The sequence below is a fragment of the Meles meles genome, chromosome 4 (genome assembly GCF_922984935.1).
Source record: "Meles meles chromosome 4, mMelMel3.1 paternal haplotype, whole genome shotgun sequence".
Lineage (NCBI taxonomy): Eukaryota > Metazoa > Chordata > Mammalia > Carnivora > Mustelidae > Meles > Meles meles.
This window is the reverse complement of record NC_060069.1, coordinates 65,947,959-66,505,913: the sequence shown is the minus strand read 5'-3', so window position 1 is coordinate 66,505,913 and position 557,955 is coordinate 65,947,959. Positions and strand designations below refer to the sequence as shown.

Sequence of the window (557,955 nt, the reverse complement as noted above, 5' to 3'; positions counted from 1 at the left end):
TTGCAAATCTCTCCTCTAAGGAAATAGGGCACACGGTTTGTCCAAAGGAAATTATTAGACTTTTCAAAACATAACTAAACCTATGTCGTAAATACTTCTTTTATTCAACAAAAGTGCAGGCACTCTTTGATATGTCTCTCTTATCATTACTGTTTTTAACCCCGCATTAATAAGAAAAACCAAGTTGATTTGGGGAAATTTTTTATTGCTATTATGATAAACACATGAAATGAATTCTCCACAGTGTGTGTGTGGGCTTAGCTGGTTGTAAGCCAACATTTCTAGAATTCAGTAGTGCTAGACTTTCATTTGCTTTCTAGGGGCACCTTGCAATAACACAGACTGCCCTCATCACTCTTTGGTCTCATGTGGACCTCAGTGAGCACATCTCCAGACTTCAGTTTAGGCCAACGTCGATCCTGCTAGGAGCATTAAAAACTTGTGCTTCATCATTGGCCCCAAATGCGTATAGCTGGGTTTTATAATACTCCAGGGTTGTTGTTGTTTTTTTCTTTCTTTCTTTTTTCTCTATCAAGAGACAAAATATAAATTGCATATGGCCTAAAATGGACATCTTCTGGAGATCGCAACTTGCGTTAACTACATAGCCTTGCTTCCTGACCACAGAACATGTGCCCGTGTCAATGTTTACAGAATGTATGATTAGGGAACATAGAAAAATAAAACATGAGATGAGGGAAGAGCATAGGAATTTGGCTTTTATTTTTCTTTTGGTAGAGAGGTTTTAGTCTCAATCTTGGAACTAATGTAAAAAATAAGGATGGTTAAGCCAGGCTGGAAACAACTTTGAAGCAAGTGTGGGAGGCATACTCACCTTTTCGGAATTATGTAAATGTAACCTGCTTGGAGAATAAAAAGGGATGGAAAAGATTAGGAGATGACATTAGAAAGGCTCATACAATGGCATTTAAAATAAAAACAAAACTTTGATCTGTTTTGTGTGAAGAAAAAACAAAGGGTAAGCATTTTGTGATTCGTGTATGCATGTCTGGGTATATAAATGACAATTCTATTTTCATAGCTCTTACGTTTCTTCCCCCTCACACACGCCGGTAGACTTACCAAAAATGGTCCATACAGAAGTGGGTCTGACTAAAGATGGCAGAAATTTCCTCATGTCTACGCCATGGTGCCTCTCCTTCCTGCCACTCACTAAAAACATGACTTCCAAAATAGATGCTCTCAAAAATTCTTCTTTCCTTCCCTTTTATAGGAAATAGACAATTTTCTTAACATATAAATGCCTTGCACCCTACATTTATAAGAGCACGGATCAGGAGTTTGACCTGTCCCTTTTGAAAAGTTGTCCGTCTTTAATACTGAGCATAACAAATGAAGTGCAAAGATCCTAGGGGATACAACTTTACATCATCATCGAGGCTATCGGGAGCAACGAAAGGGAACCTCTGTGGAGAGAGAATTGGGTGAAAAAGTGGAATTCACTCTGTTTTTAAATATCCTAAGTGAATATGGTACAAAAACCGCAAAGCATAGTTTTATCCTCAAAGGATGTAAAGGAAATAGAATCTTCCGAAAAGAAAGGCTGGCTTGCGCTGGAGAAAAAGCTGAAAAGAACATTTTGTAAGAAAGTCAAGCTTCAGCCAAGTACTTAGTTTTTTCAGCCTGAGGCCTGAACTATAAAAATTGGAAGGAACCCTCTCTTTAGGACTAGACTGAAGAGAAACTTCAGTTTTCTGGCTCCTAGTAGCTAACTTTGTATATACTCTCCCTCTACGCTAAGCTTGTTAATGAGATCAGGATGCTTCCATTCTGGCTTCCTTCTTCCATTTTGCTTCCTGCTAAAAATGTAGGACTGTTATTAGCATCATTGCCTGATTACTGGTCTTACAAATAGTTATTGGTAAATAACCAAAACTGAAAATAATAACATGTTTAGCAAATATGCGCTAGACATTGTTTTGTTACATGCGTGATGATTTTAAACTTAGTATTGGATGATTATGACATTTGACTTGTAGAACTTGAACATTTATGCTGAGTTTATGTCGAATTTATCCAAGTTGAGTGGCACCTGGTTGGCTCAGCCCCTTAAGCATCCGAATTGTGGTTTCAGCTCAGGTCACGATCTTGCTGTTGTGGGATCCACCCCACGTAGGGCTCTGCGATCAGTGGGGAGTCTGCTACAGATTCTCTCTTCCTCTGCCTCTGCCCTTCCCCCTGCTCCCATGCACTCTCTCTCTCTCTATCTCTCTCTCTAAAATAAATAAAATCTTTAAAAAAAATTACCCAAGTTGAAAGCATTGAGTAATGATGTTAAAGATCCATATTTAATAGCTGAATTTCATTCCCTTTAAAACTTAGAGGCAGATCGAAAATTTGCCCTCTTCCTAAACAGTGAAGTTCTTCAAGCAGGACCTGTTTCTCCCTGCGGTATCAAACGAATCTGTACCCCTCAAACGAACAACTGAACTAATCTAAGGAATGATGCATCTGTCACTAGAGGGGGTTAAAGCATTTCTGCGCTCCGCTGCCACAGGAAAGAAAGGTTCTAGAAAGTGTCCTTTCTCCGCCTCGGTGTGTGTGTGGGAGTATTAAACCCCAAATGGAACAGTGCTAAACTTTTTTTTTTTTTTTTCATATTTTGTTTTTCTATAAACAAACTTTATCTGTGGCCTTGTAGCAGACGGTCAGTTCCAGGAAACACACAGCAACAATGTCATTCCCCTTGCATTGCACATAATATAAAAACAGAGTTTAAGTAAATATTTGAATTAGGACAATTTTAAAAAGTTGACTTTGGAGTCGCCTTTCCCTGGCACGTATTGATCCCTTCTTTCCAAAGCAGCTGTTTCGGTGGATTCCGTTCCGTACACCACACCTGAGCCATTTAAATGAAACTGCTTCCATGAAAGGGAGCAAATACTAGCAGGCATTTGCAGAAGGGAACTCAAATTAGGAGGCTGAGCTTCTGTTGCGTAGCAAAGAAATAGGTCTAGAAATAGCAGTAGAGCAACACCTAGTGCTAAACGTAGATATAGCAGAAAGATCGTCGGTCGCAGAGCGCTTGCGAAACTGTAGGTGAAGGCTGCAGCTTGAAGGCTCTTTGTTTTGGTGTTTCAATCGTAGAATTCGTCTGCGAAGCGACAGGCGTGGACAGGCTGATCGCTCAGGTCCAGTTCCATTCCGCTTTAAAGATTTTATTTATTTATTTGACAGACAGCGATCTCAAGTAGGCAGAGAGGCAGGCAGAGAGAGAGAGGAGGAAGCTGGCTCCCTGCTGAGCAGAGAAGCCAACGTAGGGCTTGATGCCAGGACCCTGAGATCACAACCTGAGCTGAGGGCAGAGGCTTAACCCACTGAGCCACCGAGGTGCCCCTACTATGTACTTTTCATTCTCATTGCCCCACATGCTTTTCAGTGAACTTGTCCATTGGATCCGGGAGGCTGGCCTAGGAGCCTAGCTTTTACCTTTAATGTCAATTAGCTTTGGGTGGACCAAGAGAAAGCAGCAGAAAGGCTTATGTACTGGGACAGGGAAAAGGGAAAGTACCAGGAAATGTCCTTTTCTCCCCCACCTTTAAAATAAATATATAAATAAATAAAGACCAGGGCAGGATATCTGCATTGTTGAAAAGACAGAGGAAAGTATGGGCCTTTGTACACAAAAACGATACCATCATCTGGTAAAAGTAGGCGATGTTTATTCTAGCTACCCAACTCCTTATATCAGAAGTTTGTCAGTTGTCCTATCTCAGAAAAGATCACAGTATCATCTGTGTGGAGCATTTGTATAATCAAATTCCCTTGGATAAAAGTTTTATTTTATTTTATTATTTAAAAAAATGTTTTAAAGATTTTATTTATTTGAGAGAGAGAGAGAGAGAGCATGTGTGCACAAGGGGAAGGGGCAGAGGGACAAGCAGACTCCCTGCTGAGCAGGAAGCCTGGTGTAGCACTTGGCCCCAGGACCCAGGGATCATGACCTGAGCTGAAGGCAGCTGCTTAACTGACTGAGCCACCCAAGTGTCCCTTGTGAATAAAAATTTTAATATCTTTGCTATCCTTTTTCTACAGAGTAGGGGAAAATACTTGTTATCTATGAAAAGAAGTCAGAGGAAGAAGTAGATAAAACCTTGAATATACAGATATATAAGAACCATCCAATTAGATCACCAGTGAGCATGAGCTGCCTTAAAAGTTGGCATCCCCCTTAGAGCTTTCTCCCCGAGGCGGAAGTTCTCGCTAGACTCACGAGGTTGGCCTGTGACCTTGCGTCTTCCTCTATTTAGCACAGTCATGGGGCAGTAGGTCACATGCCGGTATAGCAAGGCCAAACTAATGCCAGCACGGGAACGCCTGTCCCACGTATTCACATCCAACGCACACAGATTTACAGTGCAGTCTCACGGCGGAGTGAGCGAATGTGGAAGATTTCCTTTGTGTTCCTGTGTGGATTTGCGTGGAGAGGGGATGGAGAGATTTAGGGGACCGAGACATTAGATGTTTCTAAGCGAAGACCCGAGGAGCTAGCTTTGTCAGCAAAAGGGTCTAGAGAAACTAGTGAGAGTGATAAGCAGTCTCACTCATTCATCAATACCCACTAAGCATCTACTATGGGCCGGATGTTGTTCCCGGCTCTGGAACAGAGCAGTGAGCCAAACAAAGTCCTTGCCTTCACGGGGATTTCTCTCTCGTTGGGAAGACACACAGAAAACAAATGAGCCCAGAGTGATGAAGAATGCAGTCAAGTGGTAATGAGTAAGGTCAGTAGAGGGAGGGGGATAGGTTGACGAGCAAGGTCTGTGACGAGGGGCTTTTCGAGCAGAGACCTGGATGAACTGAGGGAGCGAATCAACCGTTGTGCCATTTTTAGCTCACCTTGCTTTCCCGTATTACAAACAGACAGAAAACTGAGGTTCCTGATCCTTTAACCATTGCTTGGAAAATAGAGTAAGGACTTGGTTTCCTGGCTCGTCAGAAGTTGATTTAGAGGGGCGCCTGGGTGGCTAGTTGGTTAAGCTTCTGACTCTTGATTTTGGCTCAGGTCCTGACCTCCGAGTCATGAGACGGAGCCCCAGCTGGCCTTCCACACCTGGTGTGGAGTCTTAAAAGAGTCTCTCTCCCTCTCCCTCTGCCCCCACCCCTCCTCCCATGCTCGCTCTTTCTCTCTCAAAAAAAAAAAAAAAAAAAAAAAGCTGATATAGTGAGGTTAACCTTCAGTCCATGGATGGGGACTGGTGTTCAAGTTGGGCCACAGCCAATTCTCACCAAATTCTCACCTCACAAGCCCCCTACACCAGACTCCATGACTTCAGATGTTACCAGTTCCTCCCAGCTCAGCATCCCTTTTCAAGGAGCTAGAAGAAGAGTGATTTGGCCCTATGCTCCTTCAGCCCTTGCCCTTTCAGGCCTCTGCTGTGTTGGTTGACAAGTTTTAATTATTTTATGACACCATCACCAGAGCTGGGCCGAGATTACTGATTTGTTACTTAGAGGCTGTTAATTATGCAACTGGTGAGTGTTGGCCTCCTGGCTGCCTGTGTGTGCTGTGAGGGCCAAGGGAGGCCTCTGCAGAGGAAATCTCTCCCGCAGGAATCCAGTTGGTCAAGAGACCATGCGCCCCGCTGGTTTTGTTTCCATTGCTTATACCCACCAGAGGTGGATCCGGTTGGCGGTTCCCAGTCCTCAAGGAGATAACATTTTTGCTGATAAAAGCTTCTGGGGGGACAGGCATTTTGGCCCCGCAGGCACTTTAGCTCCTTGGGGATTTATTTCAAGTCACGGAATCTGAGATATGGAAGGAATCTGAGAAATTATCTCCTCTAACCTCCACATGTCGCTGAGAAGGACACCAGATTACGAGAGGTTTTGATTTATTCAAGGTTGCACAGCCGTGGTCTCTTCCTACCTCATTACACCACTCCTCATCTTACTCGTTTGGCTTAGCCTGTGCCCCCTCAGCTAGCCATTCGAGAACAGTACATGGAACAATAGCACAGTCCCTCTCTGCATGAAGGCCAAGAGCACACACATGGAGCTCTGAGAAATGGACACCTAGATCAGCAATGCACTGGCTAGAAAGTCCAGATTTTGACTTCAATCCATAGGAATGAAACTTTGGTTGTGGCTCTCCCCTTTGTCCTGATTTTATAAAAAGAAAGGGCGAGGAATGTCTCTCTGTCTCTCTCTCTCTATATAACCGGGAGTAGAATTAACAGTTCTAAAAAATGTCTCCTTTGTGTGCGCACAGCATCTTCCTCTACTATGTCGTGGGTTGGAGGACAGCCCTATTTCGTACAGATCACAGATCACTTTTCATCTATGCATAAAGGTTTTAAAAGGTGTGGTGCACGCGTGTCCTGATCTGGATAACAAAATGAAGACTTCGGAATCGAGCAGTAGTAGGTTCTAAACCAGGATTTGACTCTGATTATCTATGTTCACCTTCATTATTTACTGCCCTAGAACCACAGCTTTGTCATCTGGAAAATGGAAGAAATAATGACAGCTGCAGGGGACTTTAGTGAACCCATCCTCACCATTCCTGCCTCTCTGGTTCCTTTTACGAGGATATAATTGGATCAAAATTGTGTTTCGTTTCTCGCTGAATAGTTTGGTTCTTTCCTTTTTAAAAAATGCTGAGAGAAGGAATGAAACGAAGGAACATACATTTCCTGTTGAAGAGGATTTAAAGCTTTGCCCCTAAAAGCAACTTAAAAACAAGCATAACCTAAGACCATATCAAGATACTTGGAATTCCTTCTTTCTCATCCCATTTTGTTGTTGTTGTTTGCCTTTTCCCTCTATTTATTTCCCTTTTGTCCACCCTACAACTATCTTTTGTAAAATGTACGTGAATGGCCCATGGCTTCTTGCATTGCTCCTCTGTCCTGGAATCAACTCTGTCCAGACCCAGGCTTTGGATCTGTGAGTGACGCAAGAAGCTGTTTTTGGCTTCAGGAATGTTTTCTTCTATGTTCTGACTCCTCTCTTGTTTTCCTTCTTTCCTCTCTGTCTACTCTCCACCTCTCTTCCCCAGACACCCCCACTGTTTCTCTCTTCCTGTTTTCTTAGTTTCTTCCCTCTGCTCCCCGGTGGCCCAAGCACCCATCAGTCATAGCTGCTGTCACAATCTCGCTTCTATCTGTAGCTCCTCTATCTCCGTCATTAAACCAGATAGGAGCCGCCTTTCCAAAGACAGACACTCTCCACAGTAGCCTGTGGGAGGCTGCCTGGGGAGGTCAAGTCTGTCAGTAAGAGCATTTCCTCGCAGCTGCGGAGCTTGGGAGAGCAAATGGACAGCGAGATGCACGCCTTTGCCGGTGACACAGTGAAGTTGTTTTGCTCTGCAAAAACATGGGAAAATTCTGATAAATTCCAGATGATTTCCAAACACATCCGAGGGTCAGATATACAAAAGGCAGATAGCATCTAAACTAGGTAAGTACGAGTTGATGCACAAATCTCTATTTGGGTCCAAACATCTTGCAGATTGGAAGGCTCTAAATTTGACAATTCCCAGTTAGGGAGGATAAAAATTGAACTTTGCTCTCCTTAAACCCCAAGCCATTATGAGAAGAGAGGGGTCACTAAAAGTTGAAGTCGAACGGCTAGTAAAAAGCAGAAGGAGGGGCGCCTGGGTGGCTCAGTGGGTTAAGGCCTCTGCCTTCGGCTCAGGTCATGATCTCAGGGTCCTGGGATCGAGCCCCGAATTGGACTCTCTGCTCGGCAGGGAGCCTACTTCCTCCTCTCTCTCCGCCTGCCTCTCTGCCTACTTGTGATCTCTGTCAAATAAATAAATAAAATCTTTAAGAAAAAAAAAGGAGAAGGAAATGGGCATTATGAAGGAGGCTTAGAAAGGTTTTTAATCCAGTGAAGAAATTGAAAGAACTGGAAAGACAAGAGTGTATAAGCGATACGCATCGTTGTGTCTGCAAGAGGGGTTCATCTTCACAGCGTAGTCCAACATACCTGTTGCCTCGTCCCTATTTGACGAAGACAGGCACCATATTGGTGCTAAGGTGGGGGACAGAGCAGCTTTTCCTACACTCTTTACACCTGTGACCCACAGGTGTCGATATTCCGGGGGGTCATGGAGCTGGCGGAGCTCTATGTCTGTGTAAAAATTAGGCCTTTCATTTTATGCAGTTCACAAAGCTATTGTTTTTCCTTTTCTCTCACATTTTAGTTTAGAAATTTCAGACCTGTAGAAAAGTTGAAAAAAAGCTTAAAGAACACAAACCTAACTAGTTTCACCAATAGGACCTTCTCTTAGATAACAGTCACGTCGTTCATACTCCCAAGATACTCAGCATTGATATGCTATTCTCTAATAAAAAAACAAACAAATGCGTACTTTATTTTATTATTTTTTAAAGTCTTTATTTATTTAGGGAAAACGGGCAGAGGGGCAGAAGGAGGGAGAGAGAGAGAGACTCTCCAGCAGACTCTGCGCTGAGCCCACGACCCCATGAACCGCTCGATCCCCCAGCCCTGAGATCGTGACCTGAGCTGAAATGAAAAGTGGGACGATCCACCCACTGAGCCACCCAGGTGCCCCAGAAAACCCCAAATGTCTCTACAATATTTTATTATCTTTTGTGACATGGACAATTTTTGAAGAGTGCAGGCTAGCGCTTTTTAAATGTCCCTGTGACCTGTATTTGTCTGATTGTTTCTTTGTGATTAGATTCAGGTTGAACATGTTTGCCAAAAACACTATGATGGGGCGTGCTTCCCTTGTATGAGGAGACAGTGCTGTCTCTTTGTCCTGGTGTTGGTGATACCAAGTCTGATCACTGGGTTCAGGCGGTGGCTGCCTCATTCTCCATTGTAGAGGTCTCATTTTCCGTTGTATTTGAGTCGGTTACCGCACGGGGGTTAGCAGGGTGTTAATATTCTGATTTTGCATTCCTTTGGTCTGTCTTAGATGGAATCCTTAGTCTTACACCCAGGTTTCTCTGGTGTCAAAGTTCATGCTTGTTCTGCTGCAGGAGCTCCGTCTCTGCTATGTAAACAAATGAAGGGGGTCACCAGAACTGCTGGGACGAGAAAGCATTTTCATTTCGTCTCTTGCTTAGAGCTCCATCCTTTTTCATCTTGGCAAAAGCAGACCCCTTCTGGAACTTTGAAACCTACTTTAAAAAAACAACAACAACAACAAAAAAAAAACAAGACTCTAGCACCTGCAGAGCTATTTCCAGGGCTCACATGTAAAGGAACTGATCTAAAGAGGCAGAGAGGGTCCAAATCAGCTTTTCTCCTTCAGTCAGCCTCACTGACATTATTCCACCTCTTTTTTGGGGGGAGTTGGGGGGGTCTAGATTATATTTCTTTTCTCTTTGCTTCTTTTTTTTTTCTTTCTTTTCTTTCTTCCTTCCTTCCTTCCTTCCTCCCTTCCCTCCTTCCTTCTTTCTCTTTTTTAGTGACAGAGCTGGATCGAAGAGTTTGGTGCAACTTCTGCCATTCTTTCTTGAGCGAAGATTGCTGGACCTCTTTGGGTAGGAGGAAAGGCAGGGTCTGCAGAGCAACCAGCAAAGACCTCGACTCCACCACCTTCACAGAGAGTTGCAGACATACCTTCCAGAGGTACCAAAGGGAAGGCAGGGGCCCTAGAGCGGGGGCAAAAGGGGTCAGGGACCCTGTGAACCTTGCTGGCTGTGGACACTGGGAACACAGACGACATGGTCGAGCTGAGAGGAAGCCCTGGTCAGAGGCAGAATTAGACTTTCTCTTCTTTCCCGGTAGATGCCCTCCCTGAAAGTCTCTATGCTTTGAGGAAATTAGAGTGGATAGATTCCCGCATGAGGCGGCTGGGAAAACACCCAGTGAGAATTCCCTAATCTATTTCTCCTTGTGCCATTAAGGCGCAGGGGCACATCTAGTCATGAGTACACTCCGGTTTGTGAGTCTCCTGGTGGTGTCGGGGTTAGCCTGTCAGGGTTACAAACACTAGAAAAGCCCCCTCGGATTAAAGCACAAAATATTCTCTTTGTTTGCCATCTTTGTACTGTTTAACATGAGTATTTCAACAGTCTTTATTTTCCAAACATGCAAACAGGGGAGAGTGATCTGACCCACAGTATATTGACATGTCACGCAGCTATAACCTTGAGATAAAAAGTAAAGGAAAAAGTCAAAACAGCCCAAACCAAATACTAACACAAACAAGTCTTTCTTCAGCCCAGACCCCTTCCCTCTGTCACAGGGGAACACATGGGCATTGGCACACAGCGGTGTAGTGGACACAGAGCTCAGCGGGGGCTGGAGGGAGGCGGGCAAAAGTGCCCAGCTGGAAGGTCTAAAGCAGTCATTCATTAATGCAACAAATGTGTATTAAATATCTACACCGGGCCAGACACAGGTCTAGGCGCTGGGAACATCTTACACATTGAGAGGATGCATAAGGCTTGGAAGGCCTCTATCTGCGTGGAACCGACCTAGTGGCATGAGGAAGAAAGAGAGAGAGAATATACTCCTGCGGTGTCAAGAGGAGATGGGAAATCACTGCTAGAGCAGAAAGCCTGGAGAAAGTACCTCCAGGAAAGCAATGGCTTCAAAATTGGGGTCCCACGGTGGAATGGCTATCAAAGGCACAAAGACAGAAAGAAAAAAAAAGCAGAGAATCTGGGAGCAGCTTCCCTCCTCACTGAACAGGGAAGAGTCCTTTGGGAGCTGCATATGAGGCAGTCAGTTGAGAAGATGATGGCTAAAAGGAACAGTAATGACAGTGCCCCTGTCCCATGTTGAAAGAACTCCAAAGAGGGCCCGCCCCGTGTAACAATAGGCAAAGGACCATGATGCAGAGCTGGATGCTAAGCATTTCATGTGTATTGCCTCTACTTCTCTCAATCACCACCTGGTGAGATAAAGACTAAGTTTATTCCCATATGAAGAAACAGACCTAGAAAGCTAAGTAACTTGCCCTTGTCTGAGGTCACATACCTGGCAGATAATGGATCCTAGGTCTGTCTCATGCCAAAATCCATGCTCTAAACCACTGCATTCCCATCTGTAAAATTAGTTTTCATTATCTCATTGAAGGGAATAGCCATTAATATTGAATAGGAAAATTATTCAGATAACTTCAGAAAGTGGTCTGTGTTCTCAAGATACCATCTTAGTACAGAAAAACATGTCCTAAGAGTTGAAAGCAAATACGTACCACTTTCTCAAATATGTGAGAAATTAAGAAATCAGCTTTTGCTTAAATGTACATAAGCCCAACCTCTAAAATTTGAATTATAATTCAAGAATGATCATGGATCTGTATTTTATTCAACTAATAAATTACTCCTCAAAGTTTATTTTACAACTACATACACTTCCATCTTTGTCCTCTACTTGATGACTGAATTAATAGTAACATAAGGTAAAGCTGGTTTCATGAAAACAAGACAGAACTCCATAATGAAGCCTATGCCTCTTTGGGAATGAAACCATGTCAAAAATCTGTACCAAAAATTCAAAAATAATTGTAGTAGAATTGAACTTTGAAAGATGGGGAGAGATCTTGTTTTTGCTCTAAATCATCTAAATTAAATGTAATGAAAAGTGATCAGAGTGCTTATTTTTACTTTGTTTTGTGGGAAATTGTGCTGGGAATGTGAATCTATTGTGCACAAAGGATGTTGGCTTTATGCTGGAACCACCAGGCAGGTTGAGTTGAGAAACAATTAGCTCAGTCAGCAAGCCTTTGAATCTGATTAAGCCAGGAAGTGGGCACTCCCCACCACAGGGCAGAATGAAGGGAATGGAGGCGGTAATCCAAAACAAGGAATGATTTCTCTCTCTCTTTCTCACTCACTCACTCACTCTCTTAGTAAACTAGTATTAGAATTTATTGTACCAAATTTATGTCAAGGATTATTTCATTACATGTTATTATCTTTGGTGAAACAAACAGAAGCTTGTTTCCAAGTAGATCAACAGTCCACATGTGTCATGGCTACTGTCTCTAAGAAATTTCTGTTTACTGAGGCTTCACATACCCTCATGTTTTGGTAACAAAACATCTTTGAGATCGAGGACCAAGTCGCAGAGGAAAATGCAGAGCCTACACCAGGCTGCTGGCCGAATTCTCATTTCCCTGGGGGCTCTCAGTGTATTCTCTGGAGTTATCGCTTTCTTCCCTGTCTTTTCTTACAAGCTTTGGTTCACGGGATGGAGTGTCTGGATTGCTTGCCCCATCTGGAATGGAGCTTTGGTAGGAAAATATTTTATTACATATATTGGGAGAAGGAAGAAAGAAGGGAGGGAAAGAAGAAAAAGAATAACATGTTTTCCAACAATACGGAGAAGTCCAAAATCAACAGAAAATTAGAATTTACCATAGAACGTTGATTTCCATTTGTTGCCTCTCAAATGTAGAATCTTTCTTGATATCGTTTTATCATATATACCATCATGTGTACTATAATGAAATGCTGTTCAAGTAATTCTTAAAAAGTTATTTTAATCTCCTCACCTTGGTATTCTGAGAAACTGGAATCTCTCCCGTAAAACTTGAATTTAGAAAAAAATGTGAACCATAAAAACATGTAAAAATGGAGAACAAAGTAAAATAATTTTCAGACTAATGCTTTCCCTAGAAACACTGAGGTGTGTTTACCTGATCCACGATTTGCAAGCCCCAAATCTTAGTTCTCCCACAGTTGTCCTTGTGAGCAGCTGTTTGAACTGAAAGTCATTCAAGAAGTTGGGTGAGGTACCTCTCCAACGTCACCGTTCATTAGGAAGGGGTACATGGGCCAAGTACAAGTACAATGACTGCACCAATGAAGGGCTGTTCTAGTACCCCAGCTCTCTGGGTCAAAGAAATGAACACATCTAGCCTTGCGAATAGATGTCTTCCATGGTGGTATGGTTTAAGAGGAGTTACAGAGCCTTGCCACAAATCCTTCTCTCATTGTTTCTTGTGATGCCTGACATTCACCATTGGAGACTAGACAATTTTGACTTTAGAGCCTTTGATCTTTAGTTTTCTATGAAAATGTAGCCATTCTCTCTCTTTTTTTTTTAAAGATTTTATTTATTTATTTGACACACAGAGAGAGCGCAAGCAGGGGGAACAGCAGTCAGAGACAGAGGGAGAAGCAGGCTCCCCGCCAAGCAGGGAGTCCTAAGTGGGGCTCGATCCCAGGACCCTGGGATCATGACCTGGGACAAAGGCAGACAGTTAACCAACTGAGTCACCCAGGTGCCCCTAAACGTAGCCATTCTTGAGAAAGGCAACCTTTTAAGTCTTAAGAAAAAAAAAATCCAACTTTAACTGTGATATCACCTAAAAGTTAGACCCTAGAACATATCATTTTAATCTATTTATTAAAGAAATAAGTATTGACAGCCTACTGCATGCTTAAGTTGCAATGGTAAAAGAAACAAGCAAAAGGTCTCAGTTTTTTAAAAACTCCATCTAGTGGGTTTCAAGGATGGTGAGTAGATGGAGAAAGCAGAATGGTAGGAGTGTGGAAATGAATGAGGAAAGCATGGGATGGTGTTTTGTTTTGTTTTTCTTTCCTAATACATTCTTGTACATCTACCTCCCCAGTCTTCCCCATCTGTTCTTTTCCCCATCTCCTGCCTGAAGCCACACATTCATGCAAATAAATATTTATTAAACATCTACTGGAAGGATGCCTGGGTGGCTCATTCATTAAGCGTCTGCCTTTGGCTCAGGTCATGATCCCAGGGTCCTGGGATCAAGTCCTGCATCAGGCTCCCTGCTCTGCAGAAAGCCTACTTCTCCCTCTCCCACTCCCCCTGCTTCTGTTCCCTCTCTCCCTGCATCTCTGTCAAATAATTAGCTAAAATCTTTAAAAAAAAAAAAACTACTGGAATACAAAGATGACAGTTACATTTATCCAAGCACTTGCCACACTTTCCATTGATGACCTAGAGTAAGGAAAACCTTTTACATCAGGACCTAGAATGTACATAAATATATCTCTATAATTCCCTCTAGGTAAATAGATAGGTTTTGATAAATACATATAACTAAATCTTTATAACAAAGTTTCACAAAACAATATTTAGCCTTCTGTGTGAAATGAAGTCTGATATTTTTCTATTCTATTAATTTTTTTAACTCTGACTTCAGAACTGACCCAAAGGTAAACAAAACCACAACTAGAGTCCAACTCTGTATCCCTTTTTCTAAATTCTATGTCTGTGCCTGCTGTCTGTCATAGAACATTGAACAGAGGCTGAGATTTGATTAGGAGAAAAAATTATTGAATATAGGCTTATTCTGCACCAATATCTGTTTTATCAGTCAGACCCAGAGAAATGAAAAGATCTGTGTCCAGCACACAGATAGTTGATGGCTATTTGATTTTGAGATTGACAGCATGGGGAATTGGAATCCAAAAAGTAGGACTGGGGAGATGGGGCCTATGTTCAAGCCCTGACTCTGACATTCTTGGTATATGGGCAAGAGCAGGACCCTCACTCAGCTAGTTCTTCATTGCTTTTACCTAGAACATGAGGAATTTTGCAGGTAAAGGGAGTCTGTGTGACACTATCTGACCCTGAGTTGTTCAGTGAGAATGACCAAATTTGAACAAAGCTTGTATAATCAAGGGCTTTGCCAATTTTAAAGTTCTACACACATGCTAATTGATACCATGCCTCTTGTTTGTGCTGTGATGGAGGAAAACGTCTACCCTCCAGTGCAGGGAGGGCACCCCTTCACATGGGGAATTCGTTTCCTGCTTTCAGGGGGACAGAGGAGAGTCAGTGTTCTTCTTGCACCTGTTGTTTCCTAAAAAACTTTAATTCAAAATAATCAACATGCCAAAGTCTCCTATTTGGGGGCCACCCACCCTGAATCCCATCAGTGCCCAATTTCTGTTCAAATCCTTCCTTCCTAATCTCTTGCCGTCCGCTCATTTTCCCATTCTGTTCCCTGAGGAGCAGCCGAGTTCCCCATCTTGTTACCTTCCGGGACCTCATCTCCTACCACTCTCGGTTCCCTTAGCCATCACACGTGCCCCTTGTGTTCAAACATTCCAATGTATGTTATTTGCCTGAGGACCTTTGCACTGTCTGTTCTCTGCCTGAAGCCTGTTCCCACACATGGCTTGTTCCTTAACTTCCTTTAATTCTTTGAAGTCATGTCACTTTCTCCTTGATGCCTTCCTTCATGACCCTCATTACCCGACTTAAAATTGTAAATCTCCCCCAAATCTCGCATCCCCGATTTCTCATTCCCTGTTCTATTCTTTTGCCCATGGCCCTTATTGCCAGCTAATATACTATATAATATACTTATTTATTGTTTGTTTATACCCCTCCCCTAAAAAGTGTATATTATACAAGGGTGGGGATTTTTTTTTTCTTTTTGTTTTCTGCTATGCCTGCAGCACTTGGAACAGAGTGAGTCACAGACCAGGTGTTCGATAAATACTATTCAATAAATAGGGTTGAGTAAGTGAATGGGTCCCATGCCCTGGTACAAAATTTCTCACACCACTGAACTCTGATTAGGTTGCAAGGATGAAAAGTCAAGCTGGTATTGTACTACAGAAGGGGGAAAAAACCTCTTGAGAAGGAAAACAATAAGAATGCTCACTCTTTCAATGATGTCTAAGCTTGGAACAATGTGATTTTTTTCTTTTCCTAGTGAGTTTCCTAGCAAGTCACAGCTCCATCTGATCAGGGTCAACTTCAAAGGTCTCTGACTCATTCCACAACCTTCTTTACTGGTCACTTTTGTTTGTTTGTTTGTTCTGTTTTTAAAGATCTATTTGTTCGAGAGAGGGAGAGAGAGAGAGAGAAGACATGGAGGGCAGGGCAGAGGGGGGAGAGAGAGAATCCCAAGCAGACTCCCCGCTGAGCTCAAGGCCAATGTGGGGCTCCACCTCACAGCCCTGAGATCATGACTTGAGCCAAAAATCAAGAGTCGGACGCTTAACCAGCTGAGCCACCCAGGCGCCCCTACCAGTCACTTCTTAACTCGCCTGCAGAGTGAATCTTCCTCTGGTAGAAAGACAAATTGTACACTTCAATCATATTGCTACTTCCTTTTACAAGAGATTCCCTATCTCTTTTGAGGCTTTCAAAAGATAGAGTTTTACAAATGTTGCAGTATTTTGTATTTGTTCAATGCTTTTATCCCAAACTTTCTAAATTCTTCACAAATATTGGTCCTCAGACTCTCCAAGCTCTCCTCTGACAGCCATATGATAAGCAGATGTCCTATAATTTCTGAGCTAGGTGATTTAAAGTCATCTGCTGCTAACACATATGGAGCCAGGAGACACAGTGCCTTAAGGACTGAGCTCTACTTGAATCCTGGAGAACGTGGCTTGGCAGCTCCAGTGACTTAGTGGTAGGCAGCTGTGCTGCCCCCAGAATCCTGCCTGGGGACGGGAACTTGGGAGAAGGGCCCCAGTGTCCTCCTCTGTCAGAGGAAGGACTTGATTTCACCATCACTCAAGCTTCTTACAGCTTCAACAGTCTTGTGAATGTCAGACACCTGATGGCCAGTTTTCCACTTGGGTAGCCTAAACTTCTTTTTTTTTTTTTAATTATTATTTTTAAACATTTTTATTTATTTACCTGAGAGAGGGAGGTGGGGGGCAGAGGGAGAGGGGAAAGCAGACTCCCTGCTGAGTAGGGAGCGTGACACGGGGCTCGATCCCAGGATCCCAAGATTATGACCTGAGCCGAAGGCAGACGCTTAATGGACTGAGCCACCCAGGCACCCCTAGATGTCCTAGGCTTCTTTAAGCTCAGCTTGTCCCCCCAAAATCACCTCACCACCATAAGCAATCATTTCTTCTCCTGACTTTCCAGGCTCTGAACCCAATTTCAAATCCTAGAGTGACTTTCAGTTCAATCCTTCCCTCCAGTTTAAGTAATGCTTCTCAAACTGTAATGCCCATGTGAATCACTCTGGGGATCTGGTTAATATGTATATTCTGGTTCAGTAAATCTGGGCTGGGGCCAGAGACTCTGCCTATCTCCGAAGTTTCCAAGGGATGCCGACGCTGCTGGTCCTAGGACTGTGCTCTGGGCAACAGTGCCCTAAACCAACCTACCCTCAGCCCCACTTCTACCCCACTGCATCCAGTCCATTGCCAGCTAACTTTTATTTTTCCTGTGAAGCATGTCCCTATGCATGCTTTCCTCTCATTCTCACTGTGCTCCACTTCCCACTCAACTCCTTATCACTTCCTACCCCACCCAGGTTTTACGCCTAGATAACTTCAATAGCCAAACTGTGGGAACCCTTTCATTAATGAGTTCTAAAACCAATCTATTGGGTAGCTAGCAACATTTATAAAACACGGATAGGATAGAATAGAATAGAATAGAATAGAACCAGAGTGTATCACACATACTAACAATATTATGGTTTTGGTTAGATATAAAAATATTTATGGCTTGGGCATGATGCAAAATATATTTCTTGCTATGGTAGAGGTTTAAAAAAAAAGTTTGGGTCAGGGGACGCCTGGCTGGCTCAGTCAGTGGAGTGTGTGACTCTTAATCTCGGGGTTGTGGGTTTGAGCCCCATGTTGGGTGTAAGAGATTATTTTAAAAAGGTGAAGTCTTGAAAAAATAATAGTAAAGAAAAAAATTCATTTCAAGTCTGAAGACCAAGTTCCTACAGAGACACCTAGGCCTCCCTGCATCGGGACCCAACATGCACGTGACCATAGGCTCACCTTTCTAAATCTCTACTGCATCAGTTCGACTCCTTCTTCAAGAACCTTCAGTGTTGGGACGCCTGGGTGGCTCAGTTGGTTAAGTGACTGCCTTCGGCTCAGGTCATGATCCCAGCGTCCCGGGATCGAGTCCCACATCGGTCTCCTTGCTCGGCAGGGAGCCTGCTTCACCCTCTGCCTGCAACTCTGTCTGCCTGTGCGCATGCTCTCTCTCTCTAATAAATAAATAAAATCTTAAAAAAAAAAAAAAAAGAACCTTCAGTGTTGCTTTATTGTCCAAAGTTCACATGTGTCAGCCTGAATTTCCAGGCCCTTTTCAACCTGGCCCCACGTGGCTTTCAAGCCTGATTTCCTACTGGTTTTGTGCCCAGAACCAGCCCTGTCCCACATCGGGGAGTCTGTCTCACCAAACCTGCCTGCTGTGTTCCCACCTTTGCACCTGTTACTCAGGCTGTCCTTCCCCCTGGCATCTCCCGCTGAAATCACATCCATCCTTCAAACCTGCTTCGCCTCCTGTTTCCCCCATGGGGGGAAATGCTTTCATCTGCAATCTTTTCCCCCAGAAGTGGTATCTTATCACTGGGCTCTTCTCACACAGAAAGCACTCACTCTTTCTTGCCTCAATAGGTGGACGTTCTTCTCATCACTTTCACATCTGGACTGTAAATTCCAATGAAAGCTGGAACCCCTGTGCCTATAATTATTACTTGGTGAGCTTGCTCATCTGATCTGCCTCTCTGTGGCTCACTTAAAAAGTAGGAGATCTCCATCATTATAAGGATTAAATGAGTTAACACATGTAAAGTGTTTAGTGTCATGCTTGGCATGCAGTAAGTGCTCCGTAAACGTTAACTGTTACGATGCTGTCGGCAGAGTGCCTATCATATCCCTTGTTCACAGCAGACCCACAATAGATGTTTGTAAGTGAATAAATTAGCGCCTATTAAAATGATTCCCCTAAAAGTTTCTATTTCCGTTGTGACTGCTCCCCACTTCCTTCAATTCATCCGCTTCTGGGAACTGCGTCTTTACGTGGGCAATTTAAAGATTCAGTGGGAAGGCTCACAATTAGCATGCAATTACAGTGTGAGCAGCTCCTCTTACAAAACCCAAGTCTAGTCCCAGGAACTGCCCTGTGTCGCAGAGAGCTAGCCTGCCAGAAAGAGCTGAGGGTGGAGAGTGCAGGACTGGGCCTTCTGGCCAGGCTCATACTCCCCAAGCACCTCCTCCTGGTCCTTCCTGAAACCCGACTGCCCTGCGGGACCCAGCGCTTGCCTCTCAGACACTACCTCTCCCATTTCCTTTCCCCACTTGACTTCTTTTCCGTACCCTCAAAACTCTTCCTTTTACCTTCTTTTCCCTCTCCCTAAGTATAAGGTTAAAAAAAAAAAAAAAGGTGACTGGGTGGCTCGGTCAGTTGAGTGTCACACTCTTGGTTCTAGCTCAGGTCACCATCTCAGGGTGGGGACGTGCGTGGAGCCCAGCGTTTCGGGCTCCGCGCTCAGCAGGGAGGTCTGCTGGAGACTCTCTGTCCCTCTGTCCACCGCCCACCCCTGCTCACATGAATGTGTGCTCAGGCACTTTCCCTCTCTCTCAAATAAATACATAAATCTTTTCTTCTCAAGATTTTATTTTATTTATTTGACAGAGAGAGACAGCGAGAGAGGGAACATAAGTGGGGGGAGTGGGAGAGGGAGAAGCAGCCTTCTGGCAGAGTTTGGGGCTAGATGTGGGGCTCTATCCCAGGACCCTGGGATCATGACCTGAGCCCAAGGCAGATGCTTAAGGGCTAAGCCACCCAGGTGTCCAATAAATAAGTCTTAAAAAAAAAAAAAAAAAGAAAATAGAGAAGAAAAGAAGAAAAGAAAGCAAGAAAAGGGAGGCTGTGACTCAGGGGACACCTTGCCCTCTGGCTCACGGTGGGTGGGGGGAGGGGTGCGCACCAGGAAAGATGGGTGTGCTGACTCCTGAGCCACCACGGTCCACAGGGTGGATTTCACAAGTTACTGAATGGCATTCATACACCAGCCTCCTCCGTGAAAGATCTTTTCAAAGTTTTGTGTAAACAAAGCAAAACTCAAGCTGGCAGCGACGACAGAAATAACAGGCCACTGCCATCCCGCCGCATTTTTCAACTTTTGAAAGGAAAGCGACGGTTCACGCCAAAGTAGCTAAGGCAACCTGGAATCAAGGCTATGGACTGGGAGTTACCCAGCGCGGGAGTGTGTCCTTCGCTCTTCTCCTGCTGGGTCCAGGGCTGCTCTCTCCCAAGGAGTGACGTGCGGGGGAGAGCGCGTCGCAGGCTCAGCAGCCCAGCTCAGGGGCTCTTTCTAATGCTCCCCGTTTTGTCTGCTCCTGATGCAAGCTCAACCTCCGCAGGGTCCTTTGGAAACTTTCCTCTTGCAGAATCAAGCCAACCTCCTTTGCCTACAGATGGTTCTGTTTTTATCCACGGGAGTTTTATGGGACAGCGATGCCACGTCTGGAATTTCAGCCGTAGCTACATGAGAAGTTTGGTGTGAGCAGACGTGTGTGTACTTCTCCTACACCCGCCCCCGCCCCTTCTCGAAGTCGGACTTTCAAAATAAAATATGTCAGGAAAATGAAAAGCTGGATCTCAAACAAAACAAAACAAAACAAAACAAAACAAAACAAAACAAAAAACAAAAACAAAAAAACAGCCAACAACAAACTACCACCACCACCACCACAAAAAATACCGAGTGGCCACAGAAGCTATGAAAGCAGCGTACCTCAAAACCACATTGGTACAAAAGGATTTTTCCCTTCAGATTGGTTGATACTATACATACAGTCATATTTATTTCTCTGTCAAAAACCTAATTTGTAACTAGTCTTAGTCCTGCCCTCATTCTACATCTCATTTCAGACACATCTCTTCCTGGTTTTCTCTCAACCTCAAAGTGTTCCTCGACCAGGAACAAATGATTTATGGGTCAGAAATAAGCAGTTTCCAAGCTCAGGGACCACAAAGGTCTTCATCAGACCCAGAGCTGAATCAGAGATGAACCCAGAATTTTTTTTTTTCATTATATATTGCTCAATTCCAGTGACACCATTCCCTCCTTTAACTATTTTCATTCTGTACTTTGGGTCTTTTTCCCCTCAAAGGAGACTAAAACAACAACAACAACAACAAAAACCAATGTCTTGTGGACACCACAGCACCCAGAACAATTAAGGTCTCACCATGCATTCACTCTAATTATAACTTTGTTACTTGAGAACAGGGAATCACATACTTGCATCCCACCAGCAGGCTGAGAATCTCGAAAGAAAAGAAAAGCAGAAAAGAAAAGATAATGCCATTGCTGGGTGGGTTTTCAGGGCTCTGTGACATTTCTTCTCTGGTTCCTCCCATTTGTAATTTTAACAATTTGTGAGAAAGATGAACGATAGACAATGAATCAAACTAGAACATATGGCAAGGGTTATAAAGCGAGGCTTTTATGCCAGTGACACCTAACAGTAGTGAAGGTTATAATTGCGATGGCAAAGACAACACAGAAAATCAAAAAATGAGCTTGTATGAATCATGTCTTTATGACACTGATGGCTTCCTTGCCTCGTTGTCATCCCCGATGAGGAGCGGATCAGAGCCATAAATCCATTTAGCCATTTGCTGTTCTTTCTAGTTCATAATAAAGTTGTCAAACCGTGAGACAGATTGAACTCTTTCCAGAGGTACATTCTATCATGGATGTTATTTTTCCATTTTCTTCTCACAGGCCATCACGACTGGTATACTTCTGCTGTTGGCTCCCAAAGAGTGGACCAAGAGATACCTGGTAAACATACAGACATCGAGTAGGATGATTGAATAGGTTTCAAGGTCAAATCTCTACCAGTTCAGGATGGAACTTAGAGAACGTGATTTCCAATTATCATTGAATTCTCTCTGACTGATGCCTTACTATAATGGGTTTCAGGAGTAAACTGGGTGTTAAATGGATAATTTTTATCTGATTTCTTCTCCAAACATTTTCTACAAGTTCCTATGATTACTGTAAATATGTAAGTGTTCCAGTTTGGAGAGGACATCACCAGTGCTATCCTCCTGAATTTCATTTTGAATAAATGGACGCGTAGGGCTCCTCTGTTTTTATGCATGTCTTTTTAAGGCTCAGCTCCTCATTTGGGATGTCCTTCCAATGTCTCTGTTACTTCTCCCCCTAAAAAAGGATGAAAAGTCCATGATATCTTGCACTTCAATAGTATGGAGCCAAGTAATCCCATAGTATAAAAAAGACTACCCTGATCTGATCATAGATCTTCCCGTGGCTCAAACTGGAATGTACGTGTGAATCACTGGGGAATCTGGTTAAAATGCAATGTCTGATTCAGTAGACCCGGGTGAGGTTTGAGATTCTCCATTTCTAACAAATCCAGGGGTTGTCAGTGCTGCTGAATCATGGGCCACGCCCTCCCTGATTAGCAAGGCGCTAGGATAAGGCAAGTGTTCTGTGTACTCCTGTTTGTTTTTCCCACCCCAGACTGGCTGTCAACACATGATACAAGCAAAATAAACACATGTTTGTTGGATGGAATTCATTTTGTTTTTGGTCCAGTTGGCTGATACGTTATTCTCCCATAGTGTGGATTCAAGAGGCGAACAAAAGGCCTAAAAGAGAACGTTGTAATTCATTTCTCCTTAGCTTCCCAATAAAAGAGATTCATACCTGACATGTTCTTTCTTCATGTTGCTGAAAAGCTTTTGAAGAATTCAGTTCCCAAAATAACGCTTTGTTTTTGCTTTGTTTTCAGTGGGAAGCTAGTTTCACCTTTGTGATTCTGAGCATGATGGGCTGTCCGCTTCATTTTGCTGTAGCTTTGGAATCTGCTCTCCTTGGCCCATACTGCTTCTACTCGTTCTCAGGGATAGCAGGGACCGATTACCTTGGTTATGCAGTCGCCTTTCCTTTTCCGTATGCAAGCTTCCCATCAGCTTGTGTGGACCCGCCGCACTACGAAGAGTACCACCTTACCCTTCAAGCCTTTGACCTGTGCCTGAGCTTTGCCATGTTCTGTGTGTCCCTGACGGTGTTCATCAAACTTTCTGCAGGACTGATCTGGAAGAGACACTTACACGTAAGTTTCCAGAAAGGGAGAACCCATTCTTAGCCCTGAATGCTAAAATGGACAGTCTGCCATATTAGTTCTTAATCTGCCTCTCTTATTTATCATTGTATCTTGTATAACCAAAATTTTCTCACCCTTTCTACTTCTGCCCCAGCAGAGAGGCTGATCTATACCAACATCAAATTTAGCTTTCTTACTTTTTCCCCAGATGGCTAAGAATAATATTGATAATATGATAGCAATAGAAATATGAACTGAATGTTTACTATCAATGTTCTTCCCCTTTTACAGATAGTAGACTGAGGCTAAGAGTTTATGTAACTTCCCCAAGGTCACACAGCTAATGAGCAGTAGGGCCAGATTTAAAACCCAGAACTATTTCTCATAATACGACAGATTTATCCTAGGCCCCCTTGTCACCCACCTTGTACTCTCTCTCCTCTGCTAGATCACCAAGATGTGTGGATCTGGCCTCCAGGAGGGTTAGAACAGAACCACAGGGTATGATTTCTGATTCCAGATTCCTATGTCTGATACTGAGTCACTCCATTATGAGTTGAACAGCCTCCTCCTGGAAAGAGATATTTCCCACAACAAACTCTTCTACTGGCTTTATGATTCAAGTTAGTATTATATTAAGGTCAGGTGAATTTGGGTTATGTTAGCCAATTTTTTTCCCAGTTTGATCCTATCAACACAAATCAGCAAAGTTGGAAGACAAGAACTTGGCACTCTCTATACCTTTTGTGGTCAGTCTTATCCTCTTCAACTTCTACATACGTCTGCAAAGGAAATCCTGTACATTCTTAGGAACAGAGTTGATTTTACAAGGAGGCCTACTGAGAATTGAGGCTAGCAGACAAAAATTACCTCCCCTGCTGTACTGCTGGTGCATCCAGGAGTTTAGAATGTAGAGATTTCTCTCTGGTAGGGACCATCCCAACTTCTTAGAGCCCTTTGTTAAAATGAACTTAAACCCAGGAGAATCATACATTAAAGCGTTGGTTACCCATAACCCCTTGGCATGCATAGCTAATCAGACAATTGGCTGCCATCTTGGACATGATACCCGGGGTTTAACATTGGCTAGAGAGCAGAGAGAAAAGAATGAAAAACATATCCTTAGAGCTTGGTAAGTCTGCCTCATGGAAACCCAATAGTGAGGCCATCTAAAGTACCTGGAAAGAGAAAAATTAATTGAAAACAGAGCAACTTCAGAATATCACCTTCACCCACCTTGCTCAGAGTAGGTTCTTGGTGTGTGATTTCTAAACTAGGGATAGGACACAACTACAATATATTTCTCAAAGTGGATCAATGACATCAGAATCACCCATGGATCTTGTTAAACCATATTTCTGGCTTCTGTCCTGGTCCATTCTTTTTTTTTTTTTTTTAAGATTTATTTATTTATTGTTTATTTATTTGACAGATAGAGACACAGTGAGAGAGGGAACACAAGCAGGGGGAGTGGGAGAGGGAGAAGTAGGCTTCCCGCCCAGCAGAGAGCCCGATGTGGGGCTCGATCCCAGGACCCCAGGATCATGACCGGAACCAAAGGCAGATGCCTAATAACAGATTGCCTGACCTGAACTGAAGACAGACCAGGCGCCCTGAGTCCTGGCGCATTCTTACGGCAGAAATGCTGAGCTTGAAGTCAGGGAATATTCATTTTTAACACATGCCCCAGGAGATCTTGGTGAAAATTCTCTTCCTAGCGCAGGATTCTCTTAGTGTAACTCCTGGACAGAATTTCCATTTTCCCCTCTGTGTAAAATACAGCACTGGTTTGGGTAAGAGTTCTCAATAAATTTAATAAACAGCAAATCTTTGGTGAGCATTTTTGGATGACCTGACACCACTTAATCCATAATGGTAGCAGATCATGTTTCATTAGCAAGGATGAGTGGCTGACACAACGGGATATGAGTTTCTGTATTAATAAATACACCTTTGCCCCTGAGCACAGAAGGAGCATGTGCAGTTTGCACAAGCCTTTGTTACCATGTGAGACACCTTGGTGGTTCAGTAGGTTATCTGACTCTTGATTTCAGCTCAGTTCATGATCTCATGGTTGTAGGAGAGAGAGCACCACGTCAGGCTCTGTGCTCAACATGGAGTCTGCTTGAGATTCTCTCTCTCCTCCTCTGCCTCTGTCCCTCCCCCAACTTGCGTTCACTCTCTCTCTCTCAAAATAAATAAATAAAATCTTAAAAAAACATAAACCTTTGTTACTATGTTACCATGTAGAAACCTCAGCTATGTGAGGGGCGATTTCTAGAAAACACACAACTTTCTTAGAAGAAATGGGGCAGGTCACTTGTTAGGATATGGAATTCTACATGCTGATTCTACCTTTAATGAGCCTCCATATAGTTATATTATTAGGTTCATGCTGAAAGAGATAAGCAATACTTTTATTTTTTATTTATTTTTAAAAGTTTTATTTAAATTCAATTTAATTAACATAGATTGTATTGTTAGCTTCATAGACAGAATTCAGTGATTCATCAGTTACAAACAACATCCCGTGCTTATTACTTCAAGTGCCCTCCTTAATGCCCATCACCTATCAGGAAACTCGAGGCCTATGCAAATTTATAAAAAAGGAAAAAGTGATAGTTTGATGGAAGATTTGGAGGAAATTATAATTATATTGCTTTATAGAACAAAATGGGTTTTTTTTTCAAATCTGTAATAGTCAGTATTATGATGGGAAATATTCTTTTCTAGGAATTGTTCTCTAAGTTCAGAAACAAACCAAACACTCCCTTAGGAATCACCTTTCATTATTTCTCTGCTCTCTGTGCCTTTTCAGTTCAGGAGAATTGAAGTCATCTTGCATCCCCATCAGCTCAAGCTATTATAACAAAATACCATTAATGTGGTAGCTTAACCAACACATTTATTTCTCTCCGTGCTGGAGACTGGAAGCCCAGGGTCAAGGTACCAGGATGGCTGGTCTTTGCTGAGGCCTCTCTTCCTGGCTTGTGGACAGTCACCTCACTGTGTGCTCACACGACCCTTCCTGTGCCTGCTTCTGGACAGAGAAGATCTCTGTCCGAATCTTATAAGGGCACTAATCCCATCATGGGGGTTTCATCCTCATGACCGCATTTAAATTAATTACCTCCCAAATAACTCACCTCCGAAGACCATCCCAGTGGAGATTAGGGCTTTTTTTTTTTTAATTTTTTTTTTTAAGATTTTATTTATTTATTTGACAGCGAGCGAGAGAGAGATCACAAGTAGGCAGAGAGGCAGGCAGATTGAGAGAGAGAGGGAAGCAGGCTCCCCGCCAAGCAGAGAGCCTGATGTGGGACTCGATCCCAGGACCCTGAGATCATGACCTGAGCCGAAGGCAGCGGCTTAACCCACTGAGCCACCCAGGCGAGATTAGGGCTTTCAAGTATGGATTTGGGAAGGAAACACTAACAGTTGATAGTATCTCCTTGAAGGTCACACAGTGTTGGTGTGTGAGCGTGCAGTCATTTGGTACCCAACCAAAACCACAGTGAGAAATGCTTGAAAGAGGCATAAAGGATGTGATGATTTTGACAAAAGCATTATAGTGGCCCTACAGACTGAAAGTCTGTGTCTCTATGAAACTCCCAAACACCCACTGTGATGGTATTAGGAGGTGGGGCCTTCCGGAAATAATTAGGTTTAGTGAGGTCAGGAGGATAGAGCTCCCATGATGGGATTAGCTTTCCTGCTGCCCTTATCAGAAGATGAGGAGGCCAGAGTTGTCTCTCTCCCCTAGGTAAGGAGACAGCGAGAAGGTGGCCATCTGCCAAATAGGAAGAGGGTTCTCACGAGTCGCTGAATCTGCTGACATGGATCTTGGCCTTCCAGACTCTAGAAGTGTGAGAAATTGTTGTTTAAGCCACCCAGTCAATGGGAGTCGGTGACAGCAGCCCCAGCTAAGACCACGAGCCCTTCCAAGTTTCCAGGGCCTCACGGGACGAGGTGGAACTGGAAAAGGAGCACGAGCCCCCCTTGTGTGGCTCCCTGCAGCACACTGAGGTGACATTCTCGGCTGAGGACTCAGTGCAGGGGGCAAAGAGCACCCCATAGAATTAAGTCGAGAAACCAAAACGCAAAACAACCATCGCCCAAATTGTCTACATTCTTGGTCCAGTAAAGTAATAAAGGGATGGGAAAGGAAAGAATTGGGACACCAGACGCGCGGCAGCTGTGCCCGGCAGCTACTCTGCCCCTCCCCCACGGAATGGACCGGCTCCGTCTGTTTTCCTTTCATTATTCATTGTTATGTTTGGGGTTTTGCTTTTTTTTTTTTTTTTTTAATGAAAGGGGAAAGAAAATATTTTTCCCCTTATCATGTGATACAGTGGTTTTCTTTCTTTTTTATTTTCAATGAATTGAGAAATATTTACTTCCCATAAAAGATGGAGGTAAACCCTTTAAAGAGTTCAAAAACATATGAGGACAGAATGTTTACCAGTGGAGGAGCCTCTTCTTCCAAACAAAAGACAAATTTGCAGAAATACACCGGCTCCAAATCTTCTAGCAGACGTGCCCGGTATCATTAGCAAGAGATGAGTTTTGAAACAAATTCATCTTCGATTCTCACCCTAAGGGTCTGAAACCTCATGTTGGGCTTTAGCAAGTTCTCTCTGGTGCTTCTGGGAACTAAATCCCCTCAGGGAGAGTCAAGTCAGTCTCAGGGAGGGCCACACAATAGTCAGAATCCACTGTATGTGTTGCTCATGAGTTCCTTTCTGTGTCTCCTCAACATGGTCAAAAGAAAAACCAGAATCTAGAAAAATAATTGCAATTCCGGACATTAGCATTCCCTTTATCTCATTATGTCATCTGGAATAATAATGGTGGGGACGTGAGCCCTCGTAGGAGCAGAGTAATTGGAGGTGCTATTTATGGGACAGTTACTACTTGTCAGGTGCTTTCCCTCCTCCTTCCTTCCTCACAACCCCACAAATCTCATCAGCCCCATTTCGCAGATGACGATGTTGAGTTGGTCAGGTGGAGTCAGGATTGGCTCCCAGTGTCAAAGGGTCTGGAGGCCAGGCTGGCCCACACCTCTTAGACAGTGTTTCTTCAGATTTACAGACTCGAAGTGGCTTTGTGTAGGCATGCTTTTTTTTTTTTTTTAAGATTTTATTCATTTATTTGACAGGCAGAGATCACAAGTAGGCAGAGAGGCAGGCAGAGAGTGAGGTGGAACAAGGCTCCCTGCTGAGCAGAAAGCCTGACTCTGGGCTCGAGCCAGGACCCTGGGATCATGACCTGACCGAGCGGAAGGCAGAGGCTTTAACCCACTGAGCCACCCAGGTGCCCCTGTAGGCATGCATTTTGTGGGCAGTCTTTCTTATGTTTCTCACAGACAAAAATTAACTCATATATTAGAAATGGAAGCTATTTTTCTTCCAGGGTATTTTCATTTCATTTAATCAGTGAGACCGCACCAAGGGTGAGAGTGACTTACGAAGAGAGGAAATGAGACCAAAGTTGTCTATTGTGATGTATTAAAATTAGCTTGATATTTTGTCAAAGCAGAAGCAATAAGTAAGGAGGTAACTGGACAACTGTTTTTTGTCAGTTTTTACTTTATAATCATTGTGAACATCAGCATGTTTTCCTTTTGACATTCAGTCAGTTTAATCTTTTAATACAAAATACTCTACTGGGTTTTTCTCCCCCCCTTCTTACTTTTAATCTAAAATGGTATTATATGGGGCCTCTGGGAGGCTCAATCAGTTAAGCATCTGCCTTTAGCTCAGGCTGCGATCTCAGGGTCCTAGGATAGAGCCCCACATGAGGCTCTCTGCTCAGCGAGGAGTCTGCTTCTCCCTCATACTCTCCTCTCTGCACTCTCTCTCTCTCAAATAACTAAATAAAATCTTAAAAAAAAAACACACAGAAGAAGTTTTGGCTTTATAAAAGGGCAGAAACTTGAGTAGAAATCAGAAGCCTCCATTCTCTATAACCATATAAATTCGGTTTCAACAAGAAAACTGAATTAATACCTAGTAAATAGTTCAGAATGGCCGTGATGGTGCTAAGATGTGAACAGGAAATCATTTAGCAAAGTAACAATGTTGGTTGGACATCTTGCACTGTATTAAGTACCCAGGAGAATATGCAGGGGTTGTTATTGGGTGTTACGTGGTTCATTCCCCCAGGAAAGAGAGAGATACGGAAAAAGTAACTAAGATAAAGTACAATGAAGGCCATGAGGGGTGAGGAATGACACAATATCACTTCCTCTCCCAGACTAGCCCTACAAGCCAGGGACTGTGGACAAGGCAGTGGTTCACCCCTGCACACATCAGTAGTTGTAGACTTGAACTTCTTCATCTCTAAGACAGCTGGGCTTGGTCAGGCACATCTGCAGACCTTTCCAGCTCTGTCTCAGTCTGTGATTTCCTACCTTCCTTCCTTCCTTCCTTCCTTCCTTCCTTCTTCTCTCTCTTTCTTTTTTTTTCTCTCTCTCTCTTTCTTTCTTTCATTCAGATTTTATTTATTTGAAAAAAAGCACAAGCGGGGGGAAGGGCAGAGGATGAGGGAGAAGCAAACTCCATGCTGAGCAGGTAACACAACATGGGGCTCTATCACAGGACCCTATCCCAGGACCCGAGATCATGACCTGAGTCCAAGTCAGACACCATCCAACTGAACCACCCAGGAACCTTTCTGTCTGTGATTTTCAAATAAAACTTTATTCCATTGGAGAAGATTAACATTCAGAAGCGAGGACTGTTGGTAGCAAGGAGTGGCTCTTTTCTTGTCCCAAACCATGCTGATGTGTCGCTGGGGTACATCACACTGCCTTTACTCTGCTAGCTCAAGAAGTAATATATGCCAACAATATTACTCAAACGAGACAGGTAGGAGAGTTGTTACAGATACACAGATCACTTTAATCACTTTAGAAAAACAACTTTCTTTGCTCAATATTCAATCTGTTGGGGCACCTGGGTGATTCCCACTCTTGATTTGGGCTCAGGTCATGATCTCAGGGTTGTGAGGTCAAGCCCCATGAAGGTCTCTGCACTGAGATGAAGCCTGCTTAAGATTCCCTCTCTCCTTCTCCCTCTGCCCTTCCTGGCTTGCACAACTCTCTTAAAAAAAAAAAAATTCAGTCTCATGTCAAAGCAACCAGAATTGTCTTGTTGGCTGTCTTTCTTTTTTAATTATTCAAGTATAATTAATATACAATGTTATATTAATTTTAGGATATGATACAATGATTCAACAATTCCATACATTTGTCAGTGTTCAGCAAAGAAGCGTATTCTTTGTACTCTTGATCCCCTCTATTTTCCCCATCCCCCCACCAGCTCCCCTCTGGCAGCCACCAGTTTGTTCTGTGCTTAAGGGCCTGTTTTTGTAGGGGTGTCTCTTTTTTTTTTATTTCTTCTGTTCCTTAAATCCAACATATGAGTGACATTGAATGATATTGGTCATTCTCTGATTATCCTATTTTCCTTAACATTATACCCTCTAGATCCATCTGTGTTGTTGCAGAACTTACCATTGTATTTCTAAATAAGTAAGGAACTTCAAACTCCAGTTGATTTGCAAAAAATACTGTTCCAAATGTTTTGTTTTTTTTTTCTCTGATTTCATATGACTAACCTAGTGTCATGGATTAAAAAGAAAGCTGCTGTTTAAAGCAATAGAATTACTTGACACTGGCTGGTAATTAGAGCCTATTTGACAAGAGAAATATCTTGGGTTCACTAGTATGTGTCCTCTTGTCATGTGTTGAGGAATATGGCTCCAAAGCCCTAAATATAACATTTATTGTTTATACTTGCCTCTCAACATTTATTGAGCATATATTATGTGCCAGATATTGTGCTAAAGGCTAAAGGTAGAGACAGAAGGATGAACAAGGCATAGTCTGGTCCTCCACTGACTTACAGGAACTGAAGGGAAATACTACCTAGGGCAGGAGGACCAAGAGCCCAGATGAGGAATAATGAAATCTGAATTAGATAGTGCTAGTGGGCATGGAGAAGAGGTGATACACTTGAGAGATATTTAGAAGGTAGAATCAATAGGACCTTATAGCAGTTAGCGTGTGGGACAAGGAAGGAGCCCAGGGACATGTAGAGGGGTTTCTTGACCGTGAGAGACAAGACAGAGTGATTGGACTTAATGTGTGAGTCCTACTCTTGTCACTTAGGGTTAATTCAGTTTCACATCTCATCATTTATAAAAAGCTATTTTAAGAACCTAATAGAAGGCATCAAGAGTATTTCTGTCTGGGATTCTAGCAAATGAGGTTCTGAAGCTTGCCACAGGACACTCCCTGGCTTTAGTTAGTCACGTATCAGATACAAACAATTCCTTGCTTTAAGTTTGTAATAAACCTAGTGCTGAAGAGCACGGGCCGTAAGACCGTTTCAATCTAGGCCATATTGAACAATTTATCTCTTCTTTTCTTCTACTCTTGCTCTCACGGCAAAGATTGCCAATGAAAACCTGTACATATTAAGCCTAATGGAGTCTTTTCAATCTGCGTTTTCCTTGACCTCTCCACTGCCTTTGAAACTATTGACTGCTTTCTTCATGAAATCCTCTCCCCTTTGACTTCCACACACCACTGGCTTTGGTTTTCTTCCTTCTTCAAAGCTTTTCCTCCTCAGTCTCTCCAAAGGCTCCTTTTCTCTGCTTACTTCTTTAAGGTTGGTGGCCTCAGTTATCAACTTTGGGCTGATACCTCACACATCCATATTTATAGCCCAGTCCCTTCTCCTGCTCTATTGAGCTCTACATCGGACTGTTTTCTGGGCACTTTCCTGGGTGTCCCACAGACACATCAAACTCAAGATGTTTATAACAGAGCTGATCATCTCCTTGTCCCAACCACCCGCTCGTCTTCCTGTATCTCCAGCTCAGTTGCTAGCACTCATAACACTCAGGACAAGCCTAAGACCGAAAGTCATCCTTGACTCCTCATACCTCAGTTGATCACCACATCCTGACAACTGCACCTCTTAAATATTTATTCACCAAGTCCCCCTTTCTCTGTACCGACCAGGGTGACCCTGGTTCAGCCCTCCATCTTCTCTTACTCAGATATCTTTGCTTCCAATCTTGTCTTTCTTAAGAAGTATCCTTAAACTGTGGAAAGAACCAAGATGCCCTTCAATGGACAAATGGATAAGGAAGATGTGGTCCATATACACAATGGAGTATTACGCCTCCATCAGAAAGGATGAATACCCAACTTTTGTATCAACATGGACGGGACTGGAAGAGATTATGCTGAGTGAAATAAGTCAAGCAGAAAGAGTCAAGTATCATATGGTTTCACTTATTTGTGGAGCATAACAAATAACACGGAGGACATGGGGAGATGGAGAGGAGAAGGGAGTTGAGGGAATTGGAGGGGAAGATGAACCATGAGAGACTATGGACTCTGAAAAACAATCTGAGGGTTTTGAAGGAGTGGGGGGTGGGAGGTTGGGGGGAGCCAGGTGGTGGGTATTATGGAGGGCGTGTATGGCATGGAGCACTGGGTGTGGTACATAAACAATGAATTCTGTTACACTGAAAAGAAATTAATAAAAAAATAAAATTGCCCCTTAAAAAAAAAAAGTATCTTCCACACAGGCTTTAGAATGAGCTCTCCCAAGTTCAAATCTGTTCTTATTACTCCCCTGTGGAGTAATAGTAATAGTATAAGTCATAAATATTATCTTATGCTAATAGTATAAGTAATAAATATTATCTTATTACATCCTTCTGTGGCTCCCCATAACATGCAAGATACAGTCAACCTCCTTCATGTGACATCCATGTGGGTGCAGCTCCTCTCCAAGAATATGGACTGACTAAGGTGAGCAAAAAATGTGGGACTGGGAGTGTGGGGGTCAAAAGAGTAGCAGAGTGGCAGGCTGCAGTACTAGAGGTCACTTTTATGGCTTCCTGGCCGCAGCTAAAATCTTACCTAAATACCTATGTCAGGAATATTTCAAATTTAAAAACAATCCACACATCACAGGGGAATTTACTGTGGTCATGGAATCCAAGAAGAATTTCCAGGAAGAGAAGCAGAGAGAAAGTCAATTTGCATTTCCATACCGAGGAACGGTACCTTATTGAGGAAGCATTGCGTTCAACATTATTTATGACACATGGAGAACCTGATATGCCACGGTACGTTTGAAGTCAGACACTTTGAGGTTTAATTGTTTCCTCCATCACCTACCGTCTGAGCAGCCTTGAACAAATCAATATTGAACCTCTTTGCGCCGGAGAGACCACACGTACCTCACACGTTGCCAAATGAAATGGCGTCATGACTTTTAAGAGCCTTACACGGCTTGGGCACTTGATAGCTGCTCAAGAAATGCTTGTTTTCTCCCCCTTACTTCTAATCAAATTTAAATTCTTAGCTCTCATTCGAAGATTTTAGAAAGTACCCTCTAATCTTCTGTTAATTTTCCAAAAGCTTCAAACCAACCCAAACTAGACAAAACAAATAGCAAATGACCAGAAAAGATAGTCAATGGAGAGAGCCCTCACTTCCTTAAACAGTCCCTTGCCCACAAAAGTAATAGTTCTTCTGAATTGTTTTATGCTTATGCCAGATATTTTATTACACATCTATTTCTTTTTTATATCTTTCTGCCATCCCCCTCCACCAGTATCACCAATATTGTTCTCTCTGGTGATTCCTCTTAAATCCTTAAATGGTACCATGGTGCTGTTACTTGAACCATCCTTCATTGGGCTCCGGTGACATAAAAAAGGCTAAATTAAATGTCAAAAGTGACACTCTATTTTCGTTGATAAATTGTAGAAATAAACACTGCTTTAACTTTTTTTCTTCCTAGGGTCAAAAGAATGGACAATAAATTTCAAGCAGCATTCCTCTCAAATTTGTTTGTGGCCATTATTTTGAAATACTTGCAAAATAATTTTTTTCTTCAAACTTTTTCCTCTATGTTCTTATGAAATAAAAATGGAAATAATTGTACATTGTAGCCTTTTCAGATTAACCCCATTTTTCCTGATTTACCTGCTATGATTTTTTTTAAGATTTTATTTATTTATAAATAATATATTTATAATATATTATTTATAATATTTATAATTATAATATTTATAAATAATCAGAGAGAGATCACAAGTAGGCAGAGAGGCAGGCAGAGAGAGAGAGAGGAGGAAGCAGGCTCCCGGCCAAGGAGAGAGCCCGATGCTGGGCTCGATCCCAGAACTCTGGGATCATGACCTGAGCCGAAGGCAGAGGCTTTAACCCTCTGAGCCACCCAGGCGCCCCCTTGCTATGATTTTTAAAACGGAAATTCTATCATCATTGTCATAAAATTTTAGAATCTGAAATATAAATTCACAATGCATGAATGTTTTCTTTAAATTCCTCTTGTCCCTGTGTGGTGTTTCAATAAACTGTCGGTCTATATCACCTAAACTAAGGAACCATTTTTCTCACCATTTCTTCATTGCCATTACCAAGGCAACTATAGATCCTCAAATACAATTAAAACATGGAAGTGTAGCCATAATGAGAAGGGCCTCCTGCAGGGGGAGAATGACCCTCCCTTCTGGCCTCTCTGTAGCTTGTCTATGGCACTCATGACAGTTTAATAGTTAGAAGGGACCTTAGCTGTTCTCTGGGCCAACTTCTCATCGAAAGTCCCAAGATCTAAATGTCTCTGACGGCTGAACCATTCCCAAGAGGCAACCTCATTCAGCTGTTGCATGGCTCTAAAGGTAAAGCTGGGGTGCCCAGCTGGCTCATTGGGTAGGGCATGTGACTCTTGATCTTAGCCTTGTGAGTTCAAGCCCTACATTGGGTATAGAGATCACTCGAAAATAAAATCTTTAAAAAAAAAAAATGTAAGAGGTCTTTCTTAAACTGTCCAGAGATTTGCTTCTTATATTCTCTTTGCCATATATTCTTTTTTTTTAAAGATTTATTTATTTATTTTTGAGAGAGAAAAGGGGCACAAGGGAGGAGGGGCAAAGAGAGAGAATCCCCAAGCAGACTCCCTGCTGAGCACAGAACCCCACATGGGGCAGGAACTCACAACCCTAAGATGGTGACCTAAGCCGAGAGCCAGAGTCCTCTGCCCAACTGCCTGAGCCACCGGGCGTCCCTCTATGTCATATGTTCTCACATGTCTCTATGTCTGCACGCCTGCAGCTCTTAATAATATAGCACAGTGGTTCTCACATGAGATTCCCATGCCGGGAGCATCAGCATCACCCAGAAACTTGTATGAACTGGAAACTTGGGGGTTGGGTCCCAACTGTCTGTGTCAGGAATCCCTCCTCCCGGTGAGTCCTAGCATGCTAAAGCTTAAGAAGCACCCACCAAGGGTGGCAGAAAGTGGGCGGGACTTCTGAATGAGAAACACCCAGTTTCAGACCCTGGGCTCGTGGGTTTAGGCAAGAGCCTCAGTCCCTCCCTGGTCCTGTGGAACTGATGACGTTTGCTAACTCTCAGGCTTGCTGAGAGAATTCCGTGGCACTGCAGAGGTAACCCAGGAGGCAGTCGCTCTAACACGACTTAAGCACAAAAATTGCGTCGTGTCATTGATTCAATTCAGCACATTTATTAGATGCCTTTAAAGGTCCGTCTCTATAGCGTCCATTGATTTGAGAATGCACAAGTACAGAGTGAAAATGTGAGACATCATGAAAACGATGATGTGTAGAGAAGCTAAATGACACATCCAGTCATTGGAACGTATGACACAGCTCAGTCTTTGGTGTCTGGAAGTCCCATAGGGGCCGTCCAGACCTCAGCCCTTCAATTAACGCATGTTCACCTGTCACTTAATGAAGCTACCCGACGTCTAGTTGTGGGTGATTACACCAGGAGGGATTTTACATTTTATCAGTATACTGTCTGAATTCATTTCCACCTTACTGGAGCAGTTCCACCCAGGACTGAGTGCCCCAGAGATTTATTTAGTTACTTCCATTTTGCTTTCTAATGTGCATCCCTCTCTGCTCTAAAAGGGTTTCGGGTGACCGCTGGACATTCTCTCAAGAGTTGGCGCTCCAGCCTCTGGGGCCCCCACTGCAGGAGCAGTGAGATGCTGTGATTGCTTCCCGGATTTTCCGTGCTCAGCACGATGTGCCCCGTTCCAAGATCCTGGTGAAGCTGTCCAAGACCAAGGGCTTTAGGTTAACTGGGATCCCACGTAAAACGTGTGAAAAATCATATTCAGTTGTCAAGATATATGCAGGTTTACTTCTTGCCCTTGCTTCCACAGAGAAATGAGCAGACGTTTTACTACGCCTTCACCGGTGAGAACTGAATTGTTACCCCTCACCATCCCATGCCAGAAAAAGTCTGCTTTACTGGGCCTTCCGGAAGGAATAAGGCACCTTCGCTCTCAAACAGCCTGTTTCCAGTTTTGTGCGGCTGATGATATTCCTTGACCGGTGACAGAGGCCAAGGCTGGAAAATAGACTGGTTTACTTATAAGTCTTTGAATGTGGACACATCAGCTTGTGGGAAGGAAACTATTTAAAATGGGGCTTAGGACAAGGGGAGGGAAAATCCCCTTTCTCCATATGAGATTCTTCCACGGTGTTGTCATGCAATGTTGAAACCTCGGTAGAACAGTGGATCACTCTCATTGGATATATGCAAATTATCTGAGACCCAGTGGTTTCCTGCCAGGCAAAAACTTATAATAACAGAGCAAGAATGCAATCCGAGCCCTGGCTCTCTGAAATCCCTGAAAGAACAGAGTCGTTCTTGACAGGGCAATTTCAGCCCTTGACATTCCAGGAAATAGCTTAATAATGTCATTTAGGCTGGGGTTGTAACCAGTCCTAAGACACAGAGACACAAATGGCCTATGTAAGATTTAAAATATCGGTTCAGGAACCACTTTTCATTCTCACAGAGAGTTTAACAACAAAAACACTACCACCACAAAACTAAGTAATGCATCCTAATTAAATTAAGCATTGTCCCCACTAATTAAACCCAACCTAGGAAAAAGGAAGGGTTTCTGCCAGGAAATTACAAACACATCCTGACGACTATTTCTTTTCCATTTACTTTCCTAGGTACTAGGTCCATGTCATATCCAGGATGTGAGACCCAAACAGAACTGTTTTTTGATCATTAATGTAGGTGCAGGAGCGAACCCCACCCTGGGGCCTCAAAAGTCTTTATGAGACACGCTGGCCTTTCCATTTCGATGTGTTTCATTTTCTCTGGGTGCAGTGCAGCTGAAAAAGGTTACAAGACTCAGGTTAAAAGTCAGGAAGTAGATCAGGGCCCCACACTGTGACATCACTCTCTTACAATGCAATGATGCAATGACATTTCCTACAGGAAAATGACTCGAGCTGACAGGCAGCCTCAGTTCCCTGCAGTGGAAGGTGTCTGGCCTCCCCCACTCCAGCTCCTGCCTCCTTCCCTCCTGCCCCTTGGCTGGGCCTTCTCAGAGAGAGAGAGAGAGAAAGAGATCCAAGCCACTTTCATTTTGCAGCAGTCTTGATATATTTAAAATGAAGGGGTGCCAGAATTTAGTTACAAAAATTGTGGGATATTTTAACTGTTAAAGCAATTAACGCTTTTAAACAAAACATAGGGTTTTGTCATTCTCAAGACAGTTTCTAGATCTATTATTAAAAGCGACATATAGGCAGAGCCACAAGGGATGGTTGTATGTGTTGGCCAAAGGGAAGGGCAGGGATTAAAATCTGGCTTGCTCTCTGATTACCAAACTCTGCTTGCTGGTGCAATACTAGATCTGCGCTTTTCTGATTCACACAAACATCTCACCGCCAGTGATAGATGGTCTTGTAACAGACCCAGGTTTAAGTTGAATGATGAATCAGTCTACTGCTTTCAGTCCTGGGTGTCTCTATAGCTGTAGGTACAACATCTTTCAGAGGAATGCCTAGAGGTGCACATTTGAGGACCTGCCTGATTATGAATTCTGGACAAATGAGTCTCCTGCCATAACACCCCAGCACATAGAGAGCCTTTGGTGGGGGGTGGGGCTTATAAACAGGGGCTGCCAATGAGCTCCCGTAGGCTGTGTGGGGGACATGGCTTGGTGAGTAGAGGGTCTGAGCTAGGTCTTAGCCTGGCCAAGTAATTTTATGCTCTAACTGTAATACCGTAATGGCACTTCTCACCCCCAGTATGGTAGATGCTGTTCTGGACTCCGCATGAAGACACACCTGCTCCAGTCTTAAGACCAATTCAGAGACCTGAATCAAGGCAAGAGATGTAAGGTCTCGTGCTCATCCTGGGACGCCACCTCAAACAGTTCCTGCTTTTCCATCTGTGGCCTTGTAACTCGGTTCCTGGGTTCCTGCCTCTGTGTGAGTTCTAGCTGCTGGGTGTCTGGTGAGTGCCGCCTGGGACTAAGCGTTGATTGCCTTGATTTACCTTACCATTGCCAGGCAGATTTAAGCTCTCTGTGGCCATTGAGTGGCTAGGTGTCAGGGTGGTTTGAGGTCCGGTTTACGCAGGGACCCAAAATGGGGAGTGCTGCTATAAATCGTTACACAGTAACTGGATGGAGCTTGCAGTAACAGATATGCTATCTCTAGAAAAATTTGCAAATATCTCAAAGCCCAATACATTTCTTTAGGAGGAGTCAAAACAGAAGCCTAGTTGTCACAGCTTTTCCCCATTACCCTCTGGGGTTCTCTCAGAGGTGTAGGGTCTTCATAAGGGAGTAACTGTTTCCAAAGTCGATCAAAGCATCCCTAGTTACAATCTGGGAAGCAAAACCTGCCTAGAAAGGAGGATAGAATGTAAAATGCCCCAAATTACTGGGATTTGATTACTCTGCCAAATTTGCATTCTTATACTATCTAATCACGCCCTTTGAAGGACTCAATATTTCCTATAGTTAAACTTAAAAGGAAAACAAGGAATTTATTTTACATCTGATACATTTGTAGAGTCACAGGATCTAGGGCCTCTATTTTTCACTGTTTGAGCAAACTTCTGCTTGCCCATACATGTTGAAAGTGTCATTTCACCTGAATACACAGAGCAGACTTGCTGAAGACTCTACCCTTTCACCTTGCTCGAGGCGAGGAGAAAGATCAAAGCTTCCTGAATTTTTTAGGGATGACCCCTTCTTTGTTCCGAACACCTCTCACATCTCCTGTTTGTGGAAGCTTCTGCAAAGGCCGCGTTGTTTTTCTGTTCCATAAATCTGCTTTGTCTAAGCAGGACTGTCATTGCCCATTTGGCCCCCTAGAAGAGGGAACTTACCTACGTGGATAGATTCTTTACTTTATAATGGTTCCTTAAAATCGTAGTATCTTAAACACACGTTTTAGAGGAAAGAATGATCTGAATTAGATTTTTTTAAGTTATTTGTGATCAATATGCTGTAATGATAAGATGGATATAGCACAAGGGAAAACTCATCTGTTATCAAGACTGCCATGAACAGACCAAATGACTGAATGCCTTTCTGTATTTATCTGTTAATTTTATTAGTTCTTTTTGCGTTGAAATAGAATATGAAATAAGCCATGATGCATTATTTCACTTAGTTCATTCACTTATTATTGATTCAGAATATGTGGAGTGACCGCCGGCGGACAAGGTGTAATGACTCAGGAAACGAAATCTCCTAGTTCACAGAGCAGAGATGAGATGGAGATAAATACCACAAAGGCTACACGGGTTCAATGCTTTCCAGGCTAAGAACTGAAAAGCACATTTCACCTTCTTTGGTCTTAGTTTTCTCAACTGTAAAACAGAGGAGCCAAAATTAATTGTATAGTCCCTTTAGCTCTAAAATTCTGGGACTAAAAGAAATACAGGCCAGTGTTAAAAGCAAATTTTAAAAGCACAAACTTTCACAGGCTTTGTTTGGCAAATATCACGAGGGAGATAAGCTCAAATCTGAATTCTGACCGCTGATAGGGAGATGGACACTATTACAGACACAGTGGACAACAGGAGGAAAAATACGGAGCTTGGCAGTAAGTGGGAAAAAATATCTAAGTGGCACAGACAGACCGGACAGGAAGGAGCCAGAACTGAGAGCTGTAAAGCAGGATGGGGCTGAAGGCACCACAGGTCTCAGATCAATCAATCAACAAGGATTTTATTCGACTCGGGTTACTCTATTTGTTAAGGGATACTTAAAGGGGCGCCTGAGATAACATGGCCAAGGATTATAAGCCCTACTAAGTATAGAAGACGGCGAAAATATCCTAGCATCCATCTCTATAAGACTAGCGGAGGAAGGGCATCTGTAAGCAAAGAGGGCTTAGAAAATATTTTAAGAATGCTCTGAGGTTCAGCTTCAAACAGGGTTCTGGCTAAGGATTGTGAAGAAGCAGCAGTTACAGGCAGTCAGGGGACAGTAACCAAAACGGAGTTTCTCTAAGTGAAGACTTTGGACAACCACCATTTGGGAAGGGTCCTGTGGCAAGCAATTAGTCTGGCTGCCAACGAAGGAAAAAGTTTCACACGTCCTCAAGACACAAATGATACTTTGGTGTCGTAGAATGATTTCCCGCGGGACTCCTTTCTCTCAGGGATAGAAAATTACGCAATGCCCTATAATGCTGTGTTCTCTTCCAGAGTGAGAACGAGGTGAAGTCCACGGCATTGCACTTTTTGCTCTGCTTGCTAGGAAGCTGGAGCCAGAATTCAGATTCAGTCTCAGGACTTAAACGTCAGTATCTGACCTACTGGTTTAAAATTGGTAGCTTCTCACCCGATCTTTCTTGCTTAATAATTTTGCGATATTTGTAGGTTTAATTAGAGGCCATCTCCTGCATTCATTTATTTCACAGATTGTTTATAAAATACTTATTATGTGCCGGGCACATCCAGTCATTTAGGAGGGCAGGTGGTATGTGGCCCTGGCCTGGCAGGCAGGAGTCTCTGTCTCTGGTTTGTGCTGTGTTTAGGTCTTTGGGCTTGGTGTTTATATTTGGGATGCAGTTCAAGCATTTTCCAGATGAGCAAGGGTTCTGGGACATATAGCTACTTTTCCTAATAACTCACTCCATTTCATCTCAGTTAGGAGTGGATTTTTCCCCTGAGGGTCTTTGATCCTACAGCTGCAGACATTCTGGCACCAGGGAGCCTTAGAGGTCAAGGCTCCAGGACACACAGAGGTCAATGAAATCAGGGGACATCTTAGAAACCGCTGACAACCAATGGGGGTGAACACTGTGGCTTCCAAGATGGATGGATGATGTCATTTGTGGTATAAATAAGTCTGTGCTTACTAAGCTCTGACTGGGAGCCAACAGGTGTATCCCGGAACAGTGCTCTTTGGAAGAGACCCTTTGAGGAAAAAATAGTCAATAACCTTTGTGCTTACCTTAATCTAGGTAGTCTCCTTTGTCATGTCAGACTCCCAAAACTGAGCATTGTGCAGTACAAAATCAAGACTATGAACTTGAGTTTCAGTTTCCCCATCTGTAGAATAAAGGAGCTAGACTCACCAGTCTTCTAGAACCTTCTAGCTCTAATCACCTGGCATTTTATGACCCAGTTCTCCTTCCAGTCCCTTGGCCTTGCCACTCGACACAGATAGTCACCATTATCATCCTCTTCAAAACTAATAAAAAGCAATATGCAAACAAGTCCAGTGGTAATACCTGTATAATGGCAACACTGAAGGACAAGCGTGAGACCGACTGAAAGATTATTGAGTTATAGCAAAGTCATACTAGATATGGTTGCTTTTCAGCATGGGTCATTTCCTTTGTAGCATATCCAAATCCACAGCAAACTGTTTACACAAAGTGTACACAAATACACCTGTATTTGTACCCACATTCACATGTTAGCACAGCAATGTGTATATAATACATATGGGAATACAAATAACTTGTGAACCTAGGAAGTGGTTTACCAATACTTTTATTTCATATCGGTGATTTATATATAAAACAAACATCCGGGAGTATGACGGACACAAATAAAGGGAAGATACAATTTCTGTCCCAAGGAATTTATGATTTAACCGAAGTGCTTAAAAACGTAACCAGCATTGGGGCACCTGGGTGGCTTAGTGGGTTAAAGCCTCTGCCTTTGGTTCAGGTCATGATCCCAGGGTCATGGGATCGAGCCCCACATCGGGCTCTCTGCTCAGCAGGGAGCCTGCTTCCCCCTCTCTCCCTCTGCCTACCTTTCCCCCACTTGTGATCTCTGTCAAATAAATAAATAAAATCTTAAAAAAAAATGTAACCAGCATTGTGCGGAAAACATTTTAATAGGTTCAGTGATATTTGAAACATGTACATAGGAAAATGACACATTCATTTATAGTGAAATATCAATATTGAGTACTATCCACTATGTTAAACGCTAACTAAAAATAGTAACAGAGATCTCTGCACTTTCTATCCTCATCAACTGATTAAAAGGATACCTATTCATTCATTCATTCATTCATTCATTCATTCGTTCATTCTGCAAACAATTACTGAATGCTTACTATGGCAAGAGTACAGGGACAGGCCCTTTGGAGGACAGAGGTATGATCTCTTAATGATTCCTGTCTTCAACGATCTTAAAATTTAGTGGCAGCCAGGAAACAGCTAACAAAGCAGAATGGAAACAAAATATCAGTAAAGGGCTAGAGAGCACTTCTGGGAGGATGGACAGAGTAATTATGCCCAGAGGTTAGGAAATCCTCCTAGTAGAGATGGCCCTGGAGCAAGAAAGATGAAAAACACTTTAATGGCGGGGAAAAAGGGGAAGGTCATATCAGAAAGAGAGTTCAGTGAGAACAGAGGCATGGAGGCATGAAAATTAATGCATGTCCTGGGAATAGCAAGTAGCCGGGGATGGCTGGAGCGTGGTATCCAAATAGGGCAAGATGAGGCCAGCAACTTCGGAGGGAGCGAGCACAGGAAACACCTCCGATGCCACGTTAAACCTACTGAAGACTATTCAGTTAACAGCAGGGAGTCAGCAGAGGTCTGTGCAGCTCTAAACAAACAGGAGGCTGGACTTGTCCTTGGTATCGAGCATACTTCTGTCACGAACTACTGCTCAAGGGTAATTAAGTAGGGTAGAAAAAAAAGGGTCTTCTAAATTAGGAGATTTAGGGGCTACGAGGCAACAAGAGGAAGTCTTGTGTGGGATGTCTTGGTGCTCCTCATGTAGCCAACTCCAACACATCCTTTAGATATCAAAGTAAACATTTCTTCCTCAGGAAAGCCTCCCTGCACCCTGACTGAGTCAGGTGTCTCTGCTGTGGAACCACAGAGATCCCTGTACCTGGCCTTCCTAGTACTTCACAGAGTTTGTAATCATGTATTTGCCTGCATGTGATTAATGTGTGTGTCCCTCATGGACGGTAAGCTCCTCAAAGGTGGGGATTATGTGTTTGTCTTGCCCTTCAGCCTTTACTGTAGGCTACTCCATATGTCTGACCCAGAATAGGGACGAAAATATTTGATGGATGAATGAATGAATGAATGAAAGGAAAGAAAGATGGAAGGAGGACAGAAGGAAAAAAAAGAAAAGAAGGGGGAAGGTAAGAGGGAAACACAGACATATGGGAATGGACACATTGTTGGAGAAGAATAATGAGAAATAATATTTGAGACCTTATAAGTGCGTGTGGTGGTTTTAAAATATGGCTTCAAGGGGCGCCTGGGTGGCTCAGTGGATTAAGCCGCTGCCTTCGGCTCAGGTCATGATCTCAGGGTCCTGGGATCGAGCCCCGCATCGGGCTCTCTGCTCCGTGGGGAGCCTGCTTCCTCCTCTCTCTCTGCCTGCCTCTCTGCCTGCTTGTGATCTCTCTCTCTGTCAAATAAATAAATAAAATCTTTAAAAAAAAAAAATATGGCTTCAAAATTCTTCGACATTGCTTTCATTGAAAGATGGGATCTACAGCCTTTGTCCGTGATCCTGAGCAGCCTTGTGAAAAACAGAATGCAGTGAAGATGATGGTGTGTGATTTCCGAGGCTAGGTTGAAACTACTTAGTTCTCTCAATACGCTCGCTCTGGCAGAAGCCAGCTACCGTGTAAAAAAGTTTGACCCCCTTGAGACCACCAGGCTGAAGAAGCCGGCTTGTTGGACGTTCCAGTCGACAGACTGAACTCATCTCTGCCAAGAAAATGTGAATCAAGTTGTCTTGACCCTTGGGACCATCTCATCTGTCAGCTGAGTGCCTTTGAGTGACCTTAGTAATTGCCTTGAGAAGCAAAAGAATTGCCCAGCTGAGCCCAGCCTGAATATCTAACCCATAGAATCTTTTGCAGAATAAAATGGTTTTTGTTTTATGCCAATTTGGGATAATTTGTTAATAGCAGTAGTGACTGGCACATCAACCAAAGTCTCCATAGAATCTTCCCCAATCACCGCCCATCCATAGCAACTGAGGAAACTGAGATCCAGAGAGAAGAGCATGTTTAACCATGTTTCTAAATTGACAGCTGTAAAGCAAAGCCTACGAGCTAATCTTCTGACCCCCAGGCCATTGCCTTTTTCTTTCTAATACATGATAATGCACTAAGAAAAATTTCTGTTTAATTATACGCAGGGTCCGGAGAACAACTCTTTGTCATGCCACAATTTTATCCCCGTTGATGCTTTCTTCCCATTGATAATTAAATGGATTAGTCAAACTCCTTGACGTATATACAAAAAAGTGAACTGTGGGCTCCCGTGTGGAGCTTTACAAATGCTGTCGATGATTTGGACATTTGAATGCAACTACCTCCCAATTAGAAGATGAAGCATGTTCAAGTATATAAAACACAATAACATTTCTTTTCAAGTTTGTGGCATTCGAATTCTTAGCGGACTAGTTCAAGGCTGTCATGTCCAAATTCACTGAAAGCTCTTTTCTGCTGAAAAAAAAATGCCGCCTCTATTAATATCACCTTTTCCTCTGCAGTACACTTGCTTGCTGGTGATTTATTATGGACAAGCTGCTTCCTGTTCTTTTTAAAAGTTAGATTCTTTTTTTTTTTTTTTTTAATTCTGCAAGTAGAGGAAGAATTCCTCATCTCTTGTCCCCAGGGTGATTTAGTTAAGGCTAATCTTCAGGACAGAGTTTGGGTATTTACAACTCACAAATTGATGCTGCCTGATACCAAACAAAAGAGAAAGGGTCTTGTTGCTGTATCTGATGTCAGTTGGGAGCTAATCCGAAAAACAAATAAGGAAGACCAGCTCTCTCACCATGTGTTTGGGAAAAGATTCTTTGAGATTCTGGAACACTGCAATTACATTTTAGACATGGAAACATTTTCCCTTAAGAAGATCAAAGATGTTTATTATTCTTTGGTTGGCAATAATGTCATTATTTTTTAAAGAGACTCTATCTGAGGAAAACAACTGAGTAATCTGACCCGTACGCTCTGCATTAGCTCTACCTCAAAGAAAACCATGTCCACGGATGACTCAAAAGTTAATGTTTATCTTATTACATTTTTCCTATTCCTACAGTGAAACCCATGAAAAATCTAAGGAAAGACAAGGTCGAATTCAATTTTATTCAGAATTTCTCATAATCACAGCTTCACAGACTTTAACAAATGTTAATCTCTTTAAAATCCCACTCGTGATGTAGAAAGTACTTGAGTAGAGTGTGTGTTCATGGCTTTAGGTGATGACGCCCAACTCAAACCCGTTTTAACAAAAAGCGGAATTGATTTGCTTTCGTAACAGAAAAGTACAGACTTAGAATGCGCCTCAGGCACGGCTAGAAGAGGGGGCACACTGGGGCTAGGCTTCTACCTCCAGTCTCTGTCTCTCTCGCTCTGTTTTCCTCAGAGTTGGTTGGCATCTTTCTCAGGCTGAACCCGTGTAATGGAAAAGATGACCACTGGCAGCTCTCAGCTCATTGGGCTAGCTTCCAAACTCAGCAGCAGAATTCTGGGTCGCTTCAGACACAGGCCTGGGGCCGATCCTGTCTGGTCCCTCTTGAGTCACATGCCCACCCTTGTGGAATTCTCCTTGGCTACACCTGTAAGGTACTGGGAGTATATTTTAGAACTTACCAAGAGTTGTAGTTAGATTTTTGGCATATTTATTTTTAAATAAAATATTTGCCTTAAAGACAGTGTATAAAATGGCATGCCAAGTTATACAGCTAAGCTTTCCAGAAACTCTGTCTCTCTTAAGCTATTTTCCCATACATATCTCACCTTCTTTTCAAAACTAAACTTAGCGAAAGCTTAATCTATATTTGCTTATTCCCCTTTCCTGCCATAATCCTCCTGCCATCTAATCTCACTTCTCTACTAAAGTGGCTTTCCCAAACATCACTCGTCACCTCTCCACAGCCAATCCAAGGCATCTTTCTGGTCTCCTCCTGCTTGTCCTCTTGGCAGCTTTGGACACTCTGAACCACTCTGAACCACTCCCTTTTTTTCTTGGCCCACTCTTGTGAGCTTGTGTGCCTTCTCTTTCTCTGATAGATTCTTCTTGGTTTTCTCTACTAGTTTCTGCTAATGTTCAGCAGCTGCGTAAGTGCCAATGTTCTCCAAAGTTCTGTCTCCAGTCTTCTTTTCTTCTAACTCTGTAGTCTCTCACCTTCATTCAGTTCCATGGCCTCGACCTTCTGCTATCTGATGTTGACTTTGGGATCTCTAGGTTTAGTCTTCTGTCTGTTCTTAGGTGTTAGACAATAATTTTGGAGTGTTCCTCGACACTTTGATGTCTGTCTTTGTCTGTTCTCTAGTGTAACAGAATACCGTAGACACCGTGGGTATAAACAACAGTTCTGGAGGCTGGGAAGCTCAAGATCAAGGCAACAGCAGATTCGGCATCTGGCAAAGACCTGTTGTCTTGTTCATAGCTGTCTTTTCGCTGTGTCCTCGCATAGCAGAAGGGGTATAGGCGCTCTCTGAGGTCTCTTTGATAAGGGTGTTGATCTTATTCATGAGGACTCCACTCTCATGACCTAATCACTTTCCAAAATTCCCCACCTCCTAATACCATCTCGTTGGGCATTAGAACTTCAGTGTCTGAATTTGGGAGAGGAAACAAACATTCAGCCTATAGCAATGTCCTTCCATCACCAGAAATTCAGTATTTTCAGAAGCAAATTTATTCATTTACTCCATGTTGTCCTGTACCTTATGAAATGTTACCACCATTCTTCCAGTCGCCCAGGGCAGAAGAAAATGGAATAATTTCTGCTATTCATTTTTGCCTCTTATCCAGTTGAACCTCCAAAGACCTCGACCTGTACTTTCTTATTCCAACTACCACTGTTCTGGTTCAGGGCTTCATCCACTCTTCTCTGGCTGTTACAATAGCATCCGAATTTCTTATTTATTTTATCTAACCCATCTTACTAAGAAATATATGTTCACTACTCTCAAAATTGTTCCTTCCATCCCATGTTCTAAGTCCAAAATGCTTCATTTTCAAGACTTTCTATTACTAAGTTCAACCCTTCTTTCTAACCTCATCTCGCATTTGTTCATTTCGGACATTCTCTAGTAGATCCACCCCACCCATCCCTCCACATCTCTGCTCTTCTTGTTCTTTGGGTTTCAACAGTGTTCTTTCATCCCCTGTCAATACTCTGCTCATCCTTTAAGATCCACTTGTGGTAGACAACAGCGTGATTCAGCAAATATTTTTGGTTCTCCCCCTTCTAAACACATGGTAGATTGCACTCTTCTTACCCTGTGCATTTGGCAGAGTCATGTGACTCAATCTGGCCAGTGAAATAGAAGTACAGCGACACATGACACTCCTGGACAGAAGCTATATAATTTAGTGTGAGATGGGCTATTTTTTCTTTCCTCTTTTTTTTCCCCTTTGTGTTCACTAAAGTGATTAGCAATGTCCCAGATAACGGTCACTCAGACAGTCTAGGTAAAGTTGTTATGGACCAAATCTCCCACTCGAACCATGATGGACGAGTAACATGAGCAAGAAATGAATGCAGGATGTCTTCACATAATAAAAACCCTGAGTCCAGGCGCCTGGGTGGCTCAGTGGGTTAAAGCCCCTGCCTTTGGCTCAGGTCATGATCCCAGGGTCCTGGGATCGAGCCCCACATCGGGCTCTCTGCTCAGCAGGGAGCCTGCTTTCCTTCCTCTCTCTCTGCCTGCCTCTCTGCCTACTTGTGATCTCCGTCTGTCAAATAAATAAATAAAATCTTTAAAAAAAATAAAAATAAAAACCCTGACTCCATTTTTTTGATGTCAGACTGCTGATCTTTTAAGCCTCACCCCTCCCTCTTCCCTTCTGTCCCACTTCTGCAGGAGCTTAAAAAAAAACCCTGGGTGCACCTTTCTTTGATGGGAAGTTCAGACCATGCAAGCCTCTTCTCTCATGAAAGAACACTCTCCCTGGCTCACCTTCTAACTATTATTAAAATCTCAGACTAGTCTCCTTTTCATGTTCTCTCAAGTCATTTTAGACCAGTTTGGGAGAACTTCACTACGCCCCCAAGAAAGCCTCACCATGTGACAAACCCTCTCATATCATCTTGCTATATATACGGCACTATTAGTCTTGACATCTGAGCCAAATTTGGTATGGGAGGCCCCATTCTGCTTTTGAGAAATGACCATAATTGTTTGTGATTTGGTCTTTGGTTTCCTTTGCAGCAGTTGTAACTAGGCTGCTACCAAAAGCGCTATTTTTTGATCTATGCATTCTTTATATGGGATGGTCACTTGGTGAAAATTAATTGATCTGTATGTTTATGATTTGTGCACTTTTTATATGCATGTTATACTACATTAAAAGATTGTTTTTAAACATTTATTGGGAGTATCCTTAAATAATTTTGACCTTGTTTTCTTTACTACTGAGTATATTTATTGAAATGAGATAGTATAGATGTATGTATGTGATGAAAAAGTAGTTGATGATAGAGAGAAGAAGAAAGCAGACATTTAACAAGGAAGCTAATTATTAAGAAAGGCAGAATGATATGAACTTTAAAATAGAAACACAAGCAATATTCCTTTGTCATTGCAGAAAGAGAATACCAGTTAAAGCTTCTGAGAGAAGGTGGCATTTCTGGTAGTGTATCAGTCAGGGTGAGTGAGATTATGCTGCATAACCTACCATTTTGAATTCTGTTACCATGACCGTCAGTGACTCTTGCCTGTCTGTGAGCTTCATACAAATATAACCTTATGGAATATTTTATTTTGTGTCGAGCTTCTTCTGCTTAACATTACTTTTATGAGATTCATTCATTCTGTTGCATGTATTGGGAATACATTCCTTTTTTGTTGCTCTGCGGTATACATTGTATGAATATATCCACAATTCATTTCTCCATTTTCATGCTGATGGTCGATTTTTGACTGTTGTAAATAATGCTGCTGTGAATAAGTCTTTTGTACGCATAGAGTGCATTTCTATTATGTTATATGCAGGAATGATATCATTTGACATATGACATACATATGTCCTGTTCAAGGGGATACTGCCAAACTGTTGTCTAGAGTGTATGTTATTACATACATTTAAAGTGTATGTTATTCTGTATCTTTGTCAGCTCTTCATACTGTCAGTCCTCTTAATTTTAGCCATTTTTTAGTTAAAGTGTAGTAAAAGCACATATGTGTTTCCCTGATGGATAGTAGTATTTGCTGGCCTTTCGAGTATATCTTTTGTACATCTCTGTTCCAATCTTTGATGCATTTTTCTCCTGGATTGTCTGCTTTATTTCTTATTGATTTTTAGAAGTTCTTTAAAAATTCTGGTTCTGAGTCATTTTTGTGTTCTTTGCATTGCAAATATATACTTCTGTTCTGTGGCTTGCCTTTTTTTCTCTTCATGGTGCCTTTTGAATGACAGAAGCTCTTACTTTTATCAATGTCTAATATGCCACTGTTTTCCTGTATTTTTAGTATTTTCTTTTTTCTTCTTTCTTTTTTAAAGAGGATTTATTGTTTTAAAGATTTTATTTATTTATTTGATAGAAGACACAGCAAGAGAGGGAACACAAGCAGAGGGAGTGGGAGAGGGAGAATCAGGCTTCCCACTGAGCAGGTAGCCCAATACAGGGCTTGAACCCAGAACCTTGGGATCATGACCTGAGCCAAAGGCAGACGCTTCATGACTGAGCCACCCAGGTACCCTTGTTTTTAGTATTTTCTATGCCCTCTTTAACAGATAATTTTCTATTTCAAAGTCACAAAGATATTTTCTTGTTATTTTCTAGAAGCTTTATTGTTTTTCCTTTTACATCTGGAATGGCTTTTTTAGTATGGTGTGAAGTCAGGGGTCAAGATTCATTTCACACACACACACACACACACACACACATCCAATATACACATTGATTCTTGGTGTAATTTAATCTATTAAACACATTAATTATTTCTCAAATCTCAATTTCCCTAAGGTTATTATATCATTGTTGCGGTTCCCAAATCACTGACTATAAAGTAGCAGCCTCTGTTGAAAACTCCTCATGGTTTCCTGAAATCATTTTATTGATCAGGAGTAGGGAGAAACAGTTATGCTTCCTTCTCACTAGTCCTAGAGATTGACAGGCTGGTACTTCCTCCCAAACCAACAATTTCAAGCCTTTGAGGAGATAACAATAATTTTTGTCCACCAAAATAAAGACCCTCTGTCCTTTCTTGGTCCTTTTGGCTCACCAGCAAATATATATTCTTTATCATAAATTAAGTTCCATCTCTTCCACAGTATTTTGTGAAAATGTTTTTTCTCTTGAGTTCATGAGTTCTAGGAGTCTACATAGAAGGAGTAGTCAGTAAACAGTAGACCATAGCTTCTTACCTATGGGAAGATGTTCTCTTACCTCCCAAATGATGACCCACAAGGAGCAGCTAGATGCAACTGTGGAAGGACCAAGGCCCATCTCTGGATAAAACTGCCCAAGTTCTGATTCCGGTTCTCTTTCCCATGAACAGTGTGACCCTATGAAATTCCCTTACCATCCAAAGCTCAGTCTCATTCATCTGCTCACTCAGGATACTACCCTATTATTATCATGGGCTCTGTATTAGTATTATCATAGGGTTGTTGTACAGAACAGTACATGTAAAGTGGTGGTCCTACTGCCTCTCGTATAGTCTGCACCTAATAAATAGCAACTACTGTGATATTCTGCTATTAATGCAGAAGCCCAACCAATCTTCATCCTAAGGGCCCTTCACAAAAGGAAGTTAAAAAAAAAAAAAACTGTTACAAGGAGGCAAAATGCTAGTTTTTATTAGTATACACACAGCCAAATGCCCCGTGATAGGTTCTCAGGTTTCTTCCTCACAACCCAATGACATACTTTGAAAAAAAGAAAAACATCTTTAAAGTCAAGCTTTTTCCAGAGATAGACAGGGTGAAATAAATAGGTAATAAACACACTACAAGTGAAATGAAATAGAAATGTGTTCTTTGGTTATGTTCTCCTTAGATTATCACAGTGACATTGTTTTAAGGTGTCACTTCCACTTCCTCTAAATCTCCAGGGAAAGAAAGTCCTCTCTAATTGAATAGGCCCTTCGTGTTATTGGGGGAGAATAGTTACAGTTATCAAAAGTAAGTCAATATTAAGATTATAAAGTTTCTTAGACTTTAATTGATATAGTAATAGCGATTGAAGGCCATATTTCTAAAAATGGGGCTTTATGCAAGCACAAGATAAATGTAGTTTTCAGAAGGGCTACAGACAAGTTTTACTTTTTCTTCCACATAAACCCTAAGAATTATTGTGAACTTATTTAACTAGGGTACTCAAAAAGTCTTTCCTCAGAGAATGAAAGAGACTGGCCACTTTAAATAAGAACAATTATCTCTTCCTTGGAAGTAATTTTTTAATGATTTTGTGCTTTGCTTGATTTGATCATTTTTTTCTCCAAATATATCCAGGATTCCCAACACCCACTTGATAAATAATTTCAAAGATGAGGCCAAGACTATATGAGCTGTGAAGACTTTATTGAGTGAGCAAACTTCTCTTCCTTCCTAAACAAGTCTTGGTGTAGAGAGAAGCAGAGGTAGGATGAGAGTTAACACTCTGTCCAGTTTTCCAGAGCCTCACCAAAGGGGGGATTCCCTTAAAACATGATGATTCTTGGCCAGTGGACTTGGAAAAGGTAGAATTCTTTAGCATTATTGGGCTTGTGGGCCAAGAATTTAAATATTGACAGGGACCCAATATAACGCTTCACCAATGATGTTTAAGTTAGAGTCATATCATCCCGCTCCGCAAGCAAGTGAGCAACAGACCAAAAACCAGGCATATCTGAGCAGAGATAGGATTTAACTTGGATAAAAATCCATTTTATTAATAGTTGCACCTCTCCAGTTGCAATCCATCTCCCAAGAGGGAAACCAATCAAGTCACAGCACAAGAGGCCTGCTTGGCGCAAAACAGGATCCCAAGATGGATTTCTTCAGTTGTGTGCGAAGAGGCATCTATGAATCACCTGGACGGATCAGGAGAAGGAAAAAATCTAGGGCTCCAGGTCATTGCAGGTCATTTACTGAATTCAGGAGTGATAAGTCAATAGGATGGTTTCCCGGGGTTGTCCTCTAGAGACTGAGAGTAGGTGGGAGCCAGTCACCTCACCAATACCCTCCACCCAACACCAGTAGTCTAAGCCCATCCCCCAATTCCCTCAGTACACACAATCATCTCAAATAAAACAGAAAGCATATTGACTAAGAAATGTTTGGCAAAGGACAGCTCTGTTATTAACTTTTACACTGAGGTTTGATTATTTGCCTACCATGGTGAAAAAGTCTTATTGTAGCTTTATGACCCTCTATACCACAAAATGACTTTCTTCATGCACTGCATTACTAAAAACTTCTTTAATCAGTATTATTTTGCTAAAGTACCTTCTGATCTCTTAACAAATAAAAACCAGGAACTGAATACTTCTACTAGCTTACAAATCAGCAGATATTGGGTAACTCTAGGATGATTTTTCCTTCAAAATTAGGAAGGAAACATGGATAACATTTTCCCCTCAGGAACTGAGGGCATTAATACTGGAGCACTACTAGTAACATACTATTAAATTTCAGGCAAGCCACTTAACCTCTCGGCCCTTTCCATCTGGAAATCCAGAAGATAAGTAGTCTACATCAACAATACCTTTACAAAGGCAAACTGGTAAAAGATCGCTAAGCACTTTACAAATATTAAGTGCTCCAACATTACTGCTTGTTGGGACAAACTCTATTTTAAACTCATTCAGGATACAAAAAAAAAAATATATATATATATATATATATATACTCCCCTGACTTCTAATCTAAGTTGCACGGTATGATCTGGACAAAAATATAGCAGAAAGGAAAATGAATCCTTAGTAGATCTTCGGCTACTATGAAGAATGGTGCTCTCGAGAGAAATTCAGGAAGCAAACTTTGATACATTGAAGGGGGATATGAAAAACAAATAACTCCAGCCACCGATTCCTTTTTTCCCTCTAACTGCTTCAACACAGATCTCCTCAAAATCTCTCTTTTGTTAAAATATGTAACTTGAAATGGATACTACAATGAGGTTGGCTCTCTTGATGATTAAATGTGAGGCATTATGACCAGAGCAGAAGTGAGGTTATCCTCAACCTGAAATCACAGAAACTTAAACCTTGAAGGAGATCAATTCCCCATAAAGAAAAAATGTCTGTGCATGAAGCTCGTTAAACCTCCATCTTCTTTGGGCCAACAAGGTGGTCTTGCAAAACATGTTCCTTTCCCAAAGTTTTAATCAATTAATGATCAATTTAACCAATTTAATCAATTAACTGACCACCTACAACTGTGTGTAAAGTACTGTGCTAAATTCCTATGTGTGATATGGTTTTAAAAAATAATAAATAAATAAATAAATAAATAGTCAGTCATTCTTGCTCTTAAGAGCTCTGAATTTAATTGGGCAGATAAGACATACATAAGGGGCGAGATAAGCGGCACCATCAGGCTGTCATTGATAGGGGCCAAATGGCTAGTTCAAATAGTAGGTGAGATACCAACAGGGCCAACTGTCCCGGGCTGGGGTGGTCAGGGAAGGCTTCTGAGGACAAGCAGGATAAGCACTGAATCTTAGTGGGGAGAGAGGGGGTAAGGAGAATGACTTTAAAGATGACCGTGTGAAGTAAATGAAATGAAGTTTGAAATATAAGGCAACTGTACCAATTCTCCTCTTTCTCTTTCTCTCTTTCTCTCACAGGCACGCACACACACACACACACACACACACACACACACACACACACACATATGCACATAAAATACAAGGGGAGAGAGTGCTCAGAGTTAAGTATGCCATACTTTTTGGCCCTTAAATATTAAACAAATTTCCATGGTACTTCTTTTTCCTCCCTCCCCCTCTTTCTCTCCCTTCCCTCTTTAGCCCTAGTCTGCTTGGGAATTGGAGTACTGGTCACTTTCAACAGTCCTGGGGCACTACAAAAGACTCTAGAAATTCTTGCGGCTGCGTCTGGGGAATTCCAAGGCTCTGGGTCTCAGAACCACAGAATCCTATCAACAAAGGAGCTTTAAAAGCCCCTTAATTCATATTGTTCTAAACAAGCCTGACACTGAACCCTTGAGACAGCTAGCATGACTTTCTGGCCCATGCCTAAATATGGCTCTGATGCTGTTAGAAGAAAATACCTCTGGGGACCCTTCAACTTACTTTGTGCAGAAACTACATCTAAGACTCTCCAATTGTGATCAATTTTTTTTTTTTTGCCATTTACGTTTTGTATTAAATAAGTTGTTGCACATCAGTGAAGTATTTTGGTAAAATGTTGATAGCATTAGTTTGAAGATCTAATTTCAAATCCAAGAGCAGACTTCAGCTCACCAGAAACCAGTGGCATACATTGAAGTGCTTTCCCTGATTCTGGCCAGTGGACATCAAGGAAGAACAGGAGAGAAGGAGAAAGGGAAGGAAGGGAATGCCTTTAATGAAGATCTTCCCCTGGGAAATTACCCAAAACGTGAGTTGAGGTGCTGGAAAGGTCCTGTTGCTCAGATTCATGTTCTGCAATACTTACAAACAGCAGCCAAGTCAGCTTGCCGGACATTTAAATTAGGGGAACAGTAGCCCGGCTTCTCCAGGCTTGACTATCTTGCAAGTTGCACTTAGACTTGAGTGTGTCATATTCCTTCCCACCTCCCCGCCCCCACACATCCACACGGAGGGAGACTCCCACACCACCACCCGTTATATATAAGAGGATTCGAATCTAGAAAATGAAGAAACTGAGACTCATTCCTGGAATAACAGAAAACTATCATTCACCAAACAATAGACATGTTACTTTTTATAAATCATGCTGTTATAATAATTATGCTCTTTAATGGAAGAGTTTTTCACAAAATATGTCCTTTGCTGCTTAAGCAAAGCATTTCAGTCCTCAAAGGGGATTTGTGGGTCACTGTGGTTTTGAGGACAGTTTACAAACTGGCATAACTCTGGAGTTATAAGTTCTGAGCAAAACTCAGGGAAGAATAGAAGCCTTTAAAATTGAATTCTGGCCATTTGATGGTAATGTTTGGTAGTCTGAAAATCGAGAACTAGGCCTAGTCGTTTCATCACCTTTGGTAAAATCTAAAAAACTTTGTTATGAATGGACATTTCTTTTAAACTATTAGTTGTTTGGAATTCGCAGTTTTTATTCTTTTAGAAAAATTTAACACAAGAACCTAAAAGGAAGAGATTGTGGCATTCCATCAGGCAGGATCAAGCAGTCCTTTTCACTTGAAAAACCTGGTCAAAAATAATTAATTTTGAAGAACTTTTGTCATTATATTACTAACATGTTCTCATCTGTGTCAACTGTTTTCTTCCATATTTGCCCAAAAGTATATTCAGTATCTTACTGCAATACAGTGAGATTCTCCATACATCCAAAGACTGTAAAACTATTTTTTTTTTTGAGGCAACTCTCCTTGAATGCCTGAAACGAAAGGGAGTTATTGATGTCTTCCAGGACTTTAATTGCAAGAACAGCTTTATCTCCCAGGCAGACAGACACTACACAAATGTTTGGTTTACTCCGTATCACACAGTTAACAAGGTTCTTGTAGGTTCAAGGAAAACAGATTGTGAGGCTTTGCCAGGAGGACTTAACGTTCTAGGGGGAAAAAAAACCCAACAAAACCCTGACAGATAACTCTGAAGGAAGGGAAATTTAAATAATTTCTACTTAGACGTAATCCTCCAGGAAGAAGTAGAGTGTGGAATGAAGTTTTTAGAAAAGATGAGCATAAATATAAAAGACAAGGAAAGAAATTGTGTTTTTTAACTCCTATGCCCTAAGTACGACCATCATAAGAAGACGGTATGCGTCTGCATATTGTACTGCAATTGCCCTCATTTCTGACCTAATAATTCAATTTTCTTAATTCCAAATCATTCAAACTATAGAAAAACCTGATGAAAACAGCCCTTCCATCTAACTTGCCTGTTCCATCTGAATGCTAAGTATATCTTTCAACGAAGCTCTAAACCCTAGTTCATGTCCATGTCCACACTGTGCAGCCTGGCTGCCCACAGGGTCTCTGTGCCGCCACCCGGACAGTAGGTAAGAGTGTCTTCACAGACTTCTTGGAAGTGCACATCCCTCCTGCTTTTACTGACTCACCAATGGGCTCTGTTTGTGAGGACGTTACCAGACTGACATTTATGGCTCTCCAGGCAAATGAGAACAAAAAGAAGAGATTCCGAATCTTAAAGCTGTTTACCAGCTGTGCGAAAAGGTCGACTTTGGGTACCAACCACCCAGCCAAAACCCAAAGCTATCAGAGCCTTCTTTTCTGCTTTCCTCAAGTCAAGCTGTAAAACACAAAGGCTGCACAATTATTACGATGTGCTGCCAGACTAAATTAGAGCATGGGAGCAGAAATTACATGTACTTCTGTGAGAAATGGAGTCTTGAAAGACCAGTTCTTTGCTCAGATCCCATGAGCTAAATTGCTTAAAAGCAGACATTGTGGTTATGGTTCCCCGCCATGTGGTGTTTGCTGAGCTCTCTCTGGATATCCTAAAACACTTAAGCCTAAAGGGTTTAGGATGTCTTTGGAGGCCATAATTTGGAGAGAACAACTTTATCTTTGTGGGAGACACAGGACACAACACAAATGTTTGCTGGATTCCTTCTCTTTTTCTTGACAAGGAGCTTATCAAACAGTTCCCAAGCAAATGATATGGTAAAGTAAATGATTTCGTGGAGAAGAATCATTGTGGTTTAGAATGCTAAGGCTAAAGACTTCAGTCAAGTGATACTCTAGGTTTACAGAGAGTTAAAGACAAGTTGGAACATAGTTCATCAAAAGTCAATAAGGTAGGGGTGATACACCTTGATGTGGAGTTTGTAGGGAAATACCAAGAAATTTCAAATGTGGGGATTTGTTACAAGGGTAGAGCGGTAAACATTCCAGACTAATGGGAGCAGAGGTGGCAGGAGAAGTCAGCAGATGCCTCAAAAGGGATTGTCTAAAGCAAGGACTACCCTTTAGAGAATTTTCTCTTCTTTTGAAAGGGCTCCTTGGGCCAAAGAACTAGGAGCGGGTAATCAGAATAGAATTTTCAAACTGACAGGAATGTTGAAATATTCATAAACCACACAGAGATCATCTCGTCTCTGCTTAAAATCTTCCAGGGGCTTCTTCCCACTGCTCTTCATGTGAAATTCATGGCCTGCCCCCCCCCCCCCACCCCGTACGTGTTCACCTCCGCAGCCTCCTGCCACCTGGGCAGCCTCTCCAATACTGGCCTCCCCCGCCCCTTACTTCCCCCACCCCCACTCCCTGGCACTCCCTCTACAGGTGGTCCTCCTACTCGCCTAACTTACCAGCCTCAGGGTCTCTAGTGCTCTTTCTTTGGCTGAGGGACCCACCATCGGTTGTGATTATTCACTTGATTGCTTATTTGTTTTCTGTCTACTTGCACTACACAATAAGCATCATAAAGTCAAAGATCCTGTCTCTCTTCTTCTCTGTTTTATCATCAGTGTGAGTCAGGATACCAGGCTCCTGACAGATGCTACACAGAAATTTGTTGAACGAAAGCATGCAAAGGAAGGCGCTAAAGCTGGAAGAGATCATTTCCTGGAGCTCTCCCGAATGGCTGAGAGCAGAACAGGGGCGGGTACTCAGGTTTCCTGAAAAATCCTGGCTTCCTAGGGTAGCTGGAATATTGTCAGGTAAGACTTAGCAAAGACACTTATAAAGGAGTTGTGACTTACGCTTTTGGAGCGGTCATGCAAGAGAACAAGTTTTGAGAATGGGACTGAGTGAGGTCCTTTGGGGTGTCCGGAGGGTAAGCTGACACCCAGAACCACCTCCCAGCACCTCCCACACCCACTTTAAGGTTTCCCTCCGCTCTCTTCTCTTGGAGTGACTCTTCCATGGTTGCTGGTCCTCACTCTCTGGTTTTCCTTCCTAGCACGTACTCTGCTCCTCCCTTTGGAATGTCCCATCTATATACCGAGAACATTTCTTAGAGATGAAATTACACCTTTTCCCTTCTAGTGCTTACTTCGGTGGAGGGTTGTGGAGGAGCAAGATAGAAGGAAGGGGCAAGGGATTGAAATAACACTCTGGTGTCAATCAAGGTATGCAGCCAGCCATTTACGAGATGTTATCTTGTATTAGGAAGAGGATACCTTGTTTATTTACTTTTTTGTTAATATGTTAAAGGAAATCTCAGGCTTGATTTTATAACTCCCCTGAGAACCTTCAATAGCACAAAGAGTGTTACAAAATCTAAGATCTCAAGCAGCTAAAATCATTTAAACTAATAAACATGTCACAGGATACCTTGTGGGGCCTTGGGAAGGGTAGTATCGTGAAATCAAGAGATGATCAGCTTTTAAAACTCCCCAAAGGACAGTCATCATAGGCTGATGATTTGTTGTTGGCCTTCATTTTTTTTTTCCACCTCGTCTTTCCTTCCTCATCATCCTGTTTATGCTCATAGACCCTTTTGCAGGCAATAATGCTAATAATAGCTAAGCTTTACTGAATGCCTACTATGAGCCAGATGCTTCACGTTTTCTCTAATCCTTACAATAATCTTAACAGGTAGGATGATTACCAGCATTTCAGATGAAAAAAAAAAAAAGAATATTTAGAGAAGTTAAGTAAATTGCTCAAGATCATATAGCAAGTAAGGTCTGTGGGATACTGTAAGCCTACACCTAACCCCAGAGGCTGGGCCCTTGTAGGGGGTTAGGTGGGGGGCAGGAGACTTTAGTCCTGCCCCACAACCCAATCTCCACCAGCCCAAACACACAATTCAAAGACAGAAAAGTCTGTGTTTGCAAACCGTATTTCGGGATAATTTGCTTGATCTCCTCACCCCTTTCTGACAAATTTGCCACATCTGAGCTAATTTTATACATATCGTTATGTTACGTATCATCGTGTCTTACATCATGCAAACAAAATCAAGTGCCAGGGAAATTTGAACTTGAACAATTGGATTTGAAATCTAGTGTCCTGTATTTTACAGCATGGCCAGCAAACTAAAATTTTTACACAGCAAACTGAGTTTTCTACTTATTTTCTTTAGCACTCTGTGTATCTGAAATGCTTGTGTTTGATGCTGTCTATGTGCTTGTGAACTCCATTAGGACATGAGATGCATATTTAATCTTTTGGAAGGCATCGGGATTCTGGGAAGCCCATTACGTTAGAACTTCTTTGTTTAATATAAACAGGGAGAGAAACCCAAACCAAGTGTATCTAGCTGATGTACGTATCTCTAAAGTCTGATTGCTAGCAGCAGTAAGAACCTGCTGAAGATCCTAACGTCGCCTTTGACCCAGAGCCCATCTCCCACTGCCCTTCCCACGAAGCCAGCCCCAGTAGAGCTAGTTTCCAGTGATCCTTACAACCAAAAGAACACAACTGATCCTATGTCCTTGTGAAATTTAAACAACATAGTACTAGGCAAGTATTAGGAATTATAATTTCAAAGACTAGGTAATAATATGTGATGTGTTTACAGTCAATTTAAAAAGCAGAAAGGAAAGTTTTATCTATGCTACTGTGTCGGAAGAGTTTTTTGAAATATTAATTTTCCTCAGTATCTCCTTCTCTGCCTTGACCCCTCCCTCTGCCCAAGCATCCGATTAGATCTTCGTCGTCTCAGAAAAGGTTATGGTAACATCAAACAGAGAAAGGGAATCTTCAGATTTACGAGGGGAGTTCCTTAGGAGAAGAGAAAGGACCCAGACTAGAAAAAGATTAAGAAAGGAGAATTGGGAGGGGAACAGAGAAAGCAGAGACACCATTAAGTCGCAGTGGCGAGGGCCCATCCTTCACTCAACAGGCCGAGCTCTGAAGAGGAGTTGAGGCCCCAGAGAAGAAACAGTGGAGTATTTAATGGTTGAGAACCTCCCCTGCACAGCTCCCCAGCTCTGGATGGTGTGAGAGTTCAGCAGTGGTCTCCCCACACCTACAAGTGGTACAGAAGGAGTCCTGAAATCCAAGAGCCACATGGTTGTTAGATGGGAGTCTCTCCAGTGGCTCCCTCAATGACTGCCATTAAACACTGCTCAAGGAACAATCAAGGTGATGGACATCTCGGAAGATGCCAGTGTGGCGGGAGGAAATTGAGGACCCAGTGCAAGACCCCTGGAACAGAGATGCAACCAGGAGAAGGAAGAGAGCTATGGCAAATTGACCAAAATTGTGTTTTCTCCACACCCGGAAGAGTTCATATCCTGAGTCAGAGCCAAGAAAAGAAAGTTAGGTACCTTGCTCTTCTGCATTTAAGGACTAAATTTTATACCTTCTAACCTGTGATTAAAACCATAAGTGAAGGGCAACTGGGTGGCTCAGAAGGTCAAGCCTCTGCCTTGGGCTCTGGTCATGACCTTGGGGTCCTGGAATTGAAGTAATATCATGGAGCTAGAACATAAGGCCAGTGGTAAAAGATGGTGCGGGGAACGTGGCTAGGGAGAAATCGTCTTAAATCTCTGACTATGACATTTGGACTATATCCTGTAATTAGTGAAGAGCCTCGAAAGGTTAAAATACAGGAGTAACATGGTCAAGTCTGTTTAAAAACAGACTCTGGTAGATTGGGGCAGGGCTCCTAAAAACAGAGAGGGGAAAATATGTTCCCAAATTATTGCAATAAGTAGATGGAAAGTCACAGAACAACTCGGGTAGTGGTAGCAGAAATGGAGAAGCAGGGGTGGCGGAAAGAGCTATAGGAGGTAGCAAGTTGGTGACCACTTGGGGAAAAGCATCACTGCTGAGAATGACGCTGACGTACCAAATCTTCAACCTCGTTTTTGACATGACTGGGCTTTATCGAGAAGTTTGAGCAGCTTGGGTGTCACTTTGAAAGTAGACAGAACTGAAGATGGCTCAGGAACACTGGTCACTTAGCAGCCGCCAAGCTACCAGCTTCAGATCATGGCTACCTATGGGCTCGCCTGCAGCTCCAGGACTCCTCCTCCCTCACGCCTTCACGGCCCCCCTCAGGGAATGGGAAATGCCTGCAACCAGAGTGGAAGTAGAGCACCAGAGCTCCTAGATCTCTCCTCACACTGTCCCAACTCGGAGAGAAAAAGCAGAATCAAGAGTTCCTGCCCCGGATTCCGTGAGATTACGTTCCTCCAGTGTGAGGCCAGTGTGTTTGAACAAGATTTTATTGAAGGCTTGGGTATCAAAAAAGCACAACCATTCAGAGAACAACATGAATCCCCCCAATTATTGAGATACAACCCACCTCATCCCCATGGGCTCAAGGGTGGAAACAGGAAGCCCCTGCACCCTCCATCCTTGGCCTCAAACTCCTCCCCCTTGGTAGATGCCATCTCCAACTCCTGGCCCGCCAGGTCACAGCATTCCTGAGCATTTGTACTCTGGATTTACTGTTTTGTTCATAGTTGCCTTTGATCCCTGGGAATTCTGAAAAAAGTAGTTTTCATTTTTATTAATATTTCAAGTTTTGAAGTAATAAGCAACCTTTAAGAATGGTTAAAATTAGGGGTTCCTGGATGGTTCTGTCAGTAACTGTCTGCTTTGGCTCAGGTCATGATCTCAGGGTCCTGGGATCGAACCCTGCCTCAGGCTCCTGCTCAATGGGGAGTCTGCTTCTCCCTCTGCCCCTTGCCCCACTCGGGCTCTCCCTTTCTCACTCTCTTGCTCTCTCTTAAAAAAAAAGATTGAAATTGGAAAATGTTTTATTTATTTATTTTTAAAGATTTTATTTATTTATTTGACAGATAGAGATCACAAGTAGGCAGAGAGGCAGGCAGAGAGAGAGAGAGGAGGAAGCAGGCTCCCCGCCGAGCAGAGAGCCAGATGTGGAGCTCAGTCCCAGGACTCTGGGGTCATGATCTGAGCCGAAGGCAGAGGCTTTAGCCCACTGAGCCACCCAGGCACCCCTGGAAAAAGTTTTAAAATTGCTCATAGATTTTAAAAACCTTCAGAAAACATTAGTGTTTTGTATATTATTTCTTCTAATGTTTATATATAATATATACTACAGAGTTTTAATCATACTGAATATACATACACCTTCTTTTTGTCTTACTTATTATATCATAGTCATCTCTTCATATTGACTTTTATACTCTTTATCTTATTTTCTTTAACGATTCCTAAAGTTTCAAACTTATATGACCATGTCTATATCTGGGGCTTTAGACTGCTTCCATTATAAAATTATTTCTAACTCATTTTTTCCAGCTTCTGTAAATAAAGCTTCTCATTATAGAACATTTGGACTATAAGGAAAATAACAAAAAACCACCTATACATGAAATAGTGATATACAGAGGTACAGATTCGATATCAACTTTTTCTCATTTACTTTAGCCTTATATGGTTATGTGGCTTGCACGGTTATAAGGATTTAAGCTTATATGGTTATTCCTCATAGAGGAAATGTGCTCTAGGTTACTGTAAGTCATTTGATCCCGATGAAGTTCTTGTCTCAGCACAAAGTCCCAGGCTGTCCTTCCCCACACTGAGGTCAGCCCAAATCTCAATTTCTAGATAGTTCTATTGCCCTCAGTGGCCATCAGGCGGCAACCCTGTCCTCTCGGTGGCCCACCCCTCCAAGCCACAGATCTTAGTCTCCCATTTTCTCTTCTTTCTTCCTGTGGAAGAGGCAGGTTTGTGCAGACTTGCACCCCTCTTATGAGACCAGCAGAATCTCCAATAACGTGTCTTCTCCAAGGCCGGTGGTCCTACGTCAAGAGCTTGCCTGGGAGCTCCCAGTTGGCAGCACCCAAAATGCTCAAAGCAGGAATTGGCAGATTTCTTAATTTCTACATTATTTTTCACATTGCTGAGTGCTTTATAACTGCTTTATTCAGCAAGCCTGGGAAATATGTAAGTAGTCATCAGTTTTACAGATGTGGGAATTAAGGTTCAGAAAGGTTAAATGACTTGCCTTGAATAGACACAAAATGATATCATTAGAGAATCAAATGAGACCTCTCTTTTCTATCAAAATTATTTTTCCCTTAGGGTAAAGAGAAAGGAAACTGTAATAAAGAAAGTACATGCGTTGGTCTGATAAGGGGGTGGGGGGTGAAATAGCAGAGCGAAGGTGAAGGAGAACGGGTGAGTGGAGAGATGCAATGAAAGGCAGAGATTGCGGGGAGAAAACAATTGAGAAAAACAAAAACAAAAAAAATTGAGAAAAAAAAGAAAACAAAAGAGAAAACATTCCTCTTAAAAATGCTCGTTGTTTGTGTGTGTGTGTGAGGCACGTTGGTTCCCAATTGATCCACATGCAGGCTGTTTGCCAAGTGGCTTGCCTCCATTCTTGTCAGAGCAGGAAGGAACCTTCCCCTCAATTCCCCGCCCGCCCCCCCCCCAACAACCTGGCCCCATTCCATCAGGGGGTCACATCGCACTTGCACATTTGGAGGCAGAGGCTTTGAGCCTCACACCAGATCCACGTCAGTGCACACTGCGACCTGCACCCTCACAGGTTTTCAATAACTCCACGCCATGCCGTGGTCTTCTGCTAACACTGCGCTCCGCGAGATCCCAAACTCCTGCACGGCTATCTCCCTCCCACCCTTCCCCAAATTATGCTGCCACCGCCAAGCTTCGGAGGAGGGGTGGGGCTGCAAGGCTACATTTCTCCTCATTGTCTCATCCCTTAGGTCTCAGAGCACCATTGAACAAGACTGCTCTGTTCAAGGTTTGAGGTTGATCAGAGGAAATGTCGGGGGTAGGTGGAAGTTTTCCCTTCCCTGTGTATTCTATAGCTTTTAAATTTTGTATTCAGTAGGTTTATTACTTACTCAAAAGTAAAGGCTAAGATAAAGCCATGAATACTACATATAACTGTTTCCAGAGTCCAGATAAAGGAAATCTCTTGCAGAGTTCTACTCATTGGCATACCTCAGTTCCAGGTCTGACTTTTGTCTTAAGATCACCTCTCCACTTCCTCCCTGTCCTGCTAAGGGTCAAATTCCAATTCTTTTAGTGAGACTCTCCACTCATTCATAGAAACCCCAACTTCCTGGCCACAGTGGTATGTCTTGACCTACAATATGTTTCAGTAACCAAACAACCCACCAGACACAATAATCAACAGAAGTCTAGTTCTCAAAATCTGAACGATCCCATCTAGAATAACCGTTATAAAATTGTTACCTAGAACAACAGCAATCCAGGGTGGCCTTTGCCAACCCATTTCCCAATATTTTCGGGATTCCTTCTGCTAGAATCGAGTGGAGACATGACTTCTCATTCTCTTCGTGATCTTCTGATCTTGACTCTGTGTGCCCTCTGGGTAAACACACACCCACACACACTTCTGAAATAATCATTCTTAGAGATCATAGTGCCTAAATGGAAAAAGCTTTCTAAATGTTCTGATAATCTGCAATGACTTACCCTGAAATAAACTCTGAAAATAGACCTTTACGTTATTACCCAGTGTCATTATTCTTTCTCTTTCTTCAGTCTCCAACTTCCAGGCTATGGCCTAAAGGTTTACAAGTGACAAACACATTGCCATCACAAGTCCTGCTCAGACAGAACTCTTTACCTCTGATCTTTATTCTTAACTACATTAAAAAAAAAAAAAAGCCAACACTGACAGACACTTTGAATTCACAGGTTCTGATAAGGTCATTGTCATCTGCAAATAGAGATAGCTTTACTTCTTTCTTTCTACTCTGGACACATTTTTATCTCTTTAATTGCTTAATTTCCTTGGCTATAACCACAAGTACAATAGAAGTGGTAAGAGCAGACATCCTTGTTTCTGATCATAGGAAGAAAGCTTTCAGTCTTTCACTATTGTGTATGGTAGTCGTGGGTATTTTGTAGATGCCCTTTATCTGGTTGAGGAAGTTCCCGTTCATTTCTAGTTTGTTGAGTGTCTTTAACATGAAATGTGTTTTTCAAATGCTTTTTCTCCATCTATTGTGATGATCACACGGTTTTAGCCTCTATTTTATTTATATGATGTATTATAGTAATTGACTTTTGCAAGTTGAGCTAACCTTGCATTCCTGGGATAAAACTGACTTGGTCACAGTGTATAATCCTTTTCATATGTTGCTGGATTTGGTTTGTTAATATTTTGTTGAAGATTTTAAGATCTGTATTCATAAAGGACAGTGGTCTTCTGTTTCCTTTTCTTGTGATGTCTTTGTCTAGTTTTGGTTTCAGGGCAATACTGGTCTCATGGAATGTGTTGCGAAGTGTTCCTTTCTCTTCCATTTTTTGAAAGAGTTTGTGAAGGATTTGTGTTAATCCTTCTCTAAACATTTGGTAAAAATCACTAATGAAGCCAACTGGGCCTGAGATTTTCTTTTTTTTTTTTCTTTTTTTTCAATATTTTATTTATTTAGTTGACAGAGAGAGAGAGGTCACAAGTAGGTAGAGAGGCAGGCAGAGAGAGAGGGAGAAACAGGCTTCTCACTGAGCAGAGAGCCCGATGCGGGGCTCGATCCAGGACCCCGAGATCATGACCTGAGCTGAAGGCAGAGGCTTAAACCACTGAGCCACCCAGGCGCCCCCGAGATTTTCTTTGTAGAAAAATTTTTTTGAGTATAGATGACTTTAATGGTGAACTCTTCTTGTTTTTTTTTTTTTAATTTTTTTTTTTTAAGATTGTATTTATTTAAGATTTTATTTATTTATTTGACAGAGAGAGATCACAAGTAGGCAGAGAGGCAGGCAGAGAGAGAGGAGGAAGCAGGCTCCCCGCGGAGCAGAGAGCCCGATGCGGGGCTCGATCCCAGGACCCTGAGATCATGACCCGAGCCGAAGGCAGCGGCTCAATCCACTGAGCCACTCAGGCGCCCCAAGATTTTATTTATTTATTTGACAGAGAGAGATCATAAGTAGGCGGAGAGGCAGGCAGAGAGAGAGGAGGAAGCAGGCTCCCTGCCGAGCAGAGAGCCCGATGTGGGACTCGATCCCAGGACCCTGAGATCATGACCTGAGCCGAAGGCAGCGGCTTAAACCACTGAGCCACCCAGGCGCCCCTCTTCTTGTTTTTTAACAAATATAGAATGATTCATGCTCCCCAGATTTCCACTCTACCTCAACTCTTCTCAGTCTGGGATCAAGGAGAAGACTAGCAGTGGAAGAGATTGAATATGATTTGGTTTTTTTTTTGTTTTTGTTTTTGTTTTTAAGATTTTATTTATTTATTTGACAGAGAGACAGAGATCACAAGTAGGCAGAGAGGCAGGCAGAGAGAGAGGAGGAAGCAGGCTCCCTGCGGAGCAGAGAGCCCGATGCGGGGCTCGATCTCAGGACCCTGAGATCATGACCTGAGCCGAAGGCAGCGGCTTAATCCACTGAGCCACCCAGGCGTCCCGAATATGATTTGTTTTGATCTAAAAAGTGATTCCCTACACTCTCTTCAGGGCTTTTGCCAAGTGAGGATTTTCCATCTTTTCTAGCAAAGAGTCAGATACGTGGATAACAATGAGAATTGAACAGTTACAGTTTCACGAAGAAACCTTTCTGTTGTAAATTGCAAGAAAATTTAGACATAGTATTTATAAATACTATTCCTATTATTTTGAACCTTCATTAATAGATATTAAGTTACTTACCTATTAAAATGTTAATAATCTATTCAGTTGTAAAAATTTATTATTAGATACCTATCTATGTATAAAAACATATGTGGGAGGGATAAAAACAGGATAACAGTTATTCTGGAGACTGGGAAAGAATTGGAGATAGAACTTTAGTCGTATGGATAAAGATAGGCGGGCTTTTTTTTTTAAGAGAAAAAGACAGAAATTTGAAGCAAACGTGGCATTCACGTTAACATGTAAAATTTGGGCAGAAGGTTTCTGAGTGTCTAGTTCTGATCAAGCAGATCAAAACAGGAAATATTTAAATAAAAGGAACATTGAAGTTCTATGTGATGTTTTTTAAATGTAATGTTATGATAATAAGTGAAGGAAGTGAACAGACACATTACAAAGAGGAAATGAAATTGCCCTACCCTAATTACCATGTCATTCTGTATTGCTACCCATGGACTTAACAAAACACAAGGCCTTCTGGGAGTCTTTTTTTTTTTTTTAAGATTTTATTTATTTGTTTGTCAGAGACGGAGACAGAGCACACGCAGGGGGAGTAGCAGGCAAAGGGAGAAGCAGGCTCCCTCTGAGCAGGGAGCCCAATGCAGGACTTGGTCCCAGGACCCTGGTATCATGACCTGAGCCGAAGGCAGCCGCTTAACTGATTGAGCCCCGCAGGCGTCCCTGGGAATCTTATAAATGAAACTTCGTCCACCTTAGGTATTTTAACCACTTAGTTTAGTTTAGTTTAGTTTTTTTTTTACCTTTAATATCTTTATTTTCTTGAAGTATCTATTAGTGACTTTATTTATTTATTTGCTTGTTCCTTTATTTGTTTTTGCCACTATTAGTTTTTATTTTCTATCATAAATTGTCAACCTAATTATAATAGAGGAAAAGTGGATTGTTTTATGGGTGAAATTGTGCAGGTGAAATAGAAAATGGAAACAAAATTTTGGAAAATGATTTGGCTTGTAAATGTTCTTATGGAGTAATTCTATCTGCAGAGATACATCCCAAGGAATATGTGTGTGTGTGTGTGTGTGTGTGTGTGAAGCTTTAACAACGGAGACATTTATGTGATAAGAAAAATAGAAACTACTTAAACAACATAATGGAGTGGATAATAAATATTCATTGAACTAAAAAATTATAGAAACAAAGAACATTTTTGTTTTAAAAAGCATTTTGTGGTAACAATTTAAAAATATAGAAGTTGATGAAGCAAAAGCAATGGTCTCTCTCTCCTACTATTAGATCCTCACTTCTAACTGCTGACAGTCTAGTTCATATCTTTCCATAATTTTTGCTTTGCCTATACAAATAAATACAAATATGCGGGCACCTGGGTGGCTCAGTGGGTTAAAGCCTCTGCCTTTGGCTCAGGTCATGATCCCAGGGTCCTGGGATTGAGTCCCGCATCGGGCTCTCTGCTCAGCAGGGAGCCTGCTTCTCCGTCTCTCTCTGCCTGCCTCTCTGCCTACTTGTGATCTCTGTCTGTCAAACAAATAAATAAAATCTTTAAAAATAAATAAATAAATACAGATATGCATTCACATCTACAAGGTATTTAAAAATTGGGCTATAATATACATATAAAAGGAAACTTATCAGTAACAAAAATGGAGAAATGCTCATAGTACAATAAAAAGTTTTATAAATAATATATAAATTTGATATACAGCAAGATCTCACTTAATTTTTAAAAAGTGCCTAGAAAAAAAAAGACTAGAATGAAATATACAATAAATGTACAAATGAATTACTAGTAAATCTTAATTGCCAGTATTAATAGTTTACTATCAGTAGTAAATATACTTTCTCTTAGAAATATATTTTCTCTTAGAATTAATGCAGAGTTTTTTTCCACAATCCCATAAGACTAAAAGTAAAAAAAGTCCTAGTAAATTTTAGGGGAAATATGGGAGACTGAGAGCACATATTTGAACCACCTGCCTCCCCATCCCATCCAAAATGACCTAGAAAATTTAAAAATATGCAAAACCCTAAATCAGTACTGGAAGCTAGGGAAGGAAACCATACAAATGCCAGAAACTTCAAAGAATTTCTTCTAAATCCTGTGCAGTTGGGACCAGATTTAAAAAAAATAACATCCAAGGCCAATGTGTCAAACACCAAAGGACTTGGCTTAACCTGGAAGGGTGAGGCCTGGATGCTGACTGCGGGACCACATCAATGATTCTTTTGGCTCTGGAAAATTGTGCAAATTTGTGAGTAGCAAAGGTGACAAACAACAGTAAAGGTGTCAAGCAGAAAGCTCATGCATGGTGGCCATGGTTTTATTACTGAATGATTTCCCCATGTTTTGGAGACCTTCACTGCCTCTGCAGAGCTGGGCATGAAGGCAACAAGGCCTAAGTGACCCCCGCCCCCACCATCTTCCCCTTCCTCCCAAAGAGCAGACTGTCACTAGCAGCAGCATTCCCTGATGATGCAGCAGGAACTGGATTCGAAACCTTGGCCTGGGTAGTTATGGAGCTCGGGGGTGCCCCTGGAAGCCTGCCACAAAATCTGTCAAATAGCACAGCCCTTTCACCAAATGCCAAGAAGAAACATTATAAGCTGAAATTTAGATAACCATATTTTCTTCAATTTTGACTTCACTCACACACAGTACATAAGAATTACTTGGAGATGGATCTTAGATGGAAATGTGAAACATAAATCAATAAAGCTCCTAGAGGAAAACATAATGTCTTCAGGATCTCTGGGCAAAATGTCTTAGCTAGAATCGAAAGTGTCATCTAGAAAATACAAGATTAGAAAACTGAACTTCATTAAAACAAAGAGGTTACATTTGTCCAAAGACAGTATTAAGAGAGTTAATAAGACAAGCTACAGATGGGGAGAAGATATTTGCAAAACATATACCTGACAAAGGACTCATATTTACACTACTTAAAGAATTACCACCAATCAATAAGAATAAAACAGAAAAACAAACTAAAAATGGGCAAAATACTTTAACAGTCACTTTAGGACATGACCAATAAATAGGTGCGAATGTTATTAGTCACAGGAAAGCGAACGGTTAACAATACCAAGTGCTGGGAAAGATGTGGAGCAATGAGAACACTCTTACATGGTTGGCATAGTGCAAACTGTTCTTAAAAAAATCACTTTGAGAAGATGTTTGACAGTGGCCACTAAAACTAAACATATGTATACCTAGGGCTCAGAACTCCACTTTGAGGTATACATCCTACAGAAACGAATACTTGTATCTATTGAAATACGTGTGCAAGGATGGCCATGGCTTTATTTATGAAGCCCAACATCTACAGTAGAACAAGTCTATGTATTTTAGAATATCCATATCTGTACGAAAGAAGAACAGACTATGGCTATATGCAAAAACATGGACGAGTCTCAACACCCTATTGAGCAAAACGAGCCAGATTCAAAAAAGTAGGATGACAGTTGGATCCTCCAAGAAGCAGATGCCAAAACTGAGTTAGAAGCACAAAAGATTTCCTGGAAATGGGAATGGGCAGGGAGAGCCTCCGAGCCTGACATTTAGAAGAGAAAGGACACAAGCTGGGTATAAAGAGACTCAGCTTTCAGTGCGACTTCTGGAAGATCCTGATGAGATCAACGAGGAGCTTCAACATAAAGCAGGGTCTCTAAGTAGCCGGCAACGGAAAGCCCTGGAACCACCATGTTCACTCATTGACAGGTCAGTTCAATCATTGACCTTAACTCAAAAGCTGAAGCATCACCAGGACAAAAGGTCCAGCTTAGGGAATATAGTCAATGGCACTGGAATGGCATCTGTGCAGTGACAGATGGCCGCTGCACTGTGGTGAACAGAGCATGACCTAGAGACTTGTCAGATCATTCTGGTGTACACCTGAAACTAACATAACACCGCCTGTCGAACATACTTCGATAGAAATAAACGCCAACAACAACAACAAAATCTGAGACATGCACACACCCGGGGATTGTCAACTAACTGCACTCCTTGTGGTGGGTTATCCCTTGAAGGGTGATTCAAGCGACACACTTATGTGGCTGTCACAGGTACACATGGAATGATCACACATGTCTGAAGTCCAAAGTTGTCTAATCTCATTTAGTCCACAGCGACAGAGGTCAGGAGAGCAAGGACTGTGACTGGGAGGCAGGCAGGCGAGACCCTGCTGGATTGTAGGAAATAAGTTATCTCTAGATTTGGATGGTAAATACATATATTTGCATCGATATAATTTATGCAACTTATGATATGTTGGTTATACTTCTGTTAAAAAGGGGAGGGAATGACAGAGACAAAGTTTCCTTTCCAGGATTGCACATGGCCCTGACTCCCTGAGGTTGTTTGTCTAAGGAATCAACCACACACCTCCTTTTTAGACTTAAGAGGTCCCTAAAAGTATTTTTAAGAAAAAGAGTGAAAAAACACAACCAAACAAACAAGCAAACAAAAACCCTTAGCTGGTTTCTGGTGGAGATAGCTAAAAAGAACTCTCACTGTAAATATAAATAAACAACAAAGACACTTTGCATCTATGACCTCCAAAAGATCCTGGGTTTTGGTTGTGACAGAAAACCCAAAGTAATACTGACTTAAAGAAGATAGAATTTATTTCACAATCACCTAAAAGAAGTCCAGAGTAGACAGTCCAGTCCTAATCTGGTGTCCAGAGTAGACAGTCCAGTCCTAATCTGGTGTCCAGAGTAGACAGTCCAGTCCTAGTCTGGTGCTGCTCAACCGGCTCCTTTTATTCTACCATTCTGCCATCCTTGGCACATGGTTTTTACCTCACCGTCCAAGAGGGGACCTTTAGCTGCAATCATTACATTTGCATTCTACCTGCAGGAAAAGATGACAAAGGGACACCCTCCCTTCCATTGAGAAACACTACCCAGAAGTTATACATAGTGGTGGAACTCGTTCTATGAGCACACCTAGCTACAAGGCAGTCTGGGATGTGGATTTTATTCCAGGTGCCAGGTGCCCAGCTAGAAAGCAGAGTTCTCTTACTAAGGACAAAGGCAAAAGAGGTATGGAGGGAAAGCAAGCTAGTTCTGCCATAACCCACAGAAGAATTTGTAGGATAAAGGAAAGAAAACAGACAGCAATGCAAAAGATAGAAGAGGATCACATCAGAGAAAACATGCATACGTTAAGAACAAAAATTTTTAGATGCATCTGTATTATGCTCTTAATTTAAAAAAAAATGCTGTGCACTCAGAAGGTGCCCATGTCACAGTTAAATGTCTGACTTGGTTTCGGCAAGATTCCTGATCTGGGGGTTGTGAGATCGAGCCCCAAGTTGGGCTCTGCACTCAGCACGGAGTCTGGAGGACATTTGGTCTCCCTCACCCTCTGCCCCTCCCACTTGTGCTCTCTCTTTCTCTCTCTCTCTCTGTCTCTCAAATAAATAAAGAAATCCTTGTTAAAAAATGCTGCACACTTGGAAACAAGTGATACAAGATAAACTGAACAGAGTTTAGGAGGGCATCAGCTAAGAAATAGAAATGAAAAGGGAACTGGGGGACTAAGGAAAAAAAGCATCTTGAACTTAATTCTGCAATTGTGAGATTTTCGTACTTTGTTAGAAGCAGTGGAGAGCAGAACCAACAGTGTAGAAAACCATATACTTAGTACAGTTGACAAGCTTGCTGAATTTTTGCATGGCAAGAAAGGGAAAGCAGAGAAGAGAGATGAGTCTTTGGAGAGAAAACAGATGTTGGAAAACTAACCATGAGGGGCCGCTGTGTGGATAATGGCAGTTTTGAAGAAAAGATCTAAACCAAAGGAAGAAGAGCATTATTTAAAACCACAAACAAAGAAAATGTTTATAAGCTAAAAGTAGAATTTTTTAAAAAGATTTTATTTGTTTATTTGAGAAAGAGAGAGAGAGAGAGAACAAGAATGAGCTGGGAGCAGAGGGAGAAGGAGACTCCCTCCAAGAACAAAGCCTGACAGTGGACTCGATCCTAAGACACTGAGATCATGACCTGAGCCAAAGGCAGATGCTCAACAGATGGAGCCACCCAGGTGCCCCTAAAGGTAAAACTCAATCTGCAGATCAACATAGCTTCCTAGATACTAGGAAAAAAATGAAAAGAAATCAAGACACATCCTGGTGAAAGTCTGAATTTCAAAGTAAAAGAAAGATTCCCATGAGAATCTGGCAGAAGAAAAATATTATTTACCTAGAAAGGAAAATAATTTTTTTAGATTTCTCCCTTGCCATAGTTGAAGCCTAAACATAACGGAACAACATCTATGGAGAGAAAAAGGTGAGAGCAGGAAGAGCTATTCCTGTTGGCGACTTCGCAGGACTGGGGTACAGAGGTGTGTTGAAGAGAGGGATGCTCCCTTTCTTCCTCCATCCATTGTATCTTAGATTTCTAAATACAAACTTAGGAGATGGGAAGAGGAGAGTACTTGCTAGAAAATCCTGGTGATTTCTGCCAGCCCTCATAGAGTAGATGAGTCCTGCAGGGCAAGACAAGTGACTGGAAAATAGTGGTGGGCACCCGGTCAGAGCAGCACGAAAACCTTGCAACTTACCTAAGTGTCGTCCAAGAAAACCAAGAGCAGTGTCGGCACCACGAGGCCCAGTGGACTTCATGTGTGTGCAGGAACACACACTCACTTTCTGAGCCTATCTCTCTCCCCTGCTTTTTGATACTGAGCAAGGATAAAAGTTCATTTAGACCAGGAGTCTCTCATGGGGACAGGAGCTTTCATGTAGGGACCACAGAGATCTGAAGAGTTGGTCTGTAACTTTATGATGTGGCCATTTGGGGCGGGGGGGGGGGGAGGGAATAGAATCTAACTTTAATTAAATTTTCAACAGAGTCTATGACCCCCAAAAGATCCAGAACCAGTCCCAATGGCTTTGTAAACAAACCGAGAACAGTGATAAAATGAGGAGAGAAAATAAGGGAAAGATAAGGGAGAGATCCCGGAAATAGATTGAACATGGCCTAGGCATCTGTGAGAGAGAAAATAGAAGCGATACGATAGAAGCAATATTCAAAGGAATAACTGGGGGAAATTGCTGAGTTTATAGAATTAAAGATTACCAGGCAGTAAGGAAGAGACACAGACACCTAGACATTTCCTGTTGAATATTTCAAGATTTAAGGAGAAGGAAAAAAAAACCTCCACAAGCAGCCGGGCCAGAAAGAACAGCTTATTTCGTAAGCAGTGGTTCTCAACCCCAGTGACTGATTAAAATCATTGGGTGAGGGGTGCCTGGGTGGCCCAGTTGGTTGAGTAACTGCCTTTGGCTCGGGTCATGAACCTGGAGTCCCAGGATGGAGTCCCGCATCTGGCAGGGAGTCTGCTTCTCCCCCGACCCTCCCCACTCTCATGCTCTCTCTCTCTCTCCCTCCCTCAAATAAATAAATTTTAAAAAATAATAAAATCATTGGGTAAGCCTTTAAAAAATACCAGTGTCTGGGCTCTATCCTTAAACATTCTGATTTAATTACTCTGGGATAGAGCTTGGGCACTGACATTTAAAAAATCTCCCTCAGTGATTTGGCTGTGCAGCCAGGATTGAGACTCACTCCCCCAAGGGAAGAAAAACCATCCACTTCTCCTCCAGAGAACCAAAGAGCAACAGGAAATAGAGACTGGCTTCCAAGCTGGGGAGGAAAAGAACGATATACTCGGTCAAGAGATCATCTGTAGGAGAGACCAGGCCGGTGATCATAAAGTATAGCATTCACAATTTAGAGATAAGATCCAGCCAGCCTAGGGATGGATCAAGATAAAGACCTCAAGAATGAAAGTAACATGATAAAAAGAGAAACAACAAAACTAAGTCAACCTAGAGCAACATCTGGAAAACTGTCATTAATATGGTTATAAGACAAAACAAATTTCAAAAATCAATCTCCAAAGAAAAGTTAATAATGTACAATAACAATAAAAATTTAGATTTAGGACCCGAGGGTGGCTGAGTTGGTTAAGTGTCCAACTCTTGATTTCAGTTCAAGTCGTGATCACAGGGTGGTGATATCCAGTTCCTGGTGGGGCTCTTCTGTCGGCGGGGAGTCTGCTGGAGATTCTCTCTCTCCCTCTGCCCCTCCTCCACCCCGGTCATTCACCCTTTCTCTCTCCCTCAAAAACAAAACAAAACAAAACAAAAATGTAGATCTAAATTCCAGAGTACATCAGTCAAAATTGTGAAGTAGGGAGGGAGAGTAAAACCCTGAAAGAGTTCTCATTTTATGTAGATGGTAATTAATAGATAGTTACATTCTTAAGCTTGATAAGCAGAGATAAACATATTTCAAACTGCTTTTAATAACAAAAAGAGTCTCACTAATAGAAAAAAATGTAATTATAGCTTTAAGCTACTACAGAAATTAAAGCTATGAAAACACAGTTGGTGAAAATATAGCAGGATATAAAAACTATTATACAATATGATTCTGTTTTATAAATGTACATATAATACATATAAAAGAATACAAAAAAGAAACAGCCCCATATTAACGCTGGTTGTCTTAATAGCCTGAGATTATGGAGTTTGTGGTTTGTTTTTTTATTAATGTGTTTCAACTTTTTCTAGATGTTTTACAACTAGAATGCTATTTTTTTGTAATTCAAAAAAATCCATGAACACTAAAATTTTAAATTAGTATTCATCTCTCTTTTATCTTCTATGCAATTCCATAGCACTTATTTACGACCCAGGATAAAAGTTAAGTTTTTTAATGTGCTAATTTTAGCAATTATAGGATTTAAAAAATCTGATCTTATATTTTTCTGGAAGACTCAACACCTATGAAGACTATAAAGGTGTTTCTATTAACATTTCTTACTAAGTCACTTTCTGGAAGTAACATGTTTGTGTAAAACCTTGCCAAAAACAAGAATATTAAAATGTGTTTTGCATTAAGAAGGAATCCACATCACAAGTATATTAGAAGTTAACAAGATTTGGGAGTAAAAAACATGAAGCCAGAAGAACTTGGGAAAATGTGCTTGCAACTATAAATTCTGTCATTAATTTGCTTTACAAGTTTTTTGGAGATGCTAGGTCACCAAGTAACATCTTGGATATGCTTTTTATTCAGTCAAAACATATCAAAGCATACATTACTCGTGGCAGGCCTGTGGTCTCAATGTATTTTCCATCCAACTCTCCAATTTTGATATGAGGAACACTGCACGGAGTCATATTGTTCTTTAATTTCACGTCAGTTATTCCTTACATCTGTCCCACACAGAACACAGGATTTTATTTAATCCATGTTTTCCCAGGCGTCCATAGCCTCAGGGTCCTAAGGGAGTCCCATTAAGAAGAAACCATGTTCTGTAGGCTTAGAGAACCCTACCTTACATGGGTACCTTCTGCGGGACCTCAGTTGCCTGAGGCTCTTAAGTACTTCTAGACGCCCCTGCATGTGTATACTACACGCAGTCCTGGAGGAGTCTGCCTTTGCTGGTCACACTTCCCGCTCACCCGTCCCACTGGCCAAGCTATGCACGCGGCCATGTCTGAGAGTCACAGAGGTAACAACCTCCCTCGTGTCAAAGGCTTAAAGCTTCAGAGTGTTGTGTTGGGAAAAAGGCAAGAATGTTTCATTCCTCTCTTGAGATTTTATTTTATTTATTTATTTGACAGAGACACAGCGAGAGAGGGAACACAAGCATGGGGAGTGGGGGAGGGAGAAGCAGACTCCCCAGAGAGCAGGGAGTCCGAGGTGGAGCTCAAACCCAGGACCCTGGGATCTTAACCTGAGCCAAAGGCAGATCCTTAATGACTGAGCCACTCAGACGCCCCTCTTCTCTTGCCATTTTGCAGCCAGTCAGCTTTGCTCCTGCTTTGGCGTCATGTTTTTAAATAAATCTCCTCGTGGTTTTTCTTTCTGATAACCCTGCTCCCTCTTTCTCTCTCTACGTGGCTTCTATACAATTCCAGTGGGGCTTGGGCCTGGAGTGAACTCTAAGTGACAACCACTCATTCTCCCCTCCCCTCCAAAGTCTAGAGTTTCTTAGACTCGGGCTGGGACTCCTGTTGCACTCAATGCTCCAAAAAGGCTACCTCCTCCATCTAAAGAAATGCTTCATAATCCTGGTGTCAGATAAGTTTACTTTAATGAATTTGTTGTGAATAAAGACAAATCTGGTCTTTTTAAAACAGCACATTATTAAGCCATTGAGTTAGCCATTGGTCTCATTCTTGGGAGTTATTTGTGGTTTCTTTTCTGGACTCTATTCTGTGTTGCTTTTCATTTTAGAGAAGTTGTTACCTGGTCTAGTAGTGCCTGGTCTGCACGACTAGGGGCAAAATCACCCTGGGGTTAAAATGCATTTTACTCATCTGGCTAGTTAGATAGTTCTTCTTATCAATATAAATAGATGCATTGCCAAACAAAAACAAACAAACAAAAAACTCCTGGGAATGGTTAGGAAAGCCCTTAGCCCCTACAGATCCAAAACAAACAAACAAACAAAGTGTCGTGAAGTATGTGAATTAAAAAAAAAAAAAGGCTCTGTTATCTCTTAATCACATCCTTTGTAAGTTGTCTTCTCATCCGTCAAACTCCTTGTGATCTTTCCATATTAAAATATTAATTCTGTATCATCACTCACTACTCCGTAGAGATTCACAGGAACTCCCTAATCCCACCCCCCAGCTTCACAAGGCCTTGAATATTTGTAGCTTGCTTATTCCTTAATTTCCGTGGCAGCCAATGTTTTTATTTCCTGAAGGATCCCTCCTTCTGAAGCAGAATTTTTCTAAGAGAAACCAACTTCTCCCTCCAATTCTGTGATTTTTATTTTAAAGAATTTTCCCCAACTGAGCATCTTTCTGGAAGAGTTTTAGACTTGTTCCTCAATAATTACTTTTTTCTCCTTGATTCTCAATGGGAATTTCTTCTCAATGGGAATTTTAGAGTATATTACTCTAATATACATGCAATTTTAAAAAGGACTCTTCATACATGGAATTTTAAAAAGTCAGACTCGTAGAAACAGACCAGAATGGTGGTTGCTAATGGTTGAACGTTGGGGGGAAATGGGAAGATGTTGGTCAAAGGCACACAAGCTTTCAATTATAAGATAAATAAGTTCTGAGGATCTAATACACAGTATAGTGACTATAGTTAGCAGTATTGTATTGTATCCTCGAAATTTGCTAACTGGGAAAATCTTAAATGTTCCCATGACAAAAAAGAAAATAACTTTATAAGGTGATGGATATATTAACTAACCTTGTTGTGGTAACTGATATATCAAATCATCATGTTGTACATCTTGATTTATGCAATATTATATGTCAATTATATCTCAATAAAGCTGGGGGGGGAGAATATTTCACTATAGTTCTTAGAATAAAAGCTCTAAAAAATATAAGACCTTTTTAACTTTTGGTGTGAAATACCAAAGAAAATATAATTTCAAAATCACATCTATTCATTCAAATACTTATTAAAGTCTTGGGTACCAGCCGAGAGCCTATGATTATGGTAAGGTATGAGATTCTGCCCAGGATCTCAAGGAACACGCCATCTATTGGGGACTCATGCTATGCTCCAGGGAGAGTGGCCTCTCTCCTTCCTCCAGCATGCCAAGCTCAGTCTTTCCTTGGGGACTCATGATCCATCCCCAGTTCTGTGAGTAGTTCTCCTCCATTATGCTTCTGGACTCTACCCGAATATCACCTCCCTCAGAGATGGCTTCCCTGACTCCCACTCACATACCCACAACGCTAGCATTTCACCCAATTTATCTCCTTCAAAGATTTGTACCATGTTTTTATCGGAAAATAAATTGTTCATATATTTATCGTTCATTTTCTTCCAATAGAATGCAAATTCCATGAGAGCAGGATTTTTTCCTGGCTTATTTATGGGCACCTGTATCTCTAGCACTGAAGAGGACTGGTAAGCACACGACACACTGAAAAAGAGAATGAATGAATGGAAGCTAGCTGCATGAATGCGGCCTTTAGCTCGTTGCAGTCCAATATGATTATTGCCCTGGTGGAGGAAAGGTCTGGGCACCTCCTTGTATCTAACAATTGATGGGTGTGGCAAGCAAAGATTTATTCTCTAGAGGACATGAAAACATGCACTTGAGAAAGGGGCCTTCCCTGGAACATCCTGTAGTTTAGTATGTCTGGAGATTCAAGGAAGAGGGGAGTGGGGAAAGGCCTGGAGAAGCAGAAAATGGGCAGAAAGCAGAGACCCACCTCAGAAAGGTTAGGGAGCCTCAGGGGGGCATTTCAGCCTTTATCCAGGGAACAGATGGGGGAGGGGGGGGTTGAGCAGACAGACCAGGAACACTGACAGGTGAGGGAGGGAGAGGGAACAAGGACAGATCTGTTCTAACTCACCTCAGAAGCATTATGGAGATGGGGATGGGATGGAAAAGACCAATAAGCCAGCCTGGTGATTCACTAATTTGGGCAAGAAATGACAAGGAATTGAACTAAAGCCAGGGTTATGGGAGCAGAGCAGAAGGTAGGATGTAAAATCTGAAAGTAGAATCAGTTGCAGAGGGAGGAGTCAAGTTCAATTCCTTATGTAGCTACAGTTCCTGGGTGGAAGTTCTTTGTTTTCTATAAAGCAATACCAAAGGCTGCTACTTGTTCTTTGGAAACTAGACCGAGACAGAAAGACCACCTTCCAGATCAACCTGATGGTTAAAAGGACAGCCTCAGGGGTCAGCCACTCTTGCTGGAGGCAGAAAACATGGGCCCTACCTCTTTGTTTTGGCCCACACTCAACCTGAGCTTGGGATGCTTATATTCTGATATATATGGTAGGGTAGGGTTTCTGAGGCTTTGATCTCCTTGTTAATCAAAATTCCTTTTAGATAATGATATCTATTCTACACTTATCTAACAAGTATTTGGTGAAAGGCCACTAAATGCTGGGTTCCAGGAACAAAGCCCCCCACCCTCAAGCAATCCAGATTTTTTTTAAGATTTATTTATTTATTTGAGAGAGAGAGAGAGAGAGAGAGAGAAAGCGCCTGCTCATACAAGCCCTCTATCCCTGCGGGGGAGGGGCAAAGGGAGAGGAAGAGAGAGAATCCCAAGCAGACACCTCGCTAACTGTAAGCTGGACCAACCACAGCAGGGGCTCCATCCCAGGATCCTGAGATCAAGACCTGAGCGGAAATCAGGAGTTGGCCTCTTAAGGGAGCCACCCAGTTGCCCCAGCAATCCAGAATTTAGTGCTGGAGACAAAAAGACCATTCAAATGCCCTGTGATAAGTACTGTAATATACATCCTTGCACAAAAACTCCAAGCAGGGTCCCCCCACCACCACCACCACCAAGTCAAAAATGAGTTTGCGGGGAGGGGGGGTCTTAGACCTGCCAAAGATAAGAATCCTCAGGAAAACAAAATAAAACAAAACAAAACAAACCACTTCTAACTAAAGGAAGATCAGTATTCCTTAAAAAACAATGCCAGCTCAGGTATAAATAAACACAAGTGCATCAAAAACACCCGCAGTTGATATGAATTAGTGACATTCACTGAGTGCGTGAAATGTGCCAGGAGCAATGGGTCTTGTCATTTCCTTCTCATACCAACTTTATGAGGTGCAATTTGCAGGTGAGAAAGGGAGGGTCGCCGAGGTTAAATAATTGGCCCCAGGACACACAGGAGTAGAGTGGAGTCACTAGAGCAGTCCCAACCCAGAGTTCTTAGCGGCGAGGTGCCCCGCCCCTTCGCCACAGTCTGAGCTCTCCGTCTTCCCATTGGTCGGTCCTCCCTGCCGGAGGTACCTCCGGGTGAAGAAGTCCATCCGGTTGGCTGAGTTCCAGGGCATCTGCTCTTTCCCACAGCCGTATGTTCCGACTGGACATACAGCCTCCATGGAGAAGAAGAATGAGGAAATACACTTGGAGAAAATTCACTTTCCCCACATTTTCTTTGTCTCAGTTCTCGACGGGAGGAGCCAAGTGCCGCCTCCCGCCTAAGTGCCTCTGTTCCACAGGGGACTTTGTCAGAGGTTAGGAGGCCGGGGGCAGGACAGGGTGGGCTGGCCCACACACTGCTCCACCTTTGGCCTGAGGGTGCTGAGAAAGCTGGCAGTCCATGGTGGGAAGTTCTCAAGGAACGTTTACCTGTAACTGCTGTACTATGTGGACAAGTACTTCTTTCTTTCTCTCTCTTTTTTTTTTTTTTTTTTTTTTTTTTTTTGTCAAAAACTGAAATTGGGACCGTGCAGATAGTGTTTATGAAAAACTGGAAGGTTAGCCAGAATTTATGTTGAGATGCAGCCATATTTGTACCTGAGCATCCCAAGAGCTGGCTCATCATGGTGATAGAGGTCCAGGTGACCATATTACCACTGATAGCTCCCTCCTCTGTAGCTGCAAGACCTAGATTTTCCCCACCTGAAGAAGACCCCAAGTTATTTTTGTGGGTCTGGGATGACTCTCCTGGGTGTCTCTCTCAGGCCTCCAGAATTCCATGCCTTCTGCTCCCCTGGGGGAGAGCTGCTTTCATGCCCCTTCCAGCTGCTTCCCTCAAAGGCACAAATGAGCTGGCCTTTCTTTTAGTTTCCCTCTGCGAGAAGTCTGGCTCGTTCCTTTTTTTTTTTTTTTTTTAATTTTATATATATACATTTTTTCAGTGTTCCAAGGTTCATTGTTTATGCACCACACCCAGTGCTCCATGCAATACATGCCCTCCACAATACCCACCACTAGGCTCACCCACCCCCCACACCCCTCCCCTCCAAAACCCTCAGTTTGTCTCTCAGAGTCCAACAGTCTCCCATGGTTTGTCTCCCCCTCCAGTTTCCCCCAACTCACTGGCTCTTTCCATCAAAATTTGTAGATGCCTTTCTCCACACTTCTCCCTTTCATCTATCCCGCCAGGACCCGTTCCAACATCAACTGAGTCATGAGTCTCGGGATATTATTTGGGAAGGCAAGGCCCTCAATATCTGTTCCCAGACCCTTTTCTCCATGCTCAGACTGGAAAGAGGTCCCAGGATTCCTTCCCCATCCTTCTCCCCGCCTCCCTCCCAGGCATCTGCATCAAGGAGACCCTTTTGTCCTTATGCCTCTCAAATGGCCCAGAGTGAAGACTTGTTCAGGGTGGGAACCCAGGCGGCCCTTTTACCCCACCCAATCAAAACCCTCACCTTGGCCCAGATATTGCCTTCTCTAACGAATACAATTGCCTAAAAATGATTGAGGAGATATTGGATAATCTGTAGTAGGAGTGAGCTGTCATGGGATGATAAAGAAACCAGAGATGACATTGAAACTTAGCTGAACCTAAGAATCCATGAATCACAGATTCCTACAATCCATGAAGTACATGTATGTATGGACTTCAGAAAATGAAACCCCAAGAAAGAAGCTTTCTCATGTCTTGTTGGAGCCATTGGCGCAGGCTGGGAAGTCCGAATAGCATAAGGTACAGAAGATGCCATGGCCCGGGTAGTCACAGAGCCTACACGGTTGGTGGTGGGATCCTAGCAGGTAGAACAGAATGACATGAATCCATCAATGATTCTGCAATCTAAGACTTATATTTGTTCTTATGCCCAATGCAGATAATTATGCCATCTTGACTGGGTTGTTTGTGCTTAGCATAATTATCTACATTTTGTAAACTGCAAGCACCAAAAAATATTGGCTATTATAATATTGCTTGCAAGGAAGAACTAGAACAGAAGTTGAGTTGGGGGCAAGGGTGGTTTCCCCAAGGGGAAGGGGCAGGTGGTTGAGGCAAGGGGAGTGGTCTCTAAAGAGACACAGTGTGGGTTGCAGGGGGAAGGAGCACCAGTATAGGCCAGTGGCGGTACCTCAGGAGGGAGGAAGACCTCCCAGGAGAGGAAGAGAAGACTGCAGGAGGTGATCGGGGCCAAAGGTGCAATGCAGAGGGAGGTTTTCTCAAGAGTCCTAGATGCTTTTCAAATATTCCACCACCATCCCAGCTTGATGTCAGAGATAGTTCCTGTTTGGCACACTGCAGAAACCTGAGGTCAGGAGCCTCGGAAGCCGAAATACAAACCAGGATGTATGAATCAGTGCCACTCAGACTTCCCAGCTTAAGACGCCATGAGGCGAGTGTGTGTGCGCCTGTCTCACAGGGACAGGACTCAACCCCAAGTCTGAGGGTGCAGAACCAACAAAGCAGAGGTTCCCCAGTTCACCTCTAAGTGCTGAGCTCTTTCTCGTATTGCTGAGGTAATATTCAAAACTTCCTTCAGAGGGCCACTGTGATTCTGGCAAGAGGAGATGGTCATTAAGCCTGGTAATGAAAACGAGTTGTTTCGGGGCACCTGAGTGGCTCAGTCAGTTAAGTGGTTAAGCGTCTGCCTTCGGCTCAGGTCACAATCTAGGGTCGTGGGATTGAGCCCCACACTGGGCTCTGTACTCAGTGGGGAGTCTCCCTCTCCCTCTTCCCCTCCCCACTGCTCGAGTTCTCTCTCTTTCTCAAATAAATAAATAAAATCTTAAAAAAAGAAAACAAATTGTTTTGAAGCAATGGTTAAAGTTATGTATGGTAGGAATTAAATATTCAAGGTAACATTTAATGAATTGTAAGGGTGGTTTTTGAAGACTAATGCAATAAATGCTCCCCTTGAGACTTGTGGTTGAAGTACAGGGTTTCACCTCAGGAAGCGTTTAAGTATAAAGTATTCTAATTGCAGAGCTTGCAAGGGAGGACATTTAAAATATTCAGGGTGATTGGCACACCTCTTTAACCCAAGGTGCGACTCTGTCCCTACCGGATAAGGCCACAGTTGATATCCAGAGGCCCCCATTCAAGAAGTGGTTTTGCCCCCCAAAATGGGGGAAACCACTTTGACAGTCTTGAATTCTGGTCACGGTGGAGCAGCTCTAAGGAATTCTAGGCGAGCCCATCCTCATGGTTAGAAAACAAACAATGCAGAGAGTAAACTGTCTAATCTCAGTTCTTCCCATCCGCCTCACCTGGAGAGTAAATTACTTTGTGTTGTGTCAAAACAGTTCACACACCTCTTAAGAAGCAGGAAGAAGGAAGAGTGGGCAGCAGGAACAAAGGAAGCACCGCACCGCTAGAAAATCACCCTTTCTCATTTGTTGCCTCAGGGGTCCCTGTACTAGGAGCGAGAACTCGGGTTTTAATATGAAAGAGCTTTGGCTGGAACTCTACAATGCCCCCCTACCTAAGGTTAGTTAACATTGTGAGGAAACTTTAGGGTAAGTATAAGGCTGACTCTAAAGGAAAGAAGCATTAATGGTTGAATCTCAGGCACCCAGAAATAGGCAGTCAGAGAAACTTTGGAATGGTTTCCCTGGCTCCTTTCACAAAGCACGCAGCTGCCTGACACAGGACGGGTCTCCGTGCATATAGACGTGTGTCCAGTGTGTGGGGAGAAGCTTGCTTTGGCTTCTCTTGGAGGCTTCCATTTGTCCAGGGAGGTCTGGATGGCCAATGAAGGCACTGCCTTCCTTGCCATCTTAGCAGCTTTAAGAGGGTGGAGTATTTTTCTTTGAGGCCAAGGTTGGCACGTACAACTTCCTCGCTGAAATTTTCTGCCAGGCTGGATTGCTTTTCTTGCAGAATTCCACCCCCCCGTTTCCCTTCCTACCTCCTCCCCCCAGCCTTTGGTCAAATTTCTGGAGATTTTGGCATATGTTTGTGGGATTGTATCTATTCCTTCCTGATGTGGTGGATGCAAAGATATGCTTTCTCTTGGGTGAAATTTACAAGCACGTTTTCCTCCTTGACAGGAACAAAGAGCCACAAATATTTCCTAAGGGGAGAAAAAGGCTTCCAGATGCATGGCTCCAAATGTGAGGGGTTTTGTCTGTTTTTTTTTTTTTTCTTTTTCTTTTGGCATTTTTAAAGTTTAATAATTACACTGGACATATTTATCCAGAAGAAGGTCCACAGTTTTCATCTTAACAAGGACTTCACAAAAACCTCCAAAGTCACAAGTACATCTGCATCTCTGATCTTCTTCCTGAAGCAGAGATCACAGAGGTCTTGCATTTCAACCCTGACTAGAGCCTGCAGAATGTAGAAGAAAGCCCTTTTCCTCTCCTTTTCCTTAGCCATGGTAGCACAGCCTGCAGAATAAGAAAAAGGGTGAGGGGGGAACATTTCTAAACTCTTGAGCTCTCAGCAAACTACTTTTAAATTGTCTCTAGTTAAAGGGCTACTGCGAAGAGAATTAAAAATGTCAAGAAGAACTTTCGGCAAACTTTTACAACCAAGGCATAGTTTTATATTTTTAAAACTAAACCATTCTAATTGGTATCATTTTCTATTTTAGGAGAGTATTTTCCAGGGCTAAAGAAACCTTTAGTTTATATGACCTATAATCTAAAAATGTTCTGTCACTATGATCAGAATAATTGTGGGAGGTATTTATCTCACATGTGGAAAATCACTATCACCCACAACTTTAAAAAAAAGTTTTAAAGAAATAAGCTACTTATATTTGCTTAGAAGAACATTTCTCTTTTAAGTGTGGGCAAAGACAAAGACTAAATCCTAAGAAATCTTTTTGGCTATAAATGTTACATTGACTTATAAACAACTGTGGAGATATTTAATGCAGGTAAATGTCTTTAGCTCATTTTTATTTTGACAGGGACAAAACTCAGGGGGTGCATACGAATCAGATTCTGCTTTAGTGGGTCTGGTGCTGGAGTGATTTCTGCATCTCTAACAAGCTCCCAGGGCTGGAGACACTGCTAGCCCATGGAGCACACATCACACAGAGAATGTGAGGGACAGTACCTCTTCCCTTTCCTCCACCTCCAGTCAAGGGTGAAATGGTAGATACTGTCGCAGTGGGGTGAAAAGTAGTTTAATCTGAGCTATTCAAAAAATTGGCAAATCCTTCTAAGTTCAAAGCCTTAAACTAGGTACTGTATAACATTGCATAATACTGTATAATTTAAAAATAATAACCTCTTTAGGTGCACCTGGGTGACTCAGTTGGTTAAGCATCTGCTTTCAGCTCAGGTCATGATCCCGGGGTCCTGGGATCAAGTCCCACATCGGGCTCCTGGCTCAGCAGGGAGTCTATTGCCTGTTGCTCCCCCTGTTTATGCTTGCTCTCTCTCAAATAAATAAATAAAATCTAAAAAAAAAATCTCTTTAAATTTTACATATGTGTTCTGATTATCACCTCTGTTACTGTTTCTCCTATACACACTTTATTTTGAAAATTTGCAAACTTGAAGAGTTGAACACTAATATAACAACTTTAAATTTAGATTTATCAGTCTTGAACATAAATAGACATAACCATGTATACATATATAATGTACATTATATATATACATATATATAATATAATATATAACAAATATATATTCAGCTTATTTTAATGTTTGTGGCCCAAGTTGTTTGAGAACAAGTTGTAGGTCTTGGGGCACCTGGCTGGCTCAGTCAAAGGAGTGTGAGACCCTTGATCTTGGGGTCTGAGTCCAAGCCCCATGTTGGGTGCAGACATTGCTTAAATATAAACTTTTAAAGGAAGGGAGGAGGGAAGGAGGAATGGAAGGAAGGAAAAGAAAATAAGTTGCAGGTCTCCATTGTCCTTTATCATGTTGCTATCTTTTGTCTCCATTGACAGGCCAAGCTACAAACTAACTTGTTAACAGAGAGCTTTGTGTGTGCAGGAAACCAAAGCAGCTTGGAGTTTCCCAGACTTTCTAGGATTGGGCTTACAGAGGAGAAAGCAGGTGGTGGAAACTTTCTCTCCACCTTAAAAAAACCCTTCGGCAATTCACCCTTATGTTCTATCCAGTCACCCAGCTCTACACCATCTTTAAAAAGCTATGGAATAATCACTCTGGAGACCAACAGAAACAGGGACTTGAAGATGAGTAGTGCAGAAAGATGACTTATTTTGCTAAGCCATATGAAAATAGAAGGTGAGTTTGTTTCTTCCTCAGTGAGTTCTCATTTAGCTAGTGAATGTTTGTGTCTATGCTGGGAAAGGCAAAAGTCAGCCTTATTTCAATGCGATTAAAATAATTGCCTATGCAAATATTTTGTGGCATTACAAAAGACATGTTTCAATGCAGTTCTTGAGAATTTCCCAGAGAACTACCCCGTGTATTTTCCTGACCAAGTCTAACTAGTACTTCCGCCCTAACCTCCCCATCCTGCTATCGCACTGCCGAATCCATGGCTTTTGACCAGAGGAAGAGCCCCCATGCACTGTGATCCTCTTACTACCCCCTCCCCCTACTCTGTACCACACACTTCTCTCTCTCTCTACCTCCTACTCTCTCCACTGGTGCTGGGCGTCCTCCCCCCATCCTGGTTCTTAGAAGAGTCTACATTCAGCTTTGATTTAAAAAAAGATCTCAAATGACACAGGGTAGAGTCTTACCAATACACCCAATTTACATTCCAAAACAGAACATTAAAATGTTCCTACTTGGGGAACATAGTTGACTCAGTTGGTAGAGCAGTAAAGCATGCAACTCATGATCTCAGGGTCATGAGTTTGAGCCCCACATTGGGTGTAGAGATTACTAAATAAATAAACTTTTTTTTTTTTTTTTTTTTTTTTTTTGACAGACAGAGATCACAAGTAGGCAGAGAGGCAGGCAGAGAGAGGGAGGAAGCAGGCTCTCTGCTGAGCAAAGAGCCCAATGCTGGGCTGGATCCCAGGACACTGAGATCATGACCTGAGCCCAAGGCAGAGGCTTTAACCCACTGAGCCACCCAGGCGCCTCTGGGTTTTTTGTTTGTTTGTTTTTTTGTTTGTTTGTTTTTTCATTTGACAGAATAGATAACTTTTTAAAAAATTAAAAACTAAAATATTCCGGCTTAAGCAGCTGCACTGGATTACTTTCCTGCATTCAGTTCTTGCCCAAGGGTAAAAATCAGCTTGATTAAAAAAAAAAAAAATCACAAAGTCCAGTTTCTATCCAATAATGCAGAAACCATGTGCCCCGTCCAAACAACAGCCTAGGTACCTCTAGAAACCTCTTTGCTGCAATTACATAAAGTTATCCCAGGTCTCTCTTATATTCTGCAGTGGTTGTCTCCTGAATTCCACTGCTCAGAACTGGCATACAGCCCTCGAGTCTACACCTCACTCAGAGCAGCCTAAAAAGGAACTTCCCAAAAGAAACACATTTCATGGGGTGCCTGGGTGGCTCAGTGGGTTAAGCCTCTGCCTTCAGCTCAGGTCATGATCCCAGGGTCCTGGGCTCGAGCCCCACATCAGGCTCTCTGCTCAGTGGGAGCCTACTAGCCTACTTCTCCCTTTCCCACTCCTCTGCCGTGTTGCCTCTCTTGCTGTGTCTCTCCCTGTCAAATAAATAAATAAAATCTTTAAAAATATATTTTTAAAAAAAGAAACACATTTCACATAAAAGAAAAGCAACATTTTTTTCCCTTCTTGTTTATTTTTGATTAAGAAAATCACACTGAGAATAAATAGTGAATTAGCACAAATGACAACAATTTAGAAAAGCTTTTTCAGTATAGAAACATGTCAGGAGTAGAATTAAAAAATATTTCACACATAAAAACTCGTCTTGATGATGTAGAGTTTGAAACTTCTAAAACTTACAAAATAAACCTGATAGCCTATAATTTGGACTCCCACTGAGGCAAAAATAGACAAGAAAAGTTTGAAGAGGATCATATCCTTTTATATTGGATTTTAACATATGCTAGAGAAACACAACACTAAAATTCCAGCCACTGCCTTATTCATAAGAATGCACACTGAGATGTTATAATGCTCTCTTGCCGATGTTTTCTTTTCAACCAACTTGATCAACACGATAGCAAAGTGGTTCATGAATTTGGGATAAAGTAGGACAACATGTCTGACTGTCTTAACAACAGCTGCTTGGCTAACTGTTTGGTAGAAGGCACTGAGTTCCACTAAATGAAGGCTGTGTTTTTATTTTATCGTGGTCAAACCAATCATCTAGTGCTAAGGCAGCTATTATGGTTGGTTGGCCAGAACTCTAGCCCATATCTGTGAAGGAGAACTCTTGATTGATCATTTTCAGCTAACTGGCAGGAAGCAACTGTTCACGGCCATTCAAAGATGTGTATCTTCCAGCTCTGAGCTGCAGCCCGTTAATGGTCATGAAATCAGTTTAGTGGATTGCATTCAGCATTTTTTAGAAACTGAAATAGAAAAAAAATATTATTAATATAGTAAAAGTAAGCACGGTTTAGTGAAACTCAAGTTTCATCTATATATATATACTCATCTATAAATCATTACATATGTATATATAAATATATAATTCTGAGTAAACCTCTCTCTATATAATACACACATTCTGTGGTTACTCTGGGTAATGTATTTCTCACTGTAAAAAAAATAATTTAAGGGGCGCCTGGGTGGCTCAGTGGGTTAAAGCCTCTGCCTTTGGCTCAGGTCATGATCCCAGGGTCCTGGGATCAAGCCCCGCATCGGGCTCTCTGCTCCACAGGGAGCCTGCTTCCTCCTCTCTCTCTGCCTGCCTCTCTGCCTACTTGTGGTTTCTCTCTGTCAAATAAATAAAATATTAAAAAAAATAATAAAAATAATTTAAAAGCCACTGTTCTAGCAGTAGTGGGAGAAACCATAACTATCAAATCTTCTTTTACCAATAGAAAACATTTTTTTTTAAGATTTTATTTATTTATTTGAGAGACAGATAGTGAAGGAGAGTGCACAAGCAAGGGACAGAGGGCAGAGGAGAGGGAGAAGCAGGCTCCTGCTGACCAGGACCCTGGGACCCTTTGACCTGAGCCAAAGGCAGATGCTTAACCAACTGAGTTACTCGGGCACCCCAATGGAAAGCATTTTTAAGAGAGAACAACCAACCATTCTCTTTATTCAGCCTTGGATTGTGTTCTAAACACACTACTTTCCTCAACAGGTCGTGAAAACCTCACAAGGAACCTCTCTGTCTGCAAAACTGTGATATCAACATTCCCAAAAGCACCATGTCTTAACACCTTCACTCCTAGAACACACAAGAGAAATGGCATTCACACGAGCCTGAACCACACAATCCTTGGCCATGTCTGGATTTCCCAGCTATGGCAGAGATAAGGTCTTGGCCATGTGATAGGCCTTCAGAACTCTCTGTAACTTTGTTTCCTTCTCTCATTCAAAAAAGCACATTAGAGAATAGAAATAGTAATAGTAATAGAAAATGGTGACAGTGGCCAGGATACTTGAATCCACTCTAATACTCTTTTTAAAGAGGGGCACCTGGGTGGCTCAGTGGGTTAAAGCCTCTGCCTTTGGCTCAGGTCATGATCTCCAGGTCCTGGGATCGAGCCCCGCATCGGGCTCTCTGCTCAGCAGGGAGCCTGCTTCCTCCTCTCTCTCTGCCTGCTTCTCTGCCTACTTGTGATCTCTGTCTGTCAAATAAGTAAATAAAATCTTTAAAAAATAAAAAAATAAAAAGAGCGAGAAAGAGAGAGAGAGAATAAATCATTTGCAAACTTCAATTTCTTATAACCCTTATTAATAACGAAGATTGGAGATGCCTCACCACCTTGTCATTGACACAATGTAGTGGAGCATTGCTATGGAGAGCTGAGGGTGTTCATGTCTCTCTCTCTCTCTCTCTGTTTATCCACAACTGCTCTTGGTTTTCCATATAACTGGCCAGTTCAGTATCTTTTAAAGAGGACACCCAGGCACCAAACACAAAGGAGCATACTCTAGGAGTATTGTCTAATTGCTGTCAGAATAGGGAACCATCATGAGTAAGAAAGACTCCAACAGTTCATCAGCATGAATGACTTTACCTTAGGTCCCTTCTTTTCTGGCTTAAGATCAGTTATGAAACATATTCATCTTCTTCCCTGTTTTTCCCTCTCTTTCGGTTTAGGGCTTTGGATAAAGACCAGGTCTGTGGTTGGAAGGTTTGCGGGTGATGGAAATGCAAAGAGCAGATCATAATAGGTGACAAATCCCTGTACTTTAGAACTCAAACTCCATCTGTCTTCGATGGGAAATGGAAATTCGGGGAGTTGAAAGGACTTGTCAAGAGTCATGAGGCTTCCTAGAGACAAAGACAGTGGAAACGTCCTGGCACTGAGATTCCCCAACAGAAGACTTTCTCCCGGGGGGAATAGACCCCAGCCTGCTTGATTTATTAGCAGCCCGTTCTACTGATAACAGTTGTGCCTCTCAGAGTGAGGAGTGTCAGGCCTTGTAGCTACTTTTGGAAAAGAGGTAACAAAGGGAAAATTTTGAGGCACTAAAGAAGTGCTACTTAATTTATTCATTTAATGAACTCCGGTTTGTCACAGATGTACAGGATGCAAAGAAGGACAAGACCAAGCCCTCTCTCGTAGAGTGTATACTGTAGCACACCACATATGCACTTAATTATGAGACAATACTGGGAGGTTATAATGGTGGAATAAACCAGGGCCATATCTAAAGAGAAGTTATGGTGACTTTCGCCTGGGCTTGAGCGGATGTAGGGATTTGGGGCATATGTGTGGGTGTTGGGGGCTCATGCAGAAACCAGGTCAGCCGTGAAGAGAGAAGCGATCGTGTGAGGAGTCCAGGTGGAGAGGCCCAGGTGGTCTTGCTAGAGAGTCTCAAACTTTCATGTGGGACTCTTACTAGAACGGAGACTGTCATTCAGAAACCAGAGGGTGAAGCCCGAGATTCTGCATTTCTAACTAGATCCAGGCGGTTCCCTTGCTGCTTCTCCACAGACCACACTGTGACGAGCGGAGGTTGAGGAAAATGAGAGGAGAGAGTTTTCATCGCAGCCCTATCTCCTGTAATTGGTGATATCTGGGTAAATTCCCGAGACTCCTCTTCCTTATCTGTAAGGATGGCCATAATGTTATATACCTTGCACCTTGTAGAGATTGAATGAGAATGTAAGCACAGAGCTCAAGACAAAGTAAAACTCAATTAAAATGAGGTCTTTTCCGGGGCGCCTGGGTGGCTCAGTGGGTTAAGCCGCTGCCTTCAGCTCAGGTCATGATCTCGGGGTCCTGGGATAGAGTCCCACATCGGGCTCTCTGCTCAGCGGAGAGCCTGCTTCCCTTCCTCTCTCTCTGCCTGCCTCTCTTGTGATTTCTCTCTGTCAAATAAATAAATCTTTAAAAAAAAAATGAGTTCTTTTCCTAAATTTTAATTTTAAAATTATACAATATAATTTGGCTCCAAAGAACAAGATTCACGTAGAAAGCCCTCTCATATAAATCCATTCAAACTCTCATAACCCTTTTTCAAAGTAAATATCCCTGATATGTATTTGTTTTTACAGCAAATTAAGGCATTAAGATTTTCCCTGAGGCAATAACAAAACAATGGCCAAGTCAGATAAGAATGCAGGAAGTATTATGCTTAGTCCCATAACCTAACCACTAACCCACTCAACCTTGCCCTTAATGAAGTAATGTGGTAAATGGGTGAAACATGGGAAATTTTGGAACTTCCCTATATATCCAGGGGAAAAGGCCCTGCAATCATGTGGTTTCATAAACCTAAACTTTCTATAATGTGTTTGGAAATTAGATAATCTGAAATAAACAGTAACCACATTTGCGAAGGGTTTTCTTGGATCTTTTTCTTACATATCAAGACATTGAACCTCAGAAAAATTGTGAGTCAGGAAGGTCAGATATTTTCACCTGTTTTACAAATGAGGACACCGAGGCCCGGAGCGGTGAAGTGACTGCTTGGCTATCCTGTAAGGTTTTTTTCTTTTTGTTTTTTAAGATTTATTTATTTGAGAGAATGCACGTGCGTGCTCACACGTTGGGGGTGGGGCAGAGGGAGAGGAGCCCAAGCAGCCTCCCTGTTGAGTGCAGAGGGAGCTCAGTCCCAGGACCTTTGAGATCAGAACCTGAGCGGAAACCAAGAGTGGGCAGGCACCCCTGTATTTTAAGTTCTTAAGGAAGAGAAAGCCATGGCCCAGTATGGCTCACCTCCAAGGAATCTGTTTTTGTTTGCCCCGGCTGGAGGAGATCACGAGAGGGAGGTGAGAGTAAGAAGGTAGGGGTTTGTGTTGAGGGTGGGCAGCGGCTCAGAAAAGATTTCCCGAGAGTAGAGTATGGCTTTTGCCTTCTGGTCAATTGTGGCATTAAAGACTTAAAGCGCCTATGCTCACAGCTCCAGTTTGTTGGGCTAGAGTTAAATAAATCACATTGGAGGGGGAATGAAATCTCATGTGAGATTTTAAAACATTTTGGCAAATTCACAAGGAGCATTTTTGGGATTCACCCAATTTTTTTCTTAATTTCAATATGCCTTTTTTTGGGGGCTTCAGTTTTTTCCTGTTTTCTCTATTTTTTTCTGATAAAATTCCAATTTGAGGAAGTTGGCAAATTATGAAAACACTTATATGAAATTCAGATTTCCTTCTTCCTGTATGTATTTCAATATTTTTAATACCTGGGAAGCATAAAGTTATTTTAATGAGGATCATTTAAGTAATGGGGTTGGCGCTTTAAAGGTAGAATTGCTATTTTGTACATGAGGACAAGTCATTTGGATTCTTTTTTTTCTTCAGATGAAATTTGAGTGTCCTACTAAAATTGAAAAATGAAAAAAAATATAAGTAATGCACATACCACTAGGCGATAATGTATTTTGTTTGACATCCTACTACCAAGCGATCTTTAGTTACTAACTTTTAGACTCATTGATCATAGATGTTTATAAAAATAACACAAAGGGACAACAAGATTCATTGAACAAATACACTTGACAAATGTTGCTTGGGCACAGCTGAAACCATGATAGAGAAGCTCCTACCCTTAAGAAGCAAACATTCCAGTACTTTCTGAAATATTTCTTTTTTTGTTAAGATTTTTATTTATTTGAGAGAGAGAGAAAGAGAGAAGAAGCAGAGGAGAGGGGCAGAGGGAGAAGCAGTCTCCCCACTGAGCAGGGAGCCCAATGTGGGGCTCAATCCCAGGACCCTGAGATCATGATCTGAGCTGAAAGCAGGTGTGTAACTGACTGAGCCACCCAGGTGACCTCTGAAATATTTCTGATCATGAAATAATTTGTTCATATCTTCAGAGTTGAATATTTTATTGTATCTAAAAAAATTATAAATCAGCAATTGATTATAACATGCTAAATGTGATCCTTCACTTTTGTATTAAAGAGTCCTTAAAGGAGGAACCATATCTCAGCCAGCCTTTTATAGTTCTGTAATGACCAGCCGAGTGCTTTGCTTATGACAGGCACTCAGTAAACACTTGTGAATTCAAGTTTTTGGATGGAATTATTCAGAGAATTTGATTAACTGACTTCATTAAGTACCAGAATTTATTAGATACACAGATATTTTTCATCTTAAATTCTGTGTTGCTTTTCAGGATCAAATATGAAACTGAGGTGAATAGGCCATCGATCTGTTTGAAAGCATATAAATCATCCTTTTCTAGCTTTAAAGAGGTAAGAACAAAGCTATTTGAACAGTTTTTTTTCCTCCTATAATGACAGCTCCCACCCTATCATTGGCTCATGATTGTTACAAAGCAGTAAAACCTGGTCAAAACAACATAGGTGCCTACAGGTCAGCACACATCAAATCTCAAATCCCAAAAAGGTTGTAAGAGTCATAAGGTTGGATTTCCATAAACTATGATGTTTAGGAATTCCCTACAATCACAGATAGTACTCACTGGTAGAGTGAGTGCTTTAAATGAACTTGCCTATCTCAAGAGCATCAAATATCCAGATAATAGAAGGGCTTACACCCTCCCTGATAAAAACAACTATCTCCATGGAGACTTGTGACTCTCTTCTAATCTAAATGTGAAGCTTGAAGCCTAATATTTGCTTCAGTTACTTGTCTTTTCTTCCAAACCCTATGTGGATCTGACAGAGGGTATGATTTCTTGAAGCGAGGATTATTGGGATCATATTTTATAACAGTACTGACCCTACAGACTTGATTCTCTTTTATACGCAGCACGTTTCCATCTCTTTTATCACCGTTGCTCAAATAATTTAATAAAATTAAACTGGATTGTCTGGATTCCAATAAAACATAAGTAACAACGCAGGCTTTCCAACCTTGCCCATTGTGCTGAGGACTGACCAGCTGTAACAATTCACAGTTCTTATTTAGGAAGAGCCATAGGTGGTGGCCATTGACTCTAAGACCATCCAGCATATCTAAAGCATCTTGAACAACGAGTGGCATGCTGGTAAATGTTTAACAACCAACTGCCTGAAAAGGAAAGGAAAGAAGCCTGATTTATAGTGTTTGTTGATTTCATGGTACAATTTCTCCCATCGTAGCTGTTTTCAGGCTGACAATGAGAACTCTCGGAACCCACTCTTGGGAAGAGGAGCCACAGTGGGCTCTTGCCACTCGGTAAGTGTGACTCCATCACACCACTCAGTAAAAAAAAGTACAAAATGCATCATCTTTTCACAAAACCGCTAAAAAAGACTTTTAGGTCTGATCTGATACAATGATGGACAGAAAGGGCATTCCAAGACGTATCTCAAAATACAAAGCCCTTACGAAGTAAGAGGGATGACATTTCACCAACCCAGAAGTCATAAAGAGAGAAAGTTCAAGACCTCAGCTTTGGTAACAGAGTTAAGCGTTACTATTTTTCTTTATCAAGATATTATCTCCCAACGTTGTATGATTTTGACGGGTGGACCTTCACTCATCTTAAGAGTAGAAAGTGTATTATTCCTTGTTGCCAGGGAATACGTATTTTATAGATGTGGTTTTTGTAAGTAGAGTTTATCCCTCTAATCAAAATGCTTAAATATTATTCTAATTGCATTGCATTAAAATTTTGAGAAAATATAGCAATTCTCTGACTTCTTAGAAAATGTGTAATATGATGATGCCTTCACATTTCCTGGTTTTTCGTTTAGGACATTAAGAAAGACTTTAGACCGATCTGTAAAACTCTGCAGTGCATTGAGGAGTTATTTAAATAAATTGAGCTGCAGGGATCCCCCACTCACTGTTGTGCGGTTGAGTATTTAGGTTGGCTTTTTATATTTCTCCTTTCGATTCAGCCTTTGCACCTGCTGTGAGCTGTCACTTGCTATCTGAGTGACGGCCTCTGGCTCTTTCACTGTCTCCTCCCCATTTCTAATTTGCTGCTTCCAACCTGCTGAGGGCTAGGAAACAAAGCAGCTAGCTCACCTTCTTTCGCCTTATGTATTAGATAGACTCAGAGAGAGGGCCTGGGGGGAGTTAAAGGGCAATGATTTCCACCCATCAATTCTGACAGCTAGTTTCCCTACTGGAACTGAATCTGTACATTTCCTAAGACAAAGGGGAAAGGTACCAGTGTGGCTCTTGTCCTGTACCATTGACGTTGGGACTGAGATCTATATTGACTACAAATTCACTAAGATATTACTATTTTCTCTCATCTTGCAACACCTTGAAATATTAAGAGTGTCTTTTTTCCTATCTCAGGACGTCACAAAGAATAGACCCATCCCACTATTCGGAGTTGGATTTCGGACATGAGATCTGTCCCCTCTGCCCCCCATTCAAAGTTCTCAATTGCCTCTAAATTGTCATCTGTACTCACACAGGGAAAGACAATTCGGCCTATAACTTGGGATCTTTCTTCTCTAGCCTTCCCCCTCCTCTAGCCATCGTAGGTATACCTTATGCATAGGAATGTGTAGATCTTAACTGTATGATTCAAGGAGCTTGGATCAAAGTATACATCTGAATATCCATCATCCCAGTGATGATATCAAACATTCCATCACCCCAGAGAGTTTTCTTGTGTCCCTTCCAATCAATTCCCACCCCTCACAGGCAGTCCCTGTTCTGATTGTCTGTTTCTGAGTTTTGTCTCTGACTTCTTTGGCTCAACATGGAGTTTTGGGGATTCAGCCATCTTGTTGTACATATTAGTGGTTCATTCCTTTTTACCGCTGAGTACCATCCCAGTGTATATAGACACCACAATTTGCACATCCGTACTCCTGGTGATGGACACCTGGATTGTTCCTGGTTTGGAACTATTACGAAGAATACTGCTGTAAATATTGTTGGATAAGTCTCTGTGTGAACTTTTTTTTTTTCTTTTTTTATCTCTCATAGGGCAAGCACCTAGCAATGGAACTGCTGGGTCATAGGATAGGTGTATAATTAACTGAATTTTTTTCTCAACATCTTTTTTTAAAGATTTTTTTTTACTTGTTTGACAGACAGAGAGATAGCAAGAACAGGAACACAAATAGGGCAAGTGGGAGAGGCAGAAGCAGGCTTCCCACCCAGTAGGGAAACAGATATGGGGCTCAATCCCAGGACTCTGGGATCATGACCTGAGCTGAAGGCAGATGCTTAACAACTGAGCCACCTAGGCACCCCTTTTCTCAACATTTTTTAATGAAAAATTTCAAATATACAGAAAAAGTGAATAAAGCTATACAATGAACAACCGTTTTCTAGTACCTAGCCCCTAAATTCTACAAGTAGCATTTTGCTAATTTACTTTATCACCTACCGCATATCTGTTCCTCTGTTTACCCATCAATTCATCATCTTTGGTAATGCGTTTCTAAGTCAGTTGCAGACTTCAGTCTACTTCTAAATACTTCAGCATGTATCTTGCTGACTAGAGTTCAGTATTCGTTTATAGATTTTATTTTAAAGATTGTATTTATTTATTTGACAGAGAGAGAGATCACAAGTAGGCAGAGAGAGGTAGGGGAAGCAGGCTCCCTGCTGAGCAGAGAGCCCGATGTGGGGCTTGATCCCAGGACCCTGGGATCATGACCTGAGCTGAAGGCAGAGACTTTAACCCACTGAGCCACCCAAGCGCCCCTCGTTTATAGATTTTTTAGATATAATTTATATACAGGGACAAGCACCAATCTTAAATGTGCTTTTGATGAGTTCGGGTAAATATAACCCAAACTCTTACCAAGATACAGAACATTCCCATCATGCCAGCATGTTCCCTCAAGAGAGTTCCCTCTTTCCACTTAACCCCCACTTTCGTTCACCATATGCAACCACTGTTGTGAATTGTTTTATCCAAAGTTAGTTTTGCCTGTTCTAGATCTTCATATAAGTGGAATCATATCATGCGTACTCTTTGGAGTAAGGCTTCTTTGACTCAGCATAATGGCTTTATGTTTCATATATAAGGAGCTATAACTTTTTCTTTTTTCACCAAAAAAATGGATATACCACACACTTGTTTAGCAATTCTTTTGTTCATGGACACCTGGGCTATTTTCAGTTTGAGGCTATTATGAGTGAAGCTGTTATAAATATTTTCTTTTTTAAAATTTTTATTTAAGTAATCTCTACACCCAACATGGGGCTTCAACCCATGACCCCAAGACCAAGAGTCACATGCTTCTGACTGAGCCAGCCAGGTGCCCCACCTTTTTTTTTTCTGTTATAAATATTCTTTTTTTTTAAGATGTTATTTATTTATTTGACAGACAGAGATCATAAGTAGGCAGAGAGGCAGCAGAGAGAGAGAGGGAGGAAGCAGGCTCCCCGCTGAGCAGAGATCCTGACGTGGAGCTCCATCCCAGGACCCTGGGACCGTGACCTGAGCTGAAGGCAGAGGCTTTAACCCACTGAGCCACCCAGGCACCCCTGTTATAAAAATTCTTATACAGATCTTTGTTTTCATTTTCTTCATTTTCTTAAGTAAATACATAAGACTAGAATTATTAGGTCAGAGAGTAGGTATACACTTAGTTGTGGGACTGTATTTAAAGTGGTCGTTCCAGGGGCACCTGGGTGGCTCAGTGGGTTAAAGCCTCTGCCTTCGGCTCAGGTCATGATCCCAGGGTTCTGGGATCGAGCCCCGTGTCAGGGTCTCTGCTTGGCGGAGAGTCTGCTTCCTCCTCTATCTCTCTCTGTCTACTTGTGATCTCTGTCAAATACATAAATAAAATCTTAAAAAAAAATAATAAAGTGGTCGTTCCATTTTACATACCCACCGGCATGTATGAGAGTCTCAATTGCTCCAGACCCTCACCACACTTGGTAAAGTCAGTTTTTTAAAATTTGGTTTATAGTTTATATGTGAAATGATGTCTCATTTGTGGTTTTTATTTATATTTTTATTTATATATTTATTTATATGTTCTTGATGGCCGATGATATTGGCTGTGTTTCCAAGGCCATTTTGGCTATCTGTGCATCTTCCTTTTTGAAGTGGTTTCCCATTTTAAAAATGGACTTTATTTTTTATTGTTGGATTGTATTGGTTCTTTACTTATTCTGTCAGACATACATTTGTAAATATTTTCTACCAGTCTGTGACTTGTCTTTTTATTTTTTTAACAGTGTCTTTCGAATAGCTGTTTTCATTTTGATGAAGCCCAATTTATTACTTTTTAATGGTTAACACTTTCTGTGTTGTATTTAAAGGAAACATTGCCAATTTGAAGGTTGCAAAAATTTCTCTGTTCTCCTCTGTTAACATTACAGTTTTAGCTTTTACATTTAGCATGGTGATTTTCAAAGCCTTTTCTGAAGTCCAGAAAACACTACCAGTACAATGTATTGGTAAGATACAAAAGTGGGAACCAATAACTAAGTTCATTATCTTCATCTTAAATCTTCTTGATTCTCTCTTGAACCATTTGTTTATAATTCTAAATGCTACTCAAATCGTTGTTGTTGGTGTTAACAACAAGAAGGAAATCATGTCTCCTCATTCCTAACACCGGGAGAAAATTTATTTTGTAGTCCTGTCGCTCTGTTGGATGAATGCTTCCTGGTTTGTGAGCTGAGCCAGAATGGGAGTCCACAGGGCAACACGCAATACATTGCAAGGCACGACCGTTTCAGGCACGGTGCCCCAACAGCTGTTGTGTAGCTAGTTTGCCTACTTTGAGTAGCAGAATTTTCTCTTTCTTTCATTTTTTAAAAGATTTTATTTATTTGAGAGAGAGAAAGAGCACACGCAGGGGGAAGGGCAGAGGGAAAAGGAGAAGCAGACCCCACGGAGCATAGAGCCCTTACATGGGACTCGATCCCACGGCCCTGCGCGATCGGGACCCGAGCTGAAGTCAGGCGCTCAACTCACTGAGCCACCCAGGCACCCCCGAGTAGCAGAATCTTGATTAAAATTGTCAAAGACTCCTGGATCAGCTGTGTATTCTTAATATAATCTTAATATTTGGAACCTTATGAAGTTTTATTAACTGACAGCGTTGACAGTACACTATAGAATAAACGTGTGTGTGTGTTTGTGTGTGCGCGCACACACACGCGTACACGCGTGTTCATAGTAAAATACACGGACTATTTCTTCCGCGAGGTCTCCAGCCTTCCTTACTGACAAAATGGGAAAGACCTTCAAGAATCTCGGGGACTTTTCTCTCTTTGGGCGGCTTTGTTTCCTTCCGTTCCCATGATGCCAGGTCTGCACCGTCTGTTGCTCCTCATCATGCAGTAGTGGTGGGGGGACAATGGCTTCCTTGTGTTCAGACACTTAACACCAGTGGCAGAGAGGGTTCTGGCTGTCTCTGCGCAGGTGCTCCAAGCTCCGGTTTTTCACTTCTCTTTTTTCTTTTTGACTCTTTACCAACCTGTTTTCCATAAGTCAAGATAAGCTCATATCCGTCTCACAGAGCAAAAGGAGGTCCCCTGTGCCTCCCGCATATCCTACCCAATTCCTGGGGCCAGTCGTGGTTTTGGTCCCCAGAACAGCAGCTAGGTTCTTGAGCTCTTCTCTTTCCCTTTTGCTCATGGTCTTTAAATGACGGCAGTGAGAGGGTTATGTACTTCACTTCGGCTGCTGGTAGAAGACAGTTCTAGATATTCGAGATTGAGCAGGTTTGAGACAGTTCTTGGACATCCATATCCTGAGTCTTGACTTTTTTTTTTTTTAAGATTTTATTTATTTATTTGACAGAGAGAGATCACAAGTAGGCAGAGAGGCAGGCAGAGAGAGTGAGAGGGAAGCAGGCTCCCTGCCGAGCAGAGAGCCCGATGCGGGACTGGATCCCAGGACCCTGAGATCATGACCTGAGCCGAAGGCAGTGGCTTAAACCACTGAGCCACCCAGGCGCCCCCTGAGTCTTGACTTTTAACACCCCTTTGATTCCAGTGGCTTTGCCCCTCATCGTGTTCCACTTAGTTCCCAAAAGACACAGCCTCCTTCAGCTAGTAGGATTTGCTTAAAATAAGATAAATATTTAATTAAAAATATATTCCCAGGGCGCCTGGGTGGCTCAGTCGTTAAGTACCTGCCTTTAGCTCTGATCATGATCCCAGGATCCTGGGATTGAGTCCCACATCAGGCTCCCTGCTCAGCAGGAAGCCTGCTTCCCCTTCTCCCTCTGCTTGTGTTCCCTCTCTCGCTGTCTTTCTTTTCTCTCTGTCAAATTAATATGTATATATACTTTTTAATTTATTTCCATCTTTTAATAAATAGGATTCCCATGATGCTGAATAATCAGGTGAACAAAACTTTTACTTTTTAACAGTTGTTTCAAGCTTCTTATCAGCACGGTCTTTGTTGAGATGCCTACTCCTTTAAATTATGCAACCGTTAGTAATTCTCACTCCACAACTGGTTTAGCTTAGTCTAAAAATATGGACATTTAATTATACCAAAGTCAGTAAATATGACCATTTTTTTGCATGAGAATTCTTGGGAAAACATTTTAACCATCGAAAATATCATTAATTTAAAAACTAATTAGACTAAATAAGATTTGGCAAGTTCCACCCTAAAGACAAATCGCTCATATTTTTCTTAATTTGTTCGTGCACGTTACCATGGAGACGGTGAAGTCAAAACACACAAGCCAGTGTATTGTTCAGCTCTGCACTTCCTACTATAGATTTGATTAAGTAATTCTGGCCTACTCATGTTAAGAATCTGAGAACATAGCATTGTTTCTTTTGTAAAAACATGGTCAGCATTCAGACGTGATCAATAAGGCAAGAGGAATTCGATCTTATTTGTAATCTTTGCTCCTTCTAATGTGATAAAATAAGAAGGAGGTAAATTGCTTCCTTTAATTAGTTATTTTTGTGGTAAAGGTAATGCCTCTGATTCATTCTGCAGAACAGCGGGGCTTGATCTTGTAAAAAAGGCTGAAAAAAACTGCTTCTTTGGTGAATGAGGCAGGTGTCCTTTCAGACTAACACACCAAAAAAGGCGATTTGTAGGCTCATTTCCTTTGCAGATGCCTTGAATATTATTCTCCATCTTCCTGCCCTACATTATACTTAGAACAATAAGAAAATGCACCACCTTTTCAGGAAGGTGTGTTTGTGGTCTTGTGACTTTTTTCCTTTTTTTAAGATTTTATTTATTTGCTTGACAGAGATCACAAGCTGGGCAGAGAGGCAGGCAGAGAGAGAGGGGGAAGCGGACTCCCTGCTGAGCAGAGAGCCCAGTGCAGGGCTAAATCCCAGGACCCTGAGATCATGTGTGGTTTTGTAATTTTGCCTTTTTGAGACCCACTCGTGTGCTTCTGCTCTCTTATGATAACGTTGCTTCTGTCTCCCCTGGAGCTCACCTAGAAACTCAAGACGTTATGATCTCTATATTGTTTCTTTTGCCCTTAAGACTGGCAGAAGAGCCATTCCTAACGCTTTCATGGAACACATTTCATGAAGGATGTCACCAGCAGCTTAGCAAAGATAGGTTCTGCCCACACGGGAGTCCCTTTTCTGGCAGTTCATGAGAACATAGAAACAAAAACGCCTTAGATTTGCTTTGTTTTGTTTTTTAAGTGAATTAAGTCTGAATCCCAGAGAATATCAGAGACCATCCCGCCGGGCCCTCTCTGCATCACCAGGAAAACTAAAGTGATCCTCTTTAGGACATTACTTTCTTTGTATCCAAACACTCCTGGGGAATTTCGAAGCTGACCAATAGTAACAGTCAGCTTCCTAGCCAGGGTTTTATTCAGCAACGGTCAAGTCACTCGGGCAGCTGAATAATTCCAGTCCTTTTCTAAAAATGTTCCTGCTGCACCAAACAATGAAATGATTTCATCTCGAGTACAGAGAAGCCTCACTCTTTAGGTTTTCCTGCTTGACTCTGTATGGAAAATATTTCAAAAATAGCTCATTTATGTATTTCTTTCCAATAATTAAAACATGAATATTTAATCTGATAATTACCTGTCGTCCCAGTAGAAGAACAATGGGTACAATTTCTAACCGAGTCATAGAGTATGACACGGCCTCTGTGATCGCAGTCACAGAAGCGCTCTTTCTCTCACAGCCCTGAACTCAGAGCATATACCAGATGTCCGTGGCACACATCTCAGCCCTGGTTACTCTGTAAATACCAGCGTCGAGAGTGAGCTCATGGGAAAGGAACTATCCGTTCTCAGCAGCCCAGTAGATGGTGTGTTGGAGAGCTCAGAGCTGAAGTGGGCCTCCTCCCCTCCGCCCCTCGTCTCGCTGCTTTGGAGGTGGAGGTGGGGGGAACCGTTCCTCTGCGTCTGGAAACCTTGGCCCTCCCCTCCAAGGAGAGCCGGGACAGATGGGCAGTGTACTTGACAAGGAACCCCTGAACCCTGGCTTCAACGCCCTTCTCCTGTACTTTAAAAGCAGTACTGTATTTTTTAAGTGTTGGAACTGGCAGCTTTGCCGGTCACTGGCTCCAGTGAACAATCCTCCATTCAAATCCAGCAGCCCCAGCCCAGATCCAGGGGAAAGCCGTGCTGAAGGACACAGAGGGAGGCCTCTCTGCCCTCCACCGTGCGGAGGGCGAGGGTTATGTCAGGCGCCCGGAAGATTCCAGAGGGGGGATTTCAGCGGAGTTCTCATACAGCAGCTATTATACCAGTTTCACAAGGAGGATTTACGAACTGGAAGGGAAAAAAAAAAGACGACGAAGAAGTTTACCTTAGTTGGCTTCCTTTTACTGGTGCCACCAAGGTCTGAGCCTCCCCAAATCTCTTCCAAGCGGGAGGCCTGTCTCCCTCCCTCACTGGAGGCCTCTTCAGCCAGGCCAGATTTTGTAGTACTAACATTTCTAAGTAAACAGCCGAATAAAATGTCCCTTTTAAAGGAGCCAGTGCAGAGTGGAGGTGAGGGAGGGTTGTTAGTTGCAGTAAGGCAAGGAAAGACAGAAGGGCAAAACAGGAGGAAGAAAGGTGAAGTATCTGCTGATGGGTTTAAGTCCTTTAAGACGAATGGGGTCGGCTGAGTCTCCCAGGGGCTCATCCACTAGCTGCCCGTGATGGCAGTACCTTCCAGCACACACGAGACCACGCATACACGCACGCATGCTCCCCTGGGCAGCCCACATCACTCAGCCTGAATCCTTGATGTGTTTCCCAGAGCAGCTATAACAAAGTGCCAGAAATTGGGTGGCTTATGGGGCGACTAGATGACTCAGTCTGTTGAGCGTCTGCCTTCGGGTCAGGTCATATTCCGGGGTCCTGGGATCGAGCCCCACATCTGGTGCCCTGCTCAGTGGGGAACCTGCTCCTCTCTCTCCCTCTGCCTCTCCCTCAGTGTGTGCTCTTTGTCTCAACTTCTCTCTCAAATAAAGAAGATAAAATGTTTAAGAAAGAAAAAGAGAAAGAAAGGAAGGAAGGAAGAAATTGGGTGGCTGAGGACAACAGAAATGTGTCTGCTCACCATTCTGGAGACTAGGAGTCCAAAATCTAGGCTTTGGCTAGGCCAGGCTCTCTCTGACAGTTCTAGGGGAGAATCTTCCCTTGCTTCTAGCTTCTGGTGTTTGCCAAATATCAACCCTGCCACATAACCATCTTCCCCACCAGTCCTCACCTCATCTTCCCTCTGTGTGTCTGTCTCTCTGCATCGGAATTTTTCCTTTTGATGAGGACACTGGTCCCCTCCAATTAGGGCTCACCCCAAATGGCTTCATTTTAATTTGATTAGCTCTGTTAATCGCCCTGTTTTCAAGTAAGGTCCCATTCTGGGGTACTAGGGATTAGGACTTCAGCATATCTTTTCTGGATGACACAATTCAACCCATAACAGGCCCACACTTGCAAAACACCTCCCACTACTTTTGCTTAATCTCTTCAAATGTTGTTCAGGGTAGCAGGGCAGGGAAGAAGAACTTCCCAAGGGAGATGAACCTCCAGATCAGGGCACTGGGACAAATAGGGGGAGGCTGGTTTTTCTAGTATGCTGGGATGTAGACATAAAAGCATCAGGAAGGAATAAACCTCTTGTCACTTAGGGACTCCGTGTACCAGGCCTATATTCGGTACTTTCATGATCACCTTGTGTCTTAAACAGCTGGATCACCCACTTCATTTTCACTTTGTCTTTTCCTCAAATGCCCCTTGAAGATTTTTGCCCCATAGACGACTATGGATATGCTTTAGTAAATAACATCACCCCATGTTACACCTGGGTGGCTCAGTGGGTTAAGCGTCTGCCTTTGGCTCAGGTCATGATCCCAGGGTCCTGAGATTGAGTCCCGCATTGGGGGTCCTTGTTCAGCAGAGAGCCTGCTTTTCCCTCAGCCTGTTGTTCCCTGCTTGTGCGCTCTCTCTCTGTGTCAAATAAATAAATCAATTAAATCTTAAAAAAAAAAAAAAGGAAGGAAGGAAGGAAGAAAGAAAGAAAGAGAAAATAACATTATCTGGACAAATTCTTTAATTTTGTAGATGAAGAAACTGAGGGCCAGAGAGGCCAAGTGATCTCTCCCAAGTTGCACAACTTACTGGTGCCAGAGTAGGGCTAGAATCCAATTTGTCTGACTCCCACTCCAGCAGTCTTAGTTTCAATTTTGCCTTCCTATTTGACTGGACATTATTCGCAGGTAGGAAATAAATTCAACCTTATTTTACTCCTACTCTTCTACAGAGATAAAATCAAACAACTTCTTAATTGTTTGTCCCCAGGACGGGAGCAAATTGCATATGGCTGGAGTATAATACGTATTTTTTGCGCCAGAATAACCCTGCCCTTACTGGGGCCTGTGTGGAAGATGGAAGTTCCAAGAGACATGGATACAGATCCTGTCTTGAAGGCATTCATTGTCTTGTAGAAGATTCAGAAATGTGAGGAATTAATCAAGCTCTAATGGAATAAGTGTCACAAGAAAGATTTTGAACAAGTCTAGAGGGAGCTTGGCAATGGCTAACAGTCATATGGGTCCCATGGACAAATTTACCAGGCATGGTCAGTGGAGCGGGGTGGAGTGGGGGTGGCCGGGGGATCCAGGAAGGCTTGTCCAGGTTTGTGATGGCTGACTGTGTAGGGTCCTTGGGGCAAACAAGTCATGAGTGTCAACAAAGGAGAAAGGAAATGTAGGTTGGAGCCAGTTCCTTAAGATTCTTCATGCAATACTAAATCATTTAGACGTTGTCTATGGGTAATAAAGGTCCAAAGTTGGTTTTAAAGCAGGGAAATGACAGGAATCTGATTTCTCCCCTTCAGAAACAGGGAGAAGGTGGGGCTGGGACCAAGGAACCCTTGGAAGCACCAAACCTCACCTCCTTTGACGCCCAACACTAGCCCAGGGTCTTTGAGCCGAAGCAAGCAACATCAGGGGACGCCCCAACCCCCAGTTGGGTTCCAGATCATACTCTAGGGCTTCCAAGAAAAGCAGAGGTCCGTAGTAAGCACTGAATACCCAGTTTACCTGTGGGAAAATCCAGCTCCAATGCCGCAGAGAAAGCCCTGACACGTTGTTAGGAAAGTGTCAGCAGGAGGGAGTCCCTGACATTTCAGAAATCCCTGTCCCTCTCTCTTTGTCCTTCTCAGTCTGTGTCGTTAATTTGCAGGCCGTCTCCATAGCAAGATCCAGGGAGCACCTTGGCATGCGTGTGGGAGTGTGTATCTGGCGGGGCCTCTTGGAGACATAGGTATGTTCTGAGTTTCATACCCAAGTAAACTCTGAGTGGTAGACGCAGCCGCTTTCCTCAGAGGTTAAAAGCAATAAGACCGTCTTTGTGCCTTTGTGGTCTGACTTTTCACAGGCTATTATGAAGGGTTGGGGGTGGGGTGGGGGAGAGCTTAATCCATATAATTTGCATGTTAATGTCCAGTCTAAAAATATTCACTGCGAGAGGGAAAAACACTCTTTAAAATATGCTTCACGGGAACAACATTTCAGTTCTTGTGATCCAAGTGCCTACCGGTAAGGGAAAGGACATCAGCTCATTGCAAATTAATTTCATTTATTACAAGCTTTCAGATCCAACAGTGCTACTTAGAGTTTTGGTAAAACACCATATTTTTACACTTCTTAAACCCAGAGTAGATTAAGGAAGCTCAGAAAGAGATTCTTTCAAAAATTTCCATTCTTCTCCTCCTTCGACACACGTGTCTCAGCCACGTACTGCAAGCCCCAGACTCTGCGGCCCACAGGGGTCCTCCACTTGCCATCCCCAGTATTTCCTCAGGAGTGGAAATTAAATGGGATGCGCTTTCCGGCCAGTCCTTTTCATGACGAAAGAAAATGAATCCATATTTCCATGATCAGATACATAAGGAATTTTGTGATTTATGCGAATCAGGATACCAACATCTTCTCCTAAAGGGAGAAACAAAATTTGTCTTTGAGGAAAATAGCATGGTCAGCTACGAGTTCGGTCTCTCTCCTCTAAAGCTTGTCTGAGAGGGTGAGCCCCCTGGGCATTCCTGCAGGGTGGCCTGAAAGGGACTGCTGTTACCTGCTGAATCACCCTCCCCACATCCTGGCCCTCCTGCCTGCTCCCTGGGGGGTGTCTGCCCTTTCAGTAATGGCCACACTTGCTCAGAGAAAGATGAGGTCACCAGCTGCGTGCATGTCAAGGATGGCCAGAGAATGGCCTCTTCACATAAACTGGTCCACCCTCAGGAGGTAGGAAGACTACTGCCCTTTCCTGTGTACTTAACCCAGCAATTTGGGCAAATAATGAATAGAACTTGGAGGTTCTTCATGGCTTTCTTCACAATTTCCATTCCCTTAATGTCTTGCGAAAATAAAACCTTTCTGGTCTCTCTCTAAGTCTTTAGGGGTGAGGAGGGTAACACAGGAAGCTTTAGCAATAACAATTAAACATACAGTGAGAGTGGAAACTAGGGCAAAACAGATCAGGAAATCTGGATTCTGGGTTTAGCCGTCATCTTCCTGTGCGATCTGAGGGCCATCAGTTGACCTCTGTGGAATGCCCTTCTTCTTGGGGATATTGCATTAATTCACAGAGATACATACTATTGACATGTGTCATGAAAAAAGAAGGGTGACCTAAAATATTTTCTTAAAGTAAGCTCTATCCCCATTGTGGGACTTGAACTCATGACCCCAAGATCAAGAGTCACATCCTCCCTGACTGAGCCAGCAAGGTACCCCCCAGAATAGTTTTTGATAGCAAATACAGAAAGGAACTGACAAAAAGGCAGAGGTTGGATGGCAGGGGGAGAAGGGAATCAGGTCACAGACCAGTGTATAGGAGAAGGGTATGGATGATGAAGGGAATTGTCAGCTCAGAACCGAAGGGAGGAAGCCCAACGTAGTTTTGCCCCAGCTTTATCCAGAGCCAGAATAAGCAATCTTCTGCTGCTAGATCAAAGCATGAGAAGAAGACAAAGCATTTTTGGATAGAAAAGAATTTTTTTAAAAGATTTTATTTATTTACTTGGCAGAAAGAGATCACAAGTAGGCAGAGAGGCAGGCAGAGAGGGGGCGGGGAAACAGGCTCCGTGCTGAGCAGAGAGCCCGATGCAGGACTTGATCCCAGGACCCTGAGATCATGACCTGAGCCTAAGGCAGAGGCCCAACCCACTGAGCCACGCAGGCGCCCAGAAAAGAATTTTTTAAAGACAAGACAGCATGTGAGCATCTTTTTTGAAGCCTTATTGATGCGTGCTTGCTCAAATCCATTGACTTGTCCCTCTTGGCAGATTTATTTGGTGAGAACACATGTCACCCTGAAGCCACAGTAACCCATAGGGTACCTTTAACTAAAGATATTTATGTTGTTGGATTTTTATCCCAAGAAACACTGGGAATCGATGAGCTTGCTTTCTTCTTGCCTGTTTCAGAGTGATGTGCATTGCCGTCCTCAGCCTTGGTTCTGAAGAGCATGCCCGTGTTGCCTGTGGCCGTGACAGATAATCAAATCAATAAACATTGATGGGACACCCTTAGATTTTAGGTGTCACTTGAAGACACAAAGAAAATAAGTCATGGACCCTGCCCTCAGAAAGAGGCAGTTGTATAAACAAGCAAATTCTAACACAGCATCCTAAGTGCCATGACACGCTGTCGCCAGGGCATCCAGGAGGAGGAAGTGATTAACTCCTTCTGGAAAGGCTTTGCAGGAAGGACAAAGATGTGGGGGCGGAGAGATTTTATTACACAACCTCTTGAATTATTTATAGAAGTGTTGTTTTTTTAAAGGTGGGGAGGGGAGAGTTTCATGATAAAATAGTTTAGACTATCCCCTTATTGTAAGATTTACTATTACAGGTGTGATTTTAGTTAAGTTTCTTAATCTCCCTATACTTTTATTGGTTTAATTAAAGACTGGTGATAGGAAAACACACCTCATATCATTATTGTGATCATTGTAAGGTATATCTATACATACACAGATACACACTCACCCACACACACACCTCTAATAAGTGGTATACCCTATTCCCACCCACCAGGAGACAAAATAATTAGGGTTTGTGTGTGATGACAAATAAGCCAAGAAAAAAAAATGACAAGGATTTTCCTAGCATTGAAGTGGTATCTTGAATTCTTTTCTTTCCCAAAAAGAGGAAAAAAAGTCAGTAGCGAGAACAGAATATCTTTATGGCACATGTCATCTGGCGAAGACACGTTAATAAATGTGTGTTCAATGAATTCCAAATAGTCTTCTTCAAGATCAAGTTCAAAGATGACATTAAAAAGCACCTCCATTTGCATGACAGGATGGGTCAGTGACTGGGGAGAAACAGAAGACACTGCAGAGTTGTAGATGCTGGGTGGAATGAGAGCTTTTGGAATCGGACAGCTTGCTTTTTATTTTGAAAGACCCAGAATGGAAAAATGAGAACTGTTGACCATGCTTCGTGGAAGTACTCTTGAGTAAACTAGGGATAACATTCCACCAAATCTTTAGCAACAAAACATTGCGAATTTTAATTGCACTGCATGGATCTGCTCTAAAAGAAGAGATTTTACATTTTTAAACCTTGCTTTTTTTTTTTTTAAAGTCTGTGTATGTATATGTGTATGATGTATTCTCTATGCCCAACTTGGGGCTTGAACTCATAACCCCAAGATTAAGAATCACATGCTTCTCTGACTGAGCCAGACAGGTGCCCCTATGAAAGAGTTTAATATTAATAACTTCTACTTTTTAAAAGCCAAATAGTTCAAAGCATTGGCTTTGGGGCCAAATATGCCCAGGAATTGAAATTCCAGCTCTCACTCTTAGGCGCAGGATTTTGGACAATTTACTCTCTCTCCCTCTTTCTTTCTCTAGGCTCTCATACATAAAATAGAAGCACTATTAACACCAACTTCACAGGAGATCATTGGGGGATTTAATGAGCTCACACATGTAAAGCACATACTTAATACCTAGCACCCACAAAGTCTCCAAAATTAGCTCTTCTTATAATTACTGTATTATTCATTCTTGTGAGAGCAGAGAGTAAAAAGGGATTGATCCTGGAAAGAGGAAGAGTCAGAGATGAATTCACAGAAGAAAAATAAGTACAGGGGCGCCTGGGTGGCTCAGTGGATTAAGCCGCTGCCTTCGGCTCAGGTCATGATCTCAGGGTCCTGGGATCGAGCCCCGCATCGGGCTCTCTGCTCTGCAGGGAGCCTGCTTCCCCCCCTCTCTCTCTGTCTGCCTCTCTGCCTACTTGTGATCTCTCTCTCTCTGTCAAATAAATAAATAAAATCTTTAAAAAAAAAAAAAGAAAAATAAGTACAGTGCCTGCTAAGATGGCTATAATTTTTTTTAAGATTTATTTATTTTTGAGAGAGAGCATACACACGAGTGGAAGGACGGACAGAGAGAGAGAATCTTAGGCAGACTACCTGCTGAGCGTGGAGGCTGACACAGGACTCCATCCTACCCCCCTGAGATCATGACCTGATCCGCAGTCAAGTATCAGACTCTTAACTGACTGGGCCAGGTGCCCCTATAATTTTTTTTTCTTAAAGAAGATAACAGAGTCTGGTCAAGAATATGGAGGAATTAGTTTCACATTTCCTCAAAAAGTCAAACAGAGGTATGATACAACCCAGTAATTCCATTCCTAGGTATATAACCAAGAGAAATGGAAACATACAAACAATAAATTTAGTGTACGTATCTAGCAGTTTTATCCTTTTTAAAAAAAAATATTTTATTTATTTATTTGACAGAGAGAGCGCAAGCAGGGGGGTCGGCAGGCAGAGGCAGAGGGAGAAGCAGACTCCCCGCTGAGCAAGGACCCCAGTGCAGGACTTGATCCCGGGAGCCTGGGATCATGACCTCAGCTGAAGGGAGATGCTCAACGGACAAAGCCCCCCAGGTGCCCACTAGAAGTTTTATTCTATTTTTTTTTTTTAAGATTTTATTTATTTATTTGTTTATTTATTTGTCAGAGAGAGAGAGAGCGCGCACGAGCAGGCAGAGTAGCAGGCAGAGGTGGAGAGAGGAGCAGGCTCCGTGCCAAACAAGGAGACCAATGCGGGACTCCATCCCAGGACCCTGGGATCATGACCTGAGCTGAAGGCAGTGGCTTAACCGACCCGACTGAGCTACCCAGATGTCCCTAGAAGTTTTATTCTTAATAGCCAAAAAATAGAAACAACCCAGATGCCCATTAACTGATGAAAGTATAAAAAAATGGTGACATATCTGTACAATAGAATATTAGTCAGCCATAAGGAGGAATGAAGAACTGATCTATGCTCTGACATGGATGAATCCTGAAAAAATTACACTAGGTGAGCCAAGCCAGTCACAAAAGGCTACATATGGTATGATTCCACTGATACAAAATATCCAGAAGAAGGAAATCCATGGAAACATAAAGTAGTGGTTCTCAGGGGCTGGGGGAGTGGAGATTAGGTAGTGACTGCTAATGGGTAGAGGGCTTCTTTGTTGGCTGACAGGAATGTTCTAGAATTAGGTGGTGGTGACAGTTGCACAAAACTGTAGATGTACTAGAACCACTGAAGTTTGCATATCAAAATGAAAACATGTGAATTATTTCTCACAAATTTAAGGTGGACATTCAAAGACAAATAGGGATAGGCCAGACAAAGGAACAGGGACACCCAGGCTGAAGGGAAACCTAAGGTCAAAGTTCAAAAGGAAACATAACCAAGGTTTATTCAAAACATGGTCAGAACCTGGTTTCTTTTCTTCCCGATGAGCATAGAGCCTGACAGAGGGCTCGATCCCATGAGCCCTATGGCTACGCTACCCAAAGTGTGGCCAGTGGACTGTGGATTGTTTGCTATGTTCTATGGTCCTGTAAGGAAAGAAATCATGGGTGAGTGAACTGTAGAAATGTTGGCAACTTGACGCTGCACTGTCAGCGGCCTCTTGTCCCGGGTCAGGATGTGGAGCAGATGTGGTTCTGCCCTTGGGGTGAGTGACATATCGGCCAAGCCACATGCTAACCCCACACAGTAGGACCACACAGCTGACCTTGAGAGATGGGAAACGAAACAGCCAGTTCTTCACTTAGTGCAGTTTGAGGAGCACTGTCATATGGGAGGCATTGCAAGGGGTATAGGCTAGAGAAACATGTTGGGGACGATGTGGGAAGAGCCTCATTAGTAAAATAGTTTGGGATCCCCTGTTTGTCCAGAATTTTTTTTTTAAGATTTTATTTATTTATTAGACAGGCAGAGATCACAAGTAGGCAGAGAGAGAGAGGTGGAAGCAGGCTTCCCGCTGAGCAGAGAGCCCGATGCGGGGCTCGACCCCAGGACCCTGGGATCATGACCTGAGCCGAAGGCAGAGGCTTTAACCCACTGAGCCACCCAGGTGTCCCTGTCCAGAATTTTTAAACTAGGACGTGCCTCGTCATGCACTGTAATTGTGACACTGCGGCATGTTCAAGTGTGGATTATCCGTGCAGCTTGGAGAAAAGAGAGCAGTGGGGCAATTGTAGGGGAGAGAAAAATCTTCAAATACAAAACAAAACCAGACAAACTCCCCTGGGAAACAAGGGCGGCCCCACTCCTCTTGGAGCCAGCAGCAAGTAGATGGAAACAGTCCCAAGGGTTAAAAGAGACGCAGCATCCAAAGTTTGTTTCTATTTACTGAAGAAGAGAAACCAGAATAAGCTGCCCCAGGAAGAGAAAGAGTTGAGAGCTAGGTTAGTGGTCGAGACACAAACGGGGCAGGCAGAGGAGCGGGAGGAAATCTCACAGCTCACCCTCCCGCAAAGGGAAAGCGCCAAGCCAGCCAGCTTCACGTGTGGGAAAATACTCAGCCTCTCAGAAGAAGAGCGTTCTATTGATTCCAGACATTGTTATTCCTGCACGCAGGGGGGGGATGAAGGAAGGAGAGGAAACCAAGGTATTGACAGAAAAGCCAGCTTCTACTTTTCTCAAATGTCTTGGATGTCACTATGAAGCAACCGCGAGACTTCCCCTGTTGTCCCATGTTGACTCATTCACCCCCCTCCCACCCTCCCCAGCCCCCCTCTCCCTTGGGCCAAGGCCATTTATTTAACATCTTGTTTCGTTAAAGCTGATGAGAGTTAGTTTCAGAGCCGGGGCCATGCTAATGTAAATGCTTGTTTGTCCCGATGGCGCAGAATGAAGGAAGTTCACGGTTCGCACAAGTAAAGCAATGTGTCACGTCCTATTGCCAAGAGGTTGCATCATTTCTAAACTTTCCGGAAGACTGGATGGATGAGAGGTCATCTATGTTTATTTTGTGAAGTTTGGCCTACCAGGAAATGTGTGGGTACAAGAGATATTTTAGGCCCATGAGACTCTCACTTTAGAAGCTGACTGCAGCAGCCTGGCTATAAGCTTCAGTCTCTTAACTGAATCTTTGAAAAGAGTGGCAAGTTGTGAAGTATGCAAGGTTTTTTGGCTGTGCTAACAGAGCCACGTAGAAAATGCTGTTGCCAAACAGAGACTAGAACCAGATGACAAAGACTGAAAACACACGCCATGTACTGACTTTCCTATGAAATACTCGTTACGACTTGATCCAGTACTCTTCATTTCTAGAATTGCATAATCACTTACCAATCCATATTAATTAAATTTGTAAATTGACCTTGAAAGAAGATTTTTAAACAGAATTTTTCGTGCTGAGTTTTTTTAAGAGTATCATGGAATTACTTCCACAAGGAAGAAAAAAATGCTTTAAGGAAGTGATATCTAGCATACAGCTGTGGGTTTTGTTTTGTTTTGTTTTTTAAGATTTATTAATTTAGAGAGAGCTTGCAAGGGGGGGAGGGGCAGGGGGAGAGGGAGAATCCCAAGCAGACTCTCCAGTGAGCAAGGAGCCCGATGCCGGGCTGGGTCTCTCGACCCTGAGGTCACAACCTGAGCCAAAGCCAAGAGTCAGGTTCTCAACTGACTGAGCCACCCAGGCACCCCAGCATACGGTTTTGGGGTTTTTTTTTTTTTTAGGTTTTATTTATTTATTTGACAGAAATGACATGGTGAGAGACGAAACACAAGCAGGGGGAGTGGGAGAGGGAGAAGCAGGCTCCCTGCTGAGCAGAGAGCCTGATGCGGGGCTCAATTCCAGGACCCTGAGATCATGACCTGAGCCTAACGAAGACGCTTAACGACTGAGCCACCCAGGCACCCATAGCATATGGTTTAAAAGACGCGATCATTAATGGCCCACCAGCAACTTGGTTCCAGCCTGCTCATGGACATTTTATTTGTGGTCTTCCCATTCTCTGTAATCCAGAACATAACAATATTCCTTCCAAGAGAAACAGCTTTTCTCTACTTTTCATTTTCTCATGGGGTTCTGCAGGTGGGGGACTACCAAAGAAAACATCACTCATACACACATTCCGCGCATGGACCCCCTCTCAACCAACACACGTACCCTTTCCTGTCCGCATCACACATGAAGCCGAGGGCAAGCCCAGAAGTGGGAGATCAATATACTCACACAGTGGGGAGGGGAGGCCAAGAGATGGGGAAAAAAAAGACCCGCTCTATCCCTAGGATGCACAAGAGTGAGCCGGTGTACCACCTCTGTTGTTTAAGCTGTCTGAGTTGAGTTTCTGTGACTTGCAATCGAACTGATCCTAACACCAGAACTCAAGGTGTTCATCTCCCAAGGTGTTCATCACCATTCTGGAGAGGGGCGGGGGGAGCGGCAGACTGGAATAGTGCCATGAGGAATACTAGCTAGGTGACTGGCTAGGGAGTAGAGTCTAGGTCACTGCCACCACCTGGAACATACCCCATTTACATAAGCTATATGTGAGTGGCGCCCCCTGGAGTTGTGCTGTGTGAGACTGGAAGGGATCCTAAACTCTCCTTGCTATACCCATCAGCGCCATTATTTCTCCACATACCTCCTGCTGCTCGGGTTTGGGTAAGCTTGCTTCTTCTCCAGCTTCCTTCCTAGCACTGCTATTCTCGCCACCACTACCGCTGGTTTTCATGAAATGCCTCTGAGAAAGGAAGATCTCTGGGTCCTCACAGTGTAGGCACCACCTTCTCTGTGGAGAATCTCTGAGCACAATTTCTGGGTAGAACAAGGCCACAGCATCTTCTCACAGCAGATGGGGCCAATCGTTTCTACCCCATTCCCGGCTCCATGATTCGTGTCCTTAGAAACCTTTGTATTCCCCAATTTCCTAGAGGCTACAAATTTCCTCCTCAAAAATCATCCTCAAGTCACAGGCCCTTCCATTTTTTTTCAGTTCCGTGATGGTTTCTTCTTTGACCTGTCCTCTCCCTCCTTACCAGGTGTGAAAATCCATCTTTCCTTTTTGCTTTTAATGTAACAGTAACTCAGAAAATGTACTACCTCTTAAAAAAAAGTGTTGGAGGCAGTATTTATCATAACTAGAAAGTTTCTTTACATGCAGGAATTTGCAGGCGGCCAAGCCCTAGATTCTTTTCTTACTGATTACAGATAAATCTTTCTGATTCACTGTACACGCCTTCAAGGGTCCTGCTAACTTATCAGTAAAATATCAGAACCTCCTCTCTTGAAGAGGGAAGAAGGGAAGGGCCCCCTCCCTAGAAAGCACTCTTGGTAAAAAATGCAAGACAGGTTTCCTTGTCACACCTCCAACCAAAAGGTATACAGCAAAGGGAGAAAGTTGGATGGGAAGTCAAAGGTTAACTATTAAAAAAAGAAGCAACAGGGGTGCCTGGGTGGCTCAGTGGGTTAAAGCCTCTGCCTTCCGCTCAGGTCATGATCTTGGGGTCCTCGGATCGAGCCCTGCATCAGGCTCTCTGCTCCGTGGAGAGCCTGCTTCCTCCTCTCTCTCTGCCTGTCTCTCTGCCTACTTGTGATCTCTGTCTGTCAAATAAATAAATAAAATCTTAAAAAAAAAAAAAGAAGCAACAAACGGACAATGACAACAACAACAACAGTGACGAGAGTCGCTGGCAGGAAAGAGTCATCTCTTAAAGTTACACAAGAGTGCAAGGAAGTAAGCTGATACATGGGAAACCAGGCCAGCCATGTGTTCAACATTCTTCCGGGGACCAAGCTGGAAACTCTCCCCACAGCATCTCACAGCTTCTGCCTCCCACCTGTCCCGCGTCGGTCATCTGTCAAGTCACATCGGTTCTATTTCCACACTAGTCATGCGGTCACTCAACACATGTTTATTGAACCCCCGCTGCGGGCCCAGAACCATTGTAGGCACCGGGAGGTGGGGAATGAGAGGAGAGAACGGTTCCTGCTCTCATGGGGTTTATCATCCCATGAGGAGGAGGAGCGCCACAGCCACGCAAACCTACGAGCAAGGTAATTTCAAATTGTGACAGCTACCCCAAACTCAGTAAAGCAGGATCACCAGGTCTCTTGGTCCAACCTTCTGTATGCTCCCGCAGTTACGCCCTCCTGGGATCTTCCTTCTTCTTAGTTGGCTGATCACGGTCACTTCCTACTGCTCTTCCCATTCCCTGCCTGCTGTCTGTGGCATGGCCGGTCATAGGATTTCTCCCCTCCAGAATCTCAAAATGTGCTGGAGGGGAGACCAGGCGGAACACCGATCCTCACGCTGCCACTGAAGACACGCCTTTTTCTTAGAATTTCTGCTGCCCGGGGTCACCTGGATCGCTCAGTCAGTTAAGCGTCTGCCTTGGGCTCAGGTTATGATCACAGGGTCCTGGGATCCAGTCCCACATCAGGCTCCTTGCTCAGTGGGGAACCTGCTTCTCCGTCTGCCTGCTGTTCCCCCTGTTTGTGCATGTTCATGTATGCGCGCGCGCTCTCTCTCTCTCTGACAAATAAATAAATAAATAAAATCTTAAAAAAAAAAAGGTATTTCTGTTGCCCTATCTAATCACTCCTGAGAGCAGGGATGGTGGCTTCATAATTTCTGGATTCCCATTGTCTATCACTGTGCTCAACAAACAGTAGCTTCTTCATTATATTTGTTATGAAAATGATTTAAAATGAATTACTAACAGTAACTTTTGATATATGAATTTTTCCATCACGGCTGTACCTAAAGTCCCTCTAGATTGAAGTTAAGTGATGGCATTTTGCTAACAGCAAGACTTATAACACTTAGTTTAGGTGTACAGAATCACTTTCGTGGATTAGTAGCTCAAGCTAGGAAAGGAGCAGGAACTAATATTGGGCACCTAGTATAGGAACTATGCGAGACGCTTCACATATATTCTCTCTCCCTGAAGCAAGGAGACCGCCTGCATGGCAAAAGCAGGATTCTCAGGGTCTAATTTTATCTTTCAGAGTTCTGAACAATTATATCTAACAAACTGTAAATTTACATGTTGATTTATTACTTTTTTATATTGTCCATCTTCTGCTACCTCCTTCCCCAACTAGAACAGGTTTGTCTCTGTCTTCTTTTTCTCCCTTTTTTCTTTCCACTTCTGTATTCCCAGCACCTAGAAGCATGCTGGTGATCCAGTGTAGGCACTCAAAATAGATGTAAAGATTAGATGATTTTACCTTACTATTTTCTTTTGTTAAAGATTTTGTTTATTTATTTGACAGAGATCACAAGTAGGCACAGAGGCAGGCAGAGAGAGAGGAGGAAGCAGGCTCTCCGCTGAGCAGAGAGCCCAATGCAAGGCTTCATCCCAGGACCCTGGAATCATGACCTCAGCCAAAGGTAGAGGTTTTAACCCACTGAGCTACCCAGGCACCACTTACCTTACTATTTTCTTTTCATGTCCCTGTAAACTCTACCCAGCAGGTCTTGCCATGGTTTCCTAAGAACAAAATGACCCTTTTGAACATTTGCATGTGAAGATCGCATTCTTCTCTGCTGTAAATAAAACTCAAACATTTCTCCCAAGTGACCCCAACTTCACAGGTGTACATCCTGAGAACCAGAAACATCTGGGTGCAGGGGGAGGGGGGAAACCTGCAACGTTCCAACCCCCACAAAATGCTTTTCAAAAGACAGAATGCCAGAAAGCTTGAGGAACAGCCAAGGTCTTTCGCAAAAAAAGAACCCCCTTGCGGAATGAGGGAAAAATTCGAAGCGGAGGTTTCCCTGGGACTGGAAGTGCTGCTGTTCTCAGGAGTCATCCAAAGCAACAATATTGCCCGAGTGAGAGCGGGTTCCAAGCTCGGCACCTGCCAGGTCCAGGATTTCTCCTCCCCAGATCTGAGGACAAACCAGATAGAAATGAAATCTGCTGGAGATCCGAGGTGCAAGGGGAAAGTACATGTAGCTGCAAGGGAAGGAGTCATTTCTATTTATTTCTTAACACCAGGCTGTTCTTTAGCTGGTGTTCCCTAAATTCTTGCATAATCGTGTTTCATTTACTTATGCGTGGGTGTTACTAGCAACTCTACACTCTTTCCTTCAATAAATAGGGCAGGTGGGACCTTGCCGTTAGAAAATATATTGATCTGCCTTTTTTTCTTTCCCCCCTAACTTGCAGGATAAAGCAATTAGCCTGTTTGTTTCAGGATACCCAACTAAATAAACATTAGCAATTTGAAACAGTAAATATTTCTTAAATTTCAGCCCAGGAATCTGCTGCACTTTTGGGGGTATTTTCTCCTCTTCCATTTGAATTTGTACTTCTTTTCCGTCTGAGTTATGAAAAGAAAATCAGAAAAGACTTATTTTTCCCATTCTGATTCATCCTTTGTTTTCAGTATCATCTTCGAAATGGCAACGCCAAGGTCAGCAGAGGCCCCTGCAAGTGGCAGGTGCTTTTCCCTTGTCAAAGGAAATGCAGGGTAAGGGTAGGGTAGCATCTGGCTCTCCAGCCTTGATAGGAGATGCAAGGAGGGAAGTCTCTTTGGTCCTTTATCCCCTTTAAATCCATCTCTTACCTCCCTAATAATTCCCTCAACTAAATTTCAAATTCAGCCGATTTTTATAAGTGTCCATCATATGCCATTCATGTGATACACATTAATAGAGTTATTTATTCCTTTAATAACTATTGAGCTCCTAGAGTTAACCCTAGAGTTAAAACCTCAAAGAAGAAAAGGGCTCAAGTCTAGGGGTAGATGGACAATTACAGCGAACTTAGCACCATGATGGAGGCGAGCCCGTGACAGAAGATGGGAGGAACATCTCACTGTTACAAGGAGGCCATAGAAGGCATCACTGAAAAAGTGATGAATGGAAGTGAACCTGCCAAGAGGGAAAGAACAGGGAACAACATGTGCAAAAGCCCAGAGAAAGACCCAACAAACAACCTGATAGAACTACAAATAGTTCAGTGTAGTTGAAGGATGAGTCGGGGGTGGCAGTGGTAAGTCACTGAGTGGGAGAGAACAGACCATGAAAAAGCTTTCTATCCTGTGGACAAGAGAAAGTCAATGAAGAATTTTAAGTAGGAGTGAGGGAAGGGCCATGATTAAAGATTGAGAAAGTTCACTGTGGCTGGAAAATGTGGTCGAATGGAGGGCAAGGGAAGAGAGCCTTCCAGCAGAGAAAGGAGAGGTGGACAGAGTCAGATGTTCAGAGGTCAGGTCAGATAAGAAATGAGCACTTGTTCGTGAGATGTAGTGATATGGGAACAGTTTATGACCAGGGTGAGCGCGGTTTCCGAGGAGAGGTGTGGGCAGAAACAGATTGCAGTCAATTGAGAGGAAAGGGAGGTGAGGAAATTGCAGAAAATGATAACAGTTATTTCAAGAACTTGGGCTGTGACAGGGAGGTGGGACAGAAAGAAAGTGTCAGCAGGAAGGGAAGGGAAGAGTTGGAGGGAGTGGTTTTTGCTTTTTGTTTTTTTATGTGTGTGTTTTTTTTTTTAAGATGGGACAGACTTGAGGTTAGTTAAGGAAGGATCCAGTGAAAAATGTCAAGATGGAAATACAGAAGAGAGGATAATTATTGGAGAGAAACCTCCAAAGAAGCCCAAGATAGTAAGAGCCTGGGTTCAAGCAGAGAGGTCAGGAGGGGAAGGTAGGCACAGGTAAAGGGACAGGTGAGGTCACAGGAGGAGTGACAGGAAATTGCAGGCATTCTCATTTGGCTTCTTTGTTTTTCTGAAGTGGCAGGCAGGGTCATCCAAGGACTGAGGTGAGGCGGAAATACAGAGGAGCAGAGTGGAAGGTCTGAGGTGAATGGAGGAAAAGGATTATAAGAGATGCTACGGAGGCTGAAGGAACTTGCTGACTAGGGAAAAGAGAGTTCCAAGACATGCTGATGGCCAAGGTGGTACAGAAGCCAAATGGGCTATATGCTCCCGCAAAGCTCTGTGCTTTTCTCCAGCAGTGCTCCCTAGCCCAGAGCATGAAGAAGGCAGACAGCTATGGGTGCAAGGGTTCTGCCTGCAAGCTCTGAGGAAAAGTCAACTTGAGAATACTGCAGGGGCAGCACAAAGTTCAGGAGTGAGTCAGGTTTCCAGAAAAGTGGAGGCAGTTCTTGGAGAAGTGGAAGGTGGGTGTGAACACCTTCCAAAAAGAAAATGGAAATGCTCAGGAGGAGAGGAGCAGGGGAGTTTGGGTTAAGGAAAAGGAAACCCAGAGCAGAGGGGCGAAATGTAGGAAAACAGTTGTCGCAAGACAGTCATACCTTGGCCAGGGACCAGAGAAGGCAACAAGATAGAAGATACGGTGGGCTTAGCTGACAACCGAATATCTCCCCCAAATAAAACCCAGCGGTCATCTTGTAGCGAGGAAAATCCCAAGCCTCTGCGAAGGAGTGAAGCCAGGCTGGCACTGATCGTCCTGTTAAGGGAATTGGGTTGGGTTGGGTTAACTGCTTCTTTGACACTCCTGCTGCATACCAGGGGGACTGGAACACTCTAGCACCCTCGGAAGGAGAGAGCCACGTGCCGTTCAAAGGTGCTTTCCTCTCTTGAGCTGCCATCTTGCGAGACGGAGTAGTATTATTTTCCATTCACAGGTGAGGCTCAGAGGGCTTAAGAACTTGCTCCAGGCCCTCAGCTAACAAATGGTAGAAGCAGGATTAAGCAAGAATTTTCTCCAAGTTCAGTGTTCTTTGAGACTATAACCCTCAATGTTCTAGGACTATCAACCTCTTACTCACTTCAAACCATGCAGGGAGATGCCAGTGCAACATTTGTAAGGTTTTTGAAAATAAAAAACTGATGGTTTGTATTCTATTTAACGCCCAGAGTGTAGGTCCTCCTGATTCACATAGTGGACAGGTTGTCAATGAGGGGTGAAGACCGCCCATCTTAGGGATGTTGCAGGGGCACCTTGGATTGTCACATTGACTCTGAAGTGGATTGTCACATTGACTCTGAAGCGCTGCTGGCATTAGTAGGGGAAGGTCAGGAATGCTGAGATGTTTAGCAGTGCCTGGGACAGTCCCATCTAATCAACAGTCGTCTTACCCCACATGTCAGTGCGGAGCAATGTCATAGTAGCCTCCAAGATGGCCCCCGTTGATTCCCCTCTCCTGGTATTTACACCCTTCTCTTCTCCCTCCCACACTGGATTAGGGTTGGTCTGTGTGTTGGATAGAATGTGGCAGAAGTGATAATATGTCACTCCTGAGATTAGATTATCTGGAGTCACTCACTCTGGAGGAAGTCATGTCATGGACAGTCCTACTGCAAAAGGCCCACTAGTGAAGAGCTAAAGCCTCCTTCCAGCATCCACATGGGTGAGCTCCGAAAAGAATCTTCCAGTCCCAGTCAGGGCTTTAGAGACAATGGTCCCGGGTGCAGTTTGACTACAACCCACCCGCTAAGTTACTTTTTGATACTTGACTCTCAGAAACTGTGTGAGATTATAAACATTTGTTGCTTTAATTGCTAAATTTGTGGGGTAATTTCACTCATGGCAAGACATGATAAGACAGCCACACCCAGTAGAAGCCGTTCATAGGGCTCTAACATGAGCCGTAAGAATGGTAATTCAGGATATGACATAAAGGGAGTTCACGACTGAGAAGGGGCAAGTGGGAGCTCTTCGGGGAGGAGTTGAGAAGATAAGAGAAGGAGAAGAAAAGAAAGCTTTCATATATTTGGGTTCTAGCTTCTTCCTCCAGAGCCACTAAAGTGTTGTACAGTTTGCTTGCTGAACAAAGATACTTGCCAAGGAGTCAAGTAAGGTTGTGTGTCCAGGCCTCGTTCTACTCACCATACTTTGCAGCCTGGCCCAAGGGTATATTCACCGGAGAGATGTCATTGTCTCATTTTCCCAAAGGTTCTATATGGACTAGTTGTCTCCCTGCCCCCTCAGATGTGTTTAGAGGTTTTCCAGAGCAGGAGCCCTTTCCTAACTTCTCTGGATAAACACTGTGACGATTTCAAGTCCCTTAACAGAACCCCAGCTTTAACATGCCACAGTCCAAGCTGTTTCCAAGCCCAGCTGGAAATAGCTGAGGAGCAAGTCCAGGTTGGAACTAGCTGAGGAGAGGAGGCCAGAGAATTGCCCCTAACGTCTCCCTTGGCTTCCATGTGAAGTTCCCACATGACCCTTGCTGGGGATGACTGAGGAGAGAACCGGTGACCTGCCAGGAGGTTGCCGAGGACCCAGGGTAAGGATGGACTTTCCCAACCATGTTGGCTGGGGAGGCAACCAGATGATTTGCAGTGCCAGCAATAGTCTAGATCTTGGCTGAATCAAGAGAATGCACACCAGTTTCATAAGCAGAGATTTCAGCAACAGATGTCAGTGAGGCATGCCTATAACAGGAGGGAGAAGGGACATTATCCCCTAGCCGTCAAAGGCCTATTTTAACCCAACAGCACTAGAAGAGCTCAAGGACCAGCACCTGCTCATCCAGCCTCGCCTCCAGGATCATTAAGGACATTAAGGAAGACCCAGAGTTGGGGGAGGGTACCCAAAACAATGCATATTGACGCAAAATGCATGAATTACCGCAAAAGCCTATTTTAAAATGAAAGATATTAAAATGTCTTTAACTGACAAGTCTGTGCCCCATCCTAGCTGCTCATGGAGTAGACTAGAGAGCTGTAAGAAATAGTTTATAGAGAAGTTTGCTAAAGCTTTTACTTTTTTTGCACTTTCCAATTTGTAGTGGGTTCTTTTTTTTTTTTTTTTTTTTTTTAAGAGAGAGAGAGAAAGAGCACAAAAGTGGGGGGACAGGAAAAGGGACAGAGGGAGAGAGAGAATCTCAAGCAGACTCCATGCTGAGCAGGGGCCTGACACAGGGCTTGATCCCATCACCCTGAGATCATGACCTAAGCCGAAATCAAGAGTCTGGCACTTAACAGACTTAGCCACCCAGGCGCCCCTGTAGTGGGTTACATTTTTGCCCTCACTATAACATCAGTGTAGTAATTACTGCAATTGCCTCGTTCTTTCCCTCTGAAATTTTTAAAAAAGAAAACACTAAATGCAAATGCAGACTTCCCTTGGCTATAAATCTAATACCCGCAGTCAGTCACCCAAAGCATATCATCTGATGTGAATGAATGCTGGAAATATTGTGCGTTCTGAACTTCAAATAACAATCCAGGGATCGAGCCCGGTGTCAGGCTCCCTGCTCAGCGGGGTGTCTGTCGCTCCCCCACCCCAACTTGTGTGCTCCCTCACTCTCTCTCTTACCCTCTCTCTCCTAAATAAATAAAATCTTTGAAAAAAATAAGAGTGAGGCAGACACAGGTGCAACAGTGAGTGAGGTATTAGGCAAGTTAGAGCCGCTTCTGCCACACCTGACAGTCGTTTGAGTTTGTAGTAAGAGATCATTTCTTGTCACTTCCTTTAGTGAGGTTCTGTGCTACTTAACACGGCTCTTCACCTGTTCTTATCAAATGTTGTTGTGTCTAAAACTGGGGTGTACAGCAGCCCTTTTGTGCTTAGAGGTACTCAATATCACCTACGATTGTGAGAGGAGGCTTAATGAATTATCAGCAAGGGTAATCTGTAGGGTTCTAACACTTGTGCTCTGAAAGACCTGCTGTAAGGATCTTGCCATCTAATTAACCATCAGTCATCAAAACAATGATATAATTAAACTGATTTGCACACTACAGCAGAAAGCTAATGGTTTTCTACTCTTCTCTAAAAGATACCCGGGAATAGAGGTGACATCTCAGCAAATTAATAAATTATTGACAGTTAAGGTATTCATCAGGACTCTAAAATCTGTTTTAATAGAGGAACACATCAAGCTGTCTGAAGTGAGACACAATGGTTTTATTATCCATGAGCATAAAAAAAATCTTGCTTTTTTTTTTCACTTTTAAAGTAGAAATTCTTATTCTTCTCAAGGGTTGCATTGGTCCTATGATGAAGAGAGGCTCAGAGCATAGGTACATAAACCCACACATACCCAGCTTATATTCCATGCATTGTGCCGGCAATGTGTAAGGACTGAAAGAGACTAGTGAACTCATAAATATAAAGCAATTTGAGATTTCCCATACAAGTTATTCTAGAAATGCCAAATATCTCGTGTATGACAAACAAAGAATTGAAATTTTGGTTATCTTGTTCTCTACCACACAGAAAATGCAGAGTCAAAGACTTTCACATATCAAATAAAATACACACAGGGTGCGGGGGTGGGAGGGATAGGGTTCATCTTGCTGAAGTTCTGTGAAGCCAAATTATTTAGTTGGTTGTGAATGGAAATAAAATATGGTTGTGAAAGTAGAAAATATAACTTTGAGGGAGATAATATGCTTTTTTAGAAGATGAACCTATGGGGTACCGAGGTGGCTCGGTGAGTTAAGTGTCTGCCTTGACTTCGGTCATGATCCCAGGGTCCTGGGATTGAGCCCCTCGTTGGGCTCCCCTCCCTGCTCCTGCTTCTCCTTCTCCTTCTGCCCCTGCTCATGTGCTCTCTCTCTCTCTCAAATAAATAATTAAAATGAAAAAGGAAAAGGAAAAGATGAGCCTATGATTCCACAACAATGACACAGAAACTGAAGTGTGATTTCCTCGTCCTTATTACATTTTAGCTGTCCCTGAAACTGAAGTAATGGAAAAATTATATTCCTATGTACAAAGTGACTATAAATTATCCATTCATTACAGAACATTTTACCCCTTATCTATTTAGCTACAATTATAGCCTTGCTCTCCAGCATTTTAAAAAACAGGATGTTGGTTAATAAAAATTCCACTTAAAAGTAAGCATTCATTTTCTCTGAGCTAGTCTCGCTCTTGTTTTGTCCCTTATTCTTTCCTCCTAAGCTGGGCAAAAGACGTGTCCCAGGGATCTAACTTTTCTTTTCAAAAATTAGCAGGAGTAATACACAACCCTCTAGCTAAAGTTACCACTCTTTTTATAATCTTCTGACATTGTCATTCAGTAAAAAGTTTTATATGATGAACTCTCTAATGCACTGAATCTAGATAGATTAGTAAAATACCAGATAATAGCATTTGGCTGAATTACACTTTAAAAAAAGAAGTAGACTTTTTAAAATAGTGTAAAAATATACATATTCATATTTTATCTACCTGTGCTCTATAGGTCTATAATTTCTACTAGATTGCAAGCTCTGTGAATGTAGTGACTGAGCCTGTCTTGTTCACTTCCATACTCCCAAAACACAGCATAGTTTCTAGCATATAGTGGTCATGCAATGCATTTATTTACTCATTGACTAATCTTTACTGAGTACCTACTCCATTCCATGCACTGTTTCTAGAGGCTGGGGATATAGGCTTAAAGAAAAAAAGAGGAAAAGAAAGTTTCTGTTCTCACGGTGTTTTATTCTAGTAGGGATCAACAAGCAAACCAATAAGTAAAACACACAGTAAGCACTTTGAGAAAAAAGTAAGCTGCATAAGGGAGGCAAAGTGATGGGTATGAGATGCTACCAGATCCTGGGTGGTTATCACGGAAGCCATACTACATTGATCCCCCTTTCTTGGTGAGGCACTCATTCCCTAGCTGCCATGAATATTGGCTGCTGACCAGTCACAGCTGAGTCCTCTCCAGGAACTGGTCTCTGTAGGAGGAAGCTGCCTTGCCCAAGATCATGGCCCTCATGGGGCAGGGTGACCTACATCCGATGACAAATGACCGGCTCAAGCGGCGGTACAGATCTCTTGCTTGCACTGGAACAATTCTGAGGATCCATCCCAGCTCTAGAGCTCCCTGTGGGATCAGCTGCGGATTCTGTTGTAATCGCATCAACAGCTCAGCTGCTCCCACTTTTCTGTGCTGCCTCCACGTCCTCACCCGTCACAGACACTGGTCCCAAGTGCACTCCCCCCAGCTCTCAGAGTGGGCGAGGGGGAAAGTGGCATTTGGAGTTCATTCCTAGGAGAGTTATCAAATAGGCACTCGGTATGTAATTCTGGAGTTCAGGGTAGAAGTGGAGCGGAGGATATAAATTTGGAAGTTGTCAGTAGTAGCGAAAGCCATAGGACTAGATAAAAACCACCCAGGGAGTAAGTATAGATAGAGAATAAAAGAGGCCCAAGTGTGGATTTGGGAGCCCTCCAACACTTAGAGATTAGCAGGGGTGGAAAGAAACAGCAAGGAAAACTGAAAAGAAGGGCCATTATGATAGCAGGATCGTGGAATGGTGTCCTGCTTGGAGGAGGAAGGAAGATCAGCTTGGTCAAATGCAACAGACAGATTGAGTTGATGAGAACTGAGTTGGTGATTAGATTTGGCAACCTGGAGGTCACTAACGACAAGAGTGGTTTCAGTGGAATGGTGGGGCAAGAGCATGATTCGTGGAAAGAGCAGAACATATCCTAGTCAAGATTTACTCGATGCCTGTGATATAAACTGGCTTTGTTCTTCTTCCGTATGCAAGAGGGAAGGTTATCTGTATTCCCAGTGCCTGGAACAATACCTCGTATGTAGTATGTGCTTAATGCATATTTTTTTTGAATGCGTGAGTTACACAGTGCCATTTTTGTATGTGCGCAAGCCTCACTGACCTTAATAGTATAGAATTTTTAACATGAAAAGAGATTATAATCCTTCCACTAATGCAACTACGTCTTTTTACAATCCAGCAAGGCGTAGCCTGGGGAGATTGCCACATAGCTGAACTGGGGCCAGAATTCAAACCTCTGAAGTTGCGTTCTTCATTTTAATCGCTGCAACATTCTGGGATATGAAAATGTTTGCTTTTATATAACTGTATGGACCTACAATCACCTTCAGTTCAAGTTAGAGAAAAATCAAAGACTATTTTCATGATGTTACAATAGGTACTCACCTAATCCCTCAGTGAGATTTCTTTTTTTTTTTTAAGATTTTATTTATTTATTTGACAGACAGAGATCCACAAGTAGGCAGAGAGGCAGGTAGAGAGAGGGGGAAGCAAGCTCCCTGCCAAGCAGAGAGCCCGATGTGGGGCTCGATCCCAGGACCCTGAGACCATGACCTGAGCCAAAGGCAGAGGCTTTAACCCACTAAGCCACTCAGGCGCCCCTCAGTGAGATTTCTTAATGCTTCTGACTAGAGTATGTTGCCTGACACTTTCTGATTAAAAATGTTACTTGTTAATTCTGTATTTTTATTTGATAAAATACCTTATTTGATGGAATAGATTGTGTTTACTTCAAAAGTAACTCTTTGGAAAAAAACAGCATGGGATTTAGGTTCTGTTGTTCTCACTCTAAGCAAAAATTACCTTGCTTCTTTTCAGATAAATTTTTAACAGAGTAATGAAACATAAACTTTATCCTTTGAACAAACTTTAAAGCACTTTCATATACATAGAAATTCCCTTGAAAAATGATTTCAAATGAAGCAATTTGAACTGAAATAAATTTCCGTTGTACTAGGCACTTGTACTCAAAAGGGTCTACTTTATTTCCAGAGAATCTAAGTATTTAACATCAAAAACCAGACAGTAAAAAGTGCACTATTGTGAATTTCCTAATTTATTTTATAGAGACAGATTTTGAATGTCATACTCAGAAAAATACTACTTGTGGGTAATATCACTGAACCAGGCTTTGGCAAAAACTTCAAAAAGAAACTGTCAAGTGCAGGGAAAGTAGAGACCAGATTAATAAAATTTTAGTCTGGTAAGTTTTACTATTCGATACTGCTAATGCAGGTGCCAAAATCAAAAGTATAATTTACTTGCCTCATTGGCTAATATGTTATATTTCTTGTTTCTGGAAGTGTCAGGTAGTCTAAGAGAAAACAGAAAATAATCAGCTGTATTCAGTTTGGTCATGGAGACAATGAGCAAGCATGAAGTAAGCCTATTTATGTTGGGTCTACACAGGCCAAGACAAAAAGAAAGGAAGCCCTTGTGTAGATAATTCAGACATTGAGACCCACCAGGGAACAAAAACAGGATTTTAAAAATCCTTCAGTGTACTTCAATAAAGTTTATTTTAAATAATATAAAAGATTCATTTGTAACCACCTAATGTAATTCATTTGGGCAAGGATACAAAATCCATTGGATGTAAAGTATTTGGGGAATGGGATATTCATCTGGCCTCAAAGAAGCATCTCATGTATTACTTATTAAGGATATTGGGAAACGGTACTCTTATAAGGGAAAGATGCAACAAATACATACATATATACACATAAATACATAAGTTCAAAAAAAAAGTATATACCTCTCTGCAACTTGTTTTTCTTGGGAAGTAATACCTGAAAGAATTTCTAAATCGACCAGTATCTCTATATCTAATTTGCTATCTCTACCTTTTTCAGTGACTAGACATGCTGTGGTTGTCAGTATAGTGACTATTTCAACTGATCCTCCATTGAGGTACATTTTCTTTTTCCCTCCAATCTGCGACCTGTATGGACAGCAGTATGAAATAAGCATCCTCGTGCGTATTTCCTGTGTGCTGGTCCTTTATGTCAATGAAATTAACATCTAAGAATGGGTCAAAATGTGCCCGTGTCTTATAATATTAATGCGTGTTACCAAATTGCTTTCCAATGGCCTGATAACAGTTTGCAGTATTTCCACGGGAAGTATGAGATTTTTATTCTTCCTTAATCTTATTCCCACCAACAATAGATATTATTGCTCTATAAGTTTCCCACTTGGATGGAGTAGAAAGTGATATCTCATTGATGCTTTGATTTGCATGCTCTTTTCATGCTTCAGTTTATGCATGTACTTAATTATCTGCCTACCTACCTACCTATTAACCATTTGTCTTTGCTCTTCATATTCCTTGCCTCATTTTCTTTTGGATTGTTTGCCATTTTCTTGTTAACATCTCAGATTACCTTGGGGTATTTTGGGGTTTTGTTTGTTTGTTATATTTATTTATTTATTTATTTGAGGGAGAGAGAGAGAGAGAGAGAGCAGGGGGAGGGACAGAGGGAAAGGGAGAGAAGCAGACTCCACACCTACCATGGAGGCTGTGGGTTTAATCCCACAACCCTGAGATCAGGACCTGAGCCAAAATCAAGAGTCGGAAGCTTAATGGACTGAGCCACCCAAGTGCCCCTAAGATTACTTTGTGTTATCAGAAATATTCATGCTTTGTCACCTGCTGACAATTTTCTTCAAGTATATTATTTTCTCAGTTCATATCATTTAGGGCATCTTTGGTTATAAAAGTTTATAATTTTTTGTATACATATATGTTGATATAACATATAGAAATATACTTTAGGAGTGCCTACATTGGTTAACAATGCCTCCACACTCACTGAGGGAGAAAAATGATTTTACAGTTTTCGTATGTAAGTTCTTTGCTTTCCTTATCAAATGTGTTTCTAAGTTTTTCATTTTTTATAGTAGTTTATTGAGGTATAACATATATACCCTAAATAACCCAATGTAAATATATAATTGAATCTTTTTAGTGAATTTATATAATTGTACATCCCTCACCACTCTCCATTTCTAGAGCATTTCTACCACCCCAAAATGTTGCTTCTGCCCATTCAGTTAATTCCTTCTTTCATCTCAGCCCTTGGCAACCACTGATCTTTCTGACTATAGATTTGCCTTTTCTGGAACTTTCACATAAACAGAATCATACAATATGTGGTTCTTTTGTTTCTGGCTTCATTTTCTTTGTTTAATGTTATGAGGTGATACTGGTTTCCTGAGGCTCCCATAACAAGTGACTACCAACCAGGTAGCTTCAAACAACAGAAATCTACTTTCTCACAGTTCTGGAGGCCAGAGTCCAAAGTCAAGATATGGACAGTGCTATATTCCCTCTGGAGGCTCGACAGGAGAGTCTTGCTCTGCCTCTCACAGCTTCTGGTGGCCTCCAGCATTCCTGGGCATTCTTGGCTTGCAGCCACATCCCTCCAGTCTCTGTCTCAGTCTTTATATCTCCTTCTTTTGTGTGCACCTGTGTATTTTCCTCTTCTGTCTTAGATCTCCTCTGTCTTTCTCTTATAAGGACACGATTCCCTTGTCATTGGATTCAGGGCCCACTTGCATCAAGGATGTGCTCTTCATTGGAAGCTCCGTAACTGAATTACATCTGCAAAGACCCTTTTTCCAAATAAGGTAATATCCACAGGCTTCAGAAATAAGGATTAGGACAGTCTTTTGGAGAGGCTGCCATTCAACTCACTACAGAGGTTCATCCATGGTGTAGAACCTACTCATGCTTCATTCCTTTTTATTGCTAAATAACATTCCATTGTGCAGATGAACCATAGTTTGTATTTGTTCTTCTGCTAATTGACATTTGGACTGTTTCTGCTTTTGACTCTTATTATGAGCAATGCTGCTGTGAACATTCATGTGCAAGTTTCTGTGTGGACATGTTTTCAATCCTCTTGGCTGTAGAGAAGAGGAATTGCTGAGATTTATAGTTACTGTATGTTTAATCTTCTCAGATATTGCCAAACTATTTTCCCTTGTGACTATCCCATTTTCCATTCTCATCATCAATGTATCAGGGTTCCGGTTTCTATCTACCTATCGATGTATCTATAGACCATTTGTCTTTGCTCTTCATATTCTTTGCCTGATTTTCTTTTGGATTGTTTTCCATTTTGTTGTTAACATCTAAGACTACCTTGGGGGCATTTGGGGTTTTTTTATTTATTTGTTTGCTTGTTTTTTAGATTTATTTGTTTATTTGAGAGAAAAAAAAAAGTGAGCAGGGAGAGGGGCAGAGGGAAAGGGAGAGAAGCAGACTCCCCACCGAGCACAGAGGAAGTGGGCTCAGCCCCACAACCATAGCATCTCCAGCATTTGATACTGGCTGTCTTTTTATTACAGTCATTTTAGTGGGTATGAAGTGGTAGCTCATTGTTATGGCTTTAATCTATGTATTTCCTAGCTCTGTTCACTTAGAGAACCTGAAAGCACTGATATTTCAATAGCAATCAGCCACACCTAGTACCCAGATCTTGGCTTGTAAATAAATTTTCTTTTAAAGCAAATCAACCTTTCTGGGGCCTCTGGGTGGCTCAGTTGGTTACGTGTCAAACTTTTGTTTTCAGCTCAGGTCGTGATCCCAAGGTCATGAGATTGAGCCTGCAACAGGCTCCTCACTGGCTGTGGAGCCTGCTTAAGATTCTCTCTCCCTCTGCCCCTCCACTCTTTCTCTCTCTCTCCGTCTCCCTCTCTCCCCTTCTCCCCCCCCCCCCAAAAAAAAGAAAGGAAAGGAAAGAAAGGAAAAGAAAAGAACAAGAAAAAGAAAAAAGATATGTACTGGGTCACCTGGTTAGCTAAGTTGATTAGTCTGACTTTGACTCAGGTCATGATCTCAGGGTGGTGAGCTTGAGCCCTGCATTGGGCTCTGCACTCAGTGGGGAGTCTGCTTGTCCATCTGCCCCTCCCCTGATTGTTTTCTCTCTCTCTCCCACTCTCAAATAAATACAATCTTAAAAAAAAAGAAATAGATATGTACTTATCAATTCCAATGTAGTTAAGGTATTTTTACCACTTTTAGTTATCTCTAAATTTACTGAATAATGATCAGAAAACCATAATTAGGTGTTCTTTAAGGAAACACACATAGTAATTTTTAGAAATCTTCCATGGAATATAAAAGAGCGGATATTCTATATTGGAAGAACTTAAACGTCCTCTTTAAATCTGTATACAGGTGATTCTCATTATTCCCAGTACAGTAACTGTGTCCTATAAAGTCACTGTGAACACTGAACCATTGCTTCTAGGGGAAACACAGGGTTAGAGTCCTGTGAGCCTCTGGTTCCAACATTTTCATCAACCAATCAATATGTAACCTTCCTATATACATGTTTCTTTTTAAAGACAGATTATTTAATACATATTGATGATTCATTAGGGTTGAATTCACAGCCAGCCCATGCCAGAATGAAATGCATCTCCTATGTGCATTACCTCCCTAAGAGTGCATTCCAGCTCTCTAGTGCTTAGGACAGTAGACATCCCTTTGGCACTACACTTGGCAGCCATTTTAAAGTGAAACCACCAACCAACAGCATAAGAGTGCGAAAAACACGACACACAATATCCTGGGGAAATGATGTTTGCTTAAAATACGAGAGCTGAAACGAGAAGGCAGAGTGTTACCTTGTTTGACTTGAGCTGGGAATGCGACCTTCGGGCAACTCAGATTTCTGCTGCCCTGCCCCATGTCTGTGAATGACTGCAAAGGAGCCACAAATACTGATTTGACAGGGGCAGATGCGTTTTAGCGAGTGGGCAAATCCACAAATACGGAATCTACAAATAACAGAGATGATCCTATCTATAGAAAACAAGCATAATGATTCTATTATTTAATTCCTCTATGTCTTTGTCTGTCTGTCTACCTCTGTCTATCTCTATCAGAACTGGCCAATCCTGATGTTCCAAGGCTTTTATGTATAGACTTCAGTACTTCTTGCTATATAAGCTATTATCTTGCATTTCTAATATTTTTAAATGTGTTTAGCTGCTCTGTTGTTTCATGCATTAAAAACTTCGCACTGTTTTCTTCATAAATTATGACTTTTATCATTATATAAGGTCCCTCTTTTTTATGTTCAGAGATTTTATTTATTTATTTATTAAGGTTTTTATTTATTTATTTGACAGAGAGAGCGCAAGCAAGGGGAACAGGAGAGGGAGAAGCAGACTCCCCACAGAGCCAGGAACCCAATGCAGGGCTTGATCCCAGGATCCTGGGATCATGACCTGAGCTGAAGGGAAACACTCAACTGACTGAGCCACCCAGGTGTCCCATGTTTAGAGATTTTAAACCTAAATTCCATGTTCCACAATATTAATATTATGACACCTGCTTTGAGAATTTGCTCTCCTTTTGCATTGTGTTAATGGTTACTTGCCTTTCCCAGCCCTCACAGAAAATCGAACCAGTATTTCCCTAGTACTGCATGAGAAAAAGACACCAACTTTCCCCACATTGGTTTTAGTACCCTACCAACACTCCCCCACCCAGGACACACAACAAGAAGAAAATGTTCGCTGCAATTTCCTCTTCGCTCCCCTCCCAAGATACAAAGCCTTTGGGATATTTGTGCTTCCTTTCTCTTCAGGTCCCTCCTCCCAATTCTTTAGTTTCGCTGAGGTCGTTCAGTTCTTTAAATCCAAGATTATTATTAGAAGTTTCCTTTTTAGTATACTTCTCTATTTCTAGGATCTTTATTTAGTCCTTACCTTACATGTTCCCACTCTATCCTTGTTCGCCTGGTTTAAAGTAGGTATCACAAACCCATCCCTAACTATAGCTTTCTCTCCTGGTCAAGTCTGTTTTATTTTTTGGGTTTTTAATTTTTTATTTACTTATTTATTTTGTTTGTTTTGTTGGTTTTTTTTTTTAAGACTTTATTTATTTGACAGAGAGAGAGAGAGAGAGAGAGTACAAGTAAGCACAGCAGCAGGCAGAGAGGGAGAGAGAAGCAGGCTTTCCACCGAGCAGGGAGCCCGATGCGGGGCTGGACCCCAGGACCCTGAAATCATGACCCGAGCCGAAGGCAGCCATCCAACCAACTGAGCCACCCAGGTGCCTCATGTTTGGGTTTTTTTATTAATAAAGTCTTTCTCTAGTATTTTTCCCAGATGAGTAATGAGATGTGTGACTTCTCTGAATTCATGCATATCCTCAAACATCTTTCTGATACCCTAACAGTGAGATATATTTTTAAGTTGAAAATGCCCTCCATTGTCTTTCAGCTTCCAGTGTTGCAAAGGAGAATTTCAGGGACAGTCTAATCTTTTTCTTCTATAAATAACTTACAAGCTTCTACACAGAAACAGTGAGATTTTCCACTTTATCTTTGGACTCCAAAAGTTTTACCAGAATATGCCTACCCATTTATGTATATATATATATACACACATATATATACATATATATATACACACATATAAATAAATATTATGAATATGCACATATAGATAAATATTTATAGATAAATATGTAGGAATGTCCATATGTGTCTACATAAATAAATCAATTGTCATAAATATCATTCTTGCCTGAACCTTGGGGTCCTTTCTTCAATCCAGAGAAATCTTTTTTGTATGTTTCTTTCTGTTTTGCTTACATATGTCTTCTCCTTCATGTGCATCATTTTCTTTTTCGGGACTCCAGATATTCTCATGGCAACTTTCTTAAACCTCTCTTTCATCTCTCTCCTCATGATTTACTTTTTTTTTCTTTTCTCTAAGCTTTGTAATATTTCTGGTTTCTAGGAGATCAGGTAGATTTCAATAGTTAGCCATTTTCTTCACCAGTGGTTCTGAATTTATAAATCAGGTTTTTGTTGCTTTTACATCCAGAAAGCCTATTCTGTGTACCCCTATATCTTGGTAGGCACGTATATTACCTTTTCCATTCAAGTTTAAGTGACGCTACCTGCCCTTCAGCAAGTCTAATTCATAGAGAGCCCGTTCTGAACATTCAGTTTGCTCTTCTCTCCCTGGTTGCTTGGTCTTGAGTGATCTGCTCATGAAGGCTCAGCTCCAGCTGCTGAAGCATATCACATGGTGATATTTCAGTGAACGGTGGCCTGCCTGGAAGCATCTGCCCGTGAGGACCCACATGGTGACACCGGGCACACTGTCAGTGCCCTGTGAAGGCAGCAGAAGGAAGACTGGTTGTGCCCCATTTTATGGTTTCCCAGGAGAGATGACTCGGTCTACCTGTCTAGCTCCACCTGGAAGCCAGAAAGAATGTGCACGCTCCCCTGGGCTGAGAGACTCTCATGCCTAACTTCACCCATTGTATTCTTCTGCTGATGTGTATTTTCTTATTTTTCTACAATTTTATTTATAGCTTTTTGAAAAAAGAAAAATGTAATCTGAAATGCTTCTGCCCTTTCTCTACTTTTAAGCTCTTGTATTCCTTATGAACAGCTATACTAAAATTCCTGTTACCAGGTTATAGATAGGGAAGTTAAGGAGGGGCAGAAAGTGTTTCTGGGGGAGGAAGAGTTTCTGTTTGACATGAGGAGATATATTTACCAACTGAGCAATGTTGAAGTTACATTAAGCCTTGGTAATATATTGGTTTCACATGTACATTGAAGAAAGATCAGATGTAGAATTTGGAAGCAAAAGCCTAGAGTGCACCTGTAACTCACATTAGAAGCTGTTTTTATCGAAAAATATATGAAAATGATTATTGCCGTGTTTATAAGTTTTATGTATTTATTCATTTAGTTTTAAAAGATTTATTCAGGGGCTCCTGGGTGGCTCAGTGGGTTAAAGCCTCTGCCTTCAGCTCAGGTCATGATCCCAGGGTCCTGGGATCGAGCCCCGCATCAGGCTCTCTGCTTGGCTGGGAGCCTGCTTCCTCCTCTCTCTCTCTCTGCCTACTTGTAATCTCTATCTGTCAAATAAATAAATCTTTAAAAAAAAATAAATAAAAAAAAATAAAAGATTTATTCATTTGACAGACAGAGATCACAAGTAAGCAGAAAGGCAGGCCGAGAGAGAGGGGGAAGCAGGCTCCTGCTGAGCAGAGAGCCCGATGTGGGGCTCCATCCCAGGACCCTGAGATCATGACCTGAGCTGAAGGCAGAGGCTTTAATCCACTGAGCCTCCCAAGCTCCCTAAAAGTTTTATTTTTTAATGTATGAATTAACGTTTTAAATTACTTTTTGAAAAAAAGCAAAGCATAGCTAGGTTGTTTTGCTAAATTATGGTCCTGCCTACAACTTTGTTAAGAACATCAAATTTTGTAGACTCCAAGAAGTACTGGACCTTAGAGAAAACATGCAGTATTTTTCTTCTTTTTTCTCTCTCTCTTTTTTCTTTTTTTTTTTTTTTTAACTAAGGTGAGAGTCATGCAACATGAAATTCACCACTTTATTTTATTTAAGATTTTATTATTTTTAAGTAATCTCCACAACCAGCATGAGGCTCGAACTTACAGCCCCGAGATCAAGAGTCACACATTCTATGGACTGACCCCTCCAGATACCCCTGAAGTTAACTGTTTTAAAGTGAACAAGTCAGTGACATTAAATTCATTCACAGATGGGTAACAACCACCTCCGTCTACTTCCAAACCATTTTTATCACCCCAGAATGAAACTCTGTAACCATTAAGCAGTTATTCCCTAATCTCTCCTTCCCTGGCAGCTACCAACCTGACCTCTTTCTTGTTGGATTTACCTATTCTTAATACTTCATAAAAAGGGAATCGTACAACATTTGACTTCTGTGTCTGGTTTCTTTCACTTAGCATGTTTTCAAGATACTTCCATGTTGTAGCTTCAGTCAGGATCTCATTCCTTTTTATGACTGAATAATATCCCATTGTATGCATATGCCCCAATTTGCTTATCCTTTCATCCAATCCTGGCCCTTCGGGTTTTTTCCACCTCTGGACTATTGAAAATAGTGATGCTAGGAAAATTTGTGTACAGTGTTTGTATGAATACCTATTTGCAATATTTTTGGGTATCTAGAAGTGAAGTTACTGAATTATACAGTAGTTCTATGTCTGACTTTTTGAGGAATTCTATTTGGTTTTGATTTTGCTTAACTAGCAAGTAGCACTTAACTTGAACCTCTGTTTATTTCTGTTAGATCAATGAATTAACAGTTAGTAGTCTAAGATTTTTAGGAAAATAATGATGCATATTCCTCACCACAGTTTGGCTCATGGTGCATTTTCTCTTTCCTTATTTTGTCTAAAACTACCTCATAGAGTATTTAAACATCCTAAGAAAACCCGCTGTTCCCAAGTTTACACTAAAAGGCAGATCTTCAGGGGCACCTGGTTGGCTCAGATGGTAGAACACGTGACTCTTGATTTTGGGCCACCAGCTCTAGCTCCACACTGGGGGTAGAGATTACTAAAAAATAATAAAAAATAAGAAAATGAAAGCCAGATCTTCCAATATAGAATTAAGAAACTTGCTAATAATCAATAAGGGATTGACAAACACTCGAGCTACAAATTCAAACATCATGTTAATTATCAAGCAAGTCCAGGAAGAACAGGAAAAAGGCAGATAGAATAAGAATGTGTATAAAATTTAATTTAAAAATCTGAAACTTTATAAAATACGATGTTAAAGTTTAATTTAAGTCCATGTAGTACCAGCTGATCTCAAATCCACACCTTTGAAATCAAAACATAAGCAGGTACAAGAGAGCCTTTCAGAGCATAATTTTTAAGGACACAACACCTTTTTGAAATGTCTTTAACCCTTTTTAACTTTCTGAGAGCTACACATACGTACACACACTGATATACACACATGCTGTGGCTGTTTGTTTTGGGTTCTTTTTAAGAAACAGTGGCAGTCATAAGAAAACTTGGTTTACTTTAGAGGTGTCACTATTTGTTTTTTTTAATAAAGATTTTATTTATTTGACAAAGAGAGAGATCACAAGTAGTCAGAGAGGCAGGCAGAGAGAGAGGAGGAAGTAGTCTCCCTGCTGAGCAGAGAACCTGATGCAGGGCTCGATCCCAGGACCCTGAGATCATGACCCGAGCTGAAGGAAGAGGCTTAACCCACTGAGCCACCCAGGCGCCCCTGAGGTGTCACTATTTAAAATCGTATTTCAATTTCCATTTTCCCTCGTGATGTCTTTCTTTCTTTTTCTTTTCTTCTTTTTTTTTTCTTCTTCTTCTTCCTTTTCTTCTTCTCCCCCCCTCCCTGTCCTTCTCCCTTTCCTCATTCTCCTCCTCCTCCCCATTCTTCCCCTCTTCCCTGTTTTCCCCCTCCTCCCTGTTCTTCTCCTCTCCCTTCCTCCCCCTCCCCTCCCTCAGCCCTTCCTCCTCCTCCTCCTCCTCCTTCTTCCTTAGTTGTCTTGAATGACCAGAAAGAAGACAAATCAAGAGTTGTAAAGAGTGCTGGAGGGGAAACTCAGGGGATCTAACTACCTAATTGTGAATTTCCTGAATGTGGAACTTGACCACCAGCAACTGGGTGTGATTAGTACAGTGGGCCTCACCTCCAGCTGTTCTACAAAAACAAACCAGTGAAGGATTTCCAAGGCACATTTTCCTTTGGACCTGGTTGAAGTTTTAACAATGCCAACAGTGCAGTATTGCTCTTTTTTTTTTTTTTTTAAATAGGTGACAGACTGTCTGAAAAGAAGCAAGAGTTTCCTACAACAAAAGAACTAGCTTGTGGTGCGTATAATTTGCTTGTGGTGAATGTGTTTGAATCTGTGTAAAAAAAAAATAAAAACTGCAAATCTGTCTCCTATGTGGAACCAAATCTGGAAATATGTGCTCTCGAGGCAACTGTAAAATCATATTTCATTCTGGCATATGGGCCAACGATTGTGTTGTGTGAGTAATGCATATATGTAATCCATGTGGTAAGCTTTGTGGACTGAGAAAAAGTCAGTGTTATTCACTGAGGCTTGGCAAGCAGGAACCATTGATTTAGAAAAATTTACATGGGCTGAAACAATGTGAAAAATGTACTGTCCGGTTTGTCAGCTTGTGAGCATAGCAAAACCCTATCACTCCCGATTAGCACGAAGACTGAGAGAAGAAATCTCTTTTTGCTGTTTTCTAGTTAACACATACAGAGGAGTGACTCCTCTTGTACAATAAGGGAATTTATAATTAATGCATACTATCTTTCAGAAAATCAAGAAGTCTAAATGGGTATCTGTGGGACCAGAAATCCAAAAAAACCCACAAAACTTTAGCAATATGATACATTTAGGGGAAAGTAAAAAATCCTTATAGAATTTATTGTCGTTGTGTTCAGATCAATTCTTAATTGCTTTTAACTTGGATTCTTGAGTTTCAAAGTAATTATAAAATCTTTTTACTAAGTGCATAGTAGCATAAGTTCCAAAGGATGTACATCTTCATAGAAGGGAAAAACCATGAAACTAAACAAACTTAAAGAACCCCATTAAACTTTGTAAATAGCAAGTTATTTAGACAGCAATTTTTTTTCTTAAGTCCAAAGACATTTAAAAAAGTGGAATCTTCAGATCATAAAGGACCTTAGAAGTGATCCAGAGCAGGTAGGAAAAGAGAGCATGGGCAGTTGGTTGAGGAAACTAGGAGTAAGGGTGGATGGAACTCTTAGTGAAAGGTTGTCTGGGGCTTGGAATTGGGTGAGGAATTGTGTTTTGGTTTCTTTATTTATCTTTAAATTTTTATTTTTTTTTTAAAGATTTTTAAAAATTTATTTGACTGACAGAGATCACAAGTAGGCAGAGAGGCAGGCAGAGAGGTGGGAAGTGGGGGGAAGCAGGCTCCCCACTGAGCAGAAAGCGCAATATGGGGCTTGATCCCAGGATCCTGGGATCATGACCTGTGTCGAAGACAGAGGCTTTAACCCACTGAGCCACTCGGGTGCCCCAGAATTATGGTTTAATAGGTACTAAGTTTCTGTTTGGATTGATTTTAAAATTCTGGAAATAGATAATGGTGATAGTTACACAACAGTGTGAAGGTAGCTCATGCCATTGAAATATATACTTAAAAATGGCTAAAATGGTAAATTTTATGTTATGTATATTTTACCACATAATACCATAGTATTTAATGTTATTTATATTTCACATTTAAAAATATTTTAAAATGAGGGACACCTGGGTGGTGCAGTTGTTTGGATGTCTAACTCTTAGTTTCAGTTCAGATCATGATCTCATGGTCTGGGATGGAGTCCCACGTAAGACTCCATGCTCAACATGGAGTCTGCTTGGGATTCTCTCTCCCTTTCCCTCTGCCCCTCCCACTCATGTGTTCGCACTCTCTCTCTCTCTCTCTCTCCCCCAAATAGATAAATATTTAAAAAAGTAAAATAAAATAAAAATGTAAAAAAAAAAGAGCAAGACCCAATTATATGCCACCTATAATAAGTTAATTTTAAACATAAAGACATAGATAATTTTAAATAAATGTAATAAAGCAATATACCACACAAACACTAATCAAAAAATAGTTGAAATTGTTCTATTTGTATCAGAGAAATTAGAATTCAGAACAAGAGATAAAAAAGAATACTTCAAAATTATAAGGACATCAATTTATCAGAAAGAAATAATAATCTTAAATATTCATTCTCTTAGAAACAAAGAATCAGGGGCCCCTGAGTGACTCAGTCAGTTAAGCATCCAACTCTTTATCTCAGCTCAGTTCTTGATCTCAGGGTCATGAGTTCAAGCCCTAAAACAAACAAAAAAATGGAAGAGAAAAAGATAAACCTACAATTTTCACTGGGGAGTTCAACACTCCTCTATCAGTAATTCATAGAACAAGTAGATAGCGCTAACACTTAATGCTTGAGCACTAACATTATTCAAACACTTCATTAACTATAATAGAATACACATTCTTTTCAAGGGCCAATGGAATGATTACAAAGACAGGGTATATTCTAGGTCTGAAAAGAAGTCTCATAAATTTAAAAGTATTGACAATATGCAGTGCAAGTTCTCAATTATAACAAAATTAGAAATCATTAAGAAAAAGATTTTTGGAAACTTCCCAAACATTTAGGAATTGAACAACACATTTCTAAATAACTGAAAGAAGAAATCAGAAAGGAATTAGCATATATTTTGAACTGAATAAGAGTGAAACACACCATATCAAAGTTTATGGGAGGCAGCTAAAGCAGTGTGCAGAGGGAAATTTATAGCTTTAAATGACTAATTAAATAGTCTAAGCATCTACATTAAGAAACTAGGAAAAAAATAATTAAACTTGAAATAAGCAGAGTGAAAGTAATGATAAAATTTGAGAACAGACGTCAGTGAACTAGGACAGAAGAAATCAATGACACAAAAAAACCATTTCTTTTTTTTTTTTAAGATTTTATTTATTTATTTGACAGATCACAAGTAGGCAGAGAGGCAGGCAGAGGGAGAGAGATTGGAGGAAGCAGGTTCTCTGCTGAGCAGAGATCCCGACGTGGGGCTCAATCCCAGGACCCTGGGGTCATGACCTGAGCTGAAGACAGAAGCTTTAATCCACTGAGCCACCCAGGCACCCACCAAAAACCATTTCTTTAAGTGCTCACTTCAGCAGTTCAGATACTAAAATTGGAACACAACAACAAAAAATTCCCTTAAAAGATTTAGCAAAATTGACAAATCTCTATCCTGAATGATCATGAAAGAGAAACCATATAAGTTATCAATCTCTGGAATGAAAACAGGAATGTCATCATAAATACCTCACACAACAGAATAAAAAGGGAATATTATGAACAACTTCATGCCAACAAATTTGACAGCTTAGGCAAAATGGGAAAATTCTTAGAAAAACACAAACCACAGGCCTGAGTGGCACAGTCAGTTAAGCAGCCAGCTAGGTTTCAGTTCAGGTCATGACCTCAGGGTCCTAGGATGGAGCCCTGCTTCTGACTCCATGCACAGCACGGAATCCAACTGACACTCTCTCTACCTCTCCCTCTGCCTCCCCACTCCCCCACCTCCATCCTTTTACGAGCTCTCTCTCTAAAATAAATAAATAAAAATTTTAAAAAATACGAACCATCAAAACTCATTAAAAAAATAAATTCTCTGTATCTATTAAAGAAATTGAGTTTGTAGTTAACTTTCTTACGGGCATTCCTGATTTCTTATGGGCATTTCTTACGGTCTCAGTCAGTTAAGCATCTGCCTTTGGCTCAGGTCATGACCCCAGGGTCCTGGGTTCGAGCCCCACATGGAGCTCCACATCAGGCTCCCTGCTCAGCCGGGAACCTGCTTCTCCCTCTGCCTGCTGCTCCCGCTGCTTGTGTGCACTCTCGCTCTCTAGCAAATAAATAAATAGAATCTTAAAAAAAAAAAAACCTCACAAACTCCAGTTTCAAATGTTTTCAGTGGTGAGTTCTAAATATTTTTAAAAGATAAACTATCAAATCAATTGTTTTTATGAAACCAGTATTGTGCTGAGGTTAAACCAAAAGCATTACAATATGTATGTTAATGGGTACAAAAACTTTTAACAAAATTTTAACATATCAAATCTAGCAATATATAAAAATGATAATATGTCATATCCAAGTGAAGTTTATCTTAGGAATGCAAAGTTGTTTTGTTGTTTTTTAATTGAGATATAATTTGTATACCATAAAATTCACTCATTTAAAGTGTATAGTGTGGGACACCTGGGTGGCTCAGTGGGTTAAAGCTTCTGCCTTTAGCTCACGTCATGATCCCAGGGTCCTAGAATCGAACCCTGTATGGGACTCTCTGGCAGCAGGGAGCCTGCTTCCCCGACCCCCCTGCCTGCCTCTCTGCCTACTTGTGGTCTCTATCTGTCAAATAAATAAATAAAATCTTTTTTTAAAAGTGTACAGTGCAATGGTGTTTATTAATTTAGTATATTTACAAAATTGTGTAACCAATCTAATTCCAGGACATTTTTATCACCCTAAAAAAGAAACCCTTAGTAGTCCATTAGTAGTCATTCCCCAGTCGTCTCTTCCCTGTCCCTGCAAGCCACTAATATGTTCTCTGTCTCTGTGTGTTTGCTTATTGGGGGCATGTCATATCAATGAGATCATAGAATATGTGGCCTATGGTGACTGGTTTCTTTCAGTTAGCATGAAGTTTTTTTGTTTTTTGTCTTTTTTAAAGATTTTATTTATTTACTTGACAGAGAGAGTTAGAGAGGGAACAGAAGCATGGGGAGTGGGAGAGGGAGAAGCAGACTCCCCAATGCGCAGGGAGCCTGATGCGGGACTCGATCCCACAACCCTGGGACCATGACCCGAGCCGAAGGGAGATGCCTAGTGGACTGAGCCACCCAGGCGCCCCTAGCATGATGTTTTTGAGGCTCATTCAAAATGCTCAGTTTGTAGCATGTATCAGTTCATTTCTTTTTATAGCTGAATATTATTCCATTGTATGGACATGTCACATTTTGCTTATCTGTTCATCAGTTGGTGGACATTTGTGTTGCTTCCACTCTGGGGACTATAATGAATAATACTGCCATGAATATGCATGTACTAATTCTCATGTGGACATATGGTTTTATTTTCTTGAGTATATATCTAGAGTAGAATTGTTAGGTTATATGGTAACACTATGTTTAACTATTTGAGGAACTCCCAACCTGTTTTCCAAAATGGTTGTACCATTTTACCTTTTTCTCAACAACGTATGAGTGTTTCACTTTCTCTACATTCTTACTGACACTTGTTCTTGTCTGATTTTTTTTTTAAGATTTTATTTATTTGACAGACAGAGATCACAAGTAGGCAGAGAGGCAGGCAGAGAGGGAGGGGGAAACAGGCTCCCTGCTTAGCAGGGAGCCTGATGCAGGGCTCGATCCCAGGACCCTGAGATCAAGACCTGAGCCGAAGGCAGAGGCTTAACCCACTGAGCCACCCAGGCACCCCTTCTTGTCTTTTTGATTAGGAGTGGTAATAGGTAGAATTGGCTTGATATTTGAAAGTCAATCATTTAGTAGAGGCTCCGTGGGTTAAGCCGCTGCCTTCGGCTTGGGTCATGATCTCAGGGTCCTGGGATCAAGTCCCGCATAGGGCTCTCTGCTCAGTGGGGAGCCTGCTTCCCTCTCTCTCTCTCTCTCTCTCTCTCTCTGCCTGCCTCTCTGCCTAGTTGTGATTTCTCTCTGTCAAATAAATAAAAATAAATAAAATCTTTAAAAAAAAAAAAGAAAAACCATAAGATCATCTCAATAGATGTAGGAAAATCATTTGGCAAAATTTAATACAAATAAGAACAACAGAAACTTCCACAACTTGAAAAAAGAACATCTCTATAGCTGCTATCTTCATTGGGGACATCACACTGAATGGTGGAAACACTGAATGCTTTTCCCTTAATTTGGGTAAGAAGCAAGGATATTTCTCCTTTTACTTCTATCAGCACTGACCTGGGAGTCCTAATCAGTAAAGTAAGAAAAAGAAATAAAAGGCATATAGATGGCAAAGAGAGGAGTAAAACTGTATTTACTCACAGAGAACATGATCATGTACATAGAAAAGTTGAATATATCTCCAAAAACACTACTTGATTTAATAAGTGTGTTTAACAATATTACAAGAAACAATATCTGCATAAAAAATTGTTATATTAGCAGCAAACAATTAGAAAGTGAAAATTTAGGGCGCCTGGGTGGCTCAGTGGGTTAGGCCGCTGCCTTCTGCTCAGGTCATGATCTCAGGGTCCTGGGATCGAGTCCCACATCGGGCTCTCCGCTCAGCGGCGAGCCTGCTTCCCCCTCTCTCTCTCTGCCTGCCTCTCTGTCTACTTGTGATCTCTCTCTGTCAAATAAATAAATAAAATCTTTTAAAAAAAAAAAAAAGAAAGTGAAAATTTAGGGGCGCCTGGGTGGCTCAGTGGATTAAGCCACTGCCTTCGGCTCAGGTCATGATCTCAGGGTCCTGGGATCAAGCCCCGCATCAGGCTGTCTGCCCTGCAGGGAGCCTGCTTACTCCTCTCTCTCTACCTGCCTCTCTGCCTACTTGTGATTTCTCTCTCTGTTAAATAAATAAAATCTTAAAAAAAAAAAAAGAAAGTGAAAATTTTAAATACCATTTGCAACAGCCTCAAAAACATACGGGGCGCCTGGGTGGCTCAGTGGATTAAGCCGCTGCCTTCGGCTCAGGTCATGATCTCAGGGTCCTGGGATCGAGCTCCGCATCGGGCTCTCTGCTCCGCAGGGAGCCTGCTTCCTCCTCTCTCTCTGCCTGCCTCTCTGCCTACTTGTGATCTCTGTCTGTCAAATAAATAAATAAAATCTTTTTAAAAAAAAATTTATAAAAAAAAACATACATCAGGAAAATTTTAATAAAAAATGTACTAGACTTATACACTGAAAACTACGAAAGACTACTCAGAAAATGTGAAGGCCTCCAGAATTAGAGGGCTGTACTATGTTCAATACTATTTATTGTTAAGATGCCAATTTTCCTCAAACTTAACTGTAGACCCAAGGCAATGCTGATCAAAACCCCAAAACCTTTTTGTTTAGAAATTGAATAGCTGAAAAAAAATTGAATAGCTGATTATAAATTCTATATGGAAAGCAAAAAAATCTAAAACAAGAAATACAATTTTGAAAAAGAAGAACAAAGTTGGAAGAGACTTACCATCTCACGATTTACTATAAAGCTACATTAATTGAGATTACGGTGCCAAGATAAGAACAGACAGAGAGATCAATGGAACAGAATGAAGAGTCCAAAGATAGACTCACATATACAAGACCATTTGATTTTTGACAAAGATGTACCAAGATAATTTAGTAATGAAATAATTGTATTTTCAACAAACAATGATGGAACAATTGTATTTCTTTTTTCTTTTTTTTTTAAGATTTTATTTATTTATTTGACAGACAGAGATCACAAGTAGGCAGAGAAGCCGGCAGAGAGAGAGAGGAGGAAGCAGGCTCCCTGCTAAGCAGTGAGCCCAATGTGGGGCTCAATCCCAGGACCCTGAGATCATGACCTGAACCGAAGGCAGAGGTTTAACCCACTGAGCCACCCAGGTACCCAGAACAATTGTATTTCTAGTTGCAAAGGTATGAATCTTATACACCATATTCAAAATATACCTCCTCCGACATGAAAAAATGTTCAACATCCAAAATCATTAGAGGAGTACAAATTACAGCTGTGACAATCTACCATGACAGGCCTATGAGAAGGGCCCCAATTTGAAGATTGACAATGCTAAATGTTGGCAGGGGTGTGGAGCAATAGGAAATCTCATATGTTGCTGGTAGGAATGTGAGATAGCACACCCATTTTGGCAAAGATGACAGTTTCTTAAAAAGTGGAATGTGGGGGCGCCTGGGTGGCTCAGTGGGTTAAGCCTCTGCCTTCGGCTCGGGTCATGATCTCAGGGTCCTTGGATCAAGCCCCACATCGGGCTCTCTGCTCAGCAGGGAGCCTGCTTCCTCCTTTCTCTCTGCCTGCCTCTCTGTCTACTTGTGACCTCTGTCTGTCAAATAAATAAATAAAATCTTTAAAAAAAAAAAAAAGTGAAATGTGCACAGTCTATGTAACCTAACAATCTCATTCTTAAGTGTTTACCCAAGAGGAGTGAAGACAGATGTCCACAAAAGCATTTGTACATGAATGGTCATAGCAGCTTCAAGATAACAAAAATTTGGAAACAGGCCAAATGTCCACCAACAAATGAATGGATAAACAAACTTGATCGATTTAGTAGACCACCACTGAGTAGTAACTACACATGAACAACTGATCCATGCTACGACAATGATGAATCTCCAAAACCATGTCCAGGGAAAGAAACCACACATAAAATGTAGGATGACGTTTATAGGAAATTCTAGATGTAGCAACCAAAATCACGTCAATGGCAGGCTAGGGCTGCGGGCAGCAGCAGGAGATGGACACAGAGGAAAAGGGAATTTTGTGGGGTGATAGGAACGTCCTGGTTTTTTTTTTTTTTAAGATTTTATTTACTTATTTGACAGAGAGAAATCACAGGTAGGCAGAGAGGCAGGCAGAGAGAGAGGGGAGAAGACTCCCCACTGAGTAGAGAGCCTGATGTGGGGCTCGATCCCAGGACCCTGGAATCATGACCTGAGCCAAAGGCAGAGGCTTAACCCACTGAGCCACCCAGGCACCCCATCCTGTATCCTGATTACAGTAGTTACCTGGGTGTTTTCATTTGTTAAAATCCCTGAGAATGAACTGCTTGGATGCATTTTTATTGAGAAAGTTGATTTTTAGAAAACTTGTGAAGAAGGCAACCATTTTGGAGAATGCATGAGTTGTTTCCCTCACCCACTTGGCTATCCTGTTCTTTCTCCCCCACGTTTCCTCCCCCACACCCACCCCTAGTTTCTGCTTTAAGCCACAGCCTTCTTTCATGTGCCGGCTCTCCAAATATTTGGAGAGGTCTCTATCAATGGCTTCCTTCACCAGCCTCTCCCCACCAAAATCTTCTCTTTTGCTCTCTTCTGCCGGTTAAACATTTCCAGTTCTTCAGCCATTCACATCTGATGTCCTTTCTACTCTTGATAAAAGCAGAGCTGGAAAAGCTGGTTGGCTCACGCAGGGAGGCAAGACCTGGAGGGGTGGTGAATTCCCTACACCTAGGGAGGGTACTAAAAGGGCAAGCAGAACAAAACAAACAAAAATGTGAGTGTGTATAGTGGAAAGGTGTATAGGGACCCAAATCATGGCAGGCACACAAGCCACGGGCAAGATTTCGTTTGCTCTTAAGTAGGTTTTAGAAGAAAAGAGAGGGAATCTACCAGGGGATAGTCTCCCTGCATTGGGCCCATAGAATTTCTTTCAGCTGGTTTCCTTGGTTGCACACATCAGGATACCAGTATCTAAGCAGCCCGTCCTCCTTGCAAGGATCTCTCTTCTCAAATTTCCTGCAATACTTTAAAAGTAAAGATACTTTTAAAGAGTATCTTTAAAACAGTATTTACATTTTGTTTGTTTTCTCCCGTGTTCTTTTCTCCTGAACAGCTATCCTGGCTCAGTTACATGTAGATTATTTAACTGCTCTCAGTTTTCCCACTTGCAAAATAAAGTATTGGGATCGTAATAGTTTCTAAATGTTGCTATGATGACTACATGCGTTACTATATGTGAAATGCTTTGAATATTTCCCTGCACTCACGTAGTAAGCACTCATTAAGTATTTTCTGTTATTGTTTACCCAAGGATAAATGAGGGAATTTTTTTTTTTTTTAAGAGAGAAAGAGAGAGAGCAGGGAAGGGGCAGAGGGAGAGGAAGAGAGAGAATCTTAAGCAGGGTCCATGCCCAGTGAGGAGCCTGATGCGGGGCTCAGTCTGATGACCCAGAGATCACAATCTAAGCTGAAAGGAGGAGTCCAACATTCAACCAACTGAGCCATCCGGGCTCCCCAAAGAGGAAGATCTTAGAGGCTTCTTGACAGAATGAATAAGTTATCTGTGAAGAGGGTGGGGGTAGAGCTGGGGGAGGAGAATAGACCGGCAGTGAAACTCTTCTTTGCAACCTTAGAAGGTAGGAGGTAGCTTGAATACCTTTCACATTAAAGACCCTGTGGCCAGTTGCTACATATTTCACTTGTCAGAATGAAAGATACTGTTACATACATGTAATATACATTCCCTACCCTACAGCAAGCACTCTGTAAGGGTTTTCCCTTGTTGTGGTTACACAGGACCACAATCTGAGGCTTCTAATCTACCTTACTGCATTATAGCTATCTTCCGCTCACATTCCCTGCACTCCACCCGCTGCCAGTCTTTCACCTGGCCCACTGTCCTCTCTGTTCTTTGCTCACTTAGACTTCAATGATTTCAGCTCCAGGAAGCCATGTTCCATCTAAGTTAATGAACGATCTCTCCCAGTTTGGCCAGGTTTGTGTTAACCATCAACAGCGTTCGATCAGGGGAGTAAGGGAAAAAAAAAAAAAAAAGAATATACTTGGGGGAAGCCTGAGTGGCTCAGTGAGTGGCTCAGAAGGCCTCTGCCTTCGGCTCAGGTCATGATCTCAGGGTCCTGGGATCGAGTCCCGCATCGGGCTCTCTGCTCAGCAGGGAGCCTGCTTCCCCCTCTCTCCCTGTCTGCCTCTCTGCCTACTTGTGATCTCTGTCTGTCAAATAAATAATAAATAATAAAAATCTTTAAAAAAAAAGAATATACTTGGCTTACCAAAAATCTTTGGAAATGTAAGAATCCTGGAAAATACCAGAAAAGATTTGGCTAGTTTCATGAGGAATCTCCCTTGCCTGTAATTTTTAAACTCCTAACTGTTATCTAAAAGGATTTCATGTAACTGGAAAGTTCACTGTTTTGTGATTTGTATTATTTTTCTAGTTACCCTAGAAAATTATTGATCTGATTGGCCTTATTTCTTTAAAAATAAATTATTTCATTATTGCTAAATTTGGGACTGTTTATCAAAACTGAAATTTGAAAATTTAGGCTTTTTCTCTTGAAGAGGAGGGAAAGGTTAAAAAAATCTGAAGCATATTTGCCAAGAATTTTGTCTGAAATTTTTTTATAGCAATTTAAGGGGGAAAAGTAGATCTTATGTTTCTGATTCATTTATGCTTAGATCGTCAAACTGTTTTTTGAAAGCTCTATGGTATTCCACTAGATTTTAAATCCTTTAAAACTTTTAATGTCTTTTTTTATGCCTCATTAAAGACATTTTGCTCTCCTTGTGGGTTTTATCAGTCAACTGTGTGCCGAGTATTTAACCCATCCTTATCAAACTGAGCAATTGCTTGAACAGGCTTACTCTTACCTCAGTGTCCTTGCATGGTGCTTTTCTCCGCCTAGAACTTTCCTTTCTAGATACCTTCATGGCTAACTTCTTTGTTTCCAAGTCACATTTTCAATAAGGCTTACCTTGACCACCCTATTTCAAATTACAAAAAATAAAATGTAGTCTGTGAGGACACATACAAGTGATTGTGTATATCAGCACAAAAACAACACATCCAAGTAAAACTTAGAATCAAAAAAATGTTGGAGAGACTTTGCAGTTCTTCTAGTCCAAATTTCTTACTTTACAGATAAAGGCTCGAGAGGTTAAGTGGCTTCCCTCAAATCAGATAACCAATTACATTCAGAAATAGGTATGTCTTTTTTTTTTTTTAAAGATTTATTTATTTGACAGAGAGAGATCACAAGTAGGCAGAGAGACAGGCAGAGAGAGAGGAGGAAGCAGGCTCCCCGCTGAGCAGAGAGCCCGACGTGGGGCTCGATCCCAGGACCCTGAGATCATGACCTGAGCTGAAGGCAGAGGCTTAACCCACTGGGCCACCCAGGCGCCCCAGAAATAGGTATGTCTAATAGGTGTCTTATACTCAACATGCCCCAAACTGAACTCTTGTTTTGTCTCCAGTCCTGTTCCTCCCACAGCCCTCCCTGTCTTGGTTCATGGCATCATTCTGCCAACTGCTCACACCAAAAACCTTGCACTCATCCTTATCTTCCTTTCTTTTACACCCCAATATCTACTCTGTCAACAAACCTTGTTTGCTCCATCTTCGGGATAAATACGAAATCCTACCACCTTTCCATCTACCACACTCGCGCGCGTCCCTCCTAGATTATTGCAGTAGTCTCCTGAATGGTTTCCCTGTTTCTGCTCTTTCTCCCAATCGTCTACTCTCAATCAGTAGCCAAAGAGATCCCTTTAAACCTAATCAGTTCTTGCCACTCTTTTTATTTTTTCAAAGTAAACTTTATACCCAATGTGGAGCTTGAACTCAAAACCCTGAGATTGAGAGTCCCATGCTCTAGTGACTGAGTCAACCAGTTGCCCCTGTTCTTGCCATTCTTGTGCTCCATTCCAAACCTTGTGTTAACTCCCCATTTCACTCAGGTAGTGTTTAAAGAACCCTCCCCCCATTTGGCCTCCATTTGCCCCAAACTTGACTTCTACTACTCTATCCCTTGCTTGCTGCCCTCTGAATATATTGACCTCCCTGCTATTGCTTAGACAAGCCAGGAACCTCCCCACCTTCTGGTCTTTCACTGGCTCTTTCCTTGCCTGAAACAACCTTCCTCTAGATATACTTACAGTTAATTCCATCTCTTTTATTTGAAAGGCATCTTCTCAATGACTCTATACCAATCTTCTTATTGAAAATACTCCCATTTATATCCCAATGGCACCTGATTTCTCTAATCACATTCTTCTTTACTTTTTCTTTCAGAACATATCAACTTCTAATATAGTATATCATTTACTTATTCATTATGTTTATCGTTTATTGTCTATCTTCTCCTTGTTATAATGTAAGCTCCACAAGTACAAGAATGTTTGTCTGTTTTATCATTGTATCCTCAGTGCCTAGAAGAGGCACAAAGTAGGCATTCAATAAATATTTGTTGCAAGAAAGAAAGGAAGAAAGAAAGCGAGGACAGGTCTCATCTCCCCTAGACATAGAGCCATTGCAGTACTCTACATTGCCAATACCAAGTGGGCAAAACTAACTTCACTGCAGAAAATCTTAAATTAAAAACCAGGGAAACCTTAAATTACCAGGAATTAGGTAGTATTGTTCTTCCTATCCCCTTCCCTTGCCTTCTTCATCAGGCAAAACTATAGCTCTTATCTTTTATTGCACTCAGAATTTTTCTGATTGAGCTATTCTTTTACCTGATACCATATGAATATTCTCACTTCGGTTTTGGTTTCCAGTGCAGTATACTTCCTTAGATTACTTGCATTTTAAGAGAAAATAGCAGAGGGGCACCTGGGTGACTCAGTTGGTTAAGCATCTGTGTTGGGCTCAGATCATGATCTCAGGGTCCTGGGATTGAGTCCCATATCAGGCTCCTTGCTCTGCAGGGAGCCTACTTCTCCCTCTCTCTCTCTCTCTCTCTCTCTTTCAAATAAATAAATAAAATATTTTTAAAAGAGGGAGAGAAAATAGCAGAAATAGGTGAATACCAGCCTGAAGCAGTAAGTTTTTATTTATAAAATTTTAGGCAGTATGGTATATGATGGTGGGAGAAATAGCAATTGCCCAGCATAAATATCTATTTACTCTGTGTGAAATTAGTCCACTCGTATGGCTTTGCCAAAATACTTTAAAATTGATGTAAAATTGATGTAAACTATTAATTACAGAAAAAAATGCAAAGTAGAAGTGACTGATAAGCCCAGATATGGCAAGGTCAGTGGTGGGAATTAGTAGGTAATACTCAGTAAGAAGTTCATGAAATTTAAAAAACAGTGTTCTATTTATTTAGTTTAGTTTACTGACTTTTTTTTTTTTTTTTAAAGAGAGAGTGAGAGAGAGTGTGCATGAGGTGGGGGGGAGGGGCAGAGGGAGAGGAGAATCTTAAGCAGACTCCACCGCCAGGGAGGAGCCCAATGTGAAGCTCAGTCTCATGACCCTGAGATCATGACCTGAGCTAAAATCAAGAGTTGGATGCTTAACTGACTGAGCCAGCCAGGCACCCCATACTTTATTTATTTATTTATTAAGTAATCTCTACACCCAACGTGGTGCTCGAATTCACATAGTCAAGATCAAGAGTCAGACACTCTTCCAACTGAGCCAGCCAGGCACCTCATAAAATGCAGCTTAGAAGAAACTTATAATATGACAAAAGGTAAAATTATATAACAGAGATGTAGATGTGAATATTGAGTGGAGGGAGAAAAAGTTAAGTTAAAGTATGGATGTATAAGGGATGAAAGTTAAGACCTCTCTGTTGTTTATCAAACAACCAAGAATTAAATCAACTTTTCAGATATTTTAGGCAAAACAACCTCTCTTGCATTTTTTTAAAAGATTTTATTTATTTATTTGACAGAGAAAGAGAGATCACAAGTAGTCAGAGAGGCAGGCAGAGAGAGAGGGGAAGCAGGCTTCCTACTGAACCGAGAGTCCCATGCAGGGCTTGATCCAAGGACCCTGGGATCATGCCCAGAGCCAAAGGTAAAAGCTTAACCCTCCGAGCCACCCAGACGTCCCCTCTCTTGCGTTTTTAACCAACATATGCATTGCGAAACATCAAGGGAGACAAGGTCAAGTTAGAACTACAGACTGTAATAGAAAATAGATTTGGCTTTGAGTGTGACATCAGGAAAGAAACAGACTTGATTGATTGAAGTATAAGAGTGAAACAGCTTTGGAAGGAGTTAAGAAATTAGATTGTTTACTTCTAAGAATAGATGTAATGTCCCACTTGTGTAATATATTGATTATACGTTATATATTTTTGCAACATACAATATACCTTTATATTGTTTGAACATATTCCTTTGAGGACGTATAATCACATAGGAAAAAGCACAACAATTTTAAAAAGGATAATGTTTAGTAAAAGTTTAAGGAAAAATATAAAGTAAGTCTTGATACTACTTCAATCATGAACAGTGGAGCACCTGGCTGGCTTAGTCAGATAAGCTTGGAACTCTTCATCTTGGGTCATGAGTTCAAGCCCCACGTTGGCTATAGCGATGGCTTAAATAAATAAACAAAAAAAGTCATGAGTAGTATTTCCCTTAGTAGTTATGTAAATTTTCGTACCGAATTTCAATTTTATCTTTAAATCAAATACAATGTGCACAATGTCAAATGGATAAGTGCTAACAATTCTTTGAATAGTCCGCAAATTCAACCCATTTTCATTTCTTTCTTTTTTTTTTTTTTAAAGATTTTATTTATTTATTTGACACAGAGAGATCACAAGTAGGCAGAGAGGCAGGCAGGGAGAGAGAGGGAAGCAGGCTCGCAGCCGAGCAGAGAGCCCGATGCGGGACTCGATCCCAGGACCCTGAGATCACGACCTGAGCCGAAGGCAGTGACTTAACCCACTGAGCCACCCAGGCGCCCCCCATTTTCATTTCTTTAATGACCTGGAACCAAGATGTTAAAAAGGCGTTAGTCCTTTTGTTCATGACTTTTAGCAAATAAACGAAATTAAACTAAGAGTTCTACACAAGGGTTCCTGCTGTTAATAATGGCACACAAAAATTTCAGTTCCATTCATCACTATTTAGGGACCATCTATAATAGTGTCTGTGCCAGGCCCTGGGGGATGCAGGGCTGCTCTCCGCCCTTGAACATCTGAGTGTTGCAAGAGAAGGTGTTGAGTGCCAGGCAAGAAAAATTGATCCATGAGGGCAGGGCACTGTCTCTCTTGTTCACTGCTTTTATCCAGAGCGCAGTGCCCAGTGCACGATGAGCAGAACCTCAATACATGTTTATTGAATGATTAAATGATACGAAGATGGGGAGAAAACAAGGAGAACGTGTAGCATCAGGTAGTGCAGTCAAGGCCCGGGGGCTTTGAGAAGGGCGTTGTGGATGGATGCAGTAAAGGCAGAGGCTGCCTGCTCCATAACACAGGCATCTTCGTGAGTATGCAAGGCATTTATGTGTTCGATGTAAATATATAAAAGATCCCACAACTTCTGTAACCCGTTTTTCGGTTCCTTAATTTTTACTCTACCCAAATCCTTAACAGATGAAAACATGCTCAGACTACCATCAGATGGTACAAGGCTGAGGACAAGCCTGAGCTAGCGGCAGGAGGCACACCATGAGCCGGCAAGGAAAGGATTGCCTTAGAAAGGTCCCCCATTCTGGCTCCCTTTTTGTTCTTTGGCTCACAAGATCGCAGCACTGCTGTAAACACAATGGACACGCGGGCTCGTCTTTCCCGCCGTTTCCCCTACTTTCATGGAAGGCTGATGCTCCGGGAGAACACTTTGCAGAGGGTGAGCTTCCGCTCCTGCTCCCTGTTGGCTAAGGCTCCGGTGCTTGAACCTCTCCCAGCCTCTGGGAGGCCTTGGTTAGAAGTCCATTTTCACGGAGTGTGGAGAGGAGAGTCTGATTGCCGCCCATCAAGGATGTCATCCCAGAGACTGGGGATCTGAAGCACGTTTTTGGTCTTAGAGCAAAATCTATTTGCTTTAGAAAGAAAAAAAAAATCAGGAAAAAAAGTTTAGCTTGGCTCTTCACATGGAAAATGTTCCTGTATTATAACAATAAAAAATATACTCCATGCCGTTTTCAACATTCTATCATGTTCACTTCTCTCTTCCTTTGCTAATCTATTACTGGAACGCCCTCCCTAATCTCCCTCCTTCCCTAATGTCCTTTGCTACGAAATACTCATTCCTCCACTTCTGGGAAATTTACCAGATATCTTTTCTCCTCCCCTATTTTTGTCACTGGTTTTGGTGGGATTCAGAGCTCTATTCAGAGCTCTAGAGGTAGGACCAGATTGTTACTGGTTTTTTTTTTTTTTCCCCTTAAGATCTTATTTATTTTTCTGTCAGAAAGAGAGAGAGAGAGAGAGCAGCAGGCAGAGGGAGAAGCAGGCTCCCCACTGAGCAGGGAGCCCCATGCAGGGTTCTATCCCAGGATCCTGGGTTCATAACCTGAACTGAAGACAGAGGCTTAACTGACCGAGCCACCCAGACGCCCTGGCCCAGATTGGTTTAAAAGCAATCACTATCTTCTTTTTCTTTTGCTCAAATCACTGTGATTAGTTTAAAGGGTTGATACATAACCTACTTAGAGCCAGTGAGGTGCTAGAATTCATTTATTAGGGATTCTTGGAAAGAGGCACTTCCTTGCTTTCTCTCCAGACTTACTGGAAAAGTCTCTGTCTTTGGAGGATGTGATATAGAGCTATGAAGTCCAGAACTACAGCACGCATTTTGCTGCCAGGAGGGACACCAGCTGAAGAGTAAAGTTAATATTATCTCTCATTTCCTTTACCACAGACTTGGGTACTTTAGTACTAAATCATAACACTAGATAATGGGCATAGTTATTGATCAATATTATAATAGGAAAATACCAAATATAGTCATTAGAGCTCATGGCTGGATTTAAAGATTTTATTAGATTTAAATCCTAGAAATGCCACCATCTAGGTGCACGATGTAAGGAAAATTCCTTAAGTTTTCCATACCTCTGATCTCTCATCTATGAAATGGTAATAATAAAAGTATATATTAGTTGTAGAGATTTTCACTTCTGCGAAAGCAGTGGACAAAGCTAATGCTGAAAATCTACCATAAAGAGTGAGAAATGCTGGATAAAATACAACAACAGCAGTAAAGTCTAATGCATATTTGAGTTTGGAAAAAAAAAGTTCTTCTGTGTCATGATTGAAAAGTATCTTATTCTTCTAAAGCTTTATTGAGATAGTATCTTATTTTCTTAAGGAACCTTAACATATCATAGAATACACAATTCAGTGGTTTGAAGTGTACAATTCAGTGGTTTTTAATCTATTCACAGAGTTGGGCATTCATCAACATAATTAATTTTAGAGCATTCTCATTACTCCACGAACAAACTTACTCCCTTAGCCATTACCCCTCAGACTCTTTGAACCCTGCCAGCCTTAGCCGACCACTAATTTACTTTCTTTCTCTATATTTGCTTATTCTGGACATTTTGTATAAATGGAATAGTACAACATATGGCTTATATAATGGGTTTCTTTCACTTTGCATAATCCTTTTAAGGCTTATTGATATAATAGCTCTGTATACCAGTACATTGTTTCTTTTTTATTGCTAAGTAATATTCTATTGTTTGGATATACTGTCTTTTACTTATCACTTCATCAGTTGACTGACCTCTGAATACTTTCCACATTTTTCTTATTATGAAGAATGCTACTATGAACATTTGTGTACAACTTTTTATATGGACATACATTTTCATTTCTCTTGAATATATAACTAAGAGAAGAATTGCTGGGTCATGTGGTAATTCTATGTTTAATCCTTTGAGAAAATATAATCATAAAATTGAAAGCTCAGTATGCAAGTTAAAGAGAAAAGTAGACACAGATGAAGGGGGAATTAGTGAACTAGAAGATAGATTTAAGAAGATTTATGGGAGACAACAAAAAGAGACAAAGAAAGAAATACATGAGAGATTAAGATCTTACATTTACCTAATAAAAATTCCAAAGGGGGGGAAAATTCCAAAGAAAATAGAGCTAATGGAGGAGAGACAATATTTGTAGTAATAATGACTGAGAATTTTCCAGAATGGATGAGGGACTCAGATCCTCAGATTGGATGAGTACACTAAGTCCTATGTAGGATATGTAAAAATAAATTTCTGCCCGAGGTTGTTTTTTTTCCTAAAATTTTATTTATTTATTTATTTTTAAGTCATCTCTATATTTAACACGGCACTTGAACTCACAACCCAGAGATCAGGAGTTGAATGCTCTACCAACGGAGGCAACCAGGCAACCCCACCTGGGATCTTAATGAACTCAGAGAACTCACAAAAAAGAATTTTAGCTTGGCTCTTGTGGTAGAGATAATAAAATAGATTCAACAAATATTTATTAAGCATCTGTTATTTGCAAAGCAGTGCTAGACATATTGGAATAAACTAAGACTGACAGGATATCAATTATACTCTCAGTCTAGTTGCTCTTAATGTACATGTGATGATTACTTTTATTTTCCAACTTAGCTATGCCTCAATACCCAACCATTTGGTCAAACACCAGTCTAGATGTCATTGTGAAGGTATTTTTCAGATGATTGAATGTTTAAATCAGCTGACTTTGAGTAAAAGAGATTATTCTTTATAATGTGGATGGGCCTCATCCAATCAATTGAAGGCTTGAAAGAAAAGATGGCTGACACATCCAAGGGAAGAGTCTGCCTTCACATTGCTTTCAGACTCGAGCTGCAACATCAGCTCTTTCCTAGGTCTCCTGCCAGCTCCTCTCATAGTCACATGAGCCAATTTCTGAAAACAAATCTCTTTTTTTTCCTCTCTCAATCTTTTTATCTACCTACCTACCTACTTACCTATCTATTCTACTGGATCGGTTTCTCTGGAAAACTCCAATTAATCAAATACAGTACTTGATCAAGCTGTGCATTTATTTCTCAATGTGTGATGATGTAACTTAAATTACAAATTCTTTAAGGAGAGGGATAAACTTATTCAGTCTTCCTTAACATATTTATCATACAGCTGGACAGAAAATATTGTTTGTTAATCTATGAAAATTAATTGGAAGAATATTACTGTATCCTAAGAAGCATAAACAATGTATTTGTTGATCCATCATTATAAACTATGGAATTAAAAAATAATTACGGTTAGTTTCACTTGTATTAGTATTATTTTGGTTCAGGAATTTTTAAAACTTCTATTTATTTATTTATTTAGGAATGCTTCACGGATTTGTCTGTCATCCTTATGCAGGGGGGCTGTGCTAATCTCCGTATTGTTCCAATTTTAGTACCTGTGTTGCTTAAGTGTCTGGTTTGGGAATTTTAAACTGAGTTTAGAAAAAGCTATTTCATTCTAAACCCAATATTTTTTTTCCTTCAATGTAGTTTGAGTTGGTTTCCTGTCACTTGAAGCCAAAGAATTCTAAATAATATACCTACCTCCCATAAGGATAGAACAGCATATAATAAAACAGACATAAGATAGGTTCGTTAAAATAAAGATTAAATGAATATGAGGTATGTAATAAAACGAGAGGAAGAATGGTCTTACCAGAAATTCCAGGCTAAGGATAATTGCTGTAATTGAGAACAAAATTTATCTTGACTTTTTGAGCAACGAAGGAAAAAAGGAACCTCCATAAATTACCTTATTCTCATTGTTAAATAAAGGAAGCCTGTTTCTTCATCAAGATAATGGAATATTATTCAACCATCAGAAAGAAGGAAATCTCACTGTTTGCGACATGGTTGGACCTTGAGGGCATTCTGTGAAGTGAAATAAGTCAGATCACCTGTATGTAGAATCTACAAAAGCCAGATGCATGGAAACAGAGTGTTAAGAAAGTTATAGACTTTGAGGTATTGGGAGCCAAAGAACCTCTATTTGGTGACCAGTAAAGCGGAGTTTGTCCAGGGAAAGGAAGTGGGTGTGTGGTGCTGGCCTTATGGGGTAACTGGGGTGCACTGTCCAAATTCTGGCAACAGCAGGAAGCTCAGCACAGAGGCAGGTATGATATTAGCTGCCCTGGCTGGGTCAACAAGTTACTGAACCAGCTGAAGAACTTGCTCATTAATTCCCAGGAAACTTCTAGAAAGAACTGGGAAGAACACAAAGGGAGTGAGAAACCCTACAATAATGGTGGCTGCCAGAATCAGAGAAAGGGTGTTTATTAGTATTAATGTGACCAAAATGTAACCCCCACACTAGTGAGGTCTGAGACACAGAGAACGTAATATACGAAAGGGTATGTTTCCAAGAACTAAAAGAAATATTGTGGTAACTACAGAAAAGTCTAGAAGTGATTTCAAATATAATACCCTGCCCTTCAAAAACAGAATGGACAGTTGCCTTTGTAGCAAGTTTACTCTTGTTTTCAACTCATTGCTTCCTGGTCAAATTTCAGAATCTTTCCTTGATCAGAATGGTTTGTATCTAAGCATGTAGCTAAGCTAAAGACTTTCTTTCTTTCTTTCTTTTTTTTTTTTTTTGGCTTCCTTTCTCTGTGAAAGACATATTACATCGATCTCTATACTTGTATCCGTATCCACATGTATTTCTATTCAGGGCAGAATTTGAATTTGTTTGAGAAAGACAATATTTAGCACAGTCATTAAGAAGAGACTCAGGTCTCACACAGAGCGCTCAACCTCTTAGGAAGAGGAAGTGACCAAGTGAGTAAATCAGGTGTGAGAGCGGCCAGAGTGCTAACAATGACTATGAAGAAAATCAGACCTGCCACTCTGTGGTGGTGTGGTTCAGGTAAGTCAGGGGGATGGACAGTCAGAGCTCTTTAAAAAACATAAAAAACATTACCTCAAATTTACCTCCAATTGGGGAAAAATTACTAATGGTAGTCTTGTCTTGTTTTGCCTTTTTGTTAGTGACTTGGATGGCAACATGGAAAGCATGCTTATCATACTTAACAATGTCACAAAGCCGAAAAAGGTTGTTTGCTGACAGACTCAATGTCCAGAAAATTCCTGATAGGTTGGAATGTGAGAAAAAAAACAACTTACAAATAAAATTTAATAACATTAAATAGACAACCAATTAACATTAATTAAAATTAAGTAAGATGAAATCAATTGCATTCCTAATACACCCAGATTGACCACTTTTTCTGGAAGAGGAAACATGATTTAGTAGGATGGGGAGGCAGCTAAGGAAATCAGCACTTTTTCATTGGACTTGCAATGACACAGCGTTTTGTCCAAATTGAAGCTGGAAAGGGTACCACTCTGGGCTTGGGTTCTGATGCTGCCCGAAGCATGAACAGAATATGGATACCCACCTTTCAGAGATGTTGAACCAGTAGGCCCCCAGAGGTGGCAGAAGACAAGGAAGGAGAGAGATCTGGAAGCCATGTGATGAGATAAGAATTCAGCACATCCGAGATGTTTATCCGGGGAGAGTCTTCAGGGAGCGTGTGACCAGGATGGTCAGTTCTTTGGAAAGGAAGTCATGTGGCAGGCGGCTGTTATTACTTTGTCTGCCTCCAGAGGGCAGAAACAGGACCACTGGGGGAAAGTTGCCAGGAGGCAGGTGTCTGGACTTGGTGTAGATCTGGAGTTGCTGATAAAAGGCTGTCTCAGCAAGAAACGTTTCCCTCTTCCTTGTGGTGTTCCGGCTGGGCTGGGTGCTTAGCTGTGGTGGACACGGGAACAAAGATTCTGCTTTGGGAGGAAGAGCAGGCCAAAAACCTTTAGCTCCCTATCAGCCCTGTGATTTTCTGAGCCCTGGTCACCATACAGCTTCTACCTGGATGACTTCTGACAACTGTGGGATGGATATTCTTGTTTGAAATGACTTTAAAAAAAAAAAATATATATATATATATATATATAAAAAATATATATATATATATCTCGAACTACAATTTGCCCTTGTCTTGCCTTGAACAATAGTGAAGAAGGTGAACCCACTGCCTTGACTGGTTGCTCTTAGATTGTGTTGTTGACTGAACTGGCTGTCCTTTACTCTAGTTAGTATTCTAGTAAATTCTGAACCCTCTTCAAAACAGGATTAATTGGCTTTTTGTCAATGCTCATATTGAAGCTGGTATCAGATCTGGCTCAGGACAACGGAACAAGAAGTAAATGCAAAGAGTTAATGCCCTCTATCTAAGGTCAAGATTGGGTTTCAAGATTAGAGGCAAGGCTGAACTTGCTTGCAAGAATCTAGCAACCCTAACTATGGGCAAAGAAAGGAAGGAAGGATATTGAGACTGAGAACCTGGCTAGGTCTTCCAGATACCACGTATTACCGGCCGTAGTGATCTCTGAGAAGTTCAAACTTAAACATTTTAGACTTAGAGAAGTATTCAGAGGTTTAATGGTTTGAGATTTTTTTAGTGCTAGCTTTAAAACTCAATGCTTTCTGATATGTTAAAATTGCATTTCTTTTGTTATAAGGTATTTGAAATCAGGAAGTTTCACTTTGAGGTTTTGTTTGTTTGTTTGTTTGTTTGTTTTAATATACTCGGCCCACATTGATTGCACAGAAAGTGGAAAGGCTTACAGGTCTATATTTTGTTACACACCTCAACTTCCAGGCATCTTCATTTGGATGTTAATTTTTGTATTTGAGCAAATCCTAAAGTGCCTTAGGAGCAAAGTTATGACTATGGTTTCACAATTTAAGACCGCTGGTGGCTCGTGATTTGGGTTACCAAGACCATACGGTGTGACTCGCTGCCTCTTATGGAGGCCCTCCTTGCTGTTTGCAGACCATCACTCTGGCTTAAACCTATCATCTCCCACCAGGCTGGGTTCAGCCTTTCTGATGAGACAGCTTGTTCTACATCCTGCTTCCAGAACAGTCAGCTTTGAAACCTACTTCAATCACTCCATGCCTCTATAACCTCATTGCATTAAATTTAAATCCTTCAACGTGTAGTTGAGAGACCTCTCAAAGGTCCCATCTTTTTCCTTGAATTTTCCAATTTCTGTTCTCTCAATTCCCTCCAGGAAAGACATTTTCATTCATTCATTCAAAGAGAACTGCTATTGGGGCGCCTGGGTGGCTCAGTGGGTTAGGCCGCTGCCTTCAGCTCGGGTCATGATCTCGGGGTCCTGGGATCGAGTCCCGCATCGGGCTCTCTGCTCAGCGGGGAGCCTGCTTCCCTTCCTCTCTCTCTGCCTGCCTCTCTTGTGATTTCTCTCTGTCAAATAAATAAATCTTTAAAAAAAAAAAAAAAAGAGAACTGCTATTTATTTACACCTGCATCTCAGCTGTTTGAGGCTTTTAATTCTCAGGACCTGAACAGAAGGCAATATCACCATTTAACAAATAAATGTTTATTTAAATGTTTACTTAACAGAGGACTCAGAGAACTTTAATAACTTGCCCAACATCCCTGGCTTTTGTCTGATGATAATTTCTGTGCTCTTTGCACTACACCGTGCTTCCTCTCATTTTGCAAGCATTTATTGTGGTTTCTGGGCTGTGCCCCAAAAGGTGTAAGGTATTAGGATAAGAAAATAAATGAAACACTGAGATCACATATATGAACATACATTTAAAATTTTAAGGCATTTTTGTTTACATTAATTCTTCTTCAGTAGACAAGATCAGTCTACTGGAAGAAGTAGGTAGAAATAACTGAAATCTGGAGGGAATCAGGAGTGTGCAAAAAGAAATAAGATTTAAGCATTTGCTGATTTAGGACCAAAAAAAAGGAATATTGGGAAATAGCTCCTTTCTTTTTGGAATTTAAATTTGATTTTGGAGCTGTGTGGGATAATAGTTGAGTGCAGGCAAATAAGGCCCTCCGTCCTAATGGGCTTCTTTCATTAAATGTCTCCAAAGGGGCTCTTGAAGCCATCTTTCTATTTTTTATTTACTTATTTTATTATTATTTTTAAAAAAGATTTTATTTATTTGTCAGAGAGAGAGAGAGAGCATGAACTGGGGGAGTGGCAGGGAGAGGGAGAAGCAGGCTCCCTGCTGAGCAAAGAACCCGGATGTGGGACTTGCTTCCAGAACGTTGGAATCCTGACCTGAGCTGAAGGCAGACAACACTAAAGTGACTGCGCCACCCAGGCACCATGACGCCATCTTTCTAAAACATGATTCCAGTCCTGGGTGATAGTCCTGCATGGGAAGGGGAAAAAAAGGAAAAGCAGTGGCTCCCCAGCTCCCACCTCAGCTTCTCCAGCTTCGCTTAGAGCTATGCCCTTCAGCCCCACTGAACTCTCAAGACTTCGAAGCACTCCTTTGTCCTTCTGTGCATGCTCTTACTCTGTCTCTTCCTTATCCTGGGATTATTTCCTCCTCTTTGAGCTCCAGCTAAAAGCACTCCCTCCCGCCCCACATAGTCTCATAGCTCTTTTCCCCAGAAGCTCATAATTCTTTTCAGTTCTTCTCACATTTCTCTGAAACTACTGTTTATGTCCTCCACTTGATTGGGTCTTGTTCATTTTTGTATCCCCAGCATCCACCTAGCATTGTGCTCTGAATAAAGTAACCTTTATATATGTTTGTTGAATGAATTAATTGTAAAGTATGTGGAAGAATCCAAATGAGTAGATAAACTGGCAAACTTCAGAGGACACAAGGTTAGATTCAAGTGTGGAAGGACAGGCTTGGCAAAGGTGCTTAAAAGTAGACAAGAGAAATTGAGAAGCCTCAGGCTAGTTGCTTGCCCTGAAATTTCGGTTCTCTGCCAGGTTCAAGAAAACTCATTAACATGAAATCTGGACACATCTTCTTTCTTTCTTCTCCCTTCTCCTTGCCCCACACCCCTTCCCTTCTCCAACGGGCAATTGTGATGCCAGTTCCATCTCTCTACATGTCTGAGCTAAGATCTGAGTGCTATAACAGCTCTTAAACCTTTTTCATCTCAGTATTCTTGTATGTTTTTCTGGCTTTAATATAGTACTATGTACAATAACTTTATCTGATGATTGTTCTTTTTAAGTCAATGAAAGTAATGCATTGCCTCCAGTCACTACTGAGTACTGCTTTGTGACCAACAGTTGATGCTGCATGGAATTATTTAGGATACCCGGAAGCTAAGAAGAGAAGGGGCCTCTGTGGGAGAACTTCTGCCTTCTTGCCCCCTGAATGATTTGAGGGGTGGGATAGGGTGCAGCCTGTTAACCATTTTGAGCCTCTACAACAGGAATCCATTACCTTTAACTACTATAAGCTTAACAGTTATCTAGTGAATCATATTATGCACGATGCTATGTTTGACAGCACAAAAATAAAGATACGAGTACAGACCAGTTTCTGCCCTGTGAGTTCATACTGGGTACCGAAAGGGGGAAATAGACATTTTGACTTTGGTGTCATAAAATCTGCTCACGCTACGTTAGTTGTATGAACAAGTGCTGTGGGGAATAGACAAAGCGAGTGACAAAATAGCTCACAAGGTTGTGGGAATTTAAAAAAGATATGTAAATGAAAAAACGTCAGTCTTAGCTCTATTACTCAGCAAACACTGCATTTATATTGGTGTTTGGCGATCTTTTGCAGAACATGCAGCCCTCGTTTTTTAGAAGCTGCTAGTTCCCCTAAGCCTCAGACTTCTTTAGTCTGGCTGAATCAAAGAGAGTTTCTCCTCAGCTGTGCAGGCCTGGGAGCAAAGGAGGCTCGCCCACAGTCCTGGGAAACGTGAGACTTTTTTTTGGCGGCGGTTTTACTCTGTAGTTTACGGCAGTGGGCGGGCCCCAAATCCCCATGTGGTCCCGACATCATTGACATGGCGGAATCCCCCATCAAACCCTCCTGGTAGTTATTTGAGCGGCGGCGGCGGCCGGAGGAGGAGGAGAGCGGCGGCGGCGGCGGGAGCAGCGGAGGGGACAGCGGGGATCTTCGGGGCTGCCGGCTGGGAAGGCGTGGGCAACCTGGTGTGTGGCGCGCCCGGAGCCCCGCGTTTCAGCCCGAGGGAAGGTAAGGCGTGCAGGATCCGGAGACTGGAGGGGACCGGGACCCCACGCCTCGGCCGCCAGGTCCCGCGCGCTGGAAAGCCCCGGCCGGACCGAGTCCGCGGGAGTGCGATCTCTCGTCCCGGAGCGCTCCTGGCGCGCCGGGCTTCCCGGGGAAAACTTGGCGCCACACTGCTGGGGCACCCCGCGTTCGCCTGGGCACCCCGGGAACATGGGGCCCGGGAGGGGGTTGGCCTCCGCTTTGGGGCCGCATCTTGCTGGGCTCCGGCCCCCCGCCCGTCTCCCCCTCCCGCCCCCCCCCCCCAAGCTTGCCTGGGCTTGGAGGAGGGAAAGAAGCGGGTAGATTCTTCTTGATGAAAAAAAATCTGGGCAGTGGCTCCCGGGCTCTCCCTCCCCCCGCCGCCCTCCCCATCCTTCCCAGCAGATTCTGTCCGAGGAATCCGCTCCCCCTCCCGGAATCTCCGCGGCAAGAACGCTGCCCGGGAGGGGGAGGGCGGGCGGAGAGGCCGAGGAATCTTCGACGTGTCACTTTCAGAGGCTGTAGATTTCCATATGGTGGAGGGAGGAGGGCGGGCGTGCGAAGTGGGGCTGGAAGTTGGGGCCGCCTCTCCGCGCCGGGCGGGGGCGGTCCGGGACCTCAGACCCCGGGATGCTCGCTGGGAGAGTCCGGGCCCACAGCCCCGGGAGCCGTGCCGGCCCCCTGCCCCCGGCCGGGCCTCTCCAGGACACTCCCCGCCCCGCCGCTGGCCACCTCCGTGCGCGCCACGTCCTCCCTCTCCGTCCTGCCCCCCGGGCTCCCCCCGGGCTGGGGGCGGTAACCGGCGGCCCCGGCCGGACTCGGCGAGACCAGCGGCTGGAAGATCGGGCGGGGGAGCGGGGCGCGGCGGGAAGGAGCGGGCGACCCGGTGTGTGGGCCAGCGAGCTCCGGTCAGTCGGTCACCCCGAGGGGCGCCCCGGCCGGGGGTGGGGCGGGCGGCGGAATCCGCGCCTGGAGGCGGCCGGGAGGGGCCGCGCGGACTGTCTGGTGCCCGCGGCGGGGCGGGGGCCGGCCGGCGTGGGAAGGGCTTGTCACCCTGGGAGGAAAGTGGGGCCTCGGGCTGTGCCCGCGAACTTTCCCAAAGGTCCGGGTTCGGGCGTCCCGTGGGAGCCCAAGCCCCAGGGCCGGGTGTCCCGGGAGACGGGGCTGGGCCGCCTGGCGGCGTCCTTGGCGGGGAGGCTTCCAGGAGTGTGTGATTTGGAGTTGGAGCTTTTCGAATCCCAACTCCCACCCTGCCATCCCAGACGGAGTGAAGCAGTGGCATATTATCCAGACATTGCCGTTTGCTGACTTCCTTAAAAGTTACAACTTTTTATTTTCTCTTCAGCCGAGCATTTCCTTGAAAAAAAAAAAAAATTGGAATTTGGCCGCGATGGGCCGACGCTGAGGCCCCAAACCCACACGTTTATCTCTCCATCCCTGTCGGTTTCTAGTCTCCCTCCCCTTCTCACACCCAGGCTTAATCATATTTTGGAACGGGAGAGATCTTTTGTTGGGTGGGCACCCTTTGATTTGCTTATCCGTTTATTTTTTAATGTGCGGCTAATTTGATTTGAATTTCCTCCAGTTTCCAGGCCCTGCTGGAGAAAACTAAGGGAGAGGAATAAGCCACTTTTTTTTTCCTTTTTTTTTTTTTGGAAGAGTGGAGAGAGAGGTGGGGCATTGGGAAAGGGGAGGCACCGCGGTTGTGGGCAAAGAGTCAGAGGGAGCAGACAGACCCGGAAGAAAAGGAATCTGCTCTGGAATAACACTTTTTTTTTTTTTTTTTTTTTTTTTTTTTGAGGCTACAGGCCTTGGGGCAAAAAATGCACCGCTCTGTTCTGATTTCTACTGTCTGAGTTGCTCTTCCACTCTGCAATTTAAAGCTGTGACTCGGGTCCTGGACAGGCGGGAGAAGAGGCTTATACCTCAAGGCAGTCAGTGGCCCTGGTTTTGTGCCCTATGTGGGGGCTCTTGATTTCCACTCATTGGAAGCAGGCTTTGTGGACCTAGCATTCAGTCAATTTCCTCATTCCCCGCGGAGCAACTGTTAACTAGAGTAAAGTCTTTGGGCATGTTTCTGACGCTGCAAGGGGACCTCACCCATGAAGGTGTAATTCTCACTTTTTTTAGACACTTGAGGGTCACCCACAGACTGAGTAAGAATGAGGTATAGTTGGTTAAAAAAAATCATTAAAAAGTTCTCAAACTCATGTGCTTTTAAAGTGTTCTGGTTTAAATACTAAGAAAGAAAAACTTGTCTGTAAAGATAGTGTTCATTTTAAAAGAGATGTGAAAAGTGCAAGATACCATCGTGGAATAGGGGTTGTGATTTCTAATTACAGTATATACAGTTTCAGAAGGATATTCCGGTAACCTTTTAAGACAGACTTTATAAATAGCCCACATCACACTGTGGACTTTTGGAGAGCCAGTCTTCTGGGATTTTTGGAAGAATGCTTCGGATTGGTTAGGAGACTGTAGGAGCCTAGGTAGTAATTTATTCAGGAAGAGATTGTGCCCCTTTTGCTTAACACTTCATTTAACATGGTAGAATTTGATAGTGTCCTTAGATATTAGCCAAAAGAACTTCTTAAACTTTTCAGTTTAGGAAAATGAGGCTCATGGGGGAAAGTGACTTGTCCAGGGTTTCCATCGTTGCCTAAAGTCTAATCCAGGATTGTATTAATAACTCCTCTTCTTTGAATATCTAATGTGTAAGCTCTGTGTACTGTGCTTTTTTATATATCATCTCATTAAAATTGTAATAACAGTCTTTAAAAATATGTGATGTTATGGACATTTTACAGACAATGGTGTTGAGGTTCACAAGAATTTAACTTCTGTGAAATCACTTTGCTACCAGTAGGGTTTTCTTTGGTGGTGGAAATGGCTCTGTAGCTGTACTTTCCAGTATGGCAGCCACAAGGCCTGTTAGCTGTTATGCCTTTGAAATGTGCCTAGTGCAACCGAGGAACTCCATTTTACATTTTATTTACTTTTTAAAAAAATTGTATTCCTTTTTAATTATTTTAAACTGTGACTTGTGGCTACTGGTTACCGTATTGGAAGTCACAGTGTAGAACTTTTTGACTCTCAAATATGTTTGTGTTTAACAGGATCATACTGCTTTTTAGATTTAGGTCAGTGTTCTTTCTTACCACCAGAAGATGCTTAGATCCAGCCTTCCAGTAGAATTTAAATGCTGAGTCAGCTATACCTCAGTTTTGCTTTTAAACCTGGAGTGGGTAAAATAAGCACATTAAAAAAAAAAATGCTTACATAACATAGTTTAAACTGATGGACGGACAAAAATTTAAATGACATTTTTTTGTTTGGTTGAACTAATCGTTTGTAGTAACAGCTGAAAAAGCAGAGCTTGTTGGTTATTTTAGTATAATGAAAGAGTGTAAATAGGAGGCACTATGAAAAATCACTGATGGGGGTTAAAAAAAAAAAAAAAGACCTGATAATATAACCATGTTTACCTTTTCACTGGGTGATTCTTTTCATATGATGTCATGTCAGGTAAATAAAAAGGTGAAACCATCATTAACTTTGTAGAATTAATCCGAAGAATTAAAATCGTTGCTTTACTACCAAAGAATAAATTCAGCTGTAAAATACTATATTTCATCTGTGAATGGGGAAGAATATATCTAAGAGGAAAACAAGCAGCCATAAATACTCTTGGTGGCAAACGGTCAAGTAGTTTTCTGATTAGTAAGTTGAATTTATCTTTGTTGAGCTTTAGAATTCATCTGATAGGAGGAATTGCAGCAACTTTCATTATTTTGTATGAAATAGTGAAGATTTCAGCTCCTGTTAAAGTAAGCACTTATCTGGATTCTATCTATAAATGTCCAGTAACTGAATACTTTTTGGAGGAGGGAGGGCATACTACTTTCAGGAAAAAACAAATGATAAAGTAATCTTTTTATTAGGATTTTTAAAGAAGTAACTTCCAGGTTCAGTATAAATATATCTGAATCTGTTGTGCCTTTCATAGTTACTGTACTTCCCAGGATTAATTACAGTTCATGATCCTGGTGCTAGAGCATTATTTGATCCTGAAAGACCTAGACTTGTAAATCAGCTTTAAATTGATCTATATTATTTTAGTGTTAGGTGAATTGCATGGCCTCCAGCTTTTTCAAACTTGTCAGTTCAATTACAGGTGAGTCATTAGTTAATGACACTGTTGAGATAGCTGAAACACCCTTTTCATACCCATTCCTGACCCTTGGGAGCATAGTTATTTTCAAGGAACCAGGATAAAGACCACGTTACAAATAGGATTACAGTGCTCTCATGAGTGTGACCAATATGGGAACCACCATTTAACTTATGATACCTGGTTCCATTTGTCTAACGTCAAGGCGTTTAATACAAGTGAGAGACTTACTAAAATATTAAAAGACAAAAGATGTTGAGAGATGGACAGATAATGGGCAAAGATTAGAAATCTTAAATGTCTGATGAGGGCTGTCTCTGAGCATCAGTTTGAAATCAGAATCTACTCTGCCATGGACCGACTTTACTTTTTAACTGTGTATTTTTGATCAACTTCTGAACCTCTCTCAGTTTGGATTTCCCGATTCTATTATCAAGAGGAAATAGCTCATCCATGCCTTTTTTTTTTTTTTTTTCTGCCAAATGGTTGTCCAAGGAATTAATGAGTCAGTGTATGGAAAAGTGTTTGGTAAAGCCTTACACAAACTCCGTAGTCCCTTATATTCCAGAATAGCTGTTCCTGTTACATTACTTTGCATATTTTTAGAGACCTCCAAATTGCATGTGGACAGTTTGAAAAATTATTTTTTTTCCCTTTTTGATGAGTAAATAAAGCTTAAAGCTTTATATTGCTGTGTTCATTTTCTCCTTATTCTGATCAAATAGTTGATTTGTGACCTCAAAAATTGTACTGTACATAAGTCGTTCCAGCTCCATGTTTTGGGCAAGTTTTTCCTTAGATGTAGCTGATAGCTGGCTAGCATTGCTGACGTGGACATGACAGTCTGCTTGATTTGGGGTTTTTCTTGAGATCAAGGGGAAAAATGCAGTCTTTTAGAGGAACTTTCAATACTGAATGATAGAGGCATAAGGCTTTAGTCATTGTGTATTACCAGGTAAGCCTATTATTTGAGTTTCCAGTAATTACAGCTGAGAATGGGGGGAAAAAGAATATTTTCAGGTCCAGGGAACTTTGCACCTTACGTGTGTTTCCATTTTAGAAGTCATAATTGCCATTTTTTCACATTAATGAGGTTAATCCATTAAATGAGAGTTTTTTGTGGTAAAAGACATTTTCACGCAAACCTTATTTCTCATCCTGTGGCTGTTGGGAATATGCCCAAGTGCTTGAGGAGAAGCTTTATTCTTTAGTTTACTTTGAATATAGGGAGATAGATATATCTGTACATATACTGATACACACACACATATATGTAATACAGGGATATATATGTATATATATACTATACGCTTATATATATGTATATGTATGTGTGTGTATACACACACACACACACACACACACACACACCCACCCACCTTTTTTTGCCTTAAAATATAAAGTATGGTGGGGCCCCTGGGTGGCACAGTTGGTTAAGTGTGCGACTCTTGGTTTCAGCTCAGGTCAAGATCTTAGGAGTCTTGACATCAAGCCCCACATGGGGCTCTGTGGTCCGTGATTAGTCTGCTAAAGTTTTTCTTTCCTTCTCCATCCCTCCGCACACTCTGGCAGGCGCTCTCTCTCTCTCTGTCAAATAAATAAATAATTAAAAGAATATGAGGTATGGTATGGTGTTAGTGCTTCAGCAAGGCAGAAAGTACTTGCATCGTCATTAGGCAGGTCTCTGTAGAAGTCAAGCACAGGCTTGCTGGGCAGATGACCTGATGCTGCTTTGGGGCTTTGCAAGGTAGAGCTCAGGAGAGGCTCGTCCCTATTCACGAGCTTATCTGGAGGGGAATTGTTGATGTTGCAGTTTTACCGTCTAGGATCAGTCTCTGTGGACCAAAAAGATGGGGTGTTGGCGAGGGCACGGGGGACAGGAAGCTTTTTAGGCTACCAGATGTAAATCAGGTAAGGTAGTGTGGGGGTGTGTCTCATTTTGAAAGTGAATCCATCTTCAAATCTTTTCTGTTTGCCCCTATTTGAGATACGCAAGTCTAGCATTCTGTAACTCCTGGATTGTAATTTTCAGTGCCCTCGGCTGATGAGATGCCCTTGTTGGCAGTGCTCACTGTTGTTTCAGGCATTGGCTCCTAATGTTCTGTTTCTTTGATATCTTGACAACTGCTTGTCAGTTTTAAATAACTGGAGGGAGAAGGTTTTAGTGAGATGGTATTTAATTTTATTTCATTCACTTACTGCCTCAGAAAGCATTTCTTGAGTTCTAGGCTAGACTCTTTGTTAATGGGATATTCTACTCTATTCTGACTTTTTGGGGGCAAATGCAAAGCATTTTTTATTAACGTACAGGGTATTCTGTTTGTATTTTTGGAATGTTGTGTAGAGAACGGTGTCTGCCACCAAACTCCTAGGGCAGGATGGTGGCAACTTCAACTCTTTAATCCTTTCTGAAATTTGAGAAGTGTTAAAATTGCAGCACTTACAGGCTATGTTTAAAACTAAATTTATATTCAAATTTAAGCCTTCTGATACATCCTTGTTTTAACTCTGGAAGATGAAGATTTTTATAAAGGCAGCCAATCAGAAAAGTTTGCTTGAACTGTTAGCTTGATACCAACTCATGGTCTTCAATTATGAAGAGCTTTCTGTTGAAATAACTAGAAAATTGTCTTTATACATGAGCAAATGTAAATTTGAGAAGTAATTGAAGACTCTGAAATCCCAGGAAATAGCGTGATTTAATTTATTCTTGAGGGACTTAGCTTCTCTGTAACTGGTGAAAGAGGGGTCTTCATTAAAAATAACTCCATTGTTTTTGATGTAACTAATTAGGAATTTGCAATTACCCAGGCAAGCCTAGGATAAAGTTTGGTTTCCTATTCTATATGAAAAGGTTTTACTGTTAACAGAAGTTTAAATAGATCATAAGAGGAAATAATTTCCAAATTAGGAGAACAAGCTACTATTAAGCACTTTGGAAAAATCAGTTGTAAAAACAATGTAAAACTGCAATAGGGGTTGAAGCTGGTTTCTCCTGGGGGTGTGTTCAATAGAGACACAGGAGCCCTTGGCATTGTTGATTAACTCAGTGCTATCCCTAGCTAGGAACAGTTAACTGGCAAAAGTTAGAACTATATTTTTGTATGCAGAGTAAAGCACGACAACAAGCAAATATCTTTCACACCTTACCCCCACCAGTAGACTTCAGTTATGTCTATTTATTTGTTTCAGAGTTTTTCTGTTGAAAATTGCTTCGCTACTTGTTAATTTCTTTTATCACCTGTAAGCACTTGATGGCAGATGGGTGATAGCAGGTGTTAAAAGTTTAAGACCATCATTATTACTTTTAGTTGCTTATCTCCCCTTCCTAGCCATTTGGGCAAACTTGTGGAAAGTCCTGTGTGTAGTATTTAAATAAGCCCATTATGCGCCCTCCTCCTCTGCTTTTACTGAAGCAGGACCTTCCTGGGCAGCTGAAAGAACTGACTGGTAAGAAGAGTAAATTTCTTTAAAAATACTTCTGTATATTTATATGCAGGTACTCAGACAATGAAGTTTTCTAGTATGACTTTTTAGAGGTCAGTTTTTACAGTACAAGTTTTATGTGTGGGATACTTCATATATTTTTAGGATATTATGCTTCCTTTTATATTTTGGAGGTTTTTTTCTTTTAAGTGTCTCTTCCATTGTTTAAGTTGTTTAGGAGAACAATACTATCTTTAGATATTGCTCTTTCTGGTGTTTCTTTTGTGTTTTTCTCTTGTCTCAAGAAAAATAATTCCATTTTAGAGTAATAGAGTTAAACATTATTCTGAATTAGTGAATCGGAAAAGACTTGAAAGTACCTTGACTTGGAACCCTACTGTACCGCTGTTGAGAACATAAAAGGTAGAGCTGCATGGAAAACGGTTTTGTGGTTTCTCAAAAAACTGAATATAGAATTACCCAGCAACTCCATTCTTAGGTATGTACCCAAAATAATTAAAAGCAGTGACTCCGACCGATACTTGAACACCAGTGTTTATAACAGCGGTGTTTATAATACCGGAAAGGTGGAAACAACACAAGCGTCCATTCACAGATGAATGGATAAACCAAGTGCAGTATATACTTACAATGGAATATTACTCAGCCATAAAAAGGATTGGAATTCCTCTACATGGTACAAAATGGATGAACCTTGAAAACATGCTGAGTGAGAAAAGCCAGACACAAAAGGACAAATGGCTATGTGTTTCCACTTTCATGAGGTACCTAGAAGAGATAAATTCATAGTCACAAAGTAGACTAGAGATTACCAGGGCTAGGGGGAAGGGGAATAGAGTTCCTGTTTAATGGATATGAGATTCTGTTTGGGATAATGAAGTTTTAGAAAGACTCAGGGTGATGGTTGCGCAACATTGTGAATGTACTTAATGCCACTGAAATTATATGCTTAAAGATGGTCAAAATAATAAATGTGTTGTTACGTATATTTTACCATAATAAAAAACAAGAAAAGATATTGAAGGAGATTTATTCCACACCATCTCCATTTGTCTCTAGTTGCTCCACCTTGGTCTACCTCCTTACTGCTATGCAGGTGTTTTTTTTGTCTGTCTGTCTGTTTTTCTTTCCTCCTCCTCCTCCTCTTGCATTCTTTTTCTTTTTTTTAAAGATTTTATTTATTTCTTTGAGAGACAGAGATCACAAGTAGGCAGAGAGGCAGGCAGAGAGAGAGAGGAGGAAGCAGGCTCCCCGCCAAGCAGAGAGCCTGATGTGGGGCTCAATCCCAGGACCCTGGGACCATGACCTGAGCCGAAGGCAGAGGCTTTAACCCACTGAGCCACACAGGCATCTCCTCCTCTTGCATTCTAAAGGGAGATTCCCCTAGGCCATCTTTAGAGATCAGAGTGTCCTCATTTTATTAACTGACTTGAATTTACGACACTGTTTAAAAGTAGTAGATCTCTGGAGGGAGGGGAAAAGACATTTTAATATTTAGATGACCCCAGTAGTTTATTAATACCCACAGACAATGTAGGCACTTAAAGGTAAAGTAATCTATCCTGAATTTCACTGTGAGTCAGCCAGAAATCAGGGATGTGCACTTAGACTTGTCATATTTTCTATTCCATTTGCTCTTCAGTACTTTAGGAAAAAGTTTGATTTCCACTCAGAAACGTTCTAAGTCATTTCATTTAGTACGCATGTTCGAAGTGTTTAGGCGCTAACATTCTTCTGGTCCTTAGACTAAAGCCTTTTGGAAGGGATAGAGTGAAGAAAGCATGTAGTATTCTGTTTTATTCATTATTAGCTGTAATCACGCCTCAGATAAACCTCATTGGCTACGATATCGCCACTGCATAAAGGTTTTTTCATTCATTATGAACTTGTCCCTTGCAGCTAGTAATTTTGTGGTAGTTACTGCTCCCTGAATGTTGGTGGTTTGTTTTTTGTTTTTTGCTCCTGAGATACTGCTGTTGGGTTTGGGTAGGTCACTTATAAAAAGATGGTGGGATTTCCATTAAGTGATTAAGTATAAAACTTAAACATCAGGTATAAAGTGCATGTTAGGAATACGAGAAATACAAAAATTCAAGTGGAAAGATTTAAGTTCATACACAAATAAGTTATAGGGAAAATAACATTAATTATATATGTATGTAATTAAAGTAATAAAAAAAGTATTTGTCGTCCATAAGAGTTCATTAATTCCTGAACTCCTGGAGCACAGTATAAAGTTGCCATAAGAGTTCATTAATTCCTGAACTCCTGGAACACAGTATAAAGTTGCAAGGGTATATGATGGTACTGAGTGTGTGCTCTGCTCACTCTGTGGTGTACTGTATTTTCTTTGCTGTGTATATGTAAATGGTAGTCATGCCATGGCAGGTGATTTTGTGGCCTACTAATTACTGCCTCCAGAGGCACTCTCATGACTGACTGATATCAAAAAGTAGTGAGAGCCGTGATCTCTTTATATCTAGTAGAGATATGAAGAATCATAACATGTTTGCGGAGATTTTATTTATTTGACAGAGAGTGAGATCACAAGTAGGCAGAGAGGCAGGCAGAGAGAGAAGGGGAAGCAGACTCCCCGCTGAGCAGAGAGCCCCATCCTGGCTGGATCCCAGGACCCTGAGATCATGACACAAGCCAAAGGCAGAGGCTTAACCCACTGAGCCACCCAGGCACCCCGCAGAGTGCTCTTCATTGATTTTTGCCTACTCGAAAGAAAAGAATGTCCTGTTCCATTTTGCATACCCTCATTATGTTCCAGAGCCTCCTCTTAGGTCATTTGTAGTTTTCTTTAAATTCTTCTAGGACTTTTTCTGTGCTTTGGAGACCATTTGTCCTTTTCAGTGTTGTTCGATTGTCTCCTTGCCCCCCTAACTTGAATGTGGGAGTGATAACTGATTTAGGGTCTTTCATGGTGAGTGCATAGTAAATGTCCCCTGGGTGGTCAGATGGGTGGATTCCCAGCTGGAATGTGCCATTTACACGTCATGCCTTTCCTCAGGTGCTCTATCAGTATTTCTTCTACTGAAGCTGACCTTTTTGAAACATGGGCCATGTTGTGGACATTTTTATTTCCAGCAGTGTTCCCGAGTTGTTGTTTTTTTTTTTTTCTCATAGTAGACATCTAATAAATATTTAAACAAAGTAAAACAAAGGCATGAGTCACCTTCAGTGCAAGTCTGGCTTTGCATTTATTACTATTTTTTTTTTAAAGATTTTATTTATTTATTTGACAGAGAGATCACAAGTAGGCAGAGAGGCAGGCAGAGAGAGGGAAGCAGGCTCCCTGCCGAGCAGAGAGCCCCATGTGGGACTCGATCCCAGGACCCCGAGATCACGACCCGAGCCGAAGGCAGCGGCTTAACCCACTGAGCCACCTATTTTAAAGAAATGAAAGGGGCACGTGGCTTGCCCAGACGGTAGAGCATGCAACTCTTAATTTTGGGGTTGTGAGTTTAAGCCCCATGTTGGGTGCAGAGTTTACTTTAAAAAAAAAAAAGAAAGAAAGGAAAAAAAGAAAAAAAAAGTTTTCCAGAGAATAAATGGGCTTTTTCATGTCTGTGTTAGGTTCCTCACTGATTTTAAAAATTTTAACAAATAGCTTCTATTTTTATTGCCTAAAAATGTGGTCTTTATTATATGTATTTTGCATATCCATTGGACTCAGTTTGGGAATTAATAGGTAAAAATATGAAAAAGGTAACTTTTTAGAGATTGTGGTAATTCAAAGTCATCCTTTTATAGGGAAATTCTAGACAGGTGACATGAAGGGATAGAAATAAACCAAAATGTGCCTTGTTGAGGTGTTGGGGGTCCATCTGAAAGAGGGGATTCTGCTAGACTAGTGACCAAAGTGTTTGGTGTAAAACTAAGCCACGGAGAAAAGTCAAAGAGCATATCATGAAAGCCTGAGGAGCATGACCTCAGCTATTTGAAGGTAAGGAGTTTTACCTTATTCAGAAGGTGGAGTTAAAGTGTGTTGAAGAGTAGAGTCTCGTGGAGCATTATAGCGTTAGTGGGGTGGAGGGTGCAAGGGGCTCTTATTCATTATGTCTGGGGTGGCATCTGGTATTCAAGTGTTTCAGGTGAATGATATGATCAGGCAAGTCTGGGAAATTGACCTTCTTGACCAGTGGCTGATAAGAAGTTGTGGAAGGAGTGCTTAGGAGACCAGAAGGACTCCAGTTCAGAATCAGGGCAGAATTGAAGGGTTCGGACTTAAAATGGTTTTATCATCCTATTCTTCAGGGCAAAACAATCCCCAGCTCTTGGCAGTTTTATATAGAAATGAGTTTAGGACACTTGTCATTTGTGTGCCAAACTTAGAAACACTCTGTGGCCACAAATAAGATGTAAAACATAGTAAGAGTGACCAGTAACTGTCAAGCATCTACCACACACCAGCCATATTCATACCCTAGAAGGTAGGTGTTTTCTGTTTTTCTGTATGTTTCCAGTATCTGCAGCAGAAGCTGGTAGATACCAGGTGCCCTATAAATGTTAGGTGAATCGAAGATTAGAAAGGCATAGAAGGTTCGAAATACCACCTAGACTGTTCCCAGAACTTTTCAGATGCATCACACTGCTCCTCAGTAGTTCCCATGAAATACCTTCTTTGTATATCCAGACGTGGAGTAGTGTCTGTCTGTGCTCCCAGGTAACTAGCTGGATTCTAAGGCTAAGTATTAGTTGACGACCTTCCATGTGTTCAACGTATTGCCCAGAAACCCAAAATTTATTTTTAAAACAGTAATAAGGGGCACATGGGTGGCTCAGTTGGTTAAGCGTCTGCTTAAGACCCAGGTCATAATTCAGGGGTCCTGGGATTGAGCCCCACATGGGCTCCTTGCGCAGTGGAGAGCCTCCTTCTCCCTTGCCCCCACCCCGCCGCTTCTCCCTCTTTCTGTTTCTATCTCAATCTCTGTCTCTCAAGTAAATAAATAAAATCTTAAAAACAACCCAATAATAATATTCTGGACATTTCCCAAGAGATTTTTCTTAGATTGTTTTCTGTGATAGCAACTTAATCTTGGGATGAGAGAAACCAGATAATAGTGTACTTTGTAGAAATACATAAGAAACTCAATATAGTGAATGGAAAAAATCTAGAGCAGTCGGTTAGGAAATGATAGCGAAGTTTTTACCTTCTTCAGACATTTGAGAAACTCAGATTTAAGAAATCACTGAGTAGCAGTACAGTTTTGTTCATCTTAACATCCATCTCCTCGAAGCCTTTCATTTAAGTTAATTTATACAGAGCAAGATCCTGTACTTACAGTTTGCACCTGGAAAAGCAGAACCTGCCACTACTAATACTAACCCTTTCTCTCCTTTTAAGGCTATTAGTGTGTGGTGTTTGGGTTGTCCCAGAGGCGACCACAGAGATGGGACCCAGCATAGTAGTGACTAGAGGGAGCCTCTCCTCTGAGCTCAAAGAAGCGGCTCCTGTGGTTAATGAAAGGTGACCTCAGGATTCAGAGGAGCCCTGTTGCTTTCCCAGACGGCCCAGGCTAAACCTGGGGAGCTGGCAACCCTAAATGCTTCCTTTGTTAGAAATCATTTAGTTCTCTACTCCACCTTCAGAAAGTGAGTTCACTGAGGTGAGTTAAGGACAAGGCTCTGAAGTGGGCCCAACTTGCTTTTGTTCCCTGTGTGGGGTGGTGTGGACTCAGAGACTAATGAAGATGCCGCCCTCAGGCTGTCTTACCTCAAGGATTGCTGCTGCTTCCCGGAAATGCCCCTCTGGGCCCAGAAGGTAGCTCTGCCCTGCTCTGGGGATTGTGTTCCCACAGAACAGGGAGGGCTCTTGGAGCCTCCTTTCCTTCTTTCTCTTCTGAGCAGGAGGAAGGTTGTAAATGGGGAAACATGTGGAGAAGTGCTGCTCCAAGCTGGGCTGCTTGAGCGGCCTCATCTTTGGGGAGCCTGGGTATTGGGACTCCTCTCCGGCTCTCAGCTTTCAAGGCTTGCTGGGGGGCAGGTCCGCAGATGCAGATTACCCTGCCTATAACTCACAGGAGGACTTACTTTTAAAAATCTGGGATGCCTGGGTGGCTCAGTTAGCTAATAAGCATCTGCCCTCAGCTCCACTGGTGATCCCAGGGCGGGGGATCGAGCCTGGCATTAGGCTCCTTGGTCAGCTGGGAGCCTGCTGCCTCTGCCTCCTGCTCCCCTTGCTTTTGTGCCCTCTTTCTCTCTCTGACAAATAACTAAATAAAATCTTAAAAAAAGAAATTTGTTGTGTCCCATAAGATGTAAAGAGAACAGTTTTAGGCATTTATTAAAAAAGGAATATGCTAATTTTAGGATTTGGGCATTTTATTTGCTTATTTTTACTTTAAATTGCTCAGACCCTCTTCCGTCTAACCCTTACACACTTTTGCCACCATCACCTGAAGGTGGAAATTTACTTCATTTTGGGTAAGGGATACTACAACTCGCCTGTGTGTGTAGACTCATGTTCAAAGAAATTACACAGTCAGTAGTTTTAGCCTCTTAGAAAGGAAGTAAGTTTAATTGTTAAAATGCTGTTTTTTATTTTCTTTTCCTTTTTTTTATTAAAGGAGAAGTATGGAGAAGAGAGAAGAAATGGGTAGCAACTTTTAAGGCTTATATTTTATTTCAGTCTTTAATTAGCAGCGGATATCTTAATTTACTATGAAACTTCTTCATTAACGAAGAAACACAGCTGTTTCCAGGTCTGTTTACTTTTCCATATCTTAATCCCTCTATGAGCTTACTGAGCCATTCCTTTACCTGGATTTTTTTTTTTTTTTTTAAAGATTTTATTTATTTGACAGACAGAGATCAGAGAGAGGAGGAAGCAGGCTCCTCGCTGAGCAGAGAGCCTGATGCGGGGCTCTATCCCAGAACCCTGAGATCATGACCCGAGCGGAAGGCAGAGAGGCTTTAACCACTGAGCCACCCAGGCGCCCCCCTTTAACTGGATCTTAATGATAACCTGTCAGAATCTGAAGAATTTTAAAACCTAGCTTTTTAGACTTGGCCATTTGTTTGTTACATTAAATTTAAACATGGAGACAGTGTCCTTTCCTATTTATATTTCTCTTTCTGATTCTCTTCAATTAAGTTCAGTGTTCCGGGGAGTTTGCTTAATCCTACCAGGGCATAGTAGTTGGTGCAGAAGTAAAAGAATTAAGGATTCAAATAAATTTCATTTCATTTGGGGTAATTTTGGGTCCCAGGTGTTCGCTCTTAACTTGCTAGTTTTGCAGGTTTTCCTTCTTTGCTCTTGGTGAGGAGCCGGGATTGTAGCCTGAGGAGAGGAGGCCAGGGTTTGGGAAGGACGTAGCACTCACAAAGGTGAGCGAGTTTGTTCCTATTGCATTTCATGTGGGATGGCAGGTTTTCCAAATTCTAGTTTCCACTGAGTCATCCATGAGTTCAGGAGAGGGACAGTTTCTAGTCTGCTGTCAGATATTCTGCTTGGCAGATGAACGGAGAAACTTGAAAAAAAAAATGTTTTTAACACAGATTGCTGTGTTTGTGTATCTTCAGTAAGTTTCAAGAAATTGATAAAGTTTTTCATGAAAAAGTGTAGAATGATTTTCTAGAAAGTTTGATTGCAAGGTAAGGTAGATTAAAAGGAAGCATCTTTTAAAAGGAGATCCTTCTTGGGAATTAGTCAGCCGCTGTCTATAAAAGCAGATTGTCCATACGATTTTTATATTAGGGCATGGGAAACTACAGATTTAATTTGGGATTAATATTTTTGGTAATAACTGTCATTTGTAGTGGACTGACTGAACCTCTGTGCTCTGGAGAAGACCTAAGCTTGAGACCGCATTGTGTAGACTGACTTTGGTTATGTTAATATCCATGGCTCTTTAAACAGGAATTATTAGGGCTCTCTGGCTTGGCACAGAGCTTTGAACAAGTGCTTAGCAAGTGATAGCTGCTATTATTTTATTCACTGACTACAGACCAGTGTAACTGTTGGACATATTTCTTAATAGGATGATCGTTAAGTAAAAAATGTTCCCAATTATTTTAAATGTATGTGGATATTAACGATCAGTTTTGTCTTGGCCTCGCCATTGATTGACTCCTTGAGTATCCTTGTATAAGTGACAGCTTTACCACCGTTCTCTAAAGCCAGACTTTGAGTCTCTGCCTTCCTTAGTAACATAGTAGGGGTAGAAAATGGAAGTAATAGATGTAAGGAGCCCTTTGAGGGGAAAAAGAAGCCTGTCTGAATGTCAAGCAGTACTAGTTATTACAAGTGCAACTTCTACCCATATTTTTCTTCGCTCCTGCCCCTGCAAAGAGAGGTTTTCCCTTTTTAAGTAGGTCTGTGGCAGCTTTGCTTGCTCTCCTAAAGTCTAGGATCAAAGGAGAGTTGTAATAAAGGAAGAGTCCCTCCCTCCCGTCTCCTCTTGCTTTTCTCGTGGATGTTGTTCTAACCATTTTTTAAGAGAGAAGAGCAGGCCTTGACATCAGTGGGTGAGACCATGGGGCTCTGGAGACCTGCCTTTCATCTTTGGGTTACCACCTCTGTTCCTCATTTCTGTAATGGCATAAAGCCTCTGCTGCTGGGGAACTGTGCGCTGCAGGTTCAGATGTTGAAGTGTTTCTTGAAATCGTAGCTATCTTTGCTGCTCATTTTTTGGATGCTCATTTCTTTAGCGTGACACACAGTTTGGTACAGGTGTCAGTGAATAGAATAATTTTTTCTGCTTTGGCCATTCCTGAACCTCACCAACTTCTTAAAAATTGGAAGCCTAGGTCCAAAGAGTTAGAGAAGAAAAACAGAACCGAGTTTTAGCCGGTTGTTTACTGGCAGGGTTTTTCTAGACATAAACACAGTTGAATGGAAAGGATAATAGGGATTGGAGCCTGTCTTGCTCGGTGAGAGTGAATGAACCAGTGTTAGACCTTAACGTTGGAGAAAAAAAAAAATAACCTTCACCTTTATTAGAAAAACAAAAACAAAACCTAGGCAGGCAGTGTAGGCTAACTGGTGAAAATTAAAGGTCAGTTTCTTCAGTGCCCCACCTCAGTGCATGCCTCGGGCCATGTTAATAATGGCAATCCTATTATTTTCTTACAGTAGGCAGGAAATGCTGTCTACACCCATTAGATTTGTTTGAGAGGCCCTGGCTGGAAATAAGAAAATTAAATTTTCTAACTTGCAGGGAGAAAAAAAAATCATACAATGCAGCATAGACGTTGACTGTTGGGCTGGGAGAAGAACCATGTCATTTAAAAAAAAAAAAAAACCACCTTGATATTCTTAATCTCCGTTATAGGGAGGTTTGGCCCTTATCCACATGGAAATCATGAGTGGATGTCTGTAAGTTAGGTGTGTGACCTTTCTGAACTGGCACGGTTCTAGACGTCACACTACAGGTTCGCAAACTGCGCTGTTTCTCACATCCCCCACCGACTGCTGGAAACTTGCTTGAAGGAAGACTTTGTTGCAGCTTTTTTTTTTTCCCCCAGAAGATGTATTTGCTTTTCACAGGCATTGTTCGTGTTGAGGAAAATCTGTTTATTCATTAGGGCAGTCAGTTATTCTGTGGTCTTAATAACAAGAAGAGAAAGTTGGTATTAGTTAATGTGACAGAGAAAACATGTCAGCCTGTCCCTGCTTATCCTAATCATACTGCCTTTCAGAGTCACACCTGCTCATCTCACAGCTCACTTGATTTCCACTCCTCCTTTGGTGTCTTTGTCTTTGTTCTAGATGATCTTTTAAAATAAGATTTTTTATTTATTTATTTTTTTTTGCAAGTTGATACCCCTCCTCTCTTTTTCTGAACAAGGCAAAAGATCTTTATTGCTATTTTGATGTTTGCTTTATTGGGATGTTCTGTTCCAGATTCTCAGTTGGTATATAATTCATTCTTCTGAGACACTGAAAAGCTATTGGATTTTCCCATAAATATGTGATGAAGGAGGATCGTACATTGAAGGGACTTGCTTAAAAATCACAGGAGTAGCCAGTGCTAGAAGAAGCAGATGTTTCAGTCTTTGTGTCTAGAGGAGGTAAAAGAAGTGATTCTGTTTTAATGGCTCTTTAGTTCATGTAGAACAGAATGTCTTGTGTTCTGTAGCTGAAACACCATAACTTAAGGTCATCGTATTGTTGCATTGACTTCATACCCAGAGCTTTTTCTTTGCTTCCTAAGATGATCTATTAGAAAGGAGTTTGTAACATCTTTATAGGAAAAGAAAAGTGAACCAAGGGATCCTTGGTGAATGTTGTCCTTTCTCTTTGTCTTAATCCCTAAAACCTTTTAGCAGTTTGCCTACAGTGGTGACCCTTTTGCTCCTAATTGTTCGCTTTTGGTTGTCACCAACCATGACCTACTACTTTTACATGGTGTTTATTTTCCTCATTCATTTGTCACTATAATTATGTATAAGAATAAGCAAAGCATATGATTCTTTCATAGTAATTCTAGTATATATAGCTTATCTGTGTTTTGTAAATTATATTTAACAGTAGCACATGACCTAGAATGTATCTTGGGGGGGCACCTGGGTGCCTCAGTGGATTAAGCCACTGCCTTCCGCTCAGGTCATGATCTCAGGGTACTGGGATTGAGCCCCACATCAGGCTCTCTACTCAGCGGGGAGCTTGCCCCCCCCCCCCCCGCCTGACTGCCTACTTGTGATCTCTGTCAAATAAATAATATCTTTAAAAAAAAAAAAAAGAATATCTTGGGGACGTTTTTTAAATCCATATTTGTATTTTATTTGTAAAAGAAATATGGTTTCTATTAGCTTCTTCGATAATAAGGGTCTCAGGAACCATTGACTCCCCCAGGTTTTTTTCTGTGTTTTCTTTTTCTTTCTTTATTTTTTTTGACAACTCTGAGATTAGTGCTCCTCAGCGCACCTGCCACTAATTGCACCCTATGGCATGGGGAATTTGAAATTTACATATAAAAATATTTTAAGGGCTTTGAGAAATTTCACCTGATATTCAGAGAGTATTTGGAAGTCAAAGGTTTTGATCTGAAAAACTGTTTTCGTGATTAGGAATTTAGATTTGAAATAGTTGTATTCTATTTGGATTATGTATTATGTATGAGTTATTAACCGACTAGCTGGAATTTGTTATAGATTGTCTGACCCATTTATTTGAAATACTTCTCGTGTACTTAGGTTTGGCCAGAAATCAAGACAAAGATACAACTTAAGTGTTATTGTTTATTTTCCTTAATCAGTAACGCAGTTCGTGTTTTGCCATGGAAAAGTAATCATTGGAAACATTACACCTGATAGCCTATATAAACTTGCTTAACCTTTAGCATAATGATATTTTTTCCAGGATCTAAGCGGATGATTACGTATAAAGATGTTTATAGTTCAGTGAATTCAAGCTTTTAGACAAATAGAAGCCATGTAGCACTTCTTCCCTAGGGCTGTTCTTTTGAGTGATTTGGTTAGTGAGAATCTTCATTTTGAAATGTTTTAAACCACTTGTGCATCTGATGACCTCTGTCTTCCTGCCTTCAGCTTTTGGGAATACATGTTTGAATTTGCAGGAATGTGAAGATGTAACCAGGTCTTCAGTTCCTGTTTGCTGTGAGAGGTCTTTGTCCTCAGTTGGCTGTTGCTTATTTAAAGTTGTTGCGTAATGCGCTTCCATCTTAAAGGGAAGACCCTCGTAATGAGCCAGTTGACACTTAGTTCTCTGATGTTCTCTTAGGATTCTCAAGACTCCGTTTTGCAGTGACCCTCTGAATAAGTAAAAGTGAAAGATGGTTGGGGCACCTGGCTGGCTCAGGCAGTAGAGCACATGACTCGATCTCAGGGTTGTGAGTTTGTGCCCCATATTGGGTATAGAGATTACTTAAAAATAAAGTCTTAAAAAAAAGAAAAAGAAAGATAGTGGATTTTAATTAGAAATAATAAGTTGCTCTTTTCTGTGTCAGTCAGTCCCATTGCTCCGGTCTAGGGGGCTGGTGGTTGTATGTTCACAGTAGTAGGTGGTGGTCAGGTGAGAGTTGGTGGTGGTAGAAGACAGAGGGTAAGGCATGTTTATGAGTTGGACCCATGCCCAAGCTTTTTTCAGTGTCCCCTGGGTTACAGTGCTGATTACCCACTGTGGTGAGAGAAAACTGTAGTGGCCCACATCCTACTTTTCATTTCTCCTTTAGAAGTAGAAGACTATAGGAACTGTTGGGTAGCATGAACCAGTACCTGAAGCTTAGGGAGCCTTCAGTTCAGTTAGAAGTTGCAAGTCTGTCCAGGTGTGTGGCAAGAAAAGGAACAGGGAGACTTCTAATTTCTCTTTGTGTTCTCCACTAACAGAAGTTCCTTGAGGGTAGGGACCATGTCTTTCCTTTTTCTTTTTTTAAAAAATATTTTATTTATTTATTTGAGAGAGAGAGAGGGAGAGAGAGCAAGTGAGCAGGAGGAGGGGCAGAGGGACAAGCAGACTCCCTGCTGAGCGGGGAGCCTAACTCTGGGCTTGATCTCAGGACCCTGAGATCATGACCCGAACTGAAATGATGAAGAGTCACTTGGGTGCAACCCCCCCTTTTTTAATACAGTGTCTGGCAAACATTAAGTATTGAGTGTTTACTGAGTAAAGGACGTAACCACAGCAATACGTTCATACTGATACTTCATGTGTTTGAGCCAAGAGGAAACTTGCTTGGTATTAATTTTAAAGCTGTGTTCCAATTCTGATTCTTGGAAGTATATGAGATTTTCACTTTAAAATAACTGAGGTAGGGGGTGGTTCCTGGGTGGCTCAGTTGGTTTGCTTGTCTGGCTTGGCTTAGGTCATGATCTCAGGATCCTGGGATAGAAATGTGGTGGGCTCCGGCGGACTCTGGGCTCACCGGGAGTTGGTTTATTGGGTCGTCATCCCCCCCCCCCCCACCCCCGCCCCGCACCTCATGTGCACTCTCTCTTTCTCTCTCTCAAATAAATAAACACATAAATAAATCCCTAGGTTGCTTTAAAAAATAAAATAACTGGGGTGGGGTGCCTGCCTGGCTCAGTTAGTGGAACTTGTGACTCTTCAGATGGCTGGGTTATATGTGCCCCACATGGGGATGTGGAGAGGACTTAAAAATAACATCTTTAAAAAATAAAATTATTGAAATGCCTGAAAATATGTGAAGATCGTAAGATTTTTGGTGTTAGTAATAGTCAAGAATTATTTGTCTTGCAAATAAACCAACTCAAACTAGCTTAAGGAAAAAAAAATAGTTGAATCTGTTGTACAAGAAACGAGGGCAGTGTTCCTGGACCACTTGAGGTCATGGAACCAGTCCTGGAAAGTTGCTGGGAACCATGTTGCTTTTCTTTCTCTTCTCTCTCTCCTTCCTTTTTGATTTGATACTTCTTCTTTGTAAAGTCCATCCTGTATGAATGGTCGTGCTCCTGAACTTGTAAAGGTTTATGAGTTTTTATTTTTTCCCTTCCAAAATGGCAGGGTCTGCACATTATGTTTTTAAGATTTTATTTATTTATTTGACAGAGAGAGATCACAAGTAGGCAGAGAGGCAAGCAGAGAGAGTGAGAGGGAAGCAGGCTCCCTGCCGAGCAGAGAGCCCCATGCGGGACTCGATCCCAGGACCCTGAGATCATGACCCGAGCCGAAGGCAGTGGCCTAAACCACTGAGCCACCCAGGCGCCCCTGCACATTATGTTTTAATAATGAATTGAAGGTATGGATGGTAGATATATTGTTACAGTCATTTTGAAGCAAATTCTTTTCCAATGTGTCATTTACAGTCTGTTTGTGGGAGGAAACTTAAGTGAAGAAAGAATGACCACTATTCAATCAAACAATGATATCTATATTTTCCCGTTTCTTGTTTCTTTAAAATGAACTGCAGTCAGACTGGCCAGGTTGATTTCTTCCCTTAAATCCTCTTAGAAACTGTGCCCAGTCCATTAATTGCTTTGTTCAGTGGGCAGGAAGTGGTTATGTTTGTACAAGTTACGCAATCTTGACTAAGTTGGAGCAAAGAACTAAAGAGATCTCGGATCTTTTTTTACAGAATTAACTTTTCTGGTCTACAAACAACACATGAAGCATGAACCTGGTTACTGGGGGACACTTAGCAAAAATCCTGATTTATGTATCAGCATAGCTCCCTGTTTCTGAGAAAAACGGTCGCATGAGATGCTCATGCTGGTACGGAGGTTAAGTTTGTGCAGTCTTACTTCCTTCTTAACAGTTTCTTACGCATGCAGTAAAGATGTCTGAAGCTCGTGAGCTGCCGGCATTACCAAGACGAGTCAGACCCCACTTGCTCCCCCGCAAGCCCCCTTGCGGGCCATTTGAAAATTTACTCTTTCTATTCTGCGGTTGGCACGTTCCCCCTCCCCACCTCTCTGTGTCCATGCCTGTTACTTGCCTCTGGTATCCCAGTCATCTGCTGTTTTTCTGCTTCCTGAGAATGGGATTTTTCTCTCTGTCACTATTTGATGATTCCTTAAGCATTACGATTGACATTTTGCAGTTTGAACAGAGCTGATTTTTTTTTTAAAGATTTTATTTACTTATTTGTCAGGGAGAGCGAGAGAGTATGAGCAGAAGGAAAGGCAGGCAGAGGGAGAAGCAGCCTGCCTGCTGAGCAGAGAGCCCGATTCAGGACTCATCAAGGACCCTGGGATCATGACCTGAGCCGAAGGCAGATGTTTAACCTACTGAGCCACCCAGGCGTCCCAGAGATGATTTTATGTGTAGTATTTCTGAGTACTTTCTCATCTGCCCATTCACTCATTCAGTCATCCTTCGCCCTACTGTCATTTTGATTTCCGTTATTTCCTGAAGCCCATATATCACTGAGAGAAAATACAATCTTAAGTAAGTGATGAACAGAGATCAAAATGAGAGGAAAATGAATGAAGAAGTGAATTTAGGTGGAGTCAGAAGATAGTTTCCTTCTATAAAATACTAGATACTGATCACTCCTTTGAAAGACGGAGATTTGCTGTATCAGTTGCATGTGAATGTACTCTCTTTAGATCATTAAGGTTTCTCTTTGGAGTGATCTGTTGCCATTCTTGTTGGCTTGTATCTTTTGCTTCCTTTCTTCTTTGTTAAATACTTTTGAGGCAAGCCTTAATTTTTGATATTTTTGTTTCTTCAAATGTTCCGTAGTATGTAGTATTCTTGGTCTTTTCTTGCTTGTAGTCTATTCTACTTCACCAAATCACCCGCCTCAGCCCAAAATGTCTTCAAAAAGTCCCACTTTTCCTTATAAGTCTTCCTCTTGTTCAGAATCTTGCAGTCGTGGATTCCCTCTCCTCCTCCTCCATTCCTCTCAGACGTTGATGGTGCTACTTGCCTTAGAATTTTCACTTGAGGCTGTTAAACCCTTGGGAGGAGGGAAGGTGAATCCATGGGCATTCACCTCTCTTTCTCCTATGTCAGAGGGGGACAAGGAATCCTCCTCAGCGTTCTTGTGCTGACGATTCCACTCTGCAGTTTCTGCTCCAGAATCTGAATTCTCTTGCCACCATTCCTGATAAGATTGCATGTCTCTTCCCTGTTCTCAGGACAGGACAGAAGGATTCCATTTGGACTTGGCTCAGGACAGTCAGATACCAGTAATTTGGTAATGATTACTTGACGCTTTGAAGGCAAACATACAAAATAGCTTCTTTATGAAGTGAGCTGGGTAAAATCAGGGTGGGATGATCTCGAATGAGTTTTCCAGCTCTCTTAACTCTGAATCTGTGAGTTCATCCTCAAGGAAGAGTTTGTTCATCAGAAGAGTGAGACCCGTAATTGCCTATTTTCTACTTACTTGTGGTCTATCTACAGTTTAATTTTGTGAGCCTTGTTTAGCAACTTGCCTCATCTGTAAAACTCCTTACAACTTCTCTCTGTAAGAAATAGCCTGCTGCCAGACAGATTTTCAGATTGTTCAGTTTTAAAATGTTTTTCTTAAAGGATGAGCTAGTTTCCCAGTGGAAGGTGTGGCTTTTGAGATAACTGTTGTGTCTTTGAAATCTGGAAAGAAATATTTGCAGGAAGTCCCTAGCCATTGCTGGTCAATCTCTTTCTGCTTAGAACGCTCCTGGGGCGAATTACCAAACTTAAGCCTCTGAACTTTCATGTTACTCCTATTCTGAGCATATTACATGAAGTTGGTTTCGAACTTTTCATATTTATGTTCTTGGCGGAGATGTTGAGAAGCTCCATTTCCATTCACCATTATTGTGTGTACCTGGCATGTCGTAGGCTCTCCATTTGGTTCATTGGATGGATGAATGAAGAAAGTGATCCTGCTCTTTGGTCAACAGGGTTGGAAAAGAAGTCTGCACCAACTATACAGATACCATTGAGCTTGGGTTCACCCCTGTTTCCCTGTGTATTATGTGACCCCGTGATTATTGCAGTCTTACCGATGTCTCCGTCACTGCAGGGGACAGACTCGAAAGTATCTAGTAGATTTCCATGGGCCATTCTGGAGAACTGAAATATTGACACACATAGGTTTCTTTCTAGTTTAGAGCTGGCTCTTCTTAGTGAAACTTGCAGAAGGTCCTACTTCCTGCCTCTGAGACAGGGTGATAGCATCACACTCTAAAAATGCCGCCTTGTTCAGAAGTGACATGATCGCTTTTCAGTTTGGAATATTGGTAAGCGGGCAGATTTATGTGGAAGCACTTTGTTTTTACTACATGTGTAAAACTCCAGGGAACACTGACTAGGATATGAGGTGCTCCCTTCTGGCTGTGCATTAGCAACGTGGCAGTTACTGATCTGTCATTTACTTTGAAAAGGAATTGCAAAGTTTTGGCCTCATGCCTGGAGTAGCTCCAGATGGTCAGAAAAGATTTTTGTACTGAAGTCAAAGAGTATATTGCAGTGATAGAATTGAGCTTGTCATGTTTATATGAGAACATTGACTTCTTACTTTATTCCTCAAGTTTTTATTTAATTTTTTTTCCCCCTGAGGAGGTGAGTGGAATTTGGAATCTTAATATCTGGAATGTATTTGTTCTTTGTGATAGTGATTTAGAAGGAGGTTTGTGGTCTGTACACTTGCTTTGTCAAACTCAGTACCCCCTGATATTTAGTATTTACAAAGGGTACATGAAGAGTTGGCATATAGAGATCTACCGAGACCATTCTAGCTGATTTGGGTAACATGGGTCAGAAGCTTAATTTGGGTCGTGTACGCTTATGTGATAAGCTGGCTGTTAGCCCACAACTGTTGTTTAACGGCTTTCCCTAGTCGTTTGGCCCATCTCTGATGGGAGCTGGTGTTACTTCATCTCTTCTCATGTTTCTCCATGATTCTGTGGCTGATAGGGTCACAGGGAAGTATAAGTGTTTCAGTATGGGTGGGAGGTGAGACCTGGGGAGATGAGCAGGGGAGAAGTCATGGTACTGACTGACTAACACTTCCCAAGCTTCGCTCTTCTGGGCCCTAGAGCTTTGGTTCCACACGTGACCTTAATTCTGTACCTTCATGTCAGTCTCGGAAGGGAATGATGTGATTCCTCTTTTCCAGATGAGAAAGCTGAGATTCAGAGAGAGAATAATCTGTGCAAGGTAATAACCAGATAATTCTCTTTTGCTGTCTATACAGTTTTGGAGACTTTTATTAGAAGTTTCCTTTCAGGTTAGAGGTGACCCTGGGTTTCAGGAAATAAAGCTCATTTTCCTCTGGGAAACCAGAGCATGCTGAACCTGAGCCTTTTAGTAAGCCTGGTCACAGGGCTCAGATTAGGACCTAAGCCTGAAGGCAGGTTGCTGCTCCTACACTGTTTTCGGTTACTCTTGTGGTTATTGGGTAACTTGGTGAGTGTGAAGAACGCCAACAAAATTTCTGTCTTCCAAGAAAATACGACCCGTGGGGAAGTGACAGTTCGTTGCATACCACACAAAGGAATTTCAATCTCTTTTGAGATGTCGGTATGAAAGTTGAGAATAATGAGGCCAAATCTAGAATTTTGATTGTTGTCCTCTCTGATTGGCCAGGTGTTTGACAGAGGTTGCTCTTTTGAAGCCCTTCTGTGGAGAGACAGTCGGCAAGCACGCGGTCTGCCTCAGCGGGCTTGTGCCCGCTCACCCTTTTCTGACTGTCGCTCCTCCTGAGTCCCTGCTTGGCATGGGCTGGTTTCTAAATTGGTGCTTTTCTCTGCAGACCCGAGACCTGGGGAGCCGTTTTTTCCCCTCTGATTCAGTCTTCCATGAGCGTCCAGAATTGTCCTCTAGGTTGTTACTCTGCTTCTCAGTTTTGTCTTTCTAAATCTGCTGTTCAGGTACTATTTAGGCAGTATTATTTTTCTCTCTGTGTGCTGTGGCACTGAGTGCTTTTGGGATTGGGTCCTAAACTGCAGGAACACCCTCTTCTAGTTGACGGCCCTTTTTGAAGTGGTGCTACCTTTTTGATGAGAAGGATCAAAATGGGGTGGAGGTGGCTTAGTGTGGCTCAGTGTAAATCTGATCACAGAGGCTTTGCCACATTCACAAAGGCCCAGATTGGGGCTTTCCTTTCAGTTGCTGTTACTTTATTATTACAATTATGAATGGCATACCAGTGCTATTATTTTATAAAAGATCATAAAATAAAGGTATATTTTCTTTGTGTTAAAAAAAAACCTATCATGAAACCTAGAGCTACAGTTACATCAGGAATTTTTGATCTGACACAGTCTCGGGTGGGGTGCAGTCTCCTGATATCGGGAGCAGAATGCTATCACCCTTAAAAAGAATATTACTTGAGGCCTATTAAGAGTCTGTAGGAGACTGTCGTTCCGTAGTGGCTTGTGGTCTAGGAGGTAGTCCTATAGAACAAGTTCTTTCAGAGCCCTTGGGAAACCAATAGTCTTCCCTACTGCTTAGCCTCATGACTTATTAAATATACTTTAAGGGGTTTCCCCCTCCGTTTGTTTTGAAGAGACTTCCTCTGAGAATGAATAGCAAAATACTTTGTTTTTAGGTGTCCTCCCCTCCCCCCACCCCAGAGGATGTGGTATTGTCACTGTTTCAGGTTGTGTGTTGTGGTATTACCCAAAGGCTCCTGAGCGTGGGCAGCGTTCAGGGCATCTCCTTCCTTCGCCTCTGTGCCCACGTGCTCCCCGGGCACCCCTCAGCCTCCCGCTCGGGAATCTGCCTGTGTGTCGTTGCCTGGAGCGCTTCTTCGACTCATTGGCCCTTCAGTCATAGGGTGACCCCCTGGATTTTAATCCACATTTCAGAACGCTCAGGCCCATCCGAGTGGAACCCATGTTACAGCCTCCACAGCTCTTTCCAAGGGCCTCTGTTCTGCCTTTCCCACTGCTGTCATTACCTATCTGTTCTTTCCCTCCCCGAACTCAGATTCTGGACTCTTCAGGAGGAATTGTAGGCTCACCTTTAAGGTCTCTGGTGTCAGAGCTGATGCCATGCTGACCAAGTAAGGAAGAACGTGAAAGAAGAAGGTAAGAAGTTCATGGTTGGCTATCCTGAGCCCGGCTCTCTGCACTCTCAGCGTGCAGGCCCTCTGTTCCCTCAAACATTTTGTTCCCTCAAGCGCTTTACTTGAAGGAGTGTGTGTGGTTCTCTCCTTCCAAACCACTGAGCAGGTATTTGGGCCAGAATGTTTTCTGAGGAGTCCTTATTTATAGCAAGAATAAAAACAGTTTGTGGGAAATTTAATAGTAATAATAATAACACAGACGGAGTCCTTGGTACACGCTGGACACTGCTTTCTGTGCTTTTTTTTTTTTTTTTTTTATCTCATCTGCACAGCTTTGAAGATAGGTACCTTATCCTCTCTATTTTGTAAATGAACTAGCTGGGGCACTGAGAGGGCTGGCAAGCTGTGGAGTCAGGATTTGAAGGCGGTTGTGATTTTTAGGTAAGTTGTATTGGGTAAGAGAGGGCCCGAAACTCCATATTCCTCTTGAACTCTTTTCTGTGTTACATACTGTGTTGCTTGTGAAGTCACTTGGGTCAACTTCCTGTGTTTTTGCCGAGAAACATCATTGTCCACTCCTTGACCTGTTAACTGCCTGTTGATGGGCCCTTGGAGAAGGTAAGCACAGTTAAGCCTCTGGAGATGGCCTGATTAGGCTAGTTTTGCATCTCCTAATGAGCTTCAATCAGAATTTCTTTGGTATTTATTTATTCATTCTGCTTTGGTAAGCAAAATGTTTTGTAAAATGTTTGCTGGCTTTTTTGAAGCCCAAGTGAGCAAATACAGAGTTAACACTACTAGGCAGAGGTTGAGCTCCTCAAAGAATTAGTGAGTCTTAGAAGTTATTGTCAAGGGCCTTTAACCTAGGTGGCCGGCTTTCAGTTCCTGAGCCCTTCAGAACCCTCTTTCTGTTCACCACTCAGAGTACTGGGATGCCTCACCCGCTGGCACTGAGTAGTAGATAGATGCTGGCTGGATGGCTTATGTTTCTTCATCCCTGGGAAGGAGTCCTGGAATCTGGCTAACAATTCCATTTAGTCCTCTTCATTGAATTGGCCTTTTTTTCCCCTTTCCATTCTAAGTAGGGGAATAGTTTGAAACCATCTTTGGAGGGGCTACTAAAGTCATTCACAAGCTGATGGCCTTCTATTCAAACAGTACTTTACTTGCAAAGCCTTTTTCTATGTATTATCTATTTTCACAGGGTCATTTTCACAGGACCCTGGGAAGTTAACAAAGTGAGGATTGTCCCAGTTCACAGATAGGAAAACCCAACCTGAGAAGGCATGCTGCTATTCCTAGGGATGCCTCAGCAAATAAAGGGATGAATCAGGCAGTAATTCCGATAGCAGTTTTCTGATTCTAGATCCCCCTTCTCTCTTCCCAGTGCATTGTATTATCTCAAAAGTAAGAACCCCACACTGAAAATCCATAGGTGCAAAGATTCTGCACTTTTAATGATAAGAACGTGGAAATATTTTTTTGTGCTAACATTTTCCCAGGCTGTTAGTAGAATATTTTGACATCTTTATAAATGACGAATAGAGCTAGAAATCACTTAGGTAGCCATAATTTTGTGATTTTTTTTAGATGTTTAAATATTAAACTGGGAACCATCAATAGAATGCAGCCTCTTGATAGCCTTAAAAAAAAAAAAGAGGGCACATCTTGAGTCAGGAATTATGATATTAAAATAAGGCCCTTGGCTATTTCTGGAGTATGTTGGCTGATCTGCCTTGTGGTTTTCTTTCTCTGGAATTGGTGAAGAAAGAGACAAACAAAATCCAAAACCAAATCACATGAAAGAATTATCACTCCTTTGGGCATACAGTTTGGGATAATCATAAATTCTGTTGCCCATAGTGGCTGACAAGGGGGGGAAATAGGAGAATTGTAGTGCTTGGGTGTTGACTGTGGACGGAATGAACATGTCATGACTTTTAATCTTCACTTTTACTTTAAGCAAGAGAACCTTTTAGTTAGGTGAGTTGGGCTTTTGTAGGTTGCAGTTATGAAAAATTACAAACATATGCAAATTAGAGAATAATAGTGGGTCCCCGTGTTCTTGTCTTGATCTCCACAACTAGCACCTCATGGTCAGTCTGGTTTCACTTTATCCCTGTCCCGTCCCCACTTCCTGCAGTAACATTTTGAAGTGAATCCCAGACCTCTTATCATTTAATCTCTACATATTTCAGTATTGTTTTGTCAGATAAGGTCTTTCCAGAGTTTATTTTCTTACTTAGAAAAGTTTTACAAATGAAACCTTGGAATTTTTGCTGTATAAATTTGTGGTTGAGATTATGCAATTTCTGACTGATCAGCACTTTTCAGATTTTTGGCTGACTGTTTCTGAAACAGGGAAAATGTTGTTCATGGTAACAAACTAATGTGTGTTTTGGTGGTGCTAAAAATTAGCTTATTTTTCAGACTTTTGTTCTTATTGAAAATTAAGATGTTTTGTAAACTTTTGAACTGTTGTGTAGCCCCATTCATGTTCTTCTGTTTCGTGTGCTTTCAGTCTTTGTATTTCCCAGCTATTTCGAACAGCCTGAATAGGGTACCTTAAGCTTATGCAAACATTTAGGCTCTAATGGTAAGGAATTTTTAGTAAGTTGGGTATAACTTTAGTAGCAGGTTTCCATTCAGGGACTGTGCTAATTGCAGGTGCTTATTAAGGAGAATTCTCAGGTTTTAAAGAATAAGTAAATGGGTTTATGGGCCTTATTTATATGTGTATGTATGTATTTTAAAAATGTTTATATGCAGTGAATTTAACTGAAGTTGGGAAAACTAACCTGGTTTATGTATGATCAATTGATTGGTTCATTAAAATTTTAATTTTATGGTACGTAGTAAAGAATCAAAAATCAATTTTTTCTTTGTAGGTGAGTAGCTTAAATCGTGAACTATAGCCAAACTTAAAAGGCACTGTTTTGGCTAACGATTCTTACCTTTTCGCTTAAGTGTCCCAAGACAGCATGGAGACTGTTAAAGGCAGTCACACATATTAAAAAGAACAAAGTGCTCATTAACTAGAAAGAACCATGAGCATTTTTAAGGCTCTGAAGCATACTGTCAGGCTTAATAATAACAGCAAATATTGGCTTAGTACTTGATGTTCTGAGCACTTAACTAACTCATTTAATTGCTCCCATAGTCCTGTAAGGATATAGATGCTGTAGGGATCTTTGCTTTATAGAAAGGGAACTGAGGCACAGGGATGCTAGCAAGCTCTAGTCCCAAGCCCAGTTAGTAAGTTGTCAGGTGTAATTCAGCAGTTCCTCCACAGCGTAGGCTCCCAAAAGCTCTGCTAGAGAGCCTCACTTGGTTTATAAGGTGAAATACCAAGAGTTCATAGGCCTTGCGTTTTTGTCAATGAGAACATGTCATTTTAGAGCACTGCTGTCTAGTGGAATTTTCCAAAATGATGGAGATATCCTGTCTGCATTATCCAGGAGGATGAACACTAATTGCCTTGAGCACTTGAAATATGGCTAATATGACTGAGGGGTGACATAAAATTCTGTTTAATTTTAATGGCCACATATAGCTGGAGTGACTTCAGTATTGGACATAGAAGTTTTAGTGTCCAAGAGATCTGGCAGGAATTTATAGTTTGAGTTTACCTGGGGAAATGACAACTTCTTGACGTCTTATGATTCAGTACCTTGACCCTGCTAGGGTAGTCGGTGATAGTATCATTAAATAATGATGATTTTAATGAGTGAAACTGTTTTTACACATCAGATAATTGAAAGCTTCAAACCGTAATAACTAACAAGCCAGTCCTGTTTGATAGCTAACATAAGACATGGTCAGCCTACCACATCTGGAGGCATCCCCTTGTTAATTCCTCTGTAGCCAAGCAAAAATGGCTTGGACGTTCCCTTACGCTTTTCAGCCTGGGAGAGGAGTTCTTGCTTGTAAAGAGTCCAGCTCCTTGGTCAAGCTTAACATCAAGGAATGGTGATAAGATAGTAAAATGGACTTTATGGGCCGAAGGCAGCTCTTAGGAAGCAAGTGTTGAGCTTTTCATCTTTCTCCTACAGCCGAATTGTGTTGACAGAGCTCCGATCTATGAAAATACAACGAGAAAACTCCTCGGTAATGAAGAAGCCAGGTTTCATTTCAAATGAGACCACATAAACTATGGTATTGATGCCTCCTATAATGTGCTTTCATCTGAGTCTTTATGAGGCACTTACAATTATTTTAAGCTTTTCTTTATGTTGATGAAAAGGGCCCAGAGTGGTTGTTTCCATCAGCAACGGTGGGGATCTGAAATGCGGGCCAGCAGAGCCTCCAGATGGTGGCGGGTTTTGGACCTTAGCCACTCAGCAGACATAATTAAACATGTCTGCAGTTCTAAAACAGACCTTTTCTTTGTTTATGGGATTGAACTGTTATCATTAGCCTTGAAGTGAAGGACTTGAAGTGCTATGGCCAGGTGCTCTTTCTCAGCTACTGTGTTAAGTACTGGGTCTGGAACTCCGCTTTGAAAGGTTTGTATGGAGAAGTTTCCGCAAACATTCGGGGGTTAGGATGGCTGCGGGGTGTTTTCAACAAGTCTTGTTCGGTCGCTTCTTATTTGTGATTCTCAGACGTAGCCTAGTCAGGATTGGACGTGACAGTGGATTGGGACTTCCAGGTGAGGAGGATGGAAGCTCGGTGAAATCAGCGGTGTTCCTAGCTCCAGCACTAGCTTCTGTTTGAAGTGGAGCGGATCATTCGGTTACTGTGGACACGCACTTCTCCACTTGGTCAAACTTCTTTAGGGAAGGGAAACCACTTATCATGAGAGAGTGATTGGACTTCTTGAAAAGAGAGCTACAGTCTATTTGTGGAATGAAGGAGGTCTGTGAGGAGTGAGTTCCCATGTTTAATCTGATCAACCCACTGCTGGTAAAGTCTCCATTTACACCTTTAATCAGGCCTTAAGAAGCAGGTGAGCATATTTAAAGACATTTGGGACGTGTTTTGCTCATGCAGGTCACTGTATGGTATGTTCCGTAGCTAGCTCCCTGCTTTCTTGAAGCTTTAGGACTAAGTTGGCCTTGTGACGGGGAGTGACTGCATAGCCTAGGTAAGCTTAGGGACTGATTTACTTTATGTCCTCTCCACTGAGAAACTGGCCATCTTTTGGCCAGGAAAGAAAATCACCTTTCTTTTATGTTTCCCCTAGCCTGCTTCCCTTACTACACGACCTTTGAGAGCTGTTCTCTTCCTGGAAACAGGGCCTTCCCTTATGAGGTTAGGACAGTACTTGCTGTGTGTCCGGTCAGGGCAGTATCACAGGATGGTGACTCCTGAAGAGGACGTCATCGGGTTATGACTATGCAAAAGATGTATTGAAATAGTTGCCTCCAAATGAATTGACATATGTTGGGCCCCGTTTTTTCGGTCACCTAGTGGAGTGTGTGCCTCTGTCCTGAGGGAGGTCTTTATATACAGTTGATGGCATATTGGTGCTGAACACCTGCGGCTATGGTGGCTGCCTTGGGGGTGGCCCTCTTGCTGTGCAGGAAGTCCAGAATTCCACTGGGCCAGTATGCAGGTCTAGTTCTTGGTTTACAAATTCTGTGTGTTCTGGGACTTCAAACCCGCCCACGTGTGTGTGCACACACACAGCAGCCTGTACCCAGGACATGGTCATTCTGTTTCAGAGCAGCCCCTTAACCCTGTGCCTTTGTGTGTTAGTTACTTGTCTTAGTGAGAGTTGTTGCTTATGACTGGAGAATCTGGCCTTCTTGCTGTTGCGGATGGTTTCATGGTGGAAGATGTCTCTGCTATCTTAGTTTGTGACTTGATAGCGTGAGTTACTCTTTAAGGCCGGGGGAAAAAAATAAGGTAATTTGAAGTCGGTTTAGAGACCCAGGCGGAGGAAGCTATTGCGGAACTACCGGGCGCGTGAAACTTGGCAGGCCCCAAGTCCACTAGTGGCCACAGTCACATGATTGATTACCAGTGGGGAACCATAGTTAGCTTATTGCAGACCTACATCTGGCATAAGTGATGTTGTCTTCAGTGTCAAACCACTCACCCTGTTCTGCCAGCTTCCTTCCAATAACAAACGTTTTCTTGCTTTGCATGTATGAAAGTGTGTATGACTGTGTACGGAACCAGTTTTTAACCATGGTCCAGTCACAAGTATAGGTCTACCTTGGAGGTATTACAGGTTCGGTTCCAGACCACCACAGCAGAGTGAATATCACAATGAAGTGAATCCACTGAATTTTTTGGTTTCCTACACATAGAAAAGTTATGTTTGTACTGTCCTATAGTCTGTTAAGTGTGCAAGTAGCATTAAGTCTCAAAAAAAAAAAGTTCATACGTTAATGAAAAAAAATGCTAAACCACGTGAACTTCAGAGAGTTATAATCTCTGTTCATGGAGGCTCTTGCCTGGCTGTTGCTGGCTGCTGACTGGTCGGGGTGACGCTTGCTGAAGGTTGGGGTGGCTGTTGCAAGTTCTTCAAATAGGACAGCAGTGAACTCTGCCACATGGATTGGCTCTTCCTTCACAAATGATTTCTCTGTAGTGTGTGATGCTGTTTGATTGTGCTTTATCTGTAGCAGAACTTTTTTAAAAATTGGAGTCAATCCTGTCTAACCCAGACACTGTTTTGTCAACTCAGTTGATGTAATGCTCAAAATCTTTTATTGTCATTTCAACAGTCTTCGCGGCATCTTCATCAGGAGTAGATTTCATTTTAAGAGTCCACTTTCTTTGCTCCTCCATAAGAAACAGCCCCTCATCCATTCAAGTTCTGTGAGCTTACAGCAATTCAGTCCCATCTTCAGGCTCCACTTCTAACTTCAGTTCTCTTGCTGTTTCTGCCACATCTGAAGTTACTTCCTGTGCTGGAGTCTTGAACCGCTCAAAGTCATCTGTGAGGGTTGGAATTAACTTCTGCTCATCTTGATATTTTGATTTCTTTTCCACGAATCATGAATGTTCTTAGTGGAGTCTAGAGTGGTGAATACTTTCCCAAAGGTTTTCAATCTGCTTTACCCAGTTCAATCAGGGGAATCACTGTCCATGACAGCCATAGCCTTGTGGGATGTAGTCCTTAAATAATATGACTTGAAAGTCAAAATTACTCCTGATTCATGGGCTGCAGAATGGGTACGTCTTAACAGACATGAGAAAATAGTAATCTTACTGTACATTTCCATCAGGGCTCTTGGGTGATCAGATGCATTCTCAGTGAACAGAAAGGAATTTTTTTTTCTCTACACAGTAGGTCTCAACAGTGGGCTTAAGATACTCAGTAAACCATGTTGTAAACAGATGTTCTGTCATCCAGGCTTTTTATAGAGCACAGGTGGAGTAGATTTAGCATAATTCTTAAGGGTCCTAGGATTTTCAGAATGGTCAATGATCATTGGCTTCAGCTGAAAGTCAGCAGCTGCATTAGCCCTTAGCAAGAGAGTCAGCCTGTCCTTTGAAGTTTTGAAAGCCAGACATTGACTTCTTTCAACCATGAAAGTCCTAGATGGTATCTACTTCCAATACAAGGCTGTTTTGTCTACACTGAAGATCTGTTGTTTAGTGTGGCCACCTTCATAAATTATCTGAGCTAGATCTTCTGGAGAACTTGCTGCAGTTTCTACATCAGCACCTATTGCTTCCCCTTGTACTTTCATGTCACAGAGACGGCTTCTTTCCTCTAACCTCATGAACCAACCTCTGCTAGCTTTGAACTTCTCTTCTCCGGCTTCTTTACCTCTCTCAGCCTTCATAGAATTGACAAGAGTTAGGACCTTGCCCTGGGTTAGATTTTGACTGAAGGGAATGTGGTGGCTGGTTTGATCTTTTATCCATACCCCCAAAAGTTTCTTTGTATCAGCCATAAGGCTGTTTCTCTTTCTTATCATTTTGAGTTCACTGGAGTAGCACTTTTTGTTTCCTTCAAGAACTTTTCCTTTGCATTCACAACTTGGCTGACGGGTGCAAGAGGCCTAGCTTTCGGCCTGTCTTGGCTTTCAGTATTTTTCTCCCATAGGCTTAATCATCTCTAGCTTTTAATTTATACTGAGAGACTTGGGACTCTTCCTTTTACTGAAGTTTGGAGGCCGTTGTAGGGTTCTTGATGGGCCTAATTTCAATGTTGTCATATCTCAGGGAGTCAGGAGGTCGGAGCAGAGGGAGAGAGATGGGGGAATGGCTGTTTGGCAGAGCAGTCAGAATACACCCGACATTTATGGATTAAGTTTGCCATTTTACAAGGGTGCATCTTGTGGCTCTCCAAGACAATCACAATAATGACATCAAAGATCACTGATCACAGATGATCAGAGCAAATATAATAGTAATAATGAAAAAGTTTGGAATGCTGCAAGAACTAGAAAATGGGACACAGAGACTTGAGGTTCTCAAGTGCTGTTGGGTAAATGGTGCCAGTGTCCTTGCTTGTTGCCACGGTCCTTCAACTTGAGGCAAAGCAAAAACAAAAAAAAAAAATTAAAAAGAAAATAAATTAAAAAACCCAACCCCAAACCACAAATAACCCCACATAACATCTGTGAAGTGTAATCGAATGAGGTATGCTTCTATTTGAACTTGTTGATTTTAATAAGATGTTAGAGAAATTGAAAATTCCGTACTTCTTCATTTTGTGTTTGGGGAACGTGGTGTGGGTTTCTTCCTATCAAGTTAATTAAGAGGAGGAAGGGAAGATTGCCCCAAATCCTCTAATCTTGTGCCCAGGGTCTAAAAAAGAAAAAAAAAAAATACAGGGACAGACCCGCCTCCGAAACTTAGTGATTTAAAAACGTGAATTAATAGAATATTAAATGTTCATTGCCGGTTCTTCGTGGAAGTTAAGAGGTTGTTTCCTGAGGGGTTTGCACTTAAGGAGTCATTTTGTGCTCTTAGGAAAGGAAATGGAGGGGTGGTGAAAATGTGAGTGGGGCTGGGCTGGCTGGAAATTGGATGAGCCGGTCTCATTAATGCTTGCTTTCTACTTCGCTGCACATACTTAAAGTGGGGAGTTAATTTCTCTTTATGGGGGGAAAATGTGGCAAGGGGCATTCCCGTTTCAGAGATTTTTAAGTTTTGTCACATACCTCAAGATGGAATTTCTTTTCCTTTTTAAGAGTTTATTTATTTGAGAGAGAGAGCATGAGAGGGATTGGGGGCAGGGCCAGGAGATCATGACCTGAGCTGAAGGCAGACACTTAACCTAAGACTGAGCCACTCAGGCACCCCGGGAATTTCTTTAATTTAAGGGTTATTGAATACACATATATATGTGTAATCAATAATACAATATACAATATATGTGTGTGTGTGTGTATATATATATATATACATGTATATACATGTATACATATACATGTATATATATATATACACATATACATGTATATATATATATATACACACACACACACACACACACACACAATTTTTTTTTTTTGGTCAAAAAATGTTTCTCCTTGTCTTTGTGTCTTCTCAGACTTCAAAAGAAGAGGCTTTTGTTTTTCTCCTTAATGGTTTTTATCATTTTTGAAGTCATGAGTTCTTTAAGTAATGACATATGTGCAAATGAAGTCCCCATTATCTTTTTATAGTGAAAATTTATAGATCTGGTTGTTAAGAGATAAGCTACCATAAAGTACTGTACTTAACATTAAAGAATTTTGATCGTAGGGCCCAGGGAGGCCATCTAATTCTTTATTCCAACTGGTGTCAAGGCCACCCGCATGACATTGTGACACATGGTCACCAGCCTGTGCTAGCAGCATTGTGATCCATTAACAGGACAGTGGAGCCTGGAGACCCACTTCCGGTTCTGGGTGTGCCCCTAACTAAAGGTGAGGTATCTTTACCTTTTATGAGTCAGGAAATGAAAGAATTGGACCACGTGGTCACTAAGGTTTCTTTTAGTTCTCAATCTCTGTGAAAGTCCATTGACAGATGTTTTCAACTTTAACAAGCAGTTACTTTTTTTTTCTTCTCTCACATTTTCATTTTTATATTGAACCCAAAATGTCATGGTTAAGACAGACTTTCTATTGCACTATTTTCTCACCTATTTTAACCAGGACACGCTTTGAGACACAGCCCAGTAAAAACACAAAAATATTTATATACATGTAGCTGAATCAAAAGTTTCATAAATCAATACTTGCCTTTATTCTTTGGGATGCAATTCCATACTGTTCTATTTTCTTTAAAAGAATGCCGGTCAGTGACCCACTAAATTGATTATATGACCTGAGAATGGGTCTTGACCTCTAGTTCAAAAAAGCACCACTCCATAGCAACCTAGAACAAGTTTGTTTCTTCAAACCCAACTCAGATTCAACTATAGTTAGCTTATTTGCCTTTAGTTCTTCTTCTCTTTTACCAGCTTTAAGGTCCCTAGTTTTTGAGGGTTTTCCTTGTATGTTTTGATACTTTGACTCCCCACCATCATGGCCATCTGCCCCTATGTTTAAAGCTTGTGCGCATCTTGAAGTAATGGTGCCCAGGAATACAATCTCAAAATAAAATTTAACTACTGCTAGATCTTTTTCCCATCTCCTTTCCTACTAATGTCTACTGCGTGTTACATTATTTTTTACAAGTATTCATTCTGCACACATTTACTGAGCACTGTTAGGACTGTTCTGCATGCTTGTAGATACAGCAGAGAGCAAAACAAACTTCCAGCTTCCAGAGAGTGTACGTTGTGGAGAATTGGGCTAGCTGCTAGGAGTAGGACCGTGACTTAACCAAGCCCTCACCGGGAGAGCCCTCCTTTAGTGCCCAGTTGCACGTGGTTTTTGTGGCTCTGTGTTGTATGCTTGTTAGGTATTTGCCTTCTGAATTGTGAGCTCTTCCTGCCTTTCCACTTGAGTACACATCTCGGCAAAGATGAAATGACCGTTTCTAGGGAGAGAGTGTATGCATGAAGTTTCCCTTTATTTGAATTCATTAAAAAAAGTAAGTGGAAATTAGAGAGTTAAAAATATTTTCAGAGTACAAAAATACTCAGTTATTTTTCTTGAGTCTCAGGGTGGTTAAGGGGAGGTTGAAAGTTTCCATTCTATGTGATGAAAGCCTGTAAATTCTGTAAAGGTCACAAGGGCATCTAGAGGGGTCTTTAACTTTTTAGGACAATGAAGTATACTTTTAAAATAAAATTACAAAATAAAATATAAAATGAAAATTGTAACTATTTCTAGAGTGACTTTGACATGGGTAAATTTGGACCAATGTTAAAATTAGTCTTAGAGGTTGAATTAAAAAAAAAAAAAGTCAAGTTATATATTGGGGGGGAAAGGTTTAAGTGAATAAAAATCTGGTTCTTCAAAGTTTTCATTCACGTTAGAAAATAAAATCTACATACACGAAATTAAATGAGTGATCACGCTGCTTAAGTACAACTCCAGTATGATTGAAGGTAAATAGAATTATTCGAGAGAGTAACTGGAGACTTATTTAGCATTTGAAGTAGATGGAGTGGATTGGTTAAAAAAAAAAAAATCTGTTCTAAGTCGAATGTATTTTAAGGGATCTGAAGCCCTGAAAAAAAGCTGTGCTTAGGTGAAGTTGCATATTCATTTAAATAAAACCAGAATTTAAAAATAGAATTTCTTCTTTTTATTTAAAGAAATAAATTAGGATTTTTAGAAATAGGAGATGTAAATATATTTATAACATGAGAAACCCAGTGTGTAGAATGAAAGAGCAAGGAAAGCAAGCCTTAAACGTGACCTTGGCTGGGGTTGCACTGATCTAGGGGCAGGAGAATCTTTATGAGGCGGCATTTTCACACAGGCCTGCCTCTTCCCTTACCTTTTTCTGAATGACCTGTATATCAGTTAAAGCTTCTAGTCCAAGTTAATAGGCGGCGATTTATGCTGGACTTATAAACAGAGCCATAGAACTTTACTACACTTAATTGATGAATGCTCTCTCCCCCTTCCCTGGACAAAGATTTTGGCCTCCAGCGTGGTTGTCTGAGATAGAATTAATGGGTTCTTTTCTGTGATGTCAGGTAGAAGGGCTCCCACTGTAGAAATACTTGACTTTTTTTTCCCCTCAAAGAAGAAAACTGGAATACTTTTAGGTTGCTTACTAATTTAAGTTCACAAATGTGAACTGAAAAAGTATTTAAGCAACTAGTACTAAAATCACGTTAGGAAAAGAATCGTATTTTTGTCTTCACAGAGAATGATGCCTCGGAGCCAGAAATAGTAACCCAAATAAAATACACAGAAAAGGAGAATCTGTCTGGTTGTAGCATCCAAATTAGATTTCAGGTCCAAATTAGGATCCAGGCAAACATCCAAATTAGATTTCATACTTTAAACTTTTTCTGTGAACTTCCACTTGACATTCTTTAAAATGAAACGACACTTTGTACTGATCTTAAAATGCCCCTCCCCTCCACTTAAAACATGTGAAAACAGTTACTTTTTAATACCATCATGTATATGGAATTTTGGGCTTTGGGAGAGTGAGCACAGGTGTCCAGGTCCAGCAGAATGCAGAAGAAGGGGAGAGGTGCCATTTGACCAATATGACAATGTCTGTGGAAAGTCTGCATTTTCATTTGTGTGGAATAAGTTTCAGATGATGGAGTCTACCTTTGCATCCTAGCTTCTCTGGGAGCAGTAAATGGATTGAAGTCAGTATTTGAGTATCCTGAGGCATTTAGACTGGGGCAGATGAAAACACTGGTGCCTTTGGTTGAGGGCAGTCTGCACAGAATGCTTTTGGCTTTAATGATAGCTTTTTGACTGCTGCCACCCAGGCGTCTTTCTTCTTCTCATCGGTTTGAGGGGCATTCCCTAAGATGAGGGAGGAAATTCAGATAATAGTTTTGGAGATTCCTGGCCTAGGCAGCCTTTTAGAGGAAGTTTTCCTGGTGAGGAGTGTCACATGAGTGCCCTGGGAATATGTTTACTTGACCATCTGTTGACACTTTGATACAGGAGATAAAGGACACACGGAACCTCCCCCTCCCCACCCAAACCCCTCTGTAGGTATTTTAGTCAACCTTTGAGACAATGGGACTCACACTCCATAGAAACTGTATGTTGTCCCACTAGGGCAGAAGTTGACATTTGTATAAATCAGCATTTCTCCAGGATTAGGGAGGCATAAAAAATTTGAATTCGTGATTTCTTATATTAGGTGCTATAAATGTCATGCTGGGAAGTGACACAGTTAGAATCTGACACGAGGCCTCAGGGTCTTCGCTGACTAGGGTAGAAAATTAGATCTGGACCCATGGCTGAAATCTAGAAGGTTCTTGTGCTTTTTAAATCCAGAGCAGGTCTCTGCCTTCCTCCAGAGCTACTTGTTTGCCCTGGGTGGGATTTTGTTAGGGAGCCACAACTCCAAGTGTTCCTGCTAGCTTAATAGGAGGGGAGAGCAGGAAGAACAAACTGGCAAGTGAATTGGGTGGATATTGGCACAAAAGTCTTTGGAGGGTTGGAAAGAATTTTTACGTTTCAGGACATCTTTACCACCAAAGCAGAGGTGTGGGGATTAATCCTGTGTTGCCACTGGCGAGGTCTGTCTTTAGCCCTCAATTCTGTACACACGAGAATATGTGGAGTTGGAAAGAGATGCCTAGGTAGCCACAGTGTGGGGAATTTTCAGTATCCCTTTGGATGGTGAAATTCAGCTTCCAGCAAGGGAAGAAGGGACCATAGTGTGTGTTTAGGAAGGGCTGAGTTCTGAGCAGTGCTGCTCCTTGTTTTTGGGGCTTCTGCTTTTTGTGAGAGAGGTACTGTTCCTGGAAAAGCAAAGCATGGATGCAGAAAATCTGTTTCTTTAAAAGAAAAAAAAAAAAAGAGTCTGGATTTTTGCAGTGCTGGACTGGCTGTTGATTGGTAGCTACGGTAACTGAGATTCTGGCTACGTGGCTGTGTGAGATGTCCACGGCTCGAGTTCGAATATGAAGTCACAGAAGGGGTTCTAAAACAAAAGAATGGCCTTATAATAATAGAGGGTGGAGAAAGAGAAAAGACTGATAAATCAGCCAGTGATTTGTTCAAAGTGATTTGATTCAAAGACACTGGTTGTTACTGTTTTTTAAAGATACGAGTTAGGAGGTTGTCTAAACTCCTAATCAAGAAAACAGAACAATGGAAGAATCTCAGCAGAAGAATGAGGTTTATCTTATAAAAAGTTCATACTTGTACTCTGAGGCCTCTCCTAATGAAATTTAGCTACCTGAAAGGATTATGGCGGGGGAGGGTGTGTTGTGGGGGGATGTCCAGTTTCACTAATTGCCTTGTGTCCTGGGCTTTGGAAGGCGATGGACTGTCTGTCTCATGCATTGACTATTGAAGTTGAGTGTGGTTCACCTATGACCTTGTCCTGGGACTTCTTGACCTTTTAGGTGGAAGACACCCTGTTGAATCTTAGAATTTTTAGTGATAACTCAAAGGGGTGGGAACTGCCCATGTGAGGTTTTATCTTGGCATAAAGCCAGAAAGCTCTGCTCTTGTCTATAACGTAAATGTGGTTTGCTGGTAAACCCATCACAGGTTCAAAGTGGATATTTACTTAGTAAAAAGCTTGGAGGCCCCAAAGAGGGGTTAGAGTAGGGATTGCCTGCTGATTATGTTTGCTAAGGACACCCCATGATTATGCATAAAATGTATGTGTCTAGTAGAGTCTCTGTATCTGGTGGTTAGGTTTTTCTGAAGGGCTAACTCATTTTCCTTATAGTAACTTCCTTAGGAATTAGGATCTAGAATCAGCTACTTAAGTTGTTTCTCAGTATTTGGAATAGTTGATTAATGCTTTTTTGAAAATTGATTAAACTGATCATCAGGATGTCATATTAGTCTAAGGTTTTAGTTTAAAAATTGACATATAAAAGCTGGAGGTATGATTTCTTAACTCCATTTTTCCAAAGGTTCATTTGTTTAGTCGGCCTTTTTTTTTTTAATAAATCCTTGTACTCCTTTCAGGACAGATTCAAAGACCCTGGTTGTTATTAGTAGTTTGCAGTTAATATTAGAAAACGTGAAGAGTCCAATTACCTTCTGGATTCCCATTTGGCAGCGCCAAAGAAATTTGCTTGTGTCTTGTGTCTTACTTCACCTCACTAATCATCTCTGTTTTCTCCATTAGTCTCCATATAACTGTGGTTTCTGTGTTACATCTTTTGTTTCATTGTCTCTCTGATCCTTTTTCTTTGTTTTTTCTTTATGTGGCACAAAAATGGATTGTAGTCTAGAATTTGAGGTAAATCTGATTATACTAATATTGTGTTTTTCCATATTTGTTCTTTATAGGTTTATAGGTTAAACTCTTAGGATCTTATTGGGGTGCCTGGGTGGTTTAGTCAGTTAAGCGTCTGCTCTCAGCTCTGGTCATGATCCCAGTGTCCTGGGATTGAGCCCCGTGTTGGCTCCCTGCTCAGCGGGGTGTCAGCTTCTCTCTTTCCCTCTGCCTGCTGCTCCCCCTGCTTGTGCTCTCTCTCTCTCTGCCAAATAAATAAATAAATAAAACCTTTAAAAAAACAACTTAGGATCTTATTGCATATATATATTTCAGAATAGGGCATTGATTTGTATAAAAGTTACTTTTCTTAAATCTGTAATACATTGAATATATTTCTTAGAGGTTTTTGTGGGTTTTTTGGGGGGAGGTTGTTTGTTTTATTTTTTTTGTTTTTAGAGCACTTTTAGACTCACAGCAAAATTGAGAGAAGGTATAGAGATTTCTTAAATACCCCCAGCCCTCCACATGCAGGGCTTCCCTCACCAGAGCATTTCACATTTGTTAAAAGTGATGGACATTCCGTTGCCACATCATTATCACCCAGCGTCTGAATATATTTTTAAATGGAGAAAGTAAAATTGTGAACACTGTTATAAACTAGAAGATTGATTGACTGCGTAGGTAAGTTTAGTAATAGGTGTCGATTTTGTATTCATACCTGTTGGCCATTACTCGTGCGTTTTCTCAGTGATTCCTCAGAGCAGTTAGATTAACACATTAAGTTTTTGGGTTTGAGAAATGGACTTCAAAGTGTAAGGTAGTTAATGCTTACCTAATTGGCTAAGAAGAGTTTTCATTTCTTTTTAGGAAAATAATTTCCTTTTGTTTCACATTATCCAGCGCATTGGTTGAGTGAAATTAATTGTTAACTTGAAACACGTTTATTTTCTATGGATGTGAATACTCCCAGAGTACATTTGACACTTTGATAATACTTAATTGTGGATTAGGTTCATGGTTCCATGTGAAATGTTGCCATTCAGTCAGGGGAGCCTATTACATTTATAGAAGTTCAATAGCAAGGAACTCTTCATTAACTAGGATTGCAGGAAATAAGGAAATAGTGTTTTGGCATATGAGGTATGTATTGGAATTCTTTTCTGTACCAGTCTTGTAATCTGATCAGAAAGTCCAAGGACTGTATATTTTTTTCTTGGATAAATATTTCTCCCATCCCCAAATAATTTGAATGAAGTCCTCTTTATCCCTTTCTGTTGTAGTCGTTTACTTTCTATGGATAAATAGTATTCCTTGTTATTTGCAAGGCTGATGTAACAGCACAGCTGTTATATGCTTGGCATTGCTGCTTCTGGTGAAATGCTGTTTGTGCAGATTTATCTGATCCAGATGTGTGACCAGCAAGTTACATTTCTAATTATAAGGCTAGCCAAATTCCATTATAAGCACATCATGGGATTATAGGGCCAGGAGGTATCTTGAGAGGACATGTCGTTCATTCTCCAGCTTTTCAGCAGGACCACACTCCATAAACCACTCCAACGCTGAAGAAAGCGGCAAAGAATGTTCCACCCATGTATAGGCTGCGTGTAGAGTCATCAGAATTATAACTGGAAAAAGAGATGAGTCCCGCTGGTCCAGCCCTCTTGTTCTTACGGGTAAACAGATTCAGGCTCTGAGAAGTTTGACTTTGTCGGGTTTTTAGAACTCTCCGCCTAGCACTTCCTCTGCTGTCTTCTCAGGTGGCCCGTGCGGAGGGGGGACCGGGTGGAAGACTTGGTTGGAAATGCCAGGTTCGGTTTCAGAAGTGGCTCTCTGGTTACGTGATGTAGACGAGGTCTGAGGATTAGGGAGGGCTGGATTTGATTAGAATATATTAACTATTTCTGGACCCTGATGGGGAGGTACTTTATTATGTAGTAGTATGTGTATATGTTTGTGGACGTTAGTTCTAAAGCGCAAAAGAAATTGGGCCTATGTGTAGGACAAGGTGGTTTTCAAGGGTGGTTTATGAGCTTACCAGGAATGACGTCTGCGAATAAATACGTGATTCTTTGACTTGCTTTGGCCTTGTTGGGTCTGGGGTTTGAGTTACCCAAAGCTACTAGTTAGGCTGTTGCTGTTTGCTCTATGCTGGCACAAGACAAGGGGCTCCTGTGCCTCAGACAGGGGCATGCCAAACAGCCCAAACATTAGCTTGCTTGTGTGAAGTTCCTCCCTGTCCGCAAGGCGCACAGGGGTGATCCGGAATGTCCACATGGGGCTGCACACATGTGGGATTGTGTTTCTGCTGAGTGACACTAAGCTTGGGGGAATCCACTGCTTTCATACTATGCAGCAAGTGAACTTGTTCTTTATCCAGAAGAGAGAACTCATCCCACCTATCAAGGTTGTTTGCTGTGGATGGAACTTCGAGAAATAGCCTGGGTACAGAATGTCCGGGGCCTTGCATTTTTGGTTACCTGGCAGGACGTGTAGGAGCACAGGAGACTGATGGAGTGTGTCTCACAACAACAGTGCCCTGTGATTTCTGTCCATTTCTGTATGGTAAGAAAGAGGCGATGAAAACATGCGTTTTACTGGGAACCTCACAGAGCAAAAGCCATGATGAAGCCGTTAGGAAGCAAGTTCAGAGTCAAGAGAAAATGGTCAGTGTTGGATAATCAGGAGAATGAAAATGGGAGGAAAATATGAGCATTGTCATTTCTTCTGTAAACTGACATCTTAATTACGGTACTTCAGGATATGGTGAGATCATATTAGAAATGATCACAGCTGAGACATGAGGGATTTCAAGTCTTGTTTCTACACTCTTGAGTCCATGTATCCTTTGTGAAAGGAAAGTGATGCCATGTTTAGGGATAGGTTTAGCTAGCCAGGGATAGGTTTAGCTCTTTTCTTCACTGCATTGTGGCCTTAGGTTTTATTATTTGTATTTTGTTAAAAAAAAATTAAATGGCACGGGGGGTGGCAGGTTGGGGGTGGCTCAGTCGGTTAAGCATCTTGGTTTCAGTTCAGGTCATGATTCAGGGTGGTGAGTTCGAGCTAGGTGTGGAGTCTGTTTGAGATTCTCTCTCTCTTTCTCTCTCTCCCCCTGCCTGATCTCTCTCCCTCTCTTTTTCTTGCTCGAAGAAATACATCTAAAACACACACACACACACACACACACACACACACACACAAAACAAAAAACAATGTAAACAGTAGGGAGGTATAAAAAAGCAAAAGCCTTCTTTTCACCACTCTCCCTACCCCAGTCAGGTTTCTTAGAAGTTGGCACCGTTCTGTGGGAGAGGAAATGTTCTCCCTTTTTCTGAAGGGAGAGGAAATGTTAATAATAGTTGTAGTGCCTCCTTGTTGCATCTGAAGGATAGAACCCAATAGGCTCTGGGGCATTTAAGAGATCTTCTGAATGCCTAGAAAGATTTAAGAGGCAGTATTATTCTAGCACTAAAATACTGTAATATGTTCACTTTTCTCAAATGATAGCGGAAGATTGCCTTAGAACAGGGGGTGTTGAGTAGGCTGGGTAACAGTATCTTTCTTTGAGGGCTAAGGGAACTGAAGCATACAGAAATGATTGCCCTGTTAGAGGTCAGCCATGTCAGCCTTCGTAATTGCTTAGAAAACATTTTGGCCCCAACAAAATCTTTTGTCCCACACGAAACTAAATATGTAGTGCTCTTAATGCCACTTACCCTGCTTCGTTTTTAAACATAAGATGTCACTTTCTTACACGCTACTTAACTTACCTATTATGGTCACTGCTTGTTTCCTCTCACTAGAATGTAAACTCCAGAAGAAGGGTTGGTTTTTTTTCTCCCGCGCATTGGTGAATTTCCAATGTCTGCAGCTGCATCCGACTCACAGTAGGTCTCAGTAAGTTGGTGATGAAAGGAATCAGTAGGTAGCATACATATAGCAGATGGTGCTGTAAGTTGATGAGACTTATGTCTTAGATTATGTGCCCAGCCCAAAGCGGGACATCTCTGGGCATGTCTGGGTGACATTGGTTGTTCCATCTGCTTTGATGAGATTGAATTTGTAAGCTGGGCCGGAGGATGGGGCATGCAGATTTTGTTTGTTTTTGGCCTTGCACCTTGTGTGTGTGTTTTTGTTTTTTAATTTGGAAGCAATACTTAGAAATGAAGGGATTTCACATGAAATGGGCTTTCTGGTTTTCCTCGAAAATCTGGCAGTATGGGCCTGCATTCCTACATGGTAGCAAGGGCTGAGCTCTCGGGATTTTTTTTTGGGGGGGGTATTTTTAGAGGATTTTATTTATTTGAGAAAGGGAGAGGGAGACGGAGAGAGAGAGCACCAGCAGGGCAGGGAGGGCAGAGGGTGAGGGAGACGCAGCCGCCCACCCATCTGAAAGCAGACAGGCTTAACCAACTGAGCCATCGAGGTGCCCCCGAGTTCTACTTTGTAGTGGCCCCTGCCACTCTCTGTTGACTTCCAGATGCAGAAGCTGTCAGTTGTTTTTTTTTTTTTGCCATTACGTGTGTACTTTTAATTCTTCAATTTTTAAATGTAAAGAGATCTTTCTCTCTAGCCATGTTTTCCAAAAGAGGGAAAAAGGAAAGGCAGGCCAGTTTAGTCATTGATGTTACTTCCTTGGCTCTTGGAGGCATCTGAACAGTGCAGTCCCCTGATGTAATGATTATCTAAGATCTCCACTTCTTTTAGGTCTATCTAGCCTTTTTATGATTGTAGCTGAGATTGCAGATGGTATGCAAGGGGGAAGAGCGGGCTGCTCAGACGTAGAGGAATGAGCTTCAGTGCCTTGACTGAAGTGGTAGCAAGGAATGTGAGTCTGGAGAAAAATGCTTCCTTTGTTGAACTGTTAATGCATAATTGGTTCAGATGTTCAAAGTGCGTGGCCCCATTGTTGAGCGCTCAGCTACAGCATTAGAAGGGCCCTAAAGGTATACGTCCTCCATCTCTACATTTCCTGTCCCCTAGAGAGATTCCATTTTTCTCTCTGTTTGTAGTGCAGCCTGAAATGCAAAAGATGGAGAAGACATTTTATTGTTTGGGGAAAGTGACACTCCGGGAAAGTGAATGTTGTAGGTTTGTTTTTGCTTTGAAGACTTGTAAGTTGAGCCTTGGATCTCTTTTAATAGAAAGAACAAATGGCATACTATTCCCAGGGGAAATTTGAATAACTAGACAATTTTAAACCATGTTTACTGTGGAAATATGACTTAGATTCTCTTAGTATGTGGATGAAGAAGATTGTACAGTCCGTCCTTTAGACTTGTGAATTGTTTACTGGGTGATGGAGTTAACCAGTGGATCTAGTTTTCTTTGACTCTACCTAAGAGTTGGACTAAGTTCTTCTAGGAAGAAACAATGTAAGTGAAGTGTTAATAACATTGCGCATTATTAGATGACTCTATAAAATAGAGATATCACATAATTTCATTCGGAGAACTGAAAATAATTACGTGGCTAGAGCGGTATTACCCGAAGAGAATTATCTGGTGCATGCTAGCTCTTGAGACAAGTTTGTATGTTCAGAAAAATTTGACCTTGTTGAGATTCTCTGGTTTCAAGCTTGGTTGATAGAATTCTTTTTCCATATGAGATGTCTAAGTATGAAGCAGAATATTTGTTCCATTTAATATATTTTGGAAATTTAGGGGGGGAACCCCCCAAAAGCGATACAACATGTAGTTGGCTCCTGTTTCCATATGGATTTATCTGTTTCCCTCACTTTCACTTGGGTTTGCAATTGTTTTTCTTCCACACTACTCCCAGGAATATTTTGCAGTGATATGGTTAAAATTTAGTGTAGAATCCAGATGGAACGTAGAGGCTAATTTTGAGTCATCCTGTTGGTTTAGAAAACAAATCTATTTGTATCGATTCCCTGTTTTTTAGGTAGGGCTCTTCTAGTTAAGGCCTACGACTTACCTGTACTGTGAACTACCATTATTAGGTGTGGTCATCTTTTTCTTGCACTGTTGCCCTTTCCTGTTACTAACTTAGGTAAGACTTGTTTTCCCTGAGAGCCTCAGTAGTTGCCTGGTTTGGGACTTTGCTAGATGGAAGCTGGTGGGGGTGTGGGGGCTAGGAGGGGAAGGTGGGAGGATAATGAACCATTTGGAATTTGATAAGCAAGTGTTGGTGTTATGTGTGAGTGGTATGGTAAAGAGCTCATAACTTGGTTGAGTTTCCTTTATAAATTTAAGTAAAAAATATGTTCAGAAATTTGACGCGGTTGGAGAGGTGCAAGAAACCTTATCCTTTCATTGATCAGTGGTGTGACCTCTGAACAATAAGAGATGGATAAGATACTCTTGAAAGTGCTGCTGATTTAAAAAAACAAACTTTAAAAAATTTCATTGCAGATTTTTTAAATGCTGAGGTTGCATTTTCAAACTCTGTGTAGGTTGTAACATGCTAGAACGGACATCAAACCCTCATGGTAGAAAAGTGGATGCTGATGTAAAAATATGATTTGGAATCTTTGGTATTTGCCAGGGGCCATGAGATTTAAATGGTTCTGTATTTGTGACCTTCTTACACCCTATGAAGGCTGCAGTAGAATTTGAAGTTGTAAGGGGACCTTACTCAGAGATCTTCAGGACACAGTTCACTATAGCAAGGAATGATAGTCTAGTATATACCATTTCTGCCTTCAGATCTTGGAAGTTTTTAACATTCGGCAACCAACCACTCAGTTCAGAGTAAGTAATGAGAAGCTTAGCAGAGAGGTGCTTGCCTCTTCTTGTTCCTGGAAAAGCCGGCAGCCTAAAAATGCTTATCATTCAAGGTGTGACCCGGAGGAGTGTTGTACAGCTGTTGTAGTTTTTCTTTAAAGATATGTGGCTAAACAAGTACTTTCTAGGGAAAAGTTCTTCTAAGTAGACCTTTACTTAGGATTCTAAGTAGACCTTTACTTAGGACTTACCCGAAATGGGTGAGACTGTTGTCTAAACAGAATTTAGAATTGGAAGGGAATGGGGAGATCGTCTAGTCCAGCCATTTCACATTGCAAATAGACATAGGCTAGGACAAACCCAAGTCACACAGCTGCCACCCAGATCCTCTTTCTTCCTATCATGTTTTCACATAGTGTGTCTGGTGCTAGAATTTGTTGTCAATCTTTATAAAAAACTGGAAGATAATCTACATATAGCAGGTTACACAGATCTGCATCTTCATAAGGATATTTTGATTTGCAGTCGTTTTTTGAAAAAAAAAGTATGATCTTATTTGTGTTGACAGCATTCTCTTAGGATATGAGTGATATTTAAAATAATTAGCTTGTACAGAAGGTATAAAGTATTTTTACTCACTTATCTAGCAGTTAGACTTTTAAGATAGAGACAAGGGTCAATAATTTTCGGGGTTCTGGTTTAAGTAATAGGGAAATAAGCTTTCTTATGAACCGAGTAGGCATTGGGTGGGAAGTGATTTGTCTCAGTGTTGAATTTAATGGAATTAGCTTTGAATAAATAGTATTTTCATTGAGCTGTGAGTTTTTAATTTTTTAAGTATCTTATTTTTTTCAAAGATTTTATTTATTTGGCAGGAGAGAGAGAGAGAGAGAGCACGCACAAGCAGAGGAGCAGCAGCAGGAGAGGGAGGAACAGGCTCCCCCTGTTCAAAAAAATAGTAATTTTTCAAAAAAATAGTAATTTAGGGCTACCTGGGTGGCTCAGTTGGTTAAGCTTCTACCTTCAGCTCAGGTCATGATCCCAGAGTCCTGGGATTGACTCCCGCATCGGGCTCCTTGTTCAGGGGGAGCCTGCTTCCCCTCTGCCTCCTGTTCCCCAGGCTTGTGTGCTTTCTCTCTCTCTCTGACAAAACAGATAAAGAAAATCTTTAAGAGAAAAAAATTATTTTTAAGTAATATCTGTACCCACCATGGGGCTCAATCTTGCAACCCTGAGATCAAGAGGCTTATGCTCTGTGGACCGAGCCAGCCAGGCGCCCCTAGTGCTGTGAGCTTTTTAAACTCATAGTGAGTAACTGATCTCTGTAGGATTTTGTAAAGTAAAAATTAGCTCTGAACAAATGATTTCTTTTATTAATTCTTACTTCTGAATGAAGTATGTGAGTCAAGAAAGAATACGCAGGGGCGCCTGGGTGGCTCTGTGGGTTAAAGCCTCTGCCTTCAGCTCAGGTCATGGTCTCAGGGTCCTGAGATCGAGCCCCGCATCGGGCTCTCTGCTCAGCGGGGAGCCTGCTTCCCCCTCTCTCTCTGCCTGCCTCTCTGACTACTTGTAATCTCTATCAAATAAGTAAATAAAATCATTAAAAAAATATGCACAAAACATCTTCCAGAATGTATGTTAGAGGAGTATAGTAAAGAATTGGGGCAGGAGGTTTTACCACAGGATTTTCTTAACCCCTGGGGGAAAACGGTAAGAATTTATTGGGGGTGAGGAAATTTCCTCAGTCAGTGTTAGAAATGGAGTGTGATGTGGCACAGCTGTCTGCAGAGGTTTGAAGGATTCCCACGGGACATTCCATACTGAGTCATCAGTTGATTGGAGGTGGTGGTGGGGTTAGCCAGCAACATACCTGCCCGCACCTTGAAGGTTGGCTTTATTAAGCTTTCAGCAGTATGATTTTAGATAATAATTTCAATCATAGCAATACCTTAATACCTTTGACGGAAGGATCTGGGAACCCTGAAAAGAAAAGATTCCAATCAGGCTGTCTTGGAAAGATCAAGGACATGGAGGTTTGAAAATCGCATTCATCATTATGTATTGTTGAGACTGTAGCTCAGTTACATAGTTAGCCAAGTGTGCAAAGCCGGATTTCCGGCGTCTGCCTGGTGGCAGGTGTGTAAGATACCCAGGAAGTGTTTGAACAGCCGAGGGAAGGACTCCAGTCACACATATGATTTCCATGTATATCATTCATTTGTAGGAGTGCTCTGGTTGTGATTTGTTAAAGAGTTGAGTGGGTGTATTTAATCCTGTCTGTTTTTTTAATAATTATAAACCTTTTTTATTGAAGTATAATTAATGTAGTGTTATATTAGTTTCAGGTGTACAACGTAATGATTCAACTATTCTATACTTTACTCAGTGCTCACCACGATAAGTGTGGTCATCATCTGTCACCAGATTTTTTACAATTTTATTGACTATATACGCTATGGTTTGCTTTTCATCTCTGCCACTTACATGTTTTGTAACTGGAAGTTTGTGCCTCTTAATCCCCTGACCTATTTCACCCATCTTCCCACCAATCTGAGATCTTAATTATTAGACGTTGCTTAACATTTAAAAAAAAATAGTCACTTTTGAATGATCAGATATTATTAGTACGGTCTTTGAGATGTTCAATGAATTGGAGATGGAGACTGGAGACTTTGTCGCCCCTAGTCACCCCGCACCAAAAGTACTTCCTCTTCTGCCCCGGCAGTTCTTGATCTACTGAGAAACCCAAGTGGGGACGGTCTGTGGTGCTTTTTCTGATCAGTGGGTGGCAAATATTTGATGTCTCCCCCCCCCCCCATCCCTTCTTAATCTCAGGGCCTTGGTAGCCTTCTCTCATTATCACTGAACCAGTGCAGTGGATCTCTCTCAGCACTGTCTCTAGGCAGGCACTGAACTAATTGGCGTGGGCACGTGAGAACAACCCTGGGGTTCTCACTGAACAGCGCACAGTGCAGGGCTGGAGAAGGGTCTGTGCCTAGGAGTTGTGCCTGGGAGCAGAGAAAGCATTATTGATGGAACCCGGATGCTCCAGTTGTCCTGATTCTCCGGGGTAGTGTTTATGGTCACTTTGCTCTCTAATGTAACAGGATAGGGTTATGAATATAAATTGACCTCTACTTAGGGTCCAGCTCACAAAACTTGTGATCTGGGTTCTAGAGATAAGGTGGCAAATTTAATTTTTTCATCCCATTCATCTCTTCATGGTCTGTGAAGAGTTTGAAAAACAATTTAGCAAAATTAGCCTGGAATTGGGGAACTGGGGAGCAGGAGTAGAATAAATCCATCTTCCGAAGTACGGGGGGGAAATATTTTTGAAGTAGCAGTTGTTAGAGGTACAAGTCTATCTTCTCTGTTAAGTGGAACAGGTAGGGGTTCCACTTGGCAACGCTGTTGAAAGGTCTAACTGCCTTTGAATTTGCGGTTGCAGGTGCTTCCTTTCCTGTATTTAGATGGCCTTTCCTCAATTAATTTTAAATACCAAGGTTTTAATCTTCCTTTTTGATATTAAAATGTGAAAAGACCAATCTGAAGAATGGGATATTTTCTCTTGATTTGCAAACATCTGAAAAAATACTAGAAATTACAGACTTCACGTAGTGACTTATAGATTTATTTTGTAGATTTATTTGTTTGTAGATTTATTTATTTACTTTTTAATAAATAAAGGATTTAAGTTATCTATTTGACTGGGGGGGAGAGAGAGAGAAGGCGGGCGCGAGCACACAAGCAGGAGGAGGGGCAAAGGGAGAGGGAGAAGTGGGCTCCCTGCTGAGCAGGGAGCTCAGTGTGGGGCTGGATCCCAGGACCCTGGGATCATGACCTGAGCTGAAGGCAGATGCTTAACTGTCTGAACCACCTAGGTGCCCCTGTTTTATAGATTTAGAAATGGGCATTGTAATAGCAAGTACTTCATAATTTCCTATTATGACAGAGAGAATGAGAGTGAGAGTTTGTGTGTGCACGCGTATGTGTCCCTGTGTATTTGTTTTGGAGCATCTTGGAGTTCAGCTTTACAAAGTTAGCTTTGTCACTGTAGTTGCTGGAAATATAAGAATGCATATCTGTACCTAATAAAATGGGATTTAAAAGTTACTAGCTTCTTCAAAAAAGTTGGCCTTTCCTAGTAGGCATTGCCTTTTAACACACATTTTCATGTGGAATTTGTATTTATTCATCTTGACCAGAGTAATCACTGAAGAGCTATTTTCAAAATTGCATTGCTTCCGGTAATATTACCAGAGTGCTCTGGCATTTTACTGACCTAGCGTTGTGTGGGGGTTGGAGGTGAGAGGTAGAGGGCTGTAATGAATGGCTGTAGCCAGCCTCGGAGAATAAGACTGCAGATTGCTCACAAGATAGACCAGCTATCTTTGTTCATTGCGTGCCCTGGAATGTACCTCTAACCTTAACCACGTTCAAGTGCTGTCTTCAAGCCATCATTACTGGCAGAAAGGCCGACACACATTACAGGTGTTTTTGATACAGGAAAAAGAAAGAAGAACAGCAAAACATCCTATGTCAACCAGAAGCAGTACAGAAAGTAGAGGTCTCCCCACACAAAGATCTGTGTGGATACCTCAGCAAACCCAGAAGTCTGTGAATAGACTGCAGCTGCAGGAGTGACTTCTGCGGTATGCAGGACTCAGCAGATAGCTGAGCCTTTCCATATACCACACCTTATACCAGTGTCCTGAGGACCCTGTAATGGGTACCCTTTCTCTAGCCTTAAAAAAAAAAAAACAAAACTCAAGTTATTTAACTTACCTGTGTATTAAATTAAGTAGGGGGGAAAGTTGCACAAGATGTGTTACTTGGATGTAACAGGAAAATTGAATGGAAGAAGATCTGCTTGTCTAGCATTTTTCTTGAGTCTCTCCTCAGAGACGCTCAAGCTATCAGATGTGGAGGAAAGTCTAGTAGTCCATCACGCTGATTTCACACTTGAGGATATGAATGCCCAAAGGGTTCCCGGTAGAGGTCATTGTGGACTGGTGTAACCTTGAGGTACCTTTAATTAGCAGATACACGCTGGACAGAATGGTTGGGTGTATTGGGACTGAGACACATTGTTGAGAGTCGCAATGAACAAAGTCTGTCTAGATACCACCGTTGGTGAAAAAGGTAAGGCAGTTTTAACTTTAGCGCCTTTTAGAGTGGGTTAGTGAAAATGCGCATCTTCTGCCCTTGTTTGGAGGGAAGATAATCCCGGCCTCCCTCCAGAGATTCTGCTGGGTGGTAGAATTGAGTGATCTGTATTTTTAAAGTCTTTTTTTTTCCCCCCATTTTATTTATTTTTTCAGCGTAACAGTATTCATTGTTTTTGCACAACACCCAGTGCTCCATGCAATACGTGCCCTCCCTATTACCCACCACCTGTTCCCCCAACCTCCCACCCCTGACCCTTCAAAACCCTCACGTTCTTTTTCAGAGTCCATAGTCTCTTGTATTTTTAAAGTCTTATTGAGGTATAAGTCACATACCATACCACCGTTTACTCATTTAAGATGTAAAAGTCAATATTTTTAAAGCATATTCACAGGATCCTACAACCATCACCACTGTCTAATTCTCGAACATTCTTGTACCTTCTAAAAGAAACCCTTTCCTACCAGTTAGCTGTCATTCCTGACTCCACCCCTGCCCCCAGCCGGCCCAGGGCAGCCACCAGTCTATTTTCTGTTTCTAGAAGTTCACCTATTCTGGACATTTCATATAAAGGAAATCCTACAGTAGTATGTGGCCTTTTGTGACTGGCCTTTTTCACTTAGCATACCTTTTTTTTTCCTTTCATCCACAAAAAAAAATTTTTTTGGGGGGGGGGTACTGTAGCAGAGAATTGCAATCTGGGTCAGGCAAACTGAGGCAAAACCATAAGCATGCCCCTTAGCATACTATTTTTAAGGTTTATGTTGTAGCATGTATCCGTACTTCATTTCTTTTTAATCACGAAAGAGCATTGCAGTGTATGGATGTACTCCATTGTTGGGGTGGTTTCTGGTCAGTTGGCACTTAGGAATAATGCTGCTGCAGACATTTGTGAGGGAGCTATATTCCTTAGCAAGCACCCCACTTGATTAGGTCCCAGAGTCCTGCTTCATACTTGGAGAAACACTGATTGGGGCCGTTAGTGCTTGGATCAGCTTCTCCCGCAGTCTGAAGTCCCTCATTCCACATCTCCTATGAGTGCTCCAGCATCTGCTGGAAGAATCACTGGTTTCGAGCAAGTAGTGACATAGTGTAAGTGATGTTCCAGAAATGGATTACATGGTCTGCATGTGTCTGGTAGAATGGATGGAAGGGGAGCCACAGAGAAATGGTAGGCAGGATAAGCTGGTTTCAGAGGTTTCCAGAAATCTAGAGGCGATTTGATTTAATTCCTGAGTGAGGGTGCTGTTGCTTGTGGTGGTAACAGAAAGGAAGGGTCAGGGATAACCTACTTCCATCAAAGGAAGAATGCTTTTAATAGTGGTGCTTTAAAAATAATCAGCAATTTATGTTTTTCACTGACTCAGACACAGTTCTAATTCTGACCTTATCTATTCCTATCATCCTGTTACTCCAAAGAACTGTATTTTTACTGACTGTTTGGGAGAGGAAATCCTGGGATCACTAACTGAAGGATATAGTGTAATAAAAAAAATTGGGGGTTGTGATACTTTTAGGCCTCTGGTCTGTTAGAGATGTTTAGATTTTGTACAGGTCTGAGTCAGAACTGAACTTTTCAGGGTTCCGTTTTCGACTTAGGATTCTCTGATCTATCATGAAACTGAAAATGGCTTCTAGGAGGTTCACAGTCTGGGCATCAAGCTGGTCTGCCCAGCTGTGCCTAGAGTGAAGGGGAGACCACACCTGTGAGCTATTGCAGGATTTTAGAATATGGGGCTCTCACAACCAGTGACCCTGATAGGGAAGTCATAGAGTTGTATTTTGTGTAACAGGACTGTCATTGAGCAGGTATCCATTGTCTGTTTCTCATTTTTTCCGTTAGATTCTTCAACAGATACAGTGAGATTACCCCTAAGATGCTCCGTGTTCTGTATAAACCCCCCTCTGCTCCCAACAAAAGTATCACTAAAAAAAAATCAGAGCATGTTGATTAAACTTCATCCTACCTTCTCACCATAATCACTGTGGACATTTAGGGTATATTCTTTGATTTTTTTTATTTTTCCTGTGTGAAAAATAAACATGTTCCTAGTTTTGCACAAATACGACCAAGGCATAAACCTTGTATTTAACATGTGATTCCCTTGTGTTGTTATTTCTCTATAAACAGTGTGTTGCGAACGTTGTCTTTGTTAACATATCTTTTGTACAGCATTTAAAATTAGTCTTCTGTTGTATGGTTGAGGTAGTTTCCAGTTTTTCACTCTACTGTGCTGTGTTCAGACTTAGTACTAAGATATTTTAGTTTACATCAGAGTCTTTGCCAGTTTGTGTCTCTGTTAATGATTTTCCTGGCATCATTACACCTAGATGCTCAGGGATAAGTGTTTTGGGGCATAGTGCTATTGACCTTGATTCTTGGTATATACATTCTGCTGAGAGGGTAGGGTAGGTTTATAGTTGTGGAGGAAGTACTATAAACAGTTAACTTAAAACATCCTACAGCTCTTAGGAGAGAATAAAACTTTTTACTTTTTAGAAACTTATATGTATATAAACATGGGAACAAATTGAATTTACAGTAATTCATGGGGATCACTCACTTCCTAATTCTGGTTAAATACTTGTACACAGTCTAAGAGTTTTATGTCATTATGACCTGATACCTTCTAGAAAGAAGTTCTACCTCTGGCTGTGCACTGGGTTATGTGAATGTTGGACATATGGGTTAAATATGTTTCCCTTCCACTATCTTTCTGCCAAAATCAAGGACCCTTAAGGAGGATTTTGCTACCATCTCTGAAAATGAGATTTTTAGGAACAAGTTCTTGCTTATTTCTTTAAAGTTGTCAGTGTCATTGTTAGGATCATGAAGTATCCAGTAAAAAATAGGCAGATTGATCTGTGCTGTGTGGATTGTTGCCCTCTGTATGAATTTCCTGCGGATAGAGAAAACTGAAAAGAAATACATCACCATTTCAACAGTGGAGGTTTCTTGGTGGTAGGATTATGAAGAATCAAATCTTTTCTTCCTGCTTTTCTGTATTTCCAGATTCCTAGAGTGAACATGTGTTATATGTTATAATATATGGGGATGAGGGAATGAAAATATGGGACAAATATTTTTAGAAGGTTTCACACGAGGGAGGGTGCGGTGGCGAGAACCCACAAAGATAGGAGTGGGTAGTTACTTTTCCACTGAGGAGGAGGCCTGCCAACCCTGAGGGAGCTCTCTGACTCCACCCTGTACTTTCCAGAGCCAGGGTTTTGGAAATCCTTTGTGCTAGTTAAGGACTAGCATAGTTAGCACAGCTAAGTAAGTATGTAACAGATTTCTATTATTAGTTTATCTTTGCTCAGTCTCATTTGATTGACAGAGTGTTCTCCACCCACAAAGTCTGATTTATTTTGGCAATTGGAAGAGGATTTTTTGGAGTGCTTGTTATCTAAAAAAAGTAAGACTGGGGAACCTGCCTTTTCCTTACTCCCTTTAAAAAAAAAATAAAAAACCCAAAAACTGTTGGGGTTGGTCCTGGTAAGCATGCCTAATCTGGGGATTACGCAGCAAGCATGACCTGAGGGCTGGTTTTGTAAATGTTACCAAATCTGTTACTTAACCAACCAGAGAGATGTTCTTCCATTGTTGTGTCCCACAGTTAGGGTTGAATGGTGGAAACCAGTTCTGTGAGACTTGGCTAAACCCTGTCCTTTAGGTCTTCATTTTATGTTGGGCGGTGATTTGAAAGTGTTTCCATTACAGAAATGTAAACTATCATATGGAGCAAAATAAATGGAAATACACCACGTTTCTAAGAATTGACTTTTATCATTATAAAAATTATAGTTGCTCATTGTATGATACTTTCAAAGCTATAATAAGTACAAAGGAAAAAAAATACAGAACTCATCATTTCATTATCCGTAGGGTGTAACGAGTGTTAACAGTTTGATTCTATTTCATTTCAGTCTTTTTAAATAATTGGATGTTACATACATACTCTGACTAGGTAAATTTCACTAAACATTGGGTCGTGAGCATTTCCTCACGGTATTCCTGGTTTACTTCTGTTTTAGTAAAAGTGGCTTCCTGTGGCTAGTAAGTGCTATTATTTATGGTTGGCATGGGTGCAGATACCTTTTATTTTTCCGGTGGCTGCCTTAAATGTTACATTTTTAATACTTAATCCAGGTATGTGTTAATTGTGATCTTCTTTGTTGCTGGGCCCAAACGGATAGATTATTAGAGCTGGCGGGGACCTTGATCACAGAGTTCAGTCCTTTAATTAGAGAAATGAGAAAAACAATCCAGAAGAGTTGCCCTTTGCCCAATATCATTAAATTATTTAATGGTCTAAAAATACTACTGTAGGAAACATCTGCTTACCACTTTTTTGCAGGTTGAGAAACGGGAGCAGTGAGAGAATTTAACGAACACATTTTTGAAAGAACCAGGTTGTGTTTTTTATGTAGTTATAAGTAGGAAAGAGAGAAGTCGTTTCCTATTGAATTGACAAAACCTCTCTATTAACTGTATTTTTCAGCCCCCGCTTGGTGGATTTGATGGCTTATGTAAGTGGTCACCATTATTCGCTCACATACCCATCCAGAAGCCCACACACATCCTGGTGTGATGCTGACCATGACTGCTTTTCTGTGAGGCCTCAAATAATTATTTTTTCCTTTGCAGTTAACGAAAAATGGTCAGTATTTAAGGAAGCATAGTTTTCAGGGGAGATAAGGAAGTGATTTTTGAAGTTTTGATATTTCAGGTTGTGTATTCAGTACAAACACTTCTCATAGGAAAAGCGGTAGATTCTTAGAGTATTGTACAGTGTATTTGAGAAAAAGATGTTATGACCTTGTGATTTCTTTTTATTTTGTTTTACTTATTTTTTAAACAAAGTGATGTCCTGAGAGATTAGCTAAAAAAATGAAATGGGATCTGGGACTATTTCACTTTGACCTTGGGAAGAACCCAGGGCAGTGATTGGGGACAACACCAGCTTTGTCCACCCCCTGGTGTAGGCAGTCAGGGCCTGTGAACATGGCTGGTTCACCGACCTGCTGCCTTGGAAAAGTCCTCTCTGGAACAACCAGAGGTGCTCTTAGCAAGGCCTGCTTCCTGTGTGAGTACCTATTGTGGAGCTCTCCGTTGAATGGGAGGTTTGTGAGAAGTGGTTTCCCACCGGCACACAATGCCGCCTCTCGGCAGTGTAAATACACATTCCACTCGGGGTCAGGCTAAGTGACCGGCCAGAACGCCCTTGCACAGAAAGATCTTTTGGAGTTCCATTTATTTATAGTGGCCAGTGGAAAATTAATATGCCCATTAAATCTATTTTTAAAAAATAAAAGGGAAGTCTCTTATCTGGTATTGTTTGTTGAACGCAAATCAGTAGCTATGCTGTATTTTAATTTTGTTAATTTGTTGCTCTAGGAGATGAATTTCACTGTCTTGCTGACTTGTCTATATTTGAAACTGGAGTTTCTTGTTTTAAGAGTTCTACTTAGGCTACAGAAAACTTTCTTTGGATTCTTTGAAAGATATCATAGGCTGTGGCAAAAGAAAATGTTAGTGATAGAAAATACTAGATCAGGTTGTCTCTGGGTTTGGAGTGGGCTCATTGAGCAGTAAGTGAAGGTCTAGAGATCAGAATAGGTATGATTCTTACTTGAGAATGGGAACATAAATTTTTTTGTCTTTATTCCTTGGACTTGGTTTTTTTCCTAACCATTTTAACTTTTATTAATCAAAAAAAACTAAGGGCAGCTGCTTTGTTCTTGTAGCTTATCTGACCATATACCAGATAAGTGATTTTTTTCCATCAAAAATGGGTTATTTTAATCTCTAATAAAGTTAGGTAAATGAAATTTGAAAGAGAACAAATTAAATATTAGAAATCACAGAAATCTCTCCCTCAAATATAAGGGCCCTCTTTTAACAGTCTTTAGTGTAGCTCATTTGCAGTCATGAAAAGTATATCAGGATCAGTCATTATTGCACAAGCCCCAAAGGAAAACTGAGGGAACTCATGGGTGATTTTCACAGCTCCATTGTAAAGTCCAAGATCAAAGGATGGTTATCTTCTTTAAATTGGACTTAAGATGTACACATAATGGTTGCCTTGGCCATTATTCTTCCAACTCCTTCCACAGTTCCGAAGATTTTTTCAAGGGGCTCCATCAACTCAATGGTCCCAGATTTTCCTTCTCCATCTGAAAAAATAAACATTTTCCCAGTAGGGTGTATCTTTCCAGCCTCCCTACAAAGCAGACTTACTGGTCAGTGAACAAGCTGGCATGCTGGCATGGATGTGTGACCTGGGCAATCCATCATGTCCACCATGATGGTGATGCCAGCTGATGACTTGCTTTGAATGCAGAGCATGAGTCTGACCATAGATGTTGAACGGGAGTCCCATCTAGTGGGTGTGGGTTTATTGGAGTCAGGTCCCACCCACTCTGTTCCTGAACTCTGGTTTTGCTGATCAACCCCACAGGGTAGGACCTGGCCCTCAACATCCATTTTCTTATACCTCCAGCATACTGCTCTTACTTCCTTCAAAGTTTCCCAACTGAATTTGTTTCACCAAAGTGCTGTACAGAGTGTAACATAAAGTCCTGGAGAGAGAAATCAATGCTAGAGTTTGGAGAGCTTTTCATTTGCATTAATACATTTTTTTGTTCAGATTCTGTCAGGGGAATTGTGGATATACAGAATATAAAATAGGGAGTGTGATCTTGGTCTCCTAGAGAGGGAATTTAAAATTTTCTTCTTTTTACCTTCAAGCAACTTAGTTTAGTGCATTGGTTCTCAAAGTGTGGTGTGGGGGACCCTTGGGCATTCCTAAGACTCTTTTGTGAAGTCATAACTATTAATAACCGTAAAATGTTATTTGTCTTTTTCATTCTCTGTTTCTGAGTTCTTTAGTCATATTAATGGAAACATTTTCTGGTGTGTTTTCATGCATTTTCCTATGGGGAAATGTAAAAATTGGAGAACACAGGTTTTGTATCAGAGTTGAAATTTAAAATTATTTTGTTGGAAAAGTTTTGAAGCCTGTTAGCAGACTCCTCAGATTTAGAATTTGCATGATTTCAGCGTAAAAGTATCTTACACAAAACAACCTGAGGGTTTTGAAGGGTCAGGGGTGGGAGGTTGGGGGAACAGGTGGTGGGTAATAGGGAGGGCACGTTTTGCATGGAGCACTGGGTGTTGTGCAAAAACAATGAATACTGTTACGCTGAAAAAAAAAATAAATAAAATAAAAAGTATCTTACACAGAACAGAACCTAGATATGTATTCATTAAATAAATGGATGCAGCCCCCTTACATTTTCTTAACAAATTGTATTATATAATTAATGATGTCCTCCGTATTCAAAGGGAGTGTTTAGAATATAGGCAAGCACTGTGCATTCAGACATTTCGATTCATCCATTTGCACATAAACTCTGTGTGTTCATTGGTCATTATTTTCACCTGTTAAAACCAGCCTCCTTAAGGCTCTGTGGTATGTCACAGGGCATTTTTTTTCCCCCCTTGAAAAGCAGAAATTTTTTTTTTCTAAAGAACTACATTTTTATAATTTAAAAAATGTTAGTCTGATTTAATAATGTGGTTTGCATATGTTACCTCATTAAAATTTTATAAAAATGGGCTAATCTGAAAAAGTAAGTAGATTAAGTAGTTATTTCCTTACGGGAGTCTTTGCACCTGCTAATTTGTTTCTTTGCAAGTTTTGTCATTTCTTGTGAATTTTCTGTTTCAGTATATTATAATCCCCAAGAAACACCTGGTGTTTGCTTTGTGTTCCGTCACTTTAAGTGAAAATCAAAGCTGCTTATGAGAATGTCATCAGCTGTACTGATCTTCAAGCAACAACACCATGCTTATAAACTGATTTTCAGTGTATCCTATCCTAGTCTCTCATTGACACCCACCCCCTTCCCCATAGAGGTGGAGAAAAGAATCATATTTAAAAATATGTATATATGTGAACCGACATCTGCAGTTAGTAATGAAATGTCAGAAATCTTTGAAATACGTATTTAAGCATAAATCAGACAAAATATTAATGATTTTGACGGTGCAGATTGTTTTCCTTATAATGGATGTTTTATGACATTTATAGGAGTAGACAAAACTGAGTTTGTGAAATAAACGTGGTTGAATTCTGTATGAGCTGATAAAAGCAATAATTTTAGTATCCTCCTGGCTGATCAGAAATGAAGACTGAGGTGTAAGGGGCATGTTTTGAAGATAAATTCATCTTCTGGAACACTTAAGACTAGAAAAGAGAGGCCACAGCTGGGAAACCAAATTTAGACCTGGAGCTTATCTCAGATGAAAGGTTGCATAGAGCAGGGAGGTCTGCTGACTTCGTGTTGTTTCATCAGAAGTGTCAGTGTGGATTACATTTTCGTTACTGAGTATAACGTTTCACTGTAATGCTGTTTAGCCCCATGCCTGTGTTTTTAGAATCCTAGGATCCTAGTTCAGTGCCTGGCATATAGTGGCACTCAGTAAATATTTGTTCCAACAGTGGATGATAGTTTCTGTTCAGGTCCTTTGGTTTGATGCTGTTTTGGAAGGTACCTTTCAACTAAGTTCTTGTGAGATAATAAAAAATAATAGAATCTTGAAACCCTTGGTAGCAAAGGCCTTGTTCTAGCAGCCTCCTTGGTGACTCGCTGAGCTGCCTTCTTCCTTTGTGCGTAATTTTGCTTTTGTAAAAATCCCCATGGAGGATAGATCCCTTTAGGAACTTAAAATCTGGTTTATGCAGGTTTGTTTTCCTCCCTGGTTAATTTCTAACCATCCAGACTACAGGATGATACAGTGAATTAGCTTAACCTTCCTTAAGCTGCTTTTAAAAAGGTTCTATAAATTGTTAAATCTGCACCTGGGGCTTATAAACCCTGATAGGAAAGAAATGCACTTTTATCAGGTTTCTTTGACAGTTAATTTTTGAATTTTGTATTCTGTGCTTGTTCAGTTTAAAAAAAAGGGGGGGGAAAGGAAGTAGAGTTGACACACAGCCTATCAGTTGCAGGTGCACAGTAGCAACTCAACAATGATGGACATTGGGAATGACACACCATGATCATGTTTTACCGAATCTTTAAAACCACTGACCTGTGAATTCTTCATCAGCGTTTCTCCTTTTGCGTTGGTTGTGAGATTCTTGAATGTTACCAGTTGGTTAAGAGAGTAAGGACTCCTTACGGTCACTTCCTGTTGAGTCTCCTTGGGCCAGTTCCTTGATGTTCGCTCCTCCTTCAGGTGAATAGCATGAGGCCGGATAAGCACAAGTGCCTTCACCCTAGCGGGCTGAAGGAGGAGCTTCAGAACTCGTCTCACTTTTTCCAGAAGCAGTCAGTCATTTGGTGCTTAACACTTATTTCCCCTCAAATAAAGGGTGTTATGTGTGGCTGTTAGGTACTCAGTGGTTGCAGGAAAGGGAATTTAATTCATGATACGTATCTTAAAAACAGTAATAGTACATACTGGGTTTTTAAAAAGGGGAATCTAGAAGTTATGTGAAGGAACTCATATTACAGATGAAGAAACTGAGACCTGGAGAGCCTATGCAGGAATACTTGGAACCACATACCACACACAGCACTGTGGGGGTTCCAGGCAGATGGTTGTGCCCAAGGGCTGGGGAAGGAGGGAGGTTCTCGTTCGGGGAAGGAGTGAACATCTTCTGACGTCCCCTCTCATCTCTTCCTACCTTCTTATGCTGCTGCGGGTAAGTATATGGGGATGGATGTGAGGGTGGGAAGGCCTCCATCTGGAGTGGGGGGTGGCTTGAGAAATGACCTTTCCATTCTTGGACTAGAATTTTCTAGACTTTTCTTCAATGTCCTACAGAAAAAGAGAGAAAGAAGCAGCCATACAAGTCTAAATGACATTGAAAATGCAATTTTTAGTTACTCTCATCCATGGGTCAAGTCTGTGGGACAGTTGGCTTGGATATATGTACAGTAAGTGCTCAGAACTTTGCAGTGTTTCCTTGTAGGTGCTAGATTGTCCTCTTTGGGATGTCACATTTACTGTGCTCAGTGTAGCTGGAGTCAAGGTGTTCTAATAAAAACATCTAATTACACCTGTAAACTCCTTTAAACTTCATTTAAAAACAATGAAGGAAGCAAACAAAGGTTTGGTCAACTTTTTTGGTAGGCGGGGTCCCTTTCCTTTTAGTTAACATTTGAAGAACTGAGCATGTGGATCTCAGGTCCAGAGATTGTAAAAATACAGTGACGTAATTTTTTTTTCCTTCAGGTTTTAGGTGTCCTTAAAGATTGGGACATCCTGGAGGTGGGGTGCTGTGGAAGCAATATCTCTGGAGAACTAGAAGAGTAGCCTCAGATTACTCCGGTGTTTGCATCTAAGCCTTAGATCTATAGTCTTCTCCCCCCACTGAACATAGTGCCTTCTGTACAGTCATTTTGCCTTCAGATGTGGCTGTGCCTTGGTGTTTAAGCAAAGGCCAGTTGAAAGCACACCACAGAAGCATCTAGGTCTTCTTGAAGGCAGGGCCTGTCCGTGAGATTACTTGGCACCCATCCCTGTTCCCCAGATCGCCGTGGACCATTCTTTTTCACTTGTTGAATCAAACCATTATTTTTAATACCAGGGCAGGCGGCGGCAGTGGTGGTGTTTTTCATCTGACCAGGATTTCTTTGTGGATTTAAACCGTGCATCTCAATATCCTGTGTTTATTTTTATGTTATTATTATTATTATTTATTTTTTTGGTAAAGATTTTATTTATCTACTCGTCAGAGAGAGAAATCACAAGTAGGCAGAAAGGCAGGCAGAGAGAGGGGGAAGCAGGCTCCCTGCTGAGCAGAGAGCTCGATGGAGGGCTCAATCCTAGGACCCTGAGATCATGACCTGAGCCGAAGGCAGAGGCTTAACCCACTGACCACCCAGGCGCCCCAATATCCTGTGTTTATAACGGGAGGCAAAAGGCAAGAGTGTTTTTAAGGTTGAGAACTTTTTTAAACAACTGTGATTTAACTTCGCTAATGAACCGGTATCAGACAAGAAGACAAATTCCAGACAATCTGTGCCTCAACCAACCAGCTGGGTGCATACCTCCAGGTCCTGCTCATGTCTCAAGAGGTTTTTCTGCATGAACAGTTAGCACCACTCCTTCTTTCATTCAAGTGGCAAGCCATGGCAAGAGTCTTTCTTCCACAGCTGTGCGGAACTCAGCTGTAAAATTAGATTTCATTGGCATACAAACACCATGATTACCATCACTCTTTGCTCAATACATTCTTTTCCCAGCATTTTACTTAGATTCTTCCTCTCTTTTATGCATAAGGCTCAGGTTCTACTTTCACGAGTAAGAGTAACTATAGGTTTTCAGGGTTTCAAGTAAACCTCTCCTAGCTTGAGTTTAATCTGTATGAAGTCGGCAGTGGCGTTTGAAACATGGTCTGTTAAGAGCAGAAAAGGAACCTTAAAGGCTAATCTATAATCTTGTCGTTTTATAAAAGAAGAAATTAAGTCAAGTTCAGAGTACATGGGCAAACTGTGGATTAGGACTCAGATTTGGTACTACCCAGTCTTGGGGTTGCTCTACTAGAAAGCTATTTACCATAGCACGCTGGTTCTTTGAACTCTTGATTGAGGAGGGGCTGTGAAAGTTTCCGATAAAAATCCTTAGTCCCTCTCCGTAGTGTTTCCCCCCACCCAGTCTCATTTGATTTACTAAAAAGCAAAGGGGAATGTTTGCCTGTACCCAAGTACCTTTCCAGCCCACAGAGTATGGGAGAGGTGAGTGCAAGAAAAAGCCCTCAGACCACCTCATGTGCAGGTTCCTAAATGGCCCCACGCTAACCTGCGTGGGCAGAAGCGGGCATAGGGCACTGGCTTCTGGTTGCCTCGAAGGGAGAGCTAGACCCTGCTCTCCTAGTCACGGGGAAGTGGCCAGACAGATGTGTGTGGATTTTGAGCAGCAGTTCTTTCTCCATTTCAGAGGTAGAGATGATTGTACAGTGTTTGAATCATTTTTCCCCCTATTGTCGCTGTTTCCATAGTTATTACTAGAAAGCTGTTTTCTCATTTTGCTCAGAAAGCTAGAAAGGACAACCATTTTCAGAGTTTGAAATCAGCGTGGAGCCAGTAAAGAGAGAGTTGTTTCTCACGAGGAAAAGAAAATAGCAAAGGATACTGTGGCATCATATTAGTTGTAGGAATGTGTACAGCTAACTTTTGTCCCTTCTCTCCCCTCATTTCTTTGTCTTTCTAAGTCTTGCTAATAAAGCTTACAAAGGAAGACCACACTTGAGGAATGTCAGTCTTTGTGACTGATGGCATACGTCCATAAAGTCAGGTATGAGAGGAGGTTCATGAACATAGTTGTTTCTTTTTTTCGTATGCTTTATGATTCTCTGTCAAAAATTTGGCTTTTCTGCATTTTTATTTGTTACTACAGCCGTGGCACAAAACAAGTATAAGTCAGCTGCACAAAGGTTTGTCATAATCAATTTTTATTAGACTTGGGTTTTATATTGCAAGCCATTTAGAAACTTGTAATCACTCATAATGCATTGGCTGCTTGATAGTTACATTGTTTTAAAAGAGAATCCAGTAATTTCTTAGTAAGCTCTCAAACCCCTTTACCCAAACACAACCCAGCAAAGAAAAACCGCCGGCTTCTGTGATTGAAAAGTTTGTCCGGTTGTCTTTTTGACTACTGCTGGGTTTTGGGTTTTGTTTTTTTTTTTCATATATATATATATATTTTTTTTTTTTGTATTTTTTTGGCTTTGCAACAGGAAAAAAAAGTTTTTTTGAAACTTTATGTATTTTTTTCTTATTACTATTACATAAATTGCTAGAAAATTTCTCTGGTACATTTGTGACAATTCTGAAACAGGGCTGGCAATCAAGTCTCACTATTAGAAATCAGTTGGTGTTTTTAGCAGAGAAGGAAACTTTCTTGAAGTATGAATCCAGCTTTGATTTTACTAATGTGCCCATGAGGATATTTTTCTCAGGCTCTAGAACTAGCATGTTGCAAGCAAAATGTTTACATGCCGTTTAGTTTATGTAAATGTGATGGGTTACTTTGTATTTTATTGGAAAAGATACAAACTTTTTGGAATCATAGTTACCTTGAGTGGTATGAATTTTTTATTTATTAATATATATTAGATGAGTTATTTGCCTTGTTGCTTTATAAGAGGTTCCTGTCATTGATGTGTTTCTGTCAATTTCCCTTTCAACAAGGAACCCATTTGGTTTTTGAAAGTGCATTTTAAACTGTAGAATGTTAAATGTTAAAATGCTAAAATGCAAAAAGTTAACACCGATAATGTGCAGTCTTCTTATTGGTTTCCGTACTGTAGCTGCTTTTCTAGACACTTCCCTGGGATAGTCTAGAAGTCAGTCAGAAAGCACATCAGAGTGTAGGTAAAGTGAGCTTGGGAGCCGGTGCCTCTGCCCTGACTGGATTTAACGTGGAGACTCAGGTCCATATCCTGCAGCCAGGCTGCCCTTGGGTTCTGATGGTTGTACTTCATTCCTTTTTGTGTTGTGACGTTTCTTTTTGTCTTGTCATCTGAAACTGATTTGGGTACTGTGCTGCTAATTCATTCACATCTTGAATTAATGTAAGGAAATTTGGGTCATTGGCCCACGGAGTGAGGGACCAGGACGTTTTGTTACTAATTTGAAGGCCAGGTCCACCGACATAAAACTCTCCCAGCAGTGATTAGGACTTTAGTTTTTTTCAAGTGAGAAAAGCTTCGTAGTATATAATTGCCTTCTCTGGCCTTTGGAAATGGATCTGCGGTTCTCTCCTGAGAATCAGGTTTTTCATGAATTTGGCCAGTATGTTTCTTGGTATAGGCTGGGGCCAAAATACCATGGAAAACCTTTTTAGACTTGGAGTGGGGGAAGCAACATAAGAGGAAAAAGTAATGAGCCAGTTGCCTAGAGTAATGTAAAAACTGAAGACCTTTTGTAATATTATTTTAAAATAAGGTGTTTTTAAAAGCTTTGGGGCATATGTCTGGACAGAGCGAAATGTCTTACTAACAGTGAGGATCTGTTCATTTTGTTTCCCAGAGCGCCCAGCCGCCACCACTGCTGTTAGCTGGCGAGGGACTTCTTCCCTAAGTCCCTTAGCGCTGGGCCTCCCTAGCAGGTACTGAAGGTGGCAAGGAGAGGAGGAAGGTAACCACAAGTGCTCACGTGACATCCCTCCCCTGTCAGTCAGAAGGCTAGAACTGGCCAGGCATGAAGCACTTGTGGTTTTAGTGTTAGGATGTGTGGTTAGGGGAGAGGTGGTGAGGGCCTGTGGTTGTTACCCAATTCTTTGAAATGGAAGTATGGGTAAGAACACAGTGAAGACAAGGAGCGAGACCTTGGAGCTGTGGGGGCGGGGTGGGGGAAGTAGAGAGGGTTAGAAGAGTGTTGTAGCAGGGGTCCTCTGTGGTCCTGTTTTCCATTTTTTAATCCATATTAGTTTTGCAGCACGATTTTATTCTTCATGTGTGAAGGGTAGTGGTCTAGAGGGTGGGGTCCTTGCAAGAACTTGGTTATGTGCGAGGGGGAGAGTGTGAATGTGGCACAGCCTTGAATAAAATAACGTGTTCTGAGACCTATTTGGCCAGCTCAGATACGCACCTGTCTAGGGGAGAAGGAACCCAGACAGACCAAGAAAATAAGTGTTTTTTGTTTTTGATTTTGTTTTTTTATTTGACAGAGAGAGAGAGAAGCAGCGAGAGCAGGGACAGTGGGAAAGGGAAAGCAGGCTTCCTACTAGGCAGGGAGCCCGACACGGGGCTCCATCCCAGGACCCTGGGATCATGACCTGAGCTGAAGGCAGATGCTTAACCATCTGAGCCACCCAGGAGCTCCGGAAAATAAGTGTTCTGTCAGGGTGGTTTCTCCCGAGACTTTCTGACTCTAACAAAAAACAGGCATAGCTCAGTTTTCTGGAGGTTACTCATCTATCCATTCAGCTTCCCTTAGAGCTGATAATCAGCAAATGATCAAGGAAGATGGTTGAAGACACATCGGGGAGCTTCAGTGACCCCACAAGGACCCTTACGTGTGTACATGACTAGCCCTCTGCCTTCTTAGCCCAAGGACTATGTAAGACAGCAAGTTTAGGATATGGTCCTGACATGCAAGGGGGTTTGGTGTGTGGCTCTAAGTATTGCCTCATGAGAAAGAGGAGAAAACCAACAATTACCCATAGGTCTTGAAGTAGGGGTGAATTTCTCTGGATATGTAAGATTAGAATGCCTCAGTAACTCCTTAACACGTCACCTTGTGACTAAACACAGTATCGCTGGGAACAATAACCTCACATCCCTAAGAAGAAGTCAAGTTACAGCCGGCCTGCTCTTTAAAGAGGGGGATGTGTCATTACAGATAAAGTAAGTTTTGTTCCTTAAAGTTAACTGTTTGGATAATAAGGCTTCCACACTTACTGCTTCATCTGTGACGATAAATTGTTTGTATTCCAAGATCATTTTAAGGGACAACTTGGCAGGCCATTGCCTTGCTAAATAGCTGGGCATTATCTTGCTTAGAGATAACTTACTGACTTTTTTCATTATATCTCTTGCATTCCAGTCAAGTGAAACTATTGTATGTATGGGCAGAGAGCCTAGAAATGGGAATTTAAATACTGCTGGCTGCAAGCACCTCCCCACCAAGATGAATCTTTTTTTTTTTTTAATTTTATTTTTTCAGTGTTCCAAAATTCATTGTTTATGCACCACACCCAGTGCTCTATGCAATACGTGCCCTCCATAATACCCACCACAAGGCTCACCCAACCCCCCACACCCCTCTCCAAAACCCTCAGTTTGTTTCTCAGATGAATCTTTTACCTGATACTCCATGGGGATAAAGTCTGGTTTACCTCTGATAAAACTCTTAGGGATTAGAAAAATAGGCCTTGGATTTTAGCAAGCCAGCGGCCTAGGGACAAGAGGATCAGCAGCTTTGGTTATGGAGAAGCGAGGCTCCATGCCCGGCTTCACGGTGGCTTTTGTTCCCTTTATTCATTCTTCAGTTTCCTCCATGATTAACTGTGGTTGAATCTAGGCATTAGGAGTGTGGGATGTTTATAAATTCACACTGATGGTTGTCCAAGTGATTGTCACATAGTTGACTTTCTTTCAAGTACAGTTCCCCAGTTCCCTCTGTCCTCCCTCCCCCCTTCCCGGCCCCCCTGCCTGCAGTCTGAAATAATCACTATACATCCGCGAGGTAGATAATCCATTGTAGTAGGGGGAAAAAAAGGATTCAGGCATCTTTTTTCTTTATAGAATGGCTGCATTACCCAAAGTTGCCTGTACAGTTTTCAAAAGCAAATACAATTATAATTCTCTCTTTTCCTCAGTGGACTTGGTTTCATTGGGTGTTTTGTAACTCTGTGTGGGTCCCCTACTCTCCTGTTCTCCATCTATAGGACCTTTTAGGCCTCAGGTCTAGCCCCTTATCTCACAGTTGCAGAGCCTGGAGTTTTAACTCCATAATTTGGACCTGACATCTGTGGTTAAGAATGTTCCTATTAATAGCAAGTGCCATGGGTTAACTTGGCACCAACCAAAAGTTTTCTTAAATTGGAATTGTCACTGTTAGATACAATGTTGGCCTTGAGATACTCTTGTATTAAGGACAGGAGACCAGGAATGCCTGAATTTGGTTTCAGATTACAGCTATCTCCTGCTACCCAGTACCTGCAGATATAAGAGACAATGAGAAGCAAGTTGATGGGATTTGAGTCTCAAACCCCAGTACTGAAAAATCAGGCAGCTGGGTTGTACCATGTGGAGGGAAGAAGCCTACAGCCCAAAGCAGGTCCTGACTGAGGACCTCAGCCCTTTGCACTACCCCTCTCCCCATTCATTGTTTACCATTCTCTGGCCTAATGGAAGGACCTAGAGTAGAGGCTGAAAGGACCTAGGGACAAGTCCCTGAAGTCGGTTTGCTCCAACTGACCCTCTTGGGAAGAGAAAGGAGGGACAGATTCCGTCCTTGGGTTTGTCTGTGAGATGAAGGCTGGGACTGCTCTGTGGCAAAGGGCTTTGGCCCCTCCCTGGGGGAAGGGGGAGAAGAGGGAGCCATAATCCCCCGCACCACAACCTCCCCAGCACAGTGCCTTGGGACTCTCCTGGGGAGGAACAAGGAAAAGGTGGAAGAGAGAGCTGCTTCACCCTGAGGCTTTTCACACTCAGACCCCTGATGTAAATGACTGTCCTGTTTATCCAACTTGCAGTTTGGAAGAAACATGAAATAAAACATTCCACTTAAGAAGCAAGCCTGTGTAATATCGGCAGTCTGAGGAAAGTAGCTGCCCTATCTTATGCACTGGGAGGATTAAATATATTAGAAATACAATTGAAATGGACATCAGTTCTCCCTTATTCGACCTACTCAATCAAACAGTGATGTCATGATCGTGTCAATGGAATTATCTTAGTTAATTTTATTGTGCAAGAATCTGTTTCCTTCATCAGGATAAACTATTGGGCTTTGGGTTTTGTACTTTTATTTGCTTAGGAACTGAGTAATTGCCTCATAAAAACAGCAGGATGGTACTATTAACACTGAATTATAAGACCTGTTATTATAGAATGTGCTTCCCTAGTTGGGACAAGACTTCGTTGTTTGGTGCTTAAAATAATTAGTTTCTCTGAATGGGGATATAATGAACAGTGTAAAATTTTACCTTTTTAAAATAAAAAAGTTTACTGTCTCTTGGGTGGCTTTTATGCATCATTTGATACTTCCAGGGAAGGAGTTTCTTTTGGGTGGGGTTGCAGGAGAGGGAAGTATATTTAATGTTCAGAATGGAGGGGTGTAAGAATGAGAAAAATACTCTATTTCTGTCACACCTGAGATAACTTTGAGATAATTGTTAAAGGATTTAGCCTACTGTTTTACCTGATTTGGATATTGGGGTTCCCAGTTGTGATTTGGATTAAAGGATTCATTGATCAGGTATTCTTGATTTGATATTTGGAGGGACTTCATTATAAGTGATAAATGTGCATGTCCATTTGTTTCTGAACAGATTTAAAATGTGTGTCCTTGTTTTCTCTTCTTTACACATGATATTAAACTTCTTATGCCATAAATTTTTAGGTATAAGTGAAGGATATGTAAATACTTCTTAACGAGTTATAATTTTATTTTTTAAAAGATTTTCTTTCTTTATTTGAGAGAGACAGGAAGAACGAGTGGTGGGGAGGGACAGAGGGTGAGAGAGAGAAGCAGACTCTGATGAGCAGGAAGCCGAAGGTGGGGTTCGATTTCAGGACCCAGGGGTCACGATCTGAGCTAAAGGCAGCCTTAACCGACTGGGCCACCCAGGCACCCCAGCAAGTTATAATTTTAAGTAGGAATTTGTTATTTTCCCACTGTTGAATTGGAAAGGTAGTTTTTGTAGCAGGTACCATTTTGGAATGACAATGGCTTTGTGCTGTCTTGAATACTTGTATGAAAATCATTTTTTCCGTGGAAGCAAGGTGGTTTGCTTTTCAGCCCTACTCTGCACAAGGTGCCATGGGTTCTGTCTGAGATACAGGGGAGTTCAAGATCTGCACAGTGATGAAGACGTAAATGCACAGCATGTTAAAGTCAACTCAAGGAAATGACAGGAGAGAGATAATTAGAACATGATTAATTACCAAATTAGTGGCAGGGTCAGAAATTGCAACAATTGCAGTGTAAGCTTTGTTAACTTGCTTGGATTAACTGCTTATGAACAGTATTTTGATCCTAATGAAAAGGAACACCTGTTTTTGTAGGTCATCCTCTTTGGCTTTATTTTCCTGTAATTAAAGATAATGATACCACCAGTTTTTGTTTGACACTTGACCTTCTCACAGTATTGTCTCATTTTAGCCCCAGAAAGATCCCTGGGGTAGGGTAGTTAGAATTACTCATATATTTAAAGAATTTATAACTAAACGACAAAGTCTAGGTCTGGGAGGTTATGTTCACTCGGCTGCTTGGAGACTCAGGTCGGTGGTCTCCTAGTGCCAGCCATTTTCTTGCTTTGGTTTTACCCCTCCTTCGGGCCTGGCACAATAACGCCGCACTATGGGATTAGAATGATTTGACTTTCAGCTGACTTCCTGATATGGTGCACTTAAATTGCTGATGTTGTTCTGGGTGACTTTTTGGGGTCCTGGGTCCTTTTTTAAAAATGGTGGTTCTCTTGCAGGAAGCCAGTTGAGGGAAATTCTCCATGAATGTACGTCACAATGATGATGACCGACCAAATCCCTCTGGAACTGCCACCGTTGCTGAACGGAGAGGTAGCCATGATGCCTCACTTGGTGAATGGAGACGCGGCTCAGCAGGTTGGTGTAGTAAGAGGGAAATTTAAATCCTAACTGTCAAAGTGGAACCCATTAACCCAGTCCTTGTTCTGGTTTGAAATTCAAAGGTCTGTGATTGTGAACATTAATAGTTCCAGAGGTAAGTGTTTTTGCTGTAGAAGTAGTAATGATTTTTAAGAATATCTGATTATGGCTTTTGATAACAGTAAATCTTACCTCATTCAGTTGGTATTGCTGCTGAAGCATCAGAAAAATGTCTGATTTTTAAATGAATCATTTTGAAAATATGTACTAGTCTTTGGAAGAAAATGTCTGTTTATTCAGGTCCTGTGTTGTGCTTGACTGATTGGCCTGGATGGCCAGAGCAAGATACTCTGAGGGTGAGTCAGGTTTTGATCTCACATGGTGGGGGGGGTTGACCTCGGCAAGATGCACAGGTCCACGTGAACCCACCCCAGCTCCTAGAGCGGTCCTTCCAAATGAAGAGTCTGCTTCCCAGAAAGTGACGGTACTTATTCTCTGACAGTATTACTGAATATCGCCAAATAGTAAAGATATTGCAGACTCATTTGTGTAGCACTTGGGAAGATATTTAAATGGAAAGTAAAACTTCAAAAAATCATTAGATGAACTGTTCTGATAAGATTTTTTTTAGTGACTGAGAAAACAGGGTTTGCTCAGTCTCCTACTAAATAAATACCCTTTTGTCTTTGCACAGTTCTTCAGGAGCAAGACAGTAAAAAAAGTCTTTGTCTTAGGAAAAGTAGGATTGGGAACAATTGTGTGAAAAATGTTTGCCCAGACTTGATCAGTAACTCAGATAAGTTAATCAGCCATTCCTTTAATGTCCGTATGTGCTTGCCCCCCCCCACCCTCAATCTGTTACAGTACATGAACAGCCTTTATCTATCACAGTCCATTCATACTTTGCCTCTGTTGGATTTTACTTTGCTGCCTAATTTATTTATATTACTTTACTGTGCTTTAGACCGTGAACCTTTCAAGAACAAAGAATATCTAATGGGTGTTCAGTAAATGTTTGTTGGTTGGATGAACTTCACCCCTTCTTACCACTGATACAGACACTTCCCTTCCTGACTCAATCTCTTTCCCTCTCTCTGCGCTGGATCATTTCCACCAGACATCCTGTAGTATCTTTTACCTCAAACCCACAAACAACTCCCCAGTGCAACAAGATCCTGTCTCTTGACTCCACATCCCTGTGGAGTTACCACTTCCTGTCCGCCTCCCTGACAGTAGGTGTCGGGTGTCTTTAAGTAGAGCCTCATCTTCCTTTGCCCTGTTGCTCTTCAAGCCTGGAGTCTTCACTTGCATCTCTCGTCCTCTTCTCCCAAGCCTGTCAGCAAGGCCTGTTGGCTTCATCTCAGGAACATGTGCTGAAACCATAATTTGCCGCATCTACTTCATTGCCACTACCGCCACTGGACTCTAAGCTGGCATCTCTCGCCAGGGCAGGGCATTGCTTCTCACTGGCCTCTTTGCTTTCACTTCTGCCCCAGCAGAAAGTATTTGCCACACAGCAGTCATTCGAGAGAGTTTCCAAAAACACCCATACCCGGGGCGGCTGGGTGGCTCAGTCAGTTGAGTGCTGACTCTTGGTTTCAGCCCAGATCATGATCTCAGGGTCGTGAGATTGAGCCCCGTGGGAGGCTCTGCACTCACCGTGGAGTCTGCTTGAGATTCTCTCTCCCTCTCCCCCTCCCCCTGCTTGCACATGTGCATGCTCGCTCGCTCGCTCTCCAATAAATATGTAGAGGAAAAAACTTGAAAAACACCTGCATCATGTCAGTGCCCCGCTCAGAGCTGCCCTATAGCACCTGGAATAACATCATAGTGCAAGGCCGAGGCCCGTCAGCCCTCGAGATGTAGCCCTTGCCCTCTTCATCGTGCTCCCCATGCTCTGCTCACGGGAGGATTTCCAAAGTACAAGGGACCGTTTTAGGTGTCTGGTCTCGCTTTTCACTACTTAAAAGGCTGAAAAAAACAAGGTATTCAGATGTGACTTAACTTGGGAGGCATCTTGGGACTCTGCTCAGTCACCTGATTCCTGTTCATATAGGTACTTGGAGACCCGAGGCCATGTGTCCACGTCACTGTGCACCGTTTTTGAGTTTTGGTGATTTGTTCCTCGGTGCTGTAGTTCAGTTTGCATAGAACACCCTTTTGTAGTTTATGATCTCTAGTACACCAAATCCTTAGTTACGGAATTTTTGAATTCTCTCTTCACACATAAAATTTCTTACACCTAGAAATGACCAAAGCCTGAGAAAAGACTGTGGACATCCTCAGGCCATGCGGCATTTCACTGCTCTGTACGTCTACCTCAGCTCTGAGGAGAAGCTGCTTAATAATTTGGATTAATAAGATCACGTTTTTATTGCATCTGTAAAGCCAGGAATGGGAAAATCTAATTCATTTTTTTTTTTCCTGCACCGTCAGATATCAAGCTTTCTCAAATTGGGGCTATATTTACTCTAAAAATGATCGTTGGAATGAAATATTTTAGGCTTTCTAATTAGCAGGTATGGTCGTGCTCACAGCATTAACATTTACAGGTTATATGGGCCAAGCTGTTGATTGGCATGAACCCTGAGTTTCTCTTAATGAGACATACTTGTGAAGTGTGCAGAGTGTGTTTGAAATCTCCCTCCTCACAGGATCAACCCAAGATTTATCATGCCTTGAGGTTACCTTTGTGTCACTGTGGCTCAGCCTAGGCAGTGGCTAGAACGCTGTGCCTGACATCTTTCTTCCTCTTTCTGCCCTCAGAGTCTCCATCTGTGTCTCCCTCCTTTCCTCAAGCCTCTGCTCGTTCCCTTGGGCCGTAACATTTAGCTTTGGCCTAGTTAGAGTAGAATCTTCAGGCCCTGTGCATGGAACCTGGGCTAAGGCACAAGGTGAAGACAGATCTCAGGAGCAAGCAGAGCCAAAAACAATGGAAAAATACCAGAAAGGAGGTCAACCAAAAGAACAAGGACCAAAGGTCAGGATCCAAAAGTCTGGGACTGCCTGAGTGTTGGGTGCTTGCCTAAGACACCTGTTGGTATTTGCTGCTTGCTCCTAATAGCCTGTTTGGGGTGATGCTCAGGAGATCTATATCAAAGGATCAGGACACGGGACATACCAGAGAATACGATCTCTACTAATGTTTTATGGCTTTTTTTTTTTTAATTTTTAAAATTTTTCTGAGCATAACCTAGAGATTTTATTGTCTTCATAATAAAACAAAATATAAAGCTTAGAATTGGATCTCTTGGTCCTTTCTCTTCCATCTCCTCCCAGTTCACAAGGCTTGCATCTCTTTTATTTTTATTTTGAACTGATCGCTAAACCCAATGCAGAGCTCAAACTTACAACCCCGAGATCAAGAGTAACATGCTCTACTGACCAAACCAGCCAGCGCCCCCTGTCTCTTAATAGCCAGCCTTCTCTTAGCTTTGCGGTTGGGCTCGATACATTCAAGCCTAGCACAATCTTCTTTGTAGTTTTAGCCTTTTTTGCAGAAAATCTGCTTCATCTGCCCCGTACAGCCACTGTGCTTCCTCTCATAATGCGACTTTCCCCTGGGCATAAAGAGAATCTTTGCCTTTCTGGTGCTGTGTCCTTTTGTGGGGCTGGTGCTGGCCACGCTTGTTGCAGGAAGCCAGCTGGGTCTTAGAAACGCCCAGCATGTTTGTGAGAGCACTGTCGGCATGGGAAGGTCTGCTAGTGTTTTCTGATGCTTCCCTGTGCCGTCCCTCTGAGTCATTACCTTTTCGTGTCAACCAGGACCCTTTGGAGACACAGGGTTGACTTCAACGATGGCATGGTGAACGCTATCTGGCAGACCCTTGGGGGTGACATTTGAAGGGAGGGGCGGGCAGCATTTGAGCCACCTGCCAAATGAGACTGTCAGGAAGAGCTGTCCACCGGCCACGGGGCTGTGCCTCTGCCTTCGTGTTAGAAGCAAATATGGCGAAGCTTACCTTGTGTGTGTTTACAGCATTCTTAATACTTTGCAGCTGTGCAGAGCACATTGTAAACATTTCCGTATATGCAAAAGAACCACCACAGTTATGGGAAAGCTCCCCGGTCCCCATAGGCCACTGCCTCCTGAGTTTTGTCTTGATGGTTTCTGGATTCCGTTAGTGTGAGTTCTTGCCGAGATAGCCCACTCTGCTCTGGCTTTCTAAATGAGACACTGTTAATTCTCGTTATGCAGAGTTATGTTAAGTTTGGAAACGTTGGTTTGTCATTTTCTAGAGGTAGCAGGAAAAAGATGATTCTTAAAATGAAAAGCCCTCCTCATCACGAATGAAGATTTTAAAAAATATACTATGAACTGAATGAACAAGAACAGGAGTAAACACACAGATGGACAGAAGCAACCTAACAGTTTTTGTTTGTTGAACAGCTTTTTTGACCTACCACCCACACACCCTGTAATTCACTTACTTAAGGTACACAGTGGAGTTTGCTATATTCACAGGATTGTGCAAGCATGGCCACAATTTTAGAACCTTCTCATCATGATAAAAAGAAACCCTGGTGTGGTCACTTCCAGTCCTTTCTTCCCCGTATTCCTAGGCAACCTCTAATCTCCTCCTCCTCTCTGTAAGTAATTTGCGCATCCCGGACATTTTGTATAAATGAAAACGTGCGACATGCGGTCTTTTGCGTCTGGCTTGTTTCAGAGGTTTGTCATAGCATGTGTCAGTACGCTCTACCTTGTCCACTGGCAAGTATTACTCCAGCACATGAATATATTACGTTTTCTTCTTTCATTCATCCGTTGATAGGCATTTGGGTCCTTTTCCCTCCTTGGCTATTATGAATAATGCTGTTGTGAACATTTGTGTGCAAATTTTTGTGTGCATGTAAGTCTTCATTTCTCTTGGATCTCTACCTAGGAGTGAAAAAGAACAGTTTTATTTTGAACCACTGTTTTCTAAATAAAGTATCCCTGTTCCTCTCACTGTAATTTCTTCTGCCTCTAAATAGATCAGCGTAGCTAAGTTTGCTTCCCTAAATATGTCCGACACCATACTATTCTTGTCAGGTTTCCTGACCTGAGTTTTTGTGTATGGCCATATATAAATTATGGCAAATGCCCATCAGTAATCAGAGTATTGGTGCCTGCATTTCCAGAACCTGTGATATATAAATTTAACTGTCTTTGGTTTTAGAGGTTTAGAAATGTAACCGCTAGTTTGAAGCATGAGAGCGTAAGCATCACCAATTTCCAGCTTTTTCTATTGGCCTAGTATTTTCTTTTATTCTTTATTTTTTTCAAAGATAAATTATTTGAGAGAGAGAAAGAGTGTGAGCACACAAGTGTCAGGGAGGGGGCAGAGGGAGAGAAACTCAAATAGACTCCCCACTGAGCAGGGAGCCTGATGCAGGGCTCAATCCCACAACCCCAAGATCATGACCTGAGCTGAAATCACGAGTCGGACAGTTAACCGACTGAGCCATCCAGGCACTCCTCTATTGGTTTAGTACTTTAATAATCTCTGAAGAAGAATTACAGCACTCATCCATGTTTAAATAAAGAAAACATAAGGTTAAGAACAGAAGTGTTAACACAGACTGTACTGATTTGCTAATTTAATCTGGGATACTTAGAACCTACAGGAGGGTGGTATGTATGCCTCTTTCTATCTTCTCCTGTATATGTTCATTAGGGGGTCAGTGAGGGTGGGGATAGATTTAGATGCCTCTTTGTCCTTCCATTCTTAGAGGGCAACTAGCAAATGCTCCCTTTGTCCTATTTCTTATGTTGTTGGTTTTGTTTTTTTTTTTCCTTTTAAGCTTGCAGGATATTAATGGCTAATGAGTATTCGTACTGCCTCTTCTTTGGGAAGTGGATCTCCTTAATATAAATAAAAAACTCGATTCTCCCAGTGGCTCGGGATGACATGGGCACACATGGGCTTGCCCTGAAGACGGAAGGTTAAGATACCTCATCCGTGTCCACAGTTCTCTTGACTTTGTCTTTGCCTTTCGATCAGCATGCAGCCTGTCATTTTATCAGGAGCCAGTTTCTTCCCTCTTTTGTTTCTTCTTTGCGAAAGCCTTTGTTTCCCCTGGAAGGAGCACACAGCCAGAGGTTTCCTGGAGCATTCTTCTGAGCACACATTTCCAGACGGCACATTAAATGTATTAAAATGTCCCACATTCCGACGGTGCTCGTCATCGGCGTGTCTTTTACATCAGATGTACTTCTCATCCGAATCCGGTGACCTTTTCTGTTCTGCTTGATGTCTTTTTAATAACTTTTCCTTGATGGCTCCCTCCTTGCATTCAGTAGTTCAGGTCCTCTCACCACGCAGGTTTACTCTGTAAATATCCCGATCGCCACCGTGTCAGGGAGACCCAGAAAGCGGTCCACAGTCAGTATAGCGTAGGCGAATGAATGAGCAGTTCTTGGGGACTTTGCTCGGGAGGAAAAAAGATACTCAAACGAGAGCAGTTAAAATAGAGGCTGTAGCTCTAACTGCTGAGCCACATTATATAACAGTGCCTTTTATGACAGGATCCTATTTAGAGGCTGGGGCTTGGGTTGAAAATGAAAAGAGGTAGGTTGGTCAAGTGTTGTTTTGGGGAGCTCAGCATGGGGAAGCTTGGTCTTTGGGCAGACCCTTCGGCATCCAGATGTATGAGGAGAGTAGGTGTAGGTGTAGGTGTTGAAAGAAAATGGTCACTGCAGACTGCCATCTGTGTTCCGTCTACCACTCACACTTAGGAAGGCCTCAGGTGTCCAGATGCTGTCATCTCCTTTTCTTCGAGATTTGGGATCGAAAGGGGGAGCGAGAGAGCAGGATTTACGACTCAACTTGGACTGAGTAATAGATTTGTTCCTTTCAATAAGTGTTTGTCGAATGTCTCCTGTGTTCACGCTATATTAGGTGCTGGCAACACAAAGATGAATTAGACCCTGTTCTTGCCCTGAAGGAATGAGCGATCAGGTTGGGGAGCAAAGCGTGGTCCACCAAAATAGAATGGTCTACATGTATTTACACACATGTAGAGCCACAGGAGAAGTGCTTGGATTGCAGAAGATGCCCGTGCCCTGGGAGCACCAAGGAGGGGTGGGATCACGGAGTGGGCGAGGCAGGCGGGAAAACACATGGGGTTAGGAGAACTCACTGGAAGTGAAGTCTAGGACTGTTACTCAGCTTTGTACGTCCCGTTGTCGGTTTCTGTTCCGTGTAGGGACACTGCTCTGTAGGACTGGTGTACTCCATGGAGAGCTTATGTTAGTGGGACCCAAGCCAACCATATCTGCACATTCTGCCATCTCTTCTCTGCAGCTGTGGCTAGTCCGTGTCCTTGTTAGTGAACTTTTTGGTCCTCTGATGCATCCAGTATGGCTGTCTACCCATTGCTGTCTGTTTCTCAGCATTAGTGATCCCACAGTGATGCTGACCGTGAGCACCAACCCCCTCCCCAGCCCCGAGCTACTTTTCAGAAGCACAGGCAGCCACCCCTGCTTCTGAGGCCCTGCTTTAAAAAGGTGTGAGTTTTGGGGCGCCTGGGTGGCTCAGTGGGTTAAGCCGCTGCCTTCGGCTCAGGTCATGATCTCAGGGTCCTGGGATCGAGTCCCGCATCGGGCTCTGTGCTCAGCAGGGAGCCTGCTTCCCTCTCTCTCTCTCTCTCTCTCTGCCTGCCTCTCTATCTACTTGTGATCTCTCTCTGTCAAATAAATAAATAAATCTTCTTAAAAAAAAAAAAAAAAAAAGGTGTGAGTTTTATCCAGGTCTGTGGTCTGATTTTTACAATCTTCTCTGCCTTAAGTCTGCCAATTCCGCTCACTACAAAGGCTTCTGGAAAGTCATAGCCTCTGTGTAATCTTGGTCTCGTAGAGGAAAATGTTGATGCCTTATTATCAGAGGGTGTTGTTATATGTGGCATCCACAATAATTACCCCGTACGACGTGTAATTATGACAGCTCTGAGCTGTCTGGGTTGAGAGACACTTCAGAATTTAATTAGCCAAAGGCAGTAATAATAAGAGACAAACTGCAGTCCGTAGCCTTCAAATGGTAGAAATGGAGCCGCCTTCAAAAAAGGAGAGGATTAAGGGAAAACACTGGCGTGGCAAAGTTGCACTGCAAGAGAACGGCAATTTTAAACTCTGCAGTGGTTCTGACATCATGATTGTTTTCAGCTTACTGCAGCGTTCGGCTATTGCACTGTAAACTCCATAACAGGAACTGTGTCTCCTCTTCGCGCGAGGCATTGGAGATAGCATCCGGTCTGTCCTTCTTCGGAATGGTTGATGGATGAAGGAAATGACCAAATCTAATTCATCTGAACTAGGGCTCAAAAACTGTCCGTTGGTTGTTTTTGTCTGACGGGCCCTCTCCTCCTCCCCGTCTCTTTATAATTGATGTAATTATTAAAAAATAATAATTAGGTGCCAGTACTTCGAAATTGGAAGATTTACCTAAAATTCTGGATCTTTCTGTGATAACACTGGGCTGGTCTTCCCACTTGGCAGAAAGTGGCAGCTGCCCGCTCCAGCTGGGGACTGTCCTCAGTCCCCACTCTGTCCCCTTCACTCTGTTTCTGCATTGCCTGCTGTCTGTGCTTGTCCAAGGTTGGAGCCTGGAAATTAACATTTTTACCTTTGAGATTGCATTGTGTACTCACACATCTTGTGTTTCAAATAGAGCAAAAATGCTTGATTTTTTCAGGCACCGTCGTTTGTGTGTCATACTTAGGAAGTGATTTTAAGCCTCTTAGGGTTTTTTTTTTTTTTAAAGATTTTATTTATTTATTCGACAGACAGAGATCACAAGCAGGCAGAGAGGCAGGCAGAGAGGGAGAGGAGAGAGCAGGCTCCCCACTGAGCAGAGAGCCCGATGCGGGGTTCGATCCTAGCATCCTGGGATCATGACCTGAGCCGAAGGCAGAGGCTTTAACCCACTGAGCCACCCAGGTGCCCCAAGCCTCTTAGTTTTTTTTCGTCATGACTTGTGAAATGAACTGGCATGGGGTCTGGTTCATCTGGCTTTGTGGGAGGGTTTCAGTTACATGTCTTACAAGTTAGGACCCATGTATTGTCTTTTTTGGCCTCTGCTTTTTAGTGAACAGAGTCCGAGCCCCCGATCAGTGCCACACTGAATGCTCAGTAAAGCATAGGAAGGGCAGAAGGAATGAAAGGGTGCCTTGATTTTACTGTTACAGACTAGTTAGGGACATTAAACACAGATGCAAGCTATCAGCATTCCAAGGGCAGCGATGCAAATACTTGTGTTTATCATCTTGTTTCAGAGTCTCCAAGAATTGAGACTTCCTTAAGTGCTTATTGAAATAGATTTTTTTAAAAAAGTAGACTCTTCTGGTATTACCTGGAGGAGGCATTCCATACCGTTTCTGTGTTAACTTTCTCTTTGGATAAGGTTAAATATGATGGCTTTCCGGCCTCTCATGTCTGTCTTCTTTTGGTAGTGTGTACTTAGCATGTTCAGTGTGATTCGACAGCCATGGCTGTATCTCATAGCGCAATAAAATTAATACATAGACACACAGAGGAAGAAGAGATGGGATAGTTCTCCATCTACATGTGTTAAGACATACGTTTGCATATAACTGTTTTCATGGTGGCAGACTTTTTTTTTCTTTAAATGATTGATTTTAAAAATAGGATCATATAGAAATGATATATGTTCCACTCCAAACAAGACAATAGTGAGCAAGCAGCATAAAATTAGTACCATGAATCTTTAAGATCCAAAGCCCTATGTGAAAAATAAACCGCGGGCGGAGGAGCCAGCTGCTGAAGCCACACAGTATTGTGTGGAGATAATTCTGCAGTCAGATGCTTTACCACTGAGCTGTACATGGGGGTACATGTGTGGAGATGATTCTGGGTTTAGCTGCCTTCAGACTGCATTTATTTCCCCATTTAAATTGGGATTGGTCAGAACCAGGTGCATCTTAGTAATTTTCCAGCCACCCCTACCTGTAGAATAAATTGAAGCTAAGCTATAGTGGGCCTCCAGAACACACACACACACACACACACACACACACACACACACACGTCACAAGCTATAGTGGGCCTCCAGAAACACACACACACACACACACACACACACACACACACACACACACGTCACATGCGTGCCCCTTTAGTGTTCATTCCGACGTCGGTGTTGCCTCTCAGCCGTGGGCCTTTTTCCTCAATAGGATACCATCAGATCATTGCTGAGAGGGACTGTGTTTTATGGGCAGCAGGTGTGTTTAGCATGATCGTTAATTAGAATATTTGGCCCACGGGGCGCCTGGGTGGCTCACTGGGTTAAAGCCTCTGCCTTTGGCTCAGGTCACGATCTCGGGGTCCTGGGATCGAGCCCCGCATCGGGTTCTCTGCTCAGCGGGGAGCCTGTTTCCCTTCCGCTCTCTCTGCCTGCCTCTCTGCCTACTTGTGATCTCTGTCTGTCAAATAAATAAATAAAATCTTAAAAAAAAAAAAAAAGAATATTTGGCCCTGCCTCTCCTAGATCCACTCTTTATTGCTCATTCCTACTCCTGGGGTAGAGTAGGTGTGCATTTATTTGGGTAAAATGGACAAGCTTGCATTTAGAAAATTACCTCGCTGGGAATTTCTGTTTTGCAAATAACTGGGCAGTTAGCACGGAGCTGGAGCAGACTGGTCTAGCTTTGGGGGCAGGTCAGCTAGAAAGTCATCAAGGTTCCATTCCTATTTTCAAGAAATGGAAATTAAATTGTGTGAGCCAAACCTGAGATTTTGAGAGAAACGGGCTTGTGCTTGTTACCCGTTTATGTTACATGACTTAATTTTTAAGAGGTGTTGTTAAAATGTCCGGATGTTTTCTAAGTAGTTCTAAAAAAATACAGCACTTACTGAAACGGATTACTATTTCAGATAGAAGTTTCTTCCGTCTTTGTATTGGATTGTCCTAGTTCATGTGATAAGGAAACCTTGACACCCTGAAGCGTGTGCTTCAGTTGGCGGTGTGGTTTGGTAGCTGAATTGGCTAGAGTCGCGCACCTCATACAACTTTTCTGACTTTACCATTTAAAATTTTTGTTTTGTATTGTCAGAATGGGTCGGTTTGAGGCCCGTCTTCTCATTACCTTGTGAAAAGTCCATATAAAAAGCATCCTGAAAAAAATGTCTATTTATAATTAGGTGACTTTAGTCATGATGGAAAATAAAAGTAATATGTAAAACAGGAATATAATATGAATTACAGAGGAATAGCTTCCATATTTTTCTTTTAGGGGTTGTGATGGGAAATCAGACCTTGGGCTTATATACACCTTGTCTGTGAATAGTACCTGTTTTAAAGACCGGGGTAGTCCATGGAAGGTGCAGTTGGGTGATAGAGGACATTATCCTTTAATAGATGGGTGTTCACATCCAGTTTACTTCTCAAGAGTCTCCATTTTCTTGTTTATTAAGTGGTTTTCTGAGGGTCAGGCGCTGAAGAGTTTTCCCATTTTTTTTTTTTTTTTTAAGATTTATTTATTTATTTATTTGAAAGACAGAAATTACAAGTAGGCAGAGAGGCAGGCAGAGAGAGAGGAGGAAGCAGGCTCCCCGCCGATCAGAGAGCCCGATGCGGGGCTCGATCCCAGGACCCTGAGATCATGACCTGAGCCGAAGGCAGCGGCTCAATCCACTGAGCCACCCAGGCGCTCCTCCCATTTTTTATCAATGTCCCCTGCACGTCATGTTTCTTCAAGGGGCCTTTAAAGAGCCTCCCTTAAGGAGACTTGAAGATAGGCCTCATACCAGGGGTGTGCTGTTTCTTTGGAGGGAGACGGCGCCTTATTTCCTAACCCTTATTCTAACGCCAAGATAAAAGATTCTGTAAGGTTTGCTTCTTCCAGAGATTTCAGGGCCATAACAATGTAGAAGATTCATTAAAGGTCGATGTTTGACATTGAAAGAATTCTAAGTGTCTGAGTTTTTGGCATTTACCTCAGACCTAAATGTTACTCTGTAAGCTTGCTGATCGCCGGCAGGCTTTCCGTCTCCACTTTTAGTTGAGTGGTTATTTGTGGGCGGTAAGTTGAGTTGGTGGAAAGAATGGCTTTTATTTGATATTTTGATTTCTTTGTTCCCTCTGTGGTGGAGGGAGTGAATAATAACTGTTTGAGGGCTTATGAGGTGCTGGGAATGGTGCTAAGCACTTATATACATCATTTCATCTAGTAATCATACACCCCATACGGTGGTGATCATTTTTACAGACAGAACCGGAGGCAAGAAGGGTTAAGTACTTCCAGCTGGCAAATCACAGGACTGGGATTTGAGTCCATTTAGAACCTTCCCGGAAGAGTAGGGTTGCTTGGGTTGGGCATGGCTCATTGTCTCATTTAGGTAAAACAGTTGGGAGAGATTTGGGGGACTGGGTTTTGCCTGATAGTAAATTATGAAAGTTCATTGCGAAGACTCTTCCTGTTCTGTGATCTTCGCATTGGTTCTGGAAGGTGATAGTCATCATTCTGGATCTGCCCCTTCTGAAAATTGCCAGCCAGGTGCTGGTGGTGGTGGTGGTGGTGTCTGAGGCCTGGAGGCAACAGTTGAGTTGGAAGGAGGAGTTGGGAGTGAGGTCATCTGAGGTCTGGGTCACTAGAGCTCCTCCCTTTCCTTAGGCCAGTGGTTCTTTCTCTGAGATTAGCTGCGGGGGAGTGGTTCCCACTGGGGTCAGCAGCTTTGGACCCAGACAGAGTAGCCGGGGTTCCTTGTCCCCTGGAGCTAGGAGATGACCTTTTGGTCAGTCTTCCTTTCCTCCCAAACCCCGCCTTTCATTTTCATTCAAAAATTACATCACCCCGGAGGCACAGTTTTTGTGTCTGAAGAAATCTAAAAACTTATTGTAAGACTTGAACCTATTAGCTTGTTTGTTTTTCATGCTGAATTTATAATTATGTCTCTTAAGTAATGCCAGAATGACAAGAAAAAAACACCCTAAGTTTATCCTTAAAAGAGAAAGAAAATGGCCACTTGGCTACGGGAGCGTTTCTTAAATCTCTCACCTCTGCTAGCTTCTTGTTCTCAGGGGGAATACAGAATTAAGTGGCCTGCAGGGTTTGTACCCTGAGCCATGATACCACACCCATTTGCTAGCCAGTTCCTCTTTTCTTTGTTTGAGATTGATGAAGGGTTGTTTGGACTTTGTCTCTCCTCAAGATGTTAATTATATGTTTCAAAATCATGTGTTCTGTTAAAAATCACTTACGCATAGCCTTGGAAAGAGAACTGGAGGCCGGGAGTTGCTTCAGGGGTGCAGAATATTGTTTTGGAGGCCTTGAGAAATAAATCTTAAGAGGTAGTTCATTTACCACCAAGACATATTTAGTCAGTGTATATAAACAAAAGAAGTCACAGTGTGCCTGGACGTTATTTGTCCCAGATGGAGTTTAAACTTGGCTCATTATACTGCACTGATGTCATGGCGCATAAACGGGCCTGTGGATTAGAGCTGTGCAGAGAGTCGCTGTGCGCTTGTGTGTGCTGCGGGCAGCTGAGGAGGAGGGGAGGGACTGGCCGGAAAATCTTTGTCACATTTTTCCTTCGTTGTCTGCAGAGACGAGTGTGTCAGTCCTGAATTTGGACTCGGTGCAAAATGAGAGAAGAATTGGAATATTCTGTTCATTTGTACAAATCAGTATGTGTGTGCGCCCAGGGATCTCATCATCTGGGGCCCGAGAGTACAGATGTGCGCCGAGCTTTCCAGCAGTTGCTTACAGAGCTCTGGTACCAAGATCTAGAAAGGAAAATCTGAAAGCATTACATTTTTGAAGAGCGTCTTTCAGTCTGTTGCTCTTGAAATGTCAGATCTGGACAGTTTCTTTAAACTTTTTAATGGTCTTAAAGTATCCAGCTGTATAATTCTGTTTTCCTGGAATGTATGGTGGATAACCTCCCAAGCTCCTTGCTTAAGTGTTTAAAAAAGACAAATGCCTGATGCTTCTTAGAGAATCTGGCCAAGTTTAATTCTTGCTGTGTGCTTTGAGAAGACAGCTGATGGGTCAGAAAAGGGTCTTCTGGAGTTCTGAGCAGTTGGTAGGAAATTTCCATATACTGTGGTATTATTTTATTACTTTCTATTGCTGACTTCCATTAGGATAATCTTAAGTAGACCCAAGCAATTCAAACCATTTTGTAGATGTAAGGGGCTTAGATTTCAGAACTTCTGTGAATGGATTCCAAAGTCACTTTGGTTGCCTGAATCCACCGAAGCCGAGCAGACACTGGGATGCAAATGAGTTGGGAGGTGAGCTTTTAAGGAAAGCCAGAATGTTTCTCAAACTGAAAATCTGGTCAGAGGTGAGAATTGGCTGTGTGGTTTTGTTCGTGGTGGTGGTGGTGGTGTTTTGGGGAAGATAAAGTGCAGATTCCGTAAAAAGCAACAACAACTTCTTTTTTAAAATATCCTTTCTTTACAGGCCACATTTTTTTCTTAGAGATTGGTCTCTGGTCCTTACCAGCACCGAAGTTTCTAAGATTATGGAGGTGCAGTAACGTTTCCCAGACCCTAGCGTATGACTTATTTGTATTCACTTCTGATTGGATGTTAGTGGTCATATGCTAACAAGCAATAGTAGTGTTAATTTCAAGCAGTTGAAAAAGTACAGTAATAGAGAAAAGTCAGCTCTAGAATATTGAATGATGAAATAGTGGGACCTGATTTCCTGTCAGTTATAAGGATGAGAACATTTCTTCACGGATGTATTATTTCTTGATTATTTCTTTGGGGGGAAAGAACAGTGTAAAATGAATGACATGGCCAACGTTGAAACTGGTTTAAGAAATACTAGAATATTGGGAATATAGGTAGTTAAATGTTTCTTCCCTGACCTGGGCTTGAGATTCTGACAATAGAGATTCTAATAAGTTCAGTGAGTAGCTTACCAGAGGGGCGTGACAGGAAGTACCACATCAGTGTGAATGGGATTACACTTTCTCAGCCAATGGAAAGTAGACAGGAGGTAGCCGGACCTGAATGGTGGGAGTCTGTCATGTGCCATGCACAGGCAGGGTAGGCCTGGCTAGGTGGAAAGTAGCCTGAACTGCACCTTTCCCGTTAGTGTGGCCAGAGCCCAGCTTATGGACTAGGGGTGCGTTGATGGAATTGAGGGGTAGAAGGGGGTTGTGTCTTACCTGATGGACATTTTTCACAAGGATTAACCCTGGAGTGGTGTTGACAAGAACCAAATTTTGTCCCCAGTGAGCCCAATTGTCAATTAAGGAAGAAGAGTTCTAGTGTTGGCACTGAGAGCTATGAGAAGAATGTATTTAATAAAATTAAAATTATTTAAGTAAACGTGGTGCTTCAAATGCACCAAGGGTATTTGGTGGCTGTTACTTTAGCTGGGGAAACTATACTTAAGCTTGCATAGAATTTTGGTCTTTTATATTCTTGGTTTTTATCTTGAAAGTCCTGTAGTTGAAATCTTAGACTCTGGCATTTGTGGCTCTCTTAAAAGAGGCTTTTAACCTAGTTTTGGCCATCTATATTACATTTCGCATTTTTTCCATTTAAGTTAAGGCTATATTTTTATTCTTAAACAGCAGCCCTTTTTGTAATAGAATCTCTTTATTCAGGGCAGTGTACAATTAGAGTAGAAATGTATGATTTCTTACAAGCTGCCATTGTATTCTCTTTATAGCCCTTAGCGCTATCTATAAATGTTTTCTTTCTGTTTAAACTCTACCCCCCCTCTACCCCCTCTTCATCCTGCCTAAGTTCTGTTTGTCAGCCTGAGGTGAGCAGAACTTTGTATTCTCAAAGGCTCTATTCCCAGTGCCTGGAGGAATGCCTGACCCATTCTTGTCACTCTTGATACTGGCTAAATTAATAGAGATATCATAGTCATTCTTCTGAGGACTCTCATGAAATGGGCTTTTGGAACTCTTCTGAATGTATAGGGTTTCAGCAGGCACTGGCGTGATTTCAGTGCATAAAAATGTCCTCCCTGGTTTGTCTGATTTCTTTTCCTTTGGTTACCTATTAATCCATTCCTGTCTTTTTGTTAATCATAAGTGGCTTTGGGAAGTGCAGCAGTTATAGCTGCCATTGTCCCAGGAGTCCTCTTTTACTTTTCTTATGCCCACTGTTGGGGCACGAGAAGTGGCATCTGGTGATTGTGGTAGCCTGTGATTCGCTCCTTGGTCCGTCTTAGGAATCCAGGGGAGTTCAAGGACGTGATAAGGACTTGATGAGAATAAGCCTGACTCAGTATAAAAGCCATTGTTGTTAGTTAAGGTTTCCCTTAACACCCAACTGTCATATTGGGAGTTACGGGCCCTGGCATAGGGAGTGGGCTTGGGTTTCCCAGAACAGATCTTGTCCTTAGAGCCCGTCTTGGAGTCCTGCCCTTGACCCGGTGAAGTGAGTTCTTCTCTCCTTGTAACTGTTTATTAAAGTATGTTCACAAAGAATTGATTTTGTGAAGCCCATGCCTATCAGAGGGGCAATCTTTGTAATAGAAGAGCCTGCATTTTGGTCCGGTGGGGCTGGATTCCAGGGCTAACTCAGTTATTTTGTAGTTTCCTGACTTTACACAAGTCACTTACCCTCTTTAAGCCTCAGTTCCCCATCTATATAATCTAGTTAATAGTACCTACTTGGCAGACCACAGGGGTTTAACAGTAGCTGTGTAGAAACCCTTGTAGAAAAAAAGCTGTTAAAAGGAGTTGATAAGTAGCCCACATCATTCTGAGCTAATTTTAGAGATATATAATAGTCCATTGAGGGTGACAACTTTTGAACCTTCCATTCTTTGAAGTCATCAAGAGTACTAAAAATTTTGGAAGCGTTGGCATCTTCTTGCTCTTTGCTTTAAACTGAACAGGTCTGGGGGTGTCTGGCTGACTCAGTTGGTGGAGGGTGGGACTCTTGATCTTAGGGTTGTGAGTTCCAGCCTCACGTTAGGTGTTAAAATCTTTAGAAAAGAAGAAAATAAACTGAACAAGTCCTAAAGCCCAGGAAGGAACAAAACAAGACTGTTTTGTTCTACCAGTGTTGGAGACCGAGCAACAGCTTCAGTACCATGTGTGTCCCTGTGCCTTGACCCAGTGAGTAAGTACTCCTGGGGGCTTCCTGGTCCTGTATGTGTTTTTCCTGCCAGCTTTGGAGTCAGGCTTCAGGTAGGACAGGTGAGCGGATAAGACAATCAGTACATTCTCATCATCTTCTCGTACCTTTCTATTTTACCTGTCATATTTTAATCTTGATGTATTATCACCACCAGGTAATTATTGGTTATTTGCAACCCATCTTCTCCCTTTTCCCAATTTGGAGCAAAGGGAGGGGACTCAGAAAACATACGATGCTCACTTTTCATTTTGCTGGAGACCAGCTCTGGTTTCTAGTCCAGGCACCAGGTTCTCAAAGTTGTGTATTGATGGATGATTTGGGCCTTCCAGGGCCTGGGTGGAGCTAGTCAGGATTTCTGTGGAGTGGGAATCTGGAGTGTGTGCATATATGTGTGTATGTGTGTGTGCATATGTGTGTGTGTATCCAGAAAAAAAGTGCAGTTATTCCTCTCATAATCAGGTCTCAAAGTTGTGTATTGATGGATGGTTTGGGCCTTCTACAGCCTGGGTGGAGCTAGGCAGGATTTCTGTGGAGTTTGGGAATCTGGAGTGTGTGCGTATGTGTGTGTGCATATGTGTGTGTGTACGTGGGGGTGTGTGTGTGTGTTTCCAGAAAAAAAGTGCAGTTATTCCTCTCATATCATCAGAAGTCCCTTTTTAAGAGTTATTAGATATTCTTGGGGCACCTGGGTGGCTCAGTCATTAAGTGTCTTCCTTCAGCTCCAGGTCATGATCCCAGCATCGTGGGATTAAGCCTGAGTCAGGTTTATTAGGGAGTCTGCTTCTCCCTCTCTGTCTCCCTCTGCCCCCTCACCCCCCCGCACTCTCTCTCTCTCAAATAAATAAAATCTTCAGAAAAAAGTCACTACCTATTCTTGACAGAATCCTTCCTTAGGGGGAACTCTTCTGCAGCTTTTAGGTTGTATCATTTTTTCCCCCTAAAGATACCTATTGGATAATCATACATGCTGACTGCAAGTGAGAAGTGTTCATTTATACATAACACAGTTAAGAGTAAAGACAAGCCTCACAAGAGTGTGGCAAGTGGAAGAAGCTTCTGGAATGGAACAGGGTCCCCTCTCCTGGCATGGTTTGTATCTTGAGTGTCTGGCTATTGGTTTTAACTTACAGGAAAACTGCAAATGTAACATTCTTTCTTTGGTCCGTCAGTACTGTCCTCCCAGCAGAAGCTTCTGTGATGGGCACATATGGGGCTGGTTTGGTCAGGGGGTTGGGAATTTTTTTGAGGTGTGTATTAGGAATTTGCCTCCAAGAATGATCTTCGATACCACTGATCTGGTTAATCAGCCACCCACAATTTAAATTGCAGTAGTATCTTTCCTTTTCCTCCTCTACTGGGTACGAAACTGTGTTGGATTTTTACCTTTAAGGAAAGATCTATTGATACCTGTTTCAGTAGTCTTGTTGGGCAGAGCTTTCTTACGATGCTGTTTAAGCTTTTTGTTAAATGATATCAATTCTACCACTTGTTTTATTAAGATTTTGGAAGAATGGGTACTTACTTGTCATTAATTTTTTACAAACTTGCCTCTGATTATTTTGGGCTACTTGGTTCCTGTAGCTGGAACAGATGTGAAACTGACCTGACGAAGCAAGCGTAGACTAAAGTACGCTTTTATGATTTGATTAACACGGTTCTATTTTAGCATCTCTGGAGGAGAAGAATCTATCAGTAGTTAAAATTTTTTTTCCTCTGACAAGACACAGAATGCGGCTTTAGTTGTTTTAATACTGACTCTGGAAATGCAGGAAATGCTTAGTGAGTGGACAAAAAAATGATGAGGTTTGGACAGTGATAAGATGTTTTACATTCTGCATTTGTGAGAGCTTGTAACAGTTATGTCTGCCTTGTGGCCAGAGAGAGAAAGGAGGGAGGGAGACAGAGTAGGGGCAGAGAGGGCAAGAGAGAGAGAGAGGGGCAGGCTGCTGTCATAGGAAAGGTTAAGCGCCAGGGAGCCTGCCAGGGCTGACTCATGCGCCTCAGGGCTGGATGATGGAAGGCGCACTTCTGCCTTCTCATTCATGTCTGTTGTGAGGGATGAGATCCCTGGACTGGTGCGTGTCAAAACTTTATTTTTCATCTCTCCTTTATTGACAGTGAAAACAACAAGGTGGTCAGTGGACCTCAGTGTAATAAAATGCTTTCTTTTAAAATGATTCTGTGCCAGAATGAATGCGGGTTGCTCAAATGATGACTTTTGCTCTTACTAAGAAAAATTGATACTGGGATGCAGGAGATTTGCCTGGTTTCTGAGGTAACTTGGTAGATTATAATCTGGTTGCCATAGCAACCCAGCAGCAGGGAAAATTACAGGAACGAGACATTTGAAGAGAGGTATTTTAGTAGGATGCATAAAAGCTCTTTACCTATCATCTTCCCCCCTGAAGAAGCAGGGTGGGGGTCAGGAATCGGCCTCCGAAAGCAGAAGAGGGGTTATCATAAATGGCTTTTGGAGGCTTTGAATGGTGGCCTGGTGTCAGGGACTGCTAAGGAACCGTTACAGACACTTTTCATGTCATGTGAGGAGCAGGTAATGTGACAGAATGTGGACCGTACCCCAGTTCAGAAATCCCTTTTCTTGCCTGGGACTTTCCATAATACTGGTGAATTGTACTTTCAGGACCTGCATTCAGGACACGTTGTCTGACAATTATGAGAGTGGTGGAGGACAGAGTACATGAATTTGGGATTGTCAGAGTGTATCTGGGGCATAGTCTTGGTGTCCTTTGATTTTTTTTTTTTCCCCCTAACTAATTAATTCTACAGGCCTGTATAGGTCTTACCCCTAGAGGTTTCAACACAAGAACTGATTTCTGCTCCATTACAGTAATGTTGGAATTGGTCTAAGGACTTTTAAAAAGACACAGATAATTTTCTTTATTGGATTGTTTTTTAAAATTCTGTTAGAGTCGAGTTATGTTCTATGTTTATAAGAATAAAGTTAAATCAAAACTATTTTCATGTTAGGAATGCCTTTAGGGGCACCTGGGTGGCTCAGTGGGTTAAAGCCTCTGCTTTCGGCTCAGGTCATGACCCCAGGGTTCTGGGATCGAGCCCCACATCTGGCTCTCTGCTCAGCAGGGAGCCTGTTTCCCTTCCTCTCTCTCTGGCTGCCTCTCTGCCTACCTGTGATCTCTCTCTGTCAAATAAATAAGGAAAATCTTTAAAAAAAAAAAAAAAAAGGAATGCCTTTAAAAGCTCAGTTTCAAGAAGGCAATTGAAATGTTTTAATCACTCTGTAGAGATCTGAAGGGATTTCCGTTTGAGTTCTTAAAATGGCACAGTGTGTTTACATTGGTGAGAATTTGAATACTCAAGACTGAAAGATCATTGACACATTACTGTACAGGAAAAATAAATTGCCTTGAAACCACCATTATAATTCAAGGTAATGAGAAGCACCAGGGAGAAGCTGGGACTGCTTTTTCCTGAATGATCTTGTTTTCCCCACTTAATGCATTTCCTGATTTAAATAATTTTAACATCCTAACAGTGTCTCCTGTGGTGAATTATTAGAAGAAACAAAATACATGGATATTAAAGGTTTAGGTTTTAAAGATGAAATGGCTCTGATCTCAAACATTTTTACAGAATAGAAATTTTGGTGCATGCAGTAAATAAAGTTGACTTTAAAAAAAAAGTTGACTTTTTAAATTGAATATTATGAAAGCTTAATTTCTGAGTTAAAATATTGTTTGCACTGGTTTTCCTTGTGTTTTTACTACTTTGATTATTCATTCGGTAGAAATAGCTATCAAGCGCTTATTCTAGGCTGGATATAGTTTTGAGCCCTTAAGTCCTTACAGAGTCAATATTAAAGAAGCAAAGACAGACCCTACAATAATTGCGGAGCTCACTGGAGTTGTCAGTTCCAGGAAGGAGATGTACAGGTGTGAGGACGCACACACCCGTGTTATGACACACGTGGGAGGCCTGTCCTGTCCTGAGAAGCCGATACCACTTCTTAGGCTGACGGGAATGAATAGGCATGAGTCACTACGTCAGGAAGGAGTAAGGTGGGTGGCAGGCAGAGATGAAGAAGGACAGGGAACGGTCCGCCTGATGGTTTCGACGCAGGGAGGGACAAGCTTGCTCCCAGAACCCTGAGATGAATGTGACACCCACCTCTGTCCAGTTTCCAGAAATGGACAGTCATTATTTTCATAGTGTCAACCTTGCCCGTGGTGTGATATTTTGCCTCAGTTTTTAAGATTAGATTATGTCCTTTGATTTGTATTTAGATGTAAATCAGTGATTTTTTTTTTCCTTTTGTTACCTAAAGGAGCTAGATGAGATCTAAAACTGAGGCTCTTGAAAGAACGTACTTTGCCATTGCTCTGCATTGTCTAACCTTGAAAGTTGCCTAGTTATATTTAAATATTAGGGGCGCCTGGGTGGCTCAGTCAGTTGAGTGTCTGACTCTTGGTTTTTGGCTCAGGTCGTGATCTCAGGGTTTGTGGGATTGAACCCCCATGGAGCTCTTTGCTTCAGCAGGGGAGCCTGCTTAAAGGGCTCTCCCTCTGCCACTCTCCCACTCTTGGGTGCTCTGGTGTGTGCGCGCGCGCTCTCTCTCTCTCGAATAAGTAAATAAACTTTTTAAAATAAATATTAATGTTCACTGCCATTTAGATAACAGATTAAGAAATTTGAGTGTTTGAGACTATTTATAATATTATTACTCATTTATTTTATAGTGTTCATTACTGATTCCAGAACTTACACAGATACTTTATTTTCTGAACATTTTTCTTACAAATTGCCGCCTTTTGTTACACAGTGGACTCCTACAACCCAAGCCAGTAATGGACACTTAGGAAGAATGTGTGCCTCAGTGTTTGCCCAGAGCCACGTTTCTCTGTGCCTTTTTTCCCTTATAAGCATAGTTTCTGGTCTCGTTTCTTCTTGATTTCTTGTTTCTAAATTAGTGAGAGAAAAAAAGGAATTGTGTAAGAGTAAAAAAAAGTTGAGCTTTTTAGGTACGTAACATCATAACCAACGCAGGAGAATTCACTTAGCTAAATTCAAGTGGGTGTACTGACCCCCCTCAACTCTGAACCAGGTCTAAGACCTATCCTAAGTTTTGTGTTGATACAGGGTTCTGTGCCACACACGTCCTGTGTAGTACATAAATTCAGGTAATAAAACTGTGGAAGAGAAACCCCAGATGCTCTAGTGTTAAATTGAAATTAATGTGTTATTTTGCAGGTCATTCTCGTTCAAGTTAATCCAGGTGAGACTTTCACAATAAGAGCAGAGGATGGAACACTTCAGTGCATTCAAGGTAAGGAAATTCTTGTAAGCCTCTAACCAGAGGAGTTTCTCTTTTATTTCTTGTTCTAAGGGAGTAGAGTTGTTCTTTGTGTCTCCATATCACTTATCTAGGATTTTTAAAAACGTTTTACTCTTTCTGTGAAATAGTCTCGATGTAATGTAGGCCTATGATAAATAAAGGGGCAAAGGTAAATACCTCTAGTGTTCTGTTGACTCTGAGTGAGTAAGTTTAACTTGGGAAGGCTTGCAGTATCTTTTAATATATTATGGAATTTGGAAAATGTTGAGATTTTGAAGGACCTTAAATTTTCAGTTGAGAACAATAACTTTTTCAAATTAGTTAAAACTTTCAAATACATAACGTGAGGCCAACGAGATGATATTTTTCGGGGTAAGATCTGTAGTAACTATCTGTTATTTGTTCTACTGATTAACAGATTGCTCCAGAATCTAGAGGCTTAAAACAACAACGTGTATTATCTCAGTTTTTGTGGGTCAGGAATTTAGGCCCAGCTTAGCTGTGTCCCACAGCCCTGGGCCTCTCAAGATACCGAAATCCAGGTGTGGGCTAGAGCTGCCATCCTTGGAAGGCATGTCTAAGGGTCAGTCTGTTTCCAGGTTTGCTTGAGGGGTTGTTGGTAGGGTTTAGGTTTTTGTGGGCTATTGGCAGGTGGCTTCCCTCAGTTCCTTGCTATGTCTTCTCCGTGAGGCAGCTGACTTCATCAGAGTAGCAACTAGAGGACAGGGAGGTGATACTAGGTCCAAGCCACTTGAGAAAGGGATTTTGCACAGTGTGGGAACACCAGCAGGCCAGAATCATTGGGAGCCATCTTAAAAAGCTGCCCATCATGGTCCTCCCTCTGTCCCTAACAATTCATGGCCCTCCATATACGGAATACTCCCTCGGAAGGTCTCTGAATGTCTTACTCCGTTACGGCATCAGCTCAGAGTCCAGAATCTTGTCCTCTAAGTAAGTTCCAGCTGTAGGTGACACTTCCTTGGGTGTAGTTCTTTAAGCGTAGCTCCTAGGGCATTTCACTTACTTCCTGTTTGTATAATGCAGTGCCTCCCCTCCGTAGTTCACTTTGAAGAGAAATGGCTTAGATACTCTGAACCACAGGACGCTCAGTCCAGATACATAGTTGGTCTGAAAACACTGCTGTGTCAGGGGGCGGTGTTTGCAGTAGCTCTTTTTGGCAGTGATTGGGATTGTAGGGTAGATGGCAGATTGGCATGTAACGGAATTCGGTACTAGGTAGTGACTGGGCAAGAGTCTGATCAGGGCCCTCATCTTTAATTTCTGGACTTGCTCACCAATGCAGAAATGAAGGAAGGGAACTGCCCTTCCGTTTTAGTTTCTCGTAATGTGCTGCATGAAAAAAGGTGATTTTTCTACTGCTCTTCTAATAGCAGACCGTGCCACTTCGTAGTTTTGCTATTTAATTTTGTTCCTATAGGTACAAAAACTAGGGAAAAAACTTCTACTTTTGGAGAAATGAGTGTGTTTTCAAAGATTCAAGCCCAGCCAGTTTTAATGGCAGATAGATAATCCGAAGTGACTTAACCATTTTATTAATGATTTTTACATTTACTAGTGATTTTTGCATTTCTCTGACCATTATGTTCCTGAGATTGATCTTTGGTTTTCATTTAAAAAGTGAATCTAGTCTTTGGTGATGAGTCATACAAAGAAACTTAAGGTAAAAGAAAAGAGGAAATAAATATTTTAAGATCGCATGGGATATAAAATCTTTTACCTACTTGTAGTTCTATAATAAATAGATATTGTCAACAAATAAAACCTCAAAATCCACTTCAAAAAAGGATCATGCTAGAAAAATTAGATAAAAAGTCATTTCACCTACGTAGAATAAACCCGTTATTTTCAGTTCAGTAAGAATGTATTTGAGCTTCTGATCATGGGAGCATGGGAGCCCCATGAATTAACTGGCCAGTGGACTGTGTTCCTCTACAACTGAGTGTGTGTAATACTTTCTATTGAAACCATAAAAGCAACGGATTGCTGAGTAGATCTACATATATGAAACCCACTCTTCTATGCCATCTGCTTTTGTTCTGCGTGCGTGGGTGCGTGTGCGCGTGCGCTTGTGTGTATTCATCAGGTTAGTCTCTCCCCCACTTTGTGTGCGTGTGTGTGTTCATGTCAGTAATTGGTGTATTCTCCAGGAAACATTGGAAATATTTCACTCTATTCATAATGGAAGCTTTGTATTTTTTCATGATGATACTTTGAGATAAGTGACATTAATACCCCATCCAGTGATTTCAGAAATGCCTTTGACTAAAGCACAATTGGGGAGCGTTTATCTTGGGCTTCCTCAGTCTTCCTATCCTTTGTTCTCTTCTGAACACCCATAGACTATGGTTATCTCCATTTGGGGCATGGTGGTACCTGGCCCAATTAATTGAAATAACAGGATTGGGTGCAAGGGACCAGGACAGGGAGCTAATTGGTTTGCTAGGGCTTGGGAAGCCTTGGGGCAACAGAATGAATTGCAGGAGCTGGAAGCAACCTGGAGTCTAGACCCATTGACTGTCACCGTTGCATAATAGGCAGTCACTGAGTGGTGGCTTCCCCCCAGCCCCCAAGCCTTCTTTTGAGTTCCTGTGTAAGTTAGTGAATGCTTCACTCCACGTGGGTGGAGAGTATCATCATAGAATGTGGCAATAGGCAATGTATTTGTAAATTCCAACACAAATTGTAATATTATTCTTTCACTGTCATTAACGTCCCTGTTGTTGCCCTGATTTAGCTCTTACGTTGTGTTCTCTGTTAATGAGTATGATAGATAAACATGAGGCTGAGGCCCCTGGAAGTTAATTTATACACCTAAATTCCCATGGTTAGAAGAGGCAGAGTTGAGTTTCCATCCCTGGTACGTCTGACTCGAGAACATGAACTCTTTATTGTCTTGCTCTATGGCTTTACATCGGGGAACTCCTGTAGTAGGACTCCATTCCCTTTGGGCATGTGACAGGAGCGAGGTGAGTTCCTCTTCCTGGAATAACAGGATTCTGAGCAGGTTACGAGGATGAGTACTCAGATTGCCAAGATCAAGTAGAGATGGTTTTCAGAGACTGGGTCTTTGGGATAAGACAGATGTCGTGTTACCAGAACTAACAGAACACAGTATGACACAGGTGTACTGATTTAGAATTCCTTAAGTTATTTCTGCCCTGAGTTAGGACCGGGCCCAGAGTTGGGGTGGGCTAAGCTTCTTGGTGGGGCTTGCGACTCCAGCTGCTGAAGAGGAAGCGTCCGGTGGGAGAGGACTGGTAATGGGGGAGGCAGTCTTCTTGCTTACCTTTTAAAAGCCTATAAGGAAACCATCTGAAATTGGATCATATTGTAATGGGAACTTGGGAAAGAAGCATTTGCATTGTACTAGAGATTAAGGTGAGGAGATTGAAGCTCTAGTTGTGCTCTTTCAACCCCAGCCAGCAGGCGGGGAGGTGGTGGTTTTGGGGGTGTGTGTGTGTGTAGGAGTGGTGGTTGGAAGTGGCCTTTCTGGAAATTTTGAAGTCATAACCATTGCTTATAGCACTATTGAAACTGGTGGTTTAATAACTTGGCTATTTCAGCACTGATATTTCAGCAGGTTAAGGGTTGCTGCTGGGATGGAGGGTGGGAATTAGGGGTAGGGAGCCAAGTTGATTGCCAGGCCTTCCTGGAAACTTTGAAATTACACTACTTGAAGTCAACCCTCTACTTGTAGTCAAATTTGTCTATAGGACATTCATGATGCGACTGAAAAGACAGCAGAAGCTCACTGTGATGCCGTGAAAAGGCAGTTTGGAAATTCAGAGCAGATCAATATAAAGAATATGGTTACTCTGGGGGGAAAAACAAGATTTTGTTTTCATGAGAATGTCTTTGGTGATAATGAAGGAAGAAAAACACAGGAAACCTGCAGTATGCTGTGAAAGCAGATTCATTTCTAATGGAACATTTCTCAATATTTTCCATGAAACATGAATCATAGGTCTTGAAGGGGCCCCAAAAGGTCATAGTTTATTCGCACTTGGAGGCAGCACTGTACCTGTGGCACCCTAGACAAAAGATTTTTCTTTCCTGGGCCAGATGAAAGTATAAAGAGCCAATTGTTAGGGGGGAAAAAGGGATCTTAGCAATCAATATGAATTCTTGACTTTGCTTAAATTCAGGAATTAATAGAGGGCAGCTGCAGGTCTGTCCCATTATTTTCATATCCTTGTTTGGGCTGAGGTGCTGGCAATGCAGCCTTCCTTCCTGTCCACACATGCCATCTTTTTATCTGGGCCATTTCTCTGTTCCCTGTAAAATCCTTCAGCCAGAACAAATAGTACACTTCCTTTAGGGCTCCGGATCTGTCTCTCCAGGAGCCCTCCTAGACCACTCCATTCCATCCCGACCTCCGCTGTCCTGGAGGAGCAGGTGAAGGTGGTATTGTCCGCAACAGTCTGGTTATCTGTGCCTGCTGCTCTCGGGCTCTTGAATTAGACTGTGACCCTAGTTGCGACACAGTATCCTCAACCCGCTCACCAGCCCCACAGCCTCTTAATGATTGCTGACTAGATCCTTGACGGACCCTGGCATCCCATCAGGTGTGATGATTTTGCTTTTAAATTCTGTCATTGTCGGGGCGCCTGGGTGGCTCAGTGGGTTAAAGCCTCTGCCTTCAGCTCAGGTCATGATCCCAGGGTCCTGGGATCGAGCCCCGCATCAGGCTCTCTGCTCAGCGGGGAGCCTGCTTCCTCCTCTCTCTCTGCCTGCCCCTCTGCCTACTTGTGATCTCTGTCTGTCATATAAATAAATAAAATTTAAAAAAAAATTCTGTCATTGTGCTGGGAGCTTTAAGATGTGTAGTTCAGCACTTTTCTCGTGGTCTCTCAAGTCTCCATAGAAGGACTTTCATTTCCCAAAATGTTGAATAATTGAAGCTAGTCAGTTTCCTTGAGAGAAACACGTTGAGAATCTAAGGTACTTTCATATTATTTCATATTCCAATATTAAAACTTGCAATTTTTTAAAAAAGATTTTATTTTATTTGAGAGAAATGGAGGGGGAGTGGGAGAGGAAGAAGCAGACAACCCTCTATTCCAACCTGCCCCGGCTGAGCCTGGGGCCCAACAGGGACTCAATCCTAGGACTCTAGGATCATGACCCAAGCCAAAGGCAGACCCTTTACCAATTGAGCAACCGAGGCAACCCAAAACTGCAATTTTCATTTGTGTGTGTGTGTGTGTGTGTGTGTACATTTGTGTTTTAAGATTTATATACAGACTGTTAGCCTGAAGAAAATAGGTGGATGTCATGGTGATAGAAGAAAAAGATTAAAATGCTTGGGAAGCACCATTATTTTAATAAAGAATACTATTTAAAAAAATGTAATGCTGATGCGTTTTGCCCACAAGAAATGGACGCCTTTTGCAGACGTGGTTTACTCTGCTCACTTGCACTGAGTGGGTTGAGACCTTGAAATGACGGTAGAGCGTGTGGTAGGAGGGGAGCTCGAGGAGACCCCTGCTCCGACCGGCTGTGGCTTGGCTGCCATGACAGTGGGGCACTTTCCCATCCCCTCCTTATTCTCCTCAAGCCTTCTTCAGCTCTGTGTTGGATTCTCCTCCTGCCCCACTGAATGTGAGGATTGTATCATTGAACACCACGCTCTGCTCAGGGACTCTGTGAATGACGCCATTGAGAGAGGTTCCACATTGCTGAATGTCCTCGTCTTTCCCCCACCCCCGCCCCTCTTTGTGTGATTCAGCACCTAGACTGCCACAGGGACTTAAACGTTACTTTTTTTTTTTTAATTCCCTTGTTTGATACGTTAAGTGCCTTTATTAGACTTGTTTAGCACATTAAAACACTGACCTGTCATTCTTGCTAAGAATTTTATGACAGGTCCTGAGGAACGCCCGTCTCTGGCTTTGTGGAGAAATGGCAGGAATGGTGTCAGAGCAAGGGTTTACAACCTGAGGTAGACTGTAGCTTCACAAGCAAAGCTTCTATATGGTCTACTTCTTTAAGGCAGACTCTGCATATAAATAAGAAATGCTTGTTTTACTGGCTTAAAACCAAGGGAAAAGACCTGTGGGGAATGAAGCTTGTCTGCTAAGGCTGATTGAACTCTTACCTTGGCTGACATCTGCAAACAAGTGTTCCATCAGAAATATTTGGGTGGTATGTATCTGAGTGCCTTCCCTTCCTCTGCATCCTCTCAAGCCTTCATTACATTGTTATTTGAGTATATTTGTAGAATGTGTTTTAAGTGGAAATATTTTTTTCTTTTTACAAGACTAGAATTTTGAGAAACTGCCTTGAAAATTCACCTCTTTTGCAGTGGAGGAGGAGGGCAGTTTGTGACTGCTAATCTGAGTTGTTATCCTGAAGAGTTGGGGCTCCCTTGAAAATCTTTTAGCATTGCCCAGGCTAGCTCCAGTATCCTATCTTTTTGATTGCTCCAAAACTGTATTTGGGGAGAGTTCTTTTATAGTCCTCCAGTGAGGTTCTAAGCTGGGAGGGTCTGAGTTTCTAGGAAAACTTTGAAGTACTCCAGCAATTTGCTGGTTCATCTTATGGCTCTTAAATGGTAGCTTCAGGACAAAGCAGTCTTTTGCCTGGTGTGTGTGTGTAATATTGGGTCTCAGTGTTTTGGAGTATACCTGATCGCTGAAATGTTTGAGAGCTTTATTTTGAATGTGATGATTTGGCTTTTCTGTCATATATAGACATGTGCAGCCATTACTTGCAAGCAGGAATTTTCTACTTGCAAGCAGGCGTTCTCAGGGTGGACCTAAGAGGCCTCTTTCAGACCTAAGCTTGTTGCTGAGCAACTAGAAGTTGACCAGTAGCGTGGTTCCCCACAGGGCTGGTAAGTACTGGTGGGCCTGGAGCAAAGTCCAGTTTCTGGAAGGGATGGGAGGAAGGTCTGTGATGGTACTTGCAGCTGTCATCACGGTGGGACTGAGTCATGTCATGAGACTGGGTTACATCAGTGTCAAATTATGTTGCTTCCCGGGAGGTGTAAAGTCCCTGTCAAGGGAGGTACCCAGTGTGTCTGCTGCTTTCTGTCCTTCTCCTTCTGCCCTTGCCAGTTATCTTGATGGCTTATTGCTGTTCTTGCATTTGCATAATTAAGACAGAAAAAACCTCACCCAGTATTACGTTGTCAGACGTTGGCCTTTTTCTCCAAGTAAAGTTCTAGTGATTTGATCTGTTAGAAGTTGTAAAGATGATGTTTTGAAAGTCAGTGCTGTGTCATATGATCCCTGGTTGTTTGCTAGCTAATGCTTAACCTCTCAGCCTCTGTTCTTTCCTAAGGTGGGGATAACGCTAAAAGGTATCCATTGGAAGCCTTTGTCATCACCATTATCTGGTAATGGATGCAGCTTTGCTGATTATTTTTGTTCTAAGGAGATGTCACAATAAATCCTGGGCTATGATGTGATTATCCTGCTCATGGAAATCCGTAGAAGAAGGTCTGGCCTCCATTTTACTGCCTGTGTATACGAGGCTTGCTTTCATGGGGTCTGATGACGGTTTATGGAAATGTATATATTGTTCAGATGCAAGTAGTGGATAAAACCAGCCCATTGTTCCATGCATTTAAAGTAAGCTCTGTGGTAGCTCAGGCTTTGGTTATTGCTTTCCTTTGGGGTGATATAGGTAGTTAACTCTCATAGCAGGCCTACAGAGCAGTTCCTCTGGGTATGCCTTGCCTTTTACATTTCGATTAAATTCCATACTACTTTTTTCTTTCTTTCTTTCTTTTTTTTTTTTTTTTAATTTTTTAAGTAGGCTCCACGCCCAGTGTGGGGCTTGAACTCAGGACCTTGAGATCAAGAGTCACATGCTCTATCACTGAGCCAGCCAGGGGATCCAAGTTTCATACAAATTTTAATCTGCATTTAGTGTGTCCTGCTCTTTGGTATGACTGAAGGGCGGTAAAGCGTATGGGTAAGATCTTGGGGGTTTTGGAGTGAGATTACCTAGTTTAGAACTTCCTTGCATCTTACTTGTATATCACAGAATTAGTTATTTCTCTATATCTCTGTTTCCTTATCTATAGAATTGGGAATGACAATATTGGTCTTGAAGTGTCACCCCAAGAATTAAATGACATACTGTGTAGAAAGTTTTGGAGCCCTTGTAAACTCCAATAAATAGGAGCCATTGTAAGGGCAGACATTGAATGACTCTTCATTTTCATTACCTGTCATTTTAAAAACATCCTAGGAGAACCCACGTGAACTTGTGGGATTGGTTAGAATTTTATCTTCGACGTCTTGGGGCACCTGGGTGGCTCATTCGTTAAGATGACTTCGTTAAGATGACAACATTCTTGTTGTAATGCTCCAAAAGAACACATTTCAAAAATTAGGTAATGGGAATTTAGCTTGTGTGCCCTTTTGCCTTTCAGACTTGAACAAAGGTTAAAATGTTATTTCTGAAGGTACCACTGCTTGGAGTTCCTTAAATGTCTCAGATCTTTGCATGCCTGCTAATTCAGAAGAGTGAACAGTGTCCCATTACCTCACTTGTCTGCCACATTTCATAGCTTGTAGTCTGTGGGGTCTTGCTTTCTTCTTTCTGTATTTTTCACTCTTAGAACTTGAAATGGAAGACAGCATGTTGGAAGTGTCTTTAAGGAAGACTGTAAAGGGTTCTTTAGAGGGTAGGTTTCTTCAAGGGTGGGGGTCATACCTACTGATCTTTGTATTTCAGAACCTATCCAGCACCTACTAGGCATCCAGAATAAAGGAAAGTCACTAATAAACTGCTTAAAATTCATGTCAAAGTGATGGAAAAATTCTGAGTTACTTCACAGAGGTTCTTTTTCTTTTTTGTTTGTTATTGTACTTAATTATGTTTACTCTCAGTTTTTCAAATTAGGATAATGAATGCAGGTAAGAGTGGTTTTTAAAAACACATAGCTATTCTGAAGAAGCCATTATGTGGGTTAGGTCCACTTACCAATAAAAAGCACGAGGGAATGATTATTCTATTCATTCTTCTGATAACTTTTTTCCTTTTGTGAGAAGTAGGCTGGGAACATCTTGGAAAATATTTTTAAGGCTATTTAATAGTAAAAGATAGACCAACTTTATCTTTTATGTTACTGGCAAATATTTTTGTGTAGATTACTTATTTATGTTTTATAAATGTTTTTGTACAGTTAGAAATTATCACATTTATCTGTAGTAGTAAACTCTCAAACTCTGTCAGACTCAGGGATGGATAGAATATACTCTATGAGACTGGGGGGCATGAGGATAGAGTGCACTTTAAATTGTAAATTAAATGGTGTAGTTTTTCTCTACCACCAGTGTGATCAAAGTGGGGGGAGGGAGGTGGTGAGATGGGTGACTGGGAGGGACAGGCAGGAGGCCAGGAGAGCCTGGGTGAGGGCAGCGGAGAGGACAACGTGTGGAAGTGGGAGCAGAAATCATAGGTGTGTAGAAGGTGGTCATGACTTGCTGGCCAAAGGCACATACGCAGAAGAGATGGGGTGAGTGATGGGCACTAACCGAATTGTATGTTTCTTGAAGATAGGCGGAATCTAGTCTTCTGAAAAATTTTTGTCCTTTAATAGTGAACATTTTGTACTCTCTCCTAATTGGACAAGCCATGGGATGACCAAAAAAGGATTAAAAAGAAGGGCAAACTTGGGGCCCCTGGGTGGCTCAGTGGGTGAAGCCTCTGCCTTCAGCTCAGGTCATGATCCCAGAGTCCTGGGATCGAGCCCTGCATCGGGCTCTCTGCTCGGTGGGGAGCCTGCCTCTCTCTCTCTGCCTGCCTCTCTGCCTACTTGTGATCTCTGTCAAATAAATAAGTAAAATTTTTAAGGAAAAAAAAAGGCAAACTTAAAAAAAGGTAAGTACTTTTCTCTGCTTAATCAACTTGGGTATTGCTTCTCTGAGGCAGTTTTCAGTGACTTGGAAGGTGTTTTGCTCACTATTTTGAGGATGTGAAGGCCGCTGGGTAAAAGGGGAGTAAGTTTTTTCGACTTTTGAAGTCTTTGTCTTGAGATAAAATGGAAGCATTGCAGACTTTAAATGTAACACTTTTATGGACACTTTATAAGTTGCATCATAGAACCAGAATTAACCCCAATTTTGTGGTAACTTTCTGGCTGTAGAAGTTTCCACATTTTTACTTAATTTAAAAAGCTTCCAATTATTAACAAATTGTAAGTACTATTTAAAAAAAAATTATTTATTAGAGAGAGAGCCTGAGCAGTAAAGGGAGAGAGAGAGAATCAGTAGCAGGCTTCACGCCCAGGTTGGGGCCTGGTGCTGGACTCTACCTCCTGACCTTGAGGTCATGACCTGAGCTGAAACTAAGAGTCAGAGGCTTAACCAACTGAGCCACTCAGGCGCCCCGTACTTAAATTGTCTTTGAGTATAAGCATGAAATAATCATAAAATGTTAATAAAATAGAGCCCAAGCGTGGCATGTTATCCCATAAATTAGAAATCAAGATCTGAGTTAATTCAGTTAATTTAGTCTTTATTTATTTATTTACCTATTTATTTATTTGAGAGAGAGAGCGTGAGAAGAGGGAGAGGGAGAAGTAGACTCCCCGCTGAGCAGGGTGCCCAGTGCCAGCTCCATCCCAGGATCCTGCGAAACGACCTGATCTGAATGCAGAAGCTTAACTAACTGAGCCATCCAGATGGCCCTGGTTAATTTATTCTTCATGATCAAGACAAGATTTTATTCTGTGGGTCGAGCATTCACATTTTCAGTGACCTAGTTCCTGCATTATATGCTTAAGATAGCTTCTCTGACATCTCAGAATTTTATTATTATTTATTTATTTCAGGATTTTAAAGCTGGTTATATTAACGTAGTGGTTTGTAAATTTTGCGTATCACATTACCTGGGGCACTTGTAAAAAATACACAGTTGATCCCTTGGCTAATTTTGGGAAATTGTCAGATTGTAGGAGAGAAAAGGCCGGGGGCGTTGGTAGTTTGGGAATGTTTCACAGTTGAGTTGAATATGCAGTGGAGATTGAAAATCTCTGGTTTGCTTAATCCTCAGGCCAGTTTAAACTCTCAGGCCAGGCTTTCCCAGGATGTCATGCCGCACCTGCTGCGGACCTGTCTGTTCATCAGGCTGGTGTTCTTCAAGAGGTGTTGGCAGTTTTTAAGCGCTTCAGGATCTTTTATCTCGCATTCATATACTTATTAAGGAACCTCTTCAGGATCTTTTATCTCGCATTCATATACTTATTAAGGAACCTCTACATGGTGGTTGTTTTTATTGAACTTACTAATTAAAATTGCTATTTAGTTTCTGTTATAAACTTCTGTTAAGTCATTAACAAGGGTCATCAAAGAGAAATTGGAGTTTGCTCCTCTCCCCGCAGTACAGATTTGTTTTACCTTTATTTTGATGTAAACTCAGTATTTGTTTACTTCTTGGGTTGTAATCTTACACAATTCAGAGTTGATTACAGCAGGTAAGATTGTGCGGGGTGGATGGAATTGAAAAAGTGAGATGGAAGATAACCATGTTACAACTTGGAGTTCACAGAAGCTTCGTTTAGTCTCTTTCTGCTTGACTTCAGGAAAGAAATTGGGCTGGCACTGTTGCTTCCCTCTTTGTTTCCTTCATTTTAGATTTTGCCTGGTACCTTGAAAAGGGGATAAGTACCCAGGAAATGTCTTGGCATTGGACTCAGGTGGTCCCCACAGCATATCTGGATCTGGCGTATTCTATCTGGTGTCAGAGGCTGATGATTATCGATAACTTCAGCATGGAAATGTTGCTAAAACAGAGACTGCTGGTGTGTCTCTGCCCTATGTGTGTCGTTGCCCCCCCCCCCCCCCGCCAAACCCCCTAACCTCCCCCTTTCTAATTCAGGTTTGGGCTGCAGGTGTGCTGATAATTCACATTGCTAAGAAGTTCCCCAGGCAGTACTGGTGTTCTTGGTTCTGGGACCAGGCTTTGAAGAAGACTGAAGGGAAGTAGGAGATTGTTGGGGTGAGGAGCCCTTGTAAGGAAATGGGATTTACAGAAGTAGTGCCCTTAAACAAAAGAGAGAACTCTTGGGATTCAGTCTGGTCACGAATTGGACAAAAGGGGGAATAAAAAGTCCCTGTGCATGCCAAAAAATAAGAAAGAATTGGCTCAAATTCTTCAGTCGTTAACTCAAAGATAGAATTATTTCTTGGTCTGAAATTTTTTTCCCCTTCCTCTTCTAGAATTTTAACAAACTGACATTTGAATCAGGGACTCTGTTTTCAAAGCATTTGTTTGTAAACAGTCTTTCAAGTTTATATCTCTTGAGTCAATTGCCATTTTATCAGGAATTCCTTTCTTTTTGCTTCCATTCCCACGTAATGAGAGTAAATATGATTGGCAAAGATACCTTAGGAATATTTTAAAATTGAATGAATAACATTGTGTGTATGGGGGGCGTCACAGAGTTAGGAAACTTCTGCAGATAAACATACCACACTGTGTGCAGGTGATCAGCACACACGTTCTTTCCCCAGTTAGCTGTGTCGTCAAAAAGCCAAAGGGGAGGGTAAAAACTCAGTAGACCCATAGGGAAATTGGCTTCAGCGTGTATATTCTTAAAGAAATAGGAAGGTTTTAGGGCATAAAACTAGGGGGAAAGGAAGTGACTCAGAATTCAAAAGAGATAGGACTCCACACCAGTAAGGATCTGGAATGGAGGCATGGCGCCTACAGCGGAGAGGAGAAGCGAGCCACAGGAGGCCATTGGGGTTGGTGAATGACTCCATAGGAACGTGGAAAACAGGATTATACATGTTGTTTCCTTTTTTTCCCCCCTCCTGTGGACAGGGCACCGTTGTAGAAATTCAGAACTTTGTGCCCTGTTGAAAAAACCTGTTTCAAGGGTCAAATTGAATTCCAGACCGATTATTAGTAATTAAAGTTACAGCTCTTGGGGAGCTTTCTCATGGTCTCTAGTTCTGCTGCTGTTCTGTGACTTGAATTCATTGATCATTTTTCTACTCCTCATTGCACCTGTCATGCTGGTATCAGCAATTAACATTCCTCGGAGGTGAATAGAATGCCAGCCTCCATCTCAGATGGAACTCAAGAACAACAGGTGCATTCTACCTGTTTCTTGGCTTTCCCCAGGGTAGTCAGAAGGCAAGTAATTAACCACAGAGCAGACTTTGGAGAAAATGAGAGTCTTTCGAATTTGAGCCAGAGTGCTGAAAAATGGCACTGGGTAATATATTTAGGAGACCTAGGGAATGGCTCAACAGGAAGAGTGAAATAGCCTTGCTAACCTGGCCTCTTTAAATTTATGTCAAGCCTGTTTCCCTTTGTCCATACTCTGCACCTTCTGCACACTCTGTTTTGCAGCTTTTTGTTGTTGTTGACTTAGGTTCACATCTGAGATCACTGGGCTTGAACTCATAGAGTAAAAGTCAGCTGATTATATTGTTAATTTTCCTCTTCCCTTTTAAATGAAGAAATCTTGTGGCAAGAGCGCCCTGATACAAGTTTAACTCTCTTTTCATTCAGTCTAGTTCCATTGATCAGAGCCTCTCTTTCCTCACCTGAGAGGAAGAGGATTGGATCAGATCCTGTTCTAAAGTTCCTCCTAGCTTTCAATTTCTCGTTCCTCTCTCTTACTTTAATTCCTCTGAAGTTCTCTGCCATTTATATGTGCCTAATTTTCATGAAGAGTCTAAGCTCTTCTTAAAGAGGTTCAAGAGTAGGCAGAGTTCAAGAGCTTAATTATCTAGGATTTTCTGTTTGCAAGTGAGATGGTAAGTTATCATTTGAGGCGCTTTAGGAACTATATGAATTTCTCTAAAATTTATTAGCAGTAAGTTAATCTTGACTAGGAACAAAAAAGGGAAAGAAAATTACCTGGGATAAATTTTTTTATTTTAATAATGGCCATTTTTTTTAAATTTAGAGATTACTTTATTACTTTCTGTAATCAAACCTATGTAGGTAAGACCTTACATATCTAATGCAGGGCATTACAACCCTGTACAAATGGAAAAAATTATGTGTAACATTTCTAGACCAATATGGCTGTTAATTTCTATACAATGCCAGTCCAACACAGTATAACTGGGATACTTTTCCTAAAGTTGACAGCAGAGCTAAAGTTTCCAAAAATTAAAAAATATATATATGATAAAATATCTGTATGTGTGTATATACATATATATATATACACATGTGTATGTATGTATGTATTAATTTATATCAAAAGACCAGTAGCAGTATGTTGTGTATCAATAGCAGCAAAAGCTTTCAGGTTCTGCAGTCATCTGAACACAATTATAGAGACATCCAGCATACTCCATTAATAAAAAAGAAAAAAGTAAAAAAACCCAAAAAACCCAAACCCCAGAAACCAGCAAAACTCTTTTACTGCAGTGGTACCTGGCACCATTTTTTAATTGGCTTCTCACTCAGTAATTGCCACATTTTAAAATATATTTGTGGGAATACCTGGGTGGTTCAGTCAGTTAAACCTCTGTCTTCAGCTCAGGTCATGATCCCAGGGTCCTGGGATTGAGCCTCTCATCGGGCTCCCTGCTCAGTGGGGAGCTTGCTTCTCCTTCTACCTCTGCCTGCTGCTCCCGCTGCTTGTGCGTGCATGAGCGCTCGCTCTTAGCACTCTCTCTCTGTATGAAATAAATAAAATCTTAAAAAATAAAATGTGTTTGTGCACCTGCTGTATGCTGGACGCTTTACACCACTGGTGGTCATCCCTCACTGTCCTGCTGAATCGCTTGGGATTTAAAACAAGCGATAATTGGGTCCCTACCCCTGGAGATTTAGGTATGATTGGTACCCAGTATATTTTTGAAGATTGAATTGTCCTAAGTGTCATTAATTTACATTGCATTTGGAAAACATTTGGATTTAATTTCTGTCATCTAGTATTTAAGGTATTAAGTTATTTGTGAATGGAAAAACTAAAAGCACAAAAAGCGATGCTTTCTCATCTTAGGCATACTGCTTCAGCGAAAGGGTCCATATATATTGTGTCTTGACTCTCATGTTGTGCCTGCCTTTTCTCCATGAACTGGATCACATTGCCTTGCTGCTTGTCTCTCATCTACAGAATAGCTCGCATGCATATCCTTTTTGCACCGGTTTCACAGGATTATTTGCTATCCTCTTTTTGGATCTAGAATGCCATCGATGTTAAGATACGCCATTATGTTACATACCTCTACGAAAGAGAAGTCACCATCATCAAATAATGACTTGCCTTCAATGTAAAACGCTTTCCTATTTCAGGAGATGTTAAAATGAGGGAAAAAGGGACTCAGAAACAATGAAATACACTGATTTAGTTTTTCATTTCTCTGTCAGATTTAATTAGGCCTTTAAAAATCACAGATTGATACGGGTTTTTCCTAGTTCTGTGTTTGCATCAGCAGTTTATGTATCCTTGTGTGTATACAAATTGGAATAGCTTACTCTTCTGTCTACTTTTCAGTTGTAGAAATGTGATTCATTTGTTTAATCATTATTCCTTCTAAATATGTCCTGGAGAATTTAATATACAAATCACAGTCTTGTGATGCTCATTGTTCGTTTTAGCTTCTCACCAAATGTTGCTCCCATTATGCCAAAAGCCCTTTTTATTTATTTATTTATTTATATTTTAAAAAATTTTTTTTTTTTGAAGATTTTATTTATTTATTTGACAGAGAGAGATAAGTAGGCAGAGGCGCAGGCAGAGTGAGAGGGGGAAGCAGGCTCCCCGCTGAGCAGAGAGCCCAGTTTGGGGCTTGATTTCAGGACCCCGGGATCATGACCTGAGCCGAAGGCAGAGACAGAGGCTTAACCCACTGAGCCACCCAGGTGCCCCAAAGGCCCCCCACCTTTTTAAGTGCATATATATGTATGAATACATATGAATAGGGGTGTGCGTGCGTGTGTGTGTGTGCGCGTGTGTTCACTTGCCAGTGTTAACCACTTGTGTGTGTTCTGTCTAAAACTTTTGGTAAGATTTTCACTTTGGGTTTCTTTTTACAATTTTCAGGGCTCCTCTGTGGTTCATCCTATAAAAAACAATATAGCCCAGTTCAGCAACCTTATCATGTGCTTCTAACGTTTATATGGAAAACATTTAGTTCTTATGACTTATTCCTGCCCCCCCCCCCACCTTTTTTTTTTGGCCTACAGTGTTAACCAAGAAATATATTACCCTTGGATCTAGACCATCTACCTCTAAATGAGCTTCCTTGCGTAAGAGCTAATTTAAACTTATTCCAGGTGTATAAGTAGTGTACGAGGTTTAGTAGTTTTTATTTTTGAGACACTTTTAAAGCTTCATTGTAGTTTATCAAGGCATTGAGTATTTTTCTTTGGTGAAAGTGCTAGATTTCTGTAAAGCCTGGGGTAGCCAGTGAAACTCAGAATACTTGTTCGGTTTCCAGTCAATTAATTAGGTAGCTGAATCTTATATTTTGTTTCTCATCTGTAAGGAGGTGCTGGTGAGATCCACTTAAGATCCTCAGTTCCTGCCTGAGGACCAGGTTTGAGGGGCCACTCAGATTAGATGTGCTGTGGGTGTTCATTTTCGGAATGGCTGAAGATGAAAAGAGAACCTTCTGTATCACTAAATCCTAAGTACCTATAATTTTTGGTTTTTGTTTTAGTCTCTGGTTCCTCATGGAAAGTGAGTGCTGCAGCCACATAGATTCTCCGGGTGCTGTGTGGTTTTCTCTTTTTCTGGATTGTTCCTTGTGCTCCTATTCCTGAGGAGTCCTCTTGGAAACTACGTCGTCCCTTTTGCATTTGGGTTTGTGTGTGCCCACTTGTGCTTGAGGTGGGGTGGGGGGTTTAACAGCTTCTCCGCAGGATAGCTCCATGCCTTCCAGCACTGATGGGATCAGACGGTCTTCGCTGTGTCTCTGCAGTGTTGATGTTGTCACTCTGTCCTCCATTCTGTGCCTTTTCTCTCATGAGCACACCCTCCTCCTTGTCCCCAACTACTCTGCCTTCACTTCCTTTCTCTGTTTTCTTCTATGAATACTCCCTATGGGAAGACATATTTTCTTCAGCACACATGGTGTTTCTGAGGAGAAAGATTGACTTTGGGCTGGCCACTTAAGAAGACCTTCCAAGAGTGGAAGGGAAAGCCTTCCCTCAAGGAAGAAAACCACGTTTTCTTCTTTTTACAGAATCCCTGTTCTCATTTACCACAAATCAAGAAACCTAGGTATCTTAGGTGCCTAGGAACCCTGCTATTTCAGCATGGTAACCTCAGTCCTGTTGGTTTACGTGAGCAGGATCAATTTTGGAACTTACTGGACTGGCTGCATAAAATACGGCATAGTAGTGCCCTACCTCTGTATCTAATAGGCTGCATTCCAAGATCCCCAAGTAGATATCTGAAACTGCAGGTAGTACCAGACCTTGCACAGACCATGTGTTTCCCTGTACATATACACCTATGACGAAACTGAGTTTATACATTGGGTACGTAAGAGATTAACAAGGACTGAAAATAAAAGAGAACTGTTACAGCAGTATCCTGTACAAGAGTTATGTGCATGTGGTCTCTTAGAATGTCTTGTCCTGGACTCATCCTTCTTGTGATGATGTGAGATGATAAAATGCCTACCGGATGAGATGAAGCAAATGACGCAGGCACTGTGATGTAGCGTGAGGCCAGTGGTGACCTTCCGATGACAGGGCAGGAGGCTCATCTGCTTTGTGGATAACGAAGTCGGCAGAGCAAAGCTTCAGAGAAGGAGAAGCACCGTGGTGTCAGCAGTTCATCGTGTCTCTTTGTCCGGGTGCTTCACGTGCTAGTTGTCATAAGTCTCTCCTGGGAGCTGTCACGATGACATCTGGCACATCTTATTTGTTTACTGTTTTTACTCTGTGTGTGTGGAAGGAAAAAGACCCATAGTGACCCCTTTGTGTGTCAGCCCCTCTGGTCAGGTTTTCTGCCCTGATCCAGTGCACGTCGGGGCTGCTGAGATCGGTTGGGTGTGCAGAATTTCTCCGTCCGCCTCAGGAGCCAGAAAGCCACGATGAAGTTTGATTTGGCTCGTGGCAGCCTTTTCCAAATATGAATTTGGAGGCAGTGCAGTAAGTCCTCTAAGAAAAGAGGGAGAAGGGAAACCAGTAACTATAATTGGAAATATTTGGGGAACATTTAGAAATGGGGCAAGCCACCCATAGTGTTCGGAGTCTCCCCTAAACTTAGCTTGTGTGGCTGTGGCCCTCAGAGGCCAGCCTTTTTTTTCCAGGCTCCATGCTCCCTTCGCTTGGAGGAGAGCATAGAGCTGCCTGTGTTCTGCGGGTGCTGCACGCTGACTTGCTCCAGACGGTCTCGAATGTGACCTGGCAGCCAGCTCTGTTTCCTGCTGACGTGGCCTCCCACAACTGAGCTGAACAGAGCCGCCTCAGTGTGCTGAGGAAGGAGCGGCTGCGGGCATGAATCACCAGCGGGATAAGGAACAAATTAAGAGGGGAAAGCGCCTAGCTGTTCAGGTTTCCTTCTAGATACGCTTAAAAGACACCTCTTTTATAGGGAGGGAGGAGGAGGAAGAGAAACAGGAGTGGTGATTTGTTTGGCGGCAGGAAGGGTTTCTTATCAGCAGGAGTTAGCTTCTGGGGTGAGACCCAGCCTGCCAGAGACTTGTGAGGGGACGCCTCAGAAGGCCAGACTGGGCTGCATCCTTCGGCCTGCATGGGCCGCGCTCGTACTTGGGTTGGGGAAGTGTGGCCTCCTGGTGACATCCTGCAGACAGACTTGCAGAAAAACAGGGGAAAAGTGGGGTTTGTGTTTTGGTGGAAACCGCTCTTTTCAGCTCGGCAGGCCCAGGAGGAAGAGCTGTGAGAGACCAGAGAGGAGGAAATCCCGCCTCGCCCTGCTCCCCTCAGAGGTGCCCCCATCCCACGAGATGCTGTGTCCACCTGCTTCATCCTCTGCCTGGTGCTTGTTTGCTTCTCCGAGGTGGTCCAAGGACGGTGCCTTGTTGCCTTCTGAAGGGCCGAAAAAGTCAAGTTAGCATGGAATTTCGGATTGAGATGGGACTTCTGTTCTGATCTAGACATTTAGTGGTGTCCTCTGTTCTGAAAGTTATCGTAGAACCTTTTCTTCAGTTAGTCTTTTTTTTTTTTTTAATTTATTTATTTGTCAGAGGGAGAGATAGAGCTTAAGTAGTGGGGGCTGCAAGCACAGGGAGGAGCAGACATCCCACCCAGCAAGCCCAATATGGGACTTAGTCCCAGAACCCTGGGATCATGACCTAAGCCAAAGGCAGATGCTTCACCACTGAGCCACCCAGGTGCCCCCATTCTTCAGTTAGTCTTAAATGGAACTCCACTGCCTAGACCAGATGCATGTGGGGCTGGCTGGGGGCAGAGAGGCCTGGGGTGTACCTGCTCATCTCTCTTCTGGCGCTGGCCCTTGAAACGTCTTCCCTGATCACTTTGTACTCGTAACATACATACTTTGAAAAACCACTGAGCTAATCTGCCGGTCTCGTTTCATAGGTAAGAAAATTTACCATTCAGGCAAGTCAGTTTGTTAGGAAGTACTGTGGAGACTTTCACAGTGTCTAAGAATAGAAGTTCTGTTCTCTGTCTCCTGCTTTGGAGCCTTCATCATCTCTCAGCTCTTGTAGAAGCCTCTCCTGGCCTCCCCGCCTCCAGCGCAGCTCTGGGACAAGCGCTGTGTATTCGTAGGCTAGGGAGCTAGAAACCATGGAGTTAGGACCCAGATGGTGTCACTACTCTAGGTGTGAGGTGAATGTGGGGTACAGTAGGATTGCAGATGAAAGGAAACCTTTGAAAGGAAGGCCCATCAGCACCCTTTGAGCATGGTTTAAATTTTTTTTTTTTTTTTAATTTTTTTATTTCTTTGACAGAGAGAAATCACAACTAGGCAGAGAGGCAGGCAGAGAGAGAGGAGGAAGCAGGCTCCCTGCCAAGCAGAGAGCCCCATGCGGGGCTCGATCCCAGGACCCTGGGACCATGACCTGAGCTGAAGGCAGAGGCTTTAACCCACCGAGCCACCCAGGCGCCCCTGGTTTAAATTTTTTAAGTATGGTTTAAATTACAGAAATTGGAAATTTACAAAGAGAAAGTGGGAGATGACCCTCAAATACTCAGCCAGCGCCATAGGGAGAATGTGGAGGACAGCTGCCATAGAGATTGGGAAAACTTTCTCAATTTTCAAAAAGTTCTCTTGATTTTTTAAGCTCCTACGAGTTCCTCTGATTGAGGACTCTGGGGAGGGCGGAGTAATTTGATACCTGCTTTTTCTTCATTGTGTAGCATCCCTATGAGGTCAGTACTGGGTGACTTTTGGCTTGCAGTGTAACCCTTGGTTCCTGGTGTACCATTTATACATATAATTCACCCGAATTTGTTTGGTGGGTTGTTTACCCTCGCTGTAGATGGACTTAACTTAACAGCACCTTCTGCAAGTCCTTTACATTGGCCATATTTTCCAGCATTTCTTCCTCCCTGTAAACCTCTCTTCTGTTGCTCCCCAAATTACCACCCTTAGCTCAGGAAACAGAAGCCTCTGCCCATAGCAAATGAATTTGCAGGAAAAGCAAGTCAAATAAGCGTGGCAGGGAGAGGATGTATGATAACTCTATTAAATGGATAGTAACGGTGTACTTATGCTTTCAGGAATGTCCTCTGATTTCCTCTCACCAGGCCTTGATTTATTTTTCATAGGCCATACACTGGTGGAGTTAGACAGTTACTCCAAATTGTTTGTGGTGATCCGTTGCTGTTGCCGGCTGCGCTTACACTTTGTGAAGGGACTAAGTGGGGAGAAACAGCTGTATCTGCAAATCCTATCTCAGTGGCAGGGGTGCTGTATATATAATTATATGCTTTAATTTTCCTCTCAGCTCATACTGTGGAGGAAAAAAAAAATAACCAGAGACTCTTAATTTCCAAATGTTCTTGGTGAATCTGTTCTTCAAATACAACTGAGTAGGAAGCCAGGGCAGTGGGAGTGATCATTGTTTTGTGTGATGGTAATGAGATAATTTGTGCATTACAAATTTTCAGGCTCAGTGGGTTGAGCCTCTGCCTTCGGCTCGGGTCGTGATCTCGGGGTCCTGGGATCGAGTCCCGCGTCGGGCTCTCTGCTTCGCGGGGACCCTGCTTTCTCCTCTCTCTCTCTCTCTCTCTCTGCCTGCCTCTCTGCCTGCTTGTGATCTCTCTGTCAAATAAATTAAAATAAAATAAAATAAAATAAAAACTTCAGAGTCTTTGTAAAGCCGCATTAGTGAGTCTCTTTGCTTTATTGAAAAAAAAAAGTATTAATTTCATATGTTTTGCTGTCATCAGTTGCATCAACTAATGCAATTATTTTGCAAAAAAAGAACTTAGGGCTTCATTTGTTTGGTGTCTTGTCTTTTTTTCTGTCTCTTTCCCAGATACAGGTTGACGCAAGTCTCAGTAAGAGGTGCTCTTTCTTGTCCCCACCATTAGCCACGCAGCCTGAATGGCAGCTGCCAAGCGGCATTTGATCCCGTGGAGGAAGGCAGGAGGAAGCCTTCAGGGTTGGGTGCGGGAGCATTGCTGGAAGGCTGGGCTGCTGCTGGCAGGCAGGCTCTCCCAGGGGCTGCCAGCAAGGGACAGTCACAGGGATTTCCTTACACTGTGGAGGGAACGGTTGGGCCAGACAGTCCCACTGCCAGCCCAGATCTGGAATAGGTCTTTGCGTGGTTTGCTGATCGAATCTGGAAAGCCTTGCTCTAGAAGGGGGATTTGCAGTGAAAAGTGGCCATTGCTGATTTTTCAAATTTTATTTCCATGCTCATTCTCCAAAGCAACTGGAATTTATTTGGTTAAAAAACAGCTAATTAATCTGTTTGATCTTCATGTGGAAATGAACCATATCAAATTCCAGGTCAAATCGCTTTCCCTTGTAGAATGTTTGCTTAACCTTTCGAGGTTTATTTCATCAGCTCATGGACTATCGAAAGTTTATTTGTCTTCAGTATTCTGATCTATGTGGTGGCATGTCTCTTGTCCTCATAATGCTCTTAAGTGTAAACTGAATTTTGTTTACAAATAAGGAAAGGCACATTTACAAATGGATTGTAAGAAGTTGTAGGTACACTGCGTGACTTACTCATAAGCAGTACCATATAAGGAACCATTTTTGAAAAATTTTGCCATCTTGTCCCATTTATTGTAGATGAAATACATTTGCCGCTGTTTTTAATTCTCAGTAAGCTGCCAGTAATGCTATTAAGCTTATTTAAAATATGAAGAAGCAGAAGTTCAGAATGGCCAAATAACTTACCCACAGTAGTAAGGTAGCAGAACTGGAGTTTGAACTCCAGATGATTCTAAAGCTTCTATATTAAAAAAAAAAAAAATTAAGTTTGAAATAATTATAAATTTCACAGGAAGTTGTGGGAGGGGAAGCAGGTAGATTCCGTATATTTTTATATTCCGGTTTTACCAGCTTTACATGGACTCTGTGTGTGTGTGTGTGTGTGTGTGTGTGTGTAGATTTGTGTAGTCGTCACCACAGTCCAGGATGTTCTTCCACAAAAAGGCCGCCTTGTGTTACATTGTAGCCTCTCTTACCATCTCTTAACCTGTTTTCCATCGCCATGATCTTTTTACGTAAAGAATATCCTATATATTGAATATATTTGATATATATATTCGATATATATATACACGATATATAGGATGTTATATATATGATGTTCCTTATGCATCTATTTTTTTAAGATTGGCCTTTTCTCTCTCAGCGTCATTTGAGAACCGTCCAAGGTGTGTGTACTGATAATTCCTTTTTATTGTTGAGTAGTTATTCCACGGAATGGATGCGTCACAGTTTGACAGTACACCTGTGGAGGACATTTGGTTTTAGTTTGGCAATTATAAATAGAACTACTGTGAACATAGGTGTACAGGTTTTTGTGTGAACACGTTTTCATGTGTCTGGGATGTACAGTGCTGTGTTGTATTATAATTACGTACTTTTCTCTGTAAGAAACTCCAAACATTGACAGAGTGGCCATGCCATTTTACATTTACTGGCAGTGTATGAGTGACCTCTATTGTCCTCATCCTTGGCAGCATTTGGTCTTATCAGTACCCACCCCCCACCCCTGCCCCCATCAGTGTTCAGTTCTCCCAGCACCATTTGGTGAAAAGATTTTTCCCATTGGATTGCTTTTGCACCTTTGTTAAAAATCATTTGGGTGGGGGCACCTGGGTGGCTCAGTTGGTTAAACATCTGCCTTGGGCTCAGGTCTTGATCCAGCTTCTCCCTCTCCTCCCTGCTCCCTGCCCCCAACCTCTCCTTCTCTTTCCTTCCCTCTCTCCCTCTCAAAATAAATAAATAAAATGTTCTAAAAAAGTCATTTGTCTGTATTTATGTATGTCTGTTTCTGGGTCCTCTGTTTCTGTTCCATTGATCCATGTCTCTGCCTCTTTAACCATACTCTCTTGATTACTCTTGCTGTGTATAGTAAGCATTAACCTTGGCTCCTGGTATTTTTAAAAATGGTGTTCATTTTTAAATGAGTTTAAAAAATGATTTAGATGTTTAAGGTTAAGTCTGGACCCAAAAGAGGCATGTCACTTCTTCTTAAATACTTGTCAATAGGAGTTTTCATTTAGGAGTTTTGGTTCAATTCTGACTTTGAGAAAATCAGTAGGAAAACCACAAAGGAAGGGTGCAAAACCATGAAGACAGGTTAAATAATAATAGGTTTGTAGGTTTGACGTTCTGTATGCTATCACTGAGGTCCCTAAGCGACTTTAAATCTCGAGGGACCATAGAGACTAGATCTTTGGTTCTCTTTAGCTTAAAATACCAGCTGTTGATGATCAGAACAGGAACTACGTTGAGTAGAAAGTTAAAAATTAAGGTTCGGGGGCACCTGGGTGGTGCAGTTGGTTAAGTGTCTGACTCCTGCTTCGTCTCAGGTCATGATCTCAGGGTCCTGGGATTGAGTCCCATGTTGGGCTCTGCACCCAGAGTGATATTGACTTGAATTCCTTCTCCCTCTTCCCCTCCCACTCATGCTGTCTCGCTCTCTCTCTCTCCCTCCCTCTCTCTCAAATAAATAAGTCTTCAAAAAATTAAAAAAAAAAAAAAATTAAGGTTCAAGTCCATTTTAAAAAGCCCACCCCTTATTTGTGTATTTTAAGGTACATTACCCGCACTTCAGCCTTTTCTGTGTTCTGTCCTCTTCTGAGAGTGCAGATAATGTAACAGTTCAGACTTGCGGGGTATGTGGAAGTGAGATCAGTTAGTTTCGCCTTCATGTTTTACAGGTAGGAAACAGAGTCCTTAAATGGGCCGGTACCTCATGCAAGGTGGACATCCTGTCCGTGTGGAGAGACCACGTTGGTCTGGAGCAGTTGGTTGTGTGGTGTGAACACCCATGCATTGGCTTTACCAGCCATTATGTAGGGAAGCCCCTTCATTTGTGCCCAGCGGAAACCTTTTCTTGCAGGGATGTGCTGCAGACAGAAGAGTAGGATGCTGGTTCTGTGGCCCGCGTGGGTATGTCTATGTCTCCTATAACCCATTGCTCACATGCTAGGTTTACCTGACACTCACTGAAATTCGTGGCCAGCCCACCTGTCCCTGCTGTAACCTAGGACCATCTCCTCACTCGTTGAGTCCTAACCTGTCTGTTGGTGTGGGAACTGGTTCAGGAGCTGTAGCCTCACGAGCTTAGAGATATGGAATCGTTTTCTGTGACTCTAAAACCTGGAGGGCTGCAGGCCTGGAGGACAGCTTTCTAAGGCAGCTTTTGCCTGGAGATGGGTGCCTTCTGGGATCCATGTGGCGGATGTATGAAAAGCACATTGGGGTCCAGTCTGTGTACATGGGTCTTCTCCTGCCCTGGGCTCTTCGGTGAACAGGGTCTCTGGTGGGGGTGGTGGAGGGGTTGGGAAGGCGACAACTGACTAGGGTCTGCGTTGGGAGGAGTATTTTAGCCTTCGGCCTCAGGGTAAGCTGTTCTGTTGCACTGGCCGTGATCCTGAAGGCCGCTGTAGAAATGGGCACCACTGCCTGACTGTACCGTGTGCCACAGGACACTCAGCCCCCAGGCTTTCTCCTGAATGGAAGCTCTATTCGTAGATGTTACGCCTGGAGTTAGATGCACGTTGGGCTGTGCTTCTTGGACCCTGCCTGTTGTGGATTTGGCTTTCCACCTGCTCGGGAGGAGCTGCCACTTGTATGTCGCGACTTGACACTTTCTCAGGTTCTTCTCTATGTTTTGTTGTTGTTGTTGTTGTTGTTCTTCTTCTTCTTCTTTACAGTCGCCAGCTTGCTCACTTGAGTCCGGTCCTTGCTGTGGTTTATGTTAACATCCAGGGGTTAGACCCCAACTCTAAGAAGTCATATTAAATCTTATAGGAGAAATGCTGAAAAGTTAAAGACCTTAAAACTGCCTTCTAAATAATAATAATCGGTCCACTCCTTTGAGGATTGCCATAGAACAGAGAAGTGAAAGGCCAACTCTAAATCAGAAAGTCAGTTTGATGACCTAGGGAGGCAGGATCCAGTAGTGGAGTAAGATTAATAGAAATTAATAGTAAGTAATAGTAAGATTAATAGAAATAAAAATTGCATTTTTTAAAGTATACTCATTGTCTATAGAGATGAGGGTTATACTTTTATAACACTGGCTTTTTAATTTTTTAAATTTTTTTTTGGTGCTTAAAATAAAGAAGCTGCCTGATAGTAAACTATTAGTGAACATTTAGTTTGTCTCTAATTAACTACAAATGCAGAATAATGGAAGGAATCCCTCCAAATGGGAAGGTGAAGACCTTCCCATTTTGTTTTTTCACCCCAGCTTACTGTCTAGAGGATTGTGGGCAGCCTACAGTTATGCATATCGTATGTTGAGATAGAATAAATTTAAAAGAGATGGGAAAAAGGGGATGTCAAGAAAATAAGGCCACCAAAGACAAGGCCAGGAGTGATTTTGACTTTTATTTTTAGGAAGTTCTCAAAAATCTGTCTTCTTCCTGTCACTGATTATTCTTGGTACAGTATTTCTATACTTTTTCAGCTGTGTGCATGGTTAACTCTTAGAACTTGGATTAGCAATAGCACCACAGGCACTGGAATGGCCTTACTTTCACGTCTGTGTTGGGACAGGCTGCTGGATATTGGTGGGGTGGAATGTGAACCAACTGATCACTTTTCCAATCCTGTTATTTTCCAGTGTGGTTCGGGGGGGAAAAAGCCACCCTACAAGTCAAGAAAGCACAAGGAAGCCTTCTGGTTAACGAATTTAGTGAGTTTCAGATTTTCCTCTCATGGAGAGTCCTGGAAAATCACTTCAGAAAAGAGGTGATGGGTCTCTTATAGAAGGAACTGCTTTGCGTGCACGTAAGACTTAGCACGTTCTGCAGGCTGCGGGGGATTCTTGCCCAGCCTCTGACGGAGAAAATCAAAACCTACTGATTACCATAACGAGAACTGGAAACAAAGCCATTTTGTGCAGCATGTCGGTTTACGACTAGGCCGATTTCTCCTGACTTGGGAGATTATAGAAGTTCATTTGACGCATGCATGTGTTTACAAAGCCTGACAGCCTCTAAGGACTGTTGTTATTTATGGCGGGGATCCCCTGTAATGCGTTTTTTAGTAACAGTTTTATTGAGGTATAATTCACCTACCTTACAGTTTGCCTATCTAAGTGTATAATTCGCTTGTTTGGTATATTCACAGTTGGGTAACTCTCACCACAATGAATTTTGGGACCTTTCCATCACTTGCAAAAAGCCCTCTACCCATTAGCGGTCACCTCCAATTTCCCCATATCCCCAGCCCGTAGGCAACTACGAATCGACTTTCTATCTCTAGAGATGTGCGTATTCTAGACATTCCATATTAACGGAATCATATCGTATGTGGTCTTTTGCGATTGGCTTTTTTCACTTAGCATGGTTTTTAAGGTACATCTATTTTGTGGCATGTATCAGTACTTCACTTTAAAGTTGCCAGATTAATATTCTACCCTGTAGGTATTTTGTATTTTATTAACCCATCCATCAACAGATGGACTTGTGAGTTAATAATGGCCACAGGAACATCTGTGTGCAAGTTTTGTGAGGATAGATGTTTTTATTCCTCCTAAGTATATACCTAGGAGTGGGGTTAGCTGGGTGATGTGGAAGCTCAATATTTAACTTTTTGAAGAACTGCAAGACTGTTTTCCAAAGCAGCTGCAGCAGTTTCCATTCTCGCTGGCAGTGAGAGTTTTCCCAGCTTCTCCACATCATCACCAGCACTTGTTGTTATTGGGTGTTTTGTTTTCTTTAGTACGATTTTACATTTTTTTCTCTTTGTGTTATTAGCATTTGTTCTTTAGGGGACTGGGTATTTACATACTAAAGGAATTGGAGCGTGGTTTACCTATGGTTGCTTTGGGCCCTAAGGAACCTCTCTGTACCAGAACCGGCATGCTTCCTTACTTTTGCCCATGACCCCAAATCAAAGCATCAACAAAACCACAGTGGTACCACAAAAAGTCATTCTTTTTTAGAAGCTCAAATCTGAACTTTTTAATGTAATCTTGAGCTATCAGACATACTGAGAATGCATAAAAAATACATAAAATATGTGTTTATATGTAAAGTATATACATAAGATATCTGTTATAAATACCTGACCCGCCTAGGTCATACAGTTCTGGGTAACCATGAATAAGAAAGATGACTGAGAAAGTATATAAATACTGTAAACATGAATAATCAGTCACTAACAAATCTGCTCTGTGCCCTTCCTTATCAAATCTGTTCCCCCCGTCCCCTTCTCCTGCCCGTCACTTACCTTTGGGGATAATCATTTTTCTTGTTTTTCTTTGTAGCTTTGCTATATGTACAGAAGCTCTCCTGGACACCCGTACGTGTGTACACACACACACACACACACACACACACATACACACACACTGAGAAATGTAGTTTAGTTTGTTTTTGATCTTTACATAAATGAAACCATACTCTGTGCATTCTTTCCTGACTTCTTTTGCTAAATACTAGTTATGAACTTCAGAGATGATGTGTAGGTCTTCATTCATGCTTTGATTATCATATAGGGTTCGAATTCTTTATTTTTATGTTCCTCTCTTGAGCATTTGGGTTGTTCTTGGTTTTTGGGAATGAACAGTGAAGCTACAAACATTCCTGTTTGTGTCTCCAGGTCTATAGGAGTTTCTCTGGAATATTTACCATGGAATGGAATTACACCTTTGCTAAATAATGGTGGGCTTTTCCTAGAATGCTGCAGGGCTTTCTCCCTTGATCTTACCAGTCTTTAATAACTTCAGACTTTAAATATTTTCCAGGGCCACCTGGCTGGCTCAGTCAGTGGAGCACGTGACTCTTGATCTCAGGGTCGTGAGTTCAAGCTCCACATTGGGCATAGAGTTAACTTAAAAAATAAGCAAACAGGGGCACCTGGGTGGCTCAGTGGGTTAAAGCCTCTGCCTTCAGCTCAGGTCATGATCCCAGGGTTCTGGGATCGAGCCCCACATCGGGCTGTCTGCTCAGCGGGGAGCCTGCTTCCTCCTCTCTCTCTGCCTGCCTCGCTGCTCACTTGTGATCTCTGTCTGTCAAATAGATAAATAAAAATCTAAAAAAATAATAATAATAATAAGCAAACAAATGAACATCTGTATATGCATTTTTCCAGTCTAGTAAGTAGTTCTATGATGGTATCTCTTCGTGGTTTTAATTGGCACATCTCTAAATCTCTTACTACTTTCAGAATTTTACAAATTACACAGGTGCAGTTATATTTTCTATTTCTTTGAAGAGAAGTCGACATTGAGTTACAAGAAAATTGTGTCTGTGCTATTGAAAAATCATTGCGAGGGTATATTCCTTATATATATTATAACTTAAAACTAGAGCACTTAGATGAACACCATCAGATTTCTTTTTTGGTCCAGTGATTTCTCTCTTGCTGTGTAAATAATTTGTGTAATAATAAAGTTAGAAATGTATGTAGTTGTTTACTTATCAATTGCTTGGTATCTTTTACCAAACTTACAGGCAACTAAACTACAGCTAGTAAGTCTGGTTTGGCAATATTTATTCTAAGCCCACTTTATTTAAAAAAATTTTTTTAATGTTTTTTACAGGAGGAAAGGGCAGAGGGAGGGAGAACGAGAGAGAGAGAGAGAGAGAGAGAGAGAGACTGACTGCCAAGCAGGCTATATAACCCTGGGATTATGACTTCAGCCCAAGTCAAGTGTCAGACGCTTAACCTACTAAGCCACCCAGGGGCTCCTTAAGCCCACTTTATATAAATTGTCATTTTTTTTTTAAAGATTTTATTTATTTGACAGACAGAGATCACAAGTAGGCAGAACAGCAGGCAGAGAGAGAGAGAGGTGGAAGCATTCTCCCTGCTGAGCAGAGAGCCTGGTGTGAGGCCAACCCCAGGACCCTGAGGTCATGACCTGAGCTGAGGGTAGAGGCTTAACCTATTGAGCTCCCCCAGGGGCTCCTTAAGCCCACTTTATATATAAATTGTCATTTTTTATGGTGAATTGAGAACTTAGAGGAATTCATAACATCAAGTTTAAAAGATTCTAGATTCTCGGAAGTAATACTTCTTGTGTGTGTGTATGATATGTGTCAGTATGTGTCCATGTGTTTGTGTATGTGTGTGTATATGTTCAAGGAAGTACTGAAAGATGTGGCATTTTGATCTTACTGGTTATTGTTTGGTGCCAGAGGCAGGAAGTTATTGTTTTTAAAGGGGAAAATGAATAATTTGAAAACTTAACAGCCAACCTTGCTGAATTTAATGAGAAAAAGATTATCACTTCAGGGGCGTCTTGGTGGCTCAGTGGGTTAAGCCTCTGCCTTCAGCTCAGGTCATGATCCCAGAGTCCTGGGATCGAGCCCTGCATCAGGCTCTCTGCTCAGTGGGGAGCCTGCTTCCTCCCTCTCTCTTGCCTGTCTCTCTGCCTACTTGTGATCTCTGTCTGTCAAATAAATTAAGAAAAAAAAGATTATCACTTCAGATGTGTGGAAATGGTCTGACAGCTGACTTTTTAAATGAAATTAAGAAAAAAAAAGGAATTATAAATATGACTTATAGAAAAGGAAAATTTCATTATAGCCGACTTGGGGGTTTTGCTGTTTGTGTGTGTGTGTGTGTGTTTTGAACTTTAAAAAAAAGTAGCTACAGGTGAGCATCATCTTGTTGGAAGAGCTGGCATAGTGCTTTCAGAGAGAAAAAATAATGAATTATTGCCATTACTTTCAGTTCTTGGAATATAGATAAATATAGGTGAATATAAATTTGTTACTTGAGGGAAAATATTTTCTGCCCCATCACATCAAGTATTTTATCACAGTTTTCAGTTAGTAGCATAAATTACTTTCATACCTTACTCTTGAGTGTTATGTATTTTTCAAGATATTCCAGGAATATTGCATTCTCTGCTATCAGAAAAGCTTACCCAGAAGTGAATTCTGTATTTCAGTGAATTTTTGAGGGGGAGAAAGGGTAGTCTCAAGTAGTTTCCTTCATTGATACTGGAAATCTCAGTAAGACTGTTGAATGACTTTACATTTTTTGTTTTTTATGATTAAATATATTTTTGACCAAATAAATTTGGTCAAAATTTATTACAGTTTGTTCCCCCATGTATACAATACAATTGCAGTATTTTTTACAGACTTACTCTAGATTGAAATTCATACTCTTTGTTTTTCAGGGCACTAAATTTCAGTTCTAAAGTCATATAAATTTTTATTCTGTTTTCTACAAGTAAAATTCTATTTTATAATTTGTCTCATAAAAATGTCCACATAATAGAACATTTACAAATGGTGGTGATAGGTACAAAAATAAAGAAAACTGCCAGACATTATTTACTTATACGACTTGGGTGTTCACAGCCTTGAATTTTGCTGTAATCTTCGTGAATCACATTAGGTCAAGAAATGCAGGAGTATTCCAGCATATGTCTGTTTGTACTAGAAAATAACTTGGTTGTCAGGACAGATTGTTTCGTTCTGTTCTTTTGAGAAGTATGTGTTTTTATTGTTTGGAGGGCGTTTCTGTTTCCCAGGTGAATGACTGAGTTCTGTGGAAGTTTGAGACTGTGGATGTCTGAAGAGGTCTTTTCAGTATTACTTGATACATAAAGGACTTAAAATGCTCTGATTTATATTACTAGATGGATTGACCCTTCAGGAAATTATATTTAATTCATTTCAACAAATTATTTATTTAAGCTATATTACATCTTGCCAGGGGCAGGGTCTGCTAGGCACATCGCAGACTATTGAGGTTGAAAACAAAGAGATTAAATTGGATAGAATCCAGGGACTAAAATATGTCCTTTTCCGAGTAAGTATCTCTGAAGTTTATTTCAGATTTTATATCCTGCATTAATTAATCTAGATCAGAGAGTGTGTCCATGTTGACTTTGGGGGAGAAAGTGAGCATATTTCATTCTGAATTAGGAGGATTGTAGTCTTACAGTTAAGCTTGTGAGTCTGTTTTTTTTTCAGTATGTATTGGAGTGTTTCGATCACTGCTGTATTTCTGGTGCCTTAAAGTATGCCCTGCCCTGTAAATTTTTATTGAATGATTTTGTGGAGTGAATGAATGAATGAGTGAATGAGTGAGTGAATGATTATTAGCCCTTTTTTGGTTATTTGAGAGCAAATAGTATGGTATGTTGAGTTGTTTTATCTCTCTCTATTGAAATGGGTTCTTATGAGTATAATCAGAAGTAATTCACTTGAATGCATGTGCTCTCAGGATCTGCTTGTCCACGCACTCTAGAATCTAGATCTGTAGCTCTCCTATATTCATTTCTCCTTTGAGAATAATTATGACTGTCCACAGGGCACAGTCGGCTAAGTGTCCTATACTTGATTTTGCCTCAGGTCATAATCTTACGGTTCTGAGATCAAGCTCTGCTTTAAGCTCCCTGCTCAGTGCAGAGTCTGCTCAAAATTCTCTCTCTCTCCCCCCTTCCCTCTTGTGCTCTCTCTCTCTCAAATAAATAAACAAATCTTATTTAAAAAAAAAGAAAGAAAGAAAGAAAAAAGAGGCTTTAACGGACTGGGTGGCTCAGTCAGTTAAGTGTCTGCCTTTGGCTCTGGACATGATACCAGGGTCCTGGAATAGGGTCCTGCATCAGGCTCTTTTCTCAGTGGGGAGCCTGCTTCTCCCTGTCCCTCTGCTGCTCCCCCTGCTTGTGCTGTCTCTCTGTCAAATAAATAAAACCTTAAAAGGGGGTGGGGAATAATTATGATTGTCCAAGGTAATGGCTAAAGAATCAAAATCTGTAAAAACTCTTGGAGGTTACAGTAGTCATTTCTTTATATACTCACTCAGATGGTTTAGAATTTTGGAGGTCTCTTCATCTCTGTTACTCTTTAGCTTTTTCCCAGAGAAGATCATAAAAAATGATCGAAAATGTTGGTGTTGTTTAGTTTTTTACAAAAGGAACACATTTAGATAATCACAGAAGGGAGAAGACTACCCTTTGTGTCATTTGCATTATCTCATGTAGTTATCCTACTAGTTTTGCAAGGTTTGGAATAGTGATCAGCCCATTTTATAGATCAATAAACCAGTGGTCTCAAATGTTAGGCTGTGTGTATTCTAGAATACATACTCCGTGAAGGCTGCAATTACGTTTGTCTTGTTCACCATGTTTCTCTCATTTTGTAGTATAGTGTCTGGTACGTGGTAGGTAAGTACTGATTGGCTTTACTCTTGTGTGAGATCACACCATTAGCTAGTGAAAACAACTGAGATTGCATGTAGTTTTCTTGTATTTTACAGCATATTCTTCTTTTCCCAGTAGTTCTTTTAAGTTTTCTGAGAGACCATTTTGAGCTACACCTTTCTGAAAATAGTGGTCATAATTCCTGTGGCATGCTAACCCTGGATTTCCCAACATGGGCAAGATTTTGGCCTAGTACCTGTTTTCATGCTGTGGCGTAGGTCTTTTCCCCACACAGAACAGGCTCCTGACTGTTCGTTGGCTTCTTGGGGTGTGTTCCCTGTTACATCTTATGTAATGCACTATTTTCCCTCATTTTTCAAGTTACAACTTCACATTGTTATAGCAGTGAAGATAACTAGAAAATAACAGGTACTGGCCATTATGACCCATATTCCCATATCCTGGCATGGTTTTCTGTCAGAGTAGTCCTTCTTTTCTTTTACTCTTTGATTCCTGCTATATTGAAGTTGTGGAAGCCAGGGAAAGTACTGATGTCCCTACCATTCCACTGTAGCTTTGCCCAGGATGATGCAATGAGACTGAGCAGACCATGTCACTGGAGTGCTGCAGATGGCGCGTACTCTCCTGTAAGAGCTGGTTGTCAAGTTTTCTGACATTTCCTGAGCCAGTTGTTAAACATTGCCATCATTAAACATTAAACATACAAACCTACAGTTTAAATTATATTTAATAACAAAGATAATAATTACTGAGAACTTCCACTTCCTGGTTATTTTATGCCATGTTGATATGATCTGTGCTCTCGAGGGTTTTTAGGTCGGTTGTATCTTCATGGCGGAAATGCTGGATAGCAGTGTGTTGCTGTACTTGTCTTTTCGAGTCCATGTTCAGTAGTGTCTGTGGGTGGGTTGATAACAGTCATGGTGGGACTATTTATACGGAGGAAATTGGCAAAGGCAAACGCTACAATCCAGGACATACCCCCCCCCTTTTTTTTCCCTGGAGAGCCATTTGTTATTAAATATTTACAACCACACACTCAGTGGGATGCCTGGAAACGACAAGGAGATTGATACTGTCATCTTTTGTGTTATTTGTTTGGTTCTCTGGATATTTAGTCACAGTGAGGGAATGAAACAGCTCAGAGATGAGGTGGCAACAGTAAGGAAGAGAGTTGAGGCACCAAGGCACGCCTTAGCCCAGAAGCAAACACAGAACCAACTTAGAGACGTGTGTGGGAAAACTGTAGTGATTCTGTCACTGGCATTAAAGGTTATTTTTAGAAAATTATCTTTCAAAAAGATACAGCTTTGTAAAGCAGTAATTACCTAATACCTCATTCTTTTTTTTTTTTTAAAGCAAGTTTTTTTTTGTTTGTTTTGTAAAGATTTTATTTATTTGACAGAGAGAAATCACAAGAGAGGCAGGCAGAGAGAGAGGAAGGGAAGCAGGCTCTCCACTGAGCAGAGAGCCCGATGCGGGACTCGATCCCAGGATCCTGAGATCATGACCTGAGCCGAAGGCAGCGGCTTAACCCACTGAGCCACCCAGGCGCCCCCTAATACCTCATTCTTAGCTGAAAACCATGTATCATAATTATTTAGTTTTTTTGGTGCATAAATGTTATATATATAGATCTAGAATATCTTCGTAAACTTTTTTTTTTTTAATGAGTAGGATTTTTTTAAAAGATTTATTTACCTGAAAGAGATAGAGAGAGAAGAAGGAGGAGGAGGGTCAGAGGGAGAGAATCTTAAAGCAGACTCCCCATTGAGCATGGAGCCCAACACGGGGCCTGATCTCACTATCCATGGGATCATGACCTCAGCCGAAATCAAGAGTTGGATGTTCAATTTCATGATTTCATGAACTTTTAGAGCCCAGGTATTCAGGCTTGCTTTTGAGACACAGTGTGGTACCTTTACTCCTTTTTAATCACTTGCTGTTTGTGGTGTGTGGCTAATAATTGAGCATTTCATAATGTAGGCCTATTTGTAGATGCATGCATATGGGCCTCACTGTCAAACAGCTAAGCTAGATTGCTCAAGGTCCCCCCCACACCCCTGTCTCAATGTCAGCGTTTTTCTTATGTCACATAGTCATAGTTTCCTGAGTGACATCCCAGAATGCGTCATTGATGTTTGAGGTTCTTCCCCGGCAAGCCCTTGTCAGTACCCATAGTCGTTCCTGTTCCCCAGAGTCCTTGAACAACACTGAAAGCCTCATGGATGCTGCCACAGGTGCACAACAGCCCTTTAGAGGAGAGACTGGAGGGGTTGCCTGCGCAGGGTTCTGGAATGTCATGCAGCCTTCTGCTGAGTGCACTTTACTGAGCTGAGGCCTACTAGTAGAGTGAAACCCGTTGGTGCCATTGGGAATGGGGGTGGGGGGGTGCTGGTGCTTGTAGGTGCTCACAAAGTAGTTGCTAAATATTAAAATAAATGTGGGATTAAATGCTTCCTAAAGGGATGTTTTTTTAAGCAGGACGGTTTTGTTTACTGTAGAGATTAGGGGACTTTATTGGAAAACAACATGGAAGAGCAATAGGGATGAGTCATGTGTTTACTGGCTACTTAGCCAGCATCAAATAATTAAGAACTTTCATGGATAGGGCCGTGCAGCCAAAAGAACCTTCTGCAGGGACTGACTTGATGATAACCCACTTTTTTGGAAAGAGCTGCCTGAGTTTGCTTCGCTCTTATAGGAGGCATTCCCTGTAACACTGACTGGTGAAAGCTGCGCATGCGTCGGATCCCTGGCTCTGGTCCATTCACTTCTGGTGGATGAGTTACCTTGTTCCCCATTCTGGAAGCTTGCTGCTGCTGTTCCATTCAGATAGCACTTGATGAACATTCTCAAGTAGTATCTCACACTTTATGCTTACCACAAAGAAGGAAATTCATTGCCTAATTAGATGTAAAAATGGGATTCTTGAAAACCGAAGGAACCTAGAAGCAAGTCTGACTTTAGCACGTTAGTTTAAGGCCTAAGGATCCGTGGTCCGGCTCTGTCCTGCTCCTGCTGTTTGACATAGACCGGCTTCCTGGCAAGCTTTGCCATTTACCTTCCTTCATGTAGGATCCTTACCATTCACATCTTAGGGTTTTGTTTGTTTGTTTGTATTTCATTATCTTTGTTATTTAATTGATAAGTTTAAAAATATTAGCCAAGTTCCACTCTTCTTCCCCCATTGATGACTTTTATTAAAAATAGAAATGTGGAAAAAAAAAGAAGTGTGAGGCTAGAGGAGAAAATTATTTCGTAATGCTGTAGATTCCTGCAGCATTTTCCTTCCAAGAGGCTGGCAGTGCCTTCTCTGTCACTCTTCAGTTGGGGGGAGAATATTCAGAATTGTGGATAAATCCTATATTTATTGTCACCCATTACCCCCCACCCCCATCATGATCAAGGCCACACATGCCACATAGAGGAGGGTCTTCGGTGAGTCAGGGCAGATACCCAGACTTAACCTTTGCTGTGGTAATGGTTGGAGTTGAGGAGGTGAGCAAGGTTACGATTCATTTCTGTCCTTCCTGGAGTTGTCCCCAGTCTCCATTCCACGGTGACATCCAGAGCTGTTGGAGAGGGAGGAAGGAAGGATGTAATGCTTTGTTCCCCTCCTACTCCAGGAGCCAAGGGGATGAAGGTGGTTGGGAATGTCCTATGGAAACAGGGCCATGTATAGTTTCTGAACCTTTCACCTGGTCTTCTCCACACTCCCTAGGAAAACCTGCAGGAATGAGACACATTTTGTAAATGCAGCTTTCAGGTATGGAAACCTGCTCTTCCCACTCTTGACTTCTCTCTCTCTCTCTCTCTCTCTCTCTCTCTCTGTTTTTACTAGGTAGTTTTGAGTTCAAACTAAGACCAGAGAATTTCATTATGCAAATCGTTGAGCCATTTGTATGGCCTCCGTGCTTAGTATTGCTCTAATGTTAAAAGTCTTCTCTGTTTACTATAAGATAAAACCTTTGTGTTTAGTTGGAAAAGAAAGGGGCTCCTTGGAGGCCTTTCCCCATGGCTGTATGAAGATCTGTGGCCCAGACCTACACACAAAGGCCTTCTGTGCTGGGTCTCTGTGGCTCTACAAAGGTGGTAAGCCGAGCTGAGAGGGGAAGGCTGCAGAAAAGCAAAGCTGAAACTCCTGTGCCCATTATTTCAAAACGAAGTTGCTCCTTTATTTAGAAAACAAAGCGACACACCAGAGGGGTACACAAACATTTCATATGATTATATGAAGACAGGCTTAAAATGTACTTTAAAAACACATGGTTCAGAAGCACACATTCATTCATCTTCTTTGAAATTAACTGCCATTTTCTGTGAGTATGCTGTAGCACACACAGCCTAGAAAATTCTGCTTGGTTTCTGTGTTTTCCTTGTTATAGACGTGGCACATATTACTGCTGGAAACTTGGATGCCCAGCATTTTTCCCCTCCTCCATTCTTTTTTATTAAAGAACGGGATATCTTTTTAAATCTCTCTTCATATATTAGTAGGAACAGGGAACATAATACTGGTGGAGATGGACTTGGGGGAGGTTTGGAGGGAGGAATTGCATTCTTTGGGCGTTCCTGAGAGGAAGACAGCTGTATTAACTCCCCCCAACCCTGCCACATTTTCGGGGTGGGGGTGTGGTGCGGAGGTGGGGTGGGGGTGGGGAGGGAAGTACAAGGGCATCTCGCCTGACACTCCGAATTCCAGCTCTTCATAGCTGAGCACAGACAGCTTGGCACAGCGCTGCCTGGAGCCAGTGTGCATATGTGTTCAGTTCTGATTATTAGCCAACAGAAAACAGCTGTATACATTAGTAAGGAAAGTACTTAGAAATAAAAAATCCAATAGTAGTGTTTTCCCCTATAAACACCAGATGTGTACAGGGGTTTTACCCTGTGTCTGCCCTCTGTTTTAGTACCATTGTTTCGGGCTAGAAGTGGAAGCCAGCATTTGAGAGGTAGACATGTGGTGAAAGTAGATATGTTTGTAGCAAAATAGTATGTTGTGGTTGACTAGAAACAGTTTAAGGTTTATTATTTTAAGGAGAGCCATTGCTGCCTGGCCAGTCATTTCATTCCTCCTCCTCTGCCTCTTACAAAAAGAAAACATTGTGTGTCTGCAAAAATATGCTCTGCTATCAGGATTCAGACACCCCCTGGCCTAAATCATTTAGCAGCTTTTAGTGCTGTCAGGAGGTAACTGATAGTTTGAGGGATCTACAATTCGATACACATTTTCTAAGGCATTTCTGGAAATGGACATTGTCTTTTTGATGCCTGTGGGAATTTGTGTACTTAGTGTTTTGAGTGTATTTAAACCCATGATCAAAAACTACCTATGTCTCAATTTCTGGATTTAAAAAAAAAATAGGGACCAAGTAAGAAAGATTTCAGATTAGAAGTAGGACTATCTTGAATTCTTAGGTCTCAGTTTCTGGATTTTTTATGTGACTAAATCTGAGGGAAAATTCAAAGATCCCTCCTCCTCCTCCTCTTTCTTTTTTGTTCCAAAGCAATAAGTTCCTGGAGGAACGGAGAATTCCATGACTGGTCCTGGGGAAGAAAAGAAGTAGAACTGGTATTGAAGAGGAATCTTTCGATGGGAACACAGCAAAAACACATTTCCAAAAAACTTGCCTGGGGAATTCCCAGATTCTTTGAAACCTTGCATGTCAAAGCTTAAAATAAATACCAGTTTAGACAAACTGGTATGCTCTTTCTGTACCTATTTTTGTATGCATTTATATCACCCAGGTCTTCTGTTTCCCAGTTGTTCTGTGAAGTCATGATTTTAAAAATAATAACGATTTGAATATAAGGAGCCTATTTCTTTTCCTTTCTTTCATTTTCTTACATTCTTCAATGGAAGATTAAGGCAAATCCAGGAGTGGATTGCTAAGGGTTTATTCTAGTCTGAGTGACGTCAGTTTTCCTACAGCTGTAATTAATCTTCTGTCTTAATGCCTCTCATCCATAGAATGGGGGCTCTGAAATGATTCTTTAGTTTGTTGTGAGAAAATCCCAGTAAAGTCTTTTATAGAAAGCTTTTAAAGTTAAATTATTAACTTTTCCTGAGGAGTCTCTTAACAGAATTTTTCTTTCCCCTTCGCATTAAGTTAGAGAAACAGAAGCCGGGATACAGTAAAACGGAGGAGGAATGTTATAAGCCTTTTGGTCAGTGCTAAATGATAGGGGAATTTGGAGAATTCCCTTTTCTGCCCATTATAAAGGTTACCTGTTCCTTCTTTTGGACATCTCCCTGGTGTGGTCCCAAGGCTTGTATCACATTCTTCTTATCCCAGGGGCCCTGAACTTGACCATCACTATTTTAAAACCAGGCCCAAAGGGTTACCACACAATTTAATGGAAATTTCTGCATTCAGATACAAGAGGTAAACAATTCTGATGGCTGCTTTGAACCCACTGTCTGTGGGAGAAGACTTGATGTGTAATTTTGGAACTACCTCGTGAGTCATGCTGAAGATGCTCGAAGCCTCACGCTGCCCTAGGAGAGAGGCTGTCGCCATGGTAGGAGGGCAGAGATGGGATCCAGGGGAGCTGCCCGTGAGACTCATTCCGCATTGATACAGCCTGGCTCAGCGATGTGTTATTTACAGGGAAAACTCTGAGTACATCTGTGAACTGAGAATCCATTCATGCATGCGGTGAAAGATGCCCTTTGGGGGAATGTTTCTGTGCTCTTGGCCACCTCCTTCGAAGGGGAATCCAGAGGCTTCTGGGGAGGGCTCTGAAGGCCCTGCCACTTTCACACCTCTAGTTGCAGAAGGACTCCCATTTTTCCCAACCAAAGGGTGGATTCATCATTCAACTTGTTACAACCAAAAGCATTTGAACATATTTGGGGAAGACTACGCTTGTGTTCTGGTGGGAAAATTCTGAAAGACCAGAAGTTTCCAAATACTGAACCTTATTCCAGAAATAGCTCAGTTTCTGCCTGCTTTGTTTTCTGCTGCAGGGTGAGAGACCCCCATTTAGTTTGTGAATTGAAGCCTATTTATACACTGCGAAGTCTGATAGACGGGACTATTATTTTTAGCCTGAAAATCATGAAAATCATGTATTTAAAACTCCCAAAGCTGAATGGCACACTCATCTTACTTAAAATTCCTTCTAGTACTTTTAAGCCAATGGAAGGGAAAATATAAACAAGTTGTTAATTGCAACAGCTGGTCTCTGATTATTTTTATGTTAATGTTTTGAATGGGTGGATTCGGAAGATTTTTAGAAAGAGCATCTGGCTTAATGTAGCCCTGTTCAGACCTCAATCTGGGGAAGTGGAACCAGCCTCTTCAAAACAAACAAACAGAAGCCTCATACCCATACCAAATCAGGGGGTGACTGCAAAGGCATGGTGAAATTTCCATACAGTCGTGGAGGAGAGCGAGGACAAATGGTCCTGGTTAGGCTGTAGCCCAACAGAGTCTTATTGGATTTAGTATGGTGTTTATCTAACTGCTGTGGTAAATGAGGTGAAGTCTTTTGCGTATATAGTTAATTCCCAATTATTCATACATACTCCGGCCAAATTGCTGATTCTCTATGGACTTCAGAGACCTTTCCTCTGTGGTCCCCTGGTCTCATTTTCTCTCTTGCCATGCTTTCTTAGAGGGGTTCCCAGCTGTTCTCCTCATTTTCAGTTTTGCTTCCTCCTCAGGTCACTGCTGCTTTGCTTTCCCTGCTGTGGTCCCTGGGTTTACCTGAAGGTCCAAGGTTCATGTCTCGCTCAGTTGTCTCAGGTTCCTGACAGAGAACCTAGGTATTGTCAGGGAAACACTCTAGAAGATGGTGTCTGCCGCCCTTCATTTCTCCTCCTGTCATCTGTGGGTCTTTGTGGAGTAAAGGAGGGTAGACTGAGTAGAGAAAGTATTTTCCCCCAAACATTTCTGAGCTGTTCTTTTATTTTTTAAAGATTTTATTTATTTATTTGACAGACAGAGATCACAAGTAGGCAGAGAGGCAGGCAGAGAGAAAGAGAGGGTGTAGCAGGCTCCCCGCTGAGCAGAGAGCACGATGTGGGGCTCGATCCCAGGACCCTGAGATCATGACCTGAGTGGAAGGCAGACGCTTAACCCACTGAGCCACCCAGGCGCCCCTGAGCTGTTCTTTTAAATGGTTTCTTCAGAATTTTACAGTCCTGTGGAGGAGGTATTATAGCTAAATGCTTAAATAGTCTTTTCACCCTTCATTTTCTCAACTTGGACATTTCTCTGTTCCATTGTCAAAGGCAAATAATTAGAAAGGGGCCTTGTAGAATATGTTTATCTGAGGGAAAGTCCAACTTTGGGACAGAGTTGCAGCTACAGCAGTATGAACAGCCTCAGGTGGTTCTTCATTTCGCAGATAGCTAATGTATTGAGTCCTTTTTATATTTTGAATACTTTGGAAGATATAAAATGAATTTGACCTATATTCTTTCTTTAAAGAGGTTAAATAAATCTAAGAGAGGTGTCTCCGCCGAAAACCGTTATGTCTAAAGCCAATACATGAACACTTGATTACCATAATAGGTGAGAAACTCTTTGGGTGTGGATGAGGTGTTAGGGCTCTCCCAAGAGGACATTGTTTCTCCTGAGGAGGAGGCTAGAGTTCATAGAGATGTAAAAAATTCTGCCCTAATATTCCTTTTCTTCACTGAGGGGTTGGGAATGAAAACTCCTTTGCCACATAGTTTTATCTAGATAAATTTTTTTATGAACCCATTTTTTAATTTTTTAAAAATATTTTATTTATTTATTTGACAGAGAGAGGTCACAGTAGGCAGAGAGGCAGGCAGAGAGAGAGGGAGAAACAGGCTCCCCACTGAGCAGAGCGCCTGATGCGGGGCTCGATCCCAGGACCCTGAGATCATGTCCTGAGCCGAAGGTAGAGGCTTAAACCGCTGAGCCACCCAGGCGCCCCCCATTTTTGTATTTTAAATGTCTGCAGAGAAAATGAATTTTCTCCCATCATGTGAACACTTAATATAGATACTCAGGCCCTGCTTAGCTAATATTGGTTAAAGGAACACAGTCTTGTGCTCTGTTCCCAAACCAGTCCCAACCCAGGTATTTGGTTGAAAAGCCTTTGATGAGCTGATCAGATTTTGGATAAATCAAAGCAGTGTACCCATTGAATTCACAGAAGAGCCCTTCGTTCCCTCACTGGTGCGTAGTGGTGTTTGGTTTCTCTGTGGTCCCCCTGAAGCTTTTGGTTTCTCAGACCAAGCGAGATGAAGATCAGCAAATTTTAAGGAAGGGGAGCTGTAAGCACAGAGAGGTACAGTAATAACAGGACTGAAAACCTACAAGTGGATATAAGGATTCTGAGAGCATCATAGTTTTCAGTGAGATTTCTGTGTAAAGTTTGATGCTTTAACAGGCTTAACCTTCTATGGAATATCTCAACTCATTCTTCGTGTTAATGAGTTGTTTTTGTCGGCTTTAAATATGAGCCAAATAAAAATAACCTTTTAAAAACCATTTAAAAGAGTTAGTTCCTGCTGCAGCTACAGATTTCATGGGGAGGATGAGGGATGGTCCTGGGATTAGGGATGATTTTGGTGCACCCCTTTAGAATTCCTGTCTGGGGTGATGATGGTCAAGTGAGATTATGTGAGAGCGCTTCATAGTTGGAAAGTGCTAGAGGAATCATGAGTTTATCTGAAACTACTTCAGTATTTCTTAAAGTGTGACTGATGTTACTTTTCTGAATGACCTATAGTGCCTGTTAACATATTTAGATTCCTGGGCCTAATCCTGAGTCTGCTGAATCAGAAATCTCTGAGGACAGTGATCCGGGAATCTGCATTTTGACACACTCCTTGGGCTTCTCTTCTGTACTTTATACCAGAGCTACTTACACTGGAAGTTATAGCCTTTTGAAGTGTGAGGTTGCCGGTTGTGAAGCTTTGCTGTTGGATAGCAGGGGCATGCGAATGAAGCTCAGAGCTGACCATAGTGTTAGTTTGTGAAGGGGTTCTCAAACATCTCTTCTGTCTTGGAAGTAGGTGTGAAAGACCTTCCTCTTGAAAGCCTGTTATGAGTTCTACGTAATTTGGTTATATGATACAATTTTCCCACTAACCCTAAGGAAGGCCTGATTTTTAGAACCTCTGTGTTTCATAGAGGGGCAAGCTGAGGGTCAGAAAGGCTTCGTGACTTGCGTAGGACCACACAGCCACTAATGAAGGAGCTGAACTTGAATCTGATTGGAGTTTGAAGTGCAAGCTCACCGCCTCTGTCTGTTCTAGATTGCCAAGTGTGGATGGTCCTGGCCAGTGGGGATGAGATGGGGTGAGGGGAGGCAGGCAGAGGCTTAACACGTCAGTGCAGCCATGGGCTACTATGGCCAGAATGCTGGCCCAGGGAAGCCAGATAAGCCAACATCCTGGCAAACCCATTAGGCGTGATGTACTGATGGGCAGTTTTGAAGCCCGGGAAACATTCATAAGAAGCTGGCTGCCTCGTCACCCGAAAAGCTCACATGCTGACTTTTTAAAGCATGTGGGAAGAGAAGATCACAAGCTTTACTTAAAACTGCCTGTGAACTTTTTATGACGCTTTTAAAATCACCACCCATAATACTTTTCCTTGGCAGATGGTAAGACACAGACTGGTAAGAGTTAAGGGGCTAAAGTTTTGCAGGGGGTCAAGGCTGTAGCCGTGGGAACAACAGGAAAATGGAAGGGACAGAAGGCAACAAAAGCTTGTTGTGTAGAAACCCAGTGAGCTGGGATGTCCCTGCAATCCCACGTTGTTGTCATTTTAATATGTCTTAGAATCAAAGGTATCTGTGGAGAGTGATGCTAAAAGGGATAAAAATGCAAATTATACCAGCAGTCCACAGATAAGGAAAATTGGAAGAATCCTGTGCCACATTCTGCGAACCCCCCCCGGGTCCTTTACTTCCACACTGCCCGTTAAGTTCCGCTCCCTCACACAGCCGGTGGGTAAGCATTTGTGATCTTCATCTTTCTGTCTTGTGAGGTAAATATGAATGCCATAAATATTAGTGTTTGATCAAAAAATTGGTTTGTTTTTGGACTGTATAGGTTTCAGAAAGGTTTACTCTGTATTTTGATCTTCTCTGGGGACCAGTGGAACTTGAGTCTAGTAAAAATAAAAAACAATAGTTGTCATCAAGGTAAATACAGGATGTCAAGTCAGAAATTACGTTGAGGCAATTACAACGTCTATATTAGAATAAAATACTCATGTCTTGTCTGTAGGGGAGAGGGTGTGAAGTGGGATTACCTGAGTTTATGCCATACCTTCCCTGCTGGCAGCATGCATATTGTGCCCAGATTCGAGGGTTTAGAGAAGTAATTCTGTCTCTGGGCCTTATTCTCTCATCCTTCTGATGAGGGGAATGACTGAATGACCTCTTTAGGGTTTTACATTCCACAGTCATCAACGACAGTTTTGTGGCGACCCTGATTGGCCCCATTCTGACTCTGGCGACTTCCGGAAACATTTTTTGTCTTCTTCCTCTCTTTGCTTCTGCTTGTTTTGGTGGCGCTTGTTTCTTGGACTTGGTGGGTCCATAGGCAAAATAAGCATGCCTTCCTCGGAAGCACATAGAAGTGGGTGTGGGCAGGCAGGATCGTCCCTTGGCTCCCTTTGTGCTTCTGTCATCCACATCTTGACAGTGTTTCTCAGATGTGGATGGTGGGTCTCCCAGCGGTTTGGTAAAAAATGAAGATTCCTAGACCTCTTGCGTCCCTAGTGAGGATGAATCCCTGGAGGTACAGCTGTCTGCAGTCTGTACGTTAACAAGCCCCCCAAGTGGTCCTCGGGCTCACTACACTTGGAGAACCTAAATGATTCCCCTCTAAGTACATGCTGTGGTCTTCAGACATAACCCATGGTTCCCTGAAAGCAGCAGTGTGTGTGTGTGTGTGTGTGTGTGTGTGTGTGTGAGTATGTGAGTGTAAATAAAACTTCTGAGAATAAGTTGTAATCATCTGGTTTATTCATTCATGTAACAAATATTTGCATGCTTGCTGTACACAGAACTCTGTGTAGTCGCTGTGGGAGTGGAGGCAGGACGGATGGGATGTGATGAGGGAGAGGTCAAATCAGGTTGCTCGCTGGGTCTGGGAATCTAGTTGTATCACACTGATGGAAGTGAGTATATGGGGGAGCCGGCAGCAGCTTTGGGAGAGAAGATGCCTGTATAAATGGGATTCTATACGGTGATGGTCTGCTATGCCTGGATTGCTGGAACCAGTTATAAAATGGTTTCTACTTAGTAGATTCTTCCGTCTTAGAGTTGGGAGCTTATCTTCTAGCTCCTGTTCAGTCTCCTCAGAAGCAGGAAAACCTGATACCATTTGGAGGCTGCGGTTTAGGTCAGGGGAAAAAAATTCTGAGGGGAGACACTATGTGTAAAGGTGACCTTTCCTTTCCATCTTGACAGAAGCTGATTTCCTTAATAATCTCTGACTGATTTTGGATCTCTACCAGAATAAGCTGGAAATAAGATTTGAAGTGAGACAGGCATACCTAGCAGTTACATTCATTTTATATATATATTTTTTAAAAAACCTGCTTTTAGAGCATCCTTTCTGTGGTTGGTCAAGTCGTGTTGATGTGCCTTCTTTCAGCGTAGCCACTCAGTACCTGTCTCCCTCCTGAACCTGAGAGGGAGCGAGGTATCAGGGAGCCTCGGGGGGAATAGGCCACTGCTCACCCACAGAGTGGGTGTCCTTTGGTAGCCTCATAGTGTTTTCCCAGACGGCTAAACAAATCATGAGCGTGATTGTGTTTTCCTTACTCTGGCCTGAGAGTGAGGCCGAGTACCTTGTTGAGTTTAGAAGGATCCTGAGCTTCCACACCAGAAGTAGTTTTAAGTGTGCATTTCCTTCTCAGCAACAGTCCCCTCAGCATGGAGGTGGTTTCGTCCTTAGGGCAGCAACTTCTTTGGCCTTCCAGAATCATCGAGGTAGATGGCGAGAGATCCTTTGCCAACTGGACGGGGTGGCAGCAAGTGAAGCCTGGGTCAAGCGGAGAGAACAATTCATGAGGCCAATGGGGTCACAGGATGGATAGAGGCAGGAAGAAGTGTGAGTCAGGCTGGTGACTGGCCGGGGTCTCCTCACACCGGCAGCTGGAGAGCCGGGTCTAAAGGTTGAGTCAGAACCGCCTGGCCTGAGGTCCAGACAGCACGGTAGCTAGGGTGTGCTAAACTCCAAGTGGACTTCCTGAGGCTCAGAGCATGAGGGGTTTTTCCTCTTGTGGGGAACCAGCAATCAGCACCTTGCGGGTTGTGACCCATGCCCTGTCCAAAGCTTGGTGGCGGTTCCAGGCACGCTTTTGCTAAAGATGTCTGCAAGACAAGTGGTTGGGTGTGATTTGGCTGTGACACGATCAGCAATACTTTTCAGCTGCAGCCAAATGCAGGAGTCCCCTCAGCAGGAAACTAGCATGGGTCCTGAGGAAGTTCTCTTGCCTTAAGATGTCATCTCTGTTTTTTTAATGCCAGTACAAGTAAAAACATGGTGATGTTTGGAATAAATTTTAAATGTTCTTATAGAATCTGTTTAATTTGGTGCCAGGACGTAATGAACTTGAGGTGTGAGAATGAGAAATGGAGGTGAAGTTTTTTATAGTTTAAGAGAGGGTTAAAAAGGAACTCAGAGTGTTACGGAGCGTTTTCAGCTCCGAAACCCCACCCTTTTGCCACACCAGCAGCAGAGAAATTACAGAAAGCTGATTGTGTTGTCTATTTGGCAAGTCAAAGCAAGATACAGCAAGCTAACAGATGAGTATTCTAGATTGCCTTCACTTTCTGTGACATGAAGTTTCTAAATATAAAAAATACGAAGCCCCTGGGCGGTTGCTCTTTGGAATTTGTGTGGACAGATTCAGGTCATCTTTATACTTTGTGCTTTTTAACTGATTAATGAGTCAGAATTTCTGTCTGAGAGCTTTTAAGTTTGATTGTTTAAAAGCACAATTTGTTATACAATCATTACATTTATAATGTCCAATTTAGTAGGAGATAGAAGTTGCCCTCCTGGTCCAGTTTCATTTCCAGGGGTTTGTCATTGCCATGTACTAAAACCTAGAAGTTCTCCTCTGCTTCACAATATATTTCTCTTTCACTGTGTCATTAAAGTGAGTTGCTTTACTTAAATATAGTGCAGTATGGTTCTTAAAGCTTTGTCAGAGTATTTGTCATTTTAATCCACTTTTGATTGTTGTTGGAAATACAGTTAGGCAGTCCTATCCATCTTCTGCCTGTCTACTTTTGAGAAAACTTTGTTTGGTCGTAGGATGACAGTACGAGACTTTCCGTCTTCAGTGGCATTTCATATTTGCACTTATCCAAGTTTTGCCAGTCTTAGCACTTTATGTGCCTGGTCTGTTCTAGTTCTTGACTAACAATATTAATAAATTCAACTACATTATAAGATTATTAAACTGTAAGAGAGAGATATTTTCTTCCTTCCTTACTCAGCCTCCCTTCCGCTGTGGAAATATAAGGCTAGGAGTCCAATTATCTGATAAGTCTGGTAACTTCCCAGTATTGCAACCAGTTACGTTGAGACTAACGATTTCTCGTGTGGTTCTTCCCCCAACCCCTGCACCCCCATTTTGGCATAGTGATTTCCATGAATATTACTAGCTAACTTCTGTTCATTTTCATTCCAGTGTGTCCTGGGTGTATGGCTAGGTGGGTAACCTGCTTCTGATCCCCATGATTCCTTTGAGATAAGTGCTGTTATTTAAAATACAAATGAAGACATAAAAGTACAGAAAATATAAGTAATTCATTGAATTACCATTAAGAGATGCAGTGGAAATTTGAACCTAGGTCTTTGTTGACCTTAAAGCCTTGACTTTAAGTCTCTGCTGCCTCTTGCATTATTATTCTTTCTTTTTTTTTTTTTAAGATTTTATTTATTTATTTGACAGAGAGACAGCTCACAGGTAGGCAGAGAGAGAGAGGGAAGCAGGCTCCCCGCTGAACAGACAGCCGGATGCAGGACTCAATCCCAGGACCCTGGGATCATGACTGGAGCGGAAGGCAGAGGCTTTAGCCCACTGAGCCACCCAGGCACCCTGCATTATTATTCTTTTATTTAGCTCATACTAATGAGCTCTGACCATTGCCATTCATGGGTCTTTGTGTTGAGAAGTCCACAGCAAGTGGAACAGCGGATACAGACAATTAAGAATTAAATGAATAAACATATACTATTTCTGGGGGTGGTAATGGCTATGAAGAAGATATTGGATAAGAGGGATGATGGGGCTACGCTTTCTGGCAAAACTTACAAAATAAGAGAGAATTTTTCTAGTCATTGGTTCTGTTGAATATCCTAGAATGGTATGAATAAAAGCAAGAAAAAAAAATTGAAGCCTTAAAAAAAATTCAGGATCAGTAAAGTTTTAAATCTTAAATGAAATTGTGATCTTATTAGCAGATTGGCTTGTCAGACAGGGAACTAGAAAGGCGAGTTGTTTGTATACCTCTTTGGACGGTGTGAGCAGCCGGGCGGTGTGAGTAGCCAGCCGGTAAATGGGGAAGGAGCTGAAGGTTTAGAGGCTGGGTGTACCAACAATCTAGTTACCAGTTTTTCAGATACTAGTTGTGAGACGTTCTCTTCCTGGGTTTTCCTTTTCTTTAGGAAATACTATTTTAAAATTATTTCACTAGGAAGTGCTAACAGATCTTCTCTGTTAGCCCTTTTGATAATTTTCAAGAATTTTTTTCTTCACTGCTCAGTGTTTGTTTCAGTTGGTATGACACTTGGATAGTGGATTGTATGGTTTATATGCAGATTTTTTGTTTTATGTTATATGGCAGTGTACACTATTCCAACGTGTAAGGTACACAGAATAATATCCTTCAGAGCGGTTATGCACAAACAGGCAATATTGGATTGATTCATCGGATCCGAGGATGTGATTGGAGAAAAACATAGGACTAGGTCTGTCAGGTGAGGGAACCGGAAGTTCTGTAAACACAGTGCACACACATCTGGTTTGAAGAGCAGCTGGGGCATCTAGAACATCCGCAGCGGTGCCTCTGAGGTGTGGTGGAGCTGTTTGACATGAGTTTAGGTCTGCGCAAGAAAGGTGCCCCCCGGCATCGGGATTTTGCTGCATGGTTTTTTTGAACCATTCCTATTTTTTTCCTAGGCCCTTTGCATATTACTCCTTGAGTCAGTGATCAGATGAAAAGGACAGTAGGCACAACCATCAACCAAAGTCCTGTTGTAGCCTAGACAGCAGAGGGGCACAATATTAGAGGCTTCAGAACTGCAGCTTTGTTCAGATCGATCTAGGTGTTTCTGTGCTCTGCTTTGAGACCGGCCTCCTCAGGGGTCCGCCCCCCTCACAGCATCTGAGATTCTGTTCTGTCCCACGATGCAAGGAAGACCAAGGAAGACGTCCTCTTTTATTCTGTAGAACCCTTTATCATGGTGGAAATTGGGCCTATGTGCCTCAGAGTCTTCGTAATACTTTCTGCCAAAATTACACAGATAGTCCTGTGCCTTTCAGTTGGATCAGTTGGATCACTTGGATCGCTTCATAAGCCCCGTCAACCACCTGTTCCACAAATGAAGTTTTTAAGATTCAGAAGTTAAAGAAAAAAAAGACCAGAATTCAAATATTAAGAATGTGTGTTGTTACCCTTCTGAAGATTGGTGTCCAAGCAATGAAATACTAGCTATAATTCCCCCTTCCCCACCCCCCAGGGTGGTAGACAAAGGCCATTACCGTTTGCCTTCTTGAAGTTGTGGGTTTTTATCAGTGACTTTTATCATGAATGTGGATCTGTCACAGCAGACCATTTTAGCTCCGTCCTCTGCTTGGTTGGGTCTTCCCTAGGAGCGTCTGTCAATTTCATAGCATCTTTCATGTCACACATAACCTTTTTATTTATAAAAGGTCAGAGAAAGGATTTACCATTTCTTTCCACTAGGTAGACTTTAAAAAAAAGGGCCTGGCCTCTTTCTGGCTCTTTTTCTTCCTCTCACCGTGCCCATTGGTTGGCCCGGTAGCCCTGAAGTCCATAGATCAGCAATCCAGATAGACACAGAAGACCCCTGATCCTGCGTAAGGCCTCACCTCTGGAAAATTATTTGTTCTAAATAAAGCAGAACATTTCTGTTTTCATTACTCACATTCTTACTTTGGAAAAGTTGGAGATACTCCATTCTTTTATAGAATGTATTTATCTTATTTTCAAGTGTTTAAAGATGGAGTTTGTTCTTCTTCAGTGATCTGTTCCTTACTGAGATTTGAAAGGAAATGTTGTAGTTTAAAAACTCATGAAGAAAACTTAATTCCTTTCCATTTGCAATATGGCATGTTACCTTAGAATATGTTTATCATAGTTATAGGAAAATTTAGCTGCTATTGGCCACAATAACAGACCAAAGGATTCTGTGAATTTTGTATTGGTAATTTAGTTCCTTACAAAGACAAGTAATTGGTCTAAGGTAGTCACTGTTTTTTTAATTACAAGGAGGTAATTAGAGTGCTCTAATTTAATGTAGATTTTGTGCCTTCTTTGCTTCCTCTAAAAAATGTAATGTGTATGTTGAATTCTTACTGAATTGCTAGCTCTTGTAAGGTATCACTGCTTTTGGAGACCATACCTTCTGTTTCACTCAGAGACTAAGATTTTTGAAGACCAGGCAACAAAAAGGACAGTGGCTGTAATTGACAAGAACTGAATTGTAGATGTTGAGGCTAGAAGAGGAAGAGAGCTGTGAAAGCTGAAGTAGGGCTTTCAAAAGTTGGGGAGCTTCAAGAATTTCCATGAAATAAATGTTCTTAGAATTACTTGCCTCACTGCCCTCCTCCAGCAGTGGTGCTTTTTCTGTGATGTTCCATATGCTGTAGTTTTTGGTTTTTTTTTTAATTTATGGAGACTGGAGAAAGTAAATAGTTGAGTTCATAAAGTGTCATCTGTTTCTTTTGATGTCTAAATAAAATATGGGTTTGAATATGCTCGTCTCCTCACCTCCATGGCAATATTTTGTTAAAAAACAAAACAACAACAACCAAAACCAAAAACAAAACCCACAAAACTCCAAATTTGGAATTTTAACATTGTGGCAAAGTCCTTTGAAAAGCATCTGAAATGCTTGCTTTATTCAGTTAAGAATTTAAACATTTATAGGTAGGACATTTATGGGTGTCCTCTTCGCCCCTGAAAACAACCCAGACTCATTGACAACCTCCACAGTCTTGGAAGGTCTGCCAAGCTGGGTAAACTTGACCAAGGGGGAAAATGCACATGACATTTCCCCAAATTTCTGATTTCTAGTGCCTTGGCACTGTGCTGTTTTTATTCCTACTTTACAAATCCTCTACTGGCCTAAGAAAATGAAGTAGGTGGGAGGAGAGAATAATGGATGTTTTAAGTGTCCTCAGTTAGCATCTCTCCTGTCATTTGTCTTTAACAGATGAGGTGGTAAGGAGAGGCTGAGGTTGAAGCCTTCTCTCCCTTGCCCTGTTCTCTCTCGTCCTCTTTGTGAGCTGCGTTATCAATACATATTCATACAATCACCCCCCTGTGGCTTTTCCGTGTCTCACTGACAACCACAGCGGGTATCAAGGTCCACAATTTGGCTGACTTGAGTTTAAAGCCAGAGTTGTCATTGACAACATGATTTAACTTATTTTTTTATTTTTTTATTTTTTTAACTAATTTTTATTTATCAGCAGGAGGGAGGAAACTACTGTAAAATCTTGTCTCGGTTATTGCCTAAGGTGGTGATAATACTTCCTGGTTTTACTAAATGAGTTCTTCTGGGTTATTGCACAGTGGCTCGCCTCGCGGAAGCCGACCATATGCCCTGGCCTCTCCAGACATATCAGAAGTATATGGCAAAAAGTAGAAATGCTGGGGGGCGCCTGGGTGGCTCAGTGGGTTAAGCCGCTGCCTTCGGCTCAGGTCATGATCTCGGGGTACTGGGATTGAGTCCCGCATCGGGCTCTCTGCTCAGCAGGGAGCCTGCTTCCCTCTCTCTCTCTCTCTGCCCAGCAGGGAGCCTGCTTCCCTCTCTCTCTCTCTCTCTGCCTGCCTCTCTGTCTACTTGTGATCTCTCTCTGTCAAATAAATAAATAAAATCTTAAAAAAAAAAAAAAAAAGTAGAAATGCTGGGTTGACTTCCCCATTTTGTAGTTGAGATGGTCAGCTGTGTGTGTATGTTCATCTGTCCAAAAGTGTTTGTGAAACACTTTGAATGTTGGTGGTGCTCTTTCCTTTTGAACGTTTGTGGAACTCCTTCTAAAACTGCATCTTAAAATCCCATTATAAAAAATCCTATTTGTTTTGAAAAGTAAATGCCATTGTTGTAGGTGAAATTATTACTTGACCTCTGCTTATTTATTTCTAGTAGTAATGTGAAACAGAATAACTTTATTATTACTGTTTGATCACGCTAACCCGTCCAGCTGAAGAGGTGAGCTTCCTGTGAGTAGTGATGTTGGTGGTCTCATTCGCCTGCCACTTGGGCACTCAATACATGTTGGAGGAGTAATTGTTTTGTTTTTGTTTTTAAAGATTTTATTTATTTATTTGAGAGAGAAAGAGAGCACAGGTAGGGACGGGAAGGGACAGAGAGATAAGCAGACTCGGTGCTGAGCCGGGAGCCCAATGCAGGGCTCGATCCCAGGACCCTAAGATCATGACCTAAGCCAAAGGCAGATGCTTAACCCACTGAGCCACCCAGGTCCCCTGGAATGACTTTAAAAAAATATATTTTATTTATTTATTTTTCAGAGATAGTGTGTGGGCATGTGCATACCATTGCAGGGGGCAGGAGGGCAAGGGCACAGGGAGAGGGAGAAGCAGACTCTATGCTGAGCAGGGAGCCCGTTTTGGAGCTTGATCCCAGAACGCTGGGATCATGATCTGAGCTAAAGGCAGACACTTAACCAATTGAGCCACGCAGGTGCCCCATATTGGCTTTAATATTTGCTTCCAAACAAAGGCAAACTTGCCTAAACTTTGTAAATTTCAGCCGTAATAGTGGGATAGTCACAATTTATAATGTTCAGTTATTTGTAACATATAGTTTGCTTTCTACTGTGGTGCCATTTTAGAGGGGAAATTTGTTAAAAAAAAAAGTTCAATTACAGTGTTGTCATTTATACACTCCCGTTTTTGGAGTATGAAAGCAGTGCCTTCTTAAATCTGATAATAAGTAGTAGCCCCAGAAAACCAGTGTTTAGAATAAATTTGGCTGTTTGTTTCCTTTAAAATCACATCATTCGGCCAAGTTTCTTATATTATTTGGAATGAGGAGATACCAGAGAGTTGAACTGTGATCCTGTTACTCTTAAATACTTAGCAACTGATGTTTACTAGTTGCTTGGTGTGTCTTGACCGTATACTGTGTTTATTCCTGTTGCACAGATGGCGAAACTGAAGCTCAGTAAAGTTAGGCCCCCTGACCACGTGCACAGAGCTGGCCAGAAATGGAAATGGAATGTCAGCCCAGGCAGCGGGGCTTCAGCTCTGCTCCCCCAACACGTCTCTGTCCTGCTGGAGCCTCGTTTCTCACTTGTGAGGCCAGCCTGCTCTGAGCTGGAGTCCCTGTAGAGGTTGTGGCTCCAAGTGAGCAGGGCTGGGGTGAACGGAATGAAGGGCAATGAGCATGAGGCGGTGGGAATGGTGGCAGCTCAGAAACACCTTGGAATTCGTGTACTGAGCTGTCCTGACAAAGAGTTTTAAAATTACACAGTCTCAAATGTAACCTTCTCAGCAGAGGCTACAGATGGCCCCCAAACTGTGGGAGTTATCAGAGGATGAGGTGAAAATGCTTCCGGTGTTCTTCGGAACAGTAAGGTCGGAATCTGATCGCAGCATCTGTTGCACATGGCATTTGTTACGAAATTCTTTCTTTCTGTGGTCAGCTCATCAGTTTCATCCCTGTAAAGAGTCATAGGTGTAAATAGATAGGTTAAACTAAACCACAATTGGTAAATTCGTTCAGTGTAACATCTTGGGTGCAGGGAGGTGGAAGATTAAATATTCCAAAATTGGATTGTGGTTGGATAACCACTGTATCTCATTTAATGATAAAACATTGAAATTATCTTTATACTCTCATTTCACTTTGTAAGAGCATACAGTGGTAGAAGTCAATGAGACCATGGAGTATAACCAACCCTCTTTATTTTCCGGGTGAAGGAACTGAGGCTCAGAATAGCTATGCTGTTTGCCTAAGATCACACAGCACAGAGCTGACGATGATTGGAGGCTCACTGAGTTTTCTGCTGTGTCTGTGTGTATAGTTACTGTTTTTAAGTGAGTCCTGTTTCTCACTATTAAGCTTAGACTCGGTTACTCTTGTATCTGTATTTGGTGTATGTGCTACTGTGAATGTCAACACCCTGGTGTATTTTCGGGCCAGTGGGAGTGTCTCAGAGGAACTGAACATGTAGTAAACATTTGCTTTGTGCCAGGCAGGCTTTAATCTCAGCCATCACTGTTAATGCTACGAGAACTGACAGGGTCATGGCTGTCCTCACCATCAACCCCATTCTAGAGGTTAGAAGGCCTGAGTTGCTCAGAGCTTAAGCAGACTATTTAAGTGGTGGATCGAGGTTTCAAATTCTAACTTTCAAGTATTGTCTGTTTCGCAGCAAGAAAATGAGGTTGCCACTTTCCCTGCCAACTCCTGACCAGGTGATTGCAGTGATGGGAGCACTCAGTGCAGGATCCAGAAATGGCCTCTGGGCTCAGGCGGGAAGGAGCAATGTTTGCTGAGGTCTGCCTCGGTCTCAGGTTGGGGTCCGAGGTGGTACATGCAACATATATGTTCCCAGACTGTTTCTCCTAACATAACAATCTGATTCTTGGCTTCACAGGATCACAAACTCAATTTTAAGCTTACATGGAAAGGTGGAGATAGGGTGTGTGATCAGGCTCTGGAAAAGCAACTCCTGTTCATCTAATTTGCAGAAGACTGTTGTATAGAAGTATTAGTACTAGTTCTAATTTGCCTCTCTGTTCTTGAGTATGCTTACATGTATTTATTCAGGAAGGATTAATTCTATAATTTTGACCATTACGATCTCCAGTTATAGGTCATTACGATTTCTGGCTTCATCCTACTTTTGCTATTTCCCCTGTCAAGAGCAGGTAGCCCCGATGTATTACTACTACTACTTCTTCTTTTTTTTTTTAGATTTTATTTATTTATTTGACAGACAGAGATCACAAGTAGCCAGAGAGGGGGAAGCAGGCTCCCTGCTGAGCAGAGAGCCCGATGCAGAGCTCGATCCCAGGACTCTGGGACCAGGACCGGAGCCAAAGGCAGAAGCTTTAACCCACTGAGCCACCCAGGCACACCTACCCCCCCCGCCCCCCCCCCCATTGTACTTCTTATGGTAATGAGGACTTAACATCAGAGCTCTGGAGATAGAAATTACTTCATCAAGGTTGGATGTGTCAAATGCAACTTACTTCAGGCTAGAAACAACAGTGTCTTCAAAACTCAGGTGAATATTTGCAAGAATTCATTCTCTAGAGTTTCAGTATCCAGAGGAATGCTGTTTATTTGCAAAACAGTGAATGTCTCAAATGTTCACTTGTGATTGTCTGTTCATTCCTCATTTCTGTCTTTTGACTTCTCTCCACGTCCACACGGCTGTGTTCCCTGTGTCACATACAAGGCTGCAGTCTGTCTTCTCTCTGTCCTCTTCCTCTGACCACCTTTCTCACTTGTACTGTCATTTTTTTTTTCACAATATTTGGGTTATGAGTCTCAAATACATTAAAAGCTCCTGCAGAAGACTCTTCACACGCAGAGTATGGGTCATATTACTCTTGTTTGTAGTAGACTGATTATTTTGAATGGCTTTTTATTTGGTTGGGGGCTCCTAATTGTTGACTTGTAAACTTGGGCTTGGTGGTGTTTCCTGCTTCTCGTGTTTGATAACATCTTGGTTGCTGGCTTCGGGGTGGAGGGCATCTCTGCCATTCACCACCTCTGCTGGGCTTCGTCTAGGATTTGGGATGCCTGGATTTTGTCTAGGTTTGCTTGGCCTAATGTCTTTCTTCCTTCTCACGTTGGGACACTCAGTTGGAAGGAAGGATGTTTTTGATGCCTAAAAATGAGTCCTTTTAAGGAAGCTGCAATAACTCAAGGTTGTGCCACAGAAGGAAGATAGATCAAGCTTTTCAAAAATTGCATCATCTTTATAATAACTGACATGCCCACACGGAAAGGCCAGTGGCGAAAAGAATACGTTCATTGTGGGTGAACAAGCAAAACTTATACAGTTGTGTTAAGAGTTCCCCTGTTGCAGAGTAGTCCTGCCTCAAGCATTTGTCCAAGCAGCAGCCCTTAGGGAGCTCCTGCTGCTTGCCAGGTGCCCCAGTAGACATTTAGAGAGCTGTAAAAATGGAAATGCACAATTCTTGCCTCAGATGTGCTTTCCTGCCATGTGAAACAAGACAGAAACAGGATCTATACTACACTACTATGAGTGAGATTGTGTGTCACTATTAAAGATAACGGTCCCATTTGATAACCAGGCTCGTATTTCTTGTGGCATATTCTTTCAATGGGTGGGATGAGACTGAAAAGCTCCAACATGAAAGCCTAGCATTTGTGAAAAGCATTCTGTTTTTATGAATTATTAAGTGATCTCAGGTACAGTGGAAGTGACTGGGGTTGCAAGTAAAAATTGAAATAAAAATTGAAAATTGAATTAACTCATGCCACTCTTGATTGCAGTGTTAAATGTATATTTTCCTGACCCAAGCAACGTTTGCTGTAGATTTTAGAAAGTCGTATTTATATCAATTCTGCATTTCTTTCCATCTGTAGAATGTTTATTAACCTTCTGTAATATGTGAACAAATGGTTATATAAATATTTGACTTTAAGAGCAAACCATCACTCTTGTTTCATGGATGTTTTTAATGAATTGGAAGTCATTGTGATTTTTTTGTTTGCTTGTTAATGGAATTTAAGAATATTTTCGTATACACTTCAAAGTTTTGTGTTTTGTGTTTGAATTACAACTTTCTGCTTCTATAAAATTATCATCTCATCAGAATATACATTGTACTGTTAAGTTTTCAGTGTTGGTGAAAATACTGTACCGAAAAGAATCTAATTGTGATATAGATATCATACACCCTAACTCCAGATTTCTTCAAAAAAGTATTAAAAGCATGAAGAATTTTTTACACCTGGAAATTATGTTTCTAAATATCTTGCTCATCCGGTCTGGCACTGAAAAGTCACATAAGAGCGTCATTTCATAGGTGAATCACAAGTGGCATTTTAAAAAATGGTGTTTTTCTTGTTACCTTGGGCCCTATAGATTTAATGAGTTTAAATTATTCCTTTGGCCTCTACCCGGTGGGTAACCCAATTCTAATACCGTGGTGAATGGTTACTGTGACTACCGTGTTGCTAAGAAACCTGTTATGTTATCAGGTTGCCTTGGTGAAGCAATGGCTTCTTGGGCCTCCTTAGCACTGAAGGGAGGTGGCTAATCAGAGCTACAAGAGACCTGCATAGAATTTGTTTCCCAGGTTATCACTAATTTCATTAGGAAGGGAACCAAACCTGGATCTGTTAAAGTTGACATAGAAGAAAGTCCCAAATAATTTAAAATTAAATCAAACCTCTAGTAACTTTTTAAAAAGTTGTGACCCAAGATACAAAGCTCTTACTAGTATTAGGTTAGAGAGCCATTTGTGTATTGAATGGTATGTATTTCTCCTCCTTCTTAACTTTGCATTCCGTTTTTGTTTTCTTGGAGTGACTCTTGGCAGTGCCTTTACAATGTATGGATGATTGAATTGACACTGTGAGGGGAAAAAAATGGGACATTATTTTGCTATGAAATGAGTTTGTAAGAAAACAAATGCTACACTACGTAGCTTTTTTTTTTTTTTTTTAAATGTGCCAAGACCTGTTACTAGGTGAAGAATTCTATTCAGGGCAGGGACCTGGCTTTGGCGGTTTTGCTCCGTGTCAGAAGGCTGTTAGATAATTTTGTCATCGCTGCAGCTTTTTCGGGCCCCACAGCCCACAATCTCATGTGGAAGGATCAGAGAAGCTGTGTCGTAGGCTGTTCACTACCTGAGTGGGTAACTCTGGTTTCCTCCGTATTCTTTTCTTCTCATTCCCACATTCTCGTTGGGCTCATTTTTAGCAAATTGAGTTCTGAGAGCCCTTGTTCTGCCTGTTCTGCAGCTGGAGAATGCCAAAGGAGCTCTTTGCCCTTTGCCACTAGCCTCCTCAGGGTAGTGGTGGTGCGACGGTCACAGGGCAGTAGCACGGGGGGGTGGGCAGGACAGGCACCCGGGACTGGGGACTAGGCACAAGCAGCTAAGAGCTCAGGCTTTGGACGTCAGCCTGTCAGGGTTCAGTTTTGGGTCTTCGTCTCCGATTTTCTGAAATGAGTTTCATAATGACCCTAATCCTTAATTTCCTCCATGTCCAAGAGGGATGATAAGTGTCTGCCTTGAGGATTAAATGAGATTATGTGAAATGCTTAGCATGATTTGTGGCACATGTTAGGAGCCTTCATAAATGTACAATGTTAATTATGGTTGCAGAGGACGTTTTTAGGGGGCTATGAGTTGTTCCTTCAAATCTGAAGACTTAGGTAGCTGGCATTTGATGACAAGCCCTCCCCCAATAGAAGCTTTTAATTGGTGAGAAGAACTTTCATATTTTCAAGTGTTCATTTGATGTCTTACTTTCTATAGTTGCTTCCCATTTGTCCTTTGTCCTTGAGTTTGGTGTCGCCCTGACTCTTGGTCTCTCTGGGGCCTCCGTTTTCTCAGCTATAAAATGGAGGGGTAGAGGTGGGATTTGGTTGATGTCTCTGGTGATGCCTAACTGTGTGATCTGAATGAACTCTGGAAGTGGGTGCTGAACAGTTCATTCTGAACAGAAGAAAGGGATTTAGAGTTTAAGGCAGCCTCAAGGTCTGATAAAGTCAGAATGGGCCACACAAATGAGAGCATCTGCCTCTTCTCTTTTCCCTAAGAAAGTAACAAGAGCTCTCAAGGGGCAGTAAGTGGACAGTGTTTGGGTTAATTATATGCTTTAAGCCATCATTTTCCTCTTTTTAAAAAATAATTCCTAAAAAATTATGAAACAATCTCAGTTAACAGAATTGTTGCAAGTACAGTACAGAATACGTTGTAGTGCTTATTGACTAAAGTCACATTTTTTGCGGGGAGTGGGAGGAATTGAATAGTACAGAAAACTGAAGGATTCCATTCAGAATCACGTGTAACCTTTAGTTGGTGTATCTGCTTAATCTCTTTGGGACTGGGACAGTTACACAGTCTTTCTTAGAGTTCTGCAAACTTCATACTTTCGAAGATTTCTGGCCAATTATTTTGTAGAATGTTCTTCTATTTGGTTTGTTGATATATCATAGATTCAGATTATCCATCTTTAGCAGGAATGTCACCGAAATGATGTGTTCTCATTGTCTCCTGTCAGATGGTTAAGATTTTGATTTGTCCCATTACTGATGACAATCATTTTGATCAGTTGGTGAAGGTGGTGATATCTGCCAGTCTTCTCTATCAGAGATTTTCTCATTTTCCCATTGTAATAAGTACTCTGTAGGGATGGAAATAAGTCAGAGTCAAAATGCCTGCTTACTCATTTATTCATTCTAGTATGGACTCATGATTTTGGTTTATTTATTTATTTATTTATTTCAAAGTAGGCTCCATGCCCAGTGTGGGGGTTAAACTCACGACCCTGAGAGTAAGTGTTGCATGGGCTCATGGTTTTACTTAAATCCAGTGGGTTATAATCCATTAGTAACATTATTTATTTTGATGCACAAATAAAATCTCTTCCAGCCTTCTTCTTTGTCCTTTTAATGTGTCCCCATCATTCTTTGACTACTTCCTTTCTGATACAAAAAGCTCTTTCAGGCTAGCCGGGCGCAGTGGCACGCGCCTGTAGTCCCAGCTACTCGGGAGGCTGAGGCAGGAGGATCGCTTGAGCCCAGGAGTTCTGGGCTGTAGTGCGCTATGCCAATCGGGTGTCTGCACTAAGTTCGGTGTCAATATGGTGACCTCCCGGGAGCGGGGGACCACCAGGTTGCCTAAGGAGGGGTGAATCGGCCCAGGTTGGAAATGGAGCAGGTCAGGCTTATCTGAAAATTTCCTGCCATAATTAAATTAAAGTTTAAATTTAAATTAAAAATTAAATTGTTGGGCGCCTGGGTGGCTCAGTGGTTTGAGCCACTGCCTTCGGCTCGGGTCATGATCTCAGGGTCCTGGGATCGAGTCCCGCATCGGGCTCTCTGCTCGGCGGGGAGCCTGCTTCCCTCTCACTCTCTCTGCCTGCCTCTCTGCCTATTTGTGATCTCTCTCTGTCATAAATAAATAAAATCTTAAAAAAAAAAAAAAAATTAAATTGTTAATTTAATTTTTTATTAATTAAACATTTTCCTAGGAAATCCTGGTTTCTGTTAGTAGAAAATGGTATTTAGAAGCCAAGATCTGGGTGGTATGTGTGTCTGTTACTGTGGGGGTTGTACATCTCCAAGACTGTCAGTGGACAGAACTGGAAATTACTTATATGTGTATATTACTTATATACATATATTATATAATATATATTATATTACTTATATGTGTAGACTTACACAGTCACATCGATATAAATGTACATAAAAACACAGACTTGCGTAAACATTTTATATTTATTTTTACATCTCACTGTAATATATATGTTGAAATCTGTTTGCACTGATACATCCAGTTCGAATCCAAAGCAAAGAGTTCATTTTAATTTTCCTTACTATGTTTGTATAAAACTCTTCTATGACTGTGACAGATCTGACTCTATATGTAAGGCCTTCTGCTGTTTCCCCTACCTCGCCTCTTGGACCCTAACGCCACATGCAAGGCTTGGTCCTTGCCTGCCTCAGGCTCTCACACCAGTGCCAGGTTGCCACCATGCTCGATCTCATCTTCATCCTGGTCTCCAGATTCACATGCTGGGCCACCCTTTCCTGTGGACACTTCCATCTGGGCTGCCTCCATCCCTGGATATCTCCTCATCCCACTCCAGCTGTCGTTCCCCATGCCAGGCTGACCTCCTGATCCTGGCATGCCTGTCATCGGGATAGGGAAGGGGAAGGCGAAGAAATAAATGAAGAGCTATTTTTGTGTTCTACATCTGCCGAGTGAAGGAGTGGTAACTATCAGGAACATTTTATTTTTGACAACATTATTATTGACCACACTATTGTATTAGTAATTGTAGTTTGTCATTTGAGTGGAGCTTAAATGCATGAACGTGGACGTATGTGTGCCTCAGTTTACTGGCTTAGTTTGAAACCTAAAACTCTACCTGAAAACTGGGTAAAAATGATTTTGTAGTTCAGAGGGAGGAGAGAGGAGCATTTGAAGCAGTGCTGTTTTTCTTTCCCCCTCAAGCGCATATCTAAGTACCTTTGCCTTTATTTAATTTTTAATAAAAAGGCTATCTTTGTGGCAATTGACAACATAATTGCTTCCATATGCCTCTGTGAGTGCAAAGTTAGAGTTTGAACAGCACTTGTTAGCTAAAACCAGCTTCTTAGTGGATTTATTTGAACAATGCTTCAGAATTTTTACGCTTATGATCTTATCCCTGTGTGGATGTTGGGGCCAGCCATGTTTTCGGAGCTCCCTGTTCCAGCAAGCCTCTCTAAGGGCTCCTACAGAGAAGCTCTGTTCATGCTTCCATTGGAAACCTAGCATAGGGGCTGGGTTCTGGCCGAGTGCCCCTCTCAAGAAAGCCATAGGCCCAGCGGGGAAAGTGCAGGGTGGAGTTTTTCCACCCAGATTCTGGCTGCTTTCCAGACCTTTTAGTGTCTGGGGGGTTTCTCCTCTTTTCTTTCTCCCTTTAAAAAATACTGTAACAGGGGCGCCTGGGTGGCTCAGTGGATTAAGCCGCTGCCTTCGGCTCAGGTCATGATCTCAGGGTCCTGGGATCGAGCCCCGCATCGGGCTCTCTGCTCCGCGGGGAGCCTGCTTCCTCCTCTCTCTCTGCCTGCCTCTCTGCCTACTTGTGATCTCTCTCTCTCTGTCAAATAAATAAATAAAAATCTTTAAAAAAAAATACTGTAACAGTACTACTTGGGACATATGAGGGACGTGGGCATGGTATTGGCAGCGGGGGGGGGGATGGGGGGGCGGTAAGGGTGGGCCTTTTAGCAGGCTCCCTAGTGGTGCTCTTCTGCCACTGTTTTTCTTGCGAGGGTGACCTCATAAGAACTCGTAGCAGCACTGTAAGGTAAGTCTGTACCTCCTGAGGGTTTCCCAGTCATGGGCGTTCTGTTTCCTTGTGGTTGTCTGAGTATGGCAACGAGACTCTCCTGCTGCGTCTTTAACTACTTTTCTGTAGCATTCTTTGCACAGATTGCTGACAGATTAAGTCATCCTTACCTGTTTTTCACCTTCCAGCCTATAGATGATTACCAAATGGCTGCCGTGTAACAGATACCCGGTTTCCCTTAAAGTCTTTATGGACAGTCGCCAGATTTAGCAAATAAAAACACAGGATACCCAGTTAAAGTTGAACTTCATACGTACAAATAACTTTTAGTGTATGAACCAGGCAGTATTTGGAACAGAGTTAATGTGAAAAATTATTTTGTATCTGAAATTCAGATTTAACTGAGTGTGTCCTGTGTCTTTTTTCTGGCAACCCTACTTCATGAGTCTTTGCGTGATGCAATAACTTGGATCCAAGTTGTGCTTAAGGTATGTGTGTGCATATATATATATATATATATATATATATATACGCGTATATGTGTGTGTATAAAATCAGTTTCTAAAAAATTGGCAGCCTTCACACATAAGCCCTTGGGTGTACAAAAATTTGAGGCTTAGTCCTCCTTAAAAGGCAACTTGAACTGCAATTGAGCTGGCAAATCACATTTGCTGGATTTCCAGACAAAGTTAAGTCGGCCATCTTGACGTAGGAACTTGAAGTTAGAGCATCTAGAATTTCTAACTATCATTTAATTCCTCCTTCTCTTTTATGACTCTGCAGCTTGTAGATTAGACATTTAGTCTCTCTTAGCATTCCCTTATGTAAAAACCCCCTCTCCTGTATTCACTGGAAAAAGCTGGCTCTCTGAGGTTGTATTTGTGCACATAGGAAACAAGAAAGTTTTGAAAGCCTTCTGCCTTTTTCTTTTATTTGTTCGGTATTTCCTTTGGCATATTCTACAAGAAGACCAGAGAGCCCCATATCCTTTGACTCACTTGATTCAACTAACACCCTCTTATAAGGGCAAGTGGTACTTATTCCTCATTTTGTAAGTTAGGAGTTCTCCCAACTTTAATGATTTATTGGGTACATTTCCAAAGGATAAAGAGTTTGTCTTGTTATGAAGTCTTAGGATTGTCTTATCAACCCTCTGTTGAATGAGTAGAATCCTGGTGGGGGCACTCCTGCCCTCAGCTCTGTCATGGAAGAGATTATTTGAAAGCATATTCATAAGTGGACGTCACCTCTATGATTTGGCTTAATTAGGATCTGGAGTTACTATTTGAGGCTTTTGAATGATTTACTACAAGATTGGCAAACTTTCTATAAAGGACAAGATAGTAAATATCTTGCAGACGTTTGGTCTGTGATGCATATTCCTCTTTCATTCTTTTACAACCTTTAAAAACTTTTTTTTAAAACCATTTTTAGCTCCTAGGCTGTACAAGAAAAACAAGCCATAGGCCGGCAGTAGTTTTCCTAAGGGAGAGTATTTTCTCTTAGAAAATGATTGCATGGAGAATTTTCTGGGTTCTGAGATTTACCATTCATTTTTGGCATATTTACAAGTGATGTCGAAGTCAGGTATAAATGAATACTTACTAATAAAAATAGGTGATGAGCTATGGACAGTATAACATCCTGGGGGACACTGCCCCCTCTCCTTCTGGCCTTCCTCCCAAGACATCATATCATGCTCTTGTTTTCATTTGATTTCATATTTATCCTAAGCAAAGTGACCTTCTGGCAGATTTCTCTTATCAGGTATATAGGAATAAGTAATCATACAGCAAGTTCCTGCCCAAAGTGGGAGAAAGCAAGGTAGGTCATGAGTTTGTCTTTTGTCATTAGGGTTTTCTTTTATTTAGGCAGGATTTGGTGAAAGTTTGGGTAGAACTGGATGTCTTAACGAGTTATGGTGTCTTTCAGAACTGACAGTTCTGAAACTGTGTAAGCTTACTTTAAACCTTATGGGAGGGAATGTCATGTTTGCCTGCATCATTTACTCTGTCTTCCCCTGACTTCCCTTTGAGAGATTATCTTGGTGTTCTTTCAAATTGCAGTGGCAACAACATCCATGCTCCCCAAAGCACCCTAAGGCAAGAGGCAGCCAATCAAATTCATGACACACTTCACACCTTTCCTGCTGCTGTTCTTGCCGTTCAGTCATTCCTTGTCTATTATGGTAAATGGGAACTGGGGTATTTCCCATTACTTTTTTCCTCCAGACCTTTACAAATGATTTTTGGGCCCAAATGCAGTTGTGAATAGTCAGACATAGCTTCTAGGAAAGCCGTTGGGACCCACTGAATTGTGACTGTTGGACAAAGGCATTTTGTTCAGAAGGCTTGTCCCAGAGTGGCGTTGGAGCCTGAAAGAAGGGCCGCCAGCGTCTGGTTCTTTCTGCTGTGAACTAATAGGAAAGCTGATGTTTGCTGAGTGGATGGCTGTGCTCACTGTCCAAACAGATCTCTGTTTGCCAACTGTGAACATATTGCTGCCTCTGTGAGGCACTCCATCATGCCTTGAATGGATCCTCTTGTGTTTAGAATTTTCTGACTCAAAGAGAGGGAGAGAGAAATATTTCTTTCAGACTTCAGCATTCACTGTAGCATCCATAGTCTCATCAGACCTTTAGAAACCAAGCATGCACCAAGAGACGCTTCTTAAGGAGAATGAATGAGAAAGGGGCAGAGAATAAGGAAGAAAGTAAAAGACAGCCCCATTGAAATGCCTTTATTCTGGCCACTTGTGGCCAAGATTTCGTAAATAAACCTGGCCGCCTTGGTAAACAGAAAGGATTGTGAGAATATTCCTGATTTCTCCTGAGCAAAAGAAAACTCTCAGCCCTGAGTTTCCAACCCATGATTCATTTCTGTTCACTTTTCCCGACACGCACCCCCCGAAGCACGTCATGCATTCGTAGTCTGTTACTGAATGGGTAATAGAGTTTTATTCCACCCAGATCACTTCTTTCAAAAGGTTAATTGATAGAAAGAAGTTTTCATCACTTTATAAACTCTCTTAATTTTAGAGTTCCAAACTTCTTCTGTGTTCAGAGGTGCAAATGAAACGTTGTTGTGGGCATTTTAGTCACTTCAGTCATTCTCTAGCCCCAAATCTGTTGTTTTAAGGTGTAGAAACCTTGGTCGAGTCGGGGCTGTTGAGAACCAGCTATGTTGACGAGCAGTGCAAGGATGTGAGCACACGACATGAACACGACACGTCTGTTTGGGCCTGACTCACTACCAAGAGCCCGTGAAATGCTGGGCAAACTTTGCTTTTCATTGTGGGGGAAATGCAGAGGGTGGTTGTAGTTAACGGGAAGGACAGGTGCTTTACTCAAGGGGAAGGAAGATTTCCATGTGGCAATAAACTGTATTGCTTTCCCTCAGTCAATAAGAATCAGCATTGATTGGCCCCCTAGTAACCTAGTAAAAAGCTTAAAATCAGAATCACCACCCCAGCCTAAGCTCTGGTATTTATCATTTTGTTGTCTGGATATTTTTATGCACAAGTTTGTGTACCCTTGGAAAAGTCTGGGTCCTTACGTCGTGAAAACTGGAATAGAACAGGAATAGTCGTAAGGACAGTCTGGGGAGGAGAGGACATGGCAGCTGTGGCTGTGGTATAATGATGATGGTCTCAGCTAACCCACATGGAGAGCTTGGCACATGCCAGCCCTCCTTCTGAGTACTTCAGGTCTGACTCCCTTCTTCCCACGGTCTTGTGAGATTGGTACCATTGCCTTCTTCATGGTAGAAGAAAGGAGGAAGAGCTGAGGAAGTGAGGCACAGAGAGGGCTTTAGTCATCTGCCTAGGATTGCACACGGATAACTGGAGGAGCTTGGAGTGAAATTTACAAGAGGACGGCTCCAGTATCTGTGCCACAACTGCTGGACTCTGGGCGTCTGGGAACGAAGCCTGCATTCTCCAGAAGCAGCCCCAGTGGCCATCAGTGGACGAATGGGAAGGGGGGTGGTGTATGTGTACAGTGGAATATTACTGGGCTGTAAAAAAAGAATGAAATCCTGCCATTTGCAACATGGATGAAGCCAGAGGGTATGATGCTAAGCAAATACTATATGATCTTGCTCATATGTGGAATTCAAGAAACAAATGAGCAAAGGGGGAAAAGGAGAGAGACAATCAAGAAACACGTTCTTTATCATTATTACAGAGAACAAACTGATGGTTACCAGAGGTTGTGGGGTGGGTGGGGGTTGGGTTATAGGTGATGGGGATTAAGGAGTGTACTTGTCGATGATGAGCACTGGGTGATACGTAGACTCACTATACTGCACAGCTGAAACTAATAAAATACTGTAGGTTAAAAAAACCACAAAAACGTACACCTACATTCTCCTTGTAGAGTTTTCAATTTACCTTTGCTTGCAGTGTGGTTTTGGGTAAGTGTTTAAAGTTGCTAGGAAGCCGGGATCACTTCAGAGAGAGAACCTTTGCTATAGGTAAAGGAATTTGCCTCTGTTCTGTATCTGTTTTTATCACAGAGAGATGTTACGTAGTTGACTTACTCTTTACTAGTAACTATTATGAATCGATACTGTGGTCTAGTAGATAGGGCTGGGTAATAATACATTTTGTTCAGTGCCTAACTGACATCATGATTTTAAACTTAAAACCAATGAATCATTATGAGGTATCTTAGTATAAAAGTAGGATATTTATACTTGCATGTTGTGTATAGAAAAAGGAAAGCAGATATACAAATTATTCCACCATATATTTCTTTATGATGTGATGAGAGACAGAGTAATAAGGAGTATAAGGCTTGGAAGCAATGTTTTTAGACTTTTACTACTGTAAGGTAATATGCCTATTGGCAACACAATTAGTCTTGCTCAAGGGACTTTAGGGCTGATCGAAATTGACCAGTTTAGGATGATTTTTATAGGAGTTGTATTTATTGCAGCTCATTAATGCTATTTTAGTAGTTACCAGTCATCTGAAAAGTTGCACCACATAAAGAGGAAGTCTTCCAACTCCTAAATAGGAGTCAGAAAAGTTTTGCACGAATAACGTAAGGTGTGTCTTGTTCTTTATTTCTAGGAGCCCATCAGAAAATAAGTTTGTGTAGAAGTGTATCCTAGAGACTGTGTTCCACAAAACCAATTATAAAAAATAAAAACAGATGGTACATATTGTGATGTTTTATGTAGTCGTAAGCCCTGTAGCTGATACAAAAAGTTTTGCCAATGTGTTGAGTCCATGAAACGTCTCCAGAATTTTTAGTACTGGGCTTGCTCTAAAACTGAAGTTTGTTCGGGAGGTCTCTGTTTTTAGAGAGAAATCGTGACAGAAAAGTATAGCTTAGTGTTCTGCCTCATTATTCATAGGGATCTTTGTTTTGGCCATCTTGGCCTTGATTCGTTTTGTAAATTTTACATGTCTTGGGTCTGTTTCACCTGTTTTGAACCCATTTTTGCAGAGCTGTGACGTCACACCCAGAACATTCCCAGCCCAGCTTTCTCATCACATCTGCGATCACTGCCATAGTTGCCAGGCAGGACGTTTCAGCAGTCTTCTCCATTGGGTTTAGGATTAGTCTATGAACTACAGCTAAGACGCTAATTTATGTGAAAACCTGAGGAAATCGTAAAACACGTTTTGTGTTAGTTTTGCCTGATGTCTATGCACTCAGAAGAAGTAATTGATAGCATTATTAATACTGGCTTCCCAATCATTGGGCGCAAATGGACCATAAATAGCAAATAAACAATAGGAAGAACGGGGAAAGCGAATGAAGAAGCCCCTGGGGATCAGATGTGATCCCCTGCTTTTGTGTGCATATGATTCCGACTGTTACGTTTCTGTTTGGTAAATTTTGATAGGCTAGACTTTTCCAGATGCCTTGAATCATTTTGTGAGTAGGGAATTTAGTCAAATTAGGAGAGTAAAAGATAACTAAATAATACTTCGGCATTAACAGTGATTCTTTTTCCAGAGACTTTAGAGAGAAGATTTGTTCTTTAATTTCCTGGTAATTCTCATTCTGTAAAATCCGGGTTAGGACCGCACATTGCTGGGTAAAATCTGAGCTTTCATTTCCTTTCATCTGGCTGACATTAATAAGAATATTTAGATAGGAGCACCTGGGAGCAAGAAAAACAGAGGGTATGATAAAGCTCAAATTGAAAGCATCTGGCATTTCTCCCAGCCACCAGAGAACAATAGTAGTTCAAACGTTAATGTACCATGTGGTTACAGCAATTGTAGGTAGACATGCTTGCTGTCCACTGTCAGAAATGGCTTTTTCAAAAATGAATAATACCTGTATATATATTTTTTAATTATTTATTTGAGAGAGAGAGAGAAAGAGGGAGCGTGTGCGTGTGTGAGTGGAGGCCTATGTGGGACTCGATTCCAGGACCCAGAGACCAAGACCCCAGCTGAAACTAAGAGTCAGACACAAAACTCACTAAGCCACCCAGGCACCCCAACACATGTATTTATCTTAAGCTCCTCCCCATGCAGCCTTCTTCCAGAGGTTGTAGACTAGGAGGCAGGGCCAGGGATAGGTAGGAAAAATGGAGAAAAACGAGTATAATTTATTATTATTATTATTATTTTTTGCAGAGTATTGTTTATTGGTTATTACATTCCAAGGATTAATGAGACTAGGGGGATGTAGAACTCTTTAAAACGTTGGATAAAGCAATATTTTTCATTATGTTGAGACTTAAGTTCTTGAGAACATGTGTATATGTAAGACATGGCATTTTAATGCAAATCAGATGTAGAGTTAATGGGATGACCAAACTTTCCTGGGACTGTTTACACTCCCATCTGTCCAGAGACACCAAAAATTTTTTTTTTAAAGTAAATTATTTTGTTTTGCTAAGCAATAGTGTTGAAACTTCTGAACTGGTGGTTGTCTGTGTTCAGAATATGAGGACACTAGATTAGTGGCTGCTCAGAAATTATCTTCAATTTTAGATTCAGTGGGTCGTGCCAGTCTCTTCGAGGGGATCATGACCCATGTTTTTGTAAACTCTAGATATTTAGAAAATTAATCTAAAAATTGCTTGGTATATAAAGTAAAATGAATGAGTTGGTTATAGGAATACTGAGTTCAACAGAAGTATAACAGATCCTAATTTGAAGTTAAAAGGAGAAAGTGGCCAGGTGGATTCATTCCGATGAGCTACCATATCATTGCATTTTGAAAGTTTTGTGCAGGAAATGAGTTTTGGTGATTTCTGAGACATCAGACTTAGAGCTGGATAGACCCATGTTGTGTTGTTCACAAATAGATTTTGTAATTGTGTCCACAAAGTTCTTGCATGCTCACTGGGCATCGCTGGACCATGGATAGCTCTCCAGGTTGGGTTTGTGAACTTGCTGTTTTTTGCAGTTTATTCTCAAACTGTATACCATATTTCATTAATTGTTTTAAAGATCTAATTTATTTATTTGACAGAGAAAGAGACAGTAAGAGAAGGAACAGAAGCGGGACTGGGGGGTGGGGGGGGGTGAGGTGGGGGGGAGGGGGGAGGGAGTGAGGGAGACGCAGGCCTCCCGCCTAGCAGGGAGCCTGATCTGGGGCTGGATCCCAACCTGAGCTGAAGGCAGACACTTAATGACTGAGCCATCCAGGTGCCCCCTGTATTTCATTAATTTTAAAAAGCACACTTCCATTCTCATTTTAATGTACTTTAAATTGGCTGTCATCTTAAAATTGATTAAATGTAAATTGAATGCAGTTTAGGCAGTGGTTTTGTCTTTTTTAGTAACATACACAGTCTTTTTGCATTTTATCAATGGCATCCCAGATTTGGTGAAATATTATGCTGTTTATTTAAAAAAAATGGCCCTGTACTACACATGAAAAGATGCATCATTTTTCCCCCCTCTTCTTATTCTTTTGAGTCACAGTAGGGATTCTAGACTTCGGACTGGTAATAAACAAATGAATTTTATTTAATTTTTTGAATGGGTAATCCCTCTGTGTACCCCATCAGTTTAAAGAGTTCTGTAAGTTGCTCTAAAACCATAGCAATATGATTATATGATTATCCCATGAACAGTCTTTATGAACAAACGCCCAGACTGGGGTAAAATGAAGAAGTGGGTTCTCACAAAAGGAAAACTTCATTTTTTAAAGTAACAAAATCAAATAGAGGTAAGCATCTCTGAGTAAAACCTTTCCAGAATGAATTAATATTGGCATTTTGAAGAACCTTTGTGAAATTTAACTGAGAAAGTATTTACAGACCTCCTTGCTACGTTATAAGCTGTTCTATTTATTAGTTCTTAGGATTCTACATTTTTTGTGGTACTTTTAAAAAACTTTGTGGCCATGTGCAAGAAATGAAAAGACTTGCTTTTTGTAAAAAGTAAAGTTACGAATAGGTTACCAGAAAGGTCTCTCAAAAAACCCAAGTTACCAAAAGATTATGAGAAAGGTCTCCTCGCTGATTCACTGCCGTTTTTTTCTAAGCTGAAAAAGCAGCAGGCTTCTCAAGAGAATGAATATGTATTTTAAAGTTATCTCATCCGGACAGCTACCAGCTCTCAGTTTGCTAATCAGGAATGGCCAAGACCATACCTACCCCATGTTAGTATAGGTAAGAGGGGGAGAAGGCAAAATTATCAGCATGTTCAATAAAAACAAACAAAAATACATCCCAATGGGAATCTCACATAGAGTACCATTATTGGTTAAACAAGAGCATAACCACCGACAGAATGCAATGATTGATAATACACATCTTGTTCTTAGAGTGGTGGACCAGTGTTTTCAGAACCCAATTTTAAAAAGGGCCATAGAAAGGTAGATTGTTAGAGCTATCCATGGGAATGCAATTGGAAGCCATTTCATAGAAAGAAAACCCAAGTGGATTTGTCTATAGAAGAGGAGGCCTGATGAGATTTAACTGTCCCAAGTATCTAAAGGATTGTTTATGGAAATTGAGGTTACATTTAGTCTCTTTGTCTCATAGGAACGGAATCCAGATTTCTGCTTGTTAAAGGGTTATTAAAAATTCAACCGACTATATTTCAAAGATTTAATTGGCTTTATTAATTGATTAATGAAACAAGCAGCATCCCCTCTAGCAAGGAGAGGGGAACTCCAAAGGGCTACAGAAAAGGAAAGGTTTTTAAAGCCAAGACAAGGGAGTCATAAACAGAAAAAAGGATTATTTCAGGTGAGGTCACCTTCATTTGGGGACAAAAGGGTTTTAGTAGGTGGATTACATCATTTTCCTTTGGGGATAAAGAGACCTGTGATGGATTACCTTATTGGTGTCGACCAGAAAATTCCTGACTGACTGGTTAAAGGTTATATTCCTGAGGGGTTGAAACTGCAGTTAGGTTAGGTATTAAGTCTTGGTTTACCAATATGGGGCCTTAACCTAAGTGATGCCATTTTGGGCCTGTGGTTTTCTTTTTAACAAAGGAAAACCCATTTATCAATTAAGATTGCTAAGAAATGGATTTGCTGCATTTTGAGGAAGTGAACTCTGCATTACTTGAAGTATTCTAGGCACTTGCTAGAGAGTTTATTTAGCAGTTCAATTCTTAGATGGGGAACTGGACTGGATTCTTCCTACCCCAGGGGAATTCTGATTTCTGTGATTTGGGCTGTCAAAATCTTTATAAAGATTTTATCCTTCTGCTCTGTTTACCTCTTCTTAGGTGTGTAGGGTTTCATGGTAAACTCTCTGTCACTGGTGGCCAGTAGTCCTGTAAAAGAATGCAGTGATCATAGAGACTGCTTTTTTATGTGCTTATTATTCTATATTATATAGAAATCCTGTGGCCATTTTGTTGTTGCCTTGAAGTATACAGATAGTTGCTTTATTGTTATTAAAACGGGAGGACTAGTTTTTATCAAATTATAGTCATCTTTGTTAGTTGAAATATATTGAGTTAAATACCCAGCAGTGGGATAAAATTCATGGAACTCTGCTGCCTTATTTTCCCTCTTCACTTTTAAACATTATGTTGAAATTAAGACTCAGCCAGTTTTGCTTAAAGTAAGTATAGATGAGATGTGCTCAAGGATCTTGAATATGTTGATTTTTTTCTTCCTTTTATTTATTTTTATGGTGTTCTTTCTAGGACATTATTCCTCTGATTGGTCCATAGAGCACTTATGTCAAAATTACTGGCGTGTGCAGTTGGTGGGAGGTGGGGAGGAAGAGAGAGGTGGCTAGCCCGAAGGGGGGGGGGGGGAAGCAGATGCCAGAGGCCTGGAAATCTACATTTTCAAAAGTTTTGGGGATTCTAATGTACTCACATTGAGGTTCACAGCTGGAAGGATTTTAGGGATTGTCAACTAACAGCTGTTTTCTAGAATCGGCGAGCGTAGACAGAAATGACGGCAGTGCCATGCAGCATATTACTCTTCAAAAAAGCATAGGATTTATTAGGTTCCTTTTCTTGTACTTTGCGTTTGAGGCAGTCAACATGGACAGTTAAGTGACTTGCTCAATGCCCCCCAGATTGGATCCCATATCTCTACTGAGCGCTACTTGGTTTGGGGAGGGGGGACATGTTGAAGAGAAGAACATTTAAAAATGCCATTCAAAAGCTGAAATGAACCAGGGACCAGCCTCCAGTGATGCTTTTTATATGTTGCCATTTTGAATATCCTGAATGTGCTGTCACGGTAGACTTTTTAATGTGTCATATTGAATTGGAAAACAATTTGTTGAGATTAATTGGAGCCATATATTCTCTGAGTGTGGTTTTCTGCCTGGTTTGTAGTCTTATCCACCCCCCCACCCCCACCCCAGCCCCCAAGTCCACAAGATTATTTTCGCTTCCTGCTTCCTCACCCCTTCTTCCACGTTAGGTTATCTGTCTAGAGCCTCCCCTCTTTTCAAAGAGAAGGTCAACTTTCTACCCCAAACCCTTCCCATTATCTCATTATCTGCTCTTCCCTTTGTTCTGGCCACACATCGTGCAACAGACCTGTCCTACTATCTGTGGCCAGGAAGTTTTTAATCAGATATTTTGGCATTGTTTTTGTCATCTAAAAGTGAACAGGGTCCTCCTTGATAAGTACAAGGCTGAAGGTGTGTCTTGTTGAACCTCAGGACAGGCATATATATATATATATACACACACATATTATTTTATAGGTGAAATCAGGAGGAAGAGAAGTCACAAAACAACGGTTTCTTAAAGGCAGTGATGGAGAAAAAGACAAAAATTCATGCTCACAGTTCAATCTGAGTAGGAGTGCCTGGAAAGGTACCTGGAGGGGTACAGGCCTAACATTTTTACCTTGAAGGAATTTGTGAGTTGCTCGTGTTTTGTATATCATGCATATCTGTTTGTGGTTATTCCCATTTGGATGTATTTTTGTTTTTATTTAACGTGTTGATAATTTTGCCTTCTCCCTTTCCTACCTATCCTAATATGGTGTAAGCATAGCCTTGGCCATTCTTGAGTAGCAAACGGAGGACTGGCAGTTACTGGATGATCTCACTTTAAAATATATCCATTCTCAGGGTGCCTTGGTGGCTCAGTCAGTTAAAAGTCTTGATTTTGGCTCAGGTCATGATCTCAGGGTCGTGAGATCGAGTCCTGCGTGGGTCTGCTTGAGATTCTCTTTCTCCTTCCCCATCCTCTCTCTAAAATAAATAAATATTTTTTTTTAAAGTAAAATTTAAATAAAATAAAACAAAGAATCTCCATTCTCTTGAGAAGCCTGCTGGTTTTTTAGCTTAGGAAAAAATATGGTGGTGAATCAGCGAGGAGACCTTCCAGATAACTTCTTCCCTAAGCATGGACCCTGTGTCTTCATTGGTCTCAGGTCCCCTTAGTGAAGGGAGGGTTGATATTTACAAGTGAAATTGTAGCCTGTTGGTAGAAGTGTTTCTCTGGAGCCAGTGTGCCAGGACTAGAAAGTATTTCTGCCATAAAGCAGGCTGCTGCCCCTTGAACAATAACTATGTCAGCACATTTTTACAGCTGAGAAAAATAGCTAGCTAGGGTGACCCAACCTTCCCACAGTTACCCCGAGGTGTTTACTGACTGCCTTTGATCAGACTTCAAATGAAAGAGTCTAACCTATTTGTGGTGGTTGTTTACTGTCAGTGCTCAGTCTGCCCTTTGTTTTTCCCACACAAACAAAAGAGTAAAAGCGCCAGGCTGTGTCATCGTGGCTGGTCTATAGGAACTCTCTGGCTGGTCTATAGGAACTCTCGTTTATTTTCCTGGCTTCCTCTCTGTGGTTTAGGTAAGGCAGAGACTAGAACTATAAATTGAGCTTGTCATTTCAAAACCCATTATTAGATCCCAGCTCCTGGACAGTTTAGAGAATTTTTATTAGCAATCAAAACACTTTTGTAAAATTAAGTTAATTTCAGAAGATTGCTGGGCTTGGTTACGAGAGACCATTTCCAATCTGACATTGGGTGGTTGTGGGTGAGTGTGGCCTCCTAGGTTGGAGAGAAGATGACATCAGGTAGGTAAACTGTCATTGGTGTCTAACAGGAAGTTCCCCTTTTTATGTTTCCGTAATAACCAGTGCCTAAAAAAAAAAAAAAAGGTGGTTCTATTCCGTCGATCTCAGACGTTCTCTCTTGCCTTGAGATTTGAGGTGCATGAGTTCAAAGAACTGAGCTAGTAAACTGTGGTGGCATATTGTCAATAAAATGCCTGTAGAATATTGTCAGAGGCTTTCCTTTATGGCCAGCAGTCCTGCAAGGGCAGCTAAGGAGCCAACCCAGAGAGTAGTTGAAGGAATCCTCTCTGGTTTGTTTTGTAAACCTCATTAGAGCAATGGACAGTTGCATTCTCCTCAGTATATTGAGTAATGATATGTTGAGGAAAGAGCTGTACATCGTTATTACTTGTACTTCAGCTCTCAGGTGGGCGATGTTTGCAATGTTCGTTCCTTGTAAGGTGAATGGGGTCAAACAGCGCAAGGAATGCAGTCACATATTGTCTGGTTAATAATTTCGGTAGCGGTTGCAGACTTGCCCCTCTAGAGTGTGACCTTGGAATTGTGAAACAGAGCCCAGATAGGATAGGAAGTACACATTTGCCCCCTCACTTCTTCACAAAGTTGTCATGAAAATAACTGTTTGCTGTTCTGCATTTTGCTCACTGTTCTTTGTCCCTCCTGGAAGAAGAGGGCCTGTGGCCAGCCAGATGGGCAGGGAGTGGGGGTCTGGAGAGGAAGAGTAGACAATGTTTTTTTATTCATCCGTCTTCCCCTTTACAACCTTCTTGCAGAGAAAGCTGGCAAGAGAAGGAAGGCAACCCCATTGAAATACTCAGGACCACAGTGAATACATTCTCCCCCATTCTTGCTGGCACGTTGCTTAGTTGCCCTTTTAGCCATCAGCTTTTAACAAACAATCTTTCCGATTCTTTACCTTACAAAACTAACAGACTTTAGATTTTTTTTTCCAGTTCTTTTCTTTAAAAACAGCAGTTTGTGTTTTATTTGAGGACCTTTAGAATGAGATGTAAAATACTCTGCTATAATGAATTGTTACCCTCAACAAGACCATCCATGGGCTCCGCTGGAATTGTGCTCAGCTATTTTGACTCCGTGTTCCTGGTAACTCCCTCTTGAGTGTGTTACTAGCTGGAATACCAGCAGTTGGGTGAAATGGTCCCTCTTTACTCAGTGGGGGCGGGGCGAGGGCCTCTCAGATGCCCTTGATGAGCCTAATAGGAAATACGCTGGGGAAGAAGCCTTTGAAATAAAGGCTCGGTGCCCCTTTTGATCCCTTTATTTTAACTTGGATGCTAATATTTGCAGAGCCTTTAAGAAAAAATGTCAGAAGCCCTTTCGTAGTATTGAGTTGTCTTTGTATCATTCCTGAGAGCTTTGAAGTTTATATGGTTCTGGTTGAAGTATAAATAAGCAGATCCATGGATTATCTGCCATTAAAACCTGACATTAAAAATCAAAGACAGGCTGGCTGTTGATATTCATTTAGAGAGTTTAACTCACAGGGTGAGAGTGAGTATGTTTCATTGGTAGAATGGTGAATTCTGAATTTGGACAAGGCAATAAAGGTAAGCTTGTAAGCTGGGTCCCAAGACCTTGGGAGGTCCAGCTTCGCATCAGCGGTGAAGCCATGGTTTGTTTTTTGTTTCGTTTTGTTTCCAGAGAGCAACTTCTCAAACTAGTCCTCATAGGCCTTCTGCCTAATTCTTTAATCATTTCGATTGCTGGATTGCAGTTTCACCAGAGTCCTTGCTGCTTGAGACATCTGGGCCTTGTGCCTGACTCCACGATGAGACACGCAGTGTCTGTCACAGAAGCCTCGGGCGGAAAGCAGGACACGAGGCTGGGGGTTTCCCCTCCCCAGTACACTGCTGTGCACCTGTGTGTTACTCATGCTGCATGCCATTCTCTCCATAATTAAGAAGAGCAGTGCTTGTTCTCTTCAATGTCATTGTGTCCTTGGCATCCTGCACAGGGCCTGGCAACTAGATCGGGTTCAGCAAGGGTTTGTTGAACTGAACAAGCAGCAGTCGAGAGTTCTAAAATCAGGAGTTGAGGGCTGTGTTACTGGCCTCCCATAGTACCTGATGTCTTTGACAATCTTAGTTTGTATTTCTGAAGCCTTGAATTTAAATCAAGTTCTTTTTAAAACTGTCTGATCATCATTCCTGTTGTGGATGGATTCACCAACTTCCTTCCCTCTTCACTTCTGATCACTGGGAGTTTTCAGTATCCTTCCCTTCTCTACCCTGTGGGTAATTTTTATTGTCTAGCTCTAGAGCTCTTGGCCTCTAATAAAGCAGTTGCTGCTTATTTATATGGTAGTTATTGCTAACATAGCTGTTATAAAATCCTCTCTCTGGCTTTTTATTCCTTGTAGCATCTTCTATGATAAGGGTTTATTGAATTGAATTCAATAAAATATCAGCAGGTATAAGTGGAGCATTCTGATCACACTGTAATTATATGGATTTTATTAACATGTAGGCCTTAAAACAGTGTGATAAGGTAGATTGGGTAGATATCTCAATTGAAATTGAAGTAAATTGGGATTCAGGAAGTTTAGTCTCATGTGAGAATTATACCCTTATTCCCTAATTCTTGATGCCCTTAAAACAGCTAAGGAGTGAGACAAGTCCCAGGCAAAATATTTGGAAAGGAGAGACTTACATTTCAAATGGGCAAAACAGGCTTGATAACTAAAATGGGGGTACTTTGTATGTTGAAATGCTTAAGAGGCAAGAGGCAGTGACCCATTATTTACGAATTCTCTCCGTAAGTTGATTTTGGTTCTTGGTATAGTGGTTGACATCCAGCAGATTTTATCAGCAGTGTTCAGTCATTAGGCAGTTTGTTGTTATGGTCACTCGCTAGTTTAAGGACAATGGTTGAGCTAGACTAGAAATTCTTGGAATAAAGCCAATGTCAGAGACCTGTAGAGGGATCAACTTTCAGGAAACGAGGGCTGATCCGTTGATTTAGAGCTGTCTCAGGACATTTGAAAGCTAGGCACATCCAACTTTCTAAGGTTTCCTAGAAATTAGGGGAAGATAACAGGTAATTTGGGAGAAAGGCAGCTAGATTAGGATGGGGAAGTAGATAATCATGGAGAGGCATCCTTCCTTCCCTTTTTCAAACTTGGTTCCTCTTTTTTTTTTTTTTTTTTAAGATTTTATTTATTTATTTATTTGGCAGAGATCACAAGTAGGCAGAGAGGGGCAGGCAGAGAGAAAAGGGGAAGCAGGCTCCCCGCTGAGCAGAGAGTCCGATGTGGGGCTCCATCCCAGGACCCTAAGATCATGACCTGAGCCAAAGGCAGAGGCTCTAACCCACTGAGCCACCCAGGCACCCTGGTTCTTATTTTTTTTAATCATAATTAGTCTATCTTGAATGCATGACATTTTTAAATGGAGGATACTGTTTGCAAACTACAAGATAGAACATGTTTTTGGAAGAAAAAGTGTCAAGAACAAAATAGTTAACTTGCTCACTTGAGAGACTGTAATTCTTTTGTCTCTGTGGTAAATGAATGTACACTGTTAATCCTTTTGTTCATACGGTATTTTTCTTCCATGACTTGACCAGGCACTGTGCTAGGTATTTTCATATACATCACATCTTGCCGTCCTCAGAACAGCAACTCTTGAAAACAGGCCCTGGTCTGTGGGAAAAGTGCTCGTCAGAAAGATTTTAAGAAACTTGGCCAAGGCCGTGCTAGAAAGTGGTGAGGTTCACTTAGACCCAGGCCTCCCTAGCTTCCCGGCTTTTGTTGTTCACAGTGCTTGGATTCTGCTCTTCCCAGCCTGTTTCCTCTCTGGCAGGATGCCTTTAGGAGGGAGTATTTACAGGTCAGAGAGACGGGCTTACCAGAGCCACAGAAATGCGCCTTCCCTACCTGGGCTCTATATGAAAATCACACCTTGAGGGAAAATGACTCCACAGCAACATTTTCAGGAACAATGAATCTTTCTCCCAAAGGAGAGTAAAATTAGAAACAACTAAACTACGCTAGTAAATCCAAAGGACCTTATAAACGCTCATTCCTGTAATTACTAACGTGTCCATGGGATGACAGTCTTTTAAAATTTTGCTAAATTTAGACAGTGCCTGAAATGCCTCCTTGTGTTTATTTGTTGATATGTCTGTATCCCTGTAATTAGACTATCAGTCCTTTGGGGATAGAGAATGTATCTTCTGGTCTTTGCAGAGCACAGCTTCTCGAAATAGCATCCTCCCAAATACAGATGTATAAGGAATGAAGATGTGCTCTAGGAGATTTATACTCCGTTGCTTTTTGGTAGTTTATTAGTAACTCCAGGTTTCCTGTCTTAATTTTTAAAAAAGATTTTATTTATTTGTTTGAGAGAAAGAGAGCGCAAGTAAGAGAGAGAGGGCACAAGCAGGGGGAAGGGCAGAGGGAGAAGCAGGCTCCCTGCTGAGCAGGGAGCCTCACCTCAGGACTCGATCCCAGGACCTCGAGATCACAACCTGAACTGAAGGCAGACTCTTAATTGACTGAGCCACCCAGACGCCCCTCCATTTTTTTGGTTATATGCTCATCATCTTAAAAAAAAATGAGGTGACATGCACATAACATCAAGTTAACTATTTCAATTCGTTGGCATTTAGTAAATTCATGGTGTTGTGCAATCGCTACTTCTATTCTTAAACATTTTCATCATCCCAAAAGGAAACCCTGCACCCCGTAAGCAGTTTCTCTCCAGATCCTTCCCACCCCTTGGCCCTTGGAAACCACAAATCTGAGTTTTGTCTCTTGTTTTTTCATTCTGGGTGTTTCATATAAGTGGAATCAAATCATACAGCATGTGAGCTTTTGTGTCTGGCATTTACTTAACGTTTTCAAGGTTCCTCCACACAGCATGTATCACTACTTGATGTCTTTTTATGGTTGAGTAGTATTTCATTGCATTATATCATATCTTAATATCCATTCGTCCTTGAGTGGACCTTTCAGTTCTTTGCATCGTTTGGTTATTGTTGGTAGTGCTCTTGCGGACATGTGTGTTTATGTATTTCAGTCCCTCTCTTTGAATCTTCTGGTTATATACCGAGGAGTTGTATTGATGGGCCATATGGTAATTTTATGTTGAACGTTTTGAGGAAGCACCAAACTGCTTTCCACAGGGTCTGTTCCATTTAACATTCCTACCAGGAATGTATAAGATTTCCAATTTCTCCACATCCTCCCTGACACTTACTTTCCATTTTTCTGAGAATAGCCATCGGAGTGGGTGTGAAGTGGCATTTCACTGTGGTTTTGATACCTGTTTCCGTAATGACTAATGACGTTCAACATGTCATGTTTGTTGACTGTTTGTACATCTTCTTTGGTGAAATGTCTGTTCAAGCCTTTTGCCTATTTTTTAAACTGAGTTGTTTGTTTTTCTTGTTGTGTTATAAGAATTCTTTATGTGTTTGGGATACAGGTCTCTTATCAGGTACATGATTTGTAAATATTTTTCCTCCGTCTGTAGTTTGTGTGCTCATTTTCTTAAGAATGTCCTTCACACAAAAAGTCTTCATTTTTGATAACAAATTCTATGTTTCTTTCTTTTTTTTTTGCTTGCACTTTTGATATTATCTCAGAATCCACTGTCCAGTTCAATATCATGAAATGTACCCTGTTTTCTTCTAAGAGTTTTATGTGTTAAGGCCTTATATTCAGGTCTCTGATCCAGTTTCAGTTAATTTTTGTAGGTGATGTCAGATAGAGACCCAGCTTCATTCTTTTTGTCAGTTTGGGGCATTTGGCAATTGACTTTGAGGATCAGCTTTTCCATTTCTGCCCAAAAGGCCATTAGGACTTTATGACGGTTACATTGCCACTGTGGGTCACTTGCAGTAGTATTGCCAGCATTATTCAGTCGTTATCCTGTGTCTTTATTTAGGTGTTCTGTAGTTCCACTTCTTTTGGTCTTTAATTTATTTCAGTAATGTAGTTTAAGGGTGTAAGTTTTCCACAGACCCACCCCTTGGTAAGATTTATTTCTTATGGTATTCTTATGGATGCTGTAGTAAATGGAATCGGTCTTTTTAAAGATGGTGTATAAAAACTCTTCACTTGTGTGTTGCTCTTGTACCCTGCAAATTTACTGAATTCATTTATTAGCTCTAGTAATTTTTTAATGGAATCGGTAGGATTTCCCACATATACGATGATGTCATCTGTGAGTAGATGGAGTTTTACTTCTTCCTTTACAATCTGGACGCCTTCTCTTATTTTCTATTGAAGAGTGGTGGTGAAAGTGAGCATTCTTGTTTATTCCCGATGTTAGGGGGAGAGATATCTTTACCCATTGGGTATGATGTTAGCAATGGGTGCTTTTCATCTTGTAACCCCCTGAGTCAGAGGTTATCAAAGTATGGCCCATTAGCAGCAAGTATATCACCTAAAAAATTGCTAGAAATGCTAATAGTTGGGACCTGTCCCAGACTTTCTGATCCTGCAGCTGTGGGACGTAGAGTTTAATAGTCTGGATTTTAAGAAACATTCCCGGTGAATCTGGGATACATTGCTCTAGATTTTAAGTTTCTTTGAGATCAGGACTTGGGTTTTGAGGACCTGCTTTATTTCTTTGTATTCTTTTTAGCTCTCTTGTGGGATTAGTCAGTGTTGAATAATCAAAAAAATAAATGAAGGAAAAGAATGTCAGAGTTTCCCAAAGTGCCTATACAACCTCTTAGCTTGTCTGCATGTCTGGAGTCACCATCAATAATTGGGGACTCATTTTTAGTAATTCACCGGGTTGATCTGAAAACCTCCCATTTCATATTCAGTCTTGGGTCATGGCAGACAGCACAGTGCACGTTTATTTAGACCATTTGTTTTGAGAGTTTCTTACACTCTTAATCATCTGCTTACCTGCTAGCTGTGGATTATAATATGTTTAGGATTACTATTGCCAGCAAGAATGTCTCTTTTGGGTACTGAGACACAGTGGTCATTTTTTACAGGGTTTTTTTGATTTTTGTCACATCATTATTTTGCCTTAGCTTTATTTTTCTGTTTCTTTTATCTTGCAGTGTTGTCATCTGAGTCCCTTTACATCTTTTTTGAATAGGATAATATTTAAGTAATCAAGATAAGAAATATTTAAGTATCAAGATAAGAATGTGATCCATTGCTATTAAAGGCTGTTGTTGCAAATAGCCATTTGGACACACAAGTACCCATATGTAGACAAATGCACTAATAAATTCCATTTATTCACTGCTTGTTTACCTATTGGTGAATACTAAGCTTTTAAAAATACTGTTGAAAATTGTCCAAAATTGTGGTGTAATTATTTATAGCTAGTCTTTTCCTAAAGCCAGTTTAAATGGTAATTTATACCCTGTATTCTAATTTTCCACCACTGTCAGATTTCTGACCCTCCTTTGTACACTCACCTCAAGCCAAACTAGTTACCTTGCCCCCAGAATGGGTGACTACTCTGAGTTTAGCATCAGAGCATGGATTATCTACGTGTGTGAGCTCTGGGGGTCAATGGTAGCAGGAGGAGAAGCACGAGTGAAGCAGAATGTCCTCACTCACAGCCTTGGCAGGGGCTCAGAAGCTCTCCATGGACATGTGTGGTCCTAAAAATACAGCACTGTTGGGCTTTCCTGCAGTCTCTTTGATGTGGGAGTAAAGTCCGAGCATCTTTGCAATAATTATTGTTGATTGACTAAACTGCTCTCCAACCTTTCTTGTTTAAAGTTTGCTATAAGCAGATGAAAAATCAATTCATTAACAAATGCTAGCTGCATTTTAAGATACTAGACCCTGTACTTACATCACAGTTAAATTTTTTAGTGACTATAAACAGTCATAGTTCTTGTTTGTGTCACATCTTGTTCAGCGACAAAAAGGAATTCTTGACATTCGAAGTCATAGGCTAAAACCTGAAATTGATCAAATTTCTCAAGACATTTTTTTCATGGAGTTACTTGGTTCTTAGCAAGCATTCTGCTTCCATCCTAAAAATCATGCATGTGACATTTTTCATCTGTCTGCGGAAGAACTCTAGCTGAGCTTGCTTCCTAATTACTTTCTCAATAAAGAAAGAAATCTAACTGTAGTTTGGAAGTATATGTTTGTTTACTTTTGTTTTCAAATTATTTAATCTATGTATCCATATATCTGTGTCGACCCACCTATATGTAACACAAGTGTTTAATTAAGGGGGGTTCCAAATACCTCAGAGGTTTAAAGTACCCCCCACCCTCCCCCAAGTTTAATAGTTCAGTGATTTCCCAGTGAAGTCAGAGAGGAGGTTGGCTTGTTTGAGAAAATTATGTGGCTTCCCCACCTCATATTTCAATTGTTAGTCTGAACAAGAAGAGAACATTTTCACCATATTCTAAGAGGCTTATTTAAGTGTTGTGTGTTGATTAAACGGTATTGATTTAAAAATCAAAAGAAACCTAAAAGTCCTAGAAGTTTAGGAAGAGAAGTTTGTTTTAATTAGGGAAGAGTTGTAATAAGATCAGGAGCTTCTCAAACACAAAGAGTTGAGCAGAGGCAATCAACTAACTCACTGGGAAGTAAGAATTCAGAGAAACAGTTACTTCTACCACCATTGTGAATGGATTTCATTTTGCTAGCTTTTCCACTCCTAAGTGCCTGTAGGGGCAGTGGTTTATTTCAGAAAGGAGGGAACTTAGGGTTCCAAGGCACAGTTGAGTTTCAGGAGCCATCACTATATATTTCGCAATGCCCTTTGAAAGGGTTTGATGACAGTGACATGAGGAAGGGGGAACAAGCATGTTAAAGTCATTTGGCTACTTTTGAAATCAAGGCCAGGAAGAAAACATTTTCTGGCTGTAAATCACTCACTTGTCCTACATGCTTTAAAGCATTTTATACAAATGACTTTAACAGTTTTAGGGGTCATGCCTGGGGTTAAGAGACTGTTAGCCTGGTATATATTTTGGTGATTGAAAAGCAATACTTTGTGGAGATGGTATCATTTCTGTTTGCGTCTGTGCTGCATTTATGCTATGAGCAAGGTTTGCCTCTTAAGTCAATATTGTCTGAAGCATGTACTAGTTGATTTTCTGGGTTACAGGAACATGAACTATTAAAAAAAAAAATTGTACTCCTTGTAATTGTAACAAATAAGAAAAAGCAAAAAAGTTATGAAGAAAATGAAAAAAACTGTAAAGATCACTAACATTTTGATGAGCGATTATTGTGCTGTGCTGTGCTCTAAAACACTTCTTGCATGTTTATTGAACTTTAAACCCAATTTGGTGGGGTAAAAATTGTTATCCTCATGTGCACCTGTTGAGAAGTGAGGCTCAGAAAGTCTGAGAGAATGGTCTAGGGCCACACAACCAGCGTGAATAGTGAGCTAGGGACCGAAACCCAGGCGGAAGCCGTGATTTTAATGCCTGCTTCTAGAGCCGGGTGCATTGACCCCTCGGGTTTCACAGGTATTGCTCGGGCTAAGACTGATATACTTGCCTTTGATTTATTTTTTTATTTTTTAAAGTGAGTCAGATCAAGTAAAAATACTTGCTAAATACCTGAATGTCTTAATGGCTATGGCCAAAATACTGAGGCTGACAAGAAAGATGAGTTTGGAAGATGATTTGGAAAGCGCTTTCAGTGGCTGGTGAATATATCAGCTTAAATCGTACTTCAAAATAGAATGAGGTCCTGCGGTTACCCCCTCTTTTGTTCCTGTTGTTGTCTTTTGCTTTATTTGATTACCAGCATGTTAATCTGTGAGAGAGACTGCTCTCATGTGAGAGTATTGTATATGTGAGAGCTTATCAGGTAGTTTAGCTGTTCGTATTGTCCCTGGAGTTGGAGTGAACTCTAGTCTTAAGGAGTTTTATAGGAATATTCACATCTTTTCTGCCCTGGCCCTGGTTTTTTTTCCCCCTATACTTGCAGACCTGCTGATAGGCACCCGGTATCCTTGTCTCCTCCACATCCTGCACCAGTCCTCTCCTGCGAAGCGTTAGAGCACTGGATTTTACTCTGAGGGGAAAGTGGCCTTTTGCTAACAGTGTAAATGCAGCACTTGGGGAAGGGATCTGTCTTCTTTTGCCAAGAAAAGAGTTGTGTTTTTCTCGGTTTTTGTTACAGCCGAACAATTTTAATTGCCGGCAGCACAACACACATTAGGAGAAAGCAAATAAACAATGCAGGGCACTTGGAGCCAGGAAGTCGCATCTCAGACTAGAAAGGCAGCTTCGGGTTGACGTAGGGACAGTGGTTGCTAACTAGGGGAGCCAGGTACCAAACTGAAACCCAGTGACTGTGAGCTCCTTGCATGTCTAGAGAAACCACTTAATCATAGGATCCTTGGAAGGGTGGTAGGAGTTGATTTTAATGTTAGGATGATCAGTTTCTTTGTAATTAAATATTAACTCAAACTATGTCTCAGGTAACTGAGTTTTACTCTTCTTGGTTTGCTGTAGACATGGGATTAATATTTATTGAATTTAATATTTTGAAACTAACACCTTGTTAATTGAATGCTTTATTTTGAAATAATCCAGGAAAATTTGACGTGAATCTTCCTAATTATGCCTAGTTTGAAAATTCGATCTTTTTTTCCCCTGCCTTAATAATGTAAGAGGCATACCAAATTCGTTTGGAGTATTTTAAAGGTTTCTTCTATTTCAGATAATTGGTATGTTATAGTAACTTACTGAAAATTATAATTGAAATGAAAATTATAAACCCAAATTGTATGGGAGCTTTTTAAACTAGAGGAGATTGGACATATTTAAACTTTTATTTGTTTAAGCATTTATTAATAATACATTCTTTTAAGGCAGAAAAACCCAACCATTTTGCCCTACTTTGTTAAATGACTCTTACTGGGCAGCCTTGGTTTATGGAACTTGAGGCTTTGGGAATCATTAAATGTTTATAAAGATGCTCATAGTTTTGTGTTGTTTGTTTGTTTTTGTTTTTGTTTTTTTTTTTAATCCTTGATTTATACAGCTGGAGAATTTTTTTCATCCATGATTTCAGTTGTTAGGCATGATACACCAATTATTGAAGAGAAAATATTCAAAGTAATTCTCTTCATTTTTGATAATATATTAATTCTAAAAATACCAATAATTATTTTAAATAATGTGTATGTCTTCAGTGGCTAATATCTCACTCTTGTCTCTCATAGGACCCGCAGAAGTTCCCATGATGTCACCCAATGGATCCATTCCTCCCATCCATGTGCCTCCAGGTTATATCTCCCAGGTAAACCACAGGACAGGCTTCTCCACTCACTATGGGCAATGTCGTTGTTCCAAGAGAGTATATGTTGAGGCTTCAAAATTTTATTTCAAGATTAATTGAGTTAGGGTAACCTGAGAGTTGTCATCATTTTGGTAGCGCCACATGGTCCTTCCCAAGTCTTGCTTCTTGACTTGCCAGAGACCCAGAGGGAGAGATACATAGTAGGACTATCAGGCAGTCCTCAGCCAAGGTGTGTTCACACTTGGTTGTGCCGCAGAGATTTTCCTCCATCTGTACCACAGTTTTCTGGGGAAAAAAAGAATTTGTAGACCTAATTGGTAAAAATACCAAAGGAGACATCGTTAAAACAAAGTGGGGGGAGGGCTCTTTATTATTCTAGTCCCATTTCTCTGTACTGTGGCCTTCCCTGGGCTTGGTGAATTGCTGAGTGTGATGTCAAAACTTGGCTGTTTGTACTTAAATTTCTCTGAAATTTGACTTTTTTCATAAGAAAACAGCAGTAGCAGTTAATAGAGTAAAAGCAATTTCAGAGGTACACTGGAAAGATTAAGAAAAATGTTAAAGGCTAAACTAGACAGGATTTACAGTATTCAGGGTGCCTGGAATGTGGATGTCTGTACGTTACTTTCATTTTGTCCTGTGTTCAGTGTACGAGGAACACTCCCTGCCCCTCTCCCTGGACAGCTTCCTTTCCAAGGGCCTAATTGACTATTTTTTCCCTTCTTTGCCCATTTTGCTCTTTTGTTGTGATTATAAGAGCATTCTATACTCCTTAGGAAAAAATCAGAAAAGACAGAATAGAGAAGAAAATATTTATAGTTTTACTACCCACAGAAGATAATCATGGCATTAACATTTTCTGGCTTATCCTTTTAGAGTTTTTCCCTTTCTATTCTTTCTCTGTCCCTCTGTCTGCTTTTGAAGTGGTTTTAAAAATCTATAATTTTCAGTTTTTAATGATTTTGCTAGGGTGAAAAAAATTTGGCAGCTGCATAGGAAAATTGCTAAAGTGCAGGCAGGAATCAAAGATTTATCCTCCTCTGATGTTAAAACTTAGCCATTTCTTCACTGTCTGAGCCGTAGTGCAGCCACTATAATTTCATTTTTTCCATCCCTACTTTTACATGAGCCAATTTGACATCTTTTTTTTTTTCTTATTTTTTTTTGAGTAGCCAGACTGTTGGCCAGTCTCCCCACTGTTGAAAACAAATGACTTGTTTTACATGTTTTACCTTTGTAAATAAGAATCACTGGGAGGAGAGAGGGTGCAGAGCGGGCCCTTCCAGCCAGGACACATGATGATGGATCCCGTTCACGTCACCAGTCAGTTAACAGAAAAGAACAAGGAATGTAGAATTCCATTATGTCTCCTGCTCATTTATTTTAAGGAAGTGTTTCATTCCTTTGACCCGAGTACAGTTCTCACAATTGGGATAGCAGAAATAGCACCTCCTTTTATACTAAAGGCCCATTTGAGGAATAGCAGTTAGAAAGTTGGGACATTCTACTGAAGAAAAGCAGCAGTGGGCTTTTTCTTGCTGGTGGTGTTGGGATTGCACTAATCGCAAAACATTTATTAGGAGTCCTAGGCAAAGTAGAGACGTTTTATACTGTAGTATATTTCTGAGTCTATAAAAACTTCTATAGAAAATCCAAGCAGAAGGGTTTAATAGCAGAGCCGTAAACTCACTTTTGTAAAACTGATGATGGAAACATAGCGAAGCACTTTTTCAACTGAGAATTATGGCAGAAAATGCTAGAGGATGTTCGAAGAAGAGTAGAAGTGGAATCATTTGGATTCTGAGTGGAGAAAAGAGGAAAAAAAAAAAGTCTATAAGGTATGTATTTAACCTCATTTAGATGGGCTCCTGGATCAGAGGATGGGCCCAGAGCCACGTGACCTTCAGTGATCGCACTATCTCTTTAATGATATCTGACTGTGAAGTATCTGAGTAAAACTGACTATTAATATGGAGGAAAACTGAGAAACTGGTAGAATGCTTGTACAACATCTTTTTAAAGCTCATGACATGTATCCTTCAAAGAAACGAGGAGGGTGGAACCCGGTGTGAAATATCTTAGGAGGCTTGTTAACACCAAGAAATCTAAGGAGCAAAGTACGTTTTGTCACGTAGTTGTGGGAAGAAAGCGTCCCCCACACCAGTTCTCCTCCCAGCTGGACATAGTTTGAGAATTGCCCAACACTAGTCTGTCCCTGTGTGTATCAGTTCAATTCTTCGTTGTATCCCCACAGTTCTCTTCCTCAAATACATGTGATGCCCTTGTTCAGATCTAGAGTTGAGTGTACATCACATCAAAGCAGAGTTCGAGTTCTCTAGTATGGTAGATGGATTTTTAATAGTTAACTTTGCTCTCCTTCCAAGGGTCACCTTTTCCTGTTGGTCTATGTTGTTGCCACTTTAAACTTCTGTCCTTTGGATATATCTGGCATTTTCTTAACTACATACTTTTTTGCCCATTATATTCCCTCTTCTTGGAATACTCCAGAGCTCTTCTTTGTCTAACAGTTCAGTCATTTTTCTCATTCAGATGGCCCTCCTCAGTGTGACCCTTTCAAGAACCTCCAACACAGAAATGGTGGTTCTGTTTTTTTCAGCATCTTTGATGCTTTGTCCCAATCTCCAGCAAGAAGTACAATACAATGTTATAACCATCCTTGAGAACTCTTAGTGCCTCGTTGGTATTATATCTGAGAATCTAGAATACTGCCTGGTACATAATAGGTACTTGATAAATGTTTTTAAAGGTAAGTGACTGGCCAAGCTGAAATAAAGGGAATTTAGCAGAGATTTGCTTCAGAGATTTGGAGGTTCAAGTGGAGTAACGAAATACCTGGTAGTTGGAAAAGTAGTAAGATCAGAGGGATGTGTACCTAACAAGACTGAAATTCTCTGAATGCGCCTTTGAGAGAGAGGAATGCCGAGACAGTACAGAAGAGGAAAAAATAGTCTCTTCAGCAAATGGTGTGGGACAACCAGATATACAAATGCAGAAGAAATGAAGTTAGACCTCTGCTTCATACCAGTATACCAAAATTAACTCAAATGGGGTATAGACATAAGTGTTAGAGCTAAAACTATACAACTAGAAGTAAAATTTCATAACCTTGGAGTAGGCAATTGATTCTTAGATGTGACACTAAATGCATGAGCAGCTAAAGAAAAAAAAAACAGTAAATTTAATGTCATCCAAATTAAAATTTTATGTGCTTCGATCAAAACTTTTTCACACCATCAGCAAAGTGAAAAGGGGATTGAAAGAATGGAAGAAAATATATGCAAGTCATATATTTCAGAAGGGACTAGTATTTAGAATATATAAAGAAGTCTTACAACTCAAGAATAAAAGGACAACCCAATTTAAAAATAGGCAAAGGATCAGACTAGACATTTTTACAAAGAAGCTGTATACATTGCCAGTTAGCACATGAAAAGATACTGAACATTGTTAACCAACAGGGAGATGCAAATCAAAGTCTCAATGAAATATACTTCACACATACTAGTATGGCTGTAGTTAAGAAGATCAATAATAAAAAGTGTTGGCAAGGATGTGGAAAATTGAAACTGTTACATACTGCATTTGGTGATATAAAATGGTACAGTGCTTTGGAAAACTAAGCATTTGCTCAGCTGAGTTACCACATGACTAAGCCATTCCACTCCTAGGTGTATACTCAAGAGGAAGGAAAACATATGTTAACACAAAAACTTTGAGGTGTGCATAACAGGATTATTCATAATAGCCCCCAAATGGAAACTACCCAAATGTCCGTTGGCTTTACGAATGAATAAACATGATGTGATCTGTGCGTACAGTGGAATATTATTCAGCCAGAAGGAGGAAGTACTGATTAGTGCTAAAATGTGGATCAACCTGGAAAATACTATGCCAGGTGAAGGAAGCCAGACACAGTATCATCCCATTTATTTATAATTCGGGAAGGGGCAAATCCACAGGCACTGGAAATGGATTAATTGTTGCCGGGGGCTGGGGGAGAGAGTCTTAGGGAGTGACTGAAAATGACTATGGTACTTCTTAGGGAGGGGGTGATGAAACTGTTGGTCATTCAATTCTGTGACTCTACTAAAAACCACTGAGTGAGATACCTTAAAAAGATAGATTTTATGGTATGTAAATTATATCTCAGTAAAGCTTTTATAAAAGAGAGGGGAGAGGGGAAGATGGGACAGCTGGGAAACATGGGCCAGCCTGTCCTGGTGCAGCTGGTGATGGTGGTAGTATTTAACTATGTATGGCGTGCACTTTGCTAAATGCTTTCTTTACTTCTCTAACTTTACATGTGAGGAAACTGAGGTCCTGAGTAGAACCAGGATTGCAACCCAGGCATTTCTAAGTTCATGGCCTATTTCCCTCTGTGATGTGATTTCGGAGTCAACATCGGAGCCTGCCTTGATGGATATATTTGCTTTATGTTACATTACCTTCTGCCAGTGCGAGTGTGGATGTGTGCTGTGCCTGCTCGTGCATTTCCGGAGCTGAAATACCAGCTGCTCACATACAGAATGGTCCATGATTAGAAGAAAACTGAAGAGGGAGGCAGGTGAATGCTTAAAGATGTTACATTAGTAGCTTTAATCCGAGTCAATGGGGAAATTCTTGATTATAGCATTCATGACATAATTTAGTAGCTGAAAATGCTTTAAAGATAAATTGATCAGATCGATTAAATACAAATGTCAGTAATGAACGGATCGTCTCATAGAAAGATAAGTATCTAGCATTAAAGACAGCTCTGCTCTGCACAATCTCTTTATTTATTTTTTGGGGGGGAAGGCGGTGGGAAGGACTGAACCCTGTGGACCTAAAGATAGTGTGGTCTTGTGGTCCTAGGACAGGAGAGCCTGGAATTTTGTCATTTCAACTCTGCAGTCTCTGATATTACAGGGTTTTTTTCGTGTTACAGTGTGTGTATATTTTCTGCTTTACTACTTGGTGAGAGGCTGGGAGAGGTCTGAGGAAAAAGTAACCTGACCTTTTCAACTTAGAGAAAATAGAGGCTAAGTTTTTTGTTTTGTTTTGTTTTGTTTTTCAACTATAAGAGGGCGTTTAGTCTTATGACTCTCATCAGCATTATTTCCATTCCATAAAAACAATTGTGCATGTGATTGGGGTAGAAACTCTGGGGTGAGGGCGAGTACTGTAGCTGGGAAGAATATGGACATTACTTGAAGAGGCCTCCCTTCAGGTTCCACCAGATCTCACCATGGCTACTTTCTGTGTAACTTTGACAAATTGTTTTCACCACATACACAAATGCCTATGTGATATGGTAGAGGTAAGGATTAAGAGAAGTTTTAGGTGAGGTATGTAGTCCACAGTGGGCATTCAGGAATTAGTAGCTGTTATTATGAAGAAGACTGCTAGAACAATTTCAGTGAAAGTTTGGCAGACTTTGCCTTCCTAAATGCATACTGAGATTGCACAGTATGAAGCAAATTTTTCCTTTCACTGTATACTGGCCATGGTGTTCCTCAAATTTTTTAACCTTTATGAATAATTTCTATGTAAAAATTTCTTAAACAGATGCCTTGAGTTTTCTTTTCCATGCTTCCATAGTAATTTACGAAATATTTTTCAACTGTTACAGGAAAACCTTATGTAGACCAAAAGGTTTAAGCATATGAAAAGAAAAAGTGAAACATCCAAGTTAATGGTCTGTCATTTGGGAAATGACTTTTTTTTTTTTAATAATTTATTTATTTTTTCAGCGTAACAGTATTCATTGTTTTTGCACAACACCCAGTGCTCCATGCAAAACGTGCCCTCCCTATTACCCACCACCTGTTCCCCCAACCTCCCATCTCTGACCCTTCAAAACCCTCAGGTTGTTTCTCAGAGTCCATAGTCTCTTATGGTTCGCCTCCCCTTCCAATTTTGGGAAATGACTTTTTTCAGGTTAACTGATGTAACTTAAACACTTCAAATTGTCAGAGTAAGTGTTTTTATTGTTATAGCACAAGTACACACTTTATCTCATTCCATAATGGATCAGTACCTGTTGAAATTGTGTATATTTCATTTCCCTTGATGGGGGAGAGGCAAGAAATGTGTTGAAAAATGCATTTAAATTTTGCTTGGTCATTCTCCAGTGGGAATTGTTTCAAGAGTTGGCCAGAAATCAGAGCTCCTATGAAGAAATAATGGGGTCCATTAGGTGGAAACCATGGAATGCTTTTCCCCATTTTGCTAAGGCAGGCCAGCTGAGAGCTATAAATATTAGCCCCAACTGCTTCCCTTCGATAATTACCATCTGGGATTAAACCAGTGGTGGGTTCTACCTTCAATACTGTGAAAATGATGAGCAGAAAAGAGCATAGGGGATAGCCCTGAGCGTCTAAGAATCAGACACATTTGGTAGCCAATAGTAAGAAAACTGGAATCTCTTTCAAGACTTGAAGTCCTTCGGAAGAGTAGATTTTTCTGTAGGAAGTTAGGAAAATTTCCACAATGGGCAGAGTAAGTGCACGGCAGTTCGAAGCTTCTGTGGAAAAGAGCGGAGAATTTATATGTCCATTCTGCTTTAATTCCATTATCAGCAGATTCACAGCAACTTTCTTTTTCATCTTATGGCTTATTTGGTCTGAAGAATGAATTACAAACAGGGTTGGCAATGCTAACTTAAAGAAATGTACCAGGGACGTTCCCTCGCTCAGAGCACTGTGTAAGTTTCTTCTTTCTGAGCTTTTTCTTTGTCTCCCTTTTCTCTTGGATTTCGTTTCTCAGATCCTGACGTTGTGGCATAATAGAACACAGGATTAACAGGAGGGAACATGAGCCTGGTAGGCTCTGTGTCCTGCCCCTTGTGTGGTTTTAGGAAAATTTTCTCAAGTTTTTTAATTTAAATTCTAGTTAATTAACATGTAGTGTAATATTGATTTCAGGAGTAGAATTTAGTGATTCATCACTTAAATATTAGGAATATTTTTAAATTATGTATTCGGGTGTTCCACTTTTTTGTTTACTTGAAAATTGTGGGTCTTCCTTCCCTTTAGCATGCAAGCTTCACAAGTCCATGGATCCTCTGTGCCCCATGCCTCACTGGATCTCCATTTCCTTGAAAGGTGCCCAGCACATATGAAGCATTTATTGAAATTTGGCCGGTTGGCTGTGTCATTTTCATCTTCTAGAGAGAGGAGGGGAAAGGAAAATGTTTGAGGATCTCTGAAGTTCTTTTCTGATCTCAGTGAAGTGATTCACCTCTATTGTTCATATCGTTCCTTAAAAAGGGGACCAAGTGAGAATATAAGTAAGTTTCCATAAGTAGTACCAAAACAGTGTGGCATATTCCCTTGATGTTTAGCATTCTTTTGACTAAAATGCTGTGTTTTACTTCAGTAGGAAAATGATAGTTGATTTTCGTTATAATAACATTGAGATGGGGCACCTGGGTGGCTCAGTTGCTTAAATGTATGACTCTTGATTTCTGCTCAGGTAATGATCTCAGGGTCATAGGATCAAGCCTTATGTCAAACTCTGCATGGAATCTGTTTAAAATTCTCTCTCGCCTCTCTTCCTGTTCCTTCTCCCCTTCTCTCTCAAATAAATAATAAATTTTTTAACAAAATAGCATTGAGACAGTATCACATGTAGAAATGACTTTGGAATCAAGAAGTATTAAATTATACACATAATACTATATTTAACTTTATTGCACAATTTGTCTTTCTAAATTAGTAACCCACATTTGCCATATATAACTGCTTTTGTTGGGAAAATACCTTTGCTCAACTTGCTGGGTACAGAACTTTACCAAGATGGATTTTATATTCCTGCGCATTCTTTGAAAGCCATGTGGTTTATGAACTTGGACTTACATAATAATATAGTTATTTTGCTCTGTGATAAATAGGATCTGAGTATCATTAGCATGGATTCTTAATCCTTGTGCCATGGAGCCTATTGGCAAACTGGTGAGGCATTTGTAAATGTAATATGTAAAATTCATAGATACAATCTAGAATAATCTGTCCATGTTTCCATGGGTCTGAGACGCTAGACTCAAGAGATGCGATTGGCTCTCTCTTGCGTGCAGATCCACAGAGACTGCCTGAGCTAACAAACACTAACTACCTACAGACTCCTGCAGTGATAGCTTTCTTAATATATTAAAGGTCGCTCAGTTTGGCACAAATTACACGATCAGACCTCTCCTTAACCATTTGTCTTCTGACAAATATTCTGTTCCTTAAAATAGCATTTTAGCTTTTTCTGAAATACTCATTTGGCCCAGGTTACTGATTGAAACTCAGTGGATGGAACTATTCACTTGTCCTGTGTGCTTATGTGCACATTGGGAAGGATTAGATTTGTTTTTTGATCTTCCAGTGTGGTCCTTTTCAGTATTTAGGTTGGTGATGTACAATAAAACATGCTAGAAAAGGCATATTTCCGGAGTACTTTGAGTATGAATCTTGACGAGCACTTAGCTGGCCTTAGGTCACTTAATTGCTGGTAAAGTACTTCACCTTGACTTGAGGACTGTAATGTTGCCTATGTTCGAGGTTAGAGGTTTGCTGAAGATTATGCAAGTTGAGTTCTGTGCCAAACACTTCATAAGCTGTTAAAAGATACACTAATCACAGGAGTTGTTACTGCCCCCTTTCATTGTTACACCAAGTTAATCCATTTGCCATTTGGCCTTCAGTATCAGTGCACAGTGCTGTATTTCTGCTCAGAGAAGGCCTCTTGGCTGTCAACAGTGTCTTGAGACACTTTGCTCTTTATAAGCAGGGACCTCTGTTTTCCTGTGGGATCCTCAGGCTGCGGTTGCTGAGTCGGCTAGTAAAAGGGAGCTTGAGGCAGCTGAGGACCCAGTCTGGGTTCTTCAGCTCCTGAGATGTTTCTCAAACCTTGGCTGGGCATCCTGTTGAATTTGGAAGGTCTTAGATTACTGCCATGTCCCCTCAACTACAGCACTTACCTGCTTTACCAAGTTGATGAGTTAAAGAAAGACTACAGACGATGTACCTGTTGCTGTCCTCCACTCTAGCTCTCAGCGGTCTTAGTTGTAAAGCATGGGGTAGTTCCCCAGAAAGAGCTAAGTGTGTTTAGTAAGGCACTAAATGTTGATTTTGTTTATATGTGCTTTTGTTGTGTTTTTTCCCAGGTTCGAAGTTTATATATATGTGTGTAGCTTGGCTTGTGTCAATGTGTATAAAAGCGTTTTCATGTACAAAGCCAACAGACAGGCGATGACTCCTTATGAGGTTATCTACTTAACAGTGGTCACCTCCCGAGCAAGCCTTTGTGTGAGAGTCATGCCCAGAAGTACTGAAGACAAATGCCACCTAATTGTGATCCCCTAAGAGGGAAAAATAAAACAAGACGAATCAGAGAGACAGACAAACCATAAAAGATCCTTAAACATAGGAAACACAAGGAGAGTTGCTGGATGGGGTGAGGGGTGGGGGCTGGGATAACTGGGTTAAGGGCATTTAGGAGAGCATGTGATGTCATGAGCACTGGGTATGCTCTACCTCTGAAGCTTGTAATAAACTCTATGTTAATTGAATTTAAAATTTTAAAAATCCTTAAAAAAAACTTTAAAAAAATAATCGTGACACCCCCCCCCATACAGCGACCTCAGATTTGTATCTGGATCCAGCCATTTTCTGCTTAGTCTGTACCTAGCCATTGCCTGGAGCTAGCATGTGGGTTGAAAATTAAACACCAGTAGAAAACTCAAGGTTTCTAGATGTAATGAGTGTGTTTGTAAAAATGTTTGGGTGAATTTTTGTTTATTTCTTATTAATTAAACCTGAGGTTTAGTTATTGATAAAGCAAATGAAATGGATTGTTTATTTACCCATTGGCAAGAACTATCCAGAACTTTTTTTTTAATTCTTTTTTATTTTTTGTAAAGATTTTATTTATTTATTTGACAGAGACCACAAGTAGGCAGAGAGTCAGGCAGAGAGAGAGAGGGGGAAGCAGGCTCCCCGCTGAGCAGAGAGCCAGATGCGGGGCTGGATCCCAGGACCCTGAGATCATGACCTGAGCTGAAGGCAGCGGCTTAATCCGCTGAGCCACCCAGGTGCCCCAGAACTTTTGTTTCTTGATTGAGGGGAGGATATTTATTACCATTCTGTAGCTACTCTCATGATACATGTACTGTCTCGTGATATTGAAAGGGTTTTGAGAAGCAACCCAGGAACATCACCAGTAATTTATTTTTCCTTTGGGCTACAAAACTAGCCATGCTGTGTGGCGAAAGGAGTTGGTCCTTAACCTGGAGGGTTTAGTGTCTAAAACAGTAATGATGGTGGATTTAAATAATATTTCATCAGTGTTAGCCATTACAGATAGGAAGAGTACTGACAATGAGAAGTTGTGTTTGGTGTTTTTGGCCACAGTTGTAATCATTAAATTAGTAAAGACAGGAAGAAGTAAGTCAGGAGATTTTGGGAAATACATCCAGTTCTGCCTCAATTTTTAAGTCCAGTAACTTGACTTCATCTGTAAAATAGAACGACTGCTTGCTCCTGTAACTCTTGGGTTGCTCTTTGAATATTCCTTAATGCTGGTTTTCACTTTCTTCTAATGGCACTTGGGGGATGGTTGTGTGGGTTTCCTCCAGGATAGCAAGAAGGGGATGGGCTCTACGGGAAGCATGGTCTTTAAGTTTCAAATCGCTGCCTGTCCTGAAGAACACACCTGCTTTTACTTTTTTATGCTGTTCACTGTATTAGAAAATGCACAGTGGAGAGCTAGTGCAAGAAGGAAACGTGGGAGCTGACGCTTTTGTACTCCTGGTTGGTCATGAATAAGATTACTCAGCTGCAGGGTGCCTGGGTGGCTCAGTGGGTTAAAGCCTCTGCCTTGGGCTCAGGTCATGATCTCAGGGTCCTGGGATCAAGCCCCCGATCGGGCTCTCTGCTAAGCGGGGAGCCTGCTTCCCCTCTCTCTCTGCCTGCCTCTCTGCCTACTTGTGATCTCTCTCTGTCAAATAAATAAATAAAATCTTAAAAAAAAAAAAAAAGATTCCTCAGCTTCATTTGGGATTGAAGTAAAACTGCATTGGAAAGGTCTGTTTTTTGGTGTCTTTCTTTTGGTAAAATCACATTTAATGTAAAATAATAGGGTTGGGAATGACGGGTCTGGAATTAACTGGGTTTAGATAAAGTGAAATTTTAGAATAGGAGGTACTTAACCTGAATTAAGGGACAAACTTTGATAATGAATTTGTAAATAAGTCTTGGAGGACATCAAATCGAAGCAGAGAAATCTTTCTTCCTTCCCTCCTCCTTTCCTCCTCCCTCCCTCCCTTCTTACTCTTTCATTTCTTTGTTCACTTAGCTTTTATCAAAAGCCTCCTGTGTGTCCAGGTGCCCCTGGAGGACAAGAGAGCTGTAACTTCTGCTACAGGACAGATGCTGGGGGGCGGGGGGCACCAGTCTGGCTGGGAGAAGCCTGGACTGTTGGCCTGCTCATTCCTCTGTTCACACAAGTGTTTTGTATCACCTGGCCTTTTCTTCTCCTGTTCACTGCTCCTGTGCTTATTTCAGTGGAGACTTCTTCCCTTCCTGGAATGGCCTGGGAGCCCATTTCAAGTTTGTTGGCAGGAGTTAGGAATTGAGCTGGAGCCTGATTTTCACAACCTCATTTGGTCCCAGTTTCCTGTGTGCAGTCAGCATTGCAGCAAGCCGGCTGCCCAGCCCCACACCATGCCTGAGCACGCATTGGGTTTGTGTGTGTCCATGAGCGTTCTGCCCTGCCCACTTCCTGGATCATCTTCGGCCAACTGGAACAGCCTTTTAAAATTTCTCCTTTGTTACCAACCATTTAAGCCCCTCTTTTGATTGTTGTTGCTTGCAACCCAGAAGCAGAAGGGAGAGAGTTGGAAGAACTGAAGCGTTAATTAAAATTTCCTCTGGCGGGGTGCCTGGGTGGCTTGGTTGGTTAAGGTCTGACTCTTGATCTCGGTTCAGGTCATGATCTTAGGGCCCTGAGATGGAGCCTCATGTCAGGCTCCGCGGTCTGCAGGGAGTCTTCTGGAGATTCCCTCTTCTTTTCTCTTTCTCTCTCTCTCTCAAATACATAAATAAATCTTAAAAAAAAAAAAAGTTTCCTGTGGAGCATTTTATTTCAGTAAGGGGAACTACCCTCCTTCTCTGTTAGCTATGAGAAAAGACACTCAAAATGTGTTATTAAGAGCTCTGTTTTAGTTCTTGGGACTCAAAATTGTTCCGATCTCTTTCCCTATTGGTCTCTGGCCTTGGGTCAGTTCGCTGAACTTTCCTGAGCTTCATTCCTCTTAATCTCTAAAATGGGGATAACTGGATATGCCTCACAGAATTGTTGGGAGGATTTAATGAGGTGTTAAACTTAACAGTAGTAATGGCTAGGCAAGATTTTTCTTTCAGGTGTGGGTTACTGTTCCAGGCCCTTCACGTGTGTTGCCTTATTTCAGATGGAGGGTATTAAAGCAGAGCAGCAAGTAGTCGGTAAATACTGGTTTGTCTTAAATCCTTTCACATTTCTGAGAACCCAACTATTCTGTTTCCTGTGGTTCACTATTTATGTATTTATTTCTCAGCATACCTAGCTTCTGTTTAATTCTCCACATACTGAAAACTTCAGAGTACAGATCAGAAGGAAAGTTGAGGTGCAAGTATGATAGAGATTCTCCCTGTTGTGAGCACCTTATTTTCCAGCCTCTCGTCTTTGTGTCTAGACCACCGATTAGCAAGACTACTAGGCACATAGAAGTTTCTCAGTGAATGTTTATTGAGCAGACCCAATGACGTGGTGAAGAATCAAGCCAGCTCATGTCTGCCATCGAGCTCTGATAGGTGGTGTGTTGATTGGCTAGGGCTCCTGTAACAGAGTACCACAGAGTGGTTGCTTCAATGACAGAAATTGCTTCCTTACAATTCTAGAGGCTACAGATTTGGTTTTTTCTAAGGCTTCCTTCTTTGGCTTGTAGGCAGCCATCTTCTATCTTTGTGTTCTCCCATGGTCTTCCCTCTGCGTGTCTGTCCTGATTTGCTCCTCTTATAGCAGTCTCAGTCATACTGGATTAGGGCCCAACCGCAGAACCTCATTTTACCTTAATTACCTCTTTAAAGTCCCTGTATCCAAATAGTCACATGTTGAACTGGAGAGTTAGGACTTCAATATATGAATTGGTGAAGAGTGGCAGTCGGCGGGGTTGGGGGGGGGGGCACACAGTTAAGCCCATAATGGGTGACTGAGAAACTAGCACAGTGGCGAGTGACTGTTTTGTTGAGTCACAGAGCTAAGAAAAAATCTAGATGAAGAATAGTTGTGATTTTTGAAAAAACAATACTGTGTTCTGATTTTTGAAGAGCATTTAGTGGAACTTAGTCTGATGTTTCTCTTTATATTACTCTTAGAGTATATAGATGAGTCCTACCTATTTTTTTCCTATTTTGAACATCCAGTGCTTAGCTCATCGTATGTTATAGGAAATAATCGTTGAATTGAATACAGGTGATTTGTCTGCCTTTGGATATTGTCAGAATTTCATTCATCCCAAAAGCAAATGAATCTGTCTTTTCAGCGGTCACTTGTAAAGGCACATTTTATTGCCTCAGGATTTTTGGACTGAACTCTTTCCAATATCTGAATTCTTCTCTAGTAGTATTTCTTTATGAACTTTTTATTTTTTTTTAATTTCAAGATGTTATTTACTTAACTAGAGAGCGAGCACAAGAGCAGGAGCTGGGGAGGGGTGGAGGGAGGGGGAGAAGCAGATTCCCTGCTGAGCGGGGAGCCAGACCCTGGGCTGTAGCCCAGGACCCTGAGATCATGACCTAACCTGAAGGCAGATGCTTATCTGACACCCCTAGGAACCTAATTTTTAAACAAAGAGTACTATTACCATGATTTCCTGAGTTGCTTATTATTTTGTGCATTTTTATTGCTCCTTGGATTTTCTTAGTGTTTGAGGGAACATAAGCATAATTTCCTTAGACATAGATCAAACCTGAATTTGATAAATATATTGCAGTTTGTGTTACGGAAGAACAATGAACAAAATATTCAGCATATTTTTAAATTTTTGTTTCTCATTATTTTAGAATTAATATTTCATTTCTTAAAATATTTTTAATGAACAAATACCACAGAATAATTTAAGATAATTAAAAATGGAGCTGTCAGACAATTTTCATTATAAGTAGGCCATTTGCAGTTTCAAAGAGCTACTTGGTTTTCTGACTGGAAAATTCTCTTTTCGTGAAGCATAATTTATGCATCAGAGTTATTAATTTTTCAAATTAGTGGCAGTACTTACTCTTTCAAAATGTACTGGTAAAAAGCTAATGTATTAGTTCTGTATCTCTTACAGATTTTTTTTCCCTGTAGTAGAATTCTTCTCTTTGTTAGTGCTTTCTGTTCACCTCATTTTTTAAGTGCTTTCTTTTAGCAAGTTAGAAATTATGATGAAACTAAAATAATTTTTTCTCACTGTAATATGCTCCTGTTTACAAGTCCAGAGTTCTTCATATTTAGTGAGGGCCCTCTTCTTGTTTTACTATATTGCCTGAGTCTGTGTGGCTGGTTGGCCATTAGAAGTTTTACGATAATGAACCTAATGAAGGTTGCAAGTTTCAAGAAAATAAATACTTTGCTTCTGTGGACCTTCCGGTGTCTACCATAGGATTGAATTGGAGGTTCTGTGCAGGAGGAACATCTGGAATATACCTTACTTTTTTCTGACTAGCCAGTGGCAGAGTGGGGGAGGAGGAAGACGATAGAATAATGTGTGTTTCTGTCATATAGTAAGAAAAATCTGTACGTACACAAAAATTGTACGAACTGCAATTACCAAATGCCCTTTTCTCGCTCTGCATTTTAGATGATATAGAAGATGCTAGCACACGCATAGCATTTCCGACGTCATAGTTAAGTATCATTTCACATCTACCTTCTATCAACTGCCATGCCTTCATAAATGGGGTTAATGGGATTAGCTTGCCAAAACCCAGAAGAGGTTACATTTATTAAATAATGCATAAAAAGCACCATCTTGAGCTTTAGGAGGGAGTATGACTCAGAATCTTCATTTTAAGGAGTTAATGCTGTTTTCTTAATGAACTGTTAACATAGTGATTAATTCTGAAACTATTATGTTAATTGGTTCATTAATAAACATAATGATTTTTCTTTTCTTAACATAAAGATGACTGGCTGTTAATTCAGACGGGACCTAACTCGTACACTCATGTACAGGCTAACATTGATCAACTTGACATTTTGTATCAGTTTTTTAAGAAATAAAGTTTATTATAAGTTTTTTATTAGAATGTTTTAGACATGAATAAGTCATTTTATTTTGGCCTATAATCAGCCTCCTGAGGTGTAATGAGAAATCCATTTCAATATACAAGTTTAATTTTCAGTGCTTTTTGGTAGTGGTGGTGGTGGTTTAAAATTATTATTATTTTTTTAAGCAAGCTTCCTACCAGTGTGTGCCTGATTGTCTTAAATACGTGATTAGACCAGCTGGTCTCTTTGGCATCTAGGTGTACTCTTGGGCCCTGACCTCAGGGGCCTTTCTCGGAGCTATCCCAGCACTACCAGTTCTTTCAAATCCTAAAAGCACCCGTCATTCTGCCTTTCTCTGCTCCTCAGCTTTCCCTCTTGATTATGGTATCTGTTGTGTAATTTCTTACCTGGCATCTCAACAAAAGCCTTTGTCTTGAGAGCAGGTCCCATGGAGTTGGCCAGAGAGACAGTAAACATTGTTACTATACTGCCTTAGCTACCTTCCTTGAGGGAATTAGAAAGCTTCTGAAAAACGTGTGGACAGAGTGGTGATGGGCTCCTTCTGCTTATAGCAGGTCCCCTGTCCTAGTGTCTCCCTTCACAGCTCCAATTATGTCATCAGGATGTCTTGGGAGCAAAGGTGTCCATCTTGATTGAGTATTGTTTGAGTTTTTTATTGGTTGGAATCCCCTCATTTTATCTGCATCCTTGGTCCCAAATTAAATGAACCTTTGGTACTCCCCTGGCCTCTGAAGTTAATGTTCTCTTTGTTTCCGAAAGCCCTGTACAAACAGTACGGTCATGCTAAAGCAGGAATGGGTCAAAAGCCGTCAAGCCCATCTGGAAAGCTTGCCCTGTGAAGTACATTGATGTTAACTCAGATATCTCCTTTCTGGAAAACCACCGAACCATTAGTTACATTCAAATTCATTGCTCAAATCAGCTAAATCACACATGAAATTCACTTGTCTTGGATGACGTCTTCAGAAGTCTTCTTCCTGGTCTTCTTTGAAAATTTTATGAGACAAACGATTATGTTAATTGGTTCATTAATAAACATAATGATTTTTCTTTTCTTAACATAAAGATGACTGGCTGTTAATTCAGACGGGACCTAACTTGTACACTCATGTACAGGCTAACATTGATCAACTTGATATTTTGTATCAGTTTTTTTAAAAATAAAGTTTATTATAATTTTTTTATTAGAATGTTTTAGACATGAATAAATCATTTTATTTTGGCCTATAATCATAATAATTGGCTTATTATCAAGCTGTTGATCTCTCCAAAAAGTTTTGTGTAATCAGAATCAAGTGGTTGATGAAAGCTTATTTTCATAAGTTTTCATTGTTAAACATTATTATTTCTAAGATGCATCTAAAAATTGGTTTGAGTTAGAGAACCAGGATTGAACCTGCACTAATTTTTTTCCTCCATGAGGAGAGAAAAATTCCAGTAAGGGAAGCAATTAAATACTATATATGTCCACAAGATGTTTGTTGATAATGTATACAATACAACACTGTTTCTTTCTGCTGTTTTCTTTAGGTGATTGAAGACAATACTGGAGTCCGCAGGGTGGTGGTCACACCGCAGTCTCCTGAGTGTTACCCCCCAAGCTATCCCTCAGCCATGTCTCCAACCCACCACCTGCCCCCCTACCTGACTCATCACCCCCATTTTATTCATAACTCACACACGGCTTACTACCCACCTGTTACTGGACCTGGAGATATGCCGCCTCAGTTTTTTCCTCAGCACCATATTCCCCCTACAATATACGGCGAGCAAGGTGAGTAGATTATTGTTGGCGTTGGGAGCAGTTGAAACTGGTTACAACTTGGAAGTAGCTTAGGAGAACCATGAAGCCTTTGTTTCTCCTGCAATGAGCCTGGTAGGGGATCTACTGGCTGTAGAAAGCTCACAAGAAATTCCTAGCTTCCTCTGTCTCGAAGCACATCTTGCAAAGATTCCTTTGTGGGTTTCAGCGCTTCATGTTTTCCAAGATTCTGCCCCCTGTTCCAGCCACTGCGAAAAGAAGGGAGTGGGATAGCTACTTCTTACCGTAGTAAGAAGTGAGTGATGTAGCTTACGTTCCTGTGTCCCATTTACATATTTTTCTGTGCCAGTGGCCTGAGATGGAACTGTGGGACATTGTTGCCTAGGCATCCGTATGGCCTAGCCAGAGAAGGAGAATTAAGTGTTTTGTGCCCAGTTGGCAGTGATAGAGGACTCGGTTTCCCAGATGCCCTGTGTTGGCAATCTTAGTAGAACTCAAAATCTCCTCGATAGGGTCCTCCTGAAACCTGTTTTTACTTTAACCAATTTCACTGGTTAGTAGCCAAGTACTCACCCCGACATGAAAGAGTCTCAGACAATATGTCTTTCTGGTTTGTGGTATTGGTTGAGTCTAAAGCCTTTTTTCTGTCAAAATGGATACTAAGAAACTAAATAAGTGAGGGTAAAAAAATCAGACTTTTTTTTTTTTTTTTTTAAGATTTTATTTATTTGGCACAGAGAGAGCAAGCACAGGCAGGGGAAACAGCAGAGGGCAAGGGAAGAGATAAGCAGGCTCCTCACTGAGCAGGGAGCTCAAAAGCCACACTCCATCCCAGGACCCCAAGATCATGATCTGAGCTGAAGGCAGATGCTTAACCAACTGAGCCACCCAGGTGTCCCCCCCCCCCCAAATTAGACTTTAATAGCTAAGATGTCTAAGGCTTTGCAAAGTGATTTTCTTCTATGAATTGAAGCATTTTATCACTTCAAACATTTCTTTATATTGGTTCAAATATGGGAATTCCTGCTGTATAGCAGGAATAGCAACTTACCGTAAACTTCACTTACCTAAACTTCAAATACATCAATTATGTATGTATATATATTTTTCCCCCTGTATGTTTAACTCACATTGTAATTTTTTTTCTTAACAAAATAAAAATTTGAGATGGTTATTTTAAGTGGAACATCCTATTCTAACTTAGGGATAGAATTTGAGTTCATTGTTTTGGTTTTTTGTTTGATTTAGTAGTTAGAAATTTAGTACTTAGAAATACAAAATTCAAAAGAATCAAGTGCTATCATAGCAGGGCATGGAGAAATGATGGCATTGATAACTTTGTATTGATATAATCTTCCTGCCTAATGATATAACCCCCCCAAACAGAGTGAGGAAATGCCATGAAAGCATTTGGATAAAATCTGAAAAATATAATTAACTCTCATTTTTAAGAAAGTATTCAGTGCTTTGACACAAAGCACATTCAAATATTTGAGTATTATCAGAGTTTTCTGATTTGGTCTGAGCTTAATGACTAAAAACCTTGGCAACTGGCTAATTGCTTGATGAAGAGTGCCTTACACAGTGTGTTAGTAGGAAGCCACGTAGTTAACCTTTTGTAAATGATGTCCTCTTCAATTTTAGACAGGCAGTATGATTTAAATGGTCATTAAAATTACGAAGAAAAGTGTTTTTCTTTCAGAAGGTATTTTGGTTTATTTTCATTGTAATAACACGGTATAATAATGTAAAAATGAAAGTGCCTCATTGATTTCAAATTAAAGAAAGCAAAAAAAAAATCCTTTTGTTTTATAGTTAAAAAGCCCTATATATATCCCTTACCTTACTTCTCAGTGTACATATCTAAAAACAACTTAAAACATTTAATTTCCCATATCGGAGGATTAAAGTTTTAACATGTTTTAAAAGATTATTATATTAGTGTCCATGGTGAATATCTTAAATTTCAAGTAAAACGCATTGTGGTATTTAAAACAATTAATATCCTTTTGTATATTTGGGTATGATTTAATTGGACATAGGCTCTTAGAACAAGAGAGGGAGTATTAGCCCGGGGTGGAGGGACAAAGAGAAAGACTCTTAAGCAGACTCCCCTCTGAGTCAGGAGCTGGTGTGGGGTTCAGTCTCTTGACCCTGAGATCATGACTCGAGAGCCGAAATCAAGAGTCTGATGCTTAACCAGCTGAGCCACCCAGGCACCCTGGGCATAGGCTCTGAATCAGATTGCATTCGTGTTTTCACATTCTTAAGTGCAGTTTGGTTACCTTGTGAAGATTTGCTTTTTAAAGATCTTCTCTAAGCTATATGAATAGAAAGAAAAGTGGAGCTTTACCATTGATCAGTTGAAAGGTCAGTTATGTTAAATAAGGGGAATGTGCATTCTTGGTATGCTTAAAACAGGCCCCATTTAGGTCTCTTGTCCAGAGACAGGATAGGAATGCTACCTTTTCACTCTCAGACGTATTCAGCTTGGAATACTAATTTATTTGGTCATTCTATGCATATGGGGGCCCTTTTTTCTTATTAACACTTAAAGACCCAATCTCTGTGTTATATATTGTCATTTTTATTAATGCCTAAATACAATTTTTAATTGACTTTAACATCTTTTAATTTAAAATAAATGTTTTCCCCTAAGATCAGAAATTGTTTTGTAAGCTCCCATTGTTTTTTTGGAGCCACTTAAAAATCTACATAGTAGGGACGCCTGAGTGGCTCAGGCGGTTAAGTGCCTGTCTGCCTTTGGCTCAGTTCAGGATCCGAGGATCCTGGGATCCAGTCCTGCATTGGGCTTCCTGCTCAGCTGGAGGTCTGCTTCTCCCTCTGTTCCTCCACCAACTTATGCTCCCTCCTTCTCTCTCTCATAAATAAATAAAATCTTTTTTTTTCAAAGATTTTATTTATTTATTTGACAGACAGAGATTACAAGTAGGCAGAGAGGCAGGCAGAGAGAGAGAGGAGGAAGCAGGCTCCCTGCAGAGCAGAGAGCCCGATGTGGAGCTCCATCCCAGGACTCTGGGATCATGACCTGAGCCGAAGGCAGAGGCTTTAACCCACTGAGCCACCCAGGTGCCCCTCATAAATAAAATCTTAAAAAAAAAAAAAAAAAAAGATTCTACGTAGTGAAGCCAGGTGACATTCTACTAGTCAGTTTATCTTGCCTCTAGATTACTCCAAAATAGACGTTTGAGACCACAGCTTACTACGGGAGGCACCAGGTTGCAGAGATGGCTTATATTTACTTCTGCTGTTTCTCTTTGAACATTTCCCTTGATTCTGTGAGCTTTGATTATTTTTAGTTAAATTTTTCATCTCATCATGTTAGTAAGTTTTATTCAGAAGTTGGCTCTTTCACATGCCATAAACAACTCCTTAGATTCTGGTCGTTATACACTTTTCACTTGATCTTAGCCAAAAGGCCGAGAAGTGATATGTTATACACTTTTCAGAAGAAATGCTATTTTGTGTATAACGATGAGTATAGTTTTAAGTGTCTTGATTCTAAGGACACGTTTATGGGGCTGTTCTGTTTTTTTCTGATTTGTTTTTGATATATTGCAGTTAAAAACATTTGACAGTGACAAAATCAAATTTATATATAAATTCAACTAGAATATGAACTCTTCAGGGACAGTAACCTTGTCTTCAGTATTTTCCATAATTTTGGGAACATTCATGAAAATGCACTATAGTTTTATTTGTTCTTTCACACAATACAGTTTTTAATGATCATTCTTCAATTGGTTCAAAATGAATGGGAACATTTTAAACATGTATTGTAAAATTAAAAAAAATATTTAGTAGTTTTTTAAACTCCTTCCTTCAGGAGCCAGGTCTTTTGACCATTTAAAATTTCTTACTGAAAATGTAGACTGGGGCACCTGGATGGCTCAGTTGGTTAAGTTTCTGCCTTCTGCTCAGGTGGTCATTCCAGGGTCCTGGGATGTCTCCTGCATGGGGCTCCCTGCACAGCAGAGTCTGCTTCTCCCTCTGCCTGCCACTCCCCCTGCTTGTGCTTGCCCACTCTTTCTCTGACAAGTAAATAAAACAAAACGAAACTAATTAACTAACTAAATACATACATAAAATGTAGACTGAGCTTGTGTTTGTCATAATCCTCCATTTCAGAAATCATACCGCTCTATGGAATGTCAAGCTACATTACCCGGGAAGACCAGTACAGCAAGCCTCCGCACAAAAAACTGAAAGACCGCCAGATTGACCGCCAGAACCGCCTCAACAGCCCCCCGTCTTCTATCTACAAAAGCAACTGCACACCCGTGTACAACGGCTATGGGAAGGGCCACAGCGCTGGAGGCGGCGGAGGCAGTGGAGGCAGCGGGGGCGGGCCAGGAATTAAGAAAACCGAGCGGCGGGCCAGGAGCAGTCCAAAGTCAACTGATTCCGATTTGCAAGGTAATGGGCAGAGATGCTGTAAGGAGTGATCCATGGAACCAGACATCCCAAAAGAAACATCTTGTACCTAACAGTGTTATTTCATGGCCACTGGTCTTTTCTTGTAGGGATGACTGGTTAGACCTTCTGATCGTTTTCCGAGGAAGAGCTGAATATCGTTTCATCTTTTTTATTAATAGTTATGGCAGAAATATCCTTGGGTCACAAGTGCCATGTAACGTTTTACATAAGCTCAGTAACAAGTATCCGAGTGAGTGGCTTTTCACATTAGCCCACTTCCTGTTGTTTTCACTCCAAATAGACAGGCAGGGAGGAGATCCAAAGAGTCTTTCTAAGAAGTACAGGGCTAGTTTAACAGTGAAAATAATTACACCTCATCAAACCAGATGTAATTACTTGGTTCTGTAGTGAAATGTATCATTGTGGAATAGGAATATATTTCTGCTTAGTTTCAGGCATCAGTTCTTGCTTAATGCCACCTTTGCATTCTGAATGAAGTGTTCATTGCTCAAGACTGAGGTGGAAGAAATACGGTCACTGTATATGAGACATCAGCTCCAAAGGGCATGTGTTTTTTTGTAGATGAGTCTTATGGCTACAGATTGGTTAATTTGGGGAAGCAGGTATATGTACTTTAAGTTGTTTTTTTTTTTTTTTTTAAAGATTTTATTTACTTATTTGACAGAGATCACAAGTAGGCAGAGAGGCAGGTGGAAGGGGTGCAGAGAGGCGGGTGGGCAGAAGCAGGCTCCCTGCTGAGCAGAGATCCCAAAGCGGGGCTCGATCCCAGGACCCTGGGATCATGACCTGAGCTGAAGGCCGAGGCTTTAACCCACTGAGCCACCCAGGTGCCCCTTAAATCAAGTTTTTAGCCAGGATTTAGAAACTGCCTATTTCGATGCCATAGGAGTTAAAAACAGGCTTTTGATACAGGCGTGTGGAGAGGCTGACTTAATTGAAGTAGAATAAGGTAACATTTTGAAAAGTGAGGTGAGTTTACAAATATAAATTATATAAAGACATGAGCGTCTAGAAAAGACAGGGTAAGAAGTGTTTATAGCAGTCATTAAATATACTCCTTTGTCTTACCAGACCTCATCCAGATAGGAACAAGGACTGTGTATGTGAGATGTGTTTGTGAATGACAGAGACGGAAGTTGTTTATGTTTGATTGCGTAGAGAAGACTGGACTCTTTTGGGGCTGAGGAAACTGAGGTAGAACCAGCCGTTAGCTTCAGCCCTTCCCCCCACTTTATTTATGAGTGAATTGTAGCATTAAAAAGAGGAATAGTAAGATACAGTCAAAAGTGACCAGAAATTTTTCTGTGTAAAATGTATTATAGATTCCTTTAATTTTGTTCCTTATTCTTTTCTATATTTTTCCAAGTTCTTACTGTACAAAGTGTAAACAAGTATATAAAAGAGACCCAAAGTTTAAGAGGCCTTTAAGTAGTTTTTTAGGTATAGTGCTATTTTTGCTGTTTTTTAACGTTACTTTTAGTCAACTGATAATACAGACTCTCAGTTTGAAATTCGATTACTAACGATGTTAGACTTTTTAACAATGGGTATGAAAAGGAAGTCACACCAAAAAATTAGAAACTAGTTTTTCTAAGGAGAATTTTAGTTTGTAAAAAAGAGAAAAGGAACGTAGAAGCAGTCTTCGGAGAGCTTAATGAGGTTTGAACTACCTTGATTATTTGATTTATTCACTAATAATGTCTGTCTTGCACCAACAAAGATTTCAGACAGATGACATAGATATATATAATAGAGTCAGAATAAATCCAAGGAGCAGAGAGATAAAGGAAGGAAATTAAGATGAATCAGGGTCAAAGTTAGCAAATAAAACTAAGGTAATTATGGATTAAGTATGGCAAAAACAGTATCTTCCTTATCTCTACAGTTATTCTGTATCACATGTCTAAATGTGTAAGCTGCTTTATTTTTTAATATACTCACAGCTTTAAGAGACGATAGGGATTTGCACTGAAATCTGTACTGAAATGTTTGCTAACATCTGTATATTTACAAGCATTTTGGCCTCTTGGGTAATGAATGAGAGTATAATTATTTTGAGCACCGTAAGCTCTTCACTGTGTGTAGAAAACATGATGATGATGATGGTGATGGCGATGATAGTAACAGTGAGATCACTTTCCCTGTGCACTGACAGGAGTGTGTGTTTTGCCATGAAAAATTGGAAAAAATTGAGTATCTCTGCTTTAGTCTGAACTCGGTCTGTTGCTCCTTTTCTCATTGCATTAATTTACCTCCTCAAAACCACTCAAAGTGCAGTTCTCCACGTGGTTGAGCCACGAAATAAAGAACCAGAGTATTATGTTTTCTGCCTCATGTCAGTAAGGATCTGAGGGGTTTACATGTTGGATTTAAAAACTAAGTATTCATTTTCCCAGATGAAAACTTAGGTCCTGACAAAAATCTACACACAAGTGTTTATAGCAGCCGTAATCATAATTGCCAAAACTCGGAAGCAGTCTAGATGTCCTCCAGTAAGTAAACAAGCTGTGCAATATGCAGACAATGGAATATTACCCAGTGTTGTTAAAGTATAAAAAGCGGTAAAACCACCGTAAGTGCATATTACTGAATGGAACATGCCAATCTGAAATGACCACGTTCCAATGAGGTAAAAGACTTGTGTTCTGAAAACTAAGACGTTGTTGAAAGGATTTGAAGAGGACACAGACAAATGGAAAGATATTCTATGCTCATGGATTAGAAGAATTAATATTGTTAAAATGTCCATACTATTCAAAGCAATCTACAGATTCAGTGCAATCCCTATCAAAATATCAGTAACATTTTTCACAGAAACTAGAATGAATGATCCAAACATTTGTGTGGAACCACAAAAGACCTCGAATAGTCAGAACAGTCTTGAGAAAGGACAACAAAGTTGAATATATCACCATCCCAGATTTCAAGATACGCTACAGTGCTCGAGCAATCAAAACAATCTGGTACTGGCAGGAAAACAGATGCATAGATCAGTGCAACAGAATAGTGCAAAAGTAAACCCATGGTTATATGGTCAATTAATCCACGACAAAAAAGGTGAGAATATACATGAGGAAAAGACAGTCTGTTTTATAAATGGTACTGGGCAAACTGGATAGGATAAAGCTGGACCACTTTCTTAGACCCTACACAAAAATAAATTCACAGTGGATTAAAGACTTAAATGTGAGACCCAGAATCATAATACTTTTTTCTTTAAGGTTTTATTTATTTATTTGACACAGGGAGAGACAGAGAGAGAGAGAGATCACAAGTATACAGAGAGGCAGGCAGAGAAGGGGAAGCAGGCTCCCCGCTGAGTGGAGAGCCCAATGTGGGGCTCGATCCCAGGACCCTGAGATCATGACGTGAGCCGAAGGCAGTGGTTTAACCCACTGAGCCACCCAGGTGCCCCCAGAATCATAATACTCTTAAAAGAAGACCTAGGCAATAATCTGTTGGACAGATTTGGGCCTTAGTATATTTATGGACATGTCTCCTCAGGCAAGAGAAAAAAGAAAAAAAAATGAACGATTGGGACTACACAAAAATAAAGAGCTTTTGCTCTTTATTTACCCAAAGAAAAACACTAATTCAAATGAAACAAAATGAAAAGGCAGTTTACTGAATAGGAGAAGACATTTGCAAGTGATACATCCAGTAAAGGGATGATCTCCAAAATACATAAAGAACTTCTACAACTCAACACCAAGAAAAAATCTAATGGGCAGAGGACCTGAATGGACATTTTTCCAGAAAAGACATACAGATGGCCAAAAGGCACATGAACAGATGCTCATCATTATTAATCATCAGGAAAATACAAATCAAAACCATGAGATGTCACATTATCCCGGTCAGAATGGCTAGTATCAGAAAGACAAGAAATAACAAGTGTTGACGAGGATGTGGAGAAAAGGGAGCCTCATGCGCTGTTAGTGGGAATATAAAATGGTGTGGCCACTGAGGAAAACAATATGGAGGTTCCTCAGAAAATCAAAACTGTAACTACCATATGATCCAGTGATTTCACTTGGGTTATTTACCCAAAGAAAAACACTAATTCAAAAAGATATACACCCCTGTATTTATTGCAGTATTACTGAGATTAGCCAAGATTTGGAAGCAACCCAGATATCCACTGATAGACGCGTGAGTAGAGAAATCTAAAGAAGAGTGATATATGTATATTAAATGGAATATTATTCAGCCATAAAAAAGAATGAGATCTTGCCACTTGCAACAACATGAATGGACCTAGAGAGGGTATTATGCTAAGTGAAATAAGTCAGACAGAGAAAGACAAATCACCATTTGATTTTACTTATATGTGAAATCTAAAAAACAAAAAATAGACTCTTAAATACAGAGAACAAACTAGTGGTTGTCAGAGGGAAGGGAAGGGGATGGACAAAGTAGGTAAAGAGGATTAAGATTATACTTCCAGTTGTAAATATTTTCAAAGAAGAGAACCACAAATGAATCAGATATTATTTTAAAATATAATAAAATATAAAAGAATAAGCAGATGAATCAATGTACAAACAAGAAAAGAACTGAATAACATATAGTAGGTTAAATGAAATAACCTACAAAAATCCCAGAATAGATCCATGAACCTCGCTTTCAGATCTACTAAATCAGAATCTGTTCACCTGATCTGGCTTCATGTTTTCTTGTTTGTTTGTTTTATCAGCCCTCCACTGGGAATGATGTCAGCCAAAATAAAGAACTACTATCTTAGAATTAAGGATGGCTACAATATGTGCGGTTTCCTAAGTTGTGCCCAATAGGAAATAGGAACTTTAATTCTCCATTTTTACCTCCTAGAACTATTTTGGGCGCATAGTAGGTACACAGCAAATATTTGTGGAATGAATTGTGTATTCTTAATTGCTTTGTTTTCTAGAACAGATCTTCCATTTGAACATATGTAGCTGTTTAGTGTTTACCCTTCCTAGGAAGAGTTCTTTACCTCTAGGGAGACTGCTCTGCAGACAGCCCCTCCTTTCATTTACTATTACCTTCAGGAAAACAGCTTAGGGAGGATAGAGTCCCACTGTACCCTCTGAGGAATGTTGGCTCATGTTTCTTTGTACTACCTGGAGTTTCCTGGTGTGTCGTGGGCACAGAATGGTTGGGACTTTCTTAGCAGGCTTCCTTAGCTTAGAATTGATCTGGCTTTGTCACTTGCTAACTATTTGCTTTTAGTATTCTCTGAACCTCTGTATCATCTATAAAATGGGTATTTTAATTATCTTTATTAAATATTAAAAGTAGCCTAGTTCAGTTCTTAATACCTCAGGATAACGTTCCCCCTTTTTACTTGAATAATTTTGCTCTCTCCCTCGTGTCATCTTAGGATCACCTTTGATCCAAGACAACCTCCTCTCTAAACCGGTGTGTCTCTATCCTCCTATGCAGTGACCCTCCTTCCTCCCTGCCGACGCTCCTCCTTCCTGCAGCTCCTTCCTCTGTAAGCCAGGAGTGCCTTCCTTCTGCTCAGACCACCTTACGCTTTGACAGCTACACCCTGCGTTCCCAGACATGTGTATACTTTGCTAAATGATCCTGACACTCAGTCTAGACACTGTCTGTCACCACACAAAGTGACCAAAAAATTTTTCTTTTGATGAGAACTTTCGAGATTCACTTTCTTAGCAACTTTCAGGTTCACAGTACAACATTCTTGACTATGGTCCCCGTGCTGCACACTACCTCCCTGTGACTTACTGTTTATAACTGAAGGTCTGTGGATCTTCATCCCCTTCCCCTGTTTCCCCCATCAGCTAACCCCCTTCCTCTCTGGCAACTGCCAGTCTTTCCTCTGTATCTGTTTGGTTTTATTTGTTCATTTGTTTGTTTAGATTCCACATGTAAGTAAAATCATACCATATTTATTTGTATTCCTCTGTCTGACTTCTTTCAGTTAGCATAGTACCTTCTAGGGATGTCCATGTTGTTGTGGATGGCCAGATTTCCTTCTTTTTTATGGCTGAGTAATATTCGTGTGTGTGTGTGTGTGTGTGTGTGTGTACATGTACACACCATCTATTTTCAGTGCATCTGTCGGAGATTATGACTACTATAAGTAATGGTTCAGTGAACTCAGGGCTGCATATATCTTTTCAAATTAGTGTTTTTGTTTTCTTTGGATGAGTACTCCATAGTGGAATTGCTGAATCCTGTGGTATGGAAAAATGTGTTCTCATCTGCAGAATACCGCCCAATGGATGGGTCTGGAGACTGTTCTGTGGCCAAGGCCCAGTTAAAATTGTCCTGTTGTCTTTCATCACGGAGACTGAAGAACTTACTGGTGTTGCCCGGAGTGAGAGGGAAGTTTCATTCTTTCCCTTTTAGCCTCAATTAGAACCAAAGCATATGACATAAGGAAGTTACCCAGCAGTTCCAGGTTTGAGACTGAAATCCCGCAATTTTCGTCTGAGGGGTAGTCCCATTATTCTATATCCTCACAAAGGAGGAAAGGGTATCTACTAGACTATTTCCGAAAGGATTACGTGAATCCAGAGTGAAAAAGAAAAACTTCAGTGAGGAACCACTGTCTGATAATATGAAAAAGACCTAGCAGGCCCTTTAATTATTATAGGTGTGTGTGTCTGTGTCTGGGATGGGACAAGGACAGGAAGAGAGAGTACGTCAGACATGCTAACTCACAATCTCCACTTTGTGTGTGAAGGTGTGGCGTATGTGCAGTTGATACTGCAGACCTTTCCCTCATCTGTAGGTTTGTCCCAGCAATGAGGATGTCTTTCTCACGCATCACGTGTACATTTTAAAACCTTAGTGGAACTGTTAAGATACAGTAGTATATGTTTTGGGATTGTGTGATATGCAAGTCATGTCACTAGGCCTCAGGTTTCCTTTAGTAAGATGAACGGGTGAATTGGGGTCAGTAATTTTCAAAATCTTACCCATGAGTAGATCTTCCTTTTTCAAACACTCTTGTGTGGATCCCAGTTAAATACAGATCCTTGTTCCCATGCCACCGTTATAAGCATTTGTGTGTGTGCATACACACACACACAAACACACACATTCTGAAAGCAGACAGAGCTGGTACTGCTGTGGTTGGAGCGGGGAACCCGAGTCCTTGTTAGCGTCCACAAGGCTTTCCCAGAGCTGAGGCTCCTCTAGACCCCGGCTCCTTGGTCTCAGACTCGCAGCTTCACTGCCACGGAGGGGCTTGTGAGATCCGTGTAAACTCATGATCTTTCCCAGCCTTCAACAACCTGTGGAGCTGGGGCTCAGCCTTATTGGTTTCCCTCCGCTCTCTGGGTGGGGAGTAGGCACAGTAACACTTGAGCGCCTCTGGCCCTTTGACTGCCAAGCAATTTTTTTTTTTTTTTTTTTTTTTAACTGAGGATAAAGATTACATTTATTTTTGTTTTTGTTTTTTTTAACATTTTATTTATTTATTTGACAGAGATCACAGGTAGGCAGAGAAGCAGGCAGAGAGAGAGGAGGAAGCAGGCTCCCCGCTGAGCAGAGAGCCCGACGTGGGGCTCGATCCCAGGATCCTGGGATCACGACCCGAGCCGAAGGCGGAGGCTTTAACCCACTTTTTAATGGACATTAAGGAGGGTGCAGATGTAATGAGTGCTGGGTGTTTTATAAGACTGATGAATCACTGACCTCTCCCTCTGCAACTAATAATACATTATATGTCAACTAATTGAATTTAAATTGAAAAAATAAAATAAAATAAGATGGAGGGACTCTGGGAGGCATTCAGTTAAAACAGTTGATTTAAGTGAGGCATATTCCTTTCGTAGTGTACCGATACAATGATAAGCATGTACTGTTGGTGGAAGAGTTCCAGTTGTGTTACTAATATATAGGTAGTAGCTGATGTGGAGGCCTCTAGAACTTTCTGTGCCACGTGGGAAAGAATTGGAACAAAATGGTAAGAATTCCAAATACGGAAGAAAACGAGGATACAGCATACATTTGGCATTTGACCTTTGACCTTTGGAATTGCTGGCAATCCCAAGATTCAGTTACGCTTTAGATGAAATTCCACCGCATGGAGTCATAGTTTCTGACTGTAACGCTGGAAGCTGGTGACAAAAGCATTATTCTTGTGCTTTTCTCCTTTGGAGATCACAAATTGCCTTCTGACCCTAGCAGTTTCCCTTATTATCAGGTTTTTGTGTTCTAATTCCTTCTCAGATGGTCCTCCCTGATATTTTTTTCTCTTACATTTTGCTATCACTGCTCAGAAACAGAATCTGACCCCAGTGTCTGTTTACCCAAACTTAGCTTGAAAGTGCATTCATTCTTGCAGATAAGAATTATAGGAGTAAGTTGGGGATGGTGTTTTCTTCTCGAGGTCTGAGATTGTGACCACTGGGGAGGCCTTGGAGTTTCTCCTCCTGCTGGATGGCATGGGCTCCGGGAGGGGTGGCTGCGTCCACCTGTGCAGGGCCAGCGACAGTGGTCCCCTTTGTTTGGAAGGAGGAACTCAATGTTAATAAGGTCTGGAATGTTGGGAGTCAAGGCAGATTTTCTTCTGGAATCTCCTCTGGTCTTGGCTCCCTCTAAGAGATAACATTGGTGCTTTTCTGTTTAAAATAAGCTATTTGGTGGGGCTTGCACGCTTGGCAGGTGGCTGATGGCTTTGTTCACTTGCAAGCTCTTCTGTCTCCTGAGTGCATATTCTCCGAGGCCTGCTCAGACCGGGTGTGTGGGCAGAGAGTCTGGTTGTGGCAGGGCTCGGGGGTTTCTCCTTGCTCCTGTACTGTGTGCTTCCCACGCTGCAACTTGAAAACCTGCAGCCTCTAGATGGATTCCCATCAGTGCGCCATCTCTCAGGTCTGTCGTCGCAGATAAATCCGATGTGTTTTCACTTGTCTGCAGCTGTGGATGATTCCTCAGCATGGCAAAAATATCAAGAAAGCATGAAAAAAATTAAAAGTGAGCTCAGGTCAGTGGAATTCACCTGTCTTTTTGCCAAGTACAGTCTGAAAGTGAAAATAGTCCAAGCAAGCCTACATAGCTTTTTTTTTTTTTTTTTTAAGGATGATAGATATGTGGACCCCTGGCTCAAAATGCAAGAGACATTCCTTCTAGCAGGAAACTGGGCAGTTAACACCCTCTTTTCCATTTCAAATGTGGGCTGCCAGATCTCTGGCAGTTCTGCCAGTTCTCTGGTTTTGGAGGCCTCTGGGTGATGCTGATGGAGGTCTGGAGCCGACTTCCTGCAACAGCTGCCTACGTGTGGGATGGCAGAGGAGACAAGCCTGGGGATAGAAGACTGTTTTCAGAAGGAATGTGCTGCTTGTTGACATGTGCTTTCGGACCTGGGCATTATCCTCTGAAGGCCTGAGTTGGAGAAATCTGAGGACAGATAACTCTCTTTTCTGTTAAGATTCCAGTATGCTCCCCCGCCCCCTTACACAGACGTTGACTGACTTTTCTGGTGCAGAGGCCCGAGTGTGGCTCCACAAGGAGGAAATTAGGGTGGCCCAAGTTGTTGCTAATGAATAGAATGTGTAGGTGTGTCTGTATCAAGTCCCATCGCTTATCTCTCCGCCTTTTGCCCTCTTCCTCCCCCCAGTCCTCATTGTTCCTGCAGTCTGGAATGTTTTAAAGATGTTAAGGACCTGATTCTTTGCAGGGACAGGATGAGGTATTTTTGTCCTGGCAATCGAAGGAGTCTTAACCCAGTAAATCATACTTGAAGTTTCACATTTTTCCCCTACGTGTAAAAAGATAACATGTGAAAGCATTCTTTGAGTTTTCTTTTGAAACGGATGTTCACCCGAAGACTGAGGGCAGAATTTTGATTAGTCTCTACCATATGTAGTACTTAACTCCATGCACCCATGTTATTTTCTCTGCCTTTTTACTTTTTTGGGAACTGGTCCTAGCGGCATTTAGATGACATCAGAACCAGTGTTGGGAAAATATATGGCATTCCAAAGAACCCTTTAAACAGCAGGTGTAAGTGATGACATGGTTTGGTTCTGGTATATATGTAACCTTCAATTTTATTGAATTGAAACTTTTATATGCTGTTCTCTCATTTAACTGAGTTGAATTCTGAATTTACCAGGGTCAGAGGTCATCATCAGATATGTGCCTGACTTAGAAGCAGAATGACTTACTAGCCGGGACCCTGCCATTCTTGGTTTTGTCTCAACTCGGTCACTTGAGAGCTGTGTGCCTTTAGGCAAGATAGTTCATCCCTCAAAGCTTCTGTTTCTTCACAGGAGTATAAAATGGGGTAACTAATAGCACTCATTTCAGAGGCTGTTGGGAGCTCTCCATCCGATTTCAGACACTAAATGCTTTAAAACTTTTACAGAGCATGGGTGAAGAACGACCATGACATTTTTCTGCTTATGAGGAACTGCCTCCTGTGGGCCATGTTAGCAGAATACCAGCAGCCCCGGAGTGTGCCCCTCGGAGTGCTCAGTGGCGAGGCATCCTGCAGTCGGGGTCAGTGTTGAGTCCTTGACCGCCAAGGACTTGAGATCCGAGAGGTTTCTGTGGAGAGTCTGGGCTCCCCCACAAAATTCTCTTCGCAATTGCTACCCATAGACAATCTGAAGAATCCTGAGCAAGAGTGAAATTCAGCCCTCCCTCCTCATCTTCCCTCTGTCTTCTCTGGGTGGGATTCCCTTCTGAGATCGAGGAGGAGAGCGTGCTGGGTCAGCTTGGTTCCTGTCCGGGAGGGGGAAGAGCTTAGCTGGAGTTGATTTGGGCGAACAACAGCTTGTCTGTTTTTATTTTGCCACCACTGAGACTACTTGCTGTAGGACAGTTAGTTGACGCAAGTGGGTGAGCCAACTAGGAAACCCACTACATTTCATCATCTTTCACAGTTTATCCTTACACCCCAGAAGCCGTACAGCCATCACTTCCACATCCCGTTGCTCATATCCTGTTGGTCATACATTGTGTCTGTTGATACAGCGCAGAAGGCACTGAGGTATGAATTTAGAGAAGATGGTCATAGGGCAGAGGAGCAGAGGTCGGCATCACAGGGGCTGGCCGCTGCATGGTGTGTGGAACCACAAACTGATCCTATTAATACCTCATCTGAAATCGTCTCACCGTTTGTGATTGAGTTTGGACAACTTTCCAGCTGTTATGTCAACATAGATCATGTCACTGGATCTTCTGTGGAAGGGTCCTCCGGGATCCCTCTTTATAGCTGCTGTATGAAGAGGCAGGGTTTTGTGGGCTCAGTGCCTTATGATGTGACAGTTATAGTCAGAAAAGGTCATCTTTTCTGCCATGGCCAGCCTAGTTTAATTTAATTTGCCACATTTTCAGACACACCACACACCACAGTGTCACAGACTGTATTGCCCTCTTCCAATTTTGGGTGCTTTGAAAAGACCTTGAAATTCTATTAAGAAATGGGTGGAGAACACAAGTGTGAAATAGGACCCATCCAGGGGAAACAATGGTGATACCAGCTTAGTGATTTGGGATTTATAAAATAAACAGTATAAATGTCTCTGCAGTTGATTATAAAATTTGCTCTTTTCCCCCCTTCTCTGGTGCTGAATTTGCATTTCAAAAAAACTACCTCCCAAGATCTTAACTCCTTTCCAGCTTCATCACAAGAATGGGGCTTTCCACATAGGTGTTCTGCTCAGAAAAGGGCAGGAAAGACCAGGTAATAGTGGCGGGGATGATTTGTTCCAGGCACAGAAGGGAATTGTGATGGTTTAGGGAGACTGCGGAAGATCAAGAGGCAGAGAGAAATGAGAAGGGCCTCCAGGGAGGGACACAGTGAAATAAAAGGAAGCCCTAGAAGTAGGAGAACAAGGAGAATGAAAGGGGCAACACAGTAGACAGGGACGATTAGATGGAATGTGCAGTAACATTAATTTGGGAAAAAATGAGAGAAGATCAGAGGGGCCTCATGGTTCCATTTCTGCACCTTCCATTCTTCTCATGGGGTGGACAGTTTCCAGCAGAGTGGGGTGGAGGGGGGAGCTTCTTTGCTCCTTTGTGGTCCTTGGGCAATTTTATTGGGGGCTGCACTTTGAACAGATTTCCATGTAAATAAAACTCTTTTTCCTTTCTGGGCTTTCCTCATGCTTGGACTTTTCTCCTGTGCTGGATCAGAGCATCTCCTGCCAGAGCACCTGGGTTTAATAAGCCAAATAAAAATGCAGTCTTTTTTTTTTTTTTTAAGAATTTTTATTAGAGAGCGCGCACACACAAGCAGGGGGAGCAACAGGCAGAGGGAGAGAGAGAGGGGGAAGCAGGCTCCCTGCTGAGCAGGGAGCCCAATGTGGGGCTCAATCCTAGGACCCTGGGATCATGACCTGAGCCAAAGGCAGTTGCCCAACCGACTGAGCCACCCAGGCACCCCAGAATGGAGTCTTATGTGTAGAAGTTTGAAAGGAGTTAGTGGTCCATTATATTCAGGTAGTAGGTTTTTGAATAGCGACCAACAGTTAAAGTGATATTACCAATAGTTAAAGTGATATTATAAAAGTTTGATGTGCTTAAAAACTGGAAAGTTAGAAATTTTCCCCTTTTTGGTTTTAGTTAAAAACTAACAGGGAAAGGGTTCATCTTTACCCTTGGGTCATTGTGCTTTTGTTAAAAGTAGCCAGCTTTCGGGGCACCTGAGTGGCTCAGTGAGTTAAGCCTCTGCCTTCAGCTCAGGCCATGATCTCAGGGTCCTGGGATCGAGCCCCACATCGGGCACTCTGCTCAGTGGGGAGCCTGTTTCCCCCTCTCTCTCTGCCTTCCTCTCTGCCAACTTGTGATCTCCCTTTCTCTGTCAAATAAATAAATAAAATCTTAAAAAAAAAAAAAAAGGTAGCCAGCTTTCATTGAAGATGGCGTGATTACTTTCAGGTCCTGTTACAAACTGAGGTGACTTTAAAATGCAGCTGTTTTTTTCTGAATGAAGTTCCCTCTTACTTACCTTCTATATAATAGGAAAGAGTATGGATGGCATTTCTATGAAATTATCAAATTTTGCTTTCTAGGCTTATTAGAATTACCCCCATGAAAGCAACATGAGGCAGTAAGAGGGAAGAGTTATGTCTACCAACAGTTGCTATTGTTTTAATTTTCAGAAATGCATTTATTACTGCTAGTTTTACTTCACACAGTGAACTTACATTGACCTCTTTTTCTCTGTTATTTGAAAAGACACATGTGATTCTATGGTACAGCAAAATCCTTCAAACCAAGAGGGATGGAGAAATTGCCATATTTGAGTTCCTCAAAACTATTTAAGTATTTTGCCAAGCACATTAAAAAAATATTTACTCTTTCACAAAGATTTATATTTTGGTGGAATGTTGTTCCAAGGAACTCTGTAAGATATCAGCATCTCTTGAAAACTGGTTAAAAATCATGTGTTACTGAAGTTAAAAAATGGTTATTAGTGCCTTAATTCTTCCGCTATCAAGTTTTTTGTTTTTGTATTTTTAAGATTTTATTTATTTTTTGACAGAGAGACAGCTAGAGAGGGAACACAAGCAGGGGGAGTGGGAGAGGGAGAAGTAGGCCTCCCACAGAGCAGGGAGCCCAGTCCCAGAACAGTGTCCTGGGATCATGACCTGAGTTGAAGGCAGACGCTTAACGACTGAGCCACCCAGGCATCCCTGCAGACAGTTTTCAATTTGAAACTATGTTTTCAGGTGCCTGGGTGGCTCAGTTGGTTAAGCATCCCAGGGTCCTGGGATCAAGCCCCACATCAGGCTCCCTGCTCAGTAGGAAGGCTGCTTCTTCCTTCCTCTCTGCCTTCCCTGAACTTGTGCTGTCCAATAAATAAATAAAATCTTAAAAAAGAAAAAGAAGCTGTGTTTTCATTTCCTTGAAGGTTTCTGTGTCCATGAAGTATTACTCTCCTTTGATTCCTCTGGATTCAGTGGATTCAACACCCTCTAGAAGATCATGTGTGAGGGCAAAGCTGTCTCTATTAAGTTTGCTAAGTAACTACTATGTTGGTGTTTTACAAAGACAGGTTCTATTTTAGGTAGTAAAGCTATGTGTGTTGTAGAATCAGACTGCCTGTTGGATTTGCATGATTCTGCCGTGTATATGTGCCTGTTTGCTGCATCATTTCCTCTAAATCATTGAAGGCCAGTTGGTTAGCATGCTTTGTTCCTGCAGTCCGTAGTTGGAATGGGAGACACTTAAGCCCTCTTTTACACATCAGCCTCCCTAGGTAAGCTTTCAGAACTTTGGTTTTCTGCACTCAATAATCTGTGGGATGGTTTATACCAGAAATTAGGATTCTCAAATGTTCTTCTCTTTCTCTCCTACTTCATACTTTATTCCTTGCATTTTTAAATTCTGTGAATTCATTTATTCCCCCTACTCTGTGAACCTGCCTTCCCTGACCTGCTGTATTTATCATCACTCATACTTTTAAAATTCCGAACTTTTTATTCATTCATTTGCTCATTTACAGCTGGGTATTTTCATTTTGTTTTGCTTTCAAGGAAATAGAAGAATGTTTCTCATACTTGATTTTTATCAAAGCTCTTCACCCGTTTACTTTTGAAGAAGTAAAGTTCAACACTTGTGCTTATTTTAAGAGTAGCTTTCGAGCTCACAGAGCTCTGAAGAAAACGATAAAGACAGCCCTTCACTTTAAGTTCATGGCCCTTCTTTACAGGAGTGTGATCCACATGGTTGATTAGCTGTGTCCCCTTATTTTACCATTTCGTTTCTGCTCACCCCTTTTGTCCTTGTTGTTCTTCAATAATCTCCCCAGTGAGTGACCAGCCCCGAGTGAGAGGGTAAGGGAAGATGTGTCCAGATGGCTGCTGTTCATAGCTCCGGGAAAGTTTGGTGTGTGAGAAGAACCTGACACTTACAGTTAGGCTCAGAACTATCTGCAGAGTTCATTCAAATACTGAATAGATCCATAGGAAACCGGCTTTTTGGGGTGTTTTTTTTGGTTTTTTGTTTGGGCAAAAACAATTGATTAGAAATTTTGTGATTTAGGGAGCCTGGGTAGCTCAGTCAGTTAAGTGTCTGCTTTCAGCTTAGGTGATGATCTCAGGGTCCTGGGATAGAGCCCCATGTCAGGCTTCCTGCTCAGCAGGGAGTCTGCTTCTCCCTCTACGCCTCCAGTGTGCTAACTTGTGTATGCACTCGCTCTCTCGTAAAAATAAATATTTTTTAGAAAAGAAATTTCATGATTTAAAAAAATTAATGATTCAACTCCGTATTCCAGATCCCCAGTATGATTGATAACCATATATATCCTCCAGTGTGTATCTCTGTTCTGTTTTTCACCCACCCATTCGTGTGCCTCTTTCAGTGTTACTATTTTCCCCTCTTTCAATGTTAAGAAAAAGTAAGAGGCTTGGGAAAAGAAAACAATGAACACTTGAGGAATGCAGATGATTTGCCCAATTAATAGGCTAGTTTTTGTAGTCAGCGTATCACAAGTGATAAATTTTTTTAAGATTTTTTTCTCTTGCTCTGAGAGAGAAAGGGAGAGGGTGTGTGCACACACAAGTTGGGGGGGAGGGGCAGAGGGAGCAAGAGAAGCAGACCCCCTGCTGAGCAGAGAGCCTGAGATGAGGTGCAAGCTCAGGACCCCGGAGCATGACCTGAGCCTAAGGCAGATTCTTTAACTTCTTTAATTCTTTTAACTTCTTTAACTGACTGTGTCACCCAGAGTGGCCCACAAGGAATATTTTTGGAGATCAGTGGATCAGTTATGTTTAAGACAGGAAATTGATGGATTTTAGGAAGATACCAAGGGATACAATGGATACTTTTACAGTGGCTAAGATGTTTGCTTGAAAACAGTGGCTGGAGTCCATTGATTAATGCTGCTGACTGAGACACCAAAATGGAAAGTAAACCATCTCTAGACAAGTGGTATCATAGGTAACGATTATGTTAATTATACTTTATTTAGTTGGTGGTTTTGTTCCTGGAAAATTACTTTTTTTTTTTCCAAGAGGAATTTGAGGCATTAGAGAGTTGAATGTTTTATGGAAACTCTTGTGTGTAATTTTTCAGTTTTACCCGACTTCATAAGTCTTCAGGGAATATTTTCAGGCCTAGATTTATGGGCACTGTACATAGTATCTGCTACCAAAAGAACATTCTGCCATCAGGCTCATTGGGAAACATCTTGTCTGTCTTTCTGTTATGAGCAGATGTTCCCTCAGCATTTTGGAATTATTTTAATGCACAAGATGGAAAAAAATAGAAAATCAAAAGAGAAAGATAGACATAAATTTCTGTGACAGAGAAACTGCGTTTGAGCAGGGGCAGACGTCAGTATTTTCAATCTTTTTTATCCCTCTGCTAGATTTGGGGTAAGACAGTGTGGTGACAGTCTCTTGTCACACCCTAAAAATTCAATAGCAAATTCCAGTTCTATATCAGTAGGAGAATGGACTCAAAAAAGTTGGTGACTAAACTCTAGCACACTCCTGGCACATAGTATGAACTCAGTTCATTTACTTTGGCTTTGTTCTGTCTTCCTTCATATCAGATGACTGCTTTTTGTGAAAAAGCTTCGCACAACGGAGCATACCTCTGATAGGCTGTGTATTAGCTTCCTGGGAACTAACAAATTACCATACAGTCAGTGTTTAAAGCGGCAAGAATTTCATCCCTTCCAGTTCTGGGAGAATCTAGAGAGGACCATTTCGGAGGTCAGAAGTCTGAAATCGGTGTCACTGGGGTGAAGTCGAGGTGGTGGCAGGTCAAGCTCCCTCCAGAGGCTCTAGGGAAGACTCGGTTAGCTTCTAACCAGTGGCTGCTGGATGCCTTGACTTGTGACTGCATCACTCCCAGCTTCAAGAGCAGCATCTTCCAACCTCTCTCTACTCCATCTTCACATCGTCTTCCCCTCTCGATGTGTCAGATCTTCTCCTGCCACCTCCTTACACAGATCGTATTATTTAAATGAAGCCCACTCACGTAATCCAGGGTAGTGGGCACGTCTCACTCAGAATCCTAATCACATCTCCGAAGATTTGGCCACGTAAAGGCAGCACTCACAGGTTCCAGGGACTGGGGTGTGGCTCTCCTTTGGGGGCTATTTTCAGCCTCACTGCAGATTACCCATCTGCAGTTATCAGCAGGCTAGAACCGTGGCCACAACCAACCCCTTAGCCTCCGTACTGTTTAGGTCTGATTGCAGTGACTTACAGTTAGTATAAATGGTCAGTAGCAGCACCGAGAATCTGTTTCGGGTAACCTAGGCCAAGAAGCATTTAGCTGAGCTACCTCCTCTCTGCGGTAGTTTGTATTGGGGAAATCTCCACATGGTCAGTTAAGTTAGTTAAGGCAAGTCACGAAGTTGAATGCTGTTAACAATTGCTCACTTTAACTCGAGTTGTCTCATGGATGTGCCTGGGTATAAACATAAAATGGTGGATGTGTACTTTCAGCACATATTTAATGGAAATTAAATATCAGAATCTGTATAATTACTTTCTTTTTTTTTTTTTTTTTTAGATTTAGATTTTATTGAGAGAGAGCAAGCTAGCATGCACATACAGGGAGAGGGTCAGAGGGAGAAAGAGAGGCAGACTCCCTGTTGAGTGGGGAGCTCAATGCGGGGCTCCCATCCAGGACCCTGAGCTCATGACCTGAGTCAAAGGCAGATGTTTAACCAACTGAACTGTTCAGGTGCCCTTATATAATTACTTTTAAGAGATGAATAGTTAATGGCGTTTCCCAAGAAGTGAAAGAAACCTATTAGGAATGTGTATGTATGTCTGTATGTCTGTCTGTCTGTCTGTATATGCATATATACATATAATATTTATTATATATTTTTAATATATATATGTATTTGTGGGCTTTTTTTTTTAAGCCGAAAGGAAACAAAGATAGTTTTCAACTAGTGTGAGATAAGAGTCACAAAGCTTTAAAAACAGTTCCTCATGAAACCCATAGTTCTGTGGTGATAATGATTAATTATTATAGAATTCTCCTAAAGGAATTCTGCACACACGGTGTTTGTTAGGTGGTGACTGGGTAACTAATGTTATAGATTGATTACATGCATCCTTTCTGTGGGGACTGTTCTGTAGATGAGGTCTAGTAATAGGTTTAATTCTGAAGAAGAGTTAAATGGACTGAGGGTTTTGAAGGGGAGGGAGTGGGGGTTGGGTGAGCCTGGTGGTGGGTATAAGGCAGGTACTGCATGGAGCACTGGGTGTGGTGCATGAACAATGAATTTTGGAACACTGAAAAATTAAATTTAAAGAAATGGAGTGCAAGTTGTCATAAAGGTTATAAATTCTGTCTTCTTGTTGTCTGCCTTGCTATGTTTTAGATTATTGCCTGATGTAATAAAATTTAAGTCTTATAGACTGCCTTTTTCACCCTTAGGTGGGTTTTTCCTGAAATGGAAAGACACAGAAGATTTTAAACTTCATACAAGATAGTATTTTAAATCCATTAAGGTTCTCTCCTATTCCAGAGCTGTGGTGGGAAATATAGATCAGAGTTAAGTGCCTGCTGTATAACTGTAGAGTTTAAAGCAGATCACTGTTTAGATGAAGCAATTAGAGCCCTACTATATCTGCTATATAGGTTTGCAAAAATTACCTGGACAGGAATTGTGGAATTACAACGAGTCCTAAAGTAAGAGGTGAATGAGAATAATGAGCTTGAGGTACAAAGCCCAGAGTGGTTAAATGAAGAAAAAAGAAAATCTATAGGGGGAAAAGGGGGAAGTTTTGACTAGACACTGAGAACTCAGCTGGATTATCCGGTCTCAGCCAAGATGACACCTGACAGAAGATAGCAGGTGCAGATTCCATACCAGCCTGCAGATAGGAAATGGAGAAGTTGAGGCTAACGTTCAAGGCCTGTGGATCACAGTCCTGCTTGTAGCAGGGTTGAAACTGAGGCAGATGTGCTAGTTTAATTGTGTAATTAACTCTTACGGTATTCAGAAAGGGGGAAAAGAAGCTGAGGGAATCACTTCATGTTACCTGCTTGGAATAGCTTCTTTAATCTTACTTTTAATGAATTTAAAACATGAAGTCTATCCAGTTTAAACCATTTAACTGCCCATAGTCCTGCGCCTTTAGTTTTAGCTACTTATGTGTTTTTTCCATAAGAATATCAATCACTTACAGCATATACTGTGCCCTGCCAGTTCCTTTTGGAACCAATTTAAATGAGAAAAATAAAGGACTTTGGGAAAAACTATTTAAGTATGTCTGGTAAGTTGTTTTACTATTTGAGAACAACTCTGGAGACCAAAATACATTTTCCACTTAGTAGAATTTGGCGTTTTTGTGAGCCACAGCATTGATGGAAATCTGCTGAAATCTTAAATGTAGAGAATGACTTCCTTCTTTTGGTATTACTTGCGGTCTAAAATGATCTTACCGTCTACACTATAATCTCTCTCTGATCCACAGTGCTTGGACTATAGTGAAACATGTTTACTGTGATCACAAGTTTCCTCCTGTTCTGGACTCTTCTGATCATAGAGCAAGTATGCTACAAACCGTGGTTTTCCATGGGATGTCGAATGCATATTTTTTTGTCTCTTGAGTTGCAACTCTTTTGAGATACTAATACCTTGCGCTAAAACTTAGGTCTAGAAAATCACCTTGATTATTACAAGACAAGTAATAAGTTTCTGAATATCTAAAACATTTTATTAAAAGTAACCCTTGCCCTAACTTTTCAGTGTTACTGTAGTCCTTGGTTATTTTTTAAAGACTCTTTTTTTAGAGCAGTTTTAGTTTCATGGCAAAATGCAGAAGAAGGTACAGAGACCTCCCGTGTACAGTGCTTCTTTTTAAATCTGTGTGGACACAGATTTGAAAATGTGTACTTTCATAGAGTTTTTATTCCCTGAGCTAGTCTCTCTGCTTTAACTTTTGTTCCCTCACAGTTCATTCATCCCACAGTAACCGGGAAGACCTTGTTAAACTCTCCATGTTTTCCTTTCCAATTGAACATAAAGTGCAGACTTCTTACCATATATCCGAAGTCTGCCTCAGCTGGCTAATACCTTGGCTCCTTCCAGGCCTGTTCCAGGTCTCTGGGCTTGGGACGCATAGGGCTCCTCTCTAGTTTCTCCAGTGTGCAAGAGCCTTCGCTCTTTCCGTTTCCTTTGGGTCAGAAGTTCTCTTGTTCTTTACGTGGGGACGTTCCCCCAACCTTCCTAAAGCACAAATGCTTCAGAGTCAGCGAGGCCTTCTCAGACTGCTCCGTCACATCACCCCTTCCTGGCACCTACCCCTAGCTGAGCACGTGGTGGTTTGTTCATGGATATGTATGCTATCTGTATTCACTGCCCGGAGTTCACACTTTGAATGTATTAGAAATGGATTGGCGTTGTCAGAAGTTCAAGTGCAGAGCTCATTCAGAGGGAGTCCCAGGCGCTTTTGTGAGTAATACGAATTGCTGAATTTGTCTTTTATTTAAAATTTTTCATTGTATATAAGGCTTGAGTTAAAATACAGAATTCCATTGCAGTTGGAGAGAGTTACAGATAGTTTCTTATGAGTGTTCGTATGTCAGAGTTGCATAGTGCATAACCTTGAATGCTTTTTTGAGGAACTGAACTGCCAGGTAAGGAATTCTATGCTGAGCCTTTTGCAACCCCACAGATAAAGGCCTTTCCTTTAAATGAAGTCTTTTTTTTTTTTTTTAAAGATTTCATTTATTTATTCCACCAGACAGAGGTCACAAGCAGGCAGAGGGGCGGGGGTGAAGCAGACTCCCCGCCGAGCAGAGAGCCCAATGTGGGACTTGATCCCAGGACCCTGGGATCATGACCTGAGCCGAAGGCAGAGGCTTTAACCCACTGAGCCACCCAGGCTCGCCTATAAATGAAGTCCTAATGTTGCCCTCCTGCTAAGTAAGTGTAATAAATGGTCATCACTGTACACCCCCCCCCCCATTTTTATTTACTAAGAACTAGCCTGTTTGGTGGGGAGGGTTTCAGAGTCCATTTTGGCAGGCCATTATCGTTTCTGCTATCATTAGCTTTTCCCCTTAAGTGGCATCTGGACTTTGTGTTTTCCCTTATGCAATTTTCATTGAGTTTCATGTAATTCATAAGAATTGAAATTAAAGTTTCACTCAGATACTCCTAACTGCATGTCAGTAAATATATTTTGGAATGGTAAATCAGTTTTTATATGGAAACTGATTCAGCCTTTGGTTTCAAACTGTTGATTCCTTCCATGGTTTGGGGGTGTTTTTCAGGCAATAGCTTTTTAGTAGTTGGTTTCTCTTAGCCCTTTTATTAAAGAATCTTTGAAAAAAATGGTATTACAACTTCTGTAACTTAGCATCTTTGGCCCTCAGAATGGTTTTTATATGTGCTCATTCTAGTGAAAGATGAGATGAAAATCCTCTTTCCTGACTGTTGGGAAACATTGTGGAACCTGACTTTTTAACCACTGTGCACCTTTGTTAGGGACTGTTTACCCACTTGTCCCACTTGGCTTTTCCAGCAAGAGCTTCCTCACGTGGTTACCATCCTCAGATGAGGGAGTTCTTTTTTTTTTTTTTTTTTTTTTTTTTAAGATTTTGTTTATTTACTTGAAAGACAGAGATCACAATTAGGCAAAGAGGCAGGCAGGGGATGAGAGGAGGAAGCAGGCTCCCTGCTAAGCAGAGAGCCCGAGGCGGGGCTCAATCCCAGGACCCTGGGATCGTGACCCGAGCCGAAGGCAGAGGACTTAACTCACTGAGCCACCCAGGCGCCCCTCAGATGAGGGAGTTCTTAAGTGGACTTCTGGTCTGTGCCAGAAATAAAAATGGGGATGTATCACCTTCCAGATGTTAATAGAATGAGAAAGCAGCATATTTAACTTTGAGGTTATTATTATCCATCCACATATGATAGCATTTGACATTTTGGAACAAGAGTAGACTCTACCATCTTGGTTCAGAGACACACACCCACCACCCCCAACCCCATCCCAGCAATAGCATTCTAGGAAAGAAAGCCTCTGTGATATTTAGGGTAGGAGATAAGCTTGTTCTGGAAGAACTCATCTGAATAAGAAGCAAATCCTGGCCCTTATTATTGTCACTGAGGTCCCCCTCACCACTGGGCTTAAGCAGAGACCTCTAATTCCAGCTTTTTTTTCCCCTCAAAAGATTCTAGCAATCTGAACTAAACATATAGGAGATATTACAAACCTGTGTTTGCTTGAAACCAGTGTTGTCACCAAGGTCCAGAGTCAGGATCATTATTTCTCCTGCTCTCCACAATAATTCTCCGAGGGTAGGGGATGGAAAGGTATTTCGGTGTTTAAGAGGAATAAAACATGGTACCATGAGTTATGCTTGTGACTTTAATAAACTTTGGTATTTTGTTTGGTTAGAATACCTTTTCTATTCCTGCGTTAAGCTATGGTGACCACCTCTAGGGAACCTAGCTAGAAACTGCCTTTAGTGCCTTAAGGAAAAAGTGGCTGAGCTTTGTGACAGTGGGAACAGCTTATAGCGCCCTGACCCTGTCTCCAGTGGGTGACCAACAGGCAGAGGTTATGGACTGCAGCAGGGAAAAGGACTGACGGCTGCAGAAGACAGAACCTTATTCTAGACACAACTGGATGTGACCTGTATTTAGATGTTGCCTTGTACAACTTTCAGGGAGTTTTTAATTTCACATGTCATGCCAATACTCTTTATTGGAGCCTTTGGATTTTGCTGGAGAGCACAGAACCCTACAAACTCAGTGCGATGACCTTGGAACCTCCTTAATTTCTGTCTTCCCATTCTTAATCTCTCTTCTGACTTCCTTTCCCTCCTCTGAAAATGAACACCTGCCAGCGAAATCAACTTTATGCAGCTTTTGCTGGAGACTGGTGTCTCAGAATCAGTTCTGGCAACTAATGTAAAGTAAAATTCGGAAGACACCCGGATTCTTATAGAGTTGTGCAAGCTGAAGTTATTAAAGAGGATTAGGGACCACAGCTGGTGAGCAGATGGAATGTTTCTAATTTCACCATCTTAGGTAGCAGTAAACCTAAATCTGCACAGAACCTATTTGGTGTTTCTCTAGTTCATTTCACTTTATCCTGCTGGACTATGTGATTCCTCATCAGATGTGATATCTTCATGGTTGGGGATGATGAGCCTTAACAGGCCACTCCCTTAGATGATCCGGGTCACGATTCAGTGAGGCCATCTCCAACTCCATTGCATGTCGCATTGTAGTAACCACTGTTTAATAATGTACTGATGCAAAGCTCAGGAGGCAAGGTGGGGAGAAGACGACTTTCACATTTCCTTCAAAATGTAGGCATGGAGGCCAGCTCACCATAACACGACCAGCGTCATTACATTCTGATGAAAGCCAGTTCACACTGCAGTCATTACAGCTAAGTAGTTCAACCATTCACTGCTGAAAGAAACTCCTGAACCCGTCTCCTCGGCTCTTTTTCTTGTGTGTCCACTCCTTTAGAAATTTTCCATGCAGTCAGAAAAGCCCTTGAAGCCAGCCACCTTCCCCTGCCTGGCAGCATAATTATAGGCCACTGCCCTCCCACCCCCGCTCTTACTCCCCAACCCCCAGGTCCTCTGTCCCTGGCGGCTTTTGATGAGGACCTTCCAGCAGAGCAACTGTTAATCTCAGAAACACAGGCCTGAGCTGCACCATTCACAAAGGAAAGTAGCAGTGAGACTTTTGTTCGGTGGTTTTAAGAAGGTCAGATTGGGAACTCCATTCTGCTATTCCTGTGCAAAGATAATAATTTATGTTTTAATGGCTGTTATGTCATCTAAGAACAGAATTCACATCCACTCTACAGTTTAGCCGCTCCTCTAGCCTTGCTGATGAAAGACTTAAGGAAAATGGCTGCTCTCCTTTTGAGCGAATGCTGAGTGTCTGAAAATACAGCCAAACAGCTGGAGCCATAAATAAGTGTAGTCTGGATACACTGTGTACTGGCTGGTTGGGAAGAAAACAACACACAGATACTTCAGGTGGCCTTGCACAGCTGTAGTTGATGGTCCAACATAGTCTCTGTACTTTTGGAACCAGTATGTGCTTCTTCTCTAAAGCCACAGTCAGCTGCAAAAATATTGTAACATGTTTTGGAAGCAATTACTGCATAATAGTGTTCTAGCCTCAAAACATCCTGAACGATCCATTTCTACATGGGAGGGGTGGAGGAGGAGGGGAAATATTATGGTACTGATGTATTGGCATGGAGTTAGTCTGTAGAAGTATCATAGGAAGTATCATAGGAAGTGGTCTTTTTTGGAATTGGTTTTACAAATGATTTTTGGTATCTTCTTTCGGGACTTCTAAATTTTGTAATTGGATATGACCTCTCATGGAAGGGTAGCGTAAACACATTTGAACTTTCAGTGTAATTATTTTGTACTGAACCAAGGAGTCTAGCAATCCCTTCAGACTGATTTGTTTGTCTATCATAAGTAAAATTGTTCTCCCCACCCTTCTCTTACTCCCCTTGGATGTAGTAGATGGCAGGATGAGAGGAGGTTCTGGAGGTTCTCCCAAGAAAAAAATAGACGAAGCATCAGAAGACCTAGAGTTCTTTCTGATTTGCCCAGGTGATCTTCACCAAATTCTTAAACTCTCTAGTTTGCAGTGTCCATATCTAGAAAATAGAAGTAGTAACACCAAATATTACATTTGCAAATACATGGTACACGTGTTAGATCTCTAGGGCCGCTGTAACAGAGCACCCCAGACTGGGCAGCTTAACCAACAGATATTTTCCTGCCGTGCTGGGGTCTAAGATGAAAGCGTTTTCAGGGCGGTTTCTTTCTGAGGGATGTGAGGAAAGGCTCTTTTCCAGATTCCTCTCCTTGGCTTGTAGATGGCTGTCTTCTCCCTTTGTCTTCATATCGTCTTCCACGTGTATGTGCCTATGTCCAAATTTCTTCCGCTTATGAGTTATGACATTAGTCATACTGGGTTTGGGGTCACCCTAATGACCTTATTTTAACTAAATTACCCCATGCAAAGACACTACCTCCAAATACAGTCCCTTTCTGAGGTACTAGGGGATTAGAACTTCAAAGTATGAATATGAGGGGAAACACAATTCAGCTGATAACAATACCATATGGAGACCTATCTAATTATAACTGAATATTCTTAGGCTACATTTTATAATTCTTTGGGTTGTTCTGGCAATTCAAAATATTATAATAACATTCTAATGGATACATTGATAGAAAAATAATGATACTTTTTTAAAACCTAAAATTTAAAGGTCACTTGTGTCTTCATTCCTTACAGTTAATTTGCAAATGAAACAATACATCTTTTCCTCTGGAGGCATTAGATGGAGCTTCTGTGCACACACCATTCTGGTTCTTATCTCTTAAGACATCTTTTTGTTTGACTCTTAGTTGTAGAGGTTTACTTAGGAGTTTATTGAGAAAGTTTCAGTGAGTCGAATTGCTTATTGCCAGTAGCATCAAGAAAATCTGAATTTTTTGCCTAAGGGTAAATAGACTCTTGTTGGAAGTGAAAGTTTGAGCAAATGGCACTGTTTTACTCTGAGTATCTAACTGCTAGATGGCTTGCTACAGGTGGTAAGCTGGTAAAGACGGAGCCTGCAGCAAAGCCAAGGACTTTGCGGGCCTGGGATTGAGAGCAATGTAAAGAATGAGATCCCTTAATGGAAATTGCTGAGCTTTTCGTTTACTGGGATTGCAGTCGGAGGACTGTTAATTATGGGAAGAAAGGCAGCCAGATGGTCACATACTCCAAGGAGAAAAGGAGAAAGAGTAGTCAGGGCAATTGGAAGCATGCATTAAGATTGCAAAGAGGGAGACGTGCAAATACTTCTGCAGGTCAAACTTGCCTCTTTGGCTGAGTAATTAATTGCTAAATAGGCATAATAGAGTCATCTCAAATGGTTCTTTAGAGATGCAGGATTTGTGCACGCAAAAAAAACCTATTGTGGAACAGGAAAGCTGGAAAACAGCTAACTTGATTAAACAAAACCAAAGCATTTTAGCCACTAAAAACAACGTGGTGCATTCTGATTTAATTTTCTGCAATCAGATTAGTACATAACACATTAAAAAGCTACCCCTAGTAGGTAAAATACTCAGTTCTTCTCCAGGATAATATTCAGACTGAGATGCAAGAATTTTCCGTTGCTTGATTAGTAATGTACTGTTACATTTTTATCACCATGGCAAGCTTAATGACTGAGTTTTTTTGTCAGGCCGACTTAGCTTTAGTTATAGAAATGTTTCTAATCCACAACAAATTTAGGATTCTCACCGAACTTATTTAGTATGTGCATATTGGTTTCCTGTGCAAATATAAGGATCTGTGGGTGTTTGACACAGTGTGGTCATAATACATTATTTGGTATAATGTCATGAGCTATCACGGTGCCTTCCCCTTATAACTCCCCATCATGATGTCTGCCATGGTGCTTAAAAGATTAAGCAGAGATTAAAAGCATAGTATGCGTGTTTGTAGGTAGTGTTTCTCTGACCGTTTATTCAGTCATATGCGCAGTAAATGTTGCCGTGTCAGGCACTGAGCTAGGCAGCACTGGGGGACCAATGACCCGATTTGCTGTACTCAGGAAACTCACCCTTCCCATTTATGTAGCTTATGTAGCGGTGGAAGGGGTTTACTGTGAACAGGAACACGCAGTGGGACGTATACTTAACTATGGAGAGGAAGACGGCATACTAGGGAAGATCCTGCAAAGAACACCAGTGCCAGTGGGTGAGAAGGGTGACGTTGCCTGGAAGAAGTGATCTCTGAGTGGAGACATGAGGGAGGAGAGGAGTCAGCTAGACCAGGAGACGAGGGTAGACTCGTGTGCATACCCATCTGTGGGTAACTTAAAAGCCTTTTATATTTTGGTGTCTTACAATAGAAACTTTATCATTATAATCTCTAGGAATTACTATAAAATCAGTTACCTAGCAAAGAAATTGTCAGTTTAATGTATTTGCTGAGCCATGTTGTGACTCTTTAAATTTGTCATTCATTCCCTTTTTGGTGCCTCCCTCTTCGCCACCCCCCCCCCCCCACGCCCTCCATCCCCGCTTTGGCCATCTCTTCTATTTTTTTCTTCTGTGTGGTCTTTTATATTTTCTTCTTGTGGATGTTTACCTCTTGTCCAGTTTGCTCTGTGACCCAAATGAAATGGCTACTTTTCCGGAGGGGTTTTTCTCGGACCTGATGAGCTCACCGTGATCCAGGGGTTATACACCCGTGCTGTTAGGAGATGGAGATCACGTGAGGACGATTTATCATCTGTAGACATTAAAATGTGGCTGGTAAGGTGTGCCACTTGTAGAGCTAGTTTGGGGCTTAAATGTCATTATTACAGTTCTCAGACCTTTTGACTGAATTTTAATGTACATGTAAAACGTCTACATATTAAGGCCTGTGACTACCCTGTTTTGGATAACTAGGGTGGTCCATTTGAAAACAGAGTCACCAGCTACATAGCTTAAGAGTTTTATTTTGTACAGAAACTGAATACTTTAAATTCCAAATGATTTAATTTTATGAAAGATTTAGAATGAGACAGCAAGATCAGTGCGTATGATTTTGGTATAGAGTATCGTTTGCTCAAAAGCAACACACAACTTCTTTCATGCCGAGCTTGGACTTGTGAGAGTTCTGCTCTGTCATAGATGTTTTAGAGAGTAAAATCCTGAAACCTTAGGAGTAGAGAGTTTCTGGTCGTTGAAGAGTGGTCACAGTCTCGAAGGAAAATCTCTGGTAGCATCCTCCGTGTAGACCTTGTCTGCCCAATCTAACTTTCCACCTTAGTTTTCTTCAGCTCAGCGCCATGCGTTTAGAGTACAGTCCATTTTCTTTTCTGAACTGGGACAGATGGTGCTGTCTCTTTTGATTATCTGTTTTATAAGGGAAGTGTTGGTTAGGAAGAACAAGAAGTGAAACACGGCCAGATTAAATTGAGAGCAGGAATTGTACAGTCGAAGAAAAGCCAAATGTGTTCAGTGTTTTTCTACTTAAAGTTTACCATGACTAATTTGACTTTCTAGAGTTCAAGTTAGCTGTAGGGTGGGTTTTTTTTTGGTTTTGTTTTTTTTTTTTGCTTTCTTCAGTTTATTTAGGTCAGGGACTATATAGTCATTTTCCATGGAATTTGTAACCCTCTAAATTGGATAATGGCTTGACAGGGTTTATGTTTAATCTGCGTTATTTCTTTTTTATATATGAATTTGGTGTGTTACATAGTGTTTAAGGTGTATAGTGTTTTACTTTGATACATTTATCTTTTGTAATGTAATTGCCAATATAGTGGTATTTATCACATTACAAGATTATAGCACATATTATCATCTATATTCATTATACTGGGCATTAGATCACTATGGCTTATTTTCTGTTCATTGTAAGTTTCTATCCTTAAATACCATCACTTTTATCTCCTCAACCACTCTCTTCCCCTTCTGCTCCCCCCTTCCCCCAGGTCCCTCATACCACCATTTTACTCCATATTTTTCCAGGTTTAACTTCTAGAATCTACGTAAGTGATACATAGTGCTGTTCTTTGTCTGACTTACCTCGCTTAGCATAGTGTGCTCAGGGATCATCCGTGTTGTCCTAAATAGGAAGATGTCTGTCTTTCTCGTGACTGAGTAATATTCCATTGAGTACATACTCATCTTTTTCATCTGCTCATCTGTTGACGGGTGTTTGGGTTGTTTTCATATCTTGGCTGTTGTGAATAATGCTGTGATATACATGAGAATGCATGTATCTCTTCAAAATCCTGTATTCATTTCCTTTGGGTATAAACCCAGAAGTGGAATTGCTGGATCATATGGTAGATCTTTTTAACTTTCTGAGGAATCTCCATATTGTTTTCCATAGTAGTTGGCCCAAGTTACATTCCCATCAGCAATGTACAAGGGTTCCCTTTCACCACATCCTTGCCAGCACTTGTTTTCTGTCTTCTTGAAGATGGCTCTTCTAACAGGTGTGTGGTAATAGTTCATTGTGGTTTGGTTTTAATTTATCTGAGGTATAGTGATGCTGAGCATATTTTCATGTGCCTGTTGGCCATTTGATGTCCTCATTGGAGAAATGTGTGTGTTGCTCTTCCTATTTTTTAGTCAGATTTTTGTTGTTATATTGTTTGTTTTTATATTGTGGATATTAACGCTTTATTTGTTATATCATTTGCAAAAATTTCTCGCTTTCCATAAGTTGTATATTTTGTAGTCTCTTTCGGTGTGCAAAAGCTTTTGAGTTGATGCAGTTCATTTATTGATTTTTTTTCTTTTATGCTTTTGATGTCATGTCCTCAAAATTATTTACAAGACCAGTATCAGTGAGTTTCTTACCTATGCATTGTCTTCTCAGAGTTTTATGGTATCATTTTGACCTTCCATCTATTTTGTTTTTTTTTAACAATACAAATTTATCATTTTATAGTTTTTTAAAGATGTTTATGATTGCGTTGGGCCCATCAGGATAATCCAGGATAATATCCCTATTTTAAGATCTGGTCATTGGGAATCTTAATTTCTTCCTCCACTTTAATTCTCCTTTACCATGTAACCTAACATATTCACACATTCTAAGGAGGAGCACCTAAACATTTTTGGATTATGGTATCCACTGCACCTAAGGTCAGCTAGAAGCTACAGAATCTGTTGTTTGTTTGTTCGTTCTTTTTTTTTTTTTTTTTTTAGTACAGTTGATACAGTGTTATCTTAGTTTCAGGTGTACAACATAGTGATTGGACAAGTTCACCACAAATGTAGCTGCTATCTGTCCTTATACATCACTGTTAGAATATCATTGACTCAGTGTTCCCTATACTGTGCCTTTTAGTCCCATGACTTACTCCATAACTGGAATTTCCCATACTTCCCACTGCCTCTCATCCATTTTGCCTGACCCCCCCACCCTCACCCCTCTGGCAACTATTAGTTTGTTCTCTGTATTTATAGATCTGATTCTCCTTTTTGCTTATTCTTTTTTTTTTTTTCTTTCCAGATTCTACTCCCATTTTGAGTTAATTTTTGAGTGGTGAGAGATAGGGGTCAATTTCATTGTTCTACATGTGTTTCTCCAATTTTCTTAGCATCATTTGTTGAAAAGATTGTCCTTTCTCTATTGGGTAGTCTTTTCTCCCTTGTTACATATTAGTTGGCCATATATGCCAGAGCTTAATTCTGGGTTCTCTAATCTCTTCTGTTGGTCATTGTACCTTTTTTTGTGGCGGTACCACTCTGATTTTATTATTGTGTCTTTGTGGTGTAGTTTGAAATTTGAAAGTGTAATACCTCCAGCTTTGTTCTTTTTTCTCCGGATTGCTTTACCTACTGGAGATCTTTTGTGGTTCCACACAAATTTTAGGATTGTTTCTTTCTGTGGAGAATGCCTTTTGTATTTTTGGGGGGATTATGTTGATCTGTAGATATCTTCGGATAGTATGGCCATTTTAACAATATTAATTCTTCTGACACATGAACATGGGATATCTTTTGTTTGTGCCTTTGATTTCTTTCAGCAAAATTTATACACTGCATTGTACACATCTTTTACTTCTTTGGTCAGATTTATTCCAAAGTATTTTGGTTTTGATGCTATTGTGATTACAGTGTTTTATTTCTTTTACAGATACTTCCTCATTAGTGTAAAGAAATGCAGTTGATTTCTGTATTTTGATTTTGTATCCTCCCATTTTGCTGAAATTGTTGGTTAATTCTAGAAATTTATGACTGATTGTACAGGATTTTATAATGACAGTTTTACTTCTCCCATTTCAGTTTGCATGCCTTGTATTTCTTTGTCTTGCCTAATTGCTCTAGCTTGAACATCCAGCACTATATTGAATGGGAGTCATGAGAATTGGAATCCTTGCTTTGTTTGTGACTGAGTAGAAACCTTTTAATTTGTCTCCACTGTGTATAATGTTTGTTATGTATATATGGCTTTTGTTAGGTTGAGATATGTTCCTTCTATACCCAATCTGTTAAGAATTTTTATCACAAAGGATGTTGTATTATGTCAAATGCTTTTAACTGCAGCTATTGAGATGATGGTGTAATTTTTATCTTTAATTTTATTGATACGATGTATTATGTTTGTTGATTCGTGTATATTCAACCATCCTTTCATCTCAAGGTTAAACCCTTTTAATGCGTTCTTGAATTTGGTTTGCTAATATCGTGTTGAGAATTTTTGCATTTATATTCATTGGAGATACTGGCTTGCAGTTTTCTTGTAGTATCTTTATGTGGTTTTGGTATTAAAGTAATGCTGACTTTGCAGAATTAAGTTTGGAAGTGTTCTCTCCTCTTCAGTATTTTGGGAAAGTTTGAGGAGGATTGGTGTTTTCTTTAAATGTTGGATAGAATTCTCCAGTGAAGTCATCTGGTCCTGGAGTTTTCTAAGTTGGGAGTTTCTTGATACTGATTTAATCTCTTGTGATTGGTCTGTTCAGATTTTCTGTTTCTTCCCAATTCAGTCTTGGTCGGTTGCTTATTTCTATAAATGTATCCATTCCTTCTTGGTTACATAAATTGTTGGTAATGATTCATAGTAATTGCTTATGATTCCATGTGTTTCTGTGGTATCATTTGTAATTTATCTTCAATTTCTAGTTTTGAGTCGTCTTTTCTTAGTCTAGCTGAAGGTTTTCCGTTTTATCATTTTTGGAGAGCCAGCTCTTGGATCCATTGATTCTTTTCTCTTTTCTGATTTTTGTTTCATTTATTTCTACTCTGATCCTTAATATTTCCTTCTGCTGACTTGGGGCTTAGTTTGTTCTTTTTCTAGTTTCCTGACTTGAAAGTTGTTTATTTAAGGTCGTTCTGACTTCTTAATATATGTGGTTATTGCTGTAAACTTTTCTCTCATAACTGCTTTTGTTGCATCCCATAGCTTTTGTCTGGTTGTGTTTCATTTTCATTGGTTTTGAGATAGTTTATTTTTTTCCGTTTGATTTCTTCTTTCACCTGATGATTGTTTCAAGTTTGTGTTGTCTTAAAATGCCATTTAAGATGAATGGCTTTTGGGTTGTTGGGTTGCTTTGTTTTAACTTTAATTGCTAAAAGACTTAGAAACCAGAAATGTATTTATATGTTGTTTTTATTTCTAGTTGCTTTTAAATTAGAAAATCCTTGGCTAATAGTGACTTTTGACAAATCTGAAAAATTTGGATGAATTTTGATAAATTCTACTTTATGCTATTAAACTCTCTCACCAGCAGTCTGCACATTTTTGTGCTATTGGCCAAGTGACCTTTAGCCAGACTTTTTTTTTTTTTTAAGATTTTATTCATTTCTTTGACAGTGAGAAAGACAGCGAGAGCAGGAACGCAAACAGGGGGAGTGGGAGAGGGAGAAGCAGGCTTCCCACTGAGCAGGGAGCCACAGGCCGGACTCGATCCTAGAACTCTGGGATCATGACCTGAGCCCAAGGCAGTTGCTTAACTGACTGAGCCGCTCAGGTACCCCTAGCCAGAATATTTAATAGGTGTTCAAAACAGAAGTCTTAAGGAGGTGGACAAAGGGACATAGAAAACAGTTTGAAAGGCCTCCCACTGGCTACATTTGGTACAGTTATAGCATCAAAAAGAAAGTTTGCATTGGAGTATTACAATGTTTTTAATAAAAAGAATCCATGAATTCATATGCACTTAAAGTGAAGGAAGAACTAATACACATAGGAAGAATGATAGAAAGTTTTATTGCCATCTTGCAACTATTAATATAATATCTTCCAGCAAAGATCATCATTGTTTAACCCTCAAATGAAAGGAGGAGAGTGTGCTTTCACTGTGGAGGAACAGGTCACCCAACAGTGTAACCAGGTCATCACAGTGCAGAGCTTCACGAAAAGGTTCCAGTTGATACTGTGTGCTTCCTTGTGTATTGGATGAATTATATCTAGAGAATTCTTGCCAAAAGGTTTTAATTTGAATCTAATTATGAGGAAATAGTTACACATTTCAGGTAGTGCTACATGCTCGAAGAAACCTGGTCTAGACTCTTCAAAAACATCAACTTTAGGAAGACAAAAAAATATGGGGGACTTCTGTTCTGGGTTAAAGGAGACAAACAAAACTGGGTAGATGATTCCAACATGTGTTCCTCTATTGGATCCTGGATTAGGGGGAAAACATCAAAGATGGTAATATGAATATGGGATGTATATCAGATTTTATTCTGTTCATCAAAGATGGTAATATGAATATGGGATGTATATCAGATTTTATTCTGTTGGTGTTAAATCTTTTGGTTGTGATGTATGGTTGTGTATGAGAAGGTCCTTGTTTTTAGGAAAGACATGCTGAAGCTTTTGGGGTAAACTCAAGATCTTGTCATAAGATCAACAAATTCCTTCCAAGTGGTTCTCAAAAACAACATACGTGTGTGTGTGTGTGTGTGTGTGTGTGTGTAGAGACAAAATGTGAGCATTGAGTATAGCAAAATGTTAGCAGTTGATCAGTCTAGGTGAAAGGTATATGGGTATTCATAGTAATAACTCCTTCACTTTTCAGTAGATTAAAAGGTGTTTGGCAATGTATATTTGTACAAATCAGGCAATTTGCTGAAAATTTTTCCATTTCTAGATTCTCTGGTAAAATGGCAGTATCGGTCAACCTTAGACCAATGATCCTGCCTGTCAATAATTGATTGTGATACACAGCAGCTCCCTCTGTTAAATAGGGTGAGGGCTTTTTCAGTTTTCCACAGTCTTTACCCTTCCCTTTTGTGTAATACAGCCACCTTCTTTTACTCATTCATATTACCTGCCTTGCGGCTAATATGCATCTGACTATGTGCCCACTTGTGTATATCCTTTGCTGATTTCCTGGGTGAGGTCAGTTTTACCATGGATAGTAAGGACTTTTCCATATGCTAAAACTCTGGGGAATTGTTTGGAGTTCTAGCACACAGAGTTAGCTCTGAATTTGATCCCCATGTCAGCTGATGAGCTTCACTGGGTTCTTTGGCCATTGACTGAAAATCCATCCTCACCCTCAGATGTGTAGGTTAGTCATATGGGACATCAATTAAGAAAATGTAGGTGTAAAAAGTTTTCATATAGGTGTTATAAATATTAAATTTCTTTTTTGAATTGAATGTGTTACAACATTGTTCTCTCTGAATTCTGTCTGTTAGTTGACACAGTCTTGGCAAAAGTTCTGAATAAAGCCACTTGAGAAGTTTTCAATGTGGCATGCCAAGTCTTAATGAAAAAACATTTTGTGGAAACGTTTACAGATGCCAACGCAGAAAGTAGTGTATAAACTTTAATTACGTTTGTAAGTCGTTCTATCCTGTGTTTAAGCGATTGCCTTCCTGTTACACACCCAGGGAGGGTACCAGCTCTTGCTGGATAATCATGGAGTTGAGCCTTCCCCCAAAATAAAAGAGCTATATCTGGCATGGGTTAGGACTCAGCTAGCCAGTGAAATGTCTCAAACACACAGAGGGAGGGAAAGGACAGGACTGATGTCTAGTCAAGCTTGACAGGCAAGCATATCTATGTAATACTTCATCCATTTTTGTGGGGTTTTCGTTGCTGTTTAATTTGATGTTCTTAAAAAATACTAGCTGTGTTTGTCTAGTTCCATGTACAAATGTGATTTTTGTGAAGTAAACATAAGAATTTTTCTTCAGAAATTTGACAGAAATGGACAGAGGCTCTCCTAGTATTTCAGGTAGAACCAACCCAGTTTAGTTAGCATTCCAAGAAGGTGGTTAAGAGAGAAGCTTTGAGTTGATCTGGAAGTCAACAAAGGAATTGTATCTGGTGTTTCTCTTTTCTTTCAAGTCCCAGACCTCGCACTTCTGGGTTGTCCTTCTTACTACTTACAGTGTTAGATAACTTTTGTCCAGAGACCCACTTTTGCCTATGAGTAGATTAATGTGAATATTCCCGGTAGGGTTTTGCTCAAATCTTGGGCCAGGAAAGAAAATCACTCTTTCTACTCAGTTCCAGAAATATCGACAAAGGCTCAGTGGAGATCTGCCTCCCCTCCCCCCTTATCCCATTTACATTCTTTGGCCATCCCTCCCTTCCAGCCGGGCACTCCACCAGCAGAAGGAATTCATCTCTCCTCTGCTCTTCCTCTTAGGGCTCCAGAATCTGTTGGGAGCCCAAGTTCCCTTGAAAATATTTTCCTCGACTGGAAGGCAACTTCCCACGACATATGTTCACCTGCTTGCTGCTTTCTCTTTAGTGTTGAGAGTCTGGTATTCCCTTAGCTATCTTCCAGAATTTCCAATAGAGTAACCAACCACTTAACCAGCTAAATGGCTAGAGAGATGTTTGCTTTTGCATTTTTAAGCATCAGGATGATTGGTACCTAAAGGTATTTCTGGAATATTTGTCCTTGGGAATTAACTGCATTGTCCTAGATTATGTAAATTTATTCCTTGTGATTTTGTACATTTTTAATATTTGATTTTAATGCCATTAACTCTGGATTATAATCACTAAATGGAGGTCCTTAAGTAATTAATACTGCTTTTGTATGCGTGTATTGATTCTTTTTTCTCAGCATAGGTAATATTTTTTAAATGAAGATAGAGGATTTTTTTTCTTTTTCTTTTTGATTAGAAAAGCAATTCAGCAAGCATTCTTAAACCATCTTACCTCATCCCCATTCATTCTCATTAGCATTGGTAGGCAGTGATTGCATATTTAACTCTTCCTTACTATTGAGTCATATTTTTCTTTTTCATTCCAAAGTATTTATTTCCATTCATTTAGCACTTACATTGAGTATTTAGTGGTTTTTAAGCCTCTTATCCCAAAAATGGGCATGACCAGAAGTTGCATATTTTCCACACCCCTAGTTTAATATATAATATGTATTAAAGATAGTAGCGAAGTCAGCTCTTGGCAGATCTGAGAAAGCATATCATGTTATGTCGAGCATATCTGTAAATGAGGCGTGCCGATGAGAACTAGACAGAAGGTTTACAGAGAAATAATGCTGATGTCATTCTGTTGGAATGAAGGGGTTGTTACAACCATAAATACATTCTATAGCTCGCAGCTAAGTGTCTAGCTGCATTTCTTTTCTAAGATGGAAAAAATGTGAAGCAAACCAAAGAAGTAGATTGTGTTTATAAAGGGGGATATTTTAATTAGTTTAGGCCTTACAGTTATTCAAACAGTCTGAACTTACGGTTCTTTTTGGAGCAAACATGAAAACCATTATTTGTGGAAAGTTTAAATTTCACATGACACATATTCTGTCTATGTGTGTGGGTTGTTGTTGTTGTTGTTTTGTTTTTCTTTTAAAAACATATTTGCTTGCTTGTTTATTTTTATTTTAACTTTCCCTTTGCTAAAAAATGCTTTATTTTCTTGGGAGAAGATTTGTTTTTTTGGGAGAAGAAACATGTAAGTTACTGTGCAGAAGCCCCCTTCCCCTTTTTTTGGCATTTGCAAATTGAGTGGTTCTCAGCTCATTGGGATATGTTTAAACGAGGGGCTTCCCTCTTGACTCCTTTTAAAGAAATTACCTGTCCCCAAAAGTGTCTGTATCTGTGAAACAAAACGCCCATTCTCTGTTTGGAGCACTGTCTGTGAGTTCCCAGTAATTCTTCTTTACTTAATACTAATATCTACTGATTTTCTAGACTGCCTATCAGTGAAGAATTCTTCTTCACTGCAAGGAAAAGGCTTTCAAATATTAGGAAGGTAGTGATGTGAAAAGTGGGTTGTCCTGTCCATCCACGTCAGCCATGGTGGCAACGAAAATCAAAGCAGGTAGAAAATGATTTTGATCTGTTGGCTTAGCTCCTGGCTTAGCTCACTGCAAGGAGAAAGAAATACAAAGTTGACCTCTAAGATCTGCCTCTGGATTAGTTGACTTGCTGCAAACCAGAGGCAAGAAGGCAGGCCTGATGATGAAAAGAACCTCGTCCTGCAACCTTGTGCCAGAACGTGGCTCCCACCACCCCACCCCACCCCTTCTGGGACATTCTGCTCTTAAGTTGTCACGCGCCAGATTCTTGAAGGAAGTAAAGACAGAAACAAAGGAGACCTAGTTTCTCTTTAACTTGATATAAAAGATTTCCTGAAGGCAGGTCACCAGAACTGTTCTTTCTGGTTTCGTTTGGAATTTTTGTGAGAGCGTTCACTACTATTTATCTGTCCTCATGCACGATATGGCATGTGTGTGCGTGAGCACGAGGCGAAGGGAGACGCACAGATGTAAAGAAAGCAGGGCGGGCAAGCAAAAGCTTCATCCAAACTCTGGAATCTCTGGGATAGCTGAGCTCCAACGCTGTTGAATGGAAAGGGTGATAATTTGTAGACTGCTCCGAGGCACAGTTCAGTTTAGCTTTGCGAGGCCAGGGTCTGAGAGAACTGGGTTATTCAGGTGGGAGAGTTGTGAATTTTGGCATCCCATACCGGACTGCTAGCTTTCACGCGAGAGTTTACTTTACATGTAGTAAGTAACTGTCACTTTAGCTCTGTTGAACGGGTTTTATTTTCACTCTTATGTGTGCACATTGTATGCCTGGCATTTATTTACTCTTTTCTCCTAGTCTGGGGCAGCACAAATGGAAAAGCGTTCAGTAAATGTGGTGTGAATGCATTTTTCTCTTCTTTCTCTGTATTCAGCATTTAGAATCTTGAAAGAAGGAAAGAAAGAATCCGGTCTTGCTTTGAAACTGCGTTTCTCCTGATATAATAGGCCAGTGATTGTCCCTTCACTACCTTTCCTTCCCTGGCCCTGCCCTTTTTAGTTTTGATCTTCTCAGAATCCTTTGTTTATTTGGCTCCATTCATGGCCTGCTTTTTCTTCCTTTTCTCACATACCTTCCCTCAGATCCAAAGGCCTTTGCTCTATTTATTTGACAGCTTTCTTACAGATGGGAAAAAAGAAAAGGAAAGAAACAAGCCCACCAACCCAGGCTCTCTGATGGGACCTGGGGGCGGGGTGTTCTGCCGCCACCTTCTTGCTTCCATGCACCCCGGTGCGAACACCCACCCCCTCAGCCCTCGACTCTTCTCTCTCCACGTGCTCGCCTCCACCACCCCCAGAGCCTTACTCATTTGTCGCCGTGCGGTCAAAGGTTCTGCTTGCTTTTGGGCCACACATGGTCTGTGGCCCTAGGGAGATGGTGTCTGCTGGCCCGGCATCTGTTGCCTCCCTCATTCCTCCCCCTCATTTCTCAGTCAACAAACACACCTGCATGTGTAGTGTTCAGCCTCAGGGGGGAAAACCGTGATGCACAGAATAGACTTGGGCCCTGCCCACTGCTGTGAGGCAGAGCGGAGACTGTCCATTTTGCTCACAGTGTTGTAGAAATGAGCCAGGGGATGGTGCCTTGACCAACCAGCACGGACTTGGGTACTCAGGAAAGGTCAGCTTTCCTCGCCATAATCATGGACAGACTGGGACAGTCCTGACCTCCCTTTGGAAGTTGCTTTTATCCCATTCCGGACCTTTCACTTGTATTTCTGGTGCTTACCTGAAATCCATTCTTTTTCTGTCTTAAACAGACCACCCCCCCACCCCACCCATCCAACCTCCTTTTCCATTTTTCCTTTTTCTGTCAAAAGCCTGACCATTTTCTCCTGTCATGTGTGTTTGAAAGCTGGCGAGGGGGAGGGGGCTTCCATTTTTGTGGGACAAAGCATCCCTTTTCACTCCTTTCTTTCATGCCGGTTATCTAGTACACAGTCCTGAGGATTCTTCTTTTGCTGAGCTCTTCAGTTCTCCCCCTGGTCTTTGTTGAGTAGGTGATTATCTCCGTTCTAATCTAAACCTTTATTACCTCAAGGACAGGGTCTGGCTTCGGGCTTCTTGTCATTGTGCCGGTGACTGCAGAAGGAAGCAGTGTAGCTAGTGATGTGAGCGTTTGAAACCATAGGGTCCTGCAAACTCTGGAGTAACCAGAGATTCAGAAAGTTTCGTCTTTAACAAGGGAACCAGTTCATTTATTGCAACTGTGCTTATTTTATTTTTATTTTATTTTATTTAGTTTTACTGACAGTTAACTTCTCAGATACACGTTACTTATAGTTTCCTTAACTATAAGGGGCTTTCCAGAAAGTGTGAGGGTATGTCCGTGTTTGACTTACAAACTGTTATCTACATCTTAATGGGACTGGGACTGGGACTGGGACTACGTGATTATAAACGACCTGGTCATTTGGTCTTCCGAAGGTGAAGTTACTAGGTTGTAATTTAAACGCCTGTATTGCCGCCAGTCAGTTTCTTTTTCTCACCAAAGTAGAGGTAAACACATCCTCCGAAGTAGAATGCAACAGGAAAGAAAGGAACTGATCCTTTTAAAGTTTAGGGTGGTACCAGCTTCAAGTCTTACTATTCTTTACTCAGACTTGGTTCCCTTATTACACAACAAAAATACTCACTATCTGATTCTGGGGAGTGGGGGATTATTTCAAGTCTGTTGCATTGCTGCCTTCCTGAAGTGTGTATTTTAGCAGGAAAGACAAGTAATAAGGGAACATACAGACAAGAGGATTTTTAGATTTTGGTAATCAAGAGAAAGGAAGTAAATGGCATATGAGAATGACTGGAGGCTGGGCAGGGGGTTGGGTTGAGGCAGGATTCCTGTAAAGTGACTTTGAGATTAGACTTGAACAATGAGTCTGAGTAGCCCTGGGGAAGAGCTGCGCCTCCTAACCTCTCACCCCGCAGTTCCACTTCCCTCCTCACCTCCAAATGCCTGCTTGTCCACAGGGGCAGTGAGGTGTTGGTTCTCAGGTAGCCTACTAGAATGCTCTGTCTTGGGTTATTTGTATCAAAGCACCTATCACTTGGAATTGCCTCTTGCTTTCATTTTCCCCCACTAGACTTGAACTGTTTGAGGGTGAGGACATAGGCTTAGCAATCATGTAACTCTAGCGTTTACCTCATAAACTAGGTTTAACAGTTAAATGGATCTGTCAGTTCAAAATTAGATTACATCAAGTAGGTTGTGGAAGTCGGGAGGTTGGTTCCTCTACAACACGTAGTCTTAAACTTAAGTCTTAAACTTAAGTCTTAAGTTTAAGACTACGTGTTGTAGAGGAACCAACCTCCCGACTTCTTAATACACATTCTTCCCTCCCCATCCTCTCTGCTTCAAGCACGTTTCCCCTTCTCTTTCTAAAACAGTTCTTGTCCCACTGCAAAACCTCCCCACTGCCCCCATCTTATTTAAAGACCTCACCATCCATTCAGTTGATCAGGTCCAAAACTGGGACATACCCTTGATTCTTTTCATTCCTTCACCCTTGCTTATCATACCCAGTCCTCCAACACCTATACCTCTAAAACCAGTTCTGTTCTCCCTGTCTTTTCTACCACCCCCAGCCCAGGTGACCTCTGTGCTCCACCCAGACCAGCACAGCAATGTGCTGACTGATCTCTCCAAGAAGTTCCATGCATGCCTTCTGTATGTCCACTATTCATGCAAAACCAAACAGGTCTTCTCAGACTTGGGGAAGAAAAAAAAGACCATGTCACTCCCTCTCCTTAAACATTTCAGTGGCTGCCCATTGAACTTAGAATGAAAATTGAACTAAAAAATCTGAACTCACAGCCCTGGATGAATTGGCCACTGTCTCCTCAACCCCATCTCTTCATACGGTCTCAGCTTCTAGCTGATCCAGTATCTCCCTTCTTAGGACCTTTTATTTTCTGTTGCCAGTGGCATTATTAGATGGAACTCACTGTTAATCTCATCAACTTTGTGAAAATGTAAACCGGTACAGTGGCAGGTTGGCACAGTCTCAGTGAAATCCCCACCCGGGCATCATTGCCATTCCCGATGTTTCATTATCCTGTGTGTGGTACCAAAAGCTCATGGTCACAGGCTACGGACTCCATGGTAGCTCTAGTTAAAGGCCTTGGAGAAGGAACTGGACAGCCTCATTGCCTTCTACTGGTATTAACCATTCTTCTTTTTTCTTTTTTCATGCAGAGTACGAGTTGGAAGTAAAGAGGGTGCAAGACATTCTTTCAGGAATAGAGAAACCACAGGTATGTCTTCTGAATTTCTCAGCATAAATGACACATTCTTAAGCATTTCAAGTGTGCTTTTCTTTCACCACATAGTAGGTAAACAAAAGGGCCCCTTCCTATTGCTGATTATTTATAAACCATGAAACAGTGTTGTTATTAATGGAGCATGAAAATACAGAACAGCAGTCTTTCTATTCAGTCATAAACCACCAAAATGTCTTCTCTGTTTAGGTATTCTGGATGCAATTAGGTATTCTTTCCTGCTTCCAAGGATACATATCGTCCCCCTCACACCCTCCCCACCACAGGTCCACAGAACAGTTTTCTTTTGATGATTTCCTTTAGCCTGTGTAAATGTAGTAATAATCATTTTTGAAAACCTCAGTGATTCCAAGTATTTTTCCAGGTAACTTTCAAAAAGGTATTTAAATGTTAGTTGGGAAAAACTAAGTCCAAAATATTGAATGTAATGGCAAGAAGAAAAATTGGTAGGAATGATGATATTGTGAGGTTTTAAGTTTGATTTTGCCAAATGCTTTGAAATTCAAGCAAAAAATGCAAACTGTTGACTCAGCCTTTCATCTGAGGTGAGAGAGCCAGTGTTTTGGATGCTTTCCGGCCCAAATGGAAAACCTTGATCCTTGGTGTGTTTCAGATACTGAGGCTTTTTAACAGAAGAATTCACACATGCCTCAGGGTACACAGTTGACTTTGACTAACCCTATAAAAGCATGAGGTGTGTTGGAGGACGGGGCCAGTAGGGAACTTACCGAGGAGTGGGGCGTCGATGTTGGGTTGTGGAGTCTGTCTTGACTCTGGTAAGAAGCAGGTGGCCATTGCAAGTTTCTGAGCAGAGAAGTTAGTAGTCGGGGCTATTCAAGCTGATGAAACCATTGACAGAGGCACTGGATTGAGAAGAGATTGAACCCAGGAAGGCAAGCGTCAGGAATCCGTTACTGTGGTGTCAGTAGAGACTCTAGGAGGCAGAATTCAGGTGGTGGTCCCCGGCATGGCAAGGAGAGAACGGAGAGCCACGGAGAGACCTCAGTAAGGTGTTACAGCCTATCGGATACTTGTGTCACAGACAGCTGGGCTCTCAGGCTTTGATGCCTACCATGAAGAGTGGCTTCCTCTGAGAGTCTCCCTGGATTCCTGTCCCTGCCCGTCAACTGGGATTCTCCACACAGTACTTAGAACCACTGTTACTCCCCCAGCTTCTCTGTGCTCTGCCTGTATGTACATAGTACATCGTACGCCATTTACTTACTGCCGCGTCTTCCCTGGTCATTTGTGAGTCCTCTAGAATGGGCTCCTGTCTGTGTCCTTTGTGTATTTTCAGTGCCACTTTTAGACAGGTAGAGTTTGTTTCACTAGCAAGACACCCGGGGAGGTGAAGCCAGCGGTCAGTTGTAGGTGCCTGGTGGGTCAGGTCTGTGGAGAGAGGGGAATGAGACCTCGATGAGGATAACCCATTGCATGGAGTTAGGGTTCAAGCAGAGCACTGGGTCACAGCTTGGGGGGATGGGTGTGGAGCATGGAAAGAGGTTGGAAGGTCTGGGGGACAGAATCATGGGAGAAGCTTATACTTGTGGTACAGCAGAATGAAGAAAACTCCATGAGGGAGGCGAGCGTCAGAATCGGAGCGCAAAGGCAGAGCCGCCGGTTAGTTGACTGACTCAGCACAGTCACAGAACTCCACAGTCCTGCCTTGCTCACGTGAACACATACTGTGTCTGTCTTGAGTTACTCCTAGTTGTTTCCTGACTGCACAAGCTACAGAGTCTGTGTTTGTTCGGATCATGCGGCTCTGGCCAGATATGAGCACTGTGGAAATGCTTTAGTCCTTCCCTTGATTCAGCATTTATTAAGCACTTACTCTTAAAGGATCATAGAGCAGTTTTTAGGTAAATGGATAGGGCACGAGCTGTAACATTGATAGGATTGTCATCTGAGTGGCCAGAAAGTCCAAAGTGGGTCTCATTCAGCTAAAGTCAAGGTTTGGCCGGCCTGCATTTTTTTTCTGGAGGCTCTGGGGAGAGTCTGTTTCCTCACCTTTTCCAGCTGCTTCTGGAGTTCACCTGGATTCCTCGGCTTGTGGCCCCATCCATCCTCCTATCTCCTTCTCTGATTTTCCTTCCTCCTCCATTCACTTATAAGGACCCTTGCTATTATATCAACCCCACTCAGACACCCCAGGATGGTCTCTGTCTCACACGGTCCTTCAGTTAATCACATCTGCAGAATCCCTTTTACCTCGCAGGGCAATATATTCATAGGCTCCAGGGATTAGGATGTGGGCGTACTTTGGGGGTCGTTCTTTTCCCCCTGGTCCCCACATAGACCTTGTCTGCTTGGTGTTCGCCCCCTCGTCCTTCCCAGCTCAGTTAGTTGTTTTACACATTTTTTTCTCCCTCCCTTCCTCTCCCTCCTAGCCTTACCTCCCCTGTCTCTATCTGGAGTTCTTATTCATGATTGTGTCTCTTATTTATCTTTGTGCCTCTAATACCTAGCCCGGTCCTTGGCACATTGTGAACCCTTAACAAATATTTGCTGACTAAATGTGGGGCCGACTGCGGGGGCTGCCGCTAGCCTCCAGCCAGGGAGACAAATGCTTGAAGGCTGGCCGCCGTCAGACACGGCTCAGCCAGCAGTGGTGGAATGTGGGACAGCTCAGTGCCAGAGCTCGGGGCAGCAGCGTGGGGAGGAGGGGCCTCTGCTTTTGCAGTCTGGCACTCTGGGCCATGAATGTCTCTGTGATCTTGGATAAGTGACATGAGCCCCCCGCCCCCAAGCCTCGGTTTCCTCACCTTAGAAAGGTAGGACAATAAATAGCACCGGGGCTATCTGAGAAGTAAATCATATATGGTGTGTACAGGACTTGGGATGGAGCACCTCTGTATCATGTAGAGCATGTCATTATGTGAAAGTGAAATTCCCTGCTCCACTTTGAAATGGGAAAGGAGTGCCCAGCCGCTTTCCAGGGAAAGACCCAGAGCAGCAGCAGTTGGGCTCTTTTTAAATTTGTTTTTCGTTTCAGCCACGTCCCGTAACGCCCCCCAGTAAGAGGCACATATTTTTCTTTGAGATTCTGTAAATGATTTGTTTTAGGTGTATTAACGGTATTTAGGATTTGTTGATTCCAACCATCTTTCTAGAGCCTCAGGCCCCCTGAATTAAGCGAGTCATTGGCTCTCCAGAAACCTGGGTACTATAGAGGTCCAAACAACTTAGCCATTGAGTGAAAACAGGGTACAAATTGACAAGGTATTTGTCCTGAGACTTGTAAGAATTCGGTGCCTTGGGATCTGCAAGGCATCTGTGGATCTCAGAAACAAGGTTGCTGTTACTCTAAGTGATTTAGGAAGAAACCCCGATCAGTACCTGTCACCTCCAAACCCAGAGCGGTTTAATTTGCTCTGATAACAGTGCTGGGTGTTGTCCCCCGCATACTGCTGGGCTGTTTATTTTCAGGGTGCAAATAAATGTAAGCTGCATTGTTCCCGTCCACTCATGTTTAGCTTGTGGAAACAATTGATTTGTCAGTTTCAGAAGTGAGTAAACTGACCTAAGAGAAACAACTGTCCCTCCAAGAAGCCATTCCTCAAAAAAATAATCAGCAGTATATCTGAAAAGACTCGAGGTTCTTAGCACTTAAGGAATGATAGAAACAGATTGTGAAACCCTATATTTGAGTATCTTTTTTTTTTAATAATGATCTTTGACCTTTGCCTTTTAAATTTTCCATTGTGTTATTATTTTTCATGATGATACTTTTGAAGTGAAGCCAATATTTCCATGGTAATATTTCCTTAACATACTCCCTAATTGGATCTGCAGGCCTCCCACATAGTTAACTCCGAAGTCCTGACCAAATTTAGAAGCTACTGACTTACATAGAAATATTTTTTTAACATGGGACGAATAATTTAGTAACTTTATGAAAATAAATGGTATTTTTGATCCAAATAATGAGCATCATTTGCATATGATATAATTTAAGAATTAAGATAGTAAAATTTTACAGAAAAGTTTTAAAATACTGAATGAACAGGAGAGAAAGGGGGACAAGGAGAAAGAGAGCTAAAGACCATGTATCAAACACCTGCCAGATCAGGCGTCTTACTTCCCAGCGTGTATGCACATATGTATGCTTTTACCTAGCAACTGCCTCGAGTTGGAGTCTACATTTAATTAACACACAGAGAACAATGATTTGTAATCATTGTGTAATTACTTAGAAATAAATGATGGTTTTATGAATCCTTCTAGATCCTTCAAAGCAGTTTAATTCCTCAGCAGGCTTGCACTGGTAACCTCCACCAACAGACCCGTTTACATCTCTGGTGCCAAAGCAAGTGTCAGCTTGGGTCTTGTCCACTGATCCTGTAACTAGAAATCACCACTTTTATCATCATCGTGAAGGAGATTGACTTCAGTTTGCAGTAGAGTAGTTAAACATCAGGAAGTTAGTTTTATGGCTTCTACACTTCTTTTTTTGGATGTCAGCCATGACGATCCTTGTGATAGTCAGTTTAGCTTTCGCCCTGAAGAAGGCCTGAGCCAGCTAGAGTTCTTAGAGCCTGACTCTCTCGTTAGGGTCACCACCTCCCTGGACACCTGGAGTAGGCATCTGGTGCAGAGGATTCCCCTTTACGTGACATTCTCTTGAAAGGCACCATGTCATCTCCTGGCATCCTCCTTGAAATGGAAGTGAGTTCCAAGTTGTGCCAGAGACAAAGCTCTCTTTCTGTCTGGATTCCAGCGCCTAAAGAAGGGAAGCCGGAGGCTTGGGAGTCTGATGAGGGAGGCAGCAGGAGCACAGGAGGGAATGTTCTCCTGCTTCTGCGACAGTGCTAGTCAGCTAGGTGGCAGGCCGCTTAGCTCTAGGAAAGAATTCCCAGAAGTCACAGTTGCTGTTCTTTGAAAATGCTGGAACGTTCTCAGCACTTCTGAAAGCCTGGCCCATCGGATGAGTGCATCTGCACGGAGATCTGCGTTCAGAGGACCCTTTGCCTGCTTCAGTCTTGCTCAGGGAATCTGGAGAAAGGGGGAGCGTGTTTTAGTCAGTGCTTCAAGGGCTGTACGTCACTCTTCCATTAATAATTGAGCTAAGTATAAGTTCTTAATAGCTGATGGAAAATAATTTAAAGGGTTGTGAGTTTATGGATACTTGTTCAGTATCTAATGTGCTAGCATTCGCCAAGCTACTTTGAAACTTGATGTTACTTCACACCACCATTCATGGAAACGGTGTTACTCCACTCTGTTCTTTAGAATTGTGCACAGCAGCGATTTTCAGTACATAATGAGCCTTCTTTTGTAATTGTAAACTAAACTCTTCATAGCAAAATATCTCCCAAGTTAAAAATCAAATAGAGCACCCAGTACCTCAAGATTACCCATTAATGGTGTGTCCAAGAATTCAGCAGACACACTGGTGTGTACATTGTAGAAATACTGCCTTAAAATCTATCTAGTCAGGAGAACCAACGCACGAGTGACCAAGGAAGGGCGATGTGAGGAAATGACTGCTGGGCACAGGTACCAGCAAAACGTGGCCGGGGCACAGAGAAAACAGTGGTTGATCCTGAGCGGGGTCCCAGGCAGGGGTAGACAGAAACCTTTCCTGACTTGGTCTCAGGCTGCTGTGGGTCTCTCTGCGCTGTGTATCTGATGGGAGAACATTCCCACATGTCAGTCTTCTCTTCACTCAGTTGCTGCTTTTTGAGGCAGCGGTCCTAGGTCAGAAAGTAGGAAAGTCAAAAGCTAAGTTATAGGGGGAGAGGGAATGACATCCTTGAAAGGGTGGTACAGGGCAGAAGGGGTAGATGGCAAGAGGAGATGCTTATCTGGAGCCATAGCAACAAGGATGGAGTTTGATTCTGTAACAGTGTCTCCGATTTTTGAAGAGGTGTGTAATGCTGGTCTTCCATCCACTGCGTCGCCTGTATTAAAAAAATCAGACTATCATAGCCCCTTGGGTTTTTGTTTTTCAGTCAGCAAACATTTACTAAGCCACGACTACTCACAGTTGACTAGGACTTGGGTCCTGTCCTTAGGGAGACCCACAGTCCAGTGGGAAAGGGAGACATGCCATAAACGTGATTTGTGATAATAAAAATATTAGCAAGTTGCTGTCGAACAGGGGGGTGGTGATAGGTGAACTACTTCAGGGAAAGTTACTTGGGAATAAGGAGGCCCGGCTGATGTCGTGAATGATGCGTAGGAGTTAGACTAAAGAACTGGTTAAATATATCACGGAGCTGTGTCTGTACAGAGCAGAAATGGTATGGAGGATCTCTGCAAAAAATGGGACGAACGACAGACTCTTAAAAAAAAAAAAAAGATTGGAGCGCCCCAGGAAGCACTAGTTAGAGTGAGCACCTGGGATGGAAGGGCAGGAAGCCCACAACAGGGTCTGTTACTGAACAGCTTACAGCTCGGGGTGGCTGGAGCCCCATCCTGCTGAGAACGGTGGGCACGTGGGGTGGAACGTGCCTCAGTGGGGTCCTAAGTAAGGGAAGAAAGCTGGCATGTTTGAAGGTGCCAGAGTCCTCCGTTCACATGGAGTCTTACACAGAAGCTGTACACACACACCACACTAGCTGGGAGGAGGTGAACCATCACCTAGGCACCCATTTCAGCCCAGGGCTGGGTCCTACTCCCCCCATTACTAAGTTCTCCTGGGAACTGAGGCCTCCCAAGGAGCCTGGTTCGAAAGTTACTGGCTTTGGCAGCTGGGAGGCCACCAGAAAGTACCTGCGGACATGGCTCCTTCCAGGTAACGCGATGTTCATCACGAATATCATGAAAGTCTCACATTCAGCTTTTTACCTTTAAAAAAAATTCTCACACAAGATGGATGATTTTACTTTCTGGAGGATCAAATGTGAATTGCGTTAGAAGCAGAGACGTTCTAGGAGCTATTGTGGACATCAGGATCTAGACAAGCAAATACTCCGTGTGATGGTTTTTGCCTTGTCATTAAAATTGTTTACCTTACGTTAACTCCCAAGCCTGTCTCAGGCCACTGCTCATCGTCACAAAAATGTTACTGCAAGATGTAGTGTCTGAATAATTTCTTCTGTGTTTGTTTTTCCTCAGGTTTCTAATATTCAGGCGAGAGCGGTTGTGCTGTCCTGGGCACCCCCTGCTGGACTTTCATGTGGACCCCATAGCGGTCTTTCTTTCCCCTACAGCTATGAGGTCGCCTTATCTGACAAAGGACGGGATGGAAAGTACAAGATAATATACAGGTAGCCCATGTCTCCACATGTTTTCTGCACTGCTGAATGGTGAAATCGGAGTCATTAGGGAAAATCAGAAACAGGAAGAATTTAGAGGCTTTGCAAACTTTTCTTTAAAAGTTCATTTTAAGAGTTACTTAAGAGTTAACATTAAACTAGTTCATTTTAAGAGTTAGTGATTATTCTGTGGCAAGAGTTATTTTTGTCCAGAGTAATTGCCGATCAGAAATGACTTTTGTAGTTATTTGGTGTTGATGAGCTATTACTTGGTTATGTTAGCTTGTCAATATAGGACTAATGGAAAATTTCCATTAATGCCTATCAGGGTAAAAGTGAGCATGACTTTGAATTTTTATATACAGATCAGTCATGCACTCTCATGATTGATTACCTTTTTTTAGACCCAGATGACTTTCTAGTCTGGTTTTTTGAAATTCTGTATTATGGTTTCCTTCCATTTTGTTCTATTTCTTACCCTCCACAGGAGTTTTCTAGCCTGTAGTAAAGATTGCTTGAAAGCATTTCAGTCCAAGGCTTTCCTAAATAAGTGTAGCTCAGAGTAAGGAATCATCCCACACCACAGAAACCAGGTCACACCAACTCACTCCCAGGTGAGGACACTGCGGTGATTCCCCATTATACTTAGAATAAAATCCTAACTCCTTACTCCAGCTCACAGCCATTTGGTTCTGTTTTGAGAAGTCGGAATTTGTAAAGAAATATATGGAGCACCATTTTTCCCAGCTGCTCCAAGAAACAGTGAGGTTCTGTCCAGGCAGGATGACCACGGATGGCAGGAGCTAGCCTCCAGCGCCCAGAGGGGCTAGGTCAATGACATAAGTGAGGAAGGTTGGGGGTGAGGTGTGCAAGAGCTCTCCTGCCTTCCTCTGAAAGCACCAGCCTCCACTCAAGTCAGGTTGTTACCGTAAGGGAATACAGCTTTAGAGTTGCCAATTTCTTTGGATTTCTTTTTTTCTAAGAAATACTGGAAATATGAATTGTTACATAAGCTTTCTTAATGTCAAACTCATTCAGCAAACTCAAAAACACTAAGGATACAGTGCAGGTCAAACTTGAGAACTGTAGGCACGGTAAAAAAGTATTATTGTTTGAAATAACTTCCAACTTACAAAATGTTGCAGAAATAAAGAGACAAAGGAATTTACCCAGATTTCACCTATAGTATCTTTTTATCTTCTTTGGCTTACTTTTGGAGTTATTCTTTCTCTCCCATTTTTGCTCTCCTCCCGACCTGTATTTTTTCCATTAGTTGCCTATTACATGTCCTTTTACTGCTAAATACTTCAGTATGTTTCCCAGGAATAGGGATATTTTCTTACATAGCCACAATGCGATGACCAGTTTCATGAATGTACATTGATAAACTTCTTCAGTCTAGTCCATTGTCCACATTCCAGGTTTATCTATTCATTAAATACTGTCCTATAGCGTTTTTCTTCCCCCGAAGTAAAGAATCCTATCCAGGGTCGGATATTACGGTTCGTGGCCATATGTCTTTCACCTTTAACTTGGAACACTGGTGCAGGATTTGTCTGTTGCGACCTTGACCTTTTCTGAAGAATATAGTCAGGCCCTCGCCCCTCACCTTTTAAAAACTTTTTTAATGGAACATTCCTTATTTTATGTTGGCTGTTGCCTTGTGATTAAGCTGTGTTGCATTTGCAACTTCTGATCATGTAAGTGGTTTCATTTTATGTAAGAAACTATTGATTTGTATGTGTGTCAGAGAGCAATTAGTATTGATATGTGAGGGAAGCACATGGAGATTTCTTCAAGAGAGTTGAGAAGTTGAAGCATTTGGGGTTCCTGCCAAGGTCAGTCTGAGAGCTACCTTCAGTGGACAGCTGGTATAGTTATTTTACACTTTCATTTATCTCTCTATTTAATTTCCTTGCTTATTTGTTTTTACATATTTACTTTGAAGTACTGATAAGACCTTTTGGAACTTCACCTAGTAAGTTAACCTTGCCATTTTCCCGGTCTAGGATGACATCATTAAAAGGAGTCTAATTTGCTAGTCCAGAAGGGTAATAATACCAAATAGGCAAGATTATTTCTGGCTTATGGTGGTATCAGACATGAGTTCTGGAATCATTGCTCTGCATGACTGTGAGACCCAAATCTAAAATCTGTCTTAACTGTTGAAACTGATATCATTGACTAATAGATGATTTTTCTTTGCAGTGGAGAAGAATTAGAATGTAACCTGAAAGATCTCAGACCAGCAACTGATTATCATGTGAGGTGAGTTGGGATATGAGACCTGACCTATGTTGGAGAATTCAGATTGCTAAAATAGATCATGTGCTCCTTTTAGGAAGTTTTTGTGTAAGGGCACTTGCCTAACTGAAGGTTGTGCTACTTTAGCTCATTGGCCATATGTTAGTGCTGTGTACTTGAGAGCATGGTAATTGGGGAGTAAACAGAAGGCTTCTGGTAATAGAGAACTAGATGATACGCTGAATGGAATTTTTAAAATGATTTTTAAAGTAACTTTTATAGAGTCTTCTAAGATCTACTGGACTGTATGGTTTCCCTTACACTATTTCCTTTCTGTAAAAGAAATGAATATTTTGCCATTGGTGTTTGTCAAGCCCCTTTACATATAAATATATATAAATACATAAATTCAGCACAAATGAGTAAGTCTTGCTTTGTTGCAAGAACACCTTTGGGCCTTAAGAGACGGTAGGTTTTGAAATGAGACAAGCAGTGCAAATATCAGAGTATCTCTAATAGGCATTAACCCAGCTTGGCAGAACCATGAATCTATATAATCTGATACGTAGTCTGGTATCTCTACTCTGGTTTTTCTGGAATCTCTGCTGGGACTACTATGATAGGCAGAGCTAACTAATCTTAGGAAGAAGCCCACCCAACCATAGACTTGTGAAGAGGAGAGTATTACATGCAATTTTACAGAGCTCACCTAATCTTTAAAGATACATTCACATATCCATTTGCAAACAGGTCTCTGAAGGTGGTCCGTAACATTTTTTAAATTTCAATTTTAACTTAAAATTTTATGTAATTTGTAAGCTGACCAGGAATTGTGATTTTATCTAAAAGAACACATAACAGCAGATTGTCTTCATTCTTCATCTATGTATATGTGCATCAAAGTGTGTAATACAGTTAGAACACCAAGCACACATTGTTTATTTTACTTTCCAGAGGTTCCTTCGTGATGGAGCGGAGGGAGCATCACCTAGTAGGGAGAGCACATGTTAGTTGCCAGGCGGCTTAAGTTCAAGTCTGTTTCTGCCGTGAACTGACTATTTTAACTGTGCTTAATCACATAGACTTGAGGCCACAATATTCTCTCTAACAAAGGTAGGGAAGTAGCGATGATGTGCCTTACTATATTATATATGCCAGATTATATGCCTTATTAGCCGCATAAGTGTTTAAAACTAAGTTTAAAGCCATACATGAAAGAGCAAGGTGTTCTATATTCCTTCTCAAGGGGCTTATCTGCCTGGTTGTTACATTGCTCAGAACTCTGTTGCAACGCTCTCTTCCTGTTTAAATCAAAACATTTGGATTTTGAATCACTTAGCTTCAGCCCAAGCATTTTGAACTTTTCACAGTCCATACAAACAAAAAGATGGGTGTAATGTGTGAAGCCGAGATGATGATAGAAATACTTGATTCTTTCAAATGGTTGATTTAACAATGAACCAGAAAACCTGCCACCATATAGGGAACCATGTAAATGTTCTGCATTAGTCATTGTTAACATATGTTTCCTTTTCTCTCCCATCTTTTCACAGTGGATTGTTATTGCTTTATAAAGGTTTACTTTATTAATTTCCTGCTCATTCATGAGCTAACAATGTCTTTTTAAAGAAACTTAAATATCTTCAGGAGGCTGCCCTTGATTTGCCTTTCTGTCTGTTGTTTCCCTTCATTTCTTTTTAACTCGTCTTACAAAGAGTAAATTCTGACAACATTGGCTCATTGGTTCTTTTTACTGCCGTGTCTTATAAGCATCTTGAACTCCTGGGCAGATAAAAGGAATAATCAATGGACACCCCAAGAGGAAGAAGAACATGGGGTAGTTATTCTTTGGAGGCTTTGGATCCAGACCTCTCCTGACGCATCGGGGACCCCTCTCTTGTGCTTTGCATCACACCTGTGTAACACCACACCGTAGCCTAAGACACCATCAGCTATTATGTGGTGTCTTTCTCTGCTTGCCAGGGAGGTAGAAAATTCTCCCTCTTTTTGGTCGTAATCGCTTTTAGTATTTAAAAAAATTCTCACCTAATAAAAGTGTCTACAGTCCAGATTTTCCTTGTTCCCTGCCTGCTCCCCATTTCCCTGTAGATCATTCACTGTCTCGCCTTATACAGTTTTTCCTTTTTCAAGCTAGAGAAAAATCGAAATGCTTGCAACTCCTGCTTGGATATAGCTTCCTCTGCATGGAATTGCTTTGGTGAGGCAAGGTGACAGTAGGGCACAGAGCTTGAACTTTGGGGTTAATGGCTCCGGTCACTTAGTAAGGGTGTGTGCTTAGGCAAGCCATTTAAACTTAAATGGCCTTGTTTTCTTATTTGTAAAATGAGAATAAGAAGGATACCAGCCTCGGGAAGATGGTGTGAGAACAAATGAAGTATATGTACAAACTTGTTCTAAGTCTGTGAAGTGTCTAAATGTTTCTGTTTGTTCTGTTTTGTTGTTTTTCCAAGATGTTACGGTGTTTCCACACTCTGACAGTAAAAAAAAGGCTGCATGACACAGGTTCAAAACCTGTGTATGGTTTGACCCTATCTCTTACTGTTTTATTGAGGTAAAGATCTGTCATACCTGTCACTGAAAAAAAAAAAAGCAGCAAAAATCCTTTTTATGATGTAGCTGAGTTAACATTCACAACGTCTTAGTTCTAGGAATATAAGCTGGTATGAAACAACAGTAGCCTCAAATATGATTTTAAATTTAACAGTCACCTCTAATGCCTCAAAAGACTGGGTGGAAATAATTTTCTCACTAAATTTCCATAATAGAGGCTGCAGAAGAATTCCATTACTGTAGGACTGCGAAAGAAGCAATTACATTCATTGCCATTTTTATGTATTCGTGTGTTACCAATTTAGAAAGTGTCACCCTGGTGCAAGTCTGTAGAGCCAATGATGGAAACGACGAGAGAGTTCTTTCAGCAGTTCCAAGGAGGCTGCCTACTCCTTCCAGTTCTTAATGCTGCACGTTTTGGTGAAGGCCTGCGGAAGTCTCCGCACGTCAGTCTTCAGTAGAGTGAACAGTTTCTTTCTCATGTCATATACTAAAGTCCCGTCTTGGGCGTCTGTTCTTACATTTCTTGTTGCCTTTGATTTCGCTGCTTTGATTCTGTCCCCTTCATTCAGATCATTCCATATCTTCATTCAGTGCTTTTTGCCATTTTCAACTCTTTTCTCCCTCCTGCTAGTGAGTATTGCTTGAGTTCGTTCACCCATCAGATATCCAAATCTTTTTTTAGTAGCAGCCTCTGAATATCATGGATGCTGTTGTTGGCCGCCTGGTGCTTAGGTGGCCTCAGTTCCTGGGCAAGACAGCTCGCGACGTCTTCCCGTCAGCCCACTAGAATTGGGAATCCTCAAGACAGTGCTACAGGTCGTGCATCTTTGGCTGTTTAGACTGGCACTTGACATGCCATTTATGCCGAATTCCACGTGGAAAATTTGCATATTGAGACGTGTTAGGTTTTTTTTTTTAAGATTTTATTTATTATTTGACAGACAGAGATCACAAGTAGACAGAGAGGCAAGCAGAGAGAGAAAGGAGGAAGCAGGCTCCTTGCCGAGCAGAGAACCAGATGCAGGGCTCAATCCCAGGACCCTGGGATCATGACCTGAGCCGAAGGCAGAGGCTTTAATCTACTGAGCCACTCAGGCACCCCGAGACATGTTAGGTTTTAAAGATTTTTTTTTTTTCTTATTTTTTGCTGTGAGTTTTTGTGCTCATTTCTGCACATCTAACTATTGAACTTTTTTTTTTTTTTTTTTTTTTCCTCCCCTGGTGATTGAGGAAAGCAACACTCCTATTGATTTGAAAATTTAGGTCTTGGATCTTGGCATAGATTCTTACTAAAGTCATCACTTTTTTATTTGTTACCAAGTTCTAACACAAACTGCTTTTTGCGTTTTAATGTTGGTTGAATGTTTAAAAGGAATCAGTTTATAATTACCAAAGTGTATTTATTCAGTGCCTCCACATAGGGCATTGTGTTATTTCTTGTAAAAAGCCACCAGTACAGAATCTTGTATGTGTGTGTGAGAAAGAGAGAAAGACAGAGACAGAAAGGTTGTGTGTGTATATGCTGAGGGAGAAATGAGAAAAATCCAGCACGTTCATATATACATACATCCTACATGAATAACTATATTTTATAATACTTACATGTAAGTGTATGAGTTCAAACACATAAACATCTATATTCACTTATTTATACGAATATTTATACATACACAAAATACCATACTCCTGTTCTAGTTGGTAATTTTAGAATTAATACTGCCATCGAACTAACCATTTAATCATGGGAGTCAGGAACAATGATGGGGTAATTAGGAATTTGAGTGATGGAATGGGTAGCAATTTCATGACAAACTTTGAAGCAGTTTTCCAGTCATTGGCATTAATAATTTGGCAAAGAAGTTGTCCAGAAATGATACCACGTAATAACATTTCTCAGAAAAATTACATGATGAAACATTTCCAAAAATATGGTTGACCATCTCAGTACAGACTTATGAAATAGGTGTTACTGACTAGAAACCGTGGCTCCTACCATGTCACAGATAGGCTGGAGGAAGTTGGAGGCAAATTTCTGAAATTTTTGGAGCACCTGTTTCATGAGGGTTTAGTCTGTATTTAAACTGAAACAAATGTGAAAACCAAGCAGAAGATTAATCATATCATTAGAAAATTGTATTCTTCTTGGCTGGGATAAATGTAAAAAGAACTGAACTGTTTGTTGACTTATTTAACCCAAGAAACTGATCCTTGTCCACAGATCTTCCTTTCCCATGAGAAACACATCACCATCCTATGAAAAACATTATTACAACATTCTTCAGACTAAAGCATCATTTCTGGAGACTTTTCTGTAATAGTTACTGCCCAAAACGGAGCAATTAGTTGCTATTTCCTGAGCGACTAATTGAAGGATACAATCATGGGATACTTAGATGTTGTGTCAGCTTTTAGATAACTGTACGTAGCACGTTTACATTGCATAGAAAATGGATTTACTTTGTGGACAGACTTTTACGAGTGCAAAGCACTGACTCCCAATTTAAACTATAAGGTTCTTTGAATTGAAAGGCAAGAAAAATAACTTCTTGTGTCCCATACAACTGCCCGTCTTCAACAACCACAAATTTTCGTCTGTCTCCAGGATCTTCTCTTTCTCCCATCAGTAGTCGTCCTGGCAACCTGGCTGTCAGGAGCCTGCATCACTCCTGTTTCTCTAGCCTAATAAATGTGGATTTTGTGACTCCCAGAATCTCATTAAAGAGTAAGAGCTCACTTGACTGAGTCCAGATCTCCGCAGATAACTCACTGCCATCAGCCAGCCCCCTGTGGGCCCTTGTCCCTGCTTCCTTTCCTCCGCTCTATGCGCCATGTAGATTTTGGGGGCTGACTATGTAAACATTCAGGACCCAGTTGACCTGAGTATAGTCTGAATTCTTAAACACATGCCCAGTGACTATGAAGTGAGACTCCTCCTAGGAACCCAGGTGGGTCAAGAGCTGGGTACAGGGCAGCTGAGACACCGTGTGCGTGCTGATGAGATAGCCCGAAGTGGTGAGAACTCTGAGCTAGACTGTACCCGCCCCACCAAGAGGGGAATCGCTTTCCTCTTTACCTGGTTACTACCATGCAAGTATGCCGCTGCATTGCTAGAACTTCTAATTTTTTTTTTCATTTTATTTTATTTTTTCAGTGTTCCAAGAGTCATTGTTTGTGCACCACACCCAGTGCCCCACGCAGTATGTGCCCTCCACTATACCCCCACCAGGCTCACCCAACCCCCCACCCACCTCCCCTCCAAAACCCTGTTTGTTTCTCAGAGTCCACAGTCTCTCATGGGCTGTCTCCCCCTCTGATTGTCCCCAACTCACTTCTCCTCTCCATCTCCCAATGTCCTCCGTGTTATTTCTTATGCTCCACAAGTTAAGTGAAACCATTTGATAATTGACTCTCTCTGCTTGACTTATTTCACTCAGCATAATCTCCTCCAGTCCTGTCCATGTTGATACAAAAGTTGGGTATTCATCCTTTCTAATGGAGGCATAATAGTCCATTGTATATATGGACCATATCTTCTTTATCCATTCATCTGTCAAATGGCATCTTGGTTCTTTCCACAGTTTGGCGACTGTGGACATTGCTGCTATGAACACTGGGGTACAGATGACCCTAGAACTTCTAAGTTTTATGAGAAACCGGAGGTTTGTTTTTCTTAATGCGAGATCTCCAGAACTTTAAGTGGTGGCTTGATCTTTAACTTTTGATTTCAGAAAATTTGAGATACAGTCAGAAGTAGGCAGTAACTGATGGATTCTCTTAGACCCATCACCCAAATTCTCATTGCCTTGCTGCCCGCACCTCCTCCTCCTGCCCTCATAGCTGTGGCGAAGTCTGGACGTCATCGTATTTCATCTGCGTACCACATGACCGTCATCACATGCCTGTCCAAAAAGCAAAAAGGATAATTCCTTCATGTCTTTAAAATTCAGGGACTGTTTCCATTTCCTCAACTGTCCTAAAAATGGAGATTTTGTTTCTTCGCTCTGTTGTCATTGAAATTCAGACATGGTCTGACTATTCCATTGGGCTAGTATCTCATTAGTTTCATCTGTAGGTTCCCCCCCCCCTTTCTTTTTTGTCCCTTTGCAATTTTATTTGTTGGAATAATTTTTTTTTTTGATCTTGTAGAATTTTTGGCAGTATGAATTAGGCTGATTGCATCCCTATAGTTTTTCTTAATATTCTCTTGTGTTTCCTTTATAGTGGCAAAGAGGCTTAATCTGATACAGGTTTGGTTTTTCGGCAAAGGTTTTCTAGATAGTGGTATTTGTCTTTCATTAGGAGTGCATAATGTCTGCTTATCTCTTTCTGTACTGACCATTGCCTATGTCCTTCCATTCATGCAGAGATGGCTGTGATATTTTAAAACACTATTTCTTCCCTCTCCTCCATATATATCTTGGGCCAGATGTAACGCATGAGCCACCAGCTATAGAATCCAGTCAGTCTATTAAAGTTCAGGCAGGAACCCTGCCCATGTCTGGAATGTTCTGTGATTCATTTTCCAAGTGAGCCTGTCCTAATACAGGGAAATGATCTTGCCAAATCTACCAATCACTTTTCTATTACCATGTTCCTACTTATAGTGAATGCAGAAAGGGACATTTCTTTTCACTAGGTTGGGTGGTTGGGTGAAAAGGATCTTAGTAAGTATCCTTTGTTTGGATCAGATGTTCATGGTGTTCTCCCATAAGGCACATAAGTCAAATATCCAGAAGATACGCATCTTACCTTAAAAGATAGAAATAGGCATTAGTACCTTTAACATGTGTGACCTCTATAAATTCTTTGTGATTGACCTTGAGGAGAAAGGGCCTTGCAAATCACGTACCTAATTAGGTCCTGTTTCCATAATGTTATCTGTAGCCATTGTTCATGTTCTTTGCGTAGAGTGAGAGGAGATGGATTGTGGGTGTTCAGAGAAGCGTTAATTGCGGGATGAGTATGGACAGTAGGCAGTAGAGTGTAGCAGTTAGATTTCCATGACTGTTCAGTTGAGGCAACTTTCTAGCTATATAGCTTTGAGAAATTTACTTCCCCTCTGGATTCTGAATTTTCTTCCATCTTAATGGGACCTCAAGAATTAAGGGCTTGAGGCATTTACCAACTCTGATTAGCTTAATCCTTGCATCTTTATTAGGCAGCAGTTTCTTTGTTGTCTTTTTAAAAGAGTAGATTTTCAAATTGAATTTTTTTTAATGCTCAATATTAAGAAAAAATGAAAAAACAAAGGAAGATGGTAAAAAAATCAAAATAACCCTATTTTATGCTATTTGAAAGAAGTATAGTTTTATAACAGTACGTTGCATGCTTTTTGTTCATAGCTGCTCTGGAGAAATCGGGCCCATATGTTCAGCACTTAGCCTGGCATTTTAATGCGTAGAGTACACAGCTTTAATCTCGGCGCCAGGTGCAAAAGTAAAATGTTCACATGGATAAACTGTACCTGAACATTGTTTTTCTTGAGTCAGAGATGCACTTGGCAGTAGCAAGCACGTTTCTGTGTGTGAAATGTCCATATTTCCACCCAAATCTCTGCGGAGTTCGAAACAGTTTAAAGATGGTATCTGTTCTACCCCATTGTTTATACTTCTCGCTCCAGTCTGTAGACTCTGAGCACTGCTTCTTGTCTCTTTTCCGCCATTCCCTTGCTCTCCTTTCAGCCTCCTTCCGCACAAGGTCAGCTGGAGAGTGGCCTGATGGTTTAGAATGTATATTTGAAGACCGATTTGGGGATAAGGATATTTCCTTCCTTCCTTCCTTCCTTTCCTTTCCTTTTTAAAGATTTCTGTATTTCGGGGCAGGGGGGTGGGTAGGCGAGGACTGGAGGAGCAGAGAGAGACTGAAGCAGACTGTATACTCCCATCTCACAACCCATGAGATTGCGACCTGAGCCGAAACCAAGAGCCAGGAGTCAGGCACTTCGCTGCCTGTGGCACCCAGGCGGCCCAAGGATGTTTTCATATTCAGCATATTCTTTTCCAGTCAGTAGACCCTGCCTGTCTTAATGCGTTCTGACAACTAGTGGAAGGAAAGAATGAGTTGAGGCACGTTCCCTGCTGGGGTCATTATCTCCTAAGGATGCTGGCGGTAGTTAAGTCAGGACGAGACCAGTAGATAAGAGGAGTCATGGTGTGTACTCCATAAATTCTCTTCTTCTTTGGAAAACCCTGATCTTCTGGGCTGGGCCACTGCCACTGACCATCTTTGTCTCTTTGCTTTCAGGGTGTATGCCATGTACAATTCCGTAAAGGGATCCTGCTCCGAGCCTGTTAGCTTCACCACCCACAGCTGCGCACCCGAGTGTCCCTTCCCACCTAAGCTGGCACACAGGAGCAAAAGTTCGCTAACCTTGCAGTGGAAGGTGGGTAGCACGTCAAGCACAGTCTGACATCTAGCCATGTGAAGCATCCCTATTTAGCACTACAGTCTGGTGAGCGTGTTTGATTTTCTGCGGAGTAACTATGTGAAACAAATGATTATGATATTGAAAGTCAGTCTGTCTGTAAAAACTGGGCAAAGCAGTAGGAGGTAAAAGTGCAAAAAATAGTTGTAGCTCTTTCTGCAGGGGTAAATCTTTCAGGTTCATGAGCAATACGTTATACGTGGTATGAATTCTTAAGATACTTGGATTTCATCACTTTCTAGTGTTTTCGTTCATTTCAACAGACCTTTGAACTGAAGACTCTAGTAGAAAGTTTTCATGAAGAAAGATTTAGAGATAAGTTGGTTTTGGCGCCATGGGCTTGTTTCAGTGGCAACTCTAAAATGTTTAATATTTAAAACAGCCTAGAATGTTAAGTGTTCTAACTATATTAAGACTTAACTAACTTTTACTGATGAGGCCTTAGATCAGCTGGGGCTACTCATTATTTTTTAAAGTCTGAATTGTACAGTCATTTTCATAAAATGCAATTTCCTGGCTACAAATAACTCTTGCCAAAGAGAGGTCTTTATGGCGTATCCTTAGCTTCTTACCCGTAGTTGTGTGTTCCCAAGAAAATAGCAGATTCTCTATAATACCAGTCTCTGTGGCAATTATTTCTCTATGTTTCTGTTTTAAATGCAGCTTAAAATACGAAATTTTTAGAGGGAGAGCTGAAGAGTTGTGGTGTTTGGGGAATACACTCACGTGTGAAAGAAGTAAGGGGACTAGGGAGATCTTGTATTGGTGAAGACGTACTTTGTCCCCAATGTAGGAGGTTGAATTTGTGCAGGGCATCCATTCAGGCCTTTGAGAGCAGTGGTTAGCAGTAAAGCTCGGGCTTCTGGAGACCCCTCTTGTGTGGGCAGCTGCGTTCTTATAGCCACTGGCCAACATGGAGTGTGTTGCTTGGCAAAGGCAAAGTTTAGACTGGCTTAGAATCTGAACTATTTTATTTTCCTTCCTGGCTTCCAGGGATAATCCAGGTCAGTGATTCCCTACCTTTTCAGAGTTGTAACACCCAACTGGTCATCATTGTTGAAGTCTTTGGAGATACACATCCATTTTAAAACATGGTCTCTACTTGCACATGTACATACATGAACATATCTTTTTTAAAGGAAAGAATTAAAATTCATTGTGTTTGGAAAATAGAAGAAATCTTCTTCAGATTACCAGAGGGACCCCGGGGTCTTATAAACCTAAAGTTGGGAATCACTGATAACATACTCAGCTTAAAACCTGGATGAAATTCAGGTCTTAGAGCAGCACCTTCAAGAAAAAGATTACTTATTAGGAGGAAAACATTTCACGTTATCTTTCTCCCTTTATTTAACTGTGAATCAGAAACATACTCTTCCTTGTTCCATGAAGTCAAGTACAAACTTGAAAGTTCTGGATCAGTTCACTTTACATTTAAATGTCCTTAAAACAGATTTCCTGATCATGGTGCACCAGCTGGGGGCCCGAGGACAGGGGGACAGGGCTCGACTCCCCACCTGTCCTTGAATCCTCAAACACACAGACAGTCCAAGATCTTCTCAACTTCTTGTTAGTCAGCAGTAGGAGACTAGGGCAATACAAAAACTAAAGTCACTGCTCCCACCCTCAAGGTATTAAGAACCCAGTGGTGGGGCAGGATGTCATAGAAGAAACGACTGAAGCAGTAGTTTCTCTAGAGAAATTTCTAAACATCATAAATAGAGTTCTTATCTTAGGAATGGGTTCTCCTCTAAAATTTTTATTTTGTCCATTATTTAGAACGTGAGATGTATCCCGGTCTCCCAAAATGAGCCACAAAAGCCTGAGATCACAGTTCCGTAGAACCTAGAGCACTCCCCTGAAATCTGGGTTTGAGACCAAATACGACCCAGAAGGTGAAAGCGGGGGAGAAGGGTTTCTTCATAAATCTAACTAATACTTGCTGAGCCCTTGATGATGATTTATTATTCACAAAAATACAACAGCTATTGTTCCTGCCCAGTAGTTGAGTAGGTGACTTATATATAGTCTCCCAGTGACCTACCACATCATTTATTCTCCGAACATGAAATTAAACGTGATAGCAAGTGGCTAACAAAAGACCACACTTGACAAACAGCCGAGCTGGGCTTTAGATGCAGTTGTGGCGGCCCCACTGCCTTTAGCTAGGGGCCAGACAGTGTAGTTGTGAAGCTCTTGCTTTTTCCTGGGGGAGGGCCAGGCACAGACACAGCGGTGCAGCGGGGAGCCCTGGTCTCCTCCTCCTCCTAGCTGCCTTCCCCTTCCTCCAGCTTACTACCCTCGTGCAGTGAGGGACCCCATGGCAGCACCCCCTTCTAGCAGGGCTAACTCCACAAAGCACTCTTCTCGAAAGTTCTCCACTCCCCTTCCCCTGGTCCAATGCCGTTTTCTCAGTGAGATAGACCTCTGCATGCTTTTAAGAGAAAAGCAAACGATGAGACTTCTTTTCACTAACATGTGAAGAGCTAATTGCTCCTAGTAACCTCCCAAGAGATCTCATTTTTTCTCTTTTTTTTAAGGGAAATCTCAGTGGCACAGAAGGCTTTCTAATCTTAAGCACTTAAAAAAAAAATGCTGTGTGGAGGAAGTTACAAAAAAATATATACTCTTAACCCTGAACCTGGCTGGGTCAGGTTTACCCACTAGACTCCAAGCAGCATCTACATTTCTCAGCTGCCTTTTTTCTCCCCCTGTTCCTGAAGTGCCTCTTGAAAGTCTTATCCCCAGAGGAAGTAGGGCACAGTGTGGGTGTGAAGGTAGAGGCGGAGGGGAAAGCAGCTTTGGCTCTTTGTGGGGCATGATTTTTTAGTAGTGGGGCTCTCTCTACAGTTGAATTGTATGAAAATTCATTTGTGATAATGTTTCCCAAAGTAATGTGGGAGCCACCAGGGGTATCCGCCCAAAGGGAGAGCACAGAGCTAGCATAGATAGTGTATTTGAACCAAGCCGAGAGCTGGAAGTTTTGTCTGCAAACTGCTTTCTCTAATCTCATTGTACTGTTTTCCTTTTTTTTAGGCACCAATTGATAATGGTTCAAAAATCACCAACTACCTTTTAGAATGGGATGAGGTAAGCATATTTTCAGATCCATCCATCTAAAATACCGTTTCAAAGATAAAATTGCTTGAACAAATACCATTTTATTCTTTTTTAAGATGTGCTAAACATATGGGGGGAAAAGAACATAAGTAGTGAAAAATTTAAACCTATAGTATGGACTGTGGAAAAGGAAAATGGACAAAAGCAGTGTAATGAATTGTATTAAATTGCATCAAATGTATTTACTAGGCTTATTTGCAAGAAATCCTACGGAAAGAAAAGACAGGGTCTTATCTCTCGTGGAATCCCTGGTGCCTAGCCAGCCATCAATTCCTATTAAGAATCAACTGCTTTGTTATCTTGACCGCTCAGGGCCATTCTGCATAGATGGTTAGGATAAGGTAAACCACAGTGTGACTCTGGAAGCATAATTTGTTTCTTCTTTTTGAAGCCATGGATGTACTTTGGTGTTGCACTGTTGGGTGTTCTTTGTGGGAGAGTTGGAGTCATGCCTGGAGGTCTCACTCTCCCAGAGGCATGTGTGATCACCCTGCAGGCTAGACGGTCCTGTAACAGGCGCCCCATGCCCCCTGTGCTGTCTCTGTCACCAGAGGCCCTGTAACAGTATCCATGGTGATGTTTCCTTACTCTCGAGCCCACTCTGGGCTGAATGGTGACCCTGTGCATTTCTGGCCGTGCTAACACTACCCACAGAATCTCAGGCAGGAAATAACTGGATGCAGAAAGAAGCCTTTCGTTTCTAAAAAGGAACTGTACTTTTTGTTCCTGTAGTTTTTAATTCTATTCACTCATTTACCCTCGCTCTATTCTATCTTGCTGTGAGTGAGCAGATAGACGAAGGGTTTTGAGAATAGGAAATGTAGACGTCGGGGAGAAATGCAAGTTAACTAGTCTTTGGTACTTAAATTTAGGGAGATTCTAAAAAATTCAGAATTCAGGCTTGGGCAAAAAGTGACTTGTTGAGTGTGGAAAAAATACTTTCACCAAGTGTAAGTGAAATTGAACAAAACTCTCACGATGAAATTTTGGTGTGAGAAAGGGGGCCCTCCATCACTTTGGGCATTAGCGTGTTTTCCCATCTGGGTTGCATATGAAAGCTGGAGTCCAAATTACCGAAGAAACGATCTGTTGTTCGGGGATCCTTGTGAATAGTTCCTGCGTACAGATGGGTGAAATCCCAGACTTACTTGTCCGGGATATTTTACAGATTAGGTGGATTTCATTTTAAGGTGGTTTGATTGGAAAGTGAAACCACCCCGACGGCCCTTGTGGAAAGAGACTTCTTATAGACAGTCCAGAAGGCTGGAAAGGAACCTGACTGACCTGCAGGCACATGGCGACATCTTGCCATCTCCTCTGCGTCCAAAAGGACAAGTGAGAGTTCGACAGAAAGTGTCAAGTGTGTGTTGGTGTGTTGCACCAGCCTGATGTTTTTTTCTCATATCTTGAGGTTTTATATCAAGATAGAATTTACCACTAAAGAGGAGGCACTTTTCATTTCAGATAGTCCCCAAGCTCTGTGTACAGTACGTGTGTATATGTGTCTGTGTGTGCGTGTTTCCCATGGGGTGTTTTTTGTTGTTGTTTTGTTTCTTTGGTTTTTTTTTTATTATTATTATTTTTGCTGCTTTGGACCGTGGCCTCATAAGTTAAGTAAGGTCAGAGAAGTTGAGTGTTTGAATGGGAAACCTCCAAGGAAAACCCAGGTGCTACAAGAAATGGTGATGGTGACTCAGTTGTTGGCCACCTTCCCTTTGAATTTGGAATGGAAGTGTCCTGGCAGGGTGCGTAGAGGAAATAAGCTACAGCCACAGATGAGATGGAGAAGCTTTGTCTGATGACCGTGTATAATCAATAGCACCCACTACAGACTAGTGGCCACACAATGTTAAACTGTTTATTTTTGGCCTTCTCCTGTCTTTTCCCTGCTTGCTCTCTTTCCACTCTTTCCTTGCTCCCGTCTTAATTCTTCAGCCTTCCCTTTCCTCTTCATTTTCTCTCCCACCTTCTCATTCCTGCTGGTGTTGGCCCTGTTGAGCTTTATGGAAGACTCCAGGTTAGTGGACTCTCACCTACTATATAGGCCTTTTGCCAGTAGGAATCCTTTTGTATTCTGTAGCCTAATACTCACCTTGTAGAAAAACTTCTGGACTCCAGACTCTGCAAAGCGCTTCCTGGCCTTTAAGTATTATGAGCTCCCTGGAAGGAGAGTATGATTGAAGGAACACCAAGATTAGGAGCTGCGGATTCTGCTCCAGGCTTTACATGCACAGCTTGACCCTTCCAGTCCTCAGTTTACCCATTAGCTCGTGTATATTTACATCACTGAGGCTCTCTCCAGACTCCTTATTTAGGATTGTCCCTTGTGATAGGAGTATGTTTTAGGATCCTTTGCCTGTTCATTTATTAAATATTTCAACATTTGTGGAGCAAACCCTTAATGCCTCAACATTGTATAGTGTCCTCGGAGGGATCTGTGACAGGGAAGGTAGTGGTCTTACCCTGAGAGCTGAAAAAGCTAATGGAATGCTGTCCTCTGAAACTTATAAACAGATGTAAATAAAACAGACTTAACCACATGCTGCTCAAACTTATTTCCATCCAGTAGCTCCTTTGCTTGATACTGTGCCTCTCCTTTTCAGTCCCTCTTAAGAAAGGTTGCAAAATGGTTGGGTTTCGGGGCAGTGAGAATAGGAACAGTAGTAACCAATCCATCTCTGTCACTTCAGAAGTAAGGCTCCTAACAAGACTGTCTAACAGTTGGTGTTTCTAAATTTGGGGCCAGGTTAGGGATCAGTAGTCCTGAGGCCATTCACTTGTGTTGGTTTTTGCATCCCACATTCCCATGCTACTCAAGCCTTGACTTCCTGAAGGGAGAAGATCAAATGCTCAGAGAACAGCACCCGCCCTCCAGGAAGTTTAAGGGCGTGAGGCTCTGGCTATCCCTTTAGAACCTTCTCCTGCAAGTCTCTAGAGTCAGGTACACCTGGTAACAGGGACTCTTTCTAGAATGTGCCCTAGTGGAGTATGGTGGGGCAGCAGAATGGGAGCGGGTGTTTGCTAGAGTTATTCCCCTCCCCACCCCGAACTCCCTCCAGAGCCCAAGCTCTCCTCTCCCAGGGCATCTGTCCGGACCAGCCATATACCCATAAGCCTCTCTGTTGTTCAGGTGGCTGGAAGGACAGAAGAATAGTAGGTTGCAGGAGGAGCCAGATCCCTGCCTGAGAAGGGGAAATATTACTCCGAGTCTTGAAGAAGGTTGTGTTCAGGATTAGCACTCCACCCTGTTTCTGATCTGACAGCTGGTCTGAGAATCGTGGCTTAGAGAGAGATGGCCTCATCCGTGTCTGGGTGTCCCCATATTTTTTTTAAATGTACTACAGCACTGGTTAGAATACTCGGGATATTTTTGTTATTGTTGTTCAGTTTTTTAATCACCATTCCAATAAAAACTATGGGTGGGACATTTTGAAAGAGCAGCAAGTCCTACTGTCAAGTTTCTTAGAGAAAGAACTTCACTGATGGAAGAGCAGCGGCAGAGAGATCAGTGCGTACCGGGCCTATTTCTGCTGGGACCTGGAATCGTGTGTGGAGTTGACTACGGGAAGAGCTAATAGTTAATCAATAGCTAACTGCTGCTCTTCTCTAAGCGCAGGTGTGGCCCTGATGGGAAAGAGAAAACACAAACCGATACCGATTACTGCTCAGAGGGAAGCTGATTCTCTCTCTTCTGAATTTGTGGTCATCCCTGTTGCCTTGTTGTTCCACAGAATTCACTTGGAAATTACTAGTAGTTCTGCAAGAGGTTTAGCTATCTACTTTCCTCTGTTGATAATTGTAACTAGATAGTCCCTTAAGTTTTAAGACTGTGTGGGAATGACTCTGACGGGGAGATAGTAATGCACCAGTAAAAATGGAACACAGAGGTGTCACCAGCTTTTCAGCTGTGGCCATCAGTTTTGACTCTGCCCTGAAACATGTCAGTTCTCATAATGTGGAATGGTGTGCACGTGGCTGGTCACGTCCCCCTGCTGTGGTGACTGAGGTGACTGGTGGTGTTCTTAGTCATGGGACTTGAGAGAGTTGACCTTGCTTTTTGTGGGCCTTCATCCACTGTGTTCGCCTTCAGAAGCTTCCCATCAGAAAGGCAGAAGGCCGTTTTCTACTGGGCCACTTGATGAGACATCGTTGTGTTTTTACCCCTTTCTGATCACAGTGTGGTCGCTACCCCTACATTTACCCCCAATTTACCCCCATGTTTGCATTTTAATTTACAAGCCGAAGTCATTCTGAAGGCTGGCAGAAAGCAGGCCCAGAGTCTCCTGAGGGTTTCTTTCTTATGCTAGATAAGAGTGTTACACCTAGCACTGACTTTAAAGGGACAACGACAGACTTAGTCTTTCATGAACTAAGTTTTAGTTTAATCCAGAATTAAACTGTTAACTTTTTAACAGCAAAACAAGGCTTAGATGCTAGGTTTCTCAAGGTGGATGTTCTTTCTCACAATGGAGAGACTTGGGAGTAGGAGTTCAGGAGGGAGGAGCCAGTGCTTAAAGCTCATGACCCCATTCAGGGGCCACCCCTGAGTTAATACCTTTGACCTGCCCATATCCCTGTCTTGGGCATGAACCTGAGGTAAATTGGCTGACCTCCTGTTTCTTCATCTGCTTGATGACGCTGAGTTACCTAGTAGGGGTGGGAGTTTTTTTTTAGAAGCAGCTAAGAGGGATGGATTGAGGACACTGATATCTCTAGGGTAGGGAGGGCTCTTCCGAAAAGAATTAGGAACCTTGTGTTGACTGGCGCTTCCAGGCCTGCCCAGTCTATTTTAAGGGATGGTGATCTGGACTTAACGTGAGTAAAAGAGCAAACTTCACAGTCAAGTAGGAACTTTCTTTTCCAGTTTAGAAAACTTAAGTTCTGTGAAGGCAGTATTTATGGAAACCTGTTGAGAATTTTACTCTTAGATGAGGTTTTCATTTGTGCCACACTGAAGTCTGACTGGCGCTGGCGCAGCGGGTCCGTCAGAGCACATGCACGTCTCCCACAGCCTTGCTGGGATTGTGTGACGTGGATTCATACTGATGACGGTGTTGGTCACGTGGTGTTCACCTCACGAGACCTGGTTTAATAGTCTCTGCTTTGTCTGTAGCTAGTCAAGCAAGTAACCTTGCCCCAGGGCCTCTGCTTCTCCACTTGGAATCCGTGTCAGTCACCCCCCCAGGTGGGTTAGGATTTGTGGGTCAGCCTGGGGACTAGCAGATGGCAGTGTCCTGAGTATTTCATGTCACCTAAGCATGTATCAGGGTCTAGGGTAGGGAAAGTCAGCCGACAGAAGGATTGGATGACAGTCTTCCGAGGAGCTTCGACAGAGGAGCCCTAAGGCCAGCGTCTCCAGCTTGAACTAAACAAACACGACATCTGTGCTATATATAGATGTTAATTTGCCATTAGCTTGGCTTCCGGGCATGACATGTAGGGAGCATACGAAAGAACCAGAAAAATAGCTTTGTGGGAATGTGACTAGTACAGTTCCCAAGAATCTTTCTCACATGTGACTCAGCTAGCCCAAATAGGAATTTCACATCTGTCTGTGCCGGTGACTAATGAGCCAACACAGCTGTAAAACACAGGCGACTGAGAACGAGATAAATGCCACAGAAGTCAAGGGAAGTATCATTGGAAGTAGAAAGAGCAGAAAAGGCCCGTTGCAGGTAGTGCCCCTAGAGCCCGGGGGGACCCGTGAGCCAGGCAGAGTGCACCAGCGGTCCTGTTGCCGAAACCTCGTGGAGCTGACAGCAGGCCTGGGATTGTTGCTGCTTCGACCTCTAGTTTACGAGGAGCCAGCTTAGCTCGTTTAGGAAGCGAGCTGACCCCTGATGCTTGGTAACCAGTTTATGGAACAGAGTACTTTTTAGCTTAGGTGTTGCATCGTTAGTACTGATAATATTGTGGGACGCTTCTTGGCACAAGGGAGTTTGCCCATGGCTTCTCTGGTGGGACGTCAGAGGTTCAGGGAAGGGACTGGTGCTTCAGCAAGCAGAGTGACTTGCTGGGTCCCCCGCCATGCGGGAGGAGAGCTCCCTGAGGGTGCGGCCACCCCAAGGTGCCACACGGCCTCACGTTGCAGGGCATTGGTCCAGCGAGAAAACCGAGTTTGCATCCCGCAAGCCATCTCCAAGGCCTGGAGGAAGTGGAGGTGCCATTTGCCGGGCCCATGTGCCCTTTCAGTCATTCTCCGGGTGCACCCTCACAGAGGTGGAAGGGTGGGGTGCCCAGGTCGCTTGGCACACTGTCCATCACAAGCCATCTTTCACGTGAGTGTCATAAGCCGAATTGGGGACCTGGCAGGGTAGCCGTGTCTTGCCACACCACAGACCTTCACTGCCACGTGCAGGGGTGGTGGCAGAGAGCCAGGGGACCAGCTTCCTCCCCTCCAACTTCTGTTGAGAGGGAAGTAGGCCAGGAGGGATGTAAGAACTCAGAGGTTCAGGTACCAAGGCAGAGAGCTAAGTTCCGAGAAGCCCTCTCTTGTAGGGACCTCAGCCCTAGACACCTGAACCCTGGAAGCAGATAGTCTCCCTGCTTTGTGTCATTTGTCACATGTACACAGGCTGAGTTAGTATGTGTTTGGGCAGCAGACTTTACGGGCAGCTTCTGGCTGCTCCAGAATTACAGATACCTATCTTGGTCCATGGCATCTGATTTACCAACTCCTGTTTTCGTGCTTGTTGGATGCCAGCTGCCCCAAAAGGCCCCTTTGGCTTTGGCTAGGTGGACGGGCTGAATATGCCATGCCTTGGCTGACGCGTTAATACTCAGGGCAGCCTGTTCTACAGTTGCTCCCTTGCTGCTTTCCTTTCCCTTCGCTGGGCCAGTCTCCACATTCTGGACTGGACAGCAGATGACCCTCCATATTTGGAGGGATATATAGGAACATGATGTTGGTTGGTTTTAAATCCGAGGACCTGATGACTATCCTTGACTATTTCAGGGAGCTGAGCCTCTCTCACTAGTAGGAAAAACTGGCGTGCCAAAGGATAAAATGCATGCAGTATTTATTCAGGAACATGGAACACAAACTATCCCACCCCCTTGTCTTACCTTTGAAAGTTCCTCCGTGCCAGAACGCTCCAAATGTGAAAGAGCCATCACTGAGGGGAGAGTAAAATTTGGCACAAGGAACCTTTGAATCCACCCAAATGGGGTGCGTCCCCACATCCCTGTTAGGAACCCCTTCTTATGTATGGTTGTGCTGAACACATACATGCTCTTTTATTTCTCAAGCCAACATTTATCTTTGATGTTGCCTAGGGTCGGCTCGTGCTGGAACAACTTCTAAATATAGACGTCCTCTCAGACTAAATCTTTGAGGCTGGCGATAGTTCAGTTGGCGAGTGCAACTTTATTTTTTATTTGATTTATCGTTGCCATTTTTGACAGGCTAAACTCTGCTGGTACAGAGAGAGGGCCCTGGCCCAGAGTCGCACAGCCCCTGTCTCAAGCCAGCAGCCCCGGGGCCATGAGCACAGGGCCAGGTTAACCAAATTCATGTGTCTTAGTTAGCAGGCAGTTAGCAAACTAAGAGCAGCGCCCCCAGAAGGCAAATGGGCGGGGCTGTGAAAGACCCTGAAAGAGAAGGTCAGTAGCAAGAGGCCATAGATCAGGAAACAATCAAGGAGAGTTCTTATGACCAGAGGAAGGTGGTTCACCGCAGATAATAACCAGATAATAACGCCCTTGTGGGGGCCATTCTGATTTCCTCGTGCCAGAAATGAAGCTGTCAGAAAGAGGAACAGGAAGGATCATTTCCAATTTATTAATTAGAAGGCAGATGAAAATATCAGCCAACTTCGTCTGTTAGTGCCAGCGTCGGGCATACCAGCTTCCAGGGTAGTGAGTGCCAGGCTGATTGGAAATGTTAGCCAAAGCAGCCACATTCCCCACCGTCTACAGAATTATTCTGGGCGCAAAAATACTGTAGCCTGAATTAATTGGATTACACGTGAGTTCGATGTACAGAATGGGCCATGGATGTGTGAAGTTCCTTAGTAGGAAACCAACCCATTTAAAGGATTCATCTTCCCAAGTACTGAGGACAGACTGGTGAAGACACATAATAAAGAGGGAAAATGAACTTGAAAAAGGAGCACTGGGTGTGGTGCATACACAATGAATTTTGGAGCACTGAAAAGAAAAGAAAATGGAAAAAGAAGTTCCATTTTTAGGCTTTTATTTATGTCAGCTTACCAATGAACACAGTACTTTTTTTTTTTTTTTAAGATTTTATTTATTTATTTGGCAGAGGGGCAGGCGGTGGGGTGTGGGGGGACGCGCGGGGAGCAGGCTCCCCGCTGAGCAGAAAGCCCAATGTGGGTCTGGATCCCAGGGCCCTGGGATCATGACCTGAGCTGAAGGCAGAGGCTTTAACCCACTGAGCCACCCAGGTGCCCGAACACAGTACTTTTAAACATGTTTTTAACTTGGGGCGCCTGGGGGGCTCAGTCAGGCCACCTGCCTTCGGCTCAGGTCATGACCCCAGGGTCCTGGCTTTGAGCCCTGCATGGGGCTCCCTGCTCAGTGGGGAGCCTGCTTCTCCTCTTCTCCCTGCTCATGCTCCCTCTTCCCCTTTTCTCTCATTCTTTCTCTCTCTCAAGTAAATAAAATCTTTTAAAAAAACCACGTTTTTAACTTTAAAAATGAGATGATTTTTATGAAATGGATCAAACACATTTTATATACTTAGCAGATTTTAAATAAGCAGGCCCACCTGTAAATTGATTTCTCCACTGGAGCTTTATTCCTTTATGTGTTCATAAACAGACACCACGGAGAGTCGGAAACCCAGGTACATGTGGAGGGGATTTTGCAAGATTATTTAATTTACTCACTCTCATGGCCTTAGGTTATATCACACCTGAACCATCCCCAGAAGACCGTTGCATGTCTGTGTTTAAAAATCTTCCCACAGGGGCACTTGGGTGGCTCAGTGGTTTAAGCCTCTGCCTTCAGCTCGGGTCCTGATCTCACGGTCCTGGGATCGAGCCCCGCGTCGGGCTCTCTGCTTGGCGGGGAGCCTGCTTCCCCCTCTCTCTCTGCCTGCCTCTCTGCCTACTTGTGATCTCTGTCTGTCAAATAAATAAATAAAATTAAAAAAAAAAAAAATCTTCCCACAGGGCACCTGGGTGGCTCAGTTGATTAAGCAACTGCCTTTGGCTCAGGTCATGATCCCAGAGACCCAGGATGGAGTCCCGCTTCTCCCTCTGACTTCCCCTCTCATGCTCTCTCTTGCACTCTCTCTCTCAAATGGATTAATACAATCTTAAAAACAAAACCAAAAACAAACAACAAAAAAAACTTCCCATAGTTCTCTGCAGTTTTGGGGATAGCATTACTAAATATCTTCAGTCTAAACTGTAACTCCATAAGATGAAGTAACTGTGCATTGCCCTGCCTAACAGTTTTGGTTGATTTTATCATCTAGGAATCTGGCTACATTTTTAGCTTCTACAAAATTTCTTAAAATCTCTTTGGAGGCCTTACTTTGTTGGCTTTGAGGAAAAATGGCATGTATGAAGCTCGTGTAGAAGATAGAACCCTTTATTCAGTCAGACGTTAAACATTTGGGTTCTAGCATGCTCGCTTCTATTCCCTTACCTCCTACGTATTTATAGCATGAGAGGAATTTAGAAAAGTTTACTGAAAACTGTCATACTCTTAAACCTATATGGACATCAAAATAGATTAGTATGATATTGTACAACAGATTTCCTCAAAGCTTAATGGCTTAAAACAGTCCCTTATGCTTATGGATTCTCGGTTAGGAATTGGGACCAGAGTACCGGGAGAATGTCTGGTATGTGTTCCAGAATTTTCTGGAGCCTCTGGTGGGCAGGGAGGCTCATTGGCTGGGGGCTGAAATCTTCTGGCAGAGCGTTCACTCACAAGTCTAGCAGTCACTGCTGACGTCGGTGGAACCTTCGCCCCTTCACAGCACGGCAGTCCTGGGAGAGCCAGAGTGGGGAAAGTCAGTGTTCTGGGGAAAAGGCAGAAGCTTCGTCACCTCTTCATACCTAGCCTTGCAAGTCACACAGCTTCATTTCCACTCCATTCTGTCCATTACGAGCACATCACAAGCCCATTCCAGTTCAAGGGAAAGGACTTTAGACTTTCTTAGTCCTAAGAAACCATTAAAAATCTTTTTTTTTTTTAATTTTTTTTTAAAGATTTTATTTATTTATTTGACAGAGAGAGATCACAAGTAGGCAGAGAGGCAGGCAGAGAGAGAGGAGGAAGCAGGCTCCCCGCAGAGCAGAGAGCCCGACGCGGGGCTCGATCCCAGGACCCCGAGACCATGACCTGAGCCGAAGGCAGCGGCCCAATCCACTGAGCCACCCAGGCGCCCTTTTTTTATCTTTGTATGGCACATACAGTGTTACTATGCCTTGAGATTGTTACATCCAAGGTCATGGACTTTGAAAGGCAATTTGACTCTCATTCATACTGCTGCTTCTCTTCCAAGTGTTCTGGGAAGAGGGAGAAGGAAGACATGTGCGGCCAGAGATGCAGCAGTGGGTGGGGTGGGACTCATCCTTGCACCCAACCCAGTTGTGCTGGCCAGGATGGCATGGTTTGGGGGCGCTCAAACACTGCTCTTCTCAGTTAGCAGATGGAAGAGGTCACTGCCTGTTCCCTCGATGATAAGGAGAGGGAACCCAGGAGACAACAGTATTTCTGCCACAGAAGTCATACTTGTAAAGCAGGATCCTTGTCCTCTTCCCTTGGGTAACTCACAGGCAGTCAGCACGATGTTTACTTTCAGGGGGCTGGGGAAAAGACAGTGAGGAAATATGTTATAATTTGATTCGATAGCTGTAAAATTTCCAAGTTTTTGAACTATAGAATAGAAAGAAATGGAAGAATATTGGAGTACACTTAAAAATATTTAAAGCCTTTTACATTTGTAATTTATCTCCAGGATTTATTTTAAAGACCGAAATGTTTAATAAGGCAGTTTCTTTCCCTACACCTCCCCGTGGTTGGGGATGGAGGGCCATCCTAGTCGCGGAGGTTATTAACACATCTTGAGAAAACCTTTCCAAGGGTCAGTCAGTGTCTGCTGGTGAGCCACGTGAGAGTCCATGTTTTACCTGCTGCACTGTGTTTCCTTCTCTTATCCCTGCCCTTCCGTGGTCTGGTAGAATGTTCTGCTGGAGGTTATTGAGTACTGACATTCTTCACAAGTTAGCAGGAACCTTGTAGGACCTAGAACATCTGGACTCTGATTATTCTTAGAACTTGTAAGCAACTGTGTGACTTTTCTAAAGAGTGAGCGTTAGAAGGACTTTAAATCTTCCAAGGCTGCGACTCTCCCCAGAGATGGTGCCTGTCTTTGGTATGTGAGTCTAAACTAAAATGAGGCACTTGCTCAGCCAGGGGGAGGCGGAGATCGGGATGGCCAGCAGACATCAGCCACGGGAATGCTGGGCAATGAGAGTTGCCGTGGCACAGGGGGAGTGGGTTGCCTGAGACCAGCTCGAAGCCAACCCCCTGGGGTCTGGAATGGTCTAGAATGTAGATCATACACAGTGTGCTCTCATCTTGCGGTAATAAAGAGGAGATAAGGCAGAACGGATCAATGAGGTCCTGGGCAGGGGCCGACGTATATGTGCCAGCTCGCTGGCTGTCCCGGAGAGCAGTGGTGACCAGGAGTGGGAGATAAGCAGCCTGCGCCTTGGCGGAGAAACATCTCCATGGGACTCAAGGCCATGGTGCTCTCACTGGGGCTGTGTCTGGGGTGGTGATAGATTAACGAGAGCTGTAGAGCGAGTCGAGTGAGAAGAGGAGCGCTCAGCTGAAGAGGGAGGGAACCCAGGACTGTAATGGCGCACCCCATGCAAAATGGAGTGCCTTGAAGTTACTCAGCACACCATGAGTTCACAGGTCCAAGATTTCTTCTCATTTAGGAAAGAGTAATCTTGTCCTTGAACTCAGCTGTGCTATAGAAACCAGCATTTGGGCATGCTCAGGATTCTGAAATGGAAATCAGTCAGGGAGCCCAAAAATCTGCCTTTTTCGGATTTGTGAACACTGGCGGTAGAAGGTGTGGCAAGAACATGACTGGTGGTTGTATCGCTTCGTGTCAGATGCAGCCCAGGGCCTGGATCTGTTCCAGAATGATGGAGGGTGTGGACTTGAAGCTTTCTTTCCTAAGTGGGGTGAAGTTTGGTTTCCTTCCTCAGGAGAACGGAAGCCTCATTGCGCATCTTAGGGAGGTTCTGATCCTGCCTGCTCACACGCCACCCACCTGATCTGCCCACGTACAGAGACTCGGGCATTTAAGGCATCCACGCTCCAGCTCTTCCCGGAGAGACCCGCCGGCAGCTTGGCCTTTTGAGCAATCCTGTTCCTCTCCTCTGTGTGACACACCACACGTGGCCTCATGGTAGTCACTGACCAGGACGCAGCCATGGCCACCAGTGTCCCTGCTGCCTGTGTTTGGCCAGATTATTGGCAGCAGACCCAAAAATATCCAGAGATACTCGTTTCTCTTAGGACCATGTTTTAGAGGGAAACTGTACAAGGCTGACCTTAAATGATGAAAAGATAAGTTTCCAAGTAATGCTAGTATCTCTCTAATCCTGTGTAGTTTAGATTAGGTTTTATTAGGAGGGGGGTACCTACCAGAGATCATAATCTCTGAGTCATTTCGAGCCATGCTACCTATAACATGAAAGTTACGATTTACCATCTGTAAAACTTCACTGACAGTAATGCTTAGACATATTTAATTTCTGATAAACAGTGATGAGCACTCACATGACCACCCCCATCAGTTCAGCTGAATCCTTCAGTCTTCTAAAGCATTATCTTTTTTTTTTTTCCTTAACCCTACTCATTTCTATCAACAAGAAGAACTGGCTAATATCTTACTTGCAAATGCTGTTTACAGCCTGGCACCCTTCTTGGTGTACAGACCAGTCCTCTTTATTATCCTTTCAACATGTCCTTGCCCCAGGGCCTAAGCTCGGAGCTCTGTGAGCACCTGGCACGATCTGTCCAGCAGATCAGGGTGATGCTGTCCCCCATGCTGTTCCCCGTTTTTATTTGCTAACCCCTCAGCTGTAGTTCACTTTTGCACTGCAAGGACTTTTGTGAATATCCTTTTTTTTTTCCTTCCCTGACATCCCTTTTATATTAAACTCCATGTCATTCATGAGTATTTCCTTATTTCCCTACTTCCTTCACTCTGTGAACTCTGTGTACTCTTAACCCTTCAGACTCCAGATGCTGTTTCAAAAACTCTGTTCTAAGGTTCCAGCCACTCTGGGTCTTTCTGCATGTTATTAAAGATGGTGCACAGAGTATTACATCTTAAAGGTACAAATTTTCCAAGATGGAAAGTTAGGCTTGCTTTATCTAAACAAATTGGAGTTTATTTAGTAGTTGTTCCTGATACTGAGGTGGGGGGGGGCAGGAGGAAATTTGGCAACATAGGAGAAATGTCTTCAAGGTCACAGAATACCTCTTTCCCAATTCTTGAGCAAATCACAGTGCTATGGCCCTTTAAAAGAGAAGTCTAGTCCCCATCATCGATCTTCCCCATTCTTTCTCATTTCAGCCACAGAGAGTCCAGTTTTTACCCTATTAAAGCAAATCAACCTAGTAAGAAACAGACTGACTTTTATTTACTGGCTATAGTCCTAAGCACCAGAAATGGGCAAAGGAGACCAAACAAAGAAATAGGAAAAATGAGGCATTGAAGGGGAGCCAGCGTCGGGGTTGGAAGGGATGAGGCTTCCGTGGCCACAGGATGTGCCTTTCTTGCACTGTTTACTCTAAGCTCCGAAATAGAAGAGGAAAGAAGGTAGATCACGCTACAGCTTGAAATGGATACAAAACATACCAGGGTGTGCACAGAGTATAATCAGACCCTGGATGTAATTATGCAAATGTATGTATAAACGGTGTTGCTATGAATAAATCGTCTGCTGCAGCCTTACACTCAAGGTTAAAGTAAGCTGATACGGCAGCCACTCAGTGACTTTGCCCAAGTAGCAGCTGAAAAATGTTATACTTTGCAGTTTGCATCTGAGTGGACTTTGAAACCTTGATAATATGAACTTTGAATCTCAAAGATTAATAGGACTTCCACTCCCTTCCTGGAAAGGGCACCACCTTGCTTGGTGAGGGGAGAGAAAGGCGGGGAATTAGTCTGAGGATGAATGTACCAGTGGTTTTTAATCTGTTCACCCTAGTGGCACTTCAAGCTAGTTGCGTGTTTATTTTATTTTTAATTAAACTTCACCTGGAATGTGTTTCAGCGGTAAATGTTCTGGAGGCCTGCTTAAAGGAAGGAAATGCTTAAATTTGCTTAGGAGAAAAATGTGCTTTCATCTTTCTTTATAAAATAAATTGAGAACTTCAAACATATTTCTGAAAGCCCTGGGCCCAACCATCTGATTAGAATGCTAAGGTTCATTCACTGTTGGCATGTGGCTTTCTTTCTGTGAACATTGATAAAAATGCTGTGGATGATGGGTATGAAATATTTGTTCTGCCATCCTACTGATAGGAGGAGTCTGTGCCTGAGCGTAGCACAGGGCAGGTGACTTTTTTCTTATTCATGGGTCTGTGAAGACAACCTACCAGAGTGGTTTCTTTTTACTTCAAAGATTTTGAAGCGTCATGGACTAGAAAGGCATTAAAAATGTATTTCTGGTCTGATAAGAACGGTAAAGAGTGGCAATCATACATATAGGTGAATTCTGCCAAGGTTGCTCATCAGACATCAAGGTGCTTGTCAGACATTCAACTCCGTAAGCAGTGACTGAGCTCCGTGACTGTCCACGGCACTGTTAGGAGGGAAGCAGATATGGGCGAGATGAGTCAAAGGCATGTGACCCATATTTAGGGATCAGTGAACAAATAGCTCACCGCTGCAGGAATGTACATGTTCAGGGACTAGCGGGAGGGGGGCAGAGTGGGAAAGGAGAGAGAAGCCTGGGGAGGGCTTTCTTCTCTGGCACGCTAAGCTCATTAGACTGATCCTCAGGTGCTCGGCAATTACTGCCTTTCCTGAACTAGCGATCCCTAAAGTAAGGCTGCAGACTTACCCTTGGTTGGTCAGACTGGGCAGTTTGACCAAGCCAAGTGAGGAGGATCTTAGAAATGGTGCATTGCCTCATACCTGATAGGACTTTTGATGTTCTTGTTGTTGTTGTTAACCAAAACCAGTTCAGAAATACCACAAGCATGAGGCATGACTCGTCTCAGTTACAGGTTTTTCTTTCTTTTTTTTTTTTTTTTTCTGATTTCTTTTTATTTAGAGAGAAAGAGAGATTGAGAGAATGAGTGGGAGGAGGACAGAGGGAGAAGCAGACTCCCTGTTGTTGGCTGGGGAGCCCAAGTGGATCCCTGGACCCTGGGATCACGACCTGAGCTGAAGGCAGATGCTTAACCGACTGAGCCATCCAGGCACCCCCAGATGTTTCTGTAGTGCCTTTTATGTTCAGGATGACATTGCATTGTCACACACTCCCCTAGAACTTGGTTTTGTTCATCCAGACCCAGGAAATGAAACAATTACTCAGAAGGCCTTCCTCAGTTTCTTATTACTGATTTTTTTTTTTTTTTAAACTTGTGTGCATTGTTTCATTGTTGCCTTTTAGGGAAAGAGAAACAGTGGTTTCAGACAGTGCTTCTTTGGGAGTCAGAAGCACTGCAAGTTGACAAAGCTTTGTCCAGCGATGGGGTACACGTTCAGGCTGGCTGCTCGGAATGACATCGGCACCAGGTATGACGCCTCCTCCTCGCCCTCCTGCCACTGAACACTCATGTGGTCATTCTGTGTCTTCCTCTCATGTGGCTGAAACGTGTGAAGACATCCACTGCCCCACACTGAGCCAATTTGAGATTTTCCTCGAAGGAACCCTAATCAGAGGGTGAAAGGCGTGTCCCAAGGTGATGAATGCTCTGGGTGGCCTCCATGCCAGCTCTCAGGCTGTGAGGCCGAGGCCCCATGATGTGTCCCTAGGAGCCCAGATGAAGGTAGCAGTTCAGATTCTGAGAGAAATCCTTCTTGAGGCTTTATTTTTTTTCAGAACACATGCTTTTTCCTTTCATCACTAGTCATGTGGTTGCCTTTTTCAGTTATATTTGAGGTTGCCTGATAGAAAGGGGTGCTGGGCCGGCCATTGTTGTCAAGCCCTGGGTAGACCCTTACAAGCCTGGAGAAAACTCCACCTGGCCCAGGCACCACAGCTTGCCTCCAAGCTGTAGAAGAAAGGCCATAACAGGTGTCCGAGGGAGCGTCTGGGGATTAAAGATGCTTTGAAAGGACCATATTTCAATTGTACTTCCTGGGTAACTCTTGATTAAGGGAAAAATCCTTTTTCTTTCATCACTGCTTATTGAAAAATCTTAAAGGTTCAGTGCATCATCGGTCCTCAAGCTTTTCTCCAGCCTCGAGAACATCACAAGGTTTCACGCCCCCTCTCCCCACCCGTGTTTGCCAGTTCAGGTCTGCTGGCTGAAAAAGTCATAATGATAAAGGCTTCAAGGGTTTGTCGGTGAATTGGAAGCACCCACAAACTTCTGAAAACTAGAACCGTATATATTTGTAAAGCAGTGTATTTCGTCAGCAGACAGTGATTTGTGCTCATACTGATGTGAAGGTTCCTTGGTCGCTGTGGGTCATAGCTTAGTGCTTCTGCACAGTGTTGTGCTTTCTGCTGGGTGCTTTCGGGGGGTGGGAGATAAATCCTTGACTATGTTGTCCTGCAACATGCTCTGCTTTCTTAGTAGGAGACTAAAGCAGGCAATCTGGCAAATGGAGAGTCGGGGTAGTAGGGAGTATCACATAAAGGGTGCTTGCCTTCCTTTGTTGGCTGGATCTGTCATGCCCCAGACTTTCTAGCCCAAGCCAGTCAGGCAGTAGGTGGGCTTATCCTTCTCTTTTAAAATGCCAAGACTCCTCCCATGTCCCTAAATGTATGTCTTCCTGGGTTTGTCTCTCCATAGCGGTTATAGCCAAGAGGTGGTATGTTACACATTAGGAAACATTCCTCAGATGCCCTCTGCGCCAAGACTTGTCCGAGCTGGGGTCACATGGGTCACGTTGCAGTGGAATAAACCAGAAGGCTGTTCACCCGAGGAAGCAGTCACCTACACCTTGGAAATCCAGGAGGATGAAAACGTAAGCCCTGTGGATTTTATACCCTTGCGTGTGTTCTGTATAAGTCAGTATTGTTGTAACAGACAGAACGCCATAAAAGTGCTCTAGCTACATAAGTTCAGAACCGAACTCCTAATTCCTACCACCGCCGGCTGCAACCTGTCTTCCCACAGTCTTCCCTATGTCAGGGAGTGGCATTCCTTTCTTTGTGTTTGGGGAAGCCAGAAAATCTGGAGTTGTCCTCCACCCCATCTATATAATCAGTGGGCAGATCCTTTTAAATCTGTGTCCATATATTAACACAAAATCTGGCCATTTCTCAGTATCCAAGGCTGCTACCCCTTCCTAAGCCACCATTATCCCATTCCTGGATTATTGCAGTGGTCTCTTTACATATTTTCCCTCCTCTCACCCTTATTACACTATAGTCTGTTATCCACAAGAAGCTGAGGTGATCTGTTAAGTAAAACATATCCTGTCGGTGTCCTGCTCAGAACCCTTCCTACCTTTGGGCCTTCCCCACCCTTCCAGAATAAAAGCTGGAGCCCTTACAATGCCTGCAAGGTCCCATGCTATTCTGTTTTTCTTATAAATTTTTTTTTTTTTTTTTTTTTTTTAAGATTTTATTTATTTATTTGACAGAGAGAGAGATCACAAGTAGGCAGAGAGGCAGGCAGAGAGAGAGGAGGAAGCAGGCTCCCCGCGGAGCAGAGAGCCTGATGCGGGGCTCGATCCCAGGACCCTGAGATCACGACCCGAGCCGAAGGCAGCGGCTTAATCCACTGAGCCACCCAGGCGCCCCCTATTCTGTTTTTCTTTCAGGTCCTTGCTTCTGCCTCTGTAGTCTCATAGGACATGCAAGCATGCCTTGACCTCAGGGCATTTGCAGTTTCTGGGCCCGACAGTTCGAAGGCCCTTCCACTTCCCTTTGACTCATTTCCCTCAGGTCTCCTCACATGTGACCTGTGCAGAGCCACCTTCTGTAAAACAGCACTGTGCAGTAGAACTTTCCATAATGATGGGAATGTTCTGTAGTTTGTGCTATCCAATAAAGGTAGCACCTAGTCACATGTGACGATTGAGCACTTGAAATATGGCTGTGGGCCCACAGAGCTGAATTCTGAATTGTATTTAGTTTAAATTTAAAGAGCCCCACATGGCTGCCTTATTTAACAGGCACAGCCCTAGAGGAGCACCTCACTTGACCCACTGCTCTGGCCTTTCACCCAGCTTGATTTTCTTTGTCGTTGCCCTTAACACCCCGCAGCCTGCTTCATATTTATGTGTAGGTTTTATTTTTTTAATCATGGTCTGCACCTGGCATGTATGTTTCTGGCAGGCAAGGCTTTATCTGTTCTTGGGCAGCACTGAGCCCGTAGAAGGCGGAAGGAAGCCTGATGCCAAGGAGGTGCTCCGTAGTTGTTGATGGCTGGCTGGGTGGAGGGATGTGTGATTGAGAAGACTAGTGAATGAATTCTGCACATTGGGCTTTTAGGGGGATACCTAGCCTCTTAAAGGATCATGCCTTTCCCGTCCAGACTGCCCTTTCTCCCTTGGCCAGAAGAGGACACTGTGTGGTCAGAAAGCTCAGCCTCAGTTCGTTACGTAGCACATTGCAGCTACACGGTGAAGAGCCCGGAAGAAGATGTTCCTCTCCGACTAACGTTAAATACATTTTTTTACAGTACATACTACTTGGTTACCTGGCCCTGCTTGGTGGTTTAATCCTTTGTTTAAAATGCTTATTGAAGAACCGGGAGAAGTTTGCTCTGGGAGGAAAGCATGGGGTGGCATCTTTGCCCTGGGCGGATTTGCATTCTCTCAGGAGAGCACTGTTCTCATGCACATTCCTTCCAGCCTCACAGTAAAGTTCCACAGACCCAGGGGAAACTACAATGAGATAAAGTCAGATTTTTACTTGATAGAGCTACAGCACTATCCACAGCACCAAGGACTCTGACCCTCTCTTTTTGCTGTTGCTGCTCGACCTCTGGCTGCTGGTGGTGATGGAAAGAGGCAATAGAAAAATCCTAAACACAGAGGTATTTAGTAATGCCCAGATTTCAGTGATACTGATGTTTCTTTCTGGCTTTGCCTTTGCAGGATAACCTTTTCCACCCGAAATACACTGGAGAGGACTTAACCTGTACTGTGAAAAATCTCAAAAGAAGCACACAGTATAAATTCAGGGTGAGTCAGTCATTTTGGTACCTGAACTGATTAAAAAAACAGCTGTTTCATGTTGCACCCATTTACCATTTCAAACAGACTCCATAGGTGAAAAGATTTTTAAGTTTCACCATGCTTTACATTATTAAAGTAACACTTACAGAAGGCACACTGTATTTTACATTTTTAAAGCCCAGTTTTGAGAGAGGAACCTGTTGTCGCATGCTGGAACAGACCGCATCACAGGGTGGCCGGGTGCCGGCGGCTGAGGGCACCTGAGCTGAACGCTCAGCGCACCTCGCACCCACCCGTTCCCCCCTTGCCCTTCCGTGCTTCTCCTTTTAATTTGATTTCCCTTTCACTCTCCCTCTGCCTCTCTTCTGCCCACTTCTTTTTTCTCCAGCTACTTTTATGTTTCTCTTCCGTGCCCACTCTGTCCCTACTTAGGCATTGCTGTGGTCATCAGCCACCACTGTTAATGTCACCAGAGGACTCTGCACTGTAAGGAAAAATGGAGCTCCCAGCCGCAGCCATTAGAGCGAGCAGAGTGGTGGGTGGCGCTCTCAGCCGCAGGGCTGTTTACTGATCTGGGGCCAAGCGCTGCAGGGTCTGCTAGGGCTGTGTCCTTTTTGGAGGGAGAAGTTCATCTTCTGAGTCTTCTCTTCCTTTTCCAGTTCTGGGGACCAAATGGTGTTTGACACGTAGTAGTCGTTCAGTAAATAGCTGTCAGATTATCCAGTGAAGGGTGGGACGGTTCGAGGAAAATGATAGTTTCTGATTTTTAACAAATGCTTGTTACTTGGAGCCGGCTCTGAGAACGTAGGGCTACTGCTAGCATTTCTCCACAAGGTGGCATTGCCCTCCTCTTAAATAAATAAAGGCATTTTTACCTGTTTTCCCCTCCTCATACTTTCCTTCCACAAAACAGTAAGAACCAGGAAGTAACATACTGATTTTGTTTTATGTCTTCCGAAAGGGTAAAAATTTACTCTTTCACTAAAACCCACCTTTACTGTTTCAATTGTTCATAGCTAACTCTACAGGAAATAAGTACCTCGTAAAGGAAACCCTTATAAATCAGTTGTTTGAGATTGTGAGAGAGGAAATGTGTGTGTGTGTGTGTCTATCTGTGTGAGTTTACAGATGCCTTGATCTTGCCATGTTAAAAGTACCCATTTCAGGGTTCCTGAGTGGCTCAGTTGGTGAAGTATCTGCCTTTGGCTTAGGTCATGATTCCAGGGTCCTGGGGTCCTGGGATCGAGCCCCACATCAGGCTCCCTGCTCAGCAGGAGTTGGCTGGTCCCTCTCCTTCTCTCTCTGCATTCTCTCATACATGCTCTCTCAAATAAATAAATGAAATCTTTTTTTAAAAAAATGCCCATTTCTTTAAAACCTGATCTAAAGCATGTTCATATATATATATATATATATTTTTTTTTGGTTGTGTTATAGCTGACTGCTTCTAATGTGGAAGGGAAGAGTTGTCCAAGCGAAGTTCTGGTGTGTACGACAAGTCCTGACAGGCCTGGGCCTCCCACAAGACCCCTCATTAAAGGACCAGTTACATCTCATGGCTTTAGTGTCAAGTGGGGTACGTTTTGCTACTGTTCCTATTGCTTATTATTGACAGATTTTTAAAAACTGATTAACTTCAGTAGTGACAAAGCAAAATATGAAATAAAAGGTGTTATTTGTGGAGTTTTACAGATTTGGAATGTATGTATGAGAAACAGCCAGAGAATTCCACCAACTGGTAAAATGAACAATTTTAAGAGCATTTTACTTCCTTAATGGTTTTTCCTGTATCTTTCCTCCTATACTTTAATATATTACTGATCTCAATGTAGTCATCTCTGAAAATATATTCATTCTTCGACAGCATGCTGTTACCAGATGGTCGTGATAGTTAATGTAAAAAATTGATTTATAAAATTAATATTGAAAATAAAGTTCAGACTTTAGGTATGTCATCATAAGAAATTTTGAGGTACAGAATGTTCAAGTGAAGAAAAACTAGGAAAACTTTATATCTTTGTTGTTGCTTGTATGTAACCAGAAGTCCTGAACTTCAGGAATTTTTCACTTGAGGTTATTTTGTGGTGCTTGGCGGGGGGGTATCAAGCAGAAGGGTATTGTGGTTTAACTCTGCAGCATGGATTATTTCAATGAAATGAAGGCTGTTAGAGGAGTGCCTGGGTGGCACAGCTGGTTAAGCATCCCACTCTCAATTTCTGCTCAAGTCATTGATCTCAGGGTTGTGAGATTGAGCCCAACGTTGGGCCCCGTGCTCAGAGTGGAGTCAGCTGAATTTCTTTCTCCCTCTCCCTCTGCCCCTCCCCCACATGCATTTGCATGTGTGCTCGCTCTCTCTCAATAAATAAAACTTAAAAAGAATTGAATACCATTAGAAGAAACACTTGGGAGTTATATGTAAAACTACTGACATATGTAATTATCACTAATGTGTCAAAATAGCTACCCGAAAGGCAAAAAATAAAAGGAGAAATTTAAAATAAAAGTTTACCTGGCAGCCAAGTAATATAAAGGGAATTTGAAATATTAAACTGTTGGGGCACCCAGCTGGCTCAAGGGAAAGAGCATACAACTCTTGATCTTGGGGTTGTGAGTTTGAGCCCCAGATCTTGGGATTCTTAGGTGCAGAGATTACTTGAGATTTTTTTTTCAATAAAATATTATTCAACTGTTATTGGAGGATCAACCATCGAGACATAGAACTATATCATGTCACCTAAAAATTTTGAGGCAGAATTATTAGGATATCTATTTCCTTGGAAGATGGATATGATAAAGAAACTAAAAATCTAGGTGTGCTTTTTGCTAGATTGTAAAGCTTTTTTCTCAGAAAAGCCTAGAAAGTTCCATAAATACTAAATACTTACTTTCATTAGCCATATGCTATAATATTTAACTTCATTGGGGCGCCTGGGTGGCTCATTGGGTTAAAGCCTTTGCCTTCCGCTCAGGTCATGATCCCAGGGTCCTGGGATCAAGCCCCACATTCTCTGCTCAGTGGGAAGCCTGCTTCCTCCTCCCTCTCTCTGCCTGCCTCTCCACCTACTCTAATCTCTGTCTGTCAAATAAATAAATAAAATCTTTTAAAAAAAATTAACTTCACTACTATTGTTTTAAATATCTTCTTCATGAAATGTGTATACAGTAATGGAAATGCCAAGTGAAAGAAGGGAAGAAAAGTTGCGAAATCGATACCCAAATATAGAAGTACAGACTGAGAGTAGAGTAAATTCTGCATAGTCTTGCAAAATTATAATGCAAGGTATTTTTCTGCTCAGAATAGAAAACTCTTGCAGGCCCAGAGTTAGTGGAGTAAATACCCGACATGCATAGGGCTCTGGTAATAAGCCAGCACCCCTTCCTCAGACCACCTCTTTGGTGCATGTTCTCACTGATCCACAACTTTGGCTGCATATCAGGTTCACTTGGGACCTACAGTATGCTTAATAGCAAACGGTGATGGAACAGATCATTACATTCTGATGTTTTATTTGTCTTGTCAGTGAATTTGTGCACTTTTCTTTCCTTCCCTCTCTATCTCAGAAGAATCTGGTCGCTGGTAACTTAAGCAAAGTACAGAATGACATAATGATAAAGGAAATATATATTTCACTTCATATAGAAATTATTAAATATTTTAAAATTCTCAAGTAGATTTAACTTAATTCTTAGAAAAATCAACTCATATTTTGAATTTTGCTCGTTTTACTAAATTGACTCTTTGACATTTCTAGCTCTAGAACTTTGAATAATCTGAGCACATTCTGGGTTTCTTGCTGTTTTCGCTTCTTTTGTTTTTCAAGAACAATACAATAATGGTTTTACCTTTTGCTTAAATCCAGAATTAAGGCAGTATGGTGTTACCTGACTTTCTGTGTTCTAATGATATTTACTGTTAAAAATCAGTGCCCTTTCGTAACTAATAAGGCGTTTGCTTACTTTCCAGATCCTCCAAAGGACAACGGTGGTTCAGAAATACTCAAGTACTTGCTGGAGATTACTGATGGAAATTCTGAAGGTGAAGTTTTGGGAAATTGTTTTACTCAAATCCAGTAGCAGCCCCTGTTATCCAATATGATAGACACCTTTGTAGTCATAGTGGGCATAGTGAGCAGCCATTCATTCTAATGATAGTGCTATTACAAGAAATAAAGCTGAATCACTTACTTACAGTTTTCTCTTTTACACACAGCATCAGGGATCAGAGTGTGCTTAAAAGGTACATTTTTATCATGTTTTTAAATTTTCCATGCCATTTCTTTAAACCCGTGGTCCTAATTAATAGAATAATTACATTTTCGTCCCCCTCTTGGCACACTCTCTGGAAATTCTTATAAGCAGAAGAGTGTCAGAAGCAGTTACCAGGAAGGATAGCATGGAGACAGCAAACAAGTTTGATAATCCTCAAATTCCCACATACAGTGATAGCAAACAAAACAGTATTACCGAGAGCTCGCCACAGTGTCACACTTGTTCAGCAAAGGTCTTTCTGTCTGTGGGACGTCTGAGTCAGATCATTCATCACCTGTCATACTGTGTGGATTAAGCAGTACCATGTTAATGATCAAATTCCTTCAATAATGCCTTTTAAAAAATTCTTCGATCTTTTTTCTAATAAAATTCATTAGGCTTTAATAGAAAAAAGCATAGTCATCAGAACTCTAAAAATGACATATCTCACCACTCTGATAATCCCTTTAACCACTGATTTAAAAAAAAAAGTGGTTTATGGCATATGGCAAAAAGAAAGAGCAGTAGCGCTGACTTTTACAAACAGGCGGCACAGGTGTGTGACTGTCTTCTCTTCTGTACCTCAATAGCCACCTGGAGTACTTTGGTTTTCATGTCAGTTGGCTTCTCTTTTAAGCTAAAAACATGAGAATGCTTTGAGATGGGCACAGCTGTTTTGATAGACATAAAATCATATTCTGGGCTAAAAATTTGATTTAGATTTTTATATTAGAAAACCTCCCTAGGAGAGAAATCAGGTGTATCCAGTGGCTCCTTGTGAAAATCCAAGTATATTTTGAATTTTCGTGCCTCTCTTGACCATTGCTATCCAATCGAAAGTAGACATCATTCTGTCCTTAAAGTTTTGCCAGCACATAAAGTGGGCTGTTTTTCGTTGTCCCTGTTCTCATTTGCCCCTTCACAGGTTTTTAACCAATAGTGTCAGAATAATGCTTTCTAATGCCCCCCGTCCTTGGCCCTGGTAAATCCATCCTACCAAGGAGCATGGGAAGAGTTTGGGAGGCAGGCGCCCGGCAAGGCAGCCCCCGACCCTTTCTCCCTGGTGGCATCAGCTTCCCCAGGCACCAGATCTCTCCTGGGACCCCGCTTGCTTGCTTTAACCCCCAGAAGTGGTCATAGGACTAGGTCACACTGAGTGCTTCATCTTCATTTGTCACCCTCCCAGCCATTTCTGTCTTTTAAATGAGCTCCATGAACACAGCAGACTTTGTCCCAAAGGACTCCGTCTCTAACGGGAGGATTTCACTTGACTGTGACCTCCCTGCAGATGACAGCAGGAGAAACTCTGTGGCGTATCCCAGGCTGCCCAGCAGCCTTCCCCATACCCGCTGAGCCTCCTCCCCTGATGACGGGCTCACTGCACCCTGGACCTTGCCCTCTGTGACCACTTGTTGCCCACCCCCTCCCCATGCCCACTACGGATTCTATGTGGTTTCTAGCATCCAAACCTCATAGTCAGCAAATGTAATAATGCTGGTATTGAGTAGTCTAGCCTGCAGTACTAAGTATTAAAAATGACTCCTGTGAATTTTGAATATTTAACTTTGTGAAGGAAATGGTAAGAGGACCCTTGGCTATTTAAAAAGAAAGAAAGAAAGAATAGGAGGTGCTGGTTCTCATGGCAACCACTCGGAAATTTTCCTCACCCGTAATGGTTGATCCGATGACATTTTCCGGAAGGCATAAACTCACACCTGAATGTTGTCTTACAGCGAGTCAGTGGGAGGTGGCGTACAGCGGTTCGGCAACGGAATACACTTTCACCCACTTGAAACCAGGCACTTTGTACAAACTTCGAGCATGCTGCATCAGCACCGGAGGACACAGTCAGGTGGGTTTTTGTTTTGGTGTAAACTTCTTGGGTCAAGTTCAGACAACCAATCCATACCGTCCAAATAAAATCATTTTAAAATGTGTTTGAAAACTTGAGGTTTTTAAATTGTGCTTTAGAGGACAAAAAAGCTAGGCCCCGGTGATTCTCAGCTGAATCGTGGTGTTGTCAGGTACATTTGTCACTTAGTTATTTCTTAGAAGACTCTGGCATGATCACATGTGACAGCTGAAAATTGAATGTTAACTGACATTCGTATTAGCTCAGTAAGAGGAACCTCCGTTATTGCAATGATACCAAGAGCATAGAATTTAGAGTCAAAAAGATACGACCTCTTGTACAGCTCTGCTGTTACCACATCTGGCAATTTTGAGAGGATGAGATACACTTTCCCCAAGGTGCTTTACTGCCATCTGCTGGAAAATTATTACAAAAACTGTGTAAATTTGTGATGGCAGAGCTGAATGACACCTTTGCAGTTGTGCAGTGCACAACTTACACAACTGTAGGCAGCAGCATATTCCTTATTGTCTGCTCTTAGTTTGACCTTAGATCAGCCAGTTAACATGTCAGGAGCCTTGGTGTCAGCCACACCGTGTTCTCGTACACTCAAAATAACCTCATAAATACACAGGGTGTGCCCTAGAAATCAGATAGTTATTGTCTGAATGGCTTTAACTTACATTCAGAAAGTGCATGAAAGGCAAGACAAAGTCAGACTGTCAGCCAGTGTGTGAGGGGCAGTGCTGCCTGAAAATATGGAGTCGGTCTCCTCTGCAACACTTCTCAGGAAGAAGGAAGAGTTCTGTTGAGCTGTGTGCTCCTCCCCGGTCTTGTTTTCTCCAGGCTCAGGATCAGACAGTCAACTTTCATATCACCAGCCTTACACAAACAGATCCTACAAGAAGGCCGACTTATTTTAGCATTAACAGAACCTGCTGGTTAATGTCAGACTCAGTTGATTAATAGTGAATTTATTTGCTTTTCTGCTCTGTACGTGGATGGTTTGCCATTTATGGCACATTTAAAAAGTTCATCCAGCTGTTGTTTTGTGTTCTCTTCTGTCCTCATGAAGGCTCTCTCTACTTTGGGTTTAAGGGAAAGTAATTGTGTGCTTAGAATAGACAACCCCTATCTGTGAATCTGACTTCAGAAATACTCATTTTTACCAGAGCCCTATGCAGCAGTCACTCTTTGCATACACACGAGAGAGGGTGTTGTTGCATGAAAATTATGTGTACACAAGTAGGGCATGGCATCAGAAATCTGAGCTCAGGCTTTAGCAAAATCAAAGAGTAGGATACAGTCAAAGTCGAACCATAGCACAGGAAAAGATGGGATGAAGTGTAAGAGAACACAGCCAGCCAACCCATGTTGATACTCACCACTCTGTGGCTCCTGCAGTCTTTGTTTCACAATCAGCCACTCATACTGGACACTCACATCCAAGAATTTGGTTTCACCCACCTCCTATCTCCCCCCCTTTCCCTTCTCTTCGTTATGGTGATCCACTGCCTTGTCTGAGTTTTGTTTTGTTTTTAAGTTTTCTATTTGCTTTACCCACCCCCCTTACAAAACCCCAAATCCAGTTTTGCAAATCTGTAACTCTTCTTAGATGGAGGGGAGGGAGAAGGATGGGAATTCTTATTCTCAACCTACTTTAATAATGTTTTGAATTATTTCCTAACTTTTTCAAGTCTTACATATTAATTTAATTATTTCCTCAATTGGAATAAAGATGTTTTTGAGAAAAAAATTATGTGATACACATTCAGTATGTAACCCCCTGTTGGCAGCATGTTCGGTTGGAGGGTAGAATTTGCCTGGTATGTAGAGGTCTTGTGAATTCACAGGAGCTAAGAGATGGTTCTCTCCGCTGTTTCTCCTGCAGTGTTCTGAAAGTCTCCCTGCTCGCACACTAAGCATTGCACCAGGTCAGTGTCGACCACCGAGGGTCTTGGGTCGACCAAAGCACAAAGAAGTCCACTTAGAGTGGGGTGAGTAAACACAACTTCACATTGACATTGGCAACTGGGACAATTGGAGATTGAAGCTAAGATTTAATGCTTTGTTACTAAGTCAGCAGTCTTCTGAAAACCATTGTGGTTTTGGCTGAAAATGTCCATTTTCTGTTGAACTTGTATTGGGCTGGGTTTGTGTTCTCCTGTGCACTGTCACTTCTCCTGTGCCCAACAGAGCCCCACATGCTGGGTGGGCATCTCTGACCTTCAGGGGGCACTTTCCTAGATCTTGGCAGAGCGGCCAGTCTTGTTCAGGAATTTTTCAACTTCATTCTTCAACTTCATTCACAAGCACAAATTGATTGTGATCAATTTAGAGATGAAAGTGAGAGGTGGTTCGTACGGCGACGTCCGTCCTTTTGTCCCATGGGTCCTAGCGCTCTGCAGTATTGATTCAAGTTGTTTGAGCATTTCCTGTGGTATCAGCAGGTGACAGCATGTAAACTTGCAGATATAAACCTGCAAACTCTGACTGCTTTTTCCCCACCACCTATGTCTACCACATAAAAAAACACTGCACCAACTCGGGGTCATTGACCTTGATTTAACGAGACCTTTGGTTTTAAATTAAAGAGAAGATTTTCTTCTTCTGTAGCTTCCTTTCCTTAGAGTATAAAGACATTTTGTCTAATAGTCGTTGTTTTCAAACTATGTTTTTAATGTAAGTAAATGTACTCAGACGTACTTGCTTTGGAAAGTACAGATAGTATCATTCAGAAACTCCTCCGTATCTCTTTTCTTTTGGGGTGGGAGGTGCGAGTGCTCTTCTGTGAGCCGAATACCGAGGACCAGCTACCGCACATGATGTTTTGCAAACCTGGTGGGAAACCAGGTATGATGTGGTCAGCTGGAAGCACAAGAATGTTCTGAGATGCATTCTCCATTCCCAGACGTTCCTGCCTCCGAAAGTGGCTGTGAGGTCTCGGAGTACAGCGTGGAGATGACAGAGCCTGAGGATGTAGCTTCGGAGGTGTACCATGGGCCAGAACTCGAGTGCACCGTCGGCAACCTGCTCCCCGGCACTGTGTATCGTTTCCGGGTCAGGGCTCTGAATGACGGAGGGGTGAGTACATGCCTGTACACCACAATCCAGATACAAGGTTCTAACTTCCGTATCCACCCTCCTGAAGTTCCGCAGTGGTATATAGCCAACCTTGATGACCATTAAGATCTGAAGTGATACATTGTTGTGATTGCCTATTGACCCAGTACTAGAAATTTTGTTTTGTCCTTGTATCATTCTATTTTTTTTTTTAAGATTTTATTTATTTGAGAGAGAAAGAAAGAGCATGCAAGCAAGGGGGGGGGGGGGGCAGAGGGAGAGGCAGACTCCCGCTGAGCAGGAAGCCCCATGCAATGCTTCATCCCAGGACCCCGGGAACATGACCTGAGTCCAAGACAGATGCTTAACCACCAGAACCACCCAGGTGCCCCTCATATCATTCTATTAAGGAAGAGTTCAAGGTTAATAAGAACATCACCCTTTAGATGCTTTTGGTTTGTTTGTTTGTTTTTTTAAATAATTTCCTACTTGCTTATTGACTATATTAATCAGGTTTAGGAAATTAGGATTACATAATCACTCCTTTACCATATTGTCTAAATGACCCAGCAGTATCTTAGGTTAGTTCTCAGAACTGGAGTGGGATAGAAGGTAGGGAGGCCAGCTTTTCGTTTTGCTTTGTTTCAAGGGTAGACTGGAGAACTCTTCTCGGGCCTGCCTTGTGCTCCTCTGGGAGGTGTCGAGGTGGCCTGTCAGAGACTGAGTCAATGTCTGTATTACACCTATATTGTAATTGCAGAATGATGTGGGTTGGGGGGTGATTGACGATAAGAAAAAGGTAACCAGATAGCGTCGGGCTTTGCAGCTCAGACTGCTGCTACAGAACCCCCCAGGTGTACTCACAATTTCCACGGTCAAGTCCAAACAAATAAATAGATGGAATTAATTGATGGAATTTTTAAAAATAAGGAAGTACCGCCAACAGCGGCACGAAGTTGGCAGTGACTTTTTCTCATTCTGGGTTGTCCTGCATGAGTCTGACAGAGGGGAACGTGTTGGTCTCCAGGCCATTTTCCGCTAGCCATGCTCACAGTGAGAACATTTGGTCTAAAGTAGGATCTGTACAAGCCTTTACCAGGAGCTGGATTCCTTCTAAATTCCTAGTTGGGAAGGAATTTCAGACACAGCACAACTATTGAAATTTATTAAAAAAAAAAAAAAAGTAATACTAATAAAAATGTTTTGATGAGAAGATAAGAAAACTTATGCACCTGAACTAATATAATTAAAAAGAGCATGAAAGGTGATGACCACAGATGCTGCAGAAATCATCGTACGGTTGTTTTTGCTCATTTTCCCATCCACTGTTCAGGGCATCTCCATCATAACAAAGATAAATGTGCAGCTCTGGAGCGCTCTCTGAGTTTTACTTTCTGTCTCCTCTCACTAATTTATCATCTAAAAAAATTGTCCTCAGCCTCAGTTTAATCCTGTTCTATTGAAAGCCAACCACATATCTGACTGTAGTCCACTTCTGAGGTCTGCTCCAGAAAGCCTCTCTCCCATCCACCGCCCCCCGCAGTGTATTTGCAGATTATCTTGGAAAATTTGACTGGTTTTTTGGTTGTTAGGTTGTTGTTTTTTTTTTTTTTTTTAATCTTTTTTTACCATTTTGGAAAAGCATTGTCATATACTTCATTAGCCTGGAAATTATTTTATTTTGTTCTTTGCCCCAGCTATTTGTGGTATCACAAATTCCACTATTAAATTGGGTGACTCTGGCTCTCTTGAAATAATGGCGGTTGGCTCTGAGTAGTGTGATCACTTAAGGCCTTGTGAAAAACAGAGGAGTGTAGTATAAACCTTCAAATAGTTGAAATGGTGGGGTGATGCTGAGAACATGTTAACAGGAGCTTTCATTTTCAAAATGGAAAACACCAATAACTAGAAGAAAGAGTTAGAATTTGATAACCACCAGTTTCAAGTAGGTTTTTGTGTATTGAAGAGTAAACTGTGGTGTACATCTGACCTCGTTTCCTGAGATATCCTTTGAGGAATGCTAAAACAGAATGTCATAGTGTCAAAAATCAGCATGTTTTTGTTTCTGATGTCAGAATAAAGGAAAAATGTTAAACCAACTTTGTGATCGTTGAATAAAAAGACTATACATATATAACAGACATTCACCACTCAGGGATTGAATGTAGGAAAAAACCTTATACACATCCAACTCAGAGTGAAAACCGTTAGGTAATACTTCTTTAAGCAGTTGTACTGTTGGTGCTGTTAACCTAGCTTTCATACATGCACACATATACACGTGTGCGTACAACATGCATACAGGTCTGTGTGTGTTCTCTTTTAGTATGGCCCCTATTCCGATGTCTCAGAGATTACCACTGCTGCCGGGCCTCCTGGACAGTGCAAAGCACCTTGTATTTCTTTTACACCTGATGGATGTATCCTAGTGAGTTGGGAGGTAAGTCAGGCGCGTGTTCTGCATCGACTTCTATTTCTTCTACTTTATGTGTCCCAAATGCAAGTTACAAGGAAGCTACAAAGCAAAAATTCACACGTAACACGTTAATCTCCCTTGGCATTTGCTGATGTCATTTAGAGTCAACCACATTTTATCACTTGTCAGAACGGAGAGGAAATTGAGTATCTCTTTCATGTCTTTCTTTTGTATTTGAAATATCCAGGGGCATGTTGTTTTTTTCCCAGTTCAGTTAGTTGAACACAAACATCCTAGGCTTTTCTTCTCAGTGAAATTAACTACTTGAGTTTCTGCTTTCCAGAGTCCTGAGAGCTCTGGTGCCGACATCTCGGAGTACAGGTTGGAATGGGGAGAAGATGAAGAATCCTTAGAACTCGTTTATCATGGGACAGACACCGGCTTTGAGATAAGGGATCTGTTGCCCGCTGCACAATATTGCTGTAGACTACAGGTAGGTGGACATTACTGAATGTCACTCCTAGGCACTGGTGTTCCATGAGACACTCCGGGAACTTACTCAAAGGCCTGTGATTGAGGTTGTCAAGAGGGATAATATGGAAAAGAGTCCTTTTAAGTAAAAATAAATGTAATTGTCTTGGTGTCTTAAAATTAATCTCTGCTTCTCTAGGAGGTCCTGCAACATACGATCAAAAAGTGATTCCACACCATTCTTACTTCTCCCCATCCTGATGTCTTGCTTGTGAATTCACTGAGTCAATGACCGAGTCCAAGGCAAAGGTGTGAGGGCTCCTTGGGGAAGGTTCCTTCTGTTTGAATTCTCCCAACATGGTCGTTTCAGCGGGAGAGACACTTAAAACTGGCAAAAGGCAGAAGATGTCTATGCTGGTGGTTAAATGGTTGCCAGAAACAAACATTAGGGTGATTTGGACTGTTCTGCATTAGATTACAGGATCCACCTCCCACTTCTCAGGGATCATTAACAAAGCTGGTTATCTGGAAGCTTTGACCTGGGAGTCCAAATAGGGTAACATTAAGAACAGTTGGCTCCTAGCCTAGCCCCTAAAAGTGATAGCAGTCATGAGTTTACTTTTACTTTATTGACTCGTATAAGTTATTTTTACCCCTCTGTAAAGCCTTATTGTCCTAAGAAAATAGGGTTCTTTGTCCATTTCTTTCCATTTGTTAAGTAACATTTTTTTTGAGCATGACTTTGTGCCAGGATCAAAGGATGATCAAGATAATCAAGAGGAGAGGTACAAAGATTAGTCAGATGTGGTTCTTGACCTTGGAGAAGGCTGTCTTCACACATGTGTGGACTTAAATAGATGAAGAAGCAAAGATGCCAGATTTAGGTTTCCACCTGATCTAAGTGATGAAACAAATTGCTTATTACAAGTCCATCAACATACCAGTGCCTCTGACCTCTTTGGAGAAAATATTCCCTTCGTAAATTAATTTTTCAGATCAACTGAGACTTCTCTGTTTAATTCTGAAGCCTACTTTATCATAAACATTCTGATTAAACTCTTTTGTTATGCACCTTCCTTCCTTCTTGAATGGAGCACCTGGGACATAATTAACTCTTTGTCAGTGAGTCAGGGTCACAGCACATTATCTGATCTTTATAATAGCAATGCTGAGTCACTGGGAAAAGGTTACAAAATATGTGCTACACTCCTGTTTTTGGAACAAGGCAGGATATAAATAAAGAACTGTCTGCCACCACAGGAAAGAACTTCACTGTCCTTTTTGAGTGTAAAATTTTACCAAAAAGAGAGTTGTATTGTCCAGAAGTAGGAAGATGTGACAAGTATTACAGTCTAGTAAAGTGATTTGTTAGGAAATGAATGCTCTGAGCATCTTTGAAATTAACAGTAATGGGTAAGTGTTATGGGGCACCTGGGTGGCTCAGTCAGTTAAGCCTTTGCCTTCAGCTCAGCTCATGATCCTGGGGTCCTAGGATCGAGCCCTGCATTGGGCTCCCTGCTCGACAGGAAATCTGCTGCTCCTTCTCCCTTTGCCCCTCCCCCCACTCATGCTCGCTCACTAGCTCGCTCTCACTCTGTCAAAGTTGTAAAAAATAAAACATTAAAATAAGTGTTACAGCTTTTGTTTTGAAGAGCTCGAACTACTTTCATTTAGTTTTGTAATGTGTCCTCATAAACTCTTATGAATTAAATGAGAACTGGATTTTAGAGTACATTCACTTTTGTAAGGAGTCTGCTAAATGTTTTTCTCTCTGTAAGGAAAAAAATAAACGTTTAATGACATTCATTGATACGTATTCTATATTAGGTACTGTTCTAGTTGCTGGGGATACAGCAGCGAGCGGAAACAGACAACTCTGCCCTTATGGAACTTACATCCTCATCAGGGAGTAAATTAAATGAAATAGATCCTGTGGAGGTGATAGATGATGTGATGAAAAATAAAGCAAAGAAGGGAAATAGGAAATGAGGAGGATCACAGTGGGTGAAAGCGGGGTAGGATGACGGCAAATTTAAATACGGTGTTCAGAGAGGGCTCACCGAAAGGTAGCCCTTGAGGGAAAGCCTGCAAATGTCTAGGGGGAAAGATTCCTGGACAGAAGGGCAGCAAAGGACAAAGGCCCTGAGGCAGGAGCAGACTTGGTGTCCTGTGAAACAGCAAGGAAGCCGGTATTCCTGGGGCAGAGCAAGTGAGGGGGAGACTAGTAGGTGATGAAGTCAGAGTGGCAGTGGGTTTGAGAGTGAGGCTGGTGAGCAGATCAGATAGGGTCTTGCAGGCTTTGGGAAGACTTTGAAGTATATTCTGAATATGGTGGGAGGCCGTGGAAGGGATATGAGCAGTATCACTGTGCTTGCTAGGAATACAGAATATCAGGCAAGGGCTGACACCCATATACCAGCGAGGAGTTCATTACAGGAGCCAGAGGAGAGAGAGTTGAATGTGTTGGACCAGGCTTTGGTGCGGGATGTGCTCTGGGCCTGGATTGGGGGATGAGAGGAGGAAAGATGTCCAGTGATGTCTCTGGGATATGACTTGAACAACCTGAGGGATGAGAGGCACTACAGCAGGTGCAGTGTGGTTTTTCGGTGAAGAGGAGGGGTGGAGATGAAGGGACGGTGCGGACACTTGAGTTCAAGATGTCTCCTTGACGTTCAAGTGGAGATGTCCCAAAGGATATACTGGGCTGGCATTCGCAGTAGTGGTCTGAGCTACACAAGTAAATTTGGGAGTAGGATATAAATAGTATTAGGGTATAATATGGCATTTATCCCTGGGATATGATATAAATGGCATTTACCCCTGGGACAACGTGATTCCTCGAGGAGTTAGAGATTTAAAAAGAAGAAGAGGAGGTATCCATGGCCTGAGCCCTGGTGGCCTTCAGTATTGAGAGATCCAGGTGATAAGTAGCATCCGGCAAAGGTGGTTGAGAAGCAGCTGCAGGTCAGTAGAAACGAGAGTATGGCCCTGGAGACCCATTGAATAAGTATTTGATAGAGCAGTGAGTAATGAAGCTCTCAGCTCTTGTGCTCAGGTAAAATCAGAAAGGGCTGTATAGCAGTTTATCATTCACATGGAAAGCTGTGGAAGAATACTTGCATTTACTGTCTACCCCAGATGGTTACTGGGGAGTTGTCACAGGGCAGCATATAACCTGAAGTGGGCTGTGCAAACACAAAGTGTTATTTAAATTATTTCTCATAAAAGGTGATGATGGTGATATTATCTTCTGCTTTATTAACAGAGACGTTGCCATTGACATCTGTGGGGAAAGTTGGTTGTGAAAAGGGAACATTTTCTGAGATTAAGCTCTACCCAGATTTCTAGAAGTAAATTGCGTGCAGCGCCTAATGCGAAGGCATTAGGATTCACATTGGGGTAACGTGGACTTTGCTTGCCCTTGTCTTTTTAGGCTGTCAATCAAGCTGGAGCAGGACCATATAGTGAGCTTGTCCTCTGCCAGACACCAGCGTCTGCTCCTGACCCTGTCTCCACTCTCTGTGTCCTGGAAGAGGAGACCCTCAATGCCTACCCTGATTCACCTTTCGTGTGCCTTGTACTGAACTGGGAAGAGCCGTGCAATAATGGATCTGAAATCCTTGCTTACAACATTGATCTTGGAGACACTAGTATCACCGTGGCCAATACCACCACCCATGTTATAAAAGACCTCCTTCCAGAAACCACCTACCGGTGAGTGCAGGAAAGCAGAAATAAAGTTGTATCAACACATCAGTACTCACGGCTCTAGACCCTTCAGGTTCTAAAGGCCAAAGAGTGAATTCTAATCATTCTTAGTTAATGTATTTAAGAGTACGGAATGCAGATACATCTTGAAAACTTGTGTTGCTTTGTTCTTTGTATGTCGGTTACAAATTTATACAATTCCTAACCCTTGAGGGGGAATTTTACCTGCTGCTTTAAATTAGTTCTTCCCTCTTGGTCTCTAGTAAGCCACTTTTCTTAAGCCACTTTTCTTCGTACTTTTACCCTGGACTCATGTTTCTCTGTGGACACCAACTGTCCTCAGCATGTACTTACCCACCTCCCAAGCAGTGCTTCACCATTCTTTGGTTCCCCCAAAGCAGACACAGTGTTACAATGCATTGGTGATGTAGCTTGTACTCAGGGTTTTTGCGGGGGAGGGGAGAGCAGAGAAAAAAGTTACATTACACATTACTGAGCAAAGCTCAGTTAGCATCTGCATTCTTTCTCCCCCACCCCGGAATTCTTAGAAAGCCAGCAACCTCCCCTTCCTCTGCTCACACATCTTCTTCTCCAACGTGGCCTCTTGAAATTTCAAATTATTTAGCTCTGTCTCCAAGTTGCCTTAACTCCTTGAAAACGGACAGTGTACAGTTAGCATTAGAGTCCAAGAAGCAGCTGTAGTCACTGAGGTGTGCCTTCTCGGAGCATCTCCCTCAGTCAGGTTCCAGACAGTCCTGATTTATGATGGCGTGAAAGCAATGCACATTCAGTAGGAACTGGATTCTGATTTTGCATTTCGAGCTGTTCCTGGACTAGCGGTCGTGTGGTCTGACCCTGACTCTCCTGTGGATGGGCACTGGCCTTGAGCCGCAGCCCCCAGGCCACCACGCGATCAGGAGTGTCCCCAACCGTTGTGCTCACAACCATTCTGTACCCATGCAGCCTTTCTGGTCTTCAAGTTCAGACCAGTACTCAGTACATCACAGGAGATAGTCAGTACTTGATTATACAAGAGGCTTTGTGATCGAGGATTTTCCCAACAGTAGAGGCCAATGTAAGTGTCCTGAGCAGGTTTAAATTGGCAAGGCTAAGCTTCAATGTTTAGGTGTATTCAGTGCATTTCGACTTACATAACGAGGGGTGCCTGGGTGGCTCAGTCGGTTAAGTGTCTGCCATCGGCTCAGGTCATGATCCCAGGGTCCTGGGATCAAGCCCAGCGTTGGGCTCCCTGCTCAACAGGGAGTCTGCTTCTCCCTCTGTCCCTCCCCTTGCTTGCGTTTTCTCTCTCGCTCTCTCTCAAGTAAATCTTTAAAAAAAAAAGAAACTGACTTATATAACTAGATTTATTTTTGCTTTTCAAAAGCAATGACGGGTTCGTAAAAAATCTCTTTTGGGTATAGTACTACAAACACTGTGTGTCTGTGAAACAATTCTAGACTAGACCCTATCCTTGCCCTCAGAGCGCTCACAGAACTGAGGGACACTTACATAGTAGTAGTAGGACAGTAGGTTATTATGACATCACAGGCTGAAAATAAAATTGTGTACAGAATCCTGTTGGTATTTCAGAGAGGAAAACCCAGGTTCGGAGTGTGATCTCAATGCTTTGAAGTGGGACTTGAGAAAGAAACTAAATAAAATGGGATATGACTGAGATGAAGAGACAGGCCAAGGGTATTCTTTCATTTTTAGCCTTTTAGCCATTCTAAAAAAAACCAGTCCTCACTCATGTTTGCTGACCACATGCCAAGCATCTGTTGTGTCTAGAGTTCTCTAACCAGGTGCTGAGGAAATCCAGCGATGACTAAATCCACACCTTGCCCTCAGGGAATTTCCCCAGTGATGATGCGCTAAGGAAAACCTCACCATGAGGTGTATCTCTGGGGAAAAATGACCAAGAGGATGTCATTCCCCAGCTCTCCAGAATATTGCCTGACCTCATCCCTCTGGTGGAAAAACCTTAGAAGAAGCCACACTGGTTCAGGGGCTCACAGAAAGGTTTTGCCTCCATTCTGATCCACACCCATGTCTACCCCAGAGTAAACTCAGACTCTCAGGTCAGCTCTCTGAATGTTTGGATCAGAAATCATAAAAGGTCCTTTTTGTTTTTTTGGTTTTTTTGTTTTTAATAAAATTCTTGTAGGGCAAGATGTTAGTCCAAGATTTTTGCTTCTTGCAGGTATTATATCTACCTTAAAGGTGAAGTAAGTGACTATAAATCTTCAAGGTTTATTGAAGGATCTGCTCATGGGGGAGTGCTGACTCTTCTTACTCAATGTACAGTCTGATGACTTTGAGAAAGAAAGCTAGAGCTCAAAGATTTATATGAAAGAACAGATACAGGACTCTTTGCTTAATAATGAAATAGCATTCACAGTGGAAATTACGAGAAATATCTTCCACAAAAATGATGATTTAAAGACATGTTCAAAAGTCCCTCTCTGAGGTGCCTGCATGACTCAGTCGGTTAAGTGTCTGCCTTCGGCTCAGGTAATGATCCTGGGATCTTGGGATCGAGCCCATGTCGGGCTCTCTCCTCAGCAGGAGCCCGCTTCTCTCTCTCTCTCTGTCAAATAAATAAATAAAATCTTACCCAAAAAAAAGTCCTTCTCAAGGTGCCTGGGTGGCTTAGTTGGTTAAGTGTCTTCCTTCAGCTCAGGTCACGATCCTGGGAACCTGGGATCAAGCCCCGCCTTGGCCTCATTGTCCAGGCACGGAGTCTGCTTCTCCCACTGCCTTTGCTCCTCTCCCTGCTTGCATTTGCACACACGCTTTCTCTGTCTCTCTCTGTCTCTCTCTCCCCATCAAGTAAATAAGTAAAATCTTAAGGAAAAAAAAAATCTCGAAGTCTCTCCCAAGGTAATTCTATTTTAGAGAGGGTGAAATGTTTAGTGAAATGTTTAGGGACTATGGAAGCATGAGTTTAGATTTGGGTGGTAAAACTTTAATACTTTGAAAGTATTTAATGGACGTAGCATGAACAATTCAGTATTGATATGCAGGACTAGTATATTGAGCTGGATATGGAAAGTCTCTCTTTAACCTGAACAAGGTAGTTCTGGAAGATCCCATTTCAGACAGACTGCATGAGGATGGAATGGCTTTAGAAAAGGTAAATCTTTGCATCTAGTTGTACTGTCTGTTCTTGCTGTTCCCCCGGCCCACCCTCTCTCCAAAAGAGTTAGCTGTCCTCCATCTTCTTCATTGGGTGAAGTAAATTGGATGTTTCCTATTTAAGATATTAAAGTCTTCATTTATATATAAGATTTTTTAATACAACTTTAGACCAGTTTCTAGAGTACATAATTGGGTACTCTGTTGTAGAAGTCTGACCAGCCCACTGTCTTGTTCTGTGTATGTTTCAAAAACAGAAGTGCTGTAATTAAAATGAAATACAAAATTGAGTATTTCTAGTAACTAAGGGTATAATTTCAGTCCAATCAACATTTACCTCACCTTTTTCTGTCCCACAAATCGGTTAAAAGATGAGTGAACAGATCATGATGTTCTAGACAAAAGCGTAGAATGAAACATTTTAAGCAGCACTTGCTTCTTTTATTTGTTTTTAAACTTCAGCAGTTACACTTTGTTCTCACGCTGAGTTTGTCTTTCTCTGTTTTGCCAAAACAGAAATGTGCATCTCTATAAGCAACCCTCTGACACCAGTGGGGTTTTTAATGGATTTGTTGCTTTTCCGAAAGTTGGTGCTTACAAAAATACCCACTGGATTACTGACACCCTGTAGGGAATTTGGTTGAAATTACAATGTTTTGGTTTTTTTTTAAACATTTTATTTATTTATTTGACAGAGTGAGAGATCACAGGCAGGGGGAGTGAAAAGCAGACTCCCCACCAAGCAGGGAGTCCGATGCAGGGCTTAATCCCAGGACCCCAAGATCACGGTCTGAGCTGAAGGCAGGCACTTACACCATCTGAGCCACCCAAGTGCCCCTACAATGCTATTTTTAAGGGCATTACTTTTAAACTTACAGCTGAGTTTGGAATTGTGCTTGTGTTTTTGCTTGAAGAGAAGAAAATGTTTTTGAAAACAGAGACACAGCTTTCTTTCAACACACGGTGCCATAGACTCTGGGAGCAGAGGGAGAGAAGACTGCCTGGCAGCCTCCCTTCCCAGTGTCCTGGCTTGAGTATCTCCAGTCACAGGGCTGTGGTTCCAGCTTCATCTCACCAGGCAGCCCAGTCCATTTGTGAATAACTAATTTTATAGTGTTCCATTATATTTTGTTGAAATATAATGGTACCTCCAACAACTGCGTAGTTGATCCTAGGCCTTCGTTGAGAGCAGTGGTTATCACAGTGTGGGTCCTGGACCAGCAGCATCAGCGTCTTCTAGAAACTGGCTGAGATGCAAATTATCAGGCTCTGCTCTAGACCTACTAATCAGAAACTCTGGGAGTAAGACCTGGCACTCTGCTTTAACCAGCCCGGCAGGAGATTTTGATGCATGTTAACGTTTAAGAAGTTTTGCCTTAGAGCAGTGATTCTTGGGTATTGATGTATCTGAGAATCACCTGGACAGCTTTTGCAGCCTGCAGAAGTCTGAGCCCCATTCCTGTAGCCTGTGGTTTAGTAGGACCCAGGGGGTCTAGACATCACTGTCGTATAGTGTCAGCTGTCCTCTCCTTAACCATCCTCACTTCCTTCACATCTGTCTTCACTAGCATGGGTTTTCCGTTCACTCCTCCATCTTCTTCATTGGGTGAGTTCTGTTTCTTGATGGACTCTTTAATGAGTGGTGCCCAGACCTCCAGCAGTGGTCTGGTTGGCTGGCTCAGAGTAGAGCCAGACCGTTACCTTTCATGGTCTCCATATTGAACTGTTGGGAAGGTTGCCTATGATTACTTGTTTTGGCAACCTCATTATGTGTCTGACTCATACCAAGCTACCAGACAACTAAAACTTAAGGTAGATTGTTCATTACTCTCTTTTATGCCCTCTTTGCTAGGTCAAACAGAGATAAAAATAACATCTGTTGAGTCCTTACTCTATGTCAAAGCCTGTCAAAAAATGAATCATAAATCATTGTAATAAGATGAGACGGGCTGTGTTGGGAGACAGATTCTAAGTCAAACAGCTTGACTTCAATTCTGGGTGCCACACTTACACTGGCTTTGTGACCTCTGGCAAGCTATTTAAGCTCTCTCTGCCTCAGTTTTCTGATCTGTAAAATGGAGACAATACCTTTAGTTAACCTAGTAGGGTGTGTTTTAGATAGGATTCCAGGTGCCTCATATAGGACCTGACACACAGTAAGTCAGCACTCCGTAAATGACCTATTGCTAATGTCCGGTAGGGAAGAAATGAGCTGCAGAATAGGTTGTGACCGGATTATAGGTCTGTAGGAATCTGGCATCATTTCTTAAGCAATGGAGGACTTTGAAGTTTTGGTTTCCTGTCAAAGGCTAGTCTGACTGCCTAGAGACATAATGCAGCACAGGTACTAAATCCCTTTACTCCCATGGCGTGATTTCCTCCAGAGATTTCTTGTGTTTTAGCTGGTATTTTATATTTCTTCGGAAGTTACCTGATGATTATTCCCTTCTTTCATATTTTTGTCCTAGATAATTAGACAGCAGGCTGTGGGGAGGGGTGGGGTATTAAAAAGTCCATCTTCTGCTCTTAGGCCTCCCCTCCCGGCTATCCCAGTTGCCCCCAACCCTCACACGGGAGACACCCTGAGTACTGGGATGGCTGATGAGGATTGAGAAGTCACCCTCCCCAGCTGAGGAAGTTCATTTTGAAAGTCATTCTTCTTTTAACATACAGAGTGTCAAATTGGAGAGTGTGTGTGTGTGTGTATAAAGTGTGTTATGGAATGCTATGATTCTTTTTTTTTAAATTATTAATTTAAAGATTTATTTGTTTGTTTTAGAGAGAAAGAGCATGGGGAGGAGGAGCAGAGGGAGAGGGAGAGAGAAACTCAAGCAGACCCCACGCTGAGCACAGAGCCCCAAAGGGGGCTTTATCTCACATACAACCTGACTGAAACCAGGAGTCAAACACTCAACCGACTGAGCCATCCAGGTGCCCCTGGAAGGCTACAAACTTCTGAAGCAGGAATGTTTTCAGCATGTACAACTAGTAGTAGTAGTAGATATTTTATTAGCAGATTTGTCAGTCAAAAACTATAAAGACTATGCTTCTTAACTGAATTTCTTTGATCAGAATTATCCGTGTACCGCTGGGCATTGCAGACTGCTGGCCACTTGAGGTTTCCACATCAGCCTGCCCAACACAGAATTTCTCAAGAGTTAGAGATCACTTCCCTTAATTGGAAAGCAAAATTCCATTTCCCTTATACATAATTTGCAGAGCTGACAATTTCAGAAACTGATATAATGCATTAAAAAAAAAGAAGAAGAAGAAAGAAACCCGGGGATCCAATCTAAATTTCAAGGTTACTATGTTATTTCAGGTAAAGAGAAAACTTGTCAAGTTTGGGTTTGGAGTAGACTTTAATTAATCTAATAAAACTTGAAAGTCAGTTTTTTCTTCTTCTTTTTTTTTTAAAGATTTTATTTATTTATTTGACAGAGAGAGATCACAAGTAGGCAGAGAGGCAGGCAGATGGAGGTGAGGAAGCAGGCTCCCCGCTGAGCAGAGAGCAGGATGTGGGGCTTGATCCCAGTACCCTGAGATCATGACCCGAGTCGACTACAGTGGCTCAACCCTCTGAGCTACCCAGGCACTCCGAAGGTCAGTTTTTTTCTGAGGTGAATTCTTGGAATGGTTCCTCAGGTTCGTTTAGCTTATTAGTCTGCGTGAGATCCCACTGGAATTAGGAAATTATTTTCACACTGCATTTTTCACTCCCAAATAAACAGCAACCGTCATAGTCCTTGTTCAGCTTTTCCTCAGCCTCCTAGACTCAGCATGTCATTTTTTTACCAAAATGCAAGAAGACATGGTCTCATATCTTTTTTTTTTTTTTTTTTTTAAGATTTTATTTTTAACTAATCTCTGCACCCAATGTGGGACTCTTAACTTAGAACTCTGAGGTCAAGAGCTGCACGCTTTGCAGGCTGAGAGATCCAGCCAGGTGCCCCATGGCCTCCTCTAACTTTATCAGTTCCTTAGTTTTATTTCAGTTTTGAGTTTTACTTTTTTTTTTTAAGATTTTTATTTATTTATTTTGAGAGAGAGAGAGACAGACAGAGTTAAGCAGGCGTTCTGAGCAGGCTTAAATTGGCGAGGCTAAGCTTCAATGTTTAGGTGTATTCAATGCATTTTCGACTTACATAACGAGGGGCGCCTGGGTGGCTCAGTCGGTGGCTTAGGCTCTCTGCTCAGCAGGGAACCTGCTTCCCCCCACCCCCCACCTGCCTCTCTGCCTACTTGTGGTCTCTCTCTCTCTGTCAAATAAGTAAATAAAATGTTTAAAAAAAAAAAAAGTTTAGAATAAGACACAAGGTTTAGATAGAGTTTTGTTTTCCTTTCGACATCCAGTTGTTGCAGCACCGTTTGTAAAGGCTATTCTTTCTCTGTTGAATTAACTTTGGCACATTTGTCAAAAATCAATCCTTCATATTTCTGTGGCTCTGTTTCTGGAGTCTGTATTCTCTTACATTGATCTGTGTGTCTGTCTCTTACCAGTACCACACTGTCTTGATTACTGTAGCTTTATAGTAAGTCCTGAATCAGAAGTGTGATTCTGTCAACTTTATTCTTACTTTTCAGTTATGTGTTTGGCAATTTTAGTTCTTTGGCTTTGCCACATACTTTGAGAATCAACTTCTCTGGATCTACCAAGAAGAATCCTGCTGGAATGTTTAGAATTGCATTGTCTCTGTAAACCAATTTGGGGACAACTGACATTCCTTTTTTTAGCAGTCTTTCGATTCGTGAACACAGAATGTCTGTCTCTGTTTAGGTCTTTAAGATTTTCAGCAGTGTCTTGCAGTGTTGGTTTCTTTCATTCTTATCTCTGTGCCATTTTTTCCCGCCACTGGCTGGGACTTCTAGTACATAATGTTGAGTTGGAGTGTTGAGAGTAGGCATCCTTGCATTGTTCCCAATCTCAGAAATTACTTAGTCTTTCACCACTCAGTATAATGTTACCTGTAGGTATTTCTGTAGATGCCCTTTTCAGGTTGAGAAAGTTTCCTTCTGCCCCTAGTTTTCTGAGAATTTGTATATTATGAATAGAAGTTGGATTTCATCAGGTGCTTTTACTGTACCACTTGAGAGGATCATGTGTTGTTTCTTCTTTAGGCTGTTAAACTGAAGGAATTGTGTAAGGGCTGGGGAAGGAGAGAATGCAGAAGAGAAAAAGAAGAATGGAAGATTTTCCCCCATGTGCTCTGAGCATCCTAAGAGCCCTTTCCTGAGCCAGGCTTCCTTCTCTTAGAGCCCTCAGTCCATGCTGATGTCTTCTCCTAGATACCAGGGTGCATTGAGTCCGTTTTGGGGGATGACGGAGGGGAAACAGTGGTGAATTCTTCCAGACCCTCCAGCTACTATTTACCTTTCAGAGCTTCTACATGGCTACTGCATTTCTTTTGTCCTTGTCTGATGGCCACATCACTGGGGGAGACCCTGGGTGGGCTGTGCTTGCTTCCTCTCACCTGTAGTTAACCGGGCTTTGCTTCCTTCTCCACAGTCTGTAGGCACATTAGTAGACTGACTTGCCCAAGTATATAATCTGTACATTTGAAGAGTTAATGAGAATTTGAGTTCGCAAGATGAATTTAGGTATTGTAGTTCCTAAATAGTATTTTCTAAGTTAAGTGTAAGCAGTAATCACTGTCAGTGAGAGGTACAAAAAACCAAATTAGAAGAGTATTTTAAATTGATCTGTTTCCTCGGAATTGACCTCTGACTTATTTTATTGTCATGTGTCTTGGGGCCGGGGTGGAGGTTTCCACTGGAGGCCTGGGGCCGGGGCACGAAGGCGTGGCGGAGAGGCACATCCGGGACTGAGCGGAGCTGTGGAAGTGTCAGGTTACTGAGAAAACTGTCCACAGCGTACGGAAGAAGAGAGGAAGAACGGAGGGTAGAGGGGTGGTGGGGCCAAGGCGTGAGACCTTTGGTCTTAGAAGCAGAGGAGAGCCTGAACCGGGCTGTGTAGGCTGCCAAATGCCAGGAAGAAAGACGCTTCAAGGGCAGGTAGTCACCGCGGGGAGGCAGGGTTGAGAACATGGATGGGGCAGTGCCATCGTTGTGTTGTATGAAGACCTTGGAGGGCTGTTCACCCAACCAATAAGGAAATGGAGGAACGAGAAAAATAGGAATAATAATAGATACTGTTTACTTACAGGTTTTAACTCTGTTTGATTTTAAATTTATAGACCATGGGGCAGTGTTAATAACATCTTTATTACCCATGATGCTGTATATTGCAAACATGCGGTGAAGATTTTTGCTCATCTGAATGACATCCCATTACTAGCGGTGTCTGCACACCGAGGTCTGGTTATTGACGAGCAGAGACTGTGGGGTGAGGCAGGAGAAATGTCCTGTTGGAGAGTTGTCCTTGGTTCTTAAACTCTAACGGAGTCTCCTTTGCTCCCCTGTTTCATGTGTTCCTTGTAGCCCACTCACTTCCAAAGCTAACTCTGAGGCAGCTAGCAGGTGGCTACAATAAGGTATAATAGTAATCTTTAGGATGTCTTCCCTCAGACAGTAGACTTTTTTTTTTCTTTTAATTAAAGAACTAAGAGATCTTGCTGATTCCTTCATTCTTGCTGTTTTTTGGAAGAGAGGATATAATCTGTTTTTTGGCTGCCCTATTCTCTATTTGTCTTGAATTACTTTAACTTGTTTTTCTTTATTCCGTAATTCTGGTTTAGAGGCACCTAAGAACTACTGTACACGATGTTTATTTGAAATGAGGAATTGCTGCTTCTTAAACCTGCAATGTTTATGTATTTTTCCCTTTTCCCAGGATCAGAATTCAGGCTGTAAATGAAATCGGAGCCGGACCGTTTAGTCAGTTCATTAGGGCAAAAACTCGGCCATTACCACCCTTGCCTCCGAGGCTCGAATGTGCTGCATCAGGGCCCCAGAGCCTGAAGCTGAAATGGGGAGACAGTAACACCAAGACACACGCAGCCGACGACCTGGTGTACACACTGCAGCTGGAGGACAGAAACAAGAGGTGAGATGGCGGGGAGGACACGCAGTATGGTTCTGTGCCTTTGGCTTGCGGAATGAATCCTTGCTCGTTTGTCGATCCTCCTGCTTGAAAGATTTCCTGTGGGTTGGGTCCTACATTTTGTACCGTCCATCCTCCATTGAGAATTTTCTAAACTAACATTCTGAAGCCCCTGACTTGCTGCACGTGATAATCTATGTGTTTATTTTTTTCTTTCGTAAAGCCAGGTAATGCAGAGAAATTATCTAAAAAGAAAACTGCCAAAGTCAAGTCCTTGCTGTGTTAGAGTGTTCTATTAGTCACAAGCACAAAGGGAAATAAGACTCAGGAAGAGATGTTAGCTTTTTAAATATTCAGTGACCATTGGGACAAACATGTTTACCAATCTGAAATAGCTGTGGTGGTGTACAGATGGGGATCGTGCTCTCTAACTATGGGCAGTGCAGGATGAAATTAACCAGAGCAAACAGGAGATGCTTCATGAGACTGCACACCCAGGAAATACTCTCGGCTACAGAAATCAAATCCAGCCTTTCACGTCATATTTGTTTAGCCTAATTTCATTTCTTCTGAAAATGGCCGATCAGAAGATGGGCCTCTGAACTGTATTTAGGAATAATTCAGATGCAGAGTAAAGGTAATGATGACAGAATGTTCTGTGACCAAAAGTCCAAATCAGAGAATTAGGTGAAGGAGGTGGAGGGGGGGGGGCAATAAATCCAAGACACCCGGATGGACAGGTGCGTGCTGCTACTTCCCCAAGGCCTATCTGCTGAACACCAAACCATTTCTGTCCTTCCCACATTATGCGTTAGAGTCTCCTGCCCCTTTCCCGGGGAGCTGGTTAATTAGAACAGACACCCCTAGCCAATCTTCACCCCCCACCCTGTACTCAACTACACTGATACCTTTCAGAGCCGTGGAGTCCTGCTGTGTGGAAGGCACTGTTTGAGGTGGACCTTCAGTGGAGACCAAGATCAAGGAAAAACAAGCCCCTGCCTCTAGCAGCATAGTATCTACCCCCACATGGTCTCAGAACATAAATGCCCTTGGAGAAAAGTGTTGTGAGAGGCTGGAGGAGGTAGAGAGCATTTGGTTGCAAAGACCAGGAATGGCTTTTTGAGACAGGTGGCATTTGAACTTAACTTTGAAGGACCTGTCAAGCCTAGTAATTTGACTAGAAAGGAACAAAAAGTGATTGTCCTGTTGGAAACTCATCCTGGTATAGAGAGCGTACAGAAAATGAGGCTTCTTTTGGTAGGTTCGTTGGAGATTAAAGGCATACTCAGTCATAGACAAGACCATTCGTCTTATTAGGCTTTGTACCTTTGGATGCACTTTCATGGGTTCATTATTTTACAGGGAAAAATAATGGGAACAAAGGGAACAGCGAGAAGAAGAATTATGGACAAACAGAAATCCTGATAAATATTTAAAGCTAGCAGTTGGGAAATTTGCAAATGAGCCTTTGTTTTTTGCCCTGGGCTTTTGGCTTCCTTTGGTGGTTGAGAGAGTCTTTGTTAGAGAGTATCTTACAGTCATGTCCTCCTTTAGAAAAAGTGAAGTCCAAAAACATTGGCACTGGTAGCGAGTTGGGATCAGAGCAGGGGCTGCCTGACTCCTCATGCAGTTGCCTCTGCTGTTAGGTCCAGGAATGTGGGCAGAGCCGGGGCTCTGCACCAAACCAGTTGTCTGCATCCTACTGTAGGGGGCCCCCTCGTATGGAGAACTGTACGGATGCCCGTGAATGCTGATCCAGAGAAGCATGCTGTCATGAGACATTTAAATATGCTGGACAGAAGAGAGTGCAGAATCTAGCAATCAATTCATGCTATTAAAAGAGGGGGGTGGAGGGCCAAAGATGGCACTGTTAATCAAATAAGTGACTTGCCTAAATTTAAATGGCAGTTTAAGAAAACTTACCATTAGGGACAGTATTTTTCTTAATTTTATCATCTGGAGTCCAAATGTATCTTTTTTAAATTAGATTTGTCAATGCTCTCAAAGTTATTAAAGTGATGGGAGTATAGACTGTAATAAATTCTCGTTCTATTTGGGGAATAATTTTCCTATGATTTAATAGGATGAAACTTGGCCTAATTTGAGTTTGAAGATGACCTTCCTTGTGTCTAGAAACTGAACTTTTGTATCAGTTGGCCCCTTAAATCCAAGCCTTTATTTAACTTTGGATCTTGACTCATGAGAATTAGGGAGAGATCATCTGAGTTGGATACATTATAATTCTTGTGATTAGTATAGTTTTTGTCCATTCTGGTATCCTTGAGGTTCTTTGGGACTTGGACGTGGCTTGTCCAACTGAAAGTAAGCATCTTCATTTAAGGAGCGGATTTTTCCTTGAACTCACTGCCACGGTGATCTGCAGTCGTGACTTTTGGGAAAGGTACACATATTCCCTAGTGTATGCATTGATTGCATTAACCACTAATAAGTTCTTACTATGTATGTGGCAAAAATACTGTATGTACTACTTGTGGCCAAGGTGAGAACCAGAGGTAGATAAATTGTGGTTTTGGTGGATTTTGTCACCAGGTGCTGTGGGTATTGAAAGGGAGAGCTGCCAATGTGTGAGTTGTCTGGCTGTCCTAGTCAGCTGTGAAGATAATGTTAGTCTTAAACATTTTACAACGGAAGCACAATGAAAATTAGTAACTCCATTCTCAGTAATTTTAAAATTAAAGAGTTGATTTGGCTGCTCAAATATCAGTCTACCCTAGACTACACTAGAACATGAACTCTGAGTCCCTTTTCACCTTTTTCACCTGAAAGCACTGAATCTTCTGGATTATTTGTGAACTTTATCCTTTACCAAAGGGCGTCTCTTGCAAATGATTAGGGCAGGCTGTCTCTTTTCTTCGTATCTTTGTTTCTGCTTTTGACAACTAAGAAAGATACCAACTTTCTTTAAAAGATTTTATTTAGGGGCGCCTGGGTGGCTCAGTGGGTTAAAGCCTCTGCCTTCGGCTCAGGTCATGATCCCAGGGTCCTGGGATCAAGCCCCGCATCGGGCTCTCTGCTCAGCGGGGAGCCTGCTTCCTCCTCTCTCTCTCTCTGCCTGCCTCTCTGCCTACTTGTGATCTCTTGTCTGTCAAATAAATAAAATCTTTAAAAAAAAAAAAAGATTTTTTTTATTTATCTGAGATAGAGAGAGAACTTTCTCTCTTCAGGGTTGAGGGGCAGAGGGTGAGGAGGAGTGAGAAGCAGACTCCCCACTGGGCAGGGAGGCCAACACAGGGCTTGATCCCGAAATCCAGGATCATGACCTGAGCTGAAGGCAGACGCTTAACTGACTGAGCCACCCAGGTGCCCAAGATACTGTTTCTTTAAGAGTGACCACTTAAGATCTCAAAAGCCCCTAAGGTTTTACATCTACACTTTGCTGGTTTGTTATATTTATTTATATACCTCTCAGTCAAAAAATATAAAATGAGCTAGAGATTTCTAAGTATAATCTTGAGCCAAAAATATATTTTTCAAACTTCCTAAATGATACTTCTATTTATTGAGCACCTGCAAAGTGCCAGACGTTGAGAGCTTTAATCTACATTATTTAGTTTTTGAATAAAAAGTGAAATATTTTCTATGCTGATAGGATTTCTACCAAAGCTTCCCACTGGCTAGATGAAAAATGGGTTTTTTGATAAGTTGACTTGAATTTAATTTTAATGATTATTATGATTTCAATGTATGATTATAAGCTTAAAAGAAAGAAGCAGAGAAGGCTTCTTACAGAAAATAATAGGGTAAGTGAGTCTTAAAAGGGTCCCAATTTTATAACCTCATGCAAAAGAGCCTTAGGTTGGAGGCAAGTGATAAAGACTCAGAATTGGGTGGAAACCAAGGATACAATCTCCAAAGCACAGAAATGTGCCCTGGATTTTTCTCCACCTGAATGTCTCTTCCTATTCTCGTTCTTTTATATGGGGCTCTTTTTCAGTTTGGGACTATTTCATGTAAACAGAGGGGATCCCAAAAGAGCATCTTGCCCAAATCCTTGCCTCCCAGGTAAATCAACCTAGAATTCATCTGGGTCACCTGGGCTTGCTGTGTTGAAAATTTTGTGCCCCATGAACAGGACATTTGTTTTCCATGTAGTTAAGCTTTTGACTCACAAAGCTCCCAGTCCAAGGTCACTGACCACGTCTTGATGTAGCAGCTTCAAAGCAGTGCCTTATATTTATAGGGCCAAGTTTATTCCTCGCAGTTAATGACCCAGTCATCATTTTTTTCCTGAATTACTGTAATGTGCTAAGTCTTTTGAGGTATGTGGCTACCTATAAGGAACTTATCTTACTGAGAAAATAGTTAATGGGAAACAATGAGCAGACAGCACAAGAGATTTTATTTAATTTCAGCAGAAAAACAAAAATTATCTGGCGTGACCTAGAGTGACAAAGTCTATTATTCTTAGCAAATCTGGCACAGAAGCTCTGAATGTCTTTGGTTCCTGTGTATGCAAGAAGAATATACACCCAGAGTAAACATTTTCATAATGCTGCATTAACCTAATACAGGGATTAGAATAACAAGATCAACTCATGCATTTTAAGATCCTAACGCTGTACTGAGGATTTTGAACGTGCATTTGTCTGTGTTACTGATATGAAACGTTAGGCTGCCCTCACAGAATTTGAGTTGATGCTGATTCTCGTCCTGACCCTCCTGGGTCTGTGTTCCTGATAATTGTATGCAGCACCGAGATGAGAGGAACTTAAGTTCCAGGAATGCATTTATGGCTGATCTGTTGTTCAGGTTTAGTCAGATTGCCAGTGTATTTTAAAGCCGATGTATTCCCAGCAAAAGGGGGATGGGGCAGAAGGATATAATAGAGTGGCTAATTACCAGTTGGCTCTCCATTTAACTCAGCCCTTAAGGCCCGTGACACTTTTCCCTTCATCAGGCAAAATTGGACGGCTTTGTTAATGTGCACAATATGACTGACTGCTGACTGTTAGAGAGGGACAGAAAATAATCTATACAAAGAAACCCTGAAAAAATACACACTAGGCAACTAATAAAAGTCACTGGGGTGTATGAGCCCTACGGGAGAAGTGAACTTTCCTAATGTATGCTTATTATGGAACAGACCCCTGCTTTCCATTTCTCAGAGCATATTTTGAATTAAATAGATGTGAGGCAACTAGCTCAGGGCCCACAGAGACCGTCGATACTAGTTTCCTTTGTTTCTTTGAAATAGTCCTGGTAATACACATGATCACCCTTGTTGGGTAAATGACACTTTGATACTACCTTTCCTCAGTGGAAGGCGATGTGGTTCTCCACAGGGGTGTCAGATCTCTGCTCTAATCCCAGATCTGTTACTGAGTTTCAGGGATGGCTAGAGGCATGTCCCTTCACTTCTTTTTGCCTTAGTTTCTCTCTCTACAGAAGGGAACTAATGATGCCTGTCTCCAGTCCCTGATTGATGGAGGAAAAGCATTGATATGTCTTAGAAAAGCAAAAAAAAATTAAGCCTACAAAATAAAAAGGACTGTGGGCTTAGTCTGACTGGGTTTGCAGCCTGAAATGTCAGGTACAGGCAGAGGTAAGTAATGAAAAATGAACTGTTAGAGAACTTCATTGGACTGGAAGTAAAAAAAATTCAGGTTATAGGGTTGTTTTTTTTTTCTATTTCAAAATGGAATTTTGATCTCTTTAAACATAAATAGAACATACAGCATTTCAGCATTTTTTTCCTAAATCATGTAAGATTGAGGCAAACCCATTAAAATAGAAGTAGACCCACTGAAATCTGCAGGATTCTGGGAGGAGTATCCTTGAAGAGAAGATTCCTGCATATGCTTGAAAAGAAAGCAGAATGGGAGGTTTCAAGATTCTTAGGTGGTCTTCATACTGAGATCTTTTTTTCTTTTTTTGAAAATAAATAAATCTCTTTAATACATCAGTAATGAGGTACAGTTTGAACAACAACAAAAATGAAAAAAGGAATTTTCTTTTATTCTCCGTAGAGTCTCATCGGCAGCTGTATTGACATTTTATTTCTTAGAAAAGGAGCCTGAAATGAAACCTAACCAAAAAGTATTAGAGCTGGATCCGTTAAGAGCCAGTAGGCACGTATGCAACCGAGAATATGAGGGTAGGAGAGGAGCTCCTTTCGCACTGGTCTTTCAGAACTCCTCGGTGCTTGGGTGCTCGGTCTGCAAATGGGGCCTCTCACCAACCTCAAAGCCAGTCTAGGAAACACCTTCCCTGCCTCAGGTGACCCACACGATGCCATCTGCTTCCAGCTGCTTCTGCATAGGCACGACAGGACTCCGTGTTCTCGGTAGAGCAAGGACACATCCTCTCCATCCCTGTTTTGAACACACTCCACTCCCAAACATGGACGGCTTCAGTAATGGAGGAGATTCTGTCTCTCTCACACACATAGCCCATGCAGCCCAGGGAGACTGAGAGAAAATGAAGGCAGTGGCGCATCATTGTTAAGGAATACAGCTGTGCTGATCTCACTAACAGCTGTTGATTTGTGATGCTGTAGAGCAACTTTAAAAACATGCCATTTGCAGCCTTGAGTGGACTAGAGGCCATTTTAGGTCAGCAGTGTAGATGATGGTGAGGAGTTAATATTAACAAGCTACTGTTAGCCTTTAATGGGCCTAGGGATTGTAAGGTAGGAACAAGGTAGTAAACACAAGAACCTTCGTGTTATCTTATTTTCTACCGTGAATTTAAGTTATGAGCCATGCAGGGAATTCTTGGATTTTTTTTTTTTTTAAACAAAACTGTTTTAAGGAAATAGGTTTTTAAAATTGAACTATTTACCTATCATCGTTTTATTCTAAAATAATTTAAAATAAACATTCGAAGATGTAACATGTTTGAATTTCTTCCTTCAGTTGCCTTTCACTACAAAGAAAAAAAAAAGTCATCTTTCACTATGTGTTAAAACCTAGAATGCTGAGGTTAAAATACAGCCTTCCCCTAGAACTTTGTGAAACTTTCAAGAATCTGTTGTTTTGCCTTCCTAATGTATATTTAATAAGAAATCATAGGATTTACTTGGTCCTCTCATTTGGCTCTCGTAAAAAACTCCGGCCAGGTGAACGAGACAGTTATTATTATCCTGAGTGTCTGGAAACTCAGCCTGGAGACTTATCAGCTTGTCCAAGTTCGTAGTAACAGACTCTACACTGTGCCCAAGGTTTTTGTCCGTCTTTGTACCAACCAAGGAGACACTCTGACAGGCAAACAGAATAAGCAGAACCATTTTGTATTCACAGATCTGTAGAACATTTTCTTAAATCACTGTTAACTTGGCAGCGTTAAAACCCGTGTGTGCTTGCTACCATAGAAGTGTTAGTTTCAGGACATTATTATAGTCAGTGCTGAAGCAAGTTGGAGGCAGAGCCATAAAGAATTCATTTAGACGGTAAACTTTCAGTGACCCACCCAACCTTCTGCCTTGTTTATGTTTCCACTTCCAAGTAAATATCTTTAGTACAAGAGAACATTTCTTCCCATTTTCCCTTTCCCTCAGTAAAAATGCCCCGATTTCCACGAATGGGCAGCACTGGTCCAGACCCACGGCTCCCATCTTCATCTGCCTCCCGCAGCCGTTCTTGGCCTGGGTTAACTGGGCCAGGGTGGGTGGTGCTCACGTGTACAGCTTTCTCTGTGGCTCAGGAAAGTCGAAGGGATGACATTCTGGGGGCGTCTTTCAGGCTTCTCCAACATTAACAACCAAGGTAAACCACTCATAACCCTTGGTGTTGTGTCCTAAATAGCATGAGTGTTAGCATTACCACAAGCGCTAGGCATTTCGTAACGAGTTCTGCCAGCATGATCCCATTTGATTCTCACGACAGCCTCTGAGGGGAGGCATTATTGTCACACCCATTTTTTTTTTCATTTTATTTATTTTTTCAGCGTAACAGTATTCATTCTTTTTGCACAGCACCCAGTGCTCCATGCCAAACGTGCCCTCCCCATTACCCACCACCTGTTCCCCCAACCTCCCAGCCCTGACCCTTCAAAACCCTCAGGTTGTTTTTCAGAGTCCATAGTCTCTTATGGTTCGCCTCCCCTTCCAAATTTTTTTTTTTAATAAACATATAATGTATTTTTATCCCCAGGGGTACAGGTCTGTGAATCGCCAGGTTTACACACTTCACAGCACTCACGATAGCACTTACCCTCCCCAATGTCCATAGCCCCCTCCCCCCTCCCAATCCCACCTCCCCCCAGCAACCCCCAGTTTGTTTTGTGAGATTAAGAGTCATTTATGGTTTGTCTCCCTCCCAATCCCATCTTGTTTCATTTATTCTTCTCCTATCCCCCTACCCCCGCCATGTTGCTTCTCCATGTCCTCATATCAGGGAGATCATATGATAGTTGTCTTTCTCCGATTGTCACACCCATTTTTCACAGACAGAAATAGCTGCCGTGGCTCTAGAGCCCAGGAGCCCCAGGCTGTGAACTTAAATTCAAACTCAAGTCTGTGAACTGGGATTGTTTTCATACCCCTCCCCTCCCGAGCCAACGGCGCACACCTATTCTCTTGGTCTTCCCAGGAGTCTTGGGTCATGGGGCTGAGGCTACCCAAGGTACGCAGCCCTGGGTGGCAGGGGTAGAGAGCAGAGTGGAAGACCCCCTCAGAGGCAGTGCCAGTGTGGGCCCGCGGCTCCGGGATGACCTTTAAGCAGCTGTGATTCCACGGGGGTGCCTGTGGCTACATACGGGAACGGACACTGAAATCACTCCGCGACTGCACTGAGCACGTGCTATAGTCCAGGAGCCGTGCTGTCAGGTATGTGTAGTTCATCGTGTTTCTGTAGCATCAGAGTGCCTCCCCGCCACGGATCCCTTATTGCCCAGGCCACCCTCTCTCCCTCAGCAGCCAAGGGGCTGAGATCTTGGTGAGAGTTCCTTGACCATCCTCTGCTGATGTCGGCACCCCAGCTGCTCCAGATCCTCCCGCTTCACAGTTGACATCCACACTCTTCCCCCAGGCTTGGGACAGTGCACACTGAAATCATAGCTTTCCAGGTCTTCGAGACTGTAGGACTCCTGTTGTCCTCTGGCAGTGACTCCTGTCTTAGGCCGTGCATGAACACAGGTGGAGTCTAAGCCATGACCCTGGATGGTCCAGATAAAAGGGGGAGGGATCAGCAAAGCTGGGTGGCTCCTGTCCCCTCTTCATGGCGGAGACGTGCTCTAGGGGCTGGATCTTTGGCTGCATTTAGAACATGTAGCCTTCAATCATTGAGTCTGAAGACACACGGTGTATCTTTAATTCTATCACCAAAGGCCTCTGGCTGACTTATTAATGAATTTTAAAATGAAGATGGTTTTTAAAAAAAAAGATTTAGGAAAGAGAAAAAATTCGGTTGGTCTTTGTTAAAACACTTATTTGATGAATATTTGTAGCCTCTGTGTGGGTGGTTCTAGCCTCCGGTGGCTCCCTTCGGAGCCTCCCTGAGAGGCCACCATGCAACTGGCTTAAATCACTGGCTCCAAAGAAAGGACGGTCTTTCTTCTCCCACCTCTTGGAGTGACAGAGAATAATGATAGCGTTGTGGTAAAAGAGGGACCCTGTGCCTCTTGTGCTGGCTTATGAGCTTTTTATTTTGTTTGGGTTGCCCTTTGTTTAAGACAGACGTCACTGTCAGCACGCACAGAAAGAAACTGAGGATCCGTGACACTTACTTAAGGTGAGCTCTGTGTAGGGCCTGTGGCATTTACGTGAGCTCTCAAACCCAGTCCACCGCAGACCTGTGAAGGAGGCGTTCTCGGCCTCACCTCACCAGGGGTCCCAGCGCAGAGGGTGAGCGGGCTCCCTAAGGGAGCCCCGTGGCTGACGCCTCCAGCTGGTGCAAAACCTGGCTCAGTGGACGGCCTCTCTCCCCACACCGCCAACCATCTCCCCGGGAGAAAGGAACCTCGGGTTTAGCCCGTGGGGGTGTAGACAGTCTCTCAGGAGGGAGAGTACAGTTTGGTAAAAACCCTAGCATTATAAAATAGTTGTGAGGGCACCTGTGGGAGTGGTGATTACAGGTCAGGACCGTCCTAAACACTTCTGTGAACCCAGTAAACCTGACCATGGTGCTGCGAGGGAGGTTGGGGCCTGAGGACCCTTATGGCACAGAGTTCCCCGAAGACTGAGGCACAGAGAGGCTAGATAAGTTGCTGGCGGCTCACAGTCTCAGTGCCTGTTCTGCTCATGGAACCCGCACAGATGAGGAGTGTATGGGGGGAGGACCGGTGTTAGCCCTTAAAGTTTTCAAAATTAAGACTCTTGAAACCCCTAAAGTGAGACTAAAAGTGCCAAACTGGCCGTTAACTTGGGAAGGTCTTGTCTCCAGAAACCTAAAATCGGAGGTAAGATTTTATGAAGGATTTGAGTTTTTGATTAACAAGCTGACTTACATGGAGCTCTTACCTAGAATCCATTGACCTGTGCATTTAATACATTTCTTTGTTAAAAGTAAAGCAGCAGGAAATTAGACACGAGTATGGTCAATGATTTCCACATGAGAAGGTGAATACCCAGTCTTTCTGTTCTCTTACCCCACAGTCTCACCCTTGCACTTCTCTTCTGCTCTGCCTCTTGTGTTTCCTCAAGAAGAAGGAGGGTGCGGAAAGCCTGTCAAGGGATAAACGTAGGAACTTCTTTTTCTTTTCAGTTCTTTTCCAAAGGCAGACGCTTCACTAACTGAACCACCAGGTGTCCCAAAAGAATGAACTTTTAAAACTCTTGGCAGGCCTCAGAAGTCCTCAGAAGGCAGCAGTGCGGCTGCCTTGCTTCATTGCTCAGCTCCTTCTGACCTTGGGCCTGTGTATCCGCCGTAGGGCGTAGGTGCACGAGGACAGGACACCCCTTTTTCTCTAAGCGAGCCTTTGGGGTGGAGTTGGCCCTGCCAGCTATTTCAGAATGTTTCTCCCAAAGCTGCTAGGATTCTGGTGTCTCCCCTCGTTGCCCGCATGCCCCTCTGACTCAGGAGAGAGCCTGTCACATGCCCATCATCCTCCCTGCCCTGACTGAGGGCTCCGTACCTGGCTAAGTACAAGACGTAGGAATTAGCCCCATCCAATTTGGCTACTTCCCCAGAACTCCTTCCCGTGGCTTTTCTAGGGGGAGGGAGGTCAGACAAAGCAGGGCAGCAAGCGAGTCATGACTTCTTGTTGCCAAAGTCGACAGAGGGCTGAATTAAAGGACTGGTCAGACACGTGCTTATTGTAGAGAAGGCCGGAGGGAGAAAGGACGACCGCTTTCTCTCCCGTTCTCCGTGCTCTTCTGCTGGGTGTGCCAGGCTGCCAGCCCCAGCTTCCTCTCCAGGGGACACGCCAGCTACAAGCTGGGCCTCCTGCACCTGCATCCACCTTCACTGAATGCAAGGGGAGTAAACTGGAACCTGAAATCCACTCGTAAATGTCTCCTTCAGAGTCATCCTAGCAAAAGCAGATGCAGCCCCGCTTTTTTTTAATAAGTAACACTATCCCCAGACTTAAACAGATGCTCTAACGGCGAAATCTCAGAGTCCTTCGTTGCTGGCACCTGTTTCTACAGTGCCTTCTATAAATTGGGATGCGATTTTTAGGAACTGAAAGGCAGCAGTGAAAGAGCCAAACAATTAATTAAAGGGGGGAAAATAAACACAGTCCAGAAGCAGATTTTGATGTATTTGAAAATTGGTACGTATGCTATTTGCCCAACTTAGGATGATGCTACCATACCAGAGTCCTGAACCTGCTTCAGTCCATTTCTCTGAGTGCTACTGTCCATGCAAATGTACTGACCTTATTGTCAAAAGGAAACAGTCTCCTGAGAGCAGGACATGTCAGGGAAGCGGTATTATTGCTAATAACCCTCTCCAGACTCTTTGAAAAACCAGGCTTTTCTTGCCAGTTTGTAATGAGGATGTAACACATTTACTTCTTAAACCGTGATTTCCATCTTGTGGTACAACCAAAAGCCGTGACTCTGGTCAGAGATCCTGGCCCATGGGGAGGCTGAGTTAATGAATAGCTATTTGCCTCCAGCATTAGCAAGGGTATCTTCATTAAGGTGGTAATGTGTCAGGGCACCAAACAGGTTGCCATGGTATTTGTGAGTTTCCCAGCGGACTCTGGCTTTCCCTGAAATGGAACACGTTCAGCCCCCAGTCAAGGTGCTTCCTTGCACAGCACAGCAGAGGGAACGCGAAATAGTGAAATGACTAGGTAGGGCTCAGGAACTCACTCATTTGGGAATGATGATGGGTGCATGGGTGTTTAAACTAAGTATTGACTCGGGACGCCTGGGTGGCTCAGTGGGTTGGGCCTCTGCCTTCGGCTCAGGTCATGGTCTCAGGGTCCTGGGATGAGCCCCACATTGGGCTTTCTGCTCAGCAGGGAGCCTGCTTCCCCCTCTCTCTGCCTACTTGTGATCTCATTCTCTCTGTCAAATAAATAAACACAATCTTCAAAAAAAAAAAAAATTAACTCTCGGACAGGGTTTCTGAAAAAGTTGTTTAATCTCTAGACCTACCCACCCATCCATCTGTCCGTCCAGAGGGACGGTTCTCCAACCCAGGGAAAGGCTGCTGCTTTCAGAAAGCTCTGACCACACACAGGCCCAACCAGCCCACAGGGATCCGGTCTTACTCGTTCATCTTTGAAGCCACAGAGCCTGGCACACAGCAGATGCTCAAGAAATGTTTGTTAAATGAATTCATAAATCCTGTCTACCCCTTAGGCCACAGTGGCCTAAGAGTCTAGACATTTTAAAGCATTGTTCTGACAGACTTCCAGCAGTATCTGAAGACCGCAGATTGTCCTCAGACACTGTCAGAGCCGATGGGCCTGTGTTGGACCAAGTCACGCTGTGGTTCTCCACACGTCCCTGGGCTGGCGGGATTCAAGTCCCAAATCTACAGAAATTCTGGATAACTTGGGGGTAGTTACTTCCAAAATTTTATATTTAACTGTAAAAAGACAAGCAATGATAGCATATACTAATCCTAGGTAATCCAGTTTTATTGTAAAAATACAAATTTTTCAAGACCCTGGGGGAAACACTTGAAAACGTAAGGCCTTATTTTTTTTTTTTTTAAGATTTTATTTATTTATTTGACGGAGGGAGCACAAGCAGGGGGAGTTGGAGAGGGAGAAGCAGGCTTCCCTCCAAGCAGGGAGCCTGATGCAGGGCTCGATCCCCGGACCCTGGAATCATGACCTGAGCCAAAGGTAGACAATGACTGAGCCACCCAGGCGCCCCAGCCTCCCCAGCCTTGTTTTCTATCTTCAGACCTTCTATGCTTAAGCCTCTTGGAGATAATAATTAGCAGAGTACAGAATAGTGCCAGCTCAGATTGGAGAAGGATCCAGAAGCTGCCAGTTTAAGCTGTCCAGTTTACCTGTGCTGCATTTCCATTATTTTGATTAACCTGATGAAGAATTCTAAGTATTTTTTTCTTGTTTTAAAATTTTTCTCAAAGATCTGTAATCTTCAGTGTGTTCTCACTAGTTTGGAAAGGGGCTTTGAAAGCTCTTGTGAAGACAAAGGTTAAAATTGAAGGAATTTTCAAGCTAAACCTTAGTTCTTTGGAAAATCAGGTAAAGAAGACATTGTATTTCTCAGGTGCCCAGTTAACATTAACTTCATTGCCTCGTATGTAGTAGAAGGTAAGTTAACAGTGATAACTAATTTTTTGTCACTAATGAAAGTTGAGGTGGCTAATGGATTCTGTTCCTTCCTCTAGGTTTATTTCCATCTACAGAGGACCCAGCCACACCTACAAAGTCCAGAGACTGACGGAATTCACATGCTACTCCTTCAGAATCCAGGCAGCGAGCGAGGCTGGCGAAGGGCCCTTCTCAGAAACCTATACCTTCAGCACAACCAAATGCATCCCCCCTACCATCAAAGGTTTGTAGGCAGTGAATTCTAGCACATTCTTCTGTGAGAGTAGGGAAGTGCTGGAACTTGGAGTAGCAGGCTCAGTTCTGGCCTGACGCATACTCTTCTAATATTCCTAACATCAGCAACATAGAATCCTAACAACCGTCTCAAAGAGAAGGTTGGGCAACGGTTCCCTGCGAAAAGGCCTTTTCTCAGGTCTGTATAAATAATTACTGCAAATAATGTAGTAGCCTCGTCCCCACAGGAGGTGGACAAAGAAAAGGACCACACTGAGTGACACACTTGGGGTTAGAAATGAGGGTGAATTTCTGGTGTTGATAGCACTTACGACAGTTCACCATGGAAGGCTTGAGGCTCTCCCTGCCCAGAGACCATCAGGAAGAGCCGAGGTTGGTGTCTGCCTTCTGGTGACTCTCATGCCCAGTGCCTGGCCCCGGCAACTTCATCGACCTGTCCCCAGGCCGCACTCTTACTGTGCAAAGGTGCATTTGAGAAAAGAGCAGCAATGGCCTGTGCTCATCTTCTTGAGTATTTGTCTTAAGGTTTGCCAATGACTAGTTGACTCCGTCCCTTTGTGGGGACAGGGAGTGAGCAAAAGCCACTCTTCACGGGTTCTCCCTCCACCGGGTCTGGTGAGCCCTTGTCTCCCTGGTGCACAGCTGACTTGCTGGATGGACAGACAGCAGTAAGGTGGGGCTGACTCGGCCCTCCCAGCCGGCCACCCCCATGGCCTCCTGAGCCTGTACCCCCTTTTACCCCAAAAGGATGATTCCGGTGAAGGTCCCTGTGGCCACTGCGAGGGTAGGCTATGCTGGTGGCTCTTTCCAGCTGCTGCCCAAAATGACTCAAGGCTGACGGACACGCAGGCAGATTACCTGAACTAGGTTTTATCTGGGTAAAAGTGGGGGTTTGCTATGTATTACTGGATGGCCAGGGGGATGAGCGCAACCTTGAAAAAAGGTCCTTTGTATGTGTGGCCCCAGGAGCAAGGCCATTTGACTCAGTGCTTCCATATCGGGTGGGAGAAGAGGAGCTGTGTCTGCTTTGGCCAGGGCAGAGTCCACCACAGAGGGAGAGACACCTCAAGGCCTGGGCAGGATCTGGCTTGGAACCTGTGAAGGTTTCCTCGAGCTCCTTCCAGGGTGCTTGATGGTAGCTCCCTCCCCTCCGCAGTCCAGAAGTTCTTTGGCAATCGCTTCTCTATGTGAGTGTGAAACTAGGACAAATGTATGTACCCATGCAAGGGCTCATGTGTCACTTGGGTACTAAGTGGCCCAGCCCTTTGGTACAGCTACAGGAAAGCCTAGTGGCCGTAACGGAAGAGATTCCCGAACCCACCGGGGCAGATAGATTTGCTGTGACAAGGAGGGCTGGCCACAATTTAACAGCTGGCAGACGTCAACGTCTTTGTGACACTCCCTTTGTCTGGGGGGGTGTTGGTAGAGATTCAATTCATGGACAGTGGAACACTGAGTAGAAAGCACTTGACTTTCATGTACATTTTCTTCAGAAGGGCAGTTTCCTGCCACTGCCACATTGATCAGATCCTCTTCCTCTTTGGGTCAGGAAGTTGTTGTCTTAGCTGGAGGGCTGTTTGGTCTGATAGGGTCCCTCATTTTTTCCAAAAATTGCATGGAGTTTTGGCCAACTAATTGCAGCTTACTTTTAAGAAAACCTGCATTTTTCTGAAGCAGTGTTGTACAGAATCGCAGGTAGAAAGCGCTGCTTCTAAAGAATTTCAAGAGGAAGAGGGTTCAGAGAGGAGTAATGCATTCTAGTTACAAAGTAGGAAATCTCAGGTATTGAATTAAACTGTAGAGATACGGCATAAGCTGTGAGAAAAAAATTTTTTAATTCTATAACATTTTACATGCTTTACTATAGACTAATACGGTTTTCCTTTAAACCAGAATTATGAGGGCACCTGGGTGGCTCAGTCAGTTAGGCATCTGCCTTTGGCTCAGGCTGTGATCCTGGGGTCCTGGGAACAAGTCCTGCATTGGGCTCCCTGCTCAGCAGAGAGCCTGCTTCTCCCTCTCCCTCTGCTGCTCCCGCCCTCACTGCTTGTGTTCTCTCTCAAATGAATAGACTCTTAAAAAAAAGAATTCCTTAAAGAAAAAAAAAAAAACAATTATGAGTCTAGTAGGTGAAAAATGAACTAAAAAAAAATACAAATAGATAACTTGATTTTAAAGGCTTTCTGTCAATCCTGGCCATTCTCTGGGACTTAATCTCACATGTCACCTGCTTCTCAAACCTTCCTCAGACTCACACAGATCAGACTCTCCTTCCGCTTTTGTTCGTACACCCCCGTTTAATCGCCTTCACATTCTGTTTCTATTTGTATTTGTCTCCTACCTTGCTCGCGTCTTCCCTCGACTTGATCTTAATTCCCTTGAAAGTAGGGTTTACAGCCCCTGTTTGCATTCTCTAAAGTCTCCAGCTCAGGGCCTCATCATAGAACATGCTCAGTAGTATTGTAAACATAAGAAAAGTACATGGGGCACCTGGGCGGCTCAGTCGGTTAAGCTGCTGCCTTTGGCTCAGGTCATCCCATGGATCCTGGGATTGAGCCCCAGGGCTGGCTCCCTGCTCAGCAGGAAGTCTGCTTCTCCCTCTCCCTCTGCCCTTCCACTGCCCCATGTGTGCTCTCTCGCTCTCTCTGTCTGAAATAAGTGAAAATCTTTTTTTAAAAAATTCTTTTAAAAAAAATAACAAAAATCCAATTCAGGCCAAGCAGTTATTAATAGGATAATGAGGAAAGGAATTTTTTTCACCAATAGCTTGCTAGTCATGGAGTAGCTTCTCTGTGTGAAGGGTGCCCTGAAGGTTCTCTAGGAGTCTGAGCAAGTAAATTCCCCTCTCAGAGCGGACACAAGCACGCTCTCACTCTAATATTACAAAATGTTGGCGGTTACTATGATACTTTGAATTTTGAGTTTGAACATGGTGGATTTGTATTTCAGCACCTCGAGTAACACAGTTGGAAGGAAATTCATGTGAAATCTTCTGGGAGACGGTACCGCCAATGAAAGGTGACCCAGTCCATTACATTCTGCAGGTGTTGGTTGGAAGAGAATCTGAGTACAAACAGGTAAGCACTCGTGTGGCATGTGTGTGGCTTGTCAATCCAGCCTCTGCCTCTTGCCATGAGCAATTCAGTGACTGGTGAGGGGCATTTTTCTTCAAATCAGTCATAGGAACTGCCTAACACGGACCCCTTTATGTAGGCCCTGGTTTACATTTTGTCTATGGAGGTATTAAATTTTTAGTTCTCAAGCATGACCTTATAAAGAGCTTTAAATTCCATATTTGTATTTGATATTGGCAGGGCTGTTTACAAGTAATCAAAGTCTTTGTGCAGTTGCAAACCAGAGTGCCAGTGGTTTGACTATAGAGGGGAAGTAGTTTTCAGCCCAACTACTGAAGCCTTTTTTTTTTTTTTTAAAGGAGCAGGGCCTGAACCCACAACTCTAAGGTCAAGACCTGAGCTGAAGGGCGCCTGCACCTGGGTGGCTCAGTCAGTTAAGCATCTGACTCTCGATTTCAGCTCAGGTTATGATCTCAGGGACTGGGTTCGGCTCAGTACTGGGCATGGAGCCTGCTCGGGATTCTCTCTCTCCCTCTGCCAGTGCCCTCCTCTGCCCCCCCCCCCCCCCCGCCACCAAAGACCTGAGCTGAGATCTAGAGTCTAAAGCTGAGCTGACTGAGCCACCCAGTTCCCCAGACCCCTCTGCCTTTTCTGTAGGAGCTGTAACAGAAGGAGAAGGAATAGGACTTGTCAGCTCTGGGGGCCTGTGACTGAGCAGCTCCAGTCACCGTTTGTCACCCTGTAATGTGCAGGAGAATCCCCAGGGAATCTGTTCAAATGCAGATCCTGGTGCTGTAGGTGTGGGGTGAGGGCTCCAGCCCCCGGGTGATGCTGGGGTGATGCTGGTCAGGGAACCAGAACTTGAGTCAGCAAGGCTTTACAGATGCCATGATAAACCCACGCAAGAGAGAACGTAACTGGACTATAGCCAGATAGAAAATTTGCTTTTCTTATTTTTCAAGACACTTTTAGATCCTTAATTCTTCCAACACTATGGATTATCAGTCACTGGCTACAAAAGATTAAGATATCCCATCAGTTTCTGTCCTGTTTCCAGGAACTTAATAACTGTTTTTGTGAAATCAGGATATGATACCATTACTCTAAGGAAAGGTGAAGCCCATTCCTTACCAGAACTTTTAATGGAGGCATGCGTGTATATCAGACTTAGAAACTACCTTCTGAAACATTAGCATAATTTGTAAAGACTTCTCAATTCAGCTCTAGAGACTCCAAAAACAGGTCGAAAATAATTTGATTCAGAGTTTTTGTTCAATTGCTGGCTAATGGTCCTTATTTAATAGTGAAGGATACTTGCAAATGTGGAAAACAAAGAAAATTTTGGTATATTTCATGTACTTTGTTAATATGAAGAAGCAGATAAAGAATGAATTGCTTTAACCACATTTTGCAAAACACTATTTTTAACTACGACATCTGCCGAGTATTGATTAACATCAGTGGACAGTGGCATTATCCAGTTTCCATCATTCCTCTTTAAGAGCAAAACACTGTTGTATTGTTCCACTTTCCAGTCTCATTCTAGTAGATGTATCCCATTTCAGAGTAAATAATTCCACGTGTTTGGTTCAGCGTACCAGAAAAAAATAGGATTAGTTGCAGGGTCTAAGCTCCGATAGAGAGCCTAGGGATTGTCCCCACCAGATACCGTCATCTTAATGCCAGCAGCATTGTCCCATTCCATAGCAATGGGATGATGGCTGAAGGATGAAATGTTACGGAATTTCACAGCGGATCATTTAACACTTAAGAATAATTCATGACCCAACAGTACATTCACTCCTTGTTCATCATTGTTACTTTAAAGACGTTTTATTCACATACCATACTTTTCTAGAAAGATTTTCTAGAAAAATTTCTGCTTCTTAGAAGACAGTGATTGCTGTTTCACATTGAAAAAATAGCATTATTTGATCAATGATTTAGATTTTATCAGCAGGTTGACTCTTTTCAATCAGCTGTTTGTTTGGAACAGCTGGCTGGTTCAGTTTGGGACAGCTGGCTGGTTCAGTGAGAGGAGCACATGACTCTTGTTCTCACGGTTGTGAGTTCAAGCCCCGCTTTGGGTGTAGAGATTAATGTCTTTAGATTCTTTTAATTTTTTTTTTAATTTGTTTAATGGTATATATTTAGACCCACGGACATATAAAGTCTAATATGGTACCTAATCACATGTGTATACCTCAGAATTTCTTATTGTAGTTATAACTGAGTTTCTTTTTGGAAATATATGAAAACATAGTACATGGGGCAGGCTCAGTAGATAGGGACTAGCCTTCCCTCACATAACCATGTGTTTACTACGTTTCCCAAGAAATGATTAAGGTGGGGAGTGGTTCATAAAAAGCTACTGTTGAGTCAGGAACAATTTGTACTGACTTTTTTTGTGTGGATTTTTTTGCTCTTTTGTGTGGTTTTTTTTGTGGGTTGGTTTTGTTTTTTATCTCATTTTGTTTTCTTCTCCCTGTTCAATAAGCATTAACTTAAACATGATGTTTTGAGTTTGCCATTCACTTGTTCTGGACATGAAATGGGGAATGAAACCTATTTATATTATGGCTACAAGAGTAATGGTTAAAATAATCATTGGCCAGAGATAACAGGCTTTGAATACGTAGAAGCAAAGCAAAAGAAAATGGGAGGTAATTACTGCTGAGCCCATAGCACGGCAGGGCTGCGGGCTCTCAGAGCACTCATCAGATAGGATCCGCTCATGTGTGCCCTTGTGTTCCTCGTTTTTATTTTCTCAGCCCTGCCCCATAGTTAGGCGCTCAGTCCATGTTTCTTACTTGCATGAAAGAGTCAGTTTCAAACGAACAGAGTTACTTACATCTGTGTTGGTGGTAAGAGTAAGCTTCAGCGTGGGGTGGATTTAGAAGCATTTGTAACTTAGGTGGAAAAAAATCACCTCTAACAGAAAGGGTCTTTCTGCTTCCCAGACTTGGGTTTGTAGGCAAATGTAGGCACCAGAGCTCTCTTGGATGTTTTGCTTGAAACATTGACTTCAATTTTGTCTTGGTTCTAGCTTATTAGCTTGCTTTTGTTCAACTCTGACAATATGAGGCGAGCAGCTGGACTTAATTATAAAACAAGCTCTTCAAGTAGTGAATCCTCATCTAAAATTTTACTCTATACTAGGATGCATACATATGTTGATTTGGCTTTTCTGCCATTGATACACGTTTTTTCCAAGAAGCTTAAAACTTCCTTTCAGATGGTATTAATTATAAAGCATTCTAGAAAAGCCTGAAAATTATATGTATATGCAGGTGACTGAATTTTTCACAAGATATAACATAGTCTGATATCTACATAAGAATGTAATAAAAGATGATTCATATTCATGTCCCTGTTGAGACTGCAATAATTTGTACAAAAAATATTTAAACAATGGAGATGAGGAAAGAGCAACAAACTAACAAAGTATTGCCTGTTAGGGGACAAAATTTGTGGCAAGTCATTAATATTCTTAGTGCTCAGGTTTGTTGCATTAAGAAAACCCTTAAAGCATCTGAAGATTTATGGACCTTTACAGTTGATTTGATAGCATTTTTGTACAAATAAATTTTCACTTTGAATCACTTTAGATTATAGTATGGGGACTTGTACTGATTCTTCGTGGCTTCACATTAGGTACTGTGAGCAAAGATCTTTCCGTACACAATTGTTTGAAAGTCTTAGAGCTTAACGTATTTTTTAATGTCTTTCCATTTAACTCCCTGACAGTTTTTTTTTTTTTTAATTTTTGTCTGAGTCAAGGGTCTCAGACAAAATAATAGATCAACACGGGGGAATTTAAAAGCCATCATTTTACAGATTCTTAATTGTCTTAGGTTTTTAACTTCCTATAAGTATCTGATGACGGCCATCAGAAAATTGCTCATACATCCATTTAAAATGCATGAGACAAATACATCTTCAGTTTCAGGGAGCCCAGGTATAGGACCCTGGTTTATTGAGAAACTGTTAGGTGCTCTGTACTATGAGGGATGTCCAGTGCATAACAGAAGACCATGGTCAGTGCTCTTAGCTTTCTAGACCCGTTGGGGTGAGAACAGCAGACCGTCAAGAAACCGTTCAGTAACAGCCCCTTACCTGCCCTCCTCAGCTCAGGGAATTCAAGGGCCACCCCGCACTGCGCCCACTACAAAGGAGGCTTACAGGTTGGTGAGCTCCCTGTCGAGCTGGAGGGTATCCCGCAGTCATGTGATAGTAGAAAAATTAATTCACCTCACTGACCCTCAGCCACTTTGTTGTACAAGGAGGGACACTCATCCTCTAACTCAGGGTTACTGTGAGCTTCTGCCCCTTTAGCAGTGAGAATGTGCTGTGTAAATGACAGTGCTGTGCCAGTATGTCTCCCTTTGCAGTCCTGGAGAGGGGCAGTGTTAATTAAGAGACGCAGGCACTGGGCCCGAGGCAGGCCCCCAGTGGTTCTCCCCAAAATACTCACTGGGATAAAGGATTCCAACTCCACATCATGTTGTTTCTGAATTCAGGGTCACAGATTCTTCAGTTCAGTTATCTGGGTTTTACTTTAAATCCTCCTCTTTGGAATAAACATGTCAAAATTACTTTAAAATATATCGTACATCAAATCAAGAACAGCAACAGCCTTTATAAAAATAATATCACTTATCTACTTCTTGCGATATTATGATTGGTTACTTCAATAAAGATAATCTTAAGTGGAGCCCTGCCTTTTAAATTGGGTTGAGGCAGGAGGAAAAACCCGTAATGGTGCCCCTGTCAGAGTGAATGAAAATAAAGGGACACAGGGCACCAGCCTGCCATCCTGGGGTGGGGAGCTGCATGGTCCCCTGAAAAGTCACTTCAGTCAAGGCACAGCTGTGTGGCAGACAGGATGAACGTGTAGTTCGGTGACCCCCCAGGCTGTGACTGTTTCCACCAAAACAAATCCATTAGCTCCAAGACCGGAACCAGAATACGCGGGAAAGGAGGCAGTGGGATTGTTTTAACTTTTCCTTAGCTAAAGATTAATCCAAAAGGCTTAAAAGCATTGTTGACCATTTCTGAAATACATTAGAAACTCTACTTTCTGTCACTACACTGAAAACAACATATTGTTAATGAGTCCATTTCTTTACAATGACGGCTGCTCTCCTGTACGAAAAACTTTGCGTTGCCTCTGTGCTGTGAGTGTATGTTCATGTTCATGGGCTTCTGGTAATTGTCCTCTCTTCAAGCACTGTGGTAGAAGAGTATCTGCTCTGGAGTCATTGAGGGTTCTAATGAGAGAACATTCACTGAGCATCTACTTAATTCAGGCCATCCATGGTGCTGGCTGCTGTGCATTGCTAGAACACAGTCCCACACTCCGTATGTGTAGCATGGTTGGTTGGTTGGTTTTTTAAGATTTCTGTGTTGGCAGTGCTTGTAAAAGGGAGGAGCTGTTCCAATTAAAACAACAAGAATGACGAAAAGCGAAACATTTACAAATTGAAGGCTATGTTTTAATTGGACTTGGCATTAGGAAGTTCCCTCCAATTAGATACCCTTTTCTTTCATTAAGCTTTTTGCTTAATGGTATGAGAAAAGTAGCATTCCTTTTTTCTCTGAATACATTTTCAGAGATCTCCTTTCCAGGGATCAGAGTTCAGCAGAGCCATTGAAATGAAAATACGAAGTCTCTTTTCAAGATTCCATGAATTGGGCTCCTCGGAAATAAAATGTCCTTCTGCACCAGCTTTCTTCAAAAGCTCTTAACTTTGCAAATTCTGGAAACCATAGAATTCATTTAAACAGACAGAAGTCAGCATTTATATCCCCTTCCCAAAAGTCTCAGAAACATCTGTGGGGATAGGTTAGTAACTGGTGTTCTGCCATGAGGTCATTGTTTGATGGCACAAAGTAAGAGGCCACATCCCAGAAACGCTGACCAAGCCTTTGCTTGGCACAAACGGGTAAGGGGTGGGGAGTGGAAGGACTGCTTTCCATACCATAAAAGGGAAAGGCAGTGTTTTCTGTCTGAGACAGCAGGAACCAAGATGTGGTGATCTGGGAGGTTTTAGTATATGTGCTGCCGAAGCGAGCACAGTCTGGGAGGTTTTTAACAGAAACCCCCGGAAAGACAGTAGAGCTGTCTGGGGAGATGAAATCAGGCCAAGAGAACTGGACCTCATGTCGGACTTTGGTCGTAAGACTAGGACTAAAGCAGAGGACAAGTGGTGGCGTCACTACCTCCGACAGAGGATAGGAGATGCAGGGCTGGTCAGCTCCAGGGGTGAGGGTGGCTATTTGAGTTAAGAGTGGGATCTCATTGGGGGTCTACCCCTGCCCTTATTTGTTGTGAGTCCTTAAGAAATTAACAGCCTCTCTGATCCTGTCTTTAACTCTAGTCAGGAGGATTGAATTTGATGGAAGTTGGCTTACCTTCAGTGTGTTGCTCTCACAAAGCCCTCTTCACGTCCAGTTTCTCATTTAAACCTCAGCCCCTCTTATGGTTAGGTTAGGTACTATTACTATCCCCAGGTGAAAAAGGAGAAAAACTAAGACTCAAAGCTGATAGCTCCCTAAGTTCACAAACCTAAAAAGTACTGGAGTGGAGACTTAGACCTGGGGTCCTGATTCAGTCCTGTGCTTGAGAAGGCTCTTCCCAGTGACTCCCAGTCAGATCAGGCCCAGTTCCTCAGGGTTGCGTGGAGAAGAGCTCCCACAGCTAGTCTTTCGACCTTTGATAAGTGCAAACAGATTTTAACAGGTGTGGCCTCTGTAAGAATCAGTGAAAGAGGTTATAGCAGGAACTCTTGGAGCAAAGGCATAAATGGCAGCTTCACTCCAACTTAGAAAACATCCCAGTGCTGACTTTCCACTATAGAATCAGAACGGATTGTTGACTGGGACATTGCAGATAAGAAACCAAAGCTTGGGGGCGCCTGGGTGGCTCAGTGGGTTAAGCCGCTGCCTTCGGCTCAGGTCATGATCCCAGGGTCGTGGGATCGAGCTCCGCATCGGGCTGTTTGCTCAGCGGGGAGCCTGCTTCCTCCTCTCCCTCTGCCTGCCTCTCTGCCTCCTTGTGATCTGTCTGTCAAATAAATAAATAAAATCGTTTAAAAAAAAATCTTACAGAGGAATAGCAGAAGCAACAATGAAAGAGGAAGAACTGGTTCTGGCACTTAGGCACTAAACAAAAGTATAATAAGACAAAGTCTACTTGTGAAGATGGAAAAGGAGGGAGGAAAAAATCTTAAGAAAAAGGCTAAATATCAAGTGAACAATGGAAATTGGGTCCCTTTTGTAAACTGGGAGATCCTTCTGCTGTCTTTGCCCAACACTAAGTGCGTGGCCAGTGCACCTGTGTTCACTGGCAGAATGTCCTATTTTTTGGTGGAAGTTTACACACCAGACTTTAAAAACACTCCGCATTGGTAGATTCCCACTAACTCTACAGCTGGCAAGTAGAGATCACTGGAGATACTTTTTATTTTTTAGGGCATTTGTACTAATGGGCAAAACTGACAGCTTTACCGGGTTAGCCTGTATCCAGGTTGAAAATGCTAACACCTATCACTTAGTTGCTGTGCTTTAGGAATACAGTTGGAGTTGTTTTAAGATTCTAGATCATGCACTGTGCACTGGCCACGTACCAGGCCTGTTTTAAGCACTTTATAGATGCTAACTCAGTGCCGCTCATCCAGGAAAGATTCCGTTAATTTTACTTTCTTGTTCTAACTATTCACCAGCCAAATCTCTTAAAATTTCATTAGACATGTATTACTTCGGTCAGCTGCAATTCCATTTACTGGATTTTGTATTCTGTTTGCTCGGGGTGGGTTGGAATGAATATCCATCTTTTGTTGCTGAATGAAATACAGACGAGGAGAAATAGCTTTCTACCCCATTTTGGTATTCTGGTCATCCTGGAGTAGACACCGGGGGCCTGATGGACCTGGATTATCAGATTATTGTTGTTCCAGAGTAATTGACCAGGACTTCTCTGTCTGTCCTTGAAGGTATACAAGGGAGAAGAAGCAACATTCCAGATCTCAGGCCTCCAGACCAACACAGACTACCGGTTCCGCGTGTGTGTGTGCCGCCGCTGCGTAGACACTGCTCAGGAGCTCAGCGGAGCTTTCAGCCCCTCTGCGGCTTTTGTATTACAGCGAAGTGAGGTCATGCTGCCAGGGGACACGGGGAGCTTAGATGATCCCAAAATGAAGAGCATGATGCCTACTGATGAACAGTTTGCAGCCCTCATTGTGGTTGGCTTTGCGACTTTGTCCATTTTATTTGCCTTTATATTACAGTACTTCTTAATGAAGTAAACAAACCCAACAAAACTAGAGGTATGAATTTAATTAATGCTACACATTTTAATACATACATTTATTCAGATATCCCCCTTTTTACGCCCTTCTGTTCTTTGATTTATATACTTGTTTTACAGATTTAGCTAGGAAAAAAAATATCAGTGTTTTGGTGCACCTTTTTGAAATGCAAAACTAGGAAGAGATTAAACTGGATTTTTTTTTTTTTTAAGGAAAAAAAAAGAAGAAAAGCAAACCAGATACCAAAAGCTAGCATTCTTACGTTTTCTTTTAAATTTTCAGATTTGCCTTTATTCTGTTTTCACCGATGTCTTTTGCAAGCCTTTGATTTTTTTTTTTTTTCCATGTTACGGTTTAGTAATTTATATTCACCAGTCACTTCTTTGGTCTTGATCATCTGTCTCTGTGAACGTGAATCACAGTGTGTGTACTTAAAGGTCTAGGATTTCAGTGTCGTCGGAGTCTTACCACACAGCTACAACCGCAACAACAACATACAGAAGATGTGTTCACTCAAATAAGGCTGCCCTAAACAACCATTTTGTCACTCAGTTATTTAACTGTTTAGCTCATTTAAATCAAAATGTGTACTTTAATCTGAAATGTTTTAATAATCTGTTTCTTATGATTTTAACACTATGAGCTGCCTGTCTAAGAAATCAAGTAACCAAAATGCACCTATAAATTATGGAACATTGTAGATTTTACCCCAGCGATTCATAGCCGTAACTTTAAGAGGGCATTGTGCAATAGTTAGTTGTTTCCTTGTTCAGCTGTTTTAAAAGCTGCTTTAACTTGTTTGTTTGTCTTTGTGTATAACTACTTCTAATCTAATCACTAGAGTTATTATATTCTGTTATGTTTGACCAGAGTTATATGACGAGAACTGGTGACAGTTTAGTGCCTCTGCCCCTTGTCCATGATTTACACTAATTGTGAGCAGTCTTCTTATACGTCAGCTCGTTGTTTTGGAAAGATTTGCCGTAAGGCTGTTCTTTGAGGTATCAGTGAAGTGATTGAATTTCAGTACCTTAATTCAGTGCACATCATATTCATCTAACAGTGGATAAAAGCCTGATAAAACCCAAAAGAGAGTCATCTAAACTTGTAGTTCCTATTTTTGTGGGGTTGACCTGGCCATGTGTGGAGAGGGAATGATAGATGGTGGTAAACACAGGGTGTTTGGGGGTGAAGGAGCCCTAGATTCTCTCCCTGGATCTGTCACTAACTTGCTGCGTGACCTGAACACGTCACTTTACCTCTCTGTGCCTCAGTTTCCAGTGCATTAAATAATAAAATAAAATGAAATAAAATAAAATGGGGATTCTAACGTTTGTAAGTGCTTTGAGATCCTTGATCAACAGGTGCTATTGGAGTGCAAAGTGTTACTCTTGCATGTTTATTCTGAGTCATGAGATAATCAGTTTTAACCCAAAGTCATTGGATTATTTATATGAAGTCCATAATGTTCGCGTACCTCAGGGACATTTAAGAGTTGGAGGTGCAAATATATTCCAAAAGGGTGCAACAGACACAGTGTATCCCCCTGCTTGTTTTTGTATATTTTTGCTATTTGGTTTTTCTTGATCATAGCAATTCTGTGCTTGGTCTGTGTTGTCTTAAGATGCAGTATGCTGTACTAGCTTATGATATTCCCATACCAAAGTCATGGGGAAACCAACATTATTTTGTTTTTGGTTTATTTATACTATATTCTGCATACAGTACTTTAAATGCCAATTACAGTGCAATCTTTATTTATTGTAAAATTTTTTAAATGTACTTATGTACTAATTTTCCCTTGTAGCATGTTATTTTTTGTGTGTGTGTTTTATACTTTTGTATTAGGTCAGTCTTGTTCCTCGGCAACATCTGTAGTATTACGAATCTTCTGACATTTTCTTGTGTTTTTAAAAGATAAGAGCATCTAGTGCATTAAATGCCAAAAAAAAAAAAAAATCCATTATCAGTGATTGAAACGTTTACATGTACCCAAAAAACCATAATCATCTCTTGAAAGAAAGCGCTACGATCAATGAATTACTCTGTGTGCCTATATTGATGTAGTAAGTACTAGAGAGTTTTGTATTTTGTTACTGACTATAATAATTAGTTGAATTAGCCTTGCAAAGTGATGGCATCAAGGTAAATATATTTTTGCCAAAGTTCTGGCCTTCCAAAACTCAGCCCTCTACTTAATTGTGTATCATGACCCACTCTAACATCGCATCTGCATTTTCTGAGACCATCTCAGGCGGGTGTTTTTGTTTTGTTTTGTTTTGCAGGGGTGGGCGGGGAGGCTTTTTTTTTTTTTTTTTAAGCAATGAAGATTCAACAGTACAAAAATCCATGTTGAATAGCAGGGGGGGGAAATCGGTCCTTTTTGGAAACACTTCAGAACTGCTGCTATAAAGAAATTCTCGGAATGGTTTGAAACGTTTTACATGAAATAATGGCGTTAGGCCCAGATTGCGATGAGTACTTTCTCTTTTTGAAATTTTCATCTTGTTGAACCGCCACAGTGCTGAAGTGTGTCACAGACCAGCTGACTGCACTTTATTTTATTGTTTCCCGTGATCGGGTATTCATTATCATCCCTTTGGTCAAAAACTGATTACTCCATCTGGCACGGTTCTCTGTCACAAATATGTATATGTGACATTGATCTATAGCTCTGTAGACATTGCCGTTACACACGAACAATAAAATAAAGTGTTATAGTAAACTTCGTTCTTTGCCCTTTTGCGATACGTAGGAATGGGTGAGCGGCTGGCTTCCGACGCTCTGTCAGACTCTCATCCCTGGCACAAGAAATTCCAGTCATGTGAAGCAAACTGCCCTTTGTCCTCAAAGAAATGGTCTCAACACTTTTTTAAAAGATTTTTTTTTTCATATTATCTATCTTGTTCTTATCAACTTGAAATGTTGGCATTTTCTAACTGTTTCGTTGGCTACAGTCATTCAGTATTCCTGTCAAAATTGAAAAGTGCCCTAATTGAATGTGTCTGAATGTTATCCTTGCACAGTTCTTTAAATTGAAAGACAAAATGTTTTACCTCACTGTTGGACATACATTCCAAGCTTTTCAACTTTAGGAGAAAAAAAAAATAATCATATGTTTTCCTGTATTGTAAATTTTAGACTATTTCATATACATTGTATTAAAACTGCCATATCAATTTTAATGTATAGATTTTGCAAATACTATGCTATATGTAATACCTAACTGTATCTGTAGTGTATATGTAATATATTTATGCCCAATAAATGTTTTAATTCTTTCTGACTTACGTAGGGTTTTTCTGCCAAGAATAGGACTTGCTTTTTGTTGTTGTTGCTGTTGTTGTTCCTTTTTAAAAACTTAAACCACATCCCCAAAGTTGCAAATTCAAATGCCTTTGGAGGCCAGGCAGGTGATGGTCCTGTGCCACCCAAGGGAGCAGTTACAGCCCAGCTCCAGCTGATTGGGGTCCTGTAAGGTCGCAGGCCACAATCATACATGCTCATATTTCTAAAGAAGTTAACAAAATTCAGATTTCCCTTTACAGGACAGCTAAAATATGACTGTGGCCCACATAGGCCCAGGAGCTGCCATTTATTTTTTGTCAGAGCCTGCGTTCCTAACATACTATCCAAATGCCAAACCTTAGGAGCCCAGGTCTACCTCTGCATACCGAGACCTAGCACATTCCCTCCCACTTCTCCTTTCCACGGTTTGGCCTGCCTTCCTCCTTGCTCTGGGTCTCATTCAACAACAGCAGCAGCAATAAAGCACAGTGACCCTGCTAGGGCCATGGTTTCATTTGGTTTGGATTGTTTTGCTAGGAATCCCTATTTTTTTTTTTTTTTTCTGGGGGAAAGATGTGTATGGAGAAACTGTGTTTCAAAGAAGGATGAGCTGTTCTTAAGGGTAAAAGTGACCCTGAACACATCAAATTTTGCGTGTTCCTAACATTCCACTGAGAATACAGTAAAGGATTTGGTTTTTTAAAGACTGGGAAGAACAGGGAGAGAGCTTGCTGGCACCAGAATTTTGGAAAACCTAACCGAAGAAAGCTGAATTCTAATTTCGCAGGGGGAGAAATGAGCCCCACCTCGTTGTACGTGCAGAATACCCTGAAGGCTCAAAAATTGACAGAAACATGTCCTTTTGAAGTGATGGGGAAGGGGGAGAAGAGCCTAAAATACCACTAGTTGAAAGCTGTTTAAAATGCTGTTTGATCCATAAATTCCTCCCTGTTTTGTTTTCCACTGGAGAGCTGCAACCCCGCAGAAGCCTATTGAGTTTATCCTCAGAAGGTAACAGAAAGACCCTAAACTTGAAGACACAATCCACAGTTGATCGTCGAGGTACCATATCAAAAATGGGATTCGGTGAACGTAGGCATACAGGAGAATATGAAGAGTCTTACCTAGAGAGCCTCGTGGGCGGAAAAAGATCTGAAAATCTTCAATGAAGGGCTTCAGTGGAGCGCCCTTGGGTGGCTCTTCTCGGCCCGCGCTGTTCTGGAATATCACCCAGGAGCTTTTGAAAACCCCTACGGGCAGATCATACTCTAAACCAATACAATGAGCATTTCTGGAGTATCAGTGTTTTCGAAAAACCCCCCAGATGATTCTACTCCACAGCCAAGATTGAGAACCACTGCCCTAAAGTGAAACTCTCCCTCACTAATCCCATCAGCTTTCCGGTCCTCCAGCTTAATGAAGAGTGACCTGACCTCTGGTGAACACGAATGGAAAGCCTAATGCCAAGCCTAATGCCGATAACTTGGAAGAATCAGGGACTAAGGGAGGAGCATCTTCAGAAAACAATCATCTCCAGAGAGATGAGAAAAAATGAGTCCTCTTTAGACTGAGGATACATTGCTATGGAAAAAAGAATGCTTGAAGAACATGGAAATATTCCCAGAAATTAAAAATTCAGTAGAAGAGTTAGAAGTTAGAATTAAAAGACTAACCACCAAAATAGGAAAACAGAAATGAAAAGAGGAAAGATGAGGATCAACCAGGACATTCACTATCCAAGTAATAGGAGCTTGAGAGAAAAGAGAGAAAACAGAACAAATCAGAAAACACGTGTTTACAGAATGAAAGGGTAGGAGGCTACCCAAACGATGGACATGCACACCACCTGGAAATCTCAAAATACCAGGACCAAGAGAAGTTCCTCAAAATAGAAAACTGGTCACAGAGAATTAGAAATCAGACTAGCTTTACACTTCTCAGTAGCAAACTGCAAGCTAGAAATCAGTGGGGCAAGTAGGTCAAGACTGGAAAGAAAAAGATTTCCCACCTGTTTACTCTTGGCCAAGTGTGAAGTATCATTAAGATGTTTTTAGAAATGTGAGATCTCACAAATCTGCCTCCCATGCACCCTATCTCAAAAGCTACCAGAGGATAAGTTCTCCCATAGAAGCTAATAAGCTAAGAAAGAAAAATTCATGAAATTCCACCCCCACGGTGATTTTCAAGCAGGTTAGAGGTTGGCTATCTGGCCCTTTGCCCCGAAAGGGTTTATGTAACTATCATTCTCCTACCCCCAGTTTGCATAACTGGCCCCCTACAGGTACCCCAAAACAGGGACTGCAAATGACCCTTTTAAACAAACCTCTCAGGATATCTTGCCCTGTGCTAATTAAAACTAGCAATTAGATCCGTGTATAGGAACCCTTTTGGTGACCCAAAAAAAAGTTCCCACCTCTACTGCTAGACTGGAGGGAGGGAATATATCCTTGGTACAGCATATATATGTCTGCAGCATAGAGCCCCATTATCTGGCACATTATAGAAGCTAGGAAGAAAAAAAAAAGGGGGGGTTTATTGACTTCAACTCAGTAGACTAATTTGTTCGGAAAAGTTCACATACCAGTGATGTGATCCATAAGACTCGCTGCTCCAAACCAATCTTTTCACCACAGGTGTGTTATTTTTGTGCAGTATTTTGATTTTAATTGAAGCAGTTGTCAATGATTTATAATTTGAAATGTGGAAATTTCATACAAAACACTGGAATTTGACGTTCTTTGAAATTTGAAAGACCTGGCAACTCTAGGTTTTAGTTTGGAATGATGATGCTCAACAGAGGTCAGTAATGGCTGTCGTCGTGACTGGGGCACTTGCTGTGCAGCTGACCACATTTCGCACACACTCAATTCTTGGCATGAATATGGATGACGACTTTAATGGAAAAGCATCACCTTGAACATCATCTCTGTCAAAAGTGGGTGAGTGGATGGCAAGACTTCCAAGAATCTGATGGAGAATGTCTATAAAACCACTTCATAAAAGCAACAAAAACAGTAGCAAAAAGAAAATTGCCAACATCAGCTTTTTCAGAAGTGTGGAAATAAACTCAATAAAGCCTTGTAACGACTGGAACCTTAATAAGCAGAGCAGGTATTACGGTGTTTCACCTCAACCCCTTCCCCTGCTCCCGAGTTCCATAGTAGCCTTGACAGTCAGCCCTGCAGCCACCAGGGGGAGCATACTGGGTTTGCAGCTCCTCAAAATCTCTCCTCCCGGGCACTGTCACTGCTTAACCTGACTCAGAGCTCACTCTAGGAAAAACCTTTGTGGAAAACTCATCAGTGCCATCGTGGAACACTGCTGCTGCTCGAAGCTACAGTACCAGTTGGGGTAATTGAGAGCCTCGTCAAAAACGTCAAGACCTGGGGAGTAGGATAGCCATGGGGGGGGGGGGGCAGTTAAAGCTTGTGACATAGCCTTCAGGGTCTAGAAGGCCATGTGCATGTACTCTGAGTGTACCCGGAAGGAACCCAAGAAGTCCCCAGTCTCGCTTCTGCCTGATCACAAGAGCTGGCACAAGCAGGGAATGAAGGCGAGGGCGGAATGGTAAACTTGCTGCAGATGGAAGGTGTCCTCCAGCCTACAACGCCCCTTGAAGAAGACTGGGAGACTTACTGGTTCAAGACACTGAAGGAAATCTGGGAGCAGCGTGAATGGACACCAAGTGGAACAGAGAGTCCAGCGGCCAGCTGCAGAGAAGGAAGTCTGGAAGGATACCGTCTGAATTCCTAACTCAGATTTGCCCAAATACGAAGTGGGGAGGGGAGGATCAAAGAGGATTTTAGCCTTAATTCTAATATCTTGGCCTTTTAGATGAAAAACGCATTTAGGCACTATGTAATAAAAATTAATTTTATGGTTAACAAAACCTTGTTGAAGAAATAAATGTCCTTCCCCTTTTCTGAGTCAAAGGCTAAATAAAGGAAGCTTCTTAGTTGTTTCCCCACCCACCCCCCTCCCAAGACTGAAGGCATAAATTTTTGTTTTCTATTCAAATAAGTTATACGAGAAACATGTTCAATTCATATTAACGAAGTTTCTTGAGTATATGAGATACTGAATGCTTTTGATTTTCCACTATAGCATTGTTTCCCACAGTGGGGAGGTATACAAGATAACCGTAAAGGGTACATAGTTTAACGTCTTTAGATTATGTAGTTTTTGTCAAATGTACTAGGAAAAATTATATCCTGCCTCTCAAAGAAAACAGACAAGACTGGAGTGGTATTTAAGTTTAGGAAAGAAGTATAAGTAAATAATAGTGCAGGTGCTACCGAGATATGGCGGAAATCATCGGAACGATAAGCAAATGAATGAAGTTTGAGAACGATGTACCACAGGTTGCTGCCTCCTACATAGCCTGGATCTATGCCACGTGACATATTTCTAAGTTGGCATCTGCAAATACATGCCTTTATCTTCACGCAGAGTTCTGTTCTATGAGATAAAAAAGAAGGATAAAAATCAGGATCCACACGCAACTGGAAGCTGAACTGAGTGAGAAAGTTTGCCTGGCCGATCCCTGCACCAGCCTCAGTAACCTGCCCAGACCTTCCTGTCCTACTGTGCATGTTTTCATGTCAGTACTTAGGAATATTTGCATGAGTGAAAATCAGCTTATCTAAAGTCAAGATGCTTTTGCCCAAACCCTGAAAGTTCTGTGATGTTACTCTCACAGAACCTGAGCTAAGATGAAGCATTTTGGTTTCAGGGGACATGGGGAAGAGAACAGAAGTATGGCGGACCTCTGTGGTCTGTCTGCCACTCTCTCCTGAGGCCGTGAGCTAGGAATATCCCCTCTCACTCCCAACCCCTCTGCTTTATTCTCTGCAAGTCGCTGTGTCCTTCTAAAACCACTTGCTCAGACGTCACAACGTTCTTCTAGGGATGGTCCCAGCCGTTTGGAATTATGACTCAAGGGAGTCTTGCTCTAATGGCTCGAACTTGAAGAGGACAATCTTGAGCAGTTGTTTTTCTTGATGTAGAGAAAACCAGTGTTAAGTGAGAGAGAACAATGACGCTCACAAGAGAAGAGTAGAAACTGGCCATTCATTAGGCCTTAACTAGGGCCTGGTTTATTCTGTTCTTAGGTTCACTGACCCCTTTTACAGTTTCCTTATGACCCTTTGCGTTTAAGCTAATTGCCCTTGAGTTTTTTACGCCAAGGACCAGAACATCCCCAAAAAAGAAAGCACTTAAAACCTATTTCATATTGCAAAAGGTCCCTATTTAGAGTAGAATGTTCAATGTATAAAATGCACAACTGCAAAGATTTTTATGCTAGAAAATCATGCAGTTGGCCTTTTGCTGTTACATGTTTTGAGGTTTGTTTACTTTTTAAGCAGTATACACTGAACTTAAGAAAGCTATAGACTTCTTAAAATGAAGATCAAAATCAAAAGGTGCTAAGTTTGAGCATTTATTAATGAGCCCTTGCAGCATGTCAAGCACCTGACATGAATTATTTTACTTAGGCGTCGTAACAACACCTTGAGGTGAGTACAGCTATCCTCTTAAAGCACAAAGCACAAGAAGTGAGTGTTGGTGAGGATTCACGTCTAGCTCTGGCTAGTTTCTGAGGCTAGTTTACTCCGACCGCATGTTGTACAGCCTGTTAAGGACGCTTCAAGATCTCTTCTGTTGTTATATTTAAATATGTGAACAGGCTCAGTTAGCTAAGTGTATGCCTTGGGCTCAGGTCATGATCCCAGAGTCCTGGGATCGAGCCCCACATCAGGCTCCTGCTTCTCTCTCTCTCTCTCTCTCTCGTTATCTCAGTCACCACCTCTGTCTCTCTCAAATAAATAAATAGGAATCTTTAAAAGATGTGAACAACGATGGTACTAGCACTTGACTCTATCTCATAAATGTGATGTTAAAATAAGATTTAAATAAATATTAAAGAACCAGCAGCTGTAGCTTTGACCTTCAGGCTTTAGTCCATCCCTTTACTGCCATGCTGCCCCTCCCCATGAAAGGAAAGGAACTGGGTATACTCATCCAACAGTCACATGTGTGAGGAAGGGATGGTTGTCCTTATAAAAAACAAACAGGCTCCCCTGAAATGAGGAGTGAGAACTCTGGCCTCTGAGCCTTGGTTTCCTCTAACGTAAGGGAACTTGAACAGAGTCTCGAGTCCTAATTTTATGACTCTTTGCAAACTGCACTCCTCTGAGGCAGATGGGCTTCTGTCCTAACTGCAGTTTCTCGAAGGTTGAAAGGAGAGAACACCTGCAAGTTCATCCACATGCATGCAGCCTCCAACGCTGAGAACACCGGCAGCAGCACTATAAACTTCTGGAACTTGGATCACAAAACTGCCAGTCAGGGCGGTCGCCCCCTCCCTCCCCCCCATAGTGCTGCTGCTCTGGGAACACACTAGGTTCCTATCAAGCTTATTTCAGATGCTACCACACAGCAGGTAGGAACTGAAAAACAGCATAGAGTAAACATGGGTCTCAAGGTGTAAAGAGAAAGGGAATACAGGAATGGGTTCTGAAGGTCGTTTTGTTTTACAGATTAACACAAAGCACATTATCTCATCATGACTTCCGGTCAAGAGTCCACATGGCTTAGCAGTGTTAGAAGGCCAAAGGGAATCTTCTGAGGCATCCTATGAATTCCTGCTAGGTTTCTCCACACAGGTCCAGACCTCCAGGACATGGACCAGTTCACCCATGTGCCTGCCCTTCTGAGGTCTTCAGCCTTGCCACAATGTCAAGCCCTTCCAAACCAAGCCCTGGGATTTCTTTCCCTCTGTCCTCCAGGCAGTTTTGTCACAGAGCACCTTCTAAGCATCTTTCTGGATTGGTGTATTCAGCTTGTTTAATTAAAAAGGATTTGTGGCTGCTTGTTAGATAATAGGAAATTTAATATTTTTAAAAAACATACAATATTTTTATAACCTTGGGATGCATGAGGTGGTGATTGTAAAAAGAAACCTACAATCTAGAAAGGAAAAGATCGATACATTTAACTTAAAAAAATAGAGAAAATAATTGCAAAACATCACTGATAAAGGTTTAATATCCCTAATGTACAAAAAGTCCTATCCATTATACAAGAACAACCCAGTTTTAAAAAGTAGACAAGGCACATAAAGGGGCAGCTTATAGAAGAATTGTAAATAGCAACTACCATAGGGAATAATGTTCAACCTTGGTACATGTAAGGAAAATTAAAATTGAAGTAATGAGAAATAATTTGACACGGGGGAAAAATTAAAAGGCAATCATACACAGGAGAAATTATGGGGAAATAATCACATATCTCTCTGGGAAAATATAAATTACTATAACATTTTTAGAAAGTGATCTGGAAATACTAACATTTGAAATGATCATACACTTCGACTAAACAACCATATATTTAGAAGTCTAAAGAAATAAAATGAATATGTACATAAGCATGTGAAAGGATATTTATTTTAGCACTGCTTATTACAAGAAGAAAGCACTTCAAATATCCCTCAATAGAGCAATGCATTCATATAATAGACTACTTCGTCTGTTAAAAATGAGCTAACATCACATGAAAAGATCACTAACTCTTATGACAACTATAGATGCAAAAATCCTCAACAGAATACTGGCAAGCAGAAGTCAGTAACATGTGAAACGGAGTATAAACTACCGATGAACAGATTTTTCCCAGGAATCCAAGATGAGATCAACATACGATAATCAACCAATGTAATACATCTTATTAATAAATGACAAAGCGGGTCACCTGGGTGGCTCAGTGGGTTAAGCCTCTGCTTTCGGCTCAGGTCATGATCTCAGGGTCCTGGGATCGAGCCCCACATCGGGCTCTCTGCTCAGCGGGGAGCCTGCTTCCTCCTCTCTCTCTGCCTGCCTCTCTGCTTACTCGTGATCTCTCTCTGTCAAATAAATCTTTAAAAAAAAAAAATGACAAAGCAATACGATTGTTTCAGCAGACACATAAGAAACCCTTCACAAAATCCAATGGTCAAACATGATAAACTCGCAACAAACTAGGACTAGACAGAGCCCTCCCTCAACCTGAAAAAAAGAATCTATGAAAACCCATAGTAAAACTTTATGCTTAATGGTGAAAGAAAAGGCTTTCCCCCTAAGATCAGGAACAAATCAGGGACGTTCACTCTTGCTACTTCTATTCAACATTATACTGAAAGTTCTAACTAGGATAAGTAGACAGGAAAAAGAAGTAAAAGGATCCAGACTGGAAAGGAAGAAATAAAACTATATTTGCAGGTGACATTATCTTGTATATAGGAAATCCTAAGGAATCCAGACCAAAAAAGAAAAAGGCACTGGTAACACTAATTAACAAGTTCAGCAAGGCTGCAGGATGTAGTATCAATATGCAAAAGTCAATTGCACATGTATACACTAACAATGAAACTTTCAAAATAATTGTATTTCACTTATGATAGCAACAAAAAGAATATTTAGGAACAAATTTAACAAAAGAATGTAAAACTTGAACACTGAAAACAACAAAACACTGTTAAAAGAACTAAATAGGGGCACCTGGGTGGCTCAGTGGTTTAAGCCACTGCCTTCGGCTCAGGTCATGATCTCGGGGTCCTGGGATCGAGTCCCGCATCGGGTTCTCTGCTCGGCAGGGAGCCTGCTTCCCTCTCACTCTCTCTTCCTGCCTCTCTGCCTACTTGTGATCTCTCTCTGTCAAATAAATAAATAAAATCTTTTAAAAAAGAACTAAATGAACAAAAACATACCCCATGTTCATGTAAATTCGCTGTCTTAAAATTGTAAAAAATGGCAAAACTTCCCAAACTGATCTATGGATTCAACACAATCCCTATCAAAACTCCACATGCCTCCTTTTATTTATTATTTATATTTTTAATTAAAATATTACTTGTTTTAGAGGTACAGGTCTGTGATTCATCAGTCTTATATAATACGCAGTGCTTACTACAACACATACCCTCTCCAATGTCCATCACCCAGTTACCTCTTTGCCCCAATCCCCTCCCCTCCAGCAACCCTCAGTTTATTTCCTGAGATTAAGAGTCTCTTGGGGCGCCTGGGTGGCTCGGTGGGTTAAGGCCTTTGCCTTCAGCTCAGGTCATGATCTCAGCATCCTGGGATTGAGCCTCGCATCAGGCTCTCTGCTCAACATGGAGCCTGCTTCCCTTCCTCTCTCTCTGCCTGCCTCTCTGTCTACTTGTGATCTCTGTCTGTCAAGTAAATGAATAAAATCTTTAAAAAAAAAAAAAAAGTCTCTTATGGTTTGTCTCCATTTCTGCTTTTATCTTGTTTCATTTTTTCCTCTCTTCCCCTACGATCCTCTGCCTTATTTCTTAAATGCCACATATCAGTGAGATCATATGATAATTGTCTTTCTCTGATTGACTTATTTCACTTAGTATAATACCCTCTAGTTCCATCCAGGTCTTTGCAAATGGCAAGATTTCATGGTTTTTGATGGCTACATAGTATTCCATTGTATATATAAACCGCATGTTCTTTATCCATTCATCTGTCGATGGACATCTGGGCCATTTCCATAGTTTGGCTATTGTGGACATTGGTGCTAAAACCATTGGGGTGCAGGTGCCCCTTCCAATCACTACATTTGTATCTTTGTGTTAAATACCCAGTAGTACAATTCCTGGGTCATAGGGTAGCTCTATTTTCAACTTTTTGAGGAACCTCCATACTGTTTCCAGAGTGACTGCACCAGTTTGCATTCCCACCAACAGTGTAGGAGGGTTCCCCTTTCTCTGCATCCTCACCAACATCTGTTGTTTCCTGACTTGTTAATTTTAGTCATTTTGACTGCTGTGAGGTGGTATCTCATTGTGGTTTTGATTTGTATTTCCCTGATGTCGAGTGATGTTGAGAACTTTTTCATGTGTCTTTTGGCCATTTGGATGTCTTCTTTGCAGAAATGTCTGTTCATGTCTCCTGCCCATTTCTTGATTGGTTTATTTGTTCTTTGGGTGCTGAGTTTGGTAAGTTCTTTATAGATTTTGGATATTAGCCCTTTATCTGATAAGGCATTTGCAAATACCTTCTCCCATTCCATCAGTTGTCTTTTGGTTTTGTTGACTGTTTCCTTTGCTGTGCAAAGGCTTTTTATCTTGATGAAGTCCCAGTAATTCATTTTTGCCTTTGTTTCCCTGGCCTGTGGAGACATGTCTAGCAAGAAGTTGCGGCAGCCGAGGTCAAAGAGGTTGCTGCCTGTGTTCTCCTCAAGAATCTTGATGGATTCCTATTTCAGATTTAGGTCTTTCATCCCTTTTGGGTCTATTTTTGTGTATGGTGTAAGGAAATGGTGCAGTTTCATTTTTCTGCATGTGGCTGTCCAATTTTTCCCAACATCATTTGTTGAAGAGATCGTCTTTTTTCCATTGTATATTCTTTCCTACTTTGTCAAAGATTAGTTGGCTATAGAGTTGATGATCCATTTCTGGGCTCTCTATTCTGTTTCCTTGATCTATGAGTCTGTTCTGTGCCAGTACCATACTGTCTTGATTACAGCTTTGTAATAGCGCTTGAAGTCTGGAATTGTGATGCCACCAGCTTTGCTTTTCTTCTTCAACATTCCTTTGGCTATGTAGGGTCTTTCCTGGTTCCATACAAATTTTAGGATTATGTGTTCCAGTTCTGTGAAAGAAATTGATGGTGCTTTGATACAGATTGCATTGAAGTTGTAGATTGCTCTAGATAGCATAAACATTTTAACAATATTTCTTCTTCCAATCCATGAGCATGGAACGTTTTTCCATTTCTTTCATGAGTATTTTGCTTTTTTTAAAAAATACAAATTTGACATTATGTTAAAATCCATACAGAAGTTCACAGACTCAGGTTAGCCAAAACAATCTTGAAAAACAACAACAAAGTTGGAGCTCTCACACTTCCTAACTTCAGAACTTACATAAACCTACAATAATTAAAATAGTCTGATACTCGAATAAGGATAAACATATAGATAAATGAAATAGCAGTGAGAGTCCAAGAATAAACCCATATAACTATGGTCAGTTGATAATCAATAAGAGTACCAAGATCACTCAATGGAAAAAGGTCAGTTTTTTTCACAAGTGGTGCTAGGATAACTGGAAATACACATGCAAAAGAATAAACCTGGATCCTACTTCACCCCAAATACAAAAATAAACTCGAAATGGAACAAAGACCTAAGTGTAAGAGCTAAAGCTGCAAAATATCTAGGAGATAACATAAGGGTAAAATTTCATGATTTTGAATTATGCATTGTTTTAGATGTGACACCACAAACACACATGCACACACACACGATAAATTAGACTTTATCAAAATTTTAAAACCTTTGTGCTTCAAGGACACTATCAAGAACATAAAATTAGGGGTGCCTGGATGACTTAGTTGGTTAAGTGGCTGCCTTTGGCTCGGGTCATGATCCTGGGGTCCTGGGATTGAGTCCCACATTGGGCTCCCTACTCAGTGGAGGGTCTGCTTCTCCCTCTCTCTCTGTCCCTCCCCCTGCTTGTGCTCTCTCACTTTCTCTCTCAAATAAATAAAACCTTAAAAAAAAAAGAACATAAAATTATCCACTCACTTTCACAACACATATACTGAAAAATGAATGTAAAAATATAACTTCTAGAATGGAAGAAAATATTTGCAAATTATATATCTGATCAGGGATTGGTATCCAGAAAATATAAGAACTATTACAACTCCATAATAAGACAACCCAGTTTAAAAAAAAATCAACAAAGATTTTGAATGGACATTTCTCCAAAGAAAATATACAAATGGCCTATAAGCATATGAAAAGACTTTGAGAGTCATTAGGGAATTGTAAATCAAAACTGTAATGAGATATCACTTTATATCCACTAGGATGGCTATAGATGAAAAAACTAACAAATACTGTCAAGGATATGGAGAAATTGGAACCTTTATATCTCATTGGTGGGAATGTAAAATGGTGCAGCTGATTTGGAGCACAGTTTGGGAATTCCTCAAAAACTGAAACATAAAATTACCATAAAACCCAGCAATTCCACCCTTGAGAAGTGATAACAAATGTCTACATGAAACTTGTACATAAACATTTATAACATCATTATTCATAATAGCCACATGTCTATCAGTTGAATGGATAAACAAATATGGTATATACATACAGTGAAATATTTGGCCATAAAATTCTGACACTACAAGATGAACCTTGAAAACATTATGCTAAGTCAAAGAATTCACACACAAAAGGCCACAAATTGTGTGATTCCATTTATATGAAATGCCTAGAATGTGCAATCTATAGAGACAAATACTAGATTAGTTGTTACCAGGTCTAAGGGGGAGACAAGAAGTGACTGGTAACAGGTACAGAGTTTCCTTTTGGGGTGGTGAAAATGTTCTAGAATCTGGTAAGGTGATAGTTACACAATCTTGTGGATATAATAAAGACCATTGAATTATACTTTAAACAGATACATTTTACAGTATGTTAATCGTATCTTAATTTTAAAATGAGAAAAATAAATTCAGCCATTTTTAATGGCCTGGAAATATATCCCTGACTTATTATAAGACAAAATACTAACACAGAAAAGTATAGAAGGTTTATCAAATTTTTTTAAAGATTTATTTATTTTAGAGAGAGAGAATATGTGTGCATGGGTGGAGGGAGGTGCAGAGAGAGAGAATCCTCAAGTAGATTCCCACCAAATGCAGAGCCAGATGCAGGGTGTGTCATGACCCATGAAATCATGACTGAGCCGAAACCAAGAGTCAGACTCTCAACTGACTGAGCCACTCAGGTTCCCCTATCCAACTCTTAATACTACCTCAGTAAGATTGAGTAAATACATACATATAAATAAACATGTATAAATACATTCACACATAAAAAGCAGATACAAAATCCTGGCATTTAGCAGGTTTGAGACCTTAAACAAGTCATTTGTCTAACCTCTAACCTAGGCCTCAGTTTCTTCCTGACAAAAATTGATTTGACTGAATCTCAATAAGAACACTGAGAGAGATTTAACATCCCTAACTAACTTGATGCCAGGGAACAAATAAGAAATTGCTGGAAGAGAAGTGAAAAATCAGAGAGGGAGACAAACTGTGAGAGATTCCATACTCTAGGAAACAAACTGAGGGTTACAGAAGGAAGATGAGTGGGGGGATGGGGTAACTGGGTGATGGACATTAAGGAGGGCACGTGTGGTGAAGAGCACTGGGTGTTATAAACAACTAATGAATCATTGAACACTACATCAAAAACTAGTGATGTACTATATGTTGGCTAATTGAACATAATAAAATAAAAAAGAAAAATAAATAATTTAAGAATGTCCAGAAAAAAAAAAGGGGGGGGGGTGAAAACAGGCCCTAGTGTTTTGAAAAAGCTTCCCAGGTAATTGATTCTCTTTTAATATCCTGCCTTCCATTCCCTCTACCCATAATACTCCCTAATGTCAGCCTTTCAGATGCAAAAACAAACCAAAAAAACCCACAAAAAATTATTTTAAATATTCTCTATAGCTCCTTCCCTTAAAAAAATCAAACCACACAGGTCTTTCAGAGAAGGTGGTAGAGTAGAAGGAACCTAAGCTCACCTTGTCCCACAGATATGACTAGATATAGCCCACACTGCTGTAAATAACCCAGAAATGACCAAAAGATTGGCAGTACAAACTCTCCACAGCTAGACATAGAGAAGCAGCCACATGGAAGAGTGTAGGAAGGATAGAGAACATGGGAGCTGAATGAACCCACAAGACTGTCTGCAGGAGGGAGATACACAGCAGGCACCAAGAGGGGAGACAGACGCTCACACCATGCATCCAAGACATAGGGAACCTGCATGAGGAAGATGAATCCCCATAACGATCAGCTTTGAAAACCAGAGGGGCATAACTTCCCAAGTTCTTACAATCAGGAGATCTAACATCTGGAACCTTAAAAATCAGCAGGCTCAGCTCAGAGCTGGGAGAGCAAAAGGAAACAGAGTCCCTACCTGAAAGACACAACACAACAAACACCCTCTCAAGATACAATATAGAAGCAGCAGTTTGAAAAAGGCCTGGGATATATAGGAAGGAGATTTATTTACTAATCTCAGAGCGTTTACTGGAGGGGAAGAGATATTTAGGAGACTTCTCCAGGAACAAAGGAGCTGGCATTCCCCCCCAACCCTAGATACACAGACATCTGCAGAAATAACATAGTGCCATCATTCCATCCAACTTGCTAATAGGCACCCCACCTCTGTGTTCTTCTGTATGCCCCACCTCCAGCCAGGCCTAGTCATTAGGTCTCCTCCCACAGTGGGCCTGTGCAAATCTTGCTAAAACCAGGCTATCCAGACCCTCCAACATGCCCTTGGCCTGAATCATCCATAGCAGTCCCTGAACCGGCAGTGTGTAAGTGGCCCAATAGGGGCCAGGAACACTCCAAAAATGACTCCTACCCTGTGGAGAAAGGAAGATACCTACACACCCCAGTCTGACTGCGGCCCCACCAGTGGGCTATGGCAGACATCTGGCCTGACTGCAAGCCCTTCACAGCAATAAAAACTCAGGAGAAAATGCTCAGGTGTGGTGCTATGGCATCTCAGACAAACACCTGGCCTGACTCAACTAAAACCCAAGATGGCCCCAAACTGGCCCACTAACAACACAGTGTTCAAACCCTGCCCCCAATAGGCAAAGAGAGCCATCACAGATGACTGGACTGAAAAAAAAAAAAAAAAATCTCAGCCACAATAGCAGGGAGGATGCAACACATATAGGAGACACCCCGAAGCACCAGGTTCTGGCTGACAGAAGACATTGACTGCAGGGCACTACAGGACCTCTTCTTCATAACTTTCAAGAGCAGGAGACATAGCTGATTTTCCTAACACATAGGAACAAGTGCAGAGAGTTAGACAAAACAAGGAGACAGAGCAATAGGTCCTAAATGGGGAAAAAAAAAAGAAAGGACAAAAATCACAGCAAGAGAGCTAAATGACATGTCATATGACTAATAAAGAATTTAAAATAATCGTCATAAATATTTTCACTGGACTTGATAAAACAGTGGAAGATCAAAGTAAGATCCTCAAAAGGGAAAGAGAAAACATAAAGAACCAATCAGAGGTGAAGAACTCAATAACTGAAATTAAAAATACGCTAAATGGAATAAATAGTAGACTCAAGGAAGCAGAAAAATGGATCAGTAATGGACAGAAAGATAAAAAGTAAACAAGCTGAACAGGAGAGAGAAAAATAATAATACATGAAAGTAGACTGATGGAAATCAGCAACACCATCAAGCACAACAACATGAGCATTTTAAGGAATCCAGAATAAGAGAGAGAAAGGGGAACAGAAATTTTGTTTGAAAAAATAACAGTGGAAAAACTTCCCAACTCTGAGGATAGAAATAGAAATCCAGATCCAGGAGGCACAGAGAGCCACCAACAAAATTAACCGATGGAGATCCATACCAGAACACATAGTAATTAAAATTGCAAAAGTTGTAATAATGAAAGAATTAGAAAAGAAAACAGTTACATATAAGGGAAGCCCCATAAGGCAATCGGATGATTTTTCAGCAAAAACTTTGCGGGCCGGAAGAAAGTGGCATGATATATGCAAAGTGCTGAAATTAAAAACAAACAAACAAACAAACCTGCAACCAAGAATACTCTAGCCAGCAAAGTTATTCACAGTAGAAGGAGACAAAGAGTTTCCCCACACAAACTAAAGGAATTCATGACCACTAAACCAGCCCTATAAGAAATGTTCAAGGGGACTCTGAGTGGAAAGAGAAGACCACAGAAGAAAAGTAGGAAGCACAAAAACATTAAAATTAAGTGCATCTATAAAAATCAGTGAAGGGATTGACAAAATAAAAGGATGTAAAGTTTCACACCATATACTAAAATGAGAGGGGTCGGGAGAGAGAAGTAAAGAATGGGTTTAAATTTAAGCAACCATCAACTTAATATATACTACTATATGCACAAAATATTGTATATAAACCTCATGGTAACCACAAATCATGGTTTGTGCATTGCATTTTGAGATGCAAAAAACAGAAAGGAGGCCAAGCATATCACTAAAAAAAGCCAGCAAGCAGTGAGAGAAGAGAACAAAAGGAACAGGGAACTACAAACACAACCACAACCATAAAACAAGAAACAAAAATGGCAACAAGTACATACTTAGCAATAATTACTATTCATGATAACCCTCAACAAATTAGGGTTAGAGAGAACATATGTCTACATAATAAAGTCCATCAATGAAAAGCCTACAGTAAACATTGTCCATAGTGGCAAAAACCTGAGAGCTTTTCCCCTGAAATAAGGAACAAGACAAGACTGTCCACTCATACCATTTTTATTTAACATAGTACTAGAAGTCATAGCCACAGCAATCAGACAAGGAAATTAAATAAAGGCATCCAAATTGCTATGGAAGAAGTAAAACTGTCACTATTTGCACATGACATGATACTCTATATAGAAAAAAAACAAAAAAACAAGAATCCACCGAAAAACTATGAGAACTGATAAATGAATTCAGTAAGGTTGCAGGATACAAAATCAGTAAACAGAAGTCCACAGCAGGGACACCTGGGTGGCTCAGTCATTAACCATCTGCCTTCAGCTCAGATCAGGATTCCAGAGTCCTGCAATCAAGTCCCGAATTGGGCTCCATGCTCAGCAGGGAGCCTGCTTCTTCCTCTGTCTGCTCTCTCTCTCTCTGACAAATAAATAAGTAAATTTTTTAAAAAGCCCATTGCATTTCTATATGCTAATAATAAAGTAGCACAAGAGAAATTAAGAAAACAATCCCATTTATAATGGCACAAAAATGAATAAAATACCTGGGGTGCCTGGGTGGCTCAGGAGGTTAAACATCTGACTTTGGTTTCAGCTCAGGTCATGATCTCAGGGTCATGAGATCCAGTCCTACACTGGGCTCCATGCTCAGCATGCAGTCTACTTGGGATTCTTTCCCTTTCTCTTCTCGTCTGACCCTCCCCCTTCTGTCTCTCTCTCCCAAATAAATAAATATCTTTTTAAAAGAATAACACACTTAGGAATAAACATAACCAAGGAGGTAAAAGACCTGTACTCTGAAAGCTATGAAACACTGACGAAAGAAATTGAAGATGACACAAATGGAAAGATACTCCATGCTCATGGATTGGGAGAACAAATATTGTTAAAATGGCCATACTACCCAAAGCAATCTACATATGTAATGCAATCCCTACCAAAATACCAACAGCGTATTTCATAGAACTAGAACAAATAGTCCTAAAATACGGAACCACAAAAGACCTCAAATAGCCAAAGCAATCTTCTTTTTCAGAAGAATAAAATGGGAGGTATTACAATCCCAGATTTTGAGATATGCTACAAATCTGTAGTTATCAAAACAGTATGATACTGGTACAAAATAGACACAGAGTAATGGAACAGAATACAATGTAAAGATATAAATCCACAATTATGTGGTCATTAATCTTCAATGAAGAGGGCAAAAATATGCAATGGGAAAAAGACAGCCTCTTCAACAAATGGTGCTGGGAAAACTGGACAGCTACATACAAAAGAATGAAACTGGATGACTTTCTTACACCATACAAAAATAAACTCAAAATGGATTAAGGACCTAAATGTGAGATCCCAAATTATAAAAAATCCTAGAAGAAAGCAGAGGCAGTAATTTTTCGTGACATTGGTCATAGCAACATTTTTCTAGATATGTCTCCTGAGGCAAAGGAAACCAAAGCATAAATCAACTATTGGGCCCACATCAAAAATAAGATGCTTCTGCACAGCAAAGGAAACAGTCAATGAAACTAAAAGATAACCTAATGAATGGGAAGAAATATTTGCAAATGAAAAATCCAGTAAAGGGTTAATATCCAAAATATATAAAAAACTAATACAACTCAACACCAAAAATCCCAAATAATCCAATTAAAAAATGGGCAGAAGACATAAACAAATATTTATCCAAAGAAGACATCCAGACGGCCAACAGACACATGAAAAAATGTTCAACATCAATCATCATCAGGGAAATGAAAATCAAAACCACAATGAGATAACACCTCACACCTGTCAAATGGCTAAAATTAAAAACATAAGAAACAACAAGAGTTGATGAGGATGTGGAGAAAAGGATGATTTCATTCATATATGGAATTTAAGAGACAAAATGAACAATGGGGAAAAAAAGGACAAACCAAAAAAAGAGATTCTTAACTATAGAGAACACACTGGTGTCTACCCGAAAGGAGGTGGGTGGGGAGGGATGAAATAGGTAAGGGGGGTTAAGAGTACATTTGCTGATGATGAACATGGAATAATGAACAGAATCACCATATTGCACACCTGAAATGAATAGAACACTCCATGATAGCTATACTACATTTAAAATTAAAAAAAAAAAAAATCAAACCCCTCAAAGAATGTATTAGCCTTACTCCTCATTACCTGTTAACAGAAAGATGTCATGTTTTGCAATCATCAGGCGGATCAAGATCCTGATCTGACATCAGTTTTAGCTATTTCTGTGTGACAAGCCACTATTTTTTTTATTAACATATGATGTATTATTTGTTTCAGGACTACAGTCTGTGAATCATCCGTCTTACACAATTCACAGCACTCACCATAGCACGTACCCTCCTCAATGTCCATCACCCAGACACCCCATCCCTCCCACCCCCCTTCACTGCAGCAACCCTCAGTTTGTTTCCTGAGATTAAGAGTCTCTTATGGTTTGTCTCCCTCCCAATCCCACCTTGTTTCATTTTCCCCTCCCTTCTCCCCAAGACCCCCCACGCTGCCTCTCAAATTCCACATATCAGAGAGATCATATGATTATTGTCTTTCTCTTATTGACTTATTTCATTTAGCATAATACCCTTTAGTTCCATCCACATCATCGCAAATGGCAAGATTTTTTTTTTTTTGATAAGCCACTATTTTTTTTTTTTTTAAATGAGGGAAGGAAGGAGAAGCTAAGGGAGAAGGGGAAAGAATCTGAAGCAGACTCCACTCCCAGTACAGGGCTTGATCGCACGACTGAGATCATGACCTTAGCCAAAATCAAGAGTCCAATGCTTAACTAACCGAGCCACCCAGGTGCCCTATAACAAGCCGCTTTCCAATTCAGTGGCTTAATGGAATCAAAAGGCCCCAGGTGTTCTTTGCAAGAACAGTTTCCAGAAAGATGGGGCAAAAGATGGATTGCAGAGAATGAAGGCTAATTAGTGATGAGGCTGACTTGCAGCCAGTGAGGCCCACGGTGAAGGAGCGGACAGTAGAGTAGCTGGGCAGGGAAGCAAGACTGAAGAAAGGGTGTGGTAGGTTGGTTGGCTAATTTTGTTTTAGTACACTAAGAAAGGCTTCAGTGCATAATGCATCAGGAGAAGATGCTAATCTGGAGATTGCAACTGGAAATTCAGAAGAAGTCAGTGTAGTGATGTGGTGGGAAGGTAGAAAGAGTAAGAACTGAGTAACGAAAACGACCAAAGAAAACCTCCGAACCCAGAAGAGGTGTGGCTTCATTCTGAGAAGACAGGTGGGGAGATAGTGATGGGTGCAGGTGTTGCTGAGTGTGGGAATGGAGGAGAGGGTTTGGAGGGGCCTCTGTTCTCTCAGTGAAAGGAGGCATGGACCATCTTCAGGGATTGAAAGGCCTGGTGGCCTGATTTGGAGCTTGGGGAGAGAAGACAGGGGTTAGAAAAACTGAGCAGCATCTGTGGAGATGCCTTTCAGCAATAAGCAATTTTCTCTAGCAAAGATGAGACCCAAGGAGCAGTTTCAGGAAAGTGAATGAAAGGACTTAACAAGGATTTGACATCACAGGAGGTCAGACCCCAAGAAGGAGAACAGAGTCTCCTCCAGAATATGCAAGAAGGGGTTAGAGGCACTTAGTGAAGATAACTATAAAGAGATGGGACATGGGGCACCTGGGTGGCTCAGTGGGTTAGGCCTCTGCCTTCAGCCCAGGTCATGATCTCAGGGTCCTGGGATCAAGCCTCGCATCGGGCTCTCTGCTCAGCAGGGAGCCTGCTTCCCCCCTCTCTCTGCATGCCTCTCTGCCTACTTGTGATCTCTCTCTGTCAAATAAATAAATAAAATTTGAAAAAAAAAACAAACAAACCTCGAAATGGATAAAAAACCTCAACGTGAGACAGGAATCCATCAGAATCCTAGAGGAGAACAGAGGCAGTAACCTCTTCGATATCAGCCACAGCAACTTCTTTCAAGATATGTCTCCAAAGGCAAAGGAAACACAAGTGAAAATGAACTTTTGGGACTTCATCAAGATCAAAAGCTTCTGCACAGCAAAGGAAACAGTCAACAAAACAAAGAGGCAACCCACGGAATGGGAGAAGATAGTTGCAAATGACAGTACAGACCAAAGGTTGATATCCAGAATCTATAAAGAACTCCTCAAACTCAACACACACAAAACAGATAATCATATCAAAAAATGGGCAGAAGATATGAACAGACACTTCTCCAATGAAGACATACAAATGGCTATCAGACACATGAAAAAATGTTCATCATCACTAGCCATCACGGAGATTCAAATTAAAACCACATTGAGATACCACCAGTTAGAATGAGATTCTACCAGTTAGAATGGCCAAAATTAGCAAGACAGGAAACAACAAGTGTTGGAGAGGATGTGGAGAAAGGGGAACCCTCTTACACTGTTGGTGGGAATGCAAGTTGGTGCAGCCGCTCTGGAGAACAGTGTGGAGATTCCTCAAGAAACTAAAAATAGAGCTTCCCTATGACCCTGCAATTGCACTACTGGGAATTTATCCCAAAGATACAGAAGTAGTGAAAAGAAGGGCCATCTGTACCCCAATGTTTATAGCAGCAATGGCCACGGTCGCCAAACTGTGGAAAGAACCAAGATGCCCTTCAATGGATGAATGGATAAGGAAGATGTGGTACATATACACGATGGAGTATTATGCCTCCATCAAAAAAGATGAATATCCAACTTTTGTAGCAACATGGACAGGACTGGAAGAGAATATGCTGAGTGAAATAAGTCAAGCAGAGAGAGTCAATTATCATATGGTTTCACTTATTTGTGGAGCATAATAAGTAACATGGAGGACAAGGGGAGATGGAGAGGAGAAGGGAGTTGAGGGAAATTGGAAAGGGAGGTGAACCATGAGAGACTATGGACTCTGAAAAACAACCTGAAGGTCTTGAAGGGGTGGGGGGGTGGGAGGTTGGGGGAACAAGGTGGTGGGTGTTAGGGAGGGCACGTGTTGCATGGAGCACTGGGTGTGGTGCAAAAACAATGAATACTGTTACGCTGAAAAGAAATTAAAAAAAAAAAAGAGAGATGGGACATGATTTTGGATTTTGTATCCAAGGCCTATAAAGTGGGAGCTAGAGTAAGGGCCACGAGATCCAGGCTTCTCTGTCAATAGCAAACATTGACTAAGCACAAATTAGGTTTCCAGAACAGGGCTAAGCCTCTTATAAGGATAATTTCATTTAGTTATTGTAATAGTCCTGTACAGGATATTGTTATTTTCGTTTTACAGATAGGGAAACTGAGCTTTAGAAAGGTTAGCTTCTCCAGGCCACTATGGCAGATTTTTATTTTAGAAAAGCATCTGCAGCCTTGTCTCCTGTCCTCCCACTGTGACCTTCCCACTCCCGTGTCAAAGGGCAGATTCTCTACTCTTGGGGTCATGACTGCTTATATCAGCACAATATGGCTGAAGGACTCTGTGGCTTCCAAGGCTTTGCTATAAAATGCCCTACATCTACCACCGGCTTCCACTGGAATATTCTTCTGGGGGAAGACAACCGCCATGCGTGAATGATGCCATCCCACAGGCTGTCGTGTGGAACTGTCACCTGAATGTGACTGAGCTTGCCACTGGCAGTCAACACCAATGCCATCCATCTATGAGCCATCTTGCTCTCGTATCTCATTCAGTCTAGTCAATCTTGCAGAGGACGGTGGCCCCAGCCGGTATCTGACTGCGAATCCAGGAGCAGCCCTGAGCAAGCACTGCCCATCCAGCTCAGCCCTTCCTGAAGTTCTGACCCACAAAATCAGTAGCAAAATGAAATGGCTGTTGCTTTACAACCACTGAGGGACTGGTACTTTGTTATGCAGCGACTACAGCCGGAAAAACCTGACAACATCACAGAGAAACAGCGGTAGGACTCCAGGGCCGTTTTGGCACACTCTGGAGCCTAGCTCTTAACTCATTCTCTTTGATACTCACCTCCACCTAGCACAGTTTCTACCTCAGAGCACAGGCCAATCAAATACTTTACCTACTTCTTAGGTAGATGCCTTCTTTTCATCTATTTTCTCGCTTCCACTTCCTAGCAGATTTGCATCATATAATAGGTCACTGTTCAATAATGCCAAAACACAGCAATGGTGAGCAAAAACTTTATCACATTATTGCCAAGTAAATCAATACAAGCCAGTATTGATCAATTCAGTAGGGTTGAAAGTTCAAACTTGTACAGAGTATGGATCTTAAACTCTTTAGTGCTCTCTTTTCAGTACTACTGCCTTTCTCAACAATATGATATCTTCTTGAATGTTCTAACCATCCTGAAAACACCTGGACCCACCCTCAGCAGAACATGCAAGGACTCATGAAACAAATTAAATGTCAAACAGAGATGAGTCAGTGCGCCCTGGGTTTTATTAGCGCCATGCGGTGAAGTCACAAATCCTGCCCGAGTTGAAATCTAAGCCCCACCAAGATCACGGGTCCTGTGCTCGGATCTGTTTTCCTTTTGAATTCTAAAGGGCCGAGTTGTTACTACTGAACTAAGACAACAAGGCTGCCCTTGAGTCAACAATCCCCATTTTAAATATCACGTGGAGGCTCAGTGGGTTAAATATCATGTGGTCAGAATCTGTTTGTGCTCTCACTCCCTTGCCACTAGGGTCTAAATTGGGAGCTTATCTTCATGTCAAAAGGGAGCAGGCTGTCCATCCCCTTCACTACTATTTCATTACTAGATTTTTTTTTAAGATTTTATTCATTTTTTTGACAGACAGATCACAAGTAGACAGAGAAGCAGGCAGAGAGAGAGGAGGAAGCAGGCTCCCTGCTGCGTGGAAAGCTTGATGTGGGGCTCCACCCCAGGAACCTGGGATCATGACCTGAGCCAAAGGCAGAGATTTAACCCACTGAGCCACCCAGGCGCCCCTCATGACTAGATTTCTTATCTACTATTCCTGAGCTCTGTCGCCACTCTTGACATGAGTGATCGGCACAGTCTTCACAAAAGACCCCTTTAACATCATGTGGTGGTAGTCACTCAGCCTTGCCCGAGGAATGATGCTGTGTTTTCTTGGGTGTTAACCACACTCAAGGAGTCAAGGGTCTGGAGCCCACCTGAGCCACCTGAGACCAGGGTAATGGTTTTATGGTGCCAGCAATGACATCAAGCTCTTCCTTGCCCTACTCCTAAATCCTGGTTTTTCTTTTTCTCTTCTCCAGTTTGTCCCCTGCTCTCCTGTGCCTCCTAACCACAGACTCACAAACAGGCTGGAGAGCAGGGAGATACTATTGTGAAATAGCAAACATACATCACTTGATAATCATAAGCAGAATAGTCCCCGGGAACAGTCAGAAGCTATTGCAAAACTCATGTTTCATTATTTGATATTTATTACTTTGCCAGCTGCAGATCTGGGGACAGAATATCACAAAAAATGTGAGCTCTGGAGGTTAGTTTGGATTTATCTATTTTACTACTGATAAGGTCAATCTTAATTTGCTTCCCGTGCTGCAAAGATGTCCTTGGGTCCTGGAAAGCAGGTTTCCTATTTCAGGAATTTTAGGCTTTAGGTAGAATAGGGTGGAGGCCAAGAGCCAGGCTCTGGAATCAGACTGCGAAGGTTTGATTTCTGCTCTGCTGTCACTGACGGTTACGGGGCAGATTCCTTAACACAGGCAAATGTTAACCTATCCTGATTCTTCTTCAATAAAATGGAAGTACAAGAGCAGAAACTTTTCTTTTCATCACTTTTTCTTTTCACCATCCCTAGCACCTAAAACATTGCCTGGAACACAGGGCCCGGGAACCTAGCAGTTACTGGATAAGTAAATTTCCATGTAAACATGCAAACAATGTCTACTCTATTGTTTTTGTTCATCTAATTATCCACAATGCAGAGAACACATCTTTTTGTTTCCCACAGTACCTAACCCAGGGTTTTGTGGTATCCATCGACATTTATGAATATGAATGCGTTTGGAGTGGAGCCCATCACTACATAATTGAAGCATCTTTCAGTTCCTTCCTGGTGGACAGCAGAGGGGTTACAGGACTCAAGAGAAAGGATGTCTCCAGCTTTTTTCGCCTTGCATTGTGCCCCTGTACAGTAGCCCTTAGACATTTTTTCTCCCCCGAATATCCTGCTTAACCTTCAAAAATCAACAAAACTGATCCCTAGATGATGAACATCTTTTATAACAATCAGGCACTAATCCCAGATTCTAATCATGATTCCTGAGTGGCTGACCTTCACAACCTCAGCAGGTTGCATCCCCTCACGGCTGGGTTCTGCTCACTATAAGGAAGAACCCTACTTCACAGGGACACTGTGGGACAGATGAGAGAGGGAGTGTGAAAGCACTGTGAAAAGAATGACGTAAGTGGCTGTGCTGCATTTTTTTTAATTAAGAAACCAGAGACTCATTTTTCTAGGAGGTTTAGGGTAAAGAGTCATGACAAGGCATCGCAAGTCCGTTTTTTTAGGATTGTGCTACACAGACCTCCACAGAGACGCTTCTACTACTATGACACAATTTTAGAAACCATGGTTTATTTAGTAGGTGTTCCTGCCATCCTTGCACAAATACTTATGGAGCCCTTTCATTGTGTCAAGTACTGTTTTAAGTACAGAGAAAATGTCAGGGAAGAAAACCCCTGACTGGGTGAGTTGACGTTCTGGTGGCAGAGCCAGATGTGTAAGTCAATAGTTAGTTACCTCATGGGTAACAAGAATGAGAGGAAAAGGAGCAGAATAGTTCTACCATAGGAGCCTAGAGAAAAGACCCTCCCTGGAGCGGGGGAGGTGGTATTGGTGATGAGATTAGGAAGTAATTCCTGAGTTGTGCGGTAAAGAGCAAGTCAACACTCAGCAAACCCTGAATGAGTGGCTGATGCTTCTCCCATTCTCCTGGATAAACCAATTCCTGGAGGGCAGAGTCCAGCTAGCGAATGGGGAAGGGAGGAAGAGGTTTCACGGAGACATTATCAGCATTCAGTTTTGAGAATGCTGAATAGGACACTGAAGTGGGGGAAAGGCAGCAGCAGAAGGACTCAGGCATCATCAGCTCATGGGAGACTTTGTTTCCTTCATGGAGGAACTCCGGCGGATCTCGCTGGGGAAGGGGGGTCATCCTTAGTTTAGATGCATCACTCTGGTGGGTACTTCCTCTTGGCAGTCCTTTCAGCGACTGCAGACAAACTTGACATTCACACCTTCTCTGTGCCCCATTCTCAGTCCCACTCCCCATGGTTTTCTGGAAATAATGACCCAAAGTCAGTCCACACAAGGGAGTTTTCTTATGATCTTGGCATATTTTTTCTATGGGACCTGGACTGGGCTCCTAGTTATAACCAGCCTTTCTCCCAGGGTTACTTTCATGGTGGGCAAGAACACATGCTATCTGTCACAGCCACTGCTATTGAACTCCAAGATACACTCAACAGACTGAGAATTGGTGGGGGCAGGAGGTAGGGTGAAGGTGGTCAAAAGGTACAAACTTAAAATTATAACATAAATAAGTCCTGGGATGTAATGCACATAAGGAAAACAAGTGCAAAACATCTTGCTAGAGGCTGACGAGACCAGAAAAATACAATCAGTCTCAAACTAGTCAGTACTCTAGAGAGATTCATAATGGAGAATGTTAAATACGTCATTGCCTTTGACAATAAGTGAGCTTTGATTGATAAACCAGTTTTGCTCAGAGAAATCCAAGCACTCCTTACCAGTGCCTGCACCCCATACGCTCACTACTCTGGTCATGTTTTACAACTCCTCTATGTCGTATTACCAACTTACAACTTACAATGTGCTTTTATTCATCATGTCTTGTGATCATTGGATCTGGTGAAATATTAAATCTGATATTATGAACCCCAGCTGATAAATGAGAATAGTGAGACATTCAGTGAAAGAACCAGTACTAACACCCAGTGCTTTTACAAAATACACAGAGCCAAGACTAGCTCTCCTTGGCCTACCAAAGAGAGCTCATGGATTTCCTTTGGGATTGCTTAATTTCCTCTTAAAGTGCATAAGAAATGCAAAGTGCCGGGCACCTGGGTAGCTCAGTCTTTTGCTAAGCATCTGCCTTGGGCTCGGTTCATGATCTCAGGGTTCTGGGATCCAGCCTGCTGCGAGGGGAGTCTGCTTCTCCCTCTGCCCTTCCCCTCTGCTTGTGCCCATTCTCTCTCTCTCTCTCTCTCTCACAAGTAAATAAATAATCTTAAGAAAAAAAAAAAAGAAGAAAGAAGTGCAAAGTGCCCCTACAGCAATGAATTCAATTTTAGAAACCATGAAGGGAAACCTCAGCCTGTCTTTATCAATGTTTTTGACTTCTAGAATCAGATCTACCCTCAACAGTAAAGAAGCAAGTTGTGATCTCATGGACAGAGGGACCTCAGTGCAGCCATGCCTTCCACAAAATAGAACCAGAAAATCTCCAGAACTGGGGCATCTCTCTTCCATCTTCCTCCTTCCTCTTCCTATCCTTTTCCTACTCCTTTCTCTCTTTTTCTGTTTCGTCATCACTTCCAAACCCTCATAACTTGGCTTTTACACAACTTAATTTGCCTTAACTCTAACTCCATATGATTTCAAAAGTTCCGTGCTCAATACCAACTCACCTTGGTTTCTGATTATGTTAGTTGAAAATCTCAAGAGAATAAAATTGGCCCAGATCGCTGGCCTATGAATGAGCTATTCTTCAGTCAAATGATTATTCCTGGTTCAATCACTTGTGGCCAGAAAGAACAGTTTCTTGTGGTGTAGAAATGTCTGCCAAGGTTCAGTTTTTCAAGAAGGGCCTTTGGTGGGGGCGATGCCCCTCCACTTTTGACACAGGAGGATGTACTAATATGTAGAAGACTAACATGTCTTCTTCACAGACTTAATTCTAACTACATTTTTGCATGTTGAGATTTTGAAATTATCTACTAGAAAAAACATTAAGTATTGGTAAAATTCACATAACAAAATTATTTTAAAATATACAACTCAGTAGCAATGATTACATTCACAATGTTGCATGGTAAGCCTTTTGAAACCATGTAACATCAGATCTTCCAATTTTCCAATTTTCTTTCTTCCTTAAAAGATTAAGTAATTGATACTTAGACTATAAGTAACAATCAAAATCAATCTGGCTGTATTACTGGCTTGTTATGCAGGAACTCATGCCGTGGAAACTGTTCCAAATACAGTAGTAAACAGTCAAATACAGTAGTAAACAGTGGGAATAGCTCCTCCCCTCCTTTTTCTTTTCTTCTCAGGAAAAATAGGAGGAAGAAAGGAGTATTTTGTTGTTTGAAAATGGCTTTCCTAACAGCAACAACAACAAAAATACATGGCCAAAGCTTCTATTATACTCAGAATGACTGCTCACCATGATACTCCAGCCAGAGTGGGTGTCCCTTTCTCCTGAAATGGCTCCCTGCGCAAAACACTGTGCTCACCTCTGCTCCGAACTTTCCCCTGAAGATGGTGGCCATTGGTAGGTTGCAAGAGAGATGTTTTACCTCTGGTGTTTGGATGGAATGGGGCCAACTGAAAGAGATTAGGAACTCACGGACAGAGGAATGGTTTCTGTCAACAGAGGCATGCATGATGCTGTCATAGCCCTTAGTCTCCTCTAGGAAGAACTCAAAAATATAGGAGACCAAGTTTTCTTGTCTTTAGCATGGATGGAAAAGAGGTAAGAATCGTTTTGCTGAGCTCTGTTGGGTACCCACTCAGTTCCTCTCTTAAAGGTAGCCTCAAAGTTCAAAGGATCTTGTGAGAGCATTAGCTCTGGATTTGCACTAAGTATGTTCACAGGCTTCATCACTTACCACCTGTTTGATTTGAAGTGAGTTATTTAACATCCCTGAACCCAAGTTTTGTCCTCGATGCCTCTCTTGGTCTCACACTCCATCCCTAAGACTGATGCCAGGTTAGGCGAGAACTCTTCCACGCTGCTACTTAAGAATATAAAATACTGCAACTACTCCAGAAAGCAGTTTGACAGTTGCTTTAAAAGATAAACATATGGGGCGCCTGGGTGGCTCAGTGGGTTAAGCCGCTGCCTTCGGCTCGGGTCATGATCTCAGGGTCCTGGGATCGAGTCCCACATCGGGCTCTCTGCTCGGCGGGGAGCCTGCTTCCCTCTCTCTCTCTCTGCCTGCCTCTCTGTCTACTTGTGATCTCTCTCTGTCAAATAAATAAATAAAATCTTAAAAAAAAAAAGAAAGAACAGAACTTGGGTTTCTGTCTTTAAAAAAAAAAAAAAAAGATAAACATACACCTACCATACAATCCAGACATTCCACTCCTAGATATTACTCATAAGAAATCAAACCACATGTCTATACGTAGACTTGTACATGAAAGTTCAAAGCTTTATTTAGAATAACCCCAAACTGGAAACCACTGAAATGTTCATAAACAGATGGATGAGCAGATTGCACTATATCCATGCACTGGAAAACTACACAGCAATAAAAATACACCATCTACGGATACACACAACAAAACAGATGGATCACAAAATAACTACGCTGATGGAAAGGAGACAGAACAAAGTAGATACTACGAGATTCCATTTATTGAAAAATATAAACTGTAAATCCCATTTATAGACTATTCTACAACGTCCCAACAATTCCATAGCACCAGAGCATAGATCAATGGTCACCAGAGGCGAGGGGGTGGGTGCAAAGGAGGAAGGGGATAACGAAAGACCGTGATGAAACTTCTGGGAGTGATACTTAATGTTCATTATCTTGTGATGAAGCTTTCATGGGTGTAATTTCAAAGCTTATCAAACTTGAAATATGTGTAGTTTACTGTGCATTTATCATTCCTCGATAAAGCTGTTTAAAACAAAGTCCATTTAGGGAGTTCAGGTAAGAGACCTCAGCTACTGATGCTCTTTGTAATCCATTTAGAACTTAGTGTCTCTTAACCCCAAATACATAGTACAGTCACTGGGGAAGGTTAAAAAGATTTATGCCTGAGCTCTCTCTGTAGAAACTTATTTACTGGGTTAGTATGCGACCATGGCATCAATATTTTTTACAACCTCCCCAAGTAATTCTAATGTGAACTAGAGGTGAAGACCCATGGTGTAGAAAAAAAAATATTGTCATTGAGCATATTTAAGGAGGACACATGGGGACAACACACTGATCCAGGGATAGAAGCCCAGAGAGTCAAATAGGAAGAAAACAGGCTTGGAAGTAGAACAGGTAAAGCAGTCCAAGAAGCAATGGGGAGACAAAAAAGAAAGTGGAGCTTGGTACCATATGTGTGGAAGGCTGGCCTTGGCTCTGAGGATAGGAAGAGCAATAGAAACTAAAAGGAATTTTTCTTGGTGGAGTTTTAGTGGTATAATAAACCATTGGCCCAGAGCAGGTAATGTCAGTGTAGTTTGGGGTATCCTTCTAAAACCTTAGCCATCTAGGAATTTCTAGATTCTTGCTCCTCCAAAAGTGACCCATGGCCTGGCAGCATTAGCAACATTGAGGATATTGTTAGAAATGCAGAATCTCTGGCCTCACCCCAAACCTATTAAATGAGATGCTGCATTTCAACCAGATCCCCAGGGGATTCATACACTCAGTAAAACTTCATAAGCACTATTTTGATCCTAATAGAAAGACAACAAAGTATTAACTGATGAGGATAAATGTTCTCCTTTTGAAAAGGAGGTATGTTTATGGCAGAAGTCATCTTGGGCCAAGAGTCAGGGCTCTGCTGTCTGGTCTCTGCTCCTCCACAACCTTCTCTGTGGCCTTTCAAATTTTTTTTCAGCTGAAAATGCCCTTCCACTCATTAACAAGTAGGAGTGTGGCTTCAACCCTCATTCCTTCAGGTTTGTGCTTTGAAGGAAAATAAAACAGGGGAAGAGGGATGGGGACTATACTACACAAGCTGCTCATGGAAGATTTACTGATATTTGAGCAGATGGCTGAGGCAAGTGAAGGTTCAAGTCATATAAATATCTGTTAATGAATGAAAGAGCATTTCAGGCTGGAACAGTAGAGGAGGAGGAAAAGTAATATAAAGGCACTTAGAGAAGGTTAAATAAATTATAATCAATTCATTTACTTGAATACTATACAGGCATTTAAAAAGGTGATGTCTATTACTACTTGGCAGCATGGAAAGATTTCCTTAATATTTCTCTAATTATTATAAGTGTATGGTTTATCTTATTGGACACTTTTAGGGAAGCTGATGGAGTGGGAGGACCCTAAGTCAACCTTGTCTCACAAATATATCCAGATAACACCCATATCAGTGTAAACAACCCAGAAAACAACTGGAAGACTGGCAGAACACACTCTCCACAGCTAAATGTAGAGAGGCCACAGTGAAAAAGGAAGTAAGGGCAAAGCCATGGTCAAAAACCAAACTGGCCTGAGAGACTGTCCTCAGGAGGGAAGAACACTGAAGACATGGAGAAGCAACCCTGCATCAGACACATCAGGCATCCCAGGCACGGGGGTGAATGGAAGGATGAATCCCCAGAACTTTACAGATTCTTATAATCAGTGGTGCTTAACACCTAGAACTTTAAAAATCAGCAGTCTTGGGTCTGGAAGACTTGATCCGCCCATCCTAAAGAGACAACACAACCAAAAGCCTGTAGAGATACAGCAGCATAGAAACAGTTTGAAAAATGCCTGGGGTATAGGGGAAAGAGACTTATTTACTGATCTCTGAGCATGCGCTAGAAGAGAATGTATTCTTAGGAGACTTCTCTGAGAACAAAATTGCTAGTGGGGTGTCCCTTCCTTCTCCTACCCTCCAGCCTAGATACACTGACATCTTGGAGAACAGTGCAGTGGGAACACTCTCCACCTAACCTGCTAATGGCAAGCCCCACCACCGTGCTCTTCTGTGAACCCACCCTCTCCAACCCAACCTCAGCAGAAGTTGTCCACAGCAGAGTGCTGTGGATATTGCTGGCACTGCACCCCTACATCTGTGTTCTTCTGCAGACCCACCCCCTTCCAATCCACACAAAGCAGCAATACAAGCTGGCAGTGTGCAAGCAACACCAGCAGGGACCAACACCATCCAAAGTGACTCAGCCCAGGGAAATGGGAAGATAACCATGCACACCAAACCAACTTTGGCCCCAGTAGTGGGTCCAGACATCTGATCTGACCACAAGCCTTGCCTTCCAACAGAAACTTCTCAGGACACAACGCAGGAAAACTACCCTGCGGTTTGGTGCTACTGAAGCTCTGACAAACACCTGGTCTGATCCAACTCAAGCCCAAGGCAGCCCCAGACTGACCAGTTAACAACACAAGGACCAAACCCTGCCCACAAAGGTAAAGAGCCACTGTAGCTAACTGGGCTGAAAGCAAAAGCAGCTCAGCCACAACAGTAGGGTGCATGCAACACACATAGGAGACACTGCTGAAGTGCCAGGTTCTGGTTGATGGTGGACATGGAGAAATGTTCAAGAGAACTCTGAGTGGAAAGGAAAGACCACAGAAGTAAGAAAAGTAGGAAGCACAAAAACATTAAAATTAAGTATATCTATAAAAATCAGTGAAGGGATTCACAAAATAAAAGGATGTAAAGTTTCACACCATATACTAAAATGAGAGTGGTGGGGGGAGAGAAGTAAAGAATGGGTTTAAACATAAGCAACCATCAACTTAATATATACTACTACATGCATAAAATATTGTATATAAACTTAATGGTAACCACAAATCAAAAACCCATTACATATATGCAAAACAAAACAAAACAAAAAACCAGAAAGGAGTCCAGGTATATCACCAAAGAAAGCCAGCAAGCAGTGAGAGAAGAGAACAAAAGGAAGAGAGAACTGCAAACACAACCATAAAACAAGAAACAAAATGGCAACAAGTACATACCTATTAGTAATTACTTTGAATGTGAATGGACTATATGCTACAATCAAAAGATATAGAGTGAATGGGTAGAAAAGCAATACTCATCTATGAGCTGCGTACAAGACACTTACATCAGACCTAAAGGAACATGCATTTCAAAAGTGCAGGGATGGAAAAGCATCTGTCAAGAAAATGGAAGTGAAAAGAAAGCCAGGGTAGCAATACCAAATTGGACAAAATAGACTTTTAAAACAAAGACTGTGACAAGAGACAAAGAAGGGTCCTACATAATCATTAAGGGGCAATCCAACAAAAAAGATATAACAATTGTAAATATGCATCCAACAAGACAGCATCCAAATACATAAAGCAACTAATAACAAACATAAAGGAAGTCCTCAGCAGTAATTCAGTAATAGTAAGGTAATTTAATACCTAGCTTAAATCAATGGATAGCTCAACCATACAGAAAATCAACAAGAAAGCAATGGTTTTCAATGACACATTGGATCAGATGAGTCTAACAGACCTATTCAGAATATTCTATCTTAAAACAGCACAATACACACTCTTTTCAATTGCACATGGAACATTCTCCAGAACAGATCACTTGTTAGTCACAAAAACAAGTCTCAAATTAAAAAAAAAACAACAAACTGAAGTCTTACCATGCATATTTTCTGACCATAATGTTATGAAACTAGAAGTCAACTACAAGAAAACATCTAGAAAGAACACAAATGCACGTAGGCTAAATCACGACTAAACAATTAATGGGTCAACCAAGATATTAAAGAGGAAATTAAAAAAAATAATGGAGACAAATGAACATGAAAATACAATGGTCCAAAATCTTTGGGATACAGCAAAGCTGTCCCAAGAGGGAAGTTTATAGCAATACAGGCCTACCTCAATAAGTAAGAAAAATCTCCAACAATGTAACCTTACACCCAAAGGAGCTAGAAAAAAGTAGAAAAACTAACAAGCTAAAACCCGGGGTGCCTGGCTGGCTCAGTCAAAAAGCATGTAACTGGGGCACCTGGGTGGCTCAGTGGGTTAAAGCCTTTGCCTTCGGCTCAGGTCATGATCCCAGGGTCCTGGGATCGAGCCCCACATCGGGCTCTCTCCTCCACAGGGAGCCTGCTTCCTCCTCTCTCTCTGCCTGCCTCTCTGCCTAGTTGTGATTTCTCTCTGTCAAATAAATAAAATAAGAAAAAAAAAAAAAAGCATGTAACTTTTGACTTTTTGGTCATGAGTTTGAGCTCCATGTTGGGTGTATAGATTACTTAAATGAATAAATAAACTTAAAAAAAAAGAAACCTCCAAAACCAGAAGGAAATAATAAAGAATAATGTAGTAACAAAATAGAAACTTAAAAAAAAAAACAAAACACCAAACCATAGAACAGATCAATAAAACCAAGAGCTGGTTCTTTGAAACAATCAACAAGTTTGATAAAACTTTAGCCAGACTAATCAAGAAGAGAGGGGATGCAAATAAACAAAATCAGAAATAAATGAGGAGAAATAAAAATACTACCTCAAAAACAGAATGATTATAAGACAAAATTATGAAAAATTATAGACCAACAAATTGGCCAACAATGAGAAATGTGGTTAAATTCTGGGAAACATATAACCTCCCAAAACTAAACAGGGAAGAAATAGAAAATTTGAACAGACCAATTACAGTAATGAAATTGAATCAGTTATCAAAACCTCCCAACAAGCAGAAGTCTGGGACCAGATGACTTCACAGGTGAATTGTACCGAACATTTAAAAAAGAGTTAATACCCAGTCTTCTGAAACTATTCCAAAAAATAGAAGAGGAAGAAAAGCTTCCAAATTCATTCCATGAGGACAGGATTACCCGGATACCAAAACCAGATAAAGGCACTACCAAAGAAGAAGAAGAAGAAGAAGAAGAAAAGTACAGGCTAATATCTCTAATGAACATAGATGCAAAATTCCTCAACAAAATATTAGCAAACTGGATCCAACAATACATTTAAAAAATTATTCACCACAATCAAGTGGGATTTATTTCTTGGATGCAAGGGTGGTTCTACATTGGAAAAATCAATCAGTGTAACGTATCACATCAATCTGAGAAGAATAAAAACCATATGATCATTTCTACGGATGCACAAAAAGCATCTGACAAAATATCTAATCATGATAAAATGTCAACACAGTAGATTTAGAGGGAACATACCTCAACATAATAAAAACCATCTATTAAAAACCTACAACTAACATTACATGCAATGGTGGAAGGACTGGATGCTTTTCCCCAAAATCAGGAACAATAAAAAGGTGCCCACTTTTACCACTTTAATTCAACATAGACTACAAGTCCTTGCCACAGCAATCAAACAAGAAAATGAAATAAAAGTCAACCAAATTGGTAAAGAAGAAAAAAAACGGTCACAATTTGTACATGACATGATACCTATATAGAAAATCCCAAAGACCCCACCCAAAAACTACTAGAAATGATAAATGAATCTAGTAAGATTGTAGAATAGAAAATCAATGTACAGAAGTCCGTTGCATTTCCATATGCTAAAAATGAATTAGCAGAAAGAGAATTAAGAAAACAATCCTATTTATAATTGCACCAAAAAGAATAAAATAGCTAGAAATAAACTTAACCAAGGAGGTGAAAGACCTGTATGCTGAAAGCCATAAAACACCGATGAAAGAAATTGAAGACGACATAAACAAATGGAAAGTTACTCCATGCTCATGGATTAGGAGAATAAATATTGTTAAAGTGGCCATACTACCCAAAGCAATCTACAGATGTAATGCAATCCCTATCAAAATACAAATAGCATTTTTCACAGAATTAGAACAAATAATCCTAAAATTTGTATGGAACCACAAAAGACCTCAAATAGCCAAAGCAATCTTGAAAGGTAAAGCAAAACTAGAAGCATCACAATCCCTGATTTTGAAACATACTATAAACCTGCAGTAATCGAAACAAAATGTACTGGCACAAAATAGACACATAGGTTAATGGAACAGAAAACAAAGCCCAGAAATAAAACCACAAATATATGATCAATTAATCTTCAATAAATGAGGCAAAAATATGCAATGGGAAGATGACGTCTCTTCAATGTATGATGAATGTATGAAAACTGGACAACCACATTACAAAAGAAAGAAACTGGATCATTTTCTTACACCACACACAAAAATAAACTCAGAATGGAATAAGGACCTAAATGTGAGACCCGAAACCATAAAAATCCTAGAAGAGAGCAGAGTTCGTAATCTCTCTGACATTAGCCATAACATTTTTCTAGATAGATCTCCTGAGACAAGGGAAATGAAAGTATAAATTAGCTGTTGGGCCTACATCAAAATAAAATGCTTTGCACAACAAAGGAAACAGTCAACAAAACAAAAAAGACAGCCTACTGAATAGAAGATATTGCAGATGATATATCTGATAATGGGTTAGTATTTAAAATATATGAAGAACTTAAACAACTCAACACAAAAACACAGATAATTCAATTTAAAAAATGGTCAGAAGGGCACCTGGGTGTCTTAGTCAGTTAAGTGTCTGCCTTTGGCTCAGGTCATGATCCCAGAGTCCCAGGATCAAGTCCCACATCTTGCTCCCCGATCAGTGAGGCATCTGCCTCTTCTTCCAACCCTCTCCATTCTTGCACTCATGCATGCTATTTCTCTCTCAAATAAATAAATAAAATCTTTAAAAAAAAAAAAGGCAATTTGACAGGAGCCACTGAGCAGACTGGACTTCCCTTGCTTGTGCACCTTGCTCTTCTTCCTCTGCAACCATATCTAATAAACCCAATATGGCTGAGATTGAGAAATTCGGTAAGTCAAAATTGAAGAAGACAGAAATGCAAGAGAAAAATCCACTGCCTTCAAAAGAAGCAATTGAACAGGAGAAGAAACAGGCGAATCCTAATGAGGTGTGTGAGCCGATGTGCATGGTACATTCCACAAGCATAGCCCTCTTATTTTACTTCTTTTAGCTGTTTAACTTTATAAGATGCAAAGAGGTTGGATCAAGTTTAAATGACTGTGCTGCCCCTTTACACAACAAAGAATGGAGAACTACTGACAACAAGGAAGGTGCCTTCCTCTCCCACCTGCCTGTGTGGCTGGCAGAGAGGGAAAAGAACTTGCATGTTGGTGAAGGAAGAAGCTGGGTGGGATGACAAGGAAATGCAGAGTAAAAATCAAGCTGGTCCGAGGAGTCCTGCAGGCTGTAAAATGCAGTTTAATCAGAGAGCCATATTTTTTGTTCAAATGATTTTAATTATTGGAATGCATAATTTTTTAATACACAATAAAAAGTTTTAAAACTTGAAAAAAAAAGGGGGGGGGCGCCTGGGTGGCTCAGCGGGTTAAAGCCTCTGCCTTCAGCTCAGGTCATGATCCCAGGGTCCTGGGATCGAGCCCCGCATCGGGCTCTCTGCTTGGCTGGGAGCCTGCTTCCTCCTCTCTCTCTCTGCCTCCTCTCTCTCTCTGCCTACTTGTAATCTCTATCTGTCAAATAAATAAATCTTTAAAAAAAAAAAAAAAAAAAAAAAAAAGGGGGGGGGCAGAAGACGTAAGCAGACATTTCTCCAAGGAAGACATACAGACAGCCAACAGACACATGAAAAAATGCTCAACACCACGCATCATCAGGGAAATGCAAATGAAAATCACAATGAGATATCACCTCATACCTGTCGGCTAAAATCCAAAACATAAGAAAGAACAAATTTTGGCAAGAATGTGGACAAAAAGGAACTCTTGTGCACTGTTGGTAGGAATGTCAACTAGTTCAGCCACTGTGGAAAACAGTATGCTAGTTTCTCAAAAAATTAAAAATAGTGGAGCACCTGGGTGGCTCGGTAAGTTAAGTGTCTAGCTCTTGATTTTGACTCAGGTCACGATATCGGGTCGTGAGATTGGGCTCCATGTTGGGCATGGAGCCTGCTTAAGATTCTCTCTCCCTCTCTCTCTGCCCCCTCTACCAGCTCACACAAACGCTCACTCACACACTCTCTTAAAAAAAAAAGTTAAAAACAGGATAGAATGAAAGAATAAAAAGAAGAAAATGTAGAGCCTGTACAGAGACGAATACTAGTTGAGATTGCTGGAGTTCAGGGGCATGCATGCGAGCAATGACATCTGAGCGGATCTCGCTGGTCAGGGCCTTTAAACCCCAGCATAAAACTTTGGGTATCAATCTTCAAGAAATGTGTAGCCCTGAGAGGAAGGGGTGGAGGACAGATATTGTGTGATTTGACATCAGCCAATAGCCTGAAGGATGCCCTTCTCTAACTCTTGCTTAGAAAGACAGAGAGAGAGAAAGAGAGAGAGGAGAGAGAGAGAAAGGAGGAGGGGGAGGAGAAAGGGAAGGAAAGAAGGAAAAGAAAGAAAAGAAAAAATATTCTCCATGAATAAACCAGACATTCAGACATCTCCATCTGGGCTCCTAATTTCATGCCAGCTAAGGTTCTGGGGCTTGACGTTCACTTCACTAGCTGGTTAATGGAGGCCTTGACAATGAAATGAAAATGCTTCCATTTCTCTGCTCCACTCTGTGCACCACCGTCTGCCATGCTGATTCCCATGGTGGCTGCCACCATGGGGATGGAATATAGATGGCCCACAAAGCCAGAGATTCATCAGTGCCAACATGAGATAGACTCACAGCCCCGAGGCCAAGTGGAATCTTCTTTCAGACAGTTTGCCTTCAGCAATGTTAGGGCTTGGCTCTTTTCATCCTGAGGACTTGTGTGGGCAAGCCCAGCCCCTGAACTGGTTCCACTGACCAACACTTTAATTTCAACATGTGTGAGAAAAATACTGCCCATTGTCTGAAAGAGTTTTCTCTCTTTGAAAAATGCTTAGATATCGAGGATAACTGTCCTGATATATACTACATCTCCTTCGACCCCACTGCACCAGCAGATTGGTTTTCTTTAAAAGCAAATGCTACCCCATCATTCACGCACTCCAAACCCATCACTGGCTCTACAAACAAATAACTGGGGACATGTAATAATTCTGCTGAATCATTTAAAGTGCACAAATAATCAAGCACTGGTGAATTTCCACTTTGAGTTGTAGATAGAAACTATCAGAGTAATCTTGATTCTAAAGGTACCAGTGAGAACAATGGTCCATAGATGCTACAAACCAGTATCCACCAGTCATCCTCTGCCCCCCCCCCCCGCAAAGGAGACATGAATTGGCATACTGGCCATGACAATCAGTATATAAAAATAAAGTCACTAATTCACTAGATAATAATAAGCAAACAAGACTTTGTGATCACATTCCGCAGTACTATGGAGCAGCCTTTAAATATACAAATTCAACAAACCTCCCTTTTAAGAAAATCAGTTCAAACTTCCCCAGTGTGCTTACACTGGTTAAGATAAGTGATATTCTATCATCAAGCAAATATTGCCAGGAATGAGGCACTGCACTATGCCAGACAGGGGTTGCAAAGATTCATCACTGATTACACTCTTAGAAAACAGATCAAAACCCCTGGTGCAGCCTTTGAGACCTTACCCGTCTCTTAGTCTCTCAGGCAGTGTCCACCTCTTACCCCTAGGCTCCAGTCCTGTGACCTTCTTTCAGTTCCTCAAATATACCATGCTCCTCCTAACTCAGACCTTTTCCACATTATTCTTTATGCTTGGAATTTTTCACCCCTTCTCACCCGTTTTCAGTAATCCGATAAGCTCCCACCCATCCCCACACTATGGCATCCATGTCATTACACCATGGATGCTCTCAGCAGTTTTGGGCCCCCAGCCGGGCTGGGCAAATGAAAGGACTTGCACAGTATCTACCTGACACTTCCCCCACCATAGCACACAACTTAATTAGAGTTAAATAATTAGCAGGCAGTCACTCACTTGCCATCTGTTTTCCCCATTGGGCAGACAAAGTGGGTCCTAGCACAGGGCTGGCTTGTGTGGTCTAACTTAAGCTTTCTTTTTCAGTACTATTGTCATTCTGCAATGTCAGTGGGTTAATAAATGAGCCGAGTAGAGAAAGTGGGGGACTGCCAATTTCAACAGGTTTGACTATAAAGGGGAGAAGAGGGCTAGGGTGGCAGCTGGAAGTCACTGTGGGGCTGCTCTGCTCAGATTTCCCAAACCAAATAGCATAGACTGGGCAGCTTAAACCACAGGAACTGATTTCTTACGGTTCTGAAAACTGGAAGTCTAAGATTAAGGTGACAGCATGGTTAGCATTCTGGTGAGAGCTCTCTTCCTGGCTTATAGATGGCTACCTCCTTCCTGTGTCTTCACATGGTGGTGGGGGCGGAGTGGGGGCAAGCTCTCTGGTGTCTCTTCTTATAAGAGCACTAATGTCATCATAAGGGCATCATCTCCGATACCATCACACTGGGGGTTAGAAATTCAACATACCAAGTGGAGGGGGGGTACACAATTCAGTCCATAGCAAGAGTTAAGTGAGGACTTTTTATGGTTAGCAACTCTTGAGCAGGCTTAAATGCTGATGACAGGGGCCAACAGAGAAGGAAGAAAGAAGCTTCAGGAGAGAGGGAATAGTCATAGGAAGTAGGAGGAGAAAGGAAGTAGAGCACTGCGAGAGACAAGGGCAGACATGGTTCCAGCCGTGGCAAGATAGGAGGGGCCAAGGGCATGTGCAGCTCCACCTGACTTTTCCCATAGAGGGTCAACTGGCTAAGAGAGCTCTCAACTAAGGACTTATTTCCTTTTGAAGTAACATACAAGAATACCTGCTGAGGGGCTGGCATTGCTTGAGGTCCATGGAGAAGGTTCTAAATAGAGTATGTAAAGCAGAGAGAGGGCGGAGCCAGGACATGGCAGAGCACAGATGGTTCCGACCGTTTGCTCTACCAAACGTGGTGCTCAGAGAGGTTTCTCCAGCATCATTCAGCATGTGGAGTGTGGATCAAGGAGTGTGGATCAAGCGCCAGATCAAGGCAACCATCTTCCTTCCTTGATCCAGAGTCGGTGACATGGTGGGAAGCAGGCATGTGAAGGGGGAACATTCACTGGAAAGTTTCTGATGCAAGGGGCATAGACTGAATCAGGGTCATGGAGATGGGAGCAGACTGAACTACTTCAGACCTATGTGAAGGGAATAATGACTGAGACACCAGGAATGGGAGAAGTCTGCAGTCACTGAATGGCAGGTCTCAATGCAAGATTTTGACACTGTCCAACATGGCAGCTTAGGAGTGAGTGGCTGAAGTGGAGTCACGGTAAAGGTCCCAGAAATGGAGAAGACTAACACTGGAGAGTCAAGAGGCTATTGCTCTGTGCCACCATGTCCAGTAAGCAGCCTCCTTCCAAAATTCCGTTTTCATAAGGCTAATTTCCTTCTGGCAGGGCTCCTCAGGCCGCAACACTGATTCCCCAGACGGTGTCAAAAAGCTGTCAGTCTCTCCTTCTCTTTTCACTTATCAGTGCTTCACATTTGAAGCTCTCGGGACAGATAGAAAAAAAGGCAGAGGAAGAAAGAAACTGATAAAGAGGGGTCACACAAGCCACTGAAGTCACAGAATCCAGGACACTGACACTTACCTGATAATGTAACTCTTGTTCCTGGCTCCTAAGACCGAATGGGAATCTCTAACCTGTAACGACTGTGTTACAGAAGACCTCTGGGAAAATTCTCCTTCAGGGCTTTCTTTAGGGCCAGCACTGGCATCTAAGCATTTTTCCTTCACACAGGACAAGTAGGGATTAAGAGTTACTATAACTATTGGTCTCCAGCAAGAACTGCCAGAATTAGAAAATTCTCCAAGACTGTCCCACTCACTCACAGCGGGCATCACTAATAGATCGAAACACTTTTTACTGCAGATATAAGATGTAGCTTTACAAATTAAGGTGACAATAAAATTCATGGCCCATACTAGGACACTCTGGAGAGTGCAAGGGAATGTAACTGTGTTCCAAGCAGCCTATAGACTACAAATCTCTAACTCTTTGCCTGTGCCTCACTTGAGTTACAGCTTAGAGCTTGAGTAACTACAGCTTGTCTGAGATTTCAACAGAACACTGACCCTCGGGAAACAGGGAGCCAGGTGTTTCCAGAAGATCAAACTTAGCCACGCTAGGAAAAAACCTTCCCTGATGCCAGCAAACCGGCTTGAGAACGAGACTGCCTTCCCTGCAATGATGACCCCCCTTACTTCCATGTGCTCCCTTTTTAAAGATCCCCTGCTTGGCCCAGGACTTTGGAGATGGTCTTTGGACAGTAGTCCACCATCTTTTCAGGCTGCCTGCCTTCTGAATAGAGCGACCTTTTCTTTCCGACCAAACGCTATCTCTCCAGTATTGGCTTTTGAGCCACGAGCAGCTAAACTAGGGTTTGAGTAATAGATTTTGGCGAACCAGCTGGAGGCAGCGCCCCCTGGAACACCCACCCCCTCCTCCACCCAGGTCTCCTTAGGAAGGAGCAATTGGCTGTGACAGCAATGCCAGGGCTTACCGGGTCGGGAGCTGAAGGAAGCAGTTGTCCTCAGCAGCACACGGGGACCCGCTGCTGGTTTGGTGAGCTTGTGGGCCGCTGTGTGGGAGTCAGCAGCTCTCCATTATCCTGCCCCCGGGAGTGATTTTAAGGAAGGTCCCAAACAGCTGCGGATCCTTAGTTTTGTTTGGGGGAATCTCCTTTCTCCCCTCCGTTCTGCTGCCTCAGCTGCCTGCCTTCGCATTTTGCCGGCGGAAGGAACCTGCACTGGGAAGAGCCCCTGGGCTCTGCAACTGGGCCAGTCCACTGCCCTGCATGCTGGGATCCGGTTTTCCCGCCATTTGGCTAATGAAGCTGTTTGGACCCTCCTGAATCAATTTGTGGTACCCCTAGGCAGGGAAATGACTCTAAAGTGACTTTGTACCAGTGTCTCTTCTTAGGAGGGAGTCCGTTTATTTGAGAGATACCTGGTTGGTTTTGGTGTTTGTGTGAAAGTGGGGGAGGGGAATCTAGTTCAGTCCGCTCTCGGAGTCTATTGGGATGGATATTTTCTGTTTGGCGCACCTGCAGCTGTAATCCCGGGACTAAAAGGATGGTGTTTTATTATTAACCCCACCTGGCCTGTGTATATGTGAAGCCCAGAGGAAAGATGGCCCCTGAATGGCTCTCCTGGATTTCTTCCTCACATTTGGTTGTCTCCAAAGAGGGGATTTTGACTTGGCTCTGTTCGCGTGTCTAGGAAGCCATTTGGTTCAGTCAATGAAGGCCCCAACTTTGAAGGAAGAACAAGTGCTAACAGAGGTACTCTGGGCTTCATTTAGTCCCAGTTTTATTTCTTCTGTGTTCTTTCTGGACTTTTTTCCGGGAAGATGGGGGATACTCCTTCTGTTCCCAAAGAAAGTCCAGTAGGACATATGCTGAATAAATGGTGCAGAGGGCTAAAAAGCGACCAAAGAAAAAGCCTGTTCTGCAAGAGGGAGAGGCAGGGGACAGGGATAAAGGAATCTTAATCCAAATATGAATCCACCTTCAGTCTTGCTGGCTGCGCCCTGCTACCTCTGCCTCGGCCCCTGCTTCCCTTTCCCCTACCTCCCCTTCCACGGCCACCTGGGCAGCTCCCACAACCGGCTCCTTTTTTTTTTTTTTTAAGACTTTATTTATTTATTTATTTGAGAGAGAGAATGAAGCAGACTCCCTGCTTAGCTGGGAGCCCAGTGTGGGACTTGGTCCCAGGACCCTGGATTCATGCACTGAACGGAAGGCAGACATTCCCCTCCTTCTCCTTCTTCCCTCCCCTCCCCCTGCACTACCACCTGGGCACCCAGCACAGCTGGCTCCTACGCCATCATCTGTGCCTGGGGTCCCATTGGCTCCTGCTCCTCCTACTGTCACCGTCAAGGAGTAAAAAGCACCCCAAGCTGTCAGGCTACCTCCTCATGAGGTTCAAACTAAAGAACCTCTCAGATCAGCATGTAGGGGCCCGGGGCTCCCCTGGACTTACACAACCCGCTTCACATTTCCCCGCAGGAGCCCCGGGTGAAATTGATGGTGGGGAGCAAACTGATTGCCCTCTTAGTGGACACAGGTGCATCATGTTTGACATTAAAACTAATCCAAGGTTTTTGGTTTAATTAAAATAGACATGTCTTTAGAGTTATCAATATTAAATATAAAACTTACTCAACCAATGTTTACCGAAGGTCAAATGAGCTCATGTTATATCTGTTGCAGTTTGTCAGCAAAAATGACTTAAAATGATGGTTAATTTTGTCTCATGAAGTCTTCATGTGTACTTGGTAAGAGCAAATAGGTTAAATGAAAAGGTTTATTGGCAAACTTAAATAGCTTTCAAAATCTTTAGTAACCTGGAACTTTGAAGTTTTGCTATTCAACGATAAGTTGGGTTGAAGTCGTTGGATTTCTAAGCCTATTCCAAAGAAGATAAATACTGAAACATTAGTTACTAGTCATGGGTTAATCTGCTTTTCATTTCTTGTTACAGGGAATAACACTTGGGTCTGCTAGTAAACATGTTTTATGCTTTATTGAAAGTTGTAGGATAAAAAAATCTCTAAAAATTATGACATTATAAATTTGTCAGTCTAAAGAATGATGGCTTAACAGTTCACAATTAGGTACTACTTCTTTTTCACTGGAAACTAAGTTTTCTAAGAACTAAAATTCTTTTTTTTTTTTTTTTAAAGATTTTATTTATTTATTTGACAGAGAGAGAGATCACAAGTAGGCAGAGAGGCAGGCAGAGAGAGAGGAGGAAGCAGGCTTCCTGCAGAGGAGAGAGCCCGATGTGGGGCTCGATCCCAGGACCCTGAGATCATGACCTGAGCCGAAGGCAGCGGCTTAATCCACTGAGCCACCCAGGCGCCCCCTAAGAACTAAAATTCTAAGTGTAATTAAGACTGCTAGAAATGATAAAGAAAGCAACTGTATATGCAGGGACAGTAAGATGGGTTTTTGATAAGGATTGAAGAATGGGAATGCATTTTTGTTGAGGGAAGATAAGATAATTCTGTCCTAAGACAGGACTGGTTATTTAGAGAGAGAGGCTTAGGAAAAAAATCCGAATGTTTAAAAAAAAACTGTAGAGGGGAGCCTGGGTGGCTCAGTGGGTTAAGGCCGCTGCCTTCAGCTCAGGTCATGATCCCAGGGTTCTGGGATTGAGCCCCGCATCAGGCTCTCTGCTTAGCAGGGAGCCTGCTTCCTCCTCTCTCTCTGCCCACCTCTCGGCCTAGTTGTGATTTCTCTCTGTCAAATAAATAAAATATTAAAAAAAAAAAAACTGTAGAAAGTTTGGGAAGAAGAATTGTTGGAAAAGAATTTCATGTGTGGTCAAGGCTAGGATTGGAATGAATGAGTTTTAAAAGTACAGTTGTAGAAGAATAAATTTTGGCTTTTTTTTCCGTTAAAAAGACAAAGTTTTCTTGGATTATTTGTCTGCTCTTTTTATTAGAGAGAGAGCACATGCGCATGGGGGTGGGGGGTGGGGGAGGAATTCTAAGCAGGCCCCACGCTCAGCTGAGTCTGATAGAGGGCTCGCGTGATCCCATGACTCTGAGGTCATGACCTGAACTGAAATCAAGAATCATATGCTCAACTGACTGAGCCACCCAGGTGCACTCGTCTGCTCTTGGTAAGAAATTATAAACAATGTGGGGTTTTTTTTCCATCTGCTCAGAAAACCAAAGTTTTGGGGCTCCTGGGTGGCTCAGTTGCTGAGTGTCTGCCTTCGCCTCAGGTCATGATCCCAGGGTCCTGGGATCTAGCCGGCATCAGGTTCCTTGCTCTGTGGGGAGCCGGCTTCTACCCCTCCCACTCTCCCTGCTTGTGTTCTTTCTCACTGTCTGTCTCTGTCAAATAAATAAAATCTAAAAAAAAAAAAAAAGAAAAGAAAACCAAAGTTTCTGTGTTTTGTCTTTACCTGGTTTTTGATTACTTAAGAAAGTTAAAACTTCTCAATATTAAAGGAGCTAAGTTTTGTTAACTATATAATCTGCAGAATCGCTTATTGGCACATTGGTTAAATAGACAATTATTTTTATAATGATCTGTAATCCTATTTAACAAGAACTTTAAAAACCTTCTAAGGTTTTTAACAAAACTTCCCCAAAATCCAAATTCTAAATGAAGTCTTTTTGACTCATTAGGCTTGTTTATTTGGTGTGTTAAATTACATGGGAAGCACTGCCAAACAAATGATGGTAAATCTTAGATTATATTGTATGGTTTGGTGCTATAACTGTTCTAGAAATTAAATGAAATTCCTAAAGTTATATGGGGCATCAGGGTGGCTTAGTTGGTTAAGGATCTGACTTTGGCTCAGGTTCTGGTCCCGGGGTCCTGGGATTGAGACCCATGTCGGGCTTCCTGCTCAGCAAGGAGTCTGTTTATCTCTCTCCTTCTGCCCCTTCCCTCACTCACTCTCTCTCTGCCTCTCTCTCATGTAAGTAAATAAAATCTTTAAAAAATTCCTAAAGTTGTAATATGTTCTGGGATAAAGTCACCACTTGACATTCTAATTATTGAAATGTGTGTCTCAGACACAAACACCTGGATTTTCTTGTCAACTTCATTATAATAAACTCTCTTCAGATTTTTGACTATGTCCATTTCTGAGTCTTTTGTCATTTACCATGATTCTGATGCTCTTACAAATGTGTTTCATCTTCAAGGAGATTCATAAAAAGGGCTTTTGAGAAATACAGGTTTCTGATATCTTCAAGACCATAAAACTAAACTGGGTAAGAATTTCTGTAACTAAAGGAAAAGCTGCACTCAAGATTACTGACATGGGACTGAATGAATTGAGGAAGATGATTACAGTTTTTATGACTTGTTTGAAACATTGCTCTTTCTCTAATGTTTGCTCTTCCAGATTTAAGGAAACTTTTGCTCTTAAGATATCTATGACTTACAGAAATATGATAAATATCGCTTTGTGAAAAATATTTTTCTCTCTACCTGAACCTTCCAGAATTCATAAACTCTCCATGAATATTCTTTCTTTCATGGCAATTATAATTGTTTGCATAAGTTCAGTAAGAATCTGTTCTCTTTGTAACAGTTGAAAACATTGGTTAGATTACCAAAGCTTTGACTGGAATGTCATATTTGAGAGAGACATGCATAGACTCAGATATGACCCGACAGCTTTAAGGGACTACGGTTGAATTTTTGGAGCCAATAGGGCCCCTTGGAGAGGTTGGCTTGGTACCTTACTTATATAGTTCCCAGCAGCCTTACCCAGTGAGTAAAGAATGTTACCTCCAGAATGTCAGGCTATTTGGGAGACCTGGAGAAGAACTCACCCAAATAAATAGGTATTACAAGCAAATCTGATGGCAAGTATTTGACTTGGCTTCTGGCCTTGAGAGACTATTAGAAGTTCTATCTGAAATTCCTTATAAAAAGTTCTAACGAAACAGATTTAAAAGAATTTATATTATCAATCACTATTCTTTCTATGCTTGTGTAAATAATTAAGCCATGTTCATTAAAACTGGACTTGTTTTACAAACAAATTAGTCTTAATTTGGCTATCTTTGATGGGAATGACAGTGATTTTTAGAGAGAAAAGTTGTATTTCAGTAACACACCTTTGTGGTTGTGAGATTATAGTTCTGATTGTCTTTAAATGTTTGTTGTTTGCCTAGGGTAGACAACTTGAGGTAAGCTTCAGATTAATTGCCACAATAACTCATGTACAGACAACATTCATGCCTGTTACTCTGAGCGGATAATCAAAAGACCCCGTGGGCATCCGATTGTTTGAACAGTTGGACAATGGGGGGCACTTGCTCATTAGAAGTTCTTACTACTCCCTTCTCAGTCCACAATAAGTCCATAGTGGACCACTGGACTAGCTCTTTCAAATTATTCACCTATGTCAGGCGGGACCTCCCTGGGGAAATACCAGATGGAGATGACTATTTCTTGGATATACTTTGCTCCCCAGTGGGAAGTTGCCATTCATCAACATGTGGCATGAGATTTGTCTAAATCCTTAATTCTTATTGCTAATGAAACCACTAACTTCCTCACCAACCTACAGAAATTTCTGGACTTCTTGGCTAAAGCAGTAAGCAGACCAGAGTAGCCGTAGACTATGTTTTAGCTGAACAAGGAGGTGTATCTGTGGTGGCCAACTCCTCTTGCTCAACTTACATTAACACCACCATGCAGGTTGTAACTAGTGTAGGAGTCAACAGAAGCCACTTAGTTGCAGCAAACCCTACAACAGCCCATCCTTCTGTATCAAGGGGGTTGGAATTGGTTTGCTGGCCTATTTTCTTGGATACTCTCTAGCATCAGATCTATTTTAGGAGGGAGGACAAAAATGGGCCCTACAGTATTATTGATACTGGAATATACTTAGGGGCTAGACTAATAATATTAGGTAACATTACATGATGCAAGGTGTCCAAAGTTTTAAATACAGAACTACCTCAGATACTACCAGCCCCATGCCCACGTACAAAAAAGGACCAACGGTTACATTGTGTCCATGTCAGGGCCTTCCATTCCAGAGCCCCTTCTGTGCCCTGATACAGTTTGAAGCATCTACAGAAGATGGACTTTTGCCCGTATTCCAAAGATGGAATGAAGGAATGACCATTTATTTATTTTTATTATTATTTTATTTATTATATTATTTTATTATTTATTTTTTTTTCTAAAATAAAATCTGTGTACATTAAATCAAAATAAAAAGACTGTTGTTTCTTTCCAAGTTTTTAAATTCCAATTAACATACAGTGTAATATTAATTTCAGGTGTACAGTTTAGTGATTCATCACTTACAACACCCAGTTCTCATCACAAGTGCCCTCCTTAATACCTGTCACCTGTTTAACCCAGCCCCTCACCTACTTCCCCTCCAGTAACCACCAGTTTGTTCTCTGTAGTTAAGTTTGTTTCTATTTTCCTCTCTCTCTTTTTTTTAATAAAAAGACTTTATATTGATTTTTCAGAATGTTTAGAAATGGGAAAATTATTCTTGGTATATATTTGTATACTTTATTCAGGCTTTTTTGGCTTTATTTATCTCTCATACTATATCACTAATATTTTGATGAAGAGTACATCTTTTTCAATATAATCTATTGATTTTTTTTATAAAGTAAACTTTGGTCTCCTTCTCTGTTACATTTGTGGTTACTAAGTTTGAAATTCTCGACATCTTTGATTACTTTTTCTAGTAATGTCAGAACAAATCCTGAGAAAAAGGAAGATCTATTTTCTGTTTCTTTTTTTCTTGAAATTTCCATTTCTGTCCAAATTTCTTTACATACTCCATCACTTTGTCCCTATTGAGAGTGCCTTTCTTTGACAAAATTTGTCACATAAGTTGACTCCAATTCTTTTGAATGTTTTGCTATTTTTAGATCTTAGAAAATAGTAGACCTTCTCAATTTTGTTCCCTCAAAAGATTCAACTCAAACTTTGAAATGTTCCAAAGATCAACAATAGAATGTCAAAAGTAAGTCTATGCAATTTTGAGTCCTCATTACATAATTTGTTCAGTTTCTTCCTGTTTTCAGGGGATATATTTTAATGATTTTCTGTTGCAAGCTGTGTTTTCAGTAACTTTACACATTTTCAGAGCTTCAAATGCTGATTTTCTTTTTAGTTTTTTGGGGGGGGGGTTTGGTATTCCATTTGTTGACTACTCTGATTAAACATTTCAACTGATTTTAAGCAAAAGACATATGTAGAAGTCTCATTTATGATTTTATTTGAGAACGCTAAAGTTGATTTACAAAGTAGTTCTTCAAAAGCACAAGCATTTCTGAAATAGAGTTGATGATGGGTAGCAAAGAGAGAATGACTACTACTGTTCTGATACATTTTGTGTCTCAGTTACTGTGTGTGTGTTTTGTAAATTTTGGCAATACATCTTCTGTTTTAATTGGTGGAATATCACAACCTTTTTGGATGAATTGCAAATTATGTAGGTATCACAGTTCCAAGTTCTCCTGTCTGTTCCATAAGATTCATCATTTAGCAAGAACACTATTTTTATCATGGCACTTTGCCTCACCAAAATTTTGTTTGTATTATCACCCCCAAATGAATACATTAAACTTCATCGGGAAATGTTTAACCAAAATTACAATTATTCTCAGTAACATAAGATGCTTCACTTTGGCAAAATGACTCCCAAAATCTTTATTTCATCAGTTGGATGAGAGAACTCAACCCATTAATGAGATTAAGTAATCTTTTATTTAAAGTGTGTGATGGCATAGATATAAAACCGGCCTCCTTCAACCTGGGCCAAGATCATCTTCTGACAGCAGAGCCAATACAGTAGCAGCAGTCATGAACTTTTGGTACCTGTGGGGGAAGCTGTAGAATCAACAATGAGTAAGATTAATTTAGAAGAATAATTATTTAAAAGAAATTATTTACGTTTCCCATACTGAAATGTAAATGTATCTTCTAGCAGGGCCGTGTGTTAGATGATTGGCTTGGGCACAGTTTTCTTAAAAGAATTACCGACTTGAGAAGATTTATAGCAAACCAAAAAGCCTGTTAGCATTGTAACAAGAGTGGGGCATGCCCGACAGAAGGACTGCTTGGTCTCTATTTCTCGCATTTAATACATACTTCTAGAATTCTCCCCATTTCCCACTGACCCAGTTAACTGGGTGCCTGGTCACTGTGCATCTTGAAAATTATGCTGAAAGCCATGGCACAACTGAAGGCAAAACCCCAGCAAATGGCGGTTACACATTGCCTCCACACATACACTGCTCCTGAGATGGGAAGAAGTGACTTTCCTTACAACATGTATTAGAACGCACTTCATTTTTTTTTTTCAGCAAGTGTTTTGCATGCTCTACTGGGAATAGAGACGGGTTACAGTTGGTTGTCCCTCAGTTCCCCACGTATTACAGAGAGAACTCTGTTCATGGAACATGCACCTTGCACGTGTTACGAGACAAGACCATGGCAGAAGCTGGAAATATCAACTGGAGGTCTACCAGCTACACCCCAACTTTCTTTACTACTAATGACAAGTCCTTAAAAAAAGAAACATCCAGCATAAAGGCAAAACCAGGATGCCTGGACAGTAGGAGTAACTAGTACTGTCACAGGCAGCTGGGACATTTGTCCCCCTAACGTCCCTTCTCAGCCAATGTTTCTGGGAACTGCTACCCAGGTAGGAGTCGGCTTACAGAGTGGAAACTTCTGGGCCCCCTAGGACTCTAGACAGTCTCTAGTATGTTCTCTACTAGGATTTATTCTCTTTGAATGGAGTGAAAAAAGTTTCTAATTCAAAGTGATTTTACAATGGCAGTTAGAAGCGTTCTTAATGGGATTGCTGGGACCCAGTGTTCTCCCTTCGCTGTGTCTAAGGTCCTGGATGAGCCACGTGCTGGGAGGCCACGCTCTAGCACACCCTCACACTTCGGCTCCACCTACTGAGTCATTTGTTCTCAAATCGGTCCCTGTCAAAGTGCCCTTGTTATTCTAACTGCTTGATTAAAATTACATTAAATTGATGAAATGTGATTGCAAAAGGAGAATCACTATTTCTTTGAAAACTACGCTGACTTCTTTGGAAAGTCTCCATAAAGGCAGCTCCATAGAAAGCTCTTCATTGGCTGTGGTTTAACACCCCCGTCAAAACTGGGGTTGGGGGGGCGCCTGGGTGGCTCAGTGGGTTAAGCCGCTGCCTTCGGCTCAGGTCATGATCTCAGCGTCCTGGGATCGAGTCCCACATCAGGCTCTCTGCTCGGCAGGGAGCCTGCTTCCCTCTCTCTCTCTCTCTCTGTCTGCCTCTCTGCCTACTTGTAATCTCTCTCTCACTGTCAAATAAATAAATAAAATCTTTAAAAAAAAAAAAACTGGGGTTGGGGAGACATGAAAACTACAGAAGGATTCTGCATTCAGGTTTCTTCACACGCAGTTTGGGGGGACTTGTTCTGCTCTAAAGAAACTCAAATTGGAAATGTAGAACGTCAACAACCTAATAAATTGTGGTAATAAAAAGTTAATGTGTATTGGGCTCGTCTATGTGCCAGAAGCTGCCCCTTTATATATATTATGTCACTGGATCTGTCAAGACCCACAACCAGCAGATACTTTTATGATATCTATTGTACTATTAAATCAACAGAAACCCAGAGAGGTTAATGCTAAATTATTGCCCTGTGTCACATGGCTGGTTAATTTTCTCCCAGGAGAAAATTCTGTAACTGTCTGGCTCCAAAGCCTATGCATACTCCACTTTTCATGCTTTGTTCCTGGAGCTTAAATTCTGAAAGAAGCTTTTGTGATAAAGGCTCTGAAGTAGTTATCCAGGCTGAGATAGTGAACACGTGGCCATGAAGAGAGGCTGTCAGGAAACCGATTTTGCCAAGCTCTTGTCCATTCTCTTCTGCAGCCTGCCGACTGAGCCTGAAATTGTTTTTTCATTCCATAAGAAGAGGTGCAAATGTCTCCTGGGAGAGGGCCTAAGGGTTCACTACAAAATATATCAGCTGCGTTTTGAAAAACTGGCAGAAGCTTATCAATACCCTGGCCAGAGCAATTACCCAGCATTTTAAAATTTGCAGCTTCTTTTACCAGCCGTTCTAAATATTTGTACATGGTCAATAAGGTTGGGGACAACTCTGCCTGACTTGGGTCAGGAACAGACAGATAGGTGAGGAGAAAGAGTCTAGACTACAGAGCACCTAGGAGGGTGAACACACAATGGGGCTGTTTCATGCTATTCCAAGTGACAAAATGATAATGGCAGCCACTTAATGAGCATCTGCTAGATTTGGGTACTTTATGTGGGAGAGGGGTTTGGGGGAGGGTAAGGAACTTGCCCAAAGTAATGAAATTCCAGAACTGGAATGCAAGCCTGATTTGATGAGCCCTGGCTTGTCTCTCCCACCATCTCTCTGAAAGTTTCTCCAGTGGAAGAGCAAATGTCCCCGTGAGGAGCTGCGGGAGTTAGTGTTGGGTATGGAAGCCAAGGTGCTAGAGGGAGAAAGCAGAGAATACGATCTGGAACAGGGCTGGGAGGGAAGTCAATCTCTGAACGGCAGTAGTGTGGTTTGCCATTTATCACTATTACAAGAATAATGCACATTCTCTGTAGAAACATTAGAAACAATGGAAAAATAGAGGAAAATATTTCCAGGGACCAAAAAATACTGTTAATACTCTCTATGCTGGATCTTTTCAGTCTTTGGTTCTGTGGACATCTTTTTTTCTTTTCTTTTCTTTTCTTTACGGGATGGGACTTTTTTTTTAACTTACTAATATCAGATAAACATTTCCCCACATTATTAAAATTCTCCTACAAATCATTTTTAATGCCTAGATGGTACTCTAGATTAGAGAAAGTGAAAGCACTAGAACCTAGCTGGTCTGGGGTCAAATTTCAGCTCTGCCATTTCCTGGCCACGTGACAAAACTCTCAGTTACCCCTTCACCCCCGACAGGGATAATAATAAAACCTCCTCCTACATATGTTGGGATGATTACGTGAGAACAGGAATTGAAAGCCCTATCATAGTACTGTATAAATGTTATTTTAAAAAGTTAACTGTTATCATTTCTGGAATTTATTTAACCAATTCCCCATTCTCCAACATTTGGTTTTTTTCAGGTTTTTCAAAATCATGAATAAGAAGCAATGAGCACGCTTATGGAAAAAATCTTTGTGTTCCTCTGTAATTATGTCTTAATGTGAAATGACTGGATCAAGAATTATGCAAAATTTGTATGTATTTGATGCATACAGTCAAACTATTCTTCAGGAGATGTGTATTGATTTATAATTATTTTGATGACCTCTTGAATGAAGCTGGCTATGAGATCGGGAGTTGATGATGAGCTATGAGTCAGGAAACAAGGTCACATTTGAACACTAGCCTCAGAATGTGAGACCTGCCAAGTCCCAGGGAGGCCTGCTGACCTTTCCTCTTTTGACCTCAGGATACCTGCCACAGGGATCGATATGAGAGAATGTGAGGGGCACTGGCTTGCACTGAATTCAAGGAGAGATGGACAGAAGGGATTGGAAGATATTGGAAAGGGCCTTAGCAGATCAGTAAAAGTAAATCCCATGTTGGATAGCTTTACTCTATTAGTAATCACTGCCGAGTGTTATTTTTACATTTTAATTTAGGTACTGCCTTAAAGTTGTAATGAACTCATGTTAATAGCATATATATATATATATATATGATTTTGTGGTATGTAGAATACATTGAAATTTCACACCCTGATTATCCTTTGTTCACTTCTAATGTTCTTCTTAAGTAGAAATGATGGTGGCAATAGGTAGTAGGGTATTTTAAAGTCTTTTAATCCAAAAATTAAAGTTGGCCACTTTATTGGTCCTCCAATTTTAGTTTCCAATTTTATTGGTCCCTGGAATCCATATGCCTAGAAGCTAATGCCCAGGAGACATATAATCCAGTCTTTAAACCTTCATTTATCCAACCAACATTCAGTGAGTGGCCGACTACTGCATATAAGATGTATAGGAATTCTTCCTTTGACTCAAAGAGCTTGTGGTCTTTGGGTCCCATGTTGCAAGCTGTCACACCATTGGCTCTGGGGGGTGACAGGTTGTCAGGGAAGAGAGGTGGAGAGGGCATGGGGGTCACAGTTCATCACAGGGTCCTTGACTTTTCTTAATATGGAAGCCACTTCTTCTTTTAGAAATTGTTTAACTCATTATTCAATGTTGGAGCCCTTGGCGAAATAAAATTCACTGTAACAAACACCTCCTCACAGTGGCAGAATACATATTTCAGAAATTAAAAGACAAAATAGAACTGAATCTGGGAGAGGAGTAGAGCTGAAATATCCCAGGCACCAAGATTTATAACTGTGCATGGGAGAAATTTTCTATAGGCTTTAAAAATATATTTATTAAGCCATCGTTTGGTTTAAGACACCCAAAGGAAGGAAAACCAGTGTCTAATTTCACAAGACATGACAGCTATAAACACTTTAACATTCACAAAAAACTTAGGTAAAAAGAATCACAAATCAAAATATCATTCGTGACATTTATGACACATTGTAACAATACACATCAACAAAGCTGTCAATTCTATAATACCTAGAATACAGCAGGTGTCTGAAATAGGAGACGATGCTCTTTGGATATGTTTTT

The 557,955-nt window shown here is 41.8% G+C and overlaps 2 protein-coding genes and 1 pseudogene across 3 annotated transcripts; 2 read left to right on the top strand and 1 right to left on the bottom strand.

Annotated features, from left to right (window-relative positions):
• The first annotated feature begins 12,028 nt into the window (after positions 1-12,028).
• On the top strand, positions 12,029-108,598 carry TMEM212 (transmembrane protein 212). The gene is made up of 6 exons (XM_046003655.1): positions 12,029-12,187; positions 21,404-21,463; positions 22,440-22,763; positions 80,570-80,639; positions 102,785-102,983; positions 108,526-108,598. Exons 1-6 carry the CDS (start codon positions 12,029-12,031, stop codon positions 108,596-108,598), a joined length of 885 nt encoding a protein of 294 aa, XP_045859611.1.
• Positions 108,599-157,899: 49,301 nt separating this feature from the next.
• Positions 157,900-157,993, bottom strand: LOC123941101 (annotated as a pseudogene).
• Positions 157,994-164,432: 6,439 nt separating this feature from the next.
• Positions 164,433-503,679, top strand: FNDC3B (fibronectin type III domain containing 3B). Of its 2 annotated transcripts, none has more exons than XM_046002797.1 (26): positions 164,433-164,589; positions 237,805-237,943; positions 260,236-260,311; positions 345,827-345,903; positions 362,731-362,974; positions 367,112-367,399; positions 408,260-408,318; positions 415,405-415,556; positions 417,753-417,812; positions 426,606-426,744; positions 429,823-429,876; positions 445,539-445,663; positions 446,890-447,064; positions 449,147-449,233; positions 450,665-450,803; positions 453,192-453,263; positions 455,209-455,327; positions 457,219-457,324; positions 458,239-458,411; positions 460,717-460,830; positions 461,150-461,299; positions 464,711-464,991; positions 474,911-475,123; positions 488,839-489,005; positions 491,966-492,093; positions 500,085-503,679. In XM_046002797.1, the coding sequence occupies exons 2-26, from the start codon at positions 237,833-237,835 to the stop codon at positions 500,394-500,396; spliced, it is 3,621 nt and encodes a 1,206-aa protein (XP_045858753.1). In that variant the 5' UTR covers positions 164,433-164,589; positions 237,805-237,832; the 3' UTR covers positions 500,397-503,679. The 2 variants fall into 2 exon arrangements, with proteins under 2 accessions (XP_045858753.1, XP_045858754.1); XM_046002798.1 differs by lacking the exon at positions 164,433-164,589 and adding an exon at positions 165,280-165,512.
• Positions 503,680-557,955: the final 54,276 nt, after the last annotated feature.

Excerpts from the sequence above, each read along its gene's own strand:
- TMEM212 (XM_046003655.1), top strand. The coding sequence starts at position 12,029 with ATGCAGAGCCTACACCAGGCTGCTGGCCGAATTCTCATTTCCCTGGGG. Across the intron at positions 22,764-80,569 it reads TCTGGAAGAGACACTTACAC|TTCTCGACGGGAGGAGCCAA; the intron begins GTAAGTTTCCAG and ends TCTTTGTCTCAG. Across the intron at positions 80,640-102,784 it reads CACAGGGGACTTTGTCAGAG|CCCTGAACTCAGAGCATATA; the intron begins GTTAGGAGGCCG and ends TTTCTCTCACAG.
- FNDC3B (XM_046002797.1), top strand. The coding sequence starts at position 237,833 with ATGTACGTCACAATGATGATGACCGACCAAATCCCTCTGGAACTGCCA. Across the intron at positions 408,319-415,404 it reads CAGGAATAGAGAAACCACAG|GTTTCTAATATTCAGGCGAG; the intron begins GTATGTCTTCTG and ends GTTTTTCCTCAG. Across the intron at positions 453,264-455,208 it reads TACTGATGGAAATTCTGAAG|CGAGTCAGTGGGAGGTGGCG; the intron begins GTGAAGTTTTGG and ends GTTGTCTTACAG.